Below are 569,571 nucleotides of genomic sequence, written 5' to 3'. Positions count from 1 at the left end.
CGATTTAATCTATACTAATATTATAAAGAGGTAAAGTTTGTAAGTTTGTAAGTTTGTCACATTTTTTAAATGGGGTAATCTTCGGAACTACTGGTCCGATTTTAAAAATTCTTTCACCAGTAGAATGCTACATTATCGGGGAGTGCTATAGGCTTTATATTGGTATCATATATATTAGCCGAGTTATCACAGTTTTTGTCATACAGGTCGGACCGAAAATCCTCTTAGGCAGACTTATTCGCATGCGCTGCCTTAACCATTGTGTAAAATTGAAATTAATGTATGGAGGCTTTATGTATCTTTAAAAGTTCTACAAAAAAGTCCGCGACACCATATACCTATCTTCTATACATTAGCAGATATAGTACCTTTTGTGTTTTAAAAATTATTAATTTTATATACTTAGGTTTGCGTCATTATTTATGCTACTTAACTTAAATCCTTATCAAAATAAATTATTTAATAATCACAAGGATGTTATGGAGATAAGATTTGCCCTTTATAGTATGTTAATTAGTTAAATAGTTTCGGAGATAATACAAAATTTCTAAAAGGCGGAATGCCGCTTATGTTTAAGCGCCATTCGCCAAATTAAGTTGAACCTTCCTCTATAGGTTTCTACGTATTTTATAGGGATCAGCATTTTTGGTTACTAAACTCTATGTAGGCGTTTTATCCATTTACCAATAGATGGCGTTGAGCAAAAACACCATATTTTTGTACGGCGCTAGGGAGATTTATGCTACATTATCGGGGAGTGCTATAGGCTATATTTTATATTGGTATCATATATATTAGCCGAGTTATCACAGTTTTTGTCATACAGGTCGGACCGAAAATCCTCTTAGGCAGACTTATTCGCATGCGCTGCCTTAACCATTGTGTAAAATTGAAATTAATATATGGAGACTTTATGTATCTTTAAAAGTTCTACAAAAAAGTCCGCGACACCATATATCTATCTTCTATATATTAGCTGATATATAGAAAAAAAAAGGCCTTTTGTGTTTTAAATATATATACCGTAAGTCAAGTCATAAGTATACGGTCATAGTAAGTAATAAGTATACGGTCATACCACCACTCTCGAAGGACTGGACCGATTTTGCTAAGGGTAGGAGTAAGATAGAGAAGTTACAGGGTAGGTTAGGGTACGGGTAGGGAAGCGTAGGGGTAGTGTAGGGGTAGGGTAGGTTTAGGGCCGGGTTTAGGGTAGTGGTAGGGTCGGGGTAGAGGTAGGGTAGTGGTAGGGTAGAGGTACGGGTAGGATAGGGAAGTGGCAGGGTAGGGGTAGGATAGGCGTGAGATAGGGGTACGGGTGGGATAGGGGTAGGAAAGGGATAGGGTACGGGTAGGATTGGGGTAGGGTATAGGTAAGGTAGGGGTAGGGTAGGGGTAGGGTTGGGGCAGTGGTAGGGTTGGGGTAGTGATAGGGTAGGGGTAGGGTAGGGGTAGGGTAGGTTAGGTTAGGTTAGGGGATAGTAGTAAAATTGACATCGAATTTTACGCAGACGAAGTCGCGGGCGTCCGCTAGTGATTATATAAAAGCTTGAAATTTAAATGCACTATATGACTAGGTACTAAGTTGTAGAAATATTGTAAAATGTTGATAACCAAAATACCCCCTGGCTAAGTTTGGAACCGTCGTAACTTTAATTTTAAATTTCGACCAATTATTTTTATCACCATCTCTTAAAAATCTAATAAAAATATTACCTGACGTTTCGAAAGTGCTTGTTAACTAACGGCCGTTTTCAATAACCTATCTATCCGACATTTCGCTTACTAAAGTTAAGAAAATTTATCTTTCTGTTCTTATCTGCTTTTCACTGACAGATAGTTTGACTATGTAAAAATAGTTTGACTGTTACTGATAATCGAGGGTAGCTATCTATCCGTAATCTTGGGTAGGTTATTGAAAACGGTCGTAAGCCTAATTGAAATATTTAAATGATCTTTGACTTAGAATACATCAAAGTACCTATACAGTCGTCCATTTCTTTTTATTCGAATTTAGGAATAATTTTAAAACTGGGGTCTTTAGATAGTTTTAAATGATTATTTAACTTGTAATTAGGTATATTTAAACGAGCATTTTTATATGAACATCGATATCTAAGTTATTTATGTCATATAATGTAGTCCACAAATAACTACAACATAACATTACATAATATGTGTAAGTAATAATGCACATTCTATTGCAAGCGTAGCTTAACATTGTTAACTGAGATACTTTGCGAGTTAATGCTTTGTATGAGCTAGAATTCCTCGAGGGCCGAAGCTTTCAAAGCTTCTATAACGTGGATAATTATTATACAGAAAATGTATGAAATGCAGATGGTAATGTAAATCCTAAATCTAGGTAATATTTGGTTTTACAGCAAGTTAATATTTGAAGCATATGAAAATTTGACAAATATAATATAATGTACTCTTGAACCAATTTCATTTTGTATTTACACGATATATATATAATACAGTCAGACCAGGTCAGCTGACTCGACCAAAATGAGAACAGCCGACCGAAGGCTAAACGTTTTCTCCTAGGCTTGATAGACTACTAATACTGTCGTATTCCTAACAGTTGACTGTTAATCGATTTCTTTTTAAAAGTAAGAAATGATTGATGAAAGCCCAATTATATTACTTTCATGGCGACAGGACTCAAGTCCAAGGCCATAAATGAAGTTGGTGTTGTAACACAAAAAGCAAAATTTCACTGACTGACTGACTCATCACGAAATCTCAAAGACATGACATTGACGGCAATAACTTCTTTCGCGATGTAGACACTTACCGAGACTGATTTTCGGAAAATGCAACTTGAAAGAAAGAGGAACAGGATCGATAGCCTTTGTATAGGTAGATCTGAAAATTTGATTTACAGCCACTGAGCATTGGTAAGGTATTTGAAATTTGATGTCAAATATGTGATGCTGTGGCGCAATTTGTAATGCTGTGGTTTATGATAAAGATAGATTCTGGGTTCAATTCACAACTCGGGTCAATTTAGGATTTTATATTTTCTATATTTGTTAGTCTGGTCGTAGGCATCGGTTGTGGCTCCGATCGATTTAGTCTGGGAAGTAAAAACTGGGCTCCTCTCTGCAAGTGACGTCAGAGGTAAAATACACTTGTAAGTCTTCCAAGAAAGTCTGCTTCCATCTCAGATTGCTCGCAGTGCTTGTCATTGAATAAAAAAAAGTTCCATCACTATAAGACCTCACAGTGAGCAAATACAGGTGTTTATCAATCCTCTTTGTGCATACATAAACGGCGTTGCGAAATGTGTATTGTTCGAGTGAGTGTGCAGGAAGCTACCTTATTCGACTATCCTTTGCCGCCCGCTGCGTTGAATACAGATTGTATTCAATCGCTATTGAATAGAAATAATAGCGATGATGGTGCCAATGTTATTTTGTTCTACGTTTAGCATTCATTTTAACAATGCGTATTGCGTTGCATTATATCATGAAGGTTCTATATATTCTGACGGGATTTTGGAAATTACCTTTATCCTCATCCTTATCAATCTATTTTATTAGCCCGCTACAGAAAGTAAATCTAAAAGAAATTTTAATGATGATAACAATAATTGTAAATTATTGTAATATTGTACGAATTCTTTTTCAGAAGAGCAACTGTAAAGTTACTTGCCGGCTCTGCTCAGAAAAACCTACCTTCCGAACCGCTGGTAGAGTCTTTACAAATAGCCAAACTTGACGTTTCATAAGTGCTTGTAAACTAAGCATACTTGAAATAAAAAAAAAGAAAGAAAGAAAAGAAAGAAAATTATTTTATTTAGATCTGGATTAATAAATGAATTTTGAATTTTGAAACCCTGTGCACACCACTGAGTCCGAGCCACGAACTCGTGATCCGAAGCAATTAGGCTAACCACTGGAACAACGAGGCAGTTAAACTACACTCACATATTAAAACCCAGTTAGAGGGTTTTAGAGTGGTTTCAGAGAAGGTTGTTGAGATGCATATTAGGTAGCTACTAGCTATAGGTGTGCTCCAAGATATACATATATAGATGTGCATCTATATTATATAATTATTCTAACAGACTGTCACCATCATCATCATTAACAACTCATATTCGGCTCACTGTTGAGCACGAGTCTCCTCAGAATGAAAGGGATTAGGCTAATAGTCCACCACGCTGACCCAATACGCATTGAGAGACGCAGAGAATTAAGAAAATTCTCACGTATGCAGGTTTCCTCACGATGTTTTATCTTCACCGTTCGAGACACGTGATATTTAATTTCTTAAAATGCACATAGCTGAAAGGTTAGAGGTGCCGGGCCGGATTCGAATCTACGACATCTGAATCAAAGGCAAAAGTCATATCCATTGGATTGTTACGGCTTCTCAGTCTAACAGACCACTAGAACTTATTTGGTAATTTAGAGTTCACAATTTTTTCATTGTTTATGTCTTCATTCTTTACTTTTAGGTATTTTGTTACTTTCCTATTGTTTACGTTTACTCGAAGATTAGGTAAAGTACATACAAATAATCAAGTTTTCAAAATCTTTATTGTACAACCGTTACAAAATCTACAATTTCAGACGGTTTGTTAGAACTACGAGAATATAGTGTGAAGGGTAACCGATACTCTGAATCAAAAACTAGGGACCGCAAAATGCGAGGATTATTCCGCGCGATAAACCCCTAACCAATTTACCCGTTCCCGCCCCGTTCTCGAAGCGCTGTATAAAAACCCTCCCATGGAATACGTCATTTCAATCTCAATGCATTGTTTGAGTATTAAGGCGCGTTTACACTAAGCTAGTTGAAGATATAGCCCAACTTGCGAATTTTGTGAAAGAAATGTAACTATCGCACATCCCGACCAGGGCTCGCGCCTACGACATCATGACTTGAAGCTGCACAGATGAAACCAACCATCAACTATTACTAATATCAATGTTGGCACCAACCAACATTGATATTAGTGTGTGTGTGTGTGTGTGTGTGTGCAAATAAAATAATTTCCTTTCTTTCTTTCTTTCTAGTAACCTTTGCATTAGATTGACGAGTAGGACTTTCTGTTTTAGGGTTTAACCCAAAGGGTAAAACGGGACCCTACTGCTAAGACTTCGCTGTATGTCCGTCTGTTACCATGTATAAACTGTGTATAAACTGTGACAGTTTTAAATGTTAGAAAAAAAAATTAAAATCCGGAGTTGGAAAGTTGATGGTACCTATATCGCAGATCAGCAAATAGAGAAGTACTTTTAGTCATCAAGTAACAAAAAAAATTAATAAACGTGAATTACTGGGGACGGGGAGAAACAAATAAAACACATTTACGGTCATAAAAATAACGTATTTATCTAATCTAATTAGTTAATAAGGAAACGTCCCTCATTATACTGCCGTCCCACGGAGAATGCTTACTAGAAGCTACCCTCTATGAGAGCACAAAAGCTGCGAGGTTGTCATTAAACAAAAAAAAATACTCGTAAGTATAAGGTTTACAAATATTAAATTTGGATCATGGAGGCTGAAGCAGATTGGCTTGGTATGCTAAGCCATGTCATCAGAGTTCAGACACATAGCTTCATTTTATCCCTTGGTCAGACACCGTTGAAGTTAATATTCGATTTGGACGATTTTCCAAATCCAGCATGATCTAAAATTAATTGTTATATTTACTTATCCATGGTGCCTTATGGCAGGCGTCCACAGATCCGCATCGTACGTATCGGACGCATCAAACGGATTTTTAACTTTACGGTAGATAAAATCCGTTCTATGCGGATCAGTGGACGGACTTGTATATGACTCTCTATACAAAGAATTCTAAAATTCGTTTGATGCGATGTGTCCAATAGGTACGATGCGGATCTATGGACGCCTGCCATTAGCCCTAATTCGCACGAGAGTTTTTTTAACGGATTTTTATGAAGTTAAATGAAGGTCTATTTCCAACGCCCAAAATTGAAAATGCAACACTGCTCAAAAAAGTCGTCGTGTTGTTTTAAAAACGCTCTCGTGTGTACAATTTGCTGTATTTGAACGCTTTTTTAACGTCCGCTCTCGTGCGAATGAAGGCTTATGCCACAGTACATATAATAAGCTTATGCTATGAAAGTATGCGAAATTAGGTCCTCAGTAATCAGATACAAATATAGCTAGCTTCACGACATTCCTTTACCGGACACCCAACTTTATACTATTTCTTTAACAAAACGTACTAGAATTTAAACCATCAAGTGAGTGTTATTGATACTAATTATTATATAAAACACGACTAAAACTAGTATGGTTCACGCTTAACTTTTGCTCACCCCGCGTTGCATGAACCAGCTCATGACTGATTTTTTTTCTGATTGTGTAAGTACCGTAGGCTCCTTATGGGACCTCAGCGTCGTCACCGGGGGGTTTGGGCGAGCGCAGAAGCAGCGCCTGATAGGGCTTGAAGGCACAAGCAGAGTAGATGGGCGGAACAACTCTCTGAGGGTGTTTCCTCTGAGACTCGGGCCTAGGCTTTGAGGGTCGTTCGTGAAAGGTGCATTAGCCTGAACCCTTCCCTAACGGGCAATGACTAAGGGCATCGCTCTAAGTGCAGGTTTTAAGTTATCCCCGAACTTTCTGGTTAAATATACAATACAATGTTCCTTGCATGTTGACGACTTTGCTAGCAGCATCTGCTAGTCTAATATAACTTGTGTCACGCTCCCGCGGGCCGATGTACTCCCAACTTCGACTTCATGCTGTCCCCAGCTTGTCTTGTTGTAAATGTAAAAGCTTGTGTTAACGTTGCCGTGCATAGTTCATTGGAGTTTTAACTAGTTTTATACTAAAAAAATAGTTTAAAAACTAAAGACTACGGCTAAAACTGAAAGTTTAAAACATGCCTTTCTGGTTTAGTTTCACATGTATTTAATTCTCAAAGTCACGGAGTTTAAATCATTTATTATTTTATACTAGCGGACGCCCGCGACTTCGTCCGCGTGAAATTTATTTTTTTATAAATCTCTCGGGAACCATGGATTTTCCCGGGATAAAAAGCAGCCTTTGTATTAAACCATGCTATAATATATCTCTACACCCAATTTTAGCTAATTCGGTTAAGTAGTCGAGGTCATATCATTAAAATCATCAGTTTTCGCAAATCTCGGAAAACCATGGATTTTTTCGGGATAAAAAGTAACCTATGTGTTCATCCAGAGTAAAATCCATTTCCATTCCAAATTTTAGCCAAATCGCTTCAGTAGTAGCGGCGTTAAAGAGTAACAAACATCCATATAAACTTTCGCGTTTATAATATTAGTAGGATTACCTTTAAACATGTACAATGTTACCTTTTACCTTCCAAATAGGCGTAAAGATGCTTGGACGGGGAACAAACCACTAAATAACCACTCGGTAAGTGACTGACCTCTTATCCGTGGAACTGGAACTATTGAGGCTTTCAACCAAATTAGTCAAACTACGAATTCCATTCTATTATTATTATTATAGAAAACTCGCATAGACAATAGTCTATGATCACAGACATCATCGTCACATTGCTAGTACCTATTTGACAATGTTGTCTAAATGGAATCACGATTGTAAAGATAAAGCCGTGGTGAAAACAAAATGAACAATAACTATTGTATACAATATTGTAACAATAACTATTATGAGGAAACAAACACTACTGAACTGACTCGTTGCTTCAGTTGTTAGCCTGTGTAGCTTCGGATCATGAAATCCTAAGGTCGACTTCCAGATCAGGCTTTAAAATATCGAGCTTTTTTTAAAAAAAAATTCACAATATCAGCGAGGATGTGGGAAGTTCATGTTAGTGAGTCAAAACATTATTCCGTATCGAAGCATCGTGGTGGGTCGAAGCTCTACCTCTCTCCTAGGGAAGCCTGGCCCAGTTGTGAGCTATTCAAACAGGCTGATAATAATAACGATAAAAATTGTTTGTCACACTTAAATAGCTAAGCCGTTGAATTAAAACCATTCTATCACCAATGGAAAGCTACATTATCAGCGAGTAATGTAGGGTATGTTTAAATACCCATATCCTCACGGGAATTAAGGGACTGCGCCCGCTTATACGGGTAGATAGATAGAAATATCAATTTCCAGTGTATCAACTGAGTTACGAGTAGTTAAAGTTAATCCACGCAACACTACATTTTTCCGGTCGAGAGCACAGTGCTCGTTTACCCGAACACCCTGTATAATACACGTAGGTAACACAACAACCAAAGTTAAATCTATGCGAGATGTTGCTCTACGTTGTTTCGGTTATTTCCGTGTTGCGCCGAGCACGCCATTAATTATTGCGGCTTTGCTCTCCACCTGCGCTTATTCTGAACCCCCTGTACATGCGGGTTTATAAACGTGGCCGTGATATTAAAATATTTCCAACCAGGTAAACGACTTATCCATTCACCGCAATTGTATTCCCAAATTACTAAGAATTTAGGAGTAATAGTAGTTACGCAGTGGCTGCTGACTCTATCATCTGTGTCCAAAGGTCGTGGGTTTGATTTCCACAGCTGGAAAAAATACGTGTGACGAACATGGATATGTTCAGTTTCGGTATGGTTTTATATTTGAATGTTCAGAATGTTTTAAGCAGCCAAAGTTCTCACTCTGGCTGCTTGCTACTTTGAAGTCACTTCCCTACTCACTGGATGGACGGATGGTCACGTACTCAAAAAATACTAAACGGATTTTCATGCGATTTTCTCCAATTGATAGTGATTTATTAAGAAGGTTTATGTATATATAAGTTTTTGAGATTTTGTGTAGAATGGTTGAAATATAACCATAATAATTGTTCGAGGTGTCGGAGTAATTCAAACCTGGGAGTGGTCATAAAAACGCTACCTAATCCTTTCGAGTTAAATATAACTAAACAATGCACGGTGGGTTATTAGTCATATATGACTGACTAATTATATTTTATAAGTAATATAAACCCTAGTTGAGTTTGTTATAGGCTCTTCTCGGACCAAGGCGACTTTGGAACCTTCGGTAACTTTTTAAGTTTCCGACTAATTATCACCATTATCTAATAATATTACCTACTGACGTTTCAAAAGTTCTTGTAAACTAAGCCTAATTGAAATAAATACATTTTGACTTTTAAGTATAGTCGCGGCTTTCAATATACGTAATATTGAAAGCCATCATTTATCATGAGATAAAAAATAAGCATGATAGTTTCTTGTTCAAGAGCTTAAGAACTAACTAACATTCGCTATTCGTTTTAAAAACACTAGAACGGTTGTTGGTGCACTACCAGCTACTACTACAGCCGTGACTAAAGTCTTCGCAAAATAGAGGCACATGAATAATAAATAATTAAGTAAGTAAGTAACTTTGGCATGTAATCCCAAAGCTTTACAAAGTTTGTGTAAACTTTTGTATTAACACAATCTATGCTGCCGGTGGAAACTTGGTGGGTATTGATTAAAAGCTGATTGATCGGCGACGAGCACGGCCGATGTTGTATAGCATAATGTTATGGATTACATTCTGCTTTTATAACTCTAGTAGGTGTGTGGTTACATTAGCCTTATGTCAGACTAGCCGATGCCCCGCGGTTTCAACCGCGTAGTTCCCGTTCACGTGAGAATACGCGAATAAAATATAGCCTATAGCTTGGCAAACTCGTTCGTAACATTCCCGATGGTCTGCGCGGGTCGGGAGGGGGAAGCGATGCCCCGCGCGCACGACTTCTTACCCGCGCAGTCCTTCCCTCTGCCTCGCGCGTCCTAACCCCTGGTCGCCCGCATATCCATGAGAGCGTCATCAACGAAATTGCTAAGCTATAGACATTCACAAACACGTGGCTTTCTAGTGGAAACAGAATTTTCAAAATAAGTTTAGTAGATCCAAAGGTTACCCAACCCAACCATATACGGATATTATAAAGCTAAAGAGGTTGTTTCGTTAAACGCTATAATCACTGAAATTACTGGATCTAAATGATAAGTTATTTTAGTGTTGGATAATGAGAATTTATTTATTTAGAAAGGATCTAGGATTTCTATTACTAATACTATAAAGAGGGTAAAGTTTGTGGTGTTGTAGGGGGTAAGTAATCTCTGAATCTACTGAACCGATTTTATGGAATTATTTTACCATTATAAAGCCACGCTAATTTCAAGTGTCATAGGCTATACTTTATCTCCGAATTATTACGGAAACGGGAACTATGTGGGTGAATCTGCGGAGCTAGTTTTATAATGTATAGACAGTGACAGAAAGAACAAAATGAAAGCTAGATACGAAATTAGACAACATGTTACGAGAAGTCGTTAGAATAAGCACTTTACGATCTCTAATAAAAAGCGTATGCCCCGGGCGGAGCGGGACGGACAGACAGGGCGACGGGGCACAGCTGAACAAACGTCCCGGGTTAACGTTTACCATTTTAACAAACCCCGTCTTAGTTGGAGGGAAGGGGGTAATGGGAGAGATTAATGCCCAACTATGCAGTAAACCCTTACTATGAGATTTGCAGTTTCCCAAACGTGCAGTCGTTTTGGAGAAAATTGTATTAAGTAAACAAAGCGATTTGTTCTCTGTAACTGTAAAACACGGTATTTTTTACTGTGTCTTAAGTAAAAAATAGCCTTAACTTTTTTCTTATAATATCAAAATCAAAAATCAAAATCATTTATTTCAAGTAGGCTCAGTTTACAAGCACTTTGGACACGTAAGTTGACTATTTGTAAAGATTCTACCACGGTTCGGAAGGCAGGTTCTGCTGAGAAGAAACCGGCAAGAAACTCAACTTATCAATTTCGATCTATCCTATCGTAACGGTGAAATGGAGCACTATTATTGCTATAACTTATAATTCTATGGATCAAAGAGGAACAATTAGTGGAGCAATCTGGACTGATATCAATAAAAATCAATTGTTTCGGCAATATTGATTCATATTGCTCCATATCAATGTCGTTTACACGTATTGTTAAATATATAATTTGTTGGACCAGTAATTTTTTTGTATCTCTTTGCTTGGTCATCTCGCTTTTTCGCGAAACTCGTTCACGGCGTCATGTTAAAAGCAACTTCTTACTGTTTAAACTAACTTCTTCCTGTATTAACTAAATGATTACTGTATTATTCTAAATTGATCTATTTACTCGATGTTTCTTAATATATTTAGACGCTACAAAATGTTTCAGTTTGCAGTTATTTTTAGTTTTTCAAGTATAAAGTCGTGACGTCATAACTACCCAAAATTGCCTATATGCTATTTTAATTTCCTGTCTAAGTTTACCATTACAGGAAGAAAGTTACGGAACTATAGGTGTTTTCTTTGATTTTGTATGTTCGTTCGATGAGCTCAAGTGAAACCTAATTTCGTTTTAGAAGCTTAAGATACAATGGGGATGATGACTAGGTTTGAATATATTGATTTTTATGATACATTCGGGTGAATAAGGTCAATGTTAACTAATTTATACATAAAAAGCAAAGATTGACTGCATATTTGCAAAATAAATGAGATTATAAAATTTCAAAATCTATTAAAAATCTTTTGTCGTAATTAGATGAAAATTCATACAGTTTTAGCTTCCTTACATTAAATGTGAAATTTTTTAATATATGAACTATAAGCATAAACGCACAAATAACAAAGATATTAGTAATTTTGTTTGAACGCGCATACAAATCTAACGATCATTACATTGTCTATGACGTCATTATTTCGAGCCATTTTGTATGGGGCGTTTTTCAGGGATCCGCGGTAGCGCCGCAAATCTGACTCTTTAAATCTCTGTAGCTCCGAAAGTAATGATCGCAGATACCCTGTTCCTTTTACAAAATTGCTTTACTATTAGTATACTCTTAATTTATATACAATTAAAAAAAACTGTCATCATCCCTATTGTTACGAATGTTACGAATGTTCACAAAATTTAATTTATATTGTAAGAAAACACAGACCTAAAAGATGTGCCCATAAATTGTTTGTGCCAACTATCCACTTAAAACTGTAATAAACTTCGAAAACTTTTGGGTTATACAGCTTTGTTTTATTAGAGTTTTGGGCCCTTGAAGCAGTAGCAGGAAGGACTTACAAATTGTCGCCGAAACTAGTGTTCCCTCACTTGTTTCTACAGAACCTACATTTACTACCTCGTAGATCCTTTGGTCAGTCTGTGTGACTTCAGATCACGGGGTCTTTAGTTGACTACGAGATATTGAGCTTTTCTTTTTAATAAGAAATTTTCGGTTAAATTTTTAGACCTTAGTTAAAAATTTTATGGTGCTATTCTCTCGGTGACTACCTAAGTAAAATCGTCGGTCCCGGTCAATATCATAAAAACATCTGATAGTAGTCGTTATAGAATTTCACATTGCCACCCTAAGTATTGGAACGCTTTGGATCGAAACGCCATATCCCCTCTCGTATAAAAAGGGGTTAGGTTAGGGGATTAGCTTTAAAATGGGCTGAGTTGATTGTGTAATTTGTGTTACATTCACGTGCCTCGGAGAGTACATTAAACGTAGGAGTGCAGAGATCCGCATCATACGCATCGCATTAAACGGATTTTAGTAATCTTTGTATAGAGATTCTTATACGTGCGTCCACTAATCCGCATCGTACGGATTTTATCTACCGTAAAATTAAAAATCCGTTTGATGCGATGCGTCCGACGCGTACGAAGCGGACCTGTGGACACCTACCATAAGCCGCCGGGCCTTGTCATTATTATCATAAACACATCCAATAGTGGTTGTTAACGAATTATCACCCCACGTCTGCCAGCGGAGCAGCGTTCCGTATCCCCTCTCCTATAAGGAGGGGTGCCTAGCCCAGTAGTAGACTGTTAATGATGATAAATGATCATGAACCTACAAATTACAATTGCCCTGACGTAATACTAGGTTCAGGTAAAGTTTGTACCATTTATCTCCAGGTGGGAATAAAATGAATGTTTACCACACTCCCTCAAAGCCAGCGAAGATGCTTACGCTTATCGTTTGCCAGCCGATTGCACAAATGATTTGTTTAGCGGCCGCGACACTCGACTTGCTTTTATTGGCGACGCTCCAGAACGCGACGCCGGCAATATGACAAACAATATTTATATTATCGTTAATCATATAACGCCATTACGCTGTGCTGGCTCTTAGAACTGCGACTACCAGACATATCTCATTATATGAAGGCTGAAAGTCTGTCAGTCCACGCTCCTACAATAAGTTAGTACGGTAGCCAATTATGGAGTTTGACTTTTATTTTAAAGGTAGCTGATTTCCAAAATCCTCAACTGTCGAAGTTTAAAACGTAATTTTTTTATATATTTTACGGGATATCATGAGGAATCACATCTCCAGTCCCCCGACCCTTAAGTTCGTGGCAACCCTTCTCTAGAGACACTTAAATTTTGATCTTTAACTTTTGTGTTTTTCGAAGGGTTGCCGCAGAGCACAGCACAGCATTTTATAGTCATACAGTTTAGTAAAACATTTGGTTGTGCAGTAATTAAATAGAATTGTATCGGAATGCGGTCCGACTCACTGATCAGCCTGTGGTGAAATACAATATTTAGTATGTGGTTTGACCTGGTTGGTATACACTAAAAGGTTGGCCTTTCATCATGATTGACAAAACGCTTTCTATTTTTGTCATATTTTTACATTTACGCTACTCATAATTTTATCCGATTCGCCATGAATTTCATATAATATGTAATATATTATTGACCCCTACCAAGAGAATAACATGATCATTGAAGGGATGGTGACTCGCATCTTAAAGTCACATATCTCGTAATCGGCTTGTTGTGGATGATCGTGATTTACCTCACAGCCACACGATAGGCCCGACCCGAGGAGGAAGTTCTGGATTGCAATGAAATTCGTCTCTCAGATTGATAAATAACAATGTCTGAATAAAAAAGATAATTCTGCAGTTGTTAGCCTGAGTCTTGAGATCATGCCATTGTGTAACATCATCTAATAAAAGTTTATTAACCAAAATTAGGGAAGTCCCAATTGAATGGGTCAATGTCAATAGCAAAGTATCAAGGTATTCCACGTCTACCTAAGTACATATAAGTTAGTGGAATACAGTTTTATACTAATTTTAAACGGTTAATAGTAAACACCAACAACGAGAGTTTGTCTAGTGCTGATATAAATGACTCGCTTTATATACTAGACCTAGAGGATTTGGATACGATTGTATATTTTTTTAAATCGATCAGATCTGGTCTACCTAGTTTATTCTATTACTAAATAAGTTCCACAAAGCAATTAAGAGCGCCGATATGATGCCACAAAGAAACCAATCATTGGCATCTAAGTGTAAAATTAACTTTTACAAGTCAAATTAGTTTGCAACTAGGTATCATACGCAGACCGTAGTCAAGAGCTAAAATCGACAACCAAGGAGGCTATTCTGTAACGATATTTTTATCACTTCGACAGTGTGAGCTTCGAACTCGCATCTATCGCTCTCTATATCTATAGTATCATGTTAGACAGACAGAGATAGAGGTGAATTCGAAACTTGCCAGTTATAGAAAATATCATTACAGAATAGGCCTCCTGGACCATGTTCGACAACATCCCACTCTGAGTTCCATCAACGATCATCGAACGGTCGAAAATCAGCGCTTTTTTATGACACTTTAACGGTGTAACCATCACGTACGTATTTCACATCCACACATGGGCACATTATGAAATGACAGCGATAAAATTGAAAAGGATTCCCCGCCTTTGACGCCGGCACGCCCGACCGGTGGAAATATGTAAAATATTTTATAAAATTTCCACCGTACAAAAGACGAGAACGCAGCAAGCGCTGCTGAATTTCACCCTCATGAATACGGACTCCTGTGAAAGGCAAACAGGCTAACTGGCGAGGTCTCGCATTGTGACTGCCTTGTTGCTCAAGTGACTAGTTTATTCGAATGCGTGTAAAGTGAATTTTCGAAAACTTCGCTGCTATTCTAGTAATGCTATGAATGTGAGCGTTAAAATATGTATAGATATCTCGATTATCAGCCGTTCATATACATACACAATATGCATAACAAAATATAAGACCTTTTATTTGATATCAGACACGTGATTATCTGATTTTTTTTTTCGAAGTTTGAACCTGAGGTTTAAATTCGTCATACAAATTTTGATAAAATTTATAGTCTGCGTTACCCAGACTATTATTACGAATCTTTTGACACCTCATTCGGTTCGGTAGTTTAGACACTACGGTGGAACATACACGCACACATACATAGACTGCCAAAATCATTACTCTTCTTTTTAGCTTCGCTGTAGTCGGGTAAAAAATAGAAATGACGTTTCAGCAACAACCGAGCCGGTGGAGTCGCTACAAGTAGTGAAACTTGACGTTTGTCAAAAGTGCTTACATGCACTTACATGCGTCAAGTTTGACTAAGCCTAAGCCAAGCGTTTTATCGCGTACAGACAGAATAGGGATGATGACAGTTTTTTAAATTGTATACAAATTAAGAGTATGCTAATAGCAAAGCAATTTTGTAAAAGGAACAGGGTATCTGCGATCATTACTTTCGGAGCTACAGGGATTTAAAGGGTCAGATTTGCGGCGCTGCCGCGGATCCCTGAAAAACGCCCCATACAAAATGACGTCGTAAGTAATGTAATGATCGTTAGATTTGTATGTGCGCTCAAACAAAACTACTTTTTTAATATATGAACTATAATGTTTATAGTTCATATATTAAAAAATGTCACATTTAATGTAAGGAAGCTAAAACTGTATGAATTTTCATCTAATTACGATAAAAGATTTTTAATAGATTTTGAAATTTTATAATCTCATTTATTTTGTAAATATCCAGACAATCTTTGCTTTTTATGTATAAATTAGTTAACATTGACCTTATTTACCCGAATGTATCATAATATTCAAACCTAGTCATGATGACTATTTATTAAATGAGTTGAACTTTCGAGCACATAGATCTAAGTTAAAATATGAATTAAGGTTTGATTGTCAATTGCAATCAAAAACACCTCCACAAAACCCTATTTATATTTTTTATCGAATAAAAAAAATCCATCCCTCAACTAAATTAAATAATCCATCCCTATACATCAACGTTTCATCAGTTACTGTTATTACCCCTAAAGGAGTTTTCGTATTCGGCTGCACACGTGAAAACGGCCGGCTAAATATTAGATTTCCATAGCAAATTGCCTTGTATTAAATAACAGCGAGAGCAAGTAACGCTACAGAAGGGAGGAACGAATACCAGTGATAAAATATTCACCGTGATGGAAGCGGTCCCGGCCCGCCCGTCGAGGCGAAATGTTCATAAAAGCGAAAACTTAGTACGGTGTTAGGTCACTGATCTATTATAAGCAGTTTGTGCCTTGTTACACTAATGGTTAGCAGATTGTGAGGTCCCGTGAACAAGTCTTTCATTTTAGTGTTCCGTACCTCATAAGGGTAAACGGTCCCTTCACGATCCACCCTGTCCTGTCAAGACACTCTCACACGCCCTTGGTTAGATTTGTATAATCGTGTATTTATATATTTATATACACGATTAACTACACACATTAGTAGTAGTAGATACACTAGAAATATCTAAAAATACTGGTTTTACAAACTACAGTCGACTGAAGTTCCAGCTATTAGTTCAGTAAACCAGCTAGTTTCTAGAATGGTAATCTGGAATCTTTTCAATGTAACTTTTACCGATTTTGATTAGACACACACTAAATAATGACTTTTATATTCAATGAAATGTTGTTGTTGGCTATCTCACCTGATGTTAAGTGACAATTCAGTATAAGATGAAATCATCTTTCCCCGATGCTTAGTGATAAAAGAAATCAAATAAGTTCAGCGTGTTCCCTAAATTAATTTAATGATCTAAATTATCCCCCAGAAATGGCCTTTAGATATAGTTTTTTTTTACTTTACTCGTCTGTAGTCTCTTAATCCGACTTTCAGGGCAAATTGTCTGCGAAAAGCCCTTCTGACGGACATATAGCGATGCTACGCGCTATCGCTGAAACACTCAGACCAATTATTGTATAGGACCTGCCTCGCTAGACGTTACTTTTCTGTCAAAGTATATGATCAACGATCTAATGCGATTATAAAAACTGCCTCTATAGAATCGATGTTAAATAGTTGTAATCGTGTTCGTCGGTTAGAGCTACGTAAAAATACCTTTTTGTGTAATTGAATTGTGTAAAAAACGGGCAAAAACTTCTAGTTTAGTATAAGATATATACCAAATCTAAGCTCGTTTTCTTCAGAAAATGACAGACAATTTTGTTCGTGACTATGAGTGCGATACAGGTCCTTCTATAATTGGTCTGAGCTGAAACACAATGGCGACGCTGGCCTTTTAGCAAATAATCACGAGCGGCGGTAAACGGGCCTAGTGGACACTAACCTTTAGACAACAGCGAGAATATGTTAGAGCAGTGCCAGGGAAGAGAATCCCAGTGATAAAATATTCATAGTGATGGAAGCGAGCCGTCCGAGAGAAGTGAAATGTTCGTGAAAGCGAAAACTCCTTGCAACTATTAACTACTCCGTGAGATCAACGGCCTGGTCCAAGTGCTAATATTTAATAAGCGAGCCTTCTCTTATTCTTTTTGCTCTTCTCTTTTTAGGGTACCGCTGCTGAAAAATAGACAACGAAAGCTTTTTCTAACAGTCGCCGATAAAGTTCAGTTTGTTGTAGTCTGTTTAATCAACACCAATGTTTGGAGTTTACATTGAATATGAACTTGAGTACGAGTAATGTTATTGTATCAAATGTTTGCCGATTTTTATTTGTCGACCAATAAAATAATATTAGCTCTATTAAATAGGTTAAACAAAATTTCATAATTCCTCCTCATTCTGGATTTTTTTACCAAGTTTCAGTAACTATTACTGAGCCTGTGACGATGAGTCGTTTTACACGCGAATCCACTCGCGTGTAGCCGAGATACTGTTTTATTTTTTATTCTTTACAAGTTAGCCCTTGACTACAATCTCACCTGATGGTCAGTGATGATGCAATCTAAGATGGAAGCGGGCTAACTTGTTAGGAGGAGGATAAATGTCCATACATCGCACCGGAACACTAAATCGCTTGGCGGTACGTCTTTGTCGGTAGGGTGGTAACTAGCGACGGCCGAAGCCTCCCACAAGCCTATATTGTTTGTCCTGTCCAGATGCGCATTTTACACGCGAGTGAGGTATCACTCGTAGACATCTAGACCGGAATTGAAGTAGATAATAATTAAGTAGATGTCTCTAATATAATAACTAATAATACGAGCCGTGATAGCCCACTGGATATGACCCCTGCCGGTCCGGGGTATCCACCTCCAACTTTTCTGTTGTGTGCATTGTAAGAAATTAAATATTACGTGTCTCAAACGGTTAAGGAAAACATCGTGAGGAAAAACGCCTGATCTGGGGTGTGATTCCTCTATTCTATAATATGTCGATGTAATAATCACCTATAGCAAGTTTTATTAGAATTTGAGCTTTATTTCCATGAGATGCCATAAAAATAGAAATAAAATGTCACGAACAACGAAGTTTCCATGGAAATGAGCGATGTCACAACGCTGTAACTTTAAAGAATACAGCAGGCAGGCACCTTGACACTCAAAAGTCAGTAGAATTAACCGCCTGATCCGCCTGTTTTGAAGCCTGGCGACTTTCTTATTCACCAGAAATCTTAAACAATTTTCAATCCAATTTACCTATTTATTCAAACAGCCTGGGGAAGTTGGAAAGTTGAATGAGTCTGCAACTACGTCACATCCAACTCAAGGAGTTCCCATTGCAAACATCGGCATTGAGGAGTACAGTTGAGGAGAGTTTTTACCAAGTTTCCTTCACCCGCCTTGCGAGTTTGCCGATAGTTTTAACTAACTAGATACAAATCAAAAACTGTTATAGAACCAGGTTACTGACTACTGCTACTGAAAATTGTTACTTTTATACGGAAAATCATCAGAAAATCTCTTATACGCTCGTTGAGATTTTCCTAGAAGTTTCTTAGATGAAAAACTCAATAATTACAGTAGGTACTTAGATACACCAACCCAAAACCCAATGATCTGAAACTGACGAGGAAGTCCTGACAATTAAGATACAGATATAGGCTGCCCACTCCAACAACTTCTTAAAATAAGCTCTCATAGCAAATCATCATAAACAACCCATATTCGGTTTACTATTGAGCACGAGTCTAATCTCAGAATAACAGGGGTTAAGCTGTCCACGCTGGCCCAATGCAGATTGGCAGACTTCACAGAGCAGAAGCTGGCAGAGAGAATTGAGGAAATTCTCAGTTGTGCAGGTTTCCACACGACGTTTTTCCTTCACCATTTGAAGCACATGCACAAACTGAAAAGGTGCATGTTTCGGAACGGATTCGAATCTACACCCTTCGAAACAAAAGCAGAGGTCGTATCCACTGGGCTCTCACGAGTGCATGTAACAAACCAAATCAAGTAACAGTCTAGAATATCGAACAAGGTTCGGAGTACCAAGATTTAGAAGGTTCAGAGATGAATTTAGATCCTCATAGGTACTTAAAATCGACTAACAGTAAAGTACGTATGCGTTGAAGTTATCGAACAAGATTCGGGATGTTCAAAATAATCGTCAGGTAGTTAATAAGATGTTATTCAAATGAAGGTGACACCGGCGTTGGGTGTTTGTAATGCAAATTATTTAATAGTTGGCCCCCGGGGCTTAGCTGAATATTCAAGATCAAAGTGTACTTACTCCCGGACTCTTAGTACCTACTTCAATCTTGAAAAAAAATTACTCTGTAAAGCCGGGCGCACTTAATATCACCTTCATAACTAAGTTTTGTAAATACAATTAATTATTAAAAAGATGAATTACTTATTGTGTTTTTCTTCCTTTCCAGTAGGCCCAAAATTCAATTTGAATGTCTTAATAACTCTATAAATTTTCGATGGCTAGCAAAAAATGCAAGTTGAGGATATTCATTCTCAAAGTGTAAAGGATTCTAATTGTATCATTTAAGAGTACCTATTTACCTCTTTTATTTTAGTTTTTACCACCATTACGGTACCAGAACTACAGAAATTACAAACATATTTGACAAAATAAGCAATAAGACATTACAAAACAAATATTTTTTCTTAGTCAGTTGTTTAACATTTTAGTTACTTAGATGGCTGAATAAATGCTATTTCACTTTATTCTTGTTTAATGTTAAAATCAAAATCACAAAGCAATTCAATTACGTTTACGTACATGTACGGTAATTCGCATTAAATAATTTTCTCTTTTACATAATCTTTATCGAGTAAAGTAAACGATAAACACAAAAGATTGTACAACTCTTAAGAGTTCCCTTTGAGGCAACTGTTGGAGTATTATTATAATAAAAGTAATTATGTTTTGTAAGCGAAGTTATTACATTCTGAGAAATCCAGTAATCGGCTCTACTTTTGATCTTTGCGGATGAAAGGGCTCATTTTGCGGTAAGGATTTCATTTGCAAAGACAATATTATGTTTTGTTATAAGAAAATTAATATGAGCAATATTAATTAATTATTATTATCTAAGTAATAAATACCTTTTGATTTCAGAAAGCGAAATTAATTAAGGAAGTATTCAATATTAAACAAGTTGGTAACTTTAAAGAAGTAGGTACAGTTAATTCAACACATAACTACCCCAGGTTTCCTCCCAGCATCGTACTTGAATATATCGCTTAGCTATACGTCTAACCACTCAGCTTTTTTCTTTTTCCCCGCTGAAAGGATTGACAGATATTAACAAGCGGGTCAGTTTTATAAATATATCCACTCAATACTTCTTACAATTTGTGCAAAGTCGGGTTAGTTTGTTAAATGTGAAGTAAGAAAGGATAAACCGAAGCATCACTTCGTACATTAGCCCGACTTAACCCTCGTCTACTATTTTCAGAGGGAACAAAAGGAGAGGGCAATAGGGTAGCTACCCGTAACACCCTGCAATAAGCTTTAATGTTTAGTTACATTTTCTTGCAATGTGACTTCAATATTTCCGCAAGGGTTTATCAAAGGACGTATAATTAAACTTTTATTAAAAATGATAAAGCTACTCTGAAATACTTGCTAAGTTTTTTCTTCCGAGTAATTTATTTTTACTAGGATTTACTTTCTTTCGGCGATGGAAATTGTACAAATTGTTAGGGTTGAAATTGACAAATGATAACTTTTGCATCAATTGCAGTCCTAATCTGATTCATTACTGTTCTGTGAAAAAGAATTTTTATAGATGTGTTAGTGCAGTATGATTAAGTTAAAATTGAAGCCAAAACAGAGAGGCATATTCGCTCAGCGAAAAATCTCTTTAAATAAAGAAAAAAAGTTATTCTCAGTACCTACAGCTGTAGACAATAGTACACCCCCGCGCCTATAAGAGAAGCCTTCATCATCATCATCATATCGGCCGATGGACGTCCACTGCAGGACATAGGCCTTTTATAGAGGCTTCTAAACATCACGATACTGAGCCGCCTGCATCCAATGATTCCCTGCGCCTCGTTTGATGTCGTCAGTCCACCTGGTAGGGTCGACCAACACTGTGCGCTTTCTAATGCGGGGTCGCCATTCCAACACCTTGGGACTTCAACGTCCATCGGCTCTTCGAACTATGTGCCCCGCCCATTGCCACTTCAGCTTCGCGACTCGTTGAGCTATGTCGGAGCCTTAGTTAGGCTTAATCAAGTCAGTCCTGGTCATTTGACGTTTATCATTACAGAATAAAATTTTATCAGCCAACCCATGTTAGACCATCAGCATTATCAACATATTTTAACAGCCCAATACAGAGTCAAGCCTCCCTTCTTAAAACAGAGGGCATAATGTAGCTCAGACCCACCACACAGCACCATTGCAGCGGGCTGTTATACATACCTACATGGGTATATAATACATTATTATAGGAAAGTCTACCCCGGTGTACGCCTGCACCTCACCTGTAGGAGTCTGCACCATTAAACTAATTACCCGCCCAGTGCCCGCTCGCCGCTCGAGCTGCGATGTGATAAATTGTTTCCTAACGATAATTACGATCACAGCATCCCTTAAATACCAACTACTTTATATTTGCGACGACCATTTGGACGTATGTTTTTTCAATATCAAAACAAACCTTACATATTATACTCGTAATATGGTAAATCTAATCTACTCGTAAATATATATAAGCAAAAGGTAAAATTTATATCATCACGAAATCATGGAAAATGTTTTACGTAGAAAGATGAAATTCGGCAGGGAGGTAGTTTATAGTCATAGTAGACGTCCGCTAAGAACGTAAATTGCGGCAGGGTCGGATCAAGACGAAGTCGCAGGCGTCCGCTTGTATTAGATAAGGTTTTCTGAAGTCGTTTGTCGAATGTCGTACCCTGGCAAAATATGAAAATATTATTTCCTTAGGAATAACCTTACCCTACATAATGACAATAATTATTGACAATATTTTTGTTTGTGTGTGCGTGCGTCAACTCGGGAAAAGTTCAGATTTTCGGCCCACATTGGTTTTCAACGGATATTTATCGGATGATCTATCACCAAATCAGATTGAGCCAATTTAAGTATAAAACATCGACCAGAGACAGAAATCGAACTGTGGACTAACATTGTTAAACAAAGCAACGCACAGATACAAAGGTCGGCGAAAAATGTAGCGTGCTATCACAAAAATACATAGAGGATAATTGGCTCAAACTAAATTGGACAAACAATTACCTCTACATTTTAGATTAGATTCCAATGTCGCTCCAGTCTATTAATATAAACGGCATGCTATTATTAAAATATTAACTACATAGCAAGCAGGCTATTCAATTTCAGGGGGATCTTACTTTAAAGATCCGATTATGTAAACTGCAACGGTATTCTGTATGGGGGTTACCTGATGCTGTTTTGCATGTATTTGCGTAAGTGAATCGGGGATCCAATTTGCATTATACCAGCTTATCGTCCACGGTAAACATTGCCTTTATTGAATTCACTTTAAACTTGAAAAAAAATCAATTTTTTAACGTGGTGAGAAATTTTTATAAGAACATCTAAGCTCACAATGTAATAAATCTGGATTGGATATTGCATGATAGTAGTAGGACGGAGTCCATAATGGACTATAGAAAAGTATATAGGAGAGGATATGAGTGCTTGGTTGTTAGAAAGAAATCAATGATTCATCAAGAAGAATTGAAGCGGGTTTCTATACTTTTCCATGATAATTAGTCTAAACTATTTTGTGCTTGCCAGTGATAAGCCCATGTGATTTCGCATCAGGAACTCATTACGAAAATGTATTAAAGAAGGATTATTCATATTAGTACAAATACAGGATGCTCGAAGTATTTCCCATTACTCTAGGGTTATATTTTTTAAGGAAAATTAATTAAAAATGTCTTAGGAACATGTGTTCTAAAATGAATATTCTCGGAGTAAAATTTTCTTTCTGATCTGAAATTGTGTCCCTTATATTGCATCCATATATTATGACCTAGCCAAACTTATTCATTGATAATTATCATGAAGTAACTTACTATTGAAGTGCGGAGTGCCAGTTGCAATATCTCGCCGATATCGACAGTCTTATCACTCCGATTATTTATTTTAAAATGCAAGGATAAATACAGGCCTGTGTTACATGGATAGTCAGATTACTTTGTATGAAAACATAAAAAGTTTTTTTTAGTTAAAAAAAAATAGTCATGCAGTTTAGCTTCTATAAGAGTAATTATCAACACCTTGAAGTTATGGGTAGTAATAATCCGCAACAGCCTGTATAGGTGCGTAGTTGCTTTCCCTAGTTGGAACCCCATGCACGCCACTGGTAACACCAGCCTACACACCATAACACCGTAAAGCGTTCGGTCAGCACATCAAATTGCATCCAGTCATCACGTCTCTGTCCGCTCCAGTTATAATCGGCTTAGATCACTCAGTTTCTGCATAATAATCCTATTACGAGTCAAGGGGCCACCTTTGCGTTCACAAAGGCGCTTTCCTTTAGGGTGCCCACGTCGGCACCAAGTTTCTGCTTTGATAAATAATGTAATTAGATAAGTTACCCGCTGTAAACAGTGAATCTTACACGTATAGTACAGTTCTTGCCCTATTTGTTAATAACAGTGAGTAACTTACATTATCTTCCACTAGCTTCAAATTATTTTATTTTTTTTTTCAAAATAAGCTTTTGCATACTTAAAAAGAAAATTTGCAATGCAAAGATATTATTGTGGTACACATACTACATCAAAAGAAAAATAACAAATCCCAAATGAACAGAAAATGATTCAAAAGCTTCCAAAATTTAACCCATACATCATCGTCATAACAACCATTATTCGGATCACTGTTGAGCACGAGTCTCCTCATAATGAGAGGGGTTAGGCCAATAGTACACCATGCTTACCCAATGCGGATTATCAGACTTCACACATGTAGAGAATTAAGAAAATTCTCAGATATGCAGGTTTCCTCACTATATATATCCTTCAACGTGATATTAAATTTTTTAACCGACTTCCAAAAAGGAGGAGGTTCTACGTTCGGCTGTATGTATGTTTTTTTTTTTTTTTTTTAATCTTTTTACAAAAATTCCGACTTCAAAATCACAAAAATAAATTAAAAAGCGAAAAATAACATCATGTGCTACCTTCTGATCACAGAGGTCCTAGGGCTATCACGGCTTCCATACATACTTACATACATAGGTATATACTTATATACTTACTAACAAGACAAATTAAGTAAATAAAAGCTTTTAACAATAAAAACCAATTTAGAAGTCGTCGAAGATAGCTAATGGACACCTGCTACTTCATCCGCGTAGATTTATGATTATCCAGATGATTTAAAAAGTCCGCAGAAAGTTTTAGATTTCTAGGATAAAAACCATTCAATATTCTTTTGGTTTAATGAAGAACACTGTTTTTTACTTGGTTTAGAAAAGGTCCGTTAATCCTTACGGATAAAAACCTTTATTTTGTTTAGCAACACACGAGTGTTCACAATTTACCCTCATTTAGAGACTTACATTGCCATTAAAATATAAACCAACTTATCTTCGCAACTCTATCTACATAAAGAGTCGTATGTAGAGATCTTATTCCGTCGACACAGGGACTAAAATTGAGTGGATACACACATTGGATAAGTCAAGTAATAGAATTGTATTCACCTTTGTATTCTCTTTTCGTAGTATCGCAGGAATCAGCGGGTAATCTGCACTTAACCTAATTCTTAGCTCCGCTAAGTGCATGTGAATGGTTTCTGATACCTAAATGAGATCTCCTTAATGGTCTCGTACATTCTTACTACGGATTAACTAAGTGTCTAACAAGCGATGACCTCTATGGCGCAGTTGTGTAGTGTTCCTTTTTAACAAGAGGTCTTGGGGTTCATTATCGAGAGTCTATTTTGAATGGTCTCAGACATCTACTCTCCATATAAATACATATAAACTTAAATATACAAATAATATGCTTATTTCAGCTATCATCTATATACATATAAACCTAAATATATAAATAATATGCTTTGTTTTGGTCTTAAAGGCATATGTCATTATTAGAGGCACATGAAGCTTCCTCGCCACAAGTTGATGATATAGGGTGGTAATTTTTAAAATTTTTAGGACGTGTTCCTTGGGTACTGCATAGTGTTGCTGTTTATAGGCAAAGGTTCTTTATTTACCATAAAATGGAATATCTGCTGATTCACTATTACTATAAGAAACCAAGGGTGGGTATTGTTTGACCCTGTAATGACCGAAACATCAACTTCAGACATAAAGTTCCAAACTATCAAATAATAAATTTTCTCCGTTTTCCTCAAAACTGTTTAAAACATCCAGACTCAATAACACGATAACTACTAACTACTTCAATAGAGTAAACTAAACCTAAGATAGACAGAGACTGACAGAGAACACCGCTAATAGAAGGTACCACAGGCCAGACAGTGTCTATTCCGTCGAGGCCCATTTACATCGCACGCATATAAATTCAGGATGGCTCTATAAGTAGTATTTATAAGGCCGTAACGTTGGCAAAGGTTAACCCTTAACGGTCGGGCGACCCTCGTACTTAACAGTTAAGATAACATTATTTTACTTTAATGAACCGCAATGGTTACGTACTACTTTTTATATGTGGCTCCACACGCTATTTAATCAATTTGTTCAACCTTATCAGTCTATTTTACGAGCATATTGCAGGCAGGTCTTCCTTCTTTTAGGAGACTAGCTGACGCCTCGTGGTTTCACCCGCATGGTTCCCGTTAACGTAGGAATACTTACGGGAATAATATATAGCCTATATATAGCCTTCCTCAATAAATGGGCTATCTAATACTGAAAGAATTTTTCAAATCGGACCAGTAGTTCCTGGGATTAGCGCGTTCAACCAAACAAAAAAACAAACTCTTCAGCTTTATAATATTAGTATAGATATGGAGCTTAGACCCACCGCGCTACTCTAAAGGGGGTTGACCAGCTAGTAGGGTGATAATTTGACTCTTATAACATTCACATCATCATTAGCAACCCATTTTCAGCTCACTGTTGAGCATGACTCTCCTCTCAGATTAAAAGGGATTAGGCCAATAGTCCATCACGCTGGCCCAATGCGGATTGGCAGGCTTCACGCACGTAGGGAATTAAGAAAATTCTCTGATATGCAGGTTTCTTCACGATATTTTTCCTTTACCGTTTGAGATACGTGATATTCAATTTGTGATATTTATTTAATACAAAAAATGCACACAATTGAAAAGTTGGAGGTGCATGCCCCGGACCGGATTCTAACCTACACCCTCCGAATCGAATGGCATTGTAGAGATAGTCCAGTGGATAAGAGAGCCGTCCCTTTTTTCAAGGCTGTGCCACATGACAGCGTGATACAAATCTAATCTCATCAACGACATTCCAGTATCTTACAAAATTTTGCCTCAAATACCTTTCCAAAAATATCGACCAGCTCTCAAACTACAAACTTAGCGAAGTGAATGACATAATATTATGCTTAACCTGCGAGTCCGAAGCAAAAGTTGTAATTCGTCGTAAGTCAGCAGTTACCTGACTGTTGATTTACGACGAACACCGGTATCCTCGGTCCACTCGAGGCAGATTGCGGCAACAAATCCAATCTCATCAACGAGCGCCGTCCGCGGGGCAAGATTGATGTTGCCAAAATATTTGCACTGGGATATTAGCTTTCACTGGGCACGTCTTCAGTAAAAGGGGGATTGATGTTACCTTACAAACATGACATTAGAGAAACGTGTTTTATATAAATTCTGAGGATATATAGATAGATTCTGAGGATTTAAAGCATACAACATGAAAATTGTCAACATGTATTCAAGATTATTAAAGTTACAAAGTTTATCGAGGCTAACGACCTACAAAACATTTTTGAAACGAAATAAATATAATCAATTAATCACAAACAGGTATTCCGCCTTTTAAGGACCTTCAAGTAAACAAAAGCAATGTCCATTTTAATAACACCCTAGCAAATAAAGTGGGTGAAACGAGCGCAGGTGGCGCAGAACTCAAATAATTAATGGCCGACCGGCGGCAAACGGAAATAGCTAAATCAAGGCTTAAGCGCCCCGCTTAATGGATTCAAAATTTGTTATAGATTATAATGATCCTATATATAATTAACTTACAGTGTGAAAATATAGAAACTATCCCGTTTTACTAGGGGAACTATAATATACGCAATGAACCGACCATCATCTTACTTAAGTTAAGCGACTTTTAGGCAAAACTGAGTTATTTACTTTTTTAATTTAACCAGAATCAAGAAAATGTAACGCCTGGAGGACGTTACTATTTTGCCCAAATTGTGTTAATTAAGATACACAGATCGGAAAGCGTGCGTGTGATAGACGCAAAATAGGAGTAGAAGGAGGAGAAGTAGGAGAGCTCTTTAGAAGAGTAATCCTCAGTTCATTAAATTTTACACAAATATTTTTTTTCATTTTCGGAATAACTTTTAATAATATTTATGGATAAAGTAAAAGTCACGATATCAAAATAGTCACAAAACAGAAAACGCTTAAAGCTATCGCTTTTACGGAATAGGTACTCGTAATTCTATCGGCGTACGTCAAATAATATCCAGGATACTCAAGCAACGAGTGTCCTCATGTTTTCCCGGTCTTGATTTGTAAAAGTACTCTTGTACTTTTGCGAGATAAAATATTTCACTAAAACCAAAAAGGTCTCAGTACAAACATCAAACAAACTTTACACATTACAACATAAATAAATCATTCCATTTTGATCAAAAGGAAATCAGGAATAACAAAATCAGAATGGAAAGCGTCCCACAAAAAGGTACCAATAAATATGAAAAGGGGAGAGAGAACCCTTCTACTCTATTACGCGCACATTTCATAAAAATGGAGATGATGTATTCTACGGTGGGCTCTATAAACAACGTGTCGGGAATGTTGGAACAGGGATGGGTAAATTGATCACAGATTTATCGCAAACAAAGTTTTGAACTGTCGATGCATAGAGTGGGGAACTTTATATTGACTGAACTATCGTTTACAAATAAAAATTGAGATCCAACTAAAAATGATTTTTTACAGCTAATTATTTGAGAATTTACTATATTTAAATAGCTATGTTAGGTTAGTCTGCGTGCCGTAAATGTTGGTGAAAGAGGAATACCAGCAAAATATCTCTATTCAGCCGACTTAAAGACCTTGGCCTCAATGAAACTGCAGCAAGTTTGTATATTAGAACGGATATCCAGATTTTATCTAGTAAGATCTTACCAAATGGACTGGCTGGGCAGGGAGAACAACACGAAGAATGTGAGTGTAAGCATCATAGATTTCAGAGTAGTTAGCATGTTATAATTTAATCCTTAGCCCTACACCCGTGGTCACAAGTCCCGGGCTCTTCTCGGAGTTCTTTTCTCTGCCACACGATGTACCTGGTATCCGTACAGTGAATCCTTGAAATGCTAAGATACTCGTCTCTTTACCAGTCTAAAAAGCGTCACCACCAAGCCACCGCGTCTTGAAATTTTGGATGTGATGATATTATGTACTAATTACACTTAATAAGTGTTGCCACAAACCAGCAAAATTCACGTAGTCAAAAGTTTGGATAATTCGCAATTTTTTTAACCACGGCACGTCAACTAGAATTGTGTCGTGTTTGCTGTTACTCGATTTTACTTCAAGCAACTATTTCCGAAAGAACACATTCAAAGTTTTTATAGCAAGCGACACATTATGCGACCAATAGCTCTTCGCTGAACTCTAAAATTGTCTCGTATTTAGCGAATATAAAAGTCTTAAAAAGCTTTTAAAACTTAAAGTTCACTACTAAAGTGTATATTTTTTAATATCGTCTGACTATCTTCAGGACTCGACAATGTTCTATTGGAGGTACTTACATATTTGCACTTTATAATTGTTAATATTACGAGTATAATAACACAATGTATAATTTTACGACGCTGAGCAAGACGCTGAGTTATACCGAATTTCGACACATTTGTTTTTCATAGGAATTTCGACGCATTTGTTTTTCATCAGGATAGCGAACAATTATATAAAAAAATACAATTATATCAACGAGGAATTTTGGGCAGATGCCGTTATCGTGACATTATCCCATATTAGTAATTATAACCCGCAGTAAACAATAAAGGTCGTACGTAGCTCATTAGGCCCACGGCGAGGCGGTGCGGGACCCAACGCGTGCACTGCGAGTGGACCTCTCGATGATAGGTCGCTGTTGAAATGCTTGCCTCGCGAGTTGGTAACACGCGGTTCACTGGTGGACAACGCAGCGTCTACCCGTGGTCCACTTGTCGACGACAAGTGGACGCCTAGTGACTAGGTTATGCAGGTCGGGTGCATTGAGTCCTTCGGAGAGTAGATTTAAGGTCCTATTACAAATAACCTTATTGTTAAAAACTTGGAATGCGCTTCACCTAAGTTCCGCTTGTACTAGGGAGCGTATAATGTGAAATAGTATGCCAAGGGAGGCACGCCGCCGCTTGGAAAATGTCCAAGTTTATAGGAAAAAATCGCCGGATGTTTTGGCGTATCTGTTGCATACGGCTGACCGGTCAGACGATTGAATTTGTTACGTAATTTCAAATACGTGCAATGAAATGTAACTGCTGAAAATTTAGATTTTAACCCAGACTAGATAGTATGCTGCATAATTTTCCTGTATTTGGAAAGTCCTCTCAATATATTTTCTACAAGTTAGCCCTTGACTACAATCTCACCTGATGGTAAGTCATGATGCAATCTAAGATGGAAGCGGGCTAACTTGTTACTTGGGAGGAGGATGAAAATTCCACACTCCTTTCGGTTTCTACACAACATCGTACCGGAGCGCTAAATCGCTTGGCGGTACGTCTTTGTCGGTAAGGTGGCAACTAGCCACGGCGGAAACCTCCCACTAGCCAGCCCTGGACCTATTGAGAAAGCCTCCAGCTTCCAGGAGCCAGCGTCCAGCCAGGGATCAAACCCAGGACCTCCATCTTGTAAATCCACCGCGCAAACCACTGCGCCACAGAGAACGACAATTGCAAGTTATAGGTTGACGGCCGCGTCGCGCAGTGGGTAGCGACCTTGCTCTCTGCATACATGACCGTGGGTTCGAATCCCACAACCGTAAAATATTTTTGTGATGAGCATGTGTCAGAGTGTGTTTATATGTGATCATGACAATAGATAGACAAACGCATACACGAGTATAGCAAACAGTACAGTACTTTCGGAAGATCAGTGTACAAAAAACAATCGCGGCATGTCGAGAACCTCTCCATTGTAAGGATCCATTAAAAGACAAGACGTTGCCTGACCCCTCAAGGACTGTGTGGCTAGTAATAAACCTAGTATAGCAAAAAATATGATACTTCCCTATAAGCCACGAAAGCATAAGTTACACGGAAGACAGATTAACTTTATTAGGTCCCTTGACGGGCGCCATAAAACGCCTCATTATATTGATGGCGTTTTTGATGATCACACATAAACATTATTGCGCAATTTTATTTCCTTGGTGATAGAATGGAATGATAAAAGGGAGCAGTTTGTAGGGGGAACAGATTTTGACATAGTAAATAATTTATTATCGCCTTGGAGGTTTTTAATACAAGGGGGGAGGTACTAGGGGGGCAGCATAAATTATGGAGTCGTGTACCGACAATACTACATTAAAGAGTACTGGGGATTTCCTAATTAGCCTTTCCTAGGGGATTTTTTTATTTACTGAATAGTAAAGAATTTGTTATTTGCCAAATAGTTCCAATAGTTATATAGTACTACATAGTTCCACATAGTTCGAAGAGTCGATGGACGTTGGGGTCCCAAGGTACTGGAATGGCGACCCCGCACTAGAAGCGCAGTGTTGATCGACCTATCACCATGTGGACAGACGACATCAAGCGAGTCGCAGGAATTCGGCGGCATAGGATCGTAGTGTTTGGAAGTCCCTACAAAAGGCTCATGTTTTGCAGTGGACATCCATTGGCTGATATGATGATATGAATCTTGATACGGTAATAATAAACGTTAATTCTTCATCTACCCGCCAAACCGCTAATAGCAATAGAAGCACTGAACTTTCAGACTTCATAAAATGAGTTAAGTCTAGCTACCGCAGGCTCTCGCTCTATAATCGCAACTGCGCTATCGTGATCGTCGCGTTAAAAACAAAACCGGAACGATGATACTCTAAAACTTAATTAACGTTTTGCATATTATTCTTCCTTAAAATTGAGGAAACAACTTCTGTATAAATTAGCATATTTTGTTAAATTGGATCTGATTAGATTTAGCTACGTAGATTTTCACAAGGATCATTTGGAAGTTAGAGGTGAATAATTTGATATACACTAATTATCTCCGTATTCTTACGAGAGCAGGAATTACGCGGGTAAAACCGCGGGTCGTCTGCTAGTATTTGGTGATGTGTTGGTCGCGATGTGCATGACATCATACAGCCACCAACACACGATCAGTTTTATCGGATGCCCTGATCCAATATGTTCACCTGCCTGCAGCGTTATAGTGAGTGGCTAGCATTACACCACTGACTTCCTGGACGTCGATCTGAGGCTAACCACTGATCCAACGAGGCAGTAAAGTAAAACACAGTAAGTGAAATGGTCCTTGGCAATGCAATTATTTACTGTTTTCAGTTTCATCGCAACAATTGTATAAATAATGCAACAACGGTTGATTCATATTTATTCAAAAGGGACATTAAATGCAGAGCTTTATTACAATTTGCATTAATTTGAATTGTAAAAGTGCGTAAACAACTTACAATTCAGGGGGCAGGTGACGATATTGCAGGCGCCAAGTATAAGAATTAAGTACCGAAAGTACTTTAAATAATGGTCTCTTGGTATAAGTTACAGTATTTTCATAATATATTTTTGTAGCTTTATTAACGAGCAAAAGAGTACGAAGGTCATATTTCGTTTAGTGCCTCAAATCAGAGGCACTCACTGGTGTTTTTTTGTTATTATTATTCTTTACAAGTTAGCACTTGAATACAATCTCACAGAATGGTAAGTGATGATGCAATTTAAGAAGGAAGCGGGCTAACTTGTTAGTAGGATGAAAATTTGGCTTTTACACGACATCGGACGACATTTACCGGAGCGCTAAATCGCTTGGCGGTACGTCTTTGCCGGTCGCCGGTAGTATGATAACTAGTCATGGTCGAAGCCTCCCACCAGCTATACTTACTGTAAAGATGTTTATGTAACTCGTCAGAGTGACCCTCGAATTAGTCTTTATATCTTAACACCACCAAACTATAAACAGAGATATATAAAAAAATAGAATTCAAAACAAACTATAGAGTCGTCGTTACAGAATAGCGCTACTGAACAATATATTGAATACGCGACAAGAGTCAATGAACCTGCAAATAAGGGTTTAAGCACACGTCTCAAAATCGAAAACGACTTCAGAGCGTGCCCCGAGGCGAGACAATGCCGTTACGAAGCTGATTAAGTATTCTTTGTAGAAAATTTCATACAAAGAATACTATAGATAATATATACTCGTTATACTCGTTAAGGCGATTGGATTGTAAGCTAATGCATTTACTATCATCAGACTATTTTAACGGCTCGCTGCAGGGCAAGCCTTCCCTCCTTATAGGAGAGAAGATAAGGAGCAAACAAACTCTTCAGCTTTATAATATTGGTATATAGATTTATTAAAATATAAGACAAAATGGTTGGTTTGCCAACCTTACTCCTCCATCGACAACGCAAAACAATCAGCCCAATGCACCAGTTAGCAGTGAATTAATAAAGAAGCACCGAATCGGGCGGGCAATACAATTCAATGGTTATTGAAATACATTTCACATTCATCGAGGCGGGCCGGAGAGACCGAATAAGGCGGCTTCCTGCACGCTCAATAGAACACAATCGACATTTTGCAGGGCCACTTACGAGCCTGGCTCGCCATTTTTGCTGTAGGAATTCCCGTTTATATATTTCTGAGCTTGCGCTCTATTGTCGGCGATTTTTTTCACCGTTTAAAACATAGGTTCTCAACCTTATGTAGCCCAGAGCCCGCTTAAATTCGTCAGAAGCTCATTCACATTGTACTTCTGACGAATTAAAGTGACTTAAGGCAGATTTATATTTGTCTGACGTCTCGTGTTGTGACGCACCAGAACAGAATCGGTTTCACACATTTTGTATGCGACACATCAGAAGCCACCACGACATGTCACAATACATAAGTGTAAATGTTATCATACAAAATGTATACCGATTCTGTTCTGACGAGTCACGACATGACACGTCAACCGGCTTTATTTTCTTTTTCTCATATTATTAAAATAAATAATTCGAAAGATGAATGTAATGAAAATTTTTAGTTCTAAATAAATGTAAAATATTCTAATTAAGTAAGTGAATTTTCACACACACAATAAAATTATTCAATACTAGCGGACGCCCGCGACTTCGTCCGCGTGAAAGTCGTTGTAAGCTTTCAACTACCCCTATCCTACCCTACCCTAACTTACCTCTACCCTACCCCTACCCTACCCTATCCCAACCCTACCCCTACCCTACCCTACCCTTGCCCTACCCCTACCCTACCCCTACCCTACCCTACCCCTACCCTACCCCTACCCTACTCATTAAGGATGCCCTTCTTTATTTATTCCTCCCACCGCGAGTCGCGTCGAGCGTGAATTAGTATTCACGCGCGATGGCTTTCATGTATAACTTTGGTGTTTCTTTACCAATGTCTATGATTCTTTTTTTATTGAATAGGTAATAATGATAACTTTCTTATTATTATTTTATATTAGGGATGAGTGATGAGTGTTATAAACATAAGAGTAGACAAATATAATTAGAAAGCTTCGAACTGCTAAGCTATCGGGAGTTACACGTGTTATTGTGAGTCAACCATAAAAGATAGACATATATATGCTGTTGTGTTTTTATAGATAATTTTAAGGAGAACATTTCCGTCATACATGATTTCTATGTAGCTTTAACCATTAAGGCTGTACACGCGACGGAATCTTAAAAAATTGAGTAACTTCTCCCGTTTTCTCAACATTTCTCTTCACTGCTCTGCTCCTATTGATGGTAGCGTAATGAAAAGTATACTATAACCTGCCCAGGAGTATGTTGAATAATTGTACCAAGTTTCGTTAAAATCCGTCCAGTAGTTTTTGTTTCTATAAAGAACATACAGACAGACAGACAGACAGACAGACAGACAGACAAAAATTTTACTGATTGCATTTTTGGCATCAGTATCGATCACTAATCACCCCCTGATAGTTATTTTGGAAAAATATTTCATGTACAGAATTGACCTCTCTACAGATTTATTATAAGTATAGATAGGTAAGTAATTACTTTTTTTTAGTTATTTTATCTACCTACTTTCTTTCTGTATCATTTGAATGCCCTTTGCCTTAGTCTGGATCTACTGCTCCCCTTAAAATCTTGGAATGCCCACAAGGGGCTGTTATCGGCCACGTTGAGAAGCTATGTTCGAATCATGAATAACATACCGGACGGACAGTTCTTGTGGGTGTCCATTGACTTGATCGAATACAATCAGTGATTCGAAGAAGTGTCGTACAACTTTTTTAAAAATATCTCTTTTCATTGTTCTATTTTATTATATTTTCTAAAGATCCAGGTATTCGCCAGACTGATTAAAATTTTCTATGGTAACCCTGGATCATGAGGTTCTGTTCGAAACATGGGTCGGGCTAAGACTTACTAAGAATTTCTATCTGCAAATAAATTACTAACGTACAAATCTCAGCCCGAAGTGGTTTGGTTGCTGGAAGTTGGTGGTGGTGTCCTTGCCTCGAGCAAAGTCGTCAGCCCAAGTCATTATTATTAACATCTCATAATGATAGTTTAAGTGAAATATAACCTTAACCGGCAAGGATTCAGCGTAGTAGGTCTAACTCCACATCACCTAGCTCCTACAACGAGGGAGACTTGACCCTATAATGGGCGGTTAAAATAGGCTCATAATGATGATCCATTATAATAATAAACTTACTAATCGATCAAAATTAAGCAGGATAGAAACGGCTTCATATTAAAACATTCCCCCAACCAGCACTTGAAATATCAGCAGAGGTTGTTTGGGAAACTGTAATTTTTAAACTGTTACTCGCAAAATTGCGTTCGCCCCACGTTTGCTGTTCGGAAACTCATCCAACTTGTTAAATGTTGTGTAGTTTTTGAATTCCGCCTATCTTCGTGAAAGTTTTATTGAAAACTAACACTTCTCACAGAGTTGGTAAGCTCGGCTTAAGCTCAAGAGTTGAGGACTATCAAAGATAAAGTGATTTTTTTTAGAGAAAGAAATCTTAAAGGATTTTGAGATTTTTGCTTTTGGGCCACGAAACTGGCGTTTAAAGCAAAAACGCTTCACGCCGCACGCGTCACCGTTACTTGTTAAATCACATTGCGTCTTCTCTGGTATAGTGTTTCAGCATTCGATACTTTACACTAGATCCTGGGCCTGTAACCATGTGGCACGTCCATTTTCTTTTCTACAAACGCTAACGCTTCGAAAATTAAAAACGTGATCAAGATGTCGATCGGATCTGTCATTCCCATACATTTTGTTAGTTTTCGAAGCGTTAGCGTTTGTAGAAAGAAAATCGACGTGCCACTTGACTAAGGCTCCAGGTACGCCGTAGCCAACACTTGTCTTATTGTATGTACGCACGTGTTATTGCGATTTATATTTTATTGATGATTTATTTTATAATTGTTTTCTTCTTTATGTCACTTATTTTTGAGTTACCTGAAACAAAAAATAATACATTTAAACAAGTAATTAAAACAAGTGATTCTTAAAAGTTTTAAAATATTCTGACACTCATAAATTTTGCTAGAACAAAGATTCTTATGCTAATTAGTAATCCTTTCCATCACCATAGTTTCTATCTTTATAGCTTATAGCTAAGAACAATCTTGATCACGTCAGCTTTCAAACAATAAACTGCATCAGAATAATAATTGCACTGTTCGTTTAGAAGTTACGATGCCACAAACAAACATACATACATAACAGGTAGACAAACTTATAACACCCCTCTTTTCCAAGTTTTAGTATAAAAAGAATAGAATATTCGCGTGATTCACACCTTCAATGACTTTAAGTGCCCAAATCTGCTTAAAAAGGAAAGAAAGATCAAAATAAAGACTCTGTTATCAGATTTAATAAATTACTACCTATTAATATTCAAATTAGGAACGTTTTTAAACCCACCCCCTACCCCCGTTTTGACGTGTTGACTAATAACACGGCATCCCCGGGCGGAGCTTTCAATTAGACGTCAGGTTTTAACGCAGCCAAAGATCTCCGGAGAATAAAATAATTTCACGGAGAGAGAGAATGTATTTAATTAATCCCTCCTCAAAGAGGGTTTAGTTGTACATAATGTAATATAATAATTTTGAGAGAGACGTAAAAGGATAAAAGTTATTTAGGTTAGTTTCATTAGCACTGAGGTAGCTCGCTTCGCTGTGGAATTTGAAATTAAGAAATGTAATTTCGATAAAGATATTAAATGTTGGAGTGTTACTTAGTTATTTTTTTTTTTGTGTTTTGTCAAATAAAGGTTATGAAAGAGCTTGATTTTAAATTACACAGTAGCACAAACTGGTAAGGAAGTAAGTACCTATTAGTAGAAATAATTTAAAAAGAAAGAAACCTTGTATTCTTTAATTAGACCAGGGGCAATGAGATATTGTCTGCGCATAATTGGAGGACCGCATTATGTTTAGTTTTGAACTCCGAAAAGCATGCAGATTACGATTCTGCATGTTGCCAGGATTGTTGGTCCATTATTTTGTTATACTTTGGTGTCGAGAGTATGACTGAACAAATGCTTTATTGCTTGTTTTAATTAAGAACTTCCATTTTTAATCGTGACATCATCACAATAATTAGTCAATCTATTTAAAAAAACACAAGAAAGTTAAAAACATGCATTTTGTATCACTCCTAAACTACTGAATCAATTCAACTGAAACTTGGCACGATTTCAGTTCATATTACGAAGAAAGTCATAAGATACTTCATGTCGCGAAAATAAAAAAATCAGAGTTCAAAACTATAACAAGCGTGCGGTTCCCGAATTATGTACACACAATACCTTATAGCGCCTGGTCTATTGTTTGTATACTGTGGCCTAGTGTAATGGTGAAACAAACGCAACAGTCCGAAAAGACAGAATTTAATCAATTGTCTCTCGTCATTAAAATTCATCAAAATCAGTTGAAACGAAAATCAGATAGCAGACAGACTCCTCTTCGCATTGATTTAGTAGGTACTATTAGTATATTCGGTGGATACATTTACTCGGAAAAACAAAAATACTTTTAAAATAATGATGTACTTTAAGCAAGTTTCTTTAGTGTAGGTAGGTATCAAAGAAAAACAGCAAGAATTCAGAACTAGGTAAAAACTTCCAAGAAATCTTTCCTTTTACTTAAAGAGTACTTCACATCTAAAAAACATTTTCATAAATATTAAAAACGTATTTAAGTAGTCCAAAGTTTTAGGAATATTTTCTTACTCGCGCCACTTGGATTTTATAGCTATAGTTTCACGCTAATTATTATTTTCAGTACTACTTGGGAAATTACTGAAAAAATCCAAAAGAAATCAGTAGTCTCTTGTACTTAGTATTTTTATACTGTACTTTTTCAAGTCTGTACTGTGAGTCTGTACTGTGAGTCGTAGCCGTCTCTAATGAACGACTTTGAAAGCTGTAGTTTCACATATACGACCATGTTACTGTAGAAAATCTACTGTAATATAATAAAGAGAAATTATTTGTATTTTTGTATGCAACGAATAAACGCTAAACTACTGGACCGATTTGACAAATTCTTTCACAAATACTAAGCTACATTATCATAGAGTAACATAGACATAAAAAAGAAACTTCTGAAAAAAATAATTTGAAATTTCTTTTAAAGATTTCTGACGGCCTCCGTGGCGCAGTGGTATGCGCGGTGGATTTACAAGACGGAGGGCCTGGGTTCGATCCCCGGCTGGGCAGATTGAGATTTTCTTAATTTGTCCAGGTCTGGCTGGTGGGAGGCTTCGGCCGTGGCTAGTTACCACCTTACCGGCAAAGACGTACCGCCAAGCGATTTAGCGTTCCGGTACGATGCCGTGTAGAAACCGAAAGGGGTGTGGATTTTCATCCTCCTCCAAACAAGTTAGCCCGCTTCCATCTTAGACTGCATCATCACTTACCATCAGGTGAGATTGTAGCCAAGGGCTAACTTGTAAAGAATAAAAAAAAAAAAAGAAACTTAGAAATCCATAAATAAACTTTTTAATTTCTACGACAGAAAATAAAGTCAGGCTTAAGAAACATTTTTATAAATATCTGAAACGTATAGTTGTAACTTTTTCGTTAGTACCTATTCGAACACTTACTTCCTTTCTCGAAGCACTTGGTTTTTATGGCAACAGTTCCGCGCCGATTACTCCAAGAGCCAAAGGTAGAGCAATGCTGCACCGAAATGGCAACGGCTCACCTTTGCTACAACAATTTGCCGCTTTTGAAAGGCAACTCCTAAGGCCCGTGTACACTGGCGTTTTTCTACCGTAGAACTTTAAACTTTACCGAACCGAAACACAAGATACTCGTAATTCTTTGCAGTGCTGTGTTTCTGGGTTTATAACATAACAATTTTACAGGTTTGAACCTTTAGCCCATATCTGTACCCAATTCAAACTGTATGACTTCCGAGTTTCAGACTTTAGTTGCTTTAGTTTTATGCCTGTTTGCGCGCAACGATACCTGCAGGCCAGGCTGGTGGAAAGCTTCGGCAGTGGTTAGTTACCACCCTACCGGCAAAGACGTACAGCCAAGCGATTAAGCGTTCCCGTGTGATGTCGTGTAGAAACCGAAAGAGTGTGAATTTTCATCCTACGTCTATCAACTTAGCCTGCGTCCATCTTAGATTGCATGATCACTTCCCGTCAGGTGAAATTGTAGTCAAGAGCTAACTTTAAAAATAAAAAAAAAAACAATAAAAAAAGCCATAAAATTCACTATCAAGACGCGTGAGGTAGGCGCACGCGGATTAATGACTTGTCGTCGTGTCCCTACGTCCCAGCTATATACTTTGCATTGCGTGGCGTATACTCCGCATACGCCGACACTGACGTTTTAGACAGTGTGAATACTCCCTTAAACCTGCCCTATAGATCTATTATGACGCGATATACCGTGGGAATATATCAATATAAACACTAAAACGTTTCGATGCGAAGTTCTTCACTGTAGAACATTGTAGAGTCAACATCTCCTAAGGATGAAACGTGCGTCGATTTTCTGTCAGATCTGAAATCTTGACACCGGGCTCGAATGATGTTTGTACTGTGTTAATATGGATGTATATGGTAGCCAGGTGTCAAGTTAATGCGCACGGATTATAAATGTCGGTATAATTTGGTTTGTGCTGTGACATTCAAAGCAAGGTGACATGGCAAAAAAGTAATGAAAAACAACACTATAAAAAACACTATACTAAATTCTGCAAAGCCATTTCATAGATTGTATGTAAATCGACTACAAATTACAATTATTACTATAGACGATTCCTTATCGTAAACTACGGATTATTAGCTCGAGTTGAACACAGGTGACCTACTTTTTTTTCTTTCTTTTTTTATTCTTTACAAGTTAGCCCTTGACTACAATTTCACCTGATGGTAAGTGATGATGCAATATAAGATGGAAGCGGGCTAACTTGTTAGGAGGAGGATGAAAATCCACACCCCTTTCGGTTTCTACACGGCATCGTACCGGAACGCTAAATCGCTTGGCGGTACGTCTTTGCCGGTAGGGTGGTAACTAGCCACGGCGGAAGCCTCCCACCAGCCAGACCTGGACCAATTAAGAAAATCTCAATCGGCCCAGCCGGGGATCGAACCCAGGACCTCCGACTTGTACATCAACCGCGCATACCACTGCGCCACGGAGGCCGTAAAATTTTTATTAGTCAATAAAAATCTTTTAATTAGTTAAAAAAATAAGCTTAAGAGCAACCGCAAGAGGGTTGGTGGACCTCACAGTTTTTTTAGTTTTGAACCGCGGAGCTGTTGGAACTTAAACTTGATTAAACTCCATTAGAGAGAAGGTGGCAACCTCAGAGGCCGTCGTTAATCGTCATTTGACTAATGACAAGAGCCATCATTGATCAACTACAATACTTATTACTGCGTTACATTTTCCACTACAACTGCGAGTAGACCTTCCATCACGAAGTACAAAACAACTTACAGCCAAAAGGATTTTGTTAAAGTTGTTTAAATAACAACAACACAAAAGATCAACTTTTTGTTCAGCACTGTTGTTGAGCGCGACCTTGATACCGCTGGATACCGCGAGAACAAGCCGTCGCGAGGTCCATTGTTAAAAAATGGAAACCTTTCTGCTTAATTGGCGAACATTTAATTAAAACCGCCACAATGGCATTCCTCACCGAAATTGTAGGTCATTTGGAACTAAAAAATATATATAGTAGGTAACTACAATTTTGAAACTGCTAAAGTTTCAATGAGACTCGCATCCGCTACGCGCGATGTTAATTTTATTAACCTGGGAGCTTTCATCAAAATGGCGTGTAACTATTTCGATTTTACAAAAACAATGCATAGTAAGGTATTCCTCTTTAGAACTAAAAAAAGTCCACGATATTACTTAGGTATATCTGAAAAGCAGTTTTCTTTTAGGCTTTAGATACACTGAAAAAGTAAAATTTAAAGGTAATAAAAAAAATCAGAACCCCCTCCTTTTTGAAGTCGGTTAAAAAGATAAGAAAAGAAACAGTAGAGCAGAGGCGGAACTTTGTATGACAGACTGTTCCTCGAAATTAGAGCAGCCAAAGGTTCCACGCGCGCGAAGTCGGTCGCGAGCATCTGTTAGACCTCATTCGCACGAGAGTTTTTTCAACGGACGTTAAAAAAGCGTTCAAATATAGTATAAGTTAAATGAAGGTCTATTTCCAATGCCCAAAATTGAAAATGCTACACTGCTCGAAAAAAAAGCGTTGTTTTTTAAAAACGCTGTCGTGTGAACATATAAGTACTTGGGAACGCATTTGTTGTACCTATTTGAGCGCTTTTTTAATGTCCGTTGAAAAAACTATAGTGTGAATGAGGGTTTAATAATAAATAAATTTTATAAAATTGGCATCTTCAAGAGCAATACCCCCTTCCTAAGCGTTATATACCTTCAATTATAGAAACCACGGAAAGTGTTCCGCGGTTTTTATATAGACCAGTCTACGGAACCCTACGGAGCAAAGCCACACAGTTATCCAACATCTGATTTGATTTGATTTGACGCTAAACCGAAGCGCAAGCCCACTCCACTCCACTTGGCCCGCGGAGTGTGAAATCGCAGGTGTACGATGTACCGTTCCGAGAACCATAACGGTAAAACATAAAGAACTCTTAGATAACACCGTAACATAACCGCTAAGTGATCTGTCACGTATTTTTATTCACGAACCGTGAAGATGTACCACATTGATACCACATAGGAGTACGTATGATCACCAAATGGTGCGGTTTAGCCGAAGAAGGACAGAAACGCAAACCGACGGATTATGGTAGGCGTCCACTGATTCGTATCGCACGTATCGGACGCATCGCATCAAACATCGCATCAAATTTGTAATTTTACGGTAGATAAAATCCATTCGAAGCGATCCGTACGATGCAGATAAGTGGACGGACGCACTTGTATGACTCTCAATATACAAATGATACTTACTAAAATCCGCATAAGTCAGAAACGTATAGGTCGCGACCTGTAAGTTGACCCATGAGCATTGACACATTTTTGTGTGTTAAAGCGTAACTTATTAGCTATAATTTGACTGCATTGCAATCGCGTACGAGATTTTCAGTTCTTTGATATCATATTTTGTAGTAAAGTATGACCATAATACTCAAGTAATTATGGTACTTAATGCTAATGTACAGGTAACTAATGATAATATCATTGCCGGCAATTATATTCTTTGAAGATCACAACACAGCAATACTGATTGGTGACAGATAAGAGCATTGTAGCAAAATTTTGCTTAAGATAAAACCGTAACGAGTTTAAAATACTTCATCTTTATATTAAACTCTCATAATTCCAGTTATACTAAAAATTGGTATTATAAATTTAACGAGTTTTTGCAATAACGACATAGCACTGCTTGTGGGTAGAAACAGGAGTGGTCTGATCTCGAAACTAGGTACATAATATATTTAGTAACCAATATGAACCGACAGTGTTGGATAATCTGTTGAAGTTTAATGAAACTAATTAAAGTAACAAACTTTATAAAATCTCAAAATGCATTTCCTACCTGCGTTTCCGACTTGGTACGTTGATGCCATAAAGGTATAATTATTAAATAACGAAACCTAAGCAGTTCAGATGAAGGTACGCGCACAAACTAGTAATACCTAGGACTATTATGTAATGTGGCAATAAGATTTAAATGAAAATTCCTGTCTTTCTCGCGCGGATAAGCTTATTGAGAACAAGACAGATAAGACAACTTAGTTGCTGTTATTTAGTTACAACTATTATTAAACATTGTGTCTTTTTTTTCTCGAAATAACCGTCTCTGTCTCGTTTATTTAGCAACAGTTACTATATTTTGTCTTGTACAAATACACATTTACAATCTGTGTGATCAATACACATTCACAATCTGTGTGATCAATCAAAAAATCAAAATAAAAAATCATTTATTTCAAGTAGGCTCAGTTTACAAAAGTGCTTGTAAACTGAGCCTACTTGAAATAAATGATTTTTGATTTTGATTTTTTGATTTTAAGCGTCAAGTTTAAATTACCTGTGCTATTGACGCCAACCAAGTTGGAGAGTCTATCAGAGGCCAGTGCAGTCTGATATTATGAGCATCACCCACGTCGCGAAATAAAATATTTCATTAGTTTGACCCGGAGCAACGTACTCTTGGGGACAAATAAGTTATGATCTAAATATAGAGTCGCACTTATTTAGAGCGGTCGAATACTTTGAGCGTTGCGTCATTTTTAGTTTAGTAATTGAGGGCCTGTCTTTGAATGATGGTACTCGTATATTGAAAGAGACGGCAAAAAGTCATCCATCCTTGTCAAATTATTCAAATCAACAATAAAGATTATAAAGTTAACTGAAAAACTACAAATGCTACAAAAAAAAAACAGCAAAACACCGACAAGGCTAAACGGCATCTGTAGCAAATGTTCCGCGTTATTGACAATGCCAACATCGGCGAAAATACAAGGCAAATAGCGGTTATTTGCTTTGCTTGCGATGATGCCGGCCCCGGCAAACACGTCTCTTTGCGACCGCTCGCGGCGTAGCATCATTTATTGACAACACTGACTAGACATAAACATAGACGCACGTGTGCAAATTCGTTCATAATAATCGATATCATCATTTATTTGTGATAGAAATCATTTGGGACAGACAAGGTAATTTTTATACAATTATTATACAAATCGTTCGGGAAAATAATGCCATGTTAATTTCGGTTTCAAGAATTCTGTATTCTGTTCATTTGTGTAGTTGTAAGTATTAAAATTAAATCACATGACACTTTAGACACCTGTTTTTAGTAGATTGTTGTTTAGAAACACATATTGCGAATTATTTGACGTGCCCTGCGCAGCGATGCGAAGTATAGGCGATGAATTTACACTCAATTTCCACATCAGGTGGGCCATCTGCTTGTTAAGTCAACTATAATGTTCTTACCATATAGTATAAAAAACAGACTGACGGACAACAAAGGGATCCTATAAGGGTTCCGTTTCTTCCTCTTGGGGTAATTAGCCTTAATAAGTACAAACAATGTTTAAATGACATTAATATTTAAATACATTTACTTACTTAATGTATTTTTATTGAATAAGGGGATTTTCCATTTTGTATTGCCTTCTTGTAGTTGTCGAAGTATTTGAAGTTTCATTTCAACGAAGCTCCGTCTAATTTCTCTGAGATCTCTGTTATTAAATTGATTCCACCGGTACAGAGGATGTTCTACGGTAAACAATATGTTTTCCCTTTTATTGTGGCCGTTCTTTGCCTAATCTAGTACATATTGGGTGCATATTTTATTGAGTCCGTTAGGCTGTTCGCACAATATACAGACGACGACTTTTACTATCTTATAAGTGCATAAAATACTATTGATTACCTAACAAAATTGGTTTTATTAGCATTTTGACTATCGAATGTAACAGTAAGAGAGAGAGTAAGAGTAGAGAGTGTTGGTCAATAAACTCCTCTATCTACCACTGAAAGTCCTATTTAAATCGGTAAATATCCGTTATAGAGATTAGCCCGGACAATCACAAATGTTATTTGTGGTTCCTGTTTTGGTATTGTGTAAACAATAGAGAAAACAATAGTTACTTTTATATTCATATGTGTAGTAGTTCTGTGGTAATAGTAGTATCACTCAAATATACGAGTACTTATGGGAACACCCACTAAAGCCGCGCGTTGTAATTAAACCGACAACCATTTTAGGAAACCCGTTTTCAATTTAAGGCTCGATAACTCACCGCAATTGCGCAATATTCATTTATTAGAATCTTCTCTTCTCGCCAGACCTAAAAAGGGAATGACCTTCGGTGTAAGACGTCTCCATCGACCTTGCACTTTGCCGCTGTATATTATGTAGGTAGGTAACTAGGTAGATAGGTAGCGGCGTATAAGTTGACCTATGCGCAGTTACTAATTATTAGGTATTGACGCGTAACCATAGCAACACGTTGATGCCATTGCAATCGCGTACGATATTATCAATTGTACGACTTCTTATTTCTCTTAACTTTATATAATCTTATTTTCAAGAAAATGAAACGATCATAACTTTAAAGAGCAAGATAAATGGTGATTCACGTTTACAATTATTTTCTGAAAGTAAATAATATTTAAACTGAGACTTTAAACAAAACATGGGAACCTGCAAAAAGGTTTGTATCGACAGTTAAAACATAATTGTAAAATATAGTAAACGTATTGAAAAGCTGATTATATGTATAATTGTATACCTAGTCCCAGCAGTCATCAGGTGTTATTACAAACCACCTAACCCCAATACTTAACAACATGTAGTAGTAAGTAGGTTGGTGTTTTGAATTTTTCTTGTAGCATACCACTGTTATTTGAAAAAATTTTATACTTAAAACAAATCTGGGTAACCACTTAGTATATTTTTAGCACTTTTTTCTTTATTATTTGTACCTGCACAGATGACCGCCATTTGGCAACTTATTTGCCGGGACCTATATCTAGTATTATGGGCTTGTTGAGCCCAGATTTCATTATCTGAAAGCTTTTACCGAGTTATTGTTTTGTTATCGGTATTCAATTACTTTGTTGTCGGGATACTGCTGGCTTTGTATTGCAATAATGTCTACTCGTGAAATATTGCGGCTTGCGATTTATTTGGATTTTTAAAATTTTGCTTTGCCTCTTTGTTTAACCTCGAGGATTTATTAACGTAGTTTAATCATATTTTTTTATGATATAAGTAATTAAAATACAAATTATACTTATATACTAAGTATATGTAAAGTTTTCAGATTCTTCCATATACCTGAGTGCAGTTCCGTGTATATGGTTTTAATTTTAACTCGATACCTCTACGCGCTCCCGAGAAAAGGGTCTTGACAAACATACAGACAGACAAACAACAAAGTGATGCAAGTGACCCTGAAACGAGGCTTCTCCTGTTATTTCAATCCAAGCCCTTGGCCATATTTAAGTAGGTACATGCGAAAAGATCAAATACTTTATTATTTAATAGTGACATCATCAATTTGGAGATGAATAACCACCTGATATTAAGTAATTAAGTTATTTCATTAAAAAGCAATTTGAAATTTAATAATTTAATATTTCTTTTCTATTTTCAAGTTACACTTACAGTCATTATGAGCTGTTTTAAATTAAAAATCAAATGCTGTGATTAAGCATTCAGTCATCTGAAAATGTGATTACTACACCGGATGAGACGGTATTCAGCTTGAGATGAAAATAACTCGAGACTATGTATTTTGATATGAACAGTCTTATTAGCTTCCTTTTTAAGGTAAGACACACAACAATTTAAAAACAAATAAATAGTGTAAAGAAGGCAGGTGTACATAACTTTTAAACTATCTTTACAAACAATTTTGAAAAATTCATCTACTCTACTAACTCTACTACTGGTTCAATAGGCAAATTCTACTGAGTAGTAAAGTCAGCAGTGGGAGTTTATTTAATTTATGATTATTCGTTCTATTTGCGTGAAAGTGAATCTGATGTTTATTGCCACTAAACATCTTGTCGTTAAGAAATTTATCATTTCAGTAACAGCATACCGTCAGTACAACCTTCCATTGACAAATAAAGCGTGCCATTAAAATAAAGGCAAATCGTTAAAGTGTACCATTTCGTAGTAAACTTCCAATGGGTTTTGGGAAGTGGGCGAATCGTTGCGGATCATTAACCCGCGCCGCTAAGCCAATCGTCCGCCCTAAACAGCGATATCATAAACCTCCACACTTCGCAGCAGGGACCGCGAACCTTACACCTACGTGACGACTTTTTTAAAAGGCATTTCTACTTTTTAGTATGGAACCTGACGTACCACCTGTCCGCCATTTTGACTTTTGTTTCAAAGTTGCCGCCAGCCATATATGGGTCCTTTTCGATCAGAGATGTGCTAAGTTGAGAGTTGGGTGTATGATGTATAATATAATAATATTAGGTTCCCTTAATTTTCATATTTCACCTACTAGGTTTAGCTGAGTATGCATCGATAGAAACGTTCCATTAATATATTCTAACTTAACTAATGTTAAAAAAGCGAATGTGAGTTTGTTACACTTTCATGCCTAAACTAAACCAATTTTAAAAATTCTTTCACTAATCGAAAGCTACACCATCAGCGAGTAACATAGATAAATTCATTCCCACGGGACCGGCTGTGAAACCGCGGTGCGTTCACTAATGTTTTTATATGAGGGAGATGCACGCTAAATTGCGAAAGATGGGAGATAAGTACCTACCTATATGAGATAAGGATGCTTTGGACAACTAAAAAACTTTGGTTGGTTGGAGATTTCGGCCGTGGCTAGTAACCACCCTATCGACAAGGACGTACCGCTAAGCGATTTAGCGTTCCGATACGATGTCGTGTAGAAACCGAAAGGAGTGTGGATTTCATCCTACTCCTAACAAGTTAACCCGCTTCCATCTTAGATTGCATCATCACTTACCATCAGGTAAGATTGTAATCAAGAGCTAACCTGTAGAGAATAAAAAAAATCAAGTGAGTGGAAACGGTCATACAGCTTTGCAGCCCCGCTTTGACACTACAAACTCAAAGTTGACTAGCACATCTGTGGTAGAAAAGTAGACTAAACTATATCTTGTAGTTACCAGACAACCTCGTAAAATGTCGATCTTATGAATTAGCAACTATCAAGCTTGTATCTTGTGATAGGTTATGTTGTAAGACGCTGTGACGCTGGTGGTAGGCTAAATGGCAGGTACACCAGCGTTTTCAGCCGGTAGGAGTCCGGCACTACCTAAACGGGCGTCCATGAGTATTTTCCCCCCTACGAAAAAAAAAGAAGAGTCATGTATACATGATATAGCTAGCTATTAGGTTTTTTTACACTGCCATGTGTATTGTGTTCTGATCGGACTCGAATTTTGCAGACACTACGTATAGTCTAAAATTAATTAGATGAATTTTTTAAAACAAAATTATAGTCCTCAAAAATGACAAAATGTTTGCCGCCCCTGTTCTCTACAGTTATCGACGTCGCTTTCACTTTGATTCTAGCCGTATTGTTTCGCGAAACAATTAGTTGAAATAACATGAAAAAAGGTAATTTTTCCGAGTGTTTTATTATACTAATGTTTTTTTTTACTTCGCGAGTTATTTCCGGCGGAAAAACAATGGGTTATTTCACGCCTTGGTAAATTTGTTTGTAAAGGTTAACAAGGAGAGATGTACGAGTTACGATATTGAGCCTTTGTTAGAATTTAATAAAAAAAAAGTGAGTAACACTTAATTCATAAATATTTTAGTAAGTACTTAATGTTTTTATGACCTACTTAAGTTTGTTATGGACTGATATGACATGGACAATTTTCGCGACTTAAGGAGAGTATGTATGTACCTATGTCCAATACATACTCTCCTTTTGAGGTACCATTTTATTTATACAACCTAGGGAGAAAAATTTTTTCTCCCTAGGTTGTGTAAATAAAATGGTAAGTACATTATTTTTCAAGTTAGACATATATAAGTATGTATATGTAAAATGTTTCTTTTTAGTAGCGTTTTCAGTTAATAACTAAGTAACTATAACTTCAACAATTAATTTGAAAATAATATATATGTATATGTACAGAAAAACTCGTCTTCCCCACCACCTGCAACATGGGTATCTTATGTCAAGAGTGAATAGCATCTTCTAGGAAAGCTATCTACACCATATGCTGCATCATCTCTTACCAACAGACTTTATTGCAGCTAAGCGCTTGCTTATGCAAAAAAAAAAAGAATACTTTTATTATATAAAAGTTAAACGAAGAAACAATTAAATAAGTATCTGACATAATGTAGGCACGTCTATAACATACCATCTGTCGTTTATTAGCGCAAAGCTGTTAGGCACTGATAAGGAAAACCAATATAGCGCATTTGATTGCCGCTTATATTGCCGAGATAACAGACGAACTGATACGCAAGTGCTATTCAAATGTCTACCACTGTGTATAAGATTCATTTACTTACTGTGTCCTGCCGCTTTGAGTATCTTTTCAAAATGCGCAATATATGATGATATGATATATACGCTATGTTACGAGTATGTGGCCTTAATTAACGCAGGTCAGTTTTTACAGTGACTATACAGGGGGCTCGGGAGTATTTCCCATAACTTTAAGGTATTAACGAGACCACGTATAGGAACCGAATTGCATACCTAATATTTCATTACTTAACTACAAAAATAAAAAAACATAGGGTCCGGACCTAGGGTCAGCGCAGACAGAGAGCAACAATCCTCGCGCGGTCTCGGGCATTTCCTTTACGGATCGCGTATCCTCTCCGCTGCGCTCTTTTCTGTCTGCGCTGAGCCTGGGCGTTTTTTTGGAACCTTCGTAACTTTAATTATTTTAAGTTTTCGACTTTAATTATCACCATTAACTCATGAAACAACTTGACGTATCAAATGTGTTTGTAAACTAAACTAATCGTAATTGAAATAAATGCATTTTGACTATTACAGACAATGGTTTTCCACTAAAAACCAGATAGGAAGGAATAAATATCATAGCGTTCCATGGTTTCATGGTGCGGGTGCCAAGTCCATCGTGTGGCCAAAAATAATTAGAAATTTAGGTAATTAAAAATCAATTAATTTTATAGTCTTAAGTTGTTACGCCCGCCGCTCGGAGACAGTGACCTCGGCAAAAACCACTTCTAATGGCAGATTCGTGCGTGATTCCACGCGCATGACCAATTACATAATTGATCATTGATGTTAATGGATCGATGCGTTCGAAATCTGAACGTGGATTTCTTTGCTCATCCGAATGTCAAGATCAAAACTTATTTTGGACTATCCATTGGGAATTTGGACGACAATAACAAAGCAAAGCATCATTCCTTACTGTCTTCTTTTATCTGGGATTTTAAGACTTTAGATCCGTATGGAGTAGATACGAAGGATAACTGTAGTTTCCTAAACAAAAAGAATCTTAAACATAAAATACAAGTTAGCCCTTGACTACAATCTCACCTGATGGTAAGTGATGATGCAGTCTAAGATGGAAGCGGGCTAACTTGTTAGGAGGAGGATGAAAATCCACACCCCTTTCGGTTTCTACACGTCATCGTACCGGAACGCTAAATCGCTTGGCGGTACGTCTTTGCCGGTAGGCCGAAGCCTCCCACCAGCTAGACCTGGACAAATTAAGAAAATCTCAATCTGCCCAGCCAGGGATCGAACCCAGGACCTCCGTCTTGTAAATCCACCGAGGCCGTCAAAATGAAGCAGTAAGCTTAGACGTGCTTCACAACAAAACAATCACACCTGATTATAACTGACGATGCGGTCTAAGATGGAAGCGGGCTTACTTGGAAGAGGCACAAGTTTATTTAAAGCTAGCTAGCCATTGACGATTAAGTATGCCCAAGTTTCTGCAGCACCCACGGTAACAACTGATCGTGTGTTGGTCGCTGCGTGCATGACGGCTCGACTTGACGTATACATGAAACGTCTTCGATGTGTTCGTTAGTACACCTGAGACCTGTCGCCATTTCATACATCCCACATTCATTTTACTTTTAACGTGTCGGTCCACATTGCCATCGTTTTGAAAAAACGACCCTAAGTACCAAAAATCGTAGGAAGGGTCGCTTTTTCACACCACCATTTTCATTAAAAATAGGCTTTACGGAATAAGAAAAAAACGGTTTTTATTGATTTGATATTAATTATTGAATTATAACCCAATTCCACTATAAATATTATTCATTAAAATATTTACTTCAAGTTTGCTATATGCGTAGTTTATGGAGATCGTTTAAATTATTTCCAAAACAAATCTATACGAATATTATAAAGCTGTAGAGTTTGTTTGTTTGCTTGAACGCGCTAATTTCAGGAACTACTGATCCGATTTGAAAAATTCTTTCAGCGTTAGATAGCCCATTTATCGAGGAAGGCTTTATGGTATATTTTATCCCCGTATTCCTACGGAAACAAGAACCACGCGGGTGAAACCGTGCGGCGTCAGCTAGTTATTACCTATATAAAGTTGTTAACACCCGCTGGTCGTGACCGCTTAGTGGACAAGGTGCCTTAGTAGATTGATAAAGGCTAGCTGGTAGGTATGTCATTAACCTCCCTGTGTACACAGCTACTTAATTGTGTAAGAAATTAATTATATTTAGTTTTAATTACCTGTCTATGAGGTCATTAATTTGTCATTATCGCCAGTTATTTGTGTTAATAACGGCTTTAGTCATCGGCTTTGCCCATGTAAAGTTCAGCATAGGATTATTTAGGTACTGTTTGGAGCTATGGAACTTTTATTACAAGTTTCATTTGACTCTTATTTGACTTTACAAGCTCTACAACTAGGTACAGTGCTATGAAGTACCTTACCAATGCTTATACTCTAAATAGTCGTTAGCCCTCAGACGGTCTGAAGTATAAGTATAATCTAATATAATATAGGTACATCTGCATAGCCAAAACTACATTTCTATAAAAAAAAAATCAAATCTCTATTTATCAAAAGTTCATACCTAATTACAGCTTTTTCTTTGTAAACAAATGCCTGCAATTACACCTATTCAAAAATCACAACTATGAGAGTTCAAATACGCATATAAATCGATACCAAATAGGTTATCCAGCGTGACTTACCAATACAAAACAGCGTCTCCTTAGAAACGCGTATCTAAATACGATTGTAAACACTCGCTGAATATCACCCATAAGCAAATGTTGACACAAAATGAAGTTGATCAAACCAACCTTCAATAGCCACGACGTGATCACGAATCTGCTGAGCCAGCAAGGGGTCAGGAACGAGTTCCACGAGATCGTAAAGCGCGTATATCGATGGGTGCACACTTTCGAACCTCTGGATCTCTTGACGTATGGACAGAGACGTGTTCAGACACGCCTGCGTGTGCTGCCGGTTGCACATCGTGCTCCTGAAGCCCAGCATCTGGGCGATATAACCTCGATACCTTTATATCACACCACAACACTGTATACCGGACGCTTTCCCATCTCAATGCTACGTAAACGCGGCCATAGACGCCGAAAATCACACAAATACCACTCGTCAATGTTATGTTGACACAAACTAACAATAGAACACTTGTCACAACGTGTGTAATGATAAGAATGTGGATGTAAATAAGGTAAACAACCAATTAACTCGCGTTTTACTGATAATGCCAAGAACAGACCACCTCGGCGGCGGCCATTACCGAACTGCTATGACATTCCATCGCGTCCTAAACGTGATCTATCAAATGTCATTGTTGTGGGGAACAGCGCCATCTTTTACCGTGTAGCGAGAATACTTAGTTAAATGTTGCTTTCTTGTAATCGTTATATACCTTTTACATAGATGGCGCTGTTACACATTTTACGATTTTTATTTATGTTCAATCATGTGCCGTATCTGTACAGATACAGAACAAATTAATTTTATATTATAGAGTATCATTGACAATGGGGAAGAATCTACTTTAATTTTTAACAAACTAGCTATAGTGCCACATACTTTTCTAACCTGGTGGATTAAATTGCAATCAATGTCGCGGCGGTCGCAATTTTTAACCGACTTCAAAAAGGAGGAAGTTCTCAAGAAAAGTTGTGGCATTAGATATTCATTCAGAATGTATTACATACCTATACCAATTACCAATCATTCAGGAAGTATGTTGTAAAGGAAGATAAAATAATAACCTAACTTTAAATTTTCCGAAAAATTTATAACTGTTTAAAAATTAATGTTAAGTAAGGTATTTTTACTTCAAACTTACTAAAATACTTCTGTACTTTAAAAAATAAATTTTGCCGTATTGACCAACACTCCCTTAAGTCTTCAACTAGTCGGAAAAGTCTGAAGTGTTACCTTAGGTAACTTACCTATGGTAGTATCTGGCTACAACAATGGTCCAGAGGGTGGGGATCGAACCACCACCAGTAAGTAGGTAGATAACTCGTGCGCATTAACTTGACACCTGCCTACCGAACACAACCAAACAAACAGTACAAACATCGTTCGAGCCAGGTGTCAAGATATTCCGCACGAGCTGTACCTAATTACCTACTAATTTACTAAGAATTCTATGTGCTTAACTTGGTTATTAAATTCGTGGATCGTTTTACATAGTCAGAAAACAAATAATTTTTCGCATAACTTAATGAGTTTCAGTGGGTAAGAATAAATAACGTATTCTCTTTGATTTGATAATAATTTCCTGTTTTAATTAGGTAGGTATCTCGTTTGTAAACGGCTCTATATACAAAGGTCTTCGTCAAAGAGTTTTAAGCTCTATCATAATCGAAGAGGATACAATTTAGCATATCAGATGGATTTTTAGATAAATTATCTAGTAAAGTCAGTAAAGTTAGCAAAATAATCAGTTTTAATTAGGTATTCGAGCAATTTAGAATGCTCTAAAAACCGAAATAATTCAAATAAAATATTAATAATTAAAATACTATTTAATATGTAAAATGTAGATAAATACTATGATTGTGAATGATGTAATAGAAGGATGATGTCATTTTTTTTTTTAATTGTAAGTAGTTATTCGAATTAGGAATATCCTAATAGTAAAGCAATTTTCTAAAATTAACAGGATCTCTGCGATCGTTACTTTTGGAGCTACAGGGATAGCACAGCCACGGATCCTTGAAAAAAGGCCCCATACAAAATGGTACGAACTAATGACGTCGTTGATCATAATGATCGTTAGATTTGTATGGGCGTTCAAACAAAATTATAAATATCTTTGTTATTTGTGCGTTTATGTTTATAGTTCATTTATTGAAAAATTAACGTTTGTAAGAAACGTTTAATATAAGGAAAAAGATTTTTAGTAGATTTTGAAATTTTGTAATCTTATTTATTTTGCAAACATCCAGTCAATCTTTGTTTTTTACATTATATTAATTAGTTAATATTGACCTTATTTACCCGAGTGTTTCATAAAAATAATATATTCATCATCCTCATTCTTAGTTCAATCTATCGTTCATAGATGACGCTTTAAAATAAAAGACGTATATAGTGCCATAACTCAGCTACTTGAACTTAACCGTAGCAAACTTAAACCTGTTACGGAATTAATGGCAGGACACAATAAACACCTTTCGGTTCAAGGTATAACCGACAGTCCTCTTTGCAGAGCGTGCATGGAGGAAGAAGAGACCCCGATACATGTTATGCAGAGGTGTATCTGAACAACGCGCAGCACACATTGGATCACCAGCAACACTCCACGAGGCGTTCGGCGACCTGGACGGCATGCTCGGTTGGCTGGAGTGACTCCAGCGGGTACCAGCACCAAAGGGACCTACGTACAACGGCCAAACCTTAGCCAAGTGTGGAAAAGGCCCAGGAAAAGAAGAATAAGATAGTGCCATAAACATAAATGGCCCGATGAGGATGTCGCTCTTGTCGCACTTCGTCTTCTTTTCTGGGCCTTCCGCATTTGCCACTAACAGCGGGGGCACACGATGCGTTGCGGCGCCGCATCGCAAAGATTTCACTGCATCAGCGGGCACATGAGCGGTGTGGCGCCGCAACGTTGTTATATCGCAGCGGCGCCGTAGCCGCGTCTGTAAATCCTTGTGAAGTTGTGACTCACAACTGAGCGGTACCGCTCCGACGTCGCAACGCATTCACCCCTCGCCGCCTCGACTCGGTGGTTGCAAGTCCGCACCGCCGCCGCAACGCATCGTGTGCCCCCGCTCTGAGGGTTGGTCGTTGTACGTCGGGTTGTCGCGCTTATCAACCTACGAAAAACGGAGAGAAGGTTAGGTTATCAATTCGAAGTGTATATTTTTACACGTGTAACTTTTTACTGAGTGGTCCGATTTTTTTGGATAAAAAATGTATGGGAAAGGGTAAAATTTAAATTTGAAAAAAAAAAATTTTGGAAAAAAAAAAATTCTACCTTATAGGTGGAAAAACAGGGGTTATTTATTCATCTAACCAACGCCTCGCAGTTTCATCCATCTAGTTCCTTTTTCCGTAAGAAAACTGGGATAAAGAATACCCTATAACACTCAAAAAGAAGTGGCAAAAGAATTTTCAAAATCGGTTTCGTAGATCCGGAGATTATCTACCCCCTACATTAACATAAACTTTACCTCTTTATAATCTTAGTCACAGTAAACTTGTATATATTCTGAGTCTTAGTTTTGGTTTAAGTAAATATAAAATAGGTAGGTAGGTACGTCCTCAATATCAATGAACCATTAAGTCCGCGTGACGCGGCTATGAATGGTCAATCGCTTATTTGCGAACTCCACAATGGATCCCAATAGGTGTGCCGTGCTCAGTGTTGCTATTGATAGCCCTAATTAGCATGCAAACCATTCACCACGAATGGCTCGTTAAGTACAATCATTAGTATTCATACTTTCGGATAAATCTGATTGGTGGATTACACTGGATTATGCTGTTACAGAAGTTTAACGTAATTAGAAAAATTAAGGACAATAATAATAGCCATAACAACTAAATTAACTGATGGAAATATTTGCCATGTCTTTTACATATGACCAATATTACCAGTCCATTCTATTCATTCAACTAGTCTAGTAGAAGTGGGAAAAAATAAAACAAAATCATAGACCCCATACCCCATATCAACCCATATTCGGCTCACTACTGAGCTCGAGTCTCCTCTCTGAATGAGAGGGGTTAGGCCAATAATCCACCACCCTGGCCCAACTGACAGACTTCACACACGCAGATAATTAAGATATTTCTCAGCTATGCAGGTTTCCTCACGATGTTTTCCTGACTTTCCGATGTTTTTGACCGGATTCGAACCCACACCCTCCGGAATTGGAGGCAGAGGTCATATCCACTGGGCTATCACAGCTCATAGACGCTTCAACCTTTTTTAATCACAGGGACAGTGGATTCAAAATGTGCTCTTCTAGGCACGCGGCTTTAACACTACCAACTTCCCAACTCCGAGCTGAGAATTTTTATTGGGATTTTCTTGGAATAAAGCAATACTCAGTTTGATTTTATTGTCCGACGCAGGAGTCGAACGCAGCATTGTTTATCGATTCACAAGTATCTACATAACAATGTTTAACATAGGTCTGAGATTACCACTCTAGGATTCCCTGTATTGTAGTGGGTAATCACTTTCTTCCACAGTTGTAAAACAAAAGTAAGACAGTCTAAATATGTATGATAAACAAAGTTGTATCTATACTAATATTATAAAGCTGAAGAATTTGTTTGTTTGTTTGTTTGTTTGATTGAACGCGCTAATCTCAGGAACTACTGGTACGATTTGTTAGATGACCCATTTATCGAGGAAGGCTATAGGCTATATATTATCCCCGTATTCCTACGGGAACGGAAACCACGCGAGTGAAACCGCGCGGCGTCAGCTAGTTAAGTAATAAAGTTAAAATAGGTAGTAAAACGCGAATTTCTAAAGAATTGAAACAGCGCCATCTAGTGGCACTATTGCACAACTGTTTCAATTCCATATAAATTCGCGTTTACGCCAACGCGATAGTAACAGTATGAAGATATTGAAAACTCCCACTAGGCACTCAGTAGTTCCTCAGATTAGCGCGTTCAAACAAACAAACAAACTTTTCAGCTTTATAATATTAGTATAGATAAGTACTAAGTTTCTGTGAAATGTGAGCAATTTACCAACAGCATACAGATAGATATTCGTAGATATATAGATAGAAAATAATTATACTTGTTTACAATGTGTATAAATGTTATGTAGGTATGAGTTTCATTGTTATTTCCCCAAGTGATGATTTTCCTCGCGATAGTGTCCTTAACGCGATTAAATTACTAACATACTATGTATGTGAGAGCCTTTAGACTTCCACTTTATACCAGTACCTAATATGAACAGTGATAATCTGAAACTGTGACAATATGTCTTTAGAATTTAGACCATCGATTCCCAAAGTGGTCTAGGTGCACCCCTAGGAGTCTACAGACCACTCGGCGGGGGTCTACGTTGGTGTGACATAAAAATGGGGTTTTACGATTCGTAATCGGGGTTCACGAATATTTATCTGGTTTCATACCGATTGGGGAGTTTTCTAAATAAAAAAAGTGAAGTGTGAAGTAATTGCTTCCTTGTGCTGTGAGCAAAAATCAAAAATTTAAGTTGGTTGAAATAACTTTTTTTTTGTCATCCACTCACAGCACTATTCATTAAGTAATCAATTCTCACTATTTTTTTTAGAACTTATATTTTATGATGGTGTTTCGGCTGCAACTAAAATTTCCATAGACGAATATAATTACATTGTTTGTCGAGTTTTGGATAGAAATTAAGCAGGGGGTCCACCAGAACCAGTTAAATTGGAAAGTGGTCTATGAGAAAAAAATGTTTGGGAACCTCTGATTTAGACCAAGACTTCATCTGCGTCTTTTTCGTTTTCTTTCTATCTCCGGTCAGAAGAAAACGAATAGCTATATGACTAGTTCGCTTTCTACTTATACGTATTTACTTCTTCCCTATTCATACCCTACCCTACCCCTACACTACCCTACCCCAATCAAGTTGGATCAAAATTCACACGGTGTGTAAATTTTATTAAAATTTATTAAGTAGTTCAGCTTGCCTATTCAGTATTTTGGTCTTTACTATCAACTAAAATAAATATCAAATCATTGACAAAATGTCATTTACCTACTGTGTGATAGGTACAGCACCGGATGAAATTTTTACAAAGAATCTCAAATTCATATGTTAAGTAATAAAGTTTTTGTGTTGATGTTTTTTCTCTTTTCATATGACCTTTTTTCCCCTTCCCTCATTTTTAGGAGGTACTACTTAATTGTATTTGTTGTCCATACACATAATAGATACATACACGGTTTATAGCTACTGTTTTGACGTGACAACGTCTTATAATTCGATGAAACCAGATGCAAACTCGAAAAAAGATGACGTCATGCGTCGTTCCCTCGCTCTAGGATTGCCAACTTTTTTTACAAGAAATAAAGTATATATAAAAATGCAACCATTCCATCAGTATTTTCCGACGTTGCCACGTTCAACTATCGTCAGTAAACCGACTTTACAGACAACCGTTTTTTTTTTAAATTTAACTAGATAATATCTAAAGTACATACAAAATGGTATATTTATAATGGTATTGACACAGTTGTGAATTCTTTATGTGTTTGTCTTTATATTAGGTACTCGCATGCAATGATGATGTTACTTTGATGTATTAATAACAATAATATACGTCGACAAACCATACACCTACTCTAAAAATTTAAAAATATTTAAATATGATTATGAGATTAAATATGAAATAAATGGAAAACTGTAGGTAGTTTTCCTTTATTCAGATTTGATTTTTGTGCAAAACTGAGCTAGCCCTAATTGCCAGCAATTAGTAAGCAAAAAATTACATTGCGACTCCCTGATGAAAAAGGAACAAATATCTTCCTAACTCTTGAGTCAGAGAAGCCTACTTACATGTGCCTCTAACCAGTTTCAGCCTATTTAGGTCTAAGGAATAGTCATATCCCGTAAAGAGAAATAGACAAAATATCAACTAATAGCGGCGCAACCGGAAATATCACTATCTCTTTCGTTGAATTGGGATGAAAGAGATGGGACTAGAACCACCCTACCGCCATTACTATGGTCATTATTATTACCAGGATAATGATTCTCACAAATAAGATTCTATCGGTAATAGAATTTTCAGAATCGGTTCATTGGATTCAAGGATTACCCCTAAAACCTCACAAATTTTACCTTTTATGATATTAGTATAGAATAATGTTTTATAATAATCCAGTTTGCTACAGTTGCGCATAAATTCAACATTATCAGGAAGAGAAAGTGATGTTGTAATGCTTATTACAGTATCGGCGATGTTGTTGTTTTGTGGATGAAAATTAAAATGTCGTAACTTGTGATCAAGGGCCTTTTACTACTCGTGAAATATTACGAAACCAAATTTAAGAGCATTTCTGCTTGGTACTTGCATTAATTTTCAGGAAAGATCCTAGTCATACACATAAATCACACCTCATTAGTGGGTCTAGCCACCAAGTGAAGAGAAATAGACAATAATTTAACATCCAGTGGCGTAGCGTGCCTTGGGGCCTTGGGGCCCTGTATCAACATTAGTTGGGGAACACACCACACCAAAGAAATTTTATCATTTCTGAAGTGAAAACTTTTTAGTTTTTTTTCGGGAAACACCTGATTAAGTGAGATAGTGGATATTTTTTGTTTCACACGTAAGGAGGCCCGTATACGGCGCTAGCTACGCCCCTGGTCCCATGTTAAAACGCAATGAAAGAGATAGCAGAATTTCCTGTTTCACCGCTATCGGCTGAAATTTTTTCAGTGTTCGAAGACTTTCGTCTTCAGGCACTGAGGAATGTCGAACGAAAAGATGTCGATGTCGATGTGTGGTGGTGGGTCTTCACCACAATAGTACCATCATCTAATGGGGGGGGGGGGGGGGGGATTAAAACGTGCGCGCGGGTCATCGCTACCCCCCTCCCGACCCGCGCGTGCCATTGAGAGTGTTACGAACGAATTTAACAAGCTATATAGGTATCTTCTTTTATAACCCAATCCCGGCTTTTCCCACTAATTCTACACTAAAGTATAATTTTAAAAAACAAAACATTGCCTTTTACAATAAATATGCTGGAAATTCTTTGCAAGAGGAAAAAATCCAACCCCGAGGCGTGGAGGCTTTCATTCGTTTTATGACGGCATTTCGTTTGTACACAAAGGCTGGCCTATTTCTTCCGTAAACAAAATCTAAGTGAGCCTGTTTCATGCTAATATATTTTTGTTTGCACGTTGCATGCAAGCTTTTATTTATGTTTTAAAGTATTTGATCTTACCTACATTTTGTTTATTTATTTTTCACTTTTTAAAGAATATAAAAATAAACAATTTATAAAAATAAAAAAGTTAGCGTTTCACGAAGAAAATGTACCAACTCGTACCTACTATCTGAATTGTTCTTTTGGAAAAATTCTAAACAATTAAAATATGTACAATGTTGTATCTACAGAATATAAAACGTTTAAGCAGCGCTGTAGGTTCCGACCATTTCTGGCATGCAAATAAAAATTATAACATAATTACAAAAACATCACACTATGATAAGTTTTCATATCGTCAACATATAAAACACAACCAGCCTTTTTAATGACTCATTGAAGGTATCAATATATTATTTAAGAGAATTTAATTATCTACTTAAGGATTTTGCCCTTAGACCCCTTAGTAAGTTATTTATAGGTTGGGTGGCTAAATAATATTTATTTTTAACAATATAATGTCCTAATACTTTGTAACACATCTGTCACATTATACTTACGCAACCATTGATATATTTAACTCAATGTACTTACGTAACTAGATAAAAACCAAGTCCGCAAGAAGCAATAAATCTCACATTTCACACATAATAAGGATACAACATGTGCTTGTCTGCCGGTCTATTCGGTACACGACGTCGCTGAAACTAAATTAGTTAAACTTCAATTTAAATCGCCCAATTGCGGGTTAGTGACGTCACCGACAGTTGAGAGGACGATTTGATAAGACTTCAAACTCTCGGAAATTCGCTGCGAACTATTAATCTGAATTCCGGAGCTTTCTTGCTACACTAAGAGCTGGTGGTAAAACTATGAGTTTATTTGATTAAATTTATTTTCTTTTCTATACTAGACATGTTTTAAAATGCTTGGATATTTGAAAAAATATTATTCATTAATTTTTTAGACATAACTATCTACAATTAAGCCAAAAACTTAGGCAATACTCAACGGCAATACTCAAATTACAACAATAATCAACGGGTGAAAATTGACATCTCGATCCGAATGAACTAAAAAATTCTAACCCTCACTAGCCAAGTCAACTAATATAAATTAAAAATTAAAGGTCAAAAATATTTCTATATCTGAAAAAAGATCTTCAGATGTGAGCAAAACGCAAATGTTATAATTGTTCACAAGCATTTTATGGTTCCGTAAATAAATGGTGCTTATAAGCCCCTATTATTTATACTACTACGCCTCTGCTATTCCTATTCCGTTTGCCTGTCAGCGGGCTGTATCTCATAATCATTTCAAAATCGTGTAATTAATTTTGCTCTGAAACAAAATCCAAAAAATTAATTAACAATTAAAGGGGGCTCCGTACAATATTTGTATATTTTTTTGAATCACTCCATTAAAAAAATATAAAGGAATATACCTATGAATACTTTGTATGTTACTTAGTTCCAGTCATTAGCTCGTTGAGTGGTTGATAGAACGCTTTCAGTTTAGTGTGCATATGTTAAACAGTATGCTACACAGTAAATTAAGTGAATTAAAAATTACGAAATCGATTATAAATTATAATATCATGAGATGAATCTAATGACACCTCATACGAGTCATGATGACTAATATACGAGTGCATACATTGATTATGTTAGAAAAGATGAATGTTCAGCAGTTGAATGCAAAACACATAAGTTTCTACGGAACCTTAGCTGTGCTAGTTCAATTTTCTCTTGACCAGCTTTTTATAACAACACAGAGCCTTGAAACTTTTCGCCGGCTGTTGGATCGTTCCGTTGCAAACAAAGAACGAAGTTATATGTATACCTAACCTAGTGTATTACGAATGCTGATAGTCAAGTCAGTCCTTAGCTGGACTGGTTGGTGGAGTGTTTACTTAGTATAGTAAAGTGTGCTTTGAAATTAAACTGTCAAATAAAATAATTAAAACTTACTGTATTATAATACGCTGTATCACTGAGACACTGTACTTAACTAAGACGAGACAAATATCTTAGCAATCCATGGAGTTACCATGCTGGTGCTGGTCCATCGCGTGGCAGTAGTTTATTATCTTGAAATCCGTAAAACATGCCAAAGAATGAAACATACGAGTACATAGTAGATGATTCGAAAAGATGAACCACCTTCAGTAGTTGAGTGCACTTAAGTTGCAATACAATGTTAAATTTTCTGCGGAACCTTAGGTGTGCCAGTGGTTTCCACTTGACCGGCTTTTTATAACAACACAGAGCCTTGAAACTTTTCGCCGGCTCTTGGATCGCTCCGTTGCAAACAAAGAACGAAGTGATATACCTATTACCTAGTGATACTGCGAATGCTGATAGTCAAGTCAGTCGTTAGCCCGCTGACTGGTCGGCGGACGTGTTCAGTGCAGTGTTGTTCAAACTAAACGGCCAATTGGTGCTCATGACGTCTCTAATATAATTGGTACAACCGACATGTCTAAAGTCAAGGTAAACAAATTGATTGTAAACGTTTCGATTTCATTTTGTGTTTACGTTTTTGTGAAATGCCCAAGTGACAACATTTTAATAATTTATTCTTTTGTAGATTTTTCGACTTCGCTGTATTTGTTGTTGTATAATGAATGATTACTGCTTTTTTTTGGAGTGTTTCAAAACTTTTGTGTTCGTTTTTGGTGCCGCATATTATTGCGTACCTGCCTGCTGATTTATTTTGAGTTTTACTCATCATTAACATTCTGTGATTTGCTCCTAAAGTGTAGTTTATTTTTTAATTTCCGGAACTAACCGTTGTAAATCAAAACAATATTTTTTTTTCTGTATTACTCGTACACACATATATTAAAAAGGCAAAAGTTTGTGTTTAAGATATTATGATATTCATAATTATTAACCCATATCGCAGAAGGCGGTATTAATAAAAAACTGAATGTCTTAAATGATATTTCAACTCAGTAAGAATTAAGTGAAAAACTTACGATCCCGTTTTCAAAATCGTGAAAAAACACAATAAAGTTACGATAACAAAACAGTTCCGTCAGTTTATAGGTAGGAGGTAGATAGAAAAAGAGGTGACACAATGTAAAAACCTTATCGAGGGAAATAATTATAATCAACTGCATAATATTAGTCTTTGTTAGTTACATGTAAGTTAAAGTTATTTATTTAAAAAAGTTTAATAAAATGCATTTTCCAAAGATAAAAAGATAGCAAACCAAATTACGCCCTCGATATACTTACCTAGTTACTTTGTCGTTATCAACCCATATACGGCTCACTGCTGAGCTCGAGTCTCCTCTCAGAATGAGAGGGGGTTAGGCCAATAGTCCACCACGCTGACCCAATGCGGATTGGCAGACTTCACACACGCAGATAATTAAGAAATTTTCTGGTGTGTAGGTTTCCTCTCGATGTTTTTCTTCACCGTTTGAGACACGTGATATTTAATTTTTTAAAATGCACACAACTGAAAAGTTGGAGGTGCATGCCCCTGGCCGGATTCGAACCCACTCCCTCCGGAATCGGAGGCAGAGGTCATATCCACTGGGCTATCACGGCTCTCTCAATAGTTACTTACTGTGAAAAAATGTTTACATTAATATTTTCTTTACGTTTGATACGGGAGTTCTAACCACGTCCTATTAATTATTAGATTTGTATATTGATGATATTAATATTAATTAATATAATTATTATCACATCGCACAAATATTATAAAGGCAACAGTTTGTGTGTATGTGTGTATGTTTGTTCCTTCTTTACGCTGCTGCTACTGGAGCGAATAGGCTGAAATTTGGAATGGAAATAGATTTTATTCTGGATTAACACATAACTTTTCATCCTGGAAAAATTCATGGTTCTCGTGGGATTTGTGATCAAGTTATATCGATAACTTATCGGATCTGTCATTCCCATAGTTCTTTAGTTTTCGAAGCGTTAGCGTTTGAAGAAAAAGTGTCATATGGCTACAGACCCTGGGCTCTTACGATATACAAACTAAACCTGTAAGATAATTATGTACCAGCATTATTTAGACAGTTTTTACAATAATTATGTTTACTTTTTTATAGTGTTGTAGACTGTAAAGACGGTATTTTTTTTCATATTAATCTATGATGTAATTTGTTCCTCGTCGTCGTTCTAATCGTCTGCAGTTTTTACCGCGAAAAGCGCGTTTTAAACCGACTTCAAAAAGGAGAAGATTTAATCGGTATGATTTTTTTTGTAGTCGATGGTATTGAAAATTTACAATAAATTACGTACGCAGTTATTTTTACAAACTACCTTCTCATTTTTTTTGTTTTTTAAACCAACCTTAAAATCACTCTAAAACTACTACAATAAATTATTAATTTATTTTATTAAACCTGGATGGAAATGAGGAGTATTACTTAGTTAGTTAGTATAATAGGTGTGTGTTTGTGTGTAGCTTAATATATTATGTTTCAGTTTTTTGAAGTGATAACTTCTTATGGGAGAATAAACCGCTTCGTAACGTAATGCGTTACGGCGCCACTCTGAAGGTTTCAGTTGTAACTTCTGTCTTTTGTCAAAATTCCTGAAACGCACACTTTTCTAGAAAAAAGTAGAATTCTAATGCAGGTAGGCAAGATATGATGAAATAAACGAATTTTGAAATTTGATATTACATTTAAATCTGTATAGAAATGCTTGTGAAAGTAAGTTCTATAAGTACCTAATTAAAGCAAATAGAAACTTACATTAATTAATCTTTAGTCATACGAGTTATATTGTTACGGTATTTTATAATACGGCTCAACAATAGAACAATAACTAGATTACATTACTAAGGCTAGCCCGTGAGATGAAATAATTTTGCACAAACGTAAACTATTGGACCAGTGAGTCCCAAAGTGTGTGCCGAGGCACATCTGTCTGTGGTGTGACTTCATATGTACAAAAATGCCTTGCCTATCCTGGGGACTCATATACAAGGTCGAATTTAAAGATTTTTTTTCTAGTTTATTATGTTCAGTGCTTACTCTAGTTGAAATTATGCACACCGCTGACTCTGGTGTGTTTTAGTAGAAAATCCGTATTAGAAACGACAGAAACAAAAACGACTTTAAAAAAGTTAATAAATATATAAATAGCCATCTGTTTCCGTAAAAAATACCTATATTGGAAACTCCTGGCCAAACTAGCCTATTGTTATTCATTCATCATTATCAACCCATATTCGGCTCACTGCTGAGCTCGAGTCTCCTCTAAGTCTCCTCTCAGAAAACGGTTTGGAACCGCTGCCAGCATCCAGCGGCTCCCTGCCACCCGCTTGGTGTCGTCTGTACACCTAGTGGGGGTCAACCACCACTGCCCTTTCCGGACATCATTATTAACCCATATTCGGCTCACTGCTGAGCTCGAGTCTCCACTCAGAATAAGAGGGGTTAGGCCAATAGTCCACCACGCTGGCCCAATGCGGATTGGCAGACTTCACACACGCAGATAATTAAGAAAATTCTCTGGTGTGCAGGTTTCAGCCTTCAGCCTTCACCGTTTGAGACACGTGATATTTAATTTCTTATTTTGGAAGTCATTTAAAAATAATATATAAAATATATAAAATAAAATTTCGATTTCAACATCTGAACTGAGCAACTGAAATTGAAGTAAGCAGAGTTATAATAGCAGGAAAACTATTAGTAACAAGTTTCTTTACCAACTTATCTACATACACACCTTTTAACTGTGCGCGTCTGTTTGTGTAACGTTGCCACTGTTAATTTAAGATAATCACTAGAGAGGTAGTTATTTAGTCAGTTAAATTGTTTGCACTGTTTCCTATCTTATTTGTACAGGGCTTTATTATCTTTGCCTCGTCCATTATGCATATTTCCTCTATAATATTAGCTATTTACGTTTTTGCTCGCCTGCGTGAAGTTGCTTCGTTGCCGTTGGCCTAATGCTTAGCCTTTAGCTTAATTGATCACGAGATCCGAATTTAATATTTTGCTAATATTTAATATTTAAGCGTAATATTTAGCTTTTCTTCCGTGAAAAGCCGTAGTCCCGGTTAATATCCTTACCATACTAGTGGACCCGGTCCAGCTTCGTTTTGACTACCTTATCCTATTGAATTCCCACCCTACGCCTACCCTAAAAGACCTCCTGGATTTTTTGGTCGGACTATTTAAAAATTAAAAAAAAATAATAATTGTAGCACAGTTTTACCGTGTGGTAATGAACATTACCAAACGACCTGTAGGAAAGAAGAATGTGTGATATAGTTTGAGGTTTTATATGGAGAAAAATATGAAATGGAAGTAAATCATAATTCTAGAATAGCGCTGTACGTTGCAATTTGCAGCGACCGCAGAATAGGATCACGTAGGGTCTCGTGTCACTTTCTCTCAATTGCATCGAGTTATAATCTACTTAACCCCGCTGGGCGATGACCCTTGCATCAACCTCTTCTAAGTAAGCTCGCTACCTTCGACTGCATCGGTTAACTATAATTTGTCATTAAAAAAATTAACGAGACTTCTTGGCAGTCGGGTAAATAAGAAAACCGTTTTCGAAAAGTAGATATATCTATTCGTAGGTAGACTGAATCTCGTCTGAAGCTTTCTACTTAAGATAGAGAGATATGTTGATTCGCATGTTAGCACTACAGGCGAGATTGTAGTCAAGGGTAAACTTGTCATTGATTAAAAAAAATAAAACCGTCTTTGAAAAGTATATCTATTATTCGTATAGATTTTATCACAATATCTGATGCTTGCAGTTTGCGGCGACCGCAGAATAGGATCACGTAGGGTCTCGTGTCACTTTCTCTCAATTGCATCGAGTTATAATCTACTTAACCCCGCTGGGCGATGACCCCTGCGTCACCTATCTAACACGCAATAGGGCTCGCCAGGAGGGAATCGGATTTGGGTCACACATTATTATTGGATTATTGCCTGGGAGAAGTTAAACTGACGTAATCATTATTGCGATTGAAAAAATATACCCCAAATGGTGTGAAAAGAAAAAAAGCGCGGAGTCAAAAATATGGCTTTCTCTTTCATACCATCGCAATGAGAGAGATAGCTATATTTTGAAACCCGCCAATATTGGTCGGCATTAGTCTTTCACTCGTCTCGAGATAATTGTCGTGTTGCGCATAGTGAGACTTAGGTCTAGGAACGGCTCAACATGGATTTTGTTATTTTAGATTTTTATATGGAGATGATAATTGGATGTTATAAAGATCTGGTTTAAAAATTGGCTTATTAAAAGTATGTTATATAATAATATATCTCTTCTTGCTAAAAAGTTCACCGGTGTACTATAGGTGGCAAAGTAACATTTGAAGTCGTCTTATTTTTTTCCGTTACCAACAAGCTTATCAAACAAACAAACAAACTAATCATAAGTCTTAAAAAAATGTCGTAATACTCAGGCTGTATGCTCAAAGACTTTTGCTTGTCCCCGTTGGGGACAAACTATAAAGGTGAATTTAAAATGTCGTGAAACGGATTTCATTATTTAAAGTAGAATTGTCAAAATTTTTTAGATATGAATAAATAGACAGAGGTGTGATAGCCCAGTAGAGCATTGTGATCTCCAACTTTTCAGTTGTGTGCATTTTAAGAAATTAATATCACGTGTCTCAAGGAAAAACATCTTGAGGAAACCTGTATACCAGAGAATTTTCTTAATTCTCTGCGTGTGTGAAGTCTACCACCCGCATTAGGCCAGCGTGGTGACTAGACTATTGGCCTTACCCCTCTTATTGTGAGAAGAGACCTCCTCTCAAAATTTGAAAATGGTGAAGCAAATTGCTGGGTGGTTAGTAGGCCAGGGCCAGGGATGGGCAATTCCCTTTCTTAGAGAGATGCCTAGCATTGGGTCATAAGAGGCTGATGATGATAAAGTGATATTACTCGTAGCGTATAATTGAACAAACAGATCGTTTTCTAAGAATGGCGACAATCTGTCCCTAAGATTGCAGGATCGCATTAGATTGTTAGGTTCAATTACGTTAACACGCGATTGCTGCTACTCTACCACTAAACGCCGGTTAAGATAACACCAAGTGCTACAAGGTTGCATTTTACAAGATTTATTCATATTCACACATATTCCGAGACATACATATTTCTTGCTTTTGTCGTGGAGATTAGTCGCAGTGTCCTTAGTCCCTTAGTCGCAGTGCTAAATAATCTCCAGATAATTTTACAGCGGCTAGTTGCCTCGACTGGTGACAGAAGGGCTGGCTCATTTTTGCGCAAAGGTATGTGGAAATGCAGCCAGTATTCTTGCCACCATTCGACGTGGGCTTATGTTTAGTTTAGTTAGCTTCCCTATGGTATTCAATATTAATAAAAAAACATTCATTCATATAACGGCTCACTAAAGGGTCAGGCTGGGATATGGAACTTAGACCCATTAAGCTGTAAAGTTACAGCGATGTGACATCGCTTATTTCCATGGCAAATTCGTTCGTTAGTGACATTTTATTGATGCAACTCCCCTTTTGCAACTTTTATTTGACGGCCTCCGTGGGGCAGTGGTATGCGCGGTGGATTTACAAGACGGAGGTCCCGGGTTCGATCCCCGGCTGGGCAGATTGAGATTTTCTTAATTTGTCCAGGTCTGGCTGGTGGGAGGCTTCGGCCGTGGCTAGTTACCACCCTACCGGCAAAGACGTACCGCCAAGCGATTTAGCGTTCCGGTACGATGCCGTGTAGAAACCAAAAGGGGTGTGGATTTTCATCTACCTCCTAATAAGTTAGCCCGCTTCCATCTTAGACTGCATCATCATTTACCATCAGGTGAGATTGTAGTCAAGGGCTAACTTGTAAAGAATAAAAAAAAAAAAAAAAAAACTTTGAGTTTTTTTTGAAAACGAGGAGTATGTAGTGCGGCGTGGTGCTATTCTATTATATATTCTTCTTCTTCTTCTATTCTATTATATTTCTATGTCACCTGCACCACCTGACTTTTGAATTTTCCGGGATAAAAACTTGGATATATGTTGTACAGTATATATAATCAAAAAAATTTAGCCAAATTTTATTAGTAGTTGCGGTATGAAAGAGTAACAAACATACACACTGACATATACACAAAATTTCAGCTTTATAATAAAATTCAAATTCAAAATTCATTTATTTCAATTAGACTTAGTTTGCACTTTTGAAACAAGTTTCAAGTTATGTCATAATTTAATTTAATGGTGGTAATTATAGTTGAAAACTTAAAAGTAAAGTTACGAGGGTTCCAAACGCGCCTTGGTCCTATACTCGTCAGATATCCTACACAAGTAAAATTTAATCTACAGTCGTGCAAAATCAATTTCGGTACACCTGGACAAGATTGGTAGCTATATTCCAAAATTTGTGTGCAATGTTAATGTATTTTGTGAATTTCTATAAACTAGACTAGATAAATCCGTATGCTGCAATATGCAATATGTGCATCATGCTTTCATCTCAATCTAATCGTAGCTAATCGTAGATTGAGATGAAAGCATGATGCACATATTGCATATTGCAGCATACGGATTTATCTAGTCTAGTTTATAGAAATTCACAAAATACATTAACATTGCACACAAATTTTGGAACATAGCTTGGCTCGTTCGTAACACTCACGATGGTCCGCGCGGGCCGGGAGGCGTGTAGCGATGAATGAAAAACCCACGACTGATGCCCCTCACTTCCCCGCACGCACGATTTCACACCCGCACAGTCTTTCCCTCAGTCGCCCGCATATCATGGGAGTGTCATTAACGAACTTGCCAGACTATAGGTAGTGTTTCTCGTGATATTGGAAAAATAGTACATATTTTGAAAACAAAGTGTCAATAGCTCAACGGTAAGAGCGGTCGGACTCATCACCGAGGGGTGGTGGTTCGATCCCCGCCCCGTTGGTCCATTGTCGTACCCACTCCTAGCACAGTCTTTCCCGACTAGTTGGAGGGGAATGAGAATATTAGTCATATTATAAAATATAATTATGGCAAATATACTTTAAAAAAAAAATATGATACAAACCTTGTCATGCTGTCCGTATACGAACAACACCAACACTGTGGGAAAGGTCTTTAAAAATCGAAAACCCCGGATAAACAGACAATTTTTTTTTGTTTTAGTATGATGTAAATAACTACAAGCAGTTGAGAAAACACTGCAGTTATTAGGAAATCATAGACACTTCAATTTTATTTATATGTATTTAATATTTTTGACACTGAGTTTAAAAATTTCATCGATTGTAGTAGTTCCTATAAAGAAAGAAAGAAAAGAAAGAAATATCTTTATTTTTAGACAATGCCACACATTACAATATTAAATTCTAAATATATAGCTTATAGCTAGAGCAATAAAAGAAGAACACCCTGCAATATGTGGCATAACCTCAGACCAATTATAGAAGGACCTGTATCGCACTCATAGTCACGAACAAAATTGTCTGTCATTTTCTGAAGAAAACGAGCTTAGATTTGGTATATATTTTATACTAAACTAGATGTTTTTGACCGTTTTTTACACAATTCAATTACACAAAAAGGTATTTTTACGGAGCTCTTTAACTGACGAACACGGTGACAACTATTTAACATCGATACTATAGAGACAGCTTCTATAATCGCATTAGATCGTTGATCATATACTTTGACAGAAAAGTAACGTCTAGCGAGGTAGGTCCTATACAATAATTGGTCTGAGGGCATAACCTAGAAAAAGGCCCTAACTCATATATCATACTTCCTATCCAAAAAAAAGTATGCAGCACTGATTTTCAGTTAGGACCCAGTTCCTAACTAGAAAACAGTGTGCTACGAATTTATTTAAAATGTGGCTATTATTATAAGGCTATGTAAAAAAATAGGTATGTTACTACTTACATAAACATTTTAAAAATGGGAGGGAAACCTTACGAAGTCAGTTTTACCACTACAATGAATGTAGTAAGTAAACTTTCAGTGATGCACACATCGGCCCATTAGCTCAGTTGGTTAGAGCGTCGTGCTAATAACGCGAAGGTCGCGGGTTCGATCCCCTCATGGGCCATTCGAATATTTTTTGCTATATTTTTTTATAATATTTTTATTTTTTTCGATACTGGCACAATAGGGATGATGACAGTTTTTTAAATTGTATTTAAATTAAGAGTATGCTAATAGTAAAGCAATTTTGTAAAATTAACAGGGTGTCTGTGATCATTACTTTAGGAGCTACAGGGATTTAAAGGGTCAGATATGCGGCGCTGTCACGGATCCCTAAAAACGCCCCATACAAAATGGCACGAGTTAGTGACGTCGTTGGCTCGCTGATCGTTAGATTTGTATGGGGGTTTAAACAAAATTACTAATATCTTTGTTATTTGTGCGTTTATCTTAATAGTTCATTTATTGAAAAATGACACATTTAATGTAAGGAAGCTAAAACAGTATGAATTTTTATCTAATTACGATAAAAGATTTTTATTAGATTTTGAAATTTTATAATCTTATTTATTTTGCAAATATCCAGTCAATCTTTGCTTTATAAGTATAAATTAGTTAACACTGACCTTATTTATCCGAATTTATTATAAAAATTAATATATTCCAACCTAGTCATCATCCCCATTGGGTTCGTCACTTTTTAGTTCAGGCGACGGTATCTGGACATTTTGTTACATCTTTGGTCATAGATATTATAATAAAAGGTCTGTGAACTATATTGCCAAGTCCTTGAAAGTTAGTTTCCAATGTTCAGAAATTTCAATTTGCCAACTACAGTGGCACATATAAATCTAATTATGTTGAAATCCGAAACTATTTGTAAATGTTAGTTTTTGTTCGCTATATTTTTTACTTTCAACACGATTGTTATTTACTTTTCCAATTTGTTTGACGGCTGAGACCTAGTTTGTTTTAGGTTAGTTATGTGCCAGATGAAATTTTCCACAGTAGCCTTAAAACCACAGTAGTATCTAGGTAATAGCTTTAGCCGTTATGGCCCAGTGGATATGACCTCTGCCCTAAATTCGGAAGGCGTAGTTTCGAATCCAGACTGGGGCATTTTAAGAAATTAAATAACTTTTTTTTCTGATTGTGTGAGTGTCGTAGGCTCCTTAAGGGACCTAAACGGCGTCATCGGGGGGTTTGGGCGAGCGCAGAAGCATCGCCTGATGGGGCCCGAAGACAGAAGCAGAGTAGATGGGCGGAACGACGCGTCTCCTCTGAGACTCGGACCTCGGCTTAAAGGGCCGTTCGGAAAGGGTGTTTTAGCCTGAGTGTATCAGTCCGGGCGCCCCCGAGATCGTGAGTTAAAAAGCCCACGTCTGGGTGACGTCAGATATCGGGGACCTCGTCCTGAGTCTCGTCTTAGAATAAGAGGGGTAGGGCTAATATTCACCACGTTTGCTCAATGCGGATTGGGAGACTTCACACACGTAGAGATAATTAAGAAATTTTCAGGTATTCAGGATTTTTCCTTCATCGGTTGAGGCACGTGATATTACTGAAAGTTGGAGGTGCGTGCCCCGGACCGGATTCGAACCCATCCCCTCCGAATCGAAAGCATAGGTCATATCCCCTGTGCTATCACGACTATCGGCTTCATATGAATTTTTATTATTGGCAGTATTGACATATTGTGATACCTGCGGAAAGTAGGTGTTGGTAAACACACATGACGTTCAGTGATTATCCACGGCTGGCTGCGGCGCGTGGAGGCGTGTGAAATGGACAGACAATCATATTTCTCATTAATATTTATAAGGACAACAAAACGGATGACTCGTTGATGTTAAGTTTGTGGCTTTGAACATTTTGAACAAGTTCGAACAGTGTGTCTATGTTTATAATGTCCGCGATTTTTTCAAAAATAACTCGGGCCTTAGCCATGTGGCACGTCGATTCTCTTTCTACAAACGTAAACGCTAACGAAAACTAACAAAATGTATGGGAATTACAGATCCGAGAATGTCATTCCCATTACATTGTATGATTTTCGAAGCGTTAGCGTTTATAGAAAGAGAATCGAATCCACATGGCTAGAGGTACGGTAGCTTGGATGAGGTACGATGGATTTGTGGATACTAGCGGACGTTCGCGACTTCGTCCGCCCTTAGATCTTTTTAATCCGGCCCTATCGCGAAATCCGTTTTTTGTGGATACCTATTAACTAAAAACTACCTCCCCGCCAAATTTCAGCTTTGTACATCAAGCGGTTTTCGAGATTTCGTGATGAATGAATGACCTGTCGCATTTATATATTAAAATTGTAAAGGCGGTTCGTGTTTTCTCAAAAACAGAAATGTGTTAATCATTTCATTATGATTTACATAGAACAAGTATTTTGAGAAATCATGGCTTAGTTTTCAAAATAATTTCCAAAATAAGAACAGCTCGTTTATACATATTATATTCTTCATAATCTGCACCCCACGTAACCCGCGTCTTGAAATAACAACTCCCATTGTATTTTCAATTCATACAGAGTTCAGTAACATTTTCCTTTTAAAACAATAGAAATATATATTTTCCCGTCACAACGTGGTTCACAGATGGATGCCCTCGCATGAAATACTGGGGCATGAATGATTTATAAACCTGGTCCGTGTGCTTCGCTTGCGAGATTGAAGTGGGATAAGTCATGAATATTTGTGCTTTGTCGGTGTTTATTTTCCCCGGATAGATCCGGTCCTTGGGAAAAGCTGCATTCTAATCAAACGATTGATTAGAATGCAGCGTTTCCCAATTCACAAATTAGCAAATAGCTGTAGCTCAATCGTTTCACTTGCGTGGAACTTATTTGAATGGGAATACCGGGATAACCGTCATAGCCCAATGTATATGACCTCTGCCTCTGATTCTGGAGGGTGTGGGTTCGAATCCGGTCTGGGGCATGCACCTCCAACTTTCAGTAATATATCGTGCCTCAACCGGTGAAGGAAAAATGTCGTGCGGAAACCTGCATGCAACCAGAGAACATTCTTAATTATCTTCGTGTGAAAAGTCTGCCAATCCGTATTGGGCCAGCGTGGTGGACTGTTGGCCCAATACGGATTCTCCCTCCCATATATATATGATATGATATGATGACGTACATAGATTATGTGCCCATTTTGTTAAAGATCCATTGATCCATTTTGGTGTGATTGCGCTAAAAAGATCCAGCCATCTAAAGTTCGCATTTATAATTTGAATTAAATGTCACCTGAGCTTGGCAAATATTCAGCTTTCCCGACTCCGATTATAACGTAATAGTCCTTGGGCCTAGGTTTAAAATATTAATTTATTCATGATCGCATAGGAATTTGAGGGCTTAACACACTTGTTGGTTAAAAAATAAAACTGTGTTGAAAACTAGAAATTGCAGAACAACTCAGAAAGTAGCTGTTTTTTCAATATGTATTATGAGTGTGAAAGAAACGATCTGGTAAATCGTATGGTTGTTTTGTTTGTAGACAGTAATTACGTACTGTAGTGTGTATTACGTATTAGTAGTAGGTACTGGTATTGAGTATTATTATCATCTTGATCCTAATGACTTCACTGCTAATCCACCACGTGGCTATTGGGTTTTGGTGTTACTTCTTTGTGACTCGACGTAACTCTACTAATTATTATTATTAAGTATTTCTTTATTTACTTAAATTAATTTACAATTAAAACATAAATTAACTCCCACCAATCTGAAAAAGCAATTTGTTGCTCATTATCTACTTATATTACACACAAATTCTACTTATTCACTTATGTATCTTGATCTTGCTTCTAATTACAATACCCACTTAATAGCTTAATTTAAAATTATAGTGTGAGATGGTGATAACAAAAAATCCAATGTGGGCTCTTGATAAAAAGCCTTTGCCCATTTTAACCAGATAAGATAGGTAACCAGATAGGATAGATAATTTTAAATATTAGCCATTTAACTAGCTAGCGACCCTAAAAGTTAATTTCTCGAAAAAATCCTAGTTATCAGCATCTCTTCATCCGCCTGAAATTCAGTTTTACACAAATCCCGCGGAATCCAAGGATTTTTCGGGATAAAAAGTAGCCTATATGTTAATCCAGAATAAAATATGTTTCCATTCTAATTTTCAGCCAAATCGCTTCAGTAGTAGTGGCGTTAAAGAGTAACAAACATACAAACTTTCGCGGTTACAATATTAGTAGGATTAATGCAAACGTTATTAAGTAACAAAAGTATTAAAGCAATTAAAAATGGAGGTAGTTATCACTGTAAAACTGAAGTTTGAGTTTGAGTTTGAGTTGAATCCCTGATCACCTACGAGCTGTTCGATTGGCTCACGGAGTCAATCAGTCACCGGAGCCAATCTCCCGTTGTCACCGCACCGCGGGCTCCAGGCCGCAGTAATCGAAGCTGTCACTTCATCAAACACAATGTATTCATTCGCTAGAGCCATGTCACGGCTAGGGTTGCCACTCCGACCCAAAGATTTTTTTTTAATCTTTGACATGACTATTGTATTATACGTAATTTTCCCGATAATAGCCCAATGACCAGAGATCAAAGGTTCTCAATTCTGTCTCTCTCAATTTCTAATTTAAGTGTGTCCTTGGCCCTGGCATAGTGAACGACAGCGCCACAGTACGGGAAATTTCGTTATTTTTATTTTAACACAAAATTACTGACCTAATTTTCATGAAAAAATTGGTAAAGAATTAACGAAGTTATGCGGTAACAAACACAAAAAAAAAACATACCTACGCGTCAAATTGAGAACCTCCTCCTTTTTTTGAAAAGTAAGTTAACCAAATAAATAATCAAACTTAATCAAACGCATCACAGTTAGGTTTAACCCATCAAGAGAACATACAGTTCCGCTCAATAAACTGATAGGTACCTACAGTCAAATATTTTTCAAACGTTAGTGGTTTTATGACATTAAGCTTAGTGGAAAATATGTTATTTGCATCATTATACGAGTATATAGTGTTAAAGTATTTTATTTTAGGCAATATTCATTTTAATCTTACTTAAAAAAAAGTTTGTATGGATGTTTGTTACTCTTTAACGCCGCTACTACTGAAGAAGCTACTACGATTTGGCTGAAATTTAGAAATAATTAGATTTAATATCCGCTACTTTTTATCCCGAAAAAAACCATGGATTCCCTAGACCTATTGATTTTGATAATATGAATGTTTTTACTCTTTCACGCCTCGACTACTGAACCGAATCATCTGAAATTTGAAGTAGAAATAGATTAATATATAGGCTACTTTTTATCCCTGAAAAGTCCATGGTTCCCGAGGGATTTGAGAAAAACTAAATTCGACGCAGATTAAGTCACGGGCGTCCGCTAGTATAATATAATAAGACGGCTGATTGATGTAGTGAGTAGTGACCTGCATATAGCGCCCAAGACCGTGGGTTCGATTAATAAAATGTTTTCCATAGTCTGGGAGGTTTTTATAGCTACATTAGGAAACGCCCGCGACTTCGTCCGCGTAGAATTCAGTTTTTCACAAATTCCTCTGGAACCATCCATTTTTCCGGGATGAAAAGTATGTGTTAATCCAGAGTAAAATCTATTTTGATTCAAAATTTCATCCAAATCGCTTCAGTAGCCGCAGCTAAGGAGGTACAAAAATACACACTAACTTACACACAAACTTTCGCCTTTTTAATATTAGTGTGAATGACAAGCTACACTTACATGGGTCGCAATGTATGTTTTCCTAGTATACTTACTCGTATTTATGTATTTTAGGGAATATTCATTTTAATAAAAATCCCAGAAGGTGACAACCCTACCTTCCATTCCGCAGCAATTTGCACAACAATAGCTTGCCTGACAATATTGAAAAGACTTTAAAATTCCTCTGTTGTATAAAATAATCTTTTTTTTAACAACTACATTTAGAACAAAACGGGGTTTTTAAAAACTGTCGACAACACAGACCAAATAAAAATAAAAACTTTGGAAAACCCTCGAATAACATGAAATTATTAATCTCTCATTATTAAACTCTCGATCAAGTCGTCAATGTCCTCTTATATTTGCAGGCATTCGGTTGTTCTTCCCCACTTTCATCCCCCACAACTTTTAAACGGGTCGACCGATTTTCATCAAATATCATACACGACAATGAACACTCATGATACAAAACAAACTAAATTGAAATCGCTTCATCCGTTCGGGAGCTATGGTGCAACAGACAGACTGGCAGACAAAAACACATTATGATAATATAACATTGCTATTACTTATATATTGAAAAAAATATACAGTTTTCTATTTTCACACTGAGTAATATATCTTCTATACATATTTACGTACCACAGACCAATTACCATAGGACCTGCCTCGCTAGAGTTACCCCGCTGTCAAAAGTAACGTGTTTATACAAAAACTGCATACTCATAATACACGTGTGTGTATTATGATTTATAGTCGCGTGTTGTGTAAGGACACAGGATATATTTCGTGATGTTAAATATTTTCGATGTGTGAGTTTACCTCATCACGATCGTAATGTTTTGAAGCCCCTACAAAAGACCTTTGTCCTGCAGTGGACGTCCATCGGCTGATATGAAGATGATGATGAGTTTAAAAAAACGACAGACAATTTTGTTGGTGAATTTAAGTGCGATACAATTCCATTAGATAATTAATAAAAATTAATGTCTGAGTTACGTACAGACGACGCGACGTAACACGTCTTTGCTGGTAGTGCGGTAGCTAGCCACGACCTGAACCTACCAATGAGATTAAGACCAGACCGGATCCATTGACTACTAGAACAACCATCACTGAAGGAACTTCATTTCTCTCATACATTTTAAACTGCATCGTCAATCAATATCAAATGAGATTGAAGGTGTTTTCAAAATTCATAAAAAATTGAATTATTGCATTTTCTCTATAATATTACACTATAAAACTCTCATTTAGTTGCAATCTACACAACAATAGGTCAGCCGCCATGGTGCATGGTGCGACTCTCATTGTGGTATGCCCGCATTATCTTTATATTCACCATTTTCCATTGTTTCTAATATAAATCGTGGTGTTATAAATTTTTATGGGATTGGAAAGCGCGAGAAAGAGACGCAGATCCTAAAAGTAATCTACACTAATATAATAAAGAGTAATTTTTTCTTTGTTTGTAGCAACTAAGTTCTAATTATCAGTGTAAAAATTGATTGATTGATTGACAATCAGAAACATTGGATATATTTTATCTCCGTATACCCACGAAAACGAGAAATACGCAAGTAAAAACGTTTATTTTGTAAGAAATTTATAGTTATTAATTGAATTTGATGGCCTCCGTGGCGCAGTGGGATGCGCGGTTGATTTACAAAACGGAGGTCCTAGGTTCGATTCTCGGCTGGGCAGATTGAGATTTTCTTAATTGGTCCAGGTCTAACTAATGGGAGGCTTCGGTCGTGGCTAGTTGCCACCCAACCGGCTAAGACGTACCGCCATGCGATTTAGCGTTCCAGTACGATGCCGTGTAGAAATAGAAAGGTTTGTGGATTTTTATCCTCAACACGTTAGCCCTAATAACAAGTTAGCCCGCTTCCATCTTAGACTGCATCATCACTTACCAGCAGGTGAGATTGTAGTCAAGGGCTAACTTGTAAAGAATAAAAAAAAGTAGAAAGAAAAATCGTTTATTACAAAAATTACATTTTAATCAACATTAATTTATGACTGTCTGTTACGCCAAAGAGAAAGTGTACATACAAGCATTGCTAAAACTTTTGTCGGACCTTTTGTTGACAAAATCCCACGGTATCGAAATCGTAATCCACTCAGTCATACAGAATCGCGAACTTAGTGCCTACGTATTGTGAGACGTATATGAAGTGGCGATGAAGCAGGTCACATTGTATCCTAACCGCGTAATCTCCTCGCAGATAATAAACTATAATCAAATGCACTTCGCATTGTGGACGACCTCACTTAGTATACAATCGGTGCCCGTATACTGGAGTTTCACTCCATTGTTACTGGCAATCATAAAAACTATTATTCAAGCCATTTGTAATAATTTCTAGTTAAATTTGTTGCATTATCTAGGTAGTGCCACAGAATACCTATATAATAGTATACAAGGTGCTTTAAGTTGGTGCAAGGTTGGTTGGTACAAGGTGCAATAGTGCTTTAAGTTTGGTGGGATTCTTTTGCATGACTTTTGCATGAAAATTCAGTTCTGTTGGAATTTCTTTCGTTTTTATTCTTTACAATAGCCCTTAACTACATCTGAGATGAAATTGGGCTAACTTGTTAGGAGGAGGATGAAAATCCACTACCCTTTCGGTTTCATACACGACATCGTACCTGAACGCTAAATCGCTTGGCGGTCCTTTTTTTTATCGGTAGGGTGATGAATAGCCACGATCAAAGCCTCCCACTAGCCAGACCTGGATCAATTAAGAAAACCTCATCAGCCCAGTCGGGGATCGAACCCAGGACCTTCGTCTTGTAAATCCATCGCACTGCGCCACGGAGGCCATATCTACTTTCTAGAGTGCTGTTTATTAAAACAAAGTTATTTAGCACAGATTGCATAGTAGTTAAGTTGTAGCGGTGGCCCGTGACTTCGCTCGCGTAGGATTTAGTTTGTTTTCAGGGAACCCCAATTTTTATTCAAAATAAACTAACTAGGTACCTAATTTTACATAATAACATCAGCCATCTCATAACATCAGCCAGTGAAAGAGTCCCGTCCAAATTGGTACATCCGTTTCAGATATTAGTCGAAACAAACAGACAAACATTTTACTTAAAATTTATTTTTGTTTTTGGTAACCGAGGTAGGTAGGTGTTATACGTTTATAAGCATTTAGTGAAAAGCTAGACAGCTCTATTATTTAATTCCATACAAAAATAATAAATTACTATTAACATTGATAACAGCATACCTATTTAATTTGAAATTAGCAGCTTGGAGAGAATTGTGTGTATTTGCTGAAATACGGAAAATTAGTAGCTAACACCTACATACTTGTGAAAATCATATTAGTTATACCTACTAGGGTCGTGCCAGGATTGAAAAAAAAATCAATAAATTTCTTTTTTAAATTAGTCTTTTTTCCACGATAGGGGTTTTACTCAGAGTTGTAAGTTGTTGATTATTGTAAAGTAAAAAGTAAATAATTTATATGATCATTAGTATTCCTGTTTAAACGCCATCTAGGTAAATATTAACGAAGCAAAGTATTTTCTACTGCACGCTAGATGGCGCTTTATATCAGTGACAATTTATCTTTTGTTATTTGTATTTAAATTCATTTTGGTTGACTCAAACAGTTATAATAATTTCACTTTAAATTTTTTTAATTAATTAAAATCAAAGATATAGTATAATTCGTTCATTGAATGCAGTCTATAAACAACAAGGTATGGTAGAACTGTTTTACAACGCAGTTATAGCATTTTCCGAAAGATGGCGCTATATAATATATTTAAAATACACTCTACACTCTCGAACCGCGATGCAAATTCACAAGACCGTGTCCCTCCACACTCGCTAAATTTCAGTTTGGTCATAAACCAAAATATACCACGATAGGGTTGAATTATTAATTCACGAAAGATTTTGAAGAGAAATACACGATGCCGCGGAAGCCTCTACACTCACAGTTAACGGCGTCCGAGGGGTTCGCGCCGCGAGGGTAGAGCGTGCATTAAAATCAAAATAAAAAATGCGAAATACCTACCATACCAGTTAGAAAATCGGTTTAAACTATTAAACTAAACAATAAATTATTTTTCACCTCGAGCCTATAGGGTCGCACAGTGGTGTTAGTGTTTTTGTGAGGTGACCTCACAAAAACACTTATCTAAGAACTAAGAACACTATCAAGACGAATCTTACGATATCCTAACTAAGTAAATTTGTTCAGCGGTTTGGACGATATGAGGTAAAAGAATACTGAATAAAACATAGTTCCTACGAGATACGCCAGAAAAACATAACCCTTCTTGGCAGTCGGGTAAAAGTAGCGGACATCAGCTCGTGCAAAGTCAAATGTCGATTGCGCGATTAGACGATTAAGTGCAAATTTTCAAGGTCAACGTACTTACTACTTACCATGTACCTGCAGGTCATTTACAGGTCTGTCAGACCTTCTGCATCTTTATCATCGAAAATACCTATTGGCATAAAGTACATCATCATTATCAACCCATATTCGGCTCACTGCTGAGTTCGTGTCTCTCTCACAATGAGAGGGGTTAGGCCAATAGTCCACCGCGCTGGCCCAATGCGGATTGGCAGACTTCACACACGCAGAGAATTAAAAAAAATCTCTGGTATGTAGGTTTCCTCACGATGTTTATCCTTCACCGTTTTGAGACACGTGATATTTAATTTTTTAAAGCATAAAGTTGATATCATCTAATGGGCGTGTGGGTGTCATACAAAACTAACAAAATAAAAAACACCCGAACCCAAAAAGAAGAGTCAAGAAGGTCGGTGCCTAAAACTGGACTCTAATAAATGTCGACTATGATGGTGATTGGTGTTGATAATAATAAGTGTATGATGTGGTTTGGACTTAACACCTGTGATACCTCTGTCATTTCATAATATTTGAAACTATTGAGTTTAGTGCTTGCTGCTTGGTGGCTTTGGGAGGTGAGTACTAAGTTCAACCACAAATTAGGAATAGTCGCAGCCTGCTCTAAATACAAAATTCTTTTTCATTGAATAAAAAAATCTCAAAAGTCCAAAAAAGGCGGATTATTTTACAATGTTTTTTCGGAATTATTGAACATTGTTAAACAAACTTTAAAAAATCCTTAAAGCGAATGGTTAGTGAAGACATCTTGTCAAAAAATACGTTGGCAGGAGTATTTATAACTAGCATTGATGTACAAAAAGTACATAGACATGCGACTGGTTTTGTCATTCCTAACTGAACATGGTTTGTTTGTCATTTGTTTGTTCACCTGCCCATTGATATAACGGTTTCGGAAATGTAGACAAGTTGCCAGATGTAACCATAATACCAAAGAGTACAAACGACGGTGTTAGTTTAGAATCGTGAGTGTTAAACACGGCTAAAACTCACGTGATACGCAGTCTGGATCGTGCCGTGTTGCAAGAACAAGCTAATGACTAAGGGTTCGAAACTAGTCGGGAATACACCGACGTTGTATCACGTGTTTTAGCTGTGTGTCCTACTAGTCCTACTAATATTATAAACGCGAAAGTTTGTATGGATGTTTGGATGTTTGTTACTCTTTAAGGGCGCAACTACTGAACCGATTTAGCTGAAATTCGGTACGGAAATAGATTTTACTCTGGATTAACACATAGGCTACTTTTCATCCCTGAAAAATCCATGGTTCTCGAAGGATTTGTGAAAAACTAAATTTCACGCGGACGAAGTCGCAGGTGTCCGCTAGTCATAAATAAATTAATTCGACGATGTTAGTTTGGCAAGTCTTTGGCATCCTAACTTCTAAGCGAATAGACCGATTGTGATGCGGTTTTGTTGTTTGAAAGCTGACGTGTTCAAGATGCCTCTTTGTTATATGACGAAGATCCTTTAAATGAGAAGAATTCGGCATTTTTTTATAAAATGCGTATTTTGTACTAGGCATTAGTACCGTTGCCTCGACTCTACCTCTGTGTGAGTCACCGGCGTCGCCCGAAGACGTGCTTGTTGTTTACAATCGCTTACATAACCTACATTGCGATTCCTCATTTAAGCGAGGTTTCTCTGCGTGACTGTATTTAGCGCCATATTTAATAAACTGCCAAATATTTTGGGTTACAAAAAATAAAAGTCATGACATTTAAACTTGACTAATATTTCCGTTTCCGCACCAACTTTGTGATTAATATCCTGTGCTGTGTTGATACGAGAATAGTTAAATGGACAGGAATCGAATCCTGGACCTTTCTCAGTCAGGCCTATTTAAGTTTGTTGAGGAGACTGATAAACCGCCTATGATTTATTTTGTTTAACTCTTCATAAGCATCAATATTCAGCATATTTTAACGGTCCATTAAAGGGCCTCTTTATTTGTAAACGAGGAGATGTGGAGCTTAGACCCACCATGCTGCTCAAATACGCGTTGGCGGGCTTACTAACTATATTACTATTATAATATGTTAATGATAATTACCGATTATAAGATATGGCCCTGAGGTATACTAATAGAATATAGGTTATAAAGATAATGATGGTGAAAAATAAAAAATAATGGTTGTCACTAAAAGTATTTTATTTAAGTAGGTATTCGTAATTTTCTGCTATTCTTATATTTTATATGTAGTGATGTTGAGCTAAACTTCTCTTTAAACATGTTTAGTTATAAAATAAAACGATTCAACAAAAATCAGCCATAAAATATCTGTTAATTCAGACAAGTTTAGTAACAGTCATTAAAGCCAGCCAATGACAAAAAGTATCATTCCTAAACGAAACAAAAATAAAAATAAACAATCCAAGCATCTGCAATTGACAACCAATTAAATCCGTGGTCTTACATTCCTAATCCTCAACCCATGAGCACAACACACAAAAATTCACAAGAAAATATTACCTATTTCTTTTAACATAAAGTTTATTCTCGTGTGTATATATTTGGCATACATTTTGTTTGTTTTACTGTACACTGGAACATGTGGAGTGGTAGCAAGGCTGCGTTCGCGCTCAGTCATCGGCCGGTCCAAGCGCGCGGCTGGCCGTTCCATTTTCGAAAGTTTGAAACAATCGAAATACGAATTTGACATCTTTGAATTGACATTTTTTTTTTCGTGCGACATCGTTTAAAGTAAGTTTATATTTTTATACAATTTATTTTTTACAACAAGACGTCTTTCTTTTATTTTATAATAAGTTTTTGAACGTTGTTTGACTGTGACATATTTTGTTTGTTTGTTTTCTTTGAACGCTTGTCTCTACTTTCTCTATGGATTTTTTTATTTCAATATTAAAAATTTTTTTGTTTTGTTTAATAAGCGAGTAATTCTATTGTTTGTATAATTCTAAATTACAATCAATAAAATTGCAAACAATATTATAGGTTTTGCATTCTAAATTTAATTACGTATGTAGGAATTTATTGCTGAGACACGAGTTATATAAATTTAAATTTGTAATGTAGACGCAAAGTTCATAATTAATATTTACAAAATGACTTATTGAAACGCTTGTAACCTAGAATAAATTACAATTAAATTTAATACCAAATTTGTGTACAATGTTCTAATAGTTTGAATAATTTATACGATTAACAAATATTAACAAATATTAACAAAGATTATTTCTATTGTAAGAAATTATTTTGTCATGACTTTCGTAGATAATAATAATTATATTTATAAATAATATTTTTTTTTTCCCACCAACTCGGAAACATTTCTTTTGATCAGCAAAATCAGCAAGCAAAAGTTGTTTTTGCAGTCTGTGCAGAAAATTTAATTCGAATTTAAAACGAAGTAGATAAATAGAGCAAAGTCCATGTGTGTACGCATAGACGTTGTGTACACTTAAAAACTTTTAGTGTTTTTTTTTAATTTTTAAATACTTTAACCTCTGGTTTACTTATTAATTTCCATTTTATGAATAGGCTGCATGGTCACCAACCTTTGCCTCTCCCTCTCTGGAGACATTGGATACGCAAAAAAAAAATTGTTTTGAATAGCGGTATGTGAAAATTATTATTATTTTTGTTTTTCTTTTTTAAGTAAGTAATAAAAAACCCGCCAATTGTGAGAAGGTGTAACTCACAATTCTAAAATATAGAAAACTAGCGGACGCCTGCGACTTCGTCCGCGTGAATTCAGTTTTTTACAAATCCTGCGGGAACCATGGACTTTTCCGGGATAAAAAGTAGCCTATGTGGTAATCCAGAGTAAAATCTATTACTATTCCAAATTTTAGACAAATTACTTCAGTAGCCGCTGTGCAAAGGAGAACAAACATACACACTTACACACAAACTTTCGCCTTTATAATATTAATGTGATTATTGAAAGGATGCATATAAATAATTTCCTTTAATGTAGGTTAACTCTATAATACTGCGATAAATTGATACATTTACCTGTTAGCTGCGACCTATTGAGATTGTCTAGGTTAAACCTTAAATAGGTAGTTACTAGTTATACTTTTTGAATGCTCGAGGATAACAGTAACTGGCAATGTCGCAGAATTACCATAATAAAGGTTAGGTTTCCTTCTAGTTCGTTGACTAGTATAACATTAATTTAGAATTATGAATAAGATCGCACACTCATGAATATTCACCCAACTATAGACCACAAATAGGTACACATAGGCTGATACGTGAAATTTTTAACACCTCCCTTTTTCACGTCGGAGTATAAAAATTTAAAGGAGATCTCCGAAATTAGGCCCAATTTTCAGAACAATACAGGAATCGTGTACATTTTACTAGATAATTCCAGATCTTATCCGAAATAATATTCGTCAACAGGGAAAATAAGCTGATTTTATATTATTTTCGCAGATCGCAGTGGTTTTTGTAACCTCTTTGATACGTAGTTTACTGATTGTCAGTTAATGCGGACTGTCAATATCAAAGTCAAATAATATTTTTTTTTTTTTTTTTTTAAAAGAATATTTGCCATATTTTTTTTATAATATGACCAATATTCCCATTCCCCTCCAACTAGTCGGAAAAGACTGTGCTAGGAGTGGGTACGACAATAGACCAACGGGGTGAGGATCGAACTACCACCCCTCGGTGATGAGTCCAACCGCTCTTACCGTTGAGCTATTGAGGCTCCAATTTGATTGAAATTGAAATGTTATTGTCAAATATTATGTAAAATTTTCTGTCTAACAAACTGACAGCTTTCCTAAGGATCTGACATATTTATGATGACGTATTTTCACTAAATTTGACAAGTTAGTGTCAAATCCTTATAAAAACTGTCGCCTGTCAGTTTGACACTGATAATGCAATTAATTGTAAGTCAAAGGGATACGTCGTATTGTCGCCCACCTTCATTATAGCTAGTTGGTAAATTCGTGTATATCCACTGAAGTTATTCAAAGCTAATGAATGGGCCAGCAAATCCAGATCATCGAATTTAACTGGTCTGACTTCATAATATGGCCTTCCTGAAATAGGTGGTTGGCAATTGTTTGCACAGTGTACAGTGGAAGTTGTTTCTTCACGAATTAACATATCGCTCCCGAAAAGTATAGCTTTAAATATTGCATAGCTTGTAGTGTACGCAAAGCTTCGATGCAGGGCGCCATACTTTCGTCGCTGCAAACCTGTCGAACATCTAGTTGGAGGCGTAAGACATGACAGGTTCTGAGACTACTGAGTCAACCAGCTACATGTTATATGTGTTATGAAATAGATGAGGAATTTATTTGCACTCCTTTGGATACATAGAAGGCTTTTATATGTATATGCTTACAAAAAAACTCAACTCAGTAGGCAATGGAGTCTCTCTCCATTGCCTATGCAATGGGTATCTTTATTAAGTTTGATAAAGCATAAAAAATCGAAATTATGAATAATTTTTGTTATTTCTTATTTGGATTATTACACTATATATTATAATGACGAATGTTTGTGTGTTGGTACGTGTGTGTATGTATGTTGTCCTCATTAGCGCTACGGCTACTGAAGCGATTTGACTGAAGTTTGGAATGGAAATAGATTTTACTTTGAATTAACACATGGGTTACTTTTCATTCCGAAAAAATCTGTGGATTCCACGGGATTTGTAAAAACTGAATTCCACGCGGACAAAGTCGCGGGTGTCCGCTAGTTTTAAAATAATGCTGACAAGTAAAGTCGCAAACCTAAAATTAAAGCAATTCAGAGTCTCATCAGGCAATGGAAAGAGTGATATAGACATTGGCTATCGTTTTTAAAAAATACGTTAATTTTAAATCGCCAATATAGTTTTATTATTATTTTATATGCATTATTTTAAAATAATAAAATCTCAAACTTACATATAATATGAGAAACGGTGAGCGCAATCTCCTACCGGATACCGTAGATACTATGTACCTTTTGGACATGGTTTCTTTGTGCGCAAGTGCCAAAGGTACAACTAGTCAATAGTCCAAGTATCAAGGGTTATTTATTATATTTTCTTCGATATATTATGAGAAATCTCTCTCCACAGTTGCTAGACACATACATAGCTTCATAACAACCTGACGAACTTACAGTTTTGATAAAATAACCATGCTCTCATTCTATAGCAAAAATTCGTTACGTATGTAGAATTAAGCATAATTACATGTAGCGAATCGTGAGTATGCAATAACATTAAGACACTGCGCTATACGCGGCTATGATTTCGTGGAGGATGTACTTTATCTTTTTTTTATGACCACATATTTGCATACAGCATCGCTTATCTGGGCTATAAAAACAAAAATACCGTACCAGTCGCCAGTCGTCAGGACATCGACTCTACAACATACCTAACCGGGCTGAGCTGTTAATCCCCTTGGACCGGTTTAAGTCGTTTTCGAGTTTTAATGAACTACAAAAAAAGGGCGAAGTCTTTCTTCATCTGGGAAAACCATAAATAAAATAATAATTATTTTTAATCTAAACATCTCTAGCAAATCTAATTATTTTTGCGTAACTGCATAATCTAGTTTTTTTTCTTTCTACCACATTACTCAACCTAACTCATCCCATCAAGCAAATTTTGTACCATTTGATTTTATCATCATCATCAACAACCCATGGTAGACTCACTATTGAGCACGAGTCTCCTTTCAGAATGGGAAAGGCTAATAGTTAATAATTAGGCTAATAATCCAGTAGACTTCACACACGTAGAGAATTCAGAAAATTCTCAGGTATGACGTTTTATTCGCAATGTTTTTTCTTTACCGTATGAGACACGTTATATTTAATTTCTTAAATGCACATAACTGAAAAGTTGGAGATGGACCGGACCGGATACGAACCTACGCTTTCCGAAATGAAGTTAGAGGTCATATCCACTGAGCTATCACGACTTCTTTACCACCACCACTTGATTTATTTACGCAGTTTTTTTGCTATGTGGAAATTTAATTGAAAACAATATTAACAATTATTGCCATCTGTCTGCCATTTTGATAAACAGCGCAAATGAATTAGATGCGCCGTCCAAGAAAACAATATATTATTTTCAATATGTTATGCTTGTCATAAAAATACTTAACTTGTAACTATAAGAAATGTTATTCATCTTTATAGAAATTGGTTATTTGTCGTTATAATTATAACGCACATCTCACACTGTATTTCACCTGAATATTTGTTTTAATTCGGGAAAATTTTTAAATAAGAGGAAACTACTAAAAAAGAAGTTATATATTTTATTCCCCTTTTTCAAACCAGCATCGGCATTGCAGCCGACTATTTTTAGATTGCATTAAACAGTTAAGCACTTTATAAGTTTTGGGCCTGTTGGATATTGCACATTAAAACTGTTTAGGTAGTAGGCGATATTCTCTGTACGTACTGAACCGATTTTATAAATGTTTTTTCCCAATAGAGAGCCATGTTATTTGGGAGTGTCATCTATACTAATATATAAACCTGAAGAGTTTGTTTGTTTTTTTGTTTGTTTGGTTGAACGCGCTGATCTCAGGAACTACTGGTCCGATTAAAAAAATATTTCAGTGTTAGATAGTCCATTTATCGAGGCTATAGGATATAAATTATCCCTGTCAGCTAGTAGGTTATATTTTATCCACGCACGGAAACGGGAAGTAGAAGGAAACCGCGAAGCATTGGCAAGTATTTTTATATAGAAGATTCAGATCGTATCGCATGCTCTAGTCATTTTCCATGCTATGCACTGAAACTTCACAGTAAGCCATGTACTGTGTACTGCTGAGACAAAACAAAAGGCAGTAAAGACGACATAGACCTTGTAACATCGTTCCGGTTCGCCTCACACCGTCGGCTCTGTATGGGCTTCAGATGAGAGATATGCTGTAGGTACCCTGTGCCTACTGCACTGTACCATTGTTCAGTGACAGAGTTAAGACACACAAACTTATATACATTTTAGGTAGGTATTCATGGTAAGCCCACGTCTTAATAGACACGGGCATAAGTTAGTTATTTCTGCATATCGTCTCCAAAGAGTAAAAAAATCTTTTGTAGGGTTAGGTGTACTCTTCTATAACAAGATCCCCAAGACTGTGATGTACCTGCCAATGCATAACTTTAAGTAAAGTGTTAAAAAACATTTGCTTAGTCGAGGTTACTACACCATCGATGAGTTCCTTAATGACAAAGTTGCTTGGAGGCCGTTGGATCAGTTTCCACCTTCACACAGGAAGTAAAACTATAATAAATTGTAATGTTGTCATCAATTGTAATTATAATATTATTGTATGATTTTTTTAAAAAAAGAGCAACTGTTGAGTTTCTTGCCGGTTTCCTCTCAGCAGAATCTGCCTTCCGAACCGGTGGTAGAATCTTTACAAATAGTTAACTGACGTATCAAAAGTGCTTGTATACTGAGCCTACTTGACATAAATAAATTTATGATTTTGATTTTTGATTTAAGCTGAAAACTTGTCTTGTACCTCTCCTGTCTTTACCGCCGCTACTACTAAAGCGATTTGGCTGAAATTTGGAATGGAAATAGATTGTAGAAATCCATGTTTTCCCGAGATATGCGAAAACTGATGATTTTGATGATATGAATATTTGTTACTCTTTCACGCCTCGACTACTGAATCGAATTAGCTGAAATTTGGTATTGAGATATATTATAGCATGGATAGGCTACTTTTTATCCTGGAAAAATCCATGTTTCCCGAGGGATCTGTGAAAAACTAAGTTCCACGCGGACGTAGTCGCGGGCGTCCGCTAGTTTTGACAACAAAGTAGAGAGGGTGTATTTTAGCCCTTACACATATGAAAACTTTTTATTAATAAATTATTAGGACAGTTTTGACAATAGAGTAAAGAGTATTGAATTTAAGCTTTTTGTCATTTAGACAGATGATTGTGTATTCACAACTTTTGAAAATAATTTTACTTGTGATCTAACCATCACATTTATTTATAACATATTTCAAAAACCTTTAGGGACTTTTATAGATACCCAAATTTATTTGGGTGCGAATATAAACAAGTTTATGAAATTTAGCAGGTAAAGAATTTCCAAAAGCATCAAAACATTGTTATTTATATTTACGCTGGTTTTAAATGACATTTGGTTCAAAGTTAAATGGACCATCTAAATATCATGGCATTATACCACTGGTATAGCCGTGGTAGTCCAGTGAATATGACCTCCGATTCCGGAGGGTTTAGGTACGAATCCCGTCCGGGGCATGCATCTCCAACTTTTCAGTTTTACGTGTCTAGAATAGAATAGAATATATTTTTATTTGTCCACACACAAGTAATAAAAGAAACAAATAGAATATACAAAAATCTGGTCGTGGACAAAAAAGGTATCCACCTCAAAAAAGGTGTCTCGAACGATGAAGGAAAAACAACAAACAACAACATGAGGATACCAGTATACCAAAGAATTTTCTCTATTATTCTCTGCGTGTGTCAAGTCAGCCAATGCGCATTGGGCCAGCGTGGTGGACTATTGTCCTAACCCCTCTCTTTCTGAGGATTCGTGCTCAGCAGAGACTCGAACATGGGTTGATGACGGTGATGCACCACTGGTCGGCCAGGCCTTTTAGTATTCAATAAGGTTGCTTCCATTCGCAGACGATGTTGAAGATCGGCGGCGGCGCGGTGCTGCTGGCGGCCATCGTGGCCGTGTTCGTGGTGGCCACGCAGGGCCGCGACCCCGACCTGGAGGCGCTGGAGCAGGAGGGCCGGGAGTACATCGCCCAGCTGGACCGCGCGGCCGGCGCGCGCAAGAACCGCGCCAGTCTCGTCGAGTGGGCATACACCTCTAACATCACCGAGGCCAATGAGGAGCAACGGGTACGATATGACTAGCATTTTAAGCTTTGCAGGTCCAAAGTGCTCAAGTTGGATAGACTAGTGCTAGTAGAGTATAGTTTGAGATTGATGCCACTAGCGTAATCCATTAGAAGTCACCGAGGCTAATGAGGCAATTACACATATGCATAAATACATACATGCGACCAGCTTTTCGATGATCTTTTCGAGATCAAATAGTGTTCTAGGTTAGCCCTCTTAGAGTAGCTAGAGGTTCTATACATACCAACAAATCCCGCAGACGTTCCAATCTCTTATATTCTTCTGCCTTCTCTAAGCAATGCTTTTGCACTCACCCAAAACCCTTGATGGCACTTCTAAGGTTCCATTAAAGAGCCTGTGATAATTATACAATCAATAAAAAGTGCAATTCATTAGGATTTGCTATGCTGGCATACGAGTACCTCGCAGTTGCAACATAATCTATACTTATATTAGAAAGAAAGAAAGAAAGAAAATATATTTATTACTACATTACTATAAATATTACATTACTATATTATAAAGCTGAGGAGTTTGTTTGTTTGGTTGATTGAACGCGCTAATCTCAGAAACTACTGGTCCGATTTGAAAAATTCTTTCAGTTTTAGATAGCCTATTTATCGAGAAAGGCTATAGGCTATATATCCCTGTATTCGTAAGGGAACGGGAACCACGCGGGTGAAACCGCGGCGTCAGCTATTCTTCATTTCGGATTCGATATTCGATATTCTCTCCATAAGTCACCACCGCAAACTGATACGTTTACCATCATACAGTTTTGTACAAAAATTCAATTCTATGTGTATATTGTGTTTGTTATGTAGTTTCATTACATGCAATGGTATGTAATCAGTGATTACGGTAATTTGAGAAAAACGGGCAATCTGTTTTTTTTTTGTATTCAAACCTCGTTAGAAACAGATTTGTTTCGACCGTGGTGTAGATTTTCATGATATAATTCGGTAAAAAAACATCGTATGTATCTACCAAAATATTGTTACTTAATAGTTAATACTTGGTCTGATTTATCGATCGGTTAGCGTTAGCTTATTAAGTTGTGTATCATAAGGTTTGAGTATCAGCTATAATCAAATTAATTTAATGGGGGTTTATACTCGTAAACTAAAATCCATAGGTTTTTCATATAGTAATAGCGAACCCGATCAAGCTTCGCTTTGACTTATATGAACTTCTTCCCTATCTCTACCCTACACTAGCCTACTCCCACCCTACCCCTACCCTACCCCTACCCTACCCCTACCCTAAAAGTAAGGGTTTGAAATATTCTGAAAAAAGATTCAATTTGACAGCAAAATCCCCATTAACAAAATCCCATAGCCCAACTCGGGATTCGAACCCAAAACGCTGGGATCTGAAACCATATAGCCTAACCACTGGACCTACGAGGCAGTACAATAATAATGTATTTCCTATTTCAAAAATCATCATTTATTTCCAGATACAAGTTCAACTAGAGCTCTCAAAGCAGGAGAAACAAGCATGGAGCGAAACGAAGATGTACAGGTGGCAGGATTTCCAGGACTTCACTCTGAGACGGATGTTCAAAAAGTACAGTCAGCTCGGCGTGGCGGCGCTACCTGATGAAAAGTACAAACTGCTGATGCAGAGCGTCTCGGGCATGGAGTCCAACTACGCAACGTCCAAGATCTGTGACTATAAGAACACCACCAAATGTGACCTGTCTTTAGAACCTGGTAAGCTTTTTTTGAACTGATTTGTTGGTCTAATGGTAATAAAGTAACTTAGAACCTCATAAAGGTTAGGAAAAATTGAGCTTTTTTTTCTTCTAAAAAAATCCACTAAAAATTATCTGCTAGTAGTGCTAATATAAGACACATCAACCAATGACAGCGCAATCTTGCATGCTAGGCCCCCCTGTAGTGCTAACACGCGATCGACGATATTTTCCTCGTGAAGACAAATGGACAAATGGCGGCGGCACTATCGCTTTTGTTGCGTATTTATTGCGATAACAGAGATGGGACTGGGACTATTCCTCTGCCATTTGTCTTCAGGAGATAGGTATGTTCGCATGTTAGCACTACTGAAGATTGAAAATTGGTAACGTTATCTAAGCACTATACCTTCCCAGAAAGCATGTATAGCAGGCGCTCCCGGATTTCATCATTAAAATCCTGGTAGTAATAATTATATGAGTAAAAACAACTACCACCCTGAGCTCGCAAGCGTGGTGGGTAAGCACCATGTCTCCTCTAGACCAGGCCTGTTAGTGGGCCGTTAAATATCCTGATAATGATGATGCTACAAATGTTTCCAGAGATAACGGAGATATTCGCGAAGAGCCAGGACCCCGAAGAGCTGAAGAACGCGTGGGTGCAGTGGCACGCAGCAGCGGGCGCGCGCGCCAGGCAGAACTTCTCACAGTACGTGCAGTTGGACAACGAGGCGGCGCAGCTCAACGGTAAGCCTATAATTTGCCTGGTGGTAGGTATCGGTAGTGGCTCGTTAAGTAGTTGCCACCCAAAAGACTTGCCGTCAAGTGATTTAGACGGTATGATGCCGTGGAGAAACTGCCAGAGTAATGGTTCGAATAAACGCATACAGTATTCGCTATTCAGAGTTGGTCGATCCCCTGCTAGGTGGACCGAAGATATTAAACGGGTTGCAGGTAGCCGCTGGGTACAGGCGACTCAAACCCGATGACAGTGACGACGACGATGACAACGGAGACGACAACAATGATTTCGATGATGATGATGATGATAATGATGATGATGATGATGATGATGTATTTGCCGAACTTCAAGTCTGCTCTGAAGGCGAGGTTAGGCAACGATTTACACGAAAACATATCACAGCGTCGTTAAAGCCGCTTCGATGATATAATATAAAAAACAAAATAAAAAAAGTCATCCGAGAAGACGGAGCTGTCCTTGAGGACTTTTAAGGAAAAGGCTTTATAGACGCGACTAAAACTTAGCTGCGCTGTTCAACGTGTTTCAATGTTATTATAGACTAGATGCGATCACAATAATTAATGTATTCTGGTGGGGAGTCACAGTCCCACAGAGTTACAGTGACAATTGTGAAAAAAAAAGTGACATCGCATTGGATCATCGTAGAGGTTGTACCCAAATTACTTCTCCTCTAAAGAACCTGGCCTTTACGTGTGTATACTTCAGCCTTTAAATGACGAAAAAAAATTCGTAATGTGCATAAATGAGTCACGAAACTAAGAGGCGTTTTATTTATTTAGTTGGATGCTTTTAAATGATTGGTATTGTTGTTATAAATTGTGATAATTATTGCTTACCACTCACTCAGCATCGACATCGAGGTCGTGATGTCATGCTAGCATTTGGGTAATTCTCCTATAAAGCGATTTCTACGAAGATATGCTAAACATGTATTTTTTTCTGATGTTATTTCACATTTTGTGTCATTGAAGAGTAATTGGAAATATTTGTATTACATATTTAAAATAATAAAATTATAATTCTTTACATACTCGATAACGGAAAAATTCAAAGCACTTCAAACACGGACTTCACAATTTTAACATAACAGTACAACTCAAGGCTGACGTACACTAGAACAGTTTATTTGTCATTCAGTTCTACTGACTAGATTTTGGCCTCAGCAGGTTCAGAATCAGATTACAGAAAGAAGAATAGTGCTGGTATACCTTTTACACATACTTGTACGTCATTTAAACTAACCATATAGCCATTTTTATTTCACTTGTTAGGTCATAATATTTACTTACTTTTATAGTATGGCATTTCGGTATGTTTGTCTCTCACGGCACATTATACACTATGGTCTATGTATTTATTAAGAGAAAGTCTAGAAACAAGATCACTCGATTAAACAGTTTAACAGTCAAGGTTCCTACAAAATTGATGGTTCTTTTAATTTCAAGGCCATTGGATCAGCTTCCGCCTTTACGGAAATAAAAGTAAAAGAAATTGTAATGATTTTAACAATTGTAAATTTTAACGTATGTTTTTTTAAAAGAACAATTGTTAGGTTTATTTCTGGCTCTTCTCAGCAGAACTTGCCTTCAGAACTAGTGGTATTGTCTTTACAAATAGTTAAACTTGAAGTTTCAAAAGTGCTTGAAAACTAAGCCTATTTGAAGTAAATGAATTTAGATTTAGATTTTTTCAAAACCTAACCAACTTGCAAGAAGTAAATAATTTTAATTATACTTACAGGTTTCAAGGATGTAGCCGACTGGTGGCTGTCAGAATACGAGGTGCCCGACTTCGAGCAACAGCTGGCCAAGCTGTGGGAGGACGTCAAGCCTCTGTACCAGGAGTTGCATGCGTATGTGAGGAAACGGCTGAGGGACAAGTATGGAGAGCACGTCGTGTCGGCTAAAGGTCCTATCCCGGCACATTTGCTAGGTAAGCGAAGTGGTATAATTGAATAGGATACAGTTTGAGATACTGAACAATTGTGAATATTTGGTTTATTAGGATCAAAAGGATATTTCTGAAAAAAAAACCAAATGTAATGAAAACAAAATGGTGAATCGCTTAACCCCTTAGGCCAATCCTACAACTTCCTGCTAATTTTCTGTACAACGCATTCGAATCGTCGCTGATAGCTACATTTATTTTAACTTTATGCGACCTTTAGTCATTAAGAAGTTCTGAAATAATTGTTTGAAATTTTAGTTTTTGAATTTTCTCTAAACCTGACGGTCTGAATTGTAATAATCGTATACAAAACCTGATATTTGAACCTGACCTGTGACCTGATATTTGATAGTTATATTGTTATAAAAAGTTAATTAGTTTATTATTTAACTTTCAGGAAATATGTGGGCTCAAACATGGAACAACATCGAGTCATTTACCCGTCCTTACCCAGATAAGAAGGAAATAGACATAACGAAGACGATGAAAGACAAAAACTACACGCCTCTCAAAATGTTCCAAATGTCGGACGAATTCTTCAGGTCATTGAACCTGACCGCCATGCCGGAGAAGTTCTGGAAGAATTCCATCATTGAGAAACCTACTGACAGAGAGATCGTGTGTCACGCATCAGCATGGGACTTTTATGATGGTGAAGATTTTAGGTAAATTGCAGTAAATTGGAAATTTTAGATAATTTTATTCTTTACAAAAGTTAGCTTAGCTTATAGCTAGTGCGCTCTAGCAAGGTGCGGGTGACGGTTCATTTTACTCTTGAAAGTTTGCCGCGATTCTCGATAATAGTCCGTATTATGAACGTCATACAGGTGACTGTCACCCGCATCAAGCTACAGCGCATTGACCATAGTTTGCTTAATTTGTACTTAAATCTTCAGGAGCTACTAATTTACATTGCTTAAAGTTCTCTATCTGTTATTCTTATGTATTGTTCTACTTACCACTAGCTATATTTAATTAACTATATCATTTTAAATGAAAATGTATGCCTCTATTTTACTGTGAGGTAGATCATTATTATTTAATAGGGCTATTTTGAAATATGGAATCCTTTTCTGAACTCTCTGAACCTCTACTTCTCTCTCCATAATATTTTATCTAGAAAAACTATTTAAAAAAATGTTTTCATGTGACATTAATGCGAGTGAAATTTCTGGCAAAACTAGTGTAATTAATAAAATATACACTAGTTTTGCCCTCAATTCCTGATTCTGATAATAATCAGAATCAGGTTAACAAAATTAAAGAAAGAAGTATTTTTCCTTCATCTTATATAAGTATGCAACGCATTGAAATTTCGTCACAACTGATTTTATAAAGTAGGAATTAACAACACCGGTGGTGGTACTCTCTATTCCAAATTTAGTTCCTAACGTTTTGGCTTAATTTGAAGGATCAAACAGTGCACGACAGTCGATTACGAATATTTCCAAACGACTCACCACGAAATGGGCCACATACAATACTTCCTACAGTATAAACATCAGCCGGTCGTATTCCGGGACGGAGCTAATCCAGGTAATTCCCATAACTAATAACATTTTTGCGATCCAGGATCAAAATGTGTACCACAGTGAATATGGAGCATTTGAGGGTAGTCCATCACGAGATGGGCCATGTCCAGTATTATTTGCAGTACAGAGATAAGCCGGTGATATTCCGTGCGGGGGCCAATCCAGGTGATTTTTGTGGAGTATCAACGATTGTTACTAACCCGTCTTCACACATGTTGCATGTTATTTTATATGTGTGTCTATTAACCACTGCCTTCATTACTTGGTGAGTTACATCAGTGACTCAAAACTTGAGTTTAGTTTTCATATTGTGACAATGCAACAAACTGTCACAATGTTCTAACATTATAATCACTATAGGTTTCTTAAATCAATTTCATGTTCTTATTTCAAAATCCTAAAATCTTAAAAGGTCTGCAACTAAAGTTATTGTTTATGCGATGATCGTCTTTGATAATTCTTTATACTCTCTAAAGCTCCTTTATACTGGCTTTTCTACAAGGTGATCGTCAAAAGTAACATAGTGCTTGTGAACACTGATTTTATTGAATTTTTATTACGCAGCGTTTGCGCATATATTCCTTACGTATATACAGCAAATTGTGTTGCCGCAAAAAAACTACCAGAGTTTGCGCTGCGCAAATTATAGTCAAGAAAATAGGCTAAGATATGACTGTATAAAGAGTTTGTTTTTCTAAAATTATTATGTGTCAACGTAACATTGTTATATATCTAGTGAGATTATGAGCTGTCGACAAATTGTAAGCCGTTGTTTAAAATTGTAACTATGGACAATTATTTTAAGCATCGCTTTTCATTAGATTATATTATAAACTCTCCAAGTAAATACAATCAATCGGTACAATCAAACGGTATGCAATTTTGTCATTTAATACAATTGACATGAACTATAATGTTGTAAGAATAAGTACGAAAAATGGCAACTAAAATGTTGCTTTGAAATCTCTTCAAGGTTTTCATGAAGCGGTAGGAGACACGATAGCTCTGTCGGTGTCGTCTCCCAAACATCTGCGTCGAGTTGGACTGATCAGCGGAGACGCGGAGGATGAGCAGACTGAAATCAACCAGCTCTATAAAATGGTACTCTTTTATACTAGCGGACGCCTGCGACTTCGTCCGCGTGGAATTTAGTTTTTCACAAATCCCTCGGGAACCATGTATTTTTCCGGGATAAAAAGTAGCCTATGTATTAATCCAGGCTATAATATATCTTAATACCAAATTTCAGCTAATTCGGTTCAGTAGTCGAGGCGTGAAAGAGTAACAAACATTCATCTCATCAAAATCATTAGTTTTCGCAAATCTCGGGAAACCATGGATTTTTTCGGGATAAAAAGTAGCCTATGTGTCAATCCCGAGTAAAATCTATTTCCACTCCAAATTTAAGCCAAATCGTTTCAGTAGTAGCGGCGTTAAAGAGTAACAAACGTCCAAACATCCAAACATCTATCCAACAAACTTTCGCGTTTGTAATATTAGTAGGATTTCTTCTTAATCTAAGCAATTCGTGTATTCTAGTATACAGAAATAAATGAGGTACCGGAACGACGACTTCACCTCGGAAATCACAGAATTGGTCGTTTGGATCGACCACATCAAGCGGATTGTGGGGAACTAACGGATGCGGGCGGCTTAAAGACCATAGTGTTTGGAAGTCTTTACATTATGCCTATATCTAGCAGTGGATGCCCATTGGCTGGTAGTAATGATGATGAAAAATCTGCTTGTTAGATAGAAGCCATCGATATTAAAGTGAGGATGACATTAATTTGTTTCCAGGGTATAGACAAGATCGTGTTCCTGCCGTTCGCGTACGTGTTGGACTTGTTCCGGTACAGCGTGTTCCGAGGGACCACCACTCCCGAGGACTACAACTGTCACTACTGGCGGCTGCGGGACGAGCTGCAGGGAGTCGAGCCTCCTGTCAACAGGACGGAGGAGGACTTTGATGCCGCTGCCAAGTACCATGTGTCTGCTGACGTGGAGTATGCCAGGTAGGTTCCATTTTCATATTATCTAGTTGGCTTTAATGGTCCTACGCCGTCTGTGTCTGGCGCTTATAATGAAAACCTTGAATATTATAGAGAACCAGCTGACGCCGCGCGGTTTCACCCGCGTGGTAGTCGTTCGCGTAAGAATACGGGAATAATATATAACCTGTAGCCTTCCTCAATATCTAGAACTGAAAGAATTTTTGAAATCGGACCAGTAGTTCCTGAGATTAGTGAGTTCAACCAAACAAACAAACTCTTCAGCTTTATAATATTAGTATAGATTCTCGCCACTCTGGTCACGTGTTGTCATTTATAGAAAGTAAACATTAATTTGATAAAAGCTAAAAGCAAAAGGGTTGTTGTCAATCTAGGTTAGAAATAATCACAGAATAATCGGCATTTTAACGACCACATCGTTTTTGAACTTTTTAACCGTGTTTAAACATTTTTTTTATTGTTTCCAGATATTACGTATCATTCATAATCCAATTCCAATTCCATCGAGCACTATGTCAGCTGGCCGGGGAGTACGTACCTGAAGATCTCACCAAGAAGCTGGTCGATTGTGATATTTACCAGAGTGTCAATGCTGGGAATGCGTTATCGTAAGTTACTCCTTTAAAATTTAAGATTATCATTATTTATAAAATTCAAAAAATTCAAAATTCAAAATTCATTTATTTCAAGTAGGCTCAGTTTACAAGCACTTTTGACACGTCAGTTGACTATTTGTAAAGATTCTACCACCGGTTCGGAAGGCAGGTTCTGCTGAGAAGATACCGGCAAGAAACTCAACAGTTGCTCTTTTGAAAAAAGTCATACAGTATTACAATTTACATTTGATAACAATTAAATTACAATTTCTTATAGTTTTATTTCCTGTGTGAAGGTGGAAGCTGATCCAATGGCCTCCAAGCACCTTTGTCGTTAAGGAACTCATCAATAGTGTAGTAACCTCGACTAAGTAAATGTTTTTTAACACATTGCTTAAAGTTGTGCATTGGCAAGTCCATCACAGTCTTGGGGATCTTGTTATAGAAGAGTACACCCAAACCCACAAAAGATTTTTTAACTCTTTGGAGACGATATGCAGAAATAACTAACTTATGCCCGTGTCTAGTAAGACGTGGGTTTAGATCTCCTTTTCGTTTGTACAAATTAATATTTTGTCTTACATAAACTATACTGTTATATATATACTGACAGGCTACTGTTAAAATGCCTATTTCTTTAAACTTTTGACGAAGGGACTCGCGTGATTTTAGTTGATATATTGCTCGAATTGCTCTTTTTTGAAGTACAAATATAGAATGTATATCAGCAGCCTTGCCCCACAACAAAATACCGTAAGACATTACGCTGTGAAAGTACGCAAAATAAACAAGTCTAGCTGTATCAACATCAGTAAACTGTCTTATTTTTCTCACTGCAAAAGCAGCTGAGCTGAGTTTACCTGACAGTTTTTCTATATGAGCACCCCACTGAAGTTTAGAATCCAAGGTCACTCCCAGGAAAACTGTGGAATTCTCTATTTCTAGTGTTTCACCATTGATCATTATAGACTTATCTAATTTTATAACATTTGGTAATGAAAACTCAATACATTTAGTTTTCTTTGCATTTAAAAGTAAGTTGTTAACAGTGAACCAATGCGACACATGCGATATGGCACGGTTTACATCGTCGGAATTATCTTTACTTCTGTCACTCTTAAAAATTAGGGATGTGTCGTCAGCAAACAGTACTATCTCACAGATGCCGCTAACATGGTGTGGTAAATCGTTTATGTACACTATTGTATGCGCATTATCATCTGAGTCGTCCGGTCATAAAAGTCAAAAAAGATAGGAATGTGCAGCGCGCCTACCTGCGCACCCTAATTATCGATAAACGGCTACCTGCGCACGTGCTAATGATGAGTCAATAATGATTTGGACGATTCTGATTGGTCGGTTTCTAATGTAATTGCATTGCGTATTTTTTTTGCTATAAATGTGTTTACTGCAATTAAATAAATACATTCATGTGTTACTCGTTGCGCACTATGGATACTAATATATAATAAATTTGGCAGAAGACGAAGATTCTGATGATGAAGACTCAGATGAAGATTAATTTTATTTAGTTAATAATTATATAATATGAAATATGTATTATATTAAATCAAATATTGTTAATTTTTTTAATTTTGTGAACAAGATACGATAATAAACTTTACTTATCGATAATATGTCTTTCATTGTTACACCCTTCACTAGACGGCTCCATAAGACCCATAAGTGCAAGCGAGATAGATATAGAGAAATGATTTATGGCCCTAAGACTCAGTTGTTAATGCTATTAGTATAGGAATAGAAAAGGACCCAGAATTGAACCCTGTGGGACGCCCATTGTGTTAGAAAAACCGCGAGACTTTGAATCATTTATGCATACCTTTTGTGTTCTATCACTAAGATAAGAGGCGATGAGATCAAGTGCAACACTTTTTATGCCATAGTGGCTTAACTTAAGTAAAAGAATGTTATGGTCAACACAATCGAATGCTTTGGACAAATCACAAAATACACCAATAGCATTCTTAGCATTTTCCCATGCATCATATATATGTTTTAAAAGTTTAGCACCTAAAGATTTTTTAATGTCTGATACAGTTATGTGGTGAAATTCAAAAAGAACGTTGCACTCTTTAACATTGCCTCTTAATAGTCTCTGGGCTTCCGTAGCAGACGAATCTAGTGAATCAGTTAACAAGATAGGAACATTCTGGAAAAAATCTTCAAAGGCATTAACAACCTCGATATCAGTGTTTACCTTTTTGTCATTGACAATTAATTCAAAACTGATATCCCGCGGTTTGATTTTTCCTGATTCTCTATTAATTATATTCCAGGTGGTTTGTATCTTGTTCTCAGACTCAATTATTTTCTGTTTGATGTGTAACGATTTCGCAAGAATACAAACACGTTTGAAAATTTTTGAGTAACTTTTGACATAATCTAAATAAGTTCGCGTTTGAGTATATTGTTTTTGCTCGTACAACTCGTGCAGTTTGTCTCTACTTTTGTAAATGCCTACAGTAGCCCATTCGCTAAACTTTAATTTTTGGCTAGCATTAATGCGTTTAAAGTTAAAAATTTTACTTAACTCTCTGTCTATTGTCTTGAAAAGACAATAGACAGAGAGTACATAGTTTAATAGCAAAACCACAGAATATCAGAATCTGTAATTCCTTTTCATCATTCTCATCACTTTCGACAAGCCAATTGACGTATTTCAGCGAAAATTTTCAGTTCAAAGTTAGGAAGTTGGTTGTGTTAAATTACCGTGCCTCTGACAGTACTTTAGGCTGTTAGTAACATTACAAAAAAAGGTAATCCCTACCTAAATTAAATAACTTGCATTTGAACGAAAAAGTAGAACTTCTCTATTCGTCATCAACCCATATTCGTCTCACTGCTGAGCTCGAGTCTCCTTTCAGAATGAGAGGGCTAAGGCCAATAGTCCACCACGCTGGCCCAATGCAGATTGGCAGACTTCACACACGCAGAGAATTAAGATAATTCTCTGGTATGCAGGTTTCCTCACGATGTTTTCCTTCACTGATTGAGACACGTGATATTTAATTTCTTAAAATGCACACAACTAAAAAGTTGGAGGTGCATGCTCCGAACCGGATTCGAAACCACACCGGAATCGGAGGCAGAGGTTATATCCACTGGGCTATCACTTCTCTATTAGTGTCCTATAAATTATTTTCTACAATGATGGACGTCTGGTCGTGTAGTGTACCGTTAAAATAAGCTGACAATGATGGACCGATGTTTTTAAAATGAATGTTGTTTCCAGGAACATGCTAAAGATGGGCTCGTCCAAGCCGTGGCCGGACGCGATGGAGGCGCTGACGGGACAGCGCGCGATGCGGGCGGACGGCTTGCTGGAGTACTTCCGCCCGCTGCAGGAGTGGCTGCACGCGGAGAACCAACGCACTGGCGAATACATAGGCTGGGAACCTAGTAAAATGCGTAAGTATCACTAGAGCTGTTCTTGTCGAAGGCGTAAACATTGGTCGTCAATGCCATAAGATCTTCTTGTCAAAGTCGTAAGGTTCACTGAAGATGATCTTGTCAAAGTCATCCATATCACTAGAACTGTTCTTGTCGAAGGCGTAAACATTGCTAAAGATTACGTCGAAGCCGTAAGATGTTCTTGTCAAAGTTGTAAGGATCACTGAAGATATTCTTGTCAAAGTCATACGTATCATTACTTAGATATGTTCTTGTCCAAGCCGTAAATATCACCAAAGGTGGGCTTGTCAAAGCAGTAAATATTGCTAAAGATGTTCTTCTCAAAGCTGCAAGTATCTTATACGATTGTCATGTCGAGTAGATAGATAAGTAGGTATTATTAAATATTTTCTTGTTTTAAATTCGACATTTTTGCTCATCAATGATGTTCTTCTCGAAACCGTAAAAAGCCTGTTTTAGTACGAGTCCTAGGGACATCAACAACATTAGGATGAAAAACGAAATGTCTTGCAGTGCGATGGTAGAAAGCCTTTTTTTTTTTTTTACGTGGGGAAATCCTCATGGATACCTTCTCGCCACGGGGAGGCAAGAAGGTTATGTCGGACTTCAACCGACTAAAACCCCACGGTGTTCCGTCTCGCCGCCTGATGACTGAGCCACGGGAACATTTCGTAAACTACCGCAACATGGTAGAAAGCCTAAGCCAAATAAAACCTAAGCACACTCTCCGAAATATATCCTTTAAAACACCGATAAACTGGCAACTTTTTGTCAATGTTCAAGGATTTGTGTTGCCAGAATTGGTAAATCAGTGCCAAAAAGTCTTCTGGCTCGACGATTTACAAAATCCAAAGCAGCCAGGTTTTGAAGGCTTTCGTGGCGCAGTGGTATGCGCGGTGGATTTACAAGACGGAGGTCCTGGGTTCGATCCCCGGCTGGGCAGATTGAGATTTTCTTAATTTGTCCAGGTCTGGCTGGTGGGAGGCTTCGGCCGTGGCTAGTTACCACCCTACCGGCAAAGACGTACCGCCAAGCGATTTAGCGTTCCGGTACGATGCCGTGTAGAAACCGAACCGGTGTGGATTTTCATCCTCCTCCTAACAAGTTAGCCTGCTTCCATCTTAGACTGCATCATCACTTACCATCAGGTAAGATTGTAGTCAAGGGCTAACTTGTAAAGAATAAAAAAAAAAGAGGCACGGGTTGACACATCTTTGTTTTATATACGCAGTAGATAGGTTTGTTCATGTTGCATGTTTGTTTCAGAATACTGTACGCAGGAGCAGCGGGCGGCGCTGGACGCGAAGGCCAAGCCCGAGCCGCCGCACGAGTCGTGACGCACCGTACTTACTACATAGGATAATTTGTCGATATAGGAACAGTATTCGTAATAAATGTTTTGTAATATACCTGTGTGTTTGATTACTATGAGTCTCATAAAAAATTAGATACAATCACCTTCATTATCGCATCGCTGCAGGACCTCAGATCCCTTTTTTAAGAACTTTTATTATTTTATTCTTTACAAGTTAGCCCTTGACCACAATCTCTTTGAGCGAGCGGGCTGACTTGCTAAGGAGTTGGATGAAAATCAACACCCCTTTCAGTTTCTACACGTCATCTTACCGGAACATTTAATCGCTTGACTACGTTTTTGCCGGTAGGGTGGTAACTAGTCACGACCAAAGCCTCTCACCAACCTAACCAAAGAACTTCCAATACCTGAGGCATAAGCTAACGGTATTCAGCGACTCCATGGCTTGATATCGTCAAACTATCTTCGGCTGATCCCTCCTCTATCCAGTGTGTGGTCGATCCTTCGGTAACTTGAGTCCCAAAAGAGCATATAACAACTTTGGCTTGATCTTTCGTTACTTACTGAATTATTGGCCATATTAGGTATTTGTCGATACAGCTAAACTAATCATTGTCGCTGCTGCCTTTAACCAGGTACTCAATTACTCAAATTTCTATCAAGAGAGAGCCAAAATTCAAGAAGGAGTTTGTACAATCTTAATACTTTAGTGACATTCTTTGTATCTAAGAAGAAAAGAAATTGTTTGTAACTACTTAGTAACAAATATTTTTTTTTTTCAGTAGCATGTTTATCAGAAGCATCAGAAGTGTTTCAAATGAATTGAAATTAAATATTATATGAGATAAATACAGACAATATCTTATCGTGTTAAATAATCGGATAGATTTGTTGTCTATCCTTGACAGATGTTGCTATAAGATCTATCTCCGCACTTTAGCAGTACCTATGGAGTGACGCGACGAGCGTTACATAGGTATCCGTTTAGTAGAGAAACGAAAGGTGAATCTTCTGTAAGTATTTCTTATGATCAACGTTTTTCACGTGTTTGTAAACTAAGCCTACTTTAAATTAATTTTAAATTTGATTTTTTGAATTTGAATTTGATCTTTACGTTTACTTGGTTTGAATATTACTTATATTTAAAAAACAAATACTGTGAAAGCCATATTCGTCTTTATATTATATATTTTATGGTTGGCGTAAAAAATAAAACAAAAAATCTAAAATATTTGTAATTTTTTAAGTATCCTCTTTTTTACTAAATTTAATGCGAAAGTAAATTTGTCTATCTATACAGCTATTCACGGCTACACAACTGAATCGATTTTGATAAATTTTGGCAAAGGTACGTATAAATTGAATCTTGGGGCAGACCTTAGAAGATCATGAAAATATCTATAAATAAAAGAGGAATTATAGGAAATAGTTAATAAATACTCTATTTCCGACACAAATAGTACGAACATTGCATTAATGATCAGAAAATGACAGGAAATAAACACGGGTCACGTAGTAGTAGGACATGAGAACTTGATATAAGGATCTGATTGAAATCTAATTTACTATTTAGTTTTTGTGCAACTCCGGCGATATACGTAAATTCTGGTAAGTCGTGCTCGCATATTTTTTTATATATAATAGCGAATTATTTTTATCCCTCGATATAGAAAAGAAGGAATGTATAATCCTGACGTGTTTGTCTGTGCATATATCTGTGTATCATCATGGGCCAATAAAACTTTATTGCTAATTCTAATGAACAGAGCTGTCGGAAGATGAAATAAAAGGTTCTAGCGAACTTTACTGCGATTGCATCTAGTTTTGAGTGACGATAATATACTCTAAGATCTAAATATAAATCGGGAAGGAAATTGTAATTAGTTCATTGATTTCTATACAGCGTTTAACAGAATGCCTAAGTGCTTGCGATTTATCGTGCAAGGTGGAAGCGAAATGACTAGTCTAAAATGAAATTATTAGTCTGACCATTATTGAACTACCTTGAAAACTATACATTTCCATTACAGCCATATGCATACCTTACCTTACCTTGATATCTTGGATCTACTACGTCATAAAAACAAACTACACCAGACTTAGTACTAAATCAGACTTGCTCTTCTTTTCGGCACTTTAACCTACAACTCTAGTGTAGAGAAAGGCCTTGATCTACTGTATTTCTCATATAATCTCATGATATCCGTCTATTAACTGGTTGTCTTTTGGATGTCAAAGCCAACATATTAAAGGTACAAAGATAAATATTTATGAAGTTGTGCACATTATCCGAAACTCCATTTAGCACGGCAAAATCTGCGCATTCGCTACGGCTACAATGTTGCTGACAAAAGGCTTCAAATTTCTCAAAGGATGAATGACAGGTTAACACACTAATTCATTTGCATACTACACAAAATTTATCTTCAGTTAGAAGAGTATTGTTAGTTGGTAACAGGTGTTTGTTAAATAAGTGTGTTGGATATTTAAAAAATGCCTTGTGGATACTGTTCAGAGACCACCAAAAGAGTTTTATTTGTGAGTACATTGAAAAAGTTTTTAATGTGACACAAATGACAAAATTGCTTATCACTTGCGTCAAAAACACGTTAAAAAGTTCATTTCTCAAATCTAGCTTTGTTTATTTAAATTTACATTAAGTACAATAATGTCGTTGAGTGTTTTAAATGATACGTAAATATTTGATATATATTCATGTTAAATTTACATATTAATCTGTACATTGGTACAATTGACATGGTATTTACAAGTTTGCTCCATGCTTTGCCATCTAAAAATCTCGGCATTGTTTTAGATAACGAAAGCTTTTGTGTGGCTCTAGCCCTCAGATTGGGTACACCATTTTGGTTAAAGTACAGACGTTCATATGGACAAGCGGTAAATTAATTTGGAATTCATGGGGTTTCTTGCCAAAGTGCTGGTATTTCAACAGATTATGGCTAGACTATTTCAACATGGTTCTCTTAACCACATCATAAAAAAGGTTCTTGTTACCTTAAACATTCCTGCACCAACCGTCAGGAAAACTTCACGATGATGACAAAAAGAAATTGGTTTCCTGCGATAAGGCAGGCCCTGATGACGCTACTTGAATTTTTACAGTGGATCCATGTCATATTAAGGAGACAGAATCAGGACTGGGTGCCGCAGCAGAAAAGGCTGAACTGGTAATAGGCACCTGTTAAAAGTACACTGGCACAAATATGCCGATTTGACGAAGAATTATATATTAGCTCCTTTTGCATTAGTGTTTGGACTCGAATGCCCCTTTAGCTTTTGTATATCGTTGGCCTTAGTGGGTGACTTTTTATCAGCGGGTCTACTTATTTAATGACTCAGAGATACGTTGAGTACGCTTCATTGCCCGTTGTGTGTCTCGGAGCCGTTAAATGCGGTCCTTACTATGGGACTGTGCCTTCAAATGTTCTTGGAACACCTTGCCCCGCCGTTACCATAACCATGAGTTTGATATACTACTACTTACGTCTTACATGTTATCATAACATTGAAAGTGTTTTGGAATACCACTCAAATGAAAATTATTATCGGAGATGTCAATCAAGATAACAAAGATGAAGTGAAAAAATGCCGGCTGATGTTTTGTAATATTGTGTAGGTATTATGGTTTTATCTTCATAGTTACAGGAAACTTATCAGGTTTAGTATATTACAGGTCTTTAATCTTGGATCCTTAGTCTAGTTTAGATCAAAGAATACACTCCAGGAACACAAAAAACAAAACATAGGAAACTATTTTTATTTAGAGAAAAGAGAGCATTATTGAAACTCTTTCTTTGTTTGCCATTGTCATTTAATTTTATTCGTTTTGGTTTAGAAAATGTTTATAATATTTGTATATTAAAATGAAATCTTTCGTTCACTCTACGCAAGCGTCACAGTAAGGGCCTTTTTGTTATTTTAATTTTAACACAAAATTACTAAACTGATTTTTAGAAAATTAAATGCTAGGTCAAATTAAAAACAGAAAAATAAAACCTTTTTATCAAAAAAAAAATTAACTGACGATGAAAAGCGAAAAGTAACATCGTATGTGCTACCTTCTGATCACTTTAAAGGCGGTGCCAACACAGTGATGCATTAACTAAAGCCGATTAAATCATAAACTTTTAGGATTTACCGATAGTTTTCTCCCGAGGTTCTTTCAGAAACGACTTTAATTAATACGTCACTGACTTGGCACTGCCTTCAACGTGATCAGAAGGTAGCAGGCATATGATGTTATTTTTTGCTTTTTAGTTTATTTTTGTGATTTTGATTGAAGTCGGTTCAATTTTCTTATTAAAAAGATTTTATTTTAAATAAGAACTTGTCACGCTTTTTTAAGTGTTTTTTCTGACTCTGAAACCTTGACCTACAATGATCTGCAATGTAAACGAACGGTTTTTACAAATCGATCTTTATTTTAATTTGTGATCGTCGTTGCAACTGGCTGCACTCCGTGACTGCTACTTGAACTATCATGTATTCGTAGCCTTAGCTAGCCTCGCTAGGATAAGTGCCATACTTCTTCATTCTTTTACAAGACATAACAAAATCTTACTTGTCATCACTAACAATATGCTAGATTTCTGTTAAATACTAGAATAAACTAAAGTGTATCATTAACAATCAAAAATAAACACTCTTGTTTTAATCTCTATAAGTTAGCATGCTCAATATAGTTCAGAGCTAAATAAAAAAACTAATATAAAGTACTTTATAGATCATGTTGAAGATCATCGGGGAACTAGCCCTTGTCGGGGCAATAGCCTCGGTGTTCATCGTAGCAGCTCAAGGCACCGCCGAGGAGAGGGCAGCTGAAGAAGCAGCCGGGAGGAGGTACATGCGGACCTTGGATGAGCAGAGGTCAAGGACAAAGAACCGGATGGCATTGGCTTCGTGGGACTACCAGTCGAACATAACTGATTATAATCAGGAGAGACAGGTAATTCTTAAAATTACCTAACTAATAATTCTAGAACTGTTAAACAAACAACTTGATTTATCATCATCATCATCATTAACAACCCATGTCAGCTTATTGTTGAGCACGAGTCTCCTCTTAGGATGAGAGGGGTTAGGCTTATAGTCCCCAATGCGGATCGGCAGACCACACACAACCAGAGAATTAAGAAGATTCTCTGGTATGCAGGTTTCTTCACGATGTTTTTGCTTCAACGTTTTGATATCACGTGGATATTGCAAACAAATGGAAAGTTGGAGGTGCATGCCCGGACCGGATTCAAACCCACACCCTCCGGAATCGGAAGCAGAGGTCACTCTCCATCCACTGGGCCATCACGGCTCTACAAGATCTATATCAGCCTCTGTGTAAGGTTCAAGAACTGAGTTTTTGAAACTGTTATTCCCAGAGAACTGAAAAAGAACGCCCCTAAAATAGATCTTGGGTTAGACCCCCAAACGTGATCAAAGACAAAAAGCACAAAAATATGAGAAGAATAAGATATTGGCGATTCTACGAAATATACAAAACTTACAGCTTCGATATTTGATTAAAAGAATAGGTTATATATAATTTACAATGTTTGTGTATTATTATAGTTGCAAGTGGCCCTAGAAGTAGCTGATCAAGATAAAGAGGCATGGAAGGAGACAATGACTTACCTCTGGCACGAATTCGAGGATCCAGATCTCAAGAGAATGTTCGAGAAGTACTCGAAGCTGGGCACAGCGGCGCTCCCCGAGGACTTGAACCAGAGATTGATCAGCGCTATCAACAACATGCAGGCGACGTACGCCAAAGCAACGATCTGCGATTACAAGGATCGTACGAAATGTGATTTGCGCGTTGAACCAGGTTCTTATTTAAATTCTTTTTATATACATATTTTTAAGGAAGTAGAAGCCGCAATTTCATCTGCGTAGTTTCCGTGGTTACTTACTACTCACTTCCTTCGGCACTACAACCCTTTGTAGGTCTTGGCCTCCTCTACCACTTTTCATTCATTTCCATTCTTTAAATTTTTTTCCCACGCAGCTAATTTTTCCATTGGACCTACAGGTCCTTTTTAACACAATTTAGCCATCTTTTTTTTAGGTCTTCCTTTTAATCTTTTTACCAGTGGCCTCCATTTTGTCATCACTTTAGGCCCTCTACTATTTTTTATAAGTATTTAAAAGTATCAAGTATTTTTCCCGTAGGAATATAGGAATACAATATAGCCTATGACACTCACAAAAACGGTGTTATAAGAGTTTTTAAAATCGAAGAAGTAGATCAAAAGATTATCGCCTTAAAAACTCACAAGCACATTCTTTTATAATAAAAAAAATTAATATTCATCGTCGTTATCAACCCTTATTTGGCTCACTGCTGAGCTCGAGTCTCCTCTCAGAATGAGAGGGTTTATCACGCTGGCCTAATGCGGATTGGCAGACTTCACACACGCAGAGAATTAAGAAAATTCTCTGATATGTAGGTTTCTTCACGACGTTTTCCTTCACCGTTTGAGACACGTGATATTTAATTTCTTAAAATGCACACAACTGAAACGTTGGAGGTGCATGCCCCGGACCGGATTTAGAACCCACACCCTCCGGAATCGAAGGCAGAGGTCATATCCACTGGGCTATCACGACTCTACGACGAGTTTCTAATATTAGTTTATAGAAATCAATTATTCCCTATTCATATTTATTAATTTATAAGTTTGATAATTGAATGATCTAGTGGCCACGACGCAACATAACAACCAACTAATACTAGTCGATTTGTTACTTTTTAGGGTTTCGTACATACGTACAAAATCGGAACCCTTATTATATCACTCGTGCACATTCGAATGTTTATCCTCTCAACTTCATTGTTATATTTGTTGAGGTTTAACACATTGGAAGTCACTTCGTGTTCGTTACATAATCACTAATAGTGTTTGTTTGTTTGTGGACAGTCATTTTCTTCTATCATTATGTTTCATCATCATTATCATCATATCAGCCGATGGACGTCCACTGCAGAACGTAGGCCTTTTGTAGGGACTTCCAAACATCACGATACTGAGCCACCTGCATCCAGCGAATCCTTGCGACTCGCTTGATGTCGTCAGTCCACCTGGGACCCCAACGTCTATCGGCTCTTCGAACTATGTGCCCGCCCATTGCCACTTCAGCTTCGCAACTCGTTGAGCTATGTCGGTGACTTTGGTTCTTCTGCGGATCTCCTCATTTCTGATTCGATCACGCAGAGATACTCCTAACATAGCTCGTTCCATCGCCCGCTGTGTGACTCTGAGCCCAGAATGTTTATATTTTAGAAATAACGGAGATCTTTGTGGAAAGCAGCGATGCTGAAGAGCTGAAGTACACATGGCTGGAGTGGCACAAGGCAGCGGGAGCCGCCTCCAAGGCCGACTTCATCGAGTACGTCAACATGTACAATGAGGCTGCTAAGTTAAACGGTGAGCATTTACTGTTTTCTATGAAATACAATCTGATATGTTCTGAATATATGTTTTGTCCTACAAGGCGGAGGTCCTGGCTTCGATCACCGGCTGGGCCGATTGAGGATTTCTTAATTGTAACGTACCGCCAAGCGATTTAGCGTTCCGGTACGAAGTGAAGTGAAGTGAAGTGAAGAAAATTGTAATGTGCACACATTTTTTTCGTTTTTTTTTGTATTGGAAATTCAGCATCTCCCATACATTTTTACCAACAACTTTGTAATCTTCAAAAAGTAGATACAAGTTTTGTACCAGTTTACAAACCTCGATAAGTGTACAATAGCTCTCAAAGTTTCTACGAAACAAATAAAACATTATTTATAAAATTTAGTATCATAATACATTGATAATTTAATTCGTAACGTTTTAAATTTTTTTTACTACTACAGCAGCTACAGCATTCAAATTAAAATAAAATCTTTTTAACAAAAAAATTTAACGGATTCAAAATCTAAATAAACTAAAAAGCGAACAATGACATCGTATGTGCTATCTTCTGATCACTTTCACTTTAGTCAAGTGTCCCCACGCTTGACTAACAATAGTTAGCTCTTGAAAGCTTCGGATCGGACAAACGGATCCCCTAAATCGAAAATTATTAATAGAAGACCCCTCATGTATTTTAAAACTTATCCAACGATTATACTATGAAAAAACGAGTCAAAATAATTCATCACCACTTTAACACGTAGGTATATATACAGTTTACATTTTACATGTAGAGAGGTAGGTACGCTAAAAAAACTATTTTTAAAAATTTCATTTTACTACTTCGTTTACATTTTTAATGTACTTACTCGTACTCATGCTTATTTACAGCTTTCTAGTAGTAATCGCGGACGTACGGACGGACAGACGGACATGGCGAAACTATAAGGGTTCCTTGTGGACTACGGAACCCTAAAAAGGTGTCTTTATTAGAATTATAGTAGTCTCTCTTATCAGGATACGACAGTGTAGCAGAATGGTGGCTAAGTGAATACGAGGAGTCCGACAGTGAGGAGCAATTCGCTGCTCTGTGGGACCAGGTCAAGCCCCTGTATCAACAGATCCACGCCTACGTGAGGAGACATCTGAGGCTGTTCTACGGAGACCAGGTCGTCTCTGCCAAGGGACCCATACCCGCACATTTGTTAGGTAAGTCATACTGTATATATAAATCCAACAAATTATCTTCCAAAAGTTAGTTGACATTTTTCATAGGCGGCAAGCAAAAAGCCGTTACAGAGAACAGCTAACATTTCACTTGACAAAGACATTTATACTTCTACTAGCGGGCGCCAGCGACTTCGACCGCGTGGGTTTTCCGTTTTTCACAAAAACTTTTAAAGGGGGACAACTCAGTCATACATGATTATTGCGAGACTTTAACACAGTTTACGCAGCGTAAGCTCTCAATAGGAAAAAAACCCCGATTTTGAAACATTCTTCATTGGTGCACCGCTCCTATTAGTCTTATTGTGATAATATATAGCCTTCCTCGATAAATAGGTTGTCTAACACTGAAAGAATTATTCAAATCGGGCCAGTAGTTCCTGAGATTAGCGCGTTGAACTAAACAAATAAACAAACTCTTCAGTTTTATAGTATTAGTATAGATACCTACTAATATCATAAATAGGTAAAGTTTGTGGTATTGTAGCAGGTAATCTCTGTATCTACTAAACCGGTTTTGAAAAATTACCACTAGAAAGCCACGTTGTCATAGGCTATATTTTATAACGGAAACTACGCGAGTAAAATCGCGACGCGTCGGCTAGCTTATAATAATAATTATAATAAGCCCTTTATTCCAAATATACAAGTTGAATAATACACATATACCTATATTATATTATGTCGAGTAATTCGGAGTGCTTGTTGGCATAGGCCCCCTTCAGTCTTTTCCACTCGGTTCTATTTTGTGCTACCCTCCTCCAGTGGTTACCTGCAGTTCATTTGATATCGTCTACCCATCTCGTTGACTGACGTCCCCTGCTACTGCTGATAATAAAATAATACCTAATTTTTACAGGTAACATTTGGGCGCAATCCTGGAATAACTTGGAAAAGTTTACGAGACCATTTCCAGATAAGCCTGACGTGGACGTCACGGCCGCTCTAATCAATCAGGTAAATAAATAAATTATTAGAAACTATAGAAATAAAATAAAGAAAACCCTGAAGAGCTCTTAAAAGTATCATAAATAGCTCATTTGCTCAGCCTATTTTATCGCGCAATAATGAATCCAGCGGGATTTGTAAAAATTAGAATTTTACGCGAACGGAATAGCGGACAATAGCTAGTTACCTATATTGAATGCAAACGTGTCGGAAAATTAAACTATATATGTAATTAAAGATAAACATTTTTGAATTGAGAACATAGACTTAAGACTAGACTTCATCTTTTTGATATTAACTCAAAAACCGCGAGTGATATCGTAAATCTGAAAAAAAAATCTGTAAAAACGAAAGGGGTAGAAAACGAAAGTGGTGTGGATTTCCATCCTCCTCCTAACAAAATAGCCCGCTTCCATCTTAGATTGCATCATCACTTACTGTTTGGTGAGATGTATGTAGTCAAGGGCTAAAAAACGTGATAAAGTTAAATTAATTTACAACCACTTTCAGATATTAAAGAATAAAGATAGGTTGATATTATGTAGTTTACATGGTACATTTTTTGCATTTTTATAGAACTACACAGCCTTGAAGATTTTTAAAACGGCTGAAGAATTCTTCGTATCACTAAACTTGAGTGGTATGCCGGATCTGTTTTGGGAGAGATCCATCATAGAGAAACCTCAGGACGGCCGTGATATGGTCTGCCACGCTTCAGCTTGGGACTTCTTCGATGGAGAGGACTTTAGGTAATTAATTCATCATCATCATCATAACATCGATGGACGTCCACTGCAGGACATAGGCCTTTTGTAGGGATTTCCGAACATCACGATCCTGAGCCACCTGCATCCAGCGAACCCCGGCGACTTGCTTGATGACAGTCAGTCCACCGGGTGGGGGATCAACACTGCACTTTCTAGTGCGGGATCGCCATTCTACATTTTGGGTAATTGCTTGATATTATTTATTGTTAAATGCTTGGTGCCTACTATAAAATTAGGCATCGTTGATGTCAGCTGTTCTTTTTCTACGTTATAGTGAAGTTGTTTTCGTAAATCCCATGTCTGGAATTTAAGGTTCCTGTAACTATGTAGAGTGGCCAAAATCGGAACTAATCGAAAGGGCCGCCATCTTGTCATCTATCTCTATCTATCTCTTAGCGGGTAAAATAGATCACTAACGCTGGCTACATAATTGCGCCGCCAGTCGCAATTATTTTATTTTGTAGATGACTTACTCTTATGAAATAAGTAAGTTATTTAATTTGTTTAATCTTTAAACCTAAAACTAAAACCGTATCAAATCCGTATTCATACACATATTCATCCGTATTCAATTATACATCCGTATTCAATTATAAATATCGGACGCAATCAAAAGGATCGTAGTATTCTTTGTATAGAAAGTCATACAAGTGCGTCCACTGATCCTCATCGTACGGATCGCACGAATCTACCGTAAAATCAAAATCCGTTGAATGCGATGCGTCCGATACTTACAATGCGAATATGTGGACGCCTAGCATTAAAGGTTCTAGGTTAACTGGAAAGGTTATGAATTTTCATTCAATTGAGAGTATCGAAATATACTCTTACGCACGTTTCTTGTGGTTTCAGAATCAAACAATGCACAACAATCACCAGTGCCTTCTTCAAGACAACTCATCACGAAATGGGACACATACAGTACTATCTACAGTACAAAGACCTCCCTGTCATATACAGGGCGGGAGCTAATCCAGGTAAACTTAAATATTTTATGCTAGTTAAATAGATGAGAAGACGCGACGATAACTATTAACAAAACTATTATCATCAGACCAGGATTCCTACCTTATAGAAGAGAAAATGGAGGTAAACCCACTACGGTATTATAATGCGAGCTGGTGGACTTAGGTTGATTATTATTTTTGATTTTTTATGTCTCTCCGACGACGGTTTATATAGGGCTAGTTACTCGTATAATAATAACTAGTGAATAATAATAATTGACATGCCATGACTCTTTCATTCTTTTCTACCAGGGTTCCATGAAGCCGTAGGAGATGTGATTTCTCTCTCCGTGGACACTCCAAAACATTTGAGGGTTATGGGCTTGCTCGAAGATGGACCGGATGATCTCGAGTCCAATATTAATCAACTGTACAAAATGGTAAGTTAGAACTTTAGAGACTTTTTTAAATTATTATCATCATTGACAAACCATATCTCTGTTGAGCACTCTCTCAAGAGTTGAAGTCTCTTCTCCGTATGAGAGGGGTTAGGCTAATAGTCCACCACTACAATAGCCCAATGCAGATTGGCAGACTTCACATACGAAGATAATTTAGAAAATCCTCAGGTATGCTGGTTTCCTCACGATGTTTTTCCTTCACCGTTTGAGACACGTGATATTTAATTTCTTAAAATGCACTTATCTGAAAAGTTGGAGGTGCATGCCCCTCACTAGATTCGAACCTACATTCTCCGAATCAAAGGCAGAGGTCATATCCACTGGGCTATCACGTCTCTTTTTTTAATAGTACTGTAATAATATTTTATGATTTAGTGGTTGAAGCAATAATAGAAAACAGTTACGGTGAAGGCCATTATGACGCTTAAGCAAATAAACAAGTGAATCCTCAGAAAGCAGTTGTCTTTAGTTCTAACAGACTATGCTGTAGTGATCAGTGGCAGACGAAAATAATTTGTTGTTATAGATGCCACCATTACTCCAAAAGCTTAAAGTATTGTTTTAAATCATATCATCATAATAGTTTTTGGCATTGAAGACGTTATTATTCAAAATATAAAAGGTAAAGGTATATAAAGGTTTTTTGTCTAAACGTAGGTCCCGTTCCCGTGAGAATACTGAGTATGACATATGATATTCACAAATAACGTGGTTTCTTAGTGGTAAATGAATTTTCATAATTGGCTTAGTAGATACAGAGATTACCCATACTACACCACACATTTTACATCTTTATAAAATAGGTAATTAGGTATAGCTTAATTGAAGTTCATCATCTTCATTATCAACCCATATTCGGCTCACTGCTGAGCTCGAGTCTCCTCTAAAAATGACAGGGGTTAGGCCAATAGTCCACCACGCTGGCCCAATGCGGATTGGCATCATTGTAGTTAGTTGTAGATTAATTGTGTTGTTTCTGTGGTTAGATTTGCCTTATGGTATAAAGATAATCTCATTGCTAAAAGTACAGAATAAATAATAGCTAATACTTACCAGCAATCAGTTTTAATGTAAGCGATTTAGGATGATGCTACTTTTTAAGTTTTATTATACTCAATTATTGAATATATGCAGGTAATTACATGACGGATGTTTTCGATGTACTAGACATTTAAAATATAGACGTCATAGTCCAAACTTTTGCCTTGAAAATACTATAGTCTTTCTTGATTTGCAAGTATTCGAATAATTCTATATTTCATTATCACAAGTTGATTTCAATTATATTTCGTTGCATCATTATGCATATATGATTTTTGCAATGTAGTTTCCCTATTTACTTGGTAACTTCGCACAATTTTTAAAGAAATTAAAATTAGCTAAGTAAAAAAATAAAAAAAAAAAAAATTAAATTTAATAAATGTTTCCATTTGTTAGGGAATAGACAAGATCGTCTTCCTACCGTTCGCCTATCTACTGGACTTGTTCCGCTACGGAGTGTTCCGTGGTACCATCAGTGAGGAGGACTATAACTGCCACTTCTGGCAGCTGAGAGAGACGCTGCAGGGAGTGGAGCCACCAGCGCCGAGGAGTGAGCAAGACTTTGACCCCGCTGCTAAGTACCATATATCCGCTGATGTAGAATACATGAGGTAAGCCTGCTTTGCGATCAGTTTATCAGCAAACATAAAGTGTAGTTTTCTGTTTGTGTGTGTCTAAGTATGTATGTTTGTTGTGGTTTCTCCTTTGCGCTGCGGCTACTAAAGATTGGCTGAAACTTGGAATGGAAATAGTAGTCCGGGATCCGTAGAACATTTTTTACAACTGATTACTGTCAAGGTTATTTTTCCTGAGTAGCTTCATCTCAATGAGACGTTTCGAGAGACGAGAAAGGAGGAGGTTTCTCAATTCGACCGTATATATATATTTTTTTTCAGATACTACATCTCCTACATCATTCAGTTCCAATTCCACCGCTCGCTGTGTGAACTGGCCGGCGAGTATACGTCGGGTGAGACGGAGAGGTTGCTGTCCAATTGTGATATTTACAACAGCACTGAAGCTGGGAACGCTCTAGGGTAAGCTATTAATTACATCATCATCATCTTCATTCATCATTATCAAGACATTTTCGGCTCCTCTCGGATTTAATGGGTAAGGCCAATAGTCCACCACGCTGGCCCAATTGGTAGATTTAACACACGTAGTTCAAAAAAAGTGGACAGGGACTGGCGAGCTAGTTTAAAAATTCATATAAAACCGGTAAGCGGAGCGGGCCTAAATAAATTAAATTTAGCATTTATTTATTCATCATAGTCTGCAACTCCGCTCCGCATTACTCCGTTTCTCCGCCATGCTCCCTGCTCCGCTCTGGTGGACAAGTACCCTTAGAAGTATCCTAGAGATACTTGTTATTTAGGACGTTTTTAACATTTTTAATTTTTCCTAGTAAAATGTTGCAACTTGGTTCTTCGAAATCATGGCCGGACGCGATGGAGGCTCTGACGGGACAACGCAAGATGGACGCCAGCGGAGTGCTGGAGTACTTCCAGCCTCTGTACGAGTGGCTGAAGACTGAGAACGAGCGCACCGGGGAGTATATTGGATGGGAGCCTTCTACTGTTCGTAAGTAACTGTGCAATATGAAATCTTTAAAATCCGACAAACTTGCTATTACTGTGGGTATATTAGGATAGGAGAATAAAAGAAGCTTATTGGCTGTAACTACATCATTCATAATACATAAGTAATAAAGGTCACTTTTTATAAAACTAATTATAATTTTATTAAACATAAAATAAAGGATACTGGACTCGTTTCTCTTTTGGAACTATATTATAGTTCTCTCTCTCTCATTTGGATTTTGTAGTATTGGGCGGTGTTATTTTTAATGAAAAATATTCGTAGAAACAATTGGATTTGCTTTATTTTGGAGGATCGTTATCAACCCATATTCGCTCACTGTTGAGCTCGAGTCTCTTCTCAGAATGAGAGGGGTTAGGCTAATAGTCCACCACGCTGGCCTATTGCAGGAAATAAGACACCCAGAGAAATAAGAAAATCGTCTGGTATGCAGGTTTCCTCACGATGTTTTCATTCACCGTTAAGAGACACGTGATATTTAATTTCTTAAAATGAACACAACTGAAAAGTTGGAGGTGCATGCCCGGACCGGATTCCAACCCACACCCTCCGGAATCGGATGCAGAGGTCATATCCACTGGGCTATCACGGCTCTTACTGGGCTATCACGTCTATTTTGGAGAATAACATGGACGCTATCTATATATGTTTCTTATCTTAAATCTTATTTAGTCCACCACGAATCAATGCAGACTTCACACATGCAGAGAATAAAGAAAATTCACAGAGATGCGGGTTTCCTCACGATGTTTTCCTTCACCGATTGAGATTGAATTTAATTTCTTAGAAGAATGCCGCTACACAATTCGAGGATTGAGTAAAGCACTATTTCAATAGGGTTTTGTCTTGTTGTTAATTATCGTTTTCCTCTTGCAGAATATTGCACACCTGAACAAAGGGACAATATGGAGAACTCTGAGTTTCGACAGAAACTGTTAAAATACTCTGGAAATTAAAATATTGAAATTTCGAAATAATATATGAATATTTATTCTCAGCTGTGTCTTGTATTTATTTTTCAAGTTTTAAACTTTAAGTCATCATCATCATCATTATCAATCCATATTCGGCTTACTATTGAGCACGAGTCTCCTCTTAGAATGAGAGGGGTTAGGCCAATAGTCCACCACGCTGGCCCAATGCGAATTGGTAGACTTCACACACTAAACTTAAACTTTAAGTAAATACGGTTAAAAGAATCATCTCTGTTTGGAAATAAGATAGAAAATAATGTATTGTTTATACATAACTTACAACCTATATTCAGCTCACTGTTGAGCACAAGTCTCCTCTTAGAATGAGAGGGTTAGGCTAATATTGCACTACGCTGGCCCAATGTGGATTGGCAAACTTCACACACGCAGAGAATTAAGAAAATTCTCTGTTAAGCAGGTTTCCTCACGATGTTTTTCCTTCACCGTTTGAGACGAGATATTTAATTTCTTAAAATGCACACAACTAAAAAGTTGGAGGTGCATGCCCCGGACTGGATTCGAACCCACATCTTCCGGGATCGGAGGCAGAGGTCATATCCACTGGGCTATCACGGCTATACTGTCTAATTACTTATTGTGAATTTTATTTTTTTTAATTTAAAGTAATAATAAATAAACGGTTTGAACTTAAACTGTGCTCAAACAATGATTTCCTCTTCAATTTACCAAAGTCAATACTACAAATACTATTGAATGAAAGGAAGTCTCACAACAAAGCCACCCTGACCTGGTAAATAATTTTATTGTTAGGAATTGAAAAACAGTATCTACCTACAGTCCTAGAAACTATGTTCATACCGTGTGTTTTTTATAACAATAATAATGGATATACCTAAATTGATTAAAGTAAATTTAAAGCAAATGGATAGATTGCTAGATTACAATTTTTATTGCTAAATACAATGTAATAGAAAACCCGTGAGAATTTTTGAAATACGAGAAAACCTTATCAAGGAGTATTTAAATATAACAATGTTAATTAATTTTGAGTCATGTCAATAAAAAATATTAACCTCAATTTCTGCAAGTATGGTCAAATAAACAAATAAATCTGTTAACAGTGGGATTAAGTATTAATATGCTTTCCAATTACTGTTAAATTTTGGAATACCCGTAGCAGAGTAAAGTATTCTATTGCTAATAAAATAAACAAAAAGTGATCCATGTCTGTTTCTTAAAAAACTCGATTTACTTCTATACACAATTAGTAAGAAGAAAAAAGAAAAAAAACTAATATTATGTGGAGATTGGAATTTAGATACATTAAAGAACAATAAAAACAGCCAAGAGTTGATTAATTTGATAGATACTTACAATCTTATTTCCCATATAAAACATCCAACAAGGTTATCTTCTTGCATAGATTTGATAGTTAGCAATATAAAATCATCTATTGCGGAAATTCACCACTTAGCATTATCAGACCATGAAACAGCTCAAACTTTAACGATAAAAGTAAACAAACGGCCACGTATTACCACATGGTTTGAATATCGAAGGGACTACAATAAGGAAAATAAGGAAAAATTTTACGAATGTATTTCAGCTCTTACTTTTTCAGATGTTCGGAATATTGAAAATGTCAATGAAGCATTTGATTCCTTTCATGAAATTATTAAATTATTTTATGATTTATGTTTTCCCTTAAGAAAAATAAAAATGTATAGTACGTTAAAAAATACGTCATGGCTCACTAAAGGTATAAAGAAGTCTAGTGTGAACAAAAGAAAGCTTCATTTGACGTATAGGCTCTGTAGGTCAAATAAAAAAATAAATAAAAAACAGTATTTGAAATATAATAGCATTTTTAAAAAATGTATTTATCAGTCTAAACAACTACAAAGTACTAGATACATAGTTAATAGGAAAATAAATGCAAAGCCAGTTGGGAACTAATAAATGATAATTTAGGGAAAACGATAGAGCCTAATGATATTTCTCTTATAAAAACGCACACAGGAACAATTAAGGATCCTAATGAGCTATGTGAAATTTTTAATAACTTTTTTATAAATTTAAGCGAAACGACCACTTTGAGTAAAAACGGTAGTAAATCATATTGTTATTCATCTAATAGTCACTCAATTTTTATAAACCCGACGGATGCTTTTGAAATTTTAGCTATTATTAAATCGCTCAACAACACTAGAGCTGTCGGTTATGACGAGATAAGGACAGACATAGTTAAACATTGTGCCAATTACTTATGTGGACCACTAGCAGACATAATAAATAAATCATTTCAGCAAGGAACATTTCCAAATAATTTAAAAATTTCTATTATTAAACCTTTATTCAAAAAAAATGATCGTTGTGACATAAATAACTACAGACCTATTACGTTGGTACCTATTTTAGCGAAAATATTTGAGAAAGCAATGTTGAAGCGACTAAAAAAATTCTTTGACGCCAACAATTTATTGATTCGAGAACAATTTGGGTTTCGTGATAATAGTTCCACTACTGAGGCTTGTTTTTATTTAAGTAAAATAATTAATGATAGCCTAAATGACAAGGTACCAATAACTGCTATTTTTTTAGATATGACTAAGGCGTTTGACTTTGTTAATCACAATATCTTATTGGACAAATTAGAAAGATATGGAATTAGGGGAACAGCTCATCAATGGATAAAATCATACCTAAATGATAGGACTGTATGTACACAAATTAGTAAATTAGAAATGAATATTAAGACATTATATAATTCGACATACAAATGCAATAAAAAGGGAGTACCACAAGGAAGTATTCTAGGACCATTTCTTTTCCTAGCCTACATAAACGATATAACAGCAGCGACAAGCCACCCGTGCGTATTGTTTGCAGATGACACAACTATATTAGTTAGATGTCATAATAGTATTACGTATGAACAAGAGATAAACACTGTTCTACATAATATAATAACTTGGCTGAATGAAAACAATTTGCAAGTCAATTTAAATAAAACTAAATTTATGCAATTCAATTATTATAATGCAAATACAGTACCAGTTAATCTTAAGTATAATGACATTCAAATAGAAGAAGATGACACAATAAAATTTTTAGGGTTAGTTTATGACAAAACAATGAACTGGAAATCTCATATTGACTACATTTGCACAAAATTGGCCAAATTTGTTTATGCGCTCAGACGTCTTACGCAGACGGTTTCAATGGATGCAGCTTTAAGTGCATACCACGGACATGTATCGTCGGTACTGTCATACGGTTTAATACTCTGGGGTAACTCTGTGGACTTTATAAGAGCATTCCGACTACAAAAGAAATGCATTAGAGCCTTGTGTAAAGCAGGGCCATTGGATAGCTGTAAACCTCTTTTTAAACAGTTGAACATTCTTCCACTGCCATGTATGTACATTAGAGATGTTTGCGTTTTTGTTAAGCGCCATCCAAAATATTTTCAACGAAGAGGTGAAGTCACTGTCAATAAGTCAGTCAGACACGGTAACAGGTTGATGTTATCAAAAGTATGTACTGGTAGCTATATGAAAAGTGGATACTGTATGGCTGTAAAAATATTTAACAAATTACCTGATGACATTGGAAAATTAAGCTTGCCTCATTTTAAAATGAAATTGAATAAATGGCTTATTGATAAATGCTACTACGACCTTAAGGAATATTTGACTTAATTCTTTAATGACATTCTTACTTTTAATTCTAATTTTTGTATTATTTGGTAATTGTAAAATTATAATTTTATAATTTTCCCGTTTAATTTGGTAATTATGACTGTTTGTGTTATTTATTTCTGTTTTTTTGTAATTTTATATCTTTTAATTTAGTACTGTGACTTTTTAAATTTGTAATTGACTGATTGTAATTATTATTTTTATTTTCTTAATTTTATTTCATTTATTTTAGTAATTGTAACTGTTTGTATTTTTTCACTGTATGTATAACATTTGCAAACTATTAATTTAGTTGAATATTGTAAAGAACAATAATTCTTGCAAATAAATGATTATTATTATTATTATTATTATAATTTATAAGAAAGATAAAAAAATTAAATTTAAATCAGTCCGTCTGTTTTTGGAGTAATAAATATCCGGCAAACGTCAACGTATTTGTCACGTGGTACATACAGCAGTTATCTTAGAATTCTTTAATCTCTTCATCTACAGTCTTTATACCTGTATACTACATGGGCGTACAGAGATTCCTTAAAATCCGGCAGTACACTAGCGCAGAAAATGAGTATACATGGGTAGCGGTAATCATTTAACATGATGTGAATTTTTCCCGCTTTTAGTGTGATAAAAAAAATAATCTGCACATTTGAAATAGGTCCTTGGATTGATTGGCGTTTTTGTAATCCTACTTAGCCATTTCTGAGTAGACTTTCTGAAACTGAGAATTAATGTGATAAATAGCAATTGTGTGATAATTATTTTTTTACACCAAAATATTCATCTGTAATAATAAGATTATTCACCTTTCAAATCGCAAGTTCACATCTCATCTAATTTTAAAAATAGAACCTTGTTGAAATGTTATACCTCCTCCTTCAGTCCTCACATATGAAGGTCGTGACCCTCCCTCCATCCTTGACTTTGAGGTTTATTGTGTCACGCCATCTTGTCCTGTCTTCAGCAACCTGGAGAGCATTGTAGATCTTGGAGTCGAGGTCTGGTGGTGCGGATCTGATCAGACCAACCCAACTTTTCCTTCCATTTTGCCAATGGCGATCAATTTCTCGAGATTATCTCCATCTTTCCTGGCAATGGGTCCGAAGTACCTACTCAAGGATTCGCTTGAAACAGATAGTAGAGTCTAGAACCTAGTTTTGACTAGGGTGAGTTGGATATGTATGGATGCGTTGGTCCGAAATGCTAGTCCATGGGATCCGGAGCATTTTTCTCCTGCACCACGTTTCGAACGCGTCAACACGTTTGCGGTCAGTAGATCTCAAAGTCCTCGTCTCAGTCCCATAAAGGGAAATGGTGAAGACAACAACGCACAAGTTTGATTTTGGTTTTAGCGAAATTTTGCCTCTCCACGTCTTATGTAGCTAAGACATGGCTTTCTTGGCCATTTCAATTGTACGTACATTCGTCTCACGATGATGTAATAATTATTATGAATCATTATATCTTTATTATATGCGGTTTAAGTGTCAGTCGCCAATAGCTTATTGGTTACTTGTACTAACCAATTTAATTGACGCATCAAAAGAGTTCAACGGGTCCTGAGCTGCTTACAAAAAATGTCTGAAAATGGTGAATTTGTCTGACATATTTATGGTGTGTATTGATTATAGAATGACCTGACTCTCAAATTCAATAGGATAGCCATAATGGTCGCCAACCTCCGAAGAGGAGATGACACTTAAGATGAAGTGTATGGTTGTAAAATCAATCATTCTCCATGTAAGTGTATGTTGTTAGACCACCGTGTTTCTATACTAATGAGTCGCAGCCTCACATTAAAATTTAAACTATAAAATATTTTTCGATGACTGCCTCGTTGGTCGTTAACCTATGCTTCAGATTACGACGTCCTAGGTTCGAGTCTGGGTTGAGCAATAAAATACTAATAACATTTCTAACTTTTAAAAAAATCAGCATAATTTTAAAAATTTCGTAGCCCGAAGTTGGGATCTTGGCGGTCATACCCCATGCCTCGGAGAGCACGTAAATCCGTCGGTGTCAGCCATTAACATTATCATCGAATATTATCGTTAAGATTTTAACTTCATGCCTGCAAACCCGCAAAAAAAATAGTGTGACGGATATAATTATGCTCCGTGCCCTTCTCCTATATGGGAAAATAGAATCAGAAATGAGGAGATCCGCAGAAGAATCAAAGTCAACGACATAGCTCAACGAGTCGCGAAGCTAAAGTTGCAAAGGGCGGGGCACATAGTTCGTAGAGCTGATGGACGTTGGGGTCCCAAGGTGCTGGAATGGCGACCCTGCAATAGAAAGCGCAGTGTTGGTCGACCCCCCACCAGATAGACTGACGACATCTAGCGAGTCGCAAGGATTCGCTGGATGCAAGCGGCTCAGGATGTTTGGAAGTCCCTACAAAAAGGCTTATGTCCTGCAGTGGACGTCCAGCGGCTGATATGATGATGATGATGATGGTGATATGTTGGGAAGGCACGGCTTTAATAGGCTGTTTAAATATTCAATAATGACAGAAATTACTATTGATAAATGATTCCTGAACGATGAATTAGAGTTTGCCAGGATAATACAACAATACGAGCAATAAAAATCGATTTATCGAATCGAATAATGACGAAGTTTTTTCTTAAAAATACCGATTTCTGACAAATAAAGATGAAAATTTACTTGACCTCATACATTTACGTAGTTTATAGCATTAGAAGCAGAAATAAGGATAATGGAATGATATTATGTTGGTATTCATTACGTGCATGCGCATTGCCATCGTAATGGTGGTTCAAGGCCGAACATGAATGGTGGGTTAACATCATCACGGTGCGGCATGGTGGTTTAAATACAATAACATTATATAACTAACGAGATGTACCTACTTCTAAAACTTAAAACCTTTTTAACGACCCTTCTAGCACAGTTGGTAGTATTGTGGTTCACAAGACAACTTGGATTGCAGCGTCACTTAACATAAGGTCAAAGGTTAAATTGAGATTGAATACAAAACTTTTCTCTTCACATTTATCTCTTACTAGCTGATGTCTGCGACGAAATTCAATTTTACACAAATCCTGCATCATCCATATTTTTTGGTGTACCTAATTGTATTTAAAACTCATAGCGAAGTTTTAGTTTTGTAAAAACAACGTGAACCGTGATAGCCCAGTGGATATAACCTCTGCATCCGATTCCTGAGGGTGTGAACTGTGAGATCAAATCCGGTTCGGGGCATGCACCTCCAACAGTTTGAGGTGCATGCCCCGAACTTAACCTAACCTAACCCCTCTCATTCTGACAGGAGACATGAGCTCAGCAGTGAGCCAAATATGGGTTGACACTCGTAATAATGAAAAACAATGTGGTCACTTCAAATGCTATGTGATGAAATCCGAGTTTTCTAACACTAAGTAGTCAAGGTGTGTATATTCAATGACATAACACAACAAGTATTTTTCAAAAGAAAACTCATTAACTAGTATTTAGAGCACGACTTCCGTCGCCTCGTGTCACGCCCCATTTCGTCCGGTTATCAGTAAGCTTTCGCTTTGTTATCGTATCACATATGTTGTAATATAATAATCACTGTGGAGTTCTGACCATTCGACATGTTTCCATCATCATCATCATTATCAGTCTATTTTTAACGACTTAATTTTTTAATTTTTAACGAGAGGGGATATTGAGTTTAGATTCACTGGAGTAGCGTGGTGAATCTAAACTCAATATCCCCTCTCGTGTAAGTAGGGACCTGGCCCTGTAGTTAACCGTTAAAATAGACTGATAATGATGATTTTGGTTGGTGGGCTTAGTGTCATAATGTTAAACACTTTAACGACTACATTCAGATTCGAACCAGGCCTCAAGCTTTGTGATCCAAAGTCATCTAACCTAACTAACCTAAGTATTGGACCAATAAGGCAGTTTATGTGTTTTGCAAACATTAATAACTGTAGATTTGTTTCACTTAACATCTAAACCATGAAAAATGTTTCTTTACAGACAATAGTATTCACTTATCATCAAGTAGTGCATCTACTTGTTGTGTCAACTATTATTTAAATAAGGTATGCTTAGATATTATGACGCTTGGTACAAGTAATATGTAATGACAACCGCACACTGCAATTATCCGAACAGTTCCCACGAGCTAGCGAACAATAGGAAAATTACACGTAACTCAAGAACTTACACGGAATGTTATGGAATATTAATTTAACAGCGTTTGTAATATGGATGCTCTCCCAGTTTTAGCCAGTTCCCGTGGGGGTAAGGGAAAATATATCCGTATGTTTCTGGCGATAATGTAGATGTCCATTGGTGAAAGAATTTTTAATTTTGGGTTAGTGGTTTAGGCGCAAAAGCGTAAACAAACTCATATTAAATTTGAAATATACATACTATAGTTTGGCAAATTCGTGCGAAACAGCAGTACGGACCAGTCCTTCCTTCTGCCTCGCGCGTACGACTTCACATCCGCGCAGTCCTTCCCCCCCGTCATCAACGACTTGCCAAGCTATAGACTTTGTCGGCGTGAAATCCCGTGACATTTTTCTGGCATAAAAAGTAGCCTATCAGTGTAAATAAACTTGCTATCTTCCAATCTGCTATCCACACGATCCAGGCTCTATAATCGGCTACTTACTCATCTATGGTATGAATAAAGACTGATGAACTGTCAGCCTTTTTTAAATGCTTTTTAAAATGCAGGCTCTGCACCATTAGGTAGATTAGGTACAAGTTTTCTGAAATGACGACAGATTATGCAAAATTCTGTACGAATAGCCGCGGCCATCTCTCCTACACCGTTTGACAATTAGTGCTGGGGTTTTCTGATTTCATAAGAATAAGGTCAACGACCGTGACATACATAGGTCATATGTACTCATATATTGGTTCTGTAACTTAACTTTGAACTCCATAGATTAATTCGGTATTGACATGCATTAATATATAAAACAAATAACATAGTATATAGACTTTGTCGTTATCAATTAGGGTATTTTTGGTGTGATATGTAAGACAATTTGTGTACAGATGAATGTGTGGGTATGTTTGTGCGTAGGTGAGTGTGAATTTGTTACAATATGTACTGCTTGCTAGCCGACGCCATGCGGTTTCACACGCGTAGTTCCCGTTCTTGTGAAAATACGGTGATAAAATGTAGCCTATGATACTCACAAATAACGTGGCTTTCTAGTGGTAAGAGAATTTTCTAAATCGGCACTACAAAACCACAAACTTCACCTCTTTATAATATATACACGTCTTTATATAATATACATTCAAATAATGATTGATATGGTTTCGATTCATTCATTTTCACATCCCTAAGCGCCCTAGAGACTTGATGGTACAAGCACTTGACGTTATACCAGATGCGTTAAATATAGGATTAATTAATTAACTTTTTAATTGTCAGTAAGGTTTTAAAAAGATTTCCTTTATATCCGTTAAATTGTGTTTATAATGGATAATATACCACAGTTGGTACAAGTACTATTTTTAGGTAACATAGACGAGTTAATTGTTTAATTAGCTTGCGGGCGAATCAATTTAATGGTCGCTAAGTCAAGGACGCTGATCAACTGTAACGTTTCAGTAATTAATTAATTGTAATACAAGATGAATATTTGACTATTTATACTGTGAATTGACTGGCGGACAAAAATCACAAATATCAGACATACAGACAGTCATTTATTTCAATTAGGCTTAGTTTACAAGCACTTTTGTAACGTCAAGTTATGTAAAACCTAACTAAATAGGTATAGGTGATAGGTAAATGGTCAAGTGAAAAACTTAAAATTAAAGTTACGAGGTTTCCAAAAGCGTCTTAGTCCGAGATAAATATCCTAAAATAAAGATGCTGCTTACTAACTAAGATCGCCTAAATGTGCTCTTGTTGGAAAATACTCGTATGTCGACCATTAAGTCAGCCAGAAATTCCTTTTAATATTTTTTTTAAAAGAATATTTGTCATAATATCTTTTAAATTATGACCAATATTCCCATTTCCCTCCGACTAGCCGGGAAATACTGTATTAGGAGTGGGTACGACAATAGACCAACGGAGCGGGGATCACCACCCCTGATGTGATGAATCCGACCGCTCTTACCGTTAAGCTATTGAGGCTAATATTTAGGTGCTTAAGGGTACTTAACAACACTCATATTGACTGTAACGTATTGTATTTCAGCCCCAAACTAAGGCTAATAAACACGGCTAAAGCTTACGTGATTACTGTCGGAGTATACCCGTCAAGTTTCGAACTCGTACGGGGCTCTTGTTCATGTAACGCAGCATAAGTATGGGATGGAAACCAGTCGGACAATCACATGAGTTTTAGTCGTGTCTATTTCATTATTATGGAAAACACTAACGATAAACCCAATTCACTCCCAAACTCTTTATCCAGGTATACTAAGATTATTAAAAGAGGAAATATATGGTTGTTTGTTTGCATTGAATAGGAGCTGAAACTACTCTACCGATTTGAAAAAATCTTTCACCAGTGGAAATCTACATTATCAGGGAGCAACATGGGCTACATTCTATCGCCATATTCCTTTTGAAATAAGAACTACGTGGATGAGATGAGACCATAGAGTTCTAGTGTTTAGACGTTTATACGAAATCCTTTACAGCGTTATACAAAAAAATCGCTAAAAGCTGAAAGTACCTTTACAGATAGCGTGTTCAAAGTTAACGTTCTGTTAACACGGTGTTAATAAAGGCTTTAGAGTTTGACCAACGCATTAGCTTACCCTGTGACGCGGCACAAGGTCTTCTTTACTCAGTAGAACAATGATCATTCACACGGCCCCAGCAGTGCAAACTGAAGAACAGTTGTCGACGCGAGCCCAACCAAGCACCACGCACCATTGGGCGCTTAGATAACGTACTGATAACCTCGGCCGAACCATGGCCCGCGCTAAAACATTCGTCCAAACATTGGCCCAACTTTGTCTCATAATTTCGTGTAACGCTGAACCCCAGTTAGACTTGCCTCCTTTGCCCCAAGTTTCTACCCAAAGAAACCCTTATTATGGACTATCCAGCACAACACCGGCTAACCAGTTTGATGTCAACCGTAATTTCCAGTTCTCTTCAGCAAGACCACAATCTCTTACACCAGGAGTATACCCAGTTTCGTCCACCCCGAGTGGAATAAATCCGGATATAAACAACAATGGTTACCCGAGTTTGGATTACGGGAACGGACGCAATCCGACGTCTACTCTGCGTCCGGGCGACGATCGGAATAGAGATTTGCGTCCATACGACGATAGGAATCGGGATGATAGAATAGATATCAATAGTGACGCAAATTTCAGGAGAAACGATCCGAATTTCGCTCGTAATGATCCAAATTACGTGGGCACAAATCCTTATAACTTTAACAGAGATTTGAACACGAATCATATCGATGATAGACTGAACAATCAGGCAAATTTGCAGCGTGTGAGAGATTTCCTCCTGCTTGCCGACGACCAGGCGTCTAAGGAGTGCACCAACAACGTGGCGTCGCAGTGGAATTTCGAAACTGACGTGAATGATGTAACACAACATGCCGCAGTGAGTATTGATGAATTTTCCATTGTTTTCTGTTTGTTACAGTTTCTATTATTACAGGTTTCGTACATCTAGTTTTTCAGCTATCAGTATGTAACATTATCTCACATTAAGATGAGATGATGATGATGATTATCATACTTTTCCTTCCTTTTAAAAATAACAGAGATTTCTTTTAAAATTTTAAAAAATGATTGTAGGGCTTTATTTAATGCCAGCTTTTTATGACTTCTTGTAAAATACGTTACACAAATTTTCATATAATTTGTACAATTTGAGTCCGATTTAGAAATGTTAGCCATGTTTTATCTACTTGATTGTCTAGGCCTAGAACTGAAAAGAGAACAGATGTGAGAGAATAGAATAGAAGTAGAGCTGACGACAAGCTATAAAATTATGACTATATGGCATTGACCTCTTAGAACTATTTGGTTAATAAAGCTTTACGAATTAAAATATTATGTAACCATCCTTAAATTCTAGTGCAATTTTGGTCCGAAGTTGACGTAAAGTCAGCCACTGACTGTTAGCAATCTATATGCAGTTGACTGCCTCTTCATTTATGCTAAATCAAGATGATAAATGATATTAGGCTTTTACGCTAAGTGTAGTTTGAAATACTTTGAATACGTGTGTCTCGCTGACGTTGATTGGTACACTTACGGTGTAGGGTAAGGTCACAGTTAGTAGTGGGAACAAAAATTACAAATACAATAAACCTCAAAGTTAGACTGTATATTACTAACCCATGTCTGGACTTTGCCTAATTAAAAATTCTTCACACTCCTTGGTATGGGATAGTTTACATGGAAATTATCAACGTATAAATGACGTCAAACTACATTAAATTACATAAAGGTTAAGCCGAATAAACTTATAGTTATAAAACAGTCGGCAAATTATAATAGTCGTTGGATACAACAGATTGCTATCTGATCAACAATGCCGGCCACTGAGAATAATATGATAAAAAGCCTTTATGCGTGAGAAATAAGATGCTGGGCTTAACATATAGCGGATTTTTTACTATTCTCCTCGTAAAACCAAGGAACTTACTTTTATTGCAATAAAAAATGTTTTATTGTTTAAAAATATCCATGAAACCCATAATTTCACTGTGTTAGGTAGAGGTATTCTGTAATGTTTTTATAACTCGGCAGTATGTGTCTCGAATTGGTCTTTACTTATAGAACAAGAGAGATAGAGACAAATTAAAAAATCACAGTGTGGAATTATAAAATATCGTTACAGAAAGTACTCCAGTCTGTTGGGATAAAATATTATAGGTAGGTGACCCATAATATTTTTTTTACTTCAATATTTTCGGCGAGTTTTGAGAATGGGTAAACTTATAGGTTTGGTGAGGTGCTTCGTTTGAATTTTCATTTTGACACCTCGTACTCGTATTTTTGCCACTTTGTCTTTGATTAGACTAACTATCAAAATTCTGGTTATAGGCAAATCAAAATTCTGGTTAGAGGCAAATCAAAATTCTGGTTAGAAGCAAAACAAAATTATGGTTAGCGAAAATAATCATGGTGGTAGAATTTCTCTGGGCAACCTTTGTTACCATTTTAGTCTAACAAGTCTAGTTTAACTTGTGAAATAATAGCGTTCGTGGTCTATAAAATAAATAAATATAATCGTTGGGATGTAAAAGCTACCGCGTTCAGAATGCAAAACTAATGTAGTCACAAATCTATTGTCGTCATTAAATCTGATTATGTGAGCAATGGCTCACCGCTTATCGTTCAGTTCTAGACCTTACGCTTCAAATGACATGAAAAGTTACGAACATTTAATATTTTTGTACGCCGGAACAAAACAAAACAACAGAAAACATACGCAAAACCAAGAGCGGCAAAAGGATGGTAATTTTTACTAAGTCTTGGAAAACTATGAGTATACCTATTGATGTTTTTCACTTTATACATTAACTAGCTGACGCCGCGCGGTTTCACCCGCGCTATCTAAAATGGGCTATCTAAAAGAATTTTTCAAATCGGACCAGTAGATCCTGAGATTAGCGCGTTCAATCAAACAAACAAACTCTTCAGCTTTATATATTAGTACAGATTAGTTTTAGTGGTCGCAGTACGGCTCGTGGTTAAGACTTTGCCAAATATAGGTACCTACTTTGTCAACTCTAAACTTTTATTTACCCTATCTTATGTTGATATTAAATCATAAAGCCCTTATACTAAATGATGAGATAATGATACATTCTCTATGGTAACAAAAAAGGGTGAAGCTATGTAGGCGCTGGTGTAGAAACCCCATTGAAATGGATCCCATTGTTTATGTGAGAATCTAGCGCCCGGAAGCTTTCCAAACATGTGATTATTTATGTGGAACACTATGCTTCTGATTCTGAATGGTGGGTTTGTGAATTCTGGCTTGAGAAAGCACCAAAACTATACGCATAAATATTATAAAGGTGAAAATTTGTGTGTCGTTGTGTAATTTGTTTGTTATTCCTTCATGTCACTAGTAATTGGAAGGTTCACATTTAAAAGAAAATATTCTTAGAAATACAAAAAAGAAAACTACTGACCCGACGATGCTGAAGTTTCAAATGGAGAGAGATTCATCCTGGATTAATGAGATTAATAAATCTCTCTCCATTTCAAACTTCGGCACACTCTCACACTCGGTTTTGATTTTGTATTTCAAAGAATATTTTCTTTATAAGTGACCCTTCCGGATAAATCCAGGTTTAAACTGTCTGTTTCACAAGTGTTAACATAAACTATATTTTAACCTGAAAATCCTCCTACAGCGGGATCAACACAAAAACTTTGGTTTGGGTTTAGTACTAGAGTTTTATTCTAGCTTTAGTCAGTGCATGATTTTTTTTGTAATTGAATCAAGTCTGTTCTTTTAGTAGATACGCTTTAACCAATTAGCTCCTACCGGTAAAGACGAACCGCTAAGCGATTTAGTGTCGTATGAAACAATCCTCATAGAAAACCGTAGAATAAACTTGTATGTCATCCAAGTTAGCCTACTCTTCGCAGTCAAGAGTTAACTTGTCTTGAAATATTTCTATTAACGGAACAAGTATATTGTTCGGTATCGGCTCACTTGAAACAGACCAACTGACATGAAATGCGATAAATACGTCTTACAAAACATAATTTTTCGCTCATCAAACGTTGCATATGTGTTTAGCTGATATGCTTTTAATTACATAATGTTATTTGTAGTGATTATTATCGTACATTTCTGAACTCAAAAGCACAATAATATTAGGAAAATCAACTTGGCTACAGAGGAAGAGAAAGAAAAATCAGAACAACTTTTCTTAGTCCAACTTCAGACTCGAATCTGGGTCCTCGCGATCCGCAGTTGATGAAACTGACCAGTGAACCAACGAGGTCAAACTCTGACTCTATTGATTATTTTTTCATTCTGCGGTTGTAAATAGGTTTTTATTGGATCTATAGTCATGATTTGATTATATCGATAAACGGTGGGTTATTGTATACAGTAATTAAAGTAGGAAGTGATTTACATGCGATTATGATTCCCACGGTAATTTATAATAATAGGTATGTTGATAAGTATAACATAACTAATACTTACGTACCTACACTTTCTGATAATATCGTGTATAATAGATGTTATGAGCAGGTTTTTTATAAATCTACAAAAGTCTTATAAGTTTTCTATGACTCTTCCATATTAAAAGATATTAAGTAAAATCAAGGGATCAAACAACTCTCTACTAGTGTTGAAATTCGGAAATTTATTCTAAGTAATTTTTTCAATTTCTTTTGTATTTTTAATTCAGGCTTACCGGCTCTCTAGGATAAGTTGTACGGTTAATTAGTTTTCTTTACGTTATATAGGCGAGCGTTTGGCTGAAATCGTGCTTGACAGTTAGCGATGTAGGCTATGGTGGAGTGCCTGTGAAATGCCTATTCACTTTTGACTTGAATGAACCCATGTTGTAGATAGTAGGGCAAGCAGGAACGCCATTCCATAACTTCGCAGTGCAGAGCAGCAAGCTGGTATTTGGCTGATCCATTTTTTAAGTAATTAGGTATTTTTATGATTGAAATTTAATATATCCGCATGCTGTGACATATACCTACAACAATAGGCACTGTTTTCAGGAATTAAAAATAAAATATCAAAAATACAAATCAGAAATGTTAAAACAAGTAGTTCCCACTGAATTACAAATTAACAAACACGATTGTCCCATTCATCCACGCGTACAAACGTTAATGAGGAAACGCGAAATGGCGGACCAATATGGCGTCGCGAATCAAAATGGCGGAACTAAGCAGTATCCTCGACCGTTGTTGTGACATATAAAGGGGGATTGCGACCTATAAGGCCTGGGACCAATGGACAATGAGATAATTCGTTACTCCAAGGCTCACCATTGTGTTTTGTAGGCCATTAAGTTTTCAGAGGCTTTATATTTAATCTGATATGGCTGGGTGACATAAAATATTAATTTTAGATGCTCCTCCGTGACCTTTTGCACTAGCCGACGTGCGTTGATTTGGCATTATTTTGTTTCAAATAACTTTTTCCTTTCTTGTAATCTGTTCTAAGTGACGTAGCGTGGGATAAATATTAGGGTAAGTCCAGGATAGATGCCCCACTTTTCGAAAATGCCAAATAACTCCGAAATTTAGAATCTTAGAGCATTGCGTTCTTTGGGAGATATTAAATATATTTCTTAATGTTCTATATTATCTGAATCGTTCTGATATAGACTGTGTAGATTTTGTGTAAATTGTATTTTTTTGGACCTCTGAAAAATGGGATAGACGCCTACTGTGGCGGATAGATGACTTATCATGAAAAAACTTCTGAGGATAGGTGCCCCTAGTGGGTACCGACGACTTAGTTTAAACATTGTAATTGATTTGTGCTGAAATCAAAGAACTATATTATTATAATCAGTCTTTATGGTGTTTTATATAACTTTTATTTTCATTTCTTGGTCATCTTCGTCAAAGTTATGCTTTAGTTAAAAATCAAATTTAAAACAACAGTAAATATACAGTAATTTTGAAAATAAGTTATAACATAGGTACTTAATGTCAATTTATTTTTGCCATTAAAAATCTTCGTCTTAATATTTTAGATGGTACTCCTTATATTCTAGAAGTCTGATTTACGCCTTTCTTTCCCTTTTTCATCTCTTCAAACGCTGCTAACATACTGTTTTCGGTGTATAGTACGAGAGGCAACACCCTGTTTACTTTTATATTTACTCTCCTGCAACAACACAACACTTATAATAAACAGTTGGGGATAGTTGCCCTTAGGGGCATCTATCCTAATAAAAAACGGGGCAACTATACTTTTTGTAGGGGATAGATGCCCTTATCAATAAAAACAAAAACTGAGTTTCAATTACTATAAAATCTATCAGTTTACATAGGCTAATCTTCAATGCATGCAGACAAATAGAAAAAAAATAGACGTTATAAGCGAGAGAAAAAATACACTGTTGGAAGTACTTACGAATCTTATTTTGGCGCCTTTTGTCGTCTCACCGCGGAAGATTTTTACTCACACAGACGAAGCTTATGCACTCCGGTCGAAATTCCTCCCGCCTCTAAGGTTTGCAGGGGGAGGACTAGTTACTTACAGTAAAATTTAACTCTCTCTGTGTTTCTAACATAGTGAAATAAAAATCAAGTCATCTATCCCACTGGGGCATCTATCCTGGAATTACCCTACAGTCAATTAAAAATATTAAGTCACTAGGGTATTCATATTTACAAAATATACAAAGCGGTTTCAGACTAGTATCGTGACCTTATCGTGGCCCGAGATTTCTATATGTAATAATGGATATAGAATGTGTTCCCGATATCGTAAGTTACCCAAACGCGGTTTTCAACTTTAGTCCACAAATGCAAAAGGATTCAAAGGCCCTGCAAGCCGAGGTCCGAATTTTATAGGAATCGCCCCTAGATAGCAGAAAGGCGTTATCACTTGACTATATTAAAAAAATCACTGCAGAACAAAAAAGAAAAAAAGCAAAACAAATACGTCTTGTTAGTTAGTATGTAAAGCTTACATGAGTTATGTTTAACAAGAACTATTAATAGTTTTTTTCTCATCAAGATACGTAACCCAGATTACTAAGGTCCAAAAACATCGAAGTCTCGAACAAAAAACGTATTCCAAATGACCCGAACTGAACAAAGTCATTACGTGGCAGCAAATCATGCGAAATGACGAATGATTTTATGACAAGGACATCTTTTCATTACAAATCTGTTCTATAACAAAAAGTTAAACAAATCGGTAGGTACTTGTTGGTTGGTGTTGTAGGGGTAATCTCTGGATATACTGAACCGATTTTGAAAATTCTTTTACCACTAGAAAGCCACGTTATTTGTGAGTGTCATTGGCTATGTTTTACCCCCATTTTTTTAAGGGAACGGAAAATACGCGGGTAAACCAATAGGTACGCGGGTATCTGCTAGTACCTTACACCATCACGACTCTTTCCCGTAAGGAGAGGCAGAGACAACGTCCTTCCAGTAGCTACCTGCATATCCTTAATATAATCCTTGCATATCTCCTTTGCTTCTTCAATTCTTATCAATCCTTTCATACAAATTCAATTAGATTAAAATTCCAATTTTAATCTATTATTTTTTGTACACAAATACAATAGGTACGCAATTTGTATTTCGAGGAAATGTCGAATGCCTACGCATTGGTTTATCGATAATATTTCGACAAAAAATATATAGCAGCGCTTATTACATTAATGTTTGTGTATTGTTATTTTTTACCCCCCTCGGTGGACAAAGGTGGTTAATGCTTCACCTTTACCTTGGATACTGTTCTCACGGTCATGACACTGTCATTTTAAAGTTCTAGTTAAAAAATTACATCTTAGTAAGGTTTGGTTATTTGTAAATCATCCATTAGTCCAGTGGTTAGTCTTTAGGTTAGTACAATTTTTTCGATGAATTTTTATCTAAAACCCCTTTCTGGGATGTACAGACTACAGTGGTGGTATGCGGCACCTTCACCTTGGGCGCAATTCTCACGATCTTGACACTGTCAGCTTTTTTGAGTTCTAGTTAAAATTAAGATATTAATGCTATTTGTTTTTATCTGACAATCATTTTTATCTGCAAAGCCGTGTTAGAACGTGGTGGGTTTAAGTAGTCTTGGCCGGAAAGATGACAACCTCGTCTGAAGCCTATATCTAAGCCAGAGGCGATATTCTGGTACGACGCTGTATAGATACCAACCAAATATACAAAGTAACTAAATCATCATTATCAACCTATATTCGGCTCACTGCTGAGCTCAAGTCTCCTCTCAGAATGAGAGAGGTTAGGCCAATAGTCCACCACGTTAGCATATGCGGGTTGGCAGACTTCACACACGCAGAGAATTAAGAAAATTCTCTGGTATGCAGGTTTCCTCACGATGTTGTTCCTTCACCGTTTGAGACACGTGATATTTAATTTCTTAAAATGCACACAACTGAAAAGTTGGAGATGCATTCCCTGGACCGAATTCGAACCCACACCTTCCGGAATTGGAGGCAGAGGTCCACTGGGCTATCACGGCTCTAACTAATAATAGTAACTAAATCATACTACAAGTCAAATATTGAAATGCTGCCTCTATTATGTTCCTAACTGTACATATTCAGACAGCCCACGTTGTTTTACCCAAGTGCTAATTGATGGACATATGAGTTCAAAGTCGATCGTGACCTTGCCTAACATACATTTGGCATCTATTGTTATCACTCTTATTACAATAGCTTTAAAGTATAGTATGCAATGAACTGATACTGGTTTACACATTGCAAAATATTGCATAAAGAAAGATTGTTTAAATGTTTTCTGTAAATTTAGCACCTAGGTTTCAATTAAACTGGTTTTGGTTTTCAAGGGTTCTTTAACTTTTTCCTAATTAAATGAAGTTTGAAAAGCCACGCCTGTACTATTTATTATTAAAAATAGGAAAATAAGCACTAGGCAAACTTAGTTTTTATTACTAAAAATTGTTGCTATAAAACTAATAGTAAAACTGAACCATTCTGATCATAAAATTCTTTACCGAAGGAGACGTTTCAAAGACCTTCTATGAAAAGACATAGAGCCTATTGTAAAGTATAAAGGATTTAGATGAGATGGAATGAGAATATTGGTCATATTATAAAATAGATGGCAAATATTAATTTATAAAAAAAAGCTAGTCAAGCGTAAACTGAAAACAATAAAAATAATATAAACTTCGCAGGCGCCGCGCAGATGGCATTGAGTTTACATAATGTTAACAGTTTTTAGTCCGACTGTACTTTTGTTCGTAAACTTGAACTCGTTTCGTGTTATGAATGAATTTACCATTTGTGTTGACTCATTGTTGGATATTCTTGTGATAAATGCATTCAGATTATACGCTTAACGACAACTTCCATGGCACAGTGGTGACCTTGTAAAGTACTAGATTTAATTCAAGGGTTCCGTGAGTCGTAATTCTCATGTGTGTCAAAGCTAGTGAAATAGCCTGCTGGACCCTTAAAACCTGCGACCTTCCAAAGCCACCACAGTCCAAAATCCATAATTGGCTTCAGTCTATAGTTGGAGAATGGGTTGACATACTTTTGACTTTCTTAAAATGAGCTTTTGTTTAAATTACTGTCTTTTCTGACGGCCTCTGTCGCGGCGTAGTATGGTATGCGCGGTAGATAAACAAGACGGAAGTCTTGGGTTCGATCCCAGGCTGGGCCGATTGAGGGTTTCTTATCCAGGTCTGGCTGGTGGGAGGCTTCGGGCATCGCTAGTTATCATCCTACTAGAAAAGACGTACCAACTACCGCCAAGCGAGTTCTAGTTCAATGTCGTTTAGAAACCGACCTTGCGAATTTTCATCCTCCTCTTAACAAGTTAGCCCGCTTCCATCTTAGATTGCATCATCACATACCATCAGTTAAGATGGTAGTCAAGGGCTAACTCGTAAAGAATAATAAAAAAAAAAATTGTTAGAAGAGTATTAGTTTAGCTTATAGTAAGTAGCCTTTGCTCAAGCGACGTAAGCGCCATCATCGCCACCTCACAATGCACAGTTCTCACAGCACATTGTCGGACACAGAGGACGTTCGCACGACACCGTGCTGCAGGCTGCGGCGGGTTGCGCAATCGTACCGTGACACCGCATTTTCGTCACTTGGAAAATCTCAGGAAAATCTTGATAGAGATACCATTAACATTTTATACTATAAACTAGCGGACGCCCGCGACTTTTAGATTTTCACAAATCCCTCTGGAATAAAAAGTAGCCTATGTGTTAATCCATGCTATAATATACCTCAATACCAAATTTCAGCTAATTCGTTTCAGTAGTCGAGGCTTGAAAGAGTAACAAACATTCATATCATCAAAATCATCATTTTGACGGCCTCCGTGGCGCAGTGGTATGCGCGGTGGATTTACAAAACGGAGGTCTTGGGTTCGATCCCCGGCTGGGCAGATAGAGATTTTCTTAATTTGTCCAGGTCTGGCTGGTGGGAGGCTTCGGCCGTGGCTAGTTACCACCCTACCGGCAAAGACGTACCGCCAAACGATTTAGCGTTCCGGTACGATGCCGTGTAGAAACCGAAAGGGGTAAAAACATTTTTTTTTGATTTAAAAAAGGTATTCATTAAATAAACTTACTGCTTTTATACAAACGTGGCTAAAATATTATTCAATAGCATTCAGATTCTACTATCCTTGTCTCGTAACACAATCCACCGTCCTCGAGCACAATGTGTTTTAACACAATAATTGATACTTAACCGGATTCAAGTGCAAAGTTAGTGTCGTGGGAACGCGCTGCTACGTTTCCTCAACTTATCCGTGACTTGGTTTTATTTAAACTAGATGTCCATTCAGCAAAATTTTAAACCACAGCATAAAAAATAAATCCAGAATGAGTCTTTACAAGCAGCGTGGTGAAGATGGTGAAACCCATTAAAAAAAAGTCACGCGTCTCCTTGACATCCGCATATACAAACTTTTAAAATAGACCTTCATTTAACTTTACTTTATATGAACGCTTTTTTAACGTCCGTAAAACCCTCGTACGAATGGGGGCTAACTCTCATCAATAACTCTAGATTTATCACCTTAGGGTCCGTCAATTCACATTGGATCAACGTAGTAGATTTAAGCTCCATATCCCAGACCTGACCAGAGGTCTGTTTCTGTAAATTAGGCCGATTACGATAAAATGATGAGCCGTGATAGCCTAGTGGATATAACCTCCGAGGAAATATCAAGTGTCTCAAACGGTGAAGGAAAAACATCGTGAGGAAACCTGCATACCAGAGAATTTTCTTAATTTTCTGCGTGTGTGAAGTCTGCCAATCCGCATTGGGCCAGCGTGGTGGACTATTAGCCTAAACCCTCTAGTTCTGAGAGGAGACTTGAGCTTAGCAGTGAGTCAAATAAAAAGTTGATAATGACGATAAAATGGTCAGTTTTCTGTGTACCTACTCAGCAAAACCAATTTTTGACGACTAAGCCTCCAGAAGTACTAATAATAATAGCAATCAAACGTGAATCACTTCACGTGTCAAATGGCTATAATAAACTGAGTCACAGTAATCTTCTGTAATTATAACACGTGTTTCAGAAAATTAATGTAATTTCATTGTTTTGCTGACGGCCCTCGATGATGTCGTTTTATTTAGTCTTGTCATTAAGTTGACGTCATTTGGCTATTGTCGAAGTGTTTACGCCATTTTTTTTACTGGTCGTTGATTTATTTTAATCGTAAACAATGCTACACCGATGGAGATAGAATCTATTCTATAGCTGAGTAGTAGGGATATAGGTTATAGTTGTTCTTCCCCTACGCAAGTAGGAAAACTAAAACTATTATTGCAAACAAACAAGAAATGTTGTATTTTGTGGTCAAAGAATCTTTATTTCTCTTAAAGAATTTACATTCACTTACAGAGAAACAACTATAAATAAATCTTATTAACTATTTTACAATCAGCTGAAAGCAAACAATCTGTTTCGTTCTACCTACAGAAATGTACGATGTTCGGTGCGAAATCGTTACCACAGTGTAAGTGTTAGTGGTAATACCACTGTATATATTCTTAATTTAATTTTAAATGTGTTTAACGATTTGGCATTCTTCACATCCACAGGTAATTTATTGTAAATTTGAACGCCTTCAAATTTTATGTCTCTTACCGAGACAAGTCCTTTAATGCGGTAACAAAATATGGCTGATTCGACTCTGCACCTGATGTACTTTTGTAAAAGTAATATGTGTGTGAATTGTTTCATTAGGAATTTTTCTTATTAATATACAAGTAAAGTAGGCATGTAATTGTTTGATATTCATGATGTCTGTATTTTTGTACAATTTGGATGTAGGAGTTAGGTAGTCATAATTAAATAACATTTTGATTATTTTGTTTTGAGAAATTTGTAGGTCTTTAAGGTTTGTCTTTATTGCAAAGCCCCAAATTTCAATCAAATATATTAAGTGAGGTTTTACTAAGGCGTTGTAAATTAGTTTGCGGACTGGGAGAGGAAGACAGTGAGTAATATTTCGCAGTGATCCCATCAAGGAGGAAAGTTTGCATTTAATATGTTTATTTTGAGTTTTCCAATTTAAGTCATAATCTAACCTTAGGCCAAGATATTTTTCAGTCTTTTTTGGTTCTAGAATTTGGTTGTAAAGACGCAAAGGTGGGTAGCATGGAATTGTTTTGTTTTTATTTTTGAAGATAATATAGCTTGTTTTTGAGACATTAATAGTTAAGAGATTTTCTTCAAACCATTCGGAAAGAGTATCCAGATCTTGTTGAACATGACTTATTATGTTAATTATAGAACTACCGTAATAGAAAAGACAAGTATCATCAGCATATAGAGATAGGTGACCGTGGAGTTTGATCTCATGTATAGAATTTATGTAAATAAGAAATAGAAGTGGGCCTAGTATTGATCCTTGAGGCACACAATATCCAGAGGTACTATGGAGTTTACTTTGATATTTACAAATTTTTACTATTTGATATCTATTTTGTAAGTAAGATTCTAATATTTTGTACGCTGTTCCTGTAATGCCTATATCTAAGAGTTTTTGCAATAGTTTTGGATGGCTAACGGTATCAAATGCCTTTTTTAAATCAATAAATAAACCTAATGCAATTTTTTTCTAATCTATATTTGTGTGCAATTTGGTTACCAAATCGACTGTCGCGGAGAGAGTGTTCGACTGTGACCGAAAACCATATTGTTTTATATAAATAAAATCCATAGAAGCTAGATATTTGTCCAATCTAGAGTATATAGTTTTTTCAATAATTTTGGATATTACCGGTAATATTGAAATTGGACGATAATTATTAGGGTCGGTCTTAGTGCCCGCTTTATGGATAGGTGTCACTCTAGCTATTTTTAAGAGTCTGGAAAAAGTCCTTCGGCGAAGTTACTATTAATACAGTCTGTCAATACATTTCCCATTCGTTTAAAAATACATTTGATGGCCTTTGTGGATATGCCATAATTTTTTTCTGATGTGATACTGGAGAATTTTTGCCATGAATCTGCCTCAGGCGGACAGAGCATTTAATGCAGGGTTCCTATCCCCGATGGTTAAATTCCTATGAATTGTTAAATTAACAAATAACATAAACCTATATGTATTTTCAGAAAGAAAAAGACGTTTATTCTAAAACTAGCTTACTCCGCGCGGTTTCACACGCGTGGTTCCCGTTCCCGTAGAAATACGGGGATAAAATATAACCTATAGTCTTCCTCAATCAAAGGGCTATCTAAGATTGAAAGATTTTTTCAAATCAGACCCGTAGTTCTTGAGATTAGCGCGTTCAAGCAAACAAACAAAAAAACTCTTCAGCTTTATAATATTAGTAAAGATTGTGCTACACACCACAACGTCTAAGCACTATTGTAGCGTCCAATGCCTTTACCACCTGAGCAAGGCAAGACCAAAACTCAAGTAGCAGAAGCATCAAACACCGCGCCGTCATGTTTGGCACAACCTTGAAAAAGGTACCAGTTCAACATTTTCCTGCATAATCCAAGCAATTACTAGAGCACACAGCGCTGATTTGATCAGTTGATATCTTCATCCAGGCGACACCACGAATATACTAACATGCAGTGACATAAAACTATTATATATTTAACTTAAAACAATAAACAAACTAAAAATAATAATTGCTAAATAATAAATTACGTGAACTAACTATCCAAAAACATACAAATAAATCATCTGTTAAGGTCATCGCAGTAGGCATAAATAGTGCACCGTTTTCGTCAACATAATGGGTTATAAACCCAGGGTCGAGTTGTACCCATCAAGCGTGACGAATGGAGTGACGGACGTGTCAAGTAGAACACTTAAAGTTACCTCAAAAGGTATTGCAAGGTGACATCTTTGCATAACTTTAAAAAGAACACAATTTCGGCGTATTCTTTTCTCATAGTAGCATTGGGTGCATAGAAAACTTGGAACTTTATGAGAAAGACATAATAATCGATGGAACAGTTGATTAAATAACTGTTTGTGATAAAAAGGCCTTAGTCCACCACGCTGGCCAAATGCGGATTGGCAGACTTCACACACGTAGAGAATTAAGAAAATTCTAAGGTATGTCGGTTTCCTCACGATGTTTTTCCTTCACCGTTTGTGACATGTGATATTCATTTTCTTAAAATGCACATAAATGAAAAGTTAGAGGTGCATGCCGGATTCAAATCTGCCCCCTCAGAATCGAAGGCAGAGGTCATATCCACTGGGCTACCACGTGAACAACAATACATAACTATAATTAACAATATGCAATGCATTCTTCAGCTGGATGCCCAGCAGCGCTACACGCTCTTCCAGCGAGGGCTGTGGGAGGCGGCCCAGAATGTCCCCACCGGCGGCGTCAGGGACCTCAACACGTACCGGCAGCTGCGACTCCTGTCCATCATCGGACCCGCTGCACTACCGCCTGACCAGTTGGACAGAGTGAGTTTTTGTTCAAAGACAAGTTAACCCTCAACTGTGACCGAATCTTGTTTCGTCACAATAGTTCCGGCCTAACATGAAAGCTACTTTGCTATGCTATCTAGAATAGAATATATTTTTATTTGTCCACACACAAGTAATAAAAGAAACAAAATATACAAAAATCTATCATTAATTTTGATATAAATTAATTTAATGTACCTAAATGAAATAAAATTTAAAAATATATAATGGTCGTGGACAAAAAAGGTATGCACCGGTATTCAACGGTATCTATCTGTACTTGTGTCGTTTTCAGTCGCCAGTGCTAGAGTATACTTGTTCCTTTTCCAACTAAGCATGGTACTAATGTCAATGCAGTCTTCTTAGACTGCATTGACATCTCCGCGCAGCTCTACTGAAAGGCTCTCAAAGATGTCCCCGAGTAGCTTTGATTTCACGATCACGGATAGTTTCATGCGTAAGCGATATTCGAATTCGATCCGATTTTTATAACCTTCATCATCATCACCAGTAACAGCCGATGTACGTCCACTGTTAGACATGGGCCTCTTGCATGAACTTCCAAACAAAACACTCTCGAGTCGCCAGCGTCCCCTGCAACCCACTCAATGTTCTCGGTCACACCTTATTATTTATATTCGTAATATTCGTATTTTCACCGATTAGATGCTGTGCGTAAACGCTCTAAGCCATCACCATCACCATTATTCTAATTCTGATTTCATCATTTTCCAGTACAACCGCATAATCAACGACATGCTAGCAGTGTTCAACTCAGCGGAGATATGCGCATACAACGAACCCTTCAAGTGTGGACTACATCTGCAGCCAGATCTTCAGCACATCATGTCTCACTCGCGGGACTGGGACGAGCTGCAGCATGTCTGGACCGAGTGGAGACGGAACACCGGCAGGAGGATCAGAGACTTGTATGAGCAGCTGGTGGAACTGACCAATCAGGCTGCGAGGCTTAACAGTGAGTCACTATTAACAGCCTATTAAATAACCAACTCCATACAGGCTTCTTCCTTATAAGTGCGAAAATATGAAGCTTAGATACACAACGCAAGGGTTGGCGAGCTTGGGGCGATAATGTTGACTCTGTAAAATGGTCATGTCAGATGTTGATTATAATGATTAACGAACGTATTCTTGATATATTGGGTATCATTATCAGCCCATTTTAATGCCCACTACAGGGCCAAGCCTCCCTCCTTATGGGAGTCGAAATATGGACCTTGAACTCATCATGCTTTAATAGTGATAATGTGGGACAATGATCGTTAGCGAGTCGAAAAAATTCTCAACCTAAGAGCACTCTCTTAGGGCACTCTATCTCACTAGAGAGGTAAGAGTTTCTTGAGCTTAGCCCTTGCCTAACTTGCATTGGAAGAATATATTTTAGTGAGCCAGTATGTGAACGCCTGATATTTTATTAAAGCAATTTTTGTTTTTATTTAGAATGCTAAAAACATTGCAGAGATGGCTGAATAATTGTATGCTTAGAATGGAAGCATTGCGTCCCCAACTGATATTAAATAATTGATTGCTTATTGCAGATTTCACGGATGCAACAGCATATTGGATGTTCCCGTATGAAAGCTTTAACATGAGACAAGAAGTTGAGGAAGTATGGGAACAGGTGAGTCTCAGTCTCAGCCGAAAATATTTCAAAACCGAATCTCTTAATACATAAACTAGTGACAATAGTTAGTTCATAACTCTTGAGCTAGAAGTTGAAGTCTTAGTAAATATGTCATGTACTAAACAAAGTTAAAATAAGTGAGTAGTGGTAGATCAATTTTCAAAAACATAGCTATCTCTTGTTACCTTCTTTTTTACATGGGGAAATCCTCATAGATACCTTTTTGCCACGAGGAGGCGAAAAGGTTATATCGGGCTTCAACCGAGTAAAACCCACGGTGTTCCATCTCGTCACCCAATGACTTAGCCACAGAATCTCTAGTTTAACTAGATTCAGAAAGGCTATTTGAAAAGGAAATTTGTGGATTTTGAAATTTAAAATTTGGAAATTTGTTTTGGCAATATCAGTCTTGACGTGCCCGTGACCGTGGATAGTGTCCACGTACGGATGTCGTAAGTAATCTGGGACCTACATATTCTTTTAAGCAGAGGGATAATGATGTATATCTTCGTCCAGGTTAAGCCGTTATACGACCTACTCCACGCCTACGTTCGCCGCCGTCTCCGCGAAGCGTACGGACCGGAGAGGATATCACGATCTGCGCCCATCCCTGCGCACATACTCGGAGATATGTGGGCGCAGAGCTGGGCGGGTGTTGTGCCCTTTACCCTGCCATACCCGGGGAAGAAACTTGTTGATGTCACCCCGGAAATGCTCAAGCAGGTAAGATACATTTTGATTCTTCATGCCAGATTCTGAAATTCCTTTTAGGCTAGCGCATTACACTGTAGAGTAATCCGTCCTGCGGAGGAACGGGCTTAATTTTTACTTTTACCTTAACATAGTTTAAACATAGCCCTTTCACGCCATCTAAACGCCTAGATCTTTATAACTAAATGGATTAAGCTTCTTAAAAGCTTTAGTAGTTCTATAGTTATGCAAGCGGATTCAAACCTGGGTCTTGGTTACGATCTCCGCCCGTTACACAGACGTTACTTTAATAATTGATAATTGGTCATGATATAACAGATTTCAAGTAATATCTCATCATCATCATTATTAACCCATATTCGGCTCACTGCTGAGCTCGAGTCTCCTTTCAGAATGAGAGGGGTTAGGCCAATAGTCCACCACGCTGGCCCAATGCGGATTGGCAGACTTCACACACGCAGAGAATAAAGAAAATTATCTTGTATGCAGGTTTACTTACGATGTTTTCCTTCACCGTTTGAGACACGTAATATTTAATTTCTTAAAAAGCACACAACTGAAAAATTAGAGGTGCATGCCCCGAACCGGATTCGAACCCACACCCTCCGGAATCGGAGGCAGAGGTCATATCCACAAGGCTATTACGGCCTTAGTAATGATCTATACTTCTAAAATTTTATAAAGTTTGTGGTATTGTAAGAGGTACTTTCTGGATCTACTTTTTGATTATTACTTACGATTTTGAAAATTTTTATATCACTAGAAAGTCACGTTATTTGTAAATTTCATTTCCCGTATTCTCACGGGAACGGGAACTGCACAGGTGAAGGCGCGACGCGTCGGTATTCCTTAAAAATCCTTCTTTTGTTTCAGGGCTACACACCACAGACAATATTCCAACTCGCCGAAGAGTTCTTCTTGTCTATGAACATGTCGGCCATGCCGGCAGACTTCTGGTCGTTCAGTCTGGTGGAGCAGCCCGGCGACAGACACATCCACTGCCAGCCGTCCGCCTGGGACTTCTGCAACGGCCACGACTATCGGTACGTTGGTAAATCTATATTTTCTCCAATGGCGGCAATCCCATCTGTTGCCTATTGCCCATCTGAGCCCCATCTGTTATTTTAGCACATTTTTTTTATTCTTTGATAAGTTAGTAGTAGTTAGCCCCTTACTGCTATCACACATGATATTATGAGATGATACCTACCGTATAAGATGACCTTAGATAATATTTTTTAGAGGTTTTTAAAATATTTTATTAAATCCCTACTGAACCATGGATACATACAAAAAAAGTACCTACAGCCTGCTGCAATGTACAATTTCCACCACGCTTAGTCCACCACGCTGGCCCAATGCGAATTGGCAGACTTCACACACGCAAAGAATTAAGATAATTCTCTGCAGGTTTCCTCACGATGTTTTCCTTCACCGATTGAGACACGTGATATTTAATTTCTTAAAATACACACAAACGAAAAGTTGGAGGTGCATGCCCCGGACCGGATTCGAACCCACACCCTTCGGAATCGTAAGCAAACACAGATATAAGAAGTAACTAGATTTATAAAGTGCCAATTCTTTGTATTGAAACCAGCGTACCCGGGGGCGTGGCCTTACAAACACATTTATAGTGTAATAATACTTATCACACTGATAAACTCTTCACTTAATTGGCTGTTTAATATTTAGTGAAAAAAGACATATGTTACCCTTATATTAGAGTTGAAATTTATTTATTACTGTTGTCTCAAAACAAATGAAAATTCTTGATTGAAAAATCATGAATGAAATCTATAGTACCGCTACTCGTCACTAGTTGTCTCTATTTAGAAGCTTTATTACCTTATAAATAAGATTCAAAATGATCCTAACTTTGTTTTATTAATATTGTCTAGGGATGTGAAATAACGACAGTCTTAAACATCGATAGTCATCGTTACTCGCAGTAAATAAAACAAACGTCTGTTGTTTAAAAAAAATTGAATTTCATAAAACTAAGAAGAACAACATAGGTCAATCAAAAATTTAAAATATATGAAGAAACACACACAAGAAAGTAAAAAACAAGCATTTTTTTAATGTACCACTCTGAAAAAACATTAATACAACTAAAACTTTGCACGATTCGAGTTTACACAACAAAGAAGGTCAAACACAAATCCATACTTGTGAACTTGAAAAATTAAGTACTTTCCACGAAACCTTAACAAATAGGGGCTAACCCTATTTCACACTTTCTATTTTTATATACGCAACATGAAGAATCTATAGCCTTCTTCGTACTATTTGCTTAAATTATGCTAAGTTTCATTTGATTTTATTAAGTAGTTTCGGAGTGATACATTTGGAAAAACCAATGTTAAACAATGTTTCACAATTGTCTCAGGACAATTTGACTTACAAATGAAATGAAAAACAAATAATAAAAAATAAAACCCGAGATAGTACAGTGTCGTCATATCTTTCTCAGACTATTCTTTTCGAACTATATTTATACAGAAGAAGATTTTTTATATTTTTTTCAGTATGTACTCTACAATATATGCCAATACAAAATAGATCAAATAGGAAATAGGCCAATACAAACTGCAAGTATTGTTATGCCTATCTGTCAACTTTAGATATCACCAGAAAAACACCACAATGTCACATTATTGCAATGTCTAAATTCGTTCGTTTAAGTTTTGAGAAACACGTGACCAGCTGCTCTAAGTATTTCGTAAACTTAATTCCTAAATATTTCAACGAAAAGATTCACTCTTTTCCACTAAGTAAAAATAGTTCCTAAATATATAAAAAACACGATAGTATATTTTTTTTAATTCGTCGGTTTTTGCAGAAAATAACTCAATTACTTCCTATTTAACTATAATGAGTTTCATGAATGTATGTATTACCAGTAGATTATTTTCCAACCCGTTAGTAGTCAATAGGTCAATTACAAATACTCAGACTTGACGTTCCTAACACTTTAAGTATATCCATTTATTTGTATCCTAAAAGACACGAATACGACTTTTAGAAAAAAAAATCTTTTTGTTTGGCACTGCCGTGACTACTAAATATCTTCTGTTTCCACTTTACATTAACGTGTCTGACTGCGTAAAATGTTTGGAACAAATTACAATACGGTTTTGCATAAAACAAATTTTGCTTCCTAGTCGCCTTGATTAATTGTTTTCCTCTACGGATTCCTAAAAAAAATTTTCGAAAATTTCATCATTATCGTGTCATCATAATAGTAGTAGATATAAAATATCGATATAGTATTATCGACATCCCTAAATGAATAGCCAAATGACATATGGCAGCTGCTTAAATTCAAAACTAACATAAATCTAAATTACACTTTTTTCAGGAGAACTAAAACAAGAAAAATAAAAATGATTTTTTGGTCTATTTTTCGTCTTATTTTATATAAAGCATAATATAATATATACATTGGAATCATATTTTTAAAATGTTTTGAAGTTTTCTGATAAACTGAATGCTAGAGGAGATATTAAAAGCATAAAATATGCTGCTTTTCAATTGAAACCTTTGGCTTTGAAATCAATAAAATAATCGTATATTTATTTATTATTATATAAATATAAAATAACAAGGATTATTAATATTAATAATTAATACATTTAATTAGGAATAGAAGAATTATTGCAATAAAATCATTTTTGTATATTTTTGATTTATGATAGTTTTGTTGTTGTTGTTGACGCAGCAAATGTATGCCCACTGGTGTCAACAGAATCATCGAGAAAATTGAACTTGTATTAAAATAAAGTAAACTTTAGTACTATTCCCGTAAAGTTTATTTTAGTTTGTGACTTTGAGTAAAATTATTTTTTCATATTTTAATGAAAATATAATAAAATACGTCTTAACGATGGTACGAAACACCATAATTTGATACATGTTTGTGGCGGCTATCATTTTTGTATTCCAAAACGGCACAATACAGCATTTTTCTAGTCGTTTTTAATTATTTTTAATTACCGAATTTGACAACCGCAGGACGTAACGTGTCAGTCAACGAAACAAGATTGCTAGTACATGCGCGGATAGGCTTGCGAAGCTCCGCAGACCCGGGTGTAAGCGGGCCACGCCCCTATGCTACTTCTATTGCTAAAAGCGTAAGCTTTTAGCGATTTCTGTTCTGTGTAAGCAAAGGTCATATCAACAGGGCTATCACGGCACTCTAAACACATAAAACTCTACTGAGCGGTTAAGCCATGAAAAAGTAAGAAACAGACGGACTTTTGCATTTATAATATTAGTATGGATTTGTCAGGTCAAATAGTAGGCTTAAAATGTGTAACTAACTATTTGACTAGCTAATTTGTCAATTGTTCAACAGGATCAAGATGTGCACTCACCCAGACATGAAAGACTTGATCACGGCTCACCACGAGATGGCTCACATAGAATACTTCTTGGCGTACAAGAACCAGCCCAAGGTGTTCCGCGATGGTGCTAATCCAGGTACGTTATCCATCTAGGTAATAGCGCTGGTCATGTAACGAAGATAAGTCATACATATATACTGCTTGTTTAGTTTTGACTGATAAGGAATGAAGTAAAGTAGTATCCAGACAGAATTTGTTAGGATACAAAAATACTACTGTTTAGTAGTATTTTGAGAAAAGGTACGATAATCAAACTTATATAGTTGCCTACAAATCAATGCTAGAAGTATGGGCTGAAAACAACTTTTTAAAATGACGCTATATTAAGTTAAAGAGTAAAAGAAATGTTATAAACAAGGAAAATGAACATATTAAATGATTTATTTGGAACAACATACAATATGGTTCATATCATACTTATGGCAGTTACAAGTTTATCGATATTTTAAAACTAAAATATAAATAAATTATTGTATACCCAGCTTCCGTTAGAAGCATCTCTTGACACCGTCTCAAATTCAGGAGTCTATAACATTTTAAAGAAACATATCTCTCTTCTAGCACGAAGGATGTACATGAAAAAACACCTAGAGAAATAGTACCTAAAGACCTGATTTCGGCGTGAATCTGTGTTTAAAAAGAAATTATTGATTTATTAGGCTGACAAAAATCTCTCTACGTAACTGAAGCACCCTCCATGTTGGCTCTTCAAGACGTTACAATAGAACATTCTGTTCTACTTCCCTACTTAAACGTTAACCTACTCGTAATACTGGGATGAAAAACGTTTTAAAAGTTCGGAAATTTTCACGGCTTAAAATATATTATTTCTTATAGTCTGTTATTAGTTTATATTGCGTTAACTTCGTGCTAATCTCGTATTGACTAAAATACTTTCACAGAATATACTTCACATTTAGGATTCCATATAAAAACACCATAGAAGCTACAATAGTATGATCAGAGAGCTTAGTGCTGGAGTTGCAGAGGTCAGTGTCGCAGGTGCAGTAGGTCACGAAGAGGTCACCATTGCCGGTCTGTCTCCTGCACATGTGCTCGCCGTTCTCCTCCTCTATGTACCCGCACTGACGGACTATTCGCACCTTCCCGTAAACTGTAATAACGAGAAACCATTGATTTAAATAACATTAGCCCGCGACGACCCACATGGAAACGTCTGACGTCAAAGAACACTCACACAAAGTTCCACCACTTCTCTACCCTGTTTCCCTTTTAAAGAATAAATTATACAACTTTCTCAGTAACAGAGAGTTTAAAAATTCAATGCTTTCATTCATTACCTTTTTATCTATAAAAAATCTTTTTGTAGACCTATAAAATATAAAAATCACACCACGCATAGTTTTTTAATACCTCAATGAGAATCGTTATAATTTTAACCAATATACACAAATAGACAAATTGAAGCTTCCTCATGATTTCTTGGAGAAAAACGCATGAAAACCGTTTTAATACTTTCGAGTTAGTTAGTGTTACGAAAATAGTTCAAAGAACAACATAGCCCTCCAGAATCTGGAGATCAGATCTAAATCCAGAATAATCTGGGTATGGGTGGAGCTATTGATGCTTAAAACTAATGGAAAAGGTACTGAAATGACATGAGTTTGATGACCAATATATTGTAGTAAGACTTGGAGTTCTATTAACATCCGCTACTTGCCACAACCCACGTAGTCTTTCTTTATCTAAAACATATAGCCATACTCACTCTCCATCTTAATGATCCTACAGAAAGTAGGTTCAAGTGGTTCTATGTGGTCCGGTGGGTCTCGCAGCGAGCAGTTGACGACGCCCAAGCTGAAGGAGTCAAAGTTCTCTCCACAGCGAGGGTCGAAAGCGCTGTTGCAGTCATAGCAGAAGATTGAAGATGCTGAAAAAATGTATAATGGCAGTGATTAATCTAATTACGTTGGCGTGGGATAATATACATTATAAAGGTGACACCATCATTGGATTTACACCTCAATTTGAGTAATAGTCTATGATGTCTCGGCCCCTTTAGGGACTGGAAACACCACCGGAGAATCAGGTTCCCCCGCGAATCATCCGGACAAGATAATCCGCGTGCCCTCACCCAGATCACCCAGGAGGAGATGATCCACATAACTTAATAACGAATTCCATGGAGGAATTCGTGGAGGAATTGCCTAGCGTACACAAATGTTGGCACACGCGAACAACGGACCAGATTCCAGTAAACATCTCCATAGCCTCGCAAGAACCGCGAGAGACCACTGAACATGCATCCTCTACCTCACAAGCCCCTCCGAGTAGCCGCACATTGCAAGTTTATACGGCCTCCGTGGCGCAGTGATGTGCTCGGTGAATTTACAAGACGGAGGTCCTGGGTTCGATCTCCGGCTGGGCCGATTAATGATTTCTTAATTGGTCGAGGTCTGGCTGGTGGGAGGCAACTAGTTACCACCTTTTTTTTTCTACAAGTTAGCCCTTGACTACAATCTCATCTGATGGTGATTATGCAATCTAAGATGGAAGCAGGCTAACTTGTTGGCAGTAGGATGAAATCCACACTCCTTTCGGCTTCTACACGACATCGTATCGGAACGCTAAATCGCTTGGCGGTACGTGTTTGTCAGTAGGGTGGTAACTAGCCACGGCCAAAGCCTTCTACCAGCCAGACCTGGACCAATTAAGAAAACCGCAATCGGCCCAGCCGGGGATCGAACCCAGGATCTCCGTCTTGTAAATTCACCGCGCATACCACTGTGCCACGGAGGTCATCAAAGACATACCTACCGACAAAGACGTACCGCCAAGCTATTTAGCATTCCGGTACAATGTCGTGTAGAAACCAAAAGAGATGTGAATGTGAGATATGAGAATAAATAAAAAGGTAGCGTCGGCGACGACGGGGTGATGAGATGAACCAGGCAAACACAGGAATTGTTTGACCCACGGCAAGATATTGATATGCATATCGATAACAGTGCAGGGTTCCTGCCTAAGACACGTTGAACCATCAGGTAATTAATAGCCTTACCCCCGATAGGAGGTAGAACACATTCGAGGGAAACAAGTTTCCTCGCGGAAGGAGTGGAATGTCTGCCACCTCGATGCCCGTACCCACCAGCCTATCCAGGGAGATTACCTACACTTTCTAAAACTTTTACATTTTATACATGGAATATCCTGGACAATATACAAATCGAGGTTAAATAATAATCATTATTGGACAGTGGCTTTATATCCGGCCTCCACAGTAACTAATCACGTTACCCAGAAGCAAACTGAGTCAACTTTGTAAGGCCGCACCAAATGTTTTTGCCTGTTCTAATTTTGGTAGGAATTAGGAAATACCTACAGTCACGTTAGAAAGGAAACCTTACGTTCACCTCGCTCGCAGAGAATTGGATTATCTGTAACTGAACTTGGCTCGAATTCGCTTCGGAAGGGCGCGTGTAATTTAATAGGCCAACTGTATCAACCTCTCTTCGAACACATTTAACTTGACACAGTTTTTAATACTAGCGGACACAATTACCCACGGAGTTCCTGTCTCCGTAGGACTAAGGCCTTAGGGTATATATTATGGTCTAGATCACTCACTGATAATTTTAAAATGGGTTTAGTGGCTGAATGAATGTATAAAATATAATAATAGAGTTGACTAAACTAAAACATTTCCTGACTTAAATCCCCCCACAAGGGGGATCACTCCCAGGAGGTTTGGGGGTCTTTAAAGTTGGGAGGTGGTGGTCAAAGAGAGGTCTTTGACGTAACAGATTATAGTTCAGAATCTAACTCGGTAATTTTGTTTAAATATTTGGAAAATGACTCAGTATTGAAATTTTGAGGTATGAAAGGCGTAGAACGTCCTTCATCAAGGACGTTCTATATCTATCTAGTTTATCCTAAAAAGTATTTTCGTTGATTTCCATTACTTTGCTGCAGATTTCGCCTAAGCAATTTTAATAAACAGCGGATCATTTTTAAATCTAGTAATCGACACTGCTTTTAATTATTTTTTTTTGTTATTTATGACAAAAAAGAATAGAACCAAAAATTGTAGATAATTTATGATTTCCTACACAAAATGTCTTTATTTTTTTGTGTGTGACCCATTATAGGTATAAAACGATTTCCAAGCTGTTTTTTAACATCGTGGCTGACAATTAGGTTAAAGATCCTCTAGGCAAGATGAAACAAAAAAAAACTGCCTTTTAATTTTCCAAGGTTTAATGTAATTTTTCAATGTTATTGTAAAAACTATATTTTTTACAATATTAGTCCATTAAAAACATTTTAATGCACTTTATATGTATGTAATGCGAATGCATGTTAGGAATTACTAAAATATTTTAGGTTGTTCTCTAAAATAAACTGTAAGTCACCAATGTAGGGATTAATTTTAAGGGTTCCGTACCTAAAAATGTAAAAACTGAATCGTCACTCTTTGTTGTCAGTCTGTCTATTCGTCTGTTTGTCAAAACGACTATGCACTAAAAAGTTTAAACTTCTGAAGTTACTAAAATTAGTACTAGTTCAAAAAGTCTACTTACCAAACTTAAAGCACAGTGTCAAAGAAACAAGTAGCACTACTAAACTTTGTATTGACGTCATATTAGCTAACTTCGTACCCCTGGGTGAGGTTCGACTGCACTGAAAAACCTTGATGTTTCATAACTTGTAATTTAATTACAGGACTTAGTAGTCCAGCGACACGCTATGCTATAGCCATACTATTTTATCTTGTATTGTTGCTATGTGTTGCTTTCCATTAAGGTGTGATAATGGTAAAAATAATGTTCTTTATTTACGTAATTATATTTCGGGATATAAAATTGTATTTATTATTTTGTTTCTTATATACTGTTGCACAGCCCTGTTTAAATTAGTTAATTAAAGCAAAGTAATTAGCTTTTAATGTAATAAGGATTTTTTTACCAGAACTGCAGACAATATTTACCTCATTATATTTTAATTTTTTTATTGATATATTTCTTAAATAATAGCATATTATCTTCTATATAAAAGTATATTTTACGTAAGTCTCTTTAATTAAAATGTTAATGTAATCGAGATACCAGAATTAGAACTGCAGAGCTATTCAAATAACGTTGTTTTTTTTATAAATCTACACTCTACAGTGTGAGTTTTGAATTGTTCTTGATCTCTCTCGGACTGTCGTATCATGCAGGACTGGGAAAGATAGAGAAAATAATTCAAAACTTATACTGTCGCATTATAAAAACATTTCTTCGGGGAGATATTGTAAACATGGTCGTTTCTATCCGATAAAATAACCTTTAAAACACCGCACTGCCGATTGCTCAAAGTAGAAGATATAGTTCGGCATAAGACAATTAGTTGAGTATACTATTGCATGCTATATTGAAGTAGCTACTGCTTTCTATGTTTAACACGCTTTAGGTCAACCACTAATAGGCTTCCGTTTATATCTACTCTCTTTTATATTTTTAAATTATTATGAGACTTACTTTTGATTGAGAAATAATTTATATTTAATTCTAACTTGCCTGATATTATATAAAAATAACCTAACTAATATGTTCAATCCTTGCAATTTTTAGAAAAACCGCTTCCCCTGTATTCATCTCAAAACTAGTTTCCATCATATAACCGGCGTTTTATAATCAGCTATACGAGTATCTATTCTAAATTCTAAACACGTGAACAAAGGTGTAGTTAGAACGATGAAACACGTAGTTTAGGAAGTTTGGGAATACGTTAAACAATACGCATTACGTTCTCAGAGTGGATTTACATAATTTAATCCGATATTCCGAGTTCCCCGTGTTGCGACATTTGGAACAGGCTGCGTGTCAACAAACTGTAAGCTATAGCGTTTCATTACGAGTACATTCGACCAACTACAGTGCGTGACTTATGTTGACATCCGGTTTTGAGTACTATCTCTGCCGGCGGGTATGTTGACATCCGGTATTTTATTAGTTGGCAGCCCAAGCAGATATTGGGGTTCCAAGGTGCTATGATGGCGACCTCGCACTAGAAAGCGCAGTGTTGATGGACCCCTCACCAGATGGACAAACGTCATCAAGCGAACCGCAGGGATTCGCTAGATGCAGGTTCAGGGTCGTGATGTTTGGAAGTCTCTACAGACGTAATGTCCTGACTTTATCAGCTAATATGATGATGATGACAAGCAGATGGTCTACCTCACGTTGAGTGGAAACTATATCCTGTAACATTTTGAAATCATAGAAACAATTACATCGGTTCAGCTTTTTAGCCTTGAAAAGTTAAGAGACAGAAAGGCAGACAGGCAAACCATTTATAATATTAGTATGGATATACGTAATTAAGTAGTAAACATACTTATCACTTACTCACATAAAATTATGTATACTGCATAATTCTCGTACTAATAAGCCACTTTCGATGTAGGGAGCAAAAAGTCGTTAATTTATAAAAGCTTACATAGAAGAATTATACTTAATTAAGTATTTTAGGTACATACCTACCTCTAGTTTATAAATCTTCTAATAATAAGCCATCTCGAGTTATAGAGCAAAAAATCATGCTATTTGTAAAGCTTACATAAAGATTTCCATTTTAATAAGTAACATACATAATCTCTGCTACGTACCTAGTTGAGTTTAAAACATTCTAATTATCTATTATTAACTAACGGACATCTCGCAGTTTCCCCCGCATAGTTCCCGTTCCCGTGGGAATGTGGAAATAAAATATAGCATATGTTAATCACTGATAACGTATAATTCCATTGGTGAAAGAATTTTCAAAATCAGTTTATTGGTTTAGGTGTGAAAGAGTAAGAAACGAACTCATGTTCGCATTTATAATAGTTACGATTGCACTCACCCTAGGTAGTTGTATAGGTGATAGTAGATTCACGGAAATTAATACCAACGATTACGGTATTGCGTTATGCAACGTACGCGCATCTCGCTGCGTCGTGCGCGCGGAACAAAGATGTTGCGCTCCGTGGATGCGACATTAGGGTAGCTGTTTGTTTGTGTGTTACATTTTTAGTTATATACTCGTACTGACGATCGCTGACGCAGTGATTGCCTTTTGGTTGTAACCTAAAATTTAAATTCGCAGCGTGTTTGTGGTTAAATTAGGTATTTATTATTTCAAGGACGTCCTTAGCCATCGGTCACAATCTATTGATCTGCTCGGAGTTTATCTCCCTGACACACGATGGACTCCTGCCACACCGTCACCCACACGGTGAATCCATGGAAGGCTAAGATATTTCGTCTCTTTACAAGTAGGTGACCGCGTCTTACATTGACACTTCTCAAATGGACACAGAGATTGAAGAAAAATATATGGCAGCAATTAAATACATATGAAATAATTCCTAACCTACTTTAATTATATTAATCTGACGAACTTTTAAATGTTTTGTTTTTAAAACGAATTAAATAGAACTAGTAAACAATAGACAGTTCATTAAATTAAATAATAAAAAAAATAAACAATATATATAATTACAAAATAAAAATTTGTACGTGTATAATAAAAACTATTATGATTCATCTACGCGAACGAAATAGCACGCATGCGCTAGCATTACAATACATAAAATATTAAAAAAATAACCTTATAATGTCACATCCATGTCGTTTTGTCACATCCAGTGTCATGTTACAATGTAAATCGCATTCGAATAAAGTTTTTTGTAGCGCGTTCGCGCTTCGCTAAACAGGGTCAAGTTTATTTGCCACTTTGTTTGGGTTCAGCTGATCGCGACGGCACCGACTCACTGTTTCTGTTTTCGCTATCGTTTGCGGCACGCATTATTGTAGTTTCGCTCTCCTTTGCGGCACACTTTAGTGTATGATGTCAGATTTCTGTGCATGCATTGTTTCTTAACTTTGTTGTTTTAGAAATTGGATGTAGTCTAATGTAATCTAATGCAGTTTACAAAGTTTTCAAGATAATGAAAAACCCAGACCTGCTGGCCTATTCACTATTTTGGTCTTTATTATCAACCATAAACATCAAATTAATTAAAAAATTACATCTACCTACTGCAATGATATCCACCAGAAGGCACCGGATGACATTTGTTACAAAGAATCTTAATTTCGTTTAATTCAACTAGCATACGTCAAAGATAGTGAATTAGCTTGCACACTTGAGTGACTGACACAAGTTGACGTATAAAGGACATGTTCCACTTACATGAAACGGAGGCTTGAGATTTTATTAGAGTATTTAGATAGGTGCCTCATGCATGCATGTACTAATATTATGGTAAAGATTTTGAAGTGGAAATGGATTAGAGCTAAATAAAATATTCGGTCTGTCAATCTGAAAATATCGGCGTTTTTTTATTACGATGAAAATTATTTCTAAAATTAATATTGTTATTTTAGATTAATTTAATTTCCCATCTGAAATGTTAATCTTCTTAAACCATAGATATTCTATCTTAATAGTTTAATTTGGTTCTTCTATTTATAATTGTGACAGCCCTTTTGATCCAGTTGATAGCTTATATAACTTAGGATACTGGGTTCGAGTCTTGAGTTAGGTAATGAAATAATCAGCTTTTCTACAAATTTGTGTAAGTTTAAATAGGCTCATAATAATAACACATACCCACATAATGCATACAACATATAGGGCTCGAATAACCTTCACCTTTTTCGTCGATTGCAACTTGCCTGCTAGTAGCGCCTGCTTGTATTCACTGTGTACGAGTTGTAGACGCCTCCAGTGCTTGTAAGGCCAAGCTTCCGTCTCTTGCGTCGGAGTTTATCAATCGGGAGTACGTTGTCTTCCGCATGCACTTTCTCTTTATTGCCTCCCTCCTCGTGATAAGCTATCAGTTCTTGTAACACATACATATCTATCTATTTATATTTGTCATTTATTTATTTCATCGTTCGTTGTGAACCCATCGATCGTAGATCGTTAGATGGGCCTCAAAGCGTCGCGGAATTGTCATTGGTTTCGCACATTGAGTAGGTACGTCATCACTCGTAACACATTTCATTTTATTCATGTTGTGGCTTGTGTTTTTACAATTCCAAAATCAACACGAAGGCATAATTAAGGGATTAAAAAAAACAGTAAATATTGTACTAAGATAAGATGTGCGTGCACGTCTTTGGGTAATGACATAAAATTGTGCGTTCTTTAGTATGGAGGGGCCCATCTAACGATTTATATCGATGTGTGAACCCATATTCGGCTCACAGCTGAGCTCAAGTCTCCTCTCTTTCATTCTCGAGAATGAAAGGGGTTAGGCCAATAGTCCACCGCGCTGGCCCAATGCGAATTGGCAGACTTCACACACGCAAAGAATTAGAAAATTCTCTGGTATATAGATTTCCTCACGATGTTTCCCTTCACCGTTTGAGACACGAGATATTTAATTTCTTAAAATGCACACAACTGAAAAGTTGGAGGAGTAGACCGGATTCGAACCCATACGCTCCTGAATCGGAGGCAGAGGTCATATCCTCTGGGCTCACGGCTCTCATTAATTTATTCAACATTTTTAAAATCAATAAAATACAAAACACTAACAATTAAAATTCATTTGTATATTTTTGGGACATTTGAGTGCTCAAGCAACCGGTGGTCAAGGATCCAGTGAAGAACCTCCTCACAATACGCGCCGTTTCATGAATTGCCTACTATGTCCGACCCTTGATCCAACAGTTAAGGGAAAGCTTAATGTGTTGGTCGAAGATTTTCGCTATGATTAATTAATTAAATTAAAATTTTCATTACACTCGCAAATAAAAGAATAAAAGAAACTTATGAAGCACTGAAGTGATCTTTTGAGACAATCTTTGGTGCGAGGATGGGATTGGACGGCAAATAAACTCAAATCCCAATTGATATACCCTTACAACTTAGTCAATCATCTTTATATTAACACAAGTGATATTCTTCTTCAACAGGTTTCCACGAAGCAATAGGCGAGACCATCGCTCTATCAGTGTCCTCTCCCCGCCACCTTCAGACCCTCGGCCTCATCCAGCGGTCCGTAGATGACACGGCCCACGACATCAACTACCTGTACACCCAGGCGATGGACAAGTTGGCCTTCCTGCCTTTCGCGCTGGTGATGGACCGCTGGCGTTGGGATGTATTCACTGGCGACATCAGGAAGGAACAATACAATTGTCACTGGTGGAGGTTGAGGTTTGTGGAATTATTGTTATTGATACATACAAGTTGATCTTCCTGCCCTTCGCGCTGGTGATGGACCGCTGGCGTTGGGACGTATTCACTTGGGATATAAGAAAGGAGCAATACAACTGTCACTGGTGGAGGTTGAGGTTTGTGGAATTATTGTTATTTATACATACAAGTTGATCTTCCTGGCCTTCGCGCTGGTGATGAACCGCTGGCACTGGGACTGTCACTGATGGAGGTTAAGGTTTATGAGAATTCAGCTTTGTTACTGATATTATATACTAGTTTTAGGGCAGGCGTTCACAGATAAGCATCATACTTATCGGACGCATCGCATCAAACGGATTTCAGTATTATTTGTATAGAAAGTCATACAAGTCATACAGATACGCGGACAGATGCGTCAAAATGACAAATTTATGTTATTTACAAAGATTAAGTAATTATTACAAACTCCACAAAGTACGATTAGGTACCTATTCACAAAGATTAAGTAAATAATACAAATTCCACAACCTATATACAATGATACCTATTTACAAAGATTAAGTAATTATTACAAATTCCACAAAGTGCGAGCGAGTACCTACTTACAAAGATTAAGTAATTATTACAAACTCCACAAAGTACGAGTAGGTACCTATTTACAAAGATTAAGTAATGATTACTAATTCCACAAAGTACGAGTACCTACTTACAAAGATTAAGTAATTATTACAAACTCCACAAAGTACGAGTAGATACCTATTTACAAAGATTAAGTAATTATTACAAATTCTACAAACACACACATTAGATGCGGTTAGTGCGGGAAGACGCGGTTATGTGCATTAGATAATGGTAATTACTGATAGCGCAGTAACTAGTAACGTAACGCGGTTATGTGCGCGCGCGCTCGGCTGCACAGAGCTATGCGTGGACTGGGTCACGACTCATCACTTGCTACATCTTTCGAGAAGATTCTATATACTTGCGAAAATTTCATCAAGTACTTGTAAAAGAGAGACGTGATCGCCCAGTGGATATAACCTGTGCCTTCGATTTGGAAGGCGCAGGTTCGAATGCGGTCCGGGGCATGCACTTCCAACTTTTGAGTTATGTGCATTTTAAGAAATTAAATATCACTGTTTCAAACGGTGAAGAAAAACAACGTGATGAAACCTACAGACTTGAGAATTTTCTTAAATCTCTACGTGAATTCTCCTCTATAAATAAGAAAGGTTAGGCCAATACTTCACCACGCTGGCCTAATGCAGATTGGCACATTTCACATACGTTTTTTTTTTTTTTAATTCTTTACAAGTTAGCCCTTGACTACAATCTCACCTGATGGTAAGTGATGATGCAGTCTAAGATGGAAGCGGGCTAACTTGTTAGGAGGAAGATGAAAATCCACACCCCTTTCGGTTTCTACACGGCATCGTACCGGAACGCTAAATCGCTTGGCGGTACGTTTTTGCCGGTAGGGTGGTAACTAGCCACGGCCGAAGCCTCCCACCAGCCAGACCTGGACAAATTAAGAAAATCTTAATCGGCCCAGCCGGGGATCGAACCCAGGACTTCCGTTTTGTAAATCCACCGCGCATACCACTGCGCCACGGAGGCCGTCAAAAGTAAAGTACGTAAAGGTTTAAAACAATTTTCAGGTATGCAGGATTCCTCACGATGGTTTTCCTTATCGTTTGAGGCAATGATATTTAAATTCTTAAAATGCGCATAACTGAAATGTTGGAGGTGCATGCCCCGGACTATATTCGAACCTACGCTTTCTGAATCGGAGGCAGAGGTCATATCCACAGGGCTATCACCATCACGGCTAGTTCATAAATATAGTAAATCATTGTTTACATTCATTATTTCTTTCCGTGATCTCTTTACGTTCTACACCATAAAACAAGTGAGAATTTTTTGAGTCCTTGTGCTGTGAGTACTTACCTAGATGTTAAAAAGAAAAACTTTTTGATTGGTCAACTTTGCTTTTTTACGACCACTAGCACAATAAATTATTTAATTCAGCAATCAATTTTCACTTTTTAACCGACTTCCAAAAAGGAGGAGGTTCTACGTTCGACTGTATGTATGTTTTTTTTTTTCTTCGATAATTTTGTTGTTAATTCGATTGGGACTGAGCTGCAACGCAAATTCCCAAAGTTAGATACGTATTTTAAGTACGTTCCAAAGTTAGATACGTACGAAATTTGGGAAATGGTAGAAATGTAGCGCAGGGGGTCCACCGAAACCAGCTAGATTTCGGAAGTGGTCTATGAGAAAAAAAGGTTTGGAAACCTCTGTTCTAGACTATTTAACAGCCAACAATTTACTAGTAGACGTAAAACATCTAGTTCGATTAGGGATTTGGAAAGCGAAAGTAAGGTAGGTATATCTGAATGAACTGTTTTATGTGTAATCTTGCAAGGAATAGAAAGTATAATAGGTGGGAGAATAAATTATTTAATTTATATAATTCAGGCTTATATACTAGTGTTTAAAAATAAATAACAGTTAATTAATTCGGTAACAGTGAAAGTAATCTTTAAATTAACGATGAAAACTGAAAAACAATGCGAATTGGTTTTCAGTGAAGTGTGGAATTCTTTTCCTAATATAATAGGTACTTTAATTATTATTAATGTTTTATACATTATTAATAACATAGAGTAAAAACATATGTACTCTATGTTTTCATCATTCATCATCATTATCAGCCGATGGACGTCTACTGCTGGACATAGACCTCCTTGCATGGCCTACTTTCTGGATAAAATGTATTTTTTTGGTCTATCTGTATGAATGACTCTATATGTCTCTCAGAAAACATTATAAGGAAACTCACTTACGATTTATAATGACAGTTAGGTATTCGATAGCCTATTAAAACCTTAACGAAGCTTGGTTATTATAAATTGGTGGTTTAAAGCCTTTTTTTGTCTCTACCACGGACTACCTATTTTACGGGATTACTTATTTCATTTACATTAATTTGCAATAAAATTTAAATATAATTTTAATAATAATATGATTAAGTAAGCGAACGTAAAGTAACGTTTAAAAAATATAATATTCAACAAATTGCTTTGCACTAGAGTGTGGAATACCTTCTCTAATATCTTGCCACGTTTTGCGAAAAATGGGTAACAATGAATAGGCAACTTTTCGGCAAGTATCCATCGCCAGTGTTGGATAGTTTCCATTATGTAATACAAAAGTTATCGGCACATTAAAGTTCAGCCAAGCAATAATGCTGATTCATATTTGTGTAATTGAGATTTGGTTATAGTATGGTTGGTTGCCTCGAAGCTGTTTAGTCAATACATATAATACACAAAGTGGATGGCCCAGTGGATATGACCTCTGCCTTGGATTCGGAGGGCGTAGCTTTGAACCCGGTCCGGGCATGCACCTTCAACTGGTCAGATATGTGCATTTTAAGAAATTAAATATCACGTGTCTCAAACGGCGAAGAAAAAACATCGCGAGAAAATCTGCATACCTGAGAATTTTCTTAATTTTCCACGTGTGTGAAGTCTGTCAATCCGCATTGGGCCAGCGTGATAGATTAAGTTCTAACCTCTCTCATTCTGGGAGGAGACTCGTGCTCAACAGTGAGCCGAATATGGGTTGTTAATGATGAAACACAAAGTATTAAAAAACATTTCTGTCTGTTTATCCGGGCTAATATCTGGAACGACTAAACAGATTATAGAGAGACTTGTACTGGAAGATAGAGAAGGTTATAGAGCAACACAGAGTTCCTGCGGGATTTGTGAAATACTCAATGTCACGCAGACGAAGTTACGGGTGTCCGTTATTTGTTGAATATAAAAAACATACATAAAGCCGAACGTAGAACCTCCTCCTTTTTGGAAGTCGGTTAAATAGTATTAAACTGGTAATAGAACAAAAGTTTTAAGTGAGTATATTATTAGTTGTATTTTTATCTACTCAAATAATTAACGAATATTTAATCAATACTACAGAGTTTAATCGTCGAAAAGTTTGCCTGACTTCATTTGTCTAAGTCAGTAAAAAATTTCATGTTAATTTTCAATCGTTATTTGATATTGTTTTTCCATTATGCTAAAAAACGTTAGTGATATAATTAGTAAGGTCGCAAACAACAATCTAATGATGAATTCACTCGACATAGGTTTGGCGAACTATGACCAAATGTTAGTTGTCAAACGCTAACCTCGAGAATACTTGGTTTGAAGGTTCCAAACGGTGCATCTAAGTAAAGCCCAAAATTCAAGTTTATGATTTTGTATACGTGGTTCATAGTCTTTGTTCACATTTTACGCCTTTTGGCGAGTGGTCTTGTCTCTGATGACTACAAAGAATTGAAATTGCTTGTCTCTGATGACCACAAAAAATTGAAAATCTCAAAAAAATCCAAAAGCTGCATCATCGCTTATTATCGGCGTGTGCAGTTAATATTGTTTGGAAACGACTTCAAAAACAAATAAAACGACTTAGAGAATGTGTAAATATTATATCTTCATATGTAAAGTAGTAACCTATGTAAATAAAGAAATATGCAATAAATAATCACTGTAATAACGTTTGCACCAGTTCCTATTGCAGTGCGGTCGAAATTCAGCCTTGACACTAGGAAATTCTTTTGAAAGCTTTATAGTTTGGCCTATATTACGAGCGACTGCGAACTTAGACTTCTTGCTATGACTAACGTTTCATCGCTTTATGGTAGGCGTCCATAGATCCACAGTACGCATCGGATGTACGTGCGTACTGTGCGTATACACACGGTACGCATCGAACGAATTTTAGTATTCTGTGTATATGTTACCGTTAAATTGTAAAATACGTTAGTTCATAATCTCACTCGCGATATTGTAATCTGTCGAAATATTGTGAACTGAATATACTGATTACAATTTAACGTGTTATTTTTCGGCATATTTTAATCTATCGAAGTGAAACGGTGACATATACAAGTGCGTCTACTGATCCGCATCGAACGCATACGTATGATGCTGATAAGTGGACGTCTATGTTTAGGCCCCATTTCTTTTCATCAGATATAATTGTAGCCAAGCGCAAGCCAACTTTATTCAAGAAATAAAATAAAATCCCCGACAGTCATGCGTTTAGGTAGAATAAGGTCACCAATCATAGAAAAAAAAACAGGTACCTTCAAAATCTTTGAAATGGTTTATCGGATCGTATACGAGTATAACCATATCGTCATTATCAATCCATATTCGGCTCACTGCTGAGCTCGAATCTCCTCTCAGAATGAGAGGGGTTAGGCCAATAGTCCACCACACTGGCCCAATGCGGATTGGCAGACTTCACACACGCAGAGAATTAAAAAAAATCTCTGGTATGCAGGTTTCCTCACGATGTTTTTACTTCACCGTTTAGAGACACGTGATATTTATTTTCATATTACATTTCATCATAATATCATATTCGGTCTATTTGTTTGTAGACTACGATGCCACATACAGACACTCAGATACACACGTCCACGTCAAACTTCTATAGCAAGCTAAATAACCACACAATGCTCTATGACAAATAGTCAAATCGCGTTCAGTTCACGTCTCAAAACCTCGATATGAATCTTAGTACACTTGCAGCATCCATAATAACTTTGTAACACTTTATTACACATGTTCAAATATTATGTAACTGATTTTGTACTATTGACTAATTGGCCTGATTTACTCTATGTTGAAAACATTAGCTACATGCAAAACAAAATATCATTAACAGTCTAATTAATTTCTCACGGCAGAAAACATGGATTACAAGATAGAAGGATTATTGTAATGACAGACCAATGGACGACGAACTAATATTAATAATGATAGAAGACTTCCTGTATCGTTTGAATAAGCTAAGTTATAAAAAACGATAAGTAACGATAAGTAAGGGATACACATTATGACTCGCTATTTAGAGGAACACATTTTTGTGTTTTAAAACTCGGGCTAAATTTTTCAGTTTAGTATAGACAAACTTGACAACAAGCAATAAATAGTTGGCATTCCTTCATCGACATGAGCCGTAGCATGATGGTAGTACATCCCTGGCGAGCTCAAAGAAAGCCTTACTTAAATAAATTGTATTGCTTTTTTAACACAGGTGCGTAAAATCTATCTAGTATAGCCAGTTCATGAACTCATGAAAAATTGTAAACCTTGTGTGATAAATAAACGATTATTATTATTATTTTAGAAGTATTGCTTTTAGAATACAATTTATGAAATTCCCGCATCTTTAGCACAAGGAGTTCTAAACCTACTACAAGTGACTACCAGATTATCAGCCCATATTATAGTAATAATGGAGAAATAGTTTTAACCAATGGTTGTTTACAGAGAGCAGTATGGAGGAATAAAGCCGCCGGTGCTGCGATCAGAGCTGGACTTCGACCCTGGCTCCAAGTACCACGTCCCCGCAAACATCCCCTATATAAGGTAAGTCATTATTTTTTAAGTTATAGCCTTAGACATAGGCCTTTAGCAATCTTAGTCGTAGCCTTTTGGTCTCGCTCCGCTACGACAATTTTTTCAAGGAAATTTTTGCTAGTAGTAATTACTATAAAATCTACCTCTATTTTACCGATAAATCAAATCAAAATAAAAAATCATTTATTTCAAGTAGGCTCAGTTTACAAGCACTTTTGACACGTCAGTTGACTATTTGTAAAGATTCTACCACCGGTTCGGAAGGCAGGTTCTGCTGAGAAGATACCGGCAAGAAACTCAATATATTATTAATTAATAGATTAAATAATTAATAGATATTTTCTTTAGTCTCTCTATCAGAACGAAAGGGAGAAGGATATGCAGAGAATATTATGGCATAAGTTGTCTTAGTGTACCAGGACTACATAATCCAAAGCCACATAGGCTGACGATCATAGAAGCAACTCTATAAATACTGGACGATAAATATTAGAATTGAGGTATTTTAGCGAACGCGTAACGTGAGTTATGTAGACCACATTCACCAAAGACACAGTTACTTTGTTTTCCGAGTCACACACACACCTCAATAGGGATTTCGTAACAATTATGGTGCATTAAAACGCGCCGTAATGCCGACGCAGAGTGTTAGAAAACCCGCATTTCGACAGTTTCTAATTCTTTTGTTTTATGTTACCCGTATAGTAAAAAAAAAATATATTACCAAAAATGTAAAGTTTTGATACTTTTGTTACCTTTTGCGAATACATTTTTTTATACCTAACGGGTCATTGAACCAGTTGAACTTCGTAGAGCAAGAGATAACATGATCAGATCACCTGGATTCTGGTTTCGGAGTATAATGTACTTTGAGGATTATCGTCGGATAGGTGCGGAACTGCCATGACATTTTAAGTGTTTTAAAATCTCTGTAATCTAAGAGACTGATGAACGTAATAAGGATTATGTTACCTATTTTTTTGGTGCATATTTTAACCTTGACGAAGTATCGATTACCTATTCGTACCTATTTTATTTTCAACATTGATGAACATTGTCATTTTTAAAAGAAACAATAAAAACTACAATCACAAATGAGATATTTTAGAAGTAATCAATTTCTTCGATCGATATCTTGCGGCGATAATGTAAAAATTCCATTACATACTTCTCTACGTACTGTTTGTGTTTACGAACGATTGATTCCTGTCTACTTTATATAGTTTATTACGGACGTAATTCCTGTTTGGGTGAATTATTTCCAGTAACGGATTAGCAGCAATCTATATGACGTGTTATGTAAGCTTTACGTAACTTTTGCTGGCAATATAACAACTTTGCAATATACACTCTTATTATTGTGCATTGGAATGAACCTGTGTATATATTCGATATGTTAATTTATATCTAGATATGATATATGGATACATGGATATGTATAAATGCTTAATAAGCTAAGGTATATAAGGAAGTTATAAGTTATTTGAATGTGGTACAATAAAAGACGTCATGTAAACATTTCGAGAATGTATTTTATAATACTTTCGGTAGTATATTTACATATCCAGTCATGTGGTAAAAGTTAAAATAAAATTATTACTTAATAAATTTTCTAAACACAAATCAACATTTAAAGCTATCTACAAAAAAAAAACAAAGAGATCAGTTCTTAGTGGTGGTAGTCGCCGCTGTCCTCAGAGCCTTCAAAGTGACCACCTTCAAAGTGACTACCTTCAAAGTGACCACCGTCTAAGTGACCACCTCCGTAGCCTCCTTCGAAACCTCCTCCGTAGCTGCTTCCTCCGTAGCTGCTTCCTCCATAGCTGCTACCTCCGTGACCACCCTGAGAGCCCTCATTCCATCCATGCTCCTCGTGGACTATTGGAACTGGAATTTTGACTGGATAAGGCACGTGTTTCTCGACTTTGTAAGGCACATGCTTCTCGATGTGTACGGGGTAAGGTCTGTCCACTGGGATATGTACTGGGATGGGAACCTTCTTCTCTACGGGGTAAGGGATGACTTTCTCTACGGGATAAGGAGCAGGCACTGGTACCTTGACAGGCACTGGCACGTGTTTCTCAACATGGACTGGCACTGGGTTATCAACGTGCACCTTCACGGGGTAGGGCACTGGCTTCTCCACTGGGTAAGGCACTGGCTTCTCGACTGGCACGGGGACTGGTTTCTCAATGTGGACGGGTCTGGGGTGGTCCACGGGCACTTTCACGGGGTAGTGAACGATCTTTTCAACCGGGTAAGGAACGTGCACCTTGACTGGAACCTTGACTGGGAAAGGCACTTCCTTCTGTACTGGGTACGGGTGGGGTACGTGTACTTCAACTGGCACGGGAATGTGCTTCTCCACTGGGTAAGGAACGTGCTCGTAGACCTTGACTGGGACTGGCCTGTCGACTGGCACTTTCACTGCTACGGGGACGTGTTTGGTCACTGGGTACGGCTTGGGGATGTATTCTGGCACTTTGATGGTCTCCTTGACTGGGAAGTGTACGGTTTTGTAGACTGGGTATGGCTGTGGTACGTGCACTTTCACTGGGTATGGAACGTGTTTCTCTACTGGCACTGGGATGTGCTTCTCCACTGGGTAGGGGACGGGGACTTTCTTGACTACAGTGATGGTTTTTTCATGGTGTTCATGGCCATAGCCTTCGTCGCCTCCTCCTTCGTATCCTCCGAAGTCTCCACCACTGCTGCCACCGTATCCGCCGTCTCCAAAGCCTCCATGGTCGCCGTAGTATTCCGAGAGTCCTCTCTTGTCTTGTTTCTTTTCTTCGACTGGTGTTGGTTCAGCCTTGGTGTCTTTCTCCGCCTTTTCCTCTGCCGTGGCCAGGCTTATAGCCACGGCCAGGATGAAGGAAGATCTCTGAAAATAAACAAAACAATTAAGTGTCTCATAAATAAATGAATAATTAGTTAAATACGCAATCTTATAAAAACCGATACCGGGATAGTAAATTAAGTTAGATAATTGAGAAATGGTTTAGAACTGTTACAATTTCGAAAATGTTGCATATTAAATTGAGATGAAATTAAATATGCAGTTTGTTTTTTTATTAGTTTGTTTTGTTTATTGTTTATATTACTAACCAATAGCCGCATATCGCTGGTTTGATGTTCAGCGAAGGCTGTGCAGGAGTGTGCTGTGAGAGACGGGGTCGCGCGTTTTATACTGGGAGTAAGTAGTTTGGTCGATCAGTGAGGCAAATACTTTCGCCCATATACCCACACATGCACCAGTGCGAAATACACATGTGTGCGTAATAACGTTACATTTTTTTTTCTCCCAAGATGGTCACGAATTATTATTATTAAATTTGGTTTGTTAATTAGATTGCTCAATTCCGTTTTGCGTTTAATGCAGTGTTTAAGATGGAAGCGCTAATTAGGTAGTATTGGGTAAATATAGGAAATGAGAAATGTGGATCCGACGTTATGAAATTGTTTCAAGATCTCCCGGCTACTTAAATAATGGAATGCTAAATTTTAAAGTTTTAAATAATTATGAAATACCGCTTATTCTGATTAACATAATTATATCAAAATTATTTTTATTCATAGTTAGTTTAAAAAGTTATTTATTTTTTAAGATAAATTATGGTAATAAAAGAACGCAATCAAAGCAGTTTAAGATTGCGTTTTTTCATTACAAATTTGACTTTAGCTAATGGCTTTAAAAAGTCCAGATGGTCCTGAAAGGGTTTCGCATAGTTTTCGGACAGGTCGCTAGGTTCACCTTGCTTACATTGCAGTCAGAAGAACAACAATATTGTTGGCAATTCAAAATACTGACAAAGACGTACCGCCAAGCGATTTAGCGTTCTGGTACGATGTCGTACAGAAACCGAAAGGGGTGTGGATTTTCATAGTCCTCCTAACAAGTTAGTCCGCTTTCATCTTCGATTGCATCATCACTTACCATCAGGTGAGATTGTAGTCAAGGGCTAGCTTGTAAAAAATAAAAGAAAGAAAAAAGCATGTATGGTAATGATATAACGAATAACGAATGATAACCCAAAACATTTTTTAGTTTTCGAATCTTTAGCTTTAGCGATTGTAGAAAGAGAATCGATGTGTCACTTGGATACATGCCCAGGTTAATTCACTATCTGTGACATATGCTAGTTGACATATACGAAATCGAGATTCTATGTAACAAATGTCATCCGGTGCTTACTGGTGGATATCACACAGAAGGTAGATGACATTTCTTGATTGATTTGATGTTTATTTTAATAGGTTGATAATAATTACCAAAATAGTGAATAGACCAGCAGGTCCTAATATTATAGGTAACTACGATAGCCAATTATGGAGTTTGGACTGTGCTGGTCTTGGAAGGTAGCAGGTATCAAGTGTCCAGACCTTTAACAGTCTAAGTGTAAAGCAATTTTTTTTAATATTTTCCTTGGAGTAATGAGATGAATGATGCCCTCAAAGGCGAGTTAGCATCACGGAAACCATTCGAAAAATACCGTTAAAGATCTTTTCAAATAGAAATTTAAGTCTATTTAAGGGTTGCCACAAAGCTAAGGGTTGTCACAGAGCTAAGTCTAGCGATTGGAGTATGATATACAATGTATATATTATAACTACATAGGTACATAACTACAACATGGTAATGATTCATACTTCCAAAACAATTTGATATTTACAAGACACATATCAGACGATTGTTATTATTGTTCAGTATTTTTAGATAAACCACATCTTCAAATCATCTTATCAAGAGGGCCGCAGTTTTAAAAGATTTATTATCTTGCAATAGTTTAACTGGCTTATATAAGTGGCATTAACGTACATAAGATCGATATCAGAATGACAACTTGTTGACAGAAGATTAACCATTTATTTTTGTTTTGGGTACATTTTGCCTACGGTACAAATATACAAACATCAACTTGCTGGTACTCAATGTCATCCGGACGTGGGTTCAATCCACTGAATATAGAAAACTTAATTTCGTGGTTCCACTCACGGTCACGGGAGCGTCAGTACTGATATATTCAGGCCAAAATCAAGTTCAAACTCCTTTATTTATACACATTATATTACTAAACCGATAAAATAACTAAAATTATGTCTTTGAAGTCGGTTCCATTTTTATGTTAAATACATTGCGTATTTATATTTTTACATTGTTTATTTACGTATTTCTTGCATGTCCAGTGTTGCCACGCTAAATGGCGATGGTTTTACACTTATCATCAATTTTTTTTGTGACGTCACTAGTGGTCACCTCAACGAGTGAGGAAGACGAACGTGTTCCGCGTTTGAATTACGATAAAAAACCGGTTGCAGAAATTAGTATTGCAAAAAATGATTGCGACTATTGATATAGTGTTAATATCAAAGATACACAGCAATCTCCAGTATCTGCTATATTTCCTATTACCTACTAGCATTAGCTTTCTATTACGATCATATTATCCGATTTTTTTTATTATCCCATTATATCGGTGGCATTACAAGGTAACATTATTTTTTTGGGTGAAAGTACCGTATCATTATTAACCCATATTTGGCTCACTGTTGAGCTCGAGTCTCCTCTCAGACTGAGAGGGGTTAGGCCAAAAGTTCACCACGCTGGCCCAATGCAGATTTGCAGACTTTACACACACAGAGAATCAAAACAATTTTCAGGTTTCCTCACGATGATTTCCTCTACCGTTTGAAACACGTGAATTATTTTTTTAATGCCCATAGTTGAAGAGTTGGAAGTGCAGTTGGACCGGATTCGAACCCACACTCTCCGGAATCGGAGGCAGAGGTCCACTGGGTCATTACGGCTCGAAAAGTACCTTAGAAATGATAAATATTTGCATTTATAATAAAAGTTTTTTTTTTTACTTTTCATCCAGTCGAATTAGATAACTTTCTAGTTAAAAGTTAAATAAAATTAATAAATTGTCAATGTCCTGTTTGTAGGTAGTATGGTGTTGCCAAATATTTTTTTTTGTTTAGTCGTTGAATATGAATGACTAACTTGTTTTTGAATAAAAAAAATACAAATCCAAAAAAACAATTCCTAGTAACGTTTGTTATGTTTTCTGATTCATAACTATTTCAGATACCATTTTCTTGACACTGCTAGAAAAAAAAAATTTAGCTAGCTATTGACAACCTACATCGCTATATAAATATACACTGAAAAAAAAGTTTTGTTTACATCTTTCGATAAATTTACTATGCTATCCATATTTTAAATTTTGTATATCTATGATGCAAATGCTAAAACAAATCAGATTTTTGAGATTAAGTAACGTCTATTGCATTTTGAGGTAGAGGTCAAATAAAAGCATGTTATAAAATGGCAATCTCATTTGTACGCATTAAACTCTCAGTTTCAAAAACATTGATTAACCAAAACTGAACAAATCACTAACGAATAACGGACAAAATCCCATAATATTCGATCCGTAGTGATAATTGTATCTTGAATTCGATTTTCGTTTTAGAATCTGGGAATGTCTCCAAAGACTAAATACAATTGCTTCGGCGTATGAACGCTTAAGCATTGCATTTATTTCACTCTGAAATTATTATTCGGATTTCATCATCATCATCATCACAGCCGATGGACGTCCACTGCAGGACATAGGCCTTTTGTAGGGACTTCCAAACATCACGATACTAAGCCACCTGCATCCAGCGAATCCCTGCGACTCGCTTGATGTCGTCAGTCCACCTGGTGGGGGGTCGACCAACACTAGTGCGGGGTCGCTTTTCCAGCACATTGGGACCCCAACGTCCATCGGCTCTTCGTCCGGATCCAAACCAACGTCCGGATCCGCACAATAAACATCCGGATTTAAGCCTTTTTAATCTGAATTTCTCTTATTCGGATCAAATGTAGCGTTTCAAGAGCTTCAAGACGATTGTGGTTCTTCTTCTTCTTTCCTGGACCTTTTCCACACTTTGCCACTAAGAGCTAGCCGTTGTACGTAGGCCCATTTAGTGCTGGTCCCCGCTGGAGTTACTCCAGCCAACCAAGCTCGCTCCAGTAGCTTAACAGGCCAGGTATCGGTGTTTCTTCTTCCTCCATGCATGCTCTGCACAAAGGACTGTTGGTTATACCTAGAACCGATAGGTGTTTATTTAGCGAGCTGTGTCCTGTCATTAGTTCCGTGACAGTTTTAAGTTTGCTATGGTTAAGTTTAAGTAGTTTTATCGATAAACGTGGGTTGAGGCTTCATAAAGCCTCTTTTGTGTGTTTGCAGACGATTGTGGTTATATGTTCTTAAGTGCTTTACAAGTATATACGTGCTGTATGTACTCGACTCACATATAAGTAATCGCTAATAATGGTTACTTAGTTCAATTTTGGTTTGACAATACTTTCAGGAACTTGGCTTTATTTAAGTATTATATTTTAACATCTATCTATAATTTAAACTGTTTGTTGTTTATTAATAATTATTTGTTGTGGAACATAATAATAAAAATATGTTTTATGTATTTAATGTTTAAGTTTGTGCAATATGTTTCCACCTTGTATATTGTATTATTATAATCCAGTTTTTCTTTAATTCTAGTTTCATTTGAGTTCACTTTTTTTTGTCAAGATTTTTATTTTTTCTTCTTCTTTTTTTATCTCGTTTATGCTAAATCGAGTACTTTTTGTGAGGTCGTTATGTAGTTTGTGATGTACTACATTTCTTTTTCTTTTAAGTCACAAAAAGGTACTGCAAAAGCACGTGCAAAACTATCTTAGCTCCTTAACTGCATCAACTATTTCTGTTAATTTATTGTATTAGAATCAAGTAGATCTTGAGGTAATTAAATTATTATTATTTATACAGAGAATGTGTCTATTAAATAGGTAATACCTAGTGATCAGTGAAACGCAACCAAACTTGCCGTATCATATATCATTACAACACCCGGGTACTGGTATAAAGTGTTCATGTCACTTTCCGTCAACTTTTTGAACTGAGAGGTTAAATTAGTTGTAAAGTATTAGGAGACTTAAATTGGGAGCGAAATTAAAGGACACTTTTGCCTCATGTAGAAGGGCCCAGCTGGTCTATTCTCTAATTTTTAATTACACACAAAAGTTACCAACTAGCTATTTACTTATTGTTAGTAATTCTTAAGTCACAAGATGTTTTATTTGCAATTAATTTATTTCTAACAAATCAAAATTACTAATTACGCTTTAAAAATAGACCAAAGTTAGTGAATAGGTCAGCAGTGCAGGTCATTGACATGGTAGGTCGAGTGCCTTGAATGTATTGCGATGTTTTGCTCTGTTATACGCTATGACTTTCCACTTAACATCAGGTTGGCAGCCTCAATAGCTCAACGGTAAGAGCGGTTGGACTCATCACCGAGGGGTGGTGGTTCGAGCCTCGCCCCGTTGGTCTATTGTCGTACCCACTCCTAGATACTCTTTATTAAAAAAATGTTAAAGTGAATTATAACGTCTTTTATGTTTTCATAGTTATTAGATAAACATAGGTACCAGCTAACTAGTGAATCCAAAAAGTCATAGATTGAAATAGCTAGCTAAATATTAAAATTAAGTTAATTAAGTTCAATTTTACACAATTTCGATTTTCGCAAATGACTGACGCCTATAATCTCTTGCAATTTCGTACTAAAAGACTTCAGATGCGATTAGAATCTCAAGTCGCTATCGAGATTCTAGTTGCGTCTGATCTACTTAGACGTCACTTTTGTTTCTTAACCAAATTGTTTTATTAGATTAAACTTCTAAAGTAGATTTAGTTCTTTATTTAAATGATGTTACGTCAACTTTGTAACCGTTAGATAGTAGCGTAACATAATCTCTATACTAAATTATAAAGCTGAATAATTTGTTTGATTGGTTGAACGTGCTAATCTCAGGAGCTAGGAGCATTAATGAAAATTAGAATAGGAAAATATTTCTTGAATCCTTTTAACATTATCATTTAATCCTTTGATCCTTATCAAAATAAATACGATGTTAATACCAAGTATTTAACTTTGAATAAAAGTGCCCTTGAGATCCGATACCGACTGCCGACTGATTTACACGTAAAATCACTGAATGGATTGAGCTAAAATTTTGCACGTTGAATAGTTATCATGATCCACTTGCCTTGTTTAGAAGTAGACATGAAAATAAAAAATAGGCGGGGATCGAATTTAGGAAGTCTTGGGTTTTCGTTCAAATGTTCACGTAGTAGAGTAATCGAGGCTTCAGCATTAGGTATTATATCCGAAGTAACAGGAACATTGCATAAGAACTGTCCTCCAACTATCTCAGAGACAATTTCCCAATAGCTATTGCATTCGTTATGTTTATTGCCATAAATTGCCTGTAACACTACATAATGCTTGATACTAATAGTTATTATCATATTGCGTTTAGTTTTTCACTTGAAGTTAATCATTGACGCTTTCTTTGCCCTTGCTAAGGCAATAAATATAATAGCAAATATGTTATTGTCATATATGTCATCCAGACTCAACGTTAATCCCTTCGTTTTAGTCAAAAGCGTAGCATCCTCAGGGGATGTCGGCTTGACAATGTCAGCCTATTTTACCGACCCACTATTGGGCCAGGCCTTCCTCCTTATAGGACCGCTATCGAAAATATCGCTTTCTATTCTGTTTCAATGGGGCGATAGGTATCTTAATCTAACAGGAATAGATCAAATATCCTCCGCGCCACGAAACAAGTCCTGTAGACGCGGCGCTAATGTCTTAATGGCGCTCATTGTCATTTGGTAATGGCGATCTTACTGTCGTTTGTATAAGGCGCTTTAAATTTTAGTTCAGGTTTTTGCTCCGTATCTTCTTTCGTGGCGTGGAGTCTATAGGGCTTATTTCATTACATCGCGGACCGTCCGCGTATGGATTACCGCATGCGTCTGTTGTGTGTGTGTAGTTATCGTTCTTCTGCGGATCGTTATCAAGAGTGTATACATAGCCTTCTAATAGGCGTCCACGCGCGGAGATTCGCAACGCGGAGGAAACTCGTCCGCGTGCTATGAGTAGCTCTCCGCGGCAAGGTTACCTCCGTGTCGCGATTAACGGACTGTTAATGGCAACGGCTAGTCAATTTTTTCATCCCTTTTAATCGTCGTGACACACTGAACTAAAGTAACTCTTCGCAAAGTATTATCATCATCATCATGTCAGCTGATGGACGTCCACTGCAGGACATAGGCCTTTTGTAGGGACTTCCAAACATCACGATACTGAGCCATCTGCATCCAGTGAATCCCTGCGACTCGCTTGATGTCGTCAGTCCACCTGGTGGAGGGTCGACCAACTAGAAAGTGCAGTTTCTAGTGCGGGGTCGCCATTCCAGCACCTTGGGACCCCAACGGCCATCGGCTCTACGAACTATGTGCCCCGCCCATTGTCACTTCACCTTCGCGACACGTTGAGCTATGTCGGTGGCTTTAGTCCTTCTGCGGATCTCCTCATTCCTGATTCGATCACGCAGAGATACTCCTAACATAGCTCGTTCCATCGCCCGCTGTGTCTGCATCGTATCGCAAAGTATAGCAAAATAAATCTGTGAGCACGGTAGTGCCTTCGCCAAGGCAAAACAATTGAAGCGCAGAGCACTACTACATGCGTTCTCTTCATATTTTATAGCCCAATAAATTCGGTTTGAATGTTTATTATTTACTGTACATCGATAAAAGTTGTTAAAGGGGTAGACTTACTCACTTGAATCCCTGTGATCCTGGTATTAAGCCTGTCGGATTTGAAAATAGGTTTTTATTTTCCGAAATTTTCCGCACCAAACTGCAGTCTTCCAGACGGAAATTTACAGCAATTAACCGACTTGTAAAACGTTGAACAATGCGCTTAGGTAACCCAATTACGTGTTTTGTTATGCATTATAACTTTAATCTTAGTTTATGTATCACACTGGCGTATTTTATATTATGGGCCTTACAATAATTGCTAAGCATCATAGAGCTAGCTAGCCGTTTTTCGCCATTTTTCATCCATTTGAGATAATCTGAATTATTTAAATGCTGGACGAAAGCCTAAAAATATTCTCTCTTTCAAGAATTGGCTAGTTTTTACCAGCAAATATAATCCTTATAACAGTAGTGCGCATATAACCTCAAGGATTTGATAACGATATTAAATGTTTGTACACACATAATATCCAAAAATTAACCAAGTAAAATCTTCAGCTTTAATGTTATAAGTGCTATAATCTATAGAATTTCGCAATATTGGTTTTTTTAATATTGTATTTTGCTTGCATTTGTTTTGATGTGATATATATACGGACAAATTCATGACATATAAAACCAAATATTACATAAAATCGCGAACGTTTGTTAAGAAATAGTTTAATACGTATTTCATGCATTCATTATGGCAAGTTAAGGCGCTTTTTATCTACGCTACCTGATGGTAAGATCGAGACTCGAATGCGAGTCTATTTAAAAAAAATAACACTCTCAAGACCAACAAAGCAGGCCGAAGACCCAGGTCGAAGACGGTGGCGGGGACCAACCCAGGACGGTCCGTCCAGTAGTATTGAGACACTGGGAAGATAGCTGCTTAGTGGCACAAGCTACTATACGTGAAATGAAAAAAAACACAAAGCAATTAGGAAAAACAGACAAACAAAGCAATTAGGAAAAGCGTGAAGTAAAACAACAAAAAAGAAGAACGCCCAACAACGATAAATCGTGTACAAGCCAGTGGCTGCATAATAACAGGAAACATTAACATACTTATGGAAAATCAATCATATCGAATTATACGAGGCGCCCCAAATATTCACGTAATTAACTATAATACGTAGTACGTACCTAGTTAAGTAGGTATATACAAATTATAGTAATTGGATTTTCTCATGCTATCACCGTATTTTTTTTTTATTTATTTATAGGGCATGCGATGAACCTACAAAATCTCGACCTAAATCTATCAACGTCAGGCATTTTATGGCACTATTTTCAGGCATTAGCAGATTAAGCATCATGTGCCTTTAATTATACGTATAGTGGCAGAATAACGTATACTTTCGCCGATAAGTTTTAATACGAAAATCTTAATAACTACTAAATATTACACAACTATTACTATATTATAATATTACTAAAACTACTAAATTTATTTCTTTTTTTTAAAAATAGGCAGATTGGGAGAGCTTTGATGTAACAAATAAATCTTATTCAGTTTGGCGAGTTTACAGTGATAATTATAAAGTGTTTTTCAGATAGCATGGGCACGGTGATAGTCGCCTGTATGACGTTCATAATACGTACTATTATCGTGAATCGCGGCAAACTTTCAACTGTGAAACGAACGGTCACCCGAACCATCCTACATTAAACGAACTGTAGACCATCTGTAACTATCGTAATCAAATCAAAATGACCGGCGGCCGTGCTCTCCGAAGCACGGCGGTGTGTTGGCGATGATAAATGACTGTTTTGAAACATCCATATAAAATGATCGCAAAAGAGAAAAATCATTGCCATCTTGATATAGTGGCTCAGGATACATAACTACCCTGTCAGCTTGCCTCATTGGACCAGTGGTCAGTATTTGTGGCTTCGGATAGCGAGGATCTTGATTAGAGTTCTTGGTTAGTAATAAAATAAGGGTTTAAGCTTTTTATCCCCTCTTCTTTACGAAAGGAGGCCTGGCTCTGTGATAGGCCAATAAAGGCTGATACACCAAACACATACATCTTAGTCACAGTAGATATAATCTTAGTGGTTCAGCGTTCCAATACGATGCGGTGTAGATACCAGCGAGGTTTGGGTTGAATGAACTCTTGCGCGTTACCTACTAGACCGTATTATTGCTATTATCAGACATGATTTATTGTACCGTAAAACCAGCCAAGTGTGAGAACTTAACCCTCGCAGCTCACGATGAAGGGGCTGGAATCCAAAAAGGTCTAAGGTTAGATCCCCAGTTATCGCTTAGTTGAAGGGAAAAAACAATAGGAATGATGATATCTTTATATATATCACATATAAAGATATCCTAACGAAATTAAGACAATTGTGCGCCTTTATTCGCTTCAGTTTCGACCCGCTAGTGTCATGTCTAATAGTATAAAAATCGTTGTATTTGTATATATTTTAAACTAAAGATTGTTTCGTAGAACGTTATTTCAGCAGGCTAATTCACTATCTTTGACTTATATGCTAGTTGACATTTTTTTTATTGAGATTCTATGTAACAAATGTTATCAGCTGCCTGCGTGGATACTATACTGTAGATAGATGACATTTCTCAATTGTTTTGATGTTTATTTTAGGAGGTTGATTAAAAACCAAAATAGTGAATAGGCCAGCAGTTGTACATACCAACGCGATATCAAATGTTTACTATCAATCGCCCAACGGACTTCCAAAAGTAGGTAGACGAGTTACAAATAAAAAAAAAACTAATATTTTAAATATGGAGTTACCACGCGTTTATTTATTATTTTATTATCATTATTACAACATATATAACCATGTGTTTTGTTTAATTTGAACACAGATAACTTCAAAATTGTCTGTAATTAAACAAACTAAACCATGGAACGGCCTGAATTCTAACACTTTGTATTAAAACGATGCCTCATAAAACCTCGAATGTGATATTTTAATTAATATTGTAAATGGTAATGTATTTGTTTCTTTAATGGTTATGTTTTTACGATTTATTCACAATGCCGATGTAGGTATGTTTTGCATAACGGAGGTAAAGCCAAAGCGAATAATTGTTTCGCTGTCATATCATCTATACACAAAATCGAATGCCAGCAAAGTCACAAGCAAAAGCTAGTTCTTATAAAAGCGTAATATTGTATCGTCTTATGTCGAAAAATCAATACATCAATTATCAGAACCCTAAACATAATAATAATAACTTAAGACCAGGCGCTCTGAGGTATTGCGTGTGCAAAATTTGGGGACCGCATTCTGTTTACTGCTTTGAACTCAGAAATGCATGCAGATTATCTCTGCATGTTGCCGGGAGATTAGTTGATTATTTTTTTTGTTATACCCTCTTTGGTGTCGATAGTATGGACTGAACATTTTATTGCTTATTTCATTAACAATGTCTTATTATTAATGAAACAAGCAATGTTAATGTTGACACATAAGAAAATTAAAAACATGCATTCTAAAAAATGTATCACTCCGAAACTACTGGACCAATTCCACTGAAACTTCGCATGGTTCGAGTTTATACTACGATGAAGGTCGATAATTCATGTTGCAAAAATAATAATTAAAGGGATTTTGTATGAAAAGTCCTTCATTTTTCAAGTTACATGTATAATATCGATAATAATTACGTCTATAATATAATCGATATCGACGTTAAATTCACTGCATTTCTAAGGGAGATAATAATAAACAACACTAACATTATGCAATGCGATCGAATACTGTGATCGCGCACGCGCTTTCTTCCGCAAATTAATTGTGCTTGTACTGTGAACTACAAAAGTGTTTATTAAAATGTTATAAGTAAAATAAAATAGAATGATTGTCTCGTTGGCCCAGTGGTTTGTCCATGTGGTAAAAATACTGAGCTTTTCATTCTTTTATAATATGAGTAAAACTGGGAGGTGGGAAGTTGGCAGTATTTGTGTTGTGAGCACACGTTAAGACTATTGGTTTCGGTCATTTACATTCATACCTTCTATTGATTGTTACAAAATCAAATATTATCAGTTATCAAGCTCAGTCTGCCAACTTGCGTTAGAGCAGCGTGGTGGGTCTGAGCTCTAAGAGAAAGACACTAAAAAAAATAAAGACAAAGTGGAAAAAACAGTCAATACTAAATTAACGTTTTATAAAATTAACACTTTTATAAATTTAGTACTAAATTAACTATTTAATTGTATTTATTCTATTGGTATAGCAAACAGTTTTGTACAATTCATGACTTACAGCATTGACCTCTTATAATAAAAGGAGGCACGATTATGTAGAAAATTTCATATAAAAAGGCCAATTTTGCTTTGACAGTTTTAAAAGTATTGGTAAAAAAAATTATACCTAAAGGCCTTTAAATGTAGTCCAATATTTAATAAAATCCCAAGTGAGTTTAAGGTTGAATTTGCAAATGCGAATATTTGAATTGAGTGCCAAGAAGTTGTGTTTGGAACTCATTGTGTGGGGACGTTTTTTGGTCGCTGATTGTGCATCCACTTTTTAATAGGAGATCGATGCTTACAGGTAAAGTAGATTTAGTGATGGTTTAGATACACAGCCCACTTCTTTATCCACGAGTTAATTTTATAAAATATAGATCATTATGTTTTTAAAAACATAAGTTCATGTGCAAATCATAAATAAACATTTAATGTTATTTAATTCAAAGAAGTTTATAAAACGCATTGTGACTCGACAGTACTCGACAGTAGATACGATTACAAGCTCCCGCGGTTATAATATCGATACACTTCCCTAGTTTTTGTCGATAATTTGTCGATACTATACTGGTTTTGTTTCCCTCGATTATCGATATTTTCCCACAACACTTTCCTCATGAAATACACAACACAGTGACCTAACACATAATAGGTGTTATATTAATTAAATCTAGTTACGCCCGAGACTTCGTTCTTCTAAAATTTATAATTTTCAGATAATGAAAATAAGAAATAAATATTTTGTACATGGTTAGGTTTAATTTCAATATGTATTTTGTGAAATTATAAATTAATGTATAGTAAAAATAAAGTCAAGGCCTGAAATAAACATATATATATATATATATATATATATATATATATATATATATATTTCTACAACTTCCATACAATAAAATTTAGTTTAGTAGTTGTAGCGTAAATAGAAGAATTCAGTTTTTTAGCCGATCTGTCTCAATGTTTGCTAAATTCCTTATGGATCAAGTGTTTATTAAATGTGTGTTCTATTTTATTTCAGACACATAGTCAAACCACAGAAAACATAATATGTACAAGCAACTTACTTATATTATCTACTTTAAGAGTTAGTTTAAATACCCAAACATAACCTTTGAGTTGGTATTCAAAATATAAATTCAAATACAAAAATATGTAGGTTATATTTTTGTATTTGAATGAAAATAATTACAATTAAGAAAAATAACTATTTTGCACTGCGACACTTATCTAAGCGATTCCGGTAAAAACAGTAGCAAACGGTGCATTTCATTTAAATTAAGACTGCATTAATTATACCAACTCTTGGCGAGTACGCTCTACTACCCGTGCGAAGCCGCGGCGGGTCGCTAGTCAATACATCATCCGATTATTTTTATGGCCTCGTCATATATCACTCCTTAAATAAGGTATTTAAACCCACCACACTGTTCCAATGCGGTATGGTGGACTTGGAGTCATTGTGCTTGGCTATTTTAATCTCTGTCAGATGTATATAATAATAACCGGCTTAGCTTAATGAACTTCCGAACTCCTACAGTGGAATTTATAGACGTTGTAGGGGCACCCCCAGGGGATCATTTACTCGCTGAGTGTCAAATTCTCAAACACATAGATTAAATTCGACACTCAGCGGCTGAATGATTTTCTGGGAATGTCTATGAATTTCTACTAAAAGATTTGTAGGAAGAAATAATAGCTCAATATGTCAATCCAAGAACTCATGATCCGAACCCGCATATGCAGAGTACTGAACCGACGAGGTACACATATAATTATTATTAATCCATTCTTATTACGGTGCAAGCGGTCGTGTGCTGAGCTGAAAATGACGTAACTCCTGCGATTAGATACGATATGACCTGGATATTATTATTTGCATAATATTGTTGTCTACTCAAAAGTATACATTACAGAGGATGTAATTGAAAATTTTAATGGGAAATTACTGCACTTAAACCCGACTACGGGGCAAAGCCTGAAAGGGTTTTATTTTAGTAGTATAATTATTAGTTTTCCATGTAGTTCAAGTTTTCACCGTTTAAATTACTATGCCGATGCCGATGAATCAAATTTCCAATGCGTGTTATGTCCTAAAAACGACCACTTATTTATTCTAATACAAGTTAGCCCTTGACTACAATCTCACCTGATGGTAACTGATGATGCAATCTAAGATGCCCAGCCAGGGATTAAACCAAGGACCTCTTGTGAATTCACTGCGCATACCACAGCGCCACGTAGGCCGTCAAAAGCACCACTAATGCTGTTGATGATAATGACCGGGACCGACGTCTTTCCTCCTCGCCGGGGGTCTTTTTGAATCGACGGGGGCATAACACTACCAACCTCCCAACCCTGTACTGATAAATTCTTAGAAGAAGCCCAGTGTCTTGTAGATAGATTTCAAAGTTTCACAGCAAGTTCAAAGTGTTTATTAAACGCAAGCTTCTAGGAAAGTCTTATTGTAGTGTTAATGATTATATTAATGATAAAAAAGCTTGGTATTAAACTGCACTATAGGTATGTACTTAGTTTTAGATAAGTTTGTAAAATTGTGGTAAAAAAAGAAACCTTGGCTGAGTTTGTTGTGGGCTTTTCTCGGACCAAGGCGCATTAGGAACCCTCATAACTTTAATTTTAAGTTTTCGACTATAATTACCTACCACCATTAATTTAAATTAAATTATGACATAACTTGACCCTTCCAAAGTGCTTGTAAACTAAGCCTAATTGAAATAAATGAATTTTGATTTTGATTTTTGATTTAAATCCAGATCTTGAACCTAGGACGTCGTATCCGAAGCCACATAGATTAACATTGGCGTATTTAGGATTACTTCCTAGGGTGGGCCTGACCATCATCAAAGACCTGACATCAAGTCTATTATTAGTATCATATTAGAATTATATATTGGTAGCCTAGAATCCTAGGGTAGGCACGGCCCACCCCCTACGTACATATACGCCTATGATAACCACTGGACTAAAGAGCTTATTACGATATTTTCATTTCAAAATTATTTTGTATTTTCAATATACTTTTTACACTACACAATTTAATTATTATTTTTATTGTTTCAGGTAAGAGCTTTTTCTGATAAAAACTTGTAAGTACATTATATTACCACACAGTTACTATAACGAGTACATTCAGTATTTTGTATTTTTAAACATATTGCTTCATTGATATTGTTATTTCACATGTAGATACTCGAATTTACGAAATTAATACCTTCAGGGCAATGGAATAATACTTGGAAACTGCACAACACTGTGCAATGTATATTTTTAATGCCTATCAAATAAGCTATATTATTATTCTGGAATTGATTTTTGGATTTCGTATCCGTAGTAGGTATTATATTGAAATTACCTGTTGTCTTCTGTCCAATTCTCTAACATCGGCAATTTAGATTTCCTTCTGTAGTTATGTGTTGTGCTAACAAAACAAATAAATCCTTTATATTCTATCCCATTCTAAGTAGGTATATTGTTCGGCAGTAAAACCAAAAATAAAAGAAGAATTTTTGGAAAAAACTTTATAACCCGAACGAAGCCGGGAAGACTGCAAGTTTTAGAAATAACAATTTATTAATAAGTAACATAGTGCTGCCAAAACAATAATGCGGCGAAAAGTTGAATTAACTCGTAACAAGGCTTTCACATTTTGTGGTTGTTTCGCGCGTTCAGTAGATATATCCACATGATACCACGTATGCTGCATAGATGGCATGGTTAGTCACAATGAGTTTAATTAGGAATCACCATACATAGTTTTTCACCGGCAATTTTTATAAAATATATTCATATTTAATAGATATGCTTAGAAATATGACAATTCCCATGTTCCCTTTCCCTTCCAATTATTCGGAAAAATACTGGTAGGGGTGAGTACGACAATAGAACCACGAGCTCTCGGTGGTAAGTCCTACTGATTTACCGTTGAGCTATTGAGGATTCAAATGACTATTTATAGCTTGGCAACTTCGTTCGTAACACTCCCGATAATCCACGCGGGCCGGGAGGCGTGTAGCGACGAATGAAAACCCACGGCTGATGCACCTCACTTCCCCGCACGCACGATTTCACACCCGCGCAGTCGCCCGCATATCATAGAAGTGTCATCAACGAACTTGCCAGACTATAGTAGATAAATTTTGACGGTCTCCGTGGTCCAGTGGTATGCGCGGTGGAATTACATGACGGAGGTCCTGGGTTAGATGCTCGCCTGGGCTGATTGAGGTTTTCTTAATTGGGTCAGGTTTCGGCTTCAGCTATTGCTTGTTACCACCCTACCGCCAAGCGATTTAGCATTCCATTCATAGTCAAGGGCTAACTTGGAATTAAAAAAAAGTTCGATACTCAACCGTTGGACTAATACCGTACGTACTTTCACAGCATATCTATGCGCTAAGGCTTTGCGCTAAGTTAGATGAGAAGTTATATAGTCTTATAGGCGACTATAAACCAAAAATGAATCTTCAAATCACATAATAAATATAAAAGTTCATTATGAAGCTGTTATCAGCCGATTAAAAAATTATACACTAAAAAACAATCGAAAATGAATTTCCAAATCTCTTCTCATCAAGAAGTCAGTTCAGTGACCGGCGTATTGAAAACGAGAATGTATTCACAAGGAAAGTAAGTCGAGCAGTAACAGTAACAGTCACTGGGTCAATGCTACTGGAGCAGTAACGAAAGTGAATCTACTTACTGATCGTTGATCGCAACGTTACTGTTTCCTTTGGCTCTGTTCTCGTCGTTACTGGTTACTGCATCCTGTTTCCCGACATAAAGTTATCACAGAGGGGCGGTTGTTCAATCCCCGCCCTGTTGGTATATTGTCGTGCCTACTCCTAATACAGTCTTTCCCGACAAGTCGGAGGGAAGTGGGAATATTGCTCATATTATGTAAAAGATATGGCAAATATTCTTTTTAGCATAAAAAAGAGACAGTATTTAACCGATCCAGGTCTATCTTGTGATGGAGACAAAAATTACGGAATCTGATTAAGAAGTTCTTTTATATGTCAAAACTCACCTTCTTAATTTTATCTATACTAATATTATAAAGAGATAAAGTTTGTAAGTTTGTAACATTCTTTAAAATGGGTAATCTTTGGAATCACTGGTCCGATTTTCAAAATTCTTTCACCAGTAGAATGCTACGTTATCAGCTATATTTTATATTAGTATCTATACTAATATTATAAAAAGCTGAAGAGTTTGTTCGTTTGTTTGATTGAACGAACTAATCTCAGGATCTACTGATCCGTTTTAAAAAATTCCTACAGTGTTAGATAGCCCATATATCGAGGAAGGCTATAGGCCATATTTTATTCCTGTATTCCTACGGAAACGGAAACCACGCGGATGAAACCGCGCGGCATCTAGTAGTTTATTACTCTTAAATCCGTAGCGATTCCAATATGTTTCACATCGCCATTAACACAATCCTGTTCAATGGCGCCAATGTACTGACAAAGATTAAATTAATTGTAATTTTACCGCTTAGCGCTTTAGCATTCGGGTATGAATGAAAAAAAAATAGTTTATACAAAAAAATATAAAGCAAAACCGTAGATGATAATAATCATATAAAATAACACACAAATAATATCCATAAAATTAAATAAATATATAAATATTGCGTCACAGTTCTTAGTCATCAAACATTTCATCACAAACATGTGCCTTTTGATTTGAGCAACAATTTATTATTTATGATGTTTTAAATCTCCATATCATTTAATTCAGAATAATCTCGGTGGGTGTTTAATAGTAAATTTGACATTTTGGCGCGTTGTAAATATTGCAATATTGTAGTGAATGAGTTTGAAGAAATCTTATTTCGTCGTTTGGTATTCCAATATGGACTTTAATTATTGATGTGAATACGTCTTTGAAATTGGTAAAAATATAAGGGAATTATAGTTTGGTGTTGCAGTTATGTAACTATAACCTCCATACAATTTCTCTCTTCTTTCAAAAGATGAGCCAATTTAAAAAAAATGTCCTTATAAAATGGAGCTGAAGTGTATTATTATTTTAAGAAACTTGTATAAAACTTGTGTCTACTTTTTTAATTACAAAGTTGCTGGTAAAAGTGGAGGTGAGGTGCTGAATTTTCAATACAAGATATTTTTTTTTGAACTGTACACATTTTAACTTTTTTCTTCGTCGGGTAGGCGGCACATTTATTCATCTATAAAGTGCATGCCAATGCCTATGGTGGTGGACATCCATCGGCTATTAATGATGACGAATGTTTTTCATTAAATATCACTAGATCTTCTAGTAAAAGAATTCAACGCGCCCGAATCCGCGGTCGTTTGCTTGTGTCAAAGACATCACAGTTTATTACAAAATTATTTATGAACGTTTACATCTTTAGGCGCTTACCTGTTAGAATAGGCCTATAAAATTATGAATACGCAGTAAAATAAATCATATTTTGCATTTCAATCAGCATTTTCATTTCACTACCAAAGGCCAACGACACGACGGAGTTCACACTCGAATTCGTGACATTTATATAAAATGGCCAATAAATGATTTTTCGTTTAATTTAAAATAAATTTAAACGACGCTTTTTAAACATAAATATGATAAAATCAATTTTGCAATGAATCTTTTTATGCATATTTATTATTTTTAGTTGCAAATTCCTTTGGTTTTCTTTAACGTGATAAATACTATGAACTCTTCGTTTTGTGCAATAAGTATAATAATATTGACTAACGAATTTTAGTGGCTTTGTTCGTGTAGGCTTTTGAAAAAGCGATCAAGGGTGCAAAGAAAGAAAAAAATGTAGTACCGAGCAGCGGTGAATTAACAAGGCAGTAGTTACTACAGGATAGTAGTCCCTGCATTCCGTAAAGTTACAGCGATATTACATTGCTCATTTCCATAGCAACTACGTTGTTGTAACATTTTATTTTTGCATCCCAACTTGTTATAGACGAATATTACATCGACGAGAATAAGATAGCGGAATCACACCCCTGGTTTTGAAATTTAGACCGACCACTCTACTCCTATGCAGGCTTGTTGGTTGTTTGTTGTTGTTGGTATATTATTAAAAAACATATTAAGATTGTGTGTTAGGTACTTCTTATCTTATGATCGTTATCAGCCTATTTTGACGGCCCACAGGGTCACGCCTCCCTCCCTAAAGGAGAGGGGATATGGAGCTTAGACACACCACGCTACTACAATGCGGGGTTCGGGACCACTGTCTACCTCTAATCATCATCATCGTTACCATGTGGGGGTCGAACAATACTGCACTTTCCAGTGTGGGGTCACCATTCCAGTACCTTGGGACCCCAACGGGACCCAAACTATATTATTAAAACTAACAGTAACTTTGGTTCTTCTGCGGCTCTCTTCATTTTCGAATCTGTAAAGCGAGCTATGTTTGGAGTTTAGAGAAACACCAAGCATAGCTCGCTCTATCGCCCAATGAGTGACGCTTTTTTATGAGGGCACAATTAGCGATCAAGTCTCGGATCCGTTAGTTATCACAACCACTAATTATAATGAACGTGCTGTCCGAGGCACGGGGTCTAACCAACTTCCCAACTAGAGACTGAGAATTTTAACTGAAAATTTCTTACAAAAAACTCAATATCTCAGGCCAGGATCCAAACCCAGGTCATGACCCATAAACATACAGGCTAATCAAAGGATCAACGAGGTAATTCTTATTGTCTGACCTCATATTGCCAGTACCTGTGTATGTGCCAAGCATCCGCCACAGTTCAGCAGCGGACTGTGTCTCCTGTCATCATGCCAATCCTATTGTGGTTAAAACATTCCAAGTTACTGTGTTTGTTTCATCATTAACGACCAATATTCAACTCACTGTTGAGCACGAGTCTCCTTTCTAAATGAGAGGGGTAGGCCTTAGTCCACCACGCTGGCCGTATGCGGATTGGCAGACTTCACACACGTAGTGAATTAAGAAAATTCTCGGCTATGCAGGTTTCCTCACGATGTTTTTTCTTCGCCGTTTGAGACGCGTGATATTTAATTTCTTCAAATGAACATAACTGAAAAGTTGGAGGTCCATGCCACGAAATTGATTTATATCTTTTTTTCTGTAGAGCTCAAGTATTGCTCAAGAATTTATAGCTCATAAGCCACCAACCAGCTTTAATGCACAGGATGTAGGGGGAACATTTTTTTAATCTGTAAAGTTTTGTAGGAAAAAGTATATAATTTCATTATCCAAGACACACATACTCTCTCTCTATCACACACACACAAACACACACACTCACTCACACACACACACACGCACACACACACATACACACACACACACACACATGTTTTTATGTCTTTAGTTTTAGTTAAACCCACTATGATTAATTATAAATATCTTTAATTACGGCTTGTTATGGAAGAGCGGAGTCTTCTGTCACAGGAGTGTACAACTCTTAAAAGAAGACTCTAGCCTTTAATTATTTGTTACTGATTGATGTTAACGAAATAAACTATTTTAATTTTTTTTTATTATATAATGGCTCTATAGCCAGTACGGTGGCGGCACGTAAATGTCTAGGAGTATCACTTGCACTATTATGTATTCTGTGTTATCGTTCAAATCAAACTGGGTATCCATAACTTGCATTATAAAGTGTAACTAGTATTTAGTGTGTAAGTGTAATTATTATATTGTATAATGTAACATTATACAATATAATAATTATTTAGCCTAATTACTAATTCTTCTAAAAAAATCAATTCAATAATTAATATTTAATGTAAAATCTATCAGTGCAGTTTTCTGTGCAATCTGAAGAGGAAAGAAGAAAATTTATTTGAAAAATACACACCAAAACACAAATGCCCTAAAGGGCGTTATTGCCCACGTTGAGAACCTATGGCTCAAATCAACATATTTATTGTCGTTTACTACCTATTGTAAAACTATTAATAAAATATGTACGAGTGAATACACATTGTTAAACGCATACAAGATTTATTTGCTCCACTTATCTAGGCCGACATTATTGCCATTACCGTCGTAAACACAACACAACCAAGGCAAAGAACAGTTGATGTCAACGTTAGGTAATTTCTTACACGACTGTTATAATTTTCTCCAAGCAACATCTACGAATGTGTTTTACCTATTTATTTGTGGAACTAGCAGATGCCCGCGACTTCGTCCGCGTGAAATTCGATGTACATTTTCGAACCCTTCGCCCCTTCTATTTACATTTTCGATTTTTTTATATATGAAAAATACAAAATCATAACCCCTATACAACAAAGTGCGCGTTTGTGCATCGGTAAAATGCCCAGCCATAGCCACAATCAGTGGCCATATCACAAACCCCCGGCCGAAGGCCGGGCTTCAGAAAAGTGCGCGGCCAAAGGCCGCGCGTTCCGTTTTTTGTGCATCGGTAAAATGCCCAGCTGTAGCTACTATCAGAGGCCATATCACAAACCCCCGGCCGAAGGCCGGTGTACAACAAAGTGCGCGGCCGAAGGCCGCGCGTTCCGTTATTTGTGCTTGGGTAAAATGCCCAACCTTAACCACGGTCGGAGGCCCTTTCACAAACTCCCGGCCGAAGGCCGGGCTACAAAACAGTGCGCGACCGAAGGCCGCGCGTTCCGTTTTTTGTGCATCGGTAAAATGCCCAGCCGTAGCCACAATCAGTGGCCATATCACAAACCCCCGGCCCAAGGCCGAGCTATAAAAAAGTGCGCGGCCGAAGGCCGCGCGTTCCGTTTTTTGTGCATCGGTAAAATCCCCAGCTGTAGCTACTATCAGAGGCCATATCACAAACCCCCGGCCGAAGGCCGGTATTCAATAAAGTGCGCGGCTGAAGGCCGCGCGTTCCGTTTTTTGTGCTTGGGTAAAATACCAAGCCGTAGCTACGATCAGAGGCCATATCACAAACCCCCGGCCGAAGGCCGGTGTACAATATCTAATATAAATAAAATAAAATAACGTTCCGTTTTTTGTGCTTGGGTAAAATACCCAGCCATAACCATGGTCGGAGGTTCTATCATAAGCTCCCGGCCGAAGGCCGGTCTATAATAAAGTGCGCGGCCAAAGGCCCCCTTTTTTTTTCTTGGGTAAATTGACCAGGAAAAAAGGAGGACTTTTCATACAAACTTTTAGCCCTATTTCACCGCCTTCAGATTTTATTTTCGTTATAAAAAGTATACTTTATCCTGCTCCGTATTATATTCTCATACCGTGCTAAGTTTCATTTGAATTCATTCAGTAGTTTCAGCGTGATGCCCGGTCAACAAAAAATACGGACAGACAGACAGACAAGAAATCGAAATAAATATTTTGTATCGATTGTATAATGCCCTCTAATAAGAAATTTTAAAATATCTTCTATGTACAGAATTTGACAGAAGTATAGATTAGCTATTGCGCCAAATTCGTGCTATTTTTGTTTGTTGGCCGGCACTTTCATAATGTCCAAAATGAATGATCTCCTTTTAGGTCAATCTAATAAGTAGTTATTGCTTGAAACAGTAATAAAACTTGCATACCATTTTACGATAAAAAGCAGATAATGTGACTATTTAAACACAAATAGAATTATCCAATTTGAACCTGAACTTTCAAGTAGTTCCTATGATTAGCTTGGCGCGTTCAACCAAATAAACAAACAAATTGGTCAGTTGAGTATAGAATATGTGCCTCAATATCGATATTACACAGTTTTAGTGGAAAACTCGTTTCTCCAAATAACGCCTGCGAATAAATTTGAGCAATCCGATTTTATCAAGATAACTTTTTTTCTATCTGTCCGATCTTAATGAAACAAAGCCTATATGTTGCCCTGAACTTTGCTTAATCTATTTGTGAAAACCGCATCAAAATCCGTTCAGTATAACCAGAGAATAGACAAAAGGACAGACAGACAGACAGACAGACAGACAAGAAAATTAAAAAAAATATTTTTGTATTCTATTGCTCATTTCTAATCGCCCTAACTTGATTTTAGTTAAATTTGGGCAAAGTACAGACACTCGATTTCTACTCTTATTAGTATAGATTAGGGGAGTAAATTTGACCTACATACTAGTTGGTTAGGTACTCTAAATTTTCGTGGTCAAATAGGTTTGCGTTAGATTATAATTAAGCCTGATGGAAAGCCTGGCAAAGTCTAGTATGGGACGTGCTTGTCTAGAAAGTGCCTGTTCATTTTTGCCTTGAAGATAGTAAGTGACAGGGAACATATAAGTCTGAAGGATATTTCAGACTAGCGGTTCGGATAGGAAACTTTGAAGCGAAAGTTTTCTTGCGGGACGTGTGGTTGTCAAACATGCAAAGATGCTACCTCTTAGATACGACGCCCTGCATTCCGTAAAGTTACAGCGCTGTGACATCATTCGTTTCCATAGCAACTTCGTTAATAATTTTGGCATCCTGTAAACATAAGAGAACAGTGATAACCCAGTAGATATGACCTCTGCCACCGATTCCGGAGGGTGTGGGTTGGAATCCGGGCCGGGGCATGCACCTCTAACTTTTCCGTTGTGTGCATTTTAAGAAATTAAATATCACGTGTCTCAATCGGTGAAGGAAAAACATCGTGAGGAAACGTGCATACCAGAGAATTATCTTAATTCTCTGCGTGTGTGAAGTCTGCCAATCCGCATTGGGCCAGCGTGGAGGACTAAGGGCAAACCCCTCTCATTCAGGGAGGAGACTCGTGCTCAACAGTGAGTCGAAAGTCCAAATTTGAATAAGGCATATTATAGGCGAAGAGTTTGTTGAGTGTAAAATAGCGGCATCGCACCCGTTTCCGTATCAAACCAAACTCATGTCGCAATAGTTCTTGCAATCCGCGGATTTCTTTTATTTGTATGTGTCATGTAAAACGTGTGACATGTCATGCATGTTCAACCGTGGATTACTCCTCAATACTAAATACCAGTATCAATATCATCCTTATTACATAAGATATAAGAGTCATATGACGTGTCCATCTTACTCAGTGTGCATTAGCATATATTATTGGCAAACATTTCTTCGGAAGTCAGGTACTGTATACATTGGTCATACCATGTTAGTTCAGATTTACCAATGCACCTCAATTACTATTCCTATTTATAACTACACTGTCAACACGGTCACTGCGTTACGGGGTCGATGGACCCCGAGTTTTTCTTTCAAGAAAAATCTCAACAGCAGCCTCTAACCTAACATGCGACCAATCTTATCTCGTTAAGAGAAATAGACAAATGTCAACCAATAGCAGCACAACCGGAAATATCGCTATTTCTTTTGTTGCGATGGAACAAAAGAGATGGGACATTTATATTTGGGATATTTGGGATTTGGGATATTTTGCCGCCATTGGTTTACATTTTGTCGGTAGTTTTGATAAATTCAAGTGCCTGGGAGAGTGACTTAAACCGTTGTTCTTGTGCATGATCTCTTTCTAATGGTTCAACTGTCCTATCGGATTATGAAAATGAGGGAATATATACTGCATACCTACTGCATACATATTGGTACATACTGCATTCATTTATGGCTGGTGTGAGGCTTCGGCCGTAGCTAGTTACCACCCTACCGGTAAAGACATACCGCTAAGCGATTAAAAGTTCCGGTATGATGTCGTGTAGAAACCGAAAGGTTTTTATCCTACTCCTGACAAGTTAGCCCGCTTCCATCTAAGATTGCATAGTTACTCATCATGTTTTTTTTTTATTCTTTACAAGTTAGCTCTTGATTACAATCTCACCTAATGGTAAGTGATGATGCAATCTAAGATGGAAGCGGGCCAACTTGTTAGGAGCAGGATGAAATTCGACACCCCTTTCGGTTTCTACACGACATCGTACCGGAACGCTAAATCGCTTGTCGGTACGTCTTTGTCGGTAGGGTGGTAACTAGCCAAGGCCAAAGCCTCCCAACAGCCAGACCTGGACCATTTAAGAAAACCTCAATCGGCTCAGCTGGGGTTCGAACCCAGGACCTCCGTCTTGTAAGTCCACCGCGCACACCACTGCGTCACGAAGGCCGTCTATGTGAGATTTTAGTCAATCGCTAACTGCCTAGAATGCTTATTTTAACATGAGAATGACCACCGTGGCCGAAACTAGGTCGGTAGGATCTAGTAAGAGTAAAAACGCTCCAATTTATATTCCAACAATATTTACCATCTGACATGATTGTAGTTTAGGCTTAAAACGTCGGTTTACAGCCACTAGCGGATTTTACGTCAATATGCACGCTTCCTTAGAGTTATGAAATTTAGAATCAAGAAGGTCTACCTACGTAGTATAATTAAAGCTTTCGCTACATTGAGTAAATGGGCATTTTGTACCTATAGGCTAGGCGGGTAATAAATTACTCGTTATGCAAAACCGAACTGTGGACGATATCGAAACATAATAATACATCTAATGGCTCGACGGTACTTTGGACGTATCATAAAATGTAATTGCAATTAGTTTAAAGGGATTACCTAATCCTTGTTAGGTAAATACTAAGGAAAATTAACAGAATTAGATTACTACTATAATTTATAATTTTGTAAATAATAATTTACTGTGTAAATAACATAAATTAAAGTATGAACTGTTATAGGGTAATTTTGAATAAATAGTAGTTTATCCCTGAGGATCTTAGCTAGACAACTATTAAGATTTCGAATATAAATTGAGTAAATAAATCCTATTCTGTATTATTAACTTCGTAAACTACAAATCAAACAAATGAACAATTATTGTAATAAACCTGTTGTGAATTGCTGACCCTATTCTATATTCACCTTTAGACACATTTTTATTCACAATAATAAGTTATATGTATCTACACACATGCATTTAAGATAATACACACATTAGTAGATCTAATATGTAGAAACGCACCCCGGGTAAAAGAACAAATTACTACTAAATACTTACTACATATATTATAATTAGCAACTCTAATTCAAATCAAGGCATTTTGTGAAAGGGATGGTTGTAATACTAGACCTGTCGGCTACGTTTAATATCCGCGAACAACAAAATTAGTAGGTACAACTTGTTAACGCGCATTATACAATCATTTAAATTCCAATACAACTCATGAACGCATCGTAAACAACTATATCGTGAATGAAGCCACTTTACTATGCTACTATATGCTAGTATATGCTACTATATGCTAGTATATGCTAGTATATGCTAGTATATGCTAGTAACATAGTAATAAAGAGGTACACTTACGCAAAACAACGGCATACATGTTTATTGTCATACGTTTCGACACAACTTAAGTAGCGGCGATCCAGTGGCTTGCGATGTGATACTAATCTAGGCCATATTATGTCCGATTTCGCAAACCGGCGGCCCGTAGCCGAATAACCAGATATATTATGCCCTCTAATTACCCAACAATGGACTGGCGAGTAAAAACAATCATTCACATTTAGCATTTTATTTCTTACATCGTTATTTCGCTAGTAAACACATTTCGTTCTATCATTAACAGGTACATCAACTCAAGATTATTACAAAAAAAATACGCAACATTACCGATCAGTTACACGAAATAAAAAAATAATAACAAAATAATAATAAAATTATAAAGTTACGTAATTAGCGCGTTGCGACCGTGCGCCTTGGGGGGAGCTAGCCAGGGGTCTGGGGGGTCCCACTACCCGCTCTGATAGCGCGCCCCACGGCAAACGGTCGCGAGCTCGATCTAATCTTAATTTATATAATATCACAATACAGCGTCTGCTTCCTGCAACTGTCTAGTAGCCTCCATGATGACCATACTCGTGACCGTGGCTGACGACGACCGGGACTGGTACCTTGACCGGATACGGTACGGGCTTCTCTACGTGGACTGGCACGTGCTTCTCGATGTGGACGGGGTAGGGCCTGTCTACTGGCACCTTGACGGGGAACGGCACGGGCTTCTCCACTGGGTAGGGGATGTGCTTCTCGACGGGGTAGGGCGCCGGGTAGGGCACCTTAACGGGGTACGGCACTGGCTTCTCAACGTGGACGGGGTAGGGCCTGTCTACTGGCACCTTCACGGGGTAGGGCACAGGTTTCTCCACTGGGTAAGGCACGGGCTTCTCGACTGGGTAAGGTACTGGTTTGGGTACGTGTACGGGGTAGGGCCTGTCGACGTGGACCTTGACTGGGACGGCGACTTCCTTGATCACTGGGTAAGGAGCGGGCACATGGACGGGGACCTTCACTGGGTAAGGTACCTTCTTCTCCACGGGGTAAGGAGCGGGTACGTGAACATGGACGGGCACCGGCACTTTCTTCTCTACTGGGTAAGGTTGGGGAACGTATACCTTAACGGGAACGGGCCTGTCGACTGGGACGTGTACGGGGTAGGGGACCTTCTTCTCTACTGGGTAGGGAGCTGGTACATGGACTGGTACTTTGACGATCTCCTTGACGTGGTACGGAACGTGTTTGACTACCGGGTAGGGCTGGGGAACTGGTACCTTGACGGGCACTGGGACGTGCTTTTCAACTGGGTAGGGAATGTGTTTCTCTACTGGGTAGGGAACTGGGACTTTTTTGACAACGGTGATCGTTTTGTGCGATTCCTCGTGTCCGCCGTAGCCACCGCCGTAGCCGCCACCGTAACCGCCGCCGTAACCGCCGCCGAAACCGCCTCCGTAGCCGCCACCGAAGCCTCCTTCATAACCGCCCCCGAATCCACCGTGTCCTCCGTAGCCGAGACCGATCAGTCCTCGTTTTTCGTGTTTCTTTTCGTCGGTCGCCGCAGCGTTTTCGGATGCTGCCACTTCCTTGTCTGCCGCCTTGGCCTCTTCCGCGTGGGCGAGCGCCAGGACAGCCACCAGGCAGGTGGCCACGAGCTGAAAAAAACAAACCGGTTAAACCTCCCGAATTACTTAATAACGAAACTCATTACTCGATTATGATATAATCGCTACTTCGGCAACGGTCATGAAGTTTACTAAGTTAAACTAGTTTCAAAATCTGTCACTTTCGGTTAGTTAATTGGTTAAGCTCTACCGGCTTTAATTAGAGATAAGAAAGTGTTAAGCCGCAAGGGACATTCGAGCTTTAACGGTGACACAATGCAAATAGCACCGCGTTGAGCAACCGGGGTAAGGTATCGAGTCCATGGCACTATCACTGCACACTTGCACAAGCACAAAATTTGAACACACCATGAGCTTCATGATGCTGCGTTTGGTCGGTTGCACTGAAGGCAGCGAGGTCCTGAATGCGAATGATGCGTGGTTGGTTCCACCACGCTATATATATGCGGATTGAGCGGCCGAGTGAGGAAAAAAAAATGGCGCCGCTCCGTAGGACTACGTTACACTTTCGCTTTCGAGGGGTATCGTTAAGTGCAGAGCCGAAGTGCTCCATATCGACTCCACGCAGAGCGACCGGTTCTATAGTAGCGAGCGGTTCCTGAAACAACGCTATGACGATATGACGACGATTTGCATTTCACCGCGCTTGATTGCAAAATTATGGTAAACGATGGAATTTGTGGTCATTTGCTAAATAAACACTGAATAATTATAAGTCGGAAAATATTGAATTGATATATTTGCCAAAGCTTCATAAAATCCAGTGGTCTCATGTGAAAAATCTCTGCAAGTGACATCGAAATGAGTGGTGTTTTTACTTTATTTTTGGCTTTTCGGAAACTGTACCATTGATGGTAAGAATCTATCACCAAAAACTAGAACAATAAGTCGTTTGTGGCATTTCAAACTGAAAAACTCTTTACATCTTTATGATGCAATATAACACCATGATTTTTTCAGAGCTTTCAAGTTTTATTTATTTATACAACTCGCATACGTTTCTTGCAAATTAAAGTTTTCTATTGAACCTTTCATGATTTTTGTGTAAAATTATAGAAAGAACCCTGGACCGATTTCGAACCGATGCCCTCCGAATCGAAGGCAGAGATCATATCCTCTAGACTATCATGGCTATAGTTACAATTACGAACTTTAATTTATGTAACCTTAATCGTATTCTGTTCTTACTTTTAACCTGAAGAATGTTTGAAATTAAAGTCGTAGCGTTAAAACTAAAGCCCCATTAAACTAACCTTATAAAGCTTAGGTACTCGAGGGATTTTTCCTAGCGAGCAAACTTTCAAGTTTCTGTAGTTTTACAAAGGCTATTTTTCCATTTAAAATCTGGCAATCCATGTGCATGTGCAATGTGTATGTAGTGTCAATTAATCTACTATATAAAAATAAGTCGGGTTTTCCTTCCTGACGCTATAACTCCAAAACGTACAAACCGATTTCCACGGTTTTGCATTCGTTGGAAAGGTCTCGGGCTCCGTGAGGTTTATAGCAAAGAAAATTCAGGAAAAGGTAGGTTAGGGGTAGGGTAGGGTAGGGTAGGGGGTAGGGTAGGGTAGGGTAGGGTAGGGTAGGGGTAGGGGGTAGGGTAGGGGTAGGGGGTTGGGTAGGGGTAGGGTAGGGGTAGACTTGGGTAGGTGTAGTAGACGAAGTCGCGGGCGTCCGCTAGTGATAGAAAAAAATAGTAGCAATTAACTACAAAAGTTAAAAAATATTAATGTTATCGTATAGTTAAATGTTTTTAATTTTTTTTTTCTTTCGGAAAATGTGTTTCCTTTCAGTCGATTTTAAAAATCTACACTTAAATAATAATAATACAAATCGGATCCCTGATAAACGCCTTATACAAAATGACACGAATGAATGACGTCTTTGATTCGTTGATCGTTAGATTTGTATGGGCGTTCAAACAAAATTACAAATATCTCTGTTATTTGTGAATCTATGTTTATAGTTTACGTATTGAATAATGTCACATTTAATGAAAGGAACCTAAAAATGTATGAATTTTCATGTAATTACGATAAAATAATATTGGTAGATTTTGAAATTTTATAATCTTATTTACTTTGCGTTCCAGTAAATCTTTGTTTTTTACATATCAATTAGTTAATATTGACCTTATTTACCCAAATGTCTCATAAAAATCAATATATTCAAACCTAGTCATCATCCCCATTAGCCTATTCAGTTTATACGAAAGTCAGATAATCATCTTTATAACGAAGTTATGACAAGTTTTTTAAGACTCCTCGTAACGTCTCGTAACCCGGCACAGGTGACAGTTTGGAATGTCAGCAAAACACGCAAACTCATTGACAAACCCTTTTTTATCGAGCGCCGACTGTTCGACACAATGTGTCATATTACTCGGTGATGTAAGATATCTGAGATGAAACGCAATCTGGAAGAGTTATGGCACCTGTATCGTGTTCATGTCATTGATTTGCAGATATACACCGCAATTGTAATAATTACTTGCTTCTTGTGATTGACCTGGAAAGGGGTTATTGCTGTTATTAAATATTTTTTAACCGACTTCAAATAAGGAAACCTTCCTTTTCATTCAAGTCTACATTTTTTTTGAATGTATGTGTTACCTGATTACTCGTATTCAAGTAGGTCCAGTGTACAAGCACTTTAAAAACGTCAGTTGACTATTTGTAAAGATTCTACAACCAGTTCGGAAGACAGTTTCTGCTGAAAATAGCCTAAAGAAAAATAAAATAAATAATTTTATTTATATTACTCATCAATATTTCATTATAATATTAAAAATTATTTTATTTATTTATAATTTTGATAACTTTATATATTATTAAGATCATGTTAAATAATAATTTGACGTTCACTGCTTATCCTTTCTAAAATCACTTAGATTTAACAACGTCTTACTTCAAGATATAACGACGTTTTTGATGTAAGAGTATGTAATGCTAATCGCCGAATTACGGTTACATATTTTAATCGACTGGCATCGATCGGCATATAGGCAGCAGCAGTTGTTAAATCTTAGACGTACCTTCTACCTTGAGCTTAATTTAAACTTTAGTTTGGCTAATGAAAGTAGCGAAGAAGAAGATTAAAAAAAGAATTTATTAAAATCCCTTTTTTTTTAGTTGCCGGTCGATTTCAGTCTCTATTTTCCGTAGCCACACACTTACAAAAAAGTAAGTAGAATTTAACATATTTTTTCATGCATCCATAATAACTTAATCTAACTTAGACAGTGTCAATTACTTTAAGCAACACTTATTTTAGCTGCAAATAAGTAAATTACGTCTGGGTACGCATTAAGTAGTTTAACGTGTAAAGTTTTCCGGAAGATTCCTAGAATGGTAATTTTAAGGATATCGAAGTAATCTTTCCTAATCTTCTTCTAATTTGACCACCTCGTGTCGAAGGCAGTGTGGCAACGAGGTAGTTAGTCATAACGCATGTTAAAGGAAAGAAACATTCGTACGCTGAAACTATTAAATTTACCAAAAAAAAAATGGTAAAAGTAAAGTAATTTTTCTCTATTAAACTTTTGTCTAAGATATTTTTATCGTAAAATCAGTGAGAAAGAAGAACACTGTAAAATCTCATCTCATCATCTATTAAAGATGCGCTCGTTTCCTAGCTAGGTCCTCTCTACGTACCTACATTATTTCACTAGCAGGACCTGGGCCTGTAAAACTTGCTTCGAAAACTAACAAAATGTATAGGAATGGCAGATCTGATCGACAACTTGATCACGTGACCTGTCGATAGTAAATGTCATTCCTATACATATTTTAACTTTCGATGCGTTTGTAGAAAGCATTTGTAGAAAAAGAATCGACGTGTCATATGGCTTTATGCCCTGGGTTGACGTCATTTCATGGATTCGTGAATTTTCACGGAAAATAGCAAGATAAATCAATTGTATTGAAAAAATATTTCAATATTGTAACCGGATAGAAGTTTTTGTGAAAATGCCTACAAATGTTGTATAAACTGGAATTTCCACTGCGAACTATTTTCAATACGTAACCAATTGTGTTAACGTTTTCTCGATCGATTCATAATGTGATTCATAGATGAAATAATTAAAGAATTAGAACAAACAGAAAAAATATAAGAAAACCTTTCTAATTTTATTAATATTGGAGGCTTTGACTTGTGCAACTTTATTGATATTGCTGTGGTAGATGCAAGGAGGCTTTGCCCTATAAAAATATTTTCTTCCGTGGCGTTTTACATTTTTATTATGGAATATTAGCCATATTTTTATATATGACCAATATTCAAATTCCCCTTCTGTCTGCGTTAAATTCTGTTAGGTGGATTCTTTTTCTTTATATCCGATCTTCATGACGCAAAGCCTGTTGTGTTGCTGGAGAAGCTCCATAATCTACCTTTAAAACCGGATTAAAATCTGTTAAGTAGATCCAGGGAATAGCGAAACTGACATACACCCTAAGGCATAATACTTCCGCCATGCTTGATTTTGCTGCCAAGCAGTAGTGCTTTGTTCAATGAAGGACTTCATATTCTACTATAGAATGAAGGGAATGGCTGTAATCCAGACATCGAGGCTTAATGGGTCAACATCTATGCCTCAAGTTAAGGGATGTATGGTGTCTTGTAGTCCATGTCACTTGCATTGTTTTCATTCTCTTCTGGATTTCTTCTGCGATTAGTAAAATAACTATAATCAGATGTGTTCTACAATAACTTCGCTTTTCGAGTGATTCCCCAGTGAGAACATCCCCTTATTGTTTTATATTAATGGATCTAAATAATGTGCTTCCTTTTAAGCCAGCTCTGAAAATGCCAGCCAGCTTCTGTAAATCAGTTGCACTTGCCTGCAGTGTTGCTCTACTAATTTAGATAGATAATAATATTTGAAAAGTGTTTTTATATTTTGTTATTATTTTTTTACCGCCCGACTTTGTTTTTTTTAATTCAAAGTACAGACACCCGATTTTCATCATTCAGTAGAGATAAATATGCGGAACCCTAAAACTCCCTATATATCCGTAATATACCAATTAAAAACATAATATACTCGGATACAATGAAAATTATTTCAGCCCCACAAAAAAACGCGGTTCACAATAAAACCAAGTTTAGAACTTTCAAGGAAGTATTCTAAATACGTGTTTCAATTTCGTTGAACTCTAACTAAACGTAAAAAGACAACAAAAAAAGGAAGTCATTTAAATATAGTTTCGGTCTTTTGTATATATTTTGTGGAATTATAAGTACATGAGTCATACAGGCAGAGTCCAGTTCAGAGACAACTTCTAATAAATTTAAATTTTACTTAGCTTCACTTGTAACAATGTATGTAAGAAAATCTTGGCATTTTAATTTGTCCCACTTCCCGGTCGATTAGGATGAAATTTTGCACACACTCAGAGTTCTGATGACAATACACACATACTAGCTAAGAAAAGTCATTACAAATCCAATATGGTGGCCTCCCCAAGAGGCCGGACTGGCTGTTTGAAATCCACCCCCGTGATATGGATATCAAATGAAAGGGTTTGCTGTCAGGAATACGAAAAAAATAGTCACATGACTTAAACTTATAAATATTTGTAATTTTTTGTGCGTGCTAAAAGCGTGTGTTTTAGTTTCTTAAACTATTTAAAGTTATTATAATAAAACAAGGCTAAAACTCACGTGATTATATCACATGAGTTTTAGTGTATGCTCGACAAATTTTTAACCCGTATGGGGCGATTAGTCATGAGCTGGTTCTTGCAACGCGGGAGCCAAACTGTAAGTTTGACAAACAGACAGACAGAAAAAAATGGCTAATCTACCTTTAATTTAATTTAAATTTATAGTTTGTTTAGTCTACTCTCTTAGTTTAGTGATAAATGATGAATTAGTTACGTCTCTGAAGACCTTGATCATCAGCACTTTATCTGTTTGTAATAAAGATTTTGAAACCTAAAATAATAAGAAATGCGTAAAACCGACACTTATTTGCAAGAGTTATCGATTGATCCGGTTGACCTTTCGGGAGGTTGAAAGTTCAACTTAAGGATGTTTAAAGATCACAGCATCTTACACCACATACCATTAGCTTAGTAGTTAGTGTTAACCCTTTAAGGGTTCGGATTACAAACACCTGTATTTAATTTCTGGGTCGAACTATGATGATGAATTGAGCTTTTAAGAATTTACGCGTAAAAATTCCTGAAATTCCCGGAGATGCAGAATTGGGGTTTATGTATTTATACCCTTTGCCTCGGAGAGCACGTTAAACCCACGGTCCTGGTTACTTATATCATTATTAGTACAGGAAATCTACAGAAAATCGTATAAGATTTGTAAAAGAATTGCATGACATGATTTACATGAGTATTTAAAGTACCTCAATGACGTTAATTGTAGATAAGAATGTCCTCTACATTTTTTGTAAAATAAACTTTAATGTAAAACTCATACTTTAGGAAAAAACACAATCCAAAAACTTTTTGAGTTTTTAAGCCCAGGGGGAGGGGGGCGGTCGATGTACTCAATTAAAGCTTGTTGGGTTGCTCCCTACCGATGTTTAAAAAATGTCGAGTCATGTATGCAATTCTTTTAGTTATATTTCCTAGATTTCCTGTACTATAACATCATCATAGAGATCAAATATTATCACCCTAAGCTATCCGTATGGAGCAGCAAGGTGGGTTGAAGCTCCATATCTACTGTTCTCCAGATATGGTGATTCTGTAGCATTACAATAGCTGATAATCAATAATATTAACAACCTATATTCGACTCACTGTTGAGCACGATTCTCCTCTTAGAATGAGAAGGGCTAGGCTAAACCACGCTGGCCCAATGCGGATTAGCAGACTTCACAAATGTAGAGAATTAAGAAAATTCTCAGGTATAAGATAAGATAAGATAAATATACTTTATTTGCACACCACAAAGACAAAAACAAGTGAAATAAAAAACAAATTAGGAAGAGATCAGCATACAAAAGGCTCATTAAGGTATGCAGGTTTCCTCACGATGTTTTCCTTCACCGTTTGAGATACGTGATATTTAGTTTCATAACATGCACATTACTGGTTAGAGGTGCATGCTCCGGACAGGATTCGACCCTACGCCCTCCGAATTTAAGGCAGAGGTCATATCCATTGGGCTATCACGTTTTTTAAAAAAAATACTTACGAATAACTAACAAATAAAAAAAGATAAGGCAAATGTTATTAATAAAAAAACATACTAATTTGGTAAAAAATAAAATATATACTTACTTAAATATTTTAGTTAATCTTGGTAAAAAGTATATATAGTTCGGTTACTATTTCCGAACATAAATGTTTCGTCACACAAGTAAAAGTTATATTAACACAGAACATGCTTCTTGATGTATCAATCAATACTTGATTGAGGTATAGATATTCTATTTTCGCAAGACGGTTTCAGTTTGGCTGTAGTTTCTGTACACCTTTACTGTAGGTAATTGTCTCATAACAAATTTAATATAATCAATATTCATTTCATGGAATAAGGGTTCAAAATATATTGATATCAATTAATAAAAGTTAAGAATTTCTTAAAAAACTTAATTTATATATCACTTGTTTTTTTAAAATTTTCCAAACGTCAAAAACGCTGTCGTCCATTCTGTGACGTCAATAACATACTCATGCACTAAACTTCAAACTAATTGTTAACTAATTTTTGTCAAACGCTCCGTTTGTTTGGGATTTGTTATAGTGACGTCATGAAACAGTTGAAATATAGATCGTCATGGCCGACAGGCGTTTTTGCTTGTATTTAAAAACTAAAATATTCATGTAATTACGTCTCAAAAAAATATGATTTTTTTTTCAATCTAGTGGAACGTTATTTAACTATTTAAGAACATTAAAAAAAAGTGTCAACTAGCCTATTAATGCGCGTTTATACAACTGTAATAGACTTATAAAACTTAGTAATGTAGTAGCACTAGTCTAGTAACGATGTTTTTATAACCTGACATATGAATTTGTATCTCTTTTCTCTGTCTATAATATCGTGTAACATAAGAGATAGTGACAAATTTGAGTACTCACACTATCGAGTTATAAAAACACTAACCGACGCACCGCAGTAACACCCACGTAGTACCCGTACCCATGAGAATACGGGGATGAACGGATACAAGGCCTGTTGCACTCACAAATAATGTGACTTTTTGGTCGAATTTTTGGTGGTAAAAGAATTTTTAGAATCTGTTTGGTAGATCTAGAGATTACCCTTTATAACACCACAAAGTATACCTATATAATACTAGTATCTATAATTTTTTTTCAATCCGTGAATGGTTGCTCAACAATGTTTTTATTGGTTAAAGAGTAAATATATCACACGCCTCTCCCTGTATAACTCTAAGTAATATAACAATTTAATAATAATTGTATACACGTCACCACTACCGCATCCAAACTGTCTTCCGAAAATAGAACATGAATACTTAATCCAAATTCGTTTGTATGACTTTCCGATATTTACCTCTTTGGCAACTTAAGAAGTCGGCCGCATGCCGCCTCCGCGCAACCTTGAACTTAATACAAGTTACCAATTCGCACACACGCTTCTGAATACATTTACATATCGACTGCATCATTAGGAATTAATTTATTACTAATCCACTAGACTTGGCTTTTCATGGATCATCATTGTTAACTTTTTTAACGGCTCACTTCAGGGGCAGGGTCAATGGTGTAGTGTGCCTTTAAGGGGGATATCAAAATTAGTTGGGGTGGCGGGGATGGGGGGAAATGAAAGTAGGTAAAGCGATTTAGCGTTCCGGTTCAATGTCGTGTAGAAACCGAAAGGGGTGTGCTCCTACCAACAAGTTAGAACGCTTCCATCTTAGATTGCATCATCACTAACCATCAGATGAGATTACAGTCAAGGGCTAACTGGTAAAGAATAAAAAAAATAATAATAAATATAAATAAATAAAGGCTGCAAACCCTGCCCTGGCCTTGTGACTGACTAAACTTGACGACTTAGCTGATGAGATGCTTATTATGAAATTAGAATACCTCGTTGCTCCAATTCTCAAAATATGGGTTGGTGTACAGGTACATGAGTCTGTAATTTATCATACTTACCAACTTACTTACAACTTACAAAAAAAATCTTTAAAAAAAAAAGAAATATGTATTTTCACAGACCTACCTAAGACCCGTGATCCGACACCATAGGCATATTCAATTAAGCAGATGAAAGATACTTAAATTACTGAAAACTGATGATTAACCTTCGCTTAGCTAGAAATAAATATCATGATCTTGTATTACTGACCAACATCTTATGACACTTAATTATGAAGAAACATGATTTATCGTTGCAATAATTATAATATTGTAGTAATTTTTCGACTTCAAGACACACCTACCTTTCATTTGGTCTTCGTCATTCTAGGACATTATTTGATAATTTACGCTAATGTAAGCGTTATGTTTATATTATTAAAAGTTAGTTTTCTCTGAATACACCAGAGGGAATACTTTAAATCAAATGCCGTGTTGAAAGATGTTGGCATTGCATCTGTCTGTGCAGAATTGCTTTGTTAGCTATCATTTTTCTGTTGTAGAATATATTTATAAGTATTTTGTAGTAATTTATATCCTTTATCTATGAATAATCAATAAATAAATTAAGTAGCCTAATTAATATTATAATTATGCTTGTATACCTACTAAATATTATTGTTGCATTTGCTTATAAAAATATATGAAAGTATTAAAATCTGTGATGAGGGAGATAGCCCATTGGATATGACCTCTGCCTCCGATTCCAGAGGGTGTGGGTTTGAATCCGATCCGGGGCATGCACCACTAACTTTTCAGTTGTATGCATTTTAAGAAATTAAATATCATGTGTCACGGTGAAGGAAAAACATCGTGAGGAAACCTGCATACTAGAGAATTTTCTTATTTCTCTGCATGGGTGAGGTCTGCCAATCCGCATTGGGCCAGCGTGGTGGACTATTGGCCTAACCCCTCTCATTCTGAGAGGAGACTCGAGCTCAGCAATGCGCCTAATATGGGTTGGTAATGATGATGAATGAATGATTAAAATCTGATCGATATATTTTTTTTTTGGTTTTGGATTTTGGTTAACACCCCGTACCTCGCAGAGCAAGTTAAGTCGCATAGGTTCCGGTCATTATCACTACACCTGATAGTGATCGTTACAAAGTTAAATATTATCACTGTAAGGCCATCAACCCGCATTGAATCAGCGAAAAAGAAACAATTGTATGCAAAATCAGTTGCTACGTACTTCATGTGTCGCATTGAAACTAAATCTTTATCTAACCTTACCTACCCTTACCTATTAAGTAAGATGACGACGATATTATGAAAGAAAGAAATCGGGACCTACTTAAGAAGGTATGACCTATTGTACCCGTTTAAATAACATTCATAATGAACAACCACGAAATAAGTTTAAAATCATTAAGGTATGACCTAATTTGGTAGTTATATTGAAAAAGAACTTTTTTGAAAATTATTGTAATTTTAATATGTATGTACCAAATAAACTGAGTTTTACCCGTTTGGCAACGATCAACATCTTTTTTTTGTCTACAAAGAAATTCAAGAATAGCACTTTTCGAAAATAGTCCAACAGGTATTTTCACACAGAAATCAAACCCACGTCCTCTCATATTGAGTCGCCCCAAATATTAACTTACTACTAATGAGCTATAATTGTTCAAACTGATTAAAACATTTGCCACTTTCATAATATATTACAAAGAAAATAAAAATAACTTGCCGCGCAACGTATGACAAGGAAATTAGTTCATTACGTTGCCACACATAACGAATTAAAATCATATCAAAGTGATCTTGAATTTTGTAACGGTTTGCTGGAGTTGGTTAATTAAAAAAAAAGTTTTATTAGGGCTTGTGTTCTCTTTTGAAACTCAAATAATTGAGCTGCTATGTATGTATATTCGACACACGGCATGAAGGCCGTTATTACAATGAAAAAAAGTCAATCATATAATGCATGGTTTTTTGTACATTGACGACCTCCGTGGCAGTGGTATGCGCGGTGGATTTATGAGACGGAGATCCTGGGTTCTATCCCCGGCTGGGCCGATTGAGGTTTTCCTAATTGGTCCAGGTCTGGCTGGTGGAAGGCTTCGGCCGTGACTAGTTACCACCCTACCGACAAAGACGTCCAAGCGAGCGTTCCGGTACGATGTCGTGTAGAAACCGAAAGGGGTGGATTTTCATCCTCCTCCTAACAAGTTAGCCAGCTTCCATCTTAGATTGCATCATCACTTACCATCATGTGAGACTGTAGTCAAGAGCTAACTTGAAAAAAAAAAAATCTAAATGTACCAATCCCATGGTAAGTGTAGTAGTGATCTTTTTGTGACAAATCCTTGATTATTGCGATTTAGGAGTGACAACTCAACAGATAGACAGAGAGACAAAATAAAATTAAAATGTACTAATATGGACTAAGTAAGATACGTTACGTACGTACGTAGCTCTAGCTCCACGGTTATCATCATCATCATCAGCCGATGGCAGTCCACAGCTGGACAAAGGCCTCTTGCATGGATATTCAAACACAACAATCTCGCACCTCCAGCATCCAGCGGCTCCCTGCAACCCACTTGATGTCCTCGGCCCACCTAGTGGAGGGGGTCGACCAACACTGCGCTTTTTGGTGTGAAGTCGCCATTCCCGCACCTTGGAACCCTAATTTCCATCGGCTCTTCGAACTATGCGGCCTGCCCATTGCCACTGCAGCTTCGCGGTTATTAAAGTCCAAAATACCTTTGATTAACTGTGAGGTTTTGTATACCTGCTATCCATCCTATTGCTACATCCATCCTGCGCTACTCGCTAATGTGTTCGAATAATTACCGTAATTCATACCTCTCGGATGAATCAGATTACGTGTAATTTGATGTTAATTAAATCCGTATTAATTACAGATCGTAATGGTATTAATAGCTAACGTTTATATTGTGCGAATAATTTAATAATTATGGCACGATTACAAAGGTGATTTCAGATTGGTAAGTACTTAATTATGAAAGCAAACATTAAACTGTAACTGCATCGTTGATCCAGTTGTTAGACTATTTGGCTCATTTGGATCATGAAGTTCAGAGTTTGAGTCCTGGGTTGAGTTTTTTTTTTATTATTTACAAGTTAGCCCTTGACTACAATCTCACCTGATGGTAAGTGATGATGCAGTCTAAGATGGAAGCGGGCTAACTTGGAGGAGGATGAAAATCCACACACCTCTTCCCCGTTATACGTTTGCATCCAGCGAATCCATGCGACTCGCTTGATGTCGTCAGTCCACCTGGTGGGGCTCGACCAACACTGCACTTTCTAGTACGGGTCGCCATTCCAGCACCTTGGAACCCTAACGTCCATCGGCTCGTCTGACTATGTACCCCGTCCATTGCCACTTCAGCTTTGCGACTCATTGTGATATGTGACGGTGACTTTGGTTCTTCTTCAAACTTATTACGCATACGATTAAAATTCGATTTTTTGGGAACCCTTACTCATTAAGGCCATTTTACAATTTATTTATAAAATTTAATACATGAGTGTCACTCTATTATGGATGATATAGTTTTTCTTTTAACATCAGATGTTTTACTATAACAAACCCCATAAACACTGAAATATATTTGGCTGTACAGCTCAAAACATACAAAGATAGATGCAAATTAACAGCGCGCAGTCATCTTCGCTGTGAACTTGATATTACGATTGCAAGGCTAACGTGAACACACCCTAAGCAATTATTAACATGACTTATAGTATTGTAGTAATCAAAAATAACACATTCTAAAGAAATCAAGGTCGCCGTATTGGGAAATTGTTGGTTTTCTCGCGAACGAGCGACCTTGACATCGCAACTAATTCCAACGTTGTGATGACGTGCGACTTGATGAGCAAGGTATTTATTTACAACTTTGCTCTAAATTCTTAACAATGTTATATACATAAAACAATAACAATTAATAACAAAGTCTATAGGCAGATTTACAATTTTACCACCAGCACCAGGCTGTTCCATTTTTGCCGCCTGACTGACCTCTATCGTCTTCATTACATCAGATATCTTTCAATACGTTTTCGTTAATTTTGATGTTTTTTTTTATATTTCTATAAATTGCCAACCCTTGTATTGAGGGCCGCCGCCCCCTAAAGTCTATGCTCCAGTCTACATAGACTACTGGTAAATCCGCCACTGACAAAGTTGCTTCAATCAGCTGCTAATGTGACCCACAAAGGGGAAGTTCACTTAAACATTAACTAACTTTCAACCTTCTTTATCATTATCATTATAACTGCTGGATATAGGCCTTTTGTAGGAACTTCCAAACATCACGACCCTGAGCCGCGAATCCCTGCGACTCGCTTGATGTCGCCAGTTCACCTGCGTGGTCGTACAACACTGCGTTTTCAGCCTCCTTACACTTACAAAAAACGTCTCTGAGTCAGTATACATTACAATGTATGTAACCACTAGTTCATAACACTCACAATGCGACAGCGTTTCGTAAACCATTCATTTTGAGTGCGGTTGTCGCCCAAGGTCCCTTTTGTTTGTTGATTTAGACGATAACAACCTTACAGTAACGGATATTGTAATTTAAAACTGCCCATGCTCAGAGGCAATTGCGCAACGTAATCGCAATCGACATGATTGTCTATACACTGTAAAGACGTGGGTCGGTGACCGGTGTCCTGGCCGACGCGAGTGAGGCACGAAAAATATATTCCCCATTGTATTCTTGCTGTTTTTAGACCAGCAGCTTAGGCGCCTACTATTTTTTGAACCACAATGTAAAATTGGTACCAAAATGATTGCTGTGACAAACTACACACGATGTTATACATTTTTTTAAATTTTACTACCGGACATTGAAATAAACGATGAAAATTCCAAACATAAAAATATTTAATTTCTACTCGTGATAATATCTCAGGTCTATTTCAAAATTTTGAAACCGAAAGTAGTGTGGAACTTCATCCTCCTTGTTAGCCCGCTTGTTAGGAGGAAAAAAAAAGATAGGTCGGTCTAACTCGATGGAGCTTGTCTCCGTAAACCTTACTGTTTTCTCCTGCATTACAAATGCTAAATCGGTAAAACTGGCTCATTTTAGCCTATAAGGTAGTCAAAAGTTGTTCGTCTTAGCCGAGAAGGTAGAAACCAGTAGGTGGGCCATCTGCTTTCAGTCAGTCCAGTCCAATAGGAGATAATAGACCAGTCCATTTTTCAAAAATCCCATTATTGAAAAATGGAATTTTACTCGGACTAAAGTCACCGACGCTAGTTGACTGAATCTTGATTGATATTGATATAAAATGAATATATTATAAAAAAACTAACTTTTTGTACCTTTACATTACATGTGTTTATTAAGGATTTCTGGGAATGTTTTGAACCCAAGACTAACTACTTCCATATTTTGATGTTAATTGTTCACTAGGTATGTACTTCCCATATTTTTAAATCAGTTCTAAATAACATTCACGGTTCTCAGCTCTAACTTAAGCAATTTTTACTATCTCGAGATAACTTAACACGCTCTACATGTTATGTGCGTGCAATTTATTTCACTACCAGACGCATTAAAATTAGTATTGTATGTATTTATATATACTGCGGACTGTATGTACATCCCTAATGAAAGGATCATATCAATTGGATAATGTCACTTCTTATTGTATGTACGACAATACAGCTGTACAATGATTTTCTAGGTCTGACGACCTCCGTGGCTCAGTGGTATGCGCGGTGGATTTACGAGAAGAAAGTCCTGGGTTCGATACCGGGCTGTGCCGATTGAGATTTTCTTAATTGGTCCAGATCTGGCTGGTGGGAGGCTTCGGCCGTGGCTAATTACCACCCTACCGGCAAAGACGTACTACCAAGCGATTTAGCGTTCCGTTGCAATGTCGTGTAGAATGGGATGTGGATTTTTATCCTCCTCCTAACAAGTTAGCCCGCTTCCATCTTTGATTGTATCATCACTTACCGTCAGGTGAGATTGTAGTCAAGGAATTGCTTGCAAAGAAAAATAAAAAAAAATAGTTAAAGATAGATTGGGTTAACTTGATAGGTACACGTATAGTCTACCCATAACCCTACGAGTAACTGGTGTATATGCAGCATAATAAAACCGAAATGTTTATATCTAATGGAAAGATAATCCTTAACTGCGATCTCATCTGATGTTAAGTGACGATCAAGTTAAAGATAGGCTGGTGTAACTCGATAGAGCTTTACGTTTATTGTCTCCGCAAACCTTACTGGTTTCTACGGCATTACAAACGTTAAATCGCTAAAACTGGTTCATTTTAGCGGATAAGGTAGTCGTTAAAAGTTGTTCGTCTTAGCCGATAAGGTATAACCAGTAGGCAGGCCATCTGCCTTCTGAACAAATGTTTACTACGTATAGATTGACAGAAAACGTATAGAAAACTTCCCTTTAAACCTGCTACCTCTTAAAACCACGACAGTTACACTCCATAGTTGCCTACTGTAGGTACTGACTACCGTAGGAACATGAGCTGACAATATTTCAGCTTTTATAAAATAATAGAGGTATAACCATCGCAGGCACATAGTCCATTATGTATGCTTGTGACTTATTCTTTGGAAGCTCCACAGCTATTAGATTCATGTCTGTTTTGTGAGTGACATAGGGTAGCTATTAATTCTTGGTCATCTCATAACTTTTATATTTTTTTACGGATTCATATTTTTTAATTATTAGACCAAATTATTTGTTTCAAATCAAAATTGAAAATAAAATACATTTTCGTAGTTATTAAACTTTTAATAACAGATATTTTTTTTTTAAATATTAGACTACAAGTCCTTGAACAAAAATTACATGTGAAATGACCCAACGTGAATAACGCTTAGAAGGCTGTTACTATATCAGAAAATAACTCTGAGCACTATGCCGTCATTTCTGAGCGGTACAGGTGAGTACGCGAGTGTTCAAGGACTTGTAGTCTTTATATTTTTTCAAAACTAATAGGTAATTTTTATTTTATTTTCTTAACTTTTTATATTTCATCCATTGAATTACGAGTCAGTATAGAGTCCTAATGGTCAAAAGGTCCCAAAGGTCAGGCGTTAGAGCGTAAGGCACAGTAGCACACACTGCTCATGCAGAGGCCGGAAGTGGCGCCGGGGTCACACCTCCTGTTGCACATCCGGGTACAGTCCGCATTGCTCGTGCACGTGGCGAACTGTATCGGGTTCACTAAAACAACATATCGAGCCTTTGATATTGCAGATTTTATTTGATCCTTTACACATAGGTATAGAGGAAGTATAGATATAAAAAAAAATCATAAAGTAAAAAATTATAAAGTGGAAAAAAAATCAAAATTCAATTATTTCAAGTAATCTTCGTTTACAAACACTTTTGAAACGTCAAGTTTGAGTATTTGTAAAAACTCTACCACCGGTTTGAAAGGCATGTTCTGCTGAGAAGAGCCGGCAATGAACTCGAAAAATTTTGTTAGCTTATTTATAAGCTCCGAAACTACTTAACCAATTCAACCATTTTTACATCGAAAGAAGGCTACATTATTAGCGACTAAAATAAGCTAAATCTTATCCTTGTTTCCCCACGGGAAGGAGAATTTCGCGGTGGGTGAAACCGCGAGTCATCCGCTAAATTATTATAATTGACCCGACGGGCTTCGTACTTCGTGAATATGCAGCACACGCGTACTTCATATTTATTCCCTAAAACACGCTCAACAAGTAACCTAAATATAAATTATTCAAATCGATCAATATTGTTTTCGAATATTGCTAACTAACAGGCCAAAGAAATTTATAAGTATACATACATAAATCGGTCACTGTTGATACGAGCGCTTTTTTTTCTATCAAAGTAAAAATTAAACTTAAAATTGTAAGTTACCAAAAACAGATAGCTTTTATTCACAAACTTACCCTGTGACTCCACTTGATTAATAAATAAAGTACATAGAGCTACAATACTAAGTAATAAGAAACCAAGAAACTTCATGTTAACGACAAAACCTTGCAGTTACACTTGTAACAAATAAAAACCACTACAAAAATAATCAAAAAGAAAACCACACTACGTATTTATTCATAAGCTAACACAGTGTAAAAAATTAATTTACTATTTTTAACGCATGCTAAAGATAAAAACCTAATATAATTTGTATTTGTACATACCAGTTTTTGCATGCGGCATCGTCCGTATTAAAATTGGGTGCATAGTTTGGTATAGTGCGCCGTCTTTAAGTTGAACTAAACGCAGCAACGCATTTTCGGGTATTAGTGACGTATGTAAGATGTGCCACGCGTAACCATAGCAACATGTTGATGCCATTACAATCGTGTACGAATTACTTGACACCTTTATTGTATTTTTTTTTAAATAATTTTATTCTGTATCTATATCTATACTAATATATAAAGCTGAAGAGTTTGTTTGTTTGATTGAACGCGCTAATCTCAGGAACTACTGGTCCGATTTGAAAAATTCTTCCAGTGTTAGATAGCCTATTTATCGAGGTAGTCTATAGGTTATATTATATTATCCCGTATTCCTACGTTAACGAGAACCACGCGGGTGAAATCGCGCGGCGTCAGCGTCAACAGTCAACATTAAAAATAATGTACTATTTTATATTTCACACATGAGAAATCACATACCTAATCACCAGTCACTTGCTTTTTGGTACCTTAGACACCCTTGCAATTTGATCTTCAATTGTGTTTTTCGAAGGGTTGTTACAAACCTAAGTGACTGGCAACAGAGTACATAGTTTCTCCTATTATGACAAGGCAAATATAAAAAAATAATAAGCTTTATACTGGGACTATTAAGATTGTAAACCCTTGAAATCTGGTACCTCCAAAAGCCATCACGGTCTAAACACTATGATTACCAACAATTCATACCTATGGTAGGAGCGGGGACTGATAAATATTCAGCTTTTATAAAATGAAGAAGGTCGGGTTCGCATGTTCTTGTTTATCAAATTTAATTTATGTGACTTTCTCGTAATAATTGATTGGTCACCATTGTTATTATGAACACGTAGCACAATAAATTCGTGAACCGTGATAGCTCAGTGGATATAATCTCTGCCTTCGATTCAGAGAACGTAGGTTCCCATCAGGTATTTTTTTTAATTATGAGCATTAATAAAAGTCAAATACGAGTATCACATGTCTCAAATTGTGGAGGAAAATAATCGTGAGGAAACCTGCATACATGAGAATTTTCTTAGTTCTCTAAGCTTGCCAATTCACATTGGACCAGCGTGAAACACTTTTGAAACGTCAAGTTTGAGTATTTGTAAAAACTCTACCACCGGTTTGAAAGGCATGTTCTGCTGAGAAGAGCCGGCAATGAACTCGAAAAATTTTGTTAGCTTATTTATAAGCTCCGAAACTACTTAACCAATTCAACCATTTTTACATCGAAAGAAGGCTACATTATTAGCGACTAAAATAAGCTAAATCTTATCCTTGTTTCCCCACGGGAAGGAGAATTTCGCGGTGGGTGAAACCGCGAGTCATCCGCTAAATTATTATAATTGACCCGACGGGCTTCGTACTTCGTGAATATGCAGCACACGCGTACTTCATATTTATTCCCTAAAACACGCTCAACAAGTAACCTAAATATAAATTATTCAAATCGATCAATATTGTTTTCGAATATTGCTAACTAACAGGCCAAAGAAATTTATAAGTATACATACATAAATCGGTCACTGTTGATACGAGCGCTTTTTTTTCTATCAAAGTAAAAATTAAACTTAAAATTGTAAGTTACCAAAAACAGATAGCTTTTATTCACAAACTTACCCTGTGACTCCACTTGATTAATAAATAAAGTACATAGAGCTACAATACTAAGTAATAAGAAACCAAGAAACTTCATGTTAACGACAAAACCTTGCAGTTACACTTGTAACAAATAAAAACCACTACAAAAATAATCAAAAAGAAAACCACACTACGTATTTATTCATAAGCTAACACAGTGTAAAAAATTAATTTACTATTTTTAACGCATGCTAAAGATAAAAACCTAATATAATTTGTATTTGTACATACCAGTTTTTGCATGCGGCATCGTCCGTATTAAAATTGGGTGCATAGTTTGGTATAGTGCGCCGTCTTTAAGTTGAACTAAACGCAGCAACGCATTTTCGGGTATTAGTGACGTATGTAAGATGTGCCACGCGTAACCATAGCAACATGTTGATGCCATTACAATCGTGTACGAATTACTTGACACCTTTATTGTATTTTTTTTTAAATAATTTTATTCTGTATCTATATCTATACTAATATATAAAGCTGAAGAGTTTGTTTGTTTGATTGAACGCGCTAATCTCAGGAACTACTGGTCCGATTTGAAAAATTCTTCCAGTGTTAGATAGCCTATTTATCGAGGTAGTCTATAGGTTATATTATATTATCCCGTATTCCTACGTTAACGAGAACCACGCGGGTGAAATCGCGCGGCGTCAGCGTCAACAGTCAACATTAAAAATAATGTACTATTTTATATTTCACACATGAGAAATCACATACCTAATCACCAGTCACTTGCTTTTTGGTACCTTAGACACCCTTGCAATTTGATCTTCAATTGTGTTTTTCGAAGGGTTGCTACAAACCTAAGTGACTGGCAACAGAGTACATAGTTTCTCCTATTATGACAAGGCAAATATAAAAAAATAATAAGCTTTATACTGGGACTATTAAGATTGTAAACCCTTGAAATCTGGTACCTCCAAAAGCCATCACGGTCTAAACACTATGATTACCAACAATTCATACCTATGGTAGGAGCGGGGACTGATAAATATTCAGCTTTTATAAAATGAAGAAGGTCGGGTTCGCATGTTCTTGTTTATCAAATTTAATTTATGTGACTTTCTCGTAATAATTGATTGGTCACCATTGTTATTATGAACACGTAGCACAATAAATTCGTGAACCGTGATAGCTCAGTGGATATAATCTCTGCCTTCGATTCAGAGAACGTAGGTTCCCATCAGGTATTTTTTTTAATTATGAGCATTAATAAAAGTCAAATACGAGTATCACATGTCTCAAATTGTGGAGGAAAATAATCGTGAGGAAACCTGCATACATGAGAATTTTCTTAGTTCTCTAAGCTTGCCAATTCACATTGGACCAGCGTGGACATTACCTTTACCTATTTTGACGGTCTCCGTGGCGCAGTGGTATACGCGGTGGATTTACAAAACGGAGATCCTGGGTTCGATATCCCGGCTGGGCCGATTGAGATTTTCATAATTGGTTCAGGTCTGGCTGGTGGGTGGTGGTGGTGGGTGGGTGGGTGGCCGTGGCTAGTTACCACCCTACCGGCAAAGACGTACCGCCAAGCGGTTAAGCGTCCGGTACGATGTCGTGTAGAAACCTGTGGATTTTCATCCTCCTCCTAACAAGTTAGCCCGCTTTCATCTTAGACTGCATCCTCACTTACCACCAGGTCAGATTTTAGTCAAGGGGTAACTTATAAAGAATAAAAAAAAAACCTAACCCCTCTCATTCTGAGAGGTAACTCGTGTTTGACATTGAGCCGAATATGGATTGTTAATGATGATGATTTGGTATGAGAGCTGATTTGAAGTAGATGTTAGAGTGAGTGTTAGAGGGCAGCCTATATTTGGATCTTAATTTTCAGGACTTATTTATTAGTAGGTACAGTGATATAAATTAGATACAGATCATTGGGTTTTGGGTTCGTGTACCTACTGTAAATATTGAGTTAAGTTGCAAATATTGAGGTTTTCATTCTTCTAAGAAAACTTCACTAGATTTGATAAAATATTAACTTTTCCACGGATAATTTATTTATGTCACTTGAGCCATCGATATAAATCGTTAGATGGGCCTCTTCATACTAAAGAACGCACAATTTTATGTCATTAGCCAAAGACGTGCACGCACATCATATCTTAGTACGTAACACATAAGGACTTAAAAAAATATTTACTGTTTTTCATTTTAACCCCTTAATTATGCCTTCGTGTTCATTTTAGAAGTGTAAGAACAACAACACAACATGAATAAAGAGTAATGTGTTAATAGTGATGACGTACTCAATGTGTAAAACCAAAGACAATTCCGCGACGCTTTAAGGCCCATCTAACGATCTACGGTCGATGACTTGGACCATCAAGATCACATTCATCAAAATTGGCTTATTAGTTTAAACGTCACGGCAAAAACTGTAACCATTTCTACTTAATGTACTAGTAGGTACTGTGATTTTTAGCCAACTGAAGCGAATTTCCAAATTTCGCCTATCGATATATTTTCCGTTGTCATTGAAATTACTTACGCTACACAAGTTACGGTTACGGTGAGATTACGTGTAATTATAGCAAGTGACACTGCAATTATAACTGGGCGAACGAGGAAATGTTATAAAGTTTCATTAAAATCCGTCTAGCAGTTTTTGCACTGCGTTGTCATTTCGTTAGTTGAAATAGTTGAAGATGCATGCCCCATTCTGGATAAAAACCTACATCCTCCGAATCGAAGGCAAAGGTTATCGAATCGAAGGCAAAGGTCCGCTAAGTTATCACATCTCTTTAAAAATATATTTGTAAATAAATAACGTATAAAAATTTAAATAAACATATTTTTTTAATTACAAATATACTATAGCTTTTAGATTTTTCGCTATTTTTTTAAATTTCGCTATACTATACTTATGGTAGATGGTATTACTTTTCATAGTTTTAGGTCAACGAAAAGTTACTATGTACATACTATATAAATTTTAATTCACTTGAGAGCGTCGAAATAAAAGTTTTTGGAGCATAACAGGTCGTATATTTTTCAAGAAGTATATTTTTTACTACATCAAGGGACCCTAGATATGAGTATATTGTCTCAATTTCAACATACAAACAAAGTGATCATTTATAGGTTCTTTAGTTAAATAAATGGGCATTTTAAACTTGCATGGTATTTTGTAGTTAAAATCAAATTGTCTAATATAAATAGGAGCATGGTGAAAGGTTTGCGTTAACTGAATTTGAGTATCGATTTAAGTAAATGACTGTTGGGACAGGATTGTATTGAATTTGTTGGCAGAGATTTTATGATAGAAAGGACTTTGTAAAAGCAGATTAATTAACATGAAATATAGTTACCAAGAATGGCTATGCAATGGTTTGGTAATGTTAACTATCACTTTTAACAAGCTATATAACAAACTAGCCCAACCCGCGTGGTTCCTGTTCCCTTTATTTAATTTATACAATATTTTATATTTTAATTGTACGAGTATTTTCTTGTAAGTTGGAACATAAAACTGCCTCGTTGATCCGGTGGCTGTGTGTTGATCTATGTGGAATGGGAACTACGGATAAAACCGCGAGGTTCTGCTAGTAGTCTAAGAGCCCGTGAACCCCAGACCTTTGTCATTTTGTAAAAACTGAAAGTTTGTCAGCTTATGCTCCTACAATTGATACTCGTAAGTACCGTAACCAACTATGGAGTTTGGACCGTGGTGGCTTAGGGAGAAAGCAGGTTTTAAGGATCCAGACCTTCAACCGTCTAAATAAAGAGTGTAAGAAGTCCAGCTGTCGCTGGCTCTCCGTCTATACAGGGTGCTCGGGAGTATTTCCCATAACTCTAGGAACTCTATTCTTTAAGGAAAATTAAATAAAAATGTCTGAGGACCATGTGTGTTAAAATTAATATTTTCGGAGTAAGATCTTAAATTGTGTCCCTTATATCGCAACCTAGCCAAACTTATTCATTGATAAATATCATGAAGTAGCTTACTAGTGAAGTGCGGAGTACCAGTTGCAATATCGATAGTCTTACCACTACGATTATGTATTTTAAAATGTAAGGATAGATAAAGGCGTGTATTACATAATCATCATCATCGTGTCAGCCGATGGACGTCCACTGCATTACATAGACCTTTTGTAATTGTTATTAGTGTGTTATTGGTGAAAGAATTTTCAAATCAGTCCAGTAATTTTTGAATATTTTACTCGTTACTTAAAAAAACACAAAAATACCTTCTCTTTATAATATTAGTGTAGGTTTATAAACTGAAAGTTTTAAATGTGTGTTACATGTATAGTAGGAATTATTTGAATTACTTTGTATGAAAAAATATTAAGTTTTTTTTAGTTATAAAGAAATTAGTCATGCAGAAATTTTTGTTATGCACCTTCAAATTGAGGAAAATACTCCCGAGCAACCTGTAGGTAGATCTTATATATATAAAAATGAATTGCTGTTCGTTAGTCTCGCTAAAACTCGAGAACGGCTGAACGGATTTATCTTATCTTGGCCTTCAAATGTTCGTGGAGGTATAGGGAAGGTTTAAAAGGTGAGAAAAATTAGAATAATTGCCGGGAAAACCATAAAAACAACCCTTTTCTATTTCCCATACAAATGTTTAAGAGTCAAGGGGTAGGATATGGTAGAGTAGGGATAGGGAAGAAGTGCACATAAGTCAAAGCGAAGCTTGACCGGGACCGCTAGTATTAAATAAAAATTCATTTACATGCAATACTTTATTTGATTTACTATCATTCAAATATGGTTCAATATACTGGGCCAGTTTAATATAACCACGGTTTAGAGTGTCCCGTGGCACCAGTGCCCCTGTCTATCGGCGCGCACCAGCAGATGTTGGAGTTGCAGAAGCCGTACACGGTGTTGTAGTCGCAGCGACGCGCGCAGATGCTCTGGCACTGCTCATCGCTGTTGCAGGGGATGAAGTCTGACAGTGGATTTGCTGAAACAAGTTAAATTATAGTTTATTCAAGATTTTGTACTATAGATATGTCACTACCGCGTCGATACTGAGGCGGATAAAGGTGGCTAATAGGGGTGATGACAGTTTTTTAAATTGTATATAAATTAAGAGTATACTAATAGTAAAGCAGGGTATCTGCGACCATTATTTTCGGAGCTACAGGGATTTAAAGAGTCAGATTTGCGGCGCTGCCGCAGATCACTGAAAAACGCTCCATACAAAATGATACGAATTAATGATATCGTAGGTACGTAATGATCGTTAGATTTGTATGGGCGTTCAAACAAAATAACTAATATCTCTGTTATTTGTGCGATTATGTTTATAGTTTACATATTAATAAATGTCACATTTAATGTAAGGAAGCTAAAGCTGTATGAATTTTCATCTAACTACGATAAAATATTTTTAATAGATTTTGAAATTTTATAATCTCATTTATTTTGCAAATATCCAGACAATCTTTGCTTTTTATGTATAAATAAGTTAACATTGACCTTATTTACCCAAATGTGTCATACAAATTAATATATTCAAACCAAATAAGGACAATGGGGATGATGACTACATCCCCAGTGTCCTTATTTCATTTAGTCACATTGTAAGCAACGAAAATTATTTAAACAAATAATACCTAACTGTTGTCTACAATGTCGAATCATGTGTTCAAGAAGTTTAAAAGCTATATATACATAAATACGTAATGTAAGTAAACACAAAATTGTGCATGTTTTAATAGTGAAGTTTTTCCCTGAGTTGTAGAACGAATTTTGATTACTCTTTTATTGTGCGTTGTTGGGAAAATCAAAAGCTACCAGACCAGAATCACCGTGTTGCCACGATAACGTCAGCTAGACAACCCCGTAGAAGAAGATCTCTACTGGTAGAGTAGGGGTTGCCTCCTTGACGAGGACCTCCGGGTGATGAATACGGGGAATCTGTTACGCAAAGAAGATAAGTCCTCGAGTTGTTGAAGCTTGTAGTGTTCACGATGCGCTTTAACACTTGAAAATAACCTGATGTACATTTGCCGCTGGCTGGGTTGCGGTAGCTTACGAAACATTTCCTTAGCCCAGTCAACAGGCGACGAGTCGGAACACCATCGGGTTTTAGTCGGTTTAAGTCCGATATAACCTTCTTGCCGTCCCGTGGCGAGAAGGTATCCATGAGGATTTCCCCACGTAAAATAGATGTAGATTTTAGATGAAGATTATTTCATTACGAACATGGCGGTGTCTTTGAAAAATCGGCCCTGGATTCCGGACATCATCATAATCATATCCTGGAGTGAATTTTTTAGACAACCCATTCGCAATATATTTCTTGACATTATATATAATCTATACTAATATTATAAGGAGGTAAAGTTTGTTATATTGTAGGGGGTTGTCCGTGTAGCTGTTTTTTTAAACTTTGATATGGATGAACCTAGTTTGACCGGACTTTATAATATATACGTTATATACTTAGGTTAACAAATAAACTGTGAATTTTTATTTTGATATTCCTACATAAATAGGATCTACGTGGGTGAAACTGTAGGGCACATATTCTATATATTCATAATATATTCTAGAATATTAATTGAAGATGAAATTCACTTACGTCTTGACGAATCAGCTAGGTCAAAAACACCAGCTAGCACAACGAAAGCAAATGCGAAAATAAATATTTTCATTGTGATGGAAATTTCTGAATACTCCCAGTGCTATGAACTGATTATGGTTCCGTGGTTATGTGGCTCTTTTATATGACCCATTTTGATATATTAACACGGTATTGCTGATAGCCGTTCAAATTTTAGTTAGTTACAACAAAAATGATTTTATTAACTCATGCTTCACCCGTATATAATGAATCTGTATTTTTTTAATTAAAATGTTCTTAAGTAGCATACCTAGTTATATTTTTGAAGTTTTAAGTTTGATTTTTTATACGAACTACCACCAATTAGGTGAGAAATTCTACTGAGAAATGACGGCAAGAAACACAGTTGCTCTTTTCTTTATTTTTTTTTTTATTTTTTTACAAGTTAGCCCTTGACTACAATCTCGCCCAATGGTAAGTGATGATGCAATCTAAGATGGAAGCGGGCTAATGTGTTAGGAGTAAGATGAAATGCACACTATTTTTGGTTTCTACGCGACATCGTACTGAAACACTAAATCGCTTGGCGGTACGTCTTTGTCGGTAGGGTGGTAACTACCCACGGCCGAAGCATCCCGCCAGCCAAACCTGGACCAATTAAGAAAACCTCAATCGGCCCAGCCGGGGATCGAACCCAGGACCTCGGTCTTGTAAATCCACCGCGCTTATCACTGCGCCACGGAGGCCATCAAATTATTTATAGGTACATTTTTTATTAAGTCTTTTATGTTGAAAATGTTTTTTTTAATTTTAATAGTTGAATCCTAAACCTTATAACCTCGTACCATACAAACTAACATCTAGACTAACAAGGAAGTCGTCATATTGCTTGCGGTTTTAAATTTAAGTATCTCACACCAATCTAATACGCTTTGAAATTAATCACTGCGGTATATTCGGATAGACCTTCGGCGGCGTATCGATTCCCAGCCGATATGAAAGGCTTAATATCGATTACCTACAATCGGCGCATTTTTTTTTTGTTTTGACTTTCGAAAACATACTGAAATTATACAATACGTTGAAATGATATTGTCTGGATAGTCTAGTCTAGAAGTTACTAGTGTTTTATTGTTATTAGTGTTTTATTTCTATTATATATTTTTTTTAAATATTGCCAATTCTATTACGTTATCAACCCTTATACGGCTCACTGCTGAGCTCGAGTCTCCTCTCAGAATGAGAGGGGTTAGGCCAATAGTACACCACGCTGTCCCAATGCGGATTGGCAGACTTCACCCACGCAGAGAAATAAGAAAATTCTCTGGTGTGCAGGTTTCCTCACGATGTTTCGGATCGGACCGGACCGGAATCGAACCCACACCCTCCGGAATCGGAGGCAGAGGTCATATCCACTCGGCTATCACGGCTCAATTCTATTACACTGACATTAAAAACGCAAAAGTTTGTACGTGTGGGTGTGTTTGTTGTTCCTTCTCGTCGCTATTGCTGAACCGATTTGCCTGAAATTTGGATAGAAGATAAATATGTCAACGTTAAATTGTAAAATACGTTAGTTTACAATCTCACTCGCAATATTGTAATCTGTCGATTTATTGTGAACTGAACATACTGATCACAATTTAACATATACATTACGCATGGGTTAGCGTTTCTGTTTACCCCGAAAAACTTGTGGTTTCTGCGGGATTTGTGAATTTAACGAGATCAATATTTTCTTATCTTTCTCGATCTATAAACTTCTTGGATTTAAATCCGGTTCTTAAGCATGAGTTGAATTGAAAATTTTAATTGCTTCAAAATAATTAACGAAATACACCCAATTAAAGAAATTTTATCAAATAACAACAGAAAGATACTCTAACGCCGCCTTGACTGTTGCAAAAAATGCGTTCCTACCGAGTGACGCAATGTCGCCCCTCAGCGCGACGTATGTGGAGCAAAACGGACTGACATCCGACTACTTGCTGTAAGCGACGAGTGACAGCGGATTTATACATATATCCTAAAAAAAACATGCACATATTCTGAAAACACCCCAAGTAGTGTTTTCATATGTCTGTCTGTGGTATCGTACCTTTTAAACTAACAGATCGATAATAATGACGATGATGAATTTTTGTTTGAAGGCTGAGGCTATTGAAATTATTATTAGTTAGTACTTGGTGATTTTATTATTATTAGATACTGGCTGTGTCACCCAAGTCTGTACAATTAGATGTAGTTTTTATAAATATAAATAAATGCATAATTGCATATTAAAATTATTATAAAATATGGGTAACACCCATATGGGTATAGTCGGATACTCCGAAGTTGTCTTACGTGTGTTTTATAATAATTTTTAATATGAATAACACTGAGATAAATTCTAAAATGAATAAATGCATTTTGTAACAAAATTAATTCGCTCCGCCAAAACTAGATGGCGCTAACGGTAAATTGACTCGCGCTATCTGTTGTCGCTCGGCGAAAGTCTCAATATGATTAATCATCAATGATAAAATCTCTTACCATTAGAATGAGTAGTGTGGTAAGTAGTGCTTTCACCTTTAATGGGACATTATCGAAAGCACCACTCCGGTATATAGATTGTATGTATACTATATAATAGGCAGCTAGCTAGCGCTTCCACCACTGAGACCTCAATAAATTGTAGTATTATAAAATCAATAAAAATAAATAAATTACTTTACAATTTCTTATTTTCTTTTTCTGCTATAGGGGATGTATTAGTCGGCGGGCCATCAGTCAACCGTTAAAAAAAAACAAAAAAAATCGCCTTTCGCTTATCAAATGCGACAGTCAGATTGGCAAATCAAGAGTAATCTGAGATTACTGTAATTACATGAGATGAAATCATAGTATTGTGTGAAATTCTATATTCCAATTTTGACGTTACGTGCCGGAATAATTGTATTACAAATTAAAAACAAAAAAGCAAGTTTATATTAGGTAGCTATAATGTGATATTTACGATACAGATATCAAATAATTACCATGATTTTTTTATACAAATCTTATAAGTTTGTATTAGAGAACGGGTGAATGATAAGATTTTTGTACAAAAATAAGGCTTGAACATTTTTTTTGTAAAAATATCATTAGGTACTTTTCGACCGTCTAGCGGGGATCGAACAACAATGCACTGTACGATGTGGTTCTGGTGGTGGTACTTTAAATACCAATAGTATTTTTTGAATGATATGTACAAGTATAAAGAGTTTTTCAGATAGCATGGGTACGGTGACAGTCGCCTGTATTCACCTGTATTTATAATTGTTCATAATGCGTACTGTTATTGCGAATCATGACAAACTTTCAAAACAAACAAAACAAAATGAGTGAAACAAACTGTAGTCAATGGAACTTTATGATGTACATTGAATTTATCAAAAATTAAATGTGCTACGTAAAAATTACCAAATCCGAATTTAAAAATTAATTTTAATTTAAAAAATCCGAATATATCTTTCAGCATTTCAAGCATACCGAAATCTGAGTCTTTAAGAGATGTATAATAAAAAATTACAAAACAATTAAAACATCGAGTTTTTGGGGAAATTAGTGATATACAACATTATGATTTTTAAAAAGTAACAGACGATTCGCAATCTTAGTTCACTAACTAAAATAAACAAGCAGTAAAAAGTAAAAAATTAAACCTCTACATTTTGAAAGTAAGAGTAACATCATACACGTAACTGAAGACCTTGTAACAGTAACCCGACGAGTTAAAGCAAAAAATAAAAATGAAAAATATGTTCAGAAAATAAATAATCACTTCAATGTTTGTGGATACTTTTAGATTTTATAAGTTAAGTTGTTAGATACATTATTGATTAATTACATTTTAGTGAATAGAAGCAGGCGATACTTTGCGGAAGTTTATTATGAACAATGAATGATTAATTTATTTTGCGATACTCTGTTATCACTGACAGATAATAACAATGTTTTGCATTAACATCTAATATACTGGTCATCAAATATCATCACACTAAGCCTACCAACCCGCATTGGAACAGAGTGGTGGATGTAATCTCTAATAAAAATTCGCTAATAAAGGTTATTAGAAGTAAAAGAAATAAGGTTATTCTTTTATAGAAGACTAGCCCACTCAACGTGGTTACACCCAGGTAGTTCCTGTTCCTGTGAGAATACGGTGACTAAATATAGCTGTGACACTTACAAACAACGTGGCTTTTTAGTGGTAAAAGAATTTTCAAAATCGATTCAGTAGATCAAGACATTACTCCAATATACCACAAACAATACCTCTTTATAATAATATTATAGATAACGACACACACGTACAGCCATCAATAATTGGCTTATACTGATGATGGCCAAAGAAGCCATGGCCAGACAAATGTATAAACACTGTAAAAGATTCAATCATCAAGGGTTTCTAGTGAAGGGTTGCCACGAAGCTCAGTGTCTTGCCACTGGTGTCTTGCCAATGATTTCTCTAGATATCCTTTAGAAAAATTTGGCTCTCAAACTTTGAAGGATAGCACCTGCTGACATATTGACATTGGTCTATTAGCCTTTATTATTAACCTAAAAAAAACATCAAATTAATAACAACCGCATAACAATATTTTTCGTGTTCCGTAAAGCCCATTGTTAACTAAAAATACAATGGCTAACACACTGGTTAGTAATCTTGATCAGTTGGCAATAAATTAATAGTAAAAATTAAAAATGACGAGAATTTAGAATTATAAAAAATTAAAGAGAAATTAATTTGGAAAATTTTGTGTACACATCCACTAAAGTTACAGCTGGTTGTTGGAAATAAGATGGTATTTTTAACTAAATTCTATTTCTAAATATTAAAAATCATTTAATGAACATCTATTAATTTGTTTATTGTGATAATAACTAACTGTCTACATCACATCAACACCAGTAATTTCAATAATATTTTGACAAGTATGCTACGCTTTTAGATTGTTTACTATCAGCTCTTAAAACCGGGTAAGAGTTGACAGCAGACAATCTAATAAATATAATGCTTGAGTGCAGTGACAAATGGAATGTAGCTAAGAACTTTCTGGAATGTATAATGAAGATCACGGAGAAGGATGAAAGAGAGAATGAGAGGTAAAGAAGACTCGCGACGTTGATGGTAGGCTTTATGGCAGGGACAGCGTTTAGATGGTAGGAGGAGTTACTACCAAACACAGGTGTCCATGAGGATATTCCCCCTACAGAAAAAAAAGTGTGCTACGCTGCGCTACAGCGCTTTGCCAGATATGCACCGGCCCTAAATGTCAACCATACTCTTACTATGTAAGAGCGGTTTTTGACTAGCGTTTTATACGCGCGCATTAGCTCGTTTTTGGAAGCGCATGTAGGCGCGCTTTTTGGCTCTCGTTCAACTCGTACGAGCGTTGACACGTTTCTAAGCTCGTATATGACACAGTACAGTGACACCACATGCCCGTTTACGCGAGTCCGGTTTTTTGAACTACAAAGTAGCGCGCGTAAGCTTGTACGATGAAACGACCGTATACGCGCAAAAATACGCTCGTCTGAAATCACTCTAAGTAAGTAATAATCATTTGACAGGTTCAACGTATCGCGTGTAAATAATTTGTCTTCAATTTTGTAGACCTATTTGAAAACGAGTAATGACGGTTGACTGAGTGATGTGAAAATTTTGTAATTTACATAGTTGCTATAAAGTTACGTAATATAGGTGCATCCTTACCTTAGGTTTTGAAGTTCTCTCCGGCGTATATAATAACCGTTGACATATTTTAATGCAATAAAATAATAATAAAATCAATATAAATTATAATATTATCTTATCATTCGCCCATTCATGAAGTCCGAAAAAAAATCGTTCAGGATTAATTCGTTCGTTATTAGAGTTTAACGCGTTCTGAAAAACGGGGACTTTGTGTTAAATATATGAGTAAGGTAATTTACAATCTATACTAATATTATAAAGCGGAAAAGTTTGTTTATTTGTTTGATTGAACGCGCTAATCTCAGGAACTACTAGTCCGATTTAAAAAAATATTTCAGTTAGATAGCTCATTTATCGACGAAGGCTATATATTATCCCCATATTCCTACGGGAACGGGAACCACGCCGGTGAAAACGCACGGCGTCAGCTAGTACACAAATATACACCAAAGGACCTTTTAAGGCTCTACGGTTGACTTAATTTGTTATTTACGTAATAACTTAATTTAACAATGTAATTATGTAATTTGTAATTCGGAAGGATACACTATCAAGAATTATTATAATTTGCACGTCGAAATGTTACTTGTAAAACATGTTTGAATCTTTGTTAAATTTATTTACCACTGCTGCATGGGATAAACCCGTGATTAAAACGAATAAATCATAATATTTTTTTGAAAGAAATAAAGAAAGAAAAACGTTTATTTTAAAATTCTGCCTAACCTAACCAAAATGCCTAAGCACTATTGTATTGTCCGATGCTTCTACCACCTGAGCAAGGCAAGACCAAAACTCAAGTAGCAGAAGCATCAAACACCATACTGTCTGTATTGTTGGCACAACCTTGAAAACTGTTTTTTACTGATTTATTGAAATTGTTAAAATTAACAAAATGCAAAATCATTTAGTAATATTGAAAAATTATTAAAAAAAAGTATCTGCTTATATGGGTTTTGACTTTTGAGCGCTCAAACAATCGGCAAACAGAGTTCCAGAGTGAGAAATCTCCTTACAGTATTACTCAAGTATCTATTAATGCCTTCTGTATCTGATCCTTGATCCAACAGCAATTTGTTATTCTTACAGAGGATTATCTGTTACAGACAAATCACAAGTAACTTTGCCCAATAACGCATTCCCATAATAAAGTGATTTAGTCGCGGTATAATACCCCGGGGTACACGAGGTGTTTATTGGTGTAATAAAGTTTAACGCAATGGTGCTACGCGATTGCATCAAACGAGAATTTTGATATGCAATTAACACAAATTAACGTGAGTTTTCACATTACGTAGTACGGTACAGTGGACATCTGACTACGGACAGACATTGTTGAAACTATATTACATTAAATATCTATTTTATTACTAGCAGTACACTGCAGTTTTACCCTGATTCCATTCTTATAAGTATTTGTTGTCATTATCATCATCATCAACCCATATTCGGCTCACTGCTGAGCTCGAGTCTCCTCTCAGAATGAGAGGGGGTTAGGCCAATAGGCCACCCCGCTGGCCCAATGCGGATTGTCAGACTTCATACACGCAGAGAATTAAGTAAATTCTCTGGTATACAGGCTTCCTAACGACGTTTATCCTTTACCGAGACATGTGATATTTAATTTCTCAAAATGCACACAACTAAAAAGTTGCGTGGTGCTTGCCCTGGACCTCCGGAATCAGAGGCAGAGGTCATATCCACCGGGCTATCACGGCTCTATCCGGTGCTTACTGGTGGATAGGTAGGTAGATGACAATTTGTCAATGGATTTGATGATTATTTTAAAAGGCTGATAGTAAAGACCAAAATAGTGAATAGGCCAAGCAGGTACACAATTCAGATTAGGTAGGCAGGCTTAGAATTTGAATTTCAAATTCTATAAAAAAACTTGAAAAAAAAACATGTTTTAGGTTACATTTGTTTTAGGTGAGTTTCAAAAGAGCTAAGTAACCTTAAAATAATTTTTATATTTGTGCTCCAATATCTATACTCCCCTTTACAAAGACAATAAGGTGTAATTACACCAACGCGATATTGACTAAGGCATTGACGTATGTAAGTGGTTGTATATCCTAATATTTCCTCAAAGTTATGTCACGTTATGGCCTTTAAGAGATCAAAGGGACGTCTTCGTGCTAAGCCACTCCCAGAGTAACTTTGGCTTTCGCTTAATAAGTAAATCTGGCCAGGATACCACTTCCTTATTGCCGAAGCCTTAATAAGTAAAGCTGTCTTATGTTTTAGAGTAAATGTTACTTATAAACGGTTATGATGAGACAAACTTGCTTCAAGTTGCCAGCTTTAGCTATCCAGCCTAATTAAATTAATTTTTAATTTGAAGGTCGCGCGTACAGAAAGCAGGGTCAACATACCTATGTTGACCCTGACTAGAAAACATTAATGAGTTAAGTATGGGTGTTCTTCAGTTGTACATCATAATAATTATATTCTTACATTGGGCTAGATGGTTATGTGTCCAAATATTTATTTATTTACTAGCGGACGACCGCGACTTTAGTTTTTCACAAATCCCTCGGGAATCATGGATTTTTCCGGGATGAAAAGTAGCCTATGACGTGTTAATCCAGAGTATAATCTATTTCCATTCCAAATTTCAGTACGTTCGGTTCAGTACTTGCGGCGTTAAAGAGTAACAAATATCCAAACAATCAAACATCCATACCAACTTTCGCGTTTATAATATTAGTAGGTTTAAATCCTAGGCTAACTCAGGCCTATGCTTACTATATAGCCTGAAAAGACTCGCTTTTGCTAAGTAAATTTCTAAAAACTTCGCTTGTTACATCAACTAGCAGTATAATTAATTAATATTTAATTATACAGCTCATACAAATAAATAGGACCAGATAAAAACTAAGCCACCAGTAGCCAGCAGAAGCTAGTTAAAATAATTAAATATTTCGCACTATTTACGTTATGTAACGATCGAACGGTAAACGCATGCAAGTCTGAACCGGTCTAGAACGCAGTTGAACGTTCTTAAGTAATTGTATTATGAAATTGTTTATAATAACAATAATAAATCATAACTAACAGGATGTTTCCTAATGGTATTTTTTTTAATCATACCTGCTGAAACTGTTAGGTTCATTATGATTATTTTGATTTTGATGATTTTGATTTTGAGACTTCCGTGGCGCAGTGGTATGCGCGGTGAATTTACAATACGGAGGTCCTGAGTTCGATCTTCGGCTGGGCCGATTGAAGTCAATAATAGGTCCAGCCGATCATACCTGCTGAAACTGTTAGGTTCATTATGATTATTTTGATTTTGATGATTTTGATTTTGAGACATTCCGTGGCGCAGTGGTATGCGCGGTGAATTTACAATACGGAGGTCCTGAGTTCGATCTTCGGCTGGGCCGATTGAAGTCAATTGGTCCAGTCGATCATACCTGCTGAAACTGTTAGGTTCATTATGATTATTTTGATTTTGATGATTTTGATTTTGAGACCTTCCGTGGCGCAGTGGTATGCCCGGTGAATTTACAAGCTGGGCCGATTGAGGTCAATTCGCCCAGGTCTGGGATGGGAAGCTTCGGCCGTGGTAACCACCCTAGTGGCAAAGGCGTGCCGCCAAGCGATTTAACGTTCCTGTACGATGTCACGAAGAAACCGAAAGGGGTGTGGATTTTCTTACTACTCCTAACAAGTTATTCCACTTTCATCTTAGATTGCATCATCACTTACCATCAGGTGAGATTGTAGTCAAGAACTAACTTGTAAATAATAAAAAAAAAGTTTTGGTAATCCAGTGACCTCCATCCTCATTTTCCACCATCATTAAAATAGGTACATTGCATACATAGACAGGATGTATGCATCTCAGGACTGTGGTGTTTGGATGTCTTTACAAATAACTTATTCGAGCAGTTGTCATTGTTGATAAAAAAAATTATATCTTCTAGATTGACTCAGGTTTGGCCTGGGCTCATTTAGTGAGTCACCCTTTCCATGCTAGAATGGTAACTAGCAAAGACGTATCTACCGCCAGGTGATTGCAATTCAGATAAAACCGCATAGAAACCATCAAAGGTATTGAGTAAAGTTATATATCTTCCATGTAAGCAGGGCCGGACCGTCCATATGGCGAAAGGAGCGGTCGCTCCAGGCGCCAAATCCTAGGGGGCGCCGAAATGGTAAAGACAAGATCGAAAAGAAATTTATGTGATGAATTTACGTGCGCGAAAGGCGCCATAATTGGATCTCGCTCCATTCTAAAATTTACCTCGGTCCGGTGCTGCATGTAAGCTCACTTCAATCTTTGACTGCATCGCATCGCTACTTAAGATCAGGCGAGACCGCAGTCAAAGACTAACTTGTAAATAAATAAACAATCTATACTAATATTATAAAGCTGAAGGGTTTGTTTGTTTGTTTGAACGCGCTTATCTCAGGAATTACTGGTCCGATTTGAAAAATTATTTCAGTGTAAGATAGCTTATTTATTGAGAAAGGTTATAGGCTATATATTACCCCCGTATTTGTACGGGAACGGGAACCACACGTAATATTATAACAATATTATATTTCTCTTTGCCAATTTGCTTACTGGCTATTACAAGTAGAATCTTTCATGCTAAAACACATTTAGACTACATGAAATAATTAATTTAATTCGATTTATTCCAAGGCCTACATTGGATAGATGTTTATATACCTATTATATCAGTGATTTATAATTCGAAAATTATTATAATAATAATAAATATAAAGTATCTACGAACACGCATATCCTACTAACTAATTCCATCCATGATGATCCATTTTTCATGGAGGCTAAAGTATATGCACTAGCAAACCACGTGGTTTCACTTACCTAGTTCCCGTTTCCGTAGAAATATGGAGCTAAAATATAACCTCTGTTACTCGATGAAGATGTAACTTTAAAATGGTGAAAGAATTTTTACATACACATTTACATCTATATATAGATATATGTAAATATATATCTATATATCTATTAAGTAAGCGTACAGTGTACTCTGTGTTATGAGGACTAAACTGTCTGACTTTATCATATAAATTTATGTACCTACTATATATAAATGACCCTGCCCTTAGATCTCCTTGATCCGCCCCTCTCGCAAAATCCGTTATTAGTGGACGTCTACTACCTACGAACTACCTCCCTGATAAAATTTCAACTTTGTATGTCAAACGGTTTTCGAAATATTGTAATGACCTTTCGCTTTTGTATAATACACCCAGACACTGGAAAACACAAATATTTTCCATATTTGGGAATCGAACCCACGGCCGTGCATGCAGAAAGCAGGGTCACTAACCACTGCACCTTGACGCGGCTGTCAAGTCAAATCGTAACAAACAATCATAATCAAATTACCTATTTATAATATTAGTTTATATGTATATTACGCGTGACATCCGTTGAGCATTTAACGCGTAAATGACTTCATGGGAACCGTTCTCATTGCACCACATTATGTTATATTTCACCAACTTTAATTGAAAAAGTATATACTTGACGTAATGTGGGTGAGAGGCCAATTGGTAGCATGTTGCATTACAAAATAGAATACATACACACGTATATGCCGACGCTGTCCGGTCTAATGCAGGTATCACTTTTATTTTTATTCTCGCATCAAAATTTTGAAATTTTATTAATGCAACACTGTATGTAAAAGCCTACACATACTCAAATGCCGGCTTTAGTTAAAGACGCGAACCTACAGATCAGTAATAAAAGAACGCGAACCTACAGATCTGAAAAAAATATTTAGAGAGTCCATTTTATATAGGACCTCCTTTAAAGTTAAGGCTCCGTTTTTTGTATATACATTCGTCACGAATTTTGTTTCCTTAAAGCTGTGGAAAATCAAACTTTTAAGTTGATGTAAAAAAGAATATAGCTGTTGATGTCGCAAAAAAGATTAGGTAGGTATATGGAGTACTGTCAACCTGGAACTATGAAATTCAGCAAATAACATCGTCTTATACAACAAGTAAGGAAACATCTGAAACTATACATTTGTAGTCAAATCTTAATAAATATTGTCTTTAAAGTAGGTACATAATCAATCATCGAGGTTGAGGAAATATTTTCCTACCTACTTTGTACGGAACCAATGGTGAACGATACCGGCTCGCACATGATCGTTTTTTATTGTATAGATAAATATGATTAAACATCTGACAGCAATGACCTCTGACCATCTCATCTGCCCAGTAGGAACTGCAAACTAATCAATTATCACATTCTATCCATCACTGCGATATGTTAGTAAACGTAACTGATATGTGGAAACATGCATAATTAATTATATTTGACTCGTTAGTCCAGTGGCTGGCTTGTTTGGCTGCGATCTTGAGGTCTAAAGATCGTATCCTTGGTCAGACTAAAAAGTGAGTTTTTTTATTCCAATAGCTTCGAGATGAAAGTACTTATGTAGTATTAAAATTGGTGTATGTGTCATAAAATACTAAATTCTCACTCACTTCGAAGCTACGTGGTGGGCCTTTAAATCTCATCCCCTTTTAGTGGGCCTTTAAATCTCATCCCCTTTTAGGCCTATGATATAGGCTGATTATAATCATGGATCAACAGGGCAGTAACTAATTGCCTTGTTGGCCTGAATTCGGATCACGGGGGCCTGAGTTTGAGTCCTGGAACGGGCTATGAAGTACTGAGCATTTTATTTCCTGAAATTTTCAATAAAAACTTTCAGCTCGGAGTTGGGTGGGTGGTGTGACACCCTCGTCCCTCGGAGAGCAAGATAAGAAGCCACTCATGGTCATTGGTCTTCTAAAGCCGTGATAGCCCAGTGTATATAGCCTCTGCCTCCGGAGGGTGTGGGTTTGAATACGGTCCGGGGCATGCATTATTTATAGTTGTCACTTTCTCCTAGAAATTGAGCTAGCAATTAAAATGAAATATATAAACACTTATAAATTGCCTTTTTTTCGGCAAATTAAATTGTTAAATAATTTAATCATCAGCTGAAGACAATTTCAGCCTGGGGCCCCGTATTATTGATACGGCTGATGCGGCGGTAACTACGCCCCTGATCATAGCGTTTGCAATAGTGCATAAAGCTACACTATAAGTGCCCTCTAGTGTAAGCTATCGGCACTACATCACCAGCGACTAGCGAAATGCTTAATGAATTGTTTACCCGCCTCTATGATAGATGTCGGTATTAATGCAGACAGTGATACATACACATTCAACTTATTAGGGACTTTTAGACTGTACGACTATTTAACTGGTAACGATACGGATCCGATTTTCTCTTACCTAGTATAGTTTTAAAAAACTATGATCACAATCACGAGAGCCGTGACAGCCCAGTGGATATGATCTCTGCCTCCGCTTCCGGAGGGTGTGGGTTCGAATCCGGTCCGGGGCATGCACCTCCAACTTGTACAGTTGTGTGCATTTTAAGAAATTAAATATCACGTGTCTCAATCGGTGAAGGAAAACTTCGTGAGGAAACCTGCATACCCGAGAATTTTCATAATTATCTGCGTGTGTGAAGTCTGCCAATCCGCATTGGGCCAGCGTGGTGGGCTATTGGCCTTACCCCTCTCATTCTGAGAGGAGACTCGAGCTCAGCAGTGAGCCGAATATGGGTTGATGACGACGATGATCACAATACTTTAATATACTTTTATGTAACACGTATAATGTATACGCGTGTTTATGAGAATTTTATCAGAATTTGCTGAATTTGTCGCAGAGATTTGATTTCAAGTTATTTAATTCATTAAAATTTTAATTTATTTATTCAAGTTTCAGATAAGTAAATATGAATAAATTAACGATATTCTTTCAATTTTTCACTTTAATTCCAGTGACCTTTATATATTAAAAAGTTGCCTATTCAATTAAATTATATATTTTAAAATACAAAAAGATATCGATAAACCTCTTTTAAATTGTGATTTAAATTCGTTCATATTAATATTATTGCTCATATTTACGAGTGTATGTAAAAGCACTCATTACCAGCAAATTCATTTCAATTATTACTTAATATTAATATTTTTTAAAGTGAAATGTGATTACTTAAACAACTTTAATAATTAAAATTACCTGAACATTCCATTTGACTCAGAGATATTGACACGTAATTTCAGGAAGAAAGGACAAAGTGTATATCAATATGCTTTGTAGTTTTAGGTAATTGTTAAGTATCAATTTAATTACCTAACCAATATTGCCAAACAAATTGCTCACAATTAGTGAATAATGGAACTTTATCATTATCAGTCTGTTTTAAGGGCCCACTACGGGGTAAGGTTCTCCCTCCTCGTAAAATAAATAAAAAAGGCACATGTCAGCACTTTTATAATTTTCTTGTTTAGTTTAAAGCAAGAAAGTGAACATTGAAAAAAACTTACATTTAGACTATCCGACATTAATCAGAAAGGCATGAAACCGGCAACCTAAATCTTAAAAATATACTGACAAAAAAACTCCTTCTTTCTTGAAGTCGGTTAAAAATGGTACTTATCTTAGATATTTCACAAATTAATACTTACATTTAGACTATCCGACACTTATCAGAAAGGCATGAATCCGGCAACCTAAGTCTTAAAAATATACTGACAAAAACTCCTTCTTATTTGAAGTCGGTTAGAAATGGTATCGTTAATATTTAAGAAATGTGATTAAAAAAATAGCGTAGCGTTAAATAAATATGCGTTAATAGCCGATCTACCTTTCTGTTGCTAGTTAGTGTCTACGGTAGCCGAAGACATTTTTATTGACATGCATGACAACATTGATTCCAAGTAATGCATTACCCAACATATCAAGTCTCCCAAAAAGGGTGTGATAAGCATACCTCAGCCTGTGGTAATGTTAGGTAGAAAAACTCTGTTTATGACACGCAGAAAGAAAAATATTTCGAATAAAAACTGTTACTATAAATAAAATAAGGTCAATATAAATTGTTTATTTACATTCATCTTTATATAGGCCTAAGTTTTACTTTGAACACATGATACCATTTTAACCACGTAACTGATTGCCTAACATTTTATAGCCCAAATCAAACTATAAAGAAGAAATAACCTACATAGTAGGTTATTTCTTCTTTATCAACCTACTAGCTGAAGCCGCGCGGTTTTACCCGCGTGATTCTCGTTCCCGTAGGAAAACGCGGATAATATATAGCCCATAGCTTTCCTCAATAAATGGGCTATCTAACACTTATGGAATTTATCAAATCGGACCAGTAGTTGCTGAGATTAGCGCGTTCAAGCAAACAAACAAACTCTTCAGCTTTATATATTAGTATGGTTATCGATATATTTCGGACCCTTATTCTATTTACTAAATGAAATTAATATTGATTAAATTAAATTTGATCAACTACCCTATTGTATCTAGAAATTGCTAAAACATATTACGCCAGAGGTCAATTTTTATCGAGTCAATTTTGCTATGTCGTAATCGATGATTGCCAACTGATACTTTGTTGTTATCTCACGCGTTTATCTCAAGTGTAGAGTTTTATCTCTCTCTATCTATCTCCGGGTAATGCCATTGCCATTGCTGTTTAATTGCTATTGAACAAGGACGCTGTTATTATTTTGATAAAGGGTGATTTTTCGAGATGGGTCAGCTAGAGAAAAAAAAGAGAATTTTTTCTTCAAATATTGCAAATTAGTTATTTCTTACTTCAAACATATGCTTTGTCATAGTTAATTTTCACAAATATTAGACAATCTACATGTAATCACTCAAATAGTCAACATTGATATTAAGGGATCTGAACTAACGTGAATTAGAAAATTATTTATTACTCGCTATACAAAATACGCGTAGCGGATAGTCAGCCTCCCGTATTTTGTACCCGACTACCTAACCTGCTCGCACCAATTTTTTTAATTATTACAATATCGCTTTTGGAACCGTCATATTTTCAAGTTAATGGAAAGTTATTTATCATGTGATTGTAATAATTGATAATGAGTGTCAATACGTATGTGGATAAGTCTCTATAGCCAATAAACATATTTATTAACGTGTACATTACATGGTATACTCTATTTCAATGCTACTATTCGGTATAAAAGACTACAAAAAATACTTTATTTTTTTGGTGCTGATCATTCCAAAAAACTTACCCCGTATAACCCTTTTTGTTCGCGTTTTGTACACGAAACGCAAACGCGTGTGAGTCGCACAACAATAGGACAATATGCGCTTTGTTATGTAGATACGTATGTACAATCGGACACACTCTATGAACAGTGGAAAGGTCTCTGATAGATTAAGATTATGTATTAAGTTACAAAATCATGTCAGTAATTATTATTCTATTGTATAGAAGCTGGTGTTACTTTACGGAAGTATTTTTTTATTGCTATGATAGCGGGCAAACGAACATGCTTGTCTTCTAACGTTAAGTGATTCCTCTCATACTTAGTAATCACAGTTACAGTTAAGTGAATATAACTCTCTTTCTCTCTCTTTGACTCAGGATAGGAAAAATAAGTTAATGGGATTTTTCGTTTCTCACTAGATGGATAGACAAGAGTAGGCCGAATTTGGGTCCAAACGTCCAATTTCATGTTTACGCAAACAAAAGGTCCACAAGTGTGTGCGCAAACATAGGTACAATCTCATAGTCTGATATGATCGGAAAGAGATTAAATAACTCATGGCTTACGTATCCCTCTATCACGGGGTTTCATCGTAAATCATTAGCTAATTTAAAAATTAAGATAATTCATACACCAGTTATAGTAAAATGTATATAGGCTCAATTCTATAAATGTACCATCATGTTAAACCTACATTTTCATGAATAAAAAATTCATTCATTCATAACTAGTGCATCTTACTACAAGACTAGATCTCCCTAGTATATGGAGATTAAACCCAGACCCACGACGCTCTACCAATGCGGGTTGGTGGGCTTAAGGGGCTATTTCACTTTTTATCGATCTTTTCAATGCTTACCGTGCTCATCAAGGGACGGAGGATACCGCCACCAACTTCCCAACTTCGGGTTGAGATATTGTAAAGTTTAGTAGGTACCTACTTCACAGCTGGACTCAGGATTCTAAAACCCAACCTCGTAATTCGTGTGCCACTTAAGATAACCTACTATGTACTTCGAACGTAGAGATCAGTTTATATAAAGAAAACTAGACCTGTGTGCTTATTACCTTTACTATCTATTTACCTGTGGAAATCCTGAAACATGTAAACTACGCTAAAGTCGTCTAAAGTTAAACTCGCAGTGCACAAGTACGTTTAGTATGTCAGTTCGTGTTATTTTAATACAAAAACATAAAATAAACAAATAAATATTGCGTATCCGTCACGCCCTAGTTGCGCAGCATATAGGTGAGCGCACGGATCATTTATCGCTGTAATCTCCAATTAACGCTTAATTAGCCATCAATTACCTGATCTGATACCCACGCTATTGCGTTACGCTGCGACCTCCTATGGTACCTGATAAATTTAAATACTATTATAATTGGCTTTACACCGCCTTCATACTGATCAGCAGGTAGAACATAACAATATTATTATGATGTTATTTTTCACTTTTTAGTTTAGTGGCTACGTTTTTAGGTTTTGAAGAAGGTTATGTAAAACTTCAGTCTTAATTAGCTATTCTTTTTGTATGAACTGAACATTTTGGCAATATTGATCCATAAGAAGTAATTCCAAAAGTAGCTACTGTAAATCGATGATGATTTACCTTAACTGTGCTTCATCTTCATCACCAGACCCCTTATGACAGTCACAACCCATCTAGGTAAAAAATCTCAGCAATACAAATTAATCAAGCCCAAACAAAAAGTAGCTGGAGTACCCTTAATTGACCTTGGTCTTCATCAACAGACCCCTAATGATAGACACAACCCACCTAGGTAGAAAGTTCTCAGCGATACGAATTAATCAAGCTCAAACACAAGGTAGTTACCGTAAACCGTTAAGGTGTACCCTTGATTGTCCTTGGTCTTCATCAGTAGCCCCTTAATGACAGTCACAACCTATCTGGGTGGAAAGTTCTCATTAATACAAATGAATCAAGCTCAAACACAAGGTAACTGCTATAAATCGTTGAGGAGTTCCCTCTTTTGTATTATGGTTCCATCATCAGATCGATTCTAAACCTTCATAAAGTTGTAGTACTTTAAAATGCTAAGTACAAAAATTTACGAACACACTACTTGCATATATAATTTTTCCCCAATTTCTCCAGGATCCCATCAACTGATATTGACATGATGGCAATGGGACCAAATGGGGGTATACTTTTTAAAACAAAAAAGGAATTTTTTAAATCGGTTCAGGCGTCTTTGAGTAATCGGTGTACATACATAAAAAAAGAAAAAAAAACATATCGGTCAAATTGAGAACCTCCTCCTTTTTTAAGTAGATTAAAAATAGAATGTAGCAAGATCAAATTATTGAACAAAAGTGCACGCCTGATGGTTTTGGTTAGGCTATGTTACAATGAATTTTGTTTGCTGCACTATTAGTGCGAGCCGTGATAGCCCAGTGGATATGACCTCAACCTCCGATTCCGGAGGGTGTGGGTTCGAATCCGGTCCGGGACATGCACCTCCAACTTTTCAGTTGTGTGCATTTTAAGAAATTAAATATCACGTGTCTCAATCGGTGAAGGAAAAACATCGTGAGGAAACCTGCATACCAGAGAATTATCTTTATTCTCTGCGTGTGTGGAGTCTGCCAATCCGCATTGGGCCAGTGTGGTGGACTATGGGTTGATGACGTACTATTAGTGCAATAATCTAATGTGATAATGTAGGTAACATTTTTTACAGAATAATTACCTACATATAAAATATTCTTAAATATTCTTCAGTAGCCGCAGCCCAAATGAGGAACAAACATACAGGCTTACACACAAACTTTCGCCTTTATAATATTAGTGTGATATTCACAAGTCCTGAGCCCAAAATGGGCAATTGATTTCAATTCGTAAGTCCATGAGCCCACTGTAGGCTCACGTGGAAATCTCGATAAAAATGGAAAATTGTATTATGAAAAGTAGTTTTTCTGATAAAGTTTATATACATACAATATAATTAATTATCTATGAACCTATTTGGTCTTGGGAGGGGTGTTTATCTTAACTTTGTATGGAAGCTGTAAGCGTGTTTATTAATTGGACCAGTAAACAACGCTCCGAATTATATATATCATCCGAAGATGATTCTAAGATTCATTTGGATCTAGTTGACCTCTTGCTCATTACAACTATTACAGATCAAGTATCCTCGAATACGGATCGGTTGCAGTTTTAGAAGAGCGCAGTGTTCTTAGAAAGAAACAAGCCCTAGTCAGGATACTTTGACGGTGTCCTATATACTCCTATATAGAAGTGGTATGTGCGGTAGATTTACAAGACGGACGTCCTGGGATTGATTCCCGGCTAGGCCGATTGAGATTTCCTAATGGGCCAATTGAGGTTTTCTTAATTGGTCAAGTCTGGGTGGTGGGAGGCTTCGACCGTGGCTAATCACCACCCGATTGACAGAGACATAACACCAAGCTTTTTAGCGTTCCGGTACGATGTCCTGTAGATACCGAAATGGGTCTGGATTTTCATCCTACGCCTAACAAGTCAGCCATACATCTTAGATTGCATTAGCACTTACCATCAGGTGAGATTGCAATCAAGGGATTACTAGTAAATAATTAAAAAGAATGGGTCGCCCGTTAACACACATTGAACCAGCGTGGTTCCCAATATCATCATCATCATTATCAACCCATATTCGGCTCACTGCTGAGCATGAGCTTCCTCTCAGAATGCCAAATCCACCACGCTGGCCTAATGCGGATTGGCAGACTTCACACACGCAGAGAATTAAGAAAACTCTTAGGTATACAGGTTTCCTCACGATGTTTTTCCTTCACTGTTTGAGACACGTGATTTTTAATTCCTTATCCCCTATATTTACTTCTTCTCATAGGTTACCAATATACAGATCTTAAAATATAAGTTCAAGCAAAAACTCTTAACAACAATTGTGGTCATTATGTCAAACCGGGTACCGCTCACAATCATTATGAAGTCGGTAAAAATGTTGCCAATCAACCGTGAAGGTCAGTTGTACACTCCACTCTCAATACCTACTTTAGTCACACCGTCCATGTTCGGCCGTCGCCTGACCTTTGTCTCGTTTCCTGATTATATCTGTATTAATAATACATTTTAATGCCCATATACGTAATTTACTAGTGCAACTTATTGTATGTATGCCTATACCTATATACTCGTATCTGTACTTCTATACAAATATTTTAAAGAGGTAAAATAGGGAGTAATCTCTGGATCGATAAACCGATTTTGAAAATTCTTTCACCATTATATAGCCACGTTATTTGTGAGTGCTATAGGCTATATTTTATCTCCATATTCTCGAGGGGATGGGAACTACGGGGCGTCGGCTATTATATAAATACTTATATAACGTTGTAATTTTGATGTGTCTATTGTCAATCTTATAACTGCTTTTTTACATTAAACTACTTATACTACATATTTTTTTTGATTGAAAAAGTATACTTTCAGATTGGTGCTATTTTAATTTCATGAAAAACGGTTTAGTGATTTTTGTGTTAAAATTAAAATAACTGAAATACGTCTTTGAAATCGGTTCAATTTTTATGTTAAAAAGATTATTAATTGGTGAATGTCATGCAAAGGTAAATATTTCCAAGCACTTAATATTGGTTGACTATCAAACAACTTAAAATAATTAGAGATTGTTAATTATGCATATATTTAAATAAGGTCGTTTGGTAACATTCATTTTCTTAAAACTTTTTAATAAAATATAAGATTTTATTGTCAATTATTTAATTATTTTAAATGAGAACTCAAATCTATTTCAAAATTTATGGAATATTATTTTTAAATACGATTTAAGCATGAACGAAAGTTATTAGGTGTAGAACTAGATACAAGGAAGCTGTTTAATATTGAAGTCTACTAAAGCACATGTGGTATTAAAGCTTTATGCTTTTTGAAATTACTTAGGGGTAGTGTACATAAAATGAAAAAGTTAAATTTATTATCTTATTTTTTTATTTATTTCGTATATTACAGTCGACTTAAACCTATTAATGGTAACCTTTGAATCACAACATACACGTGCTCGCGTACCTTCTGTACGCTTATATGACGTGAATTATCATAGAAGGACAGTATAAATAGTCAATAGAAATTTTGCTGGTGTCCCGGCCGCTGCTTGGCGACAAAGATTTCAATCGTAGATAGCCTCTGGCACTAATCAAATTGTCACTGCTTTCATTTGCAGAATCAACAGGTATGAGATCCTAAATTATGAAAAGTTCCGTATTTGTTGATGGGTGAATTAATTTCACGATAATGCTTCGTGATGGATGGATTTGGCGTTCGTGAAACTATTATCTAACGATTTAAATCTTTGCATGACGAGATATAAATAGCGTGACATTGGCGAATAATAAACTAACAAACTAGAGTAATTAGCCTAGTGTTCGTAGTAGGAGCCTCCGAAGTTGTAGTGGCTGCCGTGGTCGTGCTCGCTGACCAGCACTGGGACCTTCACTGGGACTGGGACTGGCTTCTCTACGTGGACGGGGTAAGGCCTGTCTACGTGCACGGGGTAAGGCCTGTCGACGGGCACCTTGACTGGGACGGGCACGGGCCTTTCTACCTCATAGGGGATGTGTTTGTAGACTGGGTAAGGCTCTGGGACTGGCACCTTAACGGGCACGGCTACGGGCTTCTCTACGTGGACGGGGTAAGGCCTGTCTACGGGGACGTGGACGGGGACGGCGACGGGTTTCTCGACGTGCACGGGGTATGGCACGGGCTTCTCGACGGGGTAGGGAGCGGGCACGTGCACGGGGTAAGGCCTGTCTACGGGCACTTTGACGGGAACGCCGACGTGTTTAATGACTGGGTAGGGCTGAGGCACGGGCACCTTGACTTCGACGGGGTATGGCACGTGTTTCTCAACAGGGTAGGGTTGAGGGACGGGCACCTTAACGGGGTAAGGGACGTGCTTCTCAACGGGGTAAGGCTGGGGCACCAACACTTTGACGGGGTAGGGCCTGTCTACGGGGACGTGGACGGGGTAGGGCACCTTCTTTTCAACTGGGTACGGGGCGGGTACGTGTACGGGGACTTTGACGTATTCCTTGACGTGGACGGGCACATGTTTGACGACTTCGTAGGGCTGGGGTACTGGGACCTTTACGGGGTAGGGGACGTGTTTCTCGACTGGGTAGGGTACTGGTCTGTCGACGGGCACAGCGTATGGAACTCCTTTGACGAGTGTGACGGTTCTGGTGACGTCGGTGCGGTGTCCGAGGTCGATGCCGTATCCGGAGTGACCTAGGGATCCCTCATCGATGAAGTTGTAAGCACCGCCGATGCCGTGGCCGCTGCCGATGTAGCCGACGTCGAGTCCGCTGATGCCGTAGCCGTAGCCGAGGTTCAAGAGACCGCGTTTGTCCAACTTCTTTTCGAGGCCCTCCTTCTTTTCTATTGACTTTTTCTCGCTGGCAGCCACTGCTGCTATCAGCAGGAAAACTAAATAGATCTGTAACAAAAATGAAATTTCGTTTAGACCAATGAAAAAACCACAGACCATAGAAAACGCTAAAGCTCTTTCACACTGAAGTAAATTTTCGTAGAGCAACTCTTTCGAATTAAATTGAGCAACAACGGATGACTTACATATACAATATACATTTCAAGATTACAAAGGCATGAATAATAAATTTTGTACCTTTAGTTATGATATTATAGTATAGAGATTAAAGATTAGTGTCGTAATTAAAAAAACATAGCGGATTTTGTAGCAATGTTTATGGGCTATGGCATTGTACAAAATGTTGCTAATCGACAAACAATTCTTCGCTTGCTTAACCAAGTGAACGCAAGACATACATACGGCATACCAACTGAACGCATTGCACGTGTAATTAGTGAGGGTACTGAGTTAGCGATCAATCATGCCTAGCACATAAAATACTGCATTGGTGTCATCATACTATGCCGTGGAATTCTGGTTCAAACCTCTTTAAATACCTACATGTATAATAAGTTAAACAAATGAAGTTTTTGTAATCTGAGTATAATTACAAAACAGAGAACAATATTGAGAAAATAAAAAAGAAAGAAATATAAAAAACTTTTTTAATTTGACAAAAATTGTTTTTGGAATCGAAATAGTGATTTAAAATTTTGCGTAGCATTGTGCAAAGACGTCATTTAGTAATGTGAACATCGGGTTTGAAATAATCTTGACATCTTGCGCGATAATGTTTTTATAAGCGGTGTTACTAAGTTGCTAATGTGGCAGGCCTCTTATAATTCACTTTTCAAAATGGTGATAACATTTTAATTTTACAGCCTCTGCATTCTGTAAAGTTACAACGCTGATGCCATCGTTCGTTTCCATTGCAACTTCGTTGTTAGTGACGAAGAGTTAATTTTAATTTTGCCATTTTATACATAAAGTTCAAATTCAAATAAGACGTGTTATAGGGCAAAAGTTCTTTAACGAGTCTAAAACAGCAGAATGGCATCCCAAATAAAAAGTAAATTTTTAATACAAGTCCCTTATTGATTCTTATCTATCAATAAACATAATTACAGTGGAATAAAATTATAGGTACGTAGTTAACCGGATCATCGACAGCCTTTTAAAGTCAATTGGGTTTTTTATTTATCTCTATTAGCCGCTAAAATCGTCATCATTTAGTCACTATGTGTTTATCTTAATAGACATTTCAGTATGTATTTGGCAATTCGATAATACTAATAATATTCTTTTTTGGAGTTTCAGTATTAAAATAGCTATATTTAGCATTAGACCCAGTTATGTAAATTCCAAATACGTATTTATTTAGTCATGTGGAATCACTAGAATAGAATTCATTTGAATTTTTTGAGCAATTTTTGCGACATACTTTTTAGAATTCCGTAGCCAAAGGGACAATACAACGTACCTAATTATCTATGCGAACATGAATTATTCTTGTAAATATAAGTAAAGCGGAAGATTCGTATTTATAAGTACAACAAAGAAATGTTTCAAGACTTTAATGATTAAACAACTCGATCAGAATAAAGATATTTACTGTGACTCGAGTGTTTGGTTAAATCTTGAATTTAATATTTTAAATTATTTGTATAATTATTTTAGATAAAAAAAAATACATAATTTATTGAAATCAAACATGTTTTACCTTTTTTAATATTATTGTATAAGTAATGGAAATTTGCCTCAATTTAATACATTTCAAATGAACATATTATTGTAGCATAAAAGCTACAGAACCATTGAGTTGTGGAATTTAATTTAGTCATGCACTAAATAAATATTATGAAATATGCATATAATTTATCATCCGTAAAAAAATGAGCTATTCATAATTTATTTTCATTAATTTTTATTTATTAGTTTTTTATTGGTGCCAATTTTACTTGCGACATAGTTCTGATTATTGAAATCTAATTTATTATCAAGTACATCAAGAAAATAAATAAACTTACTATCAACTATAAGATATTTCAAGTTAAACGAGATCGTTTCGTTACGTTATGAACATCTAGTCAGTAATAAACCTACATTTAAAATGCAAGTAACGCAAGAAAATAAATTTCAATTACCGACTGTCCATTAAAAAATGAAAATTAAATATACAAATGATATTACATGTGTTAAAAAACATTTACTTAGTCGAGGTTACTACACTATTGATGAGTTCCTTAACGACAAAGGTGCTTGGAGGCCATTGGATCAGCTTCCACCTTCACACAGGAGATAAAACTATAAGAAATTGTAATTTAATTGTTATCAAATGTAAATTGTAATACTGTATGACTTTTTCAAAAGAGCAACTGTTGAGTTTCTTGCCGGTATCTTCTCAGCAGAACCTGCCTTCCGAACCGGTGGTAGAATCTTTACAAATAGTCAACTGACGTGTCAAAAGTGCTTGTAAACTGAGCCTACTTGAAATAAATGAATTTTGAATTTTGAATTTTTGAATTTACATTACATTAAATTACTTATTATTCAATACGACCCACTTATGAAGTATAATGCTAAAGAAATCATCAACACTTGACATTACATACGTTTTCGTAAGTGTCATGTTGCGACAACTTATCCACTGATTTCGTTTAAAATCACACCATATTTTGAGCAAAACATCGTGTATTTACAAATCAGGATTACTTAAAGTACCAACGTAATCGGATCTGATTAAATCACATCAAATTCAATAATCAAATAATTTTATTTGCATAAAAACATGTATAAATTATAACAGAGGGTAAATGTTTTGTCGATAACAGGCGTGGAAATTTTATTTCTTTTTAATAATAATTTACAACACAATATTTAGTACATTATATAAAATGACAATTAATTAATGTCAAAAAAATTACGAAAATATCACCTCTATTTCTACAATAGAATTATATGGATTGGTGAACTAAGGGATGTCTAGCTACATCTATCAATATTTAATTAACAAATTTAATAGGCTATACACCATAATTAGAAACTTTTGTATTCCTGTAGACAACAGTAAATACAGACCTAAATTCTGCAGTAAGAACATGCAGTATTAACTTTTCACTTTAATGCTTAGGAAAATATCTAGACACTAGCAGACGCCCGCGACTACGTCCGCGTAGAATTCAGTTCTGTACCTACTTCACAGGCGATTCGGTTCAGCGTGAAAGACTAACAAACATTCATACCATCAAAATCATCAGGTTTTCGTTAATCTCGGGAATCCATGGATTTTTTCGGGATAAAAAGTAGCTTCTGTAGTAGCGGCGTTTGAGAGTAACAAACATACAAAATTTCGCGTTTATAATATTAGTAGGATTATCAAAGTAGATGCTATTGTTAATTATGTGGGACAATAATAATTTTTTATCTGTTTCACAATATGCCAGCAAGTCGCTAACTTGCGACTACAATAGAGGTTTTGTGTTGAACTCAGTTCATTTACTCAGATTGTTATGGGAATGGGTTACACATGGTTAGTATGTGTTACGATATGGTTATGATTGGTATCTGTTCTCAGAGAGCAATGTTCTTTTGACCCATACAGTGAGAATTGTGTAGTTTTGCACTTTAACTTAATAAAAGCCTTGCGGTTGCAATCGCATAGGTATATTTCGCGTTTACTTCATGTTAGATAGCTTTCCTAATGGACTATCCAACAATTATTCAATTGAATAATTGTTTATTAGGAATCCAATAACTACTCAATTTTCAATTTTCACTTGAGTTTCTAAATTCTCGAGTGTTATAATATTAGTAACAATTTAGTGATAATACTTGGTTATTATTAAAATATACCCATCGGAATAATATATAAAACATTTTCAAATTGAAATTCAAATCATTCATTTAGTAGACTCTACTACCAGTTCATAAGTATCTTCTACTAAGAACAATAGGATAAAAACGCATCAATTAATCTTACTGTTTTGCAAAAACCAACTAACAGTTTACTGTTTACGATTATCACCTAAAAGGGTAGCTAAGTCGAATATAAGCCATCGATGGCTAATATTATTTCATTCAGAGTTTAAACCTGATCTATACATACTAAGCCGCGGGCAAAAATTACACCTATGATTAATAGTTTACACTGATCAATAACTAATTAATCGAGCGCAACAGAACGTAATAATTACCTAATTCTAATGTTTGAAGCATCAATCAGTGTTAACTCCCAACCAACTGGTTACGCCTTGAATAGTATACCTATATTATAACGCCCTGTAAGGTATTGGATACGGACTAATACTTCTATCCGTACTGGTACACCAAGTATGTGGGTTTATACTTCAAAATATTTCTCAATAATCATCGCTCGGCAATCGGTTTATTATTACCATGATAGAAATGATCATCACCTTTGTCGGAGTGTAAGTGTTGAATCAACATAACAAATCCTCTAAAATATAAAATCTTTTGTTAAGTTTTTCAGTATATTTGTATACTGTAAAACATTTTAACTTACATTACACAAATAATGTAGCTTCCGCTTTTATTTGATAAATATGATTTGTAATATCATAGTCAATAGTCGAACTACGTTTTATTAATATCTCTATTTCTATATTAACATAGTTAAGAAAAATTAAAAATGTTGACTATTTTCGAATGGTCTTCAGATTCCATAAGATTTATTGATTTTCTCACGAATTACCTATCCTTCACTAAAGATTGCGTGGTAAATTATCACCATCAATTATACATGTAAATGCCATAGAAAATATTTATGGAGTTTTTTTTAAATGATTATTAAATTATATGCACGAGCATATGAGATAACTTCGGTTTTACTTCTCCATAATTTAGGTCAAATGCGTATCTCGGGACTAATAATTAAGATAATCAAATTTAGAGTAATAGATAGACGTAAAGTTTTTATTAAATATTTTATTTTATATAAGTTAAATCTCAAGGTAGTGCTATCTATATGAAGTAATTTACTTTGTGATAGTTACATAAGGTAAGTAAATGTAAATATCAGAAGGTTAAATTATAAATTCATAAAGAAAATGTAAATTTTTACCTACACAGCTTCTGAATACTTGACATCAAGTATAACCAGTCCCTATCCATAGCATAGCCTTTAGTACGAAACCGTTTCGTATTGGAGCCTTGATTGTTTTCGAATAATAACTCATACTAAAATTGGAAAGGTTCACAAAGGTAACCCTTAAAATATAATTATTTATTCGAATATTATTTATTTGCATACAACATTGATTAATAATCAAATGTAAAAACAGGTTTAATAAGTACATTCAAGACTCCATTTTGATGCATTTATATATGACACTTTGGCCGTATTCAATTATATAACAAGTAGGTATTTTACTACGCGTTCGAAAGGTAAGGACAATAAAAAACCCATATTCTTTATAAATAATACATAGATTTCAGTTTTCAAAGTTACAATGATTCAGCATTGCTTGCATTTTTATTAAAGATTAAAGTTGCACTTTTCCATAGTACTGTAAACGTGTTAAGCTAGCGAGGTCTGCAATTTCGTACTAGGGATACAGGACATTGCGAAAGATATAATTTTCTTGACTAGCGACAATTATTTTAGGTCAACTAAGTATTAGGCGAGAATTACTTGTTAGTCATTGGAGTTAATATTTCTATTGCCTAACAACATGCCTGTTAATAATTTTCCTAATTAAGTATTTCCTTTCAATATACAGTATTAAACTGTTCTACATACAGAAGGATTCGATTTTATTTTCAGATATTTTTCCTACGTCCGAATACAAAACAAATCCTTTATAGTAGTCTAAAAATAACGTTTAAAAACTGCATTAACATCAGGTTTGGACTTTTGGGTGTTTATGTAAACAGATAAACAAAATATTTTTTTTCATTTTACTTTTTTATCACCTGCTTTCCCTTCTTGGTATTTTTTTTCATTGTAACTTAATTCGGATGATTAAAATAAATCAGAAATAGAGCTGTGGATTTTCTTTCTTCTGTGAAAATATTTTAAACCTACTACTGCTCGATTATTTAAAGGGATTTTAAGCTTTTAACAGTTTAGTATTTAGGTAAACACCCATAGATCATGTTACGTCTAGAATTATGAGTGGTAACCTGTTTAAAATTAGGTAAGTGTTAAACGTTAAGCGTTCTCATATCAACATAATATGGACATTAGTACCAGGAATGCGCTCCTTGCATCAGTGGCCACGTAATTCAATTAATACGATTTTATGTAATACATTAGTAAAAAGATCTATTTGCGACGTTGATATATAATATTCTAGATATACCGGTAAATACGTCACTAAGTTGCTTTAACCTATCTTGCATAAGAACTTAAGTACAGCTGATAGATATAAAAAAACACTAGAAAATATTTTTAGTTGCATTTATTGTTTACAGCAATAAATAGTTTTAATTAAAAAAATTATAATTTTTGTGGCACTTTTTAAAAAAGTTCAATTTTTACTAGAGCAACTCATCATTATCTATCTCATATTAGCAAATCATCTACACTAATATTATAAAGAGGAAAACTTTGTTTGTATGTTTGTAAGTTTGTCTTTAATATTTTTGAAAACGGAAGTAGGTAACAGTTGTAAGTTATTTAAAAAGCCGTCAAACTATTTTACATCTTAATGTTTTATTTAAGACGATCTGTATTAGAAATTATTTGATATTATTTGATATTCTTATCTACGGTATTGCAGGTCTCTAACTTTTTCGCATATCAATGATTTCTCCTGCAATTGTATTACATAAGTATACAGCCTATGGAGGCAACTTAATACCTAGGTTTCATGGCCTCTCTTCCTAGTTCGCGCCTAACCTGTCTAGACTTGATCTGAAACGCTTTTGTGACGTAACATTTAACTAGCTATAGGGAATCGTAACGGTCTAGATTTTTTGTAGCCAATTTTTGCAGATTTAAACGTTTTATCTTTTTTTTTTAATCTTGGTTTAACTTGCTGATCAACTTTTATATTCCTAATTCGATCTTTGATTTACCTCAATATCTCTTGCTATTTATATTAAACTTCATTTAGTCTGAGAAATATTGCAGGCAGGTATAACATAGAATGTTACTTAATCACTATATATTTTGCACCACTCCTTTCTTATTAGAGCAAACGAAAAATACAATTTTTATATATTTAGTTTGAGCGATTCGACTCATTTTTATTATTTAAAAGACGTTAACTTTGTAAAAATCGCACAGTTAATTATCATAAAAATCTACATTTTTTTTTTATTTTTGTGGTATACTTTAGATTTTTCGTAAGGTAAGACTTAGTTTACAAGCAATCTTGAAACGTTTGTTTACAACGACTGTATTGAATATTACCCAGAAACCCATTATTAGATAATTATTCTCTCTAACACCTATATTAAACCTAAGAGGTAAGGCTAGCGGAAAAAGAGATCACGACTGATGTTTAATTGGCTATATATCGTGAGAGAGCCGTAGAGATTCAAATCTACGCTAAAACAATTATTCACCTTCATTGTTATGCTAATATATTACTTAATTTAACCATTAGATAACCAGTAATTACCATATTGAGTAAAGCTGTTAACATAAATTTGAAATAAGCCTCTATTATTTGTACGAACCATTACTAGTATGCAGCAAAAAATATATATTTAGGTGTGAAGGTTATAGGAGTTTTATAGTTGTAAACCAAATTTAAATACGGCGCCAAATTTAATTTCAATCAAAATATTTAAAGAACAAAGGTATAGCGTGTCTTAAATAAGTGGATAATATGTGAATAATAATGAAATTGATATCTATCTCTATTAATGTATTGAACTATGGAGCAAAATATTTTGAATATTATAAAACTTCAAATGACAAAATTACCAAAATCAATATTTGGGAAAATTTAAAAAAAAAATATCATAATTAAAATTTTACCATTTCAATTGGCGTAAGTAGAAAAATCTCTGTTCTCAAATAATAAATAAAAGAAGATATCTTCTTTTTTTTCTAAAATCCTAATATTTACTATAGTTGATTCAGAATTCATGTTCAAATCATCTTTTAGTGAAAAAATAACAATGAATTTTGATTATCACTTGTGTTTGATTAGTTAAATATTACGTAAAGAGAGATAAACTCATTAAATAAAAATCCAAAAATGACGGGGAAAGGTAAAAATTTAATCAATAAAAATAAAATGAAAATTTAATGTTTAAAAAAAGTTATGAATAAAACGGAAAAAACATATATGCAAAAATCAAATGAAATATAACAAGAAAATAAATAAATATTTATTTAAATTGAAACAAATTAAGTAATTGGATTGAAACTGTGAAAATTATTACGTTGATGAATTATGTAAGCAGTTAACTATAACAGCCGATTAACTTTTTTACGATTATGCATAAATGCGCATATTTATGCGTAATGTGTAAAACCGTCTTTATTAATCGTTTCAATTGAGTTTTGACTTCAAAAAAGTGTGTCATAATATCCCGTTTGTATCGCAAAAGAAAATTAAATTAAAAAAATAGAAAAAATTATAATTTTTGTATGGCAGTTATTAACACTATCATGTTTCTACAATGACAGATTAAAGTCACATAACTGTTCGTATATCAATATTTGTGACCAAAATGTGTATCTAGATTTGAATTAGATATGTATCTATTAACAAATCAGTTTATATTTTTGAGATATGAGTGACTCCAGAACAAATTGACTGGTTCAGGATCCAAAATTTAGATACTCGTATAGTATCCAAGTATCCAGTGTTAAGATAATGACTGCCAGACGCATATGACACGGTTCAGACACGGGACACACAGGACGATTTATTATGTAACACTTTTTTGAAGTCACTTCACTTTTCACACTTTTTATCACTGAAAGACTTCACTCACCGTCTTCATAATGCCTCTTGAGCGGTGGTTGGAGTCGGGATTCGTACTGGATGCTAAGTTGGCGGTGCCCTGTGTTTTTATAGTTGTTTATTTGGTAGCACTTTCGCTATGCCATGCCCCTCTAAATGCTAAAAGTTGGGATTGAGCGAGTTTTGCGTCAAGGGTCCTTCGTATACGTTCGGCCGACATGCGGGGGATAGACGCGTTGTGCGTGGTTTCACGTTTGATTTTTTTTATTTACAATTTTTTTTTATTTGTTTACATTTCCGTTGTACAAGTTTCGACCAGTGTGCGACGTTTTCAAGTTCAAAGGATGAGCTTGTATTGTGACGAATCGATTACTCATCTAAGCTTCATTTGTTTTGATTATTTTTAAACCGTTAGTTATTATTATTTTTAGTGTTTGTATATATAACGTTCGTTAACGCCTTTGTTACATTTTCGTACGTAATAAATAAGTCATGCTTATTAAATTATGTTTATAAAATTTTAAGATGATTAGATAATATCCTATTGTAATACTTAAAAAAGCATTGAATTAGAAATTTCTTAATGTTTGATCAGTATTTTTCTTGTTATATTTGACACATTGCAAATTATATACTTTATCTTATTATTGACGTATATATGTTATTTTAATCTTATTCTGTTTTGTTTTAACTAATATTGGTTCATTACAAGTTAAAGGTAAATAATAAGTGATTAAGTCGAAGCAATACAAATAGATTGCGATGTTTGAGCTATATTTAGAGTCACGCAAAACACGAGCATAAGTTTTTATCGAAATACATTTCCCACGCAAATAAATAGTAGGTATATATTTTAGGATTTCTATTATATATGTGCCGAGCTTTTTGTTTTGTATACTTTGCTTTTACAAGCGGACTGAGATTCGATTCCCAGTGTTATCAACATAAATATGTAGTTTAGCAAGATTAAGAAAATACTACAGGCTACAAACATTTTACCACTAACCGATTGATCGTTCCGGTACGATATTCCCTATTACAGTCACAGCCTTATTATCCTAAATCATCATTTAACGTCATCTTCGTTATTCACTATCTCGGTGTCTTTAGACGTCAACAATTCAGCGTCTTCGGGAGCTTTTTTTACGGAGACTATTGTTAGTACATTTTAATCCGCGCTCCCCAATATGCTATATGTATCCGTGGTGTTAGATAGCCTAGTAGATACAACCACAGCCTTCGATTTGGAAGGCGTAGGTTCTAATCCGCCCCGGGGCGTACACCTCTAAGTTTTCAGTTATGTGCATTTTAAGAAATGAAATATCTCGTGTCTCAAACAGCGAAGGAAAAACTTGTTGAAGTTGCACGCTTCAGACCGGATTCGAACCTTCGCCCTCCGAATCGAAGGCAGACGTCATATCAACTGGGCTATCACGGCTTGCCACGGTGAAAAACTTAGTATATATGATTTATGTTGTACTTAAAAAAATATTGTATGTGTAATCCGTATCCGTATGGATATAGATCTCACAGGAAACATGCAATGTGTATCCTCGGTGTGTGTAGTAGATATTTTATTGTTTATATCTATCTTTTTATAATATACTTGGGCGCAGTTGGTAGTGCTGTAGTTCTCAACAGAGAGATTCAGGGTTTGATTACCAGGCCGGGTCAATTTACCATCCTACGTCGTTTTCTTTTCCTTTATTTTCAACGGCCTCGGATTTACAAAACGGAGGTTCTGGGTTCTATCCTCGGCTGGGCTGATTAAGGTTTTCTTAATTGGTCCATCTCTGGCTGGTGGAAGGCTTCGGCCGTGTCTACTTACCACCCTACCGGCAAAGATGTACCGCCAAGCGATTTAGCGTTCCTGTACGATACCCCATAGAAACCGTCAGAGGTATGGATAGAATGAACTTGTACCTCTTTCAAGCTGCTTCTATCTTAGACTGCATCCTCACTTAACATCAGGTGAGATCGCAGTCAAGGGATAATCTATACTAATGTATAAAGCTGAAGAGTTTGTTTGTTTGTTTGATTGAACGCGCTAATTTCAAGAACTACTGGTCCGATTTGGAAAATTATTTCAGTGTTATATATATTACCGTTTTCCTACGGGAACCGGAACCACGCGGGTAAAACCGCACGTCAAGTAGTCAGTAATAAGGTCGTATCTTGTACTGCATTGTATCCTTAGTTTATGTTCCATATAGGTATATGTTTTGTTGCAATAAAGATATTCAAATAAATTTATACTTATACTATAAAGGTGAAGAGTTTGTTTTTTTGCTTAAACGCGCTAATCTCAGGAACTACTGATCGGATTTGAAGAATTCTTTCAATGTTAGATAGCCCATTTATCGAGGAAGGGTATAGGATATATTTTATCCCTGTATTTCTGCAGAAACAGCACCACGCGAGTGAAACCGCGCGCGGTGTTTACTAGTAATAAACAAAAATTAAACTGTTCTGGATACTTCAACAGAAAAAGCACGCCGCAAAATTGATTTCGCAATATAAATCACATTTTCGATCGGTTTTCGAATAAGTCGAGTCACGTTTCCGTGTCGATTGGTATCTCGCAAGGACTCAAAAATTAACCGATCGACTTCGGACGGAAGGAAAACTTTTATTTCCTCATTAACCATTCAAATTAGACTGCCCTTAAGTATTATCGATCTCTTTGTAGCATATTTAAATACGATGGACGTAACTTTGGGGTCCTGGGTTTGATCGTGGTAGTATCAGTATGTCTAGATTTGGAATAACCCTCTCATTCTGAGAGGAGACTCGCGCTCAACAGTGAGCCGAAAATGAGTTGCTAATGATGATGATGACTGTGACCTGTGGGTGTCAACTTACGAATTTAAATTTTGTAAAATAGCTCAGGTCTGGCCTGTTCTATTTTCTGCATAATTTTCTTTGTCGATGTCTAATAAGTACCAACCAACCGGAAAAGATCAGCAATCAAGCAAATTCAGGAACGATAGGAAGGTTCCATGTAACTACACCTCTAATGCTTGCCACTCACCATACAACATGTTCACGTGCCTCCAGCACTAATGGCAGGACGTACGATATAAATGATCGTGTGTTGGTCGCAATCCACAAGGACTCGAACTCTGAACCTCATTCTTCGCAGCTGAGATAGCAACTGAGTAGCCAATAAGACATAAAAACCCCTCAAATGAAGGCCTTAAGCCTTCATCCTCAATTAACTTAAAGAATGATTACGGTGTAACGTAAGTATATTATGCTAGTAAAGTAGGCTTTGCTATATTATAATCTACCTCTGTTCCAAATTTCATCCAAATCCGTTCAGCCACTAAGCAGCGACTTAATAATAAATGTCCATAAAATAGTCGTTAACTTTTCTTGAACTTTTCAAATTTCGTGCACGATTTTCATAATTTTTTTCTTTTCATAAGAAAAAATAATTAGCGAAATTAGTCCAGCTATTCACGAGTCATGCCATCACCAAGGAAAGTAAGGATTCATCTATATAAACTGATATTACAAAGAGGTAAATTTTGTGGTGTTGTAGTAGTAGTAAAGTAATCTTTCAGAAATCAGAAACCAATTTTGAAAATTCTTTTACCGCTAGAAAGCCAGGTTATTTGCGAGTGTCATACGCTATATTTTAACCCCGTATTCTCACGGGAACGGGAACTACGCGGGTGAAACCGCGGGCCGTCGGCTAGTTTATTACATAGACTCTTTATTGCACACACAGAAAAACAAATTCACAGAGCGAATAAAAAGATGAAACTACTTGTCACAACCCACAAGTTCTTGCACAAGATTTTCACACAATACGTACAACACAAAACAAACAACCAATTTATCTCTAAAACGCACTAAAAACCCTCTAATTGTTTATTGCTGTATGTGTAAACTTTTTATAAATAAACAGCGTTATAAAGAACACTAGATTACGTATATTTACGTATGTATATGCATATGACCGAGTTCTCGTTGCATTGGAAAGGTGGTCGCGGATCGAACCTGGGACCGACCGGTTTGGTGACCTTGAACTCTTCCGTCCTACATGGGTGCAGTGAACGCGGCGCGTTTATGGGAAAAGTGAGAGTAAACCATAAGAAAGGCTTTGGCGGTAACTTGTGCGTTCTTCTGTGAGCTTGAGTTTAGTGAGTCAACATCATGAAAACTATTATAACTATAAACTCGTATTGGAGCAGTATTATTATTTTTTTTGATTTAAGTTATAAATACTGCGTTTGAAATTGTAATGACAGAAGAAATAACTCTCATAAACATCAAGAGGCATAATATATGAGAAAAAGTTGTAGAAACATCATCCCGCTGATTGTAGAAATACACATCATTTACGAACCTGATTCGAACCCAGAACCTCGTGATCCGAAACTTGAGGTATGCTAACCACTGGACCATCGAAGCAGAAACTATTTGAATACTTTAATACCTGAACCCAAGGCATAGACTAAAGAAAGATTAAACCTAAGAAATAAAACATTGAGACTTTCATTTATATTATTATTATATTATAAGTTAACTAATCTCTAACAAGAAATATAGACCTTTGCCCAGTAGCATTAATCATTAAAACTAATTAATTAACTATTACATAACAACGTTCAATGTCATTGTAATGTGACCTAAATTCTCTAACATGGTATGTAGTGGGAAGGAAATAAGCTAATTAAAATAATAAAGTATAACTGATACACTGACCTTCAAATATCATCCAGTTATCAAGATTAACTTTTAAAGAAATGGTCTAAATACTCTTACACAACATGTGTTTAATCCTCAGAAAGATACATCAAGTATATCCACGTATATACTATACTTTACTTACAGTACAGTAGCATCCAGTAACGTCATAACCAAAGAATACATAGCATGTCTATAACAGTTTTTACATGAATTCAAATGAAACTTGGCACAATTTAAGCACATACTACGAAAAAAGTTATGGCTATAACTTTTTTTTTGTCATCATAGGGGCTCAAATTTTGTATAAAACGACCTTCATTTTTCAAGTTACATTTATAAAGATGGTAAATATTTAAAATATGATTCAAGAATCTTCGATATTCTACTCATACAGGGTTAAATTTTCATTTAATATAAAATCTGCTCAATACCCCACAGCAGCTGGTCTACAATACTTTGTAACAATATCCTTACTGCACGTCATTCAGTTACTTGTCATCGAACGAATTAATAAAATACAAAATAACTGTCAGTTTTAACTGGTAATGAAAGCTAACCGTGTAAACATAGCCGTAACAAAAATAACATCAAGGTTGAACAACTATATATTGAACTTGATATAGACCGACGAAACCTTTCAAAAGCAGTTTAATTGACCACTAGCTATATAAAGAGATATATAAAAAGACTAGGTCTTAAAATAAAGGTTTTGCTACGTACTTATTTTCTTATTTATTTTGATAAATAACGCAACGCTCCATTAACTCATTTACACACCTCAATTGTTCAACGGTTATGGGGCTAGATATAAATCTCTTAGTTTATGTCTAGCCCCAAACCATGGGGCTAGACATAAACCAAGAGATTAGTGTCAACGCTTCATTAACTCATTTACACACCTCAATTGTTCAACGGTTATGGGGCTAGACATAAATCTCTTAGTTTATGTCTACCCCAAGGTTTGGGGCTAGACATAAAGGCCTTGAATTCAATCCCGTAAGTCTCGTAGTCTTCTAGTATAGACGGATTAAGATACATCATTATGTTATACAGGTAATAAGACTATTTGCTGATTTTAAATTCAAAAAGGAAAGTTATAATTTTAAAATACAAGAATAATAAACGATTTTATGTTCCGTTGTTTGCTGTGGGTAAATGAAATCAAGTAATAAGTGTTGTGTATCGAACATTACAGGTAATATTTTAAATTTAAAAAGAAAACAGAAATAAGAAAAGATATAAAGTTCACTTTACAAATAAATATGTCAAATCATTTGGCAAATAAAAAAGCTGTTAATAACGCAGGTAGTGAGTTTCGTAGAAGTGTATAATGTAAGTGATTTGGGGCAATAACCTATAACGAAAACACATCGCAACAAACTCAAGGTTGTTGTGTTTACATAAAATTTTATACAAAGTTGATCGCACATCGCACATGCCTCTAGACCCGAACAGCGAAGGATATATCAATGGTTACAACTTGCTTTACATGATTCACTTCATTCCCCTGCACCAAAAATTTATTTTATTATTATTTGACTAGACCATCAAAGCCCTAAGCTGTGCAATTTTAGAAAGTCCCGCCGAAATATTTAATTAAAAAACATTAATATTAACTCGTATTGTTTTTTACATGGTGAATTTATTTATTGTTAGGTGATTTTATAGCTTAAGAAAAAAATGATAATTTATGTAATTTATTAGACTGGATACCAACATGCCAGATGGTGTCATCAGAGAATGATCAATGAAATGTTTACGTACATAAGTTTGGGCTGAACGGAAGCCAGCTTACTGTAGACAAATAAGAAGACGTTCAAAAACAGAAAAAAATCATTTGACTCAACACTAATGTGCGATCACCAGCAACCATCAATAAATCTTCACACACGAATCGATGTCACCATAAATAAAATCTGTTTATTTAATTTAACATTTAATAGTAATTGAGATAAAGCTTTCGTAATAATAGAATTAGAAGCGCAGACATCAGACATTTTACAATGTCTCTTGCGAAAGACGACTCCGTTAGTCTATAAAGTATTGGCCAAAGTTTTGAATACAATGAGCGCCAAGAATTTTTGCTCGATTCAAATGAGAACATGCATGGCTATGTGGTTAGTCTGTACGCCGTAGAATACAGAAGTAGGTGCGAGAGTATTACCAGCAAAATCTCTCTTTAACTTACTTAAAGAACTTGGCCTCTCTATAACTGCAGCAAATTCTATAATATAAGAACGGGTAGGTATCCAAAGCTGCTCTACTAAGATCTTTCCAAATTTGGCTAATTAGGGAGAACAATACGAGCGGAGAAGGGGAGTGTTAATCAATTGTCAAGGAATTCCATAACCCTACATCTATTGGTCACAAGTCCTGGACTTTGCTCGGAGTTTTTCTCTCTGCCACGCGATGGACCCGGCACCCGCACGGCGAATCCATGAATTGCTCGTATTCGTTTCTTGGTCGTCTTTCTTCAAGCCCGCTAAAGCACATTGGAGCGTCATAGTCCTAAGCATCAAATTTCTTGAATTCAAATAGGCTGTTAAACTAATAAATGTATTTTTTACTTGGACTTAGTAATATTGTATGATCAATACTGTGGTTGTATATTTACTCGTATATTTCTACGACTGGATCGTAGAAATATACGAGTAAATATACAATTACAACTAAGATTAATAATTTTTTTTTCTTTATCTCTATACTATTTTTTTTACTTTCAGGTAAGCAATTAGCTGTACTAGAAGTGAGTAACGAGTGAAGCATCTTTTAACTGTCTACCACAACAGTATTAATGTAAGTAGTTAAAGAAGGATTTTGAACGTTATCTCTCTTAATACATACTTTATATACACAAATACGCTTGGAATAAAATAATCTCCTTCGGGTAATAAATGAATCGAATAACTGGGTTTTTTCACCTGATGATAAGTGATCACCGCTGTCCATATTATTTGTAGCACCAAGGCTAGACTATCGGCTTTATTAATCCGTTAAATAAAACACCGCAGCTGCAAATTGCATATCTCAACGACATTGATGTCTGAAGTCTACGCCGCTATAGTTTCATATTACAGGTGATGTATTACAGTACGGAAATTATGTATTGAGCGATCACAGCTAGGTCAAGATTAAACAACTCGTGTATATGTTAATTGCCTAACACCAAACGCCATTTGCATTAATGATATACGGGTTAAATTAAAAGCTTCAAAATAGCTTCTTTCTATAAAGTTCACGCTGGACTCCGATCTCACTTGATTAAAATGAGGATGCAGTTTAAGATTATCACCATCTATCAATATCACCATTATCACCATCAAACCTACTAAAGCATCATACAGAATTACTCTTACATGGATAAATCAATGCACTTCAAAATCCTCAATGCACGAAACGAAAAGTATTCAAATATTGCGTGTTGCCAATAATGACGTCAAAAGGATTGTAAACTTGGTCGCTAATAATGGACTTAGTGGGCGATGGAACTTGGGACAAGGAGCTATATTTGGAGTATCTCTGCGTGATAGAATCAGAAATGAGGAGGTCCGCAGAATAACCAAAGCTGCCGACATAGCTCAACGAGTTACAATTAAAATTTATGTTCCAACGGGCGGCATATTTTAAAGGGGTATCAACGCGCTAGAACCGCAACTCCTCAAGTAAAGCGCAGTGTTGTCAACCCCCCACTAGATGAGTAACATCTAGCGGGTTACAGGGAGCCGCTGGATACAAGGATTGTTTCAAGTTTATGGTGTTTAGAGTTAAGAGACCTGTGTCCAGCAACTGGGAATTCAAAGCATAGGACCTATTTGATGGATAAAGGAGGCAGTCATAGCTTGATAGAAAAGATTGACTTGTAATAATAATTTAAAATTGGAATGTCTGTAATAAGCGGATTTAAAATCGGCGGTACAGGAAGCAAGCAGCTACCGGAAGATAAAATGGACTTGTCCTATGAACAACTACGACAAAAATGTGCTGAATTAAATTAAGTTTATTATAATATTTGCTTTTATTGTGGACGTCAATTCAAAAATAATATAAAATAATTCGAAAGTAGATAGAGTTTGGAGCTGCAGTGAAGCATAGTCAAACACAAAATTATAAAGTTTGGAGCATAGTTGAAAGTTGCTTGTTTGCCGGTATTCTGCAAGATTTCTTTCAATGTGTGCTCAGAAACTTTTCGATCTAGTTTCGCATTCCACTTCAACATAGGACTGCCAAACATCGCTTGGATTTACATACGATATACCTTGAACTCATACTTACTTAAACAAGTCTGGTCTAAACAAATAATTTTCTGATTTTCTTAATTCCTATCTGGAATGGTCCGTTTAAACAACTGAAGCAATAACACGTTCGCTGCGGCACTGATTTTTCTGTACCTTTCCTGGGTGTTGTACGAGGTTTTTTGACCTCGTACTAAAACTTTGTGGTGCGGAACGAGGCTTATCGACCTCGTAACTCTCAAAATCTCTTTGCAGCGAACGTGTTAAAAAACATAAACCCAATACTCATTTGGATTCGAATCTTTCTCAGTATATATCTTGTGAGAAACACTTAATTTCAGTAATACTTAAGTACATTAATATAGGTAATAATCAGTCATTTTCTAATTGCTATAATATGAGATGATACAAATTTCACATATTTGGTTGAACCGTAAACAGTCATTAACCTTTGGTTACTTCCGCAACCATGACCCGTAGCGGGTTAACTGAACTTTTCACTGCGATATTATACCGAAAGGTTTTGTTGGAAATTATGACTACGATGAAACATTCTTTCGTTAAAAATAACTTATTAACTGATTGCGAAAATAATGGTCTAAATCTCCCTTAAATACATTTTTAAAGGATATAAATCTATGTCTGTAAACGTGATCAAATTCATCTTTAATAAAATTGTTGCACAAAACCCTTTAATACAAAAAACAAGTAATTCTTTTAAGGGCAATTGCATACGTTTTTATTATAAACTACCTCAAAAAGCAATTGGTCCTATGTCTCTCAAAAATTAAACGCAAGCTTTTAGGAAAGTCTTATTATAGTGTTTATAATTATATAAATGAGAAAAAAAGCTTGGTGTTAAACTGCATTATACGACTATGTGCTTAGTTCTAGATAAGTTTGTAAAACGGTGGTAAACAAAAAAAATAAACCTTGGCTGAGTTTGTTGTGGGCTCTTCTCGGACCAAGGCGCATTTGGAACCCTCGCAACTTTAATTTTAAGTTTTCGACTATTATTAAATTATGACATAACAAAAGTGCTTGTAAACTAAGCATAATTGAAATAAATGAATTTTTTAATTTTAAATTTTTGAAAAAAAAAACTTTCTCCTTGTTGACCAATGATCCATTGACTTTTGATCCCTAACTCTCTAAATCCGAAGTCTAAGTATATATCAATATCAATCAACCCATATTCGGCTCACTGCTGAGCTCGAGTCTCCTCTCAGAATGAGAGGGGTTAGGCCAATAGTCCACCACGCTCGCCCAATGCGGATTGGCAGACTCCACACACACAGAGAATTAAGAAAATTTTTTGGTATGCAGTTTTTCCTCACGATGTTTTCCTTCACCGTTTCAGACACGTGATATTAAATTTCTTAAAATGCACACAACTGAAAAGTTGGAGGTGCATGTTGGAGGGACATGCCCTGGACCGGATTCGAACCCACACTCTCCAGAATCGAAGGCAGAGGTCATGTCCACTGGGCTATCACGGCTCATGAAGTCTAAGTCTAGCTGCAATACAGTCTAATATTTGGCTAATATGAACCTATGCAACTCTTAGTTCTAGAATTACTTCACCGTACCGAAACGTATCGAAACATCGGGTAAACCCTCGTACCAGCCTCAGGATGATACATATATTTCATAAGTCGCCAAACATTCGAATGCATAATTCAAGAATGCATATTACTATATAAATACGTATGTAGTAGTTTTATTAGAACGACCTAATTGCCTAATAGATGTCTAAGCTGTGACAATCATGAAATGAAATGCGTGAAGGTCTTTGAATTTTCTTTAATTTTGCATGTTTTAGTAATAATTTTGTAACAAATCGCCATTTTTACGAAATTTCGACTCAAAATCAAAGAGGAATATTCCTTTTGCATCTGTCATTTTTATTGTATTAATGGTTGATGAAAACCGATAGAGCACAATTTTTTTTTCTTTACAAGATAGCCCTTGACTACAGTCTCACAGTCTAAGATGGAGGTGGAATAACTTATAAGGAGGAGGATGACGACACAACGACATCGTACCAGAACGCTAAATCGCTTGGCGTTACGTCTTTGCCTGTAGGGTGGTAACTAGCCATGACCAGCAAAGCATTAAGCACACTTCTTAAAATAGGCTGTTCTGCTGGAATCCTTTTCTTTTCCTCATATAGGTCTAATCTTTTTTTTTTAATTTTGTATAAAAATCTCATAAATCTAAAAATGTATTACCTACATTTTTAGATTTATGCTTTTGATCCCCAAAATTGAAAACTCTTTTTACTCTTATATCTCAACCTAATGGAGATAGAAGAGTACATTATAGTGTACCGGAGTTAATCATCCGCCGGATAAAGTCACAAGTAACCGTTAAATTACATGTAATTATTTTATAATTGTTGTTTTATGACCATCTGCTGCATAAATAATATCAATAAGTTGTAATGCGGACTTTTACTTGTGGAGGTCTGCCAATGTAAAAAAATCACCCACGTGCCAGCCGTAACCTAATAAACAATATGTTAAATTCATTAATGGCGCTAAAATTTCATATACACTCACCTCTAACGTATTCCATGGTGTTTTTATAAGCATAGATGCGTTCTGCGCTCATCGTGTTTCTATGGAAGCAAAATAACTGGCTTGCTTTACGTTAGCTTGCAACTTCATTTTGTTACCCAATTTTCACACTGTTATTTGATTTAGCAATTATATCATATATTTTCTTGAGAAATCTTATCTTGAAAGTCAGAATATAGGTACTATGTCTATCTCTTCACTACATAGTATAAAACATATCGCACACACAGTCGCTTTCACTGTCCGTATTTATGCTTAAATCTTTAAAACTACGCAACGGATTTTACGCAGTTTTTTTAATAGATAAAATGATTGAAGAGGAAGGTTTTTATGTATTATAACATCTATGCTTTCTGCGGGGTTTATGAAATCTGAAAGCCACGTGGACGAAGTCGCGGGCGTCCGCTAGTATAACATAAACAACATTGCTTTATGGGTCATCTCGGGAAGTATTCAATGTTCAACTACCACTAAAAACAAACACCCCAAATTTACTTACATTTTCTTTAATATGTATTAGGAGTAGGTTCGACATTAGACCAACGGGGCGGGGATCGAACCACCACCCCTCGGTGATGAGACCACCGTTCTTACTGTGGATCTATTGATGCTTATTATAAAAGTTCTTTTACTAAAACCTTAATGAAATGTTTTATGTTTTTTTTATTGATTCTGGTGAAAGGCATCGGCTGTGGCTAGTTACCACCCTAACAACAATGACGTACTGCCAAGCGATTTAACTTTAGAGGTATACGTAGAATAATCTTGTACCTCATTACAAGTAAGGCTGCAGGGTGTAGCTACCAAAACTATTTAAAATCATTTAGTGTATGATCCGTCTATTTACCCACCGTCTCGGCAACTCATCTAACACGTTCGACAATCATTGCACCGCCGCGCTCTCCCCAAGGCCGCCGTATATTATCTCTCCTCTCGTGAATGGACGTAACCTGGATTGGTTTTTGCTAAACGACTCTAAGGCAGATTACAGGTGGGTTAAATGAACTATAGACTATGTGGGCAACGGGGAGATGGACTGTGCGGGTGTGAAGTCGTGCGCGCGTGGCAGAGGGAAGGACTGCGCGGGTATGAAATCGTGCGCGCGGGCATCACTTTCCCGGCCCGCGAGCACCATCGGGAGTGTTACGAACAAATTTGCCAAGCTATAATACATTCATCGGACTTATAGTTATACCTATGTCTATGTGGTTAGATACCGTAAACTTTCCATCCAACATAACCTGAAAGATCAGGGTAAAGCTGTAATGTGCTGTAAAGATAAGTAATTTGTCTCTGTATGAGCGTTTTAATGAGCACGCCTCATCTAATTTTAAATGATTACCACAGCCGATGAACATTGGAACACCAGAGACTCTGTTTTAAAGCTAAAGGAAATAAGTGAGAAGTGTGTAGACAGCTTTACCTTTCCTTTCATATGGATACATATGAAAGGAAAGGTAAAGGGATTTCTCACGTTTCGCACTATTTTAGAATAATTATACCGTAAATGTTTGAACCTAAACGTATATTACAACATTTTAATTGAAATTCTGTTTTTTAATTATGTTTCATTTAGATTATCTTAATTTAATTAAACTTAAGTCAACACTTAACACTTATTTACGGATACCAATCCAATGTCGTAATTGTCAGAATATATCTTATCGATAAATCTTCTATTAGCTAGAATGACACTCAACAATTTTCCTACTACGAGTATTACTTAATTTTCTTACATCGAATTTTGACAGCTACATAACTTTTCCCAATACTTTGTAACACACGGTTCAATTGGTTGGCTTGAACGCGGAAGATACTTGCTAATTGCTAAATGCTCACACATCCAGGTCAAGACCGCGCAAGTCATCTTGATACTTGAAAAGAAATGTGTTATAAGGTTGCGCGGTTCGTTAAAATAAAAACAAAACTGTTAATTACGCAAACGGTAGAGGTGTGTAATTAACAGTTTTGTTTTTTATTTTTGTCTCTGTGAAATATCAACTTAATATTGCAGTAGATGTTAAAGTTGTAAGTGTTTTTAACCGACTTAGAAAAAAGGTCAGCGCTTAAACACAGCAGCATAGTTTACCTTAGACACAGCATTCCTGAAGACCGAATCAGTCCTTTTAAAATTAACAGAGGCGCAGGTTTTTCAGCCTGTTTTTGCCTTGTATCTTGCCTTTGCTGATATCAACCCATATTCGGCTCACTGCTGAGCTCGAGTCTCCTCTCGGAATCTTCACACACGCAGATAATTAAGAAAATGCTCTGGTATGGTTTCTCACTGTTTTCCTTCACCGTTTTGGGACACGTGATATTTAATTTCTTAAAATGCACACAACTGAAAAGTTGGAGGTGCATGCCCCGGACCGGATTCGAACCCACACCCTCCGAAGTCGGAGGGCGAGGTCTTATCCACTGGGCTATCACGGCTAAATGTTCCAACTTTCTTTTCTATAAACAATACATTTCATCATCAACATCATTATCAGCCGATGGACGTCCACGGCATGGCCCTTTTCTGTGGACTTCTATTAAGCTGCTCCCTGCAACCTGCTGGTTGTCGTCGGTCCACCTAGTGGGGGTCGACTAATACTCCATTCCAGAACGATGGGACCCCAACGTCTATCGACTCTTCGAACTATGTACTTACCATTGCCACTTTAGCTTCGCAACTCGGTGAGTTATGGCGGTGATTTCGGTTCTTCTGCGTATCTTTTCATTTCGGAATCAATTACGTTTCGGGTTTTATTAGCAACTCCAACTTTTCAGTTAGGTATGTGCTTTTTAAAAAAATAAATACGGTGAAGGAAAAATATCGTAAAGAAACCTGCCCTGAGAAATTTCTAGTAAGTCTGCCAGTCTACATTGGGCCAGCGTGGTGGCTTTCCACCCTTTCTGAGAGGAGGCTCGTGCTCAACAGTCAGCTGAATATGGGTTACTAATGATGAAATTGAGTGTAACGAATACTGCTAGTTGGACCGACCACTAAACCAGATATTAGTGCATTTAACGATATTGCAACTTTGTGGCATATTACGTGTATATAATATTCATTACAACAGGATGGCCGAATAAACAGCTAAATTACCGCAGTATTGCTTCCACACGCTCCAGTAACACGGATTAACGGACAGACTATAACATTTCATCACTGTACGTAACGTGTTAGCTGCTACACGCGGTTTCTCACGCCCTATTGCATTACTTTCCGGATTAATATGTTTTTATTGTCGTATAAAACCTGATATACTTTCCGCATCACATCTTCTCCGCATCCGTGAATTTTTAGTAGTAGAATTTAATATGACAAATCGCATCCGGGGTACATTTTTTTTTTATTCTTTACAAGTTAACCCTTGACTACAATCACACCTGATGGTAAGTGATGATGCAGTCTAAGATGGAAGCGGGCTAAATTGTTAGAACGAGGATGAAAATCCACACCTCTTTCGGTTTCTACACGACATCGTACCGGAATGCTAAATCGCTTGGCGATACGTCTTTGTCGGTAGGGTGGTAACTAGCCACGGCCGAAGCCTCCTGACCTGACGACGAAGACCTGGACCAATTAAGAAAACCTCAATCGGCCCAGCCGGGATCGAACCCAGGACCTCTGTCTTGTAAATCCACCGCGCATACCACTGCGCCACGGAGGCCATCAAAACTACATACTTTTAAGCAGATTTCTCCGCCAAACAGCATTGCTGTGTTCTATTCTGAAGATCCAAGTCCTCTAAAGCCTTTAAGCCCAAGTTGTAAACAGGCACATAAGGTCCGTCAATTATTATTAGATACTTTTAAAAAATACGAAATTTGTTTCCCGATTACGAGGATATCTTTAATTTAGAGCGTAGTTCACGGATTGATTAGGTATAAAAAAGGGATGGACAGAGAGACGGACATGGCGAAACTATAAAGGTTCCTTGTGGATTACGGAACCCTAAAAACGAATTTCTGGGTGAAAGAGCTATCGATGTCTTTTGTGACATCGCGTTTGGTATTGTATTTGTTTGCTTATAGCGAATAGTCTTCGAAACTGTAAGTACCGATTTTAAAAATTCTTTCACCAATAGAAAGATTAATTTTTCAAAATGTTAAAAACATTAGTAACTATTTAATAGTAACTATTGTTTTTATCCCCATATTGAAGTAGATGAATAATTTTAATACTTTTTCATCTTAATAGCGAAAAAATATTCTAAATACTATTTATAAACTTGCGCTAAGTAACACATGAAGTTTCATACATACCTAGGGTAGGCAACTAGGCACTATACGTATTAAATGTAAAATTCCTTGTGCAACATATAGGTTCGTAATAAACACTCAGGGTAGGCAGTGAATTTTTGCACGTGTGAAGTGCACGTCACTACATACAGGCTGTATCTTACATAGCTTATATAAAATCTTCGATACAGCTAAATATTATGCAACACCATAGATGGTAACATATACCATTAAAACTGCTTCCTTGTTATATTAACTAGACATGTTTGCAAAACCAGTACAAGGAATAAATAATGATTAAGTACATATTTAGTGCAAAAAATTATAGCACTTATATTCTTTTGACATGCAAAGTATTTGAAACAAGTTGAAATAATTGCCTAAGAAATTAGAATATTACCTAACTGTAAATAAAATTATAATTATTATAAATTATTGCATAAGTTTTACATTGGTAATGCCCCCACCAGATGGACTGACGACATTAAGCGAGTCGCAGGGATTCGCTGGATGCAGGCGGCTCAGGATCATGATGATTGGAAGGCCTACAAAAGGCCTATGTCCTGCAGTGGACTTCCATCGGCTGATATGATGATGATGATGATGATGAATGCAAATTTAAACCTCTAACATAAAAGAAGTATGTTCTATGTTTTCAATGTATATCTGCAGACGTTCGATTCGACGACGTCAGACAGACAGACACGTCAAACTTATAACACCCCCTTCTTTTTGTATGTGTCAGGGTTAAAAATAATATTAATGTATAAAAAATGTAAAATTAAAATTCCAGTGATTTTGAAAATAATAGGTGCAGAACCCTACTGATATAGTATGCCGCTACGGAACTCTGACGATGGTGTTAGTTTCTATACCACAGTCATAGAGGGCAGTAGGGTCACATTGCGTTACATTACAGACCAACTTGCATATATATGCGAAGTTTCGTCAAATAGTTTGTCGTTATGTAAGATATCAATAATTTCAGCAACACTTACGCCCTAATAAAATGAGACTTTGAAATAATACTGGCGCCTAGCCTTGGCTTTGCTCGTGTGCAATCTCTAATAGCCTCAATAGCCTAATGGTTAAGAGACAGAACTCAAATTTCAGAGGTTCAAACTTCATTCCCGACCGCTTTTCACTTAGTTGAGGTGCAATTGTTGGTCATGGACCATGTTTTAAAACAGACCCCAATATTGTTATAAAAATAATATCCCGTCAGCCTCTATTCCACCTGCGTGGTGGGTCTAAATTTCAAATCGTCTCCTATTAGGAGAGACACGTGTCCAGCAGCGGGCTATTCGAATAGGTTGATAGTGACGTACAAAATATATATTTTTTTTGTTGTTTTCTGTGTATTTGTGTGTGTCCAGTCAACTAATTTGAAATGCCAAAATTGAAAATTAATAAAAAATTAACCAAGGGGGCAATTTTCTACCAGTGAGGTGTTTTATCCTCTAGAGTCTGCTCTAAGGTCTGTAACTGGTCTAAGGTCTTAATAAACTGTAAGTAAACAGTTTCCTTTCGCCAGGTATCAAATTTTCGCGATCAAATCCGGTGACCTCGAGCCAACCGCTGACTAATGCACACACTATCTCACGGCTAGGGTTGTCACTGTTGTATTATTCCTAATCTGGTTTAAAAAAATATAATTAAGACCCATACTAATGCTAAGAGTAATAACGACAGAATAAATAGAATAACAATATGGGTATAAGTATCTACAAATCAAGTGTCTGAGCAGTTTCTATACAAAGACGTTCCACCGTACGTTCGTTTTTTAAGGCATGATTGCAGCCAAGCGTATATAAATCTAAAAAAAATACCTGGTCTACTATAAGACATTATTAATACACTTCAGCGCTTCTTTTTTCAAAATCAGAATCATTTATTTGCAAGAAACATTACATTTTATCATTTCATCATGTTGTTATGTCATAAGCAATAATATCGATTTTTTAACCATTTTCTATCCATTTTTTATTTTTTGAAATAAATGTTTTTCTTTCTTTTTTCTTTCATTCAAAAATCTCACAAAATCTGATTTGGGTTTTCCCAAACAAAGTTCTCTGAAGAAAGTATACTAACACTATGTTTATTTCTGTCCTATGTTATAGGTTAAGGGAAGCAGGGCAATATATTGTTTTCTATAAGATAGTGTATTAGCAATGATACTGGTTATGATGGTTCCCCACTCTGAATTACATGGTCTAGTTTTTCAGCTAGCACTCGTAATACTGAGCTATTTTATAATATTTACGTTTTATTTTATAACTTCCATGACCTCTCTTTCAAAATGGTCCCAGTCTTCCATAAATACTTAAAATATTACAAAGATGTTGACAACCCTACACCTCGGACCTACGCTTGAATTAAATTAATTATTTTACACAAGTTTTTTGTGTACTGTTCGATTCACAATTCAGAATATTAACAGCATTCATTAAATAAAACTGTAACAGCATAAAAAATACTTAACGAGTTTTTATTTCCTTGATGTGTTCTAAACATTAATTTTGTTTCGCATTTAACAGTTATATGTATAGGTAACTGAAAAATAAATATTGTTGTTTCTAAAAATAAATATTTGTAATGGTAATTAATTGCTGACGGGCTGTCCATCTGCTGGCCTATTTACTAATTTGGTCTTAATTAACAACCTACTAAAATAAACATCAAATCAACTTAGAAATGTCATCTACCTACTGTATGATATCCACGAAGGGTTGACAGTAGGCACCGGATGGCATTTGTTACAAAGAATCTCCTATTTCGTATAAGAAAGAAAGAAAGAAAGAATATTGTCAATTATCATACGTCAAAGCTGATGTCAATTGTAAAACCATCGCCCATCACAAAGAAAAGGAAAGTGGAAGAGTTCATACGAGAGCCCGCCGCCACACCCCGTTTAAAAATTGAGTCATCATCATCATCATTATCAACCCATACTCGGCTCACTGCTGAGCTTGAGTCTTCTCTCACAATGAGAGGGGTTAGACCAATAGTCCACCACGCTGACCCAATGCAGATTGGCAGACGTCACTGAGAGACTGCATACCAGAGAATTGAGACAATTCTCTGGTATGCAAGTTTCCTCACGTTGTTTTCCTTCACCGTTTGAGACACGTGATATTTAATTTCTTAAAAAATTGAGTACCTATTAGCCTCATTATAAGCAATACCAATATTTCAATACCTCCTTTACATTGTCAGAATCAAAACCAAGATCTCTGTTGTATAAGTCCGGCCTCATTAGCATAGTCCTTTAGTTTATTACAAATGGTACTGCAATAATGATTGATTTTTTTGGGAACCTCCTACACCCTACCGTGGGAACGGACCACAAAGAGACCACATACGAGTGTGTGCAGAACATATAAGTGCTACCATTGTTTCAACTGACCCACTTTTACGTTCTTTGATAGATTACCTGAATGCATTAGTTTTGACCTTACGATATAGAATGCTCTTATTTTTTATGTAATACTAGTATTAAAAATAGTAAACTAGATAACTTATTGAACTTGATAATAAAATTAACGTTCACATATAAAATTGCCAATGTCTTATTGTTATTTTAAACCAACCAAGCAAACAAAATGAAAAATAAATTATTCAACTGATCAAGCGGTTTCTATGTAATATGACTGATGAATTATTAATTTATTATATTGCTATTGGCAAAAAATCCGACAATTATTTCTAGAGACAACGCCACGCCAACCCAACAAAAAATCTTCTACTTTTATATATTATCTTTTACAACAAAAATCGATCAATGTTAAATTTTAAATACTTCAAAATATTCATCATCACAGTGACAACCCATGTTCGGCTCACTAATTCACTATTGACTACGAATATCCTCTCTCAGAATGAGAGGGGTTAAGCTCATTGTCCACCACGCGGGCCCAATGCGGAATAGCAGACTTCACACACCTAAAAAATTAAAAAAATACTCAGGTATGTAAATTTCCTACCGACGTTACTTCAATACTCGTAAAGCTTCAAATAAACGATACTGAATCGTTTATGTGGAAAATTTATTTTTTAATGGCAATTTAGTTCTTGTTTGATTGTTAAAACTACATTCCAACTCTCTCTCTACAGTCGTTCCTTCATTACTGAAGATCATGGTCCTGGTAAGATGTCCACCTCCTGCGAGTCCACGCCTTCCACCGGCTTCTGTTGGTGGCCATCTCTGCTATCGTGTAGAACTTCGTTCCTTTATCTTCCTTCAGATGGTCAGCCCATCGTGTTGGTGAACGACCCCTCGGTCTTTTCCAGTCAGCGATGCCTGTTATTATTAATGTGCCCGAATACCCCAGTATGCGCTGGTAGCATAAGGAGGATTACATTCCAATATAATACCTTAATTGTGTGCATTTTAAGAAATTAAATATCACGTGTCTCAATCGGTGAAGGAAAACATCGTGAGGAAACCTGCATACCAGAGAATTATCTTAATTCTCTGCGTGTGTGAAGTCTGCCAATCCGCATTGGGCCAGCGTGGTGGACTATTGGCCTAACCCCTCTCATTGTGAGAGGAGACTCGAGCTCAGCAGTGAGCCGAATATGGGTTGATGACGTATAATACCTTAATGCTTACTTTAACTGCGATCTTCCATGTTATCCCACTACCATCATAGACTGCATCGTTACTGCATCAGTCATCATTATCGTTAGGTATCAGATAATATCTCGCTCAACGACTAACTTGTTGTTAAATATAAACAAACAAAATGTGGTAAATATTAACAATAAAAGTAACGGTCAAAAGCATATTACTTAAAACAAGGTCTACTGTACTTTCCTAATAATGTAATTCAAACTTTTGAAGGTTAAAACATAACATACAGAGTTTATAACGAAGTCAGTTTGTACGTAGGCATGTAAATGAAATGAAATGAAAATATACTTTATTGTACACCACACAGAAACATACGATACAGAAAAATAATGGAAAGAAAGAAAAATGCACAATAGGCGGCCTTATCGCTAAAAAGCGATCTCTTCCAGGCAACCTAACGAAGAAACTAATAATAAAAATTATAAAGATATAGGCTAGGGTGTACAGAGGTAATATATAAAAGAAAATAACGCATAAAAAAGAAAATAGTTAAATACTTATGTAACAAAATACTAAGAAATATCAACATATATAATATACAATACGATACATATACCATATAATACAAATTGTATATTTACAATATTTATACATACGTATACGAGTATATATATAAATATAGATATATAATAAATATAAATGTATAAAAATGTAAAAAAATATATATATAAACATGTCATAAACACAACAAACCATGACAATAATTATTAAAAAAAAAAAAAAAAAAAAAAATACAAAATTTAAGGTGGAAAGTAATGTTTACCAATGAGCCCCTTGAATATCGGTAAAGATTTCGCACGTCTGATATCAGGAGGGAGAGAGTTCCACAGCCTTACGGATTCGACAGCAAAGGATCTAGAGAAAAAAGAAGTACTATGAGTGGGAATTTTTAAGATAAGGTTATCGTCAGAACGGAGTGAACGACAGTGAGTATCACTAAGAAACTCAAACCGTTCTTTCAGATAAAAAGGAGTATAGTGATGGAAAAGAACAGAGTATAAAAGAGACAGAATATGAGTATTCCTGCGAAGACGAATCGGAAGCCACTTGAGCTTAGTCCGAAATTCAGAAATGTGGTCATATTTTCGAAGTCCAAATATGAACCGAATGCAGAGATTTTGAATACGCTCAAGTTTATTAAATTGCTCAATAGTTAAATCTAGATAGCAAGTATCAGCATAATCAAGAATTGGTAAAAGGAGAGATTGAGCCAACATAATTTTAGTAGGTATAGGCAGGAAGTTACTGAGACGTCGCAAAGAATGTACTGCTGCAAACATCTTCCTGCTCACTTCGCTAACCTGAGGGACCCAGGAGAGATATTTATCAAATACAACACCTAGATTTCGTACTGTATCGCTAAATGGTAGTTGAACTCCATCAAAAACAACACAAGGAAGTGTTGTCCAGTTAATACGGGCAATTTGTTTGTGACTGCCTATAATGATGACCTGTGTTTTAGAAGCATTTACTTGCAGACCATAAGATCTACCCCACTCAACAATTCCCTGTAAATCTTTATTCATTGAATTAATTTTAAGGGGTAAGTCTTCTATTTTAGCTTGGGCATACAATTGAAGGTCATCAGCGTACAAGTGGTAGAAAGAAGATAAATTTAGAGTTATTGTACTAATAAAAATTGAAAACAAGAGAGGAGACAACACGCCACCTTGTGGTACACCAGCACTCACTGAACACCAGTCGGAGTGTGAATCTTCAACTCGTATACGCTGCTGGCGTCCATGCAAGTAACTATGAAACCAGTCAATGACTGAAGGAGATATGTTAAGAGAACGCATAATGGTCAAAAGTAGATCGTAATCAACATTATTGAAAGCATTGCTGAAGTCTAACAGTGTCAGGATTGTCACACACTGGTTATCCATACCAGAGCGGATATCATCAGTTATTTTAACTAAAGCAGTAGTCGTGCTGTGACCGGAACGAAAACCAGATTGAAATGGGTTAAAAAGGTTACACCGAGACATGAAAAGAGTTAGTTGTCTATGAACTATACGTTCAAAGACTTTTGACAGGAATGGGAGAATTGATATAGGCCGATAATCAGAGAAGCTCGAGGGATTAGGTTTTTTAGGAATTGGAATTACGTGTGCCCTTTTCCAAGATGTTGGAAAAACACCAGTAAGAATGGAATTATTGAAAATGAAAGAAATTACAGGGATTAGAAGTTCAAGGAGAGGTATGATCATTTTACGACTAATGCAATCAGTTCCAACAGCATCAGAGTTGACTTCCAAGATACTTCTCTTAACATCACTACAGTCGATTTGACTAAAGATAAAAGCTGGATCGTCGGGAGTGGGCAAAGCAGAAATATGATTTATTGTATTACTTTTTATAGTACTATCAATGGTACAAGATGAGGAAAAGTGCTGATTAAGCTGGTTTAAATTAACATTACTAGTATGGTTGTTCCTATTTGCTTTCCCAACTCCCAGAGATTTGAGAAACTTCCATACTCTACCAGAGTCTTCCTCTTCGAGTATGGATTTATGAATATGGCGTCGTTGCATATCTCTACACAACCTGTTACACTGATTCCGAATAACTTTATATTTATGCCGGTAAGCCTCCGTGTCCTTTGATTTTAACTTGGACTTTGCAACATTTTTTTTGTGTTGTATGGTTTTGATCTCCTCAGTAAGCCAAGGAGCAGGAAGATGCCTGATTCTGACTGGACGAATTGGAGCATGACGGTCATACAATTTAATTAAAAGGGAGTTAAAAATCTCTACTTGTTCGTCTATATTCGATCCAACACGAATATCATCCCAGTTTAAATTCGCAGCATCATCCCTCAGACGATCCAAATCCATACCACCAAAATTACGCTGGAGAAGAATTCTTGATTTTGCTTTAGGGGGGCGGATCTTATAAGATAGATAAAGTAAATCATGATATGAAAAGGCATCGGCAGGGCATTGGCCATGCTTAGCCACATGATCACTAGAAGAAACGAGAATAATGTCAAGAAGTGATGGGGAACAGTTTGGAAAATAGTGAGTCGCGGACAGAGGAAGAAGGTGCAAATTAGCCGCCTGTACTATAGATTTTAGACGCGTGGCGCGAGAGTCATTCTTTATAAGGCAAGTATTAAAGTCACCCATTATAATCGAATGCTTATATAGTGGAACAAAACTATCTAATAATACCTCGAATTGTGGAAAAAAGTCAATAGTCAGGCTAGGGTTATAATAAACTCCAAGAAGCAGTTTGAGATTAGAAAAAATCACTTCTACAAACAAATGTTCAGCATGCGGGGCAGGCTGTGCTTGTGAGACACTAATAACAGTATACGGTAAATGCGAACGGAGATAAATAGCAACACCTCCGCCAACCCGATTTTCACGGTCATTCCGAATCAAGTGAAAACCAGGAAGAGCATATGATGTGGAAGATAAACATGGTTTAAGCCACGATTCAGAAATTAGGATTGCATGAATATATTTGCTATCAAAAGAAGAAAGCATATCGGGATAATGTGCAGGAATACTCTGAGCATTTATGTGAACGATATTGAAATTTTTAAATGAATCAGAGAAGTGCGTATCAAGTGTTTCATTAAGAGTTGGGAGGCTCTGAAAATTATCATTACTACTAATTACACTAGAATCAGAAAGCGAAAAGAATGAGTCGTTTAGGCCAATTGTATTAAGAAATGACATATTAAAGAAAGAAATAAAATGTATATAAATATTTATATACAATAATAAATAAATAAAATTAAAATAATTAAAATAATAATAATAATTCAAATAACAATAATAATTATATCTATACTTATATAAAAATTAATTAAAACAGATGATATTATTAATTAAATGTAAAAAAGAAAAAATAAATTGTAAAATAAAATAAACAAATATAAACTTTACCTACCAGCTAGCAAAATGTGTAACATACTTATGACTAAAAACAAAATTATTACATAACAAAATCAATTAAAAACAAAACTAAATCTATAACCATAGCATAACATCAAAAATAACTTAAAAGAAAATACATGACAATAATTCAGGATTACTTAATAGTGAAAATCCGAACACAAAGCAATTTGCCTTAAAGTTAACAATATAAGTTCTAATTGTTGTCTCTGGTTACTAATATAAACAGATACCGGATTTATTTGACAGATAATAAAGTAAAACGTAACTAATAAATAACCTGTGGCCCTGTGGCTATTCACAGTTGGCATCACTGTTTAAATTGTCAACGCTTGATACACGTCACTTTTGACAGTTCATGAAAAATTGACAATTGAAAGTACAGATTATTGATACAATTTTGAGGGTATAATTTTAAAATAAAAGAAAAAATAAAATGTTGTGAAGTCTAGTCATAAGTACCTAAATAAACAAGAATTGAATTTCTACTTCCTAACCACTCGTCTAACTGTACGAGAAACGGGCAATTTAGCAACTGGACTATTTAATACAACACCGGAGTTCGGCGACTCCACCGCCCGCGTCGCCGCTACCGCCGCCGCCGCTGACGAAACATCAGGAATTAATTCAAGTTCGCTCAAGGATTCTACTCGGTGACGGACGCCGTCCGAGCCGACGATAAATATGCATCCATCACGCGTCCAGCAGTTTGTGACACCGAAACGCTTTCGAGCCTCTAAGAAAGTGTCGTGTATTAGATTTTATTGAATCTTTTTCATTAAATTAAACAATCGATAAGAAATTAAATGAAATCTGAAAATTTCTACCCACAGAACCAAAGAAAATCCCTATAATTTTGTGTAATTCTCTATAGGTTACTTTGGAAAGGCGGGGAGTGTGACTTCAGTGGAAAAGGGGAGTGTCTGTTTGTTAAAAGTCAAAGGATCCTTTAACCCTACACACCACATTCACAAGTGCGTGACTTCACTCAAGGTCATTCTGCCATTCTAGGGTCATAGTTTGATTTGTTAATTAAGTTGTCCTGACAAATCTTGTGAATCATAACCTTTGTTCGACATTAGTCTTCTTATTTATGTAATCTTTTCTGAGTCTGCTTAAAATAATGCAATGCCTTGCAACTTTAATAGATAAATTAGTTGTACCTACAGCTTATATGCATAGTTTAAAAAATAAAAGAAACAGACAAAACCACATTACAAAGCTATCTCATTTATAATCTCATAATATCATAAGTATTTTTTTTTCTAGTTATTTTTTTTATTGACGTATGTATGTATATCGTCGTCCTCCTTACGTGATACAGATTAGCCGCACGTATTAATATGCATGTATGCAACGGTTACGTAGAAAAAACATCCAGTTTCTTTGTATGGATTGCTGGTAATAACACTTGTATGAATTAATTTGCCTGTGACCTTCTACTGCCTTGACGTTTTACGATTTGTATGACACTGATGTATTTTTTTTTAGAATACTAACAGTGCCCGATGTTTTTTCCCCTTGGGATAAAAAGTACCTATATCCAATGTAATTTACCAACATCATCATCATTATAAGCCTATTTTAAGTATTTACTACAGGACCAGGCCTCCCTCTTTATAAGATATGGAGCTTAGTCCCACCATGCTGCTCCGATGCAGATTGGCGGGCTTAGGATGATATTGTTAATATCTTTGTATGTACTATATCAGACTATCATTGTATTTATGACTAGCTGACGCCGCGCGGTTTTGCCCGTATGGTTCCCATCCCCGTATGAAAACGGGGATAATATATAGCCTATAGCTTTTCAATAAATAGGCTATCTAACACTAAAAGAATTTTTCAAATCGGACCAGTAGTTCCTGAGATTAGCGCGTTCAATCAAACAAACAAACTCTTCAGCTTTATATATTTTTTTTTTTATTCTTTACAAGTTAGCCCTTGACTACAATCTCACCTGATGGTAAGTGATGATGCAGTCTAAGATGGAAGCGGGCTAATTTGTTAGGAGGAGGACGAAAATCCACACCTCTTTTGGTTTCTACACGGCATCGTACCGGAACGCTAAATCGCTTGGCAGTACGTCTTTGCCGGTAGGGTGGTAACTAGCCACGGCCGAAGCCTTCCACCAGCCAGACCAGGACAAATTAAGAAAATCTCAATCTGCCCAGCCGGGGATCGAACCCAGGAGCTCCGTCTTGTAAATCAACCGCGCATACCACTGCGCCACGGAGGCCGTCAAAAATTAGTATAATAATAGATATAGATAACGAGTAAAAACAGTTTATCTGAAACTATCTGTGTGTGACTATCTGTGTTGAATTTCATCCAAATCCATTTTTTATTTATTTTTGTTTTTAGTGATTGAATAACAGATATTAACATTTTCACATTTATTGTAATAAATAGTAGAATGTTAATTGTTCCTGGAATCTAGAAAATTACTACCGTACAGTAAATCAGTTTAAGGTTTTAAGTTTATTTCATAAAATTGTGTGAAAGGCAAATAATATTCAAGGTTTTTTAACATATCACTTCCGTGTTAGCAGGTTATTATAGGACATTTATATTATTATAATTATATACATATGTATATCCTGAGTGATTATTCAAATTGTCATCTTGATTTGTTTACCTTATAGTGTAAGAGCCTGTGGTGTTGTAGGTGGTGCCTCTGATCTACTAAACCGATTTTGAAAATTCTTTTACCGTTAGAACTTTTACACTAATTATTTTTGAATATCATAGGCTGAATTTTATCGCCGTATTCTCACAGGAACGGGAATTACGCAGATGAAACGCGAGGTGTCGGCTAAAATGCTGTAGTTCTGGCGATCACAATCTCTCGGCCTATTTAATTAGTAGATATTTATTTGCCTTCTAATACCACATGCTACGATTATGGTATATCTAAGAATTTATTTTATATCTAGACAAATAAGTCGAAGTATCTGTATATGCTGTTATGCCAATTACTGAATGACTATAAATGATTTAACAAAAGCTTCGTTTAATTCGAGAGAAGGCCTTTTATTTCACATTTTATACTATTATGTAGGTTTCATGTAGTTTCTATATAACAAAGTTTTGCCAACAATTTCGCCAAATTTTCATGACCTTCAACATTTAGGTATACATAAACGAATACGTTGTCACGGTAAATGAAAGAATGTATAAATTTGTTTATCGTATATAAATTAATACCTATATTTGAATTTGTGAGCCGAATATGGATTGATAATGATGAACCAATTTTTTTTAGCCTACCTATTTGTAAAACGTAACGTACGTACCTATGCGAGTTTACATATTTGTAAAGTCGGGAACTTTATATATGTTTTAGTTTTAATAGGAATAATTTTAATAAACTATGCATGATTTATAATAATTTAGACTTAACAAACATTGTTGAATATGCATTAAGGAAGCGATTTGCACTTTGCAATTTTTACAAAGGCTTTATATGGTGCTATACTCTATGATATATACCCTTCTATGAAATTGTATATGACACGATAAATACATCCATCGGTTTATAAACGAAACAAGAACAGTTGTACATATGAAATTATATTTTTATGCTGGGGCCACACTAAGGAAAAACTTTAATGCCCGTTATCGCGATAGTAAGGCATTAATTTTTAATGCAATATTGCAGTCTCCATACATGGACGGCTTAATAACGCATAACGTCTAACGCCATTCTTAATGCCGGTGAAAATTAACGCGTTAAATCGTAGCTACACTAGGTTTAACGCCTCAGTTCACGACGTTTCCCGTTAATGTGGCCCCAGCATTACGCGTACGCGTGAAATTATTTTATTTTTAAGTAAAGTTTTATAATATGTTGCTCATGCTCAAAAACCTCCTCTATACTCTAGTGAAAGTCCCAGCAATATCGGTTCAGCCATTCCAGAGATTATCCCGGAAAAACAGACAGACAGCCAAATTTTAAAAAGTGTACACTGTAGATTCTCATATAGGAGTCATGAACTCCTATATGAGAACCGACAGCGTACACTTTTTGTGAATTTATCCAATAATGCAATACTTTGCAAGTTTGCAATCCAATTATAATATGAATAATTGTTTAGATATCCTATAAAAGGTTAAGTTACTTTTTATCATAGTTAAGTATACTTATTATAACTATGATTCAAGGTAAAAAAACTGGAACACGATATGACAACGTCGGTTAGCAAATTGTAGAGCAATATCTATAGAGATAATCTACATTACATTATGTTTGTATAGAGGTAGGTATTTGAATGAAGTTTTAATTGCTCTAGGGACGCTGGTATTGCAGTGTGTCATACCTACTTCACCTACCTTTTACGATGTGAGAAAATAACAAAATGGATAAGGTGTCCTAGATGGATTTGACTGGATTTTGAGAATGGATATACGATATTATTTTTTGTTATTTTCTATCATAAGAAATTATCCAATAATCAATCTCCAATTTCCAGACCCTTGGATATACGACATTATTTTTTGTTATTTTCTATCATAAGAAATTATCCAATAATCAATCCCCAATTTCCAGACCCTTAGCTTCGTGGCAACCCTTTGCTTGAGACCTTTAATCTTTATCGGTGTTTTACAATGGGTTGACGTTAAGATAAGTGACTGGCGATACCGAATACTTGGACGGTTGTAACCATTTTAAACCAGGGTATGTACTAAAAATTGGAAAATTCCTTGTCCAACAGTAACTTGTAAGCAGTGCATTTTTGCCTCTATGAAGTGCGCGTCGCTTTTGGTTACCTATTTACTTAAGTAGGGGCATTGGCTGACAAATTTTCAGTTTTCACAAAATGAGCTAAGCATACGACTTACAAAAATATCAAGCTCCCACCCACCCATATATAGAGTTGGAAGAGGGTACTTCAATAAAAGCTAGACGACACGCCGGCTTATTGTCGGAGCGACGCACGAATTATCGGTTGGCTCCTGGTGGGGTTTAATGGGGATAACATATTGTTCAATATTATATATTCTTATTTTTAAATCCACCTTCTGAATATTTCAAATATACCATATCCATATCATTGTGGCTCCTGTGTCTGTACCGGAACCTCGAGCCGGAGTCGGTCGAAGGGCGCTGCCTCTCTCTCAGTTAGCGTTGACTTAGAAATTGTATACGTATTTACGATGTTTTGTTTGTTTTCATTTCATATATTTACTAGCACTCGCTCACGGCTTTCCGTAATAATAATCATGTTTTATTCAAAAAATGACAATAAATATATTTTTTACCCCAAAACTTAAATACCTTTTGCAGAATAAAGGATTTCATCTCCTATTTTAAGTAATATTATGGGGAAAATTAAAAAAAAAATACAACCGACTTCAAAACCTAAAAACGTACGGGGCAAACTAAAAAGCGAAAAACTACATCGTAATATTATTACGATGTTTTTTTAGGTTTGTTTTCATTCATGGGAACAATCTATGGTTCACGCGGTATTTCTGAAAAACTGAAGGTCCCGAATGAATTTGCGGGCGCTCACTATAATTATTATTGTTATTATACATTTCAATGATTATTCAATATTACAAAATTTACAAGGCTATTAAGATTGTTTTAAAAACACCGACCTTTTTGGGTGTAGGTGGACTGCGCAGTTATAACAACGAATCGGTTTAGATTGTCTAAGGTCGTGTAATAATTTTCAGGGTGATTATGTAAGAAAGTGATTGTTTTTATGCGGAAGTATACAGCCTTCATCTGAATATTTAAAATTAATATTTAAAATGATTCCTCCGTTTCACTACACCTCACGTCTACGAGTGAGAATTTTTTATACTTACTATGATAGGAGATTGTGATCGTCATGTCAAAATCACCCTAACCCCGCCAAACCGCATTGGAGCAGCGTGAATGGGCTAGAACTAAAATGGAGTTGCTCTCCAGTCTCATAAGGGGAAAAGGATTAAAATAGGCTGATAACGATAAGTAAATACTATTATTCATATTAAATATCAATCTTATATAGTTTAATCAATGTGTAGCTTAAGATTTTATCCCGCGACTGTCGGCGCCCTTTTCGTGGAGACATTTCACGAAACCGCGCCCTCCGATATCCTTGACTTATCGATAACCCATTATAAGTTCAGTCACCATGACCCTAACATGTGTATACGATTGAAATTAGCATTAATTACGAGAAGGTCTTCGTCCTCCACTTCACTAGTTTAGAAGTGCTAATTAGTAATTCAGTAACGAGTGCTATTCTGTATCCCACCCGCATTTGAGCAGCGTGGTGAGCCGAAGCTCCATATCCCCTCTCCTATAAACAGAAAGGTCTGGCCATGCTGTGGGCCAGGCCTATAGGAGACAGGTTAAATTAGGTTGACAAATTTGACGATGATTCTGTAACGATGCTTTTATATCACAACAGTGTGAGTTTCGAACAAGTCTCTATCTCTTTTTATAGACCGATTTCAAAAAAATCGTCTGTATATTTTTTCTTGTACGTATGTTACGTCATTTGTCGAAGATACCTGGACCGACTTGAATAATCCTTTTAATATTTGGAACATAGTTATTGTCAGGATCTGATGATAGTATCCTGGAGAAATTGTGTGGAACTTTTAAAAATTGTAGGGGCGACCATACGTTTGTTATTGTTTTTTTGGTATTTTAAAGCACCACAATGTTGTAAAGGTTAAGAGTCAATTTGATGATGGAACGGAAACATAAATGAGGGAACAACTTAATGATTTACAGCAGTTACCTACGTTTGAGCATCGTGAGATAGAGTGAATTCATAACTCATACTGTTGAGTTGAAAGAAAGCATTCTCGATACGAATACGTTCTCTATCGTGTGAATAGCTAATCTCTGAATATCTCCAGTCCTGGATTAGCCTATAAGCTATTTAAGCTATTGGATAGGGCATCCCGTCTAGTTGGCACCAAAACGACTGAAAAAAAATGAGCACAGCACGCAAATTCAAGCAATTTCAAAATTCGTGCGTTTTAAATTGTCCTTGACGTTTTTTTACCCGACTGCAAGAAAGGGTAGTAATTAATACTTTATAGTTCACTTAGTTCATCCACACGAAAGTTTTCAAATACAACAAATGCATTCCCAAGGAAGGTGAACATATCACACGGTGGCATTTTTAAAACACAACGCTGTGTTGCATTTTCCATTTTGGGCGTTGGAAAGACCTTCATTTAACTTCATAGGTACTATATTTGAACGCTTTTTTAACGTTCGTTAAAAAATTTCTCGTTCAAATAAGGGCTTAAGGTACGGGAGGTCCAAGGGAAAGATTGCTTAGGGTTTCAAGTTACCTTAATCCGACACTAAATAGATGAGGTTGGCTACTGCATCCGTATCTCGGTCGAGACTCGAGAGGACATTATATATCACAAGTCGCATTGCAACACGTAGGCTCTGTTGTCTGTCCGTGCAGCTGGTTCGCACGGCTGTTGAAACATCCGCGCAGCGACCTTCGCGTGCGCGTATGGACTTAGCACCTGCGAGAGCCAGATATTCCTCATGTTATAAAGGCTGAAAGGCAGCCTAAGCTTCTATGAGGCACTATAGCCCCGTGGATATGAACTCTGCCTTCGATAGGTACGGAGGGCGTATGTTCGAATCCGATTTAGGGTATACACCAACTTTTCAGTTATGTGCATTTTAAGAAATTAAAAGTTTATCCTCGAAAAACATAGTAACTAATGTTTTAGCGATGCGTTAAGTCACGAAGCTAAGAGTCTAGCGACTGGAGTCATGATTTCTCACGGTATGCCGTAAAAATATCTGTAAAACTTCGTTTTATATTTAGATAATTGAGGATTAGATCCTTAAAACCTTTCAAAGCCACCACGATCTAATTTTCATAATTGGCTACCATATTTGCCTATGGCTTAATCAAACAAACTTTCAGCCATCATGTACTCGTAATGAGGTAAGTTTCAAGTCGTGGCACAAGAGTAGTGGCAAGTCAACGATGCGCTGGACTGACCAAATCAAAACTGCTCTCCATTGTTCGCTCCACGAATGTGCTAGGAGAGCACTAGGGGAATGGCGACGGATCGTAAAGTAAATGACGACCACGATCACTCTATTAAGTAGCGACGAAGAAGAATAATGCGGTATGTCTGGCCATTACAGGCCTAGTTCTACTAGGACCGTTCGCCATCGAGTGCAGTCGATTCCCATCGTTACGTTTCCGTCGACCCACTAACTGTATTAGTCATGTAACACCGAATTTTCTGAGACGCAAAACGCTATGGAATGTCATGCCTTTAGGGTGCTTTTTTGTCGTTCACTGACGCAATTATTTAAATGCCATAAAAATGTTATACTGAGTAAGTTCATTTAAACATTGTTAATAATGTAAAAATGTCTATAGATGTTGACTACATTTCAAAGGAGATTGTCGTTTTGAGCCTACGTAATTTGCAGACGTCAGTTAATATACAGTAATTCTTAGTTTATTTTAAGACGTTAATTTCAAATGCCAAAATTTGGTCGATTAATTAATTTAATTTCATTAAAATATGGGCTGTTTTCCAGTTATTAACACATGTTATAAGACTGGTAACTTAATGGTGTACATTCAGAAGCTGTTTTCTTGGAAAGTAGCTAATTGAACATGATAGTAGGTACAAGTATAAAATACCATTTTATAAAATACTGCCTACTTGTATTCAAAAACGACTTTTGTTTTTAAATATTGAGCATGTCTTTTAAATATATGACAAATTTTCGCATTTCCCTCCAACTAGATTAAAAAGACTGTGAGTGTGCCCGTGTTACGCGAGGACACGACAATAGTACAGAGGGCGGGAATCGAACCCCGATCTTTCAGTGATGAAGCCCGGCCCTTTTACTTTTGCTATATTTATTTTGCTTTAGCTATTTACTCGTAAGGCTTGAATCGATAGTGCAGTTGACTTATCCTTGTTTCATAAAACCATTCCTCATTAATTGTGTCTTCTCACTTAATTACAGATTATCGAATCGTCTAAGAGGTTTCTCTTCAAAAAACGCGGAGATATCGTAACATGGATTACGTTACAGCCTGTACACATAAAAGAAACATTTAGATGAAAAAAAAGATGTCATCTATATAAGTCGCAGATAACGGCCGGGACGCCAAAAATGGCCGGCGATATTTACCATGTTGTACAATCTCGCAAACGAAACATCGCAATAGGCTTCTCTTTTTTATTTCTGTACAAAACAGCCTCTCTGGCGTAGTTAGGAAATCCGGGGAATTCTAACCACGCTTATTTCAAACGGTATTGGTTGGATAGTTTTCGGTCAATTATTATCACCATTATCTAATAAAATTACTACACTAGCTGACGCCACGCGAAGTCACTCGCGTGGTTCTCGTTCCCGTAAGAGTACGGGAATAATATTTTAGAATTTAAACTATCGTGAGTGTTATTCATATTAATTGATTATGAAACACGGCTAAAACTCACGTGATATTAGGTCGGAGTATTCCCGACTAGTTTCGAACCCATACGAGGCCCTTAATCATGAGCTGGTTCTTGCATCGCGGCACGACCCAAACTGACCTATTATCACGTGAGTTTTAGCCGTGTTTCATAATCAATTAATATGGGAATAATATTATATGTATAGCCTATGGCCTTCCTCGATCTATCCGGCTATCTAACACTAAACGAACTTTTCAAATCGGACCAGTAGTTCCTGAGATTAGCGCGTTCAATTATACAAACAAACAAACAAACTCTTCAGCTTTGTATAATAGTATAGATGATGTTTCGAAAGTGCTTGTAAACTAAACCTAATTGAAATAAATAAATTTTGAAATTTGAATATTAGAAAACTTTTAATTTGAACAAAAAACCAAGGGATGTCCACTACATATCCCATAGGTCCGAAGGAACCGTTAAAATTGCTTTTCACTTATCTACACTTATATTATAAAGAATAAAGATTTAATTTGTAAATCACATCCATATTAAAAACATAAAATATTTTTAAAGAATAATAAGCCGTTTATTCCCAAATCACACATACAAAATTATATAATACAAACAATTAAAAGGATAAAAAATTTAAAATTAACTTTAATTAACCTAATAAATATTTATTTATTGAACGTTGATATTATTTATTATTGTTGTTTTATTTGGGTACCCTAGTAATTAATAATCCAAACAATGGTTTATACGGTGTGTTAATTACAAATTAAATTAGCTAATAAAGGAAGTCAAGCGCATACAATAGTTACATAACATCCTAACTATAGCAAATACCTGAGTATAATTAAGTATGTCTTTAAGTCAAACATGCACATCAAAATGCCTGGTGATACACTCGTATAGGCATACTAACAAAGCCCTTCGGTTTCGTCCACCGTAGAATATTTTTATAGACACAACTTGCAAAAATACATAATTATATCTTATACTAGCAAACGCCGTGATATGATCAAATGAGCCGTGATAGCCCAGTGGATATGACCACTGCCTCCGATTCCAGAGGGTGACCAAATCCGGTCCGGGGCATGCACCTCCAAGTTTTCAGTTGTGTGCATTTAAGAATTTAAATATCATGTGTCTCAAACGGTGAAGGAAAAACATCGTGAGTAAGTGAAGTGAAGTCTGCCAATTCGCATTGGGCCAGCATGGTGCCCTCTCATTCTGAGAGGAGACTTGAGCTCAGTAGTGAGCCGAATATGGATTGATAATTATGACTAGCAAACGGCCCTTAGACCTCTTTAACCAGTCCTATCGCAAAAAACATTTTTTTTCAACGCATCTGATAGTTCCCGAGTTCAGCGCGATTAAACAAACAAAAAACATTTCCATTTTACTATATTTGTACAGGAAAATACCAAAATAAGTGAAGCAACACTCACTTAAACTTGTTAATGGTCCGTGAATATGCGTGATTGAAAGCAATTTGATAGGTACGTTTTGAGTGGCACTGCTAAAGAATCTATTAATGTATCAATCTATAATTATAACCAGTACCAGTCTGCTGATTTTAGCTGCGATTGATGAGGTGGATGACCTGCTCGCTAACTATAGACGTCATAAGAAAACTCAGCGAGCGATGGAGCGAGCTTGGAGTTTCTCTGTGTGATCGAATCAGAAATGAGGAGATCCTCAGAAAATTACTGATATAGCTGAGCGAGTCGTAAAGCAGAAGTAGCACTTAGTACGAATTACAATCGTCGGACACCCAAGATCCCAAGAAGATAGCGACCCCGTTTCGGAAATTCCAATGTTGATCAAGCAGCTTGCATGGAGTCGCTGGATACCTACTAGCGGCAGAAGACCATGGTGTTTAGAAGTCGATGCAAGAGGCCCCTGTCCAGCAGTGGACTTCCATCGCCTGTTAATATTAATGATGAAATTACAATTACAATGGACGAAGAACTTTTTATAAAAGCTGAAAGATACCTATTCCAAACCGCAAGTAAGTAGGTAAGGCAAGCCATCAGTTATGAAGTTAGGTAAAGAGATAGCCTCCGTGACGCAGTGGTATGCGCGGTAGATTTGCCTTTGGTCCTGGGTTTGATCCCCGGTTGGGCCGATTGAGGTTTTCTTAATTGATCCATTGATTGGTTGGTGGGAGGCTGAGACTAGTTAGTGACACAGTAGTTTAGTGGCACAAAATGTTTTTAGAACTTAATATGCAGTGGGAAAATTTTCAAAAGCCATAATTGTGTTTTTATAATATAATACAGAAGTGATTGTCGTAATTCGGTCGATTCAGTTACATATTTGGCATGTAAATAGTATTGCATGTATATGCAATGACTTACTATCACTTAGTCCTTTTCCAAATTAACTCAATATGTCCATAATTCAGTAAACAAGATTGGATTGCTGAAAGACTAGCTGACCCGATGTCTTCGAAAGACTAGCTGTCCTTCCACCCAATGTTAACGAAGTCGATGTTTCTCAAAGTCGAATTTTTAAAGTTTTTGGCCATTGAATAAAGAAAAGCGGACATACTGTCTAACGTATAAATTGCTTTGGCGCATGGTTTAATGTTCACGCCAACGATATTATATTGTACCTACATTTGAAGAGTACGTAAAAATTCATCATCATCAATCGATGGACGTCCACTGCTGGACATAGAGCTGTAACCAACTTGATGTTATCAGTCTTCCTCGTGAAGGGTTAATCAATATTTCCGTTGCAGGCTTGCTAATTTTTCCATAATATATTTTTTATAGCTGATTTTGACAGGACTTCGTTTTACATACGATTTTTATATGCCACGGAAATAGGCGTCAGTTTTGGTGTTTTATATTCTACTAGCTGACGCCGCGCAGTTTTACTCGCGTTGTTCCGGTTCCCGTAGAGATACGGGGATGATATATAGCCTATAGTCTTCCTCAATAAATAGGCTATCTAACACTGAAATATTTTTTCAAATCAGACCAGTAGTTCCTGAGATTAGCGCGTTCAATCAAACAAAATAACAAGCTTTAGCTTTATAATATTATAGTATAGATGTGCCTATACTCGTACCTATTTAGACTCAAATAATTTACCCTTCGTAATAAACTATCCCCGCGCACTACAGCTCCTAGAGCAACGTGCGCGCCGTCCGCACGTCGTATGGAAAGCTCTCATCTGTAGTGCGCACGTGACTTCATTACTAGTGACACCATCTATTTTTGTTCTAACGCGGGACGGGAATTGGCTCCGCTTTCTTCTGCACAAAAAAAGGATAACAAGTATTAATATCTTAATTGTTAATAATATTTCTTTTTGCTAAGTTGCTGAGTTGCTGAGTCTCTTATCGACAGAATTTGTTTAACCGGTTGCAGAGGTACTACACATTTTTTTATTTTTTATATTCTTTCTAAGTTAGCTCTTGACTACAAACTCACCTGATGGTAAGTGGTGATGCTATCTAAGACGAAAGCGGGCTAACTTGTTATGAAGAGGATGAAAATCCACACACCTTTCGGTTTCTACACGACATCATACCGGAACACTAAATCACTTGGTGGTACATCTTTGTCGGTGGGGTGGTAACTAGCCACGGCCGAAGCTTCCCACCAGCAAAACACATTTACAGACTTAATTTTACAAAAGTATTTCGGTAATTCTACTAAAAATTAATTATTTTAATTTTATTAAAGGCGAAACTCCAATTTATTTATTTCATAGTTTCGAACACAAAAAAAGTGTGCTACATTTTTATCAACGCGGGACAAAGCGACATACTTTGATGAGAACGGTTTAATATGTAAAATTTAAATCGGGATAGTCTCGCTCGCAGCAGGTCGCATGGTAACCATATTTCATTACCTATCCACTTCCATTTAGATGAAAGAGAAATATTGTGTCAACCCAACTCATCTCCTGTAGCTATCCCATCTCGCTTATACTTTGTCCTAAATAAACAGACCGACAATAATTTTATATCATATACATTTACGAGTATAATATATTTTATCTAATGTGAGGTATGAGGTATGAGGTAGTACCTACCTTTCTGCATCCTAGGACGTGGGTTCGATTCCCACAGATGGCAATATGCTTATGTGGTGAAGATGGCTGTTTACCGCTGTCTTAGTGGTTAAATTGGTGGTGGTGATAAAATAATATAAAATTAATACCTGTTATCATTCATTTTATATTATTTTTAGTCACTATCTTCGAACAGTGCTTGTTGCCAGTGATGACCTATGGTTCCGAGACGTTGTCACTAGCTATGGGAATCATAAGAAGGCTTAGAGTCACACATGTTAGGAGTGCGTGATCGAATCAGAAATGAGGAGATTCGCAGAAGAACCAAAGTCACTGACATAGCTTAACGAGTTGCGAAGCTAAAGTGGCAATGGACGGGACACATAGTTAGAAGAGCCGATATACGTTGGGTTCCCAAAGTGCTGGAATGGCGACCCCCCACCAGGAGGACTGACTACATCAGACGAGTCGCAGGGATTCGCGGGATGCAGGTGGCTCAGTAAGTATCCTGAGCTTCGGAAGTCCCTTTCACCGGTCATGTCGGTCTGCTGTCCAATCAGATTGTGGACGTGAAGGAATACAGAGTGCACCTGTGTTTGCGCACAACCTTGTGCACTGTAATGTCTCCTGCGTACAATACATACGTATATTCATCACAATCATCCTCATTAACAGCCGATGGACGTCCACTGCTGGACATAGGCCTCTTGCATGGACTTCCAAACAAAACGGTCTCGAGCAGCGAATATCCAGCAGCTCCCAGCAACCCGCTTGATATCATCGGTCCACCTAATGGGGGGTCGACCTACACTGCGCTTTCCGGTGCGGGGTCGCCATTCCTGCACCTTGGAACCCCAACGTCCATCGGCTCTTCAAACTATGTGGCCTGCCCATTGCCACTTCAGCTTCGCGACTCGCTGAGCTATATCAGCGACTTTGGTTCTTCTGCGGATCTCCTCATTTCTGATTCGATCACGCAGAAAAACCCCAAGCATAGCTCGCTCCTTCGCCCGCTGACACGTACATTAATATGAAGATTAATCATTTATTTATAACAGAGAAAGTGTTTTACAATCATCTAAACTTCAAGAACTGGCTACCCTACTTGTAACTAAAAACTTATTTAACTAAATATGAGATGAAATAATAATATTGTTTAACACTACGTAGGTATAGGAGCTTTTAAGATGACCTTTCGACTCCTTAAAATCTTCCAATTTTGCATTTATCTGTTAATTCGCACTTTTATGGGATGTAATTATATAAATGGTGTAAGTAAGTATATAAAGTTGCAATATAAGCGCGTGTAAGTACGCATTACACACAACTTTTTTTTTATATTGAGACAATTTTGTAATAATAAAAACGGTTGTTAAGGCCGCGTGCGGGTAAGTGGTAACATCTTTCGTAATTTGGGCCGCGAGCCGTTTTTCGTTGACCTTAGCCTTAAAACTATTTCGTTTTAATTTATCTCAAAAATTCTTGTTAAGAAATCGTCTGCTGGCGGTGGCGCCCATGCGGCAAATCGTTTATAGAACGCGTGACGGATCCGATACGACATTTTTTTTTAATTTGCCACAAGTTAGTCCTTGACTACAATCTCAAGGAAATAAAGCTATTTTTATTTTTATTTATTTTTATGCTAACAGTAGGTAAAGCAATTTTGTAACAGGGTATCTGCGATTATTACTTTCGGAGCTTCAAGAATTTAAAAGGTTAGATTTACGGCACTGCCGTGGATCCCTGAAAAACGCCCCATACAAAATGGTACGAATTAATGACTAGTCGTAGGTACTTAATGATCGTTAGATAGTATGTGCGTTTAAACAAAATTACTAATATCTTTGTTATTTGTGCGTATATATATTTAAAAATGTCACATTTAATGTAAGAAAGCGAAAACTTTATGAATTTCCATCTAATTACAATAAAAGGTTTTTATTAAATTTCGAATTTATAATCTTATTTATTTTGTAAATATCCAGACTTTGCTTTTTATGTATAAATTAGTTAACATTGACCTTATTTACCCGAATGTGTCATAAAAATCAAGATATTCAAACCTAGTCATCACCCCCATTTTAGACAACCTATTACTATAGAACTTAGGAAATTTATAAATTATATAAAATAAATATTTCAGAAGAAATATCTCCAGTTCTTACATATTACATCATGCGTAAATCATTTTCTAGGTAAAGGATGAATTTATAATATTATTTAATTTTCACCATAATCGTATACAATTCAAAGTCGCCAGTTATAAAGCGGTTCAAATCCAGTAGTCAGTAATAGTGATACAATTATGTAAGAGCACTTACTCTTACCGCGCGATGATCGCGTTATCTCGTCGGATTACCGATCATTTGCTAACAAGGAAATTATCGGGCGCCATATATTTTATGTCCCTTTTAATAGTATTTGCCAATTAATAATTGTAATTGGACCATAATCTTTTATATTAACAACTAGCGGACGCCCGCAACTTCGTTCGCGTGGAATTTAGTTTTTCACTAAATTTACTTTTTTTTTTTTAATGAACAAAATAGTGAATAGGCCAGTAGTTACTACGTCAAGAGGCAGTGATTTTTCATTTATGCGATGATGTTACATAGTTATTTCAACGTTTAACAGTTTAAAATCATTTACAATATTTATTTTTCTCATAATTTAAAGTTTTTTTATAACTTTATCAGGTTTAATTTAATTAAAGAAGGTAAATAAAATAAACAATGTTTCTACCTACTAACAAATCTAAAAATTATTTATTAGCAATAATTCACTATCTTTGATGTATGCTAGTTGATATTTAGGAAATTGAGATTCTATGTAACAATGTCATCCGGTGCCTACCGGTGAATATCAAACAGTCGGTAGATGACATTCCTTAAATGATTTGACGTTTTTTTTAATGGATTAATAGTAAATACCAAAATAGTGAATAGGCCAGCAGAAACGGGCATTAATAACTAAAGCATAAACTATGCAATATCAAATTCATGTTCTTGATGCACAATGCCTTATTTTAAACCGATTTTCTCTTGTTATATGTACTTCTTGTATAATTTATTTTAATCAAAATAAACTTTTTTCTATTTCGTTGAAGTAACCATGTTAGATGATCGTCAAAAATAAAAAACCACTTGATGTTTTGAATAGTACAAATAGTGAAAATCGTGATGGTGATGTATTTTTTTCATTCTTTACAAATTAGCCCTTGACTACAATCTCACCTGATGGTAAGTGATGATGCAATCTAAGATGGAAGCGGGCTTACTTGTTTGAAGTATGACGAAAATCCACACCCCTGTTGGTTTTTACACGACATTGTACCGGAACGCTAAATCGCTTGGCGGTACGTCTTTGTCGGTATGATTATAGTACTCTGCGTTCTAGAGCACGTACGCAATTGTGAACGTCTTAGCCTTACATTAAAACAGTGCTGTTGACATAAAAAATCATAATATCAACAGAACACGCAGTAAAGTTGTAATAAAATGATTAATAGTCGTGTAATTCAGTAGAAAGGCCGCACAAGGCCGACGCAAGCTGCGCAGGATTAAAATACCTGTAATTTGCTCCCTGCCTCCAATTGACAACAATTATTGTAATCATTTTCTTATTACACGCATTAATGAGTTAGGGCAAGTTCACACTATCACTGCTTCCATGTCAGACAGATAAACAACAATTATTACTAAGTATTAATTTATGAAAGCAGTCCAGTAGAAGCTTGTAGGTCAATTTAAGCTTGGAGCAGGATTTTAACCCTTAACTTACTCCATCCGCTTCAGAAGAGTCGGCCATTCATAATAATGCTCGCTTCCCTATGGTAATTAAATCACGGATTTTTTTAAAGAAACCGTAAGAAGACAATACGTCATTGGCGTCTTAAAAAAACAATTCTTGTATCAATTTCATAGGTACCGTAGTCACAAAGTATTTAAAAAATTTTGTTCATTAATGAAACAACTGTATATGATTTGGCGAAAAAAGAATTTACTAGGTCGTCAAGTTTCAAAACGTAAGTCCTTAAGAATTAAGCAAGGTACCGAATATTGAATATAATGGAAAAGTTATACACAAAAATATCGATCAAGTCATAAAAATTAGACCTATTTAAATAATGATGTAATTTGTAAGTAAACTACGTAAGTAATAGCGAGAGAACTGGAAAACACGCGCTCGCAATTTTTTTTTTGTTCTTTACTAGCAGAATCCCGCGGTTTCACCCGCTGAGTTCCCGTTCCCACGGGAATACGGGAATAAAATAAACCCCATGTTACCAGTGGCGTAGCGTGACTTGAAGGAGGCCTGTATCAAAATTTGTTGGGGGGCCCAACAAATTTTGGGCCAAGGGTAAAGATTTCTCACAAAAAAAGGGCCCTTGTAGTCCGGAGGGAGGGGGGCGCGTATAATTGATACAGATGATACTACTACTACTACTACTACTCCCCTGCATTGGTGAAGATTTTTAATAATTTTGTCTGCTACTTCTAATGCTGAAAAAATTATTAAATTCGGTCTAGTAGTTTTTGAGTTAAATTGTAACAAACAAACAATAAAAATAATTTTATCTCTTGTTTGCCTTGTTATTTATTTATTTATTTATTTGTAACGAACAGCGTTTAACAAAATATGTATAAATAATGTAAAATAAACAACAATAAGGCCACATATAGTTACAAAGAAAGTTACAATATAAAGTAGGTATAACATATTATATCACAATATAAGGTAGGTAGGTAGGTGAAAATGAAAAATAATTTTTTAAAAGAAATGATAGTGAATAAAATAATATTATTAAGTTAATTACATATAAGAAAAATAGTACAAAATTTATTTAAAAATTCGCAAGTTGAATTAAAGTGAATAAGCGTGAGTGTGTGTGTGTGAGTGCGTGTGCTCGTGTGTGTGCATGTGTCTAAGAGCATGAGAAAGAGAATGGACGTGTGTGTGGGTTTGAGAATTGGTGCATAAATTAGTTAAGTTTATTGAGTTTGGTATGTGTTTTTATTATTAAGAGAAAAGTTTATGAACAAGACCACGTGATTTTTTTATGAGATGGATGGAACAAGTTATGGCAGCAATGGTCCTCTTACACGATTATGTGTTCTAAAAAGGTAGTCTTCAGAAAGCAGTGGAGACGATTTATACTTCCACGGACAACTTTTAAGGGCAAGAGCGTACGGACAAACAGAAACTATTAAAAATATTTAAAAAAATAATTCTTTTGTTCACAAATAAGCGATACCCTTGCCTGCGATCTGATTGTTTCTTTTTTTTATTCTTAATAGACTTGCGCTTGGCTTCAATAATGGAAAGCAATGATGAGGTCTAGGTTATAATAATAGTAATAATAATAATAATAATAATAATAATAATTTATTTGCTAAGACATGGGTAACAACAGATACAATAAGTACAATGGTCCAAACATGTTTTGCCACGAATTAGGCGTGCAAATATTTAAACAATAAGTAATTTAATTTAAATGTTCCAATTATTTTTACATGCTGCATGTTAATTTGTTTTAAAATAAAATAAAATTTACCATAACTATACCAATACTGAAATTCTTAAGTAATGAAAATAATGAAATATTTAATTTATGTGTATGTCAAATTGTAAAAATATAATAAATTAGTCAAATTGATTTTAATTTAAAAAAGTCATTTAATTCGTAAATACTATTTTGGCTGAGGGCATTAAAAATATGATTTTTGAATCTCTGTATTGGCATTTCTTTTGTATTTTCTGACAGGTGGTTATATGTTTTTACGGCCATGCAGTATACATTTTTTTTAAAAAGAGATAGTTTCTGTACAGGTATCTCAATTTTATTTCTTTTACGACCACTTTTTTTCTTAGGAAATAGAGTAATATTCTTTTTCACAAATACACACAGCTCGAAAATATAAAGTGCGGGCAATGGTAATATTTTCATTTTTTTGAAAAGTGGCTTGCAGCTGTCAATAAAATCAGCTCCACAAACAGCACGGAGGCAACTTTTTTGAGCTCTGAAAGCTCTAATCATGTCTACAGAATTACCCCATAATACAAGTCCATAACGTAAGACAGAAGACACGTATCCATGATAGGCTAAGCGTGCTGCTGCTTCAGATACCGTTCTTCGTAGTCTGTGTAAGACGTAAGCAAATTTACTTATTTTAGAGCAGACTTTATTTATGTGTTCCTTCCAATTACAATGCTGATCTATTGTAATACCTAAGAATATTGCAGTATCCGTCTCTTTTATATTTACTTTATTATATGTAATATTTAATGGAGTTAAATCTTTCTTATAATATGTTTTAAAATTAATTAATTGTGTTTTGTCCAAATTAATATTAAGATTGTTATTAGTTAACCATGTGTCTATATTTCCCAAAGCTTTTTTTATTTCAATTTCAAGGGTTTGCTTATTTTCACCTTGAATGATCACCGTAGTATCGTCCGCAAATAGAATTGTTTTCTGTTCAGTACAAAATGGCAAATCGTTTACGTATAGCAAAAACAGGAGCGGCCCTAGAATACTTCCTTGAGGTACTCCTACGCGATTAGTAATTAATTCTGATCTGTATATATTTTTTTGGTTTTTAATAATTTTGGTCACTTCTACGAATTGAGTTCGGTTGTTAAGATAACTATTAATCCATTTGTACGCATTCCCTCTAATGCCATAATTGTATAGTTTACTTAAGAGAATTGGGTGCGATACGTGATCAAATGCCTGACTCATGTCTATAAGTAATCCTGCTGTTAATACATTGTTATTTAAACTTTTAGTAACATATTGCATTAGGTCAAAACATGCCAAGGTTGTAGAATGGTTTTTTTGAAATCCATATTGATTTTTATTCAAGATGTTATATCTATTTAAAAATGTGTAAATTTTGTCATACATTAGCCTTTCAAACACTTTTGAAAGTATGGGAATTAAAGTGATCGGTCTATAATTTTTTATATCTGTCTTTTTGCCTTTTTTGAATAGTGGCTTGACAATAGAACATTTAAGTTTTTCCGGAAATATACCTTGTTCAATTGAAATGTTTATAATATGCTCTAGTGGTTTAATAATATATGCCACACAAAGTTTAAGAATTTTCGTCATTATGTCATCATATCCAGTAGAATTTGTATTTTTTAGTTTAAGGATAGTTTTTTGAATATCTAAGTGAGTCACTGGTGTTAGAAATATGGAGTTAACATTTTGCACATTACAAGTACTCGTGTAGGTATTATAAATGCAATTTTTATTTGTAAAGTAGGTATTAAATTTATTTGCAATAACTTTAGGGTTTACATAGGTTATATCTTCTACAATTAGTTCTGATATTAGACTCTTAGTGGATTTATTTGCGCCCAAACTGTTAGTGATTATATTCCAAGAAGTACTTACTTTATTTTTTGACGATGAGATTTTACACAAATTATTAATCTTATTACTTGTTTGTATACAAGTCTTTAGTATTTTAGAATAGTTCCTATATTGCTTTAGATTTTCTTTTTTATTTGAGTTACTGCGTATGTAGTTTATATACATACGCCTCTTTATCAAACAACTTTTTCGTAAGCCTTTTGTAATCCACTTTCTTTGAAAGGGCTTATTGTTAATTTTTACATTTATATATGGAAAACAAAGGTTGTAGAACAAAACAATTGATTCGTGAAACTCATTATATGCTAGATTTGTGTCTGTTTCTTCAAAAACATTAATAAAAGTTAGTGCTGATATGCAATTGACGAATTTAGATATGTTTTCCTGACTGTAATCTCTTTTCTTTTCAAACCACGTTCGAGGTATTTGAAGTTTTTGTTTGTTAAAGGGTCGAATACTAATTTTGAGTATTTGTGCGGTTTCGTGATCCGATAGCCCTAGTATCTGATTCATTTGTTGGCTTTTTGGTATATTGCTCGCAAAAATGTCTAAACATGACGTTTTTCGAGTCGGTTTTCGTGAATGAATAGTGACATTATAAGTTAATAGAATTGTATCGATTGTTTGAGAATGCTTATTGTGTTTAGTCATATCAATATTCCAATCACCACATAAAACAATATTAATATTATTTTTGACCGTGACACTTAACAAGTATTGTAGCTTATCATAAAAAACTTGTATGTTAGATGCTGGTGTTCTGTATATGCAAATTATTACAAGATTATAAAGATCAATTTTTATTCCACAGCATTCAAAGTTATTATTTTCAGACAAATGATGTAGGTCGATTTCGTTATACTGAATGTGTGGCTTTATGAGTATACATGTTCCACCTCTCTTTTCGTTTTTACGACAAAAAGAAGCGGCAGTCACATAGTCTCCTATATTAAGATTAGTGATAAACCCTTGTTTAATGAATGTTTCAGATAGACATACTAATGTTATTTTTCCAAATATACTATCCATTTCGTCTAGTGCACATTCGAGAAAGTCATGTTTGTTCAACACACCGGCGATATTTTGATGGAAAATATTAAGTTTTTCCATGGGCTCGAAAAAATGTTTCTTGTAATGACGATTTTTAGTTAGAGCGCGCTTGCCTAGAAAATGCCTTCTTTGAAGAAGTATAAGTTTTATTAAACCTGTAATTATTATTGTATTTTGATAGTGCTTATGTCACTATTGGCTGGACTATAAAGATTTGTATCGATGTAGTCTGAATATTTGCGCGACGCAGTAAATAACTCCTTGTTTATCGTTACAACACTGACGACCAACGGGTGGACTGTACGCATTACGATGTGAACGGTCGCACTTATAGCGAGAGGTGCTTTTATATACTCCGAGAGTAATGCCGTTGGTCCCGATTTTTATTAGTAGCATCCGATAGTTATCGATACAGAGCAACAGGAAATTCTTAGCTTGGACACGCTGTTCCAAGCTAAAAATTTGTCTGTGACAAGAGACCTCGCCCTACAATACTCATTAAATGAAATGCGTATCAATAATACGGGGCCCATGAACTACAAAAAATAGTGCTGGTACGGTAAAAACATTAAAAAACTTCAGAAATAATTAAAGTAAAAAAAGGTATCTTTTTTTTAACTTTTTTTTAAGCGGGTGTTCACAAGTTGGAAACAGCCTACATTATGTCACTGTCAATTTCTTTTAAGCAAGCATTTTTGTTTCTTTTGTGAGAACCCTTCATTTGGGTTCAGGAACGCTTAATCGCTTGGCGTCTTTGCCGGTAGGGCATAAAAAAAATTAAAAAAGGCTAATTAAATTCCAATGTGAGATTTTTTGATACGCATTAACATCCTAATTCAATGTGTGAATTTTTAATCATTTCCATTAAACGCTGAAATTAGGTAATAAAGGTTCAGTTCCGGATAGAACATCGTAGACCTATTCTCGGTAAAACGGTGATAAATAGACAAATCATAATTATAAATATAATTTTAATACGAAACAAAAAGCCATCGCTACCGCTAACACTATGGCCACACATTGAAAATTACATCACTAACTTGCAAATTTGCAATATAAACAAATTTACAATTCGCGCTGTTTTGTATGTTGAGTAACTGATTCATTGATTGATGAAGTGCACCGTCATGGATTCCTAGATCTCACTCAACTGGAATTTCATACCCGATGCAATACATTCTAGTAAAATATTAGTAGGTCTTTGAACTGTTTCGTCAATCATAAACAATCAGTCAAATTTTGTTTCAATTGCTCAAAATGTTGATGTGGGTATATTGCTATCTATTAATAATACAATCCTATTAATCAATTTCACATTTATAATGATGGATTTAATACAAATTTCTTATTTGATACAAATTCGCGCATTCTACCGCGACGAGCTACACAGTAGAGTCACACTGGTCTTACATACGTACTTGTATATAGCTAATTAAATGCCAAACTTATTCTTTATACCCCACGGTCTTGGGGTTTCAAACGATAGTGAGAAAAAAGAAACTCCCCCCCAAAATCATTTTGCTTGCCCTGTGGTAGAGCCGTTCAAAGTGATGCTACAGCAACCTTCTGGAGTGTACAGCAATATACAATACGAAGAATCTATAATAACAATAATAAAGAGGTAAAGTTGGTGGGGTGGATCTACTAAACCGATTTTTTTTTCTACTGGAAAGCCACATTATTTGTGAGTGTCATAAGCTATATTGCATCCCCGTACTCTCACTGAACTTTTCAGTTGTGTGCATTTTAAGAAATTAAATATCACGTCTCAAACGGTGAAGGAAAATCATCGTAAGGAAACCTGCATACCAGAGAATTTTCTCAATTCTCTGCGTGTGTGAAGTCTGCCAATCCGCATTGGGCCAGCGTGGTGGACTATTGACCTAACCCCTCTAATTGTGAGAGGAAACTCGAGCTCAGCTGAGCCGAATATGGGTTGATAATGATGATGACTCTCACGGAAACGGGAACTATGCGGGTGAACCTGCGGGGCATTGACTAGTAAATAGTAAAATGATATATGCATTTGATTGCAGATACTTCGTGAGCACGATACTACAGTTCCAGCTTCACCGCGCGCTGTGCGCCCGCACCGGGCAGTACATCCCCGGCGACCCCTCCCGCCCGCTGCACAAATGCGACATCTACCGGAACCCTGAAGCGGGAAGGATTCTCACGTGAGTGTGGTCACGCCTTTATAGATCAACGATTTAAGGTCCGTTTATATCTACAGACATTTAGCGTGCCAGACACTTGCCGTGACAGACAAAATAATATTCTTCTATAGATTGTTTATTAACATATTTATCTATCGTAACGCGACCGCGCAGACGTTGAGAGACACGAGCTGCTCCCTGCAAGTATTCGCGGAAAGAATATTTTGTCTGTGCGGTTCACATCTGTAGAGTCCTTACATAGGTTAAGTCACTGTTAGTTTAGATAATATACACTACGGTGACAATGTCGAAATACTTAGTATTTAATTCACAGTCTTAAATGGACAAAGATAAATTATATAACTGGGAATAGTTTCAAAATAATCCGTCGTAATTTCCTAGTTTCTAGTTCAGTAATGGCCTGGTATGCATATTAAAATTATAGGCTATTTTGATTTAAACCACAACGACGAACGGAATACCCCAGTTATGACTAAACGCTCTGTATTGAGTACGGTTATGAGTTAGTAATTATGTCTTAACACTAAGTCTCTACCTGTTGTAAAGTTGCATATATACGGACAATTAAAATTGCTCCATTTTAGGCAATATTTTCATTAACTATATACTATACCTGGGAACACCAAACTGCATGAAGCTCCACAGGAAACACTAACCAATTCAGTTGTGTGCATTTAAAGAAATTAAATATCACGTGTCTCAAATGGTAAAGGAAAAACATTGTGAAGAAACCTGCATACCAGAGAATTTTCTTAATTCTCTGCGTGTGTGAAGTCTGCCTATCTGAATTGGGCCAGCGTGGTGGACTATTTGGACTAACCCCTCTCATTCTGAGAGAAGACTACTCAATACATTATACACGAGCAATTTAATTTTTCAATAAAAGTAAAAATGGTAATATTACAATATTTATGACGGCCTCCGTGGCGCAGTGGTATGCGGCGTGAACTTACAAGACGTAGGTCCTGGGTTCGATCCCCAGCTGGACCGATTGAGGTTTTCTTAATTGGTCCAGGCCTGGCTGGTGGGAGGCTTTAGCCGTGGCTAGTTACCACCCTACCGACAAAGACGTACCGACAAGCGAATTAGCTTTCCGGTACGATGTCGTGTAGAAACCGAAAGGGGTGTGGATTTCATCCTCCTCCTAACAAGTTAGCCCAACTCCATCTCAGATTGCATCATCACTTACCTTCAGGTGAGATTGTAGTCAAGGGCCAACTTGTAAAGAACAAAAATAAATCTAACCAGAAGTTTATGTAAGTAAGTAATTACTTGTACTTCGCGAGGTACGGGGATGTGACACTACCAACTTCACAACTCCGGTCATATGAGAGAAAAGGAAAAAGAGGAGAAAAGGAGAAAGACTTGAAATAGACACAATGGTTGCCGTATTAGGCTGGAGGGGACAGGAGGGGTTTTAGCCGGTAAGAGTCCGGCACTACCTAGCTAAACCAGGTGTCCATGAGGATTTCCCCTTCTGTATATGAATAAAAAAATAAAAAAATAAAAAATAAAACTCCGGTGATATGCCGGTCACAGCCCGGCCGGGCAACGTGATGCGTAGCAACATCAGCTAACAATTAAACCAACCAGGGAACCCGGAACTTCTAAACTTCTATCCTGGAAAAAAAATCATGTCCTGATCCAGGATTCGATAATATCAACAGCATACGCTAACTAACCACTTAATATAAACTTAATCACTTTTTTGTAATATTCAAAAAGTATTTTAAAAGTGCAAATGGAAAATGAATGAAATGTACATTTTTTCCTCCAACCTTGAGAAGTTCCCATGCTACAGGATTTCCTCGTTCGGAGGCATGTGAACGGTTATGCTGCTTATTCTGTGATCGTGTGCCCCCGCGACCTTGAAACTGTATGTTGACAGCCTGCCATGGCCAGACATTCCTCATTAACAAAACATGTGCGTGTCAGGACTTTCGACAGAAGGGATTACTTAAACCTGTTGCCGTATGCGAGAGAAAGGGAAGCCAGACAGAGTGGTGCCGTAACACGTTACGTTACCCTCGCATAAGATGTTATCACATCAAAAACTATAAGTTTGTCTGTGCTCCTACCATAGTAAAGGTTCAAATTTCACAGGCAAAAACGTACAGACTAAAATAAAAAGCGAAATATAACATATTTTGTTCTACCTGCTGATCAGTTTGAATCTCTATACCCTTTCAAATAAAAAAAAAATATTCAAATCGGTCCAAGCTTCTTCGAGTAATCACTCAATGTACACATAATAAAAGACTGGATTTGAAAACCTCCTCCTATTTTTGAAATCGGTTAAAAATTGTTACCTTTGGAAAAAGTATGAGCTGACGAACTCACAGCCTTAATAAAATGAAGGAGGTCTGGGCATCACAGGCTCTTAGTTTGCTGGTGTGAACTAATAATTGATATTGATTTCATTAAGTTAATTGCTAAAGGTTGAATGAAATAAGGAAAAACTATTTTTTTTGGTATGTAGCCCAAAAATGTAGTCGTTAGTGACTCGAATGCAAGGTTTAATAAAACTCTGAATTATCTTTTCAGTTACTTAATTAATTAATTAAGTTTGAATGAGTAATAAATTTTTCACGTAGTCGTGTCGTTTGTACTTTTAATAATAACTATTACTTAAATACTAGCGGACGCCCACGACTTCGTCCACGTGAAACTCGACCCCTACCTTACCCTACTACCCCTACACTACCCCTACCCCTACCATAAACCTACACTAACCCTATGCTAAGTAAATCAAATAGCCGTCTCCTGGTTCTAAGTTCTATCTCTTTACCAATTTTCATCCAAATCGGTACATCCGTTATTGAGTTATAAATGTGTAACTAACACAACTTTCTTTTATATATACAGATTTATTATCATTCGCGATCGGGTCTGATAGCAATTTTTCATTCCCTGACTGAGCCAGACTGGCCACTTTGATTGCCCGACTCAGATTTGAACCCATGTTAAGATCTTAAGATGTACAAGCTTATATCTTAAGATGTACAAGATCTTAAGATGTACAAGCTTATATCTTAAGATGTACAAGCTGTATATTTGCTTGGTTGGTATTGGACCAACCAAGCAAATATACACACGGTATACTTCAAAGAAAAAAACCGTTAGCAACATGTCAAGCTGTAATTTGAAATTATATAAAAAATGCTTCGGTTGTCAAGTTAACTAGAGACTATATTGTGGTTAATTAAAGTGACCCAATTTTAAACTTAGTCACTCGAGATCAAGTGACTCGGCTACTTCCTGACTGAAGTTTGTCATTAAATCTTTAACAACATTAATTTAAAACGACTCTAAATACAATACAAAACAAAAAGGTTAAGCAACTTAAGGAATATAATGTGTAAAGATAGTAGGGTGCTTTTCCACGAGAGATGAAGGATTACTTATGCGGAGAATTTTAAATTCGTTAGTTTCAAGTATAGGCACATAATATACAAATACTATTGTAAGGTCAAGTATTGATAATATTGGCTCTACCACTGGCTTTCAAGGCAAGTTCAGTTGAGAAGAGCTGGCAAGAAACTCAAACAACTCAACAACAAAAGGCACACGTCGTGATTTTCAAAAGATTCAAAAATTCGACGTGGGTCCCGTGGATTTTATTATATAAGTGTGATTTTGTCACCACTACAGTTAAGGGTTAAAATAATCTCTAATGTACTTAACATTGAAGAGGAGTTGAGAAGAGAGATGAGTGAACATAAATGAATGATGATGAATGATAGATATGCTAATAAAGTTGTATACAACATTGCTAAGTTAACAGAATATGTACCTACTTACGCCATTTTCTGATAAATTTTGAAATATAAATATATATTTCAAAAAATCAAGCTATAAAACCAATATTTTATGTAAAAATTTGAGTTTTTTATCGTTTTTCAATCCGTTATGCTAGTCAAAAATGGTACACAGTGGCAACCACACTCCATTTCGTAGATATAAAAATACTCATTACAAACCTATATTGGTGTAGAAATTTTTCTATTTTTACCCTACTACGACGAAGCCAAAAGAAAGGGTAACTATTTTGGCAGTATATGTATGTATGCGCATATATTCCACTGTAGTAATCCATACGTAAGGTGCCTGTAAAACGCCACTGTTTTGACACATATAGGATCAGAGCCTAATACTAATAGCACTGAGAGCTCGTTGCGAACCTGTATTGGAGAAGGAATTTTCCCTGGCTACCTACCCTAGTTATAAACGTTGTGCACGCTACTGATCACAGCTTATTTCAGGTGGAAAGGCAGCCTTAGAGTCAGTAGGACTGGGTTCGGAATACGGTCAGTGGCGCAATCAGGGAAGCCGAAATGGAAGTGACTAACAAGAATTGCAATGCTTGTTGGCTTACAGTGAAATAACTGCGATGGAAACATTATTACCGCACCACTTGTACTGCGATCGTTTCTGAGAAATGCTAGCTTGATATACGGACAGATAAGACCACAGCATAATGAATTCAATAGGGACTAAGTCTTAAAGCCAACCGAAATCCATAATGCACAGTAAAATGTAGTAAGGTGTACAAAAAACATTCTATGACGCCTTATATATTGAAAATCTATAAGAATATATTTTCTACTTAGAACTATCTCATTGGTACAGTGGCTATGTAGCTTAGGATCACGAGGTCCTGGGTTCGAGTACTGGGTAGGGCTAAGCTTTTCTTACTTCCAAGATTTTTTTATTTCTCAGCCCGGAATTGGGAAGTGAGTGCCTCGAAGAGCACATTAAAATATGTCGGTCCCGGTCATTATTTGACAGTGATCGTTAAATTGATCGAGCCGTGATAGCCCAGTGGATATGACCTCTGCTTTCTATTTCGGAGGGTGTGGGTTCGAATACGGTCCGGAGCGTGCACCTGCAACTTTTAAGTTATGTGCATTTTAAAAAATTAAATATCACGTGTCTCAAACGGTAAAACAAACCTGCATACCAGACAGAGAATTAAGAAAATTCTCTTAATTCTCTGTCTGTGTGAAGTCTGCCAATCCGCATTGGGCCAGCGTCGTGGACTTTTTGGCCTAACCCCTCTTATTCTGAGAGGAGACTCGTGCGCAGCAGTAATCCGAATATGGGTTGACAATGATAATGATGATGTATGAAAATAGTTTCTATTCAAAACGATCTGGATGAATATCGATAAACAACGAGATAATAAAAACTAACAATCTGATTAAAGCCGAAAAAGAAAAAGTATCAAAATACCTTGCTCACGAGATTACCGCCATGTGGAATGTTGAGTCAATTATTTTTGTTCCGATAGTTGTTTCATCAATAGTCTTAAAGCGAAAAGCTTCGACCAACATCTTATAAAGCTTCCACATAACTGCTGGATCAAGAGTCGGATACAGAAGGCAGTGATTCTTGAGACGGCGCGTATTGTGAGGCGGTTCCTCACTCTGGATCCCTGACCACCTGCTTGGGCACTCAAATGTCCTGCAGCTGGAGAGTTCATTTTTTTATAATTTTTAAAAGTGTTATATTAGTTAAACCAACTATAAAGATATAAAGATATAATTATGTCTACGGCTATCGAATGACTTGCAAAATCAGATTTACTTGTAAATACAGAACATAAATAACCCAATCGCTCTGTGGTCAAACCGCAAGTAATCCAGCGACAGTCGCAGCATTAAGCCCGCATGATGCCCTTAAGCAAAGTGGCGGCTTCCTGTCAGACGGGCAATTGCTATTCGTTGCTGCGTGTTTTTATTTATCCCCTTTTTATTTTTTTATTTCGCTCGCCCTGTCTGCGACATTGTCAACTCTTTATATCTCTCTTTTGACAAGATGACTGTGAGAAAATAGTACTTCTTCTTCTTGGATTTAATCCATAAAGTGATATCCAACTTTTGGCATTAACTGACCCGATCTTGGTCATCCAATAGGGATGATGACAGTTTTTTTAATTGTATATAAATTAAGAGTATACTAATAGTAAAGCAATTTTGTAAAAGAAACAGGGTATCTGCGATCATTTCTTTCGGAGCTACAGGGATTTAAAGAGCCAGATTTGCGGCGCTGGCGCGGATCCCTGAAAAACGCCCCATACAAAATGGCTCGAACTAATGACGTCATACGCAATGTAATGATCGTTAGATTTGTATGCGTGTTCAAACAAAATTACTAATATCTTTGTTATTTGTGCGTTTATGCTTATAGTTCATATATTAAAAAATGTCACATTTAATGTAAGGAAGCTAAAACTGTGTGAATTTTCATTTAATTACGATAAAATATTTTTAATAGATTTTGAAATTTTATAATCTCATTTATTTTGCAAATATCCAGACAATCTTTGCTTTTTATGTATAAATTAGTTACCATTGACCCTATTTACCCGAATGTATCATAAAAATTAATATATTCAAACCTAGTCATCATCCCCATTTCTGAGTTTATTGGCTGTTATGTTGGCTTTCACAATGACAAGTCAGCGCTTTTTATATGTGTATCTCCAGGGTATCGGATAAATTATTACTTCAACGGCCTACTACAGGGTAAGACCTTTATAGAAGAGAGTATACGAAGCTTAGAACCACCATGCTGCAACAATCTGTGTTGGTTGGTTTAGGCGATAGTTATTTAGTCAGTAAATCCTTAAAGATTGTCGATCTGAAAGTAATCGAATAATTAGATGATAAAGATAACAATTTACAGTGTTCCCCGAGGCACTGGGTTACACCACCAACTTCTCAACTCTGTATTGAGAATATAATGAGAATTGGAAGAAAGAAAAGCCCAATCCAGCTCCAGAACCTTGTGATCCGATGGCACATGGTCTTATCACTGTACGAAACAGTCAGTGTAAAATCATCATCATCATTAACAACCATAGTAGGCTCACTGTTGAGCACGATTCTCCTCTTAGAATGAGAGGGGTTAGGGTAATAGTTCACCACGCTGGCCCAATGCGGATGGCAGACTTCACACAGACAGAGAATTAAGAAAATTCTCAGGTATGCAGGTTGTTTTATAGTTTGAGACACGTGATATTTAATTTCTTAAAATGCACATAACAGAAAAGTTGGAGATGCACGCCCCGGACCGGATTCGAACCTACACTCTACGGAATTAAAGGCAGAGGTCATAAATCCACTGGGCCATCACGGCTCTAACTTATCTAGGATACCTGGCTCTCATCTTACATAAGTATTTATTATCACGCCTCATTCTGGGTATTCGCATTAAAATCGAACCAGTAGTTTTGGATATTGTATAGAAGCAGGCATTACTTTGCGGAAGTTCATCATGAATATATAATTGCACGTTGTAGAGTCAACATCTCCTGAGGATGCTCCGGTTTCGGAGTGAAACGTACGTAAGTATTTTGTCGGACCTGGGTGACATTGTCGCATGGGTTCGTCGGCTTATCGCAGAAATTTGGAGATGGTTTGCACAAGCATCCTCTCACATCAAAAGCATATACCATCCGTACCATGTTAAGTGAAAATATATGTAATTTTCCAGTAAAGTAGTAAAGAATTAAAGTTAAATAATACTAGAACTTTCTCAGCACTGTTCCACTTAGTGCGTTCCTACTTACAACAAGAATGTTGGACGCAACGAGCGGGATTAACATCTCGATTGGATTGTGTAATATAGTAAACAGATATTTACTAGTTAACTCGCACTACAATAGTTGCGACTTGCGAGCGCTTACATTTTAACTGCCTCGTTCGTCCAATGAATACTCGGATACAGTGACGATTCAATTCATGAATTCCTGGATTTAAAAATACATGGGTCGAGCTTCTTTTTCTTCCGAAAAATCCCACTCCTACTAATATTTGTAGCTTGTATATTTGGATATTTGTTACTCTTTAACGACGCAACTACAGAACCGATTTGGCTGAATTTTGGAATGAAAATTTTGGATTTTACTCTTTATCCCGAAAAATTTTTTCAGAGATTTGCAAAAAACTGATGATTTTGATGGTATTAAAGTTTGTTACTCTTTCACGTCGCGACTAATGAACCGAATCACCTGGAATTTGATGTAGAGATATATTATAGTCTGGATTAACACATAGGCTACTTTTTATTCTGGAAAAACCCATGGTTCCCGAGGGATTTGGACGAAATCGCGGGCATCCGCTAGTTCTCAATATAGAATCTCAACCCATAGTAGGGCAGTCAATGGTGTACATCCCCATGCCTCGAGGAGGACGATCTTAGTACTAAGAGACAGTGTTAGCCAGACATGCCTCATTCTATAAAGGCTGAGGGTTTGTCAGCCTATGCTCCTATCAATACATGTATAAAAATTAAGTATATGTCTGTGAATCCAAAATAACTGTGTCATTTTAAATGCTTATAGTTATTTTACACAATACTCAAACCCAATCAAGTTTTTTTTTAATTTGTGTCTGTCTGTTTGCCCGCGACTTGTCTGTCTGTCTAATCTTTGGAACGACTGAACGGATTTTAATGGAACCTTCACTGGAAGTTAAAGGAGGTTCTTGAGCAACATAATTATAGGTTTCTTTTTATTACGGAAATATGTACAGGAAGAAATTTTTTTTAGTGCGGATATTTTTATATTTTGTACATAAACAAAATTTAATGATCACGTATTTTTTCTTTTTTTTTTTAACTCAAAAATAACAAAATTATCGTTAGCTAAAGTTATTTACTTTTGAACAGAATTTTAGGGTCACCCTATAGTGCGTTTATTTTATTTTCGTTTGATACCTAAAGAACGTCACCAGATCACTTTTAAGCTGAATATATCTTGTTTAGTAATAATATGTACATTATTTTGTTATTTTAGAGACATAAATTAAAAAAAAAAATTACATAAAATGTATCGAACTGTTTGTAGATTTATATTCTATTAATGATACAGAACCACGAAAAAAAATATCCGCACTAAAGACCGAATCACCCTGTATAGTTCCCGCGGGAAAAATGAATTTCACGCGGACGAAATCGCGTCCGCTAGTCATAAATAAGTACTGTAGTAAAATATGGAGTTGGAACTGTAACGGCTTAGGAGAAATAGTAGATTTTAAAAGTTCAGACTCTCAACCGTACATTCTCGTCTATGTCCAATCTCCAAACCTATCATAGAAATTGTAGAGCATAAAATTCTCTATAACTAATTGCTCTTAACATAATTTTTTCATGCGCATATCCATTTTATGTATAAATCGATAGAAATAGGCAATGTTCAGTTCAACTACGATTTTTGGGGATTTTCAGGGACACAACATTGGATGAGACTTTTATAGAACAGATTTAGGATGAATCAATAGCAATAACGGATAATTATAAGTTTCCATCAAAATAGGTACCTGTGGGAGTCATTGATTTACAACCTATATTTAGTTGGTTTGCTCTTATTTATATAAAGAATAATAATAGTGTGCCACTTCATAGATACAAGATTACATTGCCTACTCTTAGCCTCATCACGAACCTCATTCAAGAATGAATTTTCTATAATAATTTGTATGTACAATGCCTACCTTAGTCAAAAACGTTATACCCACCATTGTAGAGATATCGTGTTATTTTTGAAAACATCATAATTCACGCAGCAACATAGGTTAAATGCACGTTTGAGGCCTTATTGTTTTTATGATTTATGATAAAATTAGCCGCAATAATAAATAATGTAAAAAAGAAACCATTACGGGCCGATGGGTCGATTAATTACGTTACTTAATAACTTATAACGTATTGTTTTCGTAATGTTTTATATTACAAAATAGGATGTCTGACTGTTTAACTATTAAATAATTATAATATCAATACACTAGCTGACGCCGCGCGGTTTCACCCGCGTGGTTCCCGTTCCCGTAGGAATACGGGCATTATATATAGCCTATAGCCTTCCTCGATAAATGGGCTATCTAACTTTGAAAGAATTTTTCAAATCGGACCAGTAGTTCCTGAGATTAGCGCGTTCAATCAAACAAACAAACAAACTCTTCAGTTTTATAATATTAGTATAGATTGTGGTTGTCTTGACTGCATTATTGGTCCGGCTACGTATTATAAAGACCAGAGTCAGGATTAAATAGAGTCATATAATGTAAAACAACATGTTTGGCTGGTGGGAGACTTCGGCCGTGGCTAATTACCACCCTACCGGCAAAGACGTACCGCCAAGCGATTTAGCGCTCCGGTACGATGCCGTGTAGAAACCGAAAGGGGTGTGGATTTTCTTCCTTTTCCTAACAAGTTGGCCCGCTTCCATTTTAGATTGCATCATCACTTACCATCAGCTGAGATTGTAGTCAAGGGCTAAGTTGTAAAGAAAAACAAAAAAACTAGCGGACGCCCGCGACTTCGCGTGGAAATTAATGTAAGCTTTCGACCTCTATTTCACCCCATTCTGTTTTTATTTTCGGGTCAAAAAGTACTCCAAGGTCCCATTTACCAAAATTCATCTCGATAGGTTCAGCCGTTTAGCCGTGATAAGGTAACAGACAAACAGACAGACTTACTTTGGCAGGACTTTGGGAATCATAGCACTGCCAACTGCGCAAGAGAATTTAATCGTCCTATAGTAAAATCAATGATCGTATTGCCCAACATACTCCCGTAACCGAGTGGAGTTATGCAAATGGTTTGTACCAACCTCTTCCTACATCGAAGTTTGAACGACTTTCTCGTTTAATCTACACCGACTTGCGTATTCTAGAATAAATAAGTGTAATAAATAAGTTTGTCTGTATGCAACCGATTACAGGCCAATTATCCGTTATAGATATGATAAGCGATGACTGTATGTATACCACAGTATATGGAAAACGATAAAGTTGACGCTCTAATTTAGCTTATGCTAGGTTAGTTGATTTAATTTCGGAACACAAGGACCTGGGTTCGAGTCCTGAGTCCAGATGTGAAATTCTGAGTTTTTCAGAAATTCAAGAAATTTTCAGTGCATTTTGTTCGGATTTTTTTTTTTATTCTTCACAAGTTAGTCCTTGATTACAATCTCACCTGATGGTAAGTTGGTTGTGGCATACACCCGTGCCTCGAAGAGGACGCCGATCACTATCAATAATATTCTGACAGGTCCCCAATGTGTATTGGCTTAAAAATATGTCTTCTGTGGTATTGGGAAGAAGCCTTTGCTAGTAGAAGGTACGGCAATTATATAAAGGACGGGGATTAATCTTTTATCTTTTTGCATCTTAAGTATAGAACCGGTAAACCCTTTAGTCCCTAACCATAATGATAGTGGTGCGCCTTGTAGCAAAATCCATTCTTAGCGGAAGCGGACTAACTGTAAACTACAATTACCTCCCTGCCAAATTTCATCTTCGTATGTCTAGCTATTTTCAAGAATCGTGATTTTCTTTCACTTTATTTAATTAGGAATCACCTACAGAATAGTCGGTGAAAAATGTAAAACCATTTTTAGAAATTTCCTAAATCAATAAATTAATGTAATTAATACATCGGACATCAATCCTGAGTGCAATTCGATCATACTTCACTACGACGTTTACATCCTGTAAGCGAAGTAGATCCGATGTTTTCGTTTCATTTACTTGATTGATATTTTGTAGGAAAATTTTCCATACCCAACTCAAGTCAATTTAACCAAATAAGCAACCAAACTAAAACTTACTTCAGAAATACTGAACCAACAACGTAAGTGAGTTGATAGCTAAAAGGTGTGCATTTCGAAAATCTGACGATTTGAGCGTAACCTAATGGAATGGGAGGGTCCCAAAGTTACAAAATAAAACCCTTATATTTCTACTATCGAGCCACGAGCGCGGTTAACTTTTTACTTATTTTGAATGAAATATAATCCTGAATGCTCATGTTTTCTGATGATTTCTGTAAGCCAAAGTAATAAAAATTGTCTTTAAAGTCTGTAGTTTTTTCCCCACCACTGAAAGCGAAAAGAGTGTATAACCAATTGTTCTTTCTATCATCTAATCTATCAAATGTATTCGATTCAAATGACGCTTTAGTAACTACAAATTTAGCATCCCGGGCTCCCCTACTATTACATTATATATTTCTTCCAAGTAAGTCCGCTACTATCTTGACTGCATTATCATTTAATATTAGATGAGATGAGATGTCTTACTTATGTTTGTTTTTTTTCTGTTATAAAGTACCAATTTAGTACTCCATATCATTGCGATCTAGCCTTCTTTACTTATCAATACATCATCATGAATACACCTACAATACATTATCATTATTTAATACAATTTTATTTAGGCATACATGTAAATAAAACTGTGATTTCTAGATAACTGTGGTTTCTTCAGTGCTTATATATTTATTTACACGAAACTAATAGGAATTAAAAAAAAAATTGCCTGTCCAGACTAATTACTGGAACGGATGAAGCGATTTAAATGGGACTTCCACTGATAGTTAGAGATGGTTAGTCATCAACCTAAAGGCTACTTTTTATCCCAGAAAATTCATAACTCCTGGATGATTTGTAAAATACTGAATTTTTGCAGGCGTCCGATATTACAGTTTCATGTAGGATGTTGCGGGTGACTGTTCGTTCCACTCTTGAAAGTTTGCCGCTATTCACGATAATAATACGTATTATGAACGCCATACAGGCGACTGTCATGCTATGTGAAAAATTTATTGAACAAAAATACCCTTGACTACGTACAAATCTGATTGAAAGTTTTCTCTTTTCAGTCGTCTCATGTCACGTGGTTCCTCGATACCCTGGACCCAAACTCTTCAAGATGCGATCGGCGAAGGCAGGCTGAGCGGGGAGGCTATGAGGGAGTACTTCAGACCCCTGGAGGAATGGCTGCGGAGTGAGAACCTCAGGACTGGGGAATACCTGGGATGGAGCTATGATGGAGATTATTGCAAGTTTAGGTAAAGTATCATCATCATCATCCCCCCTTTTTTACAGAGCTTCCTCCTTATAGGAGAAGGGATCAGATCTGATGTGAACGATACCGATCGGGACTGACGCCTAAACACGAGGGTGTTGCCATCAACTTTACAACATCGGGTTGTGATTAATTCTGATTTCTTATAGAAGAAATAAAAACACAGTAATTCATTACCCAGAATTCGATCTCAGGATCTCGTGATCTAAGTTCATATGGTTAGCCTATAGCCAAATGGGTCAACGAAGCAGGTTTCAACTGTTATAAAGATTCCGGAAAAACAGTCAGTAAAATTTTTAAAAAAGCTTGTTAGTGTTTTGGTTTTATTTATATCTATATCACTTAAATTTTATTTATATCTATACTAAAATTATAAAGCCTCAATAGGTCAACGGTAAGAGCGGTTGGACTCATCGCCGATCGAGTGGTGGTTCGATCCGTTGGTCTATTGTCGTACCCACTCCTAATGCAGTCTTTCCCGATTAGTTGGAAGAGAATGGGAATATTGGTCATATTATAAAAGACATGGCAAATGTTCTTTTGTAAAAAAAGAGGTAAAATTTGTGGAATTGTAAGGGGTTAATCTAATGAACAGATTTTGAAGTCGGCTAGTGTATTGATAAAATTATAAAATAGGCTTGTTTTTACATATTTTTGAAATACTTTTTTTCTCATTCCAGCATCGAAACAGCGGGTCTCCAAGTATATGGCGGGTTCTACAACGCGGCGAGCACGCACTTCGATGTCACCACATTTGTGCTATTGCTCATTACTTCTACCGTGGTCACAGTTACCGGATTACGCTGGCGGTGATTGATTGAAAACGTGTAAATAAATTTAATATAGTTGCAGAATAAATACAAAATTAATTAAATCTCAAACAAATGATACTTTAATTACTCTGTATACAAATATATATCCGTGTTATTAAAGAGTAAGATCCCAGAGATCAGTCAGATCTCTCTGGGACCTTGTAACTGGATTCATCATTGCCAAACGTAAATTGGTATGTCAACGTAGTTAAACAATGTGTTACATTCAGTATTGTCTATAGATGGAACATAGTATACAAGTTTAGACGACTTGTTTTTATGTCCGCGATTTTCTCAAAAACTCCTGGTCATATTTGGATGGAGTTTTCTTTATTTTAATGCATAAAACGTTATAAATTGATCATTTCTTAATCATTATAGGTGATTCGATTTTCCTCTTGAAAAAAATAATTGAAATACTGTAATATTAAAGTGTTATTATAGTGTAATTAATATTTGTAATTTGTGTTGTATTTAAAACATGCTTAAAATATATTATGTATAATTTTTGAGTTATTTTTGTGTAAATATCAGGTAATGACGGTAATATATATCAACGAGTAAGTTTATATTTGTAAAATAGGAATATACGAGTATAGGTATGTTTTTGAGCTATTTTTAAGATTTATTTTAACATGGAAATAGAAACAATAAACTAATAAACTGGAAAAGAGTAACTAACGTTACTAATGTGTATTTTAATTTTAATTAAATACAATAAAATAACTAGTGATTTTTATCCACACATGTAACTTAACCCCAAAACTACTTACTTCATAAATGTAATTTGTGATATTTTTTTGTATTTGCGAGTTCTTAAATTTTAATAAAAATCAAAAATTGTTATTGTTTATTTTTTCTGACCACATTAAAAAAGAATTAAAAATGCCTTCAAATCTTTTAAATGATTATATCATAATTTGTGAAAAAATCAGACAGTTTTTTAAGCAGGCGACAACTTAATATTTTATTTGCTTATTTGTATATTAATTGTTTTACAAAATTCAAATCTATTGAAATAAAGCCTGACTATAAGTTAGTATTATTCAATTCACACCAGTTTCAATTCATGTAACAGGTGTATGCAATTCCAGTTTTATGAATATTAATAGAAATCAATACAAACCGCAGTTTATTATGTCTCGTGGTATCCCTACTCATAATGGATGTAGATTACTGTAACTTAATCGGTACCCGCATGGGGTTCACTTAATTTCTTTAATGCAATATACGGTCCCCGGCCTCAACAAAAAGGAATATTAAAAACTGTTTAGTGTTATATTTTTTATGTTTAAGCAGAAAAATCAAAGCAAGCCCATTTGAATGGGCATCACAAGTAGTCTCGAATTTGGAGCTTAGTTCCACCACGCTGCTTTAATGCGGTTACTCTTTAGCAATTAAAAAAATACAAGAACAAAGTAGTCTATCAACGTACAAGGTTCGAGTCCGGGATCATGATCCTTTAGCCAAACAACCACTGGACGAAATTGGTGGTAATTTAAAAAATCTATTGTGATCCAAATATTACGTAAACATATCAGGAGGCATTGTACTAGGAAAACATAATATCTATAGAGCTTCACACGCCTACGCTTTTATAAATTTCGCCAATCAATTACGGACTTTGGCAATATGGAAATAGAGTAAACATTTGCATGTAGACAATATTTGTTGACGTGAACAGAGAGGGTGCAATCCAATAAATGAGGCGACGCGGTGTCGGGCCACTGGGATACAATATGAGTGTTTGCAATTGCACTCGTTATATGTATAGAGTGAAGGGGGGTTATTGTGTAATATTAGCAAATGAAATTCACGAAGCTATCCGCTTTTACGATAAGTGGGTGATAAATAGCAGGAGGGAGGTGCGAGTTTCTCGTGTATAAAAGTAATGATACTTATTCTTGACCATTTACAGGAAGAAATTTTGGTCACTACTCACTGCGCCACTCGGCTATCATAACTATTACTTCAGATTACGACTGATGATATTAAAGACTAGCAGACGCCGCGCGGTTTTATCCGCGTGGTTCCCGTTCCCGTAGGAATATGGGGATAATATATACTCATATAGCCTTCCTCGATAAATCTGCTATCTAACACTGAAAGAATTTTTGAAATCAGACCAGTAGTTCTAGAGATTAGCGCGTTCAAACAAACAAACAAACGAACTCTTCAGCTTTATAATATTAGTATAGATTAGTATTGCAAGTTAATAGACGATCTCCTGGCGGCTTAATATGCTCCTCGACCAACCCGGCTCCCAATTCCTGGCAGTGAATCAATCTCCTCAATATTTCATAGCTCAAATCGACTCGAACCTATAGGATCTCCTTTTTCCATGCCAGATAGTCAAAGCAGTGAACAAACGAGGCATTTATTTTACCTTAACCCTGTAAATATATTATGTACCTATAACCTTCTAAATATCATGACTTCGGACGTCTATCGTTTTTTATTATTGGTGCCATTAATTTGAGAATTTGAGACAGCAAGCAAAAATATAGCAATGCCCTTCAGATCGGAACACAGCAGTGTTGTATTGTGATAGTGCTTCCCCGGATAAGCCCTGTGGCAAAATTCGACTACAACTAAGTATAATAATTTCAGCTCCATTTTGTAAAAACACTGAAACCAAAGACAGAAATACCAGCTAAGTTATACAAAAACTAGTAAAAAGTACCATTACACAGATGGCAAAACAAACTTTTTTGATGGAAGGGGTAAATATTTACGAACGAATCATCCCCGCATACATTTTTTAGTATCACACCCGATACACGACCAGATACCATATTATTTATAAAACTTTTTATTCCGTACTCCCTATTTCCAAGAAAGCAATAAAAGACCGACCGACACTCCCATTTTTTTATACATACACTTGTTATCTCCCAGTCGAGTCCCGGCCGTATTTCGGGTTGCACACGTGACGCGCTCGCTTCCCTTACGCTCCTTATCGTTCTGCTCGCCTAGTACTTTCTGTATATTTTTGTGTCCGAAATAGTGTTTACTTTGTGTGTTTGCAAGTGTATGTTAATTTTTATGTGTTTTTAAAATCTATTTTTTATAAAAAACAAAGTCGGGTTAATAATACAAGTCCAAAAAGGTACAACATTTGGACAAAATTTAGCAACGCATTTCAATTTCTTTTCATACCGATATATATATCATCTGGAACATATCAAGGAGCTCTGTTAGTTAGTACCTACGAGTATTAAATGTTCAATTATACCATAATTTTGGATTATACTGAAATACACGATTAAAAGTACAGCTCAATCCGATACCAATACAAGCCAATACCGATAGCGATGCCTGAAATTTAAAACAAATGAACCAAACAAAAATTACAATTAATTACAAAATAGCAGAGAACTCTAAAAACAAGGAAAAAAGACAAGTTTGTTAAAAAATTTTACGAAACATCAACAGCAATTTACATAGAAAATAATACAGTTATTATATTTTTGTACGTAAAGGTTTATGTTTTATGTAACGTATTTATAATTTATACAAAATACCAGAAGTAAACATTAATTTTCTGTTAACAACTGAAACCTGAATAAATTGAAATTAACATTACTTATACGTCAATAAATACAGTAATTATTATAGACGTTTGACATCCTTTTCACTCGCTCAAAAAGAGTTACACAAAATATTCGCTTGATTGGCAGGATGTTCAAATTAATTCATAGATTACTGCGGCCGCAGATGTATTTATTTATGTCAGGGTTGTCAAAACATCTATGTACAAATTAAAGCAACAAAAAATAAGAAGGTTTTTTTTTTTTAATCTTTACAAGTAAGCCCTTGACTACAATCTCACCTGATGGTAAGTGATGATGCAGTCTAAGATGGAAGCGGGCTAACTTGTTAGGAGGAGGATGAAAATCCACACCCCTTTCGGTTTCTACACGGCATCGTACCGGAACGCTAAATCGCTTGGCGGTACGTCTTTGCCGGTAGGGTGGTAACTAGCCACGGCCGAAGCCTTCCACCAGCCAGACCTGGACAAATTAAGAAAATCTCAATTTGCCCAGCCGGGGATCGAACCCAGGACCTCCGTTTTGTAAATCCACCGCGCATACCACTGCGCCACGGAGGCCGTCAAAACACACACAGTCACAGTTGTTTCTTAGGTAGGAGGTTCAGCTTTAATTAATCGCAAAGGTGATTCTCGGTATTATTTTGGGGCATTAACTTCCAAACTTGATTTAGGTCTGATCTTGTCGTAGTCAACTTATTAGATTAAGGATTAGTCATAAATCACTAATTAAGACTAATAACTATATAACTGAGGGGTCAATAGCTCAACGGTAAAGCGGACGGGCTCAATACCGAGGAGTGGTGGCTCGATCCCCGCACCGTTGGACTATTGTCGTACCCACTCCTAATACAGTCTTTCACATCTAGTTGGAGGAGAATGGGAATTTTGCTCATATTTAAAACATATAGCAGATATTCTTTAAAAAAAAATAATGCAAATACTAAATGTTTATTTTTAAGAGATATAACTTAATAGTGTTACCAGTGTATCGTAGTGTATGCCCTTTTCTGAAGCGTGTATTCTCTTAAAGACAGTTTGAGTAGTTAAGACGTGAATTCATTACACAATCTCACATACTCATATTATTTAGATTTCTCACACACACTTGATTAAACTTCGTTGACAACATTTCTCAAGTCAAAGCTTACGTACATCATAAAATACATTCCATATGTTTGAATGTTTATATTTGTATCATGTAGAATAAAAACCTAGTAGCAGAAGGCGGTGTCTTATACGCGTCAAAAAACTGGAACGAACAAAAAATTCCCCAAAGGAATTTCGAGGAGTGCATTTAAACTCTGGCGGAGATAAAACGTTACGCTCTAGTCCCTTTCAATACGAGCATACTGCAGGGATGCAAATAGGGTTGCCACACATAGGTTTTCATGAAATGACACCTACACATAGGCTTTCATGAAATATATGTACGATTCAAATTCAATGTAATATGCACAGTTCTAAGTTTAGATGATGCGGTTTGATATACGACACATAGGTAAAGCTACGTAAAAGGTTACTACCATATTGTAACCGTAGTAGAAACTCGAAATTATTAAATGGTACCTACCTGTAAGGCTAGTTTTAAGTTATGATGAAAATAAATATAATAAAAAATAAAATAAAAAAACAGCCGTATCAATAAATCATTATTATCTATATGAATGAACCATTACAGGGCTAGTCCAGTCTCATAGTGAGAGAAAATTTCGAGTTTCAACACATCACGCTGCGCTATTGCGAGTTGGTGTTTAAGGTAAAGATAATTTTTGGAATTAGTTTTGACCACTCTAATTTTTTAACATGTAGAGAGATCGCTATCTGGGATTAGCGATAATAACGGAGATCGAGGGCTACCCGTTCTCTCCGTGGACACGGATAAACCAACTTCCCAACTCCAGGTAACAACTGAAAATTTATCAAAAGAAAGAAAAGCAACATTTCTTAGCTCGAACAAGGGCTCGACAAAGATCTCCATAATTGCCCAATTAACGAGATCTTTCAAGTTTCTTAATAAATTAATAAATATTATTATTTCATTCTCAAATCAAAAGTTGGCAACCCTAGATGCATCGCAACTGCAACTACGCGCTGTGCTTTCATATTCCTTTAGAATGTGAAAAATCCACCTCCAGTAGTGTTTTCGTTTTGAAAACGCCTTTCAGGGAGTTTGTAAAACATTGTCTGCTTATTTCAGTGAATACATCTTTTCAATTCTCGTAGACTGTGGAGTTTCGCGTGTTTGAGTCTCTTTTGTTTCTTCAGTTTAAAGTAAATTATTATGTTGTTTGGAGCTATTTTCAGAATTTGCTTTTGTTTTTCTAAGAATAGGGGTTGAATTGGATAATGATTATTACATTGTACGGCCGAATTTCTCTAAATGAGGTCATCATCATCATCATCAGCGGACGTCCATTGCTGGAAATAGACCTTTTTAAGACACCCAAGCAATTCAGTCTCGAGCCGACAGCATCTAAATTTATCAATTTCTACTTATTGAATCAATTTTATAATACAACATTTTAAGGTCAAGTTAGAGGTCAAGTTTTTGGTATTGTAGAGGGTAATCTCTCGATATAGTGAACCGATTTTCAAAATTTTACCACTAGAAAGCAACATTTTTTGAGTGTCATGAGCTATATTTACCTCCGTATTCTGACGGGAACTGGAACTATGCGGGTGAAACGGAGGGACGTTAGCTAGTAAATTATAAAACCAAATCTCTATCACAAGCTACTCTATGACAAATAAAGCACATTAGCTCCAATATGAGGCATGCATGGAAGGGTCGTTAAGCCAATTAATATTACGTTATGGCCGCCACTTGAGCGAACAGCTGGTAAAAAAGTTAAACGAAATAAAAACTATCTCATATTTATGTCATCCTAGTACCTACTTACATTTAAACTTTTGTACGTTGGAAGGCTTCGGTATTGGCTAGTTTGGTCTAGTTTGGTTTTCTAGACAACTAAACTAGTCGACGCTCCACGGTTTCACCCGCGTAATAAAATATAGCCTATATGACCACAAACACAAACGCGATAATTAACGTAATTTCATTGAAACAATCATGTTAGATGTTCATGAAAAGAAAAAAAACGATTTCACTTGAAGAAAATGACATTGTCAAGTAATATTTCATTGAAAAATATATTAGACCACATTGCAAAGGCGAAAAAACGGAAATAGTTAAATTTAAAAACAATGTAGTGCGTTATAGTAAGGGAGCCCGAGATGCTAAATTTGCAGTTACTAAAGCGTCATGGGGACCGATTGCATTTGGTAGATTAAATGATTGGATTAATAAATGGATATATACTTTTTTCGATTTTAGCGGTGGAAAAAAAAACTACAGACTTTAAAAACAATTTTTATTACTTTGGCTTAATGAAATCGTCAGAAAACATGAGCGATTATTCAGGAGATTATTTCATTCATAATAAGTAAAAAATTTTAATAAAAAAAATACAACCGACTTCAAAACCTAAAAATGTACCCGCTAAACTAAAAAGCGAAAAATAACATCATAATATGTTCTACCTGCTGATCAGTATGAAGGCGGTGCTAAGCCGGTGATGTATTAATTCAAGCCATGTGAGAATATCTTATAGATTTAGATTTTGCAGACTGTTGTTTCATGTGGTCCTGTCAGAAATGGCTTTAATTAAGACAACACCGGCTAAGCACCGCCTTCATACTGATCAGCAGGTAGAACATATTATGATGTTATTTTTCGCTTTTTAGTTTAGCGGGTACATTTTTAGGTTTTGAAGTCGGTTGTATTTTTTTTATTAAAATTTTTATTATTTTTCCATTTTTAGTGTAAAATTTCATCTCAAACGAATACATCAGACCCCTAATGACAGTCACAACCCATCTTGGTACAAAATTCTCAGCAATACAAATTAATCAAGCCCAAGCATAAGGTAGCTACCGTAAACCGTTAAGGAGTTCCCTTAATTGACCTTGGTCTTCATCATCAGACCCCTAATAACAGACACAACTCATATAGGTAGATAGTTCTCAGCAATACGAATTAATCAAGGCCAAACACAAGGTAGTTACTGTAAACTGTTAAGGAGTTCCCTTAATTGTCCTTGGTCTTCATCACCAAACCCCTAAATGACAGTCACAACCTATCTATGTGGAAAGTTCTCATTAATACAAATTAATCAAGCCCAAACACAAGGTAACTGCTGTGAATCGCCGAGGAGTTCCCTCGTCTGTTTTATGGCTCCATCATCAGATCGACTTTAAACCTTCATGAAATTGTAGTGCTTAAAAGTACTAAATGGAAAAGTATACAAACACACTAGACACCCATATAATTTTCGAAAGTTCCCCTCAATTTCTCCAGGATTCCATCATCAGATCTTGACATGATGGCAATGGGACCAAATGGGGACTATACCGTTTCAAACAAAAAAAGAATTTTTGAAATCGGTCCAGGCGTCTTTGAGTAATCGGTGTACATACATAAAAAAAAAAAAAAAAAAAAAAAAAAAAAAGAAATACCGACCGAATTGAGAACCTCCTCCTTTTTGAAGTCGGTTAAAAAATTAACCGCGCTCGTGGTTCGATAACAGAAATATAAGGGTTTTATTTTGTAACTTTGATTATAATAAAGAAGCCTGACTACATAAAAAGAATGGGATGGCGAATGCAGCCCTGACCACAAACTGGTCGTGGTCAGGGCTACAATAGAACGACCACAGAGGGAGATTTCATTCAATCATTCATAACAGTGAGAGTGTGAATCAATTTTTCACATTTACACCAATTGTCCCCTTTATAAGGGGTCAATAAAAGTCGACAAAGTAGCTAGTTTCAATTCAGTTTATAGTCAATTCAATCCGACGGACGGAAGAAAGCAGTTTGCCCCCCATTACGTGGCATTAGGCCTGTTTAGTTTAACAGCTCACTGACAAAACATAGGCGCATTCTCTCAAGAGTTGATTGATATTGATACAATTAATGTATTGCTTAGTCTGTTGTGATTTTGTGATATATTTTGATAAAAATCGCGGAATTCCGTTGACGAGTCAGATATTATTGTCTACTAGGATACTAATTACCTACGGATCCGAGACTTGGTCGCTAACTATGGCCTTATTAGAATGCTCAAAGACACTCAACGGGCAATGGAGCGAGCTATGCTTGGAGTTTCTCTGCATGAACGAATCAGAAATCAGGAGATCCGCAGACGAACCAAAGTCACCGACATAGCTCAGCGAGTCGCGAAGCTGAAGTGGCAATGGGCAGGTCACATAGTTTGAATAGCCGATGGACGTTGGGGTCTCAAGGTGCTGGAATGGTGGCACTGGAGGCGGAAGCGGAGTGTTGGTCGACCTCCACTAGGTGGACCGAGGACATCAAGCAGATTGCAGGAAGCCGTTGGATGCTGGCGGCTCAAGACCGTTGTGCTCGGAGGTCCATGCAAGAGACCTATAATGATGATGATGATGATGAACTTTTTATGGGACTGTAAACCGTTCCGTAACGTAACGCGTTACGTAGCCACTCTGTCTTGCGTCTCTTTCTCTTACACATACTGCTGCAGGTTTAAGTTATCATATCAGCGTTCCGAGACGCTCACGTTTTTCCCATTTTTGACACATTTTTCATTGACATTCCGCTCTTAATGGTTACAATCCCGCCAAAATCTTGTAAGACGAAAAAGTTCCCCTTTAGAAGCCGCGAACAAAGTCGCAGGCGTCCTCTAGTATCTATATAAAAATATCCATTACTCTAGTGTTGCAAACAATAAAATTACCGTTTTTGTTGTCAAGTGAGTCTAGCTAGCACTGCCGATCGGGAAGAGGTCGACGCCTCCTTTGATAACAGATAGCATCCTGCCCCTAATTTATAATGCTGCATGCGAAATCGTGCCATCATGAGTAGTAATAGATATAGTTAATCTTTATCGAGAAGCTAACCGAACCAGAAGGGGACGATCCATAGGCCTCTGGTCTTAGGCCGAAGATCAGAGGTTCTTCTCTTGGATGACCTCCAAAGTTTGAAATCCCCAAATAGATACAAAGACATGAATGGATCGCGATGTACCGTTTTTAAACCGTAACTTGTAAAATTACAACTTCTTAAACGGGGATCTCATTTAGTTTTACCGCTCGGGCCTTTAATGAGTTTAGTCCGCCACTGGCGGGAAGTTCGCTTAGCTTCCGATCTAATGGTAAGATAACAGATAAATCATGTCTGTGTCTATAAACCGGAGTGTTATCACTGCAGACACACAAACACAGTTTTTACACATAAACCTGTCTTGTTGCTTGTCTGTAGATTACGTACTAAATTTTACGAGTATTATTAAGTTAGCTCTTGACTGGAATCTCACCTGATGGTGATGATGCAATTTAAGGTGGAAGCAGGCTAACTTATTAAGAGTAGGATGAAAATTCCCACATCTTTCGGTTTTAATGCACGACATCGTACCGGGCCTCTAAGTTGCTTATTGGTACGCCGTTGCCGGTAGGATGGCACGTAGGTACGTTATTCTGATACTTCTTAATCTAAATCGATAATTTCACTCCTAAAATCTCGGTCAAACTTTAACTGTAACAGTTAAAAAGTGAATAAAACTCACTCTTGATATCTGCGGAACTGTTATCTGTAGGAAATGCGATAACTTTCCAACTTATATAATAAAACTTTATCAGTTATTGCAAATTTATAGTCAGCTATTGGATGCTTGAAAATTCGCCTATGTGATTTATACTAATATTGTCTCCTGAATGAATGAGCCATATTGGTCCCGTGGTACGCTGGTTCGGCGACGGGCAATAAGGTCCAAAGTTTGAATCCCAGTAAGGCTAACAAAAATAATACGTTTATGGCAATTTTTCCAACGAAATAAAGTTTAACAACAGCCTAGAGTTGGTAACTTACCGGTGTTAGTACAGCCTCGGAGAGCACGTAAAGCCGTCGGTCTTGTGCCTGATCTCTCACCGCTCGTATCGGTCTACCATTTTAAGAAACTATGACAGTGAGAGAATAGGGTGTACCTGTGCTTGCACACACACTTGTGCACTATAATATCTCCTGCCGAATATAATGACCCTGGGTCACCGTGGTCGAAAATTTCGGTCGGGAGAAATTTATTTTTAAAGATATATTTGATTGTTTGTTTGCATTGAATATGCTCGGAAACTAGGCAACCGAGCAGGCAAAGACGGTCTCCGTGGCGCAGAGGTATACGCAGTGGGTTTACAAGACGGAGGTCCTCAGTTGGATTCCTATTCGATCGATCGGTCGATCGATTTCTTAATTGATCCAGGTCTGGCTGGTGGGAGGCTTCGGCCGTGGCTAGTTATCACCCTACCAGCAAACTAATGTTTCGGTACGGTGTCGTGTAGAAACCGAATGGGGTGTCGATTAAGATTGTAGTCAAGGACTAACTTGTAAAGAATTAAAAAAAAGATCATTAACAATAACAATTCCATCCATTCCTTTATACACCACCGCCACATACTTTATGGAAAATATAACGCACAAACTGTGCCACATTACGCAATATGAGCTATCTCCCGTCGACAATTAGTGTCCCCTCGCCCCCTTCCTGAGTTAGTTGACCTCCTGCAGTGTGAGGGGACGCAGTAAGAGGTTAATAAGAGCTTTATTATAACTTATAACTGGAGTTGGATTATCTAACGTTATGTGTATATACTATAGGACACCCACTACTTCGTCCGCGCGTTTTTAATTCTCACTAATCCTGCGATAACCAGTTTTCCCGGGAAAAAAGTATAATATCCTCTGTTCCAAATCAAATCTTTCACATATCCTGGGTTCATGGCTAATCATACTCAATAACCTCCTCTTTTATTAAAAGTTACATTAAAATCAGTTCAAGGAATAACCCAGACAAATAGACAGATGTTTTATTATCGTATAAATAACTAAAAGCACTTAATAAAACCGTTATTTTGAAAGCAACGACCATTTTGACTAACGCTCATAATATGTATCTAATGTGTTGATTATTCGTGTATTGATGTATAGATCAGTTTCTTGATATAAGTGGTTCAAGCTAACTCATACGAGTATTTTGGACATTTGAGCAGAAAAAGATAAGGATATCCTAAGCCTGAAGGAGCAGAAAGTAATCATAAAATGTGATGCAATAACTGTTTCGGAATGGATGAAAAGAAAACCTAGTGAAAATGATAGTGCAATGGGCGAGCCCAGAAACGCTATGGTGTCTAGTGATGGTGGTGGCTATGGTGACTGAAGTGCTCGCCTTGAGCGGGCCCAACGTATGCATGGTGCAGCAGAAGTGAGTAGACCTATTAGTACAGTATAATGTCACCGTTACATTGTAAAATACGTTAATTTATGATTTCACTCGTGATATAATATTAATAAACCTATTTTCAGCTCACTGCTGAGCTCGAGTCTCCTCTCTGAATTAGAGGGTAATTAGGCCAATAGTCCACCACGCTGGCCCAATGCCAAGAATTCAGAGAATTCTCTGGTATGCAGGTTTCCTCACGATGTTTTCCTTCACCGTTTGAGACACGTGATATTTAATTATATTACTAAAATGCACACAACTGAAAAGTTGGAGGTGCATGCCCCGGACCGGTTTCGAACCCACACCCTCCGGAATCGGAGGCAGAGGTCATATCCACTGGGCTATCACGGATATAATATTAATGCTGTAATATTTTCGTAACTCTATGTTAAATTTATCCATTGACAATTTAACGGTTTCACTTCCAATAGATTAAAACATACCGAAAAATAACACTTTAAATTGTAATCAGTATTTTCAGTTCACAATATGACGGTAGATTATAATATCACGAGTGAGATAAACTAAAGTATTTTACAATTTAACGGTAACATATACATTACAACTTTTAAAGTAAAACTTCGTTACACACGCTTGACTTGACTTGAATGCGTTACGAAAATTGTAATTGGGTGATGCGTGCTGCCATCTACAGACATAGTGAAACAGTGTTTGTTATTTTAAATTACCAGTAGATGGCGTTCTTAAAGAACTTTGAAACAATCCCGTGTTGTACACTTCATCCATGGCAGATTATGTCCTCCCAGATAAAAAATCCGGATGAAAATACGGGCCTCGATGCCTCAGTAAGACGAGGAGATCTTGTTCCCCCGGTCAAGTTTTTCCAGCCCCTTTGAGAGGCCCATTGGCCAAACAGAACCTATTGCGATGTAGATATGCCTGAAGTTCGTCTGTGGCGCTTTGTTTTTTATTTTTAATAGAAGTTTTAGTTCAGTCGTGTGGTCAGCACACTCATTTATTTAATTTTAAGTAGTAGTAAAGCTATTTGTGATAGATCTCGCCCGAGGAAATACGAATACCATATTTATTTTCGTTGACAAGCAGCATAACTATGTCCATGTCTAAAAAAATTATCAACACTGAGCTTAGGCACACAAAAAAAATTAACAGCATATTTGTAAATATTTTGTAACTGAACTCAAGGACTATAAGTTCGCCATTTACGAAACTTCTTTCACCCATATTCTTCAGCATTGTCTTCTGCTCTAACAATATAAATAACACCCACAGATACAATATAACGAAGCGGGTGAAGTACCGAGCGCCCATGTCCGTCAGGACGTACGAGTGGTGCTTCGCCATGCCGCCGCGCTGCTCTAAGTGGAGCACGGAGATGAGGGACCTCACCAGACTGGAGGTAAGCTGCTGAAGGGCATGAAGCACCGAGCGCCCATGCCCATGTCATTTCCATGGTGCATGGAAAAGAGGGGCCTTACCATACTGGAGGTAAACTAACACGGCAACCACGAGTGAGGACGAGTCTCCTCTCAAAATGAGGAGGGTTAGGCTAATTTTCCACCACACAGACCCAATGCCGATTAGCAAACTTGACACACCTAGAGAATTAAGAAATTTCTCAAGAGTGCAGGTTTCCTCAAGATGTACGTCCTTCACCGTTTCACGTGATATTTCATTACTTATAATGCACATAACTGAAAAGTTGAAGGTAGACCGGATTCGCACCTACACCCTCCGAGTCGAAAGCAGAGGTCGTATCCACTGGGCTATCCCGACTATTGTATGATATATTAACAATAGATATCACCATCATCATTATTATCAACCCATATTCGGCTCATTGCTGAGCTCGAGTCTCCTCTCAAAAATGAGATACCCACAGATAATTCTGATGGCGGGTGCTTTCAGACCGAGGAGCGCACGGCAGAAGTGGCGGTATGCTGTCCCGGGTACAAGATGAAGGAAGTCTCCTGCGTGCCCATTTGCCCCAGCGGGAAAATGGGGCACGGATGTACTGAAGGTAATTAAGCACATTACACCATTCAAGTTTATTTTATAAATTTATTATAATTTATTAAACTCACGTTATACAACGAAAAAAACTCCGAGTATTTTCATATATTTTCACACACACACGCAAACTTACACACACACAAAATTTTGTTAAGATTTTTTAGAACACTTTTATCTTTTAATGTTAATATAGGTACCCGAAATTGTATTGTAGCTTTGTATAATATGTATATTCTGTAATCTTTGTGGCCTTAGTTTTAAGCTTATGTAATCTAATAATTATGTACCTACTGTTACGCTGTTGATTACAAATAAATCTATAAAATACTAAAAAATATATAGTTTCGAACCCATACGGGGCCCTTAATCATGAGCTGGTCCTTGCAACGCGGTAAGATCCAAACTGCGACGCGGCGCGCTGAGAGAGGGGTTGAGGGGTGGAGGAGAGAGGGGGGGGGAGATTTTGTTATAGTCCCCGATGTTTCCAGATCATCAGCTTGATTGGAGCCGCCTTCTTTTAAACAAACCGAACTAACACTATCTTGCTCCAAATTTGTTATTTGTGACATCGAATTAAAGTTTTACCATTTTATTTTACACAAGCAGTACCTCTTAGTTCCCATTTCCGTGGGAATAGGAGGATAAAATATAACCTATGTTATTCCCTGATATTGTAGCTTTCTATTGGTGAAAGAATTTTTCTAATCGGTCTAGTAGTTTTTGAGTTTTTTCGTTATAAACAAAACAGATAATGAAACCATACCACTATCTTTTCCAATTGTGGAAATCGAACCTACTCTATTCAGAATGCAACCATTATACCACCTGTCCGTTGATAATGACAAGATGATAACGTTGATACTAATTTCCCCATTTCAGATTGTCCCCCAGACAAATGGGGCCCGAACTGTGTGAACGAATGCCCCGAATGCCTCAACGGGTTCTGCGTGCCTTCCACAGGGGAATGCGACTGTGAAGAAGGATGGCAAGGTGAGAGGTGGGTTACCCCTCTTATATTATTTACCACGCAACTCTGACCCCTCAATATTTAATAATAATAAAAAACCCTCAAATTTCATGGTTGGTCAATGTTACCAATACCAATAATAGTAACAAAAATATTTGGTCTGTATGTAGCGTAAAGAATCAACTGAACCAAATTAACCATTTATTCATCAATAGTATTAATGCGCCTTAGAAAATGATTAATCTATCTATCTATCTATCTATCTATCTATCTATCTATCTATCTATACTATAATAAAAGAGTAGAAATCGAGTGTCTGTACTTTGACCAAATTTAACTAAAATCAAGTTAGGGCGATTAGAAATGAGCAATAGAATACAAAAATATTTTTTTAAATTTTCTTGTCTGTCTGTCTGTCTGTCCTTCTGTCTGTATGTTCGCGCTATTCTCTGGTTCTACTGAACGGATTCTGATGCAGTTTTCACAAATAGATTAAACAAAGTTCAGGGCAACATATAGGCTTTGTTTCATTAAGATCGGACAGATAGAAAAAAAGTTATCTTGAAAAAACCGGATTGCTCAAATTGATTCGCAGGCGTTATTTAAAGAAACGAGTTTTCCACTAAAACTGTGTAATATCGACATTAAGGCACATATTCTATACTCAACTGACCAATTTGTTTGTTTATTTGGTTGAACGCGCGAAGCTAATCTCAGGAACTACTTAATCAATCTATCTTCTATCTATCTATCTATCTTCTATACTATAATAAAAGAGTAGAAATCGAGTGTCTGTACTTTGACCAAATTTAACTAAAATCAAGTTAGGGCGATTAGAAATGAGCAATAGAATACAAAAATATTTTTTTTAATTTTCTTGTCTGTCTGTCTGTCTGTCTGTCCTTCTGTCTGTATGTTCGCGCTATTCTCTGGTTCTACTGAACGGATTCTGATGCGGTTTTCACAAATAGATTAAGCAAAGTTCAGGGCAACATATAGGCTTTGTTTCATTAAGATCGGACAGATAGAAAAAAAGTTATCTTGAAAAAACCGGATTGCTCAAATTGATTCGCAGGCGTTATTTAAAGAAACGAGTTTTCCACTAAAACTGTGTAATATCGACATTAAGGCACATATTCTATACTCAACTGACCAATTTGTTTGTTTATTTGGTTGAACGCGCGAAGCTAATCTCAGGAACTACTTAATCAATCTATCTTCTATCTATCTATATCTTCTAGCTATAGTACTATAATAAAAGAGTAGAAATCGAGTGTCTGTACTTTGACCAAATTTAACTAAAATCAAGTTAGGGCGATTAGAAATGAGCAATAGAATACAAAAATATTTTTTTAAATTTTCTTGTCTGTCTATCTGTCTGTCCTTCTGTCTGTATGTTCGCGCTATTCTCTGGTTCTACTGAACGGATTCTGATGCGGTTTTCACAAATAGATTAAGCAAAGTTCAGGGCAACATATAGGCTTTGTTTCATTAAGATCGGACAGATAGAAAAAAGTTATCTTGAAAAAACCGGATTGCTCAAATTAATTCGCAGGCGTTATTTGGAGAAACGAGTTTTCCACTAAAACTCTGTAATATCGACATTAAGGCACATATTCTATACTCAACTGACCAATTTGTTTGTTTATTTGGTTGAACGCGCGAAGCTAATCTCAGGAACTACTTAAAAGTTCAGGTTCAAACTGAATAATTCTTTTTGTGTTTAAATAGTCACATTGTCTCATAATCTATACTTTTGTCAAATTCTGTACATAGAAGATATTTTAAAAAAATTTTTAAATTGAGAATATAATACGGAGCAGGATAAAGTATACTTTTTATAACGAAAATAAAATCTGAAGGCGGTGAAATAGGGGTTAAAAGTTTGTATGAAAAGTCCTCCTTTTATCCTGGTCAATTTACCCAAGAACAAAAAACGCGCGGCCCTGGGTATTTTACCCAATCACAAAAAACGGAACGCGTGACTACAGCTGGGTATTTTACCCAAGCAAAAACGAAGCGCGACCTTCGGCCGGGGGTTTGTGATATGGCCACTGATCATGGCTACGGCTGGGCATTTTACCGATGCACAAAAAACGGAACGCGTGGCCTTCGGCCGGGGGTTTGTAATATGACCTTTGATCGTGGCTAAGGCAGGGCATTTTACCGATGCACAAATAACAGAACGCGCGGCCTTCGGCCGCCCACTTTATTGTGCACCGGCCTTCGGCCGGGGGTTTGTGATGTGGCCTCTGATCGTGGCTACGGCTAGGCATTTTATGCACAAAAAACGGAACGCGCGGCCTTCGGCCGCGCATCTTATTGTACACCGGCCTTTGGCCGGTGGTTTATGATATGGCCTCTGATCGTAGCAACGGCTAGGCATTTTACCGATGGATAAAAAACGGAACGCGTGGCCTTCGGCCGCGCACTTTATTGTATACCGGCCTTCGGCCGGGGGTTTGTGATATGGCATTTGATCGTGGCTACGGCTGAGCATTTTACCGATGCACAAAAAACGGAACGCGCGTTTTACCCAAGCAAAAAAAAACGCGCACTTTATTGTATAGGGGTTATGATTTTGTATTTTTCATATATAAAAAATTCGAAAATGTAAATAGAAGGGGCGAAGGGTTTGAAAATGTACATCGATTTTCACGCGGACGAAGTCGCGGGCATCTGCTAGTGGAGTAATAAGAGACAAGTATTGAGAGTAAAATTTGTTTTTGGCGAGCAGAAAAAAGGTACAATTCGAATTTCTCCTATACTTCAATCACTTCCTTTACGAATAATCAAGTATTTTACGAAGAACAATCACAAATTTCTGCTCTCAAGTACATTCATGCATAAATATTTTGTTCCTGGCCCAATAACTACTTTACAAGTAGATAAAAATTCTCATTTACTGTCTATTCCGAGTGAAAAGGTGGATTTAAAAGTACAGCAAATGGAAATCGAAGGAATCCTTTCAAATTTCATAGTTCCATTGAACTTTCTAGTCTTTATTTTCGATACTTATAAGAACCAGCCCTCTTTTTAAACTTTTGATATTATTACAGTACTTAGATTACTATTATTTATAATTATATTATATATTTATAAATCTTATTTACTATGTTTACTGTAAATTGGAATGTAAGATTAAGAGGTTTTACTGTACTTTTTCAGTTGTCAAATCAGCATGTCAACAGTACAAGCCGCACCCGCTTTGATGGAAGAATTACTAACTACTACCAAATCTACAATTAAAACTCCTGCCACTACTAAATCTACTATCCCGACAACTAGATTTACAGAAATAGTCACTCCTACACCAAACCCTAGAGCTACTTTAACAGACTCAACAAAAATTACTACTACATCAACTCCTTTAACGACGACATTGAAAGTAACATCAACCAAAAAGACATTTACTTCAACTGATAAGACTGAAATTATAATAAAATCAACAAAACCAACCAAATCTACCTCGTTTTATATTTATGACAATATTACAACTACGCCATTTACAATAAAGTTTATAGAGACAGAAACAACTGAAACAGTACCAAAAGTAACCATTACTAACTTCATCTACAATAGGACAGAGACTCCCGAAGAAGGTACGTCAAATAACTTCTCAAATGAGCATGTTACTTCGACTGTGTCGATACCAATATCTGTTAAATCTTCTATCATCCCGACCACACTCTCAATTAAAACTACTGACACAACTACTTCTACTACCACAACTACTACTACAACTACAACTGCTGCGCCATCAACTTTTACCACATCCACCTCAAGGACAAATGCAACTGTAACATCCCCTACTTCTACTGTTACAATAGTAACAAATAATCTCATGGAGGATGTTACAAAGAGTGAAACTACCAAAAAACCAGAGACATCTACCAAAAATCATTTTACTACACTCAAGTTTAAACCCAAGGAGATATGGATAAAACCAACTCAAAAAGGTGTGCCGATTTACATAGAGACTAAAATCAAAAATCACGAAACACACGCAAAACCTAAGCTTGCCACTCATGGGAATGAAGCTCCATTTGAGACTACAACGCCGAAAACGATTATAGTATCAATAATACCTACATCAGTGTCTCACGCGACATTCAAGAAGATAGCTTTGACTACAGCCTCATATCTGTCTCACAAACATAATGTCACATCGCCAAATAATAAAACTGAGCAAAGTTTCACCAAATCTATGATATCACAAGTATCTACGCCTGTTCCGTTTACTATAAAATTATTGACTACTGTAAACGTAAGAAATAGCTCTTCCAAAGTCTCGAGTCGTGTCCCACAGAGCAATGTATCTCTCAAAACATCACAATCGACTAAAAAAGTTTCCTTGAATACAACTATATCTGAAAAGCACACAACTATGGCAATGAACAAAACTATGGCAATTTTAAACTCAACTATGGCAACAAGTTCGACTAACAGCATGCCAAGCACGGTGAATGCAAATAAGAAACTGAATTCTTCTACTTTCTTAACAACAAAGTCTTCGACTAACACATACAAATATAAAAGTTCACACGAAGCTACGAAATCTCCTTTTGTTAATAAAAAAGTGTATGTAAAAGATGAAGCGATGAACAAAACTGCTAAAAACTTTCATACTAATGGCACGACAAAAGCAGAAGTTACTAAATCGAAAGAAAATTTTAAACACAAAGCAACCAATGAAACCAAACATGTGAATACTAAATGGAGTATTAAAACCAGTACTAATAACCCTGTTACCCAGGAGTCTGTAGAGGATGAAACGTTTCATATTTTAACAGAGCCAGAACACATAACCGCTGTGATGAATGATAAGGAAAGAGACCATACGTCAGTAGACCTGATATCCGTGATATCAATCGCTGGTGGAGTGATGATGGCAGTCATCACAGTCGCTGTCGTGATAGTGATGATAGAACGGTGTAAGAGACCTCGATACGATGACGTGAGGAAAGTGAACGACATTCGGATGCAAGTAATGATTGACAATAAAGACCCACCGCCATATGTAAGAAGTATTTTCCACACACCATTGCCAGGTAAATGACATTGTATTTTTCACTATTCTTGTTCTTAAACATTGTCATATTCTAAAATAGACTCATCATAGATAGGTATGAGTACATAATGTAAGGCTCTGATTGTTTTATAAAAAATTTAAATTGGAACGAAATGCAGCGTTCTTGTCTGTGGAATGCGTTAATTTAATTTTTATTGAATTGCGAGCTGCGTCTGCAAAAAGAATTTTAGCATTGAATAATGAATACTGTTCTGAATTATTTTATTTTCTCGCAATCAAAGTGAAAAGTGTAACATGCCCTTGGCTTACGGCTCGTGCCCTAAAAATACTTCATATATAAAGGGTCTTTTTAGCCCCTTATATAACAATCTACTATTATACTTTTTACACAGTTCGACATTTCGAGTGAAGCTGGGTACGTGATTTGGAAGTCCCTACAAAAGGTCTATGTCCTGCAGTGGACGTCCATCGGCTGATATGATGATGATATTAAATGATGATGCCGTCTAGAGATGAGACAACCGAGAAAAAAAACGTACGCATCTGTTAGAGTTTGAATTGTGATGATTTTGGGAGGTAGCTGACTTCATAGGGTCAAACCCTCAACCGTCCTAGTGTAAAACGTATTTTTTATATTTTCTATCATGAAAATTATACTTAATACAACTAGGGTCGTTAGTCACTTTGTTTTATGACAACCCTTCGTTAAATACCCTTAAAAATTGATCTTTTTAAGCTAAGTCACTGGCGCAAGAGCTGAGGGCTGAAGGGGCTGAATAATTTCTAACATGCTGAGGAAAAAAATATGCCTAGTAGGAGCATGGACTGACGTATTCAAGTTTATGTTTACTATTTTCAACATACACAACATCGGCCCATTAGCTCAGTTGGTTAGAGCGTCGTGCTAATAACGCGAAGGTCGCGGGTTCGATCCCCTCATGGGCCACAATAACTTTTTTATTTTTATATACACTTTTTATTTTTTTTAGATCCGCCTACATCTACTAACTGCCACTACCAACCAATATCTACGTTGGATAGAAATTTGAAACAGTTTATGAGACCTGTAGTAGTACAAGCCATATCACCAATAATGTTGGAGAATTTTAGAGGTAATTTGAAATAATAAGTAATTAACTTAACTAAATATTAATAGATATATTTATTTACACAATAAATAACTTACAGGTATTTTGGAATGCCACTATGATCATTTACCAACAAATAGAAATCACAGAATCAACGACTTCGGGACATTGCCAACACGGTGTTCAGTGTCGCCATCTATGAAGACCGACGATGAACTGCTTAGACAACGACCGCTGTCAGTCGCGGAATACACAATCGAGGCGCTAAAACGCGAAGCGAAAATGGACATAATTGATGATACGACCTCAGAACCATTGTATGCAGAAATTCCATGTTGGAGACCTCCTTCAGAGCATGCAATTGAAGTTATAAATGGGGAAGCTGTAACAGAGTTATGACGAGTTTTAGCAACAAACCATTTAGATCAGGTGAAATTAAGTTAAGAACCTACGAGTTCTGGCAGCTGCCGCTAGATGGCGCAAGTTCTATTTTTAAACTTCTCACTAGATGACACACTGAAACGTAATAAATAGTTCGATTTTTAAATTAGTACAATTCCAATTTTAAATTAAATAATTTAAGACTCATGTTAAGTATTACTTTGTAGTAAGTTAATCTATTGGAAATAAACGATTCTAAGTAGATATTAAAATTGTTTACTTGTGTATTTGTAAGCACTTTATTTTTCTCAGGGACCCCAAGGTTCATCATTATCCCGATTAACAAGAACTGAGTAGCAAATAGTTATGTTAATGATATTATTTTGCAAGATTCGTGGAAGCTGATAAGAGCGGGGTCAAGCGTGGGTGCAATCAATCATTATCACCACATTTGCTTGACAACGTGTTCTATGGACCTACCTACCACATAATTTAATTATTGTTTAACAAATATTTTGAAAAAAAAGAAGTGCACAAAAAATTAAAAATAAATCATTAAAAATTAATAATTTAAACTAAGATGCTAATTCTTAGTTTAGGCGTGCGAATTCTTAGTGCGAAGGCGGCCTTATTGCTTTAAGCGATCTCAAAATAAATACCTATGAAGGCTCAATAGCTCCATGGTTAAAAGGACGGACTCTTACCCGACAGGTTTTGAATTCGATTCAGTCTCGGACTAATCGTACTACCTAAGTAAAGTGCAAAGTAGAATATTGATTAAGTATCCAGATATAGCAAATATTCCATTTTAAATAAGCAGTTCCTTTAATGGTCGAGGTTTATTGTAGGTAACCATACTCTGACGACATCATACATATTTAACTTTTGGCTGAGAAGCTCAGTATTCATAGCCCACTCAAACCCAGGACCTCTTACATACTGACATAGGCTAACCACTCGACCAATGGCTTTTAATAATATTATGTCAGTAGGAAGGTTTACCTACCTACTTAAGACAACAAATGCAAAATAAAACATTCAGCACATAACGTATTAGTTCATCGTTGCTCTGAGAGATGACTCTATTTTAGTAAGAAGTAGGGTTCCGCAAAACAAATATGAAATCCTCAGTAATAATATAAATGCGTATGTGAGTTTGTGTGTTACGCTTTCACGCCACATTATGACATGTTGCATTAACTATGTCAGGGTTCCAGAAAGGGATCCATCCTCACCTAGATTACTATTCATCTAGGATGAAATCATATTCTCGAGAGAGTAAAAATGCTAACTTTAAGATCGTTGACCTTCTGATTTAAATTAGTGATTGGCTGCCGCCACTTTACTTCCATAGGCCGTAGGTCGTAGACCGTAGGTAAGATTACCACGATCGAAAACTATCTGCGTGTATGGAAGTTTTCCAGTATCTAGGTTGTTTATATGCATGTTGTTCGTATACATGCTATTATGTCCTGTCCCGTTCTCGTCCCTATCTAGTTTATTCCGGGTCACCGTCCTGCCCTGACCATACACTCGCATTTGGCAATTTTTTTTTTTTAAAACTTTGTGCAAATCGTGCTCAAAAAGACTCCAGACGTAGTTTCACAAAAGTTTCATCTAAATCAGTTCAGTAACTGAATTATACTTCGTTTAATATTTTTTAAAATTTATTGTAGGTAAGTACAGGTTCAGATTCAGGCTTAGGTTCAAGCGAATATCTGTTAAACGTTTACTAAAAATGCTACTTTGCTGGAAAATGATTTAAAAACTACGGAACACAGAACCGGAAGTATGATCACCCTTATCTAACTTGACACGTCAAATTCACACATAAAATAATTGATAATCGCAGTAAGGTCACTGGTCAACTGGTCAGTACAGTACTGAATGTCTAAGAGTATACTAGTATATAAGTAAGCTGAGATAATCGACTGCGGTAAGTTTAACTAAGTATTTGATACTCAGATTCAAATCAGCTCATATAATATTATATTAACTCCATACCACAATATTAAAGCGAAAATAAGTGTTTTTGTTTAGGTATTTGATACGCTTTCTCGGAATCTTTACCGATTTGAAAAATGATTTCAAAAATGTGGAAAGCTACTCTATCAGCTAATAACAAAGGCAATATTCTATTCACGTTTTCTTACGGGAACGGAAACTACGCGATTAACAATGCGGGGGACCATTGCCGTTATCTATATTATTATTGTAAAGAGAAAGGATGTTTGTTTGCATTAAATAAGCTCCGAAACTACTGAACCGATTTAAAAAACTCTTTCACTGTTGGGAAGCTACACTATCTCCGAGTGTCGCGACAACATATTTTACGTCTAACTATTATAGTCATGACACCATAAGGGTTCTTTTATTTTTAAAAATAGGTGGGTAGGGTTAGGATAGGGTAAGGATAGGGGTAGATTAGGGGTATGGTAGAGAAGGAACGTACAATCTGTGAAGTTTGATCGGATCGGCTATTCAATGTTTTCATACTGTTAATATCGTGTTAACGTAAACGCGACTTTGTATGGAATTAGAACAGTTCTGCAACAGTACCACTAGATGGCGCTGTTTCAATTCCTCAGAAATTCGCGTTTACGTTAACGTGATCGTCACAGTATCAAACTGACACTAGGCCCTCGGTAGGCATAGTTTACAAGCACTTGAAAGTAAATGTTTGTCTGTTTATAGTGATACAACATTACCAATAACCTAAAGGTTACCTACCTACCATTGGTAAACCTACCAATTACCTAACCCGTGGTCACAAGTTCAGGGTTTTGGTTCAGGAGTACAAGTTTATCTCTCTGCCACGCGATAGACCCGGCACCCGCACGGTGAATCCATGGAATCTAAGATATCCATGGAATCTAAGTAATACGATCAAGTTTTTGCTATTATATTTCTAAGGCGCAATATTTCTTATGGAAGTCTATTGACTATTGCTTAGAAAATATTTCAATCATCGTTTTATTACGAGTATTGTTTTGACAATTGACAATATTATTATTAGGATAAAAAAAAACCTTTTTTATTTATCGTAAACTATCTAAATACAAGCAATCTCTGGTCATAAGGTATGCTGCTGATATTCCTCGGCGCCCTGCTGGTGGGCTGCGGCGCAGACGATGCTCAGTGGATCCACGTGAAGGGGGGAGTCAAGGGTGGAGTTAAGGGGGGGCGAGGTTACCCTGGTTACCCTACATACTACAACCCTGGCGCCACTAACAATACGTAAGTGCAACGCCTACAGATTCATCAACAGTGACGTAGCTAGACGTTGGCAAAGTGCCAAAACAATCGCGAGAAATGAAATGGGCCTCGCGAGATTTTTTTTTTTTTTTATTCTTTACAAGTTAGCCCTTGACTACAATCTCACCTGATGGTAAGTGATGATGCAGTCTAAAATGGAAGCGGGCTAACTTGTTAGGACGAAGGATGAAAATCCACACCCCTTTCGGTTTCTACACGGCATCGTACCGGAACGCTAAATCGCTTGGCGGTACGTCTTTACCGGTAGGGTGGTAACTAGCCACGGCCGAAGCCTCCCACCAGCCAGACCTGGACAAATTAAGAAAATCTCAATCTGCCCAGCCGGGGATCGAACCCAGGACCTCCATCTTGTAAATCCACCGCGCAAACCACTGCGCCATAGAGGCCGTCAAAAACCTTTTTGACTTTCAAATTCAGATTGATATGATCATAATCAGGAAATCTGCACCAGTAGCTACTACCTTATCAACCTAGCCTTAAAAATGAAATTGAAAAGCTTGAACCAAAAGGGGTGTGGATTTTCATCCTCCTCCTAACAAGTTAGCCCGCTTCCATTTTAGACTGCATCATCATTTACCATCAGGTGAGATTGTAGTCAAGGGCTAACTTGTAAAGAATAAAATAAAAAAATAAAAAAAAATATATTATCAGCCGATGGATGTCCACTGCTGGACTTGGGCCTCTTCCATGAACTTCCAAACACAACTGTCTCGATCCGCCAGCATCCAGGGGTTCTCTGTAACCCGCTGGATGTTCTCGGTCCACCTATTGGGGGGTCCACCAACACAGCGCTTTTCGGTGCGGGATCGACATTCCAGCACCTTGGGACCCCATAGTCCATCGTCTCTACGTACTATGTGCCCTGCCCATTGCCACTCCAGCTTCGCGACTCGCTAAGCCATGTCAGTGACTTTGATTCTTCTGTGGATGCCTTAACACTTAACTGTATATTTACTGTTGTTTTTGTAGTTGAGTCAGCCGTTAAAAATAGTCTTGATGATTCTTACAAACGTAACATTAGAACTGAATCACCAGAGAAGAAAAAAGTTTCGTTTCTTTTTCAGCAACAGGCAAGACGCTTTCGGTGGATATGTGATGCGTTTCAATTTAACGCAACAAGGCTCCGGTTCACACGTCAGTTCTAAAGACTTTCGTGAAGTTGGAGTTTGCTACATAGAAGTGCCGTGAGTATTGCCAGATTTTAGTCAGTCATCATCACCATTATCATTAACAACCCATATTTGGCTCACTGTTAAGCACGAGTCTCTTCTCAGAATGAGAGGGGTTAGACCAATAGCTGACCCAATACGGATTGGCAGACTTCATGTGCAGGTTTCCTCACGATGTTTTCCCTTCACCGTTTGAGACACGTGATATTAAAATTCTTAAAATGCACTTAACTCAAAAGTTGGAGGTGCATGGTCCGGACCGGATTAGAACCTAAGCCCCCCGAATTGAAGGCAGAGGTCATATCCACTGGGCTATCATGTCTCTTGATCGTATCACGTATCACGGTCAGATTTGATACTTGTAATTTTTTACTATCGAAAAGCAATAATTCGTTGGAACCCCATTGGGCTCAGTGGTTAACATACGTAACAAGACCACAAGGTCCTGGGTTCCGAGACCTGTATCGGGCTGTAAAGTACCTTTCTCCTATTCAAGTTAAAATTTTCATAAATTTCAGTCCCAGTCATATGACAATAATAAAAATATCATGAAAATAAGATTTAAGACAAAGTTATGGTCACGTTTAGCGTTTACAGATTCTCTTTTTCAGCACATATGAATACCTACATACGTAAAATAAAAAAAAGATGACCAAATTACTTACAACTACGAATTTCATTTTCTCCACAGAACAGCTTCCTTGGCGAGAGATCCTGCGCATATTCCAGCTGGAAATGGAGTAAGATCATTTATTTTTATCATTAATAAGTTACCGCACAAAATTGTAACTAAGAATATATAATTACTAGCTGACGCCGCGCGGTTCTACTCGCGTGGTTCCCGTTATACGGGGATAAAATATAGCCTATAGCCTTCCTTAATAAATGGGATATCTAGCATTGAAAGAATTTTTCAAATCGGACCATTAGTTCCTGAGATTAGCGTGGTCAAACAAACAAACTCTTCAGCTTTATAATATTAAATACATATTAACAACGGCTTTATGCATTCGCGAGTTATCCCTGTATGTTTGTTTCGTCAACTATTACGATGAGAAAAATATTAATTAAGGTCGTTGCACTTATAACGGGATTAGAATAGTGACGTGGTGTTATGTAGTTATCTATAGGTTGGCAACTTCGTTCGTAATACTCCCGATGATCCGCGCGGGCCGAGAGGCGTGTAGCGATGAATGAAAAACCCACGACTGAAACACCTCACTTTCCCGCGCGCACGATTTCACACCCGCGCAGTCTTTCCTCCCGTCGCCCGCATATCATGGGAGCGTCATCAAAGAACTTGATAGACATCACATCGCCGTCCCGTCTGTGCTTCCGTGACGTATGAATATTCTATAAAACGATGTTTAAAAGTTGAGATAAACACGTATGCAGCGAGCTATAATATTTTCTACTTCGCTCCGTGTTTTTTTTTACCCGTTGTTGTGAGAATGCGGAGAAAATATTTATAGCCTATTCCGCTGTGAAAATGTAGATTTCCAATTACGAAAAAAATTTTAAAATAGTCGAACGAAAATCAAACTTTACCTCTTTTTATATTAATATTAGTTTACACAGCTAAGTATCTAAGTATCAAGACTACTTTTTTTTATTTATTTAGTACCAATATTAGTCTAGAAGTAGAGAAGAAAAATAGTACTACTTACTTACTTAAACTATTTTCTTAGTATCGAATATTTTTCAGTCTCGTCCAGACCTGAGCAGGATAAGAACATGCTGTAGGGGCTATGAGAGGAACATCGAAGTGTTCTCGGTGTGCGACCCGGTGTGTGAGCCGGAGTGCGTCAACGCGATATGCACCGCACCTAACACTTGCTCGTGCTTCCCCGACCATATCAGGGTAAGTGTACAGCCTTAAATCACTTGTCGACTTGAACGCTTACTATAACAGAGATACCTAAGTTATAAAGGCTAAAAGTTTGTCAAAACATTCGTAGATAAGTATTCAACATCAACAACCCATATTCGGCTCATTGTTGAGCACGAGTCTCCTCTCAGAATAAGAGGCCTTAATCTACTAAGCAGACAATTGAGAAATTTCTCTGGTATGCAGGTGTCCTTACGATGTTTTTCCTTCACCTTACATACGGTATGTTGTTCTATTTACGGGACTCTGAAGGAAAAAGATTTTTTTTTTTATACTTTACAAGTTAGCCCTTGATTACAATCTCACCTGATGGTAAGTGATGATGCAATCTAAGATGGAAGCGGGCTAACTTGTTAGGAGGATGAAAATCCACACTCCTTTCGGTTTCTACACGACATCGTACAGGAACGATAAATCGCTTGGCGGTACGTTTTTGTCCGCCCGCAGATCTGTCGAACTAAATCACGTACAATTAAAAAGTCGTCCAACTATCGGCCAACTAAAAATTGTCAATGAGCGGCCACCCTAAGAATTAGAGGGGTTAGGCCTTAGTCCACTACGCTGGCCTAATGCGGATTGGCAGACTACACACACGCAGAGAATTGAGAAAATTCTCTAGTATGCAGGTTTCCTCACGTGTTTTTCCTTCAGGATCCAGTTCCTAAGCCGTCAAAGTATAGTAATTATTTATTTGTTTATTATATTAGGATAACCACCAGCTATTACAATTTCACATGTTAATGATTTACATTGAAATAAATATATGAGTAGTTATTGCACAGCTAATTATAGGTTAACACAGCGTACACAAAATTATGTCAATACTACAGTTGTCAGAAATGAATGAATGACAAATTACACAATGCAAATTAATATGCAAAAAATGTCAGACTACAATAAACTAAAAGCAATAAAATTAAAAAACAAGTCACATAAAATTAAATATAAAAAACAAAAAAAGTCATATCTAAAAAAAAAATTACAAAAAAAAAGACAATTACAAAAAAAAAAAACAAATTACATTATTAAAGATTACAATACAATTACAATTAAAATATTATGTTATTACTATTATTACATGTCATTATTATAAGTCAATTATAATATTATGTCAATACTACAGTTGTCTAAATGACGGATGTCAAATTAACTTATATCAAACACGCATTATTTCCATTGGAATGACATACAAACAGAAACACTGTGTGTTTGTAAACGAGCTATGTAATAAAGCAAGTTAAAATGTAAAGTAAAGCAAGTTTAATAAACGCTTACATTGAATAAAAGCAGATGTTATTTCGCGTGAGGTATTTTGAATGTACGGTGAATACGAGCTCAATTTTATTTTGCTATTTTCCACAAAAGACTGGTAAAGTGTACAAAAACAGCTTGGTGCACTACCTTAACATTACCAGAAGAGTTGACTCGACAACAAGTAATTAGAAAATAAATAAATAAATAAATAATATACTTAAACAATACAGATCACTATCTAGCCCCAAATTAAGCATACAGAGTAGCTTGTGTTATGAGTGCTAAGATAGTTGATATTATAATATTAATATACAATTATATACTACATATAAATACTTATATAATGTATAAATACACACAGACATTGGAAAACACTTATGCTCATCACACAAATATTTTCCAGTTGTGGGAATCGAACCCAAGGCCGTGGATGCAGAAAGCATCCTATCGCGGCCGTCGAAAAATAAAGTTTATTTATTTATATAAAGAACGCGAACAATACACATATTAAAATTTAAAAAATCAAATAAAACATGTCACATGAAAGAATTCTGATATGCATATTAAACAATAGGCGGACATAACATTTATATTTATAACTATATGTCAACACTTAACCAATTATATTATGTCAAATTTATAGGAAAGATTAAATGTCAAAATTAATTAATGATTTAAAATTAATAAAATTAAATTTATTCGTTATATAGATAAATAAATATAAGATAAAAATTGTTACTAATCTTACTAACTCTTCTAGATTAATTTTTAATTCTATGGTGTAGACCGAAATAAAAAGTTATTTATTGTTAAATTTATTTATTAGCAACGATATTTTATAAAAGTAGATATGGCACAAGCACGTCGCACCGAGGCAAACAATGGCGGCCAATTGTCTTTATATAAATCAGCTGCAACACCGAAAGTTATTAATTACCTACATATTTATATTATACCTAAATATTGTCTACAATGTCGAGGTGTGTGTCAAACAATATATATTATACAAAAATATAAAATAATGTAAGTAAACAAAATGATGCATTTTACGCTCAGTGGAGTAGCTGAGTTCGAACATTTTTTGCGGTGATTTTAATGGCACGTAACATATCTAATAGTATAAAATGTCGTTGTTTATTAGCTTGTCCGAGTACGAGTACGATTTCACGTAGGTACCATCAGGTCACAGGTGAATCATATCCTTGGTCCGTCAATTATTATTATTTAAAAAAAATTAAAGAAAATACTTTCGCACGTGTCTTTTATAAAATAAACTTTAACGTAATTTTTGACAACACACACACACACACAGTAGGTACATCACTATCTATCCCCAAAGCATAGCCTGTTGTATGACCTTATGTTACACCCTTAAGGGTACTAAGATAGCTGATTCTATTACATTTATAAACTACCTATACATACTAATATAATGTATAAATCCAGACAATGGTTTACACACAAATATTTTCCAGATGTTGGAATCGAAACACTATGCCATGATTTTTTTATTAATTAGCAGAGACTAATCCGGTTACATTGATCAAGTTTATACAATATCTAGAGAAGGAAGGAAGGAATCTATAATTTATTTTTCCTTGATTTTATCCTTGATTTTTCCAGAACTTGGGTGGGTTCTGTATGCCGACGTGTCCCATTGGTTGTCAAAACGGCCACTGCAGCGGCGGAGAGTGCTTGTGTAAGGACGGATATACCTTGGATGTGGAGGGAAAGTTCTGCAGACCGGTGTGTAGAGAAAATTGTGGTGGTACAGGTAAGATCAGTTATTTTTATAAGGTTTCCTACCTCAAACATCACGCATTCAAGCAACATTATCACAGTGTCATTATCATCATTATTATAAGTCGATGGATGTCCACTGCTGGTCATAGGCTCCCAAATAACTCGGCGCCTTCATCCAGCGGTTACATCGTCATCAACCCATATTCGGCTCACTGCTGAGCTCGAGTCTCCTCTCAGAATGAGAGGGGTTAGGCCAACAGTCCACCATGCTGGCCCAATGCGGATTGGCAGACTTCACACACGCAGAGAATGAAGATAATTCTCTGGTATGCAGGTTTCCTCACGATGTTTTAATTCACCGATTGAGATACGTGATATTTAATTTCTTAAAATGCACACAACTGAAAAGTTGGAGGTGCATGCCCGGGACCGGATTCGAACCCACACCCTCCGGAATCAGAGGCAGAGGTCATATCCACTGGGCTATCACTGCTCTCTGCGGTTACATGCAATCCGTATATTATCTTCGGTCCACTTAGTAGGGGATCGACCAACACATGCGCTATCCAGTGTGGAGTCGTCATTCTAGCACTTTGTGATGACTCCAACGTCCATCGCTCTTCATCTTCGAACTATATGCCTCGCACATTGCCACTTCAGTTTTGAGACTTGTTGAAATGTTAAGCTATGTCGGCTTTTGGTTCTCTCTCTCCTCCTTTCTGATTCGAACATGCAGAGATACTCCGTGCATAGTTCCATTAACTCTAAGCCTTCCTATGAGGCCTACAGTTAGCATTAGCAATACTATACACGATGAGTGTATAGTTATAATCTAGACTTCAATATTAATATAAAGAAGAAATATTTGATGTTATGTGTATTTGTATTCTTCGCAACTACTGAACCAATTTGAAAAAAAAATCCACTCTTGAAAAGCTACACTATTCCTGGGTCCTATAGGCTACATATCCCCGTACTCATACGGGAACGGGGACTGCGCGAGTGAAACCGTGTGGCATCTGCTAGTAATGAATAAAAAAAAAGGTAATTCTGTTTGGTTTCCCTCAGGTAACTGCACGCAGCCCAACACGTGTGCCTGCCCGCCTGGCTACCAGGCGACGCGCGAGGGTAACTGCAAGTCAACCTGCTCCACTCCATGCAGGAACGGCTGCGTCACATCCAACGAGTGCCGCTGTCATCTCGGCTTTAAGAAAGACTCCTACGGACAGTGTGAGCCGGAATGTTCCTCGTAAGTGTTAAAGAATACGAGCAAACTTACTGCATGTCAACAGCCTAGACTGTCAACAGACTAGTCTACATACATGAATACGAGCAAACTTACTGCATGTCAACAGCCTAGACTGTCAACAGACTAGTGGGATTCATTCTAGTATTGCAACGGTAACACTGCGGTACTAAGTACAGTGTTCAACCGAGTGGAAGTTATTAAACAAATTGTTCAAATTAGTGATGAAGTAAATCACGAGAGTGTGGGCAAACATTACACTTACATATGTGTAGGTTTTAGATGGAGATTGATTACCTCTATCACCCTTTTTGAGTTAACTTTAGGGCCAGGCCTCCCTGTCTGATGTTAATGACAGTAAATATTTTCTGACTGCCGTAGTAAAAACAACAGTCTTCAAAATTATTAGTTCTTCCCATCACTGAAAGCGGAAATGTCATGTAGCCTTTATTATTTCTATCATCTTATCTATCAAACAAAGCAAGTCCCCGTGACGTTCGATTAAATCCATGTGGGATTCATATTACATTCGTACAGCATAGTATTCGTAAAAAAATATTATCTACTAACTATAAAACATTAAATGTATTTTTTTTAGAATGTCTGTTGCTTTCAGGAGCTGTCCTCCTGGGCGCTGCGTCGCCCCAAATGTCTGCAGCGACTCAACGTATCGAACACCCACTGTTTCATACTACCCACAAATCCCGCAAAATAATACTCTATACCCTGACAGCCTAGTCCAAAATGGCACAAAACCCGGACCGACCTACCCTGGGCAGACATATCCTGGTCAAACAGGACCCGGTCAGACGTATCCTGGTCAAACACTTCCCGGTCAGACGTATCCTGGACAATTAAGCCCTGGTCAGACTTATCCTGGTCAGACATACCCTGGACAGGCATATCCTGGTGTGATAAATCCTGATAGAAGAAATCCCAATAGTACATCTCCTGGTGCCGTATATCCAGATCAAAAATACCCTGGTTCAAGAAATCCCGATCAAACGAACCCTAATAAAACATTACCAGGTCAGGCATACCCAGGTCAGACATATCCTAGTCAGACGTACCCAGGTCAGACTTACCCTGGTCAGACGTATCCTGGCTATCCTTACCCTGGTCAGTCATATCCTGGTCAGACGTATCCGAGCCAGACATATCCTGGACACTACTACCCTGGACAAATATATCCTGGTCAGACATATTATCCAGGCCAAAGGTACCCTGGAGAATCATATCCTGGTCAAACATTCCCTGGACAGGCTAATCCTGGCCAGACTAACACTGGTCAAATAAATCCATCTCAAAGATACCCTGGTCAACAACAACACCTTTATCCTGACAGTCAGGGCTTATCCGGACTAGGACATACAGGATACCAAGGGCAAACTGCTCAAAACGGGCAAACTGGTTATCATAGTCAAACTGGATACGAAGACCATAGTGGATACCAAGGTCAATATGGATACCACAGTCAAAGTGGTCACGAGGGACACACTGGATATCACAGTCAAAGTGGATACCATGGTCAAAGTGGGTATCAAGGGCAAACTGGATACCAAGGTCAGGGAGCTCAAAATCCTGGTTTACCAGATAACCAAAGGCACCCTGAAAACCGAGAGCCGGTGAGCTCTGACGAGGACCTGGATTGCGCCAGTCCTTGCATCAACGGCGTTTGCACTAGCGGAGTTTGTCGCTGCAATTCCGGATATATTACAGATCCTGCTGATTTAACTGGATCAAGGTAAACAAATTAGCATAATGAACAGAATTTGATCTTACAAACTAAATAGAACAATATTAGTTAAATAAGCGGTAGGTACCCGTTCTAAGAGCTAATTGTCATTTTTTCACATAATATCCTAAAAACACCGCCAGAGTTAAATTGGTCCTTGGTCAGGTCTTTGGTACAATGAGCTTAGGATGATGAGGCTTCAGTAAAGGTTGTGCCTTGTCCTCAGGACAAAGCATACACCTCATGCTCTTAAGAGAGAAGACAGGGGGATTTGAATAGACTGAGTTTGTTGTGGGCTCTTCTCGGACCAAGGAGATTGGAGCCCTCGTGAATATTACCTGACGACTGACGTTTCAAAAGGGCTTGTAAAATAAGTTATTAGGCTTACTTTACAAGCACTTTCAGAGTCAGAATAATGAGCCAAGTCAAAATTCATTTATTTCTATTAAGAAATAAATGAATTTTTGACTCATTATTCAGCCCTCATGATAATGTTTCATTGTTACCACTAAATTGATGTATAGGATGGGGATCAAACCTATGACCTCCCGGGATTGAACTGTGAAGCTATGGTGATATTTTGACCTCTCGATGTTAAGTCCAGTTCATCAAAAGTAGAGCTATTGAGACAACTGCTTATCTTTAGAAAGCTCATTAAATATTCAGTACAACATTCCTACTTCTGATTCCCCAGGTGCATCCCCAACTGTCCAGGCGGTTGTCCCAACGGCACCTGCTCTGCGCCTCACTTCTGCATCTGCAACCCTGGCTACAGGAAGGACACCAGCGTGAAGGGACGCCCAGCTTGCGTTAAACGGATCCGACGATCTGTCCAAACACCTAAAGACATCGCTAATCTATTGGTTTTTGATATCCCAGAATACTGAAGGCTCGAAGTTCGAAGAACTTTGAAGAAGAGACTATGAACATAATGTTTGATACAAAATTTTATAAATAAGAACTTGTTAAAACTGTTAAAATAAAATAAAATGAGTTGAAAGTTGTTTATTCCCTTAATTCGTGATCATGACGTTTTTTAGGTTTAATGACTATTTGTGACAAGATTTTTTACAAAGAGGCATAATATGTATTGCTGTTTTGAAAACTGTAAACACGCAATGGTAAGTATGCAAACTTGCCGTTTTTCGGCAAGATCATACGAGTATCTAACGCTTATGTACCGCTCCACCCAGTTATTGTTGAGGACTGTACGCTTGAAATTGTAGACGGGTATATACATTTACCTTGGTCACACAGTCCAATTAGGTAGGTCCAATTTTGAGAAAGGAGAGAACCGTTGAATCCAGCTGGGCTAGGTAGCGCTAGGGAAACTGCGCAACATCTTTAGGTTCAAAATTGTTCAGGGCCTGATGACGAATAGTGCGTGTTGCCAGTGATCACCTACAGATCCGAGACTTCGTTGCTAACCGTGGGCATCATTAGAAGGCTCAAACTCACTCAGCGGACGATGGAGCGAGTTATGCTTGTAGTTTCCCTGCGTGATCGAATCAGAAATGAGGAGATCCGCAGACGAACCAAAGTCAAAGTCAGTCATAAAGATAAATGCCAAAGTGTTGGCATTTATCTTTATGTTATTATTATTTTATTTATACGCTCTTATCAAGGTTTTTTGATTTTGGTTTTTTTTTTTTTATTTTGTGTCTTATTGTATGAATTTTTATTTTGGATGTATTTAAAGTATTTTGATTAGATGTTTAGTTTATAATTATAACTGACTGTGACGTCACCCGGGTCTCAGCTGAAAATCAGCGCTGCGCATTGCTTTCCTGCGATGAACGGCTAATGCTGAGCTGTAAACCCTTTCTGTTTGGTGTCACAGACAGTCATGTAATATCTAAGATAGGATGTACTGTTTGTGACACTAAAAAGTGAATAAACTTATTTTCTTTCTTTCTTTCTTTCACTGTCATAGTTCAGCGAGTCGCGAAGCTGAAATGGCAAGTGGAGTCCCAAGGTGCTGGAATGGTGACCCCGCACCGAAATGCACAGTATTGGTCGACCGCCCACTAGGTGGACTAAGGACATCAAGAGGCTTGCAGGGAGTCGCTGGATGCTGGCGGCTCGAGACCGTTGTGTTTGGAAGTCTATGCATGTCCATCTATGTCCGATGGACGTCCATCGGCTGTTAAAGAAAAAAGTCTGTACCTATATGAAAAAAGTCAGCGTCAGAGTTGTAAAATTCAGTTGCAAGATTTGACCTTTAACAAGCAAACAGCAATTTAAAAGAGAGCTTGTAACAAAATAGCGCGTGGGTGTATAAGAGTAATTTCAGCTGGGTAGTTTAAAATGAAAGGTCATACATTGCATCAAAAATATATATTTTCACGTAATACAGACTAGGTTGTCGACCCGTTGCGGGAACATGGCTGTAAAAACTTCACATTTAGTTCAAACTTAGACGTAAAATTAAGTTTAAAATTTTTAATTTACAGACTACTTACTAATTAAGTAATTTACATGATATTAAGTAAAGTATATTTTTTTAATCTCTTTGGATTCACTAGGTGCTTATTAGTATTGAAAAAGTAAGTTTTGAACACTATTAAAAGATAAAAATTTAAACAAATTTTTGTGTATGTAAGTACGTTTATATTTTGAGATCTCTGAAATTAGTGAGATGAATAAAAGTTATTAGTTTTTAAGTAAAGTTTTGCGTTTAAATTTATAGAATAACGTTTTCATATTCTTAATATTATATTATTCAAAAAAAACATTTTATTACTAAATATTTTTGTACAATAGAAAACTTAGACAATAATAATTATTATAGGTACATCACGGTCAAATAGTTTCTTTTTATCTTTGCTTACATCTTCAATGCCACGAGAATGTTTAACAAGCAAGGCATTGGTAAAAGCATTGTTGTAATTCAACGAATTACGTGATTATAATACTTGATTGATAAATGTTCATTTATAAGTTTACTTTTACACTTGAAAGGTAAAATACCAGAATATATTAGAAGAACGGTAAAGTGATTATTTGCAATAGGATCCAGCACCCGACCACCTCGCTTTCTATTTCATACATTATATCGTATTTCGTTCTTTAGTATGAACATGAATGCATTAAGGTTATAGCATACATATCAACTCAGAAAGGATCGCAAACGTATCGCCTCTCGGTCAACCAGGTGTTGACTCGGATACGGTGACGGTGACTTACGGCTCGTCGACCGCAGGTTGAGAGCCAGTTGGTACGCGAGCAGGGCAGGTGCGCCTCGGATGTGCTTGGATACGGAAACACGTAGGTATGAGCTTGAGCGAAGACGGTTAGCCGTAAGCGCGGCGACGATCAGGCGTAAGGATGGACGGCGAGGCGTAAGCGCGCGGACGGCGAGCCATAAACTTGTCCCGAGACAAAGCGATTACGTTACTATTCTGATAAGTGTGCGTTGCTCGAGTTTCTTCGGTGCCGTTCGAGTTGATTTGTGTGCCATACGTGCAGGTACATCAAATCCGTATCATCATCGGAACACTTCTTGCAAGATGCGGCGAGGTGCCGCTTAGGTGTTAGGCTCTAATGAGTTACCCGTATGACCTTAAATTTACATCGAGAATAATGTTGTCACTGGGGGGCGTAGAGTTTATAGTGACGTGATTTCCTCAACGCTATCGATACCGACGTTCATACGTCGATATTAATTATAATTCGTACCTACTGACAATACAAAGAACTTTATCATCCCGATAGAGACATTAATCGGAATAATGAATGGTCTCGTTGATTCTCGTCGTAGATTTTAGTACACTTGGCAATGTTTCAGAGAAGGAATTTGGATATGGTTTATGCTTTAATACCCTAAATTATCCTCTCTTCTCTTACTGGATAGATTCTTATGGAATCGCCTGCTGAAGTTTGTGTCATCTTCAAGAAGAAGAAGCATTCCAGTTTAGGTCATGTGTACATCAGTACCAGAAGAGATCTGGTGAGATCTTAGTGACACGTGTGCGCACATTTCTAATATTCATAAACAAATCACGTTAACAATTTGATTTGATGATCCACTAAGTAATACATTCTAAGTAATTAGGCTTCTTGACATGGTGCACACATTCAAACGCCTTGGACAGTCCAAAAGAAATGCAATGCGTGTCTTACTTGTCAAGGATTTAGGAGTTTATTTAATACATACTCTATAACTACTTTATCATCGTACATCGTACAAACCAGAAATTAGTAATTTCTTGTTTTTCGTTCAAGTATAATTTAAAGAATAAAAAGTTTTAAACTAATTTAAAAATCAAAGCTAGGACCTCCCGAGTGAAAAGCAACACTAACACAACTTCATCACAGAAGTAGTAGTCTTTACAAAATATAGTCCAACTTGATGTTTCAAAAGTAACATAAATAAATAAGTTTAGATTTTTTTATTTAGGAGTCGTCATTTGTTTTCAGGTCATATTTACAACAATTTACTTAATAGTTAAATATAACTGAGCAGATGAATTTTGTATATTACAAAATAAAACTAAATTAATTTCGTCTTTGGTTACAAGTTCTCGTCTTCATATAAAACCTTAGTTCGCAGAAGTCCTTCTGTCGTCCGCTCGTCTCTGTCGTCTCTATTGTCTTCGTCGTCTTCTCTATCGTAATTGTCGTCTGCTCTGTTATCAGGGAATATCAAAGTACCGGGTGCTGTGAAGCCAACGCTACCGTTCGTGTTTCCTTCTGAAATTGTAATATACATATTGTAAAACATTGTATTGTATTGTTTTCTTTATTTTTACTATAAAAAAAAAAAAATATTTAATTAAACTGTCTAACTTAACTTAACTTGTCAAAAATTCAAACAAAGCCTCAAATTATCAAATTGTTTACAAATTAATGATAAACAGTTTGACAAAAAGTTTGATCGCTTGGCGCCTAAAATATGTGGGCAGTGAAAAAAATATCGAAACATGGTTATGGTTTTGATATTTTTTCTTGATTGTGTGTCGTAAACATACCAGATTATTAATTGGCAAATCGTAAAAAAATGTTTTTTTATTCATAAATTCATTTATTGTTAAGCGATTTTGGGTAGCTTAATTAAAGTTTTAAGAAGGTGTAAGTTTGGCATAAGAACGATGTCGAAAGATTTCCAAAATATACAACACAATAATATTGTTACTGAAAATATAGAACTTACCAGCATACGTAGCAGTTTTAGCTTTCGGTCGTTTCCGCCACATCTGCGCCATGATCGCGATGACGAAGACAAAGAGAAGCAGACCAATACACGCGCCCAGGATCCAGGTCAACTCCAGACCGGCTAACCTGGAGAACAATCACAGGATTTTAAGAACCAACTTATAATGCCTACAAATACTTCGTTTGACACAATGGTTTGGCTGTGCTTTTGGATGCCCATGTTGGTTGATGGCACTAGGACATGGATCAGTCTTTTCTTTATTTTATGTTTTCAGTTAAAATTATTATCTTCTGCACGAAGTAGTAAAGTTGGTGGTGTAACACTCTCATATCTCAGAGAGCACGTTAAGCCAACAATCGTGGTCACTAACTATCATTCACATAGTGGTCATTACTGAATTTAACATTCAACGATCCGGTACGATCTCGTGTAGAAATCGAAAAAGGAGTGTGGATGATTATCCTTCTTTTAACAAGTTAACCCACTTCCATCTTAGATTGCATCACTTACTATCGTGAGAATGTAGTCAAGGGCTAACTTGTAAGGAATAAAAAAAAATTTAACCCGCATTGAGCAAGCTCTAAACTTGCAGTAGTCCGATAACTTATAATAATTATAGATATAAATATCATTATCAACATAATTTTTTTCAAAATGCGTTTTTGCTTTTCAGACGCTCCGTACGTTTACACACAAAAACACGATTGTCCTATTACTAGTATAACCAATAACATATTACGTTCTTGTTTTAGTTTTCCATGAAATGAAATCTGTTGTATTTTTACAATCATATTTTCTTTTAAATTCGATACCAAATAGTCTTGAAGACACAATCTAAGTAGTAGATACGACAATAATTCAGCGGGCGGGGATCGAACCACAACTTCTCTGTGATTAGTCCGGCCCCTTTATCTTTGAGCTACGAGGGTTGAACTACTTACCCTGTTCTTTGAGCCTCAACCAGCACTTCGCAGGGTCGACCATCAGGACACCTGCATACATCACCAGTGCAGTTGCCGTCGCAACTTTTGCATTGGATCCTGCAACATCAAATTCGAATTAAAAAATGGAAATTATTAAAGACAAAGCGAATCTTTACTAATATTATGAAGCTGAAGAGTTTGTTCGCTTGAACGCGCTAATCTCAGGAACTACTGGTCCGATTTGAAAAATTCTTTCAATGTTATCCCATTAATCGAGGAAGGCTATAGACTATATATTATTTCCGGATTATTAAGGGAACGTTCAGTTTTATTTATTTATAGTAAACAACAAACAAGGAAACAAACAACTAAGAAATAAGAGTAAGATACAAAAAGTTAAAGTGGCTCGTTGGACAAAACTATCCAAAACCAAAATAACTAGAAACAAAACTAGTTTGTGTTTAGCGTTGCCAATACCTATTTAGTTATTTCCACAATAATCAAAGAGGATTTCCTCAAATCGGGTAAAGATAAATGATATCTCATTTCTCTGCAATTTTTAGAAATAATGGAATTTTTTTTTTGCAGTTTTAATTGGTATTTATCAGGGAATTTGCGATATTTTCCTTGTAATTTAACATGGAACCAATGTTTTTTCTAAGAAATATTCAGTTCTGAAAAATTCTTCTACTTTAAGGAGCGAAACCTGGCCCTCTTCAGGGTCTCGGATCAGACCTTAAAATAATATAACAATAATGAATGGAATAGTTTATGCGAACCCTTAACTATATTAAACTGAGCTAAAACACCGTGGAATTTGTATGTGAAAAAGATCAGGTGCCCTAAAAATCTTTAACAATATCTAATTAATACATTTTTCATTCTTGATACTTACGTCTCATTATTCATCTCAAGGCACCCTGTATTATTACTGTGTCCGTTGTAGCAAACGCATTCCCCGTTGAAATTGCAGATTCCATTGTCACAAGGGCTCAAGCATGGTTTGTAGCAAACTGAGGACTCCAATGTAATGTTCAATTTATAACCCTCGAGGCAACCGCACTCGTTTGGTGACTTACAATAGCCATTAATACAAGCTTGGAAACATTTAGGCTTGCATGTACCATTGCGATTTTCATACCCTTCATCACAAAGACATTGGCCGGAGGATGAACATTTGCCATTTTCACATGCACAGTGAGGTTTGCACATAAACTTGTCATTATCATCTTTTTTGTACCCAGGGAGACAAGCGCATTCATCTGTTGATGGGCAATAATCGTTACCACATGACCGTGATTTACAGTGGCCATTTATGCATTTTTGGGAGCACTTAAGCTTGCATGTACCATTGACACTTTCGTAACCATCAACGCAGGAACATCGCCCAGGTGATATACAAACGCCGTTTTCACATCCCACACATTCAGGTTTGCAGTTATATTGGTTATTAGCATCAGAGATGTATCCAGGTAAACAGATGCATTTTTCGGGTTCCGAGCAAAATCCGTTGATACATGTTTTCGAGCAAACTGGCTTGCACTTTTTGCCCATCATCATATATCCGTCGTGGCATCTACAATCGTTTGGTCCGATGCAATCACCATTCGTGCAATAGTCGCATTTTGGTTCGCAAACTGTCTTGTTCCTACGAGTGTAACCAGGGAGGCAAATGCAGCGAAAGGGTGAATCACAAGTAGCGTTGACACAACCAGGCTCACATATAGGACGACAGGTTAGCTTGTCTACAGGATCGTTTGTGTATCCTGTACTGCAAACACATTCGCCAGGTTTCAAACAATAGCCGTTTAGACAGTTTCCTTTGCAAACTGGAACGCATTCGTCACCTTGCTTAATATAATCCTTGTTACATTTACAAACATTTGGTCCAATACATTCACCATTTTCACATTTATCACAATGTGGTACACATTCCGATTCGTTTTTGAGTGTATAACCAACCGGGCAATCGAATATACATTCCCATTGGTTTTTACGTCTATATCCATGTAAGCAATCACATCTTTCGGGGGCTCCACAGAAGCTGTTAATGCAGGCTTTTTGGCATTCAGGCTTGCAGTAAGATTCATTTGAGTGTGTGTAACCTGAGTCACACGTGCATTTGTTGTAGCTGGTACATTTTCCGTTTACACATGGCTCAGTGCATGTCTTGGGTAAAGAGCAAGTGTTATCTATGAGCTCGTAAGGAGGTTTGCATTTGCATTGGTTATATTTGACGCACTCCCCGTGCTTCCCACAGCTGGGCCTACATATCGGCTTGCAGAAATCTCTTTTAGTTGCTTTATCGTAACCCAAAATATACCCTGGGCAGCATACAACCTGAAAAGTATTTTCAAAAGGGATTTTTTTGTAAACACTTTATAAAATTGTAGAAAACTGATTTGTGATGATTTTTTAGGTATTGATTTAGACCAAATTCAAGCTTTCTCTCATGCGTTCAAGAGATAACAACAAGATAAAAGAAAAGACTTTCAACTACACTACAGGATAATATACTATTACTTTCCGCAAACTGAAAATAAACATGCTGCTTACGTACCTCGGTAGACCTGAAACAAAAGAAGAATCATTTTATTTATTGTCACAAAAATCGATTATTAAATTCGTACATTTTCAGATTTGGCTTAGTTCTGGTCAACTGGAAGACTTCGGCTAGCTACCACATTACCGATAAGCACGTACCACCATTTACTGGGGGGTTCCAGTACGATACTGCGTAGAAACTAGTCATGGACACTTAGTGTTACAAGTTCTTCGATTACAGGTGCTATTAACATTCATTATTTATGTTATTGTAGAGGAGAGTTGGTTTATGTAAGAGGGTAATTGATGATTTGTACGCGCTAATCTCAGGAACTCCGATTTGAAAAATTCTTTCAGTGTTAGATAGCCCATTTATCGAGGAAGGCTATAGGCTATTATCCCCGTTTTCTTATTTTAACGGAAACCACGTGGGTAAAACTAGTCATTAATAATTTTTTAGATGTCAGATACATAAATTAGGTACTAAATCTTTTTCTAGACGAGCAACATAGGACGGTAACTTAAGGAACGGTACGGCAATAGCTTAAGTACCTCAATCATCGTCATCAGCATCAACGCAAGTCCAGGCATTAAAGGCAACCCCTTGCCTTTAATGCATTGTAAAGCTCTGACCACCACGCTGTTCTAAAATTAAATGAATGAAAGAAGTCCCTTGGCTAAAGCCTGAACTAAAATTGACAGCACCTATACAAATGACAAAAGCGCCATTAAGACATTAGCGCGGCGTATACGAGACTTGTTTCGTGGCGTGGAGTATAGGTAAGCTTAATTTTCTAGTTAGCTACTAACTAGTGGTTTAATGAATTGTAAAGATTTCCCACCAAAGAAACGAAAATGCACAAAGTAGGATGTTTCCAATTATTGGGCGCGTGCTTATTGCTTAGCTTGCGAAAAAAAGAGATTACCTTTTCTTCCGGATCGAATCCGGTATGGATTAAGTAAGATTGTGGATTATATTTTACTGTACTTGTATTTTGGGGGTCCATATCATTGATACGGCTGATATGGAGGTAACTACGCTCCTGCTGCCAACCACCTTTCGAGTTTTAAGGAGAGAGGCCTGGGTGGCCTGGTCCTGTGGTCCGTTTAAATATAAAAGGTAACTGTGCAATAATGTATGCAACTCACCCATCGCCCTCCTCACACGTGCCAACATCACCCAATTTAAGCTCACCCTCACCCAACACGGGTGCAACTGTTAAACACAAAAGCACTAATAGTCCGAACTCCATATTGCAAAGATCAACTGCTAATAAATTATTATAACAGCGCTTACAAGCGTCGACAAAAATCCGCCGATTCGCGATATCGCGTTATCTCTTCCGTTTATACACTAACTATTGAACATTGAATATTATTATTTAAATATTACAAAGTATCTTTCAACTATTTATGTAAAAATTATAAAACAACAGCAAGAAACCGGTACTCTTCTCTACTTCTACCTTTAAGTTTAAATACTACAGAAGTAAACAAAGCTTAGAGCAAAGAAGTGAGTAAGTTTTCTTAATTATGGACAAAACTTAAAAATTTAACTACTCATGTTGTTTTGAATTTTGAATATTTACAATATTTCAATTTTCAGTTTCAAGTGTTATAAAAAAAGAAAATTCCTTTAGGTACGTAATTATATAGTTGTATCCGTAAAATTTAAAAACCCTTGAAAATAAAGATGAAATGAGTATTTAAATGTTTCAAAGATTAAACTCTTATTTTGCACTTTACAACAAAATTTTCACAAAACTATGAAATTTCACTAAATTAAATAATTTCTATGAGTAGTTTGCTTTGCAAAAATATCGTGTGAACTATTAATAAAATAGTCTTCGACTAAACTACGAGTAAGTGCATTGACCGTAACGGACTATTGTCACTTCACTTATATTTGCAAACAATACCTGATACACAATTACTTGTTTACGATATCGAGCGCTAGCGTTGAAAGATACTTTAATAGTTCATAAATTATAAAATACATTTAATTATAATAAAATGTATTACATTATTAATAACAATGTATTAAAGATTGATTAACACGCTCGGCGCCGCGCGGTCCAAGGACGCAACTAAGTATAGTACACTAACTACCCTAAAACAAAATACTACGGACGATTCATATTAGAATATTCAGACATGCCAACATACGCCTCCAACTTTGGTCGGTAGTGGATCTTTCACACTTCCTCATAGACTACTTGCGGACGACTGCGCCTTTTTCAACATTTAAATCATATTTTTATATAAAATATTTTGCAATTTTTGAGATTAGACTAAACTGGAAGACTTAACTGTTGGATCGAGAGTCGGATACAGAAGGCAGTGATTTTTGAGACGGCGCGTATTGTGAGGATGTTCCTCACTCTGGAGCCCTGACCACCGGTTACTTCGGCATTCAAATGTCCCGTAGCGGGAGGGTTAAATTTTTTAATAACTTTTTAATAGTGTTTTCTATATTATAACATTGGTAAAAATTAAAAAAAGGAGAAATAAAAAAATAAGAGAATAGCAAAAAAAAAATAATCTGTGCAAAAGACATGGCCAGTTTTTTTTATGGACGATCAAGTTTAATTTATGACGATTATTAACGTTTTGAATTCTTGAATATATGCAAATTTAAAAGTGTATAATATTTTCTTGAATTTACAGGTTCAAGAAAAATATGAATATAAGTTCACAGCTTCAGCTTGCAACGTTTAAAAAATCTAGCGTACAAACGCTGAATGCAACTTTGTTTTATACTGTTTAAGCTTAGTAACATTTTTCTTTAACTAAATAAAAAGAAACCGGTATATTCAGTAATCTCTATTCTCGCAGAGAATAAGCTACTTAATATCACATAACACCTAATCAGTAAGCATGTTATGTAAGTCACGTAACTCATTTTGCTGCGGGAACGAACTTCAAATAGTAGTGGTACAAGTAACGAAGCTGTAACTTGATTCTTGTATAATATTAAATAATAATACCTACTGAAAATATATTATATTTTAGACTATACGGCAATTTCCAATTCAAAAACTCTATTGTAAGCAATATGTGAAATTCCCAAACAAAATTGGCATTTTTTTCTAATCTAAAAATAAGTTATTGGTACGTCTGTAAAAGCTTTATGGGCAATTCATATACAGGACGTTGCGCGCTGTGAATCATTAAGTCTGGATCGTAAAAAAACAGTTTCTAAGCACACGGACCCTTTGTCTTATCCGACGAGTTTAAAGCTCTTCCTTACCGATATAGACATGCGAAAGTGAGTCTTTCCACACTATAGCAGCTAATAATTATTAATATTTATTAACCGACTTCAAAAAAAAAGGAGGAGGTTTCTCAATTCGACCGTATCCGTATTCGATAAAGTATAAATAATATTTTTGCTGAACACATTATTTAATCCGCCAAAAATTGCAAAAAAAGAGAGTTTAACAAAAAGTGAACGTACGCAATTTTGTTTTAAAAACCACACACTCTCAACCACGACATAACTTTCTTTATGACGAGTAAAACTTACAAGTTCCTACCTTTTGAAAACGTAAACTCAACAACAACAAAACTTTCAACAACAAACAACACTCTCATACCTACTAAAGCTCATCCGCATTTTTTCACCAAAAACACCTGAAACATGTCTTTATTTATTCATGCTTAGTTGCTGCAATCCAAATTTCCATGTTACTGTATCATAAAAACAAAGACTTTCTCATAAAGCTCTATTTCGGGACCACATTAAAATTTAAAAATCAATAAAAGAGGATCCGAATAGGAAATTTTAGGTCTTAATCAAGCACAGCAGATGAATATAAGGGAGACTACTTTGCTTGTTGTTGAGTACCTTCATTGAAGAAGCCTAATATTGGTAACCCAAAAAAAGCTACTGCAGATATACTTCATCAACAAGTTAGATGAGGTTAGGTTAACTGATAGCTAAAAAGTGTGCATTTCGAAAATCTGAGAACTGAAGTCCACGGCACAGAATACTTAGTATTCTATTAGTACCACGGTTTAAATTAATTTATGAGTAGTTTTATTTATAAGTACCTATTCAAATTCTGAAACCTGTATCGGTTTATAAATTGACAATCCGATGTCAACAATAATAAAAAACAGGAGTACTTAGGTGTTGCGAATAAATCTCTAGAAGTAGCCGCTCTGTGTCGAGAACAATGACATTTCGCATAACGTCAACGTCAAGTTATAGACATCCGCCGGAACGTGCAGACGGTACGAGATGTGAATATTACAGACAGCACCTCACGTATGCACGTATGAACGATCATTTTACTAGGGATGTATTTATTACCTACATTCGATTCGGTAATCATAAATGGAACAACACATCATTGAAAAAAACTAATCCCTCGGACACGTATACGTTTCAATTCTTCGCTATACAGGGTGTCCAGTAATTAATAGATAATACGCAAATGGTAGAAAAACCACCTAATTATCTAAAACTAATTTGAATAATTTTCACAAAAATCCTTAGGGTGACCAAGTTATATTTTTTTCGGATTTTTCAAATTTTTCAATGCTGTAGCTGTTATAACAGATAGATAAAGATCTAATTTTTGATAAACATTGCGGATTAAATTACCAATGTACTATAGTACTATTTTTATAAATAAAAAGTTTTATTTGTTTTGTAGAAGGAGCTTTGAATGTATTAATTATTTTTCTATCACTAAGATCACCGGATTAAAAAAATATAATGTAAAAAAATGTATGAAGCTGAAGTGTACTATTATTTTAAAAACTACATAACAATGGTGATAAGTAAAGTCCAATAGTAACTTTGTCAGCTTGAAATTATCTCAGCCAGGTTTTTTTATCACTATCTCTTCTAATATCATTTAGATATAACCTACCTATATACTTTCGCGCTGCATTTTCTCTCTGCCATTTTCTCAAGTTTAACTTAACCCTGTAGTTACATTCTACGAGTAATAAGATCTCTGAATGAGTTTACGTTTGACAAAAAAGCTTCAACTTACTAAGAAGTCGATATGCACTCAGCTTAAACCAAGTGTGTCAACGACCAATTTCGCGTATCATAAACAAATCTAACTGATTGCCGATCGGCAATCAAATTTGCATTCCGCTCGCGTTCCCCCAAATACGACAGGTTTAATTGCCCGTGCGCCTGTTTGAATTCTAAACGACGACCTTTAAAACTGACCAATGGCAGACCGTGAAATAAACTACACCCTGTAGAGTAATAAATTAGAGGCGTAAAGCCTAGGATACAAATCTATACCTACTTATAATAAATCTGTAGAGAGGTCAATTCTGTACATGAAATATATTTCTAAATAACTATCAGAGGGTGATTACTGATTAGTGATCACTTATAATTGCTAGATCGTGAAATGACCTGCTTAATAAAAAAACTACACCTGTAGAGTAACATAATAAAGCCTAGGACACACTTGTTTTGCGAATTAGTTGACGGAACAAGCTGATAGCTCACTTGAAAGTTTTTCTATTAATAAAGAAAACGTCTTGAAGTAGCAATGATGCAAGCTCAAGCGTAACTTCATTTTCATTATGAAATTTCAATATAAAAAGTAGTAATGTAATCGTATTACTATGTATTTTGTATTAATATACATCTAAAAGAATGAAAAGAGAAGAAATAATATTTGAAAACTAAATTATTTCTTATCAAAAAAGACACCGATTTTTGCGCCCCGCCCTATAGCCCAGCAGTAGTTTCTGAATTAAATGAATTCAGATAAACTTGGAAAGAGGATTTCGTTTTACTGAATACAAAGTAACTAGTAAAAACATTCATTGTTACTAAAACACTAGTCTATTGTTGAATGTAGATAAAATTTAATTAATTAATGCACTGTTCAAAAATCTGAACAAAGTCATGCATTTATGTATTTATCAGGAAAGTGGAAATAAATAATCGCTCATAAAGAGTTCATTATTTTTAATGAGGACGATAACGATTCCCGTTAGAATGTTTACATACAAACCTACAAAATATCTATACTAATAGTATAAAGCTGAAGAGTTTGTTTGTTTGGTTGAACGCGATCTCAGGAACTACTGGTCCGATTTGAAAAATTCTTTCAGTGTTAGATAGCCCATTTATCAAGGAAGGCTATACTATATTGTTCCCGTATTCTTACGGGAACGGGAACAACGCGGGTAAAACCGCGCGGCGTCAGCTAGAAGACAATTTATATATGTAGTTAGTTTCAGACTACCACATTGGTCTTAACTCACGCAGTTACGGGTTATAAGTAAGTCCTGCGAGCCCAGGATTTAAAGGTGCATGTTGGTTTTTGTCTGAAAAAATATTTTTATAGCTGCTTGAAGTTGAAGAAGTTAATTGCATCGAATTTTATCTGATTGTTAGCTATTTGGAATTCTCGATTTTTTTAATTGATTTATTTTCTTTAGATAGCTGTTTTTCTTACAATATTTATTTTTATTGTTTACTAGTTATTTTTTAGAGTTTCTTATTGTCAGTTATAAAGTTGGCGGCATTAAGCCACGGTCATTATAGCTATCGTTAGTAAGTCAACATTATCGTATTAAGTCCACCAATTTTTACGAGCGGCATGGTGGATCAATACTCTAAATCCATATAGAAAAATTGTGCAGTGGGCCATTTAAAAAAATGATGAAAAAAAGAATAAAAAGTTAAAAGGACACCGTTTTGATTTTTCACAATAATTCCGTTTACCTGTAAAAAGCGTCTTATATAATAACCCCAACCTTATGACATGAAATGCATAACTCTATATAAGGAAAAACAAATAGAAGCTGCATTTATAAACGTAATTACTATTTACATCATTATTTGTATGCAATTATTATCGGACTGAAACTATTTTGATAGCAACTCATTCAGGGGACTATACGCTTTATGTTATTTACATAAATATGAAAATCCCTTGTACGATGCAATATGAGAACTATTCCTGTGGTTAAGGTGGTTATGAACGATTCTATGGCTGGAATATTCCATGGACGAAACTGTAAATACGCTAATGAGTTTCCTAGTTAAAGTGATAACAATGGGAAAAAAATATTTCTTCGCTAGCGGACGGCCGTGACTTTGTCCGCGTGGAATTTAGTTTTTCACAGATCCCGCTGGACCATGGCTTTTCCGGGATAAGTGTTAATCTAGAGTAAAATCTATTTCCATTCCAAATTTCAGCCAAATCGCTTCAATGGACGCAACGCAGGGAAGGAACAAACACACACACACACACACAAACTTTCGCTTTTATAATATAAGTGTGATGAATACTTAAACTTCTCGCAAACTGAATATCTATACAAATTAATTCACAAAGATAAGGTAGATAGTCCGTGGTAGTGGTTGGCCCATGTGGCTTCGGATTACGAATACATGGGTTCGAGTTCTAGATTGAGCAACGAAGTACCTCCTGAACTTATCTTTCTTCTAGGATTCAGGAAAATTTAAAATTTTCAGTAAAATTAAAAAAAAATGACTGGAGTTGGGAAGAAGGTGGCTTTGTTTTAAAAAAGCAGAAAGTATTTTTTGGCCGTTTAATGATACCTAGAGTTAGTTATCACTTTAGTGACAGTTTACTGTTAAGTGCTGCATGGAAGATCACGTAAACAAAGTGACCTATAGTAATAGTTAGTGAAAGACTAAGATTAAGTTATTGGACATTATCTTATTATCATAATAATATATTATAAGTCCAGGTTAAAGTTAAATTACTAATTAGTCACATAAGTAGACGAGATGGTAATCTTATGAAGTACCAAATTGGTACTTTACAATAGAAAAAAAATGACACCTAGAGTAGTAACAAGAAGCCTTCGCTTAACTGACTAAAGACCTGAATCGGTTTAGAAAATCATAAAATCATAAATTAAACTTAGCTGAAACCTTTTGTTATAAAGCAAGGCATTCTCAACAGTACCAGAAAGGTCGTCAATCTGTTTGTAAGTACTGAAAGAATTGGTTAGTTTTTCCCGAAATTATGACTACGTCGATTAGTGAAGTTCAAGTTAGAATTTAAGCTTGAAACGAGAGAGATTATAAGATTAGGTACATATTACACTAATAAATGTGCGCCTAAATATCTGTATGTAGCAGGATTTTTTTTTAAATTTTATTAAACTAATCGCGCACTTCCGCGGCGCCTCCGTCCGTCCTTTTACGGGTGAATGCGCGATGAATGACGATTTCAATTCGCGTCAGTGGGCGATGACTCATACTTTTCCATGAGAGGTGTTATGCAACGACGAGTCAACATCAATATTAAATAATAATTAATAAAAAATAATAAATCGTATAATATGTTCATTCAGATTACTGGACTCATTTCTTGATGAAGGATCAATGTCCTATTCTACACCCCTGACGACAATTGTATGTCTAAACTTATATCAAAATTCGTTTTATTTGTTCAGTTACTTTACCAGCACTTTTATAGCATCAATTTTGACCATTTGTAGACTAGACGGGTCTGCTAAGAATAGCTGGCAATAAATTCAAAAGCTTCTCGTGTGAAATAATAATTATTAATTGTAATACAAGTATATATTCTGATGAATAAAATGATTAATTCTACTTCTTGTGTGAAAATGAAAACTGATCAAACTAACTTAACTACATTGTCTTTATTAAATTTATCGATTGTATCAAAACCTTAGTTTTAATACATTGTTTAAACGTATTGTATTTACAGTGTTGAAGATCATGTCAACATTTTTATACTTTTTGATGACGAAAAGGTATTATAATAAAGGTAACTTTTGCCCATTTCTTAGTACGAGCAAAACGAGGTTTGAAATCTCTAAGTGCAGCGCTGTGTTTATCAAACTAAGGCATATCCTTCACATCGCAACACGATGGTGATAATAATTCATGGCATAAATAAAAAATGAAATAAGGGTAGTACTTCCTCGTACAAGCTCTGTCACAAAGAGCCCTACTACTGTAGCTGCTACACATTGCATAACACCGTTCACGTACTGCTAATGAGCTTGTAACTCATTAATAATGTCGATATCGACATCGACATTGTGATTATTTTTAACTAGGGTTGTCGATTTATACGGTCGTTTATATAACGTTTTGGTTGACAATAAAAATATCTAAACCTAATATAAAAATACTTGCCGAAAATGTTAAAAGAACAAAGTTTCGTATATCAAAAGACAAAATAAATTAATGGATAAAGTGGGAGTGGGGTTAATAATTATTTAATAATATTTTAAACAATCACCGCTGTTGTTAATGATAATGACTCATGATCATGACTAAACGTGGTCAGGCGAGTGTATCACAACTAAATTCCCAATTCCACGCTGAGAATTTTAACTGAAAAGTTTCTTAGCACAAAAACTCAGTAATTCATAGCATTACCCAGGTCTCGAACCCGTGATCGAGCAGTTGGTATTGTTATGCCCACATTGCTTGAAGGGTGAAGCTGTCAGTCATTATCATTAGGTAACATCTGTCAAAAGTCTACGGTAAAACGGTAGGACTCATCACTGTGAGGTGGTGATTCGATCCGCCCCATTGGACAATTGTTATACACAATCCTCATACAGTTTACCCGACTAGTTGAAGGGGAATGGTAATATTGTCATATGTAAAAGAAAAAAATGTCATTGAACAATGTCACCCTAATCCAACCGGAATAGGAGCAGCAGGTAGGTCTCAGCGAAAAACCTCCTTTCCTCTAAGAATGGAAGCCTGGCCCTGTAGTTGGTAATGTATGTTGTTACATGCTATCACCAAAAGTCACAATGGTCCTACTCCATAATACCTATGGTATGACATGGGTTGACAAACATAAGTTCTGGTCATCACACCATGATAACTACAACTCTTTTCTGATCTCCCTGTCAAACATTCGGGTCACATGTTATCAACGCAGGCGGCAGGATGTTTATGACATTTGCATGCGTGCGCGCATCGTTTGACGCGTGGATGATACATCGTTGAAACATCCCAGCCAACTTGTCCAGGGCCAGCCATTGTACTTCCTTGTTGGTCTAGATTATCTCGACTTCGAGACTCAAAAGCTTCTAGACCAGCGGTTCTTTTTTTTTATTCTTTACAAGTTAGTCCTTGACAACCATCTCACCTGATGGTAAGTGATGATAAGATCTCTAAGATGGAAGCGGACTAACTTGTTAGGAGGAGGTTCTCATAGTTATATTTCTCATAGACCAATTTCAAAAGTTAGCTTCCGGTGGACCCCCTGTCTACTTGCTACATATCTACCGTTTCCTAGAACAAGACAAAGAATGTGAAGATCTAAATACAGAAATTTGCGTTGGGGATAAAAACCAACCACGTAATAGTTTTAGAATAAAACAATCAATTGTAACTTATTTTATTTAGAAAACTCGCTGTTCGGTATAAAATTATGTAAATTTTTGAGACCCCCGCTTATGAATTGGGAACCTCGCTTTTTATATCATCGCTCTCCGCCTCGCTTTTTATAGCCAGACCTGGACCAATTAAGAAAATCTCAATCAGCCCAGCCGGGGATCGAACCCAGGACCTCTGTCTTGTAAATCCACCACGCATACCACTGCGCCGCGGAGGCCGTCAAAAAGCTAGCTTTTCAATTAATTTTTCGTGTACCTTTACCAGCATATTTTAACGGCTTACTACAGTGTTAGGCCTTCCTATATGAGGGTATATGGAGTATACATCCACATCGCTTCGCTGCGGGTTGGCAGGCTTATTTCTTAATGACCTCAATCAAATGTTTAAAGATAATGACCAGGACCGACGTCTTTATGTGCTCTTCGAGTAATGGGGTGTATGTATCACCCAATTTCCCAAATACGGGCTGAGCACTACTGAGCTTTTCTTCTAGAAATTATCAGTAAAACACTGATAATTTCTAGAAGAAAAGCTCAGTATTTAACAGCTTTAGAATTGAAGCCTGGACATCGTGATCGTGGTAACGCCGTTATAAATGCTGCCTGTTTTGTTCATATCGGTTGATGAACACGTGAAATTTTATTAGTGCTCTTGATAATTTAAAAATTGTTGGACAAACTAAGCATTTGCAACTTTATAGTTTACGCTTAAGGAAAATTCCGTCAACACAGGCTGACCCATTAAAGTTTAAAATGTCACAATATGAACCTCATTTCATACAAAAATGTCGCTTATGATAAATCGGCGGAACGGGGTCAATTTAGTGTCAAGGACTACAAAGCTCATAACTCACTATTACGCCCCGGACACGTATCACCCCGCCGTTCACTCGTCAACGGCTTGGCACAAGTCAAAATTATTTTATTTCAATTAGTCTTAGTTTACAAGCACTTTTGAAACGTAAGGTTATGTTATTAGATAATGGTGATAATTAAAGTAGAGAGCTTGAAATTAAAGTTGCAACGAATACAAAGAACCCACATAACAAATGCTGAGTTTGTTCTTGTTGTGTGGAAGAGCCCACAATAAACTCAGCCACAGATTTTTTTCATTACAATTTATTTATTCTTCCGAGAGCTGGTGGACATTTTTGAGTAGATAATAGAGTCTTAAACTTGTCCTGTACTTCTCGTATGCTACCCTTACCCCACAGAACTGGAAACCTGGCTAGGGAGTAGTAGGAATTTTTAATTTTTGCGGACAATATTTTTGAGGCAATCTGAATAACTTTATATTTTATATTCAAAGAGAAAAAGGTAAACATAGGGATATTCTAGTTTTTTTTGCACCTGGCAAAGTCAAAGACCCGACTTAAAATCTGCATTATTTTATTTTTTTACTATATTTAAATGTGACTTTTAATGTATAAAAACTACAGATTGTCTGAAAAATATTTTAAATAAAAATATTCTCAATGATAATTTTTACGAAAAAAAAGACCTCACTGCTCCCAAGACAGGTCTCTAATTTTATATTAGAGTAGCATAGAAGAGGTACAGGACAAGCTTTTAACTTACCTCGAATAACTACTCAAAAGTGTTAAAAGTGTCCCCCAGTTCTTGTACATCCAAAGTGATGTAGGCGCCTTGCTGGCGAGCGGACAGCGAGGTGACCTCGCGCGGTAAATAAGGCGTAGCCGAGGCATTCCATCACGTGTCCGAGGCGTACTAATGAGCTTTGAGCTTAAACCGATAAAAAAGTTGTTGTAAGGGTTTATTGGTTCTAACTTCTTAATAATATTCTTTTTATGTCTTTAAAACGGCATCACTTACCACTATTACTTTCATCATTAGATTCAATCAATTGTCTAATGTCTAAGGCTTGTTTCTACTACCTTACCACTACCATATGTTTTCTATGCCACTACATCCAAAAGAGCCTCATTAGCTCAACGGTAAAGCGGTTGGATTTCATCACCGAGGGGTGGTGGCTGGAAACAGCGTTCCAAAAGTATAGACTAACATAACTACTGCATAGTAAGTACTACCATTCTAAACAAGCGACTAATTGCCTAGACTGGTGAAGGGCTGGCACATTATTGTGCAGAGGATCAGTCTGGCTGACAAAAAGAAATGAAGCCAGTATTCTTGCCACCATTCCATGTGTGGTTGTATTTTTTTTATTTAATGAGAAGTTAGCATTGACTGAGATCTAACCTGATGTTAAGTGATATAGCAGTCTTTCAGAACGGCCCTTTAAGCCGAGGTCTGAGTCTCAGCGGAGACACCCATAAAAAGTCGTTCCGCCCATCTACTCTGCTTCTCCCCATCAGGCGTGGTTTCTACGCTAGCCCAAATCCCCCGGTGACGCCGATGAGATCCCTTAAGGGGCCTACGGCACTTATTAATCAGAATAAAAAGTCTTTGAAGATTCTACCAAAACCCTGACGGATTTTTCATTGGCATTGTACAATAATGCTAAATCGCTGGGCGGTACGTCTTTTCCGGTAGTAACTAGCCAAGACCGATGCTTACCACCTAACAAAATATAGCTATTAGGATAAGTTAAATTAAGCTAAAACTTACCCGCAGTCAACTGGACGGCTGCACTTTCCATTATCATCACAAACGATGCAATCGTCCTTACACGGCGTATAGCACCGATAATAACCCTCAACACACTTGCACGTGGGTGACGCCACATTCGTTACATTCACACACAAGGGTCTACAAACACCATCCATTTTGGCATAGCCATCAAAACACTCACACTTATTTGGGGAAACACAGCGACCGTTCTGGCAAAACTCACATTTAGGCTGGCATGTATTGTTGACTTTTTCGTAGTCATCGAAACAAACACACGTATTGTTTGCGGTACATTTTCCATTGTTGCACTTTGGTTGGCATATTGGAAGGGAGCATGTGCCGTTTATCTTCATAAAGCCTTCATTACATTGGCAATTGTTTGGTGATACACAGCGCCCGTTTTGGCATGACTCACACTTTGCCTGGCATGTATTGTTAGCTTTTTCATAGCCATGCAAACATGTGCATGTATTATTCGCTGTGCATGTTCCATTACCGCATGGTGGATCACATCTTGGTAGGTAGCATGCGTTTTTGGTTCCCGGATCCAACGTAGCTGGGGGGTCGCATTGGCACACGTCCGGGGCGGTGCATCGACCCCCTATGCACCCCATGCTGCAGAGGGGTGAGCACGCATCCAAAGTGCTGGAATACGTCCATCCCTTGCAGCAAAGTATGTCGTTCTGAGTTACTATGTAGTCCTGAAATTAAAGGTAATAAATTGCTATTAGGTATTATAAAAATGAGGTATATGTATAAAGTTATTATGACAGTGATACAATTGTGATTGTGAGATTGATAACTTGTTTTCAGTTCTTTGTTGACCAACGTTCTTACCGTCACTTTGTTTTATCGTGTTAGTGATTTTGTAGTGCAATTGATCATATACTTGAATTTACACATACATTGTTAGGCAGGGAAGGTCATTTTTAGACCTGCTCAAGGTGTTTCCTCAACACCTTGAGCAGGTCTCACCACAAAATTATGGTACAATTATTGTCTTTGCTACCCGTCACGTTGTACTACGATGTATTTTAACTCATCGTCCTCATCTCTGAGTCCTTCTCCACTTAAGTAGAGTCGGTAAAATAATATGTCAATCTCTAATCGCTTCTATTATTAGTAACTTATCGTCTACTTCTTTCACACACATATTAATTTTTCACACACTGTAATTTAAACTCATTATGATAAAATCCGTTAAACGGTCTAAACACACGTACATCATTATCATCATAATCCATCACCAGTATCATCATTATCAGCCGATGGACGTCCACTGCTGAACATAGGCCTCATAATATACTACATCTGTCAGTTCGTATACAGGATCCGACTACAAGAGCAATTCAATTGCAGCGAGGAGTGCGACAGGGAGACGTAATCTCCCCGGAGCTATTTATCACCGCATTGTAAGACGTCTCTAAGCTTCAGGACTGGAACGGGTTTGGCATCAACACCAATGGCAAGTACATCACTCAACTGCGATTTGCCGGCGATATGGTTGTCATGGCAGAGATTTTAGATCACCTTAGTACCCTGCTCAATGACGTATAATTGCGTACAATATACGGAAAAACGTACTACCTTTCCTCTTTTGGAGAAATGAATGAATTAAACAATTCCCAATTATTGACTGAGCGGAATGACACGCTTACTTAGGCTGTGTCCCCAGTAAGCAAACTGTCAGCGGCCGACTGAGTGAGCCGCAAATTTGCAGCGAACTGAAATTTGAGTTAGCTGCAGACTCAAATCAATTTTCGTGCGTCGCAAGCAAACTTGAGAGAGTTAGCCGCTTATTTAGCCGACCGACTTAATTATCACTTTACTTTTGTTGTACGAAGGGAGTGGTTGTGTTGGTCACGATGGATATTTTTGAAGTAATTGGTATCTTAGAAGCGCTGAAAGAGGATAAAAGGAAGCACTGGGTTCACCCATTATACAAGAAAAGGTTGAGCATTGGACAATTTCACACTCTTTATCCAGAACTAAGGAAACATCCAGAAAAATTTTACGACTATTTCAATATGACTTCTCATACATTTGATGAATTGCTTAAATCTATAACCCAGTACATAGCTAAAAATAATATCACAAGAGATACATTATGTCCCGAAGAACGGCTTACTATAACTTTGAGGTAAGTAAATAATTAACGCTTTAGGATTTTAAAAAAATATGTTATTTTTATTGTAATACAAAGTCACTTTCGCATTTATAGTTTTTAATTTAACAATCACTTTTCAAAGTTACTGTATTATTTAAATTGAATTAAGAACATATATGGTAACATTAAGTTGGTAACCTGTCATTCCTCATCTTCAGTGTGGTTTGAATCGCCTCGCAATATTGCTTCTATGTCTTCTATTTCCGCTGAAGAACCTGTAGAGCTATGTGATGGACTGTTTCGAGGGTAGTTTTGCACATTTGGTGTACTGCTGCTTCCACTCGCATAGCCATACTGATGTGGGTACTGGTAGGCATTCGTCCATCCAGTTAGCATCATACCACCGTCATAATTATTATGTACACTATATTTTATATTTTTAATAATTTTCATCACTTCGAACCGAAATTCAAAATTCTGTGTTGGGGACATTGTCTTCATTTCCGGTAAAATATTTAGTAGAAAGTTCATATCTGGATCGTTTTCTCTTTTTTTTCCATCGAGTTAATTAGGGCTTCTTGAAACACAGTCATCTTTTTTGGTCTTCTTGAAACACAGTGATCATTTTCATCTAAAATAGCGCTACTGTCGCTAGACGTCTCGGCGCTAATATTGCCAGATGTCTGGTTGCTAGCTCTAGAAACATTTAAAAACTGTAACATGTCCAAGTATGGTGTCTTGCGTTTTTTTGTTGCGCCACTTCCGCTTTTGACTGAGGAATCCTTATTTTTTTCTCTGGTGTGATAGTCGCGCAAACCCTTCCATTTTTTTTGTAGGTCTTTTACTGAAACAGAAATAATCGGTAGTTCAATATTCTTTCCAGATTCTTGTCAAGTGGACTAAGTTACAGAAAAATTGCACAAGAGTTTCTTGTTGGAAAATCGACGGTATCGAAAATAATAAGTGAAACTGCATGCATTATATGGGATATTTTACAGCCACAGGAAATGCCGGAACCTTCTGAAGAATTGTGGCTAGAAATAGCAAAACGATATTATAAAAAAACCAACTATCCTAATTGTATAGGATCTATCGATGGCAAGCATATCCGTATTAGAAAACCACCAAAAAGTGGGTCTAACTATTTTAATTATAAGAAGTTCTTCTCAATTGTTCTGTTAGCCGTAGCAGATGCAAACTGTTCTTTTATAGCTATTGATGTAGGTGCTTGCGGACGAAATGCTGACAGTAATATATTTAAAGAAAGTGGTTTTGGCAAAAAATTGGCGTGTGGGTCTCTGAAGATTCCTAACTCAACTAAATTGCCTAATTCAAATGGATTGCCCCAACCTTTCGTGTTTCTTGGAGATGAGGCATTTGGATAACAAAAGCATATCTTGAGGCCTTTTCCTAATAAAAGTTTAAATAAGGAAGAGCGAATTTACAATTATCGTCATAGTCGAGCTAGGAGATGCGTGGAATGTGCATTCGGCATCCTAACAAGCAAATGGAGAGTTCTGCATACACCGATCGCTACTAATGTGAATACAACCATCGCTATCGTAAAAGCCGTTTGTATTTTACATAATTTTGTCATAGCAAGAGAACAAGCACAATATGCACATATTTCGCGACGTACCTCAACAACTCTTACAAGTTCAAGGAGCCAAATTATTACTGTATCAAATTCTGGAAAAACAACAAGAGAAAACTTTAAAAACTATTTTCTTAACGAAGGAAAGCTATCCTGGCAAGAGAAATATTTGTAAGTTGTAGCTACAGGAAGAAATAGTGTAACGGAGTGTGTAAAGCCGTAAATACTATGTAAATTATGATACTTTGTTTTATGTAGTGAGTGATACAAGTATATTGTTGAATAAATAATAAATTCATTAGAATGGAACTTACTTCTTTTTTGTTTAGTGTTTTCTTCTAAGTTTTGCCAATCATCGTATATAATTTCAGCGACTTCATTCCAATTGCTCTGCTTTAATACTCTGTTGCTGTATTCTTCACTCGACATGTTCCATATGCATGGTCTATTCTGTATTTCACTAATGAACCTTTCCGTATCAAAGGACATCTTGGATTTTCAGTGATGTGTGTGTGCGTTGAGATTAGTTAGGTGCGATGCAAAAAAACACGTCCTAACACGATGATAGCTTTTTTCCAACTATCCGAATAATCAGTTTGCGGCAAACTGAGTCACTACGCCCGGCGAACAACCAATCGCCGCCGCCGACTGGAACCGGTTTTGGTGGGAGTCGGCCGCTCACTAAGATAGTCGGCGCGCGTAACGCTGCAAACTGCGTACAGTGAGCGCAAAACTAGCAAACTGTGAACACGCCATTTGAAATATATGGAAGGGCGTACTAAACCGATACGCCGCTAACTCAGTTGGCCGCTGACAGTTTGCTTACTGGGGACACAGCCTTAGTATAACGTGTGACGTAAATCCAAATAATGAAACAAGTTAGAATTTTTTTTTTGTGAAACCCCTCTTATTTGCTAGTACAAAAATGTTTGTTTTTGTCCCCAATACTTTTAATTTTCTGATCATAAAACCTTTTTTTGACGTTAAAAACTACATATGTTTTAAATTAATAGGTAGTAGGTAGGTTAGGTTACCTTTATTTTGTTTCTTCTTGTGCTGCATATTTTCTTACCGCATTTATATTTCGCGATATAAACGCGGCGCTGTGTTTTCTTTACACTGAAAACCAAAAAAAATATACGATTACTAAAAATCGTGTCTGGTCTGTGGGTATTTCTAGAATATTTTGTAGCTCAAATAAGGACCCAGTGAACTACCCAGTCAACTGATGTGACTTGTGATAATTTGCAGTATACTTAAATAGAGCTTTTTGTAATATTTGTCCGGAGAAGTACGTCTGTTTTAGAAGGATAAGGAGGTTCTTTTTTGTTTGTTTGTTTAGTTAAACGCGCTAATATCAGGAACTACTGGTCCGATTTAAAAAAATTCTTTCAGTGTTAGATAGCCCTATAACTAGGAAGGCTATAGGCTATACTATCCCCGTATTTTTACAGGAACGGGAACCACGCGGGTGAAACCGCGCGGCGTCAGCTAGTGGTCTATAAAGCTGCATAAGAACGCCCTTGATTGTAAATTTCACCACCCCAATGGACACGTAAATCGCCCTAAGCCCGCCACTCCGCGTTGGGACAGCGTGGTGGGTATATTTATATACCTTTTCTTATAAGAAGGGAGGTCAGCTGTAGTGAGCCGTTTAAATAGGTTGATATAAATAATAATCTTCTTCATACATTTTTTTTATATTGAATAAGCTCGCGCTTGAGCACTTGATGGTAAGTGTAGATGTGCTAATCTGTGGAAAGCCAAAGAGAAGAGAAAAAAAAAGTGTAGATGTGGCCTAAGGTGGAACGCGCTTGCCTAGATGATGCCTATTCACTATCTTCTTATACATAGCTATGATCTCTCCAAAACCAGCTTTCTTTTTAAAAATCGCGTTTATTTATTCTTGCCACCCCACCGCGTGGTTATGATTCGTATAATTATTAGGATAAGTTAGCTTAAGTTCCTTATTGTATTCTTTCTCAACAAAAAAAAATGAAAAAAAAACGCATCTAAACAGGAAAATAATTATGTTATGTATAAATTATGTATATCAATGAGATTTAGCTAGAAAATGCATTTACGCATCACTAGAAAATGCATTTACGCATCATCCACAAAACCCCGCGAATTATATTTGGTCGCATCGCGGAGTAATAAAAGAGATTCATCGTACCGTAGACAACAACCTTACTTTAAGCTACTATTATACTTCAATACAAACCTACATTCTATTCGTTATAGCCCAGTGGATATGTGTGTGGGTTCGAATCCGGTTCGGGGCATGCACTTCCAACTTTTCAGTTGAGTGCATTTTGAGAAATTAAATATCACGTGTCTCAAACGGTGAAGGAAAAACATCGTAAGGAAACCTGCATACCTGAGAATTTTCTTAATTCTCTGCGTGTGTGAAGTCTCCGCATTGGGCCAGTGTGGTGGACTATTGGCGTAACCCTCTCATTCTGAGAGGAGACTCGAGCTCAGCAGTGATCCGAAAATGGGTTAATGATGATGATGATGATGACATACCTTCTAGTGACGACGCACACTCCTGTATCATTTGCCTTCAACCCTTCTACATAAATAAAATGTATGAATAACACTATTAATACAAAAAATAGTGTTAACTTCATTTTTTTATTATTATTACAGCTTCCACACAAACAAATCTCTATTTTCGAAGTAAGAAAATATAAATGAGATTTATACCGATATTTTCAAACACGACACTAATTAACACGATTTTTTAACTAATAAAATTATTTTAACGAACAAAAAACATCACTTCTTATTCTCAAAATTACAAAAATTCTCACGATCACAAAAACCAAGTAATTTGAATTAAAATCTGCCATATTCTACACAAATTTAGTACATTAACGTTACACGTTACTTTAAGACTGATTATTTATTTATTATTAGGTATGAATTCAATTTAAATTTTATCACCAACGGTTATCACGTACGAATTTAAATTTAAGTATTTTCCGGTTCACTTAACTAAGGTAATGACTAAGTATATGGTTCAAAAATCTCGTATTCGATTTTCAAATCAAATTATTTTTTTTAATCTATAACTCCAATCACAAATTTAAAGCTTTTTATCTATGATATTCACTTTGTTGATTTATATATTTTTTTCTAGATTTAAAAATCGAAGGCAAAGTGTACGTTATTGTTTTTTTTTAATTTCACTCTACTAGCAGTGCACTGGTCAAAGACAATACAAAAACTATCTAACTGGAATAACAATGCTTCGTATCCGTCGTCAACCGTAGGACTTGAAATTGTATTTTAATTGCATACGATAAGAATTCATTTGAAATGAAGGGTGGGGGGTACGCTGTTAGCATGCATAATTATCAATAAGCTACCTAAAGAAAGCTTTTAGTAATTACTGGAAGACATAATCCGTTTTTGGAATGTCAGAGGTATAATAAACGAAGTTTCTTTATACTTAATTATCATGTGTTAAATACAATAACTAACTTTAATAGCTAATGTATTCTAAGACGTCACGTTATTAGCAAAAGTCGTACCCAATTTACTCACCCATCCATTTAACGACTTGAGTCATAGTTACTTATTCGTAACGTTTTAAGTTGCTTGTTAATTACACGTATCAATTGTGTCACACAGGAGTCCCTGTATTGGTGTTCTAGAGTAAGTGAAGACTTCATCATCATCATCATTATTGGCTCATTGCTGAGCACGGGTCTCTTCTCAAAAAAGTTGGAAGTGCCCCGGACTGGATTCAAACCTACACTCTCTGAAATTGGAGTTAAATGTCAAATCCACTGGGCTATCACGGGTGATTATGATTGCGGCGGAAGTCGTTTTGCGGAGTTTGGCGGCCTCCGTGGCGCAGTGGTATGCGTGGTGGATTTACAAGACGGAGGTCCTGGGTTCGATCCCCAGCTGGGCCAATTTAGGTTTACTTAATTGGTCTAGGTCTGGCTGATGGGAGGCTTCGGCCGTGGCTAGTTACCACCATATCGGCAAAAGACTTACCGCCAAGCGATTTAGAGTTTCGGTACGATGTCGTGTAGAAACCGAAAGAAGTGTGGATTTCATCCTACTCCTAAAAAGTTAGCCCGCTTCCATCTTAGATTGCATCATCACTTACCATCAGGTGAGATTATAGTCAAGGGCTAACTTGTAGAGAATTAAAAAAAGGGTGTGCGCCGGTATACCTACCTACCTACCCTTTGAGTCGAAGGGTAAAAAAACAAGGATATTTCTATAAGCAATAACTGCGACTCAAGCGCAAATTAAAAAAAAAACAAATCACAAATTAAAAAAAAACAAATCACAAATTAAAAACAGATGTTCTTTGTTTATATCAAGCTACAAAAAAAAACAAATTGTCAATCTCAGATCAATGACACACATTGTCCTGTGAAACGCATGCTATTTCAGAAGGGTGCATCTAAAACATGGCTGCACTGAAATTTATTATTCACTATACTGTTATAGAGTTCAAAATTGCATGTTTCTTTAATAGAGTTGGGACATTTGTTGTTCAATTGAGTCGATAAGATAAACGATTCCATTCCGGGCTGAATACTTTTGATTTTTTTATTAATACTCTTAATTTATGTGATGGTGTGACCTCAATACTTAAAATACTTTTCAACTTTTTGAAACTAAAAAAAAAAACAAAATGGCATATTATTATTGACTTCTATAATAATAAAATTAAAAAGGATAACCGTAACAGGGTGCCAGCTGAAAGTCAGATGCTCCTGCATGTAGCATAATGCTAGTCTAATATAGTCGAGACGCATTTACTTAAATACCTACCTAGGTAAAGTGGAGAAAACAACAACGAATGGATTCACTTAAGGTGTTTTTAAACAATTATCTCCCATGTTTACCCCTCATACTCATTATTCAACTTCACAGTAGTCGGAAATTAAGTTACCGGGTAAAAGCATCTCCCCTGACATCCAAAGTTGTAGCATTTTATACCTACATTTAATTTTCAAATAAAATATATCATTGAATATTGTACTAAACTATTTATTTTCTCACAATCGTAATGAAAAGAATTGTGTAATACGCGGGGCTAAGCACGTTATAAATTCGGTTTCTATTTAGGCGGCCTCGCATTCGGCTCGTGCCCTAAAAATACTTCGTTTAAAATGGTTTTTTTTGCCCCTTGTATAACAATCTACTACTGTTTCTTCTTTCTTTCTTTCTAATACATATCCACTTTAGCTCTCTCTTAAGTTATTTATTAAATATCTATTCTATGTGACGTATTTTTAAGTGTTCGCCAAATAATCTAATTCCATGGATGTAGTCACATGTAGTTTCAAATACCTACTTTATAATTTAGTAAACTGGCTTGACTACAGGATAAATGAGTCTTCATTCTAAGTACATCTACGCATGTCAATAACGAGGAAAATACCACCAGTAGAACAATGTTTGCTTAAATACAAAACGTGTCAAATTAACACGCAATTAATAAACAAAATGTGTTCGAATAGCATAAAGTGGTTTCTTTTGGTGAGTTCTTTTGTAATATTCTACATTAATTATAATTGATCTACAAGAAGATACCAACAGAACAACAACCGGGCATCCAAGGAAAGTCCTACAAAGTGTCATCCTGTGTTTTTTTTTTATTCTTTACAAGTTAGCCCTTGACAACAATCTCACCTGATGGTAAGTGATGATACAGTCTATGATGGAAGCGGGCTAACTTGTTAGGAGGAAGATGAAAATCCACACACCTTTCGGTTTCTACACGACATCGTACCGGAACGCTAAATCGCTTGGCGGTAAGTCTTTGTCGCTAGGGTGGTCACTAGCCACGTCCGAAGAATTCCACCAGCCATACCTGGATCAATTAAGAAATCCTCAATGGGCCTGCCGGGGATCGAACCCAGGACCGTCTTGTAAGTCCACATACTACTGCGCCACGGAGGTCGTCAAAGGCTAGAGATAGATTACCCTGAACCAATACATAAGCGACTTTTTATGCTGGAAACATTCAGGCTGTTGTAAGGTTTGTTAAAAACTGAATTTAAATAACAATAATAGTGTACTTAAACAAAAAATAATATAAAATACAAATTGGCCACAGGTTTACAGTGTTCTACATAGTGGAGAAACGGAAAGTACTAATGAAATTTATAAATTTAAACAAAGTTTAAGCGACTTAATTGTTCAATACCGGTAAGTGTCTGACCTATTTCTGCCTTAACTTTGGCCTTTTTCCGCCAGCCCATGGGGCGGAAAAAGGCCAAAGTGAATCTAAAAGTATTTAAAATAAAAAATCTGTCCAAAAATAAAACTTGAAAACAATTAGTGAAAAAATCAAAGCCACCCGCACTCTGAGTGAAAATTCAAAAAGATATGGCAAACTTAAAATCAAATATTATTTATTAATAAAATATATGTTTAATGTAGCTATATGTATATTTATAAATGTATTTTTTTTCAGTATAAACAATGCAACAAACAATGGCAACACAACTGATTTATGTATACGCCCACTTGAAAGAAATGTCAGTGATTTTCAAAATAGTGAACTTTTCGATAAATTCCACCTCAAAGATTATTACGCCAGTGACTTCAAATGTAAAAAGTTATGTTTTAAAGTGAATTACACAATCGAAGAGATCGAAGTCATCCCTGTAGTTGTAATTAGCAATGACGTTAAATTGAATACAGAAAATAATACTGTATTGGAGCTCGAAAGTAAGGCTAATAACAGTCTCGGTGTAACAGAAAAAGATATTGCCGATACAACTGAACATGTGGAGAATAAAGGTATACAAGGATTTGCTATTGATATTTATAATAACGATAAAGTGAACAGCTATTACTTGCGGTACCAGTTGTAAGTATTGTCCATTGCCCTTTTTGTAGTCCTTTTTATGAACATGCTTGCGGTTGTAAGACTGTGGTGTTTAAAAGCCTTACAAGAGGATGTCCAGCAATGGACGTCCATTGGCTGGTAATGATGATGATGATGATGATGATGATGATGATGATGATGATGATGATGATGATGATGATGATGATGATGATGATGATGATGATGATGAACTTAGGACTTTCATGACATGATTGGACAAATATAATCAAATAGCATTAAAAGTTTGTGTTAAAGACTTTGAATCTCCACTTTAATTAATCAATAAACAGAAATACATATTTATACTAGTAGCGTCAGAAATAGATAAACGTATATTTAAATTATTATCATTCGCCTATATGTGATTCTTAAGCAACGGTTTGTTGTTAAGCATGTTCTCATGTCACATGTTCTCTGTTACATTCTAACTAGTTCAACAACGCGTTTCTGCTATACTGACGTCACTTCAATTTACACACACATAAGTGTCGGTGATGTCAAATTACTTCGACAAATAAAGCCAAAGTTTCTTTGGGTAGAATAACCATACTAATGTTATAAATAATCCACCAGATGCAGGAAGTACAGAAAAAGCTAACAATACAGGAAGTACAGAAAAATATGTCAACAAAACAGAAAATGAAGGAAATGAAACAAATACAAAAGACTTGAATCATATGAATAACAACAAAACAGGCGAAGAAGTAACAACAGAATATAGTCCACAGATGAACGATACATTATCTACATATAGCCAAAACGTAACAAATACCGACGTTGATAAAGAGACGCAAGAAAATGAAGATAAAGGTATTATGATTTCATTATTTTTGAAATTTGACTTATAGTAACTGCTTATATTTTACTATTCTCAATAAAATGTAAAGAGAATCTAAACAACATGTTATAAAACAAAGACCTTTACCACGTCTGTCTGTAACAAACTATAGATTTTCATGCAAATTTTCACCAATAAATAGGAATAATTTGAATAATAATTGTGAACTTTAGTAAAGTAAAGGAAGTGAAGTAAGAAAGGTTTAAGAAGGATTTTAGTATATAATTTGTCATGGGTTAATTCTTAGTTAAATTAATATGAAAATAATTCTTCGAAATGAGAGAAATATGACAAATGACAATAATAGTTGGAATTGTCAGTTGTATAGATCTACAGAAAAATCGGATCACTTTGCAGGCACGTAACATATCTATAGTACCTATAAAATAATGATTGGTCTATTGTCATTAATGTTTGTTATCTATTAATTTAAGGTAAAAAGACAGCTATAATAGTGGGTGCCTCAGTCGTCAGTGTAGCGACCACTGCCATCGCTTCTGTCTTTGTTTACAAGTGGGTAATAACGCTGCTACAATCTGGTGTCTATAGTAAGTAACTGCTGGCCTATTCACTAATTTAGTCTTTATCATCACCTTATAATCATCTATCTATTGTATGATATCCACGAAGGGTTGTCAGTAGGCACCGGATGACATTTAGTTACATAGAATCTCAATTTCGTGTCAAATAACAGTGAGTTAGTCTGCTTTAATTATCTTTCATCTACTCCCATATCAAAAAAACTCATCATCAATCATCTCCTTTACCTTATCCCACTTAAATGGGCTCAGCAAAATATGTCAATCTTCTATTCGTTTCTATCATTCGTCAACTTATCTTCTACTCCGTGTCCTCATGTCCTCTTTCACAGAAAATGGTTGGGGTAACCATTTTTTCTTTGGCCTTCCTCTCCTCTTGTGTTCTACCACTTGCAATTTCAACATTCTTCTTTTATCCCTTTGTATTACATGGTACCAAGCTAAGCTCCTACTCCTCAACTTTTTTCTCACTGGCGCCACGTTCAGACTTCCTTTATATACTCATTCCTCATTTTATCCATTCTTGTCACATCACACATTCATCTCAAAATACGCATTTCGTTCTTCAGGTATTCTTCCGTTCATAACGAAATTAAAATTGTAGATTTTATTTTATGCAAACGTTATTTTATATAACGTTTGCATAAAATAGAGTGCATTTTATAAATTTTGTCCTAGATATCAAGTTATGGACCTTTTCATGCTCTACTTTATTTAATACAATAATTAAGTAATTGATGTAGAAAACTTAATTGTAATGGATTTCTTTTTGTTTTTGCAGCAATACCAGCCTAAGGAAAGGGAAATTCAACCTTCAAAATTTTGTTGCACCTGGAGGGCCTTGCACAAATATTTTATTTAAAGTTTAGTTATTTATAATTATAAACAGGAATCTACAATCGTCAAAATACTTAAAAACGCGAGATCCCACGTATATTAGAGAATCTTCCAGAAAACTGTTTACTTAGAAACACTTTTATCTGACAACAGCTACAAAAGACGACACACAAAGAGGAAATATAAGATCGTTTATGACACATATAAAACAGTACCCTCCTTTAGCAGTCGGATATTTTTTTAATACTCCTAAGCGGTTTCCCAGCTGCGAAACAAAACACCAACAATTAAAAACACACGTCTTCATAACCTTTCCCATCGATGCCTTAGCGCATGCCCAGTAGCAGCGAACCCATTTTATCCTGAGATCCGAATCAGGAGCGGTGGACGTCTTTTCGGTCTAACAAGACACGTCAGCGCGGGGTGCGGGGGGTCAAGAGACAGTGGTCAAGTGTCTCACACAGGTTGGTTCGACCGACCTCGGCGCTTGTCGGCTCCACTCGTAGCGTGTATAGGCTTTGTAGTTTATGTAATGGGACGGATTTGGAAAAACTCTTTTACTTTATGTAACCTCCTTATAATCCAACTCAGGTCAACAGGGGTGGACTATGTGGTCATTACTATGGACTAGAATAATTTACCATATTCCATTCATTATTTTATATAATATTTGCTACCACTTAAGATGTAATTATTTGCTATGTAATAATCACAAATTACAAAAAAATCCCACAAATTAATAATGTTTCATTATTAATTTGTGCAACTTGTTATCTAATTTCAAATTAGCTGTAATATTATAATGATTTTTGAATTTAAGGAAGAGATAAAAGACAATTCTAATTAAAATTAAATTAAAACAAAAAAATAATTAAATAATATTTCTGCATTTTATTTATCATTAGTGAACTACCTATTGACTTTATCTATCAGTAGCTTAATAGTAGCTTTATGTATCAGTAGTTGAGTACCTATTTTATACGAATTATATTTTTCTGAGAGGAGACTCGAGCTCAGCAGTGAGCCGAATATGGGTTAATAATGATGATGATGATTTTATACGAATATTTTTTACCAGCCGAGTGAAAACGAACGGATTAGTTTTTAGAGTACAATATAAGTTAGATAATTATTTAATTGCCTTTTGTTGATAATTAGCTAAACAGTTAAGCTCTGTCTTTTATATTCAGTAATAGATTATCATTTAATTTATTTTATATTTATTAATAGGTTAAAACAATTAAGTCAAATATGTGTTTACTCAGAAAATTGTAAATGTTTATTTTTTAAATTTCCTGTAATTTGTTTGTGAGCCACACCTAAAAAATATTTTTGAAACATAATTATAATGTATGTGTGTAGTTTGTTACACGCCTAAACCACTAAACCAATTTAAAAAATATTTCGCTAATAGAATGTTAATGACTTTGTGGCAGCGTTGATTAATAAAAGCAACTTTGATTTTTGCAGCAGTTGTAATAATTTTTTCTTTTTTCATTTTTTGGTAAGTAGAGGCAGACATTTTTAATGAAAAAATTTGACAATGAAATACGACGCGTGCACCGAAATGACAAGACAGAATCGCGCGGGCACAGATTAATACTTCACAACTTCACAGACCCATAATACATTTAATGTCAGTTAGACAGAGAATTTTGAGTGACACCAACACAGAGCGCGAGCGCGAACAAGAATGTTACATTATTAGAGAGTAACATATTCTTTATTTTATCCCCACAAGCACGGAAACTATACTGTTTATACCACGGTTGCCTCCTCTAGTCACACTTATATTATAGGCGACAGTGTGTGTTATACACTACTCCTTTAGACTGCAGCTACTAAAACAATTAGCAAAATTTGGAATGGAAATTTTACCCTAGATTAACACATAGGACTTTAGATAAACTGTATTCCACACGTGCGAAGTCGCGGGCGTCTTGTAATGTTCATCATCATTATCATAATCAACCCATATTCGGCTCTCTGCAGAGCTCGAGTCTCCTCTCAGAATGAGAGGGATTAGGCCAATAGTCCACCACGCTGGCCCAATGCGGATTGGCAGACACACACGCAGAGAATTAAGAAAATTCTCAGGTATGCAGGTTTCCTCACGATGTTTTCCCTTCACCGTTTCAGACACGTGATATTTGATTTCTTAAAATGCACACAACTGAAATGTTGATGCATGCCCCGGATCAGATTCGAACCCACACCCTCCGGAATCGGAGGCAGTGGTCATATCCACTGGGTTATCTCATACGTTTTTTTATTTTAATAAATCCTTCAACCCCTAATCCCTCCCTGTGCGGGGGGCTCCACCCACGCATGCGCCGTCCGAGCACACGACACCGCCTCGACAGCCAGACAACGTGCCGAGTTCCACACACCCCATGAAAATATACATTTCGTACTTTTTATCACTAAATAAACCCTTCAAAACTGACGAAATAAAAAAAACTTTAAACAAACCATACAAATATTACTAAAATAAATAAATATATAAACAATATTAATTGCAATTTCAATTTGATTTGATTGTTCAGACCGGACTAACATAGTGATGTGATGTGTGTATTATTTAATTGATTCGATATTCGATTACAATAAGTGTTATTTATTGAATGCTCTGGGATAGTCGATAGTTAGCTTAGTTTAGTGTTGTGACATGAGGTGTATACCGGAAGGGCTTGCGTAACTTTGGCAGGAGACGGTAAGTACGCTATTAAATGATATTTTTTAAAATTATAATCATCAAGTTATGCAATACTTACTAACTTTTAAGAGGTAGGTAAACTCTAGTAATTCAAAGCCTATAATTTGTTGTTCTTCGGTAAAGGTTTTCATACAAAGTAACCCCCAATGTTGCCGTGTCTCAAAGACTTGGCCCTCTTGTCCTAATTCCTATTTTGTGGTTGTCTGTCTTGTGACTTGTCTGTCTGCTTGCTTTTAATTGTCAATGTTGTAACTTTAACAATACGCACCGATCGTTCAATTCATAATATGCTACCCTGAACCTAGAAGGTGAGATCGGCCAAAACGCTAAATCCAAAGTTAAGGCAATGTTTAATCAAAATTTATTTTTCGATCGAGTCTAATCTACTCGGGGCTTTCTGATACAGGTCTAGTACTTAATAGAAGGTCCCAGCCCAATCAGCTATGTAAACTTGATAAAACAATAAATTTTCATTTCATTTCAATCTACGATTTTTTCTTCAAGTGCTTAGAATCTTTCCGGCTCTTTTCTCAGTAGAATCTCACAATTAATAGTCGAATCATGTGTTTTCTGTGGTCGAATTAACAAATAAACCAGATGAGCGTTTTAAAAGTGCTTGTGAAATAAATGAATTTTATGGTATTTGTTATTATTGATAAGTTCGCTCGTCATCAACCCATATTCGGCTCACTGTAGAGCTCGAGTCTCCTCTCAGAATGACAAGTATACACACTAATTTCTCCGAGATTACCGTGTCAGAATTACAAAGAATAAAAATATCCTGCGCGTAATTTTATCAAATCACTAGCTGACGCCACGCGGTTTCACCCGCGTGGTTCCCGTTCTCGTAGGAATACGGGGATAATATATAACCTATTACTTTCCTCGATAAATGGGCTATTTAACACTGAAAGAATTTTTCAAATCGGACCACTAGTTCTTGAGACTAGCGCGTTCAATCAATCAAACAAATAAACAAACAAACTCTGAAGCTTTATAATATTAGTATAGATTAAAAGCTGTAAAGTCTAGACCGGCTACGCGGTCGACCAAGAACTTTATACCTATTTCAACCATCCAGCTCGATAGCGCGATGACCTTAAGAAGGTAGAGGCAAGTGGTTGGATGAGCTGGATGAGGAAGGTGGAAGATCCCTTCGATCGATGTTTTTTGTACTGTAGAACAAATTATTTTCCTTCTTCTTGCATGCTTTGCGAAGTTGCTTTGTTTATAGTCGACGCCTCGCAGTTTCGCCCGCGTAGTTCCCGTTTCCGTGAGAATACGGGGATAAAATATAGCCTATGACACTCACAAATAACGTGGCTTTCTAGTGGTTAAAGAATTTTCAAAATCGGTTTAGTAGATCCAGAAATTACCCACTGCAGTACCACAAACTTTACCTCATTACAATATTATTAACCGATGATTTTAAACTTATTTCGTGGTTGTTCATTATGAATTTTATTTAAACGGGTACATACCACGATATAATATAATAATAATAAAAATCTCGTCGTTCTATCGTGGTATGTACCCGTTTAAATAACATTCATAATTATTAACCGACTTCCAAAAAGGAGCAGGTTCTACGTTCGGCTGTATGTATGTTTTATTTATAGATGATAGATCACTTATTATCATTTGCCATAAGTGAAATCAGGTGCCACAAGATAGGCCATCTTGCTTGTTCCCTCAATAGGGATGATGACAGTTTTTAAATTATATATAAACTAGCGGACGCCCGCGACTTCGTCCGCGTAAATTTCGATGTCAACTTTACTACTACCCCTACCCTACCCTACCCCTACCCCCATCCTACCCCTACCCTCCCCGTACCCTATCCCTTTCCTACCACTATCCCACCCGTACCCCTATCTTACGCCTATCCTACCCCTACCCTACCACTTCCCTATCCTACCCGTACCTCTACCCTACCACTACCCTAAACCCGGCCCTAAACCTACCCTACCCCTACACTACCCTTACGCTTCCCTACCCGTACCCTACCCTACCCTGTAACTTCTCTATCTTACTCCTACCCTTAGCAAAATCGGTCCAGTCCTTCGAGAGTGGTGGTATGACCAAGAGAAATAAAGACTTATATGCTAATAATATAAACCATATGTTCGTGTGGTTGTAGGAGGTAATCTCTGGATCTACTGGACCGATTTGGAAAATTGTTTTACCAATAGAAAGCTACTTTATTTGCGAGTGTCATAGGCTATGTTTGATCCCCATATTCACACGGGAACGGGAACTACGTAAATGAAAGCGCCGGGCGTCATATAGCGGAATTTCTGCGTCTTTTAGAAATTTTGTATTATCTCTGAAACTATTTAAGTAATTAACATACTGTAAAGGGCAAATCTTATCTCCATAATATCCTTGTGATTATTAAATAATTTATTTTAATAAGGATTAAAGTTTAGTTGTATAAATAATGACGTAAACCTAAGTATATAAAATTAATAATTTTCAAAACACAAAAGGTACTATATCTGCTAATATATAGAAGATAGATATATGGCGTCGCGGACTTTTTTGTAGAACTATTAAAGATACATAAAGTCTCTATACATTAATTTCAATTTTACACAATGGTTAAGACAGCGCATGCGAATAAGTCTGTTTAAAAGGTTTTTAGTCCGACCTGTATGACAAAAACTGTGATAACTCGGCTAATATATATGATACCAATATAAAATATAGCCTATAGCACTCCCCGATAATGTAGCATTCTTTTGGTGAAAGAATTTTTAAAACCGGACCAGTAGTTCCGAAGATTACCCCATTTAAAAAATGTGACAAACTTACAAACTTACAAACTTTACCTCTTTATAATATTAGTATAGATTAAGAGTATACTAATAGCAAAGCAATTTTGTAAAAGTAACAGGGTATCTGCGATCATTACTTTCGGAGCTACAGGAATTTAAAGGGTCAGATTTGCGGCGCTGCCGCGGATCCCTGAGAAACGCTCCATACAAAATGGCACGATTTAGTGACGTCGTTGGCTCGCTGATCGTTAGGTTTGTATGGGCGTTCAAACAAAATTACTAATATCTTTGTTATTTGTGCGTTTATGTTTATAGTTCAGGTATTGAAAAATGTCACATTTAATGTAAGGAACCTAAAACTGTATGAATTTTCATCTAATTACGATAAAAGATTTTTAAAAGATTTTAAAATTTTTTAATCTTATTTATTTTGTAAATATCCAGTCAATCTTTGCTTTTTATGTATAAATTAGTTGACATTGACCTTATTTACCCGAATGTATCATAAAAATCTATATATTCAAACGTAGTCATCATCCCTATTATCTACTACTAGCGGACGTCTGCGACTTCGTCCGCGTGGAATTAAATTTTTCACAAATCCCGTGGGAACCATGGTTTTTTCCGGGATGAAAAGTAGCCTATGTGTTAATTCAGAATAAAATCTATTTCCATTCCAAATTTTAGCCAAATCGCTTCAGTAACCGCAGCATAAAAGTGGAACAAACATACTTACACACTTACACACTTACACACAAACTTTCGCCTTTATAATATTAGTGTGATAAAAAGGTGATCAGAACCTAGATTTCTTTACTATTTTTAACTCCTCAAAATTTTCATACTGAAAACAATCAGAAATTCGTAAAGGACAATGGTCTATTTCCAAACAAATTTTTGCTGACATATTTTTTAAGCGTCTATGAATGAAAAAAATATAAAATAATAGATAATTATTTTCTTAACAATTTATTCTTATGGTTTAATATTATGTGAAGTCTGGAATTCGAGATATTTATGTTTGAAGTTTTAGAGGTTTTGTTTTGTCAACAACGAATAGAGACCTACTTTTTAAATTAAAGTCTTAATTATTCCTTGATTATGAAGCCGGGTATTTGGGTTCGATCGAAGAACATAAAAAGTAGGTTTGATCCCCATTTTTCTCTTAGGCATGGATAATATACATACTTTATAAAAATGAACCTTCCTAATTAAATCTAAAAACTAACGTGGAATTTAATACAATAATGTTTTAAGTCAGTAGTTTAGCGGGAGAATCGGTGTCCATAAACATAAGCGGTCGTTAAAAAAGAATGTAGGTACAGAAAATCATTTGATAAGTATCGGAAAAATGCAACAAGATTTACAAGACGCTTAAGTACGCAAACAACGAAATTACGACGCGATGTGACAACTGACTGACAGTTCACAGTTGAATTGTTAGTGCATGACTTGTCATAGGAACATGTAAAAGTATCGATACTTTATAGTATCGATTAATGATTATCGATTTCCTTTCGACACTGTTATTTTTGTAATCAATAAGTAATCTTCAGGAAATTACTTACTATTTTTACTTTCGTTTTACCTTTATGTAAAATCATGTCGAACATACTTAAACAATAAATACGTTTGTAAACACTTGTTGCTTTCCTTTGATTATTAAAATATATCATATGGCTTACTGTTGTTAATAATTGTTATTAACATGTTTGACTGTTACATTTTGGTTATTTTATTACTTAAATGTAAAATGCCGCCAAGTAAGGGTGAACTTTAGCAGTATTTTGTTATGATTAGAAATAAGTAATTTAAATTAAATAGGTGCGCCTATTGCATTTAAATTAATTACTATTACTTGTTTGAAAATCAAAATATTTTATATATATTTCAAAATAATTATATTAATTCGTCATAAATATTAGTTTATATGTTTGTTCTACTGAAATTAAACTGTCATTGAATACGTTCAATGACGTTATTTTATTCGATTCGATACTGGCTTTTCGGTATCGTGCTCGTCCCTAGTTGTCCGATATATGCAATATTCGTATAAATAGTATGGTTGCCATACTCAATTATTTAAATGTAATTGATGTGAATATATTTTAGTTTTTGGACTTAATTAGACCTTTTGCTCTGTTTTAAAAAATTAAATAAATTATTTACTACAATCTGTAATAGTTTAAATTAGTAGACGCTTATGAATTCTATCAACAAACACCAGACCATTGTCCTTTAAGCTAACGTTCAAAAAAGTTATATTAAGTCATCTCAGCTAGTTTAAAATAAAACTAATTTATATCCACAACTCAAAAAGTTAACGTATCTCTATGATTGATGTACAGTCGAACTTTACGCTTCTCGAATCCATCATAGTCCAAACGAAGTTTATCCGATGCTTGTGTTTCCGCTGAAAACATTTGTTCAACAAAAAATAGGACAAGTGTGAGTTACACTCGCGTGAAGAGGGTTCCAAATATACATATAATCATGCTTTATTTAAACTGACCAAAAACTAACTGAAAAACTAAAATGTGGGGTAAACTTTTTGGTTAAAAACAATTAAACAACTGTAAATACACTGTACCTAAACTGTAGTGGTTGTACGGTGTAATACCTTTGCCTTTTTCCTACGGGAAAGAATAAAAAAAAATGTAAACTGTAGTTTGACGTTTAATCCTTTTAATATTGTCTAAATTAAATTTGATTTATGTCAACTACCTTATCACTACATATTATAAAACAAAGTCTGTCTGTCCCTATGTATGCTTAAATCTTTAAAACTACGCAACGGATTTTGATGCGGGTTTTTTTAATATATCGGGTGATTGAAGAGGAAGGTTTATAGTGGTAGTAGGTAGAAGGTGTATAATAACGTCCATGTTACCCGCGGGATTTGTGAAAATGCACATCCCCTAGTTAATGATTGAAACCCTTGAAAAAAAAGGTCCACATTCCATACTTACCTATACTAGGAGGCCGACATAATTCCAGCTCTCATAAAATGAACGTTCTATATTGAATCAATAACAGTGTTATAACGCCTGTATAAGTTAGTACGCAATGTTTACTATGAATTAATAGTTTTTAACTGCATTGAGAACTAAATGTTTTGAACTAAATATTATGAATTGTTAAGACTACTCGTAACTTTAACGAATATTATATCGTTATCGTTACCAACCTCAGACCAATTATAGAAGGTCCTGTATCGCACTCATAGTCACGAACAAAATTGTCTGTCATTTTCTAAAGAAAACGAGCTTAGATTTGGTATCTTATACTAAACCAGAAATTTTTGCCCGTTTTTTACACAATTCAATTACACAAAAAGGTATTTTCACGGAGCTCTTTAACCGACGAACACGATTACAACTATTTAACATCGATACTATAGAGACAGTTTGTATAATTGCATTAGATCGTTGATCATATACTTTGACAGAAAAGTAACGTCTAGCGAGGCAGGTCATATACAATAATTGGTCTGAGTTATCAACCCATATTCGTCTTACTGCTAAGCTCGAGTCTCCTCTCAGAATAAGAGGGGTTAGATCAATAGTCCACCATGCTGGCCCAATGCGAATTGGCAGACTTCTTCTTCTTTTTTTCTTCTGGGCCTTTTCCGCACTTGGCCAGACTTCACTCACGCAGAAAATTAAGGAAATTCTCTGATATGCAGGTATCCTCAAGATGTTTTCCTTCGCCGTTTGAGACACGTGACATTTGATTTCTTAAGATGCACACAACTGAAAACTTAGAGGTGCATGACTCGGACCGTATTCGAATCCACACCCTCTGGAATCGGAGGCAGAGGTTATCCTCTGGGCTGTCACGACTCAAATATACCTACAAGGATTAATTAAGAGTTAGATTTTTGTATACAATTTTGATAATGACCTCTATTGACCTCCGAGCAATAGGTCGCGAAATATTTTCGAAAAACTGTTTATCGTGACCTTTTGACCTTTGTCTTTTTTAGCTGGCACGATATCGATGTTTATTTTTCACATCTTCATATAAAACCGTAATAAAGGTGTATAAAAAAATTCAGCTCACTAGGAATTTTTCCCCAGATTGGGGTTTAAAATGCCTAAAATTACTGAACTATTTATTTTATTTTAAATACTTATTTCTTTTTTATAAAAATGAAAATAAAAAAATTTCAATGCAACATAATATTATATATTTTATAGTTCACAGATTCTATAAAAAGCAAATTATTACTATAATATAAATGACAAAAAGGCTTGAGAGTAAATCGCTATAATCAACTTGGTAGACATTTGAATTTAATATAGAAATTTCTTCACCATTAGAAAGCTATATCTTCACCGAGTAACATAAGTTTTTTTTTTTTTTTATTATTTACAAGTTAGCCCTTGACTACAATCTCACCTGATGGTAAGTGATGATGCAGTTTAAGATGGAAGCGGGCTAACTTGTTCGGAGGAGGATGAAAATCCACACCCCATTCGGTTTCTACACGGCATCGTTCCGGAACGCTAAATCGCTTGGCGGTACGTCTTTGCCGGTAGGGTGGTAACTAGCCACGGCCGAACCCTTCCACCAGCCAGACCTGGACAAATTAAGATCAATCTGCCCAGCCGGGGATCGAACCCAGGACCTCCGTCTTGTAAATCCACCGCACATACCACTGCGCCACGGAGGCCGTCAAAAGTCCTTATGTTATCTCCAAATTCCCACGGGAACGGGAACTACGTGGATTAAATCACCGACTGCTGCCGGGGCTTCTGCTCTGCATTATTTCTAAATATTTCTAAACACATAAGGAACTCTAAATTTTCTAAATTAAATTTGATTTCTAATATATAGTACACAGAATTTGTTGTACCAAGCGTTTATAGTGTAAGAGCCAGTGCTATTGTACGTAAGCGAGCCATGCCGAGGTGTTAGTTGCTCTTTTTCATTCAAATCAGCTTTCAGAAACCAAGCCGAGGCAAACCTGATGCATTGCGTCACACTCGACCCACTGCAGTGCTCGAAACTCTTTGATATACGACCTTAATATTTTATAAATAGAGTACATATTTAATTGCAATTACTATAATTAAATTGTGGGTTCCGCGGACTGGAAACATGCTCCAAACACGATTAACTTTGACGCGGAGTCGAGTTAGGTGTATTTTCACAACACCAAACAACTCACACTTCAAATGTTACGTTTCTTAATACTTATAATCTAATTTATTAGTCCGTTAGTTCTCAGGTAAACCATGTAATTGGACTCTTAACTTAACTAAGACTAAGACGTACCGCCAAGGGATTTAGCGTTCCGGTACGATGTCGTGTAGAAACCGAAAAATGTGCGGATTTTCATCATCCTCTTAACCCAAGTAAGCCCGCTTTCGTCTTAGATTGCATCATCACTTACCATCAGGTGAAATTGTAGTCAAGGGCTAACTTTTAAAGAAATAAAAAAAATCTTTTAATGATTCATAGCCCAACTAAGGTCTCCGTCATTTTTAAAACCCATTTATTATTCTTTCACAAAACTAAAGAAAATTACCATTGTGTAAATTAAGCCGAATTTACATAGTCTAAGGAATTGAGCATCGAGAATTTATTTTATCAGCTTTTTAGAGCTGGGATTTTATTTTATCGTACTAATAGAGGGCAAACTAACATACGGGTCACTCAATGTTAATGGCCAGTAGGTCTAGCATGCGACCAACGACTTATTTCGTGATGAGAAATAGACAAAGTGTCGACCATTGGCGTCGGAGTAGTTCCATAGTCCCATCTTTTTCGTCCTAACGCATTGATAGAGTAAACATATGTTATTATTAACCCATATTCGGCTCACTGCTGAGCTCGAGTCTCCTTTCAGAATGAGAGGGGTTAGGCCAATAGCCCACCACGCTGGTCCAATGCGGATTGACATACTACACACACGCAGAGAATTAAGAAAATTCTCAGGTATACAGGTAACCTCAGGATGTTTGTCTTCACCGTTTGAGACACATGATATTTAATTTCTTAAAATGCATATAATTCAAAAGTTGGAGGTGCATGCCCCGGATCGGATTCGAACCCACACCCTTTATGAAGTCTGTTAGAAAGCATTTGTTGCGAAAAACTGAAAAATAAACTATCTAGTGCACTTTAAATTAACGCTTTCAAGCTCCGGTTTGAATTAACAAGATTTCTGTATTTCGCAAAACAAATATACGAGTTACGCTCCCTAGATAGTAAACAACCACGGTCCGAGCAAATGTTGTAGCAGCAGTAAACTGGACAGAACCAATATGTGTCCAGAGCAGTAGCGAAGGCTGAAATTTTCTAGTAGGTTACCCGATCATGTATTTTTAACCGACTTCAAAAAGGAGGAGGTTCTCAATTCGGTCGGTATTTTTTTTTTTTTTTTATGTATGTACACCGATTACTCAAAGACGCCTGGACCGATTTAAAAAATTCTTTTTTTGTTTGAAACGGTATAGTCCCCATTTGGTCCCATTGCCATCATGTCAAGATCTGATGATGGAATCCTGGAGAAATTTTCGAAAGTTCGAAAATTATATGGGTGTCTAGTGTGTTCATAAACTTTTCCATTTAGTATTTTTAAGCACTACATTTTCATGAAGTTTTAAAATCGATCTGATGATGGAGCCATAAAACAAACGAGGGAACTCCTCGGCAATTTACATCAGTTACCTTGTGTTTGGGCTTGATTAATTTGTATTAATGAGAACTTTCCACATAGGTAAGTTGTGACTGTCATTTAAGGGTTTGGTGATGAAGACCAAGGACAATTAAGGGAACTCCTTAACAGTTTACAGTAACTACCTTGTGTTTGGCCTTGATTTATTCGTATTGCTGAACACTTTCTACATGGATGAGTTGTGTCTGTTATTAGGGGTCTGATGATGAAGACCAAGGTCAATTATGGGAACCCCTTAACGGTTTACGGTAGCTACCTTGTGCTTGGGCTTGATTAATTTGTATTGCTAAGAATTTTGTACCAAGATGGGTTGTGACTGTCTTAGGGGTCTGATATATTCGTTTGAGATGAAATTTTACACTAAAAATGGAAAAATAATAAAAATTTTAATAAAAAAATACAACCGACTTCAAAACCTAAAGACGTACCCACTAAACTAAAAGGTGAAAAATAACATCATAATATGTTCTACCTGCTGATCAGTATGAAGGCGGTGCTTAGCCTGTGTTGTCTTAATTTAAGCCATTTCTGACAAGCCACAAGAAACAATACTGTCTGCAAAATCTAAATCTATAAGATATTCTCACATGGCTTGAATTAATACATCACCGGCTTAGCACCGCCTTCATACTGATCAGCAGGTAGAACATATTATGATGTTATTTTTCACCTTTTAGTTTAGTGGGTACGTTTTTAGGTTTTGAAGTCGGTTGTATTTTTTTATTAAAATTTTTATTATTTAGTCTGAATGACCAAGCTAGTTTCACATACGTACGTCTACGTTCTTATAGATATGAATATTATGTACCTACTGCTTTTTAGTTGCGCGGAGAAGTTTATTGAGATAAAATATAATAAAAAAACATTTAATTTTTTAATTTTAATAATTTTGACAATAAATGTCAACCTGTATCAGAAACACAAAAATATTAATTTAGTTTATTAATAATACTTACTGGCTGTTTTTGGTGCATTTGTTTAAAAAAACAAACGCTGGTGTGCGTACTTCGTTATCTGTGCAAAAATAACGAAAGTCTGTGTGTAAGTATGTTTGTTCCTCTTTTACGCTGCGGCTACTGAAACGATTTGGCTGAAATTTGGAATGGAAATAGATTTTACTCTGGATTAACACATAGACTGTTTTTCACCCCGGAAAAATCCACGGTTCCCGCGGGATTTGTGAAAACTGAATTCCACGCGGGTGAAGTCGCGGGCGTCCACTATTTCCTATAAAAATCGTCACATACAATTAAAGCTTACACCGATTACGCGATTTTTACGCGGCCGGAGTCGCGGGCGTGCGCTAGTAATGGATATGAATGTATGGATTTTTAAAAGGTAACCCCGATAGGAATCGTGTTATAAGGACCCATCGCCCCTGGTCCAGAATCACCCCACTCTCCACCAAACAGTTTACACATGCCACTGTTTTTCCATTAACCTCGTTTATTTTCGTTAATAGTATTCAGTTTCATTAAAACTTTAAACTGCCGCCTGCTGTGCGATGTGGTGGTGGTGGTGGTGGTGGTGGTGGTTGTGGTGTGCACTAAAAAGGGAATGCCCAGGCCTTTTTTTTTCTTTTTTTTTACGCTGGGAAATGCTTTTACGCATCTCCCTCGGAAATATAGCGGCATACGCTGGCACTATTTCCGAGGGAGTATGTGGGACTCATCGGCTGCGAGTCAGCCAGAACACCCACTAAAACCCAGCAAAATTCCATCGCCTCGCCTGATGCATGAGTTCCAGGAACAAAAAATTAATCTTCCGCAACCCATCCCCGGCCCAGGTCTACCCTAACCGCCCGGCAGTTTACTTATGTCTAAAAAAATCTTTATAATTCTACTTCAATAATGAAATCATAACTTTATCAAAAATGTTTGCTACAACGTTTTGTGTTGAAGTTGAATTAATTTTAATTTTTCTACAACGGAGACAAGCTAAGATTATTGACCATGCTACGCATGCCTGCGTTTTACGATATTTTTTTAAGACTTTTGATTGGTTTGTTAGTTTTTTTGTTTGTTAAGCTTGTTGGTAACAGAAAAAATAATACAAAAATAAATAATAAGGCTTCAAATGTTACTTCGCCGCTTTGGTTTACCGGCGAACATTTTGCCCTAGAAGAGTGATAAAAACAATGTATTTTTATTCAAGAAACATACTTTTATTAAGCCAAAAATCAAATAAAAATCAAATCAAACATCATTTATTTCAAGTAGGCTCAGTTTACAAACACTTTTGACACGACAGTTGACTATTTCTAAAGATTCTACCACCGGTTCGGAAGGCAGGTTCTGCTGAGAAGAAACCGCCAATTAATTAACCAGATCCTTATTTATACATCATACTATCATGTCCATATACTTTCATACGGGGGTATACCTGGGTTCCCTGGGCCGACGTTGTATAGGTCGATGGGCATTCCCCTTTAGTTAAGATGGCTTATCTGATGAAAACCGTGGCCGAAATTACTTTGATAGTACCTCATTACCTAGTTAGTAACTTTTACTACTAAATAGTAGCGTTTATTACAAGGTCTTCAATGTGAAGCCTTGAGCTAACCAGCCTTGAAATTTATTACTACAATTTAGTTTTGAATTAAAATGGTTGGCAAAGAAACAACTCTATATTTTGAAACCACCTACATTTTTAATAATTTTCTCGACCTCTTTGGCACAACTGCTAACCAGAGCGGTTTACGACCTCCGTGGCGCAGTGGTATGCGCGGTGGATTTACAAGGCGGAGATCCTGGGTTCGATCCCCGGCTGGGCCGATTGAGATTTTCTTAATTAGTCCACGTTTGGCTGGTGGGAGGGATGAGTTAATAGAATAAGCAAGTTTATTGCAAGTATCTAAGTTTATAGCAAGTAACTAAGTTTATAGCAAGTATCTAAATTGATAGCAAGTATCGAAGCTTATAGGAAGTATCTAAATTGATAGCAAGTATCGAAGCTTTTAGGACGTATCTAAGTTTATAGCAAGTATCTAAATTGATAGCAAGTATCGAGGCTTATAGGAAGTATCTAAGTTTAGAGAAAGTATCTAAATTGATAGCAAGTATCGAGGCTTATAGGAAGTATCTAAGTTTAGAGAAAGTATCTAAATTGATAGCAAGTATCGAGGCTTATAGGAAGTATCTAAGTTTAGAGCAAGTATCTAAATTGATAGCAAGTATCGAGGCTTATAGGAAGTATCTAAGTTTAGAGCAAGTATCTAAATTGATAGCAAGTATCGAAGCTTATAGGAAGTATCTAAGTTTATAGCAAGTATCTAAATTGATAGCAAGTATCGAAGCTTATAGGAAGTATCTAAGTTTATAGCAAGTATTTAAATTGATAGCAAGTACCTAAGTTGATAGCAAGTATCAAAGTTGACAGTAAATATCAAACTTGATAGCAAGTATCTTATAGGCTTAACTCGTTGGTCCAGTGGTTAGTTTAGGATCACGACGTCTTAGGTTGGAATCCAGGGTCAGGCTATGAGATGCTGAATTTTTTCCTTCTAAAAAAAATTCAGTTAAAAGTGTTTGCCTGGAGTTGGGAAATTGGTGGTGTTACACCCCCTTACCTCGAATAGTCCCTGTCATTATCATTAACATTCTGATAGCGATCGTTAAGAATCATTATCACCTTAAACCCGACAACCCGCATTGGAACAGCGTGGTGGGTCTAAGCTCCATATCCCCTCAGGCCGTTAAAATAGGCTGATATTGATGATTATAATCAAAGTTAATAGAAAGTACCTACCTAAGTTGGTATCAAGTAATTGATAAGGACGTCTAACAGCCCCCCTAGCCAAGTGGCATGTCGATTCTCTTTCTACCAAAACTCTTCGAAAACTAGAAAAACATATGGGAATAACAGATCTTGATCACGTGACCTGTCGATAGCAAATGTCATTCTCATACATCTTTCTAGTTTTCGAAGCGTTAGCGATCGTAGAAAGAGAATCGACGTGCCACTTGGCTGGGGGGGCTGGTGAGATTGCCGTTAATATAACTTGTTGTTAAATAAAAACAAAATGCAATAAAAAACAACACTTGTAAAATCTAACAATTCTCGCAATCAGTTATTCTACCGCAAAAAGTTGTGAGATCCATGTAATACCAAGTCCTTATTCTGTCCGTAATTAAGGGATTTTCTGTTTCAAGTTATTACGTAATTAGCTAACCTAACATATAATAAACCTAAATATAAATATGTGTTAGTTGTGACATACGAGTAATATGCGATGGCCAAGTCAATCTATTTATTTAAAATTTTAAAGATTTTTAATATTGATATGTTCAAATCTAATGAAATTTGAAATATACCGTGTCTGTACAATGCCTGCTGCTTCGTTGTGGATGAAATCAGAATTCTGATTTCATCCACAACGAAGTTACAGGGGGTCGAAAATGGCTTGAGTTGCTTCGAGAAAAGTATAGTACGGCCGTGCCCCTTTTTTTTTGCTCGACTTGCGGGGGCACTGCCGTACCCCAGATATTCTTATACTGACCATGTTATTTTTCCTGGTTGACTAAAAATGTCATTTAACTTTATATTAAATACTACTCATAGTATAATTAAATTAGTGTTAACAGTAATTAACACCGATAGTTTGCCGGCAATTTGTTCGCGCCGTTGACACAACCATTCGTGTGATATTAATCTTTGTACGTACACGCAAATGAAAATAAGCAAAGATTTTATTAATTTATTCATTAATACCATCCACTTCATTTCATTTAATTTTCATTTCATTTCATTTCTTAGCACTTTTATTTATTTATATAACTTTATTGCAACAAACGGACATACAATAAACATACAAAATCATAGAACTAAGATAATATGCAGTGCAAGATTCGACCTTATCACTAATAGTGATTTCTTCCAGGTTACCTAACTTGAAGGGTCATATAAATTTACGGGCAGTCGCATTAACATAAATACTCTATAAAAATTTTAATAAAAAAAATTCAACCGACTTCCAACTCAAAAATTAACCTAAACTAAAAAGCAAAAAATAACATCTTACCTATGTGCTACCTTCTGATCAGTTTGAAGGCGGTGCCAAGCCAGTGATGTTTTAATTCAAGCCGTTTAAATTACGCAATTTCTGTGGTTCTTTCAGAAACAGCTTTAATTAAAACATGACACTGGATTGGCACCGCCTTCAAATTGATCAGAAGGTAGCACATAGGTAAGATGTTATTTTTTGCTTTTTAGTTTAGGTTAATTTTTGAGTTGGAAGTCGGTTGAATTTTTTTTATTAAAATTTTTATTTTTTAATTTTTAGTGTTAGCACACCTACTGAGTGTGAACTGACTGTCCTCCGTCTTCATCACCAGACCCCCTATGCAGTCACAATCCATATGGGTGGAAAAGTTCTCATCAATATAAAATTTATCAAGTCCAAACACAAGGTAGCTACTGTGAACTGTCGAGGAGTTCCCTTTACTCTCCTTCATCTTCATCACCAGACCTCTAATACAGTCATAACCTATTCAGGTGGAAAGTTCTCATCAATACAAATTTATCAAGTCCAAACACAAGGTAGCTACTGTGAACCGTCGAGGAGTTCTCTTCACTGTCCTTCGTCTTCATCATCAGACCCTTAATACAGTCACAACCCATCTAGGTGGAAAGTTCTCATAAATACAAATAAATTAAGCCCAAACAAAAGGTACCTGCTGTAAATCGTTGACGAGTTCCATCGTCTGTGTATCGGCTACATCATCAGACCAACTCCAGACCTTCACAAAATTGTAGTGGTTTAAAATACCTTATGGAAACACTAACAAACGCACTAGCCGTCTCTACGATTTTCAAAAGTTCCCCTCGATTTCTCCAGGATGCCATCATCAGATCCTGACATGAAAAAAATGGAACCACCCTGGAATTAAACCCTTCACAACAAAAAAAGAATTTTCAAAATCGGTCCACAAATGACGGAGTTATCGCTGGACATACATAAAAAAAAAAAAAAAAAAAAAAAAAAAAAAAAAAAAAAAAAAAAAAAAAAAAAAAAAACATACATACAGCCGAACGTAGAACCTCCTCCTTTTTGGAAGTCGGTTAAAAAACTATCTCTACAGATATAATCACTAATATTATAAAAGCGAAAGTTTGTGTGAAAGTGCGGCTACTGAAGCGATTTCGCTGAAATTTGGAATAGAATTTAGATTTTACTCTGGATTAACACATAGGCTACTTTTCATTCCGGAAAAAATCCATGTTTCCCGAGGGATTTGTGAAAAACTGAATTCCACGCGGATGAAGTCGCGGGCGTCCGCTAGTAATTAATAATGTTTATATAATACATAATATACACATATATATACAATATACATAAATAATAAATAAAATACATAATAAAAAACATCCACCCAATAAACAGTTGGATGAAGGTCGTTTCTAACTCAGACTAAGACATAGATGAGATAAAACACAACATGAGACATAATAAAAGCAAAACCTTCCACTTAACTCAGAATACACCTCCATTGTGCAAAGCCTAGTTATACGGCACTGAAATAAAATATTTCCATTGTTGTGATTTAAATTAGCCGCAGTGTGAAACACTTTTAGTTTATATCCACCTGTTGAGCTGAACATTTGTGGAATTAGAAATGTTTTTATTTTATGTTCGTGTTTCACTATAGCGAGATATCTTGCACGAGAAAGCACTCAATAAAAATAACTCTCACACGCGTGGTTCCCGTTCCCGTAAGAATACGTGGATCAAACATCAAGTCTATAGCACCCTGGGATAGTGTATCTTTCCAACAGTGAAAGAATTTTTCAAATCGGTTCAGTAGTTTCGGTGCCCACTCAAACAAAAAATTCTCTTTATAATATTAGTATAGATAAAACTATAATGGACAAATGCGAGATACACCTCCTACCACTATCTAAAACTACGAGTAAATTAACTAGTTTTGAAAAAATCCGTAGCGTGACTAAGTTATATTTTTCTATATCGAATCTGATTTTAAATGATGTAGTTGTTTTAGTTAAGATTTTAAGTTTCAGAAAATTCAGTTTTTCACTTACGTGGGGTATGTGAAAAACTGAATTTTTTTTTCGGGATAAAAGAAGCCTGCCTATTATTGATTGATCTGTGCCTAAAAAATAAATATTTCCCGCAGCGCGTCGGAGTGTCGTCGCCGTGGCGCGGTGATGTCGGCATGGAAGTGGCCGCGCTGGTGGTGTGCGCGCTGGTGGTGAGCGCGGCGCCCAACGCGACCCACCGCCGCGACACGCGCGACCAGCCCGCGACTGTCGCGGCGAGCAACGCGACGCACCGCCGCGACACGCACGAGCCGCTCGCGCCCGAGGAGGAGGACGACCACGCCGTGGAGTACTACGATGACGCCAAGATCAACATATCCGGTGAGTCACCTACGGATTGCTCAACATAAACACCGCTACCGTGACACGCTGGCCTATCTGAGACAGTCGCATATAACATATCATCATAGCTAATTTTACAGCCCAGTCCAGTACTTGGCCTCCCTACTTAATTGGGATAGGATATGAAGCTTGCTACCTAGAAGAAATAAAAGCTCAATTTTTTCAAACCAAAGGGGCAATTTTCAAAATATTTTAACTTTAGTATCCTTATCGACCTGTTGTACAATATTATTAATTCATGCCGTTAAAATCATAAAGATTTAAAACTTTAACACAGCACTACCTTGTTAACGCCTCCAAACTGATCGTACTGAGCAAACTGAGAAGGTACGATGTTTTTTTTTTTCGCTTTTTAGTTTAGTAAAAACATTTTTATAATTTTGAAGTCGGTAGTATTTTTTTATTATTCTATATAACCATAATAATCAGTGGCGATTACGAAAAGATTACCGCCATGTGGAATGTTGAGTCAACTATTATTGTTCCAATAGTTGTTTCATCAATGGTCTTATAGCTAAAAGCTTCGACCAACACCTTAAGCTTTCGCTTAACTGTTGGATCAAGAGTCGTATACAAAAGGCAGTGACTCTTGAGACGGCGCGTATTGTGAGGAGGTTCCTCACTCTGGAGCCCTGACCACCGGTTGCTTGGGCACTCAAATGTCCCGCAGCGGGAGGGTTGATTTTTTTTATAAATTTTTAATAGTGTTTTGTATTTTATATTTATATTGACATTGTTTAAAAATTAAAAAAAAAGAGAAATAAATAAATGAGAGAAGAAAAAAGTGACGATTCACCTGACGTGTAACAATAAACTTTCTAACAGCCTAATTTGGAGGTTGTATTCGCTCCAGTGTATGTCTAAACATACACACAGTGCTTAGTCTATGCTAGTAAACTGTTCCCTACTTGTTTCGTACTTAAACGCGAAATGTGCCACCGTAGTAGTTACAGTAGAAAGTATGCAGCAGCTATAAGTATTCTGACCCCTCGACGGGGTAAAGAACAAGCTCTCGGTTACGTTTCAGCCTCTCGACTTTACCGCATTACTGTTCACGAGTGAAAACGCAAAAGAAAACTCCGAACTGAAAATTAAAACTGCGGGAAAACTGCTGAAAATCAGAGTTTACGGCTTATTTTACTTTCGTTTTGGTTGTGTTTGATATTTATTTATGTGTTGCTAGATTCTGGCTCCTGTTTTATTCGCGTCCTAATAAATTCCTGGACTGGATAGTGTAGCATATAAAGGAGATGAACCAAATTTTATGGAGCCCAGGTCCAGTCATTGTACCCTGGCGGAAATAAAAGAAAATGTTTTTTTTTTAACTATTTTTGATTATACAAATCAACGATTTTACTTTAATTCTTTCGAAATAATATTCATTATCTCCCAAGAAATGCAACACTAATAAGGGTAATAATGGCGGATTGATGACGTTTTCAATGCAGTAATCGATTTGACGTTTGCTGTCAATTGTCATGTCATAGTTGCTTTAAGAGCGCCATCTTGATAAAACTCAAAAACTTGGGTTTAATTTTATTTATTTATTCTTATTTAGTTACATTTATTCATTTTAATAAGATCTTTGTATTTGTTAAATTTTAATGATACGGGGTACAAGACTGGACCTGAAATGGGCCATCTCCTTTTATTGTAAAGTTATTAATATCAACTTGTTTGTGTCAATTTTTGAAAAATCAAAACCTTATTTAAAAATATAGTATTTTTAAATAGCCCACGATTGTTAAATGTAATTGAAAACTCCCAACAAATAGAGAATCCGTCGAGAATGCCATTAAACAAACTAAAGTTTTGCAGTTTGATATAGTAATGTCAATAATATTGGAGATATTTTATTGCTATATTTATTTATATTTGACGGCCTCCGTGGCACAGTGGTATACGCGGTAGATTTACCATACGGAGGTCCCGGGCTCGATCCCTGGCTGGGTCGATTGAGGTTTTCTTGATTGGTCCAGGTCTGGCTGGTGGGAGGCTTCGGCCGTGGCTAGTTAAGTTAGTAAGATTTAGCGTTCCGGTATAATGTCGTGTAGACCGGTATAACCGTAAGGGGTGCGGATTTTCATCCGCCTCATAACAAGTTAGACCGCTTCCATCTTAGACTGCATCATAACTGACCATCAGGTGAGATTGTAGTCAAGGGCTAACTTGTAAAAGATTAAAAAAATATATATTTATGTTGAAATTTAAAATAGTGATAGCATGGCATCTTTATTTGTATATTTCTTCTATAGATAGGTACATAAGTGGGTTAATTTTTTTCTAAAATAGCCGTACAGATTTGGGTGAAAATTTGGTTTCCATATTTTAGTAGGTCCCTGAATAGTTTGACAATAAAATCGAGCCAATCGTGATAGCGTTTTCATGAATTCACCAAAGTTAGAACAGTATGTCCGCCAAGGCTTGTAAAGTATTGGGCGTGAGAATCTCAAACATTGACCTTCAATAAGGCGGAAAACTACTCAAATTGAAAACTAAAACTAACTTGCATAAAAACTCTTATTACATACGAGAAATCGGTTCTAAACTTTCAGTTGCTGGTTTTCATTAGGCATTATTGGAACATTGTTTGTTAGCGGAATGGCATTGCGCCAAAATCGCATATCCAAAGTTATGCAACGTCTAGATTGTCCAGATATCGTGTTTTCATCCAAGTGGTCTACTATAGCATCTAGTTCGATCAACAATTCAGATTTTATAAAACAACTTCGTCCGCGTGGAATTTAGTTTTTCAAAAATCCCACGGGAACCATTGATTTTTCCGGGATCAAAAGTAGCATGTATGTTAATCCAGGCTATAATTTATCTCAATACCAAATTTCAGCTAATTCGGTTCAGTAGTCGAGGCGTGACAGAGTAACAAACATAGAGTAACAAAAAACTGTCATCATTTCTATTCCGTCTTACACAATTTTTGCGTAACTTACTAACGGTTAAGTAATCTCTTGTGGTAAAGAGAAAAACTCCGAGTAGAGTCCTGGACTTGTGACTATGGGATGTAGGGTTAACGAATTCCTTGACAATCGATCAACACTCCCCTTCTCCGCTCTGGTTGTTCTCCCTGCCTAGCCAAATTTGGTAAGATTCTAGTAGAGCAACTTTGGATACTACCGTTCTAATATATAACTTGCTGCAGATCTAGAGAGGCCAAGTCTTAATGAACGTAATGAACGTAGAATAGAAAAATCTATTGGTTACTATCTATTGGATTATCGTATTACAATAATAATTGGCGGAAAAACAGGGACAATATTGATTACATACTTGATACTCGTACTCCAAGCCCTGAGGCAATTTATTATTAGACTAACTGATATACTTATAATATTCCAAAGGAAATATAAAAAGACTACCTGACGCCGCGCGGATTCACCCGCGTGGTTCCCGTTCCCGTTAGAATACCGGGATAATATAGCCTATAGCCTTCCTCGATAAATGGGCTATCTAATACTGAAAGAATTTCTCAAATCGGACCAGTAGTACCTGACATTAGCGCGTTCAATCAAACAAACAAACTCATAACTTTAGTATAGATATATTATTAGTATAGATATCTTTGAAAGAGCTCGAGTCTCCTCTCACAATATGAGGGGTTAAGCCAATAGTCCACCACGCTGGCCTAATGCGGATTGGCAGACTTCACACACGCAGAGAATTAAGAAAATTGTCTGGTATGCAGGTTTTCTCACGATGTTTTTCCTTCACCGTTTGAGACACGTGATATTTAATTTCTTAAAATGCACACAACTAGAAAGTTGGGTGGATGACCCGGACTGGATTCGAACCCACACCCTCCGGAATCGGAGGCAGAAGTCATGTACACTGGGCTATCACAACTGTAGACTCGAGCTCTTTTGTAGCTTAATTTCTTTAGAAATGAGATTTGTTTTATCAAAAAGGTTCCTTCATTTGGTCAAAAAATCATTCCTGTTCTGTTCTAACGACCCACTAAGGGATCCCCTTTCTATGGAAGAGGGGATACGGAGTTTAAGCCCACCACGCAGTCACAGAGCGGGTTGACGGGCTCGGCATAATGTTGACTATTTAGCGATCATAATCAAACTGTATAACTCTCTAGGCAATACAACTTCCCTACTCCGGACTAAGAACTTTCATTGAGAATTTCATTGGAATTTTCATTGAGAATTTCATTGGAATTTTCATTGAGAATTTCATTGGAATTTTCATTGAGAATTTCATTGGAATTTTCATTGAGAATTTCATTGGAATTTTCATTGAGAATTTCATTGGAATTTTCATCGAGAATTTCAGGACCTCGTGACTCACAGCCGCATAGACTAACCACTGAACCAATGAGACATTTATAAGGCTGTGTTATATAAATAAAATATGATAAATGTCTTAGTAACACATGATTTCACAATATTAAAGATACTGAAATAAAAAAAAACATGAATAAAAAAATACTCGTCTCTTTACCTAATTGGAAACCATGTTTTTGTTTTCTCTAGAAAAGAAAATATTTTAACAGTAAAAATAAATGTCATTTACTCAACAAACAAAACCCTGTAGATACATAAACACAGTGAATAACGATGTTAGACATAAAACATATCTTAACAATCTTTTTTTATGTGAATTTGGAGGACTCATTACAGCTTCACTGTAACTGCCGTGTCGATAACGGCATGACGCTATCATGTTGTGACGGCAAACGGCATGACACTATCATGTCCTGACGGCATACGACACGACACTGTCATTTCGTAATGACAATGGTATGACTCTATCATGTCGTGATGACAATGGCATGGCGCTATCATGTTGTGACGGCAAACAGCATGACACACTCATGTCCTGACGGCATACGACACGACACTGTCATTTCGTAATGACAATGGTATGACTCTATCATGTCGTGATGACAATGGCATGGCGCTATCATGTCGTGACGGCATATGACACGACACTGTCAGGTTGTGATGACAACGGCATGACGCTATCATGTCGTGACGGCATATGACACGACACTGACAGGTCGTGATGACAGCGGCATGACACTATCATGTTGTGATGACAAACGGCATGCATTTACAATGTCACTGTGAATATTATCTATCATTTATTCCTTATCACTATTAAATAACAGATGAGGATATATTATAGGAAGTAGTAGTCTCAGATGAATAAAACGTCGCTCGATCTCGTGTTGGTTGCTGACGTTAGGTAGCGCGACTTGTTTCTGTAAATAGTTGGGAGTTAGAGAGGGGTAGCGATTGTGCGGAAACGTATTGCGATATAAGGCGCTCTCCGTGCGGCTTCAGTATCCTCGTAGCGTTGGAGCCGTCCACAACTCCTATTGCGTAATCCTTCATGGATTACTTGGGGAAACTAACTTGAACGGTGAATGGTGAGTGTTGGCTAGTCGGAAGGGATCCCTTAAACCTGCTTCCGGAATCACAAGCCCGCTTTAAATTGTCCTGACAAACATTGTAAATCATAACCCTTGTTCAACATTGGTTTTCTTATTTTTAAATCCACTTTTAAAGCATCTGCTAAAAACATAATATTGCTACCACCGGATCTCAGACCATCAACATTCAAACCAGACATCTAAAGCCAAGACTTCCAAAAGTACCCACACTACATAACGATTCAGCACTAGCAATCTTAACAATGTCTCCATTAGAGGTTTGTGGAGCGATTAGGGGCATTAAACATGGCCGGTAGTCGCTACAGCCGATCCGAAACGAGGTGTCGTCCTATTTCCAATTGTAATAGAATCGCTACCTTGCGCGCTTTGTCGGCGTTTTGTACTTTAATATAAGAGCGGAGTGACCTACTTGTTACGACGAATAAACAGGTCTATCAAATCAAATCAATTGTCCAAATTGTTTGAATTTAAATCGAATACAATACTTTTAGCAGTATGCCATACGAGGTACTGTAGTACCTCGTAGTACTAACTGCCTTTTTGGCCCAGTGGAAGGTATTAAGATTCTAAGGTCGGTGAATTTAAAATTGGACATGAGCCTCTTGTATCCTTACAAGAGGCCCATGATGTATTCATGTCTCCGTATCACCATGTCCACTGTCTCTAGCCGCCAGCATCCAGCGTCCTGTTACCAGAGGACTGACCAACACTGCGCTTTCAACTTCGGTATCACCATTTCAGCATCTTAGGACCTCAAAGTCTATCGGCTCTCTGAACTGTTTGCCACGTTTCGCGGCTTGATGTGACTTTGGTACATTTGTGGATATGCTCATTTCTGATTCGATCAAGCAGTGGTACAAACAGCTCACTCCATCACTGAGTAACTTTGAGCCTTCTAATAAGGCCCATAGTTAGCGTTAGTTATCTTTGCAGTGCGTATAAGAATGAGGATTTATACCGCTTAGCACACGTCCAAGGGATATCTCGGTGGGCCGTGCGTATGTGCCGTAAGCTCCTTATTCCATAATGGGATCTCTACGGCGTAACCGGGGACTTTGGGTGAGGGCAGAAGCAGCGCCTGATGGGCCTCTATAACTGGGTACCGGTAACTCTCCTTACAACTGCCTCGGTGGTCCACTGGTTAGCTTATGAGGCTCTGGGTTCCGGTCTAGTCGATATATGACATACTGAGTTTTATTCTGAAATTTCCAGTTAAAATTCTCAGGTAGGAAGTTTGTAGTGGACAGTGATACACTCCCATTTCTCGGAGAGTACGTTAAGTTGTCACTGTCAGTCCCTATCTATACCAATAACATCTGATAGTGGTCGTTTGATATTATACACTGAGCCCGCCAACCCGCATTGGAACAGCGTGGTGGGTATAAAGTCCATATCCCGTCTCCATATAAGGTGGGATGCCTGGCCTGGCTGTAATGGACCGTTAAAATAGTCTGAAAATGATAATGATGATACCAACCTAACAGATTATTAGCTAATTCTACAAACTTTCTCGCGATTGCCATAACAGACTATCATACTATCATAAGATAGCTAAGGTGATGGGGCGAATCGTTTGCGAGGGCAAATAAGATATAACCCTCGGCCCCGAGCCGCGTCCCATTTCCAAGTGGCGGGGTTGGACCGCCTTTGTGGCTTTAAAATACTTTGACACAGTTTGTACGTCTTAGCACTTTGTCACTGTTCGAATGTTATCCACTCGAACACACAGTTCATTCAATTCTTGATTTATAGCTCTCGGATGTTCGACTTGAGAATCTTTTGCTACAGACAAATCTACAATACATAACCGTATAGAATATCTTGAACAAAAATTACCTGTGAAAGACCCAACGTGAATAACGCTTAGAAGGCTGTTACTATATCAGAAAATAACTCTGAACACTAGGCCCCATTTCTGAGCGGTACAGTGGCGAGTACGCGAGTGAATGGAATTTCTCAGATACAAATGATGAATTACGACTAATTATAATTGTAGGGCTTTTTTATAGTGTTAAAATAGATTAAAAATAAATGTCGAAAATCCTAGTGCCGTACTAAAATGGTGGTGCCGGAAGTGAGAACAAACTTTTAATTGATACAGATACTTTACCCGAAAACGCCGTACATTTTTCCAGCGCAGGAGTCGAAATATAAGGTTCGCAAGTCCTTATACTCTACACTCGATTACTCACCTGTACCGCTCAGAAATGACGGCATAGTGCTCAGAGTTATTTTCTGATATAGTAACAGCTTTCTAAGCATTTTTCACGTTGGGTCATTTCACATGTAATTTTTGTTCAAGAGCTTGTAGTCTAGTATTAACTTACTTGTCTTTAGAAAATCTATTAGGATTTTATCTTTATCTATCGGATCTCGTCTTTGCAACTCCATAAAATGAAGCGAAGCGTACCTAATCTTCGCCGGCGAAGACGAGGTATACTTCGCTTCATCCGTTCGAAATTTATAGTGTCACAGGCAGATTGAAAGACACGTCAAACTTAAAACACCTCTCTTTTTGCGTTGGGGGTTAAAAATGAACTTAATTAGCGATATAGTTGTTTATGCAACAAACCGTATCTCGTGAGCGAGTGACCGGTGCCAAGTGACACTGCTTCAAGTAACGATGCGATTTTATTTTAATTGCTCCAGCGTCGGTACTTCTCTTGACCTATTTTAGAACTTAAGTGTTGATACAATATTACTTTATTTGTACCACTGCCATAAAAAATCGATTTACGTTTCTATTCTACGGGAAGAGTATACTTCCAGATTAGTCCCATTTCTGTTTTATGAAAATTTATTAATTGTTATTTTAATAAATTTTCATAAAACTTGTACAATGTAAATTGTTATAAATAACAATATACATTAAATTGAATCAAAATGATCAAAAATGTGTTTAATTTCCTTATCTACCAATGTCAAAAGGCAAAGTCCTAATCAGAGAACTAGTTTTGCAACATCATTATGTTGTGATATTACGGTCATAAGTAAAGTTGAAAGCTTAAAATTAAAGTTACGAGTGTTCCAAACCTTCAACAAAATCTATTTCGTATAAAACAATATAGACAGAAAGCCACCTACAGTTCGTTTTCCTCTTGATATCTGCCTGAAAGCTTATTTTCTCACTACCTCGCCTGTCAAAACGTCGCATTCAAAAGATAAAGCTCGAACTGAAAATCCTACAATAGAACGTTGTGAACTTTTTTCAGAACCATAACTTTAAGCTTGACCCAAGTAAGTGGGTACAAATCTTCAATTCTTTGTTGAGATATTAAATGTTTAGTATAAACATTATAATGCCTTGATATTCGTAGTAAATATACAAAATAGTATTTATATATTTGTATTAAAAATAGCGGACGCCCGCGACTTCACCCGTGTGGAAATTAATGTAAACTTTCAACCCCTATTTCACCCTTCTATCTATATTTTCGCATGTTTGTTATATATAATAACAAATAGTCTACTGATATACGATGAATAGAATACTAATGATTTTACAAAACAACTCGAAACATGAACAATTTTTATTTCAAAAATATCAACCCCTTTTCTGGTCTGAAGCAGCTCGCACACGGCTTGCGCCTAAAATTGCATATTTACAAGCTGATGGTAATGATGGAGGCAGCTTTGCTGATAAAAGTAATTTTAAAAGCTAGATTTCCTCTGAATAACGCCGTGAAAGCCGACTTTCGCACCACAATACCTCGTCAGATATTTTTCATTCAAAATAGTTTATCTCTATTCAAAATGGCCGCCGTTGCTAAACATTTCGCGCGCGGGTCAGTTGACAATGCAATTTTTCATTTTAATTGCTTTGACATCTTTCCTAGATAGCTTATTGTTGGATTTAAACTTTTAAAACTGTCGTTTGTAGTTGACGTAACAGAGTTATATTTATTTAGGTTGGAACAAAATGCTTTATTTAATAAAACCGGCCAAGTGTGTGTCGTTCCCCGCGCAGTATAGGGTTATTTTTGTATTTAAATACTGACTTAGATAGGTGGGTTTTGTCACTTAGACCATAGTCATTTACTCATATTATAGACAAGTTAAAATTGAAAATTTGGGAAACCCCCAAAGGTCATGAAATTACCTATATAATAACGACTTTTATGACAGAAAATCTTTCCATCATAACAGAAAACTTTAAACGTTGTAGCAATATGCGAGCTGGATTAACGAAAATTATTAACTTACTGAAGTTCAAATGAAAAAAACCGCATCAAAATCGGTCCGTATGAGAAGACCGAGAGCTATGATGCCACAGAAAAACACACACACAGACAGACATCGACGTCAAACTTATTTAAACACCCCTCTTTTGTTGCGACGGGGGTACAAAATGCCTTACATAATTTTGGAAAAGACCTGATACTCCTACACTGTTGCTATTTCAACCAAACACACTCGTAGCTAAGAACTACCGCAAGCAAACTGACTTCCAAATGAAAAAAAACACATGAAAATCGGTCCGTCTGTTTGAGAGTTATGATCCCACAGACACCACACATTGACATCAATCTTATAACACCCCTCTTTTGTTACGACGGGGGTACAAAATGCCTTACATAATTTTGGAAAAGAGACACTCTTACACTGCTGCTATTTCTACGAAACATACTCGTAGCTAAGAACAACCGCAAGCAAACTGACTTCCAAATGAAAAAACCACATGAAAATCGGTTCGTCTGTTTGAGAGTTATGATCCCACAGACACCACACACACAAAACATCGACGTCAATCTTAAGACACATCATTTTGTTGCGACAGGGGTACAAAATGCCTTACATAATTTTGGAAAAGAGCTGATACTCCTACACTGCTGCTATTTCAACCAAACATACTCGTAGCTAAGAACAACCGCAAGCAAGCTGACTTCCAAATGAAAAAACCACATGAAAATCGGTCCGTCTGTTTGAGAGTTACGATGCCACGGACATACAAACAGATAGACATCGACGTCATACTTATAACACCTCTTTTTTGCGTCGGGGTTTAAACAATAAAATATGACGATGCACTCTGTCGTCTACGCTCGGAAAATAACATATTATCATAAGAAAAGTTAGTGCAACTATCGAGTAACGTGAAAACTTTATTATGCAACTTCGAAGTTGCCGAAGTTGGTTATGCAACTAGCGTTGCCGCCCGCCCTTGCACGCACGGCTGCGCCCTATAACGAGAATTTCCGCTTAATTCACGTCAAGGCAAACTTTTGTAAAAACTTTTATTTTGCTCCATTTTTTAACTATTTAAAATTTTCAACGAGATTTTCACACCGATTTTCATATGGTGTGACTGTTTTAATTTGCGATAGGTAACTTTGTTTAATGGATGGACGTTCTTTATCATTAGCCTATTTTAATAACCTTCCTTTAAGACAGGGGAGGTCAAAACTACCACGCTTCTTTAAAACGGATTAGTGATTTTCATTAGATATGATTTATTTGACCTATTTATAACTTTCAACTAGATTTTTACACCAATTTTCATTTGGTGTGAAGTCTTTCATCTATACTAATATTATAAAGCTGAGACAAACTAGAGTTTGTTTGTTTGTTTGTCTGATTGATTTAACGCGCTAATCTCAGGAACTACTAGTCCGATTTGAAAAATTCTTTCAGTGTCAGATAGCCCATTTATTGAGGAAGGCTATAGGCTATATATTATCCTCCTATTCCTACGGGAACGGGAACCACGCGGGAGAAACCGCGCGGCGGCAGTTAGTTTGTGATAAAGGAACTTTGTTATAACAGATTGGTTCTTATTTGACCATTTTTAACATCAGCGTGGTTTAATAGCCCACTTCAGGCTAGGCCTCCCTTCTTATAAGACAGGAGATTTGGAGCTCTAAACTACCACGCTGCTGTAAAACGGATTGGTGGTTTTCATTCAATATGACTTGTTTAATGTATATGTAACTATGTACCTATTTATAATTTTCAACTAGATTTTTACACCAATTTTCATTTGTGACAAAGTAACTTTGTTATAACAGATTGGTTCTTAATTGACATTCTTTTATTATTAAGCCTCGTTCAATAGCCTATTTCAGGGCTCCCTAGACAGGAGATTTGAAGTTGGAGCTCAAAACCACCACGCTGCTCTTGCTAGCCGACGGTCCCAGTCATAATATCATTTACTAGCGGACGGCCAGGACATCGTCCGCGTGGAATTAAGTTTTTCACAAATCAACAAGGGCTGCGCGGGTGTGAAATCGTGCGTGCGGGGAAGTGTGGTGCATCAATCGTGGGTTTTTCATTCATCGCTACACGCCCTCCGGCCCGCGAGAACCATGGGGAGTGTTACGAACGAAGTTGCCAAGCTATAGATTATAGTAGACTTTTCCTTTTTATTAGATTTTTTTTAAAGAAGTAACAAACGTATTAACAGGTTATAGAAGCAAACAGAAGCCTAAGCCCTCCAATCCGCATCAGAAGAGCGTTGTGGGTATAATATATTCACGCTGCTATAAAAAGAGAAATCCAACCCTGCATACATTAAAAAGATGATGGCAACTATAAAGACCTATTCACATCAGTAGATCTTAAAACGTAATATAAAATATAAGTAACAATACAAAACATAGCAGTCGAGATATTGTAAATACCGTTTAGTGATCTCAGTGTGAGAGGCTCTTTATTTACCGGATACTTGTCTCGAGTCAGCAAATGAGCCAACATCCAGCTCTGGTTTAATGACAACAACTATGCCGTTGTATTTTATGTCTTGTTACTTTGACATAGGATATCTTTTTACTTTTTCGTTACGTAGATACGTAATAACATAGAGACAAGTTCAGTTTGTGTTGATGTTTTTATTTTTTTATTTTTTATGGATTCACGGAAGTGCGGGGAATGCTTTTTATTTTGACGTGTTATTGTTTGTTGTCTGCGGTTTCGTTCGCGTAAAAATATATTGTTTTTTTTTAAATCTAATAGTTTAAAGTGCGATTTAAATCTTTTAACACTATTATAAATAGGCAATCAAAATTATTTTACGCTTTTCTATCAATAGTTACAATTTCGTTTCAAAATAGAAGAGGCACGCGAATTTATTTCAGTCCTCGTTTTTCTGTTTTTCACTGTAAACAAAATATAGATTTTCTGAGATATAAAGTAGCCTATAGTTATGATGCTCAGTAATATGAAACCTCGCTCTATCGTCTAATGAAAGTTATTATTAAAACCGGCTAAGCCGTTCCAGAGATTAGCCCCGACAAACAGACAGACATACCTTTTTAAAAACAATTGTTTCTATATTAAGAAAATACAGTTACTTTGAAATCATACTCTCTGATGTAATTCCGAAGTAACTACATATTTTCCAATTCTATCACCTAGGTCCTAGATTATTAAAATTGTAATTATCATCATAAACATAATTAATGGATGATATAAAAGATGAAATTTTAATAATCTTGAAAATTAATCCCGGCTTCTTTTAGTTGCATTTTCGGCCTATTAAAATTTAAATTTGCCGTTAGCCACCACACAAATCCAACATCCGAATCCGGTATAATGACGTTTAAAATAATTGCCAGGTGACGAAAATCACTTACAAAATAATTACAACGCGATTCGCAGGGCTCATAAATAAAACGCGTTTGTTACGTCACGCGAAATAATTAAATCGCGTCGCCCGTAAATGTATATCAATTTAATTGGATCATAAAACTGAAGCTTTTACTATTAATAAAATCACGGATCAAGCTGCTATCCATGCTGTTGACTGTGCATTAATGGTACTGTACTTTAAAATACTGTAACGTGTTATAATTATCAGCAAAGGTTCAAGGCCTCTCCTGTAAGGATAGGGGATATCGAGCTTATTCCCAACACACTTCTCCGACGCAGGTTGTTGGGCTTAGGGTAGTGTTAAATTCTTTAACGACCACTGACCACTTGACCGGGATCGTCGGATTAACGCGCTCTCCCAGGCAACTTTAGCTAAAAAATTCATTCGAGAAAGGAAACCTCTGCAGCTCGTATAGTCTGGCACAGGATTCGAACCCAGGAACTCGTGATCCCAAACCGCAAAGCTAACAACTGGACCAACGAGGCGGAAAACGAGTGAACCTCGTTTTTTTTTTTAATTGATTAAAATGAAAAAACTATAATTTTTTCGTGTATTTATTTTTAATGCTTTTACTCAAACACAGTACATATACTTAATAATTTTGAAAATACTTGGCTTTTACTCAGTCATGCAAAACCTGTTATTGAAACCAAAAAAAAACGCCTGTTAATGAAAGTGAAATAAATGGTTCTTAAAAAACCTGGACTAATTTTGATAAATTTTTAAATAAATTAGTTTTTTATTATTCTGCAAAGAATAGAACGAATAAATAAACACATAAAAACATACATCCGAACAATAGAACCTTCATTTGTGTTCGGTTAAAAACTACCTTTTTTTAAAGTCGGTTACCAAAAAGGAAGTCAAATTGTCTACAGCAGTGGGGGCTAGGGAACCACCGTTCCTAGCATTGAACTTGGCTTTCGCCGTTTGCACTGTGTGTTCGAGATTCTCTCGAAGCATCGTTTATCGCATTGATGTCATGTGTCCCAGGACCCAAACACTGAAACATCAACGGACCTCGTATATCGCTGCAGCAACCACCAAACTGCGCGAACCTCAAGTACGGAGTTTAGAACAGCGCTCCGTTACACTGTCTTACTGTGTAGACACGGACTCCCGACTAGTATGGTGAACCGGCCGTATATATAGTTCAAAGCGATAAACATTTCGTTAGCGTGAGTTAGGACTTTAGCCAATAACTTGTTATTGTATTGAGTTATTTGAATTCAAGTTGTGTTTATTATATTAGCGACATCTTAGGATGTGACCTAAACCTTTTTTTATGTATATTTTAAATTATTTTGTAATATTTTTCTCACATTACTGATTTTTACTGTGTATAATGTTTTTTTTTTTGCAAAAATGTTGATTTTAAATAAACGTAAGGGTTTTTTAAGGTTTGTATCTTTGTTACCTGCTATCTCCAAAAACCACCATGATAGTTTCCTATATAGATATACTAGCGGACGCCCGCGACTTCGTCCGCGTGACCGCGTGACACTCGATGTAAACTTTCAACCCAGATTTCTCCTCCTGTTACCTAATAAGTATATTTGCATGTTAATATATACATATATAATAAATAGTCCATTAATCATCTTACAAAAAGATGACTTGAATCGTAAAAGATTTAGGTATATGAAAAAGCTAAATAAAAGTGGTGTAGCTAAATTCGGATCACTTTTTGCGGTGATTATGTAGGTACGTAACCTATCTATAGTATAAAATTATCATTGACTAGCTGCACGCCGCGCGGTTTCACCGGCGTGGTATCCGTTCCTGTAGGAATACGGGTTAATATATAGCCTTCCTCGATAAATGGGCTATCTAACACTGAAAGAATTTTTCAAATAGGACCAGTAATTCCTGAGATTAGCGCGTTCAATCAATCAAACAAACAAACAAACTCTTCAGCTTTATAATATTAGTATAGATACAAAAAAGTCCGCGACACCATATATCTATCTTCTATATATTAGCAGATATAGTACCTTTTTTGTTTTAAAAATTATTAATTTTATATAGGTAGGTTTACTTTATCATAAGTATATTATAGAGATAAGATTTGCACATAAGTGAAAGCGAACCTTGACCGGGTCCGCTATTGAATATAATATTTTAAAATAGGGGTAGAAAGTTGACGTCGATTTTTACGCGGACAAAGTCGCAGGCGTCCGCTAGTCATTTATAAAAGTAGTATTTTTTATATACTATAGTAGTATACCAGTGCGGGGAAACAGTTCAAGGTAAGCGCGCCGGTGGGCAGAGTTTCCGCCGCTACCCACTTCCGCTGCTTTGTTGAAACAACCCGACACTGGACACACTGGATAAGTAATGGCTGCTTCCTTACGTACCCAATGCGGACGCTGAGATTTGTGTAGCACGAAGTTCTGGGGTACTTTGATTCATTTAATCTTGTATTGTTTTTTCTTTCCTGCATTTTTTCTTCGGAGCTTTTAAAGTTTCAAAGTCAACAAGGACCCCTTATAGTCTCTCGGTTCTCGTCTCTCTCCGTCTGTCGGTTTGACTTACAAACTAATATAGCCCTCATTCGCACGAAAGTATTATTAACGGTCGTCAAAAAAGCGTTCAAATACAACAATTGCATTCCCAAGTAGGTTTGGCCAGGGGCGTTTGGTACTAACTACTCGGTTCCCATCGAATTACCTTTTAAAAACCCATTATTGTAATCAATTTTATACGATTTAAATACGATATTACCACAGTATTTCTATAATATACCTAGACTATAGTTTGTAGAAATACTGTTATATTATGATATACCTACGGCCACTACCTACGCAATTCTAAAGCAAAAGTTTTACGAATTAAAATAATATGTACTGGAAACTTGTAAAAAACTAGCCTACCTTGTTAAGCGTGCATTACGGCGAAAGTCCTGTATATTTTACTAATGTATCATATAAAAACAGCAATGGACGCTCACACCCATTCGCAATTAGTGTGACCGCAATCGGATTTTATAAGCCGTCAATATTCGAGTTATATTTTTCTTCTCTTTCTAACCTCGACTGGGCGCATGAGGTGGCATGAGAGAGATTTTATTAAATTCAGTGTTTATTATTTTACATGGTGATTTTATGTAGTTGTTCGGATTTATAAGATAATGTTACTGTCTTTAGTTTAATACTATGTATTTCGAGTGTCATTATCGCTTTAATTTACATGGGGTTACCTTAGTCAATATCACACTCCTCGCTACTGGTACCTATAATATGTTCACATGACAGTGTTTTTAAAACACGACGTTTTTTCGAGTAGTGTTGCACTTTCAATTTTGGGCGTTGTAACGCTTTTTTAACGTCCGTTAAAAATCTCGCGCGAATGAGGGCTTATCATGTACAAGCTGACGCCGCGCGGTTTTACTCGCGTGGTTCCCGTTCCCGTAGGAATACGGGGATAAGATATAGCCTATAGCCTTCCTAAATAAATGGGCTATCTAACACTGAAAGAATTTTTCAAATCGGACCAGTAGTTCCTGAGATTAGCGCGTTAAATCAAACAAACGAACTCTTCAGCTTTATAATATTAGTATAGATGAAAACTATAGTTTAACATAGGCACACCTACAAGTTCGTAAAATAAAATCTTCATTACCTCCCCATTAGGATACATGTAAAATGGGAATACATTTATTTTAAGTCGTTCATACCATAGTGTAAGATGTTATTATTATAGGACTCAAAAGTGATTACAAATATAAGAATACTAAAGTCGAACAAAGTGATTCACAGCACTTGTCAGGACAACTTAATTAACAAATCAAACTGTAACCAAAATAAGACCCTAGAATGGCAGAGAATGACCTCGAGTGGAGTCACGCACTTTTGAACGATGTATGTAGGGTTAAAGGATCCTTTGACTGTATACAAACACTCCCCTTTTCCACTCAAGTCACTCTCCCCGCCTATCCCAAGTAACCCATAAAGAATTACACAACAAGAGATGTGGACGGCTCGAACGCCACGAGCACACTGAAGCCGACACTAGATCGAGCGACGTCACTGTCACAGACTACTATTTCCTACACTATTTATTAACAACATGTAAATTTAAAAGCGGCAAACGCGGCCTTTTTATGAGGCCTGGTCAAGCGATGAATTCACAGATCTGTAATTCATCACTGGCAACACCCAATCGAAGTCTTCAATCTCCTAATGTTACTATATCCTGTGTATAGAACATAGAACGAAGTTGAGCGAGGACTGGCCTCGTGTGCCTCTTGAAACACAATAGCGCCTTCATAAACACACCTCCATCGGAGAGTGCCTATTGAAAGCTTTTATACGGCTTCCATACGGTTGACAGGTGCTCAAAACTGTTATTGACGTCAAGGCCATCTTTAGCCATCTAACTTTTATAGGTTCGTGTTTCCTCGCTTCACAACTTATGTAACAGACTCGGAGCATGCAACTACCAGACCTACTTCATTTTCATAGGCGTATATAGCGGGAGAATGGTCCAATGCCCACCCTAGGATACTGCGCTACCGATTTGAAATTCTATGATGGACGCGGTAATACTAATAATTTTACACAAAATGTAATTTAAAATATCAAATAATAACCATTACAACTTATAATAAAGAAAAACCTATAATAAAAATTTTGAATAATATATTAAAGCCTTTTCGGATACCTAGATACGAAGAATATCTTCTCTCCATGTAAAAGAGGGGATATGCAGCTTAAACGCACCACGTTAGTGATAATTCGTTAACGACCACTATCAGATTTTAAGCCGTCGGCCACCGACAGCTAAAAGATATCTCCGAGAAGCAAAACCAGAATCTTATACAAACAGACTTCATTAAATGAAGAGTATCTGACCATAGCAAGCTTTCGTTCTATAAGCGATACCTCTTTGTTACTCGTACTATAGGAGTAAATCAATATGTATCTAGTAATAAAAAATTGTAACATACAAGAACGTAATGATTTTTTTGTTACACACTTATAGACGGCTGCGACTTAATCCGTAAAAAAAAATGTTAAAGGCCGTGGCTAGTTACCATCCTACCGACAAAAGACGTACCTACCGCCAAGCGATTAAACGTTCCGGTACGGTGTTGTGTAGAAACCGAAAGGGGTGTGGATTTTCATCCTCCTCCTAACAAGTTAGCCCGCTTCCATTTTAGATTGCATCATCACTTAGCATCAGGTGAGATTATAGTCAAGGGCTAACATGTAAAGAAAAAAAATGCCTAATAAAAATCTTTCTCCTTCTTATTTTTCATCTTCCTACTCCTACCAGGGTACAGGTAGGCAGTATGGAGTGTAGACTAACGTAACTTTGAAAGGTTTCCAGAACCCAAAGTTCCTTCCTTCCTTTTTTTTATAAGTATATCATCATGGGATGAAATATCATGAGAAAATGATGCCCAGTTATCTAGTCACCCGAGACTTACTATCTTCGTGACAACCGTTCGCTCACTAAACTATAGGTAAGGGAAATCGATGGACGTCCACTACTGGACGTCCACTATAGGCTTCTTGCATGGACTTCCAAACAAAACGGTCTCGAGCCGCGAGCATCCAGCTGCTCTCTGCAACCCGCTTGATGTCCTCGGTCCACCTAATGAAAATCGACCAACACTGCGTTTTCCGGTGCGGGGTCGCCATTCCAGCACCTTGGGACGCCAACGTCCATCGGCTCTTCGAACTACGTAGCCTGTCCATTGCCACTTTAGCTTCGCGACTCGCTGAGCTATATCAGTGACTGGTTCTTTTCCGGATCTCCCTTATTTATATTCGATCGCGCAGAGAAACACTAAGCATAGCTCACTCTATCGCCCGCTGAGTGACTTTGAGCCTTTTTATCAGGGCCACAACCACCAGGTCTCGGATCCGTAAGTCATCGCTGGCAACACGCACTGTTCGAAGACTTTCGTTTTCAGGCACTGAGGAATTTTGACAAAAAGATGTTTATACTTCTACATCTTATTAATATTATTATAAAGAGGTAACGTTTGTGGTATTGTAAGGGTAAGCTTTTAACACTAAAAAGCCACGTTATTTGTTAGCCTCGTAGGCTATATTTTATGCCCGTATTCTGACAGGAACGGGAACTACGCGTGCAAAACCACAGGGCAACGGCTAGTAGGTAATAAACAAAGAGTGAATTTTAGGACACCTAATCTCTTGGTCAAAAAAATCTGTGAGTTTCATAACAATTTCTAACAGACGCTGAAAACACCACAATATTATCAAGTTTCTGCCCTAGTTTGAAAAAATCGAAGATCCGCTGCAATCTACGACGCAAACGTTGACTTTGACCCAGTATACCTACCTATCATTAATAGTTCATTAATTTCTTTACTGAAATTTCAAAGACGTTCTCTGAAGCCTTTCCGAAGATTTAATACAAGGTCGAGTCGAGTTACCTTTGTCTATACTTTGTTCACGTAAATGAGCGGGATTTTTAACCGACTTCCAAAAAGGAGGAGGAGGGAGGAACCAATGTCATGTTTTAATTAAAGACGTTTCTAAAAGAACCACTGAAAATTTGTAATTTAAACGGCTTGAATTAAAACATCACTAGCTTGACACCGCCTTCAAACTGATCAGAAGGTAGCACATAGGTAAAATGTTATTTTTTGCTTTTTAGTTTAGGTTAATTTTTCGGTTGGAAGTCGGTTGATTTTTTTTATTAAAATTTTTATCTTTGTTTATTTTTTTACATGATTAGTTTTGTTCGCAACTGTTTGACCTCAAATATTAACATTGGAGGTCAAACATATTTCGTTTATATTAAAGTGGACCTTGTTTACCTACAACATGGACTGAATTCATGGACATTTTAACATTTATTGAAAAAGTCAAATTATTTTACATGGTAGGCTTAACATGCACACCACAACACACCTAATATCTCAAAACGAGAAAAAGACAAAAATGTCGACCACTAGTAATCGAAAATATAGCATTCTTTCAGTGTTCTGAGACGAAAGAGACCGCGATATTTAAACTTCGCTGCTATCTGTGTGCCTAGTGTTTAGTTAATTAAAACAGTTGTGCATTAGTGCCAATAGATGGTGTTGTTTCAATTCCTTAAAAATTCACGTTTACGTTAACGCGATAGTAACAGTATCAAACTATGGTCTAAACTAAACTATGGCCCTCTGGTTGACAATATGTTTTATGTCCTCACGAGATATGTCGTCGACGCATGCTAGGCCTAAGGTATAAGCTATTTATCAGATATTATGAGTAAATTAATTTTATTTCACTACACAATTCACATTCACAAGGTGTTTTCTATAAGGGCTCCTTGTCCTATCCCTAAAAACGAGCATTTTACGGACTACTACAGGTAGTCTATTTGAAAACCTATTTATGTTGTCTATAACCCAATTCGATGTAATCCAATGCGGAGTAAAACAAACTCACTTAATTGCTTCGTATAAAAATATTCATAAAGTCATCCATTTACGTTTCCAAACTAATTCTTCTATAGATGAAGGTATACTCAATTTACATAGAACCTTAATGCTTTTCTTATCGGACACGATCTGGCAATTTGTTTTCGCTACGGCACCGTACAGTTCCGTGGCCGAAGCCGTTCGACCTTTGCCGTCAAGGTCGACTGACGACACGTCAGCGGTATTACCTGCAGTGGAGATTACCTTCTGATGGCTCATGGCTGTGACAGTGACCGATGGACGAACCACGAAGCCCTGTGCTTCTTCGTAACAAAGCTATAAGCTGCCTGAATAGTAAGGCGGTGATTTATTTACTTAGTCTATCGTTCCAATTTATAACAACCATAGACGTAATAAAAAGTTCAGACACCGTCTCCGGAACTAAAATGACGCACCCCAATTCTGCCAGTGTACAAGCCGAAACACACAGATGAACATATGAACAGACCGCCATTAATTTCCTATATCTGGCAATACACTTCACACTCACACACAGATACTCGGCGCCATTAAGGTGCTTCAGTTGTTTGACAGCCTCTGCCTATCTAAAAAAAACATGGTGATTTATTTATTACTTATTAGTCTATTGTCATTATTAAATTTCATGTTAGGGTTAACCGATTTTTGCACGCATTTTTTTCTAAACAAAGCAGTATTCTGGAAGATTCTTCTGAACTGTAAATGACGAGGATCAGTTAGGCTAATTCATAACTTTCCGCATTTTTCATAAAGACCAGAGGAATTCCTGATCTGACCTGAATTGATCGAAGATTCTTCTAAATTTTTAATTCTTTGTGTTCTTTGTTCTAGCGAAGGGCATGTACCTGGGGTCCCCGTGCGAGTTCACGTGCAACCCGAGCCTGCTGCACGTGTACTGCGAGCCGCGCACCAGCTCGTGCCAGTGCGACCCCAAGCACCCTGTGTCACTGGGGGTCACCACAGGCTGCGCCAAACGTAAGGACTCGTTACCTGTGCTTGTGCCCACTAGATTTTTTATCAAATCAAAATAAAAATCAATGATCTTATACCGAAGAATGACACCTTGAGAAGCTAGCCTTCGTTTCGCTGTGAAATCAATAGTCGGATACAGAAGGCAGTAATTCTTAAGAAGCCTATCCACCAATTAATTGGGCTATTAAGCTCAAAATTTACCAAGAGACGTGCATTGACCACACGACTAAAGTAAAACTTCTTTAGCTTTCCCTCTAAACGTCCGTTCGCCTCACCCACACTTTTCCTAAAGCATTAACCAGCTTACTCTCCGAGTCAAATGCATAAAGAAGTATTATTTCAAAAAAAAAAAAATATTAATATCATAATTTTATATGATTTCAGCAAAAAAGTTGGGAGAGCAATGCTTTTACCAAGAGACGTGCCACGCGTTCGACCCGCACGCGTCGTGCGTGCAGGTCAACCACAACGCCTATTGCCAGTGCGACGCCGGCTACCACACCACCAGCCACTCGCGGCCTACGCAGAGGATATTCTGCACTGAAGGTCTCTTCTAGCTTTAGTGTATAGGCTATGGGTTGGCCACAATCACATATAGTGGGGTTACGTTTCGTGCCGCACGCAGAGGATATTCCAGCTTTTACTATATAGCGTAAAAGCTAGCACTTTCTTACTATCAATTTACAAACATTGTTATGTGTTTGAATTTTTATGACTGAACTCGTCCGGGGCTCTGCTTTGTAATTAGCGATGATTTGACACTAAACCTAAGGTGGATTTGCTTGTTTTGCATCATTATCACATCGCGCATGCGTTTCTTTCAGACTTGGTGTTGCTGACAGCGGACATGCCGACGCTGTTAGGCGTGGCGTCGGGCATCTTCGTGCTGGCGGGGCTGCTGTGCATGGTGCTGCACCTGTACACCAAAGCGCGCTACCACCCCGCGCACCTGGCTGACGCGCGCCTCACGCCGCCCTGCCTCTACTCGCTCAACGACACCGGTGAGAGCGATATTCTCGGTGCTGCTGATGTTGGACATGCCGACGCTGTTAGGCGTGCTGTGGGTGTGGGATCAAACCTCCCTAAGTTTTTATGAACATACCTCATATTATAACATTGTATGTTTTTACAAAAAAAATCGATACGTACTATTCTCGCAGTATCTCTGCGTGGTCGAGTCAGAAATGAGGAGGACAAGAACCAAAGTCCTTAGGATACCAAGATTTGGAATGGCAACCCTGCACTAGAAAGCACAGTGTTGGTTTTCCCCTCACCAGGTGGACTGACGACATCAAGCGAATCGCAGGCAGCTCAAGATCGTGGTGTTTAAAAGTCCCTAAGTCCTGCAGTGGCCCATGTCCTGCAGTGGATGTTCATCGGGTGTTATGATGATGATCGTTTCGAAACTAGCTTTGAGGTGACTGTTAAAAAAATTAACAAGTTGTCTGTACTGTGATTGCGACTGTGGCGTTGTTGCAGGGGGCACGCTGAGCGCGACCCGTGCGTCATCACGTGCGTCGTCGCGCAGCGGCATGACGAGCGGCACGCTAGAGCTAGAGGGCACATCGCGGCGCGAGTCACGTCGCGCTGCGTCGCGCGCAGGTGCGGCGCGCACGGCGGCCATCTTGCTAATCTCGCGCCACCTGAAGGCCGTAAGGGACGGCGGCGCGCACCCGCCCAAGTGCGCCGCCAAAGGTGATCCGGATGATGTATGCGCGCCCTATATGCACGACTGTGTTCCGCGGCAGTGGGCGGCGCTACCTCCTCCAACGCCCAGTATTATGCTATTCCCGCGTGAGCTTTTTCAAGTATTTAGCTGAGCTCGGTTTTTCTAGAACCTTTACTTGAAGAAGAATTGGTTGTATTTTTGTGTAAATGATCATAAACAAGATAACACAGTAAATGGATTATTTCTTCTTTGGATATACAATATACATATGCCTGACACCATAGCTAATGCGCTCAGAACCATCTATAATCCCAACACGGTTCTCCAACGCGGGTTGGTGGGCTTAGGGTAATAATTTACTTTTTCTAACGACCAGATGTTGATTGTGAGTGGAACCGACGGAGAAAGACAAATTGCTTTTCTGGCAAATATTTATGTCTACATGATCCCTTATAAACAAAAGTGGTGTTCCGAAATTCCTCTTTTCACATAAAAATCAAACAATTTAATTTCATAAACACTTCATATACCTACTGAACGTTATCTATTGTGATATTATTATATGCTAAAACGCTTGATGGTAAATATAAATGTCCCAAGTAACCTCCAATAATCTTTTAATGATCCAACCACTCTGTTTCCACGGAATCAGGGAAGATTATTATCATGTCTTTAGTTCTCTTCGTTTTCATTGCGAATACAATGAAGATATGCAGACGAAGTGAACAATGCTATTAATGTAAGAAAGTTGGACGTTAGAGGAGAGTGTGTGCGCCGTCGCATGTGCCCACGAGTCGCTCGCGCGTTAGTTGTGGCGTGTTGGTGTTAGCGGCCGGGCGACGACGCGACTGCACCACCACCTATCAATTTTTCTTATACTAACACTGCTGACTTACTGACAATTAACTTACGTAGAAATAATTTTTATAGTTTTGACTCAAGAGCTGGCCCTTAATTGATTAAAATGATAAACCTCGCCATCCATAGGTGTAATAGCGTATTGGATACTTCGTCATTGAATAATTCAATGGCGTGTATTTCTTGTAAATATTTTATGGTTTTAACAGGCTTTAATACATAATTTTATAAAAGCTCAAAGTTTTTCAGTTATATCTTCTACCATATAGAAATACGCTATGAGAAACTCATGGTTTCTGGAGTAACTCCAGACACGTGAAAGAAACCATGAGTTTCGTAGCAATCCTTTGTCATAGAGAGAGTTACGCTAACAATCTACAAAGTAACTTTGAACTGAAACTGGTTATGTTCTCCTATAAATGAGCAATAGCCTTTGATCCCCTTACTAGATATAATTTTGCCTCTGACTTCAAAAGATAAACGCTTGTACGAGTAAGATCTCAAGACATAATTATGGATAATGCAATACGTGTTCTTTTTGGTGGCCTATAAGTCATAGTATTCAAATTTAAAGTGTCTAACCTTAATTTTCAAAAATGTATCTACTTTAGAAGACTTCAAAATATTTTGGGTTATTTAATAAATTTGCTTTAATATGCTTTATTACGACCATGGCTGCTAAAAATGTAATGCACCTACGTAAGTTGTATTACTAGGTATACATATAATTACCTATATGCTATATGGTTAAGTCTGCTTCTAGTATGGAATTTTGAGATAATCTAATAAATAGGTCCCTCAAAACACCAGTTTTTCACCAAATATATCAAAGTCTCTTACCGAGACATATAAAGATCTTTTAACCTAGACCAGCTAAAAATATTAAAATTACTTGACAAGTAGTTGTACAATGTGTTGTTTTGGTTTTAAGCTGCTTCAAAAGTGTGCTATAAAATTGATTAGTGGTGTGCAAGTCGCATTACGCTCTTCGTGTGGCGCGAGCAAGATGGCCGGTCCTTTGTCTGTCTCTTCCGTGTGTCTATCAGCTTTTGTATTGTCGAGAAACTGAAGGTGGCGTACGCCGTTGTGGTGTGTACCCAACGGTCCAACGAGAAAAAGAATTTCCAGCCATTTATGCTCGCTACGACATATCTGGTGAAGAGAAAATGTCATACTCGGCCAATGGTGGTCGAGACGAAAATTTCGTTCTCTGTTAGTTTTTTTGATTTTTTAAGTTAGTAGTGATATTTCCCGTTCTGCACTATTCGTCGACAAATTAGTCATTTTGTCCCCACTAGATAATGTTATGTCGTGGTGTGCATCTTAGACTAAAATTTAATCATAGATCTGACAAATAAAGATTTCTTTAGAGATACAAAAAAAAATTCTCAGTGTCTTGCCTTCTTTAAGAACTTATTGGACCGTTGTTTGCCACCATTATTTTACAAAACCCCTCCAAAATAAAGACTTTTTACTAAAAGTGGGTAAGACCGTAGTCCAATGGATGAGGTTTAAACTTACCACTTATTGCTATTGAGTTATTGAACCATTTTGTTAAAGACACTATATCTAGCTTTGACGCAACCTCTATCACTATTAATAATTTTCACAAAAATTTTGGTGATGTCATATTTGTAGCTCGTTTAAAGCAATTGAAATTTTCTAAGGTAAAATATTTTACTGTCACTATCCTATTACTAGCGACAAAATCACAAACTCATATGCTAAATTAAATTAAACGCTTGATTAAATTGAAATAATATCTCCTACTCTCTATCAAAGCTTTGATGAAAAGTTTTGGTTGCCTTTTTTAAATATCTTATATCAAAGTTTTGAAGACCATCGCTTGCCTTCTTTAAACATCTGTATACATATATGTTAAGAATTGCTATAGCAATGCTAAGGCGGGCCAAAGCTTCAGTTTCAAGAAAAGCACGTTGCTTTCCGCTTTCCGTACGTTATCTTCAAGTGTGTATTGCATGGGAAATGCTTATTGGCACGTGGTAATGTATAAAAAAATATATATTATGTACATTTACTAATGTTTGATTAATATTTTATATAGTTACAATCATAGACAATAAAAAGTCCAGACGCCGTCTCCTGAACAGAAAAGTAACGCAACCCAGTTCTGCTAGTTCGCATATACGTACATGCCAACACGCACACAGATGCACATAATATGAAGACAGGACGACCGCCATTAGTTTCCTATACACTTACATTGGTAATACACTTCACACTCACACATACTCGTAGACACTCGGCGCCATTGTGGTGCTGTGGTGTGTTGATTAACAGCGAGATACCGTCTGCCTATTTTATAAGTCTATGGTTACAATATAGGGTTTGATTTGTTTGTTAAAAAAAAAAATTCAACTTTTTACATAAACTCATTATAATATTTTCTCATATACAAGTTTAGTAATATTTTTGAAATATAGACCTGTTTGTCGAGTTGTTATAATTTACAAAATGTTGTGATTGATTACATTTTCCAAAGTAACATACCACCGGCATGTACGCCTTTCATGTTTGTCGCTGTGTCGTAAGTCATCAACCCATATTCGGCTCACTGCTGAGCTCGAGTCTCCTCTCAGAATGAGAGGGTTTAGGCCAATAGTCCACCACGCTTGCCCAATGCGGATTGGCAGACTTCACACACGCAGAGAATTGAGATAATTCTCTCGTATGCAGGTTTCCTCACGATGTTTTCCTTCACCGATTGAGACACGTGATATTTAATTTCTTAAAATGCACACAACTGAAAAGTTGGAGGTGCATGCCCCGGACCGGATTCGAACCCACACCCTCCGGAATCGGAAGCAGAGGTCATATCCACTGGGCTATCACAGCAGTGTCGTAAGTACTGCTATGTTATACATATATATAATATATCTGTAAGTATGTCAGAGATTACTTTTAAATAATGTGTAATCTTTATTGTTTCAACATTATGATTGTATACATTCCGGCAAATTTAAGCGTGACATGAAAAAAATGCGGCAAATCAAAAATCAGCATTTTATGTATTTTGGTCATAAATATAGATTAATGAAATAAATAAACTTTTTCTTGATTTACTAACTATAGCAATAGTTATACTAATAGCATTAACAACTGAGTCTTAGGGCCATAAATCATTTCTCTATATCTATCTCGCTTGCACTTATGGGTCTTATGGAGCCGTCTAGTGAAGGGTGTAACAATGAAAGACATATTATCGATAAGTAAAGTTTATTATCGTATCTTGTTCACAAAATTAAAAAAATTAACAATATTTGATTTAATATAATACATATTTCATATTATATAATTATTAACTAAATAAAATTAATCTTCATCTGAGTCTTCATCATCAGAATCTTCGTCTTCTGCCAAATTTATTATATATTAGTATCCATAGTGCGCAACGAGTAACACATGAATGTATTTATTTAATTGCAGTAAACACATTTATAGCAAAAAAAATACGCAATGCAATTACATTAGAAACCGACCAATCAGAATCGTCCAAATCATTATTGACTCATCATTAGCACGTGCGCAGGTAGCCGTTTATCGATAATTAGGGTGCGCAGGTAGGCGCGCTGCACATTCCTATCTTTTTTGACTTTTATGACCGGACGACTCAGATGATAATGCGCATACTATAGTATGTAGGTAACACAATGCAGATTATTAAATTTCCGTTTTTTCCCAGTCACGCTTTCATTTGCCAGAGTCTAACAGTGGAATTCATAGACGTTGTAAGACACCCCCAGGGGATCATTCACCCGTTAAGTGTCAAATTCTCAAACAAATAGAGGCTAAATTCGACACTCAGCAGCTAAATGATCCCCTGGGGGTGCCCCTACTATGTCTATGAATTCCACTGTAAATCTGCAGACATCATAGTTTCTGAATATTGTTTTGTAATGTGACTATTGCTTTTCACAGTTATGGAGTAAATTAAAAACACTTATAAGTACTCGTAGCATTAATAATTATGATTCGAACATTTTGATTGATAATAATAGCAAGATCCATCTTTAGAAGTGCACAGAGTCGATATTTCGTCCCAGCTGCATGGATCGTGGTCACGACGGGACTGAAGTTTCAAGTTTGCAAGATGCGAACTTGACAACAACTGTTATGGGCAGAACCGATGTACCCTCTTTCTTATTCTTTTTTCGCTTTTTTCAACAATCTCACGTTTTTTAACCTCACGTTCGAATAACTCGTAATGAACAACCACGAAATAAGTTTAAAACCATTAGTTTCCATTTTGTTTCATATTTATTATTTATCCATTACTAAAACATAAACTTAATATTCGATCCAGGTTCGAGACGTCCAAGTCTAAGCTCAGTGCAGAGCAGTTCATCTTCCATTAGGAGTTATAGTGCAAAGAAATGGGAGAGAGAAAGAGAGCAGAAGGAGAGAAGACAGATGAGCATGCGTCTCGCTCAGCTGCACGACAAAATGGCGGCCGGGAGAGACATACCGAAGCATGCGCCGACGCCGTCTCCCCGGTCGCCTAATAACTCCACTGATGGACTGCTGCCGTCTGTCTGTGAAATTAGAGAGGCACGTATATTATCTTTAAGATATTCTTTTTTTAATTATATAAATGACAAGAATCGTGATATCCCAGTAGCCAATAGGCGTAAGGCATGCACCTCCAACTTTCAAGTTACATTTTAAGAAATCAAATAACATGTGTCTTAAACTCAGACCAATTACAAAAGGACCTGACTCACTAGACGTTACCCCTCTGCCAAATATTAAGAATCAACGATCTAACGCGTTTATAAAACTGTTGATATAGAATCGATGTTTCATTGTAGTAATCGTTTTCGTCGTGTACATGACATAAAAAACGGTCAACAAGTTTACTAAAAGATTAAGTTACGTTTAATTTGTAAGTATTTCTGAGTTAATAATTGATTAACGGACAATTTTGTTTGTGAATTTGGGTGCGAAACTGTTCCATTTGTAATTGGTCTGAGGTCTCAAACGATGAAGGAAAAATATAGTGAGGAAACCGAAGCCCAGAGTTGTGATCCGAAACCATTTAAGCTAGCTGGAACGAGACAGTTGATCTACCTATATAACTTTATACCCTCAACCTCCCCAGCTGGTGACGAGCTCCGAGCAGCAGCTGCAAGGCGTGGACGGGCCGTGCTCCAGCTCATCGCTTTACTGACAGCAGCGATCCACGACCATTCGGTCGATGGATTCCCTGTCATCGGACGGCACGCCGGCCGTCGCTTGGATGTAGCTCCAAACAGTTTCGTGAAAATCCATCCACTATACAGGACTTTAGTCATTTGGGTAAAAAATGCGAACACAATTTCTTAGACGACGTTTTGGGCAGGACTTTCACCATTATGCATCCTTATCTCATCTTTGTGGTATTTGGTTAACCTGACTAGTTTATTGACACACCTATATAGGGGAGGATCTCCTATACTAATAGTAGAAGATTCGAATTAGAAACAACCTTCACCCATTAGTTTAATGGATAAAAAGTGTTTTAGAATATGTTAAAAAATATGTTGCGTGCTCTTGGTCAAATTATTTTTAACCACTATTAGCTATCGTTAATGATAGTTTAGGCAGCTTTTGAGGCAACCTACTCGCAACATATTGTTTAACATACTAATTTTGATATAAAATATTTTTCATCCATTAAACATGGGTGAAGGTCGTTTCTAATACGGATGATAGACATACAAAGCCCGTATTCGATTTTCTTCAAGCTACTTGAGAGGAACTCAACATTGCGCTCATGTAGGTCTTCTTTAGTTGAGTACTGTCTATTAATTACGTACCTTAGTTTATGACATCCTGTCCCATCTTGACTTTGACTAATTATTGTAAGTATACACTCTTTTACTCCTCGTAAAAGAGTATATGCCTACAGTTCAAGTTCAAATGTTACCTATGTCAGGTACCTATCAAGCTTTTGGATCATGATAATCCTGAGCTTTGATTGGAAAATACTGGGTATTTCTTTTTTTCAAGGAACTCTCAGATGCAGTCCAAAGTTGCGATGTATTTGGCGTTAAACCACCGTGTATCGAAGAGAGACGATAAACAAGCAATCCAGACTATAATAATTAATCGCTGAAGAATCCAATTTGTCATTGTCCGATTAATGATTCGAAGTCAGGACTCAGGACCAACAAACCAACCATAGACTAACCTCTAAACCATACCTTTAGACCTTTAGACCTGGTAGAATCTTTACAAATAGTCAACTGATGTTTCAAAAGTGCTTGTAAACTGAGCCTACTTGAATTTTGACCAAAGAGGCAGTTATTTACGCGTCTTTACCCATTTGACTAAAGCTTGTGTTATCATATGTACCTAGTGGATGAAATGGACGATTCATATTATGTAGAAGAATAATACGAGATCGAAGACTTTAGTAAATGACAATCACATGTGAACGCGTCCAACAGTGAAATGTTATTACCTCTAGAGCTATATACTATAGGCCTGTCTTGGCTAAGGCTAAGGCTTTTTTTCCAGCCGTATTTATCCCAGGCTAAACAAAAGTCACATCGATAACGTCAAATTGAATGTACCTACCTACCTATTTATATTATTCATACATAATTATAATAATGGAGAACATACATAATTAAAATAATGGAGTAAAATTATATTTAGATAAGTATTCCTAGTGTTTATTTACTTTTTTACATAGTTGATTAGATATAATGACCTTCGATTTAGCCTCAACTTCAAGTGTGTATATTATTAAATCATCATAATTGACAACTCATGTTCGGCTCACTGTTGACCACGAGTCTCCTCTCAAAATAAAAGGGGTTAGGCTAGTAGTCCACCACGCTGGCCCAATGCGGATTGGCAGACTTCACACATCTAGAGAATTGAGAAAATTCTCAGGTATGCAGGTTTCCTCAAGATGTTTTTCCTTCACCGTGATAATTAATTTCTTAAAGTATATTATTTAATATGGATAAATCCATAATACTGTTCAAATCATGTTAGTGATTTTTATTACTTTGGTTATAATTTGTAGCAACCGTAATGATTATAAAGACGTTCTTTGGAACCTTAAGTACACGTGGTAACATAATTATATGCCTACCAATTTTACAGATATTACACAATTTAACGTCATTGAAATAATAGATAGGTGTACATCACTATACCGAGCTTAATCTCATAACTCATACATCGCAATAATGCCTAGGCAAGAGTAAAATCTACGACCTAAGTGGTATTGTCTCTAGAGGAAATAAAATCTCACTGTCAGTAAACGCTTTGTCAGCGAATGAAGAAACGAAGAGCACAATAATAACAAAACTATATTATTTTATATAAATGAAATAACCCCTGAATGAAACGCCATATCGAAATAGATTAATAGACGTTTATTAAGTTTTTCTAAACAAAAATGTTTGACCATCCCAAAATGTTTATGTAAATTATAGAATAAGATTTCAGAATGTCCGTAATACATAGCCTTAAAGTTGATTGCACATTGCCGGAATAACCGCACGCAATAGAGTTTCTCATTTACATCTGCTAGCTGCAAGCTCTAGAGGACCGCACGATAACATCACCTAATATTTCCGTCAGTTCCATATTATGTACTAAAAATATTATTTTAGATAATAATAATTTAATTTATAATAATATTTTTATTATGTTCAGCGCATACCGACATTGTGCGATCGACTTAAAAATAGTACCTACAAAGAATTATAGAAAGAAAAATTAGATAAATTTTAATGAAGAAACCGCTCTAGTATAAGTTGAAATGAAAAAAATACTCACAAAACGCAGATATTTATTGTGATACATCACACTGTTCAATGTTGTATTGATGAAGGATTCGAAGAGAGAGAAAGGTTTAACTGATTAAAGATTTCTTAAAGGCTTTTCACACGTATCACGGTTCACGTGCGGTTGTATTGCGGCAGCATGTTGCAACTGTTAGGTATTATAATTAAAGTCTTATTAAATATTGTTTTTAAAATAATTGTATTAAATAATTTGTATTGTCAATATTTTCAATGATATTTTTGCTAGATTAATAAATAATTTAACAAAAACAAATTACCAAAGGAAAAGCAAAATTCAAATGAATATTTTTAAAATAAATCGCAGATTTTGACAACAAAATAGTCCAAAAGCACAAGAGGGGCTGCTATTTATAGTAAATAACAGATACTCGTAGTTGATTAGTTAGTAATATGCAACTTTTGTTACTAAGCTTGCGGTTGCCGCTGTTACAACCAAGTTTGATGCGTGAATATGTTGACATGTGCGAAGACATTGAGAGTTAAGGTTCGCACACATTGATTCTTTTATCCGTTTATGTCCAATTTGCACTCAACGGCAAAAACTTAAATGTGTGCGAAGCTTCATTGCGAATACACACTACTGTTAACCGCGGGTAAGATTTTACTTGTAAAGCCAGCTAAGAGCTACCTTTAACATTTCATTCACATCAATATGATAATAAGTTGGTCTCTTTTTAAGCTGTTAGTACAGATAACTCTCCTTTAACACATTAAACTTAGCCATATTATCTTTTTTTAATACGACCAGTTAGGTATTTCTGTGTAAGAACTGGCTACGACAAAAGGCCAGAACCACGGCCTTACGGTGACCAGTCATCAGTTTTTTTCGACCCCTTTACCCTTGAACTATTTAGGCAAATATGACATGTCCATTCCAAACTATTGACTTGCTGCAATGGAAATGAGGGTAGATTGAAATAAATACGTGAACTAAATTACCCGCGGATAAGTTCTGTAGTACGTTGTAGGCCTAGAACAATTTGATATAGAAAGGATGTGCTTAAAGCTTCTAGAAGGAGGCTTGCCCAACTTAGAATTAGGTGGATTATGTATCGATTAGGTAAAATAAGTGAATAATTGTAATAAAACGACTACATTTGTTAAAGCGCGTTAGATATATTATATAGTGTTACATAGAGTTAAATGTATTTGTTTGTGTATAAATATTTCGGGTAAAATCTAATGTATGGATGCAGTTTCAAACTGTGCATGAGTATCGTATGTAGTTCGGTGCATTGTACTTATATTTTTTATGTTTTTATATTAAACAGTACCTAACCTCTACTGTAAGGGCAACAACCATTTAAATGGACGGGCATTTGGTAGGCAGTATAATATCCCATCATTTCTTTTCATTTGTATAGATTGTTATTTTTAGTTACGTATCTTCTATACTTATAAAGCTGAAGAGTTTGTTTGTTTGTTTGTTTGATTGAACGCGATAATCTCTGGGACTACTGGTCCGATTTGAAAAATTCTTACAGTGTTAGATAGCTCATTTATCGAGGAAGGCTATAGGCTATATATTATCCCTGTATTTCTACGGGAACGGGAACCACGCGGGTGAAACCACGCGGCGTCAGCTAGTATCTAGATAATACTGCCAATCTTTCTTGCTTGCCAATCGAAAACTTCCTTATTTTGTTTTGGAATTAATATTTTAATTAATCAAAAGTAACATTAAAATTATCTACCATTGTAGTTAAATATTTACTTGCTAAGGAAACGGCCTAAAACATTTAGTAGATAGGTACACCCGTTTTGTATTCTGAGGTAGGTACCTGGCTTGGGTAAGTATGTTGGTTGAGACATTTTTATCTTGTAAATCGTGTATTTTATTATTTTGTACTCGCTGACGCTGCGCAGTTTCACCCGCGTGGTTCCCGTTCCCGTAAAGAATACGGGGATAATATAGCCTATAGCCTTCCTCGATAAAAGGACTATCTAACACTGAAAGAATTTTTCAAATTGGACCAGAGATAGTTGAGATTAGCGCGTTCAATCAAACAAACTCTTCAGCTTTATAATATTAGTATAGATTATGTAATAAAATATTGTAACATAATTTCGTAGATTTCATGTACTATCTATATATTTAACTGCTTTATCTGTGCTAACAATACTAACCTCAAAGACGTAGATTTCTCTGTAAAAAAAAACTCGTCTTAGGAAATGACCTACAAAACAATACCTTGCTTATTCAGCTACCTACCCAATGTTGTCTATTTTGTTTCTGAGATACCTATGTACACCATAATAAATAAATATACTTACTATAAACATGAAATGTTCTTCATTTAAAATGGTATCAAGTAATTGTAAGTTTGTTATCTTATTTTTAAATTTATAAAACGTAAAATATTTGAACTAGGTAGGTCGAAATTTATTTGTTCATATACAGGAGTGCAGCAAATTGTATAAATGATTAGGCGCCTGTGTCAGATTTTTCAGCAATTTTTCATGGCTTATTTATTGATATTTTAAATTTCTATTATTAATTATTATTACCTAACTAGGCTTCACCCGCGTAGTTCACGTTCCCGGAATGAAATATAACCCATGACACTCACAAATAACGTGGCTTTATTCTAGTAAAAGAATTTTCAAAATGGGTTACGTAGATCCAGAGATTTGCGCCTGTATAATATTAGTAGTTAAAGATTACTAATAAGCAGTGTTACCAGTTGGGTCTTGTTAGAAGTTACCCGACATATTAAAAAAGTAACCTTTTTTTAGTAAAAAGTAACCTTTTCACTAACTACTCTTGCTTTTTGTGTTCCACAGCATGGCTAAACCACCATTTCAGCCTCTGGGGGCTACAGTAATTTTGTTTTTTTTTTAACCGACTTCCAAAAAGGAGGAGTTTCTACGTTCGGCTGTATGTATGTTTTTTAATATCTGTCTGTTACAAATACTAGCCAAGTACTAAATTACTATAAACCGAAGGAGATTTTACTCGTAAATAGTACTACTACTCGTAAATATCTTAAGTAAGGCCCTGATTGTTTGCCCTCATGCCCTCCTCATTTAAAAAACAATTGACGTGAATAATACTTAATTCATACTTCTTTTTTTTAAGAAATTCAATGTGACTGCAACTTACTTATTTCACAACGTCAATTGTAACATCTTCATATAAAGTGAGATTGACACAGAAACATCGATGAGTTCATGAGCACTTGTCCGCATTTCTTAATTTAACGACCGTTCTGTTTTAGGTATACGAAATTGCAAGTTAATTCTAGAAAATCCGAAAAACACGTAAAAGTAACCTTTTTATTAATGTAACCTAAAAGTTACCAATGCAGTCAAAAAATCACCTAAAAGGTTACAAAAGTAACCTTCTGGCAACACTGCTAATAAGTGACCCTGCAGTATTGCTTTAGCAGCATGACTTTGCCGATAGAACTATTAGACAAATTAGAAAATATGAAATCGAGTTGTGCTGAGCATCGAACCCGAGACCTCTTGGTTTTGAGCAAGACTGCTACTGTATAATGCGATAATAATAAAGCTGGCTACGCAGTACCTACGCAGTTGATTCGCTAATGGACATACAAAAGATTTTACCCGTAATGATAATACTTTTATGTTGACGAAAAAACATTTAGCACTATGGTTTTGCCTTTGTACAAAATTTTGTTATAAAATTACATTAATTAGCTGTTATATATGTACTTACAGTAAGACAAATCGAATAATGGCGGTGGAAAGTTTTGTATTCCTAATTTAAAAGTATTATATTAAGTACTTGGGCTATTTTGAATACGGTGTTAGATAGGCTACCCGCATTATTTGATGAGTTGTATTGTAACTGTAAGCCAAAGTGTTACGTTAATAAAACAAAATAAATGTTATTTGTATAAATAATGTTGTGGTTTTACTTTACTAACACTAAACAAACTAACTAAACTGACTAACATTTATTTCCAACTATGCACTTAGTACTCGTGTAACGTAAGTTACCTATGTACTTTATTTCACTTAAAGCACATTAATATATATATATATGTATGTATCTGTACCACAGTACAATAGTATACTGTGGCTTTACTCTGCTTACAGTTCGTAGATTTGAGCACAATTAGCTACTTACATGTCAAGATTATAAAGTCTACTAACATCGTAACTGTAAAGCAGATTACCTAGGAGTCATCATTTACATACTTTTTCCGTGAGAAAATCGGTAAAATCTTTCATTTATAAGCAAAACGAAACAACAGAACCCTTCTAAGATCACTTTCTTGTCCATAGTCTGTCAAAACCCTGTATTTCGCGAATGCGTGAGGTATCAATTGAAAGCCGTATACTACAGGTCTAACGATTTCATGAAGTTGAGAATAAAATCAAACTTCAAGTTTACGTAAAAAAATATACGGCAAAATTTATTATGCTGAATAAACCATAATAAATTTTGCATATTTAGACACCCAGGAAATCTAAACTCATTGGGTACTTTCCGTAATCCCGTTGACTATCAATTGGTGAAAACCGCATGAAAATCCGTTCATTAGTTCTCAAGTTTATCTAGTATAGACATATATGCGGCGGAGGGCTATTTATGTACTTATGTATAGATTCCTTTTAATTTTTTAGATATAGTCTATAATTTTTTGTGCGAAAATAAAGCCTTTAAAATTTCTCTCATCCTAATTTCAGCAATGATCCTTCACATGAAGATTCTTGCACCGTTATAATTTTTTAGAAGTCATAAATCTATTGTGAAAAAGGGACTAAAAATTCAAGTAAAACCAAACAGTACCATTCAATTATGTTAATTTATTTAAGTTGACTGAACTTTGGACAACACAAATAAGACAGATGGATTCAATAACTCAATGGGTAACTGTAGAAGTTTGGAATGTTTGTTTAGTCGACCTCCTCGATGGTGGGGCCTGCGCCGCCGCCGGGCGCCGCGCCGCCGGCTCCGGGCGCGCCGCCGGGGAAGCCGGGCATGCCACCGGGCATCCCACCGGGCGCGCCGCCGGCCCCCTGGTACATCTTGGTGATGATGGGGTTGCAGACTCCCTCCAGCTCCTTCTGCTTGTGCTCGTACTCCTCCTTGTCGGCCAGCTGGTTGGAGTCCAGCCACTTGATGGTGTCGTTGCACTTGTCCAGGATGGTCTGCTTGTCGGCGTCCGACAGCTTGTCCTTCAGCTTGTCGTCCTCCATGGTGGACTTCATGTTGAAGCAGTACGACTCCAGCGCGTTCTTGGCCTGGATGGTCTCCTTCTGCTTGTCGTCCTCGTTGCGGTACTTCTCCGCGTCGTTGACCATGCGCTCGATCTCCTCCTTGGAGAGCCGGCCCTTGTCGTTGGTGATGGTGATCTTGTTCTCCTTGTTGGTGGACTTCTCCACGGCCGACACGTTGAGGATGCCGTTGGCGTCGATGTCGAACGTGACCTCGATCTGCGGCACGCCGCGCGGCGCGGGCGGGATGCCCGTCAGCTCGAACTTGCCGAGCAGGTTGTTGTCCTTGGTCATGGCGCGCTCGCCCTCGAACACTTGGATGAGCACTCCGGGCTGGTTGTCGGAGTACGTGGTGAAGGTCTGCGTCTGCTTGGTGGGGATGGTGGTGTTGCGCTTGATGAGCACGGTCATGACACCGCCCGCGGTCTCGATACCGAGCGACAGCGGCGTCACGTCCAGCAGCAACAGGTCTTGCACCTCCTCGGACTTGTCGCCGTGCAGGATGGCGGCCTGCACCGCGGCGCCGTACGCGACGGCCTCGTCGGGGTTGATGGACTTGTTCAGCTCCTTGCCATTGAAGAAGTCTTGCAGGAGCTTCTGCACCTTGGGAATACGGGTGGAGCCGCCGACCAGGACGATGTCGTGGATCTGAGATTTGTCCATCTTAGCGTCACGAATGGACTTCTCTACTGGCTCCATGGTGGATCTGAAGAGGTCGGCGTTCAACTCTTCGAAGCGAGCCCTGGTGATTGAGGTGTAGAAATCGATACCTTCGAAGAGGGAATCGATTTCAATGCTCGCCTGTGTGGAGGAGGACAGGGTTCTCTTTGCTCTCTCGCAAGCTGTGCGCAGCCTACGGAGCGCCCTCTTGTTGGTGGTGAGGTCCTTCTTGTATTTCCTCTTGAACTCCTGCACGAAGTGGTTGACCATGCGGTTGTCGAAGTCTTCACCTCCCAAGTGCGTGTCGCCAGCGGTCGACTTCACTTCGAAGATACCATCCTCGATGGTCAGGATGGACACGTCGAAGGTGCCGCCGCCGAGGTCAAAAATAAGGACATTGCGTTCTCCAGCTCCCTTCTTGTCTAGACCGTACGCAATCGCAGCAGCAGTAGGCTCGTTAATGATTCGGAGAACATTCAGGCCAGAGATGGTACCTGCATCTTTCGTGGCCTGTCTTTGTGAGTCGTTAAAGTACGCTGGAACTGTAACTACTGCATTCTGCACCGCTTTACCGAGGTAAGCCTCGGCTGTTTCCTTCATCTTTGTGAGTACCATTGAGCTCACTTCTTCAGGGAAGAAGGTCTTGTCTTCACCTTTGTACTGAACTTTAATCTTTGGTTTGCCTCCATCACTGACCACTTCAAATGGCCAATGTTTCATGTCAGCTTGCACGGTGGTGTCCTCAAACTTGCGGCCAATGAGTCGTTTGGCATCTGTAACAAGTAGACACTAAGGTTACTTACTGCAATTGCAAACCACATAAATGTTTAAATATTACTAAAGTGTTCTCAGATTATTGATCTCATTCACTTTGTTCAGAGACTCTAGTCTAGTATATTGGTTATCATCATAAAGGATCTATTTGTATAGAATAGTTGCAACATAACCGGTAATGAGATATTAATTACTAATGTGAGTAGACACGTCAATGCCACCACACACACAGACTTGTAAAAAATCCAAGCAATGACTCATTATACCTTGCAACACCATTTAAAGTCAAGGAAGTCTGATTATCTTTAAACCATACATGGCCAATTAATTATATTTTAACCTCTGTGTAAGTTTCAAGAAAATAGCAGGGTGAACATGGAAAATTCAAATCATTCAACAAATTATGTACTTGTTACCTATGTATGAATACAAAATATAAGGAAACATTACAGGCAAAACAAAAATAAAATATGACTCAAAGTGATAAGTTAACTTGATAACAACTTGACATTTACACTATTATCTAAGATTGACCAGGCACAAGTCAGCTATCTTTATCTTGTGAGGGAAAGTGGCATTTGTGAAGAGAATAACAATTATTGGTCAACATTGGTCTATTTTTAATCTGAAGAAATGATTTGGGTGCACATCTTGGGGCATACTGATGAATATTGCTTTCACAAATGAAGAAATTAGCCTGCTGCTTGTCTTATCCTATGGCTGTAAAAAAAAAGAAAGTGTCCAATATGAAGACTCACCGAAAATTGTGTTGTTGGGGTTCATTGCCACCTGGTTCTTGGCAGCATCGCCGATGAGACGCTCTGTGTCTGTGAACGCGACATATGAGGGTGTGGTCCTGTTGCCCTGGTCGTTGGCGATGATCTCCACCTTCCCATGCTGGAACACTCCCACGCAGGAGTAGGTGGTTCCCAGGTCAATACCTACCGCAGGTGCTTTAGCCATCTGGAACAATAAATTTTGAATGAGCTAAATAAGACCTATGCAATGTGGTAGCGAGTGAGAACTTGTAAATAAGATTATATGAAGTATAGTATGAAGTGCGTGCCACTGCATACCAGTGGCACGCACTTCATACATGCATTAAAGCACTGCATACCCTAACTAACTAAAAAATTATTTGGTAATGCTTATCCAATACACATTTTCCCAGTTTCATTACATTGACTTACTAGTGCATACCCTGATCTACAACCTTATGCACGCCCCAGCAGTGCACACCTATTATAATATTTACAAGCTGGTTTTGAGAAGGCCTTTGTAAAGTACCTTGATTTTTCACCTTCTGTTAACCATAATCCTATACAATACATTATTACATAATACGTACAGAGTACAGTGGTATCAATGCTAACAGCTGTTTTTTTTCGTAAAAACTTTCGAATAAATCAGTCGCGTGGGCGAGCAAGCTATTTTCAGTCCAGAAGTATTCAGTAATAGAAATAATGACGCTTCTTACTTAACTCAAGGTGTTGACTATTTTAATGTTTTATGTAAATTGATATTAAGATTAGAAACGTCCTTAGTAACTACTACCTACACAAACAAATACTACAAAATGGAAAATTATTATTAATTTCTCAAATCTCAATACAGGTGTTACTAATGAGTCACGCGTCAATGATATCCCCCCTATTTACACTCATCACAAGTGTGAACAATTTATAATATATATTACATAGAAGTACAAGCGCTCTTAATATATCAGAGAATCTTAAAGCGGCCTAACCTATGATAAAGGTTTTTTGTTGCATTCTATTCTGAAGTAGCTTCGAGTAAAAACCGAAGTATGTACCTGCCTCGATACAGTCAAATATTAAAAATTATAGACAGACTAAGATATTAGAATAAGCCGTCTAATAGCGTAAGCGGTAAATGCGTTTTTTTAGAACAATCAACGCGGCGATAGGGTGCGGCAAAGCATCCTCGAACAACGGAAATATGCCCAAATTACGACATTTTGAAGATATTTTCAACCATTATTGAGTTTAGCACAGCGTATCTATAGATTTGAGGTCGATGCTTGCAGTTGTAAGTATATTCAGCCTGATATTACTGATAGCAAACTATCAAAGCAAAGTGCTGTCATGCGGTTAACGCATGGACGCCATAACGCATTATCGATCGGTGGAACTTTCCCGAACGATGAAGAACAATGCGCGTTTATAGGGAAACCTGTGATAATAGGAAAGCGACAACGTTGATAGTTATATCGTAAATCGTCATGGTTCTAAAATAAAATGGGTGCAACCACGTGCGACAATTGCATGGTCAAGTTTTTTACTACTCAGAAGTCTGTAATGGGCGTCAGATGATAGTTATTGTACAGAATAGCAATTTCAATACGCGGTTCAAGGTGTTAATGACTTCGGAAAAAGAATGAGTCATCAGAAAAGTACAAGGAACTCAAGGAAGTACCGCATCATAGACGCCCAACTGTTTAACAAAGAGGAATCCACACGATAATTACAAATAAAAGTAGTTATAATGAGATAGAAGTTACTAAACTTAAAACCTAAAAATGAATACTCACTGTTTTATCTTAATGTAGAACTTCAGTAGACTTAAATAGTACACTCAGCAAAGGTGCGCGATCGCGGCCTCTTATTACGACAGTTTTCAATAAAATGGTAGATTAAATTGGCGGCTGACGCATTTGAAGCAATATAAAGGCAAGCGCGTAATTGGTAGACGTCACTCGCGTTTTCTGGAATATTCTTTGACGTCAGCCAATAGAAATGAAGTTTTTCTCCCGCGCTTAAAGCTTATTGGTGGAAAAATTTAATTCCAGAGAGCAACGCTCTCGAACTTTGCCGAAATGTCACGATTGTTCGAACTGTCAGCTGCTAGGGCTGTTTATGTATCGATATAAATCATGTCGATTACATTTTTTTTAAATCAAAGTTCTAGCGACTGAAGCAATCTAGCATAAGTTTATGTTATTTATATGTATTTAGTCAGGAAGTGTAAAAACTATATATTCATAAATCTATAATGGAGTTAAAGATAAAATTGTGCACGTGTGTGCTCAGTTTTGTAACCTATTTGGATCACTTTTTGCGGTGATGTTGTAGGGACGTAACCGATCCATAGTATAAAATTATCTTTGTAGAATGGACGTTGAAAGGGAGAGCTAAAAAAGTATACTTCAATAATTGTGTGGTCCAAGGCACTCTCTGGTTTTTTTTTTTTTTGTAAACAGGACTATAAGTTATTACCTTACAGGACTATAATTATAAATATATTGTTACGAAATAGAGTTCGAGGATTTGGAATTAAACACCTGGTGACTCGTTTGAGACTTTATTCCACTCCTTAATCGAAGTATATATACACACTTTCAACCGTAGGCAATTCGTTGTCCAAAATCGTAGCCAAGTTCACTATTGCTGAACTCGGTTACGTCACTTGTGTCGCTAGTAACACTTGATGTTATTTCGTTTCGCTCTGAAAGACAACTGCCCTGAGCGACGAATGGGTCTTCCACGGTAACCCTCACGGCTCACGGGGTAATAGTGATCGGGGCGTTGGCCTCTCTCTGTGATGCTCGACGCCGCCTGCAACGACAGGCGGGGCGCTGGGTAGGACCCGTTTAGGTCCGTGGTGTCAACAATGGGTTCATCAGATCCGGTGCTATCTTGCTGCATCGCGATCGAGCTCGCAGATATCGCGGGCGGTCTGCGGAACTGTGACAGAGTGGTAAATCCTCGTGGTGCTTCACCCACTGCTCAGCGAGGTCGAGCTCGCCGGAGAAACTCCGTCGATGGTATGGCGCGATACCTCGCAAGTGCTGGGATCGCGCTCCGTCATCAACATTGAGATGCTCAGGCGGCGAATGTGGTCATCCAGGCTCTCTATGTTCAGATCTCTGGAGATGGCCTGGTTTCGTATGTAGTTAGTAGTAGTAGGTTAGTTAGTTAGTTAGTAGTAGGTTAGTGACTGCTGCGCTCGTAGCGATTTGCGGCCCGACTCGCAGACCAGCGCGTACCACGCTGGGGCCGCGTATGTAAGGCGCGTGCGGATGTATACTTTGTAGATGCCCAGCTTCGCACGGAGAGGCAGATGAGACGCTAGCACAGGGCGCAAGAGGCTCCGTGCGGCACGCGTCTGCGTGACCACATTTTTCACGTGGTGTCGCATGGAGAGATTCCTGTCTATGGTCACTCCGAGGTATTTAGCCGTCGGGGACCATTCGACAGCCTCATCCATTAGTGACACCGGGGGCGGTAGGTGGGATCGCCCTATGTAGATCGCCTGGGTTTTCGCCACGTTAAAAGCCTGAGCACCGCGCCGGTCGCGTATTTATATCCATTACAATGATTCTATACTATTCTGGTAACGCCTACAAGCGTGTTATTTGTTCCACATAATTCGACAAAAAAAAAACAATAACAAAACAGAACGCGATATAAACAACTCCAATGGTAAATAACCCGATATGAGCGAGCGATTATGAACCCTAAGTCTCTAGGCTTCTCCGTGACAAGCCTAGAGACTTAGGGTTCATAATCACTAGACAATAATGTATTCAGTGAAACGTATAATTTCCTCCTTTTTAATTTTGCTACCAGCTATATGAAATAACATTTATCGATAGTAGTAGCACATCACTCTTAGTCGGACATAGACAATATTTAGATACAGTAAACCATAAACAGCTGTAGTACAGATAATAATCGAACATGTCACGCATATGAATTAAACTAATTAACCCTTGACTTGACTACGTGGAGGGAGATTTTGAATTTTTGACTACAATCTGATTGTAAGTGATGATGCAATCTATTATGGTTAGTGTTTAGTGGGCTAACTTTTTATGAGTAATCGTAGGGTGAAAATCCGGTTTCTACACGACATCGTACCAGATTGATAAATCGCTTAGCGGTACGTCGGCCGGTAGGGTTGTGACTAGCCACCGCCGAAGACTCCCACCAGCGATTTTCAATTGCGTCCATAATGTGCCACCACTATTGCTCAACACATTATTATGAAATCATAAATTATTAACACTGAAATTACAAAAATACATATTCTTGTTAATTTCATTATTTTTTTGTAACTTTTTTTCCAGCTTTTATCAGCGCGTAATCGTAGATAGGTACCTACTATCACTAACATTCACTGTAGGTGCAAAAATGCTTTGCCTGCCCAGGATTCATGACGTATCTGTATTGGAGAAGGAATTTTCCATTTTTTACAATTTGTGCGTATAATGCTTAGCCTAGTCAAAAGCTTTGTGCACGCCATTAAGTCAGTAGCGTGCGGTTCATAGATGCAAAAATGTACTGCTTACCCATAAGTGGCATGAATTTTGAATAGAATTTTCCATTTTGTACGAATCCCAGGTATAGTGCATACATTAGGTAAATATCTTATGCACGCCACTACATTAGGTACCTACCTACTTCACTAATCTGTGGTAGAGGTTTCTGTGGGTATCATGATTTGAACATAGTATTTGTTAGAAAGCTGATTTCTGAAGGTTCTTACCAATGCAGTGTCAATGCACTATAAATTATAATGATCAAGCTAATACGAAGATATCAGCTTTTTCCGTTAGGACAACTGGATATTATAAACAAAAATTTGCAAAATTTCACATCTTGTAGATTTTTCAAAATTTTGTGTGTTAAGTATTTTGACAATTAACATGGCATAGGTTTATAACAATTCACTTCTTATTTAAAACAAAACAATATTCTGGTAGATAAAAAAAAAAACATGAACATAAATGCAAAACTTTTAATAAAAACAGTCAAATCTTTAAATAAATATCCTTACACATTAAGGTGTTGAGCTTACAAAAAAATCAACAAACAGTAACACACACAATCATTATAAATAATTTGGTATATTCTAACAACGTCCATCAATCGAACCCAATGATAATTTTATACTATAGATAGGTTACGTCACTACAAAATCACCGCAAAAGTGATCCGAATTTAGCTACATCACTGGACGCACACATGCACAATTTTGTCTTTATTTCTATTATACAGGATGCTCGGGAGTATTTTCCATAACTCTAGGGTTATATTCTTTAACGAAAATTAATTCAAAATGTTCAAGAAACATGTGTTCTAAGATGAATATTTTCGGAGTAAATAATATTTCTTTTGTAAATAGATCTTAAAATGTGTCCCTTAGACGCGTCCTTATTATAATAAATAAAATTCAAGGATAGATAAATGCGTATGTTACATGGATAGTCGGAATTATATAAATTACTTAGTACGAAAACATAAAAAGTTTTTATTTTTAGTCAAAAAAATATTAGTTATGCAGTTCGGCTCCTATAAGTGGACTCGTCAACACCTTGAAGTTATGGGAAATACTCCCGAGCACCCTGTATATTTTTATATATAGTTTTTACACTTCCTGAACACACAACTGGATATTGTAGCCGATATTTAGTTATTATTTTTATAAATAATGTTCGTTGTTTATTATGCGACTAAATGAAATTAAGTAAATTTTCCACATTTGTCCGCCTCAGTTTCGATGTGCTAGTGCCCCATCTCTAGTATAAAATATCATTGACCTAGCCCTTTTAAACGTTCTTTCATGGATTATTTATTATTTTTCCATAAATTATTCGTATAAAACGTGATTGAATTAATTAATAATACTTACTTGAGGTTTTGTTATGTTAAGGGCTTAGAATAATAGTGTATATCTTATTGAATACTAACAATTCACTCTCTAAAACCAAAATATAATAACTAAATTAAAGACACAACAGTAAATTGAGTTACTTTATTTTAGTAACTTTGGATAACAATTGAACATTACGATTTAAAAATAATTTTTATTTAATGTAATGTAGGACTATATTTTTTCTATAGATATTGAATAAACCAGGCGATTTATTCCAAAGAAGGATAGAACGGTACAGTAATTATTTGCTAATGAAAACATTTAAAAACAGTAATTTCTTTCTCTTTGTGCAATGTTGATTATCTATTAGAAAGAAAAATTAAATTTTCGTCGACTTTATGTTACATTGAGATTCTAATTTTGTAATCAAACAAAGTAAAATTGCGACATTTAATAATAATTTAAATAAGAGTCGCTATATTTACACCAATAACACACAACTTTAAATTTAAATCGTATTACACACATGTGTAATTTTACAATGAACAATCGATTCTTTAGACGATAAAACACATTAGATCGTGATCATATACTTTTGGGTTGACAGAGGGGTCATGTCTATACTACAGTCTCTTGATGAGTACTGTTTACCAACAAACAAATTAAAAATGAGGGTATAAATCACTTGTCATTTCACACCTAATAGTAATTATAATTAACTTTTTCTTCAATAAATGAAAATAAATTTGATTAATAAGCTTAGAACAATTAGATATGGTTAATATGTTTTATATAACATTTTATAAACAAACAATACATAATTTTTTTGACGGCCTCCGTGGCGCAGTGGTATGCGCGGTGGATTTACAAAACGGAGGTCCTGGGTTCGATCCCCGGCTGGGCAGATTGAGATTTTCTTAATTTGTCCAGGTCTGGCTGGTGGGAGGCTTCGGCCGTGGCTAGTTACCACCCTACCGGCAAAGACGTACCTTATAGGCTAACTTATAAAGAATTAAAAAAAAATTTAAAACACATAAGTTATGAAATTACACGCCTTTTCTACCTTCATTTCCAATTTGTTTGTTGGTAAACAGAAGTCGAGAAAGGCTGAAGTATAGTGAAGCAGGTCCTATGGTAACTGGTCTGAGGCGAGTGATCACCCCCGGAAGTACGTCTGGTACACGGTGCCGAGGCTGGTGGTCACGAACCACGCGAAGCAACACCACCACGTCGCGAACCCGAACACGCCGCGATGCACCTCCGCTGTGAACACCTGCCAAAACAAGCTTATTAAAAAAAAAAAAAAATACTATCAGACGCCCGCGACTTCGCCCGCGTGGAAATCGATATCAACTTTCAACCCCTACTGATTTAACTTTCGCTACAAAAAGTATCCTATAACTATATCAAATCGTAATAAGTTTTATTTGAATTCATCCAGTAGTTTCAGCGTGATGCCCAGTCTACAAAATACTGACAGACAGACAAAAAATTAAAAAATATATATCTTTGTCTACAGTATCAATTACACTTAAAATGCCAGTTTCAAAATATCTTCAATTTACAGTAATTTAGAGTTACAGTTTTAATATATGTATAGATATAGATTTTTATACATTAATAAATTGTGATGTCTATTTTTATATTTGTTATGGAATGTCAGCTTAATAAGTCTTGATGGAATTCATCATTATCAACCCTTATTCTGCTCACTGCTGAGCTCGAGTCTCCTCTCAGAATAAGAAGGGTTAGGCCATTAGTCCACCACGCTGGCCCAATGCGGATTGGCAGACTTCACACACGCAGAGAATTAAGAAAATTCTCTGGTGTGCAGGTTTTCTCACGATGTTTTTCCTTCACTGTTTAGACACGTGATATTTAATTTCTTAAAATGCACACAACTGAAAAGTTAAGGGTGCATGCGCCGGACCGGATTCGAACCCACCACCCTCCGGACACGGAGGCAGAGGCAATATCCACTGGGCTATCACGGCTCTTATTGATGGAATTAGGCACAGATAATGTAAATAGCCTGGTATGCTACAGGCAGGTAATAACGCGCGGCAAACCTAATTCTTTCCCAGATACAAAGCTACATTATCAACTAGTACCTATCATGGGCTATATTTTATTTTATTAATTTATTTATACTTTATTGCACAAAACAAAAACAATAACAAAGAAAACAAAAGAAAACATAGCAAACAAGTATGTGCAAAGGCGGTCTTATTGCTATAAGCAATTTTATTCCTACATACCCACGGAAATTGAAACCACGCGGGTGGAACCACAGCTAAATAAATAAAATGTTACCATTTTCAAATTCTCCCACGCCATCTGGAACTGTTCCATCCCCTCCACAGTGACAGTGGGGCTCTCCCGTTCCTCCACCTCCTCGCTGTCGAGGGAGGTCCAGGAGTACCCGCCCAGCGTCTTGTACATGAGCGCCAGGTACAGACACATGAGGATGGGGCACACGTACTGGAGCGCCACCACACACATGTAGAAGAACACTGAGCCCACCTGGAAAAAAATATATATATACTACTGTCACAGATTCATCTATACTAATATTATAAAGCTGAAGAGTTGTTTGTTTGTTTGATTGATTGAACTAGACGTAATGCCCTAAGCGATTGCATAAATAGCATTTAAATAGTACATTATTATTAGAGATGGGCCGAGTACTCGGTTGATACTCGGTACTCGGCGTACTCGGCGGATTTTTTGATACTCGTACTCGGCCGAATAACTCGGTCGGTGAATGCCGAGTATACCTTGTTTAAGAAAAGCTTATTTAGGTACATATAATTAAAACAACAGTGTTAATCAAAAAGTATTTATTAGTAATTTAGGAAATCTTTGAAAATCTCAATTATATTTAAATAAAATTAAAATGAAAGATTTAAAAGGGCAACTGTTGAGTTTCCCGTCGCTCTTCACAACAGTAGACTGCGCCTTCTGAGCTGGTGGTAGAGTCTAAACAAATAGTCAAAATTGACGTTTCAAAAGTACTTGTAATCTAAGCCTACTTGAAAAAAAAAAATTTGAATTGAATTAATACTTGTTTACGAGCGCGAAATGGGAATTTGATTGAACCGAGTAAAACTCGGTACTCGTTACTCGGCAAAAGTGTTACTCGGCGCACCTCTAATTATTATATAAATTAAAGTTGAAAATTACAGCCGAGGCGATATTGCAGCTCGAGCCTTGGCGAGAGCTATAGTAAGGAAGCAGAGGCTGTAATTATCAAAGCGCACGTATGCCATATGACGTTTTATAACACATTTGCGAGGAAACACACTTTCTGAAAACGAATTTGCATCTTTGTCTGTTTTCCATTATATGATGACATTTTGATACGCTTGACATTTTTGCACAGATAACGAAGTGCGCACACCAGCGATTGTTTTTTTTAGACAAACCACAATAAACAGCCAGTATTACTAATAAAGTAAATTAATATTTTTGTGTTTCTGATACAGATAATTGACATTTATTGTCAAAATTATTAAAATTAAAGAATTAAAAGGCTTTTTATTATGTTTTATCTCACAAAGTTAATTTTATTCATAAAATGTTAAGCACTTTTCTGCATCCACGGCCGTGGGTTCGATTCCCACAACTGGAAAATATTTGTGTGATGAGCATGGGTTTTTCCAGTGTCTGTGTGTATTTATACATTATATAAGTATTTATATGTAGTATATAATTGTATATTAATATTATAATATCAACTATCTTAGCACCCATAACACAAGCTACTCTGTATGCTTATGTACTTTGGGGCTAGATAGTGATGTGTATTGTTTAAGTATATTTATTTATTTATATAAAAACTCTTTGCCAAGATTTAAAAAGGACCGTTATAAAAATTTAATTTACCTTCTTCTGCAGGTCGAGGTTGGTGATCCTGCCCGCCTCCTTCCTCAGCGCGTCCATCCTGCGCTGCGACAGGTCGAGGTACGCCTGCATCTGGTGCGGCATCAGCGCCAACCGCATCACCACCGACGCCACCAGCAGCGACAGGCGCAGGGTGTCGAACGCTTTACTGCTCATACTGGAAACGGAGAAACACCATCACTAACAACCCATAAAGTCCACCATGCCGGCCAAATACGTATAGGCAGACTTCACTCACATAGACAATTAAGAAAATTCTCAGGTATTCTCAGGTATGCAGATTGCAGATGTTTTTTCTTTAATGTTGTGACACATAATATTTAATTTCTTACTACCCCTACCCTACCCCTACAAAAAAAAGTATCGTATGTCCTTCTCCTGGCTCTAAACTACCTCCCTGTCAATTTTCAGCTAAATTGGTTCAGCCGTTCTTGAGTTATAAGTAGAGTAACTAACACGACCTTTTTTTATATATATAGAGACAAATAATTTGCAATAAAATAATATTGTGACTATTAATTGAGATGTAAGCTATCCTAACTTTCAAGTTGGATCAAAATGCACACGAAATGCAAATCAAATTTAAAATCGGTTTAGTTTAGGAGTCCATCGCGGACAAACACGTGACACGAATTTTTTTATATATAAAGATAATGCACAACTGAAAAGTTAGAAGTGCATGCCCCGGACTGGATTCGACCTACTCCTATTCAGGAGTTGAAGGCAGAGGTCATATCCACTGGGCTATCACGTATCAAAGGGAGAACAATAAATTTTAATTACAATTGTTTACTATCTGCAAGCGCAAGTTGGGATCAAAAACTAAAAACGGCATTATGATTTATGAATAAGTTCTCGCCTGTTGTTCAGTTGTATGCAGTACAATGACATTAGCTAGGACGGCAACACGCGCTCAAGTCAAATAAATAATGCAAAGAACACGCCTAACGTCCACTCCTCAGTCGGTTTCCTATTATTATACCCATACCTTTGTACGTACCATACCCTCAGACCAATTATTGTATAGGACCTGCCTCACTAGACGTTACTTTTCTGTCAAAGTATATGATCAACGATCTAATGCGATTATAAAAACTATCTCCATAGTATCGATGTTATTAGTTGTAATCGTGTTCGTCGTTTAAAGAGCTCCCTAAAAATACCTTTTTGTGTAATTGAATTGTGTAAAAAACGGGCAAAAACTTTTAGTTTAGAATAAGATATATACCAAATCTAAGCTCGTTTTCTTTAGAAAATGACAGACAATTTTGTTCGTGACTATGAGTACGATACAGGTCCTTTTATAATTGGTCTGAGACCATACCATACTACCATAAGCAGGTAGGTATCATTGCAAAGCATAAATCATTTTTCCTTATATGATACGTACAATGTACGCATGAAACAGCATCACGAAATAGGGATGATATCAGTTTTTTTTTAAATTGTATATAAATTAGGAGTAGGTATGCTAATAGTAATTCAATTCTGTAAAAGTAACAGGGTATCTGCGATCATTACTTTCGGAGCTACAAGGATTTAAAGGGTCAAATTTGCGGCGCTGCCGCAGATTCCTGAAAAACGCCCCGTACAAAATGGTACGAATTAATGACGTCGTAGGTACATAGGTAATGATCGTTAGATGGGCGTTCAAACAAAATTACTAATATCTTTGATTTTTGTGTGTTTAGGTTTATAGTTCAAATACTGTAAAATGTCACATTTAATGTAAAGAAGCTAAAACTGTATGAATTTTCATCTAATTACGATAAAAGATTTTTAATCGATTTTGAAATGTTATAATCTTATTCATTTTGCAAATAACCAATTAATCTTTGCTTTTTATGTATAAAAATCGATATATTCAAACCTAGTCATCATTCCTATTATGTTTGAAAACGACGAATTCTATAGAAATTCTATAGAATTCGTCGTTTTCGACGAATCGACTATAGAAGATCTAGAATTTCGACTATAGAAGATCTAGAAGACACTCACAGGGGTCCGGTCATCCCGCTGAAGACCCTCACGGCGAGGTAGTGGCGCGCGATGGGCTGCACCCACAGCAACGTGAGCACCAGCGGCATGGCTAAGTTGATGTTCAACAACAGAGTTATCACTTTGTTGTCGCAATATCTGTAAGTAATTATGTTATGACTAGCTGGCGCCGCGCGGTTTCACCCGCATGGTTTCCGTTCCCGTAAGAATACGGGGATAATATATAGCCTATAGCCTTCCTCGATAAATGGGCTATCTAACAATAAAAGAATTTTTCAAATCGATCCAGTAGTTCCTGAGATTAGCGCATTCAATCAAACAAACAAACAAATTCTTCAGCTTTATAATATTAGTATAGATGTAAAAAGAATACATGACTAGCTTAAAAAATTGGCGGTAGGATTCTGCATAATCCAAACAGATTTCCATACTTTTTCACGCACTTTTGAAATGAATTGATTATTAATCTGTCGAACTATAGCAATCTTAGTTCCACATCAATCCATCCAATTTACTTACCCAATGACAACTTAAGCACAGAAAACATATGTAGGTACAATACTTAAGCATGATATACGACTAACACAACAGGGTCGTCTCATATAGTGACTGAATATGACACAAGATTTTTTACAGAAAAGTAGAGACTTATTGGATCTCATTTTCTTATACAAACTACTGCTAAACAATATCAATATACTAAATTTGATTAGCAAAATTAACTTTAAAGCACCTACTATAGATACCCTCGTACAGCTATTACTTTACTCGTACCGCAACGCATCAATACAGGCTTTGGCGCCTATTCTTCTATCCCTAGGCTAAATTATTTAACGCACTAAGTCAATCTATAGATATCAACATAGATTCACCAAAGACATATCGCAAGTTAGTTTTACTAGATTTACTAAACTAATTTTTATTTTTCAAAATGCATTTTTTTATAGCTTTTTCATTTTATCTAACGGGAAATAAGCATGCAGTTTCTGCTTTAATAACAATGTACAGTCTGTTTGTATTTACAAAACGGAGGTTCTGGGTTTGATTCCTGGCTAGGCCGATTGGGGTTTTCTTAATCGGTCCAGGTCTGATTGGTGGGAGGCTTCGGCGTTTAGCGTTCCGGTACGATGTACGAAAAAACTAACGATTAGTTCATCGTTGGTTTCTTCATAGTTACAAGCTCATTTTTTTTTTATTCTTTACTAGCGGACGCCCGCGACTTCGTCCACGTGGAATTCAGTTTTTCACAAATCCCGCGGGAATCATGGATTTTTCCGCTAAAAGTAGGCTTTGTGTTAATCCAGAGTAAAATCTATTTACATACCAAATTTCAGCCAAATTGCTACAGTAGCCGCAGCGTAAAAGAGGAACAAACATACTTACACACAAACTTTCGCCTTTATAATGTGTGATGATAGTGTGACAAGTTAGCCCTTGACCACACTCTCACCTGATGGTCAGTAATCTAAGATGGAAGTGGGCTCACTTGTTAGGAGTAGAGTGAAAAAAACTATATCAAGTATTATCACCTTAAGGAGTCCCAATGCATCCGAGCCACACGGATACCAGGGAAGGTGAACAGAGTGCCGATGACAGCCGCCCACACGGCCAGACAGAACTTGATGAACACCTTGGATGCTGGACCTCTGGAAAGTACAAAATATCGTCATTATTATTAATTGTTTAAGTTTGTAGTACCTCGTAAGATACGAGAAGCCATAGAAATTAGTCGTCACCCGAACTTTAATCGGGATCATGGATGGTTGCTGCCCACAGCGTGGAAACCGCTATTTCTCTCATTGTCACATACAACAAACTTGGAACAAGATAGCATTAGTTCGATTTGCTTACAAGAAGACGAGTCTAATGAATATGACTTAAATGAACCGTCGGAGAGTGTAACGGAACCTTCACTCCCTACCACTCAACCCCTCTCCCAGCGCGAAATGCGAGCAGCAGCGCATCGCAGTTTGTATCGTGACGCGATGCAAGAACCAGCTCGTGACTAAGGGTCCCGTATGGGTTCGAAACTAGTCGGGCATACTCCGAACTAATATCACGTGAGTTTTAGCCGTGTTTCATAATCAATTAATATGAATAACACTCACAATAGTTTAAATTCTAAAATATCGTATTGTTGGAGACATCCATTTTTTAGTGCTCCACTTTACATACAATTTTTTCTTAAGCTGCTCAAGTAGGATCTTAACAAATTTGGCTAGGCAGGGAGAACAACACGAGCGGATAAGGGGAGTGTTAGTTAACTGTCAAGGACATCCTTAACCCTACAACTATCAGTCACAAGTCTGGGGATCTCCTCGAGTTTTTCTCTCTGCCATAATATGATGAACCCAGCACCCATACGGTGAAACCATGGAATGCTAAGATATTTTAACAGAAAAAAAACTCTTAAGTGAAAATACCCCAGGGTAGAGTTTAAGTTAGCTAGTCGGAGTTCTTCCCCATACCTTGTGAAAATTAAATAAACAGAAAGAATTCATGGAATATTAAGATATTTTGTTACAGAAAAGTTACTCTTAAGTGAAAATATGATAGCACAGTGGATATGACCTCTGCCTCCGTTTCCGGAGGTTAACAAGGAGGGTTAAAAACTAATATGTTGTGTGCATTTTAAGAATTTAAATATCACGTGTCTCAAACAGTGAAGGAAAAACATCGTGAGGAAACCTGTATACCAGAGAATTTTCTTAATTCTCGGTGTATGTGAAGTCTACCAATTCGCATTGGGCCAGCGTGGTGGACTATTGGGCTAACCCCTCTCATTCTGAGAGGAGATTCGGGCTTAGCAGTGAGCCAAATATGGGTAGATAATGATGAATGAAAATATCTCAGGTTAAAGCTTAAGTTAGCTAGTTGGAGTTCTTCCCTATACCTCGTGAAAATAAAGAAAAGACAGAATCTATGGAACGCTAAGACATTTGTCTCATCATTCGCTATTTAAAAAATTATAGTTAAATAACTCACACAGACGTCAACCCCTGATTTTCTAGAAACTTCGATGCGTTTTCATAGAAGCTGTCATAGGCAGGATCCACGCCAACCTCCAGGTTGGACTCGTCCACAATGAGCACCATCATAGCGATCAGCAGGAACAGGCAGAATGCTATGATGCAGGTGGAACGCTCGCCGATAGACTCTTCAGTTGTGAAGTACATTTTAGTTAGTGATAGCAGAATCTTACTGTGTAAATGTTAAGGAAATATTTTTAGCTTGGAAACATAAGTAGTAGATAATAATTTATTTATTTTGCTATCATCCGCGAAAAGCTAACAACGTCACCAAAGTTCGACAAAATACCCTCTACATATGTTTCACCCTGAAACCGGAGCGTCCTCAGGAGATGTCCTCTACAACGTGCAATTGCACATGATGATAGCAAAATAAATGAAATATTATCTATTCATGATGAACTTCTGCAAAGTAACGCCTGCTTTTATCCAACATAAAAAGTGGTAACTTATGGACCCTGCATTTTGAATCCATGGTTGTGGGTTAGATTCCCACAACTGGAAAATATTTGTGTGCGACTTGTTGTTCAAATATATGTATATGCATATCACATCTATGCAAAAATATTAATAATACTAATTTATTATTAATAATAATAACTGTTGGAGGAGGCCTATACCCAATACAATGGGATTCATGCAAACGTAATATAAAAAGAAAAAAAAAAAAAATTGTATTACTAATTTGTATGAAATAAATAAAGACTTTATTATTATTATTATTATAATAATAACTGTTACAATTACTAATAATAACTGTTATAAGTAACTTGCTAACGCCGCGCGGTTTCACCCGCATGGTTCCTGTTGCCGTAGTAATACAGGGATAATATATTTATGTATATACTAGAGGACGCCCGCGACTTCGTCCGCGTGAAACTCGATGTAAACTTTCAGATACCTCTACCCTACCCCTACCTTACCCTAACCCTACCATACCCCTACCCAACCCCTACCCTATGTTGACATTTTTCCTGAATTTTCTTTGCTATAAACCTCACGGAGCCCGAGACCTTTTCAACAAATGCAAAACCGTAGAAATCGGTTCGTGCGTTCTTGAGTTATACCGTCAGAAAGGAAAACCGGACTTTTATTTTTTTTTATAAAAAGTATCCTATGTCCTTCTCCTAGCTCTAAACTACCTCCCTACCAATTTTCAGCTAAATCGGTTCAGCCGTTCTTGAGTTATAAGTGGAGTAACTAACATGACTTTCTTTTATATATATAGATTATCGCCGTTATTGGTCATTATCGGCCTATAGCTTTCCTTGATAACTGGGATATCTAACACTGAAAGAGTTTTTCAAATCGGACCAGTAGTTTCAAGCAAACCTGAGATTCAAGCAAACGAACAAACTCTTCAGCTTTGTAATATTAATATACATAAGTAAACTAAACTAATGTTTGGACCAATATAAATGGACATATTATGTAATTACAAAGAAATATGAGGAGCAACAACAAAAATCATTTTTAAATAACACAACAACAAGATATGTGTATGTTTGTATGGTAGTAAGTACAACTTAGAGAAAAAGGATACAATGAGAACAGTACAACCAGCAAACACCACACCATACTCAAATTGAACTCATCTTTCAAAGGAAAAAATGATGTATAAATCTGTAACAAGAAGCAAATAAGTACTTTTAGCTATTAATAGAATGGTCTTCAACATAAAGTATTATACACCAACAGTTAATATCATGTATTAACTGCCAAAAAAGGATGTAGGTTCTATGTTCAGCTGTAAGTATGAATTATATTATGCTGATAGACTTAATTTAGAACTGCCTTCTTGGTCCCGAGTTAACCATAATTATCATCATCATTAATCCATATTCAGCTCACTGTTGAGCATGAGTTTTCTCTCAGAATGAGAGGGGTTAGGCCTTAGTCCTCCACGCTGGCCAAATGCTGACTTCACACATGCAGAGACTTGAGAAAATTCTCAGCTATGCTGTTTTCCTCATGATGTTTGCAAGCCTTACTGGAGTCGAACCTACGACTTTCTTAATTGACTGCAGAAGTCATATCCACTGGGCTATATAAATAAAGAGTTGATTCTATATTTTAAAGTTTAAAGAAAGTCTGGAAGCCCAAGTCTACTGCGTAATGAATCTAGCATTAGCATACTTTTTCAATACAGATTAAATACAAACCTCAGACATAATATAAACAACAGCAGTGTACAATGAAAAATCCACAATCCACAAGTATTCTGCATAAAATCTCAAATGAACCAAATCCAGCGGAGTCACGGGGGCCGTCTCCAACTGTATTTCAAGTCTTCGAGGCACGTAAAACGTCTCTGGTTTACCATTTGACTCAATCTTTGCATTTTTCTTCCCTTTCGGCTTATCCCTTGGTATACCCGCCAAAGTTTTTAATTCACTGTTATCTGGATACAAATACCGGTATAGCCTTCGGGAACAAAGTAGCCACCTTGCAAACGAGTAATTACCAAGCTTTTGTATCACTGATACCATAATTAACGTAATAACCAGCTGAGCACCAAGTAACGCCTAAAACGAAAACACTTTTTAATGTTCACGTACGAAAATATCACTTCTAATTATATAAAAGTATTAATAAACGTACCATTCTGTAATTTGGGGTTAGACGATAAAGTTTACCTCATCTTGATCCAAAATTATTATTCCTTTCTTTTTTTAATTTGCCCCAGGCATCTATTACATACAGAAGAATAATATATTGATCAGAAACGACTAAATATTTAAATATTGTTATTTAAACAAACGAAATAATCTCTAACCTCAAAATTATTTTAATTGACATTTGACATTTCCAAAACAGTCCCAGGCACAGACCACACAGGGTGCCAATTGGTTCAATGGTTCCATTGCCATTCCAATATTTCCTAATCATGTCAATTGAGATAATATGAATAGGCATCATACAGAAAACCTGTACCAAAAAGAGAAGAGAGAAAGAGAAGAGAAGTTAAATAGCATAGATTTCTTAACAACATAGTGATCTTCGTAAATGCTAAATACACCTTTGTTTATAAATAAATATTTTTTTGGATTCATTGTTAATATTTGAACATTAGTTAACTTAAATCTTACAATAACTGCTAAATGTTTTTTTTTTATTATTTGTCTTTTTGAACTAATTCAGATTGCCAGAGAAACTTGTCACAAACATACTCTCTTTCTTTATAAATACTCTGAACTGAAAGCACAGTGACAGCTGACAGTTTAACTAGACACTGACAGTCGACAGATATTAAAGTGTGTCCTGTATTCTATGAAAACTACCCAATATTATTTTAATAATACAATTCTACTACTTTACGATTTAGTACTACAAATTTCCTAATAGAGTTACATACATAAACATACATAAATTGTGAAGTAATTATTTTTTTCTATTCTATCTTGAGACTAGTTCAACTTCAAGTCATTTAAATAAAAATTGTGAAGACTATTATTTAAATAATTTAGGACATTTCTCCACCAGTGGCGTAAATATTTTTTTAGTATGGTATCATTCCTCAAATGTCGCGTTGCGCATGAATGACGAGTCCGTCCGCTGGAAAATCTTATTGATCGATTTCCATTTTATTTCGGTTTCGTCGTCGCCGAGGTCCGTTCGCCCACGGATGCGACGGACGTAGCTAATATTGGTTTTATTTTTCCGTGAATAGTGATAGTAAACCCAGCAAAATGGGGTCGTTGTTTCGCAGTGAGGAAATGACTTTGTGTCAACTTTTTCTTCAGAGTGAAGCAGCTTATGCCTGCGTGTCGGAGCTCGGAGAATTAGGCCTGGTGCAGTTTCGCGATGTAAGTGTAAAACGCCCCTTTCGTTTGCCGCATTTACCCATTCCCTGGCTCCTTAAGATTTATTTAAGGAAAGTGTCTTGAACATAGTAGAAAGTAGGTTCTGTGACCCAAATTTGATAATTTTAAGTCCATGGAAAATTAAACTCTACGACCTCGTTTTATACAGTTCAAAGGATCAATAACTTTTCACCATCATAAGTTTGGTTATAAGTTCTCAGACATGTTGATGTAATTAATGACCATAACTTAGATTGTATTATAACACTGATACAGGACTTAAATAGCATTTGAGGTGCATAGGTGATGATCAGTCATTGTAATGAGATCTCTGAACTTTATTGTGGCTGTTTTGATTCACAGTTCAAACGATAATAATTAATTGTTATTACTTTAGCTAATAAAATAAAATCCTGGGTTTACAGTAAGTATTTAACTCATAAAATTATTATTTACATCTAAAGAAATAAAATTGAGTTGCTATTTGCATGTTTACTATAAATGATGATTTTTTAAAGAAAAAAGCGAAAGCAGAGTTTTTTTTTTCACTTCTTTTTATAATTTTTATTACAAACTACTGTTACTACAAACAGAGTTAGGATTTTCCAAAAATTATTTATGTGCTTAAAAGTGTAAACTAAGAAAGTTTAAAAAACAGGATTAGAAACTTATTACCTATACTTATTATGATTAAAAATTTAAATATAGGCTATAAATAATGGTCAATATTTATTGTATTATCATAATAATTGTTAGTGTACAATTTATAAATATAAGACATTCAAGTCCAGAGGAAGGTTATGCATCTTCTGGGTGACCTTAAGCTCATAAATATCATCATCAAGTTTGATAGCAATCAAACAGTAGCCTATATCATAAAAACCTGTCCTCTAAAACAGCAAAATGATGACTATCGCCCTAAAACAGCTAAATAAAGCACATGTAACAACTGCTTGTTAACAATGATCTTCACTTCACACATCCATATAAAGATGCTAAGTAATTATTTAATTACATTCTAGCTTCAATACAGTAGGTGTGATTCAGTTACCTTGAAATGTCGTTTTTGGAATTTCCAAGTATGAAGTTATACAAACATTAATCTTTTGGTAGGTATCAATATTTGATATATTAAGGTTTCCATTGTAATACTTTTGGCTCCAAATTATGTCATCCCATTTTGGTATAGACCAAACACATCTACAATGCTGGCCTGCTCATCAATATCATCACTATCCTCAGATCAATTATTGTATAGGACCTGCCTCGTTACTTTTCTGTCAAAGTATATGATCAACAATCACCATCATCTATCATCTCAAATAAGAAACTTCTTTGGTATGCAGGTTTCATCACTATGTTTTTCCTTCACTGAGACATGTGATATTTAATTTCTTAAAATGCACACAACTGAAAAGTTGGAGGTGCATTCCCCAGGCCGAATTCTAACCCACACCCTCTGGAATCAGAGGCAGAGGTCATGTCTTTTTTTAGTCTTGTATTAGGTAGAGCTAGAGACATAGAGCTGTAGACATGATAAATATACCAAATCCAAATTCACTGATTAATCATGTGTTACAGTAATCAAATCATGTGATTTGATTAAAGTAATTAGAACACTCCCAATTTTTATCAACTTTACAATAAAATGTTGGTATTACTTACTGATAATACATTACACAACTGTAAATAAATTATCAAATGTTGAATGAGTTTTACTTTTTTTTTGTAATTGCAAAAATTAAGTATGGTTATCAAAATCCTTGTATAAAGTTTTATTAATTACATTAATTATCAAGTTTCATGTAGGCCTAGCATGCAAACAACAAATGTCTTGTGAAGAGAAATAGACAAATGTCAACCAATCCCAGTTCCAACACAATGGAAAAGATAGGGATATTTCTGATTATTATATGCTGCTTGATATGTTTTTGGTTGCATGTCAGACCTACTAAAAATATTTTGGTAGTTCCTATGCTTTAAGCACACCATTTGGTAATATTTAACCTATTAATCTAGAATATCAGCAAATGGCAGCTTGAAAGAAATTACATATTACACAGTTTTTCTGCAGTTAAATTACATTTTCTTAATTTATTAAAGACTAGCAGACGCCCCGCGGTTTTATGCGCGTAGTTCCCATTCCTGTGAGAATATGGGAATAAACAATATACTCACAGGTAACGGGGCTTTCTAATGGTAAAAGAATTTTCAAAATTGGTTTATTAGATCCAGAGATTACCTCCTCCATAAACTTTACCTGTTTATAATACATAAAGAATATATATCTACAGAAAGAGGTAAAATTCAATGGTAAAAGGAGCAGATTAACATTAATAAAAAATATAGTAGCTTATATTTTTGTCTACTAAATATTTTCCATTCAAACACTATCTATAATAATAGCTAATTAATCTTCTAAATATATTACATTCCAAACAGGTAGTACTTATACACACAAGTGGCGCTAGATACGATAATACCAAGCTCCTTGACTATATCTGTTGCATAACAATGCTTTTGAGTGTGGCTTCCTAATGTATTCAATTATTAAATTGTGGATTTAATGACATCGACCATTTTTTCATTATGCTTTGAACATTGATAGTTAAAGTTTAGATACATATTTCCATATATCATGTCCCTATTGGTTTTACTGCGACTCCAAAAATCACAGAAGAAACAAAAGAAGCAGAAATAACATTTGTTTTTATCTCTTCTCGATATTGCTATGGTGCTGCAAAGCAAAAAAGCGTAAAAGTAACTGGTAGATTCAATATTATTGTAATGTGTACAATATTATGTAATTCCTCCTTCCTGCGAATATATAGATGCCCTTTCAACTTGCGTTTACTCGTGTTCGACGGAACTTTCGGCTTAGATTTCTCCAAAAAACAGTTTCCAGCTGAAATTGCAGTCAAAACCAATTTACAAAAACTGAAACCGAATCATTCAATTTGATGTCAAAAGAAATAAGAATAGGCAAGCAAGCGCTTTCCATCATCATCTTTGAGGTTCTGAATACTTCATCATCATCATCATCATCATCATCATCATCATCATCATCATCATCATCATCATCATCATCATTGTCTAGCAGTGGACGTCCAACAGCCGATGGACGTCCACTGCTAGACATAGGCCTCTTGCATGGACTTCCAAACATAACGGTCATGAGCCGCAAGCATCCAGCAACCCGCTTGATGTCCTTTGTCCAACTAGTCCCAACACTGCGCTATCCGGTGCGAGGTCGTCATTTCAGCACCTTGGGCTTTGAGTATCTGAATACTTAGTACCTACATATAAAAATATTTATTTATTATTTAATTTTACTTTTGTTATCTACAACAGCTCAACCCAGATGTCAACGCGTTCCAACGCAAGTTCGTCAACGAGGTGCGGCGCTGCGATGAGATGGAGCGGAAGCTGCGCTACCTGGAGAAGGAGATCAGGAGAGACGGCATCCCCATGCTGGAGATACCGGGCGAGGTGCCTGAGGCGCCCCAGCCGAGGGAGATGATTGACCTTGAGGTGAGCTCTTAGTGCCCAACTTTTGGGATGGCGACAAAGCACCGAAGAAGCAAATACCTATGTTTAAGATAAAATATATCAATCATATCAAAAAACAAAAAAATGCCTTGAGGTGAGCTCTTAATGCATTGTTGAAAAAGCTCATTTGAGGAAATTGGGCAAAACTTTAGGGAATCTAAATAAATCATCTTCCTAAAATGGTCATACTCGTAAGTTGTAAGCGTTTTTATTTCTGTTGGATTATTATGCTACCAGCGACATATCTCGTGAAGAGAAATAGTCAAATGTCGACTAATGGCGGCGAAATTGTCCCTGTCCCATCTCCCTCGTCCCAATGCAATGAAAGGGATATTTCCGGTTGCGTCGCTATTTGTCTATGTCTCTTCGCGAGATATGTCGTTGGCCGTATGTCAAGCCTACTGATGGGCATTCTTACGACTACGATTACGATGTGCAGTATTTTTCTGTGTGCAATTAAATCATCACTTCATCATCACACAATTGGAGAAATCATCACTGATGCGCTTAACAATAGGTGTACTCCTACAATAAATAATGGTAGGTATATGCTAAACAATTTTTTAGTAAAAGTATAACATACTAATATTTAATATTATACTGTTTTATTGTTATGTTATGTTGCTATGTTATTTCTACATAATATAACAATACAATAAGTAATATAGCAACTCATACCAGGAACTGCTATAGTAGGTTAGAAAGCAGATCTTTATGAGCATTGATAACTCTTTATAGTATTTATCTAACGAACGTACATTTAAAGACAGGTGGATGTTTGCTAAACTATGATAATAACGTAATAACCACCAGTTAGCAATATCATTGACTTGTATTAAATATAATAAATAATAATCGATAACCATATCTATTATGCTAATATGTGTGTGATCAAGAATTAAAACAAAAAATATATACTAGTGAATTTAGCACTTGATAGACTATGATCAGACATGATAGCCCGGTGGATATGACCTCTGCCTCCATTTCCGGAGGGTGTGGGTTCGAATCCGGTCCGGGGCATGCACCTCCAACTTTTCAGTTGTGTGCATTTTAAGAAATTAAATATCACGTGTCTCAAACGGTGAAGGAAAAACATCGTGAGGAAACCTACACGCCAGAGAATTCTTAATTCTCTGCGTGTGTGAAGTCTGCCAATCCGCATTGGGCCAGCGTGGTAGACTATTGGCCTAACCCCTCTCATTCTGAGAGGAGACTCGAGCTCAGCAGTGAGCCGTATATGGGTTGATAACGACGAACGACGAGACGATGATCTTCCACTATCACAATTATCTTGATTACAATAATTAACTGGATAAGTGCGAGTTGGAATCGCCCACCGAGGGTTTCGGTTGGCGGTTCCTACTCGCTCCGACATTATATTGTATCTCCTGTTACGTACGTATGATCATTACAATAGTTCAGGAATGAATGTCGCATTAGAATTGAGCACAAACTCCATAAAAACGTTCCCCAAAGTCGATATTCGAGTATCCGATGAGACTCTGGCAGCAGTTGGGCAGTAGGGTCATCTACTCCCGAGAGTGTCAGGTGGGCCTTAAGGCTTGGTGTCTTGGCTTGAGTAAGACGCGGGGGAACTTGCGCCCCCGGTGATTTCTTCCAGCCCTTTTCGGGGCTGAGGCATCTTGGCCTGTGTGTCGAGTCGTGAGTCTAAAGCTTGATGTCTTTAGAGAAAGGCTATACACTTAGCGCCGCCTCCTTCCTTCTAGTCTTCAAGTTGTCTGGCACAGATTTTGCGCTCGCCTAAATCACTCGGTAACGCTGCTGCGATTCTGTTAACGATTCCTTCGTTACGAATATAAGACGATCTTAACAGACCTGTCTACTGGATAAAAAGTATTTTATACCAAATGAAGTATTCAGTATGTCAATAAATATAATGTCAATGGGCTTTGATATTTCAGACCAGAATGTGATTAATAGGAATAACGGCAGTATTTCAAATTGTACATAAATTAAGAGTATGCTAATAGTAAATCAAATAACAGGGTATCTGCGATCATTGCTAATGGAGCTACAGGGATTTAAAGGATTTAATTTTGTTGCGGTTCCTCAGATCGCTAAAAAAGCTCCATATTTAGTATATGGTGCATTTTTAGAAATCCACTCAATAATCGTCGTCGTTTAGTGATATCGTTAGATTTGTATGGGTGTTCAAACAAAATTACTAATTTATTTATGTGTTTATGTTTATACTTCATGTAATGAAAAATGTCACGTTTAATGCAAGAAAGCTAAAAATTTATGAATTTTCATAATTATCGGGAGTTTAAAAAACTTTAAAGTAAGACTTTAATTTTCATATTCAATCATAGGCCACATTCGAAAAGCTCGAAAATGAACTGCGCGAAGTCAACCAGAACGCAGAAGCCCTGAAGAGGAATTACCTCGAGCTGACCGAACTCAAACACATATTGAGGAAGACGCAAGTATTCTTTGACGAGGTAAGTCTCACTCACCATGCTAAGGCATCAGACACTTCTGTGAATTATACTACTATTGTTAATTAAAGCTATCTTTGTATTGAGTAGCTTTTTTTAAATTATCAATGATTTATTTGTCAATATGTTGCTTAGCAATGAATCGTTAAATAATAATTAATCTATGTTGGGCAAGATTTTTAAATATTATTAATGTAAAAAAATCTCACGACGGCTAGTTTAGTTAGGATGAATTTGTTGTACATTAAGGATCAAACCAAGGAGAGTTTTCTGACTATTGTTACTATAAATGCATTTTTATTTGTATGTACTTAACTGCCTTCGAGTTTTGCGGATGTAAACGTATGTATACGTCTGATAATGTAATACGAAAAATTTCAAATAGCTTGACACCTATTTTCATTAGACATAAACATTACATTTAATAGAAACTTTTAACTCTTGTCAGTAGTCAGTATATCATAGCGATTTCCTTAATGGTCAATTAAACGCAGTCGTTATTGCATTACTTTGTACAACAGATTTCGTGAGATAGACTTTGACTTTGACTATTTATCGATATAATAGTAATCTATGTAATATTTGTTGTTTACGTAAGCCACCTCGTAGTGTAGTTGGGGCTTGTAAATTAATCGTTCAGATAAGATACGGTGATATCCTTGTGAGGCGTTACGTCAAATTCATTATGGCAATCTCGAAGGCAATAATGTTAAGGGCTCGCGCAGACAGTTGAGCCACAGTAAAAACTTGTATATATTTTTACTGTGTTTCAGCCGTTCTGAGAACGCAGAATAGAGATTTGGCATTGGCCGTGGCTAGTTACCAGCATACCGACCAAATGGTTTAGCGTTCCGGTATGATGCCGTGTAGAATGTGATAGTTTTGTGGATTTCATTCTACCCCTAACATGTTAGCCCACTAACATCTTTGATTACATCATTTACCATAAGGCCTAACTTGTAGTGGAATAAAAAATATTGTAGATGGACACATGCTGCCTTTTATCTGCATCGTCCTAAAATCTAGTATAGCTGTAATCGGCTCAGAACAGCTGAAGAGCTGAAGCTGTCTACGCCTACCCTTAATGTCAAACGTCAAAACTGGTGTAGATAATCCGCCGAATTTTTTATGTTTGCATATCAGGAATTTGATTCAATTTCCTTAAAGACCTGTTTTGTGTCACCCTTTTTGTGTGAAATAAAAAACAAGTCGGGCAGCAAAAATAATGTTTTGTCAAATTTAAACATCGTGATTAGTTTCTGTGATAATAAAATTATTAAATTCAAACTAGAATAGTCACATGAGTCGTATATTCATGATCAATTTATGTATTTTGATACTTCTAGAAATCCTTTTTGACTATAAATTTCTGATTTTATTCATTCGAAATTCGAATATATGTATAACAATTAACTTAATGTTACTTACACATTTACGTTTTAACTTGTTAGGGATGCATGTACCCTGAATTTTTAGTAGACTCAAAATTTATGACGTCATAATTGATACATTCATACAGTTAATTGTCAAGTTTTGACATTATTAGGTATACATTAAATTCAGTGTTGACTTGAATATTACATATCAATTCATTTATTTGTAATTATTTAACTAATATAATGTTAACAGTTGATGCTTGATGCCATGCTGTTGTAGAAAAAAAACTAGCTCCAAAACGATAAGAATTTATTTACTCAATCATTGGTGTTTAGTTTTACTCATTTTTGTTATAATTTGTTATTTTTTCTTTACAAGCGATGTTTCATTATAAATCGGTCTAACTGACCCAGGAAGCGTTGTAAACTACTCACAGTACGTACACTAAATCTCTTCGCACTGCCTCTCTGTTCAGAGTTCGTTAACACTTTCTGTCTATTAAAACTGAGGTCGTGGGTCTTCATTGAAGTATGACGTACATGTACAAGAGAATTGAAATTATCTTTAAAATTTCGATTTAAAAGAAACCCGATACACCGTTAGGTGCCTTTGGAAAGTTACAAATCAAGGTCAATGTCATATTTTTCGTCCAAAATTAATTAAACGCCTGGATTGATTGCTGATCGACTGTTTGGTAATCGAATCTGCGGCTCGTTTTGATTATTCAATGTCCGCTGGAATTAATTCGCGACAAGTTAATTAAAATGTGACATTGACATTGAACGCGTTATTGACCTTGGCGCCATTTCGGCGCTTCTGTACACAAGATGGCGGACCCGTCGCGCGAGGAGGAACAAGTGACGCTTCTGGGGGAGGAGGGCCTCATGGCGGGAGGGCAAGCGCTGAAGCTGGGGTATGCAGATTAACTTTAATGACAAATGCAGACCGATTCACCCGTGGCATTGGCAAGCATTTTTCAATGCTCAAAATTCTTATGACGTCGTCAGTACGCGAAACATGCACAATCTTTAACAAACAATGCATTTCTCAGTATTAAAAATGCGACACACTAATGTTTTCCGCACATCCCATTCGTACTGATGTTGTCATCTAACTTTTCAGTATTGCAAAATGCTCTGCCTCGATGGGAGATGATCGGTGTACTATCGGCTTCAATCTTCTCCGACGTGCTCTGACTCCTTCAGCTCGAGGGGTGACTCCAGGAGTCAGAACAGGTCTCAGAGCGATATTATCTTTCCAGCGCTTGTACTGTGACGCTGATACGGGAGTCTACGGCTCACCACTCAGGCAAGCATTGGAGACAGCCCGTTTATAGTACATTATCAAATTAACACCTCTATACTTCTTGTGTGATGGAATGAATAGCTTAGTGTAGCACCGACGTCACCCTTTAATTCCGAATTCTAATACGACGCTTATGTATAGGTTTAGTCGAGCCCCCTATCGAGTGCTAATCGACTGCTGCCTGAGTGAGTTTTTAACTAACAACGTTTGTCGACCACGATTTATTTTTGAAGTCCATTTCGCGTGTTTTCTCATATGGGTCAACTTCTTATTCAAAATTTCTCCGTTTCCATATCGTCATGCTTTCTGTATTTGTCATATTTGCATGCCATTATGAGTTTGTATTCATCATCGTAGCTACACTGTTCACTTTTCTTTTTCGAGTACCAAAAAAGAGTTACGGATTTGTTAATTAAAATGTATTAAACACTTTTGTAGATGTTGTAACTACTAACACAGTAAAAGCTTTTTTTTGGTTTTTCAAATTAGATTACTGTAAGCATTTTGAAGACGCATTGGCGCTATTTTTTTTACTACAACAAGCAATCAATTCACGAGTCTTATCATGGACATGTTCATTATAATCGTGGGTGCCGCTTCTAGTCTTGTGACGTCATTGGGGCGTTTGTCTGTCTACACGTTTGTTTGTCCGCTAGCACGAGGGTGGTGCCAGTACCACTGAGTCGATGACGCGCGCCCTGATATCCGACGACCCCAACAAACATATGGGACAGGTCCAACTAGGGTATGTATACTTGTGTACATACGGCACTAGTTGACACGTTAAAATGCGGCTGATCAGCGGTTTCAGTTACTTGAATATTATTTATTATAATTTAATATTTCAGAAACATGGTGAGAATAAGTTTTATTTTCGTAACTCTTGCACAATTTGCTGTTAGTTTTATACTTGATAGATTTCAAGTTCTCTGAACGATAGCTGGCCAGCTTCAGTTTATTTGGATACAGGAATTGGCTTAATTTTTACGAAACAAACAGATTAAGAAGTTGTTGTAACGTAAAACTAACAAGTAACATTTATCCCCCTATAACGACGAGTAATCCAACCAATATTTCACACAATCTTGACATCTTTATTATTTGTGTGTTGACAACAAACTGTAACGCCGATGTAAATATTTACATTAGATAAATTTCTTTACGCCACTTGAGGCTAGTAAAAATTGAAATTATCTTCAGTTTCAAAACTTCTAGTTTAAAGACGTCTTTATTATTGTCATGTCATGTATGATCGACAATTTGGTAATGCATCAATTAATAAATAGCAATACTTTGTCAATGATCGATTCTACAAATTCTACAATATAATTGAAACCAATACTTGGACCGTAAAACCAATTGGATCAAATTGCATGCTTAAGCTAAAGCAAAACTTGCAAGACTGCTAAACATTAGTGAATTTTAAAAATAGAAATGAATATAATAACTAGCTTTCTATATGTTATCAAAGAAGTTATGAGCAAATTACCTGTACATTTGAGATTTTTAAAGCTATCGTAAATACCAAAATTGCAGTAGTTATCATTTCTTAAACCATTTCAGAGAATAGAAGAATTGCATTTCAGAATCATTAATTTATTCTGATATGCAAAATTGTAATCTAGTAATACTGATTAGCTTATAAGTTCTTTGAAATATCTAATTAGTTGTAACATTTACTGACAATTTGCTAAAGTGTTTGCTTGATTTACTCCCTAGTTTTCGGGATAAACAAGAATCCTTGGAATTCCTGCCTTGGTTAGTAGTGTACAATGTATATACATAACTGGGATGCTGTGAGGACATTTGGTTTGTGGTGTGCGGTGGTGACGTAAGATTGTTGCTTGTGTGGTTCTTATTTAGAAATTGTTGAAATTGAAATCGAAAAGTCTCACAAATTGAAAGTATATTTAAGTTAAACGGACACTGAACTGTTAAAGAATTTGACAATAAATGAACCTTTCTGCCAAAAAAATATGTTCCATAATGCTCGTTCACTTGTGGAAAATGAACGCTTTCACTGGAGTAAACTTTAGCAAACTGACCCATTGTTTGTCTTGTTTGTTGTTTTTGTCTACGATCTTTGTTCTTTGTCTACGATCTATCAGTTTTACCGAATCTGATTAAGAATTACGATCGTTTTTCGGATGAAACCTTAGACGACTACAATCACTTGAACTAACAATAGACATAAGTCGGACACTCGACGCTTTAATAAATTAGAAATTAAATTAATATGTATAAATAAATATAAATATCTTGAAAAAAATTATATCTGTTTGCCTAGTTTCGATTTCAACAATTGAATTTACTTTTAATCTTATAAACTGTACCTACATTCAGCTTACTAACACTTCACTGTATCACTAAGCGTCTCTTCGTATGTATAAAAGGTAATTTGGACTTCAAGAATAGATAAAGGATTAGGTGCGAAAAATGTAAATGCTGGAGGTATTTGTTGGTTTCGTAATCACAAGGTTTCACTCACATATACGCTAAAATCGATAAATCCGATGACACGTCTACTACAGTTGTATTACAAGGAATGTGAAACATATCACTTAACTACAAGGATTAGAAGGAACAGTAGGAAATACGTCACAGAAAGACGTATCATGGCAGAGCTAAACTGAAAGATGCGGATTCGAAGACTGACGTGTTTCATAGTGTTCCTTGTATTGCTATTGACATGTTTCGTAGCGTTCCTTGTATTATAACTAGGCGCCGTGTCAATGCATACACGGCTTTAGTGTGACCTACAGTGCGTTTTGCCTGTTTCTAGCTTTACTGCGTTACTAATAACTGGACCTTAGAACTTGTTCTCTTAATTGGTTGATTTTAATCGCTGACCCTTTTCATAAAGTACTAGTTAATTTTAGCTAGTATTTAGTAGATTGCCTTGGGATTAAATATGTTCAAACGGTAAAGTGATTGACTATAATAATATATTGTAATTGTAAACTTACAAGTTTCTTATAAATTAGAAGCCGTATCTTCTAACTGAATATCTGATCTGGGATATATTGTATGGTTTCTGGTATACCTTCTGTTGTATATATTTTTAAAACCTTGTAACTACGAAAGCATTGGCAGATACTTTTTCTTTTTCGAAATAAAATCTAACAGCGTCTTGGTACGAGTGTTTTAGTTATTAATGTTTGTAATTTTTTATTATTTTGTTTGTTTTCAGATGACTTGCGATATTCATTCAGAGCGTTAGCGTTTTTTTTATTAACGCGATATTGATTCATGCTTTTATCTGTGTTGGCTATCGAACAAAGAACACAATATTTAAAATATATATATTTTTTATGTCACATATAATTTAACTAAAAAAAATAGTTTAATGGTATTGTGTTTTTAATAATATAAGATCCGTAGTCAATATATATAGAAAATTGATAAGTTGTAAATTACAAGTAAAATATTTGTAATTTACAACTAATTAACTTACCACTACTCATTCTACAAAAGCCTTTAAATATAAAATAATGTTTAGACAATTCATTTAACTCACTGTAAAATGCAATGTATAATTTTTCTACTTTTATGCTTAATTATAATTATTTTTATACTACAATAATTATTATAATAATTGTAGTTGTATTATGAAAATTGGTAGCTACAGTTTCGCTTCCTCTTCTCATATTTCAAAGAGCATAAGCTGGGAATGGATATTGTAGTCTCCAATGATGCATTGTCATAAGAAGTCGGTCGTTTAGTTTCTTATGACTCGTATAGTCTCACTAAGTATTTGTTGGAGGACCGTTGTATCTGAGAGGCGTTTAATTTAGCATCACAATGGCTTTAGATAGCCGTCAGTGTCTTTTAAACGGCTAACAATGAGCTATCACATTTATCTATGCCTCGTTAGTCATGCAGAAGGGTTTAAAACAATGCATGGAGAATACGGTAAAATTTTAAATTATATTACCGTACATTGCCAGCTTCTTTGCCACAATTTGTAATGCCCATTCCTTACATAGTTCGATTTTTGCTTCAAAGACTTGAAAAATAAGTAAAGTTGTGTGTAATTTACCACAAATCCACCACCGTACCTCGCACCGTATGATAAAACGGTTTAGGGGCGATGTCGATCTCTGCCAGATATTATAAATGGTGACCTAATAGATCAACTACTAGTATATTTATGAGAAAAATATAAATGTGAAAAGATTGTCGTTATCGTGAAACCATATATCCAAGTTAGGAAGTGTTGGTCATAGAAACATTTGCAGCCTTATGTTTTATGGAGTACAATTCATTTAGTCGCTTTATTTTCTTGAAATGCATACATCTCATACCTACTCGTGTCTTGTAGGTATATGTTCAAAAAACGAAATTGCCCTTACAGGTCATTTTAGTTTTTTTTACTTAGTTATTTTCGTCGACAAGCATTTATTTTGGCGTTTGTGATAAATGCAAAAACATTATTAGAAACTAATTTAGCTCTCGGTTTGATGACGAGACGTTATCTTGTTTCTTGGTATGTATGATTAAATGTTTCCTTGTGAAACCGGTTTTTTATCGAAAACAAATTACTATGACTCTCGAACATGTTGCATTACTATGAATCTTTAAATCCAATGTGATCGAGCGATGGGATTTAAAAATGAGAGAATGTCATTGACTCTGTGTTTGACTTTCTTTATCTCTGTAGTGATTTGTGATTATTGTCTCTGGAGTGATTATTGTTTGTATTTTTTTCTTAGAACTTCTAGTAAAAGCAATGTATTTTCATAAAAGTCAAATTTATTTCTTATTTGTTGTCTGGTAGAAGTTGTTATGGACTTCTGGAATCAAGTTATTTGGACGTCTGCCAGGAGACAAGGTTGAGCTGTGAGCTTTATAAACTAGGTTGGCATACTGCTCGTAACAGTCTGCTTTTAAAGATTTGTCTTTTTTGATATTACTTTCTTAGCAAAAGTATTCATTCCCGAGTATTCAAACTGTTAATGCAAACAATTATAATGTATCAATTCATTGAGTAATGTAAAATATCTCTTGTAAACGCTCTTTGTCCAGTCTTGGAATGTAATTTAAGAACCATTGTGTTGACAATGGAACAAAGGTTAGTTAACCTATTCGAAGGCGTTTTCCAAAACTTTCCTTGTTATCGAAACAACCACTTCAGGTTTATAAAACATCCAATTTGTTTCCTCAACTTAGCCAAGAAACAGAAACCAGACATTTTCTTTGGATTTCATAATTTCTTAATTTTCATAATTTTATTAATTTTGTTAAATTTAGCACCCTTCTTGTAAATCAGATATATTGAATCAAAATCCCATTCATTAAAATTGACTTTCACACATGGTTTTAAGACATCCGTTAGTCATAGTTGATAAGTAGGTACTGTTAGTTGCAGAAACCGATTCAAGCGTACATCGTGACTTCCACATTTGAGTTTACTCGCCAAATATATGTTAATTTGTATTTTATATACTTTAATGATATGTTTAAAAGTTAAGCAGACAAATTATTGTATTTGGACAAATCCTTTGATTCGTAGCAATCTTTTCAAATTAGTATGATCCTGGGTATTTGATCGAGTAATGATTAGTTTTAAAGCATTTTTAACAAGTTTACTTTTTTTTTACTTCAGTAAATTAAATATCTTACAACTTAACTATCACAGACAGCAACTATCTACTACATTTTTTTTCAAAATTCATTATCTGGTTCGTCAGAATCACGGACGTTAAGCTCTGAATGAATAATGTAAGTTTAAGCTTCTTCATAAAATAATGTATTTTTTTCTGGAGACATTGATATTGCTTTTATGATTACATTAATTGTTATCAATAATGAAGTTGTCGCTATTTTTATTCACGACGGGTCAATGAACTAAGCAAAATATTTAAATATCATCTTTATTGCAATCATTGAAGACGGTTCTTAATATAAAGAACTTCACATTCTAGGAGTTGCCATTGAAAATTGATATCGTCTCATGGAAACCTCATCCATGGGAACTAATACCATGTTTTTTTTTTATCGCAAAGCACTAAATTAGAAGAACGTGAAGCAAACTAGGACGTGTTACTATGGAGTTTGCCTTTCAAAGTAATGTTCTGTTAATATCGGCTCCGCCAATCATTATTACAATAATAGATAATAATACCATGACGTAGTTAATTACAATTAATATTGATACGCGCGTATTTCACACATAGACATTTCATTTATAGCTATTTAGCAAATATACTAGAATAGACTAGATACTTTTCAAGATTTTCAATACCCAGGACCCAGGTGAAACGGTGCAGAACTTTTCGTTTCTTTGGTAGGTTATGTTCTACTACTACTACTCATGGTCGTTTTAAAATTCTGCGGGTTCTCTAATCACTATTTAATGATATCGTTAAACCAACTGTAAATTCAAATCGTCGCATTATACGGGCTAATAGTTTTCGGAGTATCACAGGTACTGACGTCATTTATATTCTAGTCGCGGCCTTCAGGTTTCTGTGCATGTGATTATCAGACTGATTAATGACCTAGAATCCTGATGGGGACAGACCTCTCTCATGGAGGAAGGACCATTACCATTTTACAATTTTTATGAGCTATTCCATTCCAAATTGGGTGATAAACTATTTTATATTATTTAATATCCCACTTCTGAGCACATGACTGTAATTGAGTTAGAGCGTGCTTTTGAGCTCAAGCCACATTTCCAAAGCTGGTTGACAGGCTTAAAGTGATAATCTTTGACTCTATAACGATCACTATTATCCTAAGATCGAACCACCGCCTCTAGTCCGGCCCCTTGACCACTCAGGCTGAGGATTGGCTCATGACGTTGTAGTATATATCGAAATCAAAAGAGACCCTACGTCGCTCGTCCATACAGCTAAACTTGGTGGAGTGCCAGGACGAAACGAGGAAAGATAGGATGTCTTGCATCACTATAAACTTTAAATAAAGTTACACAGAAAATTGAACTCAAATTCCATGAAATAAACGACAAAATTAAGTTACAGAATTTTCGTCGAATGGTTACTGAAGTATCGACTTTATTTAATTGAAATAAGGTTTTAATTCCACTAAAATATGCGTTTGAGGAAATCAGAAATAAATCTGTTTGCAGAATTCAAAGGTGTTTTCCCATGAATAAGAGCCAAAAATCAAGACGTGATGAAAATCTGAAAGTAATTTTATTGTGTAACTACCAAGCAAAACAGACGATAATAAAGTCGTCCCTAAATAAATAGCATTGATATTTATAATTAATAAGAGTCATCAAAAATAAATGACCAAGAAATAAAAACGTGCACACAGAAGTTTAAGCAATTTCAAAATCCGCGCGTTTTTTTATTAATCGTTTGTAATTAACGATACATAGGCCCATCGCCCATATGGGAAGATTGCTTAGGTCATCAAGTTTCATGTCAGTCATGTAATAAATTGTAAATGACTTTTACCACAGCTTTTACGTAGGTAAGAAAAACAAACTGTCAAAATCAGTTACGTACACTACAATCGTAGCGCGTACTGTAATATATTAAGTACGTAGGCAATCACTTCGTAAATACGATCATTACTCATTACTTCACGTGATTATATGAATAGCTGTCATCGCATTATCGTATGCGGTGCATGTATCATACTACATCTATACTAATATTATAAAGAGGTAAAGTTTGTAAGTTTGTAAGTTTGTCACATTTTTTAAATGGGGTAATCTTCGGAACTACTGGTCCGATTTTAAAAATTCTTTCACCAGTAGAATGCTACATTATCGGGGAGTGCTATAGGCTATATTTTATATTGGTATCATATATATTAGCCGAGTTATCACAGTTTTTGTCATACAGGTCGGACTGAAAATCCTCTTAAACAGACTTATTCGCATGCGCTGCCTTAACTATTGTGTAAAACTGAAATTAGTGTATGGAGACTTTATGTATCTTTAAAAGTTCTACAAAAAAGTCCGCGACACCATATATCTATCTTCTATATATTAGCAGATATAGATCCTTTTGTGTTTTTAAAAATTATTAATTTTATATACTTAGGTTTACGTCATTATTTATACAATTAAACTTTAATCCTTATTAAAATAAATTATTTAATAATCACAAGGATATTATGGAGATAAGATTTGCCCTTTACAGTATGTTAATTACTTAAATAGTTTCGGAGATAATACAAAATTTCTAAAAGACACAGAAATTCCGCTATATGACGCCCGGCGCTTTTATTTACGTAGTTCCCGTTCCCGTGTGAATATGGGGATCAAACATAGCCTATGACACTCGCAAATAACGTAGCTTTCTATTGGTAAAACAATTTTCCAAATCGGTCCAGTAGATCCAGAGATTACCTCCTACAACCACACGAACTTTACCTCTTTATATTATTAGCATAGAAGTCCCTATTTCTCTTGGTTATACCACCACTTTCGTAGGACTGGACCGATTTTGCTAAGGGTAGGAGTAAGATAGAGAAGTTACAGGGTAGGGTAGGGTACGGCTAGGGAAGCGTAGGGGTAGTGTAGGGGTAGGGTAGGTTTAGGGCCGGGTTTAGGATAGTGGTAGGGTAGGGGTAGTGGTAGGGTAGTGGTAGGGTAGAGGTACGGGTAGGATAGGGAAGTGGTAGGGTAGGGGTAGGATAGGCGTGAGATAAAGTAGGAAAGGGATAGGGTACGGGGAGGGTAGGGGTAGGATGGGGGTAGGGGTAGGATGGGGGTAATAATAATAATAATAATAATAATAATAATAATAATAATAATTTATTTGCCAAATTGTGGGTTACAAATAGATCTTACAATAATGGTATGATTTCCAACACAATTTACCGAGTAAGTCAGCGTGCAAATTTTTAGCAATATTTTACAATAGTACTTATATTATACACATTAATTAAAAATTATTCACAAGAAAAAATATTTACTTCAAAAATTAGATATAAAGAATGAAAATAGCGACTGAGGAAAATATAAAATAATAAAATAAGGTAGGGTGTAGGTAAGGTAGTGGTAGTGTAGGGGTAGGTTTGGGGTAGGGTAGGGGTAGGGTAGATGTAGGGGTTGGGTAGGGTAGTAATAAAGTTGACATCGAAATTTACGCGGACGAAGTCGCGGGCGTCCGCTAGTTAGTGTATAAGTTTGATTAATGTAATCAAGTACATTATACTTGATTCGGTATCATTGACGACAATAATTTGGAGTGTAGACCCAATACACTGTTCCAAAGCGTGTTGGCGGGCTTAGAGTGATTATGTATCACCTAACATATATAATTTTCGGCTGGCGGGAGGCTTCGGCCGTGGCTAGTGACTAGGGTGGTAACCCTACCGACAAAGACGTACTGCCAAGCGATTGAGCGTTCCGGTACGGTAAACCGAAAGGGGTGTGGGTTTTCATCCTCCTCCTAACAAGTCAGCCCGCTGCCATCCTAGATTGCATCATCACTTACCATCAGGTGAGATTGTAGTCAAGGGCTTGTAAAGAATAAATAAAAAAATAAAAAACAATTATAATCGGAAGTATATGAATAAAACCGGGCCCGTTCTCTTTGGGATTCAACTCAATGCAACTTCACAACTACTGAAAATTGGGAAGAATAACTAAAAACCTAATTTTTTACGTGCTTTAAAGTTACTTAAATGTTGCTCAATAACCTTCTCTATGTACTAGTGAAAGCCCCATTTTAAATCGATTCAGCTTTTCCAGAGATCGCTGAGTACTGATCGATGAGAGCTCGGACAGACATAAAAAGTTTAAAAAGCTTGATTAACTTTTAGTATTACGTAAATAACTATAAGCGCTTGAGAAAACAGGTATGTTTTTATTGAAATCACAGATAAACACTCCAATTTCATTTACATATATTGATACCGAAGTAGAATAGGAACACAGGACCCAAACCTTAAGATCCATATATTAACAGTCTAACCACTGAACCAACGAAGCAGTTAAAGACCTTCATTTATAAAACTGACGTCACGCAGACAGACCATCAGAAAATTTCTACAATGACTAATAGCACTCGTAAAAGTACTTATGACATGGCTATTTATAATTGTATAGTCCAGACGTAATCCATTCTATATCTGTGTGACGGTTTCGTCTAGTCTGCGACTTGGTCGCGGGCTGTGACGTCATCGATTAGTCCCACGTCCGTCGCTTGGGAAGTAGTGACGTAAGCCGACGGCTCATTGCACTGGGCCAGGCTTGGAAGGAATCCAATTATTGTAGAACGTATTAGGACTAATAACTCTATTTGTGTTTATAAAAGTAGTTAAAGGTCCAAAGCTCGACCTATATTTTTTATTAGATACGAGTACCTATTTAATCTCTTGTTAAATTTAAAATAATTTATTAATATATTTAGTTTAATTGGATTACAAATAGTTCAGGATTCAAATCTTTTCCTGTAGACAAAAGACACTTAGTAGGACCATTCTCTAAAACTCCTTTTAATGAACATGATTAAACTAATTTTTACTTTTATCAGGTTTAACGTAGATGAATAATACTTAAAACGTATATTCTGTGGCGTTAGCTAGCCGCCCACCATCCAATAAGTCTACATGCCTGCAGCGCTAACGGCAGGACATCCGATAACACTGATCGTGTGTTGGCCGTGATGTGCATGACATCATGCCGATCGAGACCAGTCCTAACGTTAGCGCTGCAGGCACGTGGACCTATTTGATGTGTTGTGACTTAGTGGGTGCCTAGCATTACCTAATGGTACGGATTTAAGTTTTTGTAGTAGGTAAACTTACATCAAGAATTGTATCCAAGTAGTATCCACACAATGAAGTCATTCTGCTTGCAACCGAATATTATTATATGACGTATAGTGTCCATAGATCTGCAGAACAATAAAAGGCCTTGCATTATTCCGTCTTTAATCATGCACTGCGCATAAATCTTTGGTATTATGGTAATTATTGACGGAACAGACAGACGGTCACCCAGAACCGTACGTGGAACTCATCAGCTACAATAGAACATCATATTTTTAGAGTTTACTCCATTACAATTTACAATAGTCAAAGTCAAAATTCATATAACTCAATTAGGTTTAGTTTACAAGCACTTTTAAAACTTCAGATTGTTTTTTTAAGGATGATAAGTAAAGTATAAATGTAAATGAAGTTAAGTCATGGGTTCCAAACGTGCCTCGGTTGGAAGAGTGAAATTCGTTCAAGTGTTGCCAACTTCGCTTGCGCTGCTTTCACTTTGAGATCACGTATGTTAGTGGCGTACTAAGATATGCACTTTACGTACAAATCGCACAAAATATAAAACTTCTTCCTCAATCTAGGTTCGTAAGGAGACCTTAAGGTAGATAGTGGTTCACGCCTATGTATGTGCATTACCTGAACTGACTCTGAGACAAGGGGCTGTGATGACAGCAACTTCTCCACTAAGCTGAGAATTTTCAATGAAAATTTCCTGAATAAATAAAAGCTCAGTACTTCACAGTCTGAACAAGGAGTCGAACATCGTGACCTGAAGCAACTAAGCTAAGATAACCACTTGACCAATGAAATAAACCCTTCGATACCGCCTAGATGGCACTCTCTCGTCCCCCAGGCCCATTCGAACGGGAGTCCCTCAGGGCTCCGTACTCTCCCCACATTTATATTCACTCTTTACGAGTGAATACACCGCACAGTTTGTGACACACCCTTACTGTAGATTTATAATAGCCCGCTTCCAGAAAACGGTAACACACTTCGTAAATTGGTTTCGCAAATGGGGTAAACTCAGAGAATAATGCAGCACTGCTCTTCTCAAGGAACCTTGCGCGGCATTCTTTCGATTTAGAAGAGACCTCCTTACACGGATTACCCATTCCCTGGCAACGCACTGCCAAATACCTAGGTGTGACCTTTGATACCCGCACGAGCTTCGCGACTCACATACATAAAGCCAGAAAAAGAGCAGTTTATGTGATGATTCGTCTCTACCATACGATATGCGCTAAAAGCAAACTATCCCTCCGCTCCAAGGTCACTCAATAAGACTAGCATCCTTCCAATAATGACCTACGCTAGTGTAGTGTTTGCCCACCGCCCAAATGCGACCTAAAACTTCCACTTCCTTCAGAACCGATTAATGCGTCGGACCACAGGCGCTCCGTGATTTGTACGCAATAACGACTTACATAGAGACCTAGATCTCCCCATAATACCTCGGTATATGAAACAGCTGTCGATAACTTATTTTGAGAGAACCGCCACCCACCTCAACTAACTAGTTGAGGCTTGCATATACACCCCCGATTCTAACGCCAATTGTAGATCTAGACCCCCAAAAAACGTCCTTTACGACCCTGACGATGACATAACGAACGACAATGCTTCCCAGGCAACACAAACAATTTTATCTTTGGTCCCCGATATCGGACCCTAACGATGGGCTTTTTAACTCATCCTTCCCGAACGGCCCTCTATCTAAGCCGAGGTCCGAGTCTCAGGAGACGCTCTTAGAGTGTCGGTCCGTCCATGCTTCTGTGCCTTCGGGCCCCATCAGGCGATGCTTCTGCGCTTGCCCAAATCCCCCGGTGACGCCGCTGAGTTCCCATTATGGAGCCTACGGCACTTACACAGACAGAGGAAAAAAAAATAATGAAATCGTGTTTTGCAGTTGAGTAATATATTATGTACAAAATGCTAAAGAGTTAGTTAAGTACACTCTTACCGGGATATGTGACATAGGGAGAGATAACTGCTCAGTACTCTGAACTAGTATCACGAAAAGATGATTAGTTACAGTGTTACCAGACAATAAATTTTAATTACCACATGACTCGGTAATATATTTTTATCTTAATTAGTTTTAACGAAGCAACTACATTTAATATTTATTTTCCTAAAATGCGGCACGAATTATTATGATGTGAAGAATGACGTTCAGATGTTCAATTTTTATTTCTCTAAAACAAAAGCATTATAAAAATTAAATGAGTATATATTAATTAATTTGAAGTCGTGGATAAATATAATGAAAGAATTAATTTATGATGAAGGTCTTTACTGCTATCTAATGGTCTATACAATTTATATCTTATTTGTTTAGACAAAGAATATGACCATATTAAACCTTTTATATTCAAAGGAATCCATTATTCAAGGAATACTTACATTTTTTTTTACTAGCGGTTATGTATATCACAAGGCTATTGTGAACATGGTTTCACAGTGTTTTGTCTATAGACAAAATTATTATTGTTTACGTAACCATACATTGCATGCACCAATCGTTAGGTACCAAAATTATCTTCATTTACATAAATTTTGTACAAGGCAGAGGTGCTTGTCACGCATAATACTTACTTGTCAACCAACTTCCAAAAAAAGAGGAGGTATTATTTGAATAATACATTTCAAAGACTGTTAATACAATAATATATTAACTATGAGTTGAATTATTTAGAAGCAAATAGTAATAATAACTATATATTTGTATAATCTACTAAGCCTAAAAGATCGATGAACGTAATCTTTGTTAATCTGTTAAGCGTAAAATGTAGTAAGATAATAAACGTATTATCAATCGGGGTTAATAACAAATCGGCTCAATTTAAAATCATATTTTGTGAATTTATATTGAATTGAATTACACAAAGATTGGTTTAATTCAACCAGTTTTCAAAACAAGGACGCTTTGGCGTAATTGGGAAACCATTTTCAGACGAAGTGTTATAAAAATAAGTTTCAAAGCATCTGTAAAGTAAACCTTAGTTACATGAAATAAAGCGCAATTTACTTTATGTGTATACTTACTTCCTTCGGCGCTACAACCCTTTGTGGATCTTGGCCTCCTCAACCACTTTTCTCCATGCATTTATTTTCTTCACATTTACCACATTCCTATTTTTTTCATCATTTGCAAGTTTTTCATACAATCTAGCCATCTTTTTTAGTTCTTTCTTTCAATTGTTTTACCTGTGGTCTCCATTATCTCATAACTTTAGGCCCTCTCTAGTATTTGGGATCCTCACTACGTGCGTTAGCTAGTGAAGACTTTGGGCTTTACAATGTCTCACTACTGTTTAGCCTTTTACAACATTTTCCAATTCGTAGTTAACTCTGCGGCCATTTGTATATAGTGTGTAGTGTATACTTGCTGTGTATAGTATTTTTAAAATGCTCTATAACAGAATTAAAACCATTATAAAGCTATGTAGGACAAGATACATATGGCGACAATTTCATACAGGTTTATCGCGTCCGTAATCAGACGGGCCATATCAATGTCTCCCACATGCAGTTTGTAAATACTCAGTCCCATGTTTACTCTACTGTGTCGTTGGAATGACGTATATTTGCACTGTTGAATAGATGCAAGCGTTACTCTGTGTTGGTGTATTATGATCAATTTATTCTGATATTCTTCAAAAGACAACGAAAGATTAATACTACTGCCACTCAGATCATGCCAAACGTCACGAAAGAAATCAAAAAACAATATAAAACTACATTTAAATTATTTATTGTTTTTTTTTATGTTGAAAATCAGCCTGTTACTGAAACTTACTTTGAAATGAAAAAGATGATTGCTTCCTATAGATGATCCTATTTGAAATATTGACTAAAATACAAGACAAAACTAACGTAATAAGAAATCACAATACTTCTCTATAAATCAAAGAGATTTCGTTGTGACGATCGACAGACCTTATAGAGCATCGTGACTAACATTCTTTCACTGATACTTGCGATTATTTACAAACTGCATTTTGTAAAATATTACATTTTTTTTAAATATGGCATAAATGAAACTTTAAACCTCGTGAAACTGATAATAATTATTATTGTTTCATTGTATTTATTGTATTGATGTATCTAAAAAGAATTTATACATTTACATTAGTTGATTTTAATCGTAAATGTAATTCAATGCTATTAGCATTCGGCAAAGTTCTGTTTCATTTATGCACAGTTTATTTTTATTTATCTTATGTAAATTCTGTATGCAGTTGACACATTTTGATTTAAAAACACATACAATCAAATGAACTGATTTTGGTTAGTCAAAATGTATCAACAAAATTATAAAAATAAGTATTCATTGACAAATTCAAACATTACATTATTTTTTCGTTCTGAAAACACTGGCTACTCCTAAGATTTTTTAAGATTAAATCTGTAGCCTGTTTATTACCATATACAATTATACATATTATTCATTTTGGGGGTTAATTTATTAGTTAAATGTAGCTACTAATACATATAATTAGCGAGACTGTTATATGTGGAACAACTTTTAGTCTTTTTTGTATTCCATTGTGTAAAAGGTCTCTTTTGCATTTATGATTATTTAAATTACCGTGGATATACAAAAGGAACAAAAGTGGTTCCAAAGGGCCCCCTAGTCAAGGTCCTACCTTCGGTGAACCAGTGTAAAGTTCGTTTTAAATAATATTTCCCTCACAGTTTCGTTGCTGGTGTAATTCTACGAGAGCGTATCCCGGCCTTTGAGCGGATGTTGTGGCGTGCTTGTCGGGGAAACGTTTTCCTGAGGCAGGCTGAAATTGATACACCTTTAGAAGATCCGTCGTCGGTAAGTAATACTTATAATTTGTATATTAATTTCCTAATAAAATGGTCTTGTTTAAAAATATAGCCAAGTAACATCAAAGTTTAGTAAAATCAAAAGCTTTTTTAGTAAAAGAGTATAAACTGAAAAACAATTATCTAGTAATAAAAAAAATCATTAGATTGTTGATCAGTCATTAGTAATTCGTTGCCCATTATCTGATCTACGTGATGGGATGGGCTAGCCCTGAACTGTGCCTACAGAAAAGTTTTAAACGTCCGAAGGCCAAATAACAACAGTAAATAGTACCGCTAAATATAAACGCGATTGTGTACCGCCACCGCTGTTTGGTTTCTATCCATTCCGTGTCAAATGCTTCCATACTTTGAATATAAAGAATACAGATACTCAGACAATAAAATGCACCATTGTTATAATATTTGTTATGTAAAAACAATTTCAAACAAACGACCACTAAATGCAAAAATATAAGCAAGTGTGTTCCGCAAACAATGGTGAATTGAACGGCGAAAATATCACATCCTTTTCAATTCTGTTTTGCTAACAGTAAGCTTTACTAAAAGTGAACAGTAAGATTAGATTGGATGCTTTCATTTGTTTGATGATTTGGTTTTGTTATAATTTTTTGGATACATTGAAACATGCTTGAAATTTAGCTGCCTTGTAGAAAATTTAGAGTTAAGCAGAATTTAGAATGTCGATTTTCTAGAGGGCAAGTAATATCTCCATCAGGAATCCATAACAGGCTCGTTACTTATTAGAATGAGAAGGATTGTAGGGGTTATAATAGAATAGAATGTATATTTATTTTTCCACGTAACATACGAATACATTGTTCAATAACAAAAGTTCTGAAGAATTAAAGCTGCATGACATACGATGCAATCTGCGAAGTCGTGTTTTACGACTACACCGTCGCTTCGAACGTGAGATCTATAACTACAGATGAGTAGCGAACGAATGTAAATATCATAAAGAATTCTAAGCCGTACAGTTTTCTCACTATGTTTTCGTTCACTTTTAAAGCAAGTGTTATCTAATGGGTTTAAAGGGTAATTCCTCAAAATCCCTTCCGTATAAATTTCTAGTATCAACATTTAGGCCATTCCTGGTTTGTAGACACAATACAGTACAGCGTTTCTAATTTATCTATTATTCCTGCCCACAGTCGGACCAGGTGTACAAATCCGTGTTCATCATCTTCTTCCAAGGAGACCAGTTGAAGACCCGTGTGAAGAAAATATGCGAGGGTTTCAGAGCGACCCTCTACCCTTGTCCCGAGGCCCCCGCAGACAGGAGGGAGATGGCCATGGGCGTTATGACCAGGATCGAGGACTTGAACACGGTAAGTTTGAACCTTTGTCATCACATCAGCCACTATCACTCCTGTAAAACTTTAATAAGCTTTACATGGAGCATGGGATTGTATAAAGTAGTAGAAGTAGAAAATGCTAATTTTCTTTATCTTTGAATGTTAAATCATATGTAACAGAAAAACAGAAGCCGGACAAGAATTCCTATTAGTTGTTTAGAGCAAAAACATCAATGCTAGATTGTCAACTGTACTTATGAGTCTACGTAACAATTTCTTTACAATTTGCAAGAAGGACCTCTAGCAAGTATTAGGTATAGGTTTCCATACTTTTAAGTAGAAAATGAACTCAAAAAGTTTCTCGAAAAAGCTAAAAGGATTGGAAAATCAATGTAGATACGATATGTGCTAATCGAATTTGGCATATTCTTTACGTAGAGATTTTTTTGCTTTTGGTTAGAGTATGATGACTTTGTATGACATTGACATAATGGGCTAGTATACACTACTAGTAGGAAAACGGAGGCTATTAATAATAATTGTATAATAAGTATTTTTGTTTTGAATAAAGATTCAATTTTCCTTGATCAAGCTTGTTTATTAAGAGTCAATTAAATCCTTTATGACGTACCTACCTACTTAATATTTTATTTACCAACGGCTTAGCACGTTGAAAAACTAATAGGTACTTTTTACAAAGTTACATCAATGCAAAATTATACATAATTCTTTAATTTTTCATTTTATAGATAGCGCAACCTTTATAAAAATCAGTAAATACTTTAAACGTCTTGAATCTAGAATCCTATTGCAATAATATCTAGCTGAGTTTATTGTGGGTTAATCTCAGACCAAGGCAGGTTTGGAGCCCTCGTAACTTTTTTGCCCTTAAGCCCTGACGTTTCAAAATTACTTGTAAACTACGTTTACTTAAAATAAATGAATTTTAGATTTTGAACATAAAGTTTGATTCTGATTCTTTTAAATACTCGATTCTCAGTTTGATATCATCGTAGGTACTTGTGTTTCATAGACGCGGCAATACAAATAACTTCATTGTCTTTTTTAATTTTTGAAATACATAGTGTTCATAGTTTTAACAAAACAAAGTTGAGAGCCCGAACAATACATGTTTCCTTCTACAGCGTTTTATAATGGAAGTGTAGGTAATTCACCGTGTAATTAGTATTTTACGATCAGCATTACGTACGTCCCTTGTCACATGCTATGCGTTCGTTTGTCACTCTTACCTACTGCTACGTTCCTACTAGTACTAGTATGAGTATTGTCCTAACCGCAATACGATTTTCCTCTGCAGTTTTTTTTTAATATCACTGTACGTTTTTACCACATGCACAGATTTTGTTACTAGTCATCATCTTCATCATCATCATCATCATCATGATGATGGACGTCCTCTGCTTGACATAAACCTCTTAAAAGATTCTTAATAATTAATTAGATTTAGTTAATTATAGCAATTAGTTTAAGTTATCACTTCGATATACTGTCGAGCGTCCCGAGACGCATACGTTTTTTTTTTGACTTGTTTGTTTTAATAACTACCCCTTTTCACTATTGTAACTGGGAGTGTAGGAAAGTAGTACCTACTGAAGAATAATCAGATTTCCGTGGGAATTACCTTTTTAATTTACTTTGCGGTAGAACAAGGTCAAACGGGTCAGCTACAATAAATAATGCAAACTAATGCAATGATATAAAATAAATACAATAATAATAAATAAAATAAATGCAAAAAGAAGAAAATAATATATAATTGCACGAAGGAAAAAAATATCGATCACGCTTCCTGCACAATGTCATCAGGGTATTAAGTGTCACAAAAGATGTTCTTAGAATGACGTTCACTTTACCAACTTCAGCTCTAGCAGATGTTGTATATTTTACACGTTGTTTGGATGAGTGAATAAGCATCTTGCACCAAGACAAGCTTGCTCTAACCTAAACCTCATTATTGATACCCATTTTAGTCAAACGCAGGTCTATCTAATATTAAAAAAAAATATATTGCATTCAAAATGGAGCCATTTTGATCACAACAAAATTTGAAAAGCAATATTATCCACTTCAATACAAATGGCAAGTGATACAAGGCCAGAGTTAACCATTAAATTTGTATCGAATTTATTCACGACTTCTGGTTAAAGTTGCCTTGAATCGGTTAAAAATAAAGTTTACTAAATAAGAAACAAGATATCTCTTCAGATTTGGTACAATGTTTCTAATGGCCTACGCCATATGACTAAAACTTTTGTAATCATATTTCAGTTTTAGTTGTATTAAACTTTTAATATATTGAGTAAAGCTTCATTGAGCGCTATGTATGTATCGTCAAGTCAGAAGTGAATTTCTTCTAGGTTGGTTTTGGCAACATACATGATTCCAGCATCTTGGAATCCCGACGTCCATCGGCACTTCGAACCATGTGCCCCATTGCCAATTCAGCTTCGCGACTCGTTGAGCTATATCGCTGACTTTTTCTGCGGATGTCCTCATTTCTGATTCGATCACGCAGAGATACTTCGAGCATAGCTCGTTCTATCGCCCGCTGTGTGACTCTGAGCCTTCTTTTTGACGTAAACAAGGAATGAAATTTACATAAGTAATCAGATTTTTTTTGTTCTTCTTAAATCCTTTTGTCTTCCAGGTCCTCGGCCAAACCCAGGACCACCGTCACCGCGTGCTGGTGGCCGCCGCCAAGAACATCAAGAACTGGTTCGTCAAAGTGCGCAAGATCAAGGCCATCTACCACACCCTTAATCTTTTCAATTTGGACGTGACCCAGAAGTGTTTGATTGCTGAATGCTGGGTGCCTGCGTTGGATTTGGAGACCATCCAGTTAGCTCTCAGGAGAGGCACGGTGAGATAAACTGATTTACAGTCTTTTTCATCCCTTTAAAATTAAATAAATTAGCGGAGCCCTCGACTGCGTTCTTGATAAACTTGCGTTATATTTGATCATTATGTTGATTCCTTTTATTTAGTTTAAACTGTTTGCAGGAGAGAAGCGGTAGTTCCGTGCCGCCCATCTTGAACCGTATGGAGACCCTCGAGGACCCGCCCACGTACAACCGCACCAACAAGTTCACGTCCGCCTTCCAGAACCTCATCTACGCGTACGGCGTCGCCACATACCGGGAAGTGAATCCTGGTAAACTTTTTGTGTTATACTTATTTATTTTCTGATTTTGTGCATCAAAATAATTAATTTGTAAACGCGCTAAATTCGGGGTAACAAGGCTTAGAAAACGGGAAAACTTAGCTTTTTTCCTTGAAAATTGCGGAATGCTCCATATATACATCCACCCTCCATTTTAGGGAAGTGGAGGTTTGAAAGAGACATAAAGTAGCCTATGACACTCTCTATCATTACAACTATCTCCACTTAAATCACGTCAATTCGTCGCTCCGTCTTGCCGTGAAAGACGGACAAACAAACAGACAGACACACACATTTATAATATTAGTATAGATATTCCACATCTTTACTAATACATCTATACTAATATATCAAGCTGAAGAGTTTGTTTGTTTCTTTGATTGAACGTGCTAGTCTCAGAAATTACTGGTCCGATTTGAAGAATTCTTTCAGTGTTAGATAGCCCATTTATCAAGGAAGGCTATATATTATCCCCGTATTCCCACGGGAACGTAAACCACGCGGGTGAAACCGCGCGGCGTCAGCTATTTATCATAAAGTATTCAAGTAGATATTGAATGAATTATGTTTGTTCGTTAGCGCCGTACACGATAATAACGTTCCCGTTCCTGTTCGCGGTGATGTTCGGCGACCTGGGCCACGGCGCCATCATGGCGGTGTTCGGCTTCTGGATGTGCTACAAGGAGAAGCCGCTGCAGGCCAAGAAGATCGACTCCGAGGTACGACATCACCTGACCTTTGTGACCTTCGACAGAACATTTATGAGTTCCTTAAAGATAAAGGAGGCTATTGGACCAGCTTCGTGATTCACACAGGAAGTAAAACTATAAGAAATTGTAATGTTTTTATCAAATGTAAATTATAATACTGTATGATTTATTTTAAAAGGAGCAACTGTTGAGTTTCTTGTCGATTCTTCTCAGTAGAACCTGCCTTCCGAACCGGTGGTAGAATCTTTACAAATAGTCAACTGACGTTTCAAAGGTGCTTGTCAACTGAAACTGAGCCTACTGGAAATAAATGTAATTTGAATTTAGAATTTAGAACATACAGAAGAATAGAAGATAAGACGTTGACTCTATCTCTCTCCACAGATATGGAACATCTTCTTCGGCGGTCGCTACATAGTTCTGCTCATGGGACTATTCTCCATGTACACGGGTCTGATATACAACGACATCTTCTCCAAGAGTCTGAACATCTTCGGCTCGTCGTGGCGCCAGAACTACAACGAGTCCACTCTGACGACCGCCAAGAGTCTGCAGCTGAACCCCGACTCGATGGATTACTTGCAGCACCCTTACCCCTTCGGCATTGATCCTGTGTGGCAGGTTAGTTGTTCTCAACATCCTCAACATCTCGTCGTGAAATCATTTTTAATAACAAATAAATTTTTCAAATACTCTGCGCGTAAGACAACACAATATTCTACGCCATTTCTGAATTTGTATTTTACAAATGTTGTGTTGGCCTGGCTTGTACTCATACAGTCAGTTTAAATACCTGTATAAATGTGTCCCGCAGTTGGCGGAAGCGAACAAGATCATCTTCATGAACGCGTACAAGATGAAGATCTCCATCATAATCGGCGTGTTCCACATGCTGTTCGGTGTGTGCCTCTCTCTGTGGAACCATCTGTGAGTACGCACGCAACTGAGCGCGAACGCAACTGAGCGCGCACGCAACTGAGCGCGCACGCAACTGAGCACGCATGTAACTGAGCACGCACGAAAACGAGTGCATAACGCGAGGAGCCTACGGCACTTACACAATCAGAAAAAAAATTGTGCACGCAGGGATGCGAAACACATACTCAGTACCTACTTTTAAGTAATTTAAACGTATTATAGTATCATGTTAAAATATAGATAATTAAATCTCCAGATCATGGAGTCCATTGAATAAAAGCCAGGGGGGGGAGGGGGGCGTGTCTTAATAATGTTGTGGCACTTGGGATTCCATTGTATCTTATAACTGCGTACATACTGTGTATTAAATCAACACATTGGACAACAGATTTCACTGTTGATCGTGTTAAACCCGTATTATTGCTAATACGAGTATAACACAATATGTTAAGATATCAATAAAAATGGGTCTCTGCTCTGAGATTCCTAGTTTATGGTAATCTACCCACATTAGTTACATTTCTGGTCAGGGTATTTCATACATATAATTTTATTAGATGTGATCATCAATATAAACCGTTAGACGGGCCCCTCCATATTAAAGACCGCACAGTTTTATGTTATTACCCAAAGACGTGCACGCATATCTTATCTTAGTACGTAGCGCATACTGTGAGTGGACGTGGACTTAAAAAAGTATTTACTGTATTTTCTTATTTTAATCTCTTAATTATGCCTTCGTGTTCATTTTGAAAGTGTAAAAACACAAACCACAACATAAAGAGAATTGTGTTACGAGTGATGACGTAGTCAACGTGCGAAACCAATGACAATTCCGCGACGCTTTGTGGCCCACCTAACGATCTATGATCGATGGTTAGGATGATAATGAAGAACAATTCCAACTAGCAATATGTCACTTTTATAGCATATATTGAAGTAGTCCTCATCACTCAGGTACTTCAAGCGGCGCATCAGCGTGTACGTGGAGTTCATCCCTCAGATCCTGTTCCTCCTGCTGCTGTTCTTCTACATGGTGCTGCTCATGTTCATCAAGTGGACCAGCTACGGACCCTCGCCGCCCAACTTTGGTATACAACTAACATTTTTATACAGGGAGATACTTTTTGTAGTGCACACATTTCTTTTCGTGTTTATGTATACTTCATAGAATATATTTTCAGTATCAGTCTGTATTTTTTTCAATTTCCGATTCCAAACATAACAAAATAATTACAGGGTGTCCCTAAAATTCTATTTAAAGTAAATATCTTCGGTAAACTATAACTTTGGTATTTTTTTAGGTAATAAAAGTACATACTCTTTTTTCCTGTGGTTCCAGAATCCTTTTTCCTATAAGGAGAAAGAGGCCAGGTCTGCAGTGGCCTATTCATATAGGCTTATAAAGATGATGATGGATGATGATGATGATGATGATGATGATTAATTTAATTGCGTTTGATGATGACAGACGACGTGCGCACCAGCGGCTACTGCGCGCCGTCCATCCTGATCACGTTCATCAACATGATGCTTTTCAAGACCGACCCCAACATGCGCACCGACTGCGACGACACCATGTTCGCCGGCCAGATGGGCCTGCAGAAGGTAAGTGATCATCACGACAGACGACATACCGCGCTGGACACCGAAGAGAGGATTTTTGGATTCACTCGGCAGATAAACATAAGTGGTACCCTTAATATTGGTGGCTATGCTGAGGTTTTTAACTTAACCAGCACATCAGGTAACAAAAAAATTAGGTTAGTTATTAATAGAGAGGTGTGCACTTCAAAAATCTAAAGATTTAAGTGTAACATAAGAGATGGAGAAGGTTCCAAAGTTATAAAATAAAACCCTTGCATTTCTGTTCTTCAGCCATGAGTGTGGTTGATTTTTTTTATTTATTTGAAAGAAATCAATGAAAATAATTTCTGATGATTTCAGTCAAGAAAGATAAAAATTGTATTTAAAGTCTTTTAGTTTTTTCCACACTGGTGAAACAAAAAAAGCATATAACCATTATTATTAATATCATATAATCTACCAAATCTAATCGGCCCCATGACGTTAATTAGACGTATCTGCAAATATAGCATCCCGCGCTCCCTTACTATAATGCACATATTGCTCAGTTTGACATAGATTGCATTTAAAGCGATTTTTGCAGTAAAACTTTACGCACGATTGACTTGGAAAACTTGGGATGTTGGTCAATGCGTTACGAAAAGTGTAATCAGGCGAGGCTTTGAAGATGTGTGCTGCCATCTACAGGCATAGACAAACAGTGTTTGTTTTTTTTAAACTACCAGTAGATGGCGTTCTTAGAGAACTTTGAAACAATCCCTTTTTTGTAGACTTCATGAACCTCTTGCAATGTAGTTATGCCTGAGACTCATAGATGGCGCTTTGATTTTTATTTCTAAAAGAAGTTTTACTTCAGTCGTGGTTATTTTTTTACACTTTTTTTTATACATTAAATGATACGTTTGCCCGCAGTTCTTCGTGATCGCCGCTTTGATGTGCGTGCCGGTGATGTTGTTCGGAAAGCCATACTTCATCATGAAGGAGCAGAAGGCTCGCGCTGTAAGTCCATATACTAATATAATCTGTAAAATACTGAAAGACTTACAACTAATATCATCGTTGTGATCCTCAGAGCCAGGGGCACCAGAGCATCGAGGCGTCGGCCGAGAACGGCACGGCGGGAGGCGCGCCCGTGCCCGCCTCCGCGCACCACGACGAGGACATCACCGAAGTCTTCATCCACCAGGTCAGCATCATCATCAGTTCAACAGCCCACCACAGACAGACATTCCTCCTTACAGACGAGAATATACAATTAAATTCTTTAAAGCTAAAAGGCTTAAAGGTTGGAAAGTTTTTACATCCTCGTGTTCTCCGAGCACGAGGATGTAAAAACTTTCCAACCTTTGAGACCAAGGTTCCAAAAAAAAAAATAATTAAAAGGTAACAAAGTAAAAGTCCGTTCTATTTATACAGTGTATTTTATTGTCGTAGGCCATCCACACGATTGAATACGTGCTGGGCAGCGTGTCGCACACGGCGTCGTACCTGCGCCTGTGGGCGCTGTCGCTGGCGCACGCGCAGCTCGCCGAGGTCGCGTGGAACATGCTGCTCAGGAAAGGTATCAGCACACTCATCATCATCCACACGCTCAGCACGTGCCGGGCAGCGTGTCGCACACGGCGTCGTACCTGCGCCTGTGGGCGCTGTCGCTGGCGCACGCGCAGCTCGCCGAGGTCGCGTGGAACATGCTGCTCAGGAAAGGTATCAGCACACTCATCATCATCCACACGCTCAGCACGTGCCGGGCAGCGTGTCGCACACGAACCTCTGGCAAGACCAACAAAGATTAGCCAATAGCTGACCGTCCATTGTCCGCAGGCTTGCAGTCCCAGGGCTACGAGGGCGGCATCTACCTGTACGTGGTGTTCGCGGGCTGGGCCGCCATCTCCGTCTCCATCCTGGTGCTGATGGAGGGGCTCTCCGCCTTCCTTCACACACTCCGACTGCACTGGTGACTATTTATCTATATTAATACCAGTAACAGTAGCTCTAACATGCAACCCATGACATATCTCGTGGTTGATTCGTCTTCACTAGATGATATTGTGGGTCGCATGATTGGTTTACAAGACCTACTACTAGCTGTTACTCGCTGGTAGTGCAGCTTTCTATTGGTGAAAGATTTTTTCAAATCGGTCGAAAGTGATTTTCAAATAACATAGCATACAGTAACATTAGCCTTTATTACGTTCATAATACGTACTATTATCGTGAATCGCGGCAAACTCTCAAGAGTGAAACGAACCTCCGGCAAATGGCACAAATATGTCTCTCTGAACGAGAGTTACATGTTTGTTGCTTTTGCCATAGGACCCCAGCCTTGGCCTTGACAGAAGACTGAAATAATGATCCCTGATGAGCTTAAGGTCCCTATTATTTTTTCTATAATATTATATATTATTTTTTCTATAATAAAAAAGTATATATTGATAATATTTTTAATTTTTTTCACGTCAGGGTGGAGTTCCAGAGCAAGTTCTACGCAGGCGAAGGGTACCTCTTCCAGCCCTTCTCCTTCGAGCTGATCCTAGACTCGGCCGGCCAGGGCGAGGAGTAGAGCACGCTCCGTGCGTCGTGAGCTTTATGTCGCTGTCAGTAGATTGTGCGCTTAGGGCTTCACGTATTAGAGTCCTTTTTGCATTGGCAATTGGTCAATTTAACTTGTGACTATTTATTGTATTGTATTGTTGTATGTAGGTATTGAGACGGAAGCGTACTTTTAAAAGCATAGACTAGAAATAAAGTTCAGCATGGTATTTGACGTGAGTTTGAAATAGCTAGTGATTGACAATTAGTCAATCAATATAATAAGGTAAAAATGTACGTATTTTCAATTAATTTCTGACATAACAAAATTTTGATGAAAGTAAAATCCCTAAATAAATCATTATTTTTTGTAAAATAAATGAACTTTTGAAATATTTAATTATTGTACCGGGCTATGTAAACATGGACTATGACGTCAGAAATATCTTTACATTACACATTCCACTATAATAATTACTATAATGTATGATTTGTTGAAAGTTTCCAAACTGTAACTGCAATATTGAAATATGATTTAAATATGGCTTTACCTTGTTTTACAAGCTATTTGTAGACCCACCTTGAGTGTAATTAAAATATGTTATTTAATTAAATATTAAATACCCCCATTGGTGGAGTTAACGAATCATAAAGCATTCTACGAGGAATTACACAAAATATTTGTGGACACACGAATGTGTTATTAAAAGTATGCTTCCGGCTTTATTTGATAAGTACTAGTTTGGTAGGACCTACTAGTATTTCAGAATAGCTAAATATACCTATTATAATGGTTCATGTTATTAGGGCTTTTACACACGGAGCGTTTATTTTACCTATTTATGTAAAGAATGTAAGACTATATTAACAATATTAATTGTGTCTATAATAAGGTCACTTTTTTTAGTTGATTTATTTTATATCGATGTCTTGAATTACTTTAGTAAATCAAGTTTTAGTATCCATTTTAAAGTGATTATTTATAGAATAAATGCAAGAGTGACATTGCAGAAGAATGAATTACAGATTTATTTACATTGTAGAGTTAACATCTTTTGAAAATATTCTGTTGTGAAGAAGTTAAGCGTATGTATAAGTTTTTTGTCTGAGTGGTGTTATTGTTTTTTTAATAATTAGAAAATTGAAGAATTACTTCAAACAAATACTAATAGAATATAGAATATCCTAGTGCATTCCAATTTCATTTCAGAATAGATATCATCTGGCTTATAAATATGCAACAATTGACTTACCTTTGTCTAAAAAAATGTCACCAGTCTTTGTCTAAAACAAAACTTTATTTTATATTAAAATGCGTTTTTATCGCGTCGTGTGTATTAGCCCTTTTATGTTCAATATATTGAAAATAAAAACTATTATATATCATATACATAAAGCTTGTTAGACGTATTAGAGATTGTACTATAAATGATTCGTAGTAGATTTGTGTGAGGCAAAATAAGTTAATAATGAATGTCCTTTTTTTGTATTTCTTTTTTATAATTCAATTTTGTAAGTTCAAATGTACTTAAAAAAAGCTGTTTTTGAATTTCGTTTTGAATCCCGAGGCTCTCTTTATATTTAAAATAGTGGAACACTTTTAGATATTCTTTTCCCATAGTGATCGATTAATCAAATAAATGGATAACTTGTTAATAAAACGGTATAATTGTAGCCCGCGTGTAGATGAATTTGTAGCTTCTGGTTAATAAATAAATGATATTCGTAGCACAAACTTGTGTTTTTTATTTAATTTTATTAATGTAATAAAGTAATCTGAAAATATTAAAAAGGGTGAAATAAAACCTTTTCCTCAAAATATAAATTTAAAATACAAGCGCACAAATTGGACTACAAAGTGGCAAATTTTATTGCAAATATTAAGACTGGCACTTTTTTTTACATTCATGTTTCAGTTTTAGAAGTATACAGAGACAAAGTTCCAATAACGTATTTTTTTTTATTAGCCTGACCCGAGATTCCAACCCTGAAGTTAATTTTACCACGGGACCAATGAGGCCATTTTTAGGTCACATTTTACAAAAATGATGCCTAACAAAAGGGATTCTTTAAGGCATTCACCTTCTACTATCAATGTTGCATGTGCGAATGTTTCTAGACCAACTAGAAAATTATCTAAGGCATAGATTAAGAGTACCCTAAACCCGAACTTGCTTAAAGTGTTGATGAGAATGGTGGTCAATTTGTGCTGGTGCTAGCCTAGGCCTACCCCTGGTGGTGCCCCTACCCGTTTTTTTTAAACCTTTAGAGGAAAAAGGTTCAATAAATAATGTCACAGTTGACACGAGTTCTAAGCGCCGTTTATTAATCAAGTCAAGTTGATTGCTTCAATCGTACTCTGCTCCTATAGTGATGCTCATGTCTCCGGGCAGCACGCTCGTCTGGTGGTACCATCGGTTGGTGTCCACCACCACTGAAACACCAAAATACTATTTAAATACATAATTGTATGATTTGTCTAAATTTTACAAAAATATTTTTTTTGAAAGAGTATACTTTCCAGATGGTCCCATTATCATCATGTCAGGATCTGATGTTGAAATCCTGGAGAAATCGAGAGGAACACCTAGTGTGTTTGTTAATATTTTCATTAAGTATTTTAAAGCACTATAATTTATTGAAATTCTGGTGTGTATCTTATTATGGAGCCGAAACTCAGACTACGTAACTTTTCAACGATTTACAGCCGTAACCTTATGTTTGGCCTCATGAGGGACTGGTGATGGACAATTAAGGGAACTTCTCAACGGTTTAGAGTAGCTTGTGATTGGGCTTGTTTTATTTGTATTTATGAGAACTTTCTACATAGATGAATTGTGACTGTCATAAGGAGTCTGGTGATGAAGACGAAGGATGGTTAAGGGAACTCCTTAACGGTTTACAGCAGCTACCTTGTGATTGGGCTTGATTAATTTGTATTGATAAGAACTATCGACCTAGATGGATTGTGATTATCACAAGGGGTCTAGTGATGCAGACGAAGGATGGTTAAGGGAACTCCTGAATGGTTAAAAGTAGCTACCATGTTATTGGGCTTGATTAATTTGTATTGATGAGAACTTTCTACCTAGATGAGTTGTGACTGTCATAAGGAGTCTGGTGATAAAAACAAAGGATGGTTAAGTGAACTCCTTAACGGTTTACAGTAGCTACCTTGTGATTGGCCTTGATTAATTTGTATTGATGAGAATTTTCTACCAGTGCCTTCCACGACATGGCCGGACAGAGTCCACCTGACACATGTCATGTATGTGATGTGGACAAAGTAATACTAACGGATCTCTCCCGGCTCTACGGTGAAGGATATCCAGCGGCAGGAGTAGAGGCACTCCGGCGGCGGCGCCAGCTGCCACTGCTTGCGGCCGCGGATCTGCGCCTGCCACGACATGTGCCGGACGGAGTCCACCTGACACATGACATGTATTAGCATATGTAATGTACTTGTATGTAACTTGGACTTTTTCAATAAAAGCTGTGTGTTAAGCAAATTATAGCATAGATCGAAATAGGCGAAGTTAGGTAGGTATCTAAAGTACCTACTACTTATTACAGTTTTTTTTTTATTCTATGTCAAGGTACTGCTACTTGGGTAGATGTGGCATTACTTAAAAATAAAGATCTTTCTTTCTTTCTAAAAGTTATCTTAAAGTCACCAGAATGGTTCTTCCTATATAAACGGAATTTGACGGTAAGAATCGACACACTGTGCCATTGCGGACTTACGAATCCGGAATTTTGCGGATGCAGAAAAAAACCGCATGGAAATCGGCCCATCCGTTTAAAAGCTACGATCGACATCGACATCAATCATAAAACACCCCTTTTTTACATCGGTGATTAAACATTGCGGTCATCTGTACAATCATCCAATAAAGTGTTAAACGCATGTTACATGGTCGCCCACTAAAGTACACTAAAGATGAATTTCGAACGCGATTGTAATGGCTTCAACGTACGCTAGCACCCGAAAATTTGTTACTGGGCATAGTTCAACTTATAGCCAACATACTTACGTGCATATGTGCGCCTTGCCCCGGGCCGCCCATGAAGATCCAGTCCAGCATATCGCTCTCGGCGCTGGGCGGCAGGAAGTACGGGCGCGCGTAGTACTGACGCAGAGCACGCGTCTCTTCCTCGTAGCATGTGCTCCAGCCCACGTACCTGTTCCAACGAGTACGGGTAAAGGCTCACTAGCTCTGCGGATAAGGCCAGCTCAGCCGAAAAATCAAAACCTTTAAAAAAAGGCGTAGTTTCTTAACGCAAGCGACGTTTCGTCCTCAAAGTCTACTGGGCATTGCCACTTTTAAACATCAATTTTAAAACCGCCTGTACCTAGCATCAAGTATAACGGCGAGCTTCGAGGCGAGATGACGAGCATTGGCGTATCTAGAATTATTTCCTAGGGTGGGTCTGGGGCCCCGACATCAAGTCTATTCTAGTATCATAATAGAATTCCATATTGGTAGTCCAGAATCCTAGGATGGCACAGGTCGATTTTAGGGTGAGCATGCCCCACCCGCTATATACGCCTATGATGACGAGGCACTCGAATACTAGCGAAAGTTTCCTTATTAGATTACTTTCTTGCAAAGATTCCGGTCTTAGGTACCCTGTTAACCCTGTAACTCATTTGGTGTCATTGGTATGCCTAAAGGGGGTTGACTAACACTGCGTTTTCCGGCGCCGGGTTAACAATTCAGCACCTTGGGACCTGGGATTGCCTTAGATCGGGTAAATACTGCATGTTGACCACAGATTATGTAAATACGTACATTTGCTGACGGCCGACGTGCCTACATTTTGGTCCTGCCGACGCGACGGCCCCCACAATCACCGGTATACTTAGACCATTAATAACCCGGAGCAATGTTATATTAGGGGTACAAAGTACCTACATAGGTAAAGTTACCATGGATCGCCTGACAGGTTAGCTCGTGCCTCATCCATGCTGAAGACATCGTCGAGCGACATCAGCCCAGACTTGTAGGAGAAGTAGAAGCACTCGTTGATCCGTCGCCCCAGTTTGACGCTCCGGTAAAAGTTGGCGAAAAAATGGAAATTGAAATGCTGCAATAATTATAACGGCAGTTAGCAAATATGTCACAAAGTCGCGTGCACTTCATGGATGCAATAATACACTGCCTACCCTGATGACTAATGATTTATCAGGGCAGCTGATAATGATAAACCTATGTTAGAGAAGGAATTTTACATCTTGTACAATTTGTATAACGCATACTCAAGTTAAAGACTTTAAGCACGCCACTGGTCACACGTCACAATAAAATACCTCAACAACTTTCCAGCTGTCGGTGGCGTCAATCACAACTCAATGACAAAGAAATACATCAACAGCTTTCCAGTTGTCGATGGCGTCAGTCACAATGACAAAGAAATACCTCAACAACTTTCCAGTTCTCGATGTCGTCAGTCACAATGACAAAGAAATACCTCAACAACTTTCCAGCTGTCGGTGGCGTCAATCACAACTCAATGACAAAGAAATACATCAACAGCTTTCCAGTTGTCGATGGCGTCAGTCACAATGACAAAGAAATACCTCAACAGCTTTCCAGTTGTCGATGGCGTCAGTCACAATGACAAAGAAATACCTCAACAACTTTCCAGTTGTCGATGTCGTCAGTCACAATGACAAAGAAATACCTCAACAACTTTCCAGTTGTCGATGGCGTCAGTCACAATGACAAAGAAATACCTCAACAGCTTTCCAATTGTCGGTGGCATCAGTCACAATGACGGGCTGCGTGCTGTAAGCGTACAGCTCAAACTCCTCCGCGCTGGTGTTCGTCAGACGAATGACGTCAGTCACACCCACACACATGGAACAGTCCTCGGGGGACCGGAACAGGGACTTGGTGTCGTAGGGTAGTTGGACAAAACATCCCTGTATGTAGAAATATTGAATTTAGAAAGTGCTTAATCAATATTTAACACGTAAGGAATTTGTGAGCATTTAGGGAATTTGTAAACAAACATTTAAAAAACTAAAAAGAACAAGTGAAGAAAATGTAAAAGGCAAGTAAGTTGAACCAAAATAGCACTTATCTGCACAGATACACTTAAACTATAACATTTGAGATTATGTTGCTGCACATAGGTCATGTTATAGGCCGCGTACGTAAAATTCAAAATTCATTTTATTCAATTAGGCCTTGTCTATTTAAATTGTCAAAGGGCCTAGTTTAAAAGCACTTTTGAAATATGAAGTTATGTCATGATTATTTATGTGGTGGTGATAATGTCATGGTGATAAGTAAAGTCGAAAACTTGAAATTAAAGTTACGAAGGTTCCAAACGCACCTTAGTCCAAAAACGTACTATACGTCCGTATTCACTAAAATGAAAAGCGAAAAATAATATTACAATATTCTGTTTGAAGCTGGGTATGCTTACAAAGCTCGTAAGATATGGCGATAACAATATGGTTTCATGGTCATAAAAAAGCTTTATAAAATAGTTACATACCGTAAGCAATGATTCAGAATAAATCCATCTACATGCGAACGCTAAAGCAACCAAAATGACGACAAATATATGCTTTTTATTCGCACCACGAATACAATTGTTTGTTTTACAACCCGAAGTATCTAAACGCGATATAAAATAACTGTCAACTTTTAAAGTGTCAATCTTATGTAAAATTTTACTCAATTTCAATTCAGCTAATTTGATTCTTTTCTCGCAGATTTTTGTCCGCTCGGTGTTCATTGTAACTGACTGTGGAGGAATGGAACGGGTTAAATCCAGAGACTGATTTTTATACTACCCACAGGCTCCTTCTTGTAGAGTTAGGAAAACAATAGACTGGATTGATATTAAAAATCTGTGTAAATCAATACGGTAGGTTTATGCTCAGCTAAAACGGATATTTAAAGCAGTTCTAACTTTTAGTAAGAACTAAATTTGGTTGAGCAGGGAGAACAACCCGAGTTTTAAAGGATTTTCTAAATCCTACATCAATCCGGGTCACATGTCCCGGATTCTTATCGGAGATTTTCTCTCAGCCAAACAATGGACCCAGCACCCGCACGGTGAATCCAAGGAATACTAAGATTTTTGTTTCAATTAGATTTTTGAGAAAATCGCGTACATACGCACATAAATATGATTTCAATACAGGAAATTATTTGAATATGCTCCTCTTTTCTGGACCTCTCTTGTTCTTGTGACTTTTAAAAACCTCTCTGGCGCAGTTTGTAGTACTTTGGTTCTCAACAGGGAAGTCCTGGGTTCGATTTCCAGCACGGGTCAGTTTAAGATTTAATATTTCTAAATTGGCTCAAGTCTTGGCCGTGGCTAGTTATCTACCATGTTACAGGCAAAATATATAGGTAGAATAAACTTGTACCTCTTGCAAGTAAGCCCGCTTCCATCTTAGACTGCATCGCCACTTAACATCAAGTGAGATCGCAATCAAGGGCTAACTTGTCAATGAAAAAATATCCTCTTTTTTTCTTGGAAGTCGGAAGGCATCTTGTCTGTTTACAATAGTTCACTCTATGGATCGTTCAGTCAGCTTTAAACGTTGGTAACAACCCAGTTACAACCCGCTTAGGGCGCAATGGCTGTGAAATTGAAATACATTATCTTCCCGCGACACAGCTGCGTTCACGCGTCGACGCTTCACTTACAGAATATATTGCCTACTATAATTCACAAAGATTGGTTATAGTTATTTATATACTATTTTAATATAAAATACTTAAACATACACAACGTATACTCGCTTAGCCAATAAAACACTTATGCTTATCACACAAATATTTTCCAGTTGTATGAATCGAATCGAACGCACGACCATGGGTGCAGAAAGCAGGGTCACTACCCACTGTGCACACGGTCTCCTGATGTATTTTAATAGGTCGCTTATGCTAGCCACAAACGGTCAATTATTCTCACGTTTCTATTGCATTCACGACTATAATTGATCGTGTGTTGGTCACCATAGATGATGTCACTGCGTACATGGCTTCTATAGTATGCCGCGTGGGTACTGCCATTTGCTTTTCAGAAACGTGAGAATAATTGACCGTCAAAGGTGACCTTTACACTCGCATTGCCATGCTATGCGTCTGTAATCAGCCAGTATCTAAATTCGGTAACTTTGTAGCCGTTTGTGGTCGGAAAATACAATTTTTTTCAAGCTAATTGTCCCGCTCAATTTTAATTAATACCTTAAACAGAATAAGTTCCAATTTATTTCCGTTCTTTTTTTGGTCTACGAATTTGGGCGCAAAATTTCAACTCAAACATTAAGAAAAACAATTTGGGAAATTCAATATTCCCCATTCTACTAGATAGCTGTAAATTATCATGAGTACTTTAAAAATATGAACAAAATTGGAAAATAAAATCTTGAAAAATATTTTTTTAAGTCGGTCGGTACATGTAAAGTGGGGAATTTTTTTTACCTGTTTATTTCATAGTGTAGAGTATTGGATAGGTCTTTGAAAGACATGAAGGGTCTTCTCCGAATATATTTTTTCTATTTAGGGATCCGTTCGTAAAATATTAAGCTGTTTTGCTGTATTGTTTTATGATAATTTTTGTTAGAGTCAAGCGTAAGCGTAATTGCATAGTACTCGTAATTTCGCTGTTAATTCAAAAGGTAAAGTTGTCACTAAGATAACTCTAGAGTCTGAAACTAGAGATAAATAAACTAGAAATCTGAAATTTGATACGGGTAGGGTAATGTAAAATAGTAAATATAATTTGAAAATTAAAAAAAAAATTGGACAAATACATCATGTTAGTTAAGTGGTTTTGAAAAAAAAGAAGTTTTGGGGTTCCTTTCCTACAAACAATTTTTTTTATCTTCTATCCCATGGTGTAGGTATCGTTATCGGTACTTTTGTGCATTACCTAAGGGATAAAAGTGCTAACTTAATCTACGGAACCCTACCTTGCGCGTGGCCGGTTTTTTTTATTATTACGTCTTTCTTTTGACTCTCGTTCCAAGACCGATATTGAGCTGAGAAGTTCTCGACGAGAACGAGTTTGATAAATTCGTAGCGCGTAACGAAGATGCATAATCTATGCCTGTTCGTCTGTACTGGTCTGTACCTTTGACAATAATATATTTATAGTCTGTACTCGGCGAGTATTTAAATTGACAGATATGTGACAGACGACCGTTGTATCACTGTCAGTGTCAAGTGTCAGTGTCAGTTGTTCGAGTGACAGCACAGAGTGACAGTGAGACATTCGAGTTCGCGGCCGCCCGTTGCCGGAATTTGTTGTTTTTCAATCGTGAATTTATAAAATGAAAAGAATTACCGGATTTCAGTTATTAAAATATATCTTTTAGATTTATATGTATATAATACATTATACTGAACAATGGCAGCAATTCTTGGTGGTGGGTTAGGTGGCTTGTCGACGGGTTACTATTTGTTAAAAAATAATCTGAGTAACAACAACAACTTGAAATTACTTCTACTAGAAGCTACAGACTACTGCGGAGGATGGATAAAGTCTATTAAAACTAAAGATTATATATTCGAACAAGGTCCAAGAACGATCCGACCCAGGGGAACCGTCGGACTAAACACATTAAATATGATGCAGGATTTAGGCCTTAGCCAGCACGTTTCAGCTATAAAACCTGACCATCCAGCTGCTAGGAACAGAATGATATACGTCAATAACACATTGCACATGTTACCGTCCAATTTGATGGGAGTTTTTCAGAAAAGTAAACCTTTTACAAAACCACTGATTTATGCAGTATTGAACGATCTCAAATCGCCACATAAAGAGCTAAAAGATGACTCGATATACAACTTTGTTGATAGGAGGTTTGGTAGGGAGATAGCGGACTATGCAATCTCTCCAATGATCTGTGGTATCTGTGCTGGAGATGCCAAGGAAATTTCAGTAAAGTTCCTCATGAAAACTTTATTTGAATACGAACAGAAGGATGGCGGGGTGGTGAAAGGTGTGATGAAGTCATTGTTTAAAACTAAGAATCAGGAAGAGGTAAGGGTTTTTATTTGTATCAGATAGCCTTCTTTAAGGCACGAGTGTGCAATAGGCTGCAATGTCATCTGTTGCTGGACATAGGCCTCGTGCATGGACTTCCGAACAAAACGGCCTCGAGCCGCAAGCTTCCAGAGGCTCCCTGCGATCCCCTTGATGTACTCAGTCCACCTAGTGGGGGGTTGACCAACACTGTGCTTTTCAGTGTTGGGTCTCCATTCCAGAACCTTGGGGCCCCAACGTCCATGGGAACTATGTGGCCTGCAGTGCATATCTCCTCATTTCTGATTCAGTTACCAGGCAAAGTTAGCATCTATAGTCCACAACTTTAGGTTTTTTTACACAACAATAATACTACTCAAAAAGGTTCTTTTAAGCGACACTTTTTGTTTCGATTCACATACATTTTATTTTTAATAATAAGCTTTACGGCTCTGGGTTCTAGCCCTTTTGAGTCCGGATTCACATACAACAAATTAATTATCACGGACCAATTATAAAAAGACCTGCCCCGCAAGACGTTACCTCTCTGTCAAACAACCAACGATCTAACGCGTTATCGATTGTATCGATGTTTCATTGTTGTAATCGTTTTCGTCGTCTAAAAAGCTCCCTAATAATTCCGGTTTGTGTAGTAAGTAGTCAGTCAGTCAATGGCATGAAAAACGGTCAACAACTTCTAATTCACTAAAAGATGACGTGACGTTTAATTTGAAAATATTTCTATTTTATTTTTGTTATTCTTTACATGGTAGCCCTTGATTTCAGTCTCACTCAGTAACTGATGTTCAGTCAGTAACTGATGATGCAATCTAAGATCGAAGCGGGCTAACTTGTTAGGAGGAGGATGAAAATCCACGCCCCTTTCAGTTTCTACACGACATCGTACCGGAACGCTAAATCGCTTGTCGGTACGCCTTCGCGGTCGAAGCCTTCTACCAGCCAGACCTGAACCAATTAAGAAAACCTCAATCGGCCCAGCCGGGAATCCAACCCAGGACCTCCGTCTTGTAAATCCACCGCGCATACCACTGCGCCACGGAGGTCGTCAAAAACATAATTATAATTAATAATAAATTAAAACAATATATAAAAGAAAAATCGATTCTATTCTTCTAACGAACGAACGAACAGCAAAACATTGATCCATTAATTGAATATTCTGTGTGCAGATTATAATTATTATTTATTCTTGTTAAATTTTTTCGATGTGTGAGTTTACCTCGTCCCCCTCTAAAAACGACAGACAATTTTGTTGCTGCATTTGGGTGCGATGCATTTCCATGTCTAATTCCTCTATGTTAATTAAATAGAGTTTGCAGAAATACAACACAAACGACATAAAAAGAACCTTAAATACCCCAAGCAGACATGAGTCACAAACCATTTTGAAAAACAAAGATTGAGTTTTATGGGTATTAATATGCATTTATAAAATTAAATAAGAGCTTTAATTAATTTTATAAATCGTATTATCGTATTATCATATCAAAAGAAGAAAGAAGTTGTAATTCAAATGATGTTTTCTTTTATTATAATGTGAATAAAATATTTTCATTTATTGCAGAATTACCTTAAACTATGATTAATTTTTTGATTTTGTATTAAGTGAAAGAAGATTTGAGATTTGACAGTTCACACTTCACAGCACAGAACACTACTTTATTTTTTGTCTGTGACTAATACTCCTACTTCACAGTATTCGTTAACTAAATCCAGTTTGTTGTGCGTATTTTCTTCCCTTATAGTTTTTGTTATTTCGTTTTGTTCTCGTTTCGTTGTTATTGTTTATTATTGTTATTTGTTGTTCGTTTACTGTTTTAATTTTATTTAGTTTAGTACGAAATTAAATTAGCACTTTAAATCTTAATATTTTACAAATAGAGGCCTAAATTGAAAAGCAGTGTCTTAACAAACTCATCAAATTCTACATAAAAACGTATATCTAGCAATAACCCACACTACGAGAAAACGAGTAAAAACTACTTGTCAAGTTTTTAATTTACGCCTATAATCGCGTACATAATTTTCATAGTCAAGCTACAGCTTTCTATTAGTAATTGAGTTACAGATAGAAGGACAGACGGACATGGGTATGGGTATCTTCAAGTCAAGAGTGAATAGGCATCTTCTAGGCAAGCGCGTTCTACCAAAGGCTGCCTCATAGCTTACAATCTAGCATACAGCTAAGCGTTGCTTGCTTATCTATACTTATAATAAATCTGTAGAGAGGTCAATTCTGTACATGAAATATATTTCCAAAATAACTATCAGGGGGTGATTAATGGTCGATACTGATGCCTAAAATGCAATCAGTAAAATTTTTGTCTGTCTGTCTGTCTGTCTGTCTGTCTGTCTGTCTGTCTGTACGTTCTTTATAGAAACAAAAACTACTCGAGGGATTTTAACGAAACTTGATACAATTATTCTTCATACTCCTGGGCAGGTTATAGTATACTTTTCATCACGCTACGATAAATAGGAGCAGAGCAGTGAAGGAAAATGTTGAGAAAACGGGAGAAGTTACTCCATTTCTTAAGCTTCAGTCGCGTGTGCAGCCTTAATGGTTAAAGCTACACAGAAATTATGTATGGCGGAAATATTCTCCTTATAATTATATAAAAAACATGATGGCATATGTATAGTCTATCTTTTATGGTTGACTCACAATAACACGTATAACTTCCGATAGTTTAGCAGTTCGGAGCTTTGTGATTATATTTGTCTACTCTTACGTTTATAACACTCTCACTCATCCCTATTTAAAAAAAGTTTACATTATCACCTATTCAATAAAAAAAGAATCACATAAATCGGTATAGAAACACCAAAGTTATACCTACATGAAATACGCTATTATGCCATTGCGCGTGAATAGTGAATCATGCTATAAGGATTATTTTTGTGTAACAGTCGACGCGCTCGACACGGCTCGCGGCGGAAGGTATAAAAAGGCGGGAGGTCCGAGCGCGAACTTCATACAATATTTGGCTGTTGATGCGAATAGACGTTTAGACTGTTCGACCTTATTGACAGACAATAATATTGATAATAATTGATATTAACAAACCGTGCTTATCAGCGCGACTTTTAGTCTTTTTCTCTTTTGTTTTTATTTTATAAAATAGGTATTAGTTATTTTGGTAGTATTTAAATATTCGTTCAAATTACAATTTATTAATAGTTTACATTTTATTTCTTTTTAGGTGAAGTACTTAGTAGTAGGTACGCATAGATTTTTCGATACCGATAGGTAAGTTTGCTAAAAGTAAGTACTTTTATTAATTATAGGTATAGGTATTATTAATTAAAGTCGTTATAGGTTTTTATTTTTAAGTGAAGTAGGTATAGGTAGATAGTATTGGACAGGTGTGTCAACAAACCGTGCTTATCAGCGCGACTTTTAGTCTTTTTCTCTTTTGTTGTTATTTTATAAAATAGGTATTAGTTATTTTGGTAGTATTTAAATATTCGTTCAAATCACAATTTATTAATAGTTTACATTTTATTTCTTTTTAGGTGAAGTAGTAGTAGGTACGCATAGATTTTTAGATACCGATAGGTAAGTTGGCTAATAGTAGGTACTTTTATTAATTATAGGTATAGGTAGATAGTATTGGACAGGTGTTTTACCTTTATTTTCATTTCTTTTTTTGTTATAAGTTGTACTTACCTACAATTTTCGGGTATCATTCTATTTTATGTTCAAGAATTTAATTTTGGATATAAGGATTTGTTTAGGATTAGTTTTATTATTTAAGTAGGCACTTAGGATTTTTAAGTGTAAGATAACTATAGTTAGGACCTCTAACGTAGGTTATTTTGTTAGGTGACTGAATTCCTTTCAGTTACCGTTCATTAAAAATAAAATACTTACACAATGCCAAAAAACGATTATCTTTATCTCGAAATTCGAGAGAAGCTAAGAGAATGAGAAATACGCGTTCTGAAGAATCGGCTGAGGTAAGAGCACATCGGTTAAACTCTATGAGAGTTAGTGCCTCAACTTCTCGAGCCAATGAAAGCTCTCCAGAGAGAGAGATGCGATTAGCAGCTGACAGAGCGAGACGAGCTTCATCACGGGCGTCTCAAAGCTCTTCTCAACAAGAGCTAGCGCTTACCATTGACCGTGAACAACATGTGTTATCCCGAGAATCTGAAACTGCTTCACAACGAGAATTGCGGCTCACAGTTGACCGCGAACGGCATACATTTTCTCGCCAGTCCGAAACCTTCACTGATAGGGCAATACGTCTCACAGCTGATCGCGAACGGCATACATTATCTCGCGAGTCCGAAACCTTCACTGACAGGGAATTACGACTCACAGCTGATCGCGAACGGCATACATTATCTCGCGAATCCGAAACCTTCACTGATAGGGAATTACGTCTCACAGCTGATCGCGAACGGCATACATTATCTCGCGAGTCCGAAACCTTCACTGATAGGGAATTACGTCTCACAGCTGATCGCGAACGGCATGTACTATTCCGTGAGTCCGAAACCTTCACTGAGAGGGAATTACGGCTTACAACTGATCGCGAACGTCATATTTTATCTCGAGAATCTGAAACGTTTACTCAATATGAAGACCGTTTGACAAATGATAGGGTGCACCACAATATTATTCGATCTCTTGAAGATAGACATGAGCATGAACAACGACTAGAGTCAGGACGCGAATATTACAATTCTTTGAGACAAGAACGATTAATAAGTTTGTCTAATGAAAGATTAAGAATTGAAAATATTCGTTCTCTTGAAACGGACGAACAGCGAGAAGCCCGTCTTATTACAGACAGATTTCGACATAGTCTTAATGACTTAGATGTACACATAGAAGATCAATCTACAAATTTGGTGGCGTGGTCCGACAAATATAAAAGTGGGTTTGCTTATAACCTCACAATTGATTATAGATCATCTTCTGTAATAGGCAATATGAACGTAGTATGTTGTTTTTGTAATGCATCAAAGTGGAGTAAAGAGTCGGCTGGTTTCTGTTGTTCTGGAGGTAAAATAAATATGCCTTCATTCGAAGACCCACCGGAACCTTTGAAATCACTACTTTTAGGGGAACACGTGCAATCTAAACAATTCTTAGACAATATTCGCACTTATAATAGTGCGTTTCAAATGACATCCTTTGGTGCTCAACAAATCTCAGAAGGTCCTTTCATGCCTACTTTTAAGATACAAGGTCAGGTTTACCATTTGATAGGATCCCTTTTGCCTGAAGACCAACCTAAGTTTCTTCAAATATATTTTGTATCCGACTACAACGAACAGTCGAATATAAGAAATCAATATTTCCCGAATTTAAATACTGAACTCATTTCACAACTTCAGAACATGTTGCATCAGGTTAATTCTTATGTATACAGTTTTAAATCGGCATTAGAAGCTCTTCCTCAAGATGGTGATAACAATTATAAAATTGTTATAAATGCCGATAGGCGTCCAACTCAGGAACACCCTGGGCGTCATAATGCTCCATCTACGAATGAAGTTGCTGTAGTATTGGTCGACCAGGAATGTGATAGGCGTGATATCGTTATCCGTTCCAGAGACAATCGTTTGCAACGTATTTACGAAACCCACAGGGCTTACGACAGTTTGCAATATCCTTTGATATACTGTAGAGGGGAAGATGGTTATAATTTCGCTTTATATCAAACTGATCCCCGTACAGGCGCGCCTAATTATAATAAAAAGGTGTCATGCCTTCAATTTTATTGTTACCATTTGCAAGTGAGACGGAATAGATTTGTATACTTTCAGCGTTTTCGTGGCTTATTCAATCAGTTTATTGTAGACATGTACGCCAAAATTGAAACCGAAAGATTAGTTTATATACGATCTAATCAAAGGCAGCTGCGCGCTGAAGAATACGTGCACCTTCGCGACGCCATGCAGCAAGATAATGATACGGTGAATATGGGCCGTTTAGTTATTTTACCCTCTTCTTTTACTGGTGGTCCACGCTACATGCACGAACGAACCCAAGATGCTTTTTGTTACGTAAGAAAATATGGACGTCCCGACTTATTCATTACTGTAACTACCAATCCCAAGTGGGATGAAATCACTCGGGAGCTTCTTGAGGGTCAAGCACCGCATGACCGCCATGATATTATCGCAAGAGTTTTTCATTTAAAATTAAAATCAATGATAGATCTACTTACCAAAGATAACATTTTTGGAGAAGTATTGTGTTATATGTATAGTGTTGAGTGGCAAAAACGCGGCTTACCTCACGCACACATCCTGCTTTGGTTAAAAGATAAGATTCGACCAAATGATGTAGACAGTTCAATCAGTGCTGAAATTCCAGATTCGATTGCAGATCCCCTCTTATACAACATTGTTAAAACGCATATGATACATGGTCCATGTGGTGCATTTAACGGGAATGCTCCTTGCATGAAAGACGGTCGTTGCACTAAAAGATATCCAAAAGCCTTAATGAATGAAACTGTAACTGGACATGACGGATACCCATTATATCGTCGCCGTTCAAGAGACAGTGGTGGTTTTACTATTGAAAAGCGAGTGTCTGGACACCAGGTTACTTTAGATAATAGGTGGGTGGTTCCGTACTCGCCTGTATTATCTAGAGCATTTCAAGCTCACATAAATGTTGAAATGTGTAATAGTGTAGAGTCTATAAAATATATTTGTAAGTATATTAACAAGGGCAGTGATCAAGCTACATTTGCGTTGAGAAATGAACATGATGAAGTTACTAGGTTTCAGTCAGGCAGATATATAAGCTCTTCAGAAGCTGTGTGGCGGATCTTAAGTTTCAATATTCACGAAAGATATCCACCTGTGACTCATCTGGATGTTCATCTTGAAGGCGGTCAACGTATATATTTCAACGCCCAAAATGTTACAGAACGATTAGAGCACCCTAGACAAACAACTTTATTAGCATTCTTTCGACTTTGCCAAACTGATGATTTTGCAAAATCTCTTTTGTACGAGGAAGTTCCATCGTATTATACCTACGATAAGCAACGAGGTGTCTTTAATCGTAGACGCCGTGGCAGGCCTGTAGATGGCGAGTCAGGTATTTTCAAAGAACATGTTCTTGGTAGAGTGTATACCGTTCATCCTAACAACGCTGAGTGTTTCTATTTGCGATTATTATTACATATAGTGCGAGGACCATCATCATTTTTAGATTTGAGAAAAGTAGACGATGTTGTTTATCCAACTTACCATGCAGCTTGCCAAGCGCGTCATTTGCTTGAAAATGATCAGCATTGGGATGACGCTTTAGCAGAATCAAGTGTTAGTGATAATCCACGACAGTTACGCCATTTATTTGTTACATTGCTCACATTTTGTAATTTGTCAGATGCTGTACAATTATGGGAAAAATATAAAGAAAAATTTGCAGAGGACTTTCTTCGGAATATATCTCACAATGATGAAGGCACAACCAATGATAATTTCCGTAATCTTGCCATAAATCAGTGCTTATTAGCTCTTCAGGAAGACTTAACAGCAGTAGGCGGAAAATTACTCTGTGAATATGGTTTGCCAACACCAACCTCAGTCGGAGAGGTTACTAATAGGGAATATTCCGCAGAGACTGATTACAACTCAATGGAACTGCTGGCAACATTAGAAAACGGTATCCCATTGATGCCTGCAGAACAACGTTCAGTCTATGATCGCGTGTGCGAGAGTGTTCAAAATAATTTGGGAACAATATGGTTTTTAGATGCACCTGGAGGAACTGGGAAAACTTTTGTAACTAAGTTAATATTAGCTTATGTTCGAAGTCAACGTAAAATTGCTCTTGCCGTGGCTTCATCAGGTATAGCTGCAACATTGCTACCAGGAGGTAAAACTGCTCACACTATGTTCAAAATACCAATTGATTTAGATCGCACGGAAAGTCCAACCTGTAGTATTTCTAGAAATAGCGACAAAGCTAAGGTATTACGTGAGTGTAATTTAATCATATGGGATGAATGTACGATGGCCCATCGAAAAGGAGTAGAAGCGGTAGACAGAACTTTAAGGGACATAAGACAAAATGATCGACCAATGGGCGGTATCACGGTTTTATTTTGTGGTGATTTCCGACAAATCTTACCAGTAATACCACGGGGAACCCGAGCTGATGAAGTTAGGGCTTGCCTAAAAAGCTCTTATTTGTGGCATGATATACAATCGGTGCATTTGACTATAAACATGCGAGTGAGAACTGGAGATAACCCGGATGATCGTCAATTTTCCGATACATTATTAAAGATTGGTGAAGGTACCTATCCACATCTACACCAAGGAAAACTTATTCTAACGCCTGATTTATGTTGTATAGTGCAATCCCAACCACATCTTATATCGTCGGTTTACGGTGACGTAACAAATATATTAAATAGGGACAATTCTTGGCTATGCGAAAGATCCATTTTAACTCCTCGCAATGACCAGGCATCTGAGATTAATAACAAAATACTGTCGAATATACAAGGGGAAAGCAAAGTTTATAGTTCAATAAATAGAATGGTCGATGAACATGAAGCCACTAATTACCCGATAGAATTTTTAAATTCTTTAAATATGCCTGGACTTCCTTCTCATGAAATTCGTTTAAAAATTGGTGTTCCGATTATTCTGCTCCGAAATTTAAGACCACCACAACTTTGCAATGGAACTCGGCTAAAAGTAACCCAGTTGCAGCAAAATATAATCGAGGCTCAAATTTTAACAGGTTGCGGTGCAGGAGAAACCATCTTTATTCCCAGAATTCCCATAATACCAAATAATTTTCCATTTCAATTTAAAAGAACGCAATTCCCAGTGTCGGTGTGCTATGCAATGACAATTAATAAGGCTCAAGGGCAGACTTTTCGTGTTGCTGGAGTAGATCTCGGTGTCAGTTGTTTTTCGCATGGTCAGTTATACGTGGCTCTTTCCCGGGTTAGCAGTTCTAGAAATCTTTATGTTCACGTGCCGGACGGGTCAACTTTCAACATAGTTTACCCAGAAGCTTTGCGCTAAAATATTTTTGTTATATAGGTCATTATTCCACGCGGACGAAGTCGCGGGCAAAAGCTAGTTCATAATAGAAAAACAAAACTATAAGGGTTCTTTATTGACCACGGAACCCTAAATATAAGTGAAACATTATCTGTTCGATAAATAACAGTTTATAGGAACATAAAATATAAAAAGAATTGTCTATCAAAGGAAGTTTTATTTCATGACAATATTCGTGAATAATGCTTTAGTAAAATGTTGAGCACCCCTGAATCATATGTTTTTGTTTATTTACATTGTTTAAAATACCTACCCGATCTGACTATAGATCTCTTTAGTCATCTTTGGTGATTGCACTTACTCATAAATTATATTTATGAAAGAAATTTTAACAAAAGCAGAATTTGATTTTATTATGTTTCAGATTCAAAGACTATTACATTATTTTTAAACTGCATATAAACTATGTATTATTTCCTGATAATTTATTCCTGACTTCTGTCTTTCAGATAGAGATGAGTGAACTTGCAAAACAAGCAGTAGAGGAAAAGTGGAGTGTCTACACAATAAAAGGAGGCCTCGACACTATCCCAGCTGTCATGCGGCAGTACTTGAAGGAAAACAATGTAGATCTGCAGCTGAACTGTAAAGTAGAAGAAATTCAGTTCATTGATTCAAGCTTAGTTAATCTTAAGAAAGGGAATGGGGAAATTTTGCCAGCAAATCATGTTTACTCATCAATTCCAGCACATGTTCTAGCTAATTTAGTGTCAAAACAGCATCCTCAACTGTCAAAATTACTAAATGACATACCATTTGTAACAGTGGGTATTGTAAACTTGTATTTTGACACACAGAAGCCTTTGATAACACCAGCATTTGGTTTCCTGGTCCCTCCAATGGAAAATTCTCCTATATTAGGTGTTGTTTTTGATTCTTGCTGCATTCCAGATCAAAATGGAACAGTTTTGACTGTCATGTTAGGTGGGAGGTGGTTTGTAGAGAAGTTTGGATCTGATGTCACCAAGGAAAAGTTGTTTGATATTGCTGTGAAGGAAATTAAAGCCATTCTTAAAATTGATGAATCAGTTTCAGCGTATCATGTGAACATTTTACATAAATGTATACCCCAGTATGTGGTAGGGCATTATGAACGAGTTGCCGCTATTAGAGAGTACATAAGCAGTAATAACTTGCCTATCTCACTTGTGGGCAGTAGTTATGATGGTGTTGGTATAAATGATGTGATTTACTCAGCAAAAACTCAAGTTGAAGATGATGTTAATAAGTAAAACATCTTTGGTAGTTGTTAGCAGCATTCTTTATTGAAAATGATTACAAGATAATTTTGGTCTTAGTCTTTTTCAGATAGAATGGGTACAGTGACAATCACCAGTATGACATTCATAATACATACATACATTCATAATATTGTGAATTGCGGCAAACTTTCAAGAGTGAAATGAACTGTCACCCACACCATCCTACATGAAACGAACTGTAGTTGGCAATATTTTAAACATTATATACATCAACATAATTTGAGTGTCTCTAACAACAATTTAATGTTTCTGAACATGTAGATTGTAGTGAATGTATTTTCACTGTAAATATGTTAGGTATAGGTGCTATGTGTTATGTCTGACTGAATAATACTCGACATACATTCTCATGAGAAATGTGATTTCTTTGTGTGTGTGATTTGAAATCACATTTTCTTTTCTCAATTTGAATTATAAGTAATGCTTAAGACAACATACTTGTGATGTGATGACACAGTTAAAACAATTTGAGAATTAACTACTGTTGCTTTATTGTACATTTACATATTTTACCAACTAATACAATCTCAAGAATATAAATTAAAATGTGGTTATTGTTGTGATGGGTCATGGGGGTCACTTTGACCCCTTTGGATATATCAGCTTAAATACCCACTCTAAGTGCTTACCGTACTGCAGATCTGTATGGTAAGAAAACTATGTCTTCCAATGAAAAAATAAATGAAATAGAGCTATTAAGTTTTAGAATAATTATGTTTAAATTAATAAATATTATGTTGACCTAAGCTTCAATTTAGAATGAGAGGCAACTTTGGCCAGATATATGTCATTTTATAAAGGCTGAAAGCCAGCCTATACTCCTACCAATTTTTTTTAAATAAGATAATGTGTCTGGCTATAGCAGACTCAATCCAACACGTGAATTATTCTTATACATTGAACTTACTCAGGAAACATGTTCATTTTCTAATTTTTTACGTGTTTGCAAAGAGAATTACTAATTTGTTTTTATTGTTTGTTATTTGTTGGTAATAAATTATTTTCTATGTACTGCTATTTTAATTTTATTTTTGATACTTTAATCAGCCTATTTCAACAGCCTAGGACAGGGCCAGGTCTCCTTTCTAATTGGATTGATATTGATAGATAAATGTTGTAAAATCTATACTTACTATTACAAAAGTAAAACTGTCTGTCTGTTACCTTTTTACAGCTAAACCGTTAACTGATGAACAGAACATTTTAATGTAATGGTAAATAGGACCTTGGAGAAAACCATAGGGTAGTTTTTGACCCTTAAATAAAAATAGAAGGGGGGGTGAAATAGGGGTTTCGAGTTTGTAAGGAAATTCCTTCATTTTTAGAGTTACAGTTTGAAAAATTTGTTCATAAACCATGAAAAATACGAAATTAAAATTTTAATTTTCAAGATTTTTTAAAATTCGACTCCTAAAGTGGTAAAGTAGGGGTTGAAAGTTTACATTGATTTCCACGAGGACGAAGTCGCGGGCGTCCCTTAGTAAACAATATGTATGTCATTTTCAAGGGTAGGTATATAAATAAAAATCCAATATAATTATTTAATTTATATTATTTAGTTTTTAGCATACAACTAGAATAATTTATAAAAGCGTGTAAATTTAGCTCATGAACTTATCTACTTAATTAGTTTTAAATACATATGTGCTATGGTAAGTATATCTATATAGCAGCAGACATTATTGTAGATTCAGTAAATATTAATCAACTGTTCATACATTGTTTTACTTTATGATAAACAATTAGGAATAAGTTTGTAGTTTTTCAAAACAATACTTTGCAAAAGTTAAATCTATTAATAAATAATCTCTCTATTTGTCGATGCATTTTAAGAATAAGTAAAAACGAGAAACATTATTTATGGTATAAATTAATTAATTATACCATTAATAACGTGGTTATGCTGAAAATATACAACAGAAACTGATTTGCCATAACACCATGCATTTTTCGAGATCAAATACATTTTCAATGTATTCTAGCTAAAGCATTTGTCTTATTTTAATTTGGTTGCAATAATGCTTACTATGTGCTGAACTGCAGAAATACAAAAGAGTTTTCAAAGTTCCGTCATTTTAGCTTAAGTTACATTTCAATTTCAGCTGAATTACAACCATTACATAGAGCCTGCGTTAGTCAGACATGCCTCATTGTATGAAAGCTGAGTAAGGTTAAAGGTTAGTAGTTATGTACAGTTGCCAATAATGGAGTTTGGACTGGTAGCTTTGAGAGGTAGCAGGTTACAATGGTGCAGACCCTCAACTGTCCAAGTACACTTAAAGGTTATTTTTAAATATTTTCCTTGATTTTGACGAATGAGAAATCATGTCCCCAATGGCCAGTCACTTATCTTTACAGTAAGTAGTAACCCTTCGAAAAACACTGTTAAAAATTCAAACTTGCAAAGGGTTGCTACGAAGCTAATGGTCTGGTCTGGATAGTCATGGATGTCTGGATGGAGTTCTCCTACCTCACCCCGTGTATGATATATAAAAAAAATTACGAACCCAACCAGTAATCTTCCAATGTCTCTATGGTCTTAACTACACAATAGGCTAGTTGACACTATTTTTACATAGTTCATTATCGTTCTACTAGATTGGAAAATAGTTTTTACATTTTTTTGATTCATGATTACATGAAAATTTCATTTTTTAAATATGTTTTTGACAATACGAGCTGATATCGATATATTTCAGACCCTTATTCCATGTACTATGCGAAATTAATATTGTTTATATTAATTTGATATGAGTCAACTACCTTATTGCCTCCCGTAATTCCTATGGAAGGAGCATGGACTGACAGACTTTAACAGCCAATGAAGTATGTCTTGCTGTGACAGGCTCTCGGCCTATTATTGTATAACAATAATATACAGTTGGGTACATAATGAGAAATTGTTTAAATACTAATAAAACCTGAGTACTCACAAAGTTAATATTCATATTTATTATACAAGTAAACATATCATATTTTTGTTCATCATTAGCAACACATATTCTGCTCAAAGCCGAGCTCGAGTCTCCACTCAGAACGAGAGGGGTTAGGCCAATAGACTACCACAATGGTCCAATGCGGATTGGCAGAATTACGAAAATTGTCTGGTATGCAGGTTTCCTCAGGATGTTTTTCTTTCGCTGTTTGAGACGTGTTATTTAATCTTTTTAAATTATTACCTCAACCTTCGATTTTGGAGGGTGTGTTGGAATCCGGTCCGGGGCATGCACCTCCAACTTTTCAGTTGTGTGCATTTTAAGAAATTAAATATCACGTTAATGGTGAATGAAAACATCGTGAGGAAACCTGCATACCAGAGAATTTCACGGCCTCCGTGGCGCAGTGGTATGCGCGGTGGATTTACAAGACGGAGGTTCTGGGTTCGATCCCCGGCTGGGCAGATTGAGATTTTCTTAATTTGTCCAGGTCTGGCTGGTAGGAGGCTTCGGCCGTGGCTAGTTACCACCCTACCGGCAAAGACGTACCGCCAAGCGATTTAGCGTTCCGGTACGATGCCGTGTAGAAACCGGAAGGGGTGTGGATTTTCATCCTCCTCCTAACAAGTTAGCCCGCTTCCATCTAAGACTGCATCATCACTTGCCATCAGGTGAGATTGTAGTCAAGGGCTAACTTGTAAAGAATAGAAAAAAAAAAAAAATTCTGAATTCTCTGCGTGTGTGAAGTCTGTCAATCCGCATTGGGCCAACGTAGTGGACTATTGGCCTAAACCCTCTCATTCTGAGAGGAGACTCGAGCTCCGCAGTGAGGTGAATTGATAATGATGAGATACAAGCAGACGCCGCGTGATTTTACCCGAGTCGTTTCCGTTCCCGTAGGAATACAGGGATAAAATATAGCCTATAGCACCCGAGGATAGAGTAGCTTTCCAACAGTTAAAGAATTTTTCAAATTGATTCAGTAGTTTCAGAGCCTATTCAATGCAAACAAACTTTGAGACATCTCCGCTGCTCTTGGTCGACATTTGTCTATTTGCTCTTCACGAGATATGTCGTTGGTCGCATGCTAGGCGATCAACGACATATCAAATTGTTGTCAAGTGGCGCTAACATGCGACTAAGTGCAGAGAAATAGACAAAAAATCTTCCAATGACGTCGGAGTTGTCTCAATCTCTTTCGCAATGAAAGAGACAGCGTTATTTTCGCTTGCACTGTTAAATTTTATCTATTTCTCCGGTATACCTTATAATAATTTATCAATTTACTTTATAATTTTTTTATTTTTGTCTATTATTATTATTTAATTTTGTCTATTTACAGGTATAATACCGGTTTCACTTTGGATTAACACATAGGCTACTTTAAATCTCGGAAAAATCCATGGTTGCCATAGCCATGCCATGATTTGTAAAAAACTGAATTCCACGCGGACGAAGTCGCGGGCGTAAAGAATAAAAATTCAACAAAAATGTTAACAATGCAGGTCTCAGGCTACTCCATCGTTCACTCACAGACAGTGCCCAGGTCCAGCAGCACAGTGGTGGTCAGGGTGTGGTCCCGGTGCTGTGCAGACTGTGCTGAGGGTGGCACCGTGTTCCGGTACGAGTACTGCAGAGAGAGGGCCACTTGAGCCGGCTGGCCCACCTCGGCTGATGGGTCGGTTGACACCTTGAGACGGAGGGCCAGCTTGTTGGACTTCCTCCATAGGATGATACTGGAAACATATACTGCTATTAGGGGGGGGGGGGGGAACAAAACATTGCGTGTGCTGCAAGAACTGCATGGGAATTTGGGCAAAAAACATTTAGCGGAATGGGGATGATTACTAGGTTTGAATATATTGATTTTTATGATACATTCGGGTAAATAATGTCAATGTTAATTGATTTATACATAAAAAGCAAAGATTGTCTGGATATTTGCAAAATAAATAAGATTATAAAATTTCAAAATCTATTAAATTTTTTTTATCGTAATTAGATGAAAATTCATACAGTTTTAGCTTCCTTACATTAAATGTGACATTTTTCAATAAATGAACTATAAACATAAACGCAGAAATAACAAAGATATTAGTAATTTTGTTTAAACGCCCATACAAACCTAACGATCAGCGAGCCAACGACGTCACTAAATCGTGCCATTTTGTATGGGGCGTTTTTCAGGGATCCGCGGCAGCGCCGCAAATATGACCCTTTAAATCCCTGTAGCTCCGAAAGTAATGATCGCAGATACCCTGTTACTTTTACAAAATTGCTTTACTATTAGCGTACTCTTAATTTATATACAATTTAAAAAACTGTCATCATCCCTATTGTTTCCCTTGAAAAGATCCATATGGTTATCAATTGTGTTCTAAAATAATGCATTATAGATGCCCAATATTTTTGTCACAAGTATTTTGAACAAAGCCCTTGCCAATAATTATGCTTTATATCGTTCGCTGTTAATGAATATCTTAGAAGATATCACAGTTTTAAAATAATTGAATAGCAATTTCGAAAAGGGTAGGGTTGTCGAGGAATTAAAATAAATCTTATTATTTTCCAAACCAATGTATATTTTTTAATAATAATTACAATTGTGTAACATTTTGGTGTTAAACCAACACCTTCGAAATAGCCTTCGAAAAATATTTATTTTAAAATCAATCTTAATATGTTATTACTTAGATATTTTATATTTGTGTGATGTAATAGTAGTGTCTCAATATCCAACATGTGCCCCTTTCAAAATTACTTATTCAATTACATTTCACTCCACATCAGGTTACTTGCATGCCCTGCGAAATGTTTTTCTATTAAAGAAGACTGCCACTACCACCCTATCGGTGAAAACGTACCGCCACGCGATTTAGCGTTCCGGTACGGTACTGTTATTCGGGTAGAAATACTCACTCGCTAGTGTCATGTTGGGGGTCATCGTCATACTCGGCGGCGTCATCCCGCTGCGCGAGCGTCAGCGTCACCTCCGGTATACAAATCTGACTCAGCGCCGGCATTTGCGGCTTCCTCTCGATGACTTTACTCCAAGTTGTGTCCTGAGAAAAACAAAATATTTATGTCATTACGAGGGACCTCTTTTATCAGGGTCATAAGGAAGCGAGAGTCTTTAGAGCAGTGTGCATGACCTCTGTCTTTGATTCAAAAGGATTAGGTTCGAATCCGGTCTAGGGCATACATCTTGAACTTTTTAGTTATGTGCATTTTGAGTAATTAAATGTCACGTGCTGCAAATGGTGAAGGAAATGGAGGAAAATGTGTGTGAAGTCGTATTGAGCCAGCAAGGTGCACTATTAGCCAGCTCTCTTATTCTGAGAGGAGACTTGTGCTCAACAGTGAGTAGAATATGGGGTGTATGATGAAGATTTCCACAGGTAAAACACTAATGATGACTATAATAATTTACTTTGTTTGAATGAATCTCACCTTCTCCAAATTGAGCGACTTCTCCAACGACTTCTCAATGCTCTTCGGCTCATTCTTCTCGTGAGTCTCGGTAGTCTCGTCAGTCTCAGTCTCGGCCTGGTGGTCGGGCGGAAGAAGCCGCAGCGCCATCTCGTGCGACGTGGGGTTGCTGACCTTTAGCAGCAATGCTGACTGTTGGCCCGGCTTCACGCTCTCATGCGAGATTATTTTCACCTCTGGCATGTGGTAGCTGGAGATAATTTATACCAGTTAAGTGATTGTTGAATTGATTGATGGGGGGCCTTTATTATTTATAATTTATAAGCAGGTCGATAGTATTTTTTACGGATAGCAGATATAAAGTGCTGTTGAGAAAATAATTTTCAGAATTTTTGGAACCCGCATTAATTAGATAAATAATTTTTTTGTTTCATTCCTTGTCTACAAATTATTCATAGACAATACAGTAAAAGTGTTCAAACCAGCCAATAAAAACACCTGGAGTTGAATTCATATCTGGTGTAAGCTGTCAATGTTATGTAATATTGTCAAATAAGACACAAGTTGAAAAGAAATATTAAATTGTAGACAGAGAAGCACAAGAACAAAAAAAAAACCTTAAATTTCTTTAAAAACGCCATAAACGAAGGTCACTGACAATTTATCAGGGTGTGAGTTACAAGATGATAAAAATTCTTAATTAATGTTGTCAGCTAATGAAAAAAATACATTTTAAAAATGCGGATGCCAATTTTTTTTTTTTTTTTTTGCTTTTAAGCTCTATATTTTATGTTCTTTTAAGATAAAAATATTTTGTTCTGCTTAGTTGACTGTTTCCATTCGTACATCATGTGACCCCAACGTCCATCAGCACATCAAACCATGCCTTAACCCTGCCCTATGGTTGCCATGCGGACGACGACTAAGACAAGCTACTTATTTTTAAACTATATCGAATTGTATCTATATCTATAGGTATTTGTTGCGGACTCCTCTCGGTCCCAGGATTTGATCCAGCAATTTCGCCGCTCCGGACAAAGATTAATTTTGCCGCCCTTTCCTTTTGCCCTTTTGCCGTATGTACATATAAAAACGGAACCTTTGTAAGATCTTTCCAAACATAATTTTTCTCCAAATATACTGGGCCAAGTAAGTTTCCAATATAATTATTAACATTATTTCATAATCTGACGTTTCAAAAGTACTAAATCTAATTGAAATGAATGAATTTTGACTTTATTGTCGCCAGCCGCTGCAAGCGCTGCAAGTGCTACTCACAAGGCGAGCAGCTCAATCTTGAACTTGATGGAGCCGGGGTTGTACTCCGGCTTGGTGAGGTTGTGGTCGCAGGCGCGGCAGCGCTGGCTGCGCTTGACGCTGAGTGGTCGCGCCACCGGGTGCAGGCGCGCCACGCTCGCCGGCTGCCACTCGGGCGACGCCAGCCGCTGCGCCATCGTCGTCACTGAGTATACAATAGGAGTAAAAAAATCTTTTGTAGGTTTGGGTGTACTCTTCTATAATAAGATCCCCAAAACTGTGATAGACCTGCCAATGCTTTAAGCAATGTATTAAAAAACATTTACTTAGTCGACGGTACCACAACATTGACGAGTTCCTTAATGATAAAGATGCTTGGAGGCCGTTGGATCAGCTTCCACCTTCACACAGGAAGTAAAACTATAAGAAATGTAAACAGTAATTGTTATCAATTGTAAATTATAATACTGTATGACTTTTTCAATGAAATGAAATGAAATGAAATGAAATGAACTTTATTTGCCTTAATACACTTAATAAATATACAAGATGGACATACAAAATATAAAGTCACAGTGTATTGCCATATAAATGGCGCGCAAATTTTACAATTTATATGATTGTTTGAGTATATATTACTTACCCACAATCATACAATTGTTTTAATTTAGTGATACAATTTAAATTTGAAATAAGCATAAAATTATACATGTCAAAACGAAATTTAGTCTACGTCAGAGTACATAATACACGATAAATAATAATTAAAAAATAGAATAGTTATAGATTAAAAGAAAGTCAAGAAGAAGAAAGAAGTTGCTTCAAAAGAGCAACTGTTGAGTTTCTTGCCGGTATCTTCTCAGCAGAACCTGCCTTCCGAACAGGTGGTAGAATCTTTACAAACATTCAACTGACGTGTCAAAAGTTTTGATTTTTTTTTTTTTGGAGTTACTTTGCGAAACCCTGTATAAGTAATTACCATATGAGTGATGTGTGTGTGTTGCTGTGTCACTCACCCTGCTTCAAGTTGATCTCCCTGAGGTGGTAGTCTTCAGGCAACTCCTCGACCTCGGCACTGGCCACGCTGGGCACGAAGTTGGCGATGGCTGAGGAGGAGCTCTCGCTGGACGGCAGCCCGGCTATGTTGCGAGCCATCGCGCCGGTTAAGCCAGTTTTATCCTGGCACAAAAGTATATAGTGACTGATTAATAGTATGATTTACAAGAACTCTTATTTAGGAGTAAAAAAGTAGATAACTTAAACAAAAACTCAAGTTCTGTTTGCAAAATCTGCAGAAGTTATAAGCACTTTCATATTTATTATAAACGGGAATGCCTATATCCCGGCCTAGACCATCCCTAACCATCCAACAACTTACTTATATCTCAAAAAATATGGGGGTATACCTAGATTCCCTGGGCCCTGTATGGGCTGGTGGGCATTCCCTTTGTTATTTTTTTAATATTGAAATGGAAAAAAAAAATCTCTAAAAATTATTTTCAAAATATCTATCTGATCTGTAAGACCAATATTTTAGTTTCTCCATAGTCTCCTTAAAAATCAATTCACTTTAAAAGGTTTTAAAGTGAATTGGTTTTTACAGGGAAACAAGTAATTAAAATTACATAGCTACTTATATTTTTAGTAGAATTAAATTAAATTATATTAATTAAGAAACAGTAGTAAATAGATATTTTATAGATGTATTTAATTTATTTTAAAGAATATTCCCCTCCCAGTATATTCCAATTAGTCAAAACTGCCTGTATTTGGAATTCAGCATCATAAATACACAATGGGCATTAGTAGGGTAGAACATGCTAACAAATAAATAATAATTTTATATTTATTATTATAAAAGCTTACAGTAAGAGTGATGTATTTCCCCCTGATAGCGAACTTCTTCCTCTCCCTGTCCAACTTCTCCTGTTTCTCCTGCTGCGCTATGGCCTTATAGTAGTCCAGCAGTTGGTTGATGCGCGCCGAGAACGGGTTCGGCCTCTCTGGCCAACCTCCTGAAGCTGTCATCAGAACAATTTGTTAAATGGACAACAGAAACCGTATTTATTATAATATCATAAATTTCTGTTGTCGGTTGAGTTTAATATTGATCATAACATTTATTTTATTGATTGTATGCAATGATATTAAATACTAGATGTGTATAAATACTAGCACATGCAGAATGAGGCACTCAAAAGAGGAAATTTGTAGTCAACTCAATGTTAAGTTGTGCTCAACAACATAAGTTATTTAAACAAATAATACCTAAATATTGTCTACTGTGTTCGAGAAGTGTAACTAAAACTGTATATACATAAATATATAATAGAATTAAAGACAAAATTGTGCATGTGTGCGCTCAGTGTTGTAGCCTATTATTCAGATAACTTTTTGCAGTGATTTTGTAACTAATATATAGTATTAGATTATCATTGATTGTGTGCAAAAATGGGGATGCAAAGAAGTGAGTAGCAGATAATCAATCAATCACAATCTTCATTATTTTCACTCTCAATCTAAAGGGTTGTAATTGTTAATGGTTTACAGAATTTGTGCTGTTTTCAAACTGTAAATCTGTAATTTTTAAATAATCTGTAAATAAATCAAAAAGGTTTTTTTGTCGTGACAACCGTTAACAAAGTTTCTGAGGTACATACAATAGCATAATTCATGGAAAGTAGCAAAAATATTTAAAACTCTATGTAATGATTCCGTTCTATTTTTTTTTTTTACCTTATCTTGGATAGTCTATTTGTTATTGTCATGTATATAATCTACATAAATTCTGTGTCTTTTCTAAACTTTAGTTGAATTAGGTAGGTAGTTGAATAATTACACTTTACAACTGTCATGTCTTGCTACCTAGCTCAATAAACGTTATCTAAATTATAAATCGTATTATTTAAACATAATAGTGGCGACGAGACGAAAATTTAGTGAAAATGGATCATAAAGCAGTGAAGTTTGGTGAATTTAATCCAAAAATCGACATATGGGACAATTACATTGACCGTTTAAAATTTTGTTTCGAGGCAAATGGCATCATGTTGGATGGCGCCAAACGAGCGAATTTCTTTACTGTGTGTGGAGCGGAAGTTTTTGAGACGTTTTTGGCGTTAATTACACCAAGAAAACCGACTGATGTGACATTTGTTGAAATAGAAACAATCTTAACAAAACATTATAGTCCTAAACCAAATGAAATTTCCGTGTCATACAAATTCTATACACGTAACCAAAATACAAATGAAACTGCGTCAGATTACATTGCACAATTGCGAAAAATTAGCTCCAAGTGTAATTTTATGGACTTAGAACGAATGTTACGTGATCGGCTCGTCTGTGGCATGAAAGATCGCGGCCTACAGTACGATCTTTTGAAAAAAGATAACCTACGTTATCAAGATGTTATAGATGCTATGTTAGCCGCCGAAACTGCGGGAAAAGATTGTCACATGATTCAATCTTCTGTCAATATAGAAAGCAGTAACACAAGTACAAACAATACATCTATAAGTTCACCAGTGGAGGCCATGGATGTAAATGCCGTACAGCCCAGGGCTAGCTCGCGTTTATGTTACCGGTGTGGTGATCGTCATGGTGGTGAATGCAGATTTATTAACGCTGTTTGCCGATTCTGTTCTAAAAAAGGACACATTGAAAAAATATGCTTAGTAAAGAAAAAATCTTTTAAGAAGAATATAAATTTTACTGAGGAACCAGATATACGCTTGAATGGAATTTACAGCATTCAATCTGAGACTAAAATACTGCCTTTTGTGGTTGAATTGTTATTGGAAGACATCCCTGTGGTATTGCAAGTAGATACAGGAGCGAGTTTTTCATTGGTAAATGAATACACTTGGAAGAAGATAAAATATCAAAACAAACAGATTACTCTTCGACCAGTGTCACTTACTCTACGCACGTGGACAAACACACCAGTGATTTTACTTGGTCAAACAACACTTCATGTTCAGTATAGAAATCTAAAATGTAACCTAAATGTAATCATAGCAAAAGGATGTGGTCCTAATCTTCTAGGACGGGACTGGTTGAACCCGCTGAACATAACATTGAACATTAATTGTATATCAAGCAGTGATCTTGTAAACATTGACAAGACTATTTCAAAATATAGTGAAATCTTTGAGGACGAGCTGGGTACATTTACTGGTGACCCTGTTACAATACATCTTAAACCAAATGCTACACCTAGATTTCTGAAAGCTCGTCCAGTACCATATGCCATCAAAGCTAGAGTAGAGCAAGAAATTGACCGGCTAGTGGCAGAGGGGGTACTACAACCCTTATCTTTTTCTGAGTGGGCAACACCTGTTGTGCCAATAATAAAGAAGTCAGGGGATATCCGGCTATGTGGAGATTACCGTAGTACTGTCAATCAAGCTACTGAATCGGATACTTTTCCTATGCCGACAGCCAATGAGGTATTTGCTACAGTGGCAGGTGCAAAGTTTTTTACAACATTAGACCTCGATCGAGCATACACACAAGTAAAAGTTACTGAGAGTACAGCCAAAATGTTAACTTTAAATACATGCAAGGGCCTATATTCAGTTCATCGGTTACCATTCGGAGTCAAAGCATGCCCTGGAATATTTCAGAGACTTATGACAGCATTACTGGCAGGAATCCAGGGTGTTTCAGTTTTAATTGATGATATCATAGTGAGTGGTCCTACAATACTGATTATGCAACAAAGACTTGACAATGTTTTAAAACGTATACAGAAAGCTGGATTCCATCTTAACAAGAATAAATGTAAATTTGCTCAAGAAAAAGTAGAATTTTTAGGTTTTGTGATCAATGGAGATGGTATACACCCAGCTCCAAGTAAAGTGGAAGCTATTTTAAAAACACCAGAACCTAAGAATGTACGGGAGTTGCAAGCATTTTTAGGCTTGTATAACTTTTATGAAAGGTTTATACCTCATAAGGCAACAACATTGGAGCCGTTACACAGACTACTAGATAAATCTCAAACTTGGAGATGGACCCAAAGAGAACAGGATGCATTTAATAAAGCAAAACAGTTGCTAACATTTGAAACAACATTGGTTCATTATGATTTGAATAAACATGTAATTCTAACATGTGATAGTTCAGAATATGGCGTTGGAGCAGTGCTATCACATGTTATGGACGAGGGACATGAACGGCCTATTGCAATGAGCTCTAGGACATTAAATGCACATGAGCGAAGATATTCACAGTTAGATAAAGAGGCTACTGCGATTATGTTTGGCATTAAAAAATTTCACAATTATATAGCTGGCAGACAATTTACAATAGTGACCGATCACAAGCCGTTACTAGGAATATTTGATCCTAAAAGACCTATGCCATCCATTTTATCACCTCGGCTAACAAGAATCGCTATAGCATTAACAGCACATGATTATAGTATTACTTACCGACCTGGAAGTCAAATTGGCAATGCAGACAGTTTAAGTCGATGGCCGCTACCAGTCCCAGAGCAAGAAGATCAATCTTTGTGTGAAGTATTGCTAATGGCAGAAAAGGTGGAAGATTTTCCCTACACAGCTCATGAGATAGCTTCCGAAACTACAAAAGATCAGACACTTTCACGAATTGTACATTTCTTAAGATGTGGATGGCCAGGCAAAGTTACTGATAGGGATCTACGAACATATTGGTTGCATAGAACAGAGTTGTCTTTACAAGATGGATGTATATTATTAGGATGCCGCGTTGTTATACCACCATCCCTTCGACAAACCATCCTACGCATGCTTCATACTACTCATAATGGAATTGTTCATACCAAGGCATTGGCTAGGAGTTATGTGTGGTGGCCACAATTGAGCGACGACATAAGTCGACTAGTTCAAAATTGCACTAAGTGTCTGGAAAATAGACGTATGCCTGAGAAATCGTCTCATGAATGGATTCTTCCATCAAGAACATGGTCCAGAATACATATCGATTTTGCAGGGCCATACATGAATAAAACATTTCTTATAGTAGTCGACGCTTTTTCTAAATGGCCTGAAGTTTTTATTGTAAGTAGCACAAATTCTAGAACAGTGATTGGCCATCTAAGAAATTTGTTTGCTACTCATGGTATTTGTGAAACCTTGGTCTCAGATAATGGTACTTCCTTTGTATCTCAAGAAATGAAATTATTTCTAGAATCAAATAAAATAAGACATGTGACGTCAGCACCTTACCATCCTGCCACCAATGGCTTGGCAGAGAGGATGGTACAAACTGTAAAAGACAAACTACGCAAAATACATGGACCATGGGAAGTTAAAATTCCAAATATGTTATTAGGCCTACGTGTTACACCATGCTCTTCTACAAATAAGAGTCCTTCAGAGCTTTTAATGAATAGACGCCTTCGTACTGTCATGGATACTTTGCATCCAGATAATATACAACATAGAAAAATAGAAAGTCAAGTAATAAAAAATGCACAGCAGAAAAACAGACAAAGTAATATAGGACAAAATGTAATGTATAGAAATTATATAAAAGGACCAAAATGGTTACCTGGACAAATCAAGGAAAAAGACGGTCCATCCAGCTATAAGGTACAAACAGGAGAAGGAACCGTCTTAAGACGACATATGGACCAGATTATTAAAGTAAAAGAGAGTGAGAACCTACCACCAACAAGTGGAACAAGTGGTGGAAATAATGAAATAATTGATGATACAGAGACAGGGGATGATGATAAAGCCAATCAGGAAGAAGAAAATCAGTATGAAATAGAAACAGACCCTATAATTGAAATACCGAGTGCTGAGAAATGGGAGGAGATATTAGGAATACCTAAATCAGCAGAGATTGATATGCCCGGAGGAAAAATTAGAACAAAAAGAAATGTTTATCATAAAGGTCCATATTATAGGCCGAGTCGTTCTAAGGAAGATGATGGTTAAATTTATGTTTATGCTATGTATATCTTTTAAATACTTTGCTATTGTATTTGGGATTTAAATTTGTTACTTACTTATTAATTAGTAGTTAATTAGTAATATACTTGGGAGGAAGGTATGTCATGTATATAATCTACATAAATTCTGTGTCTTTTCTAAACTTTAGTTGAATTAGGTAGGTAGTTGAATAATTACACTTTACAACTGTCATGTCTTGCTACCTAGCTCAATAAACGTTATCTAAATTATAAATCGTATTATTTAAACATAATAGTTATACATACCGACAGGCTGATCAGGTATGCCAACGTCACGTGACGTCCACCGACAATTGAAACATGACAGATAGTACATCTTTTTCGCCTGTTTGTTTTCCACCTTTGCGTCACCAGCCGCTGGGTCCTGCCGGGTCTGGGCGAAGGTGGCTCGAGTGGACAGGGTGTGGAAACAGCTGGGACAATCAAAGCAGCTACTGCATCTGTTCTTTTTTAATCTCGCTTCAGATGACGGCATGTTTTCTAAGCAGTTTGCACAGTAATGGGAGTCCACCTGAAATAATGTTGTGATTGAGACATTAGAGTTGTGGAAAGTGTCAGAGGATGTGATCTGCAAAATCACTAAGTATATTTGTTCAAGAATAGATCAGACAAATATATCAAGCAGCAAGTAGCCCAATATTGAATACTGGCACATTTATGATAGCTGTTTAATTTATTATGAAACACAGCTCATGAGACTAATATAGGCAATCCATTTATTCACTGTAACTAAACTTCTAAACTAAACAGAGTCAAAATCAGAGTATGCCCAAATAGACTAGAAACTTCTTATTCAATTAATATGAATAATACTCACAATAGTTTAAATTCAATGATTGCTGTTTAATCTTTACTTCTTAACTATCTTTAGAAGGTTAATATGGTTGTAGGTGGTCTGTCTCTATCCCTGGATCAACTAAACTAATTTTGATAATAATTCTCTTACCAATACAATGCCACATAATTTGTGATTATCAGGAATAAATGTGAGTAAAACTGTGGTGAGTCTACTAGTCTTTACTACAATAATAATATTTGGATTTATCATCATCAAATTATTTTTGATGGCCCACTGCTGGCAGGTCTGGGTCATTTTCTATATAACAGAGGTGCAGGAAAAAGAATTTGGGCTAACCACTGGCTACAAGAATAAAGCAATTTGAATAATTTGACAGGGAGGTAGTTTATAGTTAGTAGACATCCATTAAGAACAGATTTTGCTACAGGGCCAGATAAATTTCTAAGAGCAGACAAAATTGCAGGCATCTGCAAATATGAAATAAAACTATTTGTATTTGTTTTTTTTTTGTTATTTCAATTATACAACAAATGTCTTATCCGTTTTCAAACTTATTGACTAAAACTTGAGAACAAAACTTGGTCTTGGAGGGGTAGTCTCATAATTAATAATAAAGCTGTTTAGCATGATAAATATTTATTGACTTTTGTGTGACTTATTTATTTTATTATCTTGTTCTGTAGCTATGAATAATGTGAATCTGAATAGTGTAAGTAATTTTATTTTTCTAGTTTCATGGAGTGGAGAAATTGATAATGTCTAAGCGTGGGATTGGCTACAATGAAATGGAATAACAAATGAGTTATGGCGAAGGTAGGTCATGCTTAAAAAAAGATATCTTTAACTATATTTCAAGTTATAAGATATTTTATCTGAATTAGTAAAAATGTACACACTCACAGCTATTTAACAATTATACTCTTTCATTTAAAAAGAATTAAATTAAAGTAAAAACTTACTTCGTGACAGATACAGAAACCGCATCTTATTTTCAAGCAATGCCGGCAGAAATATAGATTTGTAATAGGTTTCAACTGGCCGCAAGAGCACACATATCTCACAAAGTCCGGTTGGGTTAAATAAGCCATCGTTACTTGTTTATAAATCAAATTACAAGCCTTTGAAAATCGCTAAATCCTTGATTGAAAAGAAAATGCCAAATGGTATACTGACGTTTAATGTTGACTCATTTTTTGACACTTGTGATTTGACTTGACAGCAGTAAATAACGGGAAGGCCTGTCAATGTCATGTGAAAAATGTTATCAGCGGATGACATTGACAGTGTCAGAGTTTTTCCCTTGACGTTGACAGAATGGTTTTTTTTTCTCTCCATTTCCGTAGGTAAAAGGCAAAGGTATTACAGCGTACAGCCAGCCCATTGCCACTTCAACTTCACGACTCGCTGAACTATATCAATGACTTTGGCTTATCTGCGAAACTCCTCGTTTCTGAATTATTCACGCAGAGAAACTCGCTCAGCGCTCCATCGCTAGGTGAGCGGTCTTAGCCACAGATTAATAGAATAATATGCTCATAACCCTTTTATAGACCTACAGATAGCGACATGGGCAAGGAACATATTTACTGGACATGGGTCTCCGATCAGTAGGCCATCACTGGCAGTGACAAGACGCACTGTGCGAAAACTTTTGCCTTTAGGTAAAAAGCACGAGGAATTTTGGACGAAAAGATGTCGGGGAATTTTCCGAACGCTGCCCAACCAAGTTCGATCCGGAAGTTCACTTCTTCCTGAAAATTAGATGATCTACGTTGACTGAGTGTTTCAATTTAGTTCTTTAGACGCATTGTTCAGCGCAGAATCTATACGTATTTGCTTTGGCCTGCTGGGGATACCATTACTTAGCAAAACCATTTTTTTGGGGTACCAACTGCTCTTTTTTGATTCTAATCACATCATATTATCGGCATGATCATTGTCAACCCTTATCGGCTTACTGATGAACTCGAGTCTCCTCTCAGAATGAGAGGGGTTAGGCCAATAGTCCACAACGCTGGCCCAATGCGGATTGGCAGAAGAAAATTCTCTGGTATGCAGGTTTCCTCACGATGTTTTTCCTTCACCGTTTGAGACACTATTTGAGAGATATTAAATTTCTTAAAAATGAACACAACTAAAAATTGGAGATGCATGTCCCGGAATAGATTCGAATCCACACCCTTCGATTCCTGAGGGTGTGGATTCGATTGTGGATCACAGAGGTCATATCCACTGGGTTATCACGGCTCCCACTGGGCTGTCACGGCTCTGATGAATAGTTGACGGAAAAAGGCCATATCTTTTTTCGTTTACTATTAATAAAAAAGTAATCAGGAATATTAGTTAGTTTTATGGCAACACTAAAGGCTGTTTCTTCTTAAGGTATGCCCGTCCGTCGCCACCCGCGGCTTTCTAATGTCGTAACGAGTAATGTATTGCGAAACGAGGGATCCAATTATGTCACCGGTATTAATTACTCTACACTTTTTTCATTAGCGTCAATCGGCGGACTTTTCCATTGATTCAAATAGTCTTAGTCCTATAATATAGAAGAAAAAATAAAGTAGGTACGTAATGGGTGCAATTAAAATATTTTTATTTATTTATTATATTTATTATACAATACTTTGTTTTTTTTTTATTGATGTAAAACTAAGATAATACAACTTAATTTACCCATTTTACCTATTTACTCATTGTTTAACAGTTAAAGTCAGTTCGCTGATAATATTACTGATGGGTAGGTAAGTTACAGGAGATCAATTCGATTAGGAAACGCAGGTATCTAGGTAGGTAGGTATATAAAATGAAAGATTTTGTGCAATAAATTAAGTATAACACGTTACGTCCTTATTTTGCGGTCAGTTAATATTGCATGCATCAATTCAAGGTAGGTCCACAATCTCTTTTAGGTGAAATCAAGTACATACAGATGGTTTAAGTGTTGGCTTAAGGTGTAAGTTTGGATAAATTAATAATATGACGAAATCAGGGGCGTAGCTACCGTATCAGCCGTATCAATGATACGGGGCCCCCGGACTACAGGGGCCCCTTAAGTGTGAAAGCAAAAATTAGTAAGCCCACAATCTTACTTAATTTGGTGCTTCCTGTAGAAAAAAAACATAATGTAAAACAACTGCTAAAGAGATTACTTATTAAATATTGGGCCCCCCAACTAACTTTGATACGGGGCCTCTCCAAGGCAAGCTACGCCACTGGACGAAATCTAAAGCGGTCTTGTCAATTCCAATAGTTAAAGTAGCGACTTTATTATTTGTAAAAAAACTCTTTCGTTTCGTTACTTTCAGGCAGACACATTTCGAGCGGGAAAAACGCATTTTAAATTATTGTTTGGTCAGTTTGTAAAAGCGGGACTATATTGGCCTCGCTTAGGACACTGGGATAGACTGTCTGGAAGCGGGAGTGTCCCGCCCAAAGCGTGATTCCCGTTAAGCATGCATGATGCCATATGAAAACAACAGCCCGCAATAAAACAACACTTCACTGGGCGTGGAAGCAACGTTTAATAATGCGGCTCGAGGCATAGATTTTAGGCCTCATACCTTTAAATATACCGACAACCATACCTTTCAGTCCGGAACACAACGATGATGTTTTAGCGAAAGAAATAAACATCGTGGTAGGCGTCGTCATCAACCCATATTCGGCTCACTGCTAAGCTCGAGTCTCCTCTCAGAATGAGAGGGGTTAGGCCAATAGTCCACCACACTGGCCCAATGCGGATTGGCAGACTTCACACACGCAAAGAATTAAGATAATTCTCTGGTATGCAGGTTTCCTTACGATGTTTTCCTTCACCGATTGAGACACGTGATATTTAATTTCTTAAAATGCACACTACTGAAAAGTTGGAGGAGCATAAGCCCCGGACCGGATTCGAACCCACACCCTCCGGAATCGGAGCTAATCCACTGGGCTATCATAGCACTTAGATTCAGGCCATTTGGGCTGGTTTGTTTAAATATCAGTAGATCTGCCAAAAACATTTAAATAATGTTAATAAACTTTCACATTCAAAGTGTTTACAGAGTGCATATCTAATGTGCGATGTGCGTAGCATTTTATATTGTTAAACCACTCGTGTGCTTTGATTGTTTAGAAATGGCAAAGTGCTTGATATAGTTAATGTAAAAAACATAGCTAGAGCTATGTTATGAGGAGGTTCTCAATTAGACTAGAGTCTAAATTGAGAACCTCCTTCTTTTTTAAAATCGGCTAAAAAGTTTTTTGGCACCACTCTAATGATCGAACATGTTTGACTTTTGACTAATGCTTGAAACGTTCCCGAAGTTGATAACACTCCCATGATGTGCGCGCGGGGCCCACCCGGCCCTCGCGAACCATCGGGAGTGTTACGAACGAACTTGCCAAGCTATACATATGAGCTTATACACTATACAGGGGCGACCAGCAAAGCTGCGGGTAAAAATTAGTGCAAGTCTAAAAAAAAGCCACCTACAGCTCGTGCTGATTAACTTGACGCCTGGCTCGAATGATGTTTGTATTGGGTTTGTTTGGTTGTGTTTGGTAATAAAAACTACCCAACCGATTTTAAAAATTCTCTCACCATTAGCTACATCTTCACCGAGTAATATATTCGTAGGCTATATTTTATCCCCGTATTCTCACAGGAACTACGCCGGCGAAGCCAGGGAGTCTGCTAGTGTATTAAAATATTTGAAAAACGCTAAATAAAATTCATCATCATCATCATCATCATCGTCGTAGTCGTCGTCGTCGTCGTCGTCGTCGTCGACGTTGCCATTTCAGCATCTAAAAACCCCCACACAGCAATAAAATAAAATAATTTATTGTAAATATCTAAATAGTCAGGGTTGCCAGTACGTGGGTAACACATAAATAAACTAGCAACGTTCCGAGGTGTGAGGTGTCGGTCGGATTCGCTTGTTAGTTGTTACTGGCCGAGTAGTTCATGTGCCAATTCGTTAATTGGATGTAAATGTCAATGCGAAATAATTGGTTTTAACTTAACGTGTATATTGCAAAAGCTATGTTTTAATTTTTTTTTTGAACTTTCAATAAAATACACTACAAAACACGAAGTTAATAGATAGTGTGTCGTAGGTTTCGTAAGCCGTTTTGTGTCCCGAAATGGGAGCCCTTGACGCATCGCTACGCTACGATAAGTATGCTTGTGTGCGTGTCGGCGAGAGTAATTAGCTTAGCTCTTAGCCCTCATTCGCACAAGGGCGTTCAAATACAACAAATAATACTTTACTAAGTGTATATTCACACGACAGCGATTTTAAAACAAGACGCTTTTTTTCGAGCAGTGTTGCATTTAATTTTGGGGCTTTGGAAATAGACCTTCATTTAACTTCATACTATATTTAAACGCTTTTTTAACGTCCGTTAAAAAAACTCTCGTGCGAATGAGGTACGTACGTATATGCTTACGCTCACATAGTCACAGAAGTGGCTTACGTATGGAGTGAAATATTGTTACATGTTGCGAGTCTATAGGTTATTAGTCTAAGGCTTGTCTAAGGTTTATACAGTACTGCGGGGCATTTTGAGGGCTCTAGAGTGTGAAACCTCCTTACAATACGCGCCGACTCACGAATCACTCCCTTCTGTATCTGACCCATGACCCAACAGTTAAGTGAAAGCTTCTTGTGGTGTTGGTGTTAAGTTGATTTTTATTGTTTATAAATTCAAATTTCAAATTCGTTTATTTCATGTAGAAAGACCTTGGCCTCGTAAAACTGCAGCATGTTTTATATTAGAACGGGTATCCGAAGCTGCTTTAGTAGGATCATACCGAAATTGGCTATGCAGAGAGAACAAAACGAGCAGAGAATGGGAGTATTAATCGATTAACCCTTAACCCTACACCCGTTGGTTATTCTTTTTTCTCTTCTTTCTGCTATATTTATCACAATGGACCCGGCACCCGCACTGTGAATCCATGGAATGCTAAGATATTCGTCTCATTATTATCAGCCTCATTTAGCAGCCCAATAGCCAAGCCCCCCTAACCATTGTTAACTATTATTAATGGTATAGTTAGGCCGATTTATTAGGCAACCTATTCGCAATGTACATTTTTTACCTTACTAAATTCGATTTAAAACTTTTCATCCAATACACAGATACGTGTAGGTCGTTTCTAATTCTATGACAGAAGATCAAATATGATAGGGGCATGATATGACTCACTTTCAGCTTTAATAAAAAGGTCTGGCCATCGCAATCTCTTAGTCTTAATCTTTTTTTTTACAAGTTAGCCCTTGACTACAACCTCACCTGATGGTAAGTGAAGATGCAATCTAAGACGAAGCGGGCTAACTTGTTAGGAGGAAGATAAAAATCCACACCCGCTTGTACACGACATCGTACCGGAACGCTAATTCGCTTGGCGGTATGTCCGGCAGGGTGACCTACGACCGAAACCTCCCACCAGCCAAAAACATCATTAACAATCCATATTAAGCTCATTGTTGATCACGAGCTTCTCTCTTTTTCCTCACAATGTTTTCTCTACACCGTTTGAGACACGTGACTTAATCTCGTTATCAACCTATATTTGGCTCATTGCTGAGCTCGAGTCTCCTCTCATAATGAGAGGGGTTAGGCTAATAGTCCACCACGCTGGCCCAATGCGGATTGGCAGACTTCACACATGCAGAGAATTAAGAAAATTCTCTGGTATGCAGGTTTCCTCGCGATGTTTACCTTCACCGTTTGAGACACGTGATATTTAGTTTCCTAAAATGCACACAACTGAAAAGTTGGAGGTGCATGCCCCGCATCGAATTCGGACACACATCCTCCGGAATCGGAGGCAGAGGTCACAGCCACTAGGCTATCACGACTCTTTTTACTTAGTCTATAACAGGCTAGGTAAATTCCGAGTCTCGCTTGAATAGGTAATTAATCCTACTTAATGCTATGAATCAGTTTTATGCGATTAATCGCCAGTTTTATTAGAGCCGAAATAATTGGAGTCAATTATGATGTATGCCTGTGATATTGTTGCATGTGATATACATTTATAATGTAGTTGTTCAAGCTTCGCTGGGTTGGACAACTATGAGGTAAATTGTGTGAGGTCAATATGATTTAGTTGCATCACTTCATAATACAATATGGAAGTTTTTTTAAAGAAAGAATCTCGTGTTTATGTTATGACATTTTGCAGGATCAAATATGAGCTAAGCAACTGCATGTAAACCAGTCCTGGGCCTGTAGCTATATGGCATGTCGATTCTCTTTCTACGATCGTTAAAGCTTCACAAACAATTCCAAAAACACTAATGTAGTATCTGTTACTTCAATGAATCTGTCTGACTGTCTGTCAATGAATTTTTTCATTATTTCTTTGTAGTTTACTTAAGGCAGAAGGGCACACAGGGAAAGATTGCCTAGGGCAGCAAATTATCTTTATGTGGCACTGCTGCTAATCCTCAGATCATCATCATCATCTCCTTACCCTTATCCCACTTAAGTGGGGTCGGAAAAATATGTCAATCTTTTCCATTTGTCTCTATTACTCGTCAACTCATCATCCACTCCTTTTACACACATGTCCTCTTTCACACAATCCAACCATCTCTTCTTTGGCCTTCCTCTCCTCTTATGTCCTTCCACTTGCACATTCAACATTTTTCTAGTAATATGACTTTTCTCCTTACGCATTACATGTCCATACCAAGCTAACCTTCTACTCCTCAATTTTTCTGTCACTGGCGCCACCTTCAGACTTCCTTTTATATACTCATTCCTTATTTTATCTATTCTTGTCACACCACACATCCATCTCAACATACGCATTTCGTTCACATGCATTCGTTTACTATCCGTCCCTTTCACCGCCCAACATTCTGATCCATACAGCACGACAGGTCTTACAACCGTTTTGTATATTTTACCCTTAAGTCTAAGAGGCATTCGCGGGTCACATAGTACACCTGAGACCTGTCGCCATTTCATCCATCCCGCTGTTTATCCTCATATATAGGTACATAAAAGAAAAAGAATTGATTTTGGACGCATAGGTAGGTATATAGCTATTACGTATAAAAGTATTTCATATATTTCGATATGTATTATGTCACGGCGACTTAGGCCATCGTTTACACAAAAACTCGATTTTCGGGTTTTTTAATTTCATTAAAGTCCGGAAGTCGTTGTTTCCGGACATACTCGTATCTGTTTGCTGAGAGGAGCGGTTGCACGAATGATTATCATTATAGTATAGGTAATTTAAATAAAAACTTAAAAAAAAATACAACTTACTTCATCTAAGCTAATATCGAAGAGATCACTTTAATTTTTTTTTTGTTTGGCGCCGAAACCACTGGAGCGATTTACAAAATTCTTTCACTTGTGGAAAGCTATATTATCAACGAGTAGCACAAGGTATACTTTATCTTCGTATTCCCACGAACATGGGAACTACGCGGTTGAAACCGCAGGTGTACCTACTACAACATAAAGATGTTGCTACATTAAAAACTACAAGAAACTAGAAACTATAAGAGAGAGAAAGAGAAAAACGAATTAAGGATACAAATAACTACATACATAAAAAACTACATTTTTTGACGGCCTCCGTGGCGCAGTGGTATGCGCCGTGGATTTACAAGACGGAGGTCCTGGGTTCGATCCCAGGCTGGGCAGATTGAGATTTTCTTAATTTTTCCAGGTCTGGCTGGTGGGAGGCTTCGGCCGTGGCTAGTTACCACCCTACCGGCAAAGACGTACCGCCAAGCGATTTAGCGTTCCGGTACGATGCCGTGTAGAAACCGAAAGGGGTGTGGATCTTCATCCTCCTCCTAACAAGCCCGCTTCCATCTTAGACTGCATCATCACTTACCATCAGGTGAGATTGTAGTCAAGGGCTAACTTGTAAAGAATAAAAAAAAAAAAAAAAAAAAACAGACATACATACTCTCTGCCGCCAAGCACCATTGCTGTGTTTTCGTCTGATGAGTGTTGTCGGTGTAATTACAGGCATGGGCAGGCCACATAGTACGAATTGGACGTTGAGGTCCCAAGGTGCTGGAATTCCTGGAATGGCGACCCTACACCGGAAAGAGCAGTGTTGGTCGACCCCCCACTAGGTGGACGGTGGACCGAGGATAGCGGGTCAAGTGGGTTGCAGGGAGCCGCTGGATGCTAGTGCTTAGAAGTCCATTCAAGAGGCCTATGTCCGTCCTTCGTCAGTGGACGTCCTTCGGGTGATAATGATGATGATGATGATGATGAAGAGGCTTAACACGTTTACAATCCCCGTACAATGTTACCAACTTACAAGTCCCACAAGTTAATAGAAGAAAATTATAAGTAAGTACTACATAAGTACTATGAGCCCACGTTGGGCTCACTGGACTGTGAACGTGTTAAACCTACGTCTCGGGTTTCAATGTGGAGTGTTTCTAGTTCTAGGCATTTCATTGGATGCCGTAGTTTAATCAACAATTAAAGGCATCCAATCAGCTTGCTAATTTAACCAGATAGCTGCGACATTTACGAGCATACTACGAGTATCTAATACCATTTTTTATCGCTATCCGACTGTTTGTACATACTAGTAGGTACTCAAAACTAATTAATAGATTGGATAGAAGCAGGCGTTACTTTGCGGAAGTTCATCATGAATATAATTATAATAGTTTATTTATTTTGCTATTATCCGCGAAAATCACCCAGGTCCGACAAAATACTCTCTACGTACGTTTCATCCCGAAACCGGAGCATCCTCAGGAGATGTTGACTTTACAACGTGCAATTGCACGTAGTAAATAAATTATTATATAGTAATTCAAAGATTTTCATGATTTATTTATTGACAAAAGACATTCTTAATTTCCTAGATATTCTTAACCGAAGAAATAAAATTAAAATCCGACGAAGTCAACGGAATTCGTTAGTGTTTCTTTAATGTTTACTCTACTGACACAGAGAAATCTAGAACACTGTCAGGACATTCGAATTGTAATTAAGTAATAAGTATGTAATACTTATCCTAATGACATAATTGATTAGCTTCCTTAGCGATATAGCGGAGGTGTATAGGTTTACTTTGTAACGGATTTCAAAATGGCGCCGTCACTTTTTGGAATATAAAATTGCAATTTAGATTTATATTTTTAATTTTCGATCCTTTGTCTAATGATTTTTTTCTTAATTTGCTGTACAGTGTATACGAGTGTATAACATTATTATTATTATTTTACTAGAGGACGCCCGTGACTTCGCCGCCCTGAGACCTCTTTAATCCAATCCTTACAGTAGTATCCCTGTAAAAATGGAGTAACTTCTCCCGTTTTCCCAACATTTCCCTTCACTGCTCTGCTCCAATTGATGGCAGCGTGATGAAAAGTATACCTGTTCAGGAGTATGAAGAATAATTGTACCAAGTTTCGTTAAAATCCGTCGAGTAGTTTTTGTTTCTATAACGAACATACAGACAAACAGACAACAATTTACTGATGGCACTTTTGGCATCAGTATCGATCACTAATCACCCCTTATTAATTATTTTGGAAATATATTTTTGACCTCTCTACAGATTTATTATAAGTATAGATAACGTTATTACAATGGATTTTTTTTTATTCTTTACAAGTTAGCCCTTGACTACAATCTCACCTGATGGTAAGTGATGATGCAGTCTAAGATGGAAGCGGGCTAACTTGTCAAGGAGGAGGATGAAAATCCACACCCCTTTCGGTTTCAACACGGCATCGTACCGGAACGCTAAATCGCTTGGCGGTAGGTACGTCCTTGCCGGTAGGGTGGTAACTAGCCACGGCCGAAGCCTCCCACCAGCCAGACCTGGACAATTTAAGAAAATCTCAATCTGCCCAGCCGGGGATCGAACCCAGGACCTCCGTCTTGTAAATCCACCGCACATACCACTGCGCCACGGAGGCCGTCAAAATTACAATGGATTCCGCTAAGATTTTATACTAATACCTTTTACTTACTATCCTATAGGTATACTTACTAACTGCCGTAGAAAATATTTGGTTCACGTATCTATATAATAAAATTGATAAGTGCAAACAAAGTCAGCCTTAATTCCAATATGTACCTAGTAGGTTTTACATAACTTTTATTATACTTATTTTAAATGTACTTGGAAAAAGCATCGTAAGAACCTCCGCCTTTTTTAAAGCCGGTTAATTCAACATCTATAATACATTCTACGAACATTAGCCTCGATTTGATAAGACCATCTTTAATTAATGTTTATTGCTCAAAGATTTTTTCTTCAGTTATAAAATATACCTACTACTATGTCTTCTGTATGTTATATCATTAGCGATTTTGAATTGATTAACTTCTTGTTTCATTACATAACTATAATAAACGAATTCGTACTTAAATACACATAAATATAGCATTTTTACAAGCTTTTAGTTATAAGTTGGTAAAAACAGAAGTGCCGCGTCGGTACTTTTCATGAGTCGAGTGGTTAAAATATCTTAAGGAATTATTACATCCATACTTGCATTTTGCGACGACATTTGTCACAATTACTGAAATCAAAGATGTATGGGTCTTGTCATTAAAGCTTAATTAGATTCTTCACATTCGATTATGGACTGAGCAAAGATTTTTAACCCCCGACGCAAAAAGAGGGATGTTTTAAGTTTGAAGTGACTGTCTGTGTGTCTGTCAGTCTATCTGTGGCACTTTATCTTCTGAACGGATGAAGCGATTTCAATTTAGTTGTTTTTTTATTAATGGTGACTTATCCAATAATATTATGTGTGCTTAGACGTGTTTGATGAACGATTTTCATCGTTTAGCCGTTTAAAAGTTGTGGGGGGGGGGGGGGGGTGAAAGTGGGGAAGAAAAACTGAATGTCTGCAAATATACTCGAGTACCTATCAACTGAAAGCGCACTGATCAAATGAAAGCGACTTGATAGAGAGTGTAATAAATCATTTCATGACATTCATTCGGGTTTTAAAAAAAACTAATATTAAATAAATAAAAATTTACAATTTTATTTATATAATAGGTAGGTACTTATCTATTAAATAAATTAGCCTATAGTATAGAATCCTAGGCCTATAGTATAAAATCTTTGGGACTAAGAGCATTCTGCCATAGCCAGACATACCTACTCGTATTTGATGAAAGCTCAAGTCTTTCAGCCTAAATGCTCCTACCATATACGGTAGCCCAATATTGGGCTGTGGAAGCAGGTTTCAATGGGTTTGATCTTTTAGGTTGGTAATGCGTTTCTTCAGTTTACAATCTATACATAGTATGTACAAACTATACACATAGTCCACCACAACACAATAGACGCGGCTATTTTTATATGTGTTCACAGTTCAAAATAAACTAAATATATTTTCATGTGATTTCCAGCAATTATATACACAGTCGTTTGAAAAATATAATTTGCCAAAATTTTTTTGTAAATAGATTTGTTGAAAGTTTCCGAAAACGTCAACCGCCTGGGAGCTTTCATCACTTCGAGACAAAACAAAACCAACAATTTTATGCTATACTAAACTTTTAAGAAATTAATCAATTTAAAATCGCTAAAAGTATAAAATTTTTGAACAAAAACAATGCATGGTGGAACATTCCTTTTTTATAGATCTACAAAAAAATCCCACTGGTATACGTTATTACCTATCTACTTATCTTTTAAAGACAGCTTTACCAGGTACTCTATACCGACTTTTAAATCTATAGCATTACAATTCCATTTTCTACCGACTGATTAAAAAATTATTCATTAAGTATGAAAGCTACATCTTCATCGATAAACACAGGCATCTTTATCTTCGTATTCCCACGGAGACGGGAACTAAGCGGGTGAAACCACGGGGATCGGTTAGTATTATTTTTAAGTAAGCTGTCCCAGAAAGCGTCTACTTTCTTTATACTTCTGCAGCCAAGAAGCAATACTGTATAACACTGCTAATAGCTTTGAAATATCATAATAATTGCTCGCTTATACAATACTTATAATCCGGTCCATTGTTCACAGTTCAAAGCGTCATCTCAGCTCATTATAAAGGAAAGCGCACAAACAAACATTATAGCATTTTTATTTAGATAAACTCTTGTAACGTAATGTTTGCGCATGTGTTTATAACCGGTTGCGTCGTCTCCGAAACCTACTTATAATGTGCTCACCAAAATTGATTATGAACTAGCTGCTGCCTCCAACTTCACCTGACTAAACCTTGCCTTTCATTTCTCAGCCCCGGTGACATCAGTAGGATCCCATTCAGGAGCTTACAGCAAGACACATGAGTTGGGTTACAGAATACAGTAAATAGCTACCTAATCTTTTTTCTTTATTTTAAAAACATTTACAACATCTTTTAAATATGATCAATATTCCTTCATCTGCTTATTCTCTTCACGAGCAATCTCATAAAAAATAAAGTTTGAAAAACTATAACCCGACTACGAAATAAATATTTATACGTCATAGTTACATACAAGATACGCGCGAAAAACATAACCCTCTTGCAGTCACAGTACGCCTACATCCTACTATCCTATATAAAAACGCGAAAGTTTGTATGGATGTTTGGATGTATGTTTGTTTGGATGTTTGTTACTCTTTGACGTCGCTACTACTGAAGCGATTTGCCTGAAATTTGGAATAGAAATAGATTTTACTCTGAATTAACACATAGGCTACTTTTTACCCCGAAAAATCCATGATTTTCCAAGATTTGCGAAAACTGATGATTTTGATGATATAAATGTTTGTTACTCTTTCACACCTCGTGATTCACCTTTGGTAATAAGATATATTATAGAATTGACACATAGACTACTTTTTATCCCGGAAAAATCCATGGTTCCCGAGGGATTTGTGAAAAACTAAATTCCACGCGAACGAAGTCGCGGGCGTCCACTAGTCATACATATAACCACGTTATGTACTCGTAGGTACTTTGCTTCATTGATAAAAGTTCTTTCCTCGCGGTGACAACAAGTCTGGCGTATCACAAACCCGCGCATCAGTATGTAGGTAAAGTTTCGAAAGTCAAATCCGGTAGTGTATTAGTATTACATCGTGGTGGACGGATTTGGAGGGTCAGTCGACACGAACGAACTTATAAATGCGGTAGTCAGACTTACCACATTTTATTCATCTATTTTATTTTCAGCCATGCTTCTACCATAGGCACGTATACCATACCTATGCCAATTATGAGCCTATAAACTAGTTGACACTATTTTAAAAGGGATTTAAATTGTCCATTATCATTCTACTAAATTAAAAAATATAAATTTTTTTTGAGAACTGAATACAAACGCTATCGGCCATGATGGTCTATGTGATATAATGAGGAAACATGCCTCCATTTACCAGACTATTAGCTTCGTGGCAACCCTTCATTAGAGACTCTGAAAGTTCTCTTAAAAAAATCAACGGTATTATTCGAATGGTTATAATTGAAGTGACTGGCGAATGGATTCATTATTCTTCATATCATGCCAACGATATAATACGGTTTAAAGGACGGTTGAGGGTCTGCTATTTTTCAAAGACACCACAGTCCGAACTCTATAATAGGGATTATGACAGTTTTAATTTGTATACATATAAATTAGTAGTATGCAAATGGTAAAGCAATTTTTATTTTAAAAGTAACAGAATATCTACGATTATACTTTCGGAGCTACAGAGATTTGCGGCGCTGCCGCGGATCCCTGAAAAACGCCCCATACAAAATGACGTCGAATCACGCATCGCACGAATTAATGACGTCGTTGATTCGCTGATCGTTAGGTTTGTTTGGGCGTTCAAACAAAATTACAAATAAATTTGTTATTTGTGCCTTTATGTTTATAGTTCATGTAGAAAAATGTCACGTTTAATGTAAGGAAGCTAAAAATTTATGAGTTTTCATCATCCAATTACTATAAAAGGATTTTAATAGATTTTGAAATTTTATAATCGTATTTATTTTGCATACATCCAGTTAATCTTTGTTTTTACTCTCATAAAAATCAATATATTCAAACCTAGTCAACGTTCCCATTGGCTTACAATACATATGATAGGAGCATGCTCACAAATCTTAAAATGTGGTTTGTCTGGCTCTCGCAGGCAATCGGTGCGACACGACCGGTCGGTCGGGAGATTGATTAGGCGTGGGTGTCGCTAATTATAATATCAAATACTTACACTTGGTGATAGTCACTTGACACAAAAGTTTCTAGAAACATTTTTTTTCAAAGTATACTTACGAGTAGATAAGCTGAAGTGGCAATGGGCGGGGCACATAGTTCGAAGAGCCGATAGACGTTGGGGTCACAAGGTGCTGGAATGGCGACGCCCATCAGGTGGACTGACGACATCAAGCGAGTCGCAGGGATTCGCTGGATGCAGGCAGCTCAGGATCGTGATGTTTGGAAGTCCCTACAAAAGGCCTATGTCCTGCAGTGGACGTCCATCGGCTGATGAACCTCCACTTCACTTGTGCACTTACAGAACATTTATAAAATGCATTCTACTTTAAGCAATAAAATTACTTATAAATTATAAATATTAAAATTAAATTATAATAATACAGGGTGATTCGGACTTTAGTGCGGACATTTTTTTTCGTGGTTCTGTATCATTAATAGAACATAAATCTACAAACAGTTCGATACATTTTATGTAATTTTTTTTTTCAATTTATGTCTCAGAAATAACAAAATAATGGACACATTCCCAAACAAACTGCGCAACTGCTGGCGGCACTTTGTAAGACGCCGACAAAGAAATACCGGCAGTAGTCATATCGCTTCGGCTTCGGCTGACGGGGGTGGCAGGGGTGAGGGGCTCGAAAAATCCCTGAGGACGCCTGCCGAATTGCCGATGGGTGACCAGTGACAGACAATCTGCCGTCGCTTGCGCATTTAAGTCGAATCATCCTTTAATGCAAAAGTTTGCGTAATAATAATCATCATTTGTATTTCATTATTCCAATCGAAAGTTTACAATTTTTATTATTACTACGCATTATTGATGGTCCTAAGCCCAATAAAGTATGAAGGGAAAATCGATACTCAACTCAAAAGTGACGACCTTTAATTATTATAAAAAATAATAGGTACAAAAATAAACGTAGAAAGGTCAACGGCCCTCGGCGCGGGCGCTCGCTAACCTAGTACCTACCAGCTGATTTTGTAGTTGCCTATTACTGTGCTATTACTTAGTACAGCGATAGGGTGACCCTCAAATTCTGTTTAAATGTTTAAACTTTAGCTAACGATAACTTTGTTATTGTTGAGTTAAAAAAAAAAAGAAAAAATACGTGTTCATTAAATTTTGTTTATGTACAAAATATAAAAATATCCGTACTTGAAAAAATTTCTTCCTGTATAATAATAATAATAATATTAAATTATATATATTAAAATTAATTATAAAATATACGAGAGTTCCATCATGCATGTATGTGATTCTTACGATTTTCTCGCTTTCTAAACTTATGATAAGGGTAGGTACTAAGTTTGAGTATATTATAAACCACATCTAAAAACATCTCCATCCTCATTACACAAATATTTTTCCAGTTGTGGGAATCGAACCCATAGCCTTGGATGCAAAAATCAGGGCAAGTCGTTACCCACAGCACCACTGAACCGTCAATTTGTCTGTTTCAATTACAGAACAGAAAACGCAAAAGCAAACGTTTTCTTGATCCGTGGTTTCAATCATAAAATATTCTATATTCAAAATTTCTACAAAATATTAGAAAAGAAATACCGCGTTACGCGTAAGATCCATCTGAGCAAAATCAGCGATACAGTACCTACCAATGTTGATGACTCCACTGTCGACTGTCCACGGATGGATATATATTTCCCAGTGTGAATAGGATCTAGCGTTTAGATCAGAATCAAATCAAATCGTGGGGATACGATAAGGTCGCGCTACTGATATGATACCGCGTGTTGACTTATTGAGCAATAGAGCGCGCGCGGCGCACTCGCGCGCATGCGCCACATTTTCCCGCCAAACGCGATACGCGCACACGCCTCCAGGCTCGGGAAAAGTTTTTTTTTAATCATCAAAGACTCACAAACTTTTTTTTAATTTTCAAACGTTCTTGAAATCGAGTCTTTTCAACCTCAAAATAGTTTTCTTTTTTTTACATATGTAAAAAGACAGAAAAGATTTTAATTAAAAAAAAAACTGTGCGCTGGAGTCTGGTAGGCATAAAGAATAGATAGCCTTATCAAAGGAGTTTCGATATTTAAATTGATATAGTTACATGAAAGTTTGAAAAAGGAACGCTCTTTTAAATTCGTGTTCAAGTGAACGATGTATAAAAGTTTGAAGGACTTTGATACTTTAGCCGGGTGGTAGGGTGGTAGGGTGGTAGTGTTAGGGTGGTGGTGGTGGTGTCGTGATGGTGTTAGCATGTGGTCGTCCGGCCTGCTGTTGCTGTTGCTGAGCGAGACGCTCGCCTACAACGGCAGCTTTGTGGTCTTCAACAATGTGGTGAGTTCCGATTCTATATACTCTAATAGTTCATTTCTATATACTCTAATAACTCATTTTTTTTTCTTTTTTAATTTTTCACAATGTTAATAAAATAAAACAATTTATAAAAAAAAATAACTTTCCGGGACATTTGAGTGCCCAAGCACCCCGTCAGGGCTCTAGATTGAGGAACCTCACAATACGCGCCGTCTCAAGAATCACTGCATTCTGCATCCGACCCTTGATCAAACAGTTAAAGCTTCCTAAGGTGTTGATCGAAGCTTTTCGCTTTAAGACCGTTGACTTGATATTTTTACTTTTATACATTGGTTATATGCAATATGCAATAAGTAGTTTAGGCTTTGTCTACCCGCATGTAACGTGATTTCATCACTTTATCAATGCGGGTATTGTCACTATTAGACTTTTACCGACAAGATAGTCAGTTATTAAAGTATAATGGTAGGCGTCCACATATCCGTTACAGTATCGTACGCATCGCATCAAACGGATTTTTAATTTTACGGTAGATAAAATCTGTTCGATGCGATCCGTACGATGCGGATCAGTGGACGCCTACCTTAAAGCGGACAGTATGAAAAATCTTGTTCTCCGTCTAGGCGTTGTAGTTAGTGTTTAGCTTTGTGATAACCCTTCACCAGGTTTAACCAGGTTTAACCATCACCCAGAGGCGTGCAGTTTTACAAAAATGCGCTGAGAACCCTAAGAACTCGAATACGAACCTTCGTTGGAGAAGATATGTGTAATTTGTACGTATAGTGCATACCTTAGTTACAAACTTTGTGCACATCACTGCATGACAAGCTCTTAGACCAGAATATATTATCGCCAGTGAGAAAATGCAGATGTATTTATTATCGTGTTAGTGAGAACGGAAGTTTGAAATACGGTTACTATATCCAAATATTTTCGTTACGTAAAAAGATGTCAAACCGAAAAACGCAAATTTCACGCATGCGAAGTCGGAAGCTTTAAAATTAATTAAAAATTCATCATCATCATTAGCAACCCATATTCCGCTCACTATTGAGCGCGAGTCTCCTGAATGACGCTTCAAAGACTAGAAAAATGTATGGGAATGACATTTGCTATCGACAGGTCACGTGATCAAGATCTGTCATTGCCATACATTTTTCTAGTTTCCGAAGCGTTAGCGATCTTAGAAAAAGAATCGACGTGCCATTTGGCTACAGGGGCTAGCTATTAAGGCTAGCGGGGTGTTAGAGTAATATTACATTAAAAAAAAATATAGAGTACATAACCTTACTAAGTATGTAACTAACTTAAATTCAATCCACAGGCGTGCCTTCATTATAGTACATGGTAGAGTACTGAGTACACAAGAGTACATGCGATGAAGTTTATAATAATTCAAATTCATATCATGCTCTTCATACTTTGTACGATACATTATATAACACGAGTATTATGTATAGAGAAATTCGTGCATATCATTAATTGTGGACATTGGCTTCCTTATATTATTGTTAATTTATTGATATAGTCCATTATTAATATATTTTGGTTTATTCATTTCTCGTTCAATAATCTAGATCATGTCCCTAATTCTGTAACATACATACTAGCTTTTGATAGCAGAATCGTTTGCTTTAATATATAGAATTTGTCATCAATATCATAAAGCTGAATAGTTTGTTTGTTTGCTTTAACGCGCTAATCTCAGGAACTACTAGTCCGATTTTAAAAATTATTTTAGTCTTGGATAGCCCCTTTATCGAGGAAGGCTATAGGCTATATATTAGCGCCGTATTTCTACTGGAACGGGAAACACGCGGGTGAAACCGCGCGGCGTCTGCTAGTTAAGTTTAAGCCTGATAAGTTTTTTCTTTCATGAAATTCTATTCTGTAAAGTTACAGCGATGTGACATCGCTGATTTCCATGGCAACTACGTTGTTAGTGACATTTTCTTTTGACATCCTTTAGAAATAAAGTTCAAAATTGTAATAAAACTTGTTATAGGCGAATATTACATCGACGAGTGTAAAATAGCGGAATCACACCCCAGGATAACTTTTAGATGTCTTTGTCAACCTGTACAAGTTAAAATGTCTGTTAAATATCATTAACATATTCTAATTTCTAATTATGATGTTTTTACAGAGTCCCTTATACCTAATCTATACTAATATTATAAAGCTGAAAAGCTTGTTTGTTTGTTTGGTTGAACCGCTAATCTCAGAAACTACTGGTCCGATTTGAAAAATTCTTTCAGTGGTAGATAGTCCATTTTATCGAGCTAGGCTATAGGCTATATATTACCTACGGGAACGGGAATCACGCGGCGTCAGCTAGTACTTTATAATTACAACATCACTCTAAGCCCGCCAATCCACATAAGAGCAACATAGTGGGTCTAAGCTCTATATCACCCCACCTATTAGGAGGGAGGTCCAACCCTGTACCCTGTGAACCCCTAAAATAGGCTGTTATTGTGATTTACCTATGGTAGAGACATATGACAACTAAAATTAGGAATGTCTGGTTGCCATAGGCTCTTATCCCATATAAAAATGGCTTATATGTTGCTCAAAAATCTTCTTTATCTTCCAGTGAAACTCCCATTAAAATCCGTCCAGTTGTTACAAAGATTATCCCAGACAAACAAACAGACAAATGAAGAATTTTAAATAAGCTTGTTTGTGTTTTGATATCATGTAAACTAAAAGCACTTCATAGTACAGATTTGAAATCACAGACACTACAATTTTTATTTATATGTATTGACTAGCGGATGCTCGCAGCTTTGTTACCGTAAATCCCGCAGGAACTGTGGATTTTTCCGGAATAAGTAACTTATATGATGCTCCTCCTCCTCTATCTACCAGTGAAAGTCCCGTTAAAATCAGTTCAGCCATTCTAGATTTTAGCCCGGACAAATAGACAGATAGAAAAAGTTTAAAAAAACTTTCATTATGTTTTAGTTTAGTGTAAATAACTATATACTTGGCAAAACACAGTTATCTACAAATGACAGACAGACATTTCTATTTTATTTGTGATGATAATAATGTTCACGTTATAAATAAATAAATAAGTATACTTAAACAATACACATCACTATCTAGCCCCAAAGTAAGCATACAGAGTAGCTTGTGTTATGGGTACTGAGATAGTTGATATTATAATATTCATATACATTTATATACTACATATAAATACTTATATAATGTATAAATACACACAGACACTGGAAAACACCCATGCTCATGTTTATCACGTTTGTCCAATTCGTGACATATAAATGACAGGTCGGTGAATGACGGAAACGCGAGCGGTGTCATAAGCGGAGGTTGGCCGACGGTGCTTCGCGGTGTTTTGTATAAGTCGTTACGATGGCGCGTCATTACAACTCGAGTAAACATTGTTGTGGTGGAAATTAAGCTAATAGTTAAAATAATGGAACAAATTATTTGGCTTGTGGAATCTCATTTTAATATATTTCCTTAGATGTAAATTTTTTTTAAGCTATTGCATTATCGCAGGCTATGTGCGCGGGGACCGAATCAAGGAATTCCGTAACGGAAATAAAAACCTAACATCCAAGCCGTGCATCAAGTTAATACATTTTGACGTTTTCAACTGGACAAGTGGTGTGAAACTAAGGGGCTAAACCTATTAAACCAGAGTTCCTTTCTAGCTCAACGTTAATGTCAATATTAAAGACGTTTTTTATTTTTTTATATTTATTCTTTTATTTTTTATTATTTTCTAAAAAAAAACTGCATGAATACAATAATTATAATTGCATAAGTTGATAAAAAATGCGATGCAATAGCTTTACCGCGGCAGTCGTCGTGTGCCACAAGTATTTTTTTTTCTTGCACATTTTTTTTGTCTCTCTTATCTCTTATAAAGCTCTTATCTCTTCGTGATCGAATCAGAAATGAGGAGGTCCGTAGATGATCAAAGTTAAACATACCTAAGCAGTTGGTTCAAGTGTGTTTTTTACTATTTGTCATATAAGAAAGCTTTAAGTCACTCAGATGTCGATGGAGCGATCGATTGATCTGTGGAACTACTGATCCCATTTAAAAAAATCTTTCAGTCACGGGAACGGCAACCACGCGAATGAAACCGCGTGGCGTCTGCAAGTAATTTATATTCGATCCGATTTGCTGATGCTGCTTCAGTTTCACATATAAGCGCGTATGTCTGTACTGTTCATCTTACCACTTTAACTAAAGCTAAACCTTCTTCCGAAAATATAACATCTATATCAATTAACAAAATCAAGACTCATTTAAATTCAATATACCTATACGTCCTTATAAACTAAGCTTTGCTTGTATGCAATCTCTAATATCCTCAATTGGTTACGAGGCAGAACTCAAATATCAGAGGTCCAACCTTCAATAAAAAAAAATCTCGGGCGAATGAGAGTTTAGCTTACGAGCACTTTTGGAACGTAAAGTTTGACTATTGGTAAAAACTGCCATCACGACCGGTTTGGAAGGTAATTTTTGTTTTAAAGAGCCGGTAATAAACTCTTAAATTGATTAAATTGCTCTTTTACAATGATCATTCTGTACAATATTTATAATCTTTTAATTTTAAATTGGCTGAGTATGTTCTGGGCTCTTCTCGCACCCTCGTAACTTTAATTTTAAGTTTTCCACTTTAATGACCACAAATTAAATCAACTGATGTTTCAAAAGTGCTTGTAAAGTAAGCCTAATTGAAATAAATTGATTTAGAATTATCTAAGTACATAAAATTAATATATTAACACGTAGTGACGACATACGTGTATCATAAAGGCGGCACAATTTTCCATAATTGCACATTGTGGCTAAACTGTTATTAGCCATTATTTATTCTGCGGTTTGCGTCGGATAGATAGCCATCGTTTCAAAACGCAATAATTAATATACCATCCAGCCATCACCTTTCGATAACCTTGGGGTTTGCTCGGTTGCCCAACGCGCGGTTGGCAAACGTTGGAAATGCCTCTATTCGGTGAAAGGGGTATCCTGAATCCGTATACTACGACCTACTTTCGTCCGTATATCTATGCGTCATAGGAAGTCAAATAATGATTAAGTTTTACCTACCAATATTGCAAATGCGAAAGTTGTGTGTTCGTTACTCCTTAATAAACTGATTTAGCTAAAAAAGGAATGGAGATGAATAAATTTTATATACCCAACACGGCTCTAATAATAGCTTTTAACGGGAAAGCGGTCAGACTCATCGCCGAGTGGTGGTGGTTCGATCCCTGCCCTGTTGGACTTTTGTCGTACCCAATCCTAATACAGTATTTGCCTACTAGCTGGAGAGAAAAAAATATATATATACCGGATAGATTTATGGTTCTCAAGGGATTTGTAAAAAAGAAAATTTCATAGACGTCCGCTAATAATAAAGGCGTTATTGTATTAATTATGTTTTAGTTTGTATATTAGTTACTCTTCACTAGTTTATCATTATTAATTCTTCTTTGTTTTTCTGACATATAAAAATTAATGGCTTTTACACAAACACAAATTCAATTTTATTTTTATTTCATTAAATTTGAAAACTGAATTGTTCAAAACAAAATCGTAATTTTGTATTAGATTTAACCAAGTTCACAGGGTCAGCTAATCCGTATGTTGAGCAAGGCAGGATGTTTATCTTGTCACATTTGTTTTAACTATGCAAACACATTTTGGTAACAAGACATATATGTTCTAACAAGGTTAATTCTGCTAAACATGGAATGTTTGCTACGGGAAGAGGATTTCCAAAGGTAATTTAAATATTCAAAAGTGTCAAGATCACACTTCCATAATATACAGACAAAACGTGCTTTAGTTTGTCGCCTTTTTTTTTGATTGTTTTATGGATTAAAAAGCGTAATAAAGCATTTTGTCTTCTTTTTTTTTTGATACAAGAATATTTGATAGATATTTTTAAATATAACCAATATATCCATTCCCTTCTAACTAGTCGGAAAATACTGTGTTACTAGTGGTTACGACCACCATACGTATATGGTTACGACCATATAGACCAGCGGGGCGGGAATCGATCCACCACCCCTCGGTGATAAGTCTGATAGGTAAATTGTCCTTATAACTATAGGCTACTTGCCTCTTTTGTAAACAGTGTTAAAACTGAATTATGGAAGCTACTGAACTGAATTATAAGCTATATTTTATTTTGCCCCGTCAATAATAACCAGTAAAAAATTTAATATAAATGAAAAAATATCTACGTAAAATTTTTGCCGCCGAAACACAACACATTAGCAAGTGACGTCATTCATAGAGCTGACAGCGTGATTGGCGTTTGTAGTGATGTGATTATATCACGTCACCGCTAGCGCCAATCACAAACCGATGCCTTGTAGCGAATGACGTTACAGTTTATGATTGGCGTTTGAAGTGACATGATAAAAATACAATTTTGTTTTATAAAAATATTACAATTACGTGATTATTTTCACAAATAAAAATTTGATTAGAGTTTCTAGGCATATAGTTTTGTCATTATTGACATTGTAATAAATATGTAAGTTGAACAGACTGAATATTTAAACATTGGTATGTTAGTTTTTTATTCTACAATGTAATAGAGTGGCAAATTTCTAATTGGTACGGATTTATAGTTTGTGTGATAACTGTCTGCGACTACCGCTTCTCACATAAATTATATTCACTAACAACAACAGTTTGACACGTTATTCTTTTGTATTAACAATAACTTACATCTTAACATGCGTTAATAAGGTCTAGAATTTCTTAAAGTTGATACTCAAATTTAAAAGTTCATGTTCTGATTATAAAGGCCACTTTTATCTATTTCACTATAAAACGATACTAGTAAAGCTCACATGTTTGCTATCATTTGCATTATTAGTGTGTTGTTATCATGAGCAGTTTTCAGTACTGACAATACTGTCTGCATTCAAATGCAATTCAATCAGTAGCTCTATCTCGATTACGATCATTATTCACACGCCATTTTGCATTTTTTGGTAGAGTATAGGTAATGGGTATACTCGTAGGTATATCAGATTATTTTATTTTACGTATAAATAATTTATCATCTTTTAAACACGAAAAATGTTCTGATTTCCTGACTCAGCCAGTGTTAGGTTAGCTTACTGTCGTATTCTTGTACATCGTCGCCATAAGTATACTACAACTATATGCAAAAAATCTTCTTAGTTTTGTACAGCAGGCGAGTAGCCTATTCAAACTCTTAACAATTTTTTTTTGCTAAGCTGGATATTGATTATCCACCCTATGATCTATCAGTTATCACCGATGCTTAGTTACACAACTAACGAGATAATCAATTCCTAATTGCATACCTACTACTTAGAAATAAAAATTGGAAAAGTAATGACTTTCGTCAATAAACCACAACGGCACTGTTATTAGCACAGAACAATAATTGGGCAAATTGTTATTTTACGTTGCTCACATAATACATTATAGCATCCTTGACTTTATTTCTTTTAAAAAAAGAAACACGCTGAATGTGAGATCGATCGATAAAACAGAGTTCCGTAGAATCTAATTTTTTACTTTTTCTGCTAATTTTTTTACACAACTCGGAATATGGTAAAGTTACACTACTGGCAGTTACCGTCCTCATTAAGTGTGTAAGCCTGCTTCAGTGTGCCTAGTGGGAGTTTGATACCGTTACTGTCACGTAACGTAAACGCGAATTTCCAAGGAATTGAAACAGAGCCATCTAGTGGCACTACTGCACAACTGTTTCAATTCCACAGGTAACAGTTTGAAAATATTGAAAACTCCCACTAGGCACACACTGTACTGAAGTAGGTTTACACACTGAACTACTACTACTACTGTACTAGTACTGTACTAGTACTGTACTAGTACTGTACTGTACTGTACTGAAGTACTACTGAAGACTTTACCTAAGTGTAAACTCGTATAGTTACATTATTCAAAGTAGGAAAACGTTTATTTCCTATTTATGTACGAGTAAGAGTTTCCTATTACGAGTACCTACTCGTACATGTTGAAAAATGCAGTATAAGAATTTCCTAAATTTGTATATCGGTGAACATACATAAAAATACAAACAGACAGTTGCATGAAAACAAATATACCACTCGTATAATTTTGCCAAATACTTAAAAGAAAACATTGCAAGAAGATTATTTGAATAACTAAAAAAATATTGACGGAACCCTGAAGTTCTAAAATAAAATAATGCAGGAGATTTTTAATGTTGCCAAATTATAAAACGATTCAAAAAAATTCAAGCCATTGCAAATGAATGTGTTAAGAGATTTGCGAGTTTTTTTTTACGACTCGTAATTATAATGCGATATGTTGCTCAACGTCCTATCTACAGCTCTTTATAATTTGAAAAGATACCTAGATGGTTTTTGAAATATTTCACAAATATGTACATATACATACATACTATAATGTTTATGAGTTTACATACTATAATGATTCGACATAGAGAGGTCGTTAATAACTTGCAGTTTTTTATTGACAAGTTTAGTTTTGATCTTTTCGAAAAAGCATTTTGCCGATTTATTTGTTTATTTATCTAAAGTTAAGTTGTAGACCCAGATAATAACAGGGCGACTCTCATTTGACCATTAAACATAATATTTTCATATTAATATATTGGCTTAAATATTAAATTAATTAATAATTAATTATATAATGTATAAATAACCCTTAAAGTTTATTGAACAAAAAGTTATTAAACAAAACACTTCCCGAAAAAAATTAAAAAAAACTGCCTATCTATAGAGTTTCACTTCAGAACAAAATGACGAAAGTAAAAAAGCGACCTTTTTTCCTGGGTTATCCCAGGAAAAAAGGTCGCTTTTTTCGCGCGTGCGCCCAAAACCTGGTAACACCCTACCTCAGAACACAGAAAATACTAGAAGTCACGTTCATCCGTAATTATAGAGCACGCACGCCAAAAATTGTACCTGTTTAGCACGTCACAACACTGCATACACAGAGTAGTCACTCTGTGTACTCATCTCTTGTTCGTGAAACTACACCAAAGAGAGTAATTTCATTGGCTTCATTTCTATGCGCGATCATAACTTCTGGAGTTTTCTGTCTTCTGAGCATCCTACATAGGTTCATTCACTATCTTTATTTTCTTTATGAGAAATCTTTACCCTTCATTTGTACCTAACTTATTGTGATACAGGGCCCCTCCAAGGCACGCTACGAAACTGGCGAGACCTATCCTTTTTCTATGACATAGACTCATCTAATTAATAAACCTATTGAAATAAAGTGACGGTAGGCCCAGTTTATAAACATTCCCAGTAAGGTGTTTTGACTTGAAGGTCTTTAGTGTCGTAAAACCTTTATTAGTTTGTTAATACCTTACCGAGAAAGAGAGAAAGGTATTTTTGGATGATATAGCTATTGAAATGTCAAGGTACGTATGACACGTGTGGCGTAACACTATTATTGTGTATGCAAACGATAAATCGACTACTCTACTAAAAAAATATATTGTACACATTTTATACTATTACATACATTACATATACGATACATGAAAAAAAATAAAATAAAATGTTTTGTCTGTAAATTCGGTTTACTGACGATAGGTCGATGTGACAACGTCATAAGAAAATACTGATGGAACGGTGACAGTTTTCAAAAGAAAATGTTCGTTTTTCTAAAATACTGTTTAATAATCTACATAGACCAGAATATACTTTATTTCTTGTAATAAAAGTTGGCAACCCTAAAGGGAGGGAACGACGCATGACGTCATCTTTTTTCGAGTGTGCGGCCGGTTCCATCGAATTATAAGACGTTGTCACGTCAAAACATTCAACCGACTTCAAAAAGAAAAAACGGATCTAAAAAGCGAAAAATAACATTACATAATTAACGTTATATTCTATCTACTGATCAGTTTGAAAGCGGTGCTAAGCTGGCGTCATGTTATTTTAAACCTCTATTTTGGTACGGTGCGGTGCAAATCGAAATTTGGTAATACCCTACATAGTGGATGGATTAAAAGTGCTTTGAACACCCTTTCTAATAATGAAGTTGGATCAAGGCCAAGATTTTTAACCATGTTACAATGAGATTTTGCGGGTATTCCTCTCGTAATCTCTTCTACGTTATAGAAACTAATCACATAGACATTTTTAGCACCTAAATTATTCATGGGAACTTACGTTTTATTCGATGCTTTTATGACATTCACATTATCTATCTATATCTATATTTATAATAAATCTGTAGAGAGTCCATTCTGTACATGAAATATATTTCCAAAATAACTATCAGGGTGATGAGTGATCGATACTGATATCAAAAATGCAATCAGTAAAACTTTCGTCTGTCAGTCAGTATGTTCGTTATAGAAACAAAAACTATTCAACGGATTTTAACGAAACTAGGTACAATTATTCTTCATACTCCTGGGCAGGTTACAGTATACTTTTCATCACGCTAGGATTAATTGGACCAGAGTGGTGAAGGGAAATGTTGGGAAAACGGGAGATGTTACTCCAGTTTTACAGAGGTCTAATGGCGGACGAAGTTGCGGGCGTCCGCTAGTTACGGAATAAATACCTTAAGAAACCATTAAAAAATATTTTGTTCAAATTAAAAAGCAATTAGTTAACCTGAATACGTATGTTTCAAAAGCTCACTCGCCGTGGGGGCGCCTTTCTTGATCGCTCCATTTACCAGAATTGCTTGCGTCACATCTGATACCTATTAGTTCACTTTGAGGCCTAAACATTGGCTCTAATTCTGATACCATCGAAGTTGTTCAATTGACTGGGAATGGATACTCGCTTGAGATAATCAAAATAATTATCTTTGCCAAATAGTTGATGATCCAAAAGACGAACTTCACCGACCATATTGCTAATGGGTTGTCTACAAAATTTCAGTCCAAGATATGATTATAATGATATCCGGAATCCAGCCGGCAATTCACTTACTTTGACGTATGTTAGTGGACATTTTATACGAAATTTACCTACTAGCTATTGTTAGTAATTCTGAAGTTATGTGATTTCGTATTCACTATTTATTTTATGTCATTCGGTGCCTACTGACAACCCATCGTGGTTATCATAGAGTATAGGTAAATGAAGAATTATTCACTATCATTGACGTATGCTATTTGATACTGTATGTAACAAATATCATCAGGTGGCTACACTTGGATATCATACAGTAGGTAAATGACATTTTTCAATTGATGAATTTGGGACGTGGTTGCTTTGTTTTAAGGGCCCTAAAAATAACAAAATCTTATTCATAATATACCTACATATATGTTAATACTTCTTTCAGAAATCCATTCGCGATTTGTACATAAAATGTGCAATTTAAGTTCAAAAACACTAATAAACAATGTAAACTCATAAAGACATAAACCACTCAGTTGAATGTTAACAACAATAAGTCGTTTTGTATTTGCATGTAATTCGCTTTATTGCCAGAGCTTTCGGCTTGAGTTTTTTGCACAATGATCAAACTGGTCAAGACATAATCATCATTCTTATCAGTCTATTATAACGGCCCTCTGCCAGAGAACAGGACCAGGCCTCCATCCTTATAGGCGATGGGATATAGAGTTTAGACCCACCACGCTGCTACAATCTATACTAAAATTATAAAGCTGAAGAGTTTGTTTGTTTGATTGAACGCGCTAATCTCAGGAACTACTGATCCGATTTGAAAAATTCTTTCAATGTTAGCCCATTTATCGAGGAAGGCTATAGGCTATATATTATCCCCGTATTCCCACGGGAACGTGAATCACGTGGGTGAAACCGCGCGGTGTCAGCTAGTGCGTCAATAATGCGATAATGAACGATCACTGTCCTGATCAATGTTAATGATTATCACCGGGATCGAAGGTTTGAAGGTTTAACGTGCTCTCCGGGGCACAGGGTGTAACACCACCAGAATTCCAACACTGGGCTGCGAATTTTTACTGAGAACTTCTTGGGAGGAAAAAAGCTCCATATTAAGCCTGACTCAATACTCGTAACATGACCTCGTGATACGAACATACGAGTATAACGAGTTCGAGTTGGAAGCTCAAAAAGCTTGATGCTAGATCTTTACCATAGATAGAACCATTTTACAACTTTACTTATACTTGACTTGGCAATGTATCTCAAAAAGTTTCATACTAAGATCCAACCAATGTATACCATTCCTTATAAATCCTGGATTCTGTATAAATCATGTTAAAATGATCGTCTGTTGATATCTTCTTTGTGTTATTGTTGTACTTAACCTAATCGTACAATGTTATTCATCATCATTATCAACCTATTTGAACGGTCCAGGCCAGGCCAGGCTCCACGGTTATGTAGTACCAGCTTCAATAGACAGGCCAGCAAGACGTCGCGAACAATGGCATTCATACATTGCGGATGTCCAGGCAACTCGTATGAAAAGATTTGCATCCACATATTTTCTAATTCGTAAAGCAAAAATTTGGAATGCCCTTTCGGCGTTTGTCTTTCCTGATAATTATAGTTTAAATACCTTAAATACAAGAGTGGATAGGCATCTTTTACATAAGCGCATACCAACTGAGACCGCATTAATCGAAAGCATTAATGCGGTCAGGCTTAATTGTAGTCAAACGCAAGCATCATCATAATCAACCCATATTCGGCTCACTGCTGAGCTCGAGTCTCAGAATAAGAGGGGTTAGGCCAATAGTCCACCACGCTGGCCCAACACGAATTGGCAGACTTCACACATTCTAGTATGTAGGTTTCCTCACAATGTTTTTCGTTCACAATTTGAGACACGTGATATTTAATTTCTTATAATGCACACACACTGAAGATGCATGCGCCGGATCGGATTCGAACACACCCTCCGGAATCGGAGGCAGAAGTCATCTACTGGGCTATCACGGCTCTTTTTCAATAAACATATATTATATAAAAAAATATCTTTATAAGTTTCATACTATAGATTCAATTAGTGTACACCATACCTTACAACTCTTGCATACCGTACAAGCATGTGTTACGAGGGCCTACGAGTTCCATCTAACAAACTATAAATATACTAAACTATCTATATGTTATTATAAACATTGTCTGTTATTTGCTGATAATAATTCTTCAATGTCATGATTACAGTTTTTCGTTTATAAGATACTGATTTGACTAAACCTAAAGATTCTATCTTTAGCTTTATTATTTAAACTCAGATTAAAGTAAACTATTTACATTTTATAATTAATTTAAATATTATAATGATATTAATTTCATAATATTAGACTAAGCCGTAAAACTGTATAATTAAAAAGTAGTTGTAAGATACAGAAACCATTTTGAATTGTAAAACTGTTTGAGTCATAGTCGGTAATTATTTTGTCGTCTGGTAGTCAGTCGAGCGCGATCTTTGTTGGTGATAATACACTTTGTTGGAACTATACGAAGATTTTCATTGCTGAATACACATTCCTGACGTCACGCTGCCCGTCTCAGTAATATTTCAGAAGTGGTATGCAAATGGGCTCAATTCTCGGACCATACAATAAGGGACACGGAAAAAGAAGGCGAAGCCATACTGATGTATCGACCGACGAAGAAGTACCTACCCGACGAAAATGAACATTTTTTTTTACACCCTGAAGAAATATGTTTGCCGAAGAAATGAAGAGTTAACCACCTGGAGGCCGATATTTTACCTAAATTTGACCTAGAGAAGAAAAATACGAACGTGATGCGATGGTTTAATAAAATTCACCAGCTGGGTGATATGTGTACATGGAATGAAAGAGATCGCATTTTCGTCATGCAAGTTCATCTCCGCGGCGTTGCCGGTCACGAAGCCCGGGACTGCTGCCGCTGCGAAGTCTGCCTCCGCGTTGGCCCTAAGGCTGCCACTTGCTGGTTTGCTGCCGGCGCTGCTGGGAGTACGGTGTCCGGAGAGGAGCACTCTGCGCAAACTCCACGAAACATTACCCGGGTACGTAATGTTACATTTAACACATTCTATATTTCATCTGATTTGTATAAAAAACGTATCTTTATTGACGGAGTAGTAGTAAACGCTTTCATTGACACAGGAAGTAAAGTTAATATTATAGCACTAGAAACAGCTACACATTTAAAAACTTAAAATCTTAACTTCAAATGTATTGATGAAAGGTTTTGGTGGTTTGCAAATCAATTCTTTGGACACGGTGCATATTATCCATGTAGATATAGACGACATATATATAAACAGTAATGCTGAAATAACCAATTTTGCATAAGCAAAAAATTATACTTATAACGCGGTCCATCATTTTCGATTTGGGTAAAGAATCTTATTTTATGTTGTGTGTATGAGTTTATTACAAAAACACCAATTTTGGCTTTTATGTATGACAAAATCCATAAGTACATCAATGCATGTCTGCAATGCTCCTATGCAAAGGGTAATTATGGTAAGCTAGAAGGCGCGTTACACCCTATAGAAAAACTACAAATCCGTATACACACTGTAAATGCCGATCATTTGAAGCCTTTTATCAAAACTCGTACTGATTTTACTTACATTATATTTGTGGTCATAGATTCCTTTACAAAGTTTGTGTTTGCTAAACCTGTCCTAAAACCAAAATGTTAGCTGTGTAGAAATCATCAATGTTTTTAAAGAAATACTAACAGTATTTGGAAATCCCTCTAGATTTTATAACTGATCGTGGTGTATCATTCACAAGTAGGTATTTTATGGATTTCGTAACTGAAAAACAAATAAAACAAATGAACAAGTTGAAAGAGTCAAAAGTATTAATGAACTAAATACTACAACAGAAAGCGAATGCATCTGGGATGAAAAATTAGCTGATGTCATTTGGGGTATTATTAATTCCCCACACGCAGTAACTGGATTTTAGTTTAATGTTTGTACATACTAATACTCTTTTAACTACCTACCCTACTACTACTAATAGTGAACACCCAAATTCAATTGATCAGCTAAAATATCGTACAGACAGCAAGCTAAACACTTATCGATTGCCACATGACTATTATGAAAATCGCTACGATAAATAAACATAAAAGTTGTAAGAAATACAAGGTAGGATTATAGGAATAGGAATAGGATTTAGTGCTGTGGAAAGGCTATCTAATGATCACAAAACGCGAGTTACTAAAAATATAGGAAGTTAAATACATGAGACCTTATAAAGTATCTAAGGCTAACCACTCTTTTACGATTATACTATTACGATTAATAGCATAAAAGGTATTAAACGATTTAATAAATGTAATGCCATCGTTCCTAGAGATGCTTTTGCGACCAATGATATTAAATATTGTTAGATGTGTTACTAGCACATGAAAAATGAGGCGCTCAAAAGAGGAAATTTATAGTCAACTCAATGTTAGTTGTGGTCAACAACGAACGTTATTTAAAGAAATAATACCTAAATATCGTCTACAATGACTAGTTGTGTGTTCAGGAAGTGTAAAAACGATATATTCGTAAATATATAATGGAATTAAAGACAAAATTGTGCATGTGTGCGCTCAGTCACAGAAAAGATATTACAACCAGTAGTTGGACTTCATACTAGAGGTCGAAACGCGAGCTATACCTACGCTCCTTGAACATGGGGTGATCGTAGGGTGAAGACAGTCGCGACTGTGCCGCGGTGACGAACGAACGCACGGTGTATTAACAGAGTAAAGTGTATTAATAGTATTAGATTTTTTTAATTATGACCAGCAGGAAATACTGTGCCGTTTTTGGATGCATGAATTCAAAATTATCCCATCCAGAGATAACTTTTTTTAAGTTACCTGGAAACTCTGAAAGGTTAACTTTAAAATAAATTTACTTATTAGTAGGTAGGTACATAATCTTGTATTTTTTAATGGATAAGGTATTTCCTTTTATCTCCAGAATAAAGGTAGGTATCTGGATTAGTAAATAAAGTGAATAGAATAAAGGAAAGTGATTGACACGATTGAAATATGTAGCTATACGCGGTTCATGAATCACGATACAGTAGGTACGATAAGCTTGTATTAAAACCTCGACTGCTTGTACAATGTATTGTGTGACTGTGCTCGGATCATTTGTGTTTTGTTACCCGACTGCGGCGAAGCCCAAAGGAGGAGTATGTGTTTGAATGTTATGACTTGTTGTTGTATGCGGGCGACGGGAGGAAAGGACTGCGCGGGTGTGAAGTCGTACGCGCTGGGCATCGTTACCCCCCTCCCGGACCGCGCCGACCTTCGGGAGTGTTACGAACAAATTTGCCAAGCACACATACTGATAAATGATATGTCATTAGACTCGTCTAGATAGGCCGAGTGTCACTGGGTAACTTAGTTCTTAAAAAATCAAAATGGCGGATTTTATGCACTTTAATGTGCAAGCTCATAAAACTTTTGCTCAGCTTGGCATTGGTGACAAGAATTTTAACCGACTTCCAAAAAGAATCGTATCGTATTTACAGCGATATTTCCGTCATTTGTAAACCGTTTCTTTTTTGTTTGGATGAATATTCTTTCAGGTTAGTCCCATTTTTTTCATGTCAGGATCTGATAATGGCATCCTAGAGAAATCTAGGGGAACTATCGTATCGTAGGGACAATTAGTGCGTTTGTTCATTGTTTCATTATCTATTTTAAATCACTACAATTTCATGAAGGTATTTATCTTTTTTTTTATTTGTTCACGTAGTGTGGAGGTAATACCTAGATGGCATCACCGAAATAAATATGTTTAAGAATACGACCAATCCTTCAAGATCATTGACGTAGTATCAGCCTTAATTACATCAACCAATCAAAAAACACGCATTTTTATTTATCACTTCCCATTTTACTACAATTTACAAAGTATTTTATTTGTTTATATAAAAAAAGTTTATTTACAATCACAAAACTAAGTGGAAACACAAAGTTAGCAAATGTAATTAAATTGCTGCATGCGGGCAGCCCTATGACATGTTTACGTACCGCGCGGCTGTAGGTATTTATTTCAAAAATACGGCCGAGTTATTATACTGGTTGTAATATCTTTACTGTGGCTCAGTGTTGTAGCCTATTATTCGGTTCTCTTTTACAGTGATTTTGTAGGGACGTAACCGATCTATAGTATAAAATTATTATTGTTTGCGGCCACATAAATCATCTGTCTCCGATAGCTCCTCCGCTACCGACAGCAAAGTTGAGTTACCGAGATAATCTCATTGGAGAGATAAGAGTAAATACTCAATAGATTGCAGTTCAATAATTCGTGTTAATAAAAACAGTGTTTTTAATTTATAGTTACAAATAAAAACCTTTTAATACAATGTAAGCAATTGTTGATAAACTGAAAACTTACTTTTCAATCGAAATATCTAGTGAACTCATAAAACACCGTTACATACTGCTTAAAAAAATACAAATATCAGACAAACAAATTATTCTGAAAGAAATAATAAATAGAATGCAACTTTGAAATAAAATATAAAGTAATAAAACGAGAACAGTCCACGTGTATAAAATATAACATCTATGTGAATAAAATACAATATCTGTGTGTCTACAATATCTGTGTGTCTACAATAACTGTGTGTATACAATAACAGTGTGACGATGATAACTGTGTGACGATGATAACTGTGTGACGATGATAACTGTGTGACGATGATAACTGTGTGACGATGATAACTGTGTGACGATGATAACTGTGTGTCAATGAGAACTGTGTGTCGACGTGATCTGTGTGTCGACGTGATCTGTGTGACGACGTGATCTGTGTGTCTTCGGTATCTGTGTGTTTACGATATGTGTGTCAGCAGCATCTGTGTGTCTATGATATAATATTCAGAAAACATAACTAGATCTGTGTAACTGTAAAATATAATATGAGCAGCATCTTAAACTAGACCTAATGACCTAAAACTTAAAATCTATTACATAAAAAATGGAACTAATGTGACTTTTAAATACAACATTTAATAACTAAGCTAGATCTAGGGATGAATAAAAATTAAAGTATAGCCAGGCTCTAATAAAACAATGTAACTTAGTCGGTGCATAATTTTGAAGATTCCAGTAGTAGCCACCTACAAAGTTTTTTATATATACAAAAGAACATTTACGGTTCTGTTTATTTTACGTTTTTCAGACGCAGAAGAACCCTGACGCGTTGCCAGATCGCCGTGGGACACGGCCAATGCAGGATGGCCGAGTGTTACGAGGGCCTACGAGTTCCATCTAACAAACTATAAATATACTAAACTATCTATATGTTATTATAAACATTGTCTGTTATTTGCTGATAATAATTCTTCAATGTCATGATTACAGTTTTTCGTTTATAAGATACTGATTTGACTAAACCTAAAGATTCTATCTTTAGCTTTATTATTTAAACTCAGATTAAAGTAAACTATTTACATTTTATAATTAATTTAAATATTATAATGATATTAATTTCATAATATTAGACTAAGCCGTAAAACTGTATAATTAAAAAGTAGTTGTAAGATACAGAAACCATTTTGAATTGTAAAACTGTTTGAGTCATAGTCGGTAATTATTTTGTCGTCTGGTAGTCAGTCGAGCGCGATCTTTGTTGGTGATAATACACTTTGTTGGAACTATACGAAGATTTTCATTGCTGAATACACATTCCTGACGTCACGCTGCCCGTCTCAGTAATACATGTTAGAATTATCGTCTATTTATACCTCCTTTGTGTTGTTACCTAATTACACAAAGTTATTATTACACATTGTTATTCATTGACACGGAGATTATTTTAGTTCGTATGCGTAAAACATTCGAGGAAATAAGGTTTAACGACTTGCAACGTAACTGCACACTGCAGCGCTAACAAAAAATATAGGTTAAGAGTGTATTCAAATCGGTACCGAGTCTTCAAGAGTGATTTGGTAAGGTTTCATTACCTAGTAGCTTTTTATGGCCTCTTTGGTATATGGTTAGCCTTTGTCTTTGGGTCACGTGGACCCTGGACCGGTTTCTAGTCCTGGGTCGGCAGTGACATAAGTGAGTAAAGATGCATTGCCTACCCTGATAACCCATTACGACAACAAGGAATTTTCCATTTTGAGTAATTTGTAC

General features: G+C 36.6%; 21 protein-coding genes, 3 long non-coding RNA genes and 2 other non-coding genes across 49 annotated transcripts in view; 12 read left to right on the top strand and 14 right to left on the bottom strand.

Moving 5' to 3' along the window:
* Nucleotides 1-52,605, bottom strand: part of LOC112050066 (centaurin-gamma-1A) — a 300,795-nt gene extending 248,190 nt beyond the window's left edge. The window contains exon 1 of the mRNA XM_024088198.2: nt 52,148-52,605. Coding sequence (XP_023943966.1) covers nt 52,148-52,343 — 196 coding nt within the window. The 5' untranslated portion in view covers nt 52,344-52,605. The remainder of the gene's footprint in view (nt 1-52,147) is intronic.
* Nucleotides 52,606-62,526: 9,921 nt separating this feature from the next.
* Nucleotides 62,527-104,432, top strand: LOC128198547 (angiotensin-converting enzyme-like). 3 transcript variants are annotated; one of them, XM_052884603.1, is made up of 12 exons: nt 62,527-62,671; nt 90,824-91,045; nt 92,505-92,760; nt 93,345-93,488; nt 95,245-95,436; nt 95,849-96,116; nt 97,024-97,148; nt 97,957-98,084; nt 98,784-98,998; nt 99,463-99,603; nt 102,845-103,020; nt 104,290-104,432. In XM_052884603.1, exons 1-12 carry the CDS (start codon nt 62,657-62,659, stop codon nt 104,358-104,360), a joined length of 1,953 nt encoding a protein of 650 aa, XP_052740563.1. In that variant the 5' UTR covers nt 62,527-62,656; the 3' UTR covers nt 104,361-104,432. The 3 variants fall into 3 exon arrangements, with proteins under 3 accessions (XP_052740563.1, XP_052740562.1, XP_052740564.1); XM_052884602.1 differs by lacking the exon at nt 97,024-97,148 and adding an exon at nt 96,863-96,987 and having other exon boundaries at nt 62,528-62,671; XM_052884604.1 differs by lacking the exons at nt 62,527-62,671; nt 97,024-97,148 and adding exons at nt 83,745-83,902; nt 96,863-96,987.
* On the top strand, nt 71,132-71,205 carry Trnai-aau (transfer RNA isoleucine (anticodon AAU)). Its single transcript has one exon. It is a non-coding gene; the product is annotated as a tRNA-Ile (tRNA).
* Nucleotides 104,433-105,849: 1,417 nt separating the features above from the next.
* LOC112050069 (angiotensin-converting enzyme) lies at nt 105,850-119,737 on the top strand. Of its 2 annotated transcripts, none has more exons than XM_052884601.1 (13): nt 105,850-105,946; nt 109,083-109,304; nt 109,922-110,177; nt 111,634-111,777; nt 112,765-112,956; nt 113,834-113,931; nt 114,499-114,671; nt 115,542-115,666; nt 115,949-116,076; nt 117,535-117,749; nt 118,035-118,175; nt 118,547-118,722; nt 119,617-119,737. In XM_052884601.1, exons 2-13 carry the CDS (start codon nt 109,086-109,088, stop codon nt 119,694-119,696), a joined length of 1,947 nt encoding a protein of 648 aa, XP_052740561.1. In that variant the 5' UTR covers nt 105,850-105,946; nt 109,083-109,085; the 3' UTR covers nt 119,697-119,737. The 2 variants fall into 2 exon arrangements, with proteins under 2 accessions (XP_052740561.1, XP_052740560.1); XM_052884600.1 differs by lacking the exon at nt 105,850-105,946 and adding an exon at nt 106,817-106,876.
* A 10,483-nt stretch (nt 119,738-130,220) lies between these two features.
* On the top strand, nt 130,221-318,397 carry LOC112052643 (angiotensin-converting enzyme). The gene is made up of 12 exons (XM_052884824.1): nt 130,221-130,946; nt 144,786-144,944; nt 145,683-145,923; nt 146,507-146,589; nt 147,109-147,315; nt 148,177-148,346; nt 151,664-151,788; nt 161,624-161,867; nt 168,206-168,304; nt 303,727-303,867; nt 316,534-316,722; nt 317,420-318,397. Exons 1-12 carry the CDS (start codon nt 130,293-130,295, stop codon nt 317,550-317,552), a joined length of 2,445 nt encoding a protein of 814 aa, XP_052740784.1. The 5' UTR covers nt 130,221-130,292; the 3' UTR covers nt 317,553-318,397.
* Nucleotides 152,076-156,363, bottom strand: LOC112050068 (uncharacterized). The gene is made up of 3 exons (XM_024088201.2): nt 156,254-156,363; nt 153,442-153,603; nt 152,076-152,826 (listed from the first exon to the last, which is right to left on the bottom strand). Exons 1-3 carry the CDS (start codon nt 156,312-156,314, stop codon nt 152,609-152,611), a joined length of 441 nt encoding a protein of 146 aa, XP_023943969.1. The 5' UTR covers nt 156,315-156,363; the 3' UTR covers nt 152,076-152,608.
* LOC112050064 (skin secretory protein xP2) lies at nt 169,808-171,533 on the bottom strand. The gene is made up of 2 exons (XM_024088195.2): nt 171,404-171,533; nt 169,808-171,179 (listed from the first exon to the last, which is right to left on the bottom strand). Exons 1-2 carry the CDS (start codon nt 171,413-171,415, stop codon nt 169,965-169,967), a joined length of 1,227 nt encoding a protein of 408 aa, XP_023943963.1. The 5' UTR covers nt 171,416-171,533; the 3' UTR covers nt 169,808-169,964.
* On the bottom strand, nt 197,583-199,469 carry LOC112050065 (skin secretory protein xP2). Its single transcript, XM_024088196.2, has 2 exons — nt 199,328-199,469; nt 197,583-199,009 (listed from the first exon to the last, which is right to left on the bottom strand). The coding sequence occupies exons 1-2, from the start codon at nt 199,337-199,339 to the stop codon at nt 197,918-197,920; spliced, it is 1,104 nt and encodes a 367-aa protein (XP_023943964.2). The 5' UTR covers nt 199,340-199,469; the 3' UTR covers nt 197,583-197,917.
* LOC128198606 (uncharacterized) lies at nt 215,046-216,702 on the bottom strand. Its single transcript, XR_008251341.1, has 2 exons — nt 215,954-216,702; nt 215,046-215,249 (listed from the first exon to the last, which is right to left on the bottom strand). It is a non-coding gene; the product is annotated as an uncharacterized LOC128198606 (long non-coding RNA).
* LOC128198604 (uncharacterized) lies at nt 222,549-224,553 on the bottom strand. The gene is made up of 2 exons (XR_008251339.1): nt 224,427-224,553; nt 222,549-222,800 (listed from the first exon to the last, which is right to left on the bottom strand). It is a non-coding gene; the product is annotated as an uncharacterized LOC128198604 (long non-coding RNA).
* LOC112052632 (uncharacterized) lies at nt 245,196-255,724 on the bottom strand. Its single transcript, XM_024091789.2, has 2 exons — nt 255,568-255,724; nt 245,196-246,717 (listed from the first exon to the last, which is right to left on the bottom strand). Exons 1-2 carry the CDS (start codon nt 255,574-255,576, stop codon nt 245,641-245,643), a joined length of 1,086 nt encoding a protein of 361 aa, XP_023947557.1. The 5' UTR covers nt 255,577-255,724; the 3' UTR covers nt 245,196-245,640.
* LOC128198605 (uncharacterized) lies at nt 288,797-293,612 on the bottom strand. The gene is made up of 3 exons (XR_008251340.1): nt 293,409-293,612; nt 292,332-292,495; nt 288,797-291,157 (listed from the first exon to the last, which is right to left on the bottom strand). It is a non-coding gene; the product is annotated as an uncharacterized LOC128198605 (long non-coding RNA).
* Nucleotides 318,398-320,434: 2,037 nt separating the features above from the next.
* LOC112052641 (uncharacterized) lies at nt 320,435-339,159 on the top strand. Of its 9 annotated transcripts, XM_024091815.2 has the most exons (9): nt 320,438-320,582; nt 329,121-329,394; nt 330,664-330,790; nt 331,300-331,411; nt 332,284-332,401; nt 335,540-335,973; nt 337,165-337,422; nt 338,393-338,515; nt 338,592-339,159. In XM_024091815.2, the coding sequence occupies exons 2-9, from the start codon at nt 329,282-329,284 to the stop codon at nt 338,888-338,890; spliced, it is 1,584 nt and encodes a 527-aa protein (XP_023947583.2). In that variant the 5' UTR covers nt 320,438-320,582; nt 329,121-329,281; the 3' UTR covers nt 338,891-339,159. The 9 variants fall into 9 exon arrangements, with proteins under 9 accessions (XP_023947581.2, XP_023947577.2, XP_023947583.2 ...); XM_024091813.2 differs by having other exon boundaries at nt 320,435-320,582; nt 329,183-329,394; nt 335,540-337,422; XM_024091809.2 differs by having other exon boundaries at nt 320,437-320,582; nt 335,540-337,422.
* On the top strand, nt 338,276-338,349 carry Trnai-aau (transfer RNA isoleucine (anticodon AAU)). Its single transcript has one exon. It is a non-coding gene; the product is annotated as a tRNA-Ile (tRNA).
* Nucleotides 339,160-340,721: 1,562 nt separating the features above from the next.
* LOC112052634 (tenascin) lies at nt 340,722-353,865 on the top strand. 2 transcript variants are annotated; one of them, XM_024091796.2, is made up of 9 exons: nt 340,722-340,808; nt 341,953-342,109; nt 343,213-343,332; nt 344,009-344,057; nt 345,023-345,178; nt 348,083-348,233; nt 349,271-349,451; nt 350,065-351,192; nt 351,878-353,865. In XM_024091796.2, exons 2-9 carry the CDS (start codon nt 341,955-341,957, stop codon nt 352,068-352,070), a joined length of 2,133 nt encoding a protein of 710 aa, XP_023947564.2. In that variant the 5' UTR covers nt 340,722-340,808; nt 341,953-341,954; the 3' UTR covers nt 352,071-353,865. The 2 variants fall into 2 exon arrangements, with proteins under 2 accessions (XP_023947564.2, XP_023947563.2); XM_024091795.2 differs by having other exon boundaries at nt 350,047-351,192.
* Nucleotides 353,506-379,713, bottom strand: LOC112052633 (cell death abnormality protein 1-like). Of its 5 annotated transcripts, none has more exons than XM_052884587.1 (9): nt 379,570-379,713; nt 378,981-379,122; nt 377,486-377,570; nt 372,748-373,451; nt 359,822-359,831; nt 358,157-359,601; nt 357,280-357,378; nt 356,336-356,463; nt 353,506-355,875 (listed from the first exon to the last, which is right to left on the bottom strand). In XM_052884587.1, exons 2-9 carry the CDS (start codon nt 379,082-379,084, stop codon nt 355,697-355,699), a joined length of 2,754 nt encoding a protein of 917 aa, XP_052740547.1. In that variant the 5' UTR covers nt 379,085-379,122; nt 379,570-379,713; the 3' UTR covers nt 353,506-355,696. The 5 variants fall into 5 exon arrangements, with proteins under 5 accessions (XP_052740547.1, XP_052740548.1, XP_023947560.2 ...); XM_052884588.1 differs by having other exon boundaries at nt 379,693-379,708; XM_024091792.2 differs by lacking the exons at nt 372,748-373,451; nt 377,486-377,570; nt 378,981-379,122; nt 379,570-379,713 and adding exons at nt 360,955-361,163; nt 361,725-361,887.
* On the top strand, nt 374,616-376,760 carry LOC128198544 (uncharacterized). Its single transcript, XM_052884591.1, has 2 exons — nt 374,616-374,890; nt 375,741-376,760. The coding sequence occupies exons 1-2, from the start codon at nt 374,616-374,618 to the stop codon at nt 376,240-376,242; spliced, it is 777 nt and encodes a 258-aa protein (XP_052740551.1). The 3' UTR covers nt 376,243-376,760.
* On the bottom strand, nt 374,890-377,255 carry LOC128198545 (uncharacterized). The gene is made up of 2 exons (XM_052884592.1): nt 376,766-377,255; nt 374,890-375,701 (listed from the first exon to the last, which is right to left on the bottom strand). Exons 1-2 carry the CDS (start codon nt 376,938-376,940, stop codon nt 375,385-375,387), a joined length of 492 nt encoding a protein of 163 aa, XP_052740552.1. The 5' UTR covers nt 376,941-377,255; the 3' UTR covers nt 374,890-375,384.
* A 2,097-nt stretch (nt 379,714-381,810) lies between the features above and the next one.
* LOC112052644 (uncharacterized) lies at nt 381,811-440,731 on the top strand. Of its 2 annotated transcripts, none has more exons than XM_052884527.1 (13): nt 381,811-381,965; nt 382,546-382,637; nt 382,906-383,234; nt 383,896-384,132; nt 384,595-384,708; nt 385,481-388,249; nt 404,848-405,091; nt 426,368-426,511; nt 426,893-427,054; nt 427,333-427,509; nt 427,988-428,110; nt 433,360-433,604; nt 434,155-440,731. In XM_052884527.1, exons 7-13 carry the CDS (start codon nt 404,887-404,889, stop codon nt 434,221-434,223), a joined length of 1,125 nt encoding a protein of 374 aa, XP_052740487.1. In that variant the 5' UTR covers nt 381,811-381,965; nt 382,546-382,637; nt 382,906-383,234; nt 383,896-384,132; nt 384,595-384,708; nt 385,481-388,249; nt 404,848-404,886; the 3' UTR covers nt 434,224-440,731. The 2 variants fall into 2 exon arrangements, with proteins under 2 accessions (XP_052740487.1, XP_052740489.1); XM_052884529.1 differs by having other exon boundaries at nt 382,906-383,304.
* An 889-nt stretch (nt 440,732-441,620) lies between these two features.
* LOC112052645 (heat shock 70 kDa protein cognate 4) lies at nt 441,621-446,195 on the bottom strand. Its single transcript, XM_024091819.2, has 3 exons — nt 446,037-446,195; nt 444,244-444,448; nt 441,621-443,484 (listed from the first exon to the last, which is right to left on the bottom strand). Exons 2-3 carry the CDS (start codon nt 444,446-444,448, stop codon nt 441,731-441,733), a joined length of 1,959 nt encoding a protein of 652 aa, XP_023947587.1. The 5' UTR covers nt 446,037-446,195; the 3' UTR covers nt 441,621-441,730.
* Nucleotides 446,196-449,231: 3,036 nt separating this feature from the next.
* Nucleotides 449,232-461,859, bottom strand: LOC112052637 (transmembrane protein 161B). Of its 2 annotated transcripts, XM_052884879.1 has the most exons (9): nt 461,635-461,856; nt 461,196-461,558; nt 460,577-460,656; nt 458,990-459,205; nt 457,534-457,650; nt 456,005-456,142; nt 453,989-454,163; nt 452,417-452,626; nt 449,232-451,376 (listed from the first exon to the last, which is right to left on the bottom strand). In XM_052884879.1, the coding sequence occupies exons 1-9, from the start codon at nt 461,635-461,637 to the stop codon at nt 451,260-451,262; spliced, it is 1,419 nt and encodes a 472-aa protein (XP_052740839.1). In that variant the 5' UTR covers nt 461,638-461,856; the 3' UTR covers nt 449,232-451,259. The 2 variants fall into 2 exon arrangements, with proteins under 2 accessions (XP_052740839.1, XP_052740840.1); XM_052884880.1 differs by lacking the exons at nt 449,232-451,376; nt 452,417-452,626 and adding an exon at nt 452,929-453,082 and having other exon boundaries at nt 461,635-461,859.
* A 684-nt stretch (nt 461,860-462,543) lies between these two features.
* LOC112052636 (V-type proton ATPase 116 kDa subunit a 1) lies at nt 462,544-499,027 on the top strand. 5 transcript variants are annotated; one of them, XM_052884878.1, is made up of 19 exons: nt 462,544-462,839; nt 466,188-466,367; nt 468,722-468,850; nt 472,186-472,274; nt 473,249-473,287; nt 486,932-487,058; nt 488,224-488,400; nt 491,036-491,248; nt 491,389-491,539; nt 492,128-492,267; nt 492,643-492,879; nt 493,073-493,185; nt 494,134-494,267; nt 494,648-494,784; nt 495,676-495,762; nt 495,836-495,949; nt 496,198-496,324; nt 496,585-496,717; nt 497,224-499,027. In XM_052884878.1, the coding sequence occupies exons 1-19, from the start codon at nt 462,723-462,725 to the stop codon at nt 497,321-497,323; spliced, it is 2,544 nt and encodes an 847-aa protein (XP_052740838.1). In that variant the 5' UTR covers nt 462,544-462,722; the 3' UTR covers nt 497,324-499,027. The 5 variants fall into 5 exon arrangements, with proteins under 5 accessions (XP_052740838.1, XP_052740834.1, XP_052740835.1 ...); XM_052884874.1 differs by having other exon boundaries at nt 496,198-496,467; XM_052884875.1 differs by lacking the exon at nt 473,249-473,287 and having other exon boundaries at nt 496,198-496,467.
* Nucleotides 499,028-499,591: 564 nt separating this feature from the next.
* On the bottom strand, nt 499,592-504,072 carry LOC112052638 (uncharacterized). Of its 2 annotated transcripts, XM_024091807.2 has the most exons (6): nt 503,800-504,071; nt 503,030-503,218; nt 502,223-502,380; nt 501,327-501,474; nt 500,590-500,719; nt 499,592-499,726 (listed from the first exon to the last, which is right to left on the bottom strand). In XM_024091807.2, the coding sequence occupies exons 1-6, from the start codon at nt 504,040-504,042 to the stop codon at nt 499,641-499,643; spliced, it is 954 nt and encodes a 317-aa protein (XP_023947575.2). In that variant the 5' UTR covers nt 504,043-504,071; the 3' UTR covers nt 499,592-499,640. The 2 variants fall into 2 exon arrangements, with proteins under 2 accessions (XP_023947575.2, XP_052740841.1); XM_052884881.1 differs by lacking the exon at nt 503,030-503,218 and having other exon boundaries at nt 503,800-504,072.
* Nucleotides 504,073-506,514: 2,442 nt separating this feature from the next.
* Nucleotides 506,515-518,648, top strand: LOC112052640 (protoporphyrinogen oxidase). The gene is made up of 2 exons (XM_024091808.2): nt 506,515-507,312; nt 516,825-518,648. Exons 1-2 carry the CDS (start codon nt 506,674-506,676, stop codon nt 517,605-517,607), a joined length of 1,422 nt encoding a protein of 473 aa, XP_023947576.2. The 5' UTR covers nt 506,515-506,673; the 3' UTR covers nt 517,608-518,648.
* Nucleotides 518,649-519,171: 523 nt separating this feature from the next.
* Nucleotides 519,172-534,222, bottom strand: LOC112052642 (dynactin subunit 4). The gene is made up of 8 exons (XM_024091816.2): nt 533,985-534,222; nt 532,473-532,737; nt 527,126-527,280; nt 526,276-526,438; nt 525,281-525,464; nt 524,024-524,252; nt 523,493-523,635; nt 519,172-522,309 (listed from the first exon to the last, which is right to left on the bottom strand). Exons 1-8 carry the CDS (start codon nt 534,111-534,113, stop codon nt 522,099-522,101), a joined length of 1,479 nt encoding a protein of 492 aa, XP_023947584.2. The 5' UTR covers nt 534,114-534,222; the 3' UTR covers nt 519,172-522,098.
* Nucleotides 534,223-549,965: 15,743 nt separating this feature from the next.
* Nucleotides 549,966-569,571, top strand: part of LOC112054330 (phospholipase B1, membrane-associated) — a 35,497-nt gene continuing 15,891 nt past the window's right edge. Inside the window, exon 1 of the mRNA XM_052884659.1 lies at nt 549,966-550,507. Within this exon, the coding sequence (XP_052740619.1) occupies nt 550,427-550,507 (81 nt within the window). The 5' untranslated portion in view covers nt 549,966-550,426. The remainder of the gene's footprint in view (nt 550,508-569,571) is intronic.

The sequence above is a fragment of the Bicyclus anynana genome, chromosome 12, assembly GCF_947172395.1.
Source record: "Bicyclus anynana chromosome 12, ilBicAnyn1.1, whole genome shotgun sequence".
Lineage (NCBI taxonomy): Eukaryota > Metazoa > Arthropoda > Insecta > Lepidoptera > Nymphalidae > Bicyclus > Bicyclus anynana.
The sequence above is the reverse complement of the archived record's forward strand: the minus strand, read 5'-3'. Positions and strand labels throughout refer to the sequence as shown.

Coding starts and splice junctions, on each gene's coding strand:
- LOC112052643 (XM_052884824.1), top strand. CDS start 130,293: ATGGCCCGCGCTAAAACATTCGTCCAAACATTGGCCCAACTTTGTCTC. Junction 130,947..144,785: donor ATGTAACACAACATGCCGCA/GTGAGTATTGAT, acceptor TGCATTCTTCAG/CTGGATGCCCAGCAGCGCTA. Junction 303,868..316,533: donor GAAGCGGGAAGGATTCTCAC/GTGAGTGTGGTC, acceptor TTCTCTTTTCAG/TCGTCTCATGTCACGTGGTT.
- LOC112050068 (XM_024088201.2), bottom strand. CDS start 156,314: ATGACGTCAATACAAAGTTTAGTAGTGCTACTTGTTTCTTTGACACTG. Junction 153,604..156,253: donor GACACTGTGCTTTAAGTTTG/GTAAGTAGACTT, acceptor ACATTTTTTCAG/CATCTTCAATCTTCTGCTAT. Junction 152,827..153,441: donor TAGGATCATTAAGATGGAGA/GTGAGTATGGCT, acceptor TCGTTATTACAG/TTTACGGGAAGGTGCGAATA.
- LOC112052636 (XM_052884878.1), top strand. CDS start 462,723: ATGGGGTCGTTGTTTCGCAGTGAGGAAATGACTTTGTGTCAACTTTTT. Junction 491,249..491,388: donor TAGCTCTCAGGAGAGGCACG/GTGAGATAAACT, acceptor AACTGTTTGCAG/GAGAGAAGCGGTAGTTCCGT. Junction 496,325..496,584: donor GAACATGCTGCTCAGGAAAG/GTATCAGCACAC, acceptor CATTGTCCGCAG/GCTTGCAGTCCCAGGGCTAC.
- LOC112052634 (XM_024091795.2), top strand. CDS start 341,955: ATGCTGCTGATATTCCTCGGCGCCCTGCTGGTGGGCTGCGGCGCAGAC. Junction 342,110..343,212: donor CCTGGCGCCACTAACAATAC/GTAAGTGCAACG, acceptor TTTCTTTTTCAG/CAACAGGCAAGACGCTTTCG. Junction 348,234..349,270: donor AGAAAATTGTGGTGGTACAG/GTAAGATCAGTT, acceptor GGTTTCCCTCAG/GTAACTGCACGCAGCCCAAC.
- LOC128198544 (XM_052884591.1), top strand. CDS start 374,616: ATGGATATTTTTGAAGTAATTGGTATCTTAGAAGCGCTGAAAGAGGAT. Junction 374,891..375,740: donor CGGCTTACTATAACTTTGAG/GTAAGTAAATAA, acceptor TATTCTTTCCAG/ATTCTTGTCAAGTGGACTAA.
- LOC112052638 (XM_024091807.2), bottom strand. CDS start 504,042: ATGAACACCGAGCGGACAAAAATCTGCGAGAAAAGAATCAAATTAGCT. Junction 500,720..501,326: donor GGCAAGGCGCACATATGCAC/GTAAGTATGTTG, acceptor GTCATGTGTCAG/GTGGACTCCGTCCGGCACAT. Junction 499,727..500,589: donor CGTAGAGCCGGGAGAGATCC/GTTAGTATTACT, acceptor TTGGTGTTTCAG/TGGTGGTGGACACCAACCGA.
- LOC128198545 (XM_052884592.1), bottom strand. CDS start 376,940: ATGTCCTTTGATACGGAAAGGTTCATTAGTGAAATACAGAATAGACCA. Junction 375,702..376,765: donor AAACACTAAACAAAAAAGAA/GTAAGTTCCATT, acceptor TTTCTGTTTCAG/TAAAAGACCTACAAAAAAAA.
- LOC112052645 (XM_024091819.2), bottom strand. CDS start 444,448: ATGGCTAAAGCACCTGCGGTAGGTATTGACCTGGGAACCACCTACTCC. Junction 443,485..444,243: donor CCCCAACAACACAATTTTCG/GTGAGTCTTCAT, acceptor TACTTGTTACAG/ATGCCAAACGACTCATTGGC.
- LOC128198547 (XM_052884603.1), top strand. Junction 93,489..95,244: donor CGAGGCGGCGCAGCTCAACG/GTAAGCCTATAA, acceptor TTATACTTACAG/GTTTCAAGGATGTAGCCGAC. Junction 98,999..99,462: donor GCTGACGTGGAGTATGCCAG/GTAGGTTCCATT, acceptor TATTGTTTCCAG/ATATTACGTATCATTCATAA.
- LOC112052637 (XM_052884879.1), bottom strand. Junction 460,657..461,195: donor TTGTTTATATTATGTCTGAG/GTTTGTATTTAA, acceptor TTCTTGTTACAG/ATTTATACATCATTTTTTCC. Junction 457,651..458,989: donor AATCAGGGGTTGACGTCTGT/GTGAGTTATTTA, acceptor TGTACTTTCCAG/AGGTCCAGCATCCAAGGTGT.
- LOC112052641 (XM_024091813.2), top strand. CDS start 329,282: ATGATAGTGCAATGGGCGAGCCCAGAAACGCTATGGTGTCTAGTGATG. Junction 331,412..332,283: donor GGGGCACGGATGTACTGAAG/GTAATTAAGCAC, acceptor TCCCCATTTCAG/ATTGTCCCCCAGACAAATGG. Junction 338,516..338,591: donor AATGTTGGAGAATTTTAGAG/GTAATTTGAAAT, acceptor AATAACTTACAG/GTATTTTGGAATGCCACTAT.
- LOC112052633 (XM_052884587.1), bottom strand. CDS start 379,084: ATGAAGTTAACACTATTTTTTGTATTAATAGTGTTATTCATACATTTT. Junction 377,571..378,980: donor GTGTGCGTCGTCACTAGAAG/GTATGTCATCAT, acceptor TTTGGTTTTCAG/TGTAAAGAAAACACAGCGCC. Junction 355,876..356,335: donor TAAAACTGCTACGTATGCTG/GTAAGTTCTATA, acceptor TTACAATTTCAG/AAGGAAACACGAACGGTAGC.
- LOC112050069 (XM_052884600.1), top strand. CDS start 106,832: ATGCCTTGTGGATACTGTTCAGAGACCACCAAAAGAGTTTTATTT. Junction 111,778..112,764: donor TGAGGCTGCTAAGTTAAACG/GTGAGCATTTAC, acceptor CTCTCTTATCAG/GATACGACAGTGTAGCAGAA. Junction 114,672..115,541: donor TTCGATGGAGAGGACTTTAG/GTAATTAATTCA, acceptor TTGTGGTTTCAG/AATCAAACAATGCACAACAA.
- LOC112052642 (XM_024091816.2), bottom strand. CDS start 534,113: ATGGCTTATTTAACCCAACCGGACTTTGTGAGATATGTGTGCTCTTGC. Junction 526,439..527,125: donor GGAAATACATCACTCTTACT/GTAAGCTTTTAT, acceptor CTTTTGTGCCAG/GATAAAACTGGCTTAACCGG. Junction 525,465..526,275: donor GGAGATCAACTTGAAGCAGG/GTGAGTGACACA, acceptor TTGTATACTCAG/TGACGACGATGGCGCAGCGG.
- LOC112052644 (XM_052884527.1), top strand. CDS start 404,887: ATGGAAGTGGCCGCGCTGGTGGTGTGCGCGCTGGTGGTGAGCGCGGCG. Junction 405,092..426,367: donor CGCCAAGATCAACATATCCG/GTGAGTCACCTA, acceptor TCTTTGTTCTAG/CGAAGGGCATGTACCTGGGG. Junction 433,605..434,154: donor CTGTCTGTGAAATTAGAGAG/GCACGTATATTA, acceptor CAACCTCCCCAG/CTGGTGACGAGCTCCGAGCA.
- LOC112052640 (XM_024091808.2), top strand. CDS start 506,674: ATGGCAGCAATTCTTGGTGGTGGGTTAGGTGGCTTGTCGACGGGTTAC. Junction 507,313..516,824: donor AAACTAAGAATCAGGAAGAG/GTAAGGGTTTTT, acceptor TCTGTCTTTCAG/ATAGAGATGAGTGAACTTGC.